Raw genomic sequence first — 576,716 nt, 5'->3', positions numbered from 1 at the left:
GTCCATGATCAATCTTGACCCTAATTGGCTCTATTAGGCTAGATTCACATTGTTGGATTTCAGTAACTCACTTCAACCCATATTGGTGGGCTACATTGCCATTCATTCCTATTGGGATCCCAACACACCAGCATTGCAGTGCACTTCAAGACACTGTAACACACTACAGTGGGTTGTGATGCACTGCATAGCTAACAACTGAGCATGAACCTTGGCGAGATTTGGTACATTAGGCAGTCTTTTCAAATGAATCTGCTGCCTTAACGCAAAGCACGTTAACATGCAAGTGTTAAACACAGAACACAGATGGAATGAGCACTTTAATAAAACACACTTGACATTGATCAGTGAAACAAAACTCCTGCAATAACAAATCTGATAACAACCCTGAGAAAAAAGTATTGCTCGCTTGCTTGACATTAACAAAAAATAACTCTCAAGCTCCCTGCCTCCCAACGGTTTTAGGTCCTGTCTAGTTTTGCTCACCGTAACTTATCTAGGTACTTAATTGGCTGATTTGTGCCATGTATGACTATACTCTAGGAAGTTGGTAGAATATAAGAACAGTGGCTGCATGACACTCTGACGCATTTCACACGGATTAGTGTTTAGTCATAGAGTCTAATTGTCTATGCAGCCTTGATGACAGACTCAGACTCCCATTGATTAGAGAATGCTCTGCCTATCGTTTATAGTCAGGAAGACTTCCAGTAAGATAACAGGATCAGCAAGGCTCAAACAAAGCAAAGCTTTTAAATCTAGGCTTCATGCACACTGGGGCTTTTATAAATGCTTTCTCCTTGCAGGAAAAAAGCAGCTTCAAAAATGTGCCTAAGCCAAATTTTGCAAATGCGTTTAGGTGCGTCAAGAACTTGGGTGTTTTTTTCATTGGCCACAATATTGATTTATCCTGGCCACTAAAATAAAAAAATGCTCAAGCACTAAACACGCATAGCACTTACATGAGTTTAGGCGCATCAGTTGTTTTTTATGATCAAAAGCTCTTTTCCTGAACCTGAGTTTGGTGGGGTTTTTTTTCACTTCTTAACACCTCTGCCTCTAAACTCCTGTAAACACCTATGTGTATATGGACACATAGACTAACATGGAGGGGCCTTTAGGGCCACAGACAAAAAAAAAAGCTCAAATGTCTGTAAAAGCAGCATTTATGGGCCACATTTTTTTAACCTTTTATGCCTAAGGTTGAAATTGTTTTTTTGCGCATCAAATTTATATGTTACCTAGAGCAGTAGGATATAAATAACTCACTTAACACATCACTACGGTTTCAATATTGGAACAAGAGGCATTAATGGGTCAAGAAAATATAGCCTATAGCTAATTACATACTATATAGAAACAAGATTTAACATACATCAGCACCCATTAATGTTAGATTAGTGACATTATTCTGATGTCCTTCACACACACACACACATATATACATATATATATATATATATATATATATATATATATATATATAACATATCTAAAAAAAAAAAGACTAAACTTGACCAATAATCCTAACCCATGCCTGGACTATAATGTTAAAAATTGCTGAAGTCTAACAATGAACTGCGAACCTAAAACAAGCTTCAAAAACAATCCCTTAACCACAATGTGACCAGAGGTCAATGATGCTTGTCATGGTCACTTAACTTGACTAGAACTATGACTATTTTGCCTACCTACATTTTTTTTACGTGGTTTTGACAGACATCATTTATTTGGAACACCGTTTTTATTAAAAAAAAAACCTGTCTGTATTTTTTTTTTTTTAATAAGCTGACAAATGAACAGAAATGTGAAAAATGCTATTTACATTTAATGACTTATAAACTTTTCTATTTTAAAATATGGTGTTTATTTTTACAGAAGCAGAAGCAGTCAGCCGGAGGCAGTTTGTTAAAGTGTCAGTCTCTGTGCAAAGCACAATGACAGTTTAGCCATTTAGTAATGGCTGTTTTGCGAACTAAGCCATTGGGTCATTATGATTGGCTGCCATAGTGATCACATGATCAGAAACAATGAGAATTGGTTCCTGATAGATGTATCCAACAGTGTAGCCAGGGACTGTCTATTAGTTTTTGAAAAGGACGTTGATTACTGTATCCCCACATGGGGCACCATGCTGAGTAAAGTTATTCTTCAAAATATAGGCAGGAAAGGTTTGCCCTAAGACCAAAATTTAATCCTAACCTAAGGCACAACAAAACTCATAATCTTTATTTTGTGAGCATGCACTGCAGTGTCTGTCACCTTTCACGAGTTCTCAGCAAGGCTGATCGAAAAAAAAAAAAAATTAGGCACCTATGTCCTGTGTAAGCCAGAGCAAGATGAGTTGTAGGAACATGAACATGTACTGTAGCCTCTTGGGATGTAGCATGCTGTGATCCTGGTATGATACGCTGTTTCTTCTAGAGGAAATGTGACAGCTGAGGAAAAATAAAGAAAAAAGTGAAAGGGACTGCAAAAGTTTATGGATATATTAAATGTTATTCCTAGAAAAGTATCTACTCATTTTTTTATTGCCTAGTTATGGCTACATTTAGCCTGAGTTCAAAAGCAGGCATTTAAGTGGTGTTCAAATGCAAATGACACAATAGGCAGCTGTTCACATTATCAAAAACATGAAGCGTTAGAGTCGCTTCAAAGTTGAACCCTTATGTCCTGTCAGGAGGCGTGTAAAGCCTTTCAATACCTCCCATTCAAGCAATGCTTTCGCAAGTGCTCTGACAGGCGTTTGCAACGCTGTTGCGGGGCGTTAAAGCGTACTTTCACTTTTTGTTGAGAAAAAAACATTCCCTTCTGGGTGATCTCTGTACATTACAAGGATTTTAACAAACTTTGTTGCAGATTCCTACCTTTTGTTATTCTGAAGAAATCATTGGTTGTTCCTCTGTGCTGAGTGGGTCTAATGGGAGTGGTTTCATAATTATCTATCAGCTGTGGCAGCTGCAGGGCTCTAATGAGGAAAGCTGCTGGGCCTGCATCCCTTTAGACGTATACTAATAGGAACGAGGACCAATGCGCTACCTGAGGGGTTTGATAGAAGCAGGCAAGTAATACTAAAAAATAAAAATAAAAAGCTGCCAGAGTGGAATTAAATATAAATGTAAATCCGTGCTACATCAAACACAATATAAAATAAATAAGTCAAAACAGTGATGCTGTGAATAAATCCAAATGTGCAACAATAGCAACAAATATGCTCAATATCCAAAAAAACGTGAGCCAGTAAAAGTCCCAAATCAATTCATATAATATGCAAATAAATAAAATAAATGTCCAAAATGGCTGTGCTTGTACATAAATCCTGTGTAAGTGAGACACTCTTCAAAAAAATATCAGAATCGATTATTAGTGAAGTGAAGATGCATTAACCAAATATCCAATTTCGGTGCTATATAGTATAGGGATCCCTTGATAAAGTCACGTGCGTAGTGACGCAACGCGTCGGGAGGATCCGGGTGACGTCACTTCCGTGTTCACGGCTGTAACCGGAAGTTCCATGGTATACTGCTCTCAGCGGAGCTTTGCTTGCTATCTATCTTTTAACTGTAAGTGCATCTCTTTTTTTTCCATTAAATCGTTGTTGAAGTACTGCACCATGAGCGTTTTATTTTTTACATCCCCATGAGGCTGGATTGGTGCCTTGAATATATAGTTGCACAGCGGAGGACCCACACTGCATCAGGAGGTTTGCCCATTGCTGACTACAGGGATCCCACTATTTATCCATCTGAGAGGATCGTCTGCTGAGCCTGTTTTGGAGCACAGAGCCTGTATTCTTGATCAAACATATGCACTTTCATTGTGTGTTTGAGGTAAGCGGCCACTACATACTATATAGCACCAAAATTGGACCGATATTTGGTTATTGCATCTTCACTTCACTAATAATCGATTCTGATATTTTTTTTCAGAGAGTGTCTCACGTACACAGGATTTATGTTCTAGCACAGCCATTTTGGATATTTATTTTATTTATTTGCATATTATATGAATTGATTTGGAACTTTTACTGGCTCACGTTTTTTCGGATATTGAGCATATTTGTTGCTATTGTTGCATATTTATTCACAGCATCACTGTTTTGACTTATTTATTTTATATTGTGTTTGATGTAGCACGGATTTACATTTATATTTACTGTATTTTCCGGCGTATAAGACGACTGGGCGTACAAGACGACCCCCCACATTTTCAAGTTAAAACATACGTTTTGGGCTATACTCGCCGTATAAGACTACCCCCCCCCCTTCTGAAGCAAGGCTACACCATTGAAACACATCAGATTTCTCATAGATCTCGAAGGTACCCTAGTACTGTAATACATGTAATCTCTCATAATATCTCCAAAGTACCTCCGAGTATTACCAGTAGATGTAATCTCAAGACGCTGGCTGTGCAGGAATCATGTACCGGTATACCGTATGTACCTACATACAGTATACCGCGCTGAGCCAATCACAGTGAGCGATATATTCTATTATTGAATGCAAAGCCTGCTCGGATTGGCAGAGTCAGAGAGGCGGGCTGATGTTACTCCGCCAATCCGAGCAAGCTTTGCATTCAATAATAGAATACATCACTCTCCCTGATTGGCTCAGCGCGGTACACTGTATGTAGCCGAAGCTACGATAATACGGTATACCGGTACAGGATTCCCACACAGCCAGCGTCTTGAGAGATTACATCTACCGATAATACTTATACTTAGGTTACCTTGGAGATATTATACTCGGCATATAAGACGACCCCCCATTTTTGGGGGATTTATTGGAGGTTCAAAAGTAGTCTTATAGGCCAGAAAATACAGTAATTCCACTCTGAATTAGCGCTGATCTTATTCACCATATACATCCCTTTAGACGTGCTCCTATTGGGAGTATCTCACCAAAAATGACATTTTGGTTGCAGGAATGCCAAAAATCTGACTTGTATCTTAGGCAGACTTCTGGGAAAATTGGTGAGCCAATCACACAAGCAGGAAATGATGTTTCTGGGGTGTGGTCAGTACACATTCTGTGTACAGGACTGCTCCGGGTATCCATATTGCATTGCATTTTCAAAAAAATTACAACAGCTGCAGATTGAAAAGGAACTGTCATTTTAATAAAATTCAGTTACAATAGGATTTCTGTCGCAATTGTATACACTATATCGTTTTTTCTTTAATTGCTGATTTTTTTCCCCATGAAAGTGGAGTTACCTTTTAAAATGTGTTTATTTCTGTTAATGTCACTTTCCATTGTGGAGAAGTTTTAACACGCCTTAACGCTCATCAAACTCTTCAAAACTGTGCATAGGGTGTTTGGAGAACGCTTTTAACTCGTTATTAAATGCTTGTAGAATGCAAGTCTAACGCCCACACTAAAGCTCATTGACATCAGTCTAACACCCATACTAAAACTCTTTAACACGAGTCTAACGCTCATGCTAACGCTATAGGAGCATTTGTTGGGCTTTAGAAATTTAGTCAAGTGTGAACAAGCCCTTACACATAAAGCACCCGGACCTTGGATTGCTTCACTTTGAGTTACATTGATTTTCCTCTTCTCAAAGAGGTGGTTAAGGTATGGGTAGAAAATTAACTTCCCGTGCACTCATACTTATACTTAGGTTAATAATGCCAATTTAAAGCTAAAGTCAGAGGTAATAAAATGTGGTCTAAATACAAGCCCTGCATGTTTATTTTTACTTGAATCTTGGTGTGCTTTGTGTATTTCTTCCAGATCTGTGTAGTATTCCAGTTCGAAACCTTACCTTCGTGCAGGAGCTTCCTGTAATAAAGACCACTCATTGCTGCTCTATCTCCTCATGCAGGGAGACTGGTCTTGTCTCTGCACCTTCCTATTGTTTTCTGCAGGCAGCCTGCAGTGGGTGTGGCCTGATGGCCCCTCCCACAGCTCTGTTCTCTTCTCATGTTCAGTCCAGTGTTCATGTCACTGCTACTTTCGCAAAGTAATATTTGGATTTGAAAATACATTTGGTGTGCACAAAATAGATTTATAACCTTCATGGCTACTGAGAAATATACTAGCATGAACGTTTGCCTGCCAGTTTAGCTTTAAGAGATGGGCTTTATACTGAAAGCGCATTGTGTTTTAACCAGTAAAATGCTTTCAGGACTGCTGGAAATCAAATATTTAATCAGGACTAACGATAAACAGCTTCAATACTACCACCACGACCGACATTACTGGCATTAGAATATACATAGCTTATTGGCAGGTTTCTGAGGCTGGGCTGCTTTGTCTGTCAAAGGCCAATCTTTGTTACTACAAAGTAAGCCATGTCTCTTTCCAAGTGGTGGTAGCAACAGAGCACATGGCCTGTGGATAGGCAAAGCAAAATAAATGTATAATGTGATCCAGTCATGAAAGGAAAAGTTGAAGAAAGTGGAAAGATAGCAATACCAGCAGGGTCATGCGCTATCTTAAGGCAGGCATCATTAAATGATGGACAGTGGTCCAGATTTGGGGACCGAGCCACTGTCGCCCCTCCCTGGTTGTGCCATTTAGGAGCCTTCCTTCCTTGTCATTCTCAAGGCAGTGCAGACAGTGAGAGGCAGGCAATAGCAATGAATGGAGAGCGGGAGGCACAGCCGCACTGGGTGGAGGGCAGGAGCAAGAGCTGCATGAGTTAACTTTCCAGATTAACTAACAGGTGATTGGTTGCTAGGAGACCGGGCGGTCCTAGCAACCAATCACTAGCTTTTTAATATGAAAATTTAACTCTGGTAGCTCCTGCCCTCCATCCAGTGCTACTGTGCCTCCCACTCTCTGCTCTGTGTAGGGGGTGATTTGAAGGGGGAGCAGAGCACATTTTTGTGGTGGGGGGAATGTAAAGGGGAACAGTGCTGTGGGGTGATGTGAAGGGGCAAGTGCTGATGGGGAGGGGAGGAGAGGGGAGATGTGATGTAAAGGGAGGGGCAGTGTTGTGGTGGGGAGGAGATGTAAAGGGGAGCAGTGCTATGGGGGAATGTAAAGGGGGGCAGTGCTCTGGGAGGGGAGATGTGATGTAAAGCAGGGGCAGTGCTGTGGGGGAGTGATGTTAAAGGGGCAGTGCTGCGGTGTGATTTGAAGTGGGGCAAGTGCTGTGCAGGGGGTGTGATGTGAAGCAGGGGATGATGTAAAGTGGGGACAGTACTGTGGGAGAGGGTTGATGTGCAAGCCGGACACTATGACGGGGAAACTGCAGTGGACGACTGTGAAGTGCGGGGGACAGAGAACACTTAAGTAAGAATGGGATTGTGATAAAAGAACGAGGGAGCTGTGATGGGAAGGATTTTAAGAGATCACACAAACATGCGATTCTGATGTCTGCTGGAAGAATATTTTACTGATCAGACCTTCATGAATATTTAATTTAATACCCCTGTCATAAGGTTTTGTATGTTGATGTAAATTATCTGGTTCTGGCAGGCAGCTTTTACACCCCTGAGGATTTCCACAGTTTCCGTAGCTTGTAGTGTAATGTAACGAGTATTGAAATCGAAGTGCCACACCACCGCTAACAGGTCCAGATCCAACTATATCCCATTAAAAGTAAGGGGTACAATCCAAGAAGTAGCCATAGGCCTTTTTAGCAGCTTGCCATAAAAATTTACACTGGAAAAAATACCATTGTAGGTCCTGTACATTTATGGTTTGTTCATATTGTAGTCAGTCAAGCCCTGATGAAGGGGGCACTCCTGGACCCCCAAAATGTGTTGGCTACTTTTTGGATTGTACCCCTGACTGTTAATGGAATAGAGTTGTATCTGGACCACTTAGCTGTGGTGTGGGGCTTCAATTTCAAGTCATGAAAGGAAGACCATGTTCATAAAGGTACAATGCCATTACCCTACTATAAAGGCCATCTTTGTATGTTATGTTATTTAATATTAGATATTGTTACTTACATTATATATGAAGTGGATTAAGTGGACTAAGATGTATCCCTGTTTAGCCTGACCTTGGATACGACATACCTCTTATGAAAGCACACTTGTTTACAGAATTTTCGTAGCTATACAACATTCAATGCAAGCATTTATTGTCTTTTCAGTTGTCTCTGCAATTAGCTTGTCTTGAAGGGACATTAAAAAAACTATCTCAAGAATATGCAAGTGATGAATTATTTAACATGGCAGCAGCACTTATGATGTAACTAACTAGGCAGACTAGATTGTCATTCAAGTTAAAGCAGATGTGAAGCCTAGGGCGACCAAATAAGCAGAGTGTGATGAAGGCACCCAACAATCATGCAAAACAAAATCCTTAGTACCTTTTTTGGATGTAGCTGCAATGAACATGTGACCACGTTCTGTCACTTTACATCTATGCATGGCATGGGTGGGTGGGGAGAAGCTGCAGAGATTTGTTTCTGTGGATGTGATAAACTAGTCCTGGATTGCAATTCTCGGCAGTCCTTGCAACACTTCCCACTGCTGTAGGGGGAGTGAGATAATGGATTACTGCTTCTTGGCCACCTTTGTATGAAGTGAACATTGCCAGTAGTGGATTAAGCCTCTATCTCCCTGCAAAAATGAAAAGCTCATTAAATACTTGTAGGGTCACCAAGCACATTTATAACTATAACCTACCTATTTTTTGGGGGTTGACACTAGAGATCCAGGCCACTGTACGTTAAATACTATTTTGAACCAAACTTGCTTTTAAACATTTCTGGGGGATTTTTCAGTGTTTCCTTTACCTATGGAATATACTGTATATAACTGAACAGCAAGAATATTGTATGAATATGGATTGATACATTTTTAATAACAAAATATGTATAAAAATGATATGCTCTTTATTGTAATTTATTGATAAGGTAAGTTTAATTCCTAAGAAGCCATAAAGATATATTTAAAAGCAAGGGTTGTTCCTTAACTATATATGAGATGTTGGTATACCCCATTGGTGGATAAATTATGAAACAAACAATCTCTTAAAGCATATGAAGGACTGATGATAAATACAATTTTATCATATTTATTCTGTCTGCAGTCTAACTAATCTGTAATCTGCACTGTACAGAATAAAGAACAACATGCCTTAGACCATGAGTGAAGAAAGAGACTGATTACTGGAAGGCCTTGGCAGTATATGATCTGTTTCTCCAACAATTACACATGATCAGTTTCTTACTGAAATCATCATTTATGACTCCAGGCTCCGGAGATATTAAAATAAATAGGTAGCTGTGTTATATAAAAAAGATGCAGATTTCTACATTATATCAGAGCATCTCCCGTCGCTCACGTGACCGCTTGCCTCTCTTTCCTCCCCAGCTGATGTCAGCGGGAGTTCTCGGTCCCTCCCGCTATAGCTGTCAGCTGGGGTGAGGAGATAGCCGAGGAGTCACGAAATCAGCATCTTTTTTTATATAACAGACACAGGGGAACATAATGTTATTTTTCAGAGGGGATTGTACGGTTATACAATAGTGGGTTCACAACCATTTTAAGTAGGTTAATCAGCCTTGGAAACTGTAACAAAATGGGCCTTAAGTATAAAATGGAAGACTCTAATGTAAACAAGGACTGCCTTCTCAGACAAATATATTATAATATAGATGCCAGTTGGTGTTATAAATGGCATCAAAATTTTTTTATTTTTTTTTACGAGAGTGTCAATTAAATTTTTTTCATACAATCTGTACTGAAATTAAAGTGGTTTGTATGTTACATTTATTGGATTGATTCTGGTATCTGAGCAGCAGTGTAAAATAACCTCGTTATCTAGGCTTCATTGTTGCTTCTGCACAGGGGAAGGCGGCTTTATTCTGACACAAAGAAAACCTAATCCAAAGTACTTGAACTCCCAATGAGAGAGTTCTTATCTAACCCTTACATAATTCATACATCATCTTTGCCGAGTCATGTAGCAAAGCCGGACACTTGTTGGGTTAACCAACATCAAGCTTGTCTGTGGTGCTGTTCGCAATTCATTTGCTGTACATTTTTACAGATTATTTTAGATCAATGCCTACATACAGTGCCTTGCGAAAGTATTCGGCCCCCCTTGAACTTTGCAAACTTTTGCCACATTTCAGGCTTCAAACATAAAGATATAAAACTGTAATTTTTTTTGAAGAATCAACAACAAGTGGGACACAATCATGAAGTGGAATGAAATTTATTGGATATTTCAAACTTTGTTAACAAATAAAAAACTAAAAAATTGGGCGTGCAAAATTATTCAGCCCCTTTACTTTCAGTGCAGTAAACTCTCTCCAGAAGTTCAGTGAGGATCTCTGAATGATCCAATGTTGACCTAAATGACTAATGATGATAAATAGAATCCACCGGTGTGTAATCAAGTCTCCGTATAAATGCACCTGCACTGTGATAGTCTCAGAGATCCATTTAAAGTGCAGAGAGCATCATGAAGAAAAAGAAACACACCAGGCAGGTCCGAGATACTGTTGTGGAGAAGTTTAAAGCCGGATTTGGATACAAAAAGATTTCCCAAGCTTTAAACATCCCAAGGAGCACTGTGCAAGCGATGATATTGAAATGGAAGGAGTATCAGACCACTGCAAATCTACGAAGAACTGGCCGTCCCTCTAAACTTTCAGCTCATACAAGGAGAAGACTGATCAGAGATGCAGCCAAGAGACCCATGATCACTCTGGATGACTTGCTGAGATATACAGCTGAGGTGGGAGACTCTGTCCATAGGACAACAATCAGTCGTATACTGCACAAATCTGGCCTTTATGGAAGAGTGGCAAGAAGAAAGCCATTTCTTAAAGATATCCATAAAAAGTGTCATTTGGAAGAAGGTGCTCTGGTCAGATGAAACCAAAATCAAACTTTTTGGCAACAATGCAAAACGTTATGTTTGGCGTAAAAGCAGCTCATCACCCTGAACACACCATCCCCACTGTCAAACATGGTGGTGGCAGCATCATGGTTTGGGCCTGCTTTTCTTCAGCAGGGACAGGGAAGATGGTTAAAATTGATGGGAAGATGGATGGAGCCAAATACAGGACCATTCTGGAAACCTGATGGAGTCTGCAAAAGACTCTGTCCATAGGACAACAATCAGTCGTATACTGCACAAATCTGGCCTTTATGGAAGAGTGGCAAGAAGAAAGCCATTTCTAAAAGATATCCATAAAAAGTGTCATTTGGAAGAAGGTGCTCTGGTCAGATGAAACCAAAATCAAACTTTTTGGCAACAATGCAAAACGTTATGTTTGGCGTAAAAGCAGCTCATCACCCTGAACACACCATCCCCACTGTCAAACATGGTGGTGGCAGCATCATGGTTTGGGCCTGCTTTTCTTCAGCAGGGACAGGGAAGATGGTTAAAATTGATGGGAAGATGGATGGAGCCAAATACAGGACCATTCTGGAAACCTGATGGAGTCTGCAAAAGACCTGAGACTGGGACGGAGATTTGTCTTCCAACAAGACAATGATCCAAAACATAAATCAAAATCTACAATGGAATGGTTCACAAATAAACATATCCAGGTGTTAGAATGGCCAAGTAAAAGTCCAGACCTGAATCCAATCGAGAATCTGTGGAAAGAACTGAAAACTGCTGTTCACAAACGCTCTCCATCCAACCTCACTGAGCTCGAGCTGTTTTGCAAGGAGGAATGGGCAAAAATTTCAGTGCAAAACTGATAGAGACATACTCCAAGCGACTTACAGCTGTAATCGCAGCAAAAGGTGGCGCTACAAAGTATTAACTTAAGGGGGCTGAATAATTTTGCACGCCCAATTTTTCAGTTTTTTATTTGTTAAAAAAGTTTGAAATATCCAATAAATTTCGTTCCACTTCATGATTGTGTCCCACTTGTTGATTCTTCACAAAAAATTACAGTTTTATATCTTTATGTTTGAAGCCTGAAATGTGGCAAAAGGACGCAAAGTTCAAGGGGGACGAATACTTTCGCAAGGCACTATATATACTCAAAACTCAAAAAGTAATTCAAACCTATTTGCCTTAACTGGATGATAGAGGTGTTTATTAGATATTCCAGGTTTGAAAGATGCACCAAATGCCAAAATATATGATGATCTCACATACAAAAAATGTGGTCAGCACATGAATGTGTCTACTGTCACAACTAGTTGACATCAACTTAGTGCTAAGCAGATAATAATCATCTACAGAAGTCCCTTTTGACCAATTTACATTGGCTTAGAGGTTAGGTTGGGTTAGTGCCAGTTAGTATATTGTAATAATTGTACCATATGGGCACTTTGCTTTACAAGGTGGATAGGAAAAAAAATGCTTTTGTGGCACAACCTGAAAAACTTGCCCAGCTAAATTATTTCTGCATTGAGAAATGGGTGAAAATTCCAGAAGTTGCTGACAATAAAGAGGCACTGGCTAGTATATATTTATTTCCCTTTTAGAATAGACTTTCTTTTTCAATAGAAAAATATTTTGTATAGTTTTAGGTCTCAGGGAACCCTTATTAAAATTACTATATCTACAGCTCATGGTACACTAGCTTGATCAGTAAGTTGTAGATATAATATTAAGCAAAAAAAAAAGAATATTCCTTGTGTAGCTAAGTGCTTGAATAAGAATGGAGAGAAACACTGGCTGCAGCTCCTCTCTGTAGCTGTTGCCCTGTGGTGCTGAACTAGTTAACAGTCATATCAGCAAGAGCAGGGAACTGCTGAGCAGGAAGGGTTCAAATACCAGACTGAGTCAGGCAGAACTGCCCTGTGGGAAACTTTTTTTTCTTTTTTTAAAGGTTAACTTTATTGTACACATACAAAGAAGTACAAAACGCACTGTGGGAATTTTAGTACAGAAGTGACAGATTATACTGTAATCAAGAGCCTTTAAACTGGATTTCCCAGAGGGAAATTTCCTATAAGGAGGGCAAAGAGCTGAATTTTCGCAGGCTTTACAGGACACAGCTTCCTCTAGCCATCAAGGAGCCCGGAGAGTTCGTAGTGCTATCCAGTGTGCACCACTACTGCTGCATACTGGTGACCTGAGGGGGATCCAGAGTGCTGAGTCCAGGTGTGCTGACAGCCAGAGTCACCTGGGTGCAGAGCAGAGAGTAAACTAATCGCTATATGTGACTGGATGGTAAGCTGCAATATCGCTGGGACTGGTGAGCTGCTGCTGTGGGGATTTAATATCTGCTGCTAGGGAGACTGAGCCCTTAAGGAACTGACTACACAGTCATCTAGCAGCCTCATGATCACCAATGATACAACTGCGTCCCACCGCTAGCCGGCTGAAGAGTTAGGAATAAAGACTGTCCCTTTGCAGCTTCACAGAGACATTCACCTGTTGCTTATGCTACAAGGTACAGCTCAGGGGACATTGCACCATATCATAGCCATGCTCTTAGAGTGCACTTTAGCTTAGTTCTAATATTCAAATTGTAATTAATGCTTATATGCACTGTTTATTGTTGACTTTGCTGATTCAGCAGTTAAAATGGTTATAAAGGCACAGGGTTTTATTGCATGAAGAAAAAAGCCTTCTGTGTGCAGCAGCCCCCCCCCCCCCCAGCTCCCCCTAATGCTTACCTGAGCCCCCTCTCAATCCAGCAATGTCCACTAGAGCCTTGTCTCTCTGAGGACTCGCACTCCTGATTGGCTTTTGGCATTCTATGCATGAAGGTAAAAAAACTTTCTGTGTCCCCCCCCCAGCCCCCACGAATGCTTATCTGAGCCCCCTCTCGATCCAGAGATGTCCACGAGAGCCTGGTCTCTCCGAGGACTTGCACTCCTGATTGGCTTTTGGCTTACTGGCTCAATCACAGCCAGTGAGCCAATCAGGAGACACAGGGGTCGGGCTGAATCGTGGTTCTGTATGTGTGAATGAACACACAGAGCCTTCGGGAAAGCGCCTGCTTGGATGCCCCAACAGCAAGCTGCTTGCTGTGGGGGCACCTGGCCGGAGGGAGGGGCCCAGTGTGGGACCCAAGAAGAGGAGGATACAGGCTGCTCTGTGCAAAACCATTGCACAGAGCAGGTAAGTATAACATGTTTGATATTTAAAAATAAAACAAAGAAATAAAGAAAAAATAAAAACAAGACTTTATTATTTCTTTAAAGTAGTAGTAAGCTCCATTGGACACTTGTACCTACAGGTAACTTATAATAGAGCTTACCTTTAGGTACAAAGAATATCTCCTAAACATGCACCTTTTAGGAGATATTCAGTGTCTCTGCAGCTGGTGACGTTCTTTCAGAGCTCTGTGCCGCGGCCGAGGCCCACTAACACCTGCGTGAGAGTATTGTCATTGCCACTTGGCTATTTAAGTGGCCAGAGCCGGCGAACCCGGAAAAAAAAAACAGGTGAAGATGGAAGCCCTGTTAGTGGTGACAGTGCACCACTGGAGGGCTCTGATTCAAAGTAGGTCTTTCATAATGTGCTAGTATGCTATGTATACTAGCACATTATGACATGACCTTGTCGAGAATTTTTTTTTTTTTAACAAAGTTTACTACTGCTTTAATCCCAGTCTAGGGTTACGGGACTCTATTCTAAGTTACCTTGGCATAGTGATTATACTGTATAGCAGACTGTGTAAGAACCTACCTACTGGGAGTTAATTTATGCTCAAAAGTTAACCACTGTTTATTCTAATCGGTACCAATACATTTAGTTCATTAACCACTAAACGGTCTTGTGTCTATTTCCTAAGTTAAAAGGTATCTATACTTGTGTCCTTATAAGTGCTTGCAGTAACTTTCATCCAACCAGGTGTATTAGAGGGGCTGGGGCTGTTCTCGGGGTTGAGGCACTGAACAGAGTACCCAAATGACCAAGTGGCTCTGGTTAATGTATCATGTATGTATGTATGTTGTATGTATGTTGATGTATGATACTACCATATTTGACACCCAGGGTGGATTGTTTTAAACCCACTGCTCTATATGTCAATAATATTTTTGTAATAACCATGGAATAAAACAATGAGACAAACAATAATACATTGGTAGAAAGAATGTCCCTTACATTGGGGTTTAGTTGGAAAGAATAGCCCATTACATCCAGGGCAGTGTAAAGAATGTTCTAATACAATGGGGGTCTTTGCGAAGAACTTCCTTTATATTAATGGCCACAATGAGAAAAATTAAATCCTAATGATTAAAAAAACACCATTGATGTCAGTGGTTACTTGCCTGAAGCAAAAGTAGAGGCTCCACTGGTCCAGCACCACTGGCTTGGCCAAGTGATTTTAACTGTGGAACTATGCAGGCACCATTACTTGAAGCGGAACTTTACCCATAACAACTTGATATTCAAAAAAATGTTCTTTAACAAGCAACATGCATTTCACATTAATAATGATGCTACCAAAATTAAGGTGTGCTGTAAATTGCCTCCAGCATTGCTCTGGTTTCTTCTTGCCAGAGGGTGCCATTTTACTGAAGTCCAGAACCCCTGAACATCAGTAAATCATAAGCCAGAACTAAAGCTGTTGATTTAAAGGTTTAAAAAAAAAAACAGATACATTCCTGGAATGCCAGGACTGCTAACTGTCACATTTGCTTGTGTCCTCAAGTGAACTGTCAAACCATCAAATGGCTGGTGTCATATCTGATCACATGTGCAGCACTATGGCAGTTGCAGATCAAACAGAAGCAGTTTCCTTGGCTGTGAAGGATAGGAGGTCTTTAAAGCGGAGTTCCGGCCACAAAATCGACATAGTCGATTTTGGGCCATCCGCTTCCTATTTGTCACCTGAAAAAGAAATGGGAAGTTATGATTTTTTTTTTTTTTAACTTACCTTGTAATTGCAGAAAAAAAATACTCACCTTTCTTCCACTTCCTCCCCTTCGGCAGCCGCGGCCCGCGCCGTCGCTTCCGCTTTGCAATGATTCCTGGGAGCTGAACTTCATCGCTCCCAGGAATCAATGCGCCTGCACCGGCCCCGACGTCAGTTCCGGTTCAGGCGCGTCATACCTTGCTAAACAGCTTCTGGGCATGCCCAGAAGCTGTGCAGGAATGACGCTGCAGCCCCGGAAGTGACGGCGGGGCCGGTGCAGTGCATCGTGGGACCGAAGAGGACAGAAGAGGACGCAGAAGAGGATCGCGCTGGCTTCAAGCTGCCCACACCTGAGATGGCAGCGCTGGAGAAGAAATTTTAAAAGTGAGTATTTCTTCTAAAAGGTAAGTGCGAACCGGGACAGATCAGAGGCTATCCATTGTGGAATGTACTAGCCCTGACTGTCCCGGGGGTATTTTCATTGTTTTTTTTTTTTTGTGGCTGGAACTCCGCTTTAAGGCTGTCAGCAGATCGGCCTCTATAAATTCCCTAGTATCTAAAAACAGAGGGCAAATGAGCATGTGCAGAGCAGGGTGAGACAGTGTATTACTGGATTATAAACAGTATAGGCACTTATTTATAACGTTTTACATAGCAATATCTGAAAAAGGGCCAGCCTGAAGCGATCTGGCAGGACTTCATTTTCTGTCTAAAGTTCCACTTTAAAGTGGTTGTAAACCCCGTACATATACCCAGTGACGTGACTAACCTCTGATAATACACCAGGGAAAAAACAATCCTACATACGTTGTACCATTTTATCTGCGGTCTTCTCTTAATCTGTTCAAAGTCCAGAAGTTATAAAGCTTGTCTGAGCGTTCAGAAAAGTGGGGTTGGAGAGCTCAGTGAGGAGAACTCTGCCAGCTGATTGGAGGTATATCACAAATGTGCCATTACAGAGCAGAGTCCATATCCGGATCAACTCCAAATTTAAGGTGGGGGAGAAAAAGTCCAAAAGTCCCACTTGTGCAGTTCTATAGAAACATTACTTTCTCCTGTGTGCAATTACTTGTTTATGGGCCATTGTATTTTTATTTTATATTAACTATTTTATAGTTCTAATATATGCTTATATGACCATAATGTGATTGCGCTACTGATGTTAGTTTTTCTACTAAGATTAGTTGGTGTTGCAATATTATTTGTTTTACTTTAAGCAGCAGCAATCCGCCTTAAATTGGGAATTCAAGTGTGGCTATTCCAGATAGGTGGTCCGCTTTCTCTTTTGAGCGCAGGGGACCATTACAATTTATTTTTTGTCTGGTATTTTACATCTGATTGGAGGTATACATCCCCCTTCACACAGCACACAGGAAAAGAGCTGAGGCTATTAATCAGCTGGAGCTCCCTCCCCTGTCACCTTTTTATTCTTGGTGTCAGGAAAACTTGTCAGAAGTGACTCAAGCAGATTGAAGAGGAAGAAAGCATCAGATAGAAATGTCATTTAGGGCTCTCAATTGAGACAAGTACACACTATAGAGGGATATTCTTTGTTCATATTTCATATGTGAGGTTTACAACCACAATCAGCTATTGCTCTTTGCTAGAAACTCCTAGCAACCTCTGCAGAAACAGGGATCCACAGAACCCTGGCTGTGAAAGGCTGTTCTACAGCAAAGAAAATGGCATAGAATATTACTAGTTTTTAAAGTGGGCAGGGGAGGCCCTACATTTATATTTCATAAATGTCATCATATCACATTAAAGCTTTGTGACTTAGAATATGGAAGTGCACAATTTTACATAAACTCATCACAAAGAAAGCCCAGGACCCCTTGACAGTCATGTAAAAAAAAAAAAAAAACATTTATTCCAACTGCCTATAGAGGAATGTGAGTCTCTTTAAGTGATGACAGACTGAAGACAGAATTCATTGTATATCTCCTCCCAAAACTTCTTGTTGCTACAGAAACCTTATTTGATTTAAGTTTCTGTAGACCAGCAGGTGTCAGAGAGCTGCTTGAGTCAAGAAGACACAAGTGTTGCAGTAATCACTAAAATGGGAGATCTAGGAAATATGCTGTTACTGTAGTTATTAACATTAACCACTTCAGCTCTGGATGGTTTACCCCCTTACCTGACCAGGCCATTTTTTGCGATTGGCACAGTGTTGCTTTAACTAACAATTGCGCAGTTGGGCAACACTCTACCCAAATAAAATGAATGTCCTTTTTTTTCCCCACAAATAGAGATTTCTTTTAAAGGTATTTGAACACCTCTGCAGTTTTTTTTTGTTTTGTTTTTTGCGCTATAAACAAAGAATGACTGACAATTTTGAAAAAAAAAAAAAACAATATTTTTTACTTTCTGCTCTAAAACATGTGCAATAAAATTGTAAAAAAATCTAATTTCTTCATCAATTTAGGCCAGGATATATTCTGCTACATATTTTTGGTAAAAAAAAAAAAAAACAATAAGCGTATATTGATTGGTTTGGCCAAAAGTTACAGCGTCTACAAACTATGGGATATTTGAATTTATTTATTTTTACTAGCAATGGCAGCCATCAGTGACTAATTGTGGTGGACAAATCAGACACCTAACTGACGCTTTTGACACTTTTTGGGGACCAGTGACATTATTACAGTGATCAGTACTAAAAATATGCACTATCTGTCACGGTACTAATGACACTGCCAGGGAAGGGGTTAACATCAGGGGGTGATCAAACGGTTACATGTGTGCCTAGGTAGTGCATACTAACTGTGGGGGAGGTGCTTTTACTACCAGGATCCATGCCTTCTGTACTCACAGAATGACAATCTGCCTTGTTTACATTGGTACACTGACAGAATGAGAGTCTGTCAGTCGGTGGGTCCTGGCGGACATCGGGTAAATCTGCTATGGGGCGGTCGTAAAGCGGTTAAAGTGGTTCTAAAGCCTTAAGGTTCTATGCATTCTATGCATTAAGGTGATAAACCTTTTGTGCTGCAGCTGCCCTCCAGACCCCCACTTTTCCTTACCTGAGCCCATCCGATCCAGGGATGTGCACACATGCGCAATGTCTCCTGCCCCTGTCACTCTCCTCATTGGACAGATTGATAGAAGCGGGGGTGATTGGCTCCCGCTGCTATCAATCAAATCCAGGGACACGGGAGTGGAAGGTGGGGTTTAGTCCCACTGTCTGTGTCAATAGACACAGCAGAGCACAAGCGGCTTTCCCTGGAGGCACCCGATGAAGAGAAGAGGCCTGGAGTGCCGGCAGAAGAGGATCGGGCTGCTCTGTGCAAAACCAGTACACAGAGCCAGTAAGTATAGGCATATTTGTTACTTTTATAAAATAAAAAAAAAATGAAGCTTTACAATCACTTTAATAGATATTACATATTATTTTTGTGGACATTTGTGATTAAATACAAAGTAACAGTATGGCTAGTTATATAGATAGAATACAAGCATCATTAAATTCACAGTGGCAACCAAAGCATTGAAAAAATGTGTAATGCGTGTATGTACTTTTTACATCATCTCCAAGTAATCTTTAAAACATTTTATTCAACATGACATAGAACAGCTACATATATAATTTGCAAACAAATTACCACCTACACATATCTGCGCACTCACAGTATTACTTAGGGCTGATGCACATTCTGCCTCGCTTTCAGCCATCTTGTCATGACATAGAATTCATTGAGGTAAGAAGATATGTTTTCTGCCTTTGCTACGAGAAAGCTTAAAAAAAAAAAAAAAATACATTTTAATCAATCCGTCACATACAGACAGAATCCACTGATACTCTTGCACAGAGAGAGGTGTCACTTGCAATTGAAATTACGGTTTTGCCTTTAGACAACAATTCAAAATATATTTATTGATTTAAAAGGAGCTTGTGTCACACATGCAGCAGATGGTGTTATGTGCATGCAATGTGAAAAACAGACCTTTTAGGGTCCTCATCATTTGCACAGAAAAATTACCAAAATATCAAACATTTTTTCAAGCATTATATATGCTCCTAGCTTCCTATATGCCTTGCATATTCCAGATCCTCCTGCTGCATTCTCCATGGTATAAATTTAAAAAAAATGCAACCGGTTTACAGTTTCAATAACTTGAGTAACTGTCAGGGTGTTTACTTATCCAGTATCTACCAAAAACTGGAATATCAGATTTGGGTGGACTGAAGAGATTATAGAATTATTTGTCTCCTTGTTAGGATGCTCTTGGCATAAAACTCAACACTAATGTGGATTTAGGATATGGAGACATGATCAGACCCCAGCCGATCATTTTAGTTTTAAGATGCATGATCATATAGTCCAAATGTGCCTGTTCACCGATTCAGCAGGAACGTTTTGGAAGTACTTTAAAATTATTATACTGTATATTGGGGGAAAAGTTAGTGATCAGCAGAAACTAAAAAGGGCATTGGCTTTTTAACCACTTTACTACCAGTCACGTAACCTCTACGTCGGCTGACTTTGAGTGGTTATACCGGGATGATGCCTCTAGCTAGAGGCATCATCCCGGTACCGTTGTTTGAAGCCGACGGTCGGCTTTCCGTCGGTAACGATCGATGCGGCTCGGGAGCCGCTCGATCGTTACCCGGGGGGGCGGGAGGGGACGTCCCCCCCCTCCCGCCGCCTTCCGCGGCTTTGCTCGGGGCTACCGTCCCACCGGGAGCCCCGAGCACCCAGCCGGCACGTCCGCCGGCTGGATGGAGTCCCGATGAATGCCGGAAACGGCATCGATCGGGTCTCCGATGACGTAACCCGGAGGCGGCGTCCATGACGTCACTTCCGGGTTACTGTGCTGCAAAAGGCGGCAGATTTGAAAAACGGCTGTATGCAAAAATGCCGTTTTCGGCGTTTTGCATACAGGGAAGTGTAGTGGAGGGGTCTAGGGTCTTTTAGACCCTCGATCCCTCCATAAAGTGTACCTGTCACGACATATTGCTGTCACCAGGGATGTTTACATTGCTTGTGACAGCAATAAAAGTGATCAGATTTTTTTTTTTTTTTAAAAACCTGTAATAAAGTTTAAAAAAAAAGAAAAAATAAATAGGAAAAAAAAAAAAAAAAAAATTTAGCCGTCCCCGTCACCGTTAGCTCGCGCACAAAAAAAAACGTATACGCAAGTCGAGCCGCAAATGAAATCGCTGTTCAAACCACACATGTGAGGTATCGCCGCGATCGCCAGAGCGTGGGCAATAATTAAAAAAAAAGAGCTACACACTAACTCTAAACTGGTAACCGTTAAATAAATTTAAAGCGTCGCAGATTGAGATCTCTATTGACCGTAGTTTGTCGCCATCCCACGGGGGGGGGCGCAATTTTAAACCGTAACATGTTTGGTATCTATTTACTCGGCGTGACATCATCTTTCACAATATACAAAAAAAATGGGCTAACTTTACTGTTTAGTATTTTTTAAATGCAGTGAAATGTGATTTTTCAAATTTTTTCCAAAAAAATGGCGTTTTAAAGACCGCTGCGCAAATACCGCGTGACAAAAAATTTTGCAATGACCGACATTTTATTCTCCAGAGTCTTTGCTAAAAAAATATATATAATGTTTGGGGGTTCTAAGTAGTTTTCTAGGAAAAAATACTGGTTTTAACTTGTGAACAAAAAGTGTCCGAAATAGGGCTGGGGCTAAAGTGGTTAAACATTCATGTAATGTTTCAATTAGGTACGAAGACAAGAAAGACTAATGATGGGTAACTGGGGGGTAAAAAGAGGTTAAATATGATTTTATTTTGCTGTCAAACTGAACAGCTTTCCAAGTGTAACCTGTGAGGCTCCACTGCTAGTTTGACAGCTGATCCCACTCAGTGTATCAAATGTGCAGAAGTAAGGCCAGCCGGTTGAAAAACAAAGGATTTTCTAATCAATCGTGTCAGAAAAATAATCGAAAAAGAGATGTGCATGAGCACAAGAAAAGAAAATTCCGAGCTATGAAAATTATTTTCTGTATCAACATAAGGTGAAATTAAAGGCTTGGTTGGTCGAATTTCAAAATCAATGGTGGCATCATCGGATCACAAAACGCACAAAATTTCTGATTTTCGAAGGAAATTTTTTTCCGAATTCGACCCATGTATGGCCTGCATAAGTCCTGTCTCTGCTTCAACCCAGTCCTGTGCAAGGATAACACTTGTAAGTAGTATAGATCACAGTACTAACCTCTGTCAATATCTTCACTTACCTTTCTCACCAAAATATAGGCAATAGGCTGATTGAAATCTGTTGGTTTTAGCAAGATAGTGGCTGGCCCAGGTTGGGGGTAAAGAGTTAACTATTGTAAGCACAGTTCCTAGGTTTTTGATCCTAGCCAGCCTACCCATGCTATTAAAAAGGGGAAAGGCTGAAATCCAACAGCCCTTTTCGATTGATTCTGTTCCCGCTCCCGTCTGAAGGTACTAGGACTGCTGCACCCTGTATTCCACTAACTGCACTGGAAGTTTCAGAGACATCCAAGTCATGGAGAATGCCAAGATGGACTATCACCTCAAGTAGGTAGGCCTGGGTAGCCACTCTACAGTAGTTAGCTCAGGGAGAAGGACTTGTTCATACTGAACAGTTATGCTGCAACTTGTTCATAAAGTTACATTAACCATTATGAGCCTGGTTTTAAGTTATTCAAAGAGGTGCATATTGGTTGTGGTTCATCTAAAGAATGAGGGTGTCACGTACCTGACTGTGAGCCCAAGATGATGAGGTTGGCCTCTTGTACAATTCACGTCCAAGCACACCTGGTAGTGGAGACAGGGACCACTAGGGCAGTGAAAGGGTGCAGGTGCCTGGAAGCTGTAGGAGTGAGCAGTAGCTTGGCGACACAGGAGTTTTTCCAGTGGTGGTGTGGAGTCCGGTCACAAGCCTTATTCAGCGGGAGCTAGGCAGACAGGTGCAGAATCAGGATCAGGTTCAAGGTTGGGAACAGGCAGAAGTCGATAACGTGCTAGTGGTGGGGTACCAGATCAGGAATTAGAGCTGTAGTCATAACTCCAAGCTTGTTCAGTAGCATAAGTGAGAAGCACATGTAGCAAGCAGGGGTGATCCAAGAGAGGTGTCAGACGTAGCCAGGCTAGGAACAAGGTAAGCAGACAAGTATTAGAATCATGAACACAGGAAGCGAAGCTGAGGACAATCCAGCACTGAAGTCAGGCAGACTCTCAGTTTAAATAGGCTGCTGGGCACCAGACTCTGTGGATGCGTGTGTTTGCCTACGTGTACGTGCACGTGCGTGCGCATTCTAGTCCTTGCTCATTCTGGAGTTCTATGCTCGTGGCTGTGCACATGCGCATAAGAATGAGCATCTACTGAATGGGAATGGGCATTTGCCGAATGGGCAAGGACCGACGTACTGCGAGTAGGCTCCTCCCCCATAAGCGTTACGTCAGAGACTTCGTCAACGCAGTACGTCGGTCCTTGGAGGCATACAGGAAGCTTTATGACTGTCTGAAGCTGTTAAAGCCAGCACTGCTTAAGTGCACTAAAATGTTAGTGGATTTTTATCTATTGAATGGAATAAAGCATTTTTAAAGCAGAGAGCACTAGATCCCTTCTTCCCTTCTTTTCACATCGAGCTTTTGGCTCACGTGGAGTGTCAGCTGGAGCAGTGGAAGAGGGGAGACCAGGCTGTTATCCATACCCTTATACATCCCAAAGTCTGTATGACTCTTATGAGTCTAATCCTAAAGTGAGCTGCTTATCTTGCACTAGCCACTGGGAGCACTGGAGTGAAGCATGCAGCACATTACACTGTTTTGATCACAGATGAAGATTGATTTCCTTATTTGATTTATTGATCACTTATTGCTTTCCACTATTGGGACTTTATGTACACTGATTTTTCAATATATGGATTTGTATTTGATTTATTTATATAAGCATTGAGTTGCTTTCTGATTTATTTATGTATATAAAAAATTTTTAGGGTCACTTAGCGCAGCAATATTTATTATCGAATGGGAATTAGCTGGCAGAGGGTCTGTAAAACACAAAAGGTGTATGAAGTAACACCACTACAAAGGTTTAACTCGGCAAGACAAGGAAGATGAGTGTAGTTGCAAAGAGTAACTAAGTACAAGTTCAAGACACAAAGAAACCAGTCGTTAAGCCATTACCTGCTTTAGATGATAGGTCCTCCAGTAGCGAGGAGGTCGTTGTTCTGAATCCATCCCTAGCGGTCAGAATCAATAGCAACTGGATCCAAACCTGCATTACAGAGATCTATAGCCTGGTCATGAGATAAGAGAAAGAAGGAGTAAATAAGTGCTTGCATGAGGTCTGCGCTATGTGCACGGTGGGACCCCATTCTGTTACTAGGAGTGAGGTAACAGGTACATTGGACAGGTGGAGTGGAGGCAGGCTCAGTACTCCCTCCTAATGCAACATACATCAGTTACAGCACTTTTCAGAGGAACTTTAAATTTTCACTGCACATAGTGTGAAAGATTATCTCTAAGTCGGGAAATTGCCTTAATGTTAGATTTTTCACATTATCACAGTCTCTGCCTGGTCCTGAGCACTGAAAGGTACTCCTGTAAACAGGGAAAAGTAGGCCCTGCCCAGAAGAGGATCAGCTCCATCTTTGTTTAGTCAGAATCCAAGATGCATATCTATTTACTAAACTAAAATCTTTCCCCGAGATACCTCCTGGGGACTATGCTGTGATGGGAATCACTTTGGTTGGGGGGCCCGTGGAACACAGCTTACCTTAGAGAGGTTGGGAAATCCCTCTCTCAGCCCCTTAGGCACCTGTTATGTTTAAGTCACCCTGTATAAATAGTAAAACAAACAAAGAAAGCTGCGCTTGGATCAATTATGACAGACAGGCATAGCAAGATAAAAATAATACATTTAAATACAAACAGCTGCTGCACATATGTAGGATATAACTTAAACAGAAACAATAAAGGGAGGTGCAGCGCTATAAGCAAAGATGTATCAGTCCTTCTGCAGGGGTCAGCTGATTGGGCAAATGTGTGCCACCACCACCAGAACACCACCAACCACATTGCTTCTTACTATCCGGCTGATAGAAATAGGACATTCATGTATCCCACCATAGGCTCATCCAGATCTCCTTAACCCCAACCGACACTCATAAGGAACGGGTGGTAATTCCAAAGAATCAGGTTCCAAGGGAAGGATACTCCAAGAAGGTCCCAAAAAAGGAAGGAATACTCAGAGTAGTAAGTTTTATAAAGGTAAATTTTATTTACATCTAAAGGTGATAAACTCACATTTTTTGCAGAGCAGCGTCAGCATGTATGTGTAGTCCAGTACTGGGATGTGTGAAGTCATCGCGTCGAGGACGCAGCGGCCATCTTTTCGGTTAGAAACCGAATTACACATACATGCTGATGCTGCTCTGCAAAAAATGTGAGTTTATCAGCTTTAGTAGTAAATAAAATTTGCCTTTTTAAAAACGTACTACTCTATGAGTATTCCTTCCATTCTCGGGGCCTTCTTGGAGTATCCTTCCCTGGGAACCTGAATGTTTGGAATTACCACCCGTTCCTTATGAGTGTAGGTTGGGGTTAAGGAGATCTGGATGAGCCTATGGTGGGATACATGAATGTCCTATTGCTATTAGCCAGACCATAAGAGGCAGTGTGGTTGGTGGTGTTTGGTGGTGGTGGCACACATTTGGCCAATCAGCTGACCCCTGCAGAAGGACTGTTTTTGGGTTGATACATCTTTGCTTATAGCACTGCAACTCCCTTTATTGTTTAAGTCACCCTGTGTCTATTAGGGACACAGGGTGACGGAGAAGCTCAGTCTGGCCTGCTCAAACCAGACTTCCACAGACTGATCGGCTATGAGAGTTCCATGCGCCCGGCCGGGACAAACTTACAAGCTATGTGGAACTTTGTCAAGAAGGCTGCCAGGATTGATTGACTCTTTGGAACTTGCTACCCGACTAACTCAGGCACAGACCGATTGGAGGTCTGGTACCTGGTTAGTCTACATTTGGGGGGGAGATATGTGATGGTACTCACCGTCACTGGGAATAAAAGAGAGGTACTTAATGGACACTGAGAATATGGTTTGGATCACTTCAAATGGGACAGTAATATTTATCAACCATATATCTCAAGAAATATATGAAGACTTTTACCGGCCTGTTTGATTCTGATCATGTTCATTGAAAGCGCTAATCACATTGGCCTTTGTTCCATGTTCTTCAATGTCAGAGATGGACAGTCTGTCACTGGTGGTCTCTTCCTATTGTCTGTGTATTAAAGTGTGATGTGTTTTCTGGTAAGCATGTCTGTCCCATTGTTAATTGTTAATGAACTCACATATTGTTTCTGTCCAGATGGCTAGATAATTAGTTCAAGTTAATTCTATTTCTGTACACAATTTCATCTGCATATGATAATGTAATCAGACATGTGACCTGGTGGGGTAATTTGATTAGGAGGGGGATGTCCTCATGTCTGTATATATTCTGTGTGAGACTGTTCAATACAGGAGAAGGTTCCAGAACTTGCACAAGCTAAGTTGTTGGCTAGCTTTGTATGGGGGCAGCTAGAATATCTGATATCTATGTTCAAGACTGAAGGAAGCCGTATACTGATGGATGCCCACAAACACAGTGTGAGTCGCAGTTCCATTACATATGCTATAGCCTTTATAGTCTATGTTGTGTCTATAAGCAGATCAGCCTCCTGCTAACACTTCTCCCCTTGTTACTTGTTAAATTCTAAGTCCGCAATTAACAACTAGGGTTTTATGATACCCTAGGGTTTCTTGAGCTGGGGCTGATTGCCCTCCACTTTGATGGTGTCTGCATGGATGGTTTTAGGCCTCATTTAGACTTGCAGTTGGAAGAGGGCAGAAAAAATGCATGGTTACGATGTGTTTTTGCTGCCTAACTGCCAATCCCCCCCCATCCCCCCCCCCCCTTAGGCTGCAATAGGAGTAAGGGGGATGTTCACCTCCTGCAGCTACACTGCTTCGTGACCACGGCTACATTGACCTGACAAAACTGGTCATGAACTGGTTATGAGAAGCCATTGCATCGCTTCCTCATTACTCTTTAGTAGCCGCTGAAGCGTGATCCTGACGCGGATTAGGCTTCAGAGGCAAGAGAGATTTAGACCCATGTCTAAATCTTCCCTTCTAGCCATCCCAATCAAATATTTTTTTTTTAGTTGTCTGTTAGGATGGCTTTTAACCATCACTGGAAGGCGGGTGTTGTTCTCACTGGTTTCAGCAAGGGTTCCCCAAGACCTGAAAAATATTTAGAACGTTTCTCTGGAGTAAAAAGGTTAAGAAGGACTGTTCTAAGTGATCTCAACTTGAGGGGAGACTAAGAAAATGCTTCTTCCCTAAGACGTCAGTCTTCCACACTACACCAATCAACCTAAACACAGCCATATGCCTGAAGAGCAATGACTTACCGACATACATATAAAAAAGTCCGATCAGAAAGTGGTTATTCCAGGATCATGGCTGCAGCTGCGCTCAATTAGCAGCTTTGGAGGGCAGGGAAAATATCAAGCGTCTAATAGACCCCTGATGTCTCTTGGAAAAACATTTTTTTTCTTAAAGTGTAAAAATTGACTTAAATAAAACAAATAACTCAAATAAAATAAATACAAACAAATGCAAAGGTGTGCATATGTAAACAATGACCACACAGATCTGAAGCATCGCTATGAACATCGGAGTAAGAACAATAATTCTATGGCCCTAATTCATGATTAACTTTTGACAGGTAACTTGTAAAGGCTTTTAAAGCCTCACTAATGGACAATTTTAGGTACCATAGTTTGTCACTATTTCACAGGCATGCACAATTTTAAATCTTGACATGTTTGGTATCTATTTACTCGACGCAACATAATCTTTTATATTTTACAAAACAATGGGTATTTTATTGTGTTTGTGTGCACTATAATTCAGTGTATTTTTTCCTAAAAATTTGCTTTTGAATAACAGCTGTGCCCAAATATCATATAACATAACAAACTGCAGCAGTCACCTTTTTATTCTACAGGGCCTCTGCTTTCAGAAAATACAGTATATAATGTTTGGGAGTTCAATGTCATTTTCTAGGGAAAAATGTTTATTTTAACATTTATGTTAAACATTTCAAAATTGCCCTGGGGAGCAAGTGGTTAATAATAAAATGTTTTTTTTTATTTTCAATTGTGCTGTTTTTTTGTGGGGTTTTTTTTCTGTTGACTTTTTTTTTTTCACTTTAAACACTATTTCCTAGCAGTTATTAATTTGATATGTATCCTTTTTTTTCAAAAAAAAAAAAAAGAGAAGTTGTTCACAGAGCACATTAAACCGCAGACTGATAAGAACTTTCCAATGACCATTTCCCGACCCTGGATGTAGGCATTTAAATAATATTATTGTATCAAACTTAACTTGATATAAAATGATGTACATCAGGAAAAAACATTCTCCACTTGCATAGCAAGAATTAAATTAAATATTAGCGCTATAATTACCTGAAAGTAATTTACCTGAACTCGGTTTATCTTCATTTCTAATTAACTTTTCCGGGATAAGGGCATCAGCAAACTTTTAAAAACACTAATGGTCTTCAACACAGATAGAAAACATATTCATACTTACTTGGTTTATAAAGGCATGCTATACTGTCTATATATACTATATATATATATATATATATATATATATATATATATATATATATATACACACATATACATATACACATACATGTCAGGGTCCGGACTGGCGGCAGGTGACGGCACTGGAGGTGGATCCTCTGTGTCAGTGAGGGATTGGCGTGGACCGTACCAGGGGACCGGTTCTAAGTTACTACCGGTTTTCACCAGAGCCCGCCGCAAGGCGGGATGGACTTGCTGCGGCGGTAGCAACCAGGTCGTATCCTCCGGTAACGGCTCAACCTCAAAGACAGCTGATTCAGACGCGGTACAGAAGGACAAGGCAAAGGCAAGGTCAGACAGAGCAAAAGGTCAAGGCAGGCGGCAAGGTTCGTAGTCAGGGGCAACAGCAGAAGGTCAGATACACAGGCAGGGAACGATACACCAAAAGCTTTCTCAAGGTACCAAAGGCAACAAGATCCGGCAAGGACAGGAAGGGGAAGTGGGTTTTTATACATTTTGGACTGATTGGACCAGGCACCAATTAGTGGTGCACTGGCCCTTTAAATTTCAATGCAGTGGCGCGCGCGCGCCCTAGGGAGCGGGGCCGCGCGCGCCGGGAGGAAGACATGCCGGGACCCGGCGTGCGCCGGGGGACAGAGCGGAGGGAACCCGGCGGGTGAGTAGCAGAGGATGCGGGGGAGCAGCGCTCACGGTCGGGGACCATGACCGGAGCGCTGCAGCCCGCGGGACGCCTCGAGTGCTTCGGGGAAGCCCCGGGACCCGGAGCACTCGGCGTTACAATACATATACACAAACACACACACACAAGTGTGTAGCGCCCTCTTGTAGTTAGGCTGCCAAATTTAGTCTTTTGCTCTACTGTAGTGAGTGGAGCAGTGATTGCGTCAGTCTATTTAGGGTGTGAGAGTTGAGAGTTTGATAACTCCCATCTGCCTCTGAAAGACCTTTCCACATCATAGAGCAAGATGATTCAAATGATCAGTTGAATATTAATCATGCCCCAGCCAATCCCTGGAAGGAGGCATCCAGAAGATAGCTGGGGAAGTGATAAATATGCAGGTGGCAGGATCAGAGTGTTCTTTTCCCTAAAGGGTATGTTCCAGGCCTCTTGTGGCTGCTGCCCCTGGAGGCAGCTTTACTGAGACAAGAAATGCTGGTCTTACCCTCAGCAGCTGCCTTGGCTGAGGGCCTGGAGAGGAAAAAGAGAGGAAAGAAGAGTAGCATACCCTCAAATGGGACGCTGACTGATGACAATGGAATGGGATTATAGTACAGTCGCATAGATGAAGGGGACATACGGAGTTCTTATCCTAATTGTGCAGAGGGCCAGAGGCTGCCAACAAACACACTTTGCGGAGTGCATGTGCACAGACTCAATGACCATTCTAGGGGGTTGTCTTTTTTAAGGGTTATTGCTGAATAAACTTGTAACTGAGGAGAAGTGTAAGGCATGGGATACTCCGATAAATGCAGGTTTAAAGAAGAGGACTCTAACTTCACTGTCCTGAAAATATAGTGCACCTTGTCCCCCAAGACTGAAAGGGAAAGGCCAGATTAGGGGTAGTTGAGCATTCTATACCCAATAAACCCATAACTCTACATTGGCTCTTATCCTTGTGCAGCAACAATGGTCACCCGGATCAGCAAACAGTCTTTTACTCACAAGGTCAAGGGATAGCTGCACAAACTTAACTGCCAGATGCTTTCTAGTGAGGTGATAGTGGACAGGATCCCTAAAGGAGAAAGTCCCAGGGGTGTTTCTGAAGTTACAGGTAGGACTCCTAAGCTCTGCTACAGCCAGGATCCCAATGAACAGCAAATGAACCAGTGGCACCACTTCCAGAGATGCAGCTTTCCCAGCTGTTAAGTCTCTTAGGCCAGGTATGTAAGCTTGTACCCTAAAAATGCAGGTTAGGCTCCAGTGAGGCTTCTGGGCCTAGCAGCATAACCAGTCTAACAGCAGCTCCACAGGACAAGAGAGCTAGCACAAGGATTTCCCAAATATTTATACTCTTCCTCATCATGCCCCGGTGGCTTGAATCTCCTACTGGGAGGGCTGAAGGAAATATGAAGATTCATAACTCAGCATGACAGGGAAACCTCATACCGTATTTTCCGGCGTATAAGACGACCCCCAACTTTTCCAGTTAAAATATAGAGTTTGGGATATCCTCTTCCAACGCACACCAAATAAAAATTAAAAAAACATCACATTTGATTTCAATATGGTAATCCATGACCCAATAGTTAGAGGATAATATAATGGGTAAGTTTTAACTCAGGAAATAAAATAAAAAATGGCCACTGATCTCAGTGACAGTGTTTTTTAATTTTTGAATGCATGTTTGACATAGACGATACCTTGTCACTTGAATTTTCAGTTTTCATAACCAATTTAGCATCCTGTCTGTAACGCAAAGATATTTTTGCTTTCTGTACACAACCAGCCCTTCCAAGTTTATTTAGTGTGATCCAGCACATAGATGCTATCTATGATTAAAAATACCGTATGCCCGGGGTATGGAAAAAAGAGATAGAGAGAGAGAGCGGCGATGTGACCAGAAAAACATGCCTCTTTCACCTGTCTGGCCTGCCATTGTATCCTATTACCGTACCTTCTTCTCTGCCTCTCAGATCTCGCACATGCGCGCCTGCACCGCTTTACTACAGTCCTCAGGAGCGAGACGCAGAGAAGGAGGTACGGTAATAGGATACAAGGACGGGCCAGACGGGTGAAAGAGGCAAGTTTTTCTTGTCACATCACCGCTCTCTCTCTCTCTTTTTCCATACCCCGGGCATACCATAGACTCAGAGACAGGGAGGGCTGGGCTGGCAGGGAGAGCCAATCCAAGCAGGCATACTGCGGCCATTTTTGAGCCCCCCCACCGCATAGTTCAGTCGGCTCCGAAGTTTCAGCATCTGCCCTATAAGACGAAACCAGGCTTTTGAGAAGATTTTCCTGGGTTAAAAAGTCGTCTTATACGCAGGAAAATACGGTACTATAGCCAGTGATGCTAGTCACACCTACTGGAAACTGTGAGAAGACACAATCCCAATGAGCCAAGTGTACAACTTTACAAACCAAAGCTTGGTTAACTACCACCCAGCCAAAAGTGAAATTTACCTATTTTTTAGCAACCTGAAAAAGAGGGTGTGTAAGAAACCATCCACACAGTGAAAGACTTCCTCGAAAGGGGTGATTTTTTTCTCCCAAGCTTGCCCTATGGTTTGTTTTGCTGCTAGCAGGATATAAATCACTAATTTAAATTGATGTTTAGTAAGTCCCAGAGGTTTAAGATGAAATAAAATATACCAAGGATCTCTAGGGGAGGAGCAATGAAGCAAGAACTGCAAAAGTACCTTGGTCCAAAATCTTGTAAACACAGGAGAGGTCCACCAAATGAGCATATAATCACCCGTGGTCTTGCAGTCATGGAAGCATGTGTCGGAGAGGGAAGGGTGAAGATGTACTAATCGACATGCGACAATGTACCATCTTGCAAAAGTCTTGAATGCCGATTCAGTTATGGCGATGTTAATAGAGCAAGTGGCCATTGTGGATCAGATTTCTATCCAGTCTTCCCTCGTTGCGGTGCCCCAGAATATATATTTTTTTATAATTTCAGCCCAAGGGTATGCAGTGCATCCATTGACAAAGGACCAGCTCTAATGAAGTTTATGAGAATGACACAAGTGGAAGGCTTTAAGGGATTCTAGCCCTGGAGAAACACAGGGTTACCGAGAAAGGTTAAAAGAGGTAAGTGTAGGGAGATAAGCTCACTGAAGTATTTGGTGGTGTCACAGATAGAGTTGCATTGAGGGACTCATTGAAGCAGGTCTGGATTTGGATGGAAGCTAGGGAAGTGCATGAGGAAATATGGGGGTACAACAGAGCTTTGCCAGATCTACTCATAGGGGAATGTTTTGTGAAGCATAGAAAGAGATCAGGGGGGTTATTTGTGCATCTGTGAAGTTCTTAAAATTAGACACTCCAAGCCTGTCTTGCCATTTATACTGTATATGAACATTGTATGTTTGCAAAAATATGTGATCCTTTTAAATTGTAAGCTCTAACGAGCAGGGCCCTCTGATTCCTCCTGTATTGAATTGTATTGTACCTGTTCTGCTCGCCCTATTGTAAAGCGCTGCACAAACTGTTGGCGCTATATAAATCCTGTATAATAGTAATCGTTTGTTAGACCAAATTCATTTGAGAATATCGTTCAGAAAAGATTTCCAGGCATAGAATGGGATTGGTAGAGTGTGAAACAGATAAGGGAGTTTATATTATCTAAATGACTGTCATTTAGATAATAATTTTCCTTATCCAAGATAAGGTGAGGCGGGACCAGGAGGAGATAAGCGATTTAAGTCATTGAAACACTCAAATTTAGATAGCTGCATAAAGGGTATGGTACGTAGAAGTAAAAGGCGCACCAAGGCAATCTAGGTGGGAGGTGGACCAAATGAATTTGTAGTTCTGTCTCAGGAAATTCATGGTCGAGTCTGGAGGAAAGATATTTAGAACTAAAGACTTGTTTTTATTAATAGTAAGGCCTGAGATGTTGGAGTAGTGTTTATGAGTGGAGAATAAAATAGGTAATGTTGTGTGTGGTTGTGTCAATTTTAAGACTAGATCATCAGCAAACAAACTTATTTAACATGATTGGAGGCCCTAGATCAATTCACTGAATATCAGGGTTCAAAGATGCATGCTAAAGGTTCTAGGGCCAATATGAATAGAATGGGGAAAAGCGTAACCTTATTAACAAGGTGACACAACACCAGGTTGCTGACAATCCTCTCCCTACGCTATTTAACGACACCGCCAAATCGGTGGGGTCCTATAAGCGCTCCTTGATGCCTCACCTCCTTAATGCGGGTAAATGCCTTATCCCAATTCATTGGAAATTCTCGATAGATGCTACTGCCAAGGAATGGCTACTGAAAGTGCAAGATAATATGGAGGCATAGGAGTGGAGGCATTTTTGCTCAAACACCCAAAATTCTACAAGTGTTGGGCCTTGTGGATAGATTTTTGTATAAACAACTAATGCTGTAATTGCAGAGATGTGTCTAGTTAGGTTTTGATACTTTAGCACCATATTGAGGCTTGCTGACCAGGAAAAGTCTTGTCTACATTGTGTTTGCACTTTATGTAATTTTATTATTTTTATTATTATTTTCTCTTGGAGATGGATGGTCTGTATTATTACCTCATCTCCGCTCTGTAGCCACTTTCTTGGTGGATTTCTTGCTGTATCTATCCTCTTTTGTTGCTGCTCCCACTTTACCACCCCCCCATCCCCCAAGTTTCCTCTTTTGCACCCTATACATGTGATGTGGGGTTCCCTGCATATGCTTCTGTTATTAGATAGATGGTGTTATCTTTACATCCTATTTTTGGAACCCGGACAATTGCTTTTTACGGTCTGTTTTGAAAGTTTTTTTATGGAGGGGGGGGGGGGGGTCTATGTCTGTATTATTTTCTTATTTCTTGAACATAGTAAATAAAGATTTTTCAAAGAATGGGTAAAGGGGACACTTCTGGCGAGTACCTCTATGGTTTGGAAACGCTTTAGATTGATGTGAGAGGTATTGCACTGTAGCTGAATGTTGATAGATATACAGCCTTCAAGCAGGAGATAAAGTGGGTTTGAAAGCCCCATTTACTTAGAACATAATGCATATACTCCAATGCAAGAGAGTCTTATATATATTACCTTCGTATACCTAACTCATGTAACATGCTAGGAATTTGTGGATGACTTTGTGGGTATTGTCAGATGACTGCCCACCTGGGCGACGATGAAGCCCTGGGCCTTATAGATTAGGGTATATAGAAATATATTGATTCTGTTTGCATTGATTTTAGCTAAAATTTTGGATGCCTACATTGATTTTTTGTTACTTTTAATTCTGGTGGCTGGACTGGAAGCTCAGTGAAGCAGTACTTAAAGAGCCAAGGCCAACAGTATTAAAAGTTGTGAACCGCAAGTGCTAGGGTAAGTGTAACTATGTTGCCTGGAGAAAGGGATCCTGCAACACCTCAAAAACATTGATTTCTTATGCCTTATGTGACACTATCTACATGATAAAAACGTGAAACACATTTATTTGGAGTGCTGCTGGCTTTGCATCTGGCTCTGGCATAGCACCATACTGATTGTGGCCTTTACTATGTGCACTTATCATTACAAGGTCGAGTACTACGAGGAGTGCAGCTTTTTTTTGGACTTCATATACTCATTTACTGTATCTAAAGGAAAGCAGCACTGTCAACCTAAGACATGAATTATATTAGGACAACAAAACACATCCTCCTTTTCATAGGGGGTGTTTCACAGTCCATACAGTTTGCTAGGAACAATGATAATTGAAAACAGTCAGAGAGGGAAAGCAGAGGAAGTCACTAGCTCAGAAGATTTCTACAGGATTAACAGGTATTTTTGTATTTATTAAAAAGATATAATAAAATACTTTAAATGGTATGTTTAAAGACCAAAAGGGAGCAATTAAAGTGGTAGTAACGCAGTTTCTGGTACTTTTACCTGCAGGTAAGCTTTTAATAAAGCTTACCTGTGGGTAAAATGAATATCTTCTAAATGTGCACGGTTTAGGAGATATTCCATGAAGCACCAGATGTCACCGGTACTTGTGCTCTGAAGGAACAGGACACTGTTCCAACATGGTTTGGCCAGTCAGCCAGTCGGAGCCCGCGAACCCAGAAGCAAGACCAGGTGAAGATGGAAGTCAGTGGTGATAGCACATCGCTGGAGGGCTTAGTTATAAGGTTAGTCTTTCATAATGTGCAGGGTGAATTTTTTTTTTTTTTTTTATCGTAACAAACTGTACTACCACTTTAGGATAAATTCACTGTATGTTAGAGTTTACATACATTTGTATTGCTCACCCCCGAAGAAGCTGTTTGGGTCCCCTGACTCAAAAAACAACTACCCTTCCAGCAATCCTACCCACTCGGTTACACCAAGGCTAAAGAAGAAATATTTATTTGTGCAACATGCACAGCAAATCAATAAATTAAATGACAGTAACAGTAAACAAAAACAGATAGCAATCTTATATAACACTATGAATAACTGGAGGACTGGAAGTTTCTGTCCCGAAACCCTAAAACCAGGAATGTCCTAACTAAGGAGGGGTACTGAGAACTAGGGTCCATTAGTCTCTCAAACCCTTCCCACTGGCCAACATGTTGATAATCGTTGGGGCCCCCGAAACTGACATTGGAGCACTCAGCCTTAAGTAAATCCCACAATACCTAAACCTAAGGGCCGAAACTCTGTCCTAAAATAGGTGACTGTCCCTTTGAGCAATGGGCAGGAAGTTGAAGCCAGCAGCCTCTCACCACCAAAAGAACTGGGATTTCACCTCCTCCCACTCTCCATCTGGACCCGGTGATGTCAGCTGTGACTCATGACAGACCTGGAGATGTCAGCAGCAGAGTCTCTCTGTATTTCCAATACCAAGGTGAACTCTTTCAGCAGGCAGCTCTCTAACACAGCAGCCAGGTTTAATGTTTACCTCTCACTGCCCTCCACACAACTGCCTTCTGTCCCAACATTTTCCGTTTCTCTGTTCTGAGTCCTGCTGGGACTTGTAGTTCATGGTTTAAAACAAAACTGTCTTTGGTGACTACATTTCCCATAGTCCCAGGTGGTTTCCAGCAGTCCCTTGTTCTCCCAGGCTGCACAGCAAACTGTTACAGTGTTCTGTGAAACCTAGGGCAGTGTGTGAGCTTTGGCTCACAGTGACTGCAAAACAGCCTTACAAATGTCCTGTGTCTTCCCGATCTCGCTTCTCCACCTCCCCTCACTGGCAGCCAAGGAGAGGGAGAACAGCTGCAGCACTTGCTGTGTGTGACAGGCTGCAGCATGTTTGATACTGTCAGTGACGGTCCGGTGCATGCAGCGGCGGGTAGGTGCTACAAATCGGCACTACATATTTTAACCCTATGCTACCTGAAATCTTGCATTAAACTGTGGATAATTGACTGTGATAGTCCCTAGCACGGTTTGAAAAATTAGCCACATGTTTAGACAGGCACACCGAATTTCCTCAGAATATAAATGTGCCAGCATTTGTGTTATGCGTTCTGATTTAAAATTTAAATCACCAGCACATTATGTCAAAGGTCATACATCAAGAGTCTGGTTTTCTATTTCCCACAAGTTTATTTCAAAGATCATTTTCACAGCGTGTGTACTAAAGCCTTGAGACCCCTGTATATTTTCTGAAGATAAAATTACAAAATACATGAGCAGATGCTCATGGCTTGCTGATGTAAGGTACAAAGAGGCCGCTTACGTTAAGCACTCCTTTTATACCGACTATTTATGTGCACTGCGACACGTGCTAGGTGGAGCCAGCTTGTGGTGCCATCTCAAAAACCACAAATTCCGTTCTCAAGCTTTGTGTCACCATTTGCGGTTTTCTTGAAAGCAGAAGTAGACCTGGCCTGTCAAAGTTTGTGATAAGATTTTGAATTCACCGTTTGTTTGGTAAACTGATAAGTATGCTGTGTGAGCTCAGAAATGTCTAAGCATATAACATTACTGAGGATTAGCTGTAAAGGCTCCTTCAGAGGACCATAGTTCAAGAAAAATTAGAGTCCATGCATAGCCAAAACTTTTTTGTTTAATTTTGGATAGCACAGAAACGGATTAGAACCTCTGTCAAGTTTTTGCTGTTTCCCTCCTAGGTAGCTTTACCCTCTCTTTGTCCTGGTAACAAACCAAGGCAAAAAGAAATGGAAAAATCCAAAATTAAATAGAAGTATCCTGAACAAGGAGTGAACACAAATCATCTAAAAATGAGATCTGTTTTGATGACAAGAGTTTAGAGGAGAATCATCTTCTTTTTGTAGCGATTTTATTTTCCATTTCATTGCATTTCAAGGACAGAAAGTGAATTCAAATTTTCCTAACCCTTTAAGAGTCCTTCCACATGGGTGTTCTGTCTGTTCGTTGACGAATGAAAAATGGACAGCAATGCATTCCATGGGCAAACCAATGTAAACAAATGATCATCTTTTTACATCCACGTCTGCTCAAGTCCTTTTTTTTTAAATGGAACAAGTGTATTTTTTTCTGTTTAAAAGAAGGAAGCTGACATAAAATTGTATGTAAATGGACAAATGGTAAATTTTTGCATTGATTAATAGCTGCTGGTACCTGCTGGTGTCCTAACAGCCAGTGACTCATCCCTGCTGGCGGTAGCAGGTATCAGTCATGGTTGTTAAGGAGCTGGCACCTGGTGGTTTCCTAACAATGAGTCATTCCTGCTGTCAATGGAGGAATCCCCATTGACAGTGGAATGTAAACAAGAGTACTGAAAAAAAAAATATGAGCCCCCCCCATTGCATATCAGGTCCTTAGGTTCTGGTATGGATTTTAGGGGGACCTCGCACCAAAAATAAAATGGCATGGGCTCCCCCAAAAATCAATGCCAGACCCTTACCAGAGCATGCAGGAAAGGAAGGGGAGACGGGCATGCTCCCCCCTCCTGAACCATACCAAGCCACATGCCCTCAACATTGGAGGTTTACCCCTGCAAAGCTCTTTTTCCCCATGTTGATAAGGACAAGCCCCCCCAATTGAATGAGTATGGGATACATAGTACGCCTACTTATTCACCCAAAGAATTAGTAGTGTAAACAAACATACAACACAGTTTATTAGTCCTTTATTAAATAAAAAAAAACGTGCCCCCAAGTAGATCCATCATCAATCACGTCACCTGTATGTAGGTCCACATCAATCACGGTGAACAAAAGGCGCTGACCCGCATAAAAAAAAAAACTGTCGCCTGCTGAACCCAGCGTCGCTTGATAGAGCCGAATGACATTGCCAGTTCTCCCCACCACTAAAGTTTACATTCTACGGTCAGTGGGGAATTCCCCACTGACAGCAGGGATGACTCATTATTGTTAGGAAGCTGGCGGGTGCCGAATCTTTAACAACCAAAGACTAATCCCTGCTGCTGACAGTAGGGATAAACCACTGATTGTTAGGACACTGGCAGGTGCTGGCTCCTAACAATTAATGGAAAAAGGGATGCAAAAACAGACCATTTGCCTGTTTACATCTATTAGGTCTGCTTCTTAACCACTTTACCACCGGAGGATTTTGCTGTCTTCCGTCCAGGCCACTTTTTGCGATTCGGCGCTGTGCGAATTCAACTGACAATTGCGCGGTCGTGCGACGCCGTACTCAAACGAAATTTACGTCCTTTTTTTCCCACAAACAGAGATTTCTTTTGGTGGTATTTGATCACCTGTGCGATTTTTACTTTTTGCGCTATAAACAAAAAAAGAGCGTTTATTTTGAAAAAATAACAATATTTTTAACATTTTTTTATATGAAATTCCCCCCAAAAAAGATGTAAAAACCAATTTTTTAAAAAATTTTTGGCCAATTTGTTTTCTGCTACCTATGTTTGCTAAAAAAATCGCAATAAGCGTATTTTGATTGGTTTGCGCAAAAGTTATTGCGTTTACTAACAAAGGGAAAGATTTCTGTCATTTTTGGTGTTTTTTTTTTTAACGCGTAATGGCGGCGATCTGCGATTTTTTTTGCGGGACTGCGACATTGCGGCGGACAGATCGGACCCTTGACTGACATTTTTGACACTTTTGGGGGTACCAGTGACATTACTGCAGTAATCAGTGCTATATATATGCACTGTTACTGTAAAAATGACACTGGCAGGGAAGGGGTTAATTTTATTGGAGAGGGAGGGGTTAATGTATGCCTGGTGCTTACTGACGTGTAGGGGGGGAGGTGACTGAGTGAGTCATGGACAGATCGGATGTCCAGCTATGCTGAACAGTCCGATCTGTCACTCCCTGTCACTATGGAGATCTGCCCGCTGTGTTTACACACAGCGGGCGGATCTCCAGACTCGATCCCTGACGATCGGGTAAGAGCAGCGGCGATCGCCGCCGCTCCTCCCCTGGCCCGACTCCCGCTGTGAATGAAAACAGCTGGAGCGAGCCTCCGGCGGCGCGCAAGCGCCGCCCAGAAGGGGGAGTGTCTGACGACGTAGTACTACGTCGTCAGACGATAACGAGCCACTTTGCCGCAGTAATATTACTGTGAGCGGTCTTAAAGTGGTTAAACGGACACGGATGTAAATAGATGATCATCCATTTTCATTTTTCATCCATCAATGGATGGATGAAAAGCAGACAGATGGAACGCCCTTGTGAAAGGACTCTAGGCCTACTTTGGCACAGGTGTTTATGGGGATACAGCGGATTCCTGCAGCAAGAAAGCCAGGAAGCCCGCACAAAGCAATGATAGGCTGATAGCTGAGCTGTAGCTGTTTGCATGTATCTGCACATCCTGTGATTTACTGAAGTTAGAGATGGTTGAGCAACCCTGAACCCAGAAAGATTGCATCCAGGGTTGGACATCTGTAACTAACCTCAGGTAACAACTAGATGTGTGGATACATGTGAATAGGCTCCTGGCAGCTTGTGATGGCTTGAGAGCCAAAGCTGTTCCCGAACAATTGTGATCCCAGTTGCCAGAATCTTCTGATTCTTACTGCAGGAATTTGCTGTCTTGCCTTAATCGCAAGTGTGTATGAAGCCTAAAGGACAGGGCCGGATCTAGCCAATCTGTTCTGGGGGTGCAGGAAAAAAAAAATCAGGGGACATAATGTCAACACTGTGTGTGAGTCGCAGTGTAATAAAGAACTCATTATTCCCTGTTCACCTGGTGTGCTTCTGTACCACAAATGATGACCTGGTAGCAATGCCTAAAAGGTAGTGCAGGGGTGGCGCAGGCTTTTATTATATTAGACAAGCCTCACATGTGATAGCATATGCAGAGAGGCAGGTTCTGTTAATGGAGGCATCAGAGGTCTCTTTGACACTTAATGCCTCCTCTGTACCCCCTGGCCCCAACCAGACCGACAGATGTACTCAATTGTTTTTTTTTTCAGCCACATCGGCCAGAATCTGACAGTTCTGAACCCTGTAGTGCTCAGAGCTGACCGCTTCCAATTTCATTGATCGTAGAGGAAAATAAGGAACAGATTTTATTTTTTTCCACAAAAATTTTTTAGAGAAAAAGAATATACAAGAAACAGTATCACATTTTAAACTGCATGGATACTCATAATATACTCATACAGAGGCATATTTTAGAAATATTCTATAGGTCTCCATCAGGACAGGTGTCCTGACCACATGTAGAAGAGTCGATAAGAAGAAAAAAGAAGGGCAATATGTAAGAAAAAGGAGCAATTAACACATATACAGTAAATGTGTAATAGCATCATGTAGAAATACTGTGCTTTTAAAAGAGAGTGCCAAGGGCCTAATGGCATAAATAAAGGGTACACACTATAGGAAAATTGGGTGAACGATTGTCCGATTTTCCTCAATGTTTCACCGTGAATCTGAACAGATGAAGGAAAATTCGTACAAACATTCCCGTACGACAAAGGCTTTTTTTTTTTTTTTGTTGTTCATTTTTTCTGATCATGCGTGGGCTTTCATTTCTCATATGAAATTTGTACGAAAACGGTACGCATTAAACGAAAATCGTTCCTTCTAGTCCCGTACGAGAAAAAACTTTTGGAGCTTGCCCCTTAGGGAATTTTGGTTCAGGTCGGAATTGGCTGTAGAAAGTTGTGTACATACTATATGAAGAATCATACGAAAGTTCCTCGGACTACAATGTTCATCCAAGTTTCTTATAGAGTGTACAAGCCTTAAGAATTAGAGTGCAGTAAAGCGTGGTTGCCCCTGCGAGTGGCTTTTATATTGATGCAATGAGCAGCCCCCAGTAAAGAGCCCTCAAGAGGAGAGAAATGTCTTCCTCAGGCAAAATACTAAGCCTAAAAGTATGGTTAGGAATACAAAGAAAAAAATTAAGAACGGGGGTATAAAAGGGAGGGGGAAGGGGGAGAAAAATATAAAAAGGGGTGGATAAGTGGAAGAAGGAGGGGGAGAGGGAGGGAGGAGACCTTGTTGACTCAAGGAATTAGGGGAAAGAAGGGGAAAGAATAAGTGGGTTATATTGGCGTACCTCTCCGGCAGGAGTCCTGAAACAGATTTTTTTTATGTCTCTATTTTGCTCTCCATCCTGAACGTAGTGATATATGACTCATAGGCTCATGAAGGGCAGAGGTGAGCCCAGAACACATATTGGGGGTGGTAGGAGAATAAGGTGGGGGGGGACCCACAATTTCTGCGCTACGAAAGCGATTGAACAGCTTTACAATCACTTATATGAAAGCCCAAAACTACTCTGTAAAAAGTAAATAAACTCACAGCTGTTACTGTATACTTATGGTGCAATAAGAGGGGTCATTTTATCATCTATGTTGAAATATTGCATTGGTTCATTCATGAAATTATCACCTCAAGCTATCAATGCAATGTCATGCAATATTTAACACTTGTTACTAGTAATAAGCTGAACATACCTGGATTGGATTTGAGGTGGATTTGGGAAACATTACCAACTTTTGGGCATCCGATTCCTATTTAGGTCAATGGGAGCTAAAAGTTCAAAAACACGAATTACCATTTTCTAGGCTAAGAAGCAGAGGATTGTCAAACAAAATGTACTTATTTTTTTTTTAATTACGTTTGGTGGGGAGCAATGATTTTAGTAATGCTTAAAGTGAAGCAATAAAAATGCAAATCTCCAATTATTGTAGAAGAGACACAATGAGTAGGTTTATGTGTTACTAGCATTTTTTTTTTTCTTCATTCCTGCTAGTAACTTTTTTACACTATAAAAGCACTTTAAAATAATACATGTGTAGCGGGGTTAAACATGCCTAAAGACACTGTTTGATATGTGGGAAGGAACTAGGCTCCCTCTAGTGGTGGCTGCATGGAATTTCCCGGGCTGTGACTTCCTTTTCACAAGATGAAGAAACTACATTTCCCAGGCTGCTTTGCAAGATCCAGGAACTAGGCTCCCTCTAGTGGTAGCTGCATGGAATTTCCCGGGCTGTGACTTCCTTTTCACAAGATGAAGAAACTACATCTCCCAGGCTGCTTTGCAAGATCTAGGGTGCACGGCTGCACCGCACGGCACTATGGGGGAGGTTATTTAAAGGAAGAGAGAAGCGCGCGAAGGGGGGGCCTTTCTGCGCTGGACTCTGAGGAACCAGCGAGCGAGAGTGAAGGACTGACACTGGATATTGGGCTAGAGCCTTTTAGCCTGGAGGGACGACGTGGAACCGTCCCATCTCAAGCACGAGGCACATTCCTGGAGGTCATACTGCTGTTTGCCGAGACCGGAAGTCATCCGCCAGAAGGACCCCGCGCGGCTGGCATATAGCCAAAGGACTGAGACCGCAGTGGAAGCGCGCGAAGGAGAAACTTCTGTTGGTGAGAGGGCACATGCCCAATAACTGACTTTATCTGCTGAAGAGACAGTTTTATCTACAGATAGCGGTAGCGCAGCAGGAGGTGATAAAACCCCGGGGTTTATCACCATACTCTCTCAGGAGACTCATAGACAAACAATAAGGTCTGTAAAGGAGTCGCCAGAGGCTTATCTCTCTCGCAGAAGTTATTGCTCAGTTACGCAGACACCCTGCGGTGACAACTAACAGCTCGTTGTTTTTTTCTCTCTTGATCTTTATTCCTAACCTGGATTACAAATGAGCTCTATTCAATAACCTTGCTAGCGAAGATCAACAAGAAAGAAGAGAACTCTGGGGGAGGGACTCAGATAGGCCCACCTACCTGGTACTGTGTCTAGCCTTAATGCAGGAGGAGTGTGGGGGTATTCTTTTACCTTTTTAAAGCTGTTTTAAATAACCTTTTATGGACTTGTATTGTATTGTATTGTATTGTATTGTATCTCCCCTATTCAATTTGATACATAGTAAACTAAGTTTGGTTAATTACAATCTTGTGCGTTGTTCCATTGTGTCACCCAGAAGGACTACTATTCAAGAAGGTAACAAGGTATTGTTGCATAGTGAAGTATTGTATTCCAACCTGTGTATCTATTTGATAGTCCAGTCCTATTCTGGGTCAGTTGTGCCTGAGGAGGGATCGAGCCAATTTGATTGGGTTGTTAGGCAGGGTGTAGACCCAATAATATAATCAGCAGCTCCTGCGGGGGTGGTGCTACACGTGGGGGCTCGTCCGGGATTTCTACAGTCCTGCAATACAACCCTCTCAGCCATAGAATCCCCTCCCACGCAGAAATGGATCCTGTCGCTGCTGCTGAGTGGTGCAAGGAAGAGAATGTCATAGTGGAAAATGGCCTGGTGGTTGAAATCAAGGGAGAAGCCTGGACTGAAGAAAAGCTCCTCCCTGTTTTGAGGGCACTATCCACAGACAGGAAATTCTGGGTGATTGACATGAAAACTGACACCACTGTCCCACACACGTATGCACTGTGTGAGTGGAGGAAGGGGGTCCCTGATTATTTCAACGGAAACAGTGTAAAAACTACTGACCAAACAGAACTTTTCCTGATACATCCAGGAGTTCCTATTGTGGGTCCCTCATCCACCACCCCTGGGGTATCCAGCCAAGAAAAAGGTGTCCAAGAAGGGCATCCTGAGTCATCACCTTTGTCGACTTTTAGCTCAGAACTGTGTGCTGTTCTTGGGGAGATTGTGGCAAAATGTAGTAGGGACTCCTCGAGCTATTTGATGACTGGATATAGGAAGCTCCGGACATTCTCTGGGAAACAGCCTGTGCCTTCAGCAGAAGATGGGTTCGAAGAGTGGTTAGATACCGCCACTCAGGCTTTGGAGGAATGGGAGGTACCAGAACAGCACAAGAAGCAGAGAATCACAGAGAGTTTAAGGGGACCTGCATTAGAGGCTGTACGTAATCTAAAGCTTAGCAAGAAGAACTGCACTGCACAGGATTATTTGGACATTCTGCAAGATGTGTTTGGTCGGACGGAGAACGCGGCTGAACTTCTCTACCAGTTGGACCACTGTTATCAAGAAGAGGGGGAGAAGTTGTCCGAATTCATTAAACGTCTGGATAGGATTATCCACCAGATTCTGTTAAAGAAAGGAATAGACCCCCGGAAAATAGATGAGACTCGTGCACGACAGGTTCTGAAAGGGGCTCAACCTTTAGATCCCATTGCCATACTGTTACGAACTCGTCGAGATGGCGGCATTCTAGAATACCCCGACCTGATTCGAATGGTCAGAGAGGAAGAGGTCATGTTGGACAACAAGAAGAAAAGTCGGCAGTTTGACTCAACTGCCCGGGTTGGAGTGATAAGTGTGGAAGAGGGTGACTCTCAAGTTGAACTCCTAAAGACCCAAGTGTCTCAGTTGATAGAAATGGTGTCCATCCTGACTGGTCAGGTATCCACTCTACCCAAGGGGAGTATATCGGAGAGGCCAGATGAACCTGTTAGTCTCAGCACAGATCCAGAGCCACGGCCTGCAAGATTGTTAACTTGTTTCAACTGCGGGGGAGTTGGGCATGTTAGAAGGGTATGTCCCAGCTCAGGAAAGGTTGCCACGAAAGCTCGCGAGCCAGCGGGAAACTTCAGAGGACACCGGTGAAGGAGTCCACCGGGTGTCTGCCAGTTTTAAGGGACTCCAGGAGTGGTGCAGGATCAGGGAAACCGAGTCAGGGGGTTAGACCCCAATATAACACCCCCAGTTCTAGACTCCGGGTTACTGAGGGAAGGAGAGTCAATGCACACCGGGTTCAGCGGGGGCCCAGATCAAGGAAGAAAAAGGAGAAGAGGGCCAGGGTACAGAGAACTGAATCAGACAACCAGGCTACATCAAGAGAATTCCCAACTAACTTGGTCGGGCCCTCCCCAGTGGTCTCGGTTCAGGTGGAAGGAATTTACACAAGAGCCCTCCTTGACACAGGGGCCCAGGTGACTCTTTTGTATAGAGACTTCTATGATAAATATCTTACCCATCTACCTTTGCAGAAGTTGGAAGATCTGGAGATATGGGGTATTGGGACCCAAAGTTTTCCCTATGACGGGTATCTGCCAATCAAGTTGACCTTTGATCCATCAGTGGCTGGTGAAGCGGAAACCTTCGACACCTTAGCGGTGGTCTGTCCTCGTCCACCAGGGGCCAACAAAAGCTCTCTCATCGTAGGAACAAACACTGACCTGGTAAGGCGCCTTCTGATACAACTGGTCCAGGGACAAGATGCTCAGGCGCCAAGGATCCATCCCATGCTACGGCAGGCCTACCAACGATTAGTGTTGGAGCAAGAGACCCCCGCAGAAGGAGTTGGACGACTCTGGAAGCTGGATAGAGCAGAAAAGGTCTTACAGCCAGGAGAGGTGGCCTGTTTTAAGGCTTCTGTTAAACTCACATGGCAACAGCCGGGTCCCTTCATTATCTTTGAATCAGGTCAAAAGGAGAGACAGAGAGGGATAGAAGTGATCCCTGAGGTGATCCCTTTGAAGGTGTTACAGGAAAACCGTGGAAGGGTTTTAGTGAGTGTCAGAAACACCTCTATTACACCAGTGAAGGTACCGGCCAGAGTGCTCCTGGGCCAAGTCAACCCGGCTACCCCAGTTGCCCCCATTGATTTCAAAGAAAAGGAACAGGGTGAAGCGGTTATAGAGGAGCTTTGCTCTGGAAACGCTGCCCTCCCGCCGGAATGGGTGAAGAGGGCCAAGGCACAACTTGCTCGATGGAGGGAAATATTCTCTAAGGACGAGTTTGACGTGGGATGTGCCAGGAGCGCCACTCATAAGATCCGCCTGAGTGAGGACAAGCCTTTCAGGGAGAGAGTCCGGCGAGTCCCCTTAGGTGACTTAGAAGATCTACGTCAACAGCTGGCAGAGCTCAAAAAGATCGGGATTATCCGAGAATCCAGGAGCCCGTATGCTTCCCCGATAGTGGTAGTCCGGAAGAAAAATGGATCTTTGAGGCTTTGTATCGACTACCGAACGCTGAACAGAAGAACCATCCCAGACCAGTATACCACTCCTCGAATCGAAGATGCCCTACAGAGTCTGTCAGGGGCGAAGTGGTTCAGTGTGATGGACTTAAAGAGTGGGTATTATCAGATCCCCATGCACCCTGAAGATCGGGAGAAAACAGCCTTCATCACCCCTGTGGGGTTCTTTGAGTTCAATCGCATGCCTCAGGGGTTGTCCGGGGCCCCTGCTACCTTCCAAAGGCTGATGGAGAGGACCGTTGGAGATATGAATTTGATAGAGGTACTGGTATACTTGGATGATGTTATCGTGTTTGGCAGAACTTTGGAAGAACATGAGGAGAGGTTGGAAAAGGTCTTGAAGAGGCTACATGAAGAAGGTCTGAAACTTTCTCCTGAGAAGTGCCAATTCTATCAGTCCTCGGTCCATTACCTGGGCCATATCGTGTCTGAAGAAGGGGTGGCCACTGACCCGGACAAGCTGGATGCTGTTGCTTCCTGGCCGAGACCCACAAATGTGACCGAACTCCGGTCATTCTTGGGCTTTTGCTCCTATTACAGGAGGTTTGTGGAGGGGTTCGCCCAGATTGCCCGACCCCTAAATGAGCTCCTGAAGAATGAAGAAGATGATGTCCCTGAGTTGGTAAAGCCGGCGAAGTCCACCATGGGCCCCCGGAAGGCTAAGGAATCCATCCAGGATCAGTGGACCCCGGAATGCGAAGGGGCCCTTGTCCAGCTGAAGGAAACCCTAACCACTGCCCCTGTGTTGGCCTATGCGGACCCCACAAAACCATATGAACTGCATGTTGATGCCAGCCGAGATGGGCTGGGGGGGGTACTTTATCAGGAGCATGAGGGTCATCTGCGACCTGTTGCCTATGTGAGCAGAAGCCTACTGCCTGCTGAAAGGAATTATCCTACTCACAAACTTGAATTCTTGGCCTTGAAGTGGGCAGTGGTTGACAAATTGAAAGACTACCTGTACGGAGCTGAATTCATTGTCAAGACAGATAATAATCCCCTCACCTATCTGTTGACTACGGCCAAGCTGGATGCAACAGGACATCGATGGTTGGCTGCCCTCTCTAGCTTCAATTTTAGCCTGAAGTATCGGCCAGGAATCGGAAATAGGGATGCAGATGCCCTATCCAGAAGGTTGCATGTTCCACAGGAACCTGCGGAAGAATGGACTCATTTGGCTCCAGAAGGGGTGCGTGCCCTATATCAGGGAACTGAATTTCGATCCCGAGGAGGGTCAAGAGCAGAAGAGATTGGGGTTTCGGCTATCGGAGTACCCAAATGCTACTGCCAGGTGACCCAAGTTGAAGGGGAGGGTTTGCCCCGGCTGTCCAAAAGGGACTTGCGGAAGGAGCAGTTGGAAGACCCTTTGGGAAAACTTCTCTTGGAAGCCCTGGAGATCCAGAGCCCTGAGTTGCTTCTAACTGACTCCCCTCAGGGGGCCCGTCTGTTGCATAGAGAGTGGACCCGGTTACAGATCAGAGAAGGAGTGGCCTACCGGAGAGGTCCATCTGAAGATCTGGAGGAGAAGTGGCAACTGTTCTTACCAGCTAAATACAGAGAGGGAGTTCTGGCCGCTCTTCATGATAATCATGGCCATCTGGGGCCCGAAAGAACCTTTCAGCTTGTCAGGGACAGGTTCTACTGGCCTTGTATGAGGGCCGAAGTTGAAGGATACTGTCATTCTTGTGTCCGGTGTATACAGAGGAAGACTCTGCCACGTCAAGCAGCCCCAATGGGCCATCTACAAAGTCAGGGACCCATGGAGCTGGTGTGCATTGATTTCCTTTGCTTAGAGCCTGATCTGAGTGGCCAGGGGAATGTCCTTGTGGTAACAGACCATTTTACCAGATATGCTCAAGCATTCCCAACAAGGGATCAGAAGGCCTCAACGGTAGCCAAAGTTCTTGTAGAGAAGTTCTTTGTACATTATGGGTTACCACAGCGCCTCCATTCTGATCAGGGAAGGGACTTTGAAAGCAGACTGATCAAGAGACTGTTAGATATGTTAGGCATTCAAAAGACTAGAACCACTCCCTACCATCCACAGGGGGATGCCCAGCCTGAACGATTTAACAGGACTCTTTTGGATATGTTGGGGACTTTGAGCTCAGAGAAGAAACAGCATTGGGGCAGGCACGTAGCTGCCATTGTGCATGCCTACAACAGCACTGTCAGTGATGCTACTGGATATTCCCCTTATCGGCTGATGTTTGGAAGGGAGGCTCGGTTGCCAGTGGATTTGGCCTTTGGCATTTCGCCTGATCATACCTCTTCAGCATCGCATAGAGGATATGTGGACCGACTGCGGAAGAGTCTGAAAGCGGCCTATGACAAGGCTCAGGCCACATCTGATCAACGTGGACTGCGGAATAAAAAAAAATTTCGACCTAAAAGTTCGGATCCATGACCTGCAACCAGGGGACAGGGTTTTGTTGAGAAACTTGGGTGTCCCGGGAAAACACAAGTTGGCAGACCGCTGGAAGTCCCAACCTTATGTTATCTGTAAGCAACTGCCAAACCTTCCTGTGTACCAAATTCGGCCTGAGGGAAGTGTGGGTCCATTGAAGGCTTGGCATCGGAACCATTTGCTGCCTCTCTCTGAAGCGGTTCGTATGCCCCCTGTGGAAGACTTGTCAGCGGCCCCTTCGACTTCTCGCCGGTCCAGACCAGTTACCAGATCTCAGACGATGCTCCCAGATGAGGGAGAGGGAAGTTCTCCATCTGAAGATTTGGAAGATGAAGAGGAGGTACCCGACTGGTTGTGGTCATCTCAGTTGCCAGAACCCACACCTGCCTCCCTGTCTTCGTCTGACTTGGCTGATAGAGGAGCCCTTCGGGCAGAAGCCCCTGAATTCATACCCTTTCATATGCTTCCAGAAGAAGCAGCTGAGGATGAAGATCCTGAGGAGGAGGTTGCACCCTTCTCTGAAGAAGAACTGACCTCTCTTGAACCATCAGGTGCCTCTGTGTTGGAACATGAGGAGGGGGACATGGAAGAATCCTCAGAAGTGCCTGATCCTAGTACCTCTGAGAGCATGCCTCCACGGGAACAGAGGGAAAGGAGAGTCATTCACCCACCTAAGAGACTGACCTATGATCAATTGGGTGAATGTTCGGAAGAAGCTGTTTTTATCTCCAAAAGGTCTCCTGACCAGCCTAGCTCCTCCACTGTAGATTTGGTGGGGGACAACCCTAGCTCACCACCAGGCACAACTGTACAAGCCACCCAAGTTTTGGGGGGGTCTGTGAGAGATCATGAGAACAAAGTATTGAAGTAGAAAACGTTTGCATTTAAGTTTGTACATAAGGATATTGGGTTTGGCCATTATAATAAGCACAGTTTTTGATGTTCACAATTTGGTTTATTTTGTGAGTTAATGTTTGTGCACATTTTGTTGCTCTGACCTCACTATATGTTTTTTTCTCTTTCTCACCTTTTGATGTTTTTTTTTCAACACAAACTTTAAGATGTAAGTGTTTAAGAAATTGCAAAGGCATATGTGCTTTTTAAAGGAGCACTATATAAAAGCACTAGAAATCAGCACTATATTAACACTGTAGAAATCACTTATTTGCTTATTAATTGCACTTTATCGTTTTACTGTTGCACTGCTATTAGAATACAAAATTGGATGTATTCAGATTGACTTATTTCAGCAAAATGTTAATGTTTTTGTTGTATAATGCCAACCTATGCACTAGGGTACATACTGTTGACCTCTTTGGGGACCAAAGTTTCTCAAGTGGGGGGAGTGTGTAGCGGGGTTAAACATGCCTAAAGACACTGTTTGATATGTGGGAAGGAACTAGGCTCCCTCTAGTGGTGGCTGCATGGAATTTCCCGGGCTGTGACTTCCTTTTCACAAGATGAAGAAACTACATTTCCCAGGCTGCTTTGCAAGATCCAGGGTGCACGGCTGCACCGCACGGCACTATGGGGGAGGTTATTTAAAGGAAGAGAGAAGCGCGCGAAGGGGGGGCCTTTCTGCGCTGGACTCTGAGGAACCAGCGAGCGAGAGTGAAGGACTGACACTGGATATTGGGCTAGAGCCTTTTAGCCTGGAGGGACGACGTGGAACCGTCCCATCTCAAGCACGAGGCACATTCCTGGAGGTCATACTGCTGTTTGCCGAGACCGGAAGTCATCCGCCAGAAGGACCCCGCGCGGCTGGCATATAGCCAAAGGACTGAGACCGCAGTGGAAGCGCGCGAAGGAGAAACTTCTGTTGGTGAGAGGGCACATGCCCAATAACTGACTTTATCTGCTGAAGAGACAGTTTTATCTACAGATAGCGGTAGCGCAGCAGGAGGTGATAAAACCCCGGGGTTTATCACCATACTCTCTCAGGAGACTCATAGACAAACAATAAGGTCTGTAAAGGAGTCGCCAGAGGCTTATCTCTCTCGCAGAAGTTATTGCTCAGTTACGCAGACACCCTGCGGTGACAACTAACAGCTCGTTGTTTTTTTCTCTCTTGATCTTTATTCCTAACCTGGATTACAAATGAGCTCTATTCAATAACCTTGCTAGCGAAGATCAACAAGAAAGAAGAGAACTCTGGGGGAGGGACTCAGATAGGCCCACCTACCTGGTACTGTGTCTAGCCTTAATGCAGGAGGAGTGTGGGGGTATTCTTTTACCTTTTTAAAGCTGTTTTAAATAACCTTTTATGGACTTGTATTGTATTGTATTGTATTGTATCTCCCCTATTCAATTTGATACATAGTAAACTAAGTTTGGTTAATTACAATCTTGTGCGTTGTTCCATTGTGTCACCCAGAAGGACTACTATTCAAGAAGGTAACAAGGTATTGTTGCATAGTGAAGTATTGTATTCCAACCTGTGTATCTATTTGATAGTCCAGTCCTATTCTGGGTCAGTTGTGCCTGAGGAGGGATCGAGCCAATTTGATTGGGTTGTTAGGCAGGGTGTAGACCCAATAATATAATCAGCAGCTCCTGCGGGGGTGGTGCTACACATGCTTTTTGGTGAATTGGCTCTAAAGGCTTATAAAGAATATTTTATTTTTCTTTGAAAATCACTAATAAAACACCAAAGATTCCAGAGAATCAGTACTAATCACCTGCCCCTAGAGGGATACAAAACCAGCAGCACATACAGTAACCTGCCATAGCAACTAATATTGCCACAACGGTGCCACGAAGGAAAGGAGATCCTAGGCTGCCCCAGTAAGGTAGTCTTTAGAAATGATAGCAAACTAATGGCACTGCCTGCTGCTAATTTTTTAAATATTTTATAGGATTTTCAGTATAAAGCACCAACAATTTGCAAAGCACGTTACAAGCTAAAGGAACACAATACATTTACAATACAATTCAAGAAACAAGGGTTGGAGGGCTCTGCTTGTAAAAGCATGCAATCCGAAGGGAAGTGGAAGCGATACAAAAGAGTAATTGTGTGGGAAATTAGTTGATTGAGAAATTAACACTCAGTTACTAGCTAGAAGTGGGATTGGCTAAAAATTGAAGATATCCATACAGATTGGGGTAGGGAATTCCAGAGGGTGGGAAAGACACCTCTGGGGGTGTCCTGGACATGAGCTTGAGAGGAGGTGATGACTGAGCTAGAGAGTATGAGATCTTAGGTGGAGTGATGTGGACGGTTTTGTTGATTTTTTTAAGGTGTGGTTGGTGATGTAGCCTGGGCAGAGTTGTGGATGGCTTGTAGGTTGTTGATAATATTATTTTTGTTGGAGGATTGAAAGCCACAGGAGGAAATAGCAGAGAGTGGTGGTAGACAGTGAGTGGCTGGTAAGATGGATGAGTCTGGCAGCAGAATTCAGATGAACTGAAGGGTGGATAGCCAGTGTAGAGGAAGACCAATGAGGAGAGAGTTGAGAGAAGAGAGTGACTGAGTAGCTTGGTAATGTCAATGGTTAGGTTGGTGGTGTCATTTTAAAAATGTAACCGAGGTGAAGGTGGCAAGATTTGAACAGTATTTTCAAGTAATACTATATATAGTAGTACCAAAAAGTGTCATTAGCACGCAGCACTATAGGCAATGCTTTACATGGACTGGTGCACTACACCAGTGGTCCTCAACTCCGGTCCTCAGGGCCCACTAACAGGCCAGATTTTAAGTATTACCTTGGGGAGATGCAGACTAGAGTACTGCAATCACTGAGCAGCAAATGATATCACCTGGGATGTATTTCAGTTTTCTTGCAAACCTGGCCTGTTAGTGGGCCCTGTAGGCCAGGGTTGAGGACCACTGCACTACACTAAGTGAAAAACAGAGCACGGGTATACACCAAAAGCCACAGGACCCAGGTATGTTTATTAATGTCTACTCTTTTCTGATTTAGGTGGCATGAGCCTGTACCTGACCCAACGAGGAATTCCAAAAACTCTAAGGGATGAATTTACTAAAACTGGAGTGTGAGAAACCAGTCCACTTCCAGGTTTTAGGCCTCATGTACACTGGATGTTTTGCTAACTCCTATAGATTCCTTTCCTCCTGGCAGCAGATTTTTGGCAGAAAAACAAGTAATGCGTTTAGGTGCATCAAGCTCTTGGGCGTTAATTCATGTAATTTGCCAGAATAATAATTTATTCTGGCCAATGAAAATTAATAAACTCCTGGCGTTAACATGATAGAGGCGTTTAGGCGCATCAAGAGTTTTTTTTGCCTCTGGACGCACTGGCTGTGGGTTTTTCTTTTAGCGTCTAAATGTCCCTGCTTTTAAACCCCTATGTGTGCATGGACACATAGGCTAACATGCTGGGGCATTTAAAGGCAGAAATAAAAAAATGCCAGACACCCCTAACAGTCAGGTTAAAAATGTACAGTGTATATAAGGCCTTATTGTCAAAGCTTAACCACTTAAGAAGGGAAATTTTACCCCCCTTAAATGACAAGCCATTTTTTGCGATACGGCACTGAGTTATTTTAACTGACTATTGCACAGTCATGCGAAGCTGTACCCCAATAAAATTGATGTCCTTTTCCCCCCCACAAATAGATCTTTCTTTTTGAAGTATTTGATCACCTAGGCAGTTTTTATTTTTTGCGCAAAAAAAAAAGACAGACAATTCAGGAAAAAAAATAAAACAATATTTTTTACTTTCTGCTATAAAACATTCCCAACAAAATAAAAAAATAAAATTGTTTTTATCAATTTAGGCCAATATGTATTCTGCTACATATTTTTGGTAAACAAAATCCCAATACGTGTATATTGATTGGTTTGCACAAAAGTTATTGTGTCTACAAACTAGGGGAAAGATTTAGGTCATTTTTATTTATTTATTTTGTTTACTAGTAATGGCAACGATCAGCGGATTTAAGCAGGACTGCAAGATTGCGGCGGACAGATCGGACACCTAACTGACACTTTTGAGGGGACCAGTGACGTTACTACAGTAATCAGTGCTAAAAATATGCACTGTTACTGTACTGACACTGGCAGGGAAGGGGTTAACACAAGGGCCGATCAAAGGGTTAAATGTGTGCCTAGGGGGTGCTTTCTAACTGTGTGTGGGATGGACACAGAGACCTGTGTTCCTAAATAGGAGGAACACCGGATCCCTGTGTTCATCACTGACAGAACAGCTGTCTGCCATGTTTACTTCGGCAGACCACCGTTCGGTCTCCATGGGGAGTGATCGCAGGTGCCCAGAAGACATCGCGTCCACTGGACCCACTGATTGGCTCCCCCAGTGGCCAATCAGGGCATGCGTGTGCCCCCACTAGCTGTCTCACAAAGCGACGTACAAGTACGTAGTTTCGCGGGACAGAGCCGACTTGCTGCAGTAAAACCACTCGTCAAGTGGTTAAAGAATTTGGAAAGGCAGAAGGTTTTTTTATCCTAATGCATTCTATGCATTCAGAAAAAAAGCCTTCTGTGTGCAGCAGTCTCCCCAGCACACCCCAATACTTACCTGAGCCCCATCTCTGTCCAGCGATGTTCACGAGTCCCTCGGCCACCCAGGACTCTCCCACCTGATTGGCTAAGACACAGCAACAGCGTCATTGGCTCCTGTGGCTGTCAACAAAAGTCGGTTAGCTAATCAGGAGGGGGGGGGGGAGTGGGGCCAAACTGCAGCTCCATGTCCCTCGGCTATCTGGGACTCTCCCACCTGATTGGTTGAGACACAGCACCGGCGCTATTGGCTCCCACAGCTTTCAAAGTCAGTTAGCCAATCAGAAGGGGGGCCGAACCGCAGCTCCATGTCTGAATGGACACACGGAGCTGCAGCTCGGCTCAGGAGCCCCCATAGCAAGCTGCTTGTTGTGGGGGAACTCAACAAGAGAGAGAGGCCAGGAGCAGCAAAGATGGGCCCGAAAAGAGGAGGATCCAGGCTGCCCTTTGCAAAACCAACTGCACAGAGGAGGTAAGTATAACATGTTTGTTATTAACCTCCCTGGCGGTATGATTATTTCAAGATTTTAGGTGCTGAAAGCGGTACCATTATTTTGCATGTAATTCTTAAAGTGGAGTTCCACCCTAAATTTATACTTACCTCCATCTTCTCGCTCCGGGTCACCTGAAAAACAAATGGATAATCGCAATTTTTTTTTTTACTTACCTCGTATAGAAGAAAATATACTTACCTTACTTCCTTCTTCCTCCCCTCGGCGGCCACGGCGATTCGTCACTTCCTGGCTTTGCAATGATTTCTGGGAGCTGAACGTCATCGCTCCCAGGAATCAATGCGCCTGCACTGGCCCCGACGTCAGTTCCGGTACAGGCGCGTCATTCCCTTCTAAACAGCTTCTGGGCATGCCCAGAAGCTGTGGAGGGATGACGCGCACGCACCAGAAGTGATGGCGGGGCCGGTGCAGTGCATCGTGGGACCGAAGAAGACGGAAGAGGACACAGAAGAGGATCGCGCTGGCTTCAAGCTGCCCACAACTGAGATGGCAGCGCTGGACAATACTTTTTCAAGGTAAGTATTTCTCCTAAAAGGTAAGTGCAACCCAGGACAGATCAGAGGCTAGCCATTGTGGAATGTACTAGCCCTGACTGTCCCGGGGGTATTTTTATTAAAAAAAGTATTCCCAGGGTAGAACTCCACTTTAAGGACGAGCAGCCCATACCAACTATTTACATATGATTTTTTTTTTACTGTGCATCTCGGGGGCAAACTAAGGTCAATTTATTTTATTTAGTAATGTAATCCAATAGGATTACAATATATCAGTGTGTTTGTGTGTTTTACTTTTTGAATTTGCCGCCGGTTTCACCCCCTGCGACGCGACGCTCGCAGGAGACGGAAGCCGGGGCACACAGCATCAGGCGGAAGATCCGGCCGCCGTACACTGCCGGAATACATAGCGGGATCCTGGGAACAAGGTAAGTAACCTCTTCCAGGATCCAGCGACTTCTCCCTGGCGGTACCCCGAGTGTGGTTCGGGGTTACACTTAATGGCACTGAAATTCCACCCTGAGCCACACTCGGGAATACCGCCAGGGAGGTTAAAAAAAACAAATAGGAGGACTTTGCAATCACTTTAATTGAACAAGCTGAAGTTAGAAGCTGATTGTCTACAATGCACAGCTGCATCAGATTTTGTGTGCTCATGTTTTAGTAGGCCCCCCCCATCCAAATCAGTGCGAGGCCGACTTTGCGGCGCATAAACAGATTTCCAAAAGTAGTTCCTGCACTACTTTTGGCAATTTCAATAGACATCTGTGCATGAACCCGCACAGATATCTTTCCAATTGCCCCCCGAATTTGCAATGAAATGAGGGTTTGAAATCGTGCAAATTCAGCTGAACTTGCACGATTTCGAACCCCCCTCCACTGTGAACGAGGGCTCAATCTCCCCCTAAGTCTGCTCTCCATATGTTCTAAATAAAACAATCATTATAAGATAGTTAACATGCCTGCAATCAACATAACTGGCACAAGAACACGAATTAGGCTGTATAACATGTTTTCCATAGCATGTCAAAGTTATAAAACTGTTTGAGGGTCAGTGATGAAGGGTCAGTGTATATATACTGTACCTTCTGTTTTCCCTCTGTATTTCTGCTAAACCATTGCATTGACTCATACCATTTCCCGGTAAGTGTGGCATAGAAACCTCACAGTTACATCAATCAGAAGAACACAGGATGGAGGAATTACATAACAGATATTTGACAAGGCCAGATTGCATAAATGACCCAAAATTGCAAAGAGTTTTTTTCTAATCTGACAGACAGCATTTTAAGCTGCTTTACAGACGAATTTCATAGTCACATATTTAAAATGATCATTGGTATTGTATTTTACAAGTGTTATATGCATGACCTCTATGCCTTTTAAATAGACAGCAGATTTTTCCATGTGCAGACAAAATGGATCTCAGGTTGCAAAACTGTCTTACAGGAAAAGTGTCTGATTTGCAACCTCTGATATTCTAGCTGCCATTATCCTAGCCCAGGTTAGAAGGTGAAAAGAATCCATGGAGGTAATGAGGTAATTGGGTGTGGTTTCCTAAAACTCAACTCCATGCTGTATTTTTTTTTTTTTTTAAATAAACTGGTCCCCCATTGCAGCCTTTTTCAACCGGGGTGCCTGGAGGTTTCTTCAGGGGTGCCTTGGCAAAATGCCTAAAAATGATCTTAAAATTGCCCAAAAATTGTATACAAGGTGGCGAGTGGGTGAACCCTGCCTTTTAGTTACACAAAGTCACAGGTCTACATTGTGCGCCTTTTGGCTGCCAACCACCTAATGACCAATGACATCATCAGTTGATAGGGAGGATGTCAGTCGCCTGTATATCATCCTTGTTTGACCCTCCCTTACCTCTCTCCATCAGCTTTGGGTCACATTAGGGAGTGATGGAGAAAAACTGAGGAAGAAGAGAAACATTGGAATACTAGTCAGTACCAGTTTGCACCTCTAACGTTGGGTCCACTAAGTGTGTGGAGGTTGCTGCATTATGTAAAAAATTAGAATAGTGTTTATATTTTAGGATGGGGTGCCTCAAGACTGTCCATAATTTTGGAGGGTGCCTCGAGATTGTCCACAATTTTAAAGGGTGCCTTGACTAAAAAAAGTTTGAGAAACACTGCTCCAGTGCTATTAGGGTCCTTTCACACGGCCGCTCCGTGTGTCCGCAAATCATCCAATCCGTTTGCGGATGATTTGCGGACATAATGTAAGTGAATGGCACTGCGGGTGTCAGCGGAATACCATCCGCTGACACCCGATTTTCCTCCTGTCAGTTCTGTTCCGTTTTTACGAATGGAACAGAACCCCATTTTTCCTTCCGTGTAAAAAACGGAAAGGAAGGAAAATCGGATGTCAGTGGTGTCATCCGCTGACATCCGCAGTGCCATATACTTACATTATGTCCGCATATCATCCGCAAACGGATGGGATGATATGCGGGCACACGGAGCGGATGACATTTCTGTCATCCGCTCCGTGGAAAAAAAAAAAGTCCCGCAGCAGACCTTTCACACGGAGCGGCCGTGTGAAAGGAGCCTTAAAGTGGTAGTAAACTCTTACAAGTGGAAATCAACTGACAAGCAGGCTTTTTTTTAACAGAAGAGACCCTAATGATACGCACATGCGTAGCTCAGACCACATTTACGGCTCGCTCTATGTGATATGGTAATGTAATTCCTGTGCGCATGCGCAACGTCACCTGCGGCACGGCCTATCAAGCACCTGAAGATCGGGAACCCCGAAGGAAGACCGGGCAAAAATAGAAGCTGCCGGAGACTAAGGAAAGCCTTGTTAGCGCAGTGCTTGAGGGCTCCACCTGCAGGTAAATCTGTCATAATGTACTACTACGCAGTGCATACTAGTACATTATGACCTAAGCCTGCATGGAGGACCATTAGAAAAAAGGACTTTACTACCACTTTAAAAACAAAAAAAATAAAATATAGCTTTTTTCATTGTAAATCTAATCTTTTAGTTAAAAAAAAAAAAAGGAAGAGAGAAATTGTTGACTAGAACACTGCAGACTGATAACTGCAGAACCGCAGACTGATAAGAACTTTCTAATTCATTTCTCTGACCCTGAATGTAGGCACTAATAATATTGTATCAAACCGAACTTGGTGTAAAATGATATACATTCTCCCCTTGCATTTATTTGAATTAATTGGTCCAGTCAGTAAAATTTTCACATGTACAGTCCACTGTACACACGTAGAGCCTCATGACTTTCCTACATTCCCATTTCATACCCCAAATAATTTAAAGCCCCCCCCATACAGTGACCGCAGAGTGATCCAGTCCTGGCATGGCAGAATTCTCTCACAATATATTCCATAATAGGAGCCTATCAGCATATATCCTATATTGGGGGTCTCTCTCACTCTCAGTCAATATGTCCCATAATAGGGGGGTCTCTGAGTATATCCTTTAGGGTGTCTCTAACAGTATATTCCTCTGCCCCTATTATGGGATATACTGGGAGTGAGAGACCCCCTATTATGGGATATACTGGGAGGGAGAGACCCCTTAATATGGGATATACTGGGACTGAGAGACCCCCCTATTATGGGATATACTGAGAGACCCCCTATTATGGGATATACTGGGAGTGAGAGACCCCTTAATATGGGATATACTGAGACTGAGAGACCCCCTATTATGGGATATACTGAGAGACCCCCTATTATGGGATATACTGGGAGTGAGAGACCCCTTAATATGGGATATACTGGGACTGAGAGACCCCCCTATTTTGGGATATACTGAGAGACCCCCTATTATGGGATATACTGGGAGTGAGAGACTCCTTAATATGGGATATACTGGGACTGAGAGACCCCCTATTATGGGTTATAGTGAGAGATATACTAGCAGATTTAGATACACTAAACAAATTGAAGTCAAGGTCACACTGCAGCAACACAAGCAGTTAAAGCAAACCATTTTTTTTTACTCCCTTTTTGGATAAAGGTTTTACAAGAATAAAAGCTGATCATTGTAAGCACCACTGTCAGTGGAAAATGGTTTGTCCTTACACTCTAAACTGCTACATTTGCAGGAGCACTTGTTCAATTGAAAAACAACAGACTTACTGGACAGATCACCAGGTAAAAAAAAAAAAAAAAAAAAAACAGAAAGAAAGCAAAAAAAAGAAAACTAAAACAGCCATCATATCTAAGATTTGTAAACTGCAATATAATAATTGTTTGCTTTTGGGTTAATACTGCATTAAAGTATAAATAAAAGTGCAATTAAACTTCCATCTAGTGTTTGTACTTATAGGTAAGCCTTTAATAAGGCTTACCTATAGGTAGTGAAAATATCTCCTAAACGTGCACCGTTTAGGAGATGTTTACTGTATATGCAGCCGATGACATCAATGGTGCATGCGCTCTGAAGGAACGGCCACCCGTGCCATTTCTTCAGAGCCCTGTGCTGTGACAGGCGGCTCCCGCGTTTGTGTGGGAGTGACGTGATGTAGCTCTGGACAGTCACACAGCTGGAGTCCGAGGACCTGGAAGGAAGACGGGTGAAGATGGATGCGGCCTCAACAAGGCCTTCGTTTGCAGGTAAGTTTCACATAATGTGCTAGTATGCGATGCATACTAGCACATTATGCCTTTACTTTTGCAAGTCAGAAAAAAAAAAAGCAGCGCTTTATTTCCTCTTACAGGCAAAACATTTTTGAAAAGAGTGGAGGGGATTTGAAGACCTGTCAAATTTTTTTTTTTTTCTGTCTGTGTCTCTATTTTTTCTGTTTGGCCCCTTTCACACGGGCTTTCCAATCAGGTCCTCCTGTCAGTTTTTCAGGCGGACCCGATCGGACGCTCCATTCACCTCTATGGAGAAGCAGATGTCAGTGGTGACATGTCCACTGACACCCGCTGCTATCCAATCTGATTTTGTACGTTAAATCCAGACTGATGGAAACCCTATTTTCCATTCCTCTGGAGCATGGGTGCTCAACCTGTGGCTCTCCAGCTGTTGCGGAACTACAAGTCCCATCATGCCTCTGCTTTTGGAAGTCATGCTTCTACCTGTCAGCCTTGCAATGCCTTATGGGATATGTAGTTCTGCAACAGCTGGAGAGCCACAGGTTGAGCACCCATGCGAGGATCAGATCGGATGAAAACGGACAGGCTGTCCGTTTTCATCCGATCTCCCATAGAGGAGAGCGGTGCTCTGACGGGTCTGTCTCAGCACAGTGAGCAGAGACAGACCTGTCATCCGCCTGCTCAGCGGGGATCAGCGGCTCGATCCCCCGCTGAGCAAAACTGAGTCCGCCAGGCGGCAAGCCCATGTGAAAGGACCCTCTATCATTATCTTCAAAAGTAAAAGTAAAAAAAAATCCCAAAATTCTGGTGACCTGGGGGTCCCCAAGGAATCCACTTAATTACAGGGATTATCTCTCACTTCCTGTTTGGCTATGGGACAGGAAGTGAAGTTATATCCCCCCAATGGGACACAGATGGCAAAAAAAAAAATAAATAAACTGACAGGGTTTCCTAGCCAAAATAAAAAGGAAAAAAAAAAGTTTTGCCTACAGTTCTACTTTAATTACTGGAGGAATTGCTCAGTGGTCTAAACTGCTTTATACATCCATTGCCCAGTTACGCTCTAGCCAAGACAAAATGTATGTTTTGTATCGTGGGTGTCTTTCAAAATGTGACATATTTCCTTGGCAGCTGGAAAAAGGATATAGGCAAAAAACGGCAAAAATATTCTTTATGTCTGGATGAATTTTAATTTTTATGATTGCATTTGACTTTTACATTTTGCCATTCGTAGTAAATATGTTTTTGTTTAGCTGTTTGCATGTTGTCCTTATTAATTGAAACTAAGGTGACCAGCGCTATGGAATATACAGTGAGTGTAGGTACGGTGTAAGCTGCCAACAACCAAACCCAAAAGGGTTAAAGAGTGAAATATGTGCTAGTGGGGTTGTGAACGGCGCTACCGTGTTAAAAATACACTTGGTGAATAAATAACGTAAAAATGTTGAAAGTGCTTGATATTAAATAAATAGATATAATTTATAAAGTGCACATGTGACACATAGTTTTCAGAGACTATTTATAGTGAAGAAACACACATACCCTGTGCCTTTAAAAGGTGCGATAATAAGGTGCATAAGTGCTAGTGCAAAACAAAAGACACAAAACTGAAATAGGGCAGTGGTTTTTTATTTTTCATTAGACATACCATGTGTGATGTGTGTCCAATCTAGAGAACAAATCATAAAGTGGTTGTGCACAATAAAAAAACTCTCAAAAGTTCTGTGCTGCAGTGAGCAGAAATGTGAAAAAATGAAACATTCAGTTGAAAATGATTGTGAACAAAAGGACTTTGGGCTGCAGACACCTGCATGACCGCTAGGTGGCGCACCCTGTATACAACCTGGTGAGGTTTTTCTGCTGGATGGATACCGTGTAGGGGTTATTTCCTCCTCTGGTTTCCTGATGTGCCGCGTGGTGCCTCAAAAAAGAAACACAGAGAAGAGAACCCCCTGGTGCCGTATCTCAAAACAAGGGCAGAAAAAATGTAGTGACTCACGGGGAAGATGCAGGCTGTCCGCGATCAGTGGTGGTGTGTGCCGGGAAGCTTCCGCGTTCCACGGCTCTGGCTCCGAATGCCGGAAATGACGTGTTGACGTCGAAGACTCCGCCCTACCGGTTTCGTCAAATGACGTCTACAAGAGCGGCGTCAACGTACTGACTTCCCGGCCATTAAATAGCGTCCCATCTCCTAGCAACAACAGGGCCTCCCCCGCCGCCATATTGGTGCTGTCAGCTGAAGCCGGACCGAGGCCATCTTGTGCCTCAATGCAATGCCCGCCTCGCTAACCCTAATAGGAGTGTTTAGCTATCTGTTCATCATTTCGGGCTGTCCCCGAAATGATGAACAGATAGCTAAACACTCCTATTAGGGTTAGCGAGGCGGGCATTGCATTGAGGCACAAGATGGCCTCGGTCCGGCTTCAGCTGACAGCACCAATATGGCGGCGGGGGAGGCCCGGTTGTTGCTAGGAGATGGGACGCTATTTAATGGCCGGGAAGTCAGTACGTTGACGCCGCTCCTGTAGACGTCATTTGACGAAACCGGTAGGGCGGAGTCTTCGACGTCAACACGTCATTTCCGGCATTCGGAGCCAGAGCCGTGGAACGCGGAAGCTTCCCGGCACACACCACCACTGATCGCGGACAGCCTGCATCTTCCCCGTGAGTCACTACATTTTTTCTGCCCTTGTTTTGAGATACGGCACCAGGGGGTTCTCTTCTCTGTGTTTCTTTTTTGAGGCACCACGCGGCACATCAGGAAACCAGAGGAGGAAATAACCCCTACACGGTATCCATCCAGCAGAAAAACCTCACCAGGTTGTATACAGGGTGCGACACCTAGCGGTCACGCAGGTGTCTGCAGCCCAAAGTCCTTTTGTTCACAATCATTTTCAACTGAATGTTTCATTTTTTCACATTTCTGCTCACTGCAGCACAGAACTTTTGAGAGTTTTTTTATTGTGCACAACCACTTTATGATTTGTTCTCTAGATTGGACACACATCACACATGGTATGTCTAATGAAAAATAAAAAACCACTGCCCTATTTCAGTTTTGTGTCTTTTGTTTTGCACTAGCACTTATGCACTTTATTATCGCACCTTTTAAAGGCACAGGGTATGTGTGTTTCTTCACTATAAATAGTCTCTGAAAACTATGAGTCACATGTGCACTTTATAAATTATATCTATTTATTTAATATCAAGCACTTTCAACATTTTTACGTTATTTATTCACCAAGTGTATTTTTAACACGGTAGCGCCGTTCACAACCCCACTAGCTCATGTTGTCCTTATTGCTCACTTAAGCTGTAAATGTTTATTCCACAATGTCCCTCTGAGAGGCTGTGACAACACTGCGTAGAGAGTTGGCAAGGTTCCATCCTTTAGGGCCGAGTCCCTAGGCTGGGCTGGAGCAGAGCTCATCATTTCCTTTACATACGTGCAGGAAATGGATGGAAGCTGATACCAAAATGGAGAAAAGCACTGAAATGTGTAGCTAGTTATCTTAATAATACTTTACATTTCTATAATACATGTAAAATAATAGCATGTAATTAAAGCTAAACTCCCGGGAGATGCAAAAACAACAATCATAACAGTAAAGAGTATTTTGCAGTGCCAATCACTGTGACCTTTCAATGATAAAAATCTTTTTTGTATGCATAAAATAAATAATATTAATAAGTGTACACTATTATATGTGAAAACAGGTTTAAAATAAAGTCCCAAACAATACAGTATGTAATATAAAACGCAGAATCTCCAACATCAAAGTTCATTCCAATGAAAAAGGTGATAGCTGAAATAATCTTGTGACATCCACTGCCTTATTCAATAATGAGCAGCGTCTTCTAGTGTATAGTTACAGGGCTGCTGTTAGAAATCATGGAGCCCCGTACAGCCTACCTGGCAGGGCTCCCCCCGCCAATATTACCAAGACAATATCTTCACTAAAAATACACTAAAATCATTATTAGCAGACACAAATATAACAGAGAACCTGTTTGAATCAGCCCTTTTTATTGTTTTTTTTACATTTGTTTTAACCACTTTACCACCGGAGGATTTTGCTGTCTTATGTCCAGGCCACTTTTTGCGATTCGGCACTGTGCGACTTTAACTTACAATTGCGCGGTCATGCGACGCCGTACCCAAACGAAATGTACGTCCTTTTTTACCCACAAACAGAGCTTTCTTTTGGTGGTATTTGATCACCTGTGCGATTTTTACTTTTTGCGCTATAAACAAAAAAAGAGCTACAATTTTGAAAAAAATAACAATATTTTTAACATTTTTTTTATATGAAATTCCCCCCCAAAAAATTTTTGGCCAATTTGTTTTCTGCTACCTATGTTTGGTAAAAAAAAATCACAATAAGCGTATTTTGATTGGTTTGCGCAAAATTTATTGCGTTTACTAATTAAGGGAAAGATTTCTGTCATTTTTGGTGTTTTGTTTTTAACGAGTAATGGCGGCAATCTGCAATTTTTTTTGCGGGACTGCGACATTGCGGCGAACAGATCGGACCCTTGACTGACATTTTTGACACTTTTGGGGGTACCAGTGACATTACTACAGTAATCAGTGCTATACATATGCACTGTTACTGTAAAAATTACACTGACAGGGAAGGGGTTAATTTTATTGGAGAGGGAGGGGTTAATGTATGCCTGGTGCTTACTGACATGTGTGGGGGGAGGTGACTGAGTGACACAAGGACAGATCGCATGTTCAGCTATGCTGAACCCTGCAATCTGTCCCTGCCTGTCACTTAGGAGATCTGCCCGCTCTGTTTACACAAGCGGGCGGATCGCCAAACTCGATTCCCCGATGATCGGGGAAGAGCAGCGTCGATCGCCTCCGCTCCTCCCCTGGCCTGACTCCCGCTGTGACTGAAAACAGCGGGAGCGCCGCCTCCGGCGGCGCGCGAGCGCCGCCTACAAGGGGAGGAGTCCAGTGACGCAGGTCTACGTCACTTGACGGAATCGAGCCACTTTGCCGCAGTACGGTCAACGTGACCGGTCGGCAAGTGGTTAAAAGATATATATTTTTTTTTAAATGTTAAAAATTTTTACAAATATTTTATTTTATATATTTTTTTAAATTATTTATTACAATGTTTAAATTTTTTTTCCAATTTGTTATTTTTTTCACAGGACAGGAAAGCCTGTAGCGCTGCGGGAGGGGGAGGGGGGCACAGTGAAAGGGGTGCAAATGGGGAGGGGGGGGATCAGAAGCAGGCAGAACAGGGAGAGGGAATCGGTGTTGGAGAAGCAATTACAGTAACGATGCACTGTGTCTGTGTCTCTCCCTGCAGCAGCTGAAAGCTGGCAGAAGGTGGAGAATCTGGCTTTCAGCTGCTGCAAGAGCTCCACAGGGCTTCCTTCCGTAATTGCCCCTCTGCCTGACCACACCGATTCCCCGTGCTGTTGGGGCCAGCCTATGTGCCTGGGCCCCCTACAGGAGGACTGGTGCCCCCCCCCCCCTATCAGCAGCCCTGATAGTTATGGTTAGCCACCAAGTGAATTGCACACTTACCAGAAGCCAAAGTTACAGGAATTAGCCACAAAATCAGCCTGATAAACTCAGAATAGTGAACTCCCTTCCTTATACTGTCAGCTCCAGTATCTTACCAGTAGACACATCTCTCCCCAATTCTCCTCTTCACCACTGGTGGCAGTAGAGAGCTAAAAAAAATGAAGCAAATAAGGGGGACCATGGTATAGCATGTTTATTTAAAAACAGTGGATACAATTACATACATGAACATCCGCTATAAAATCTAAAAAAACATGTAAGCAAAGACCTCACATGTAAAGCCGCCACTTGGAAACTGATAAAGTGGCGTGATGTCAACACACAGACTTCACGCTACATGTTTCGTGCAACATCACGCCATTAGGGGCTTACCGTATATACTCGAGTATAAGCTGACCCGAGTAAAAGCTGAGGCCCCTAATTTTACCACAAAAAGGGAAAAATGATTGACTCGAGTATAAGCCTAGGTTGGGAAATGCAGGGCGGCGGGCATGGTACAGGACAATGCAGGGCGGCAGGCATGGTACAGGAGAATGCAGGGCAGCGGGCATTGTACAGGACAATGCAGGGCTGCAGGCATGGTATAGGACAATGCTGTGGGCATGGTACAGGAGACAACGCTGTGGGCATGGTACTGGAGACAACGCTGTGGGCATGGTACAGGAGACAATGCTGTGGGCATGGTACTGGAGACAACGCTGTGGGCATGGTACAGGAGACAACGCTGTGGGCATGGTACAGGAGACAATGCTGTGGGCATGGTACAGGAGACAATGCTGTGGGCATGGTACTGGAGACAATGCTGTGGGCATGGTACTGGAGACAATGCTGTGGGCATGGTACTGGAGACAATGCTGTGGGCATGGTACAGGAGACAATGCTGTGGGCATGGTACAGGAGACAATGCTGTGGGCATGGTACAGGAGACAATGCTGTGGGCATGGTACAAGAGAATGCGGGCTGAGGGCATACTACAGGAGATGCAGTGCTGCGGGCATTGTACAGGTGTACCATGCCTGCAGCACTGCATCCCTTGCAGTATGTCCGCAGCCCCGCATAATGGCAGGCAGTGCAGCTGTGATTCACTTACCTGTTCCAGAAGCGCTTTGATTTTAAAAATGGCGCCGACGCGTCATTGCGCATGCGCCGCCACCGCTCGGGAAAGCTCGTATACGTTCGGCTATTCCCGGGAATAGCCGAACGTGTGCGGCCTGTCCCGAGCGACAGAGGCGCATGCGCGGTGACACGTTGGTGCCGGGCGGCGCCATTTTTAAAATTAAAGAGCTTCCTGCACGTCGGGCCGGCCGGGGACATTTTTTTTTTTGACTCGAGTATAAGTCGAGGGGGACGTTTTCAGGACAAAAAAATGTGCAGAAAATCTCGGCTTATCCTTGAGTATATATGGTACATTTTTCTTTACTTATAAACAGTTAAGTACTTTTTTAAAATAATTTGATGTATTTTAAACACTGGTATAAGTACCTTAAAAACCTCTAAAGTAGCACAAAATTTGTAGACAGAGGGCCAACAGTAGTAGCCAATCACGTTCTGCTGCATGCAAGTTAGCTAGTGGTGAATATACTAACAGAAGGAGAGCACAATATAGAAAAAGAAATGGCCTCGTCAGCTGGCTTTGTTTAGTGGCAGGGGCACAAATTACAAATCTTCAGCAGGAAAAATACTACCCCTATGTAGTGTATTAGGCTTTTTCCCCAGCTTTAGCTAGTAACAAAATAAAAATGATTTTTGATTTACCTGTAAAATTAATTTCTTGGTTTACAGCAAAGGAGACAGGGTCTTTAGTCTTTAAAGCGGAGTTCCAGCCTTTTCTGTGTTTATTAAAAGTCAGCAGCTACAAAAAGTGTAGCTGTTGATTTTTAATGAACACACACTCACCTGTCCTACGGTCCAAAGATGCGGTCGCCTGAAGCCTCGATCCTCTCCCTCTGGTCCCAGCGGCGCCGACATCACTGGTGTGGGCACCTGGCTGTGACAGCTTGCAGGTTCACAGCCGGGTACGCACTGCGCATGCGCGAGTTGCGCTGCGCGTCTTGATTGGACGGAAATCTTCTGGGACCTCTGGCATGTCCCAGAAGATTGCAGGGAGGGAGGGGGAGAGGAGAACTTCCGCTCAGGGCGCCTGTCAAAACTAGGTCCCCTGCTTCCCCCTCCCCCCCCCCAAAAAATGAGGGGGGCTAGAACCACCTAATGTGGAAGTTCCACTTTTGGATGGAACTCTGCTTTAACCATGGGTTATATGCAGCTACCTTCAGATGACTGGGCACTGGACAAATGAAAGCTTCAGGGACTGTATAACCCCTCCCTCTCCCAACTAGTCTTAGTTATGTAGCAATCCATGGCTTTTTTTCAGTTGGAACTTGGTGGAAATCAGTTCCACCACCTCTGGCTCAGGCCCTCTGCTTCCTGCTCACCAATATTACTTGTAAACACAGAGGTCCAGCTTCTACGTTTACAAGTGACAATATGTCTCCCAATGGCTCCCACAGATCTGATCTCCTGAGTGGCTCCCACTGAGTGCATGATGGGGACAATGGAGATGGGTGGAGATGCCGACACCCCCACTGGATGATCTCCCCACAAGTGAGAGAGGCCGTGCTAACTACAGTGTGTGGGGAGGTACTAGAACCGACTGGGTGCTTCAGCTTAATATAGCAACAAAAGTAAGATATGTGAAAGATGGCGAAGCTTTTAGGGAGGTGGGGTGAAAATGAGGTAGTGGAGGGGGGGGGGGGTTGCATGCAGAGGTCATAAACTTATTTGGTTCAGATGGTGTCAAGCGTGTGTGGCGGCAACCAGATGAGGAGTACAAAGACAAGTGTGTCTTGTCTACAGTCAAGCATGGTGGTGGGAGAGTCATGGTCTGGGGCTGCATGAGTGCTGCCGGCACTGGGGAGCTACAGTTCATTGAGGGAACCATGAATGCCAACATGAACTGTGACATACTGAAGCAGAGCATGATCCCCTCTCTTCGGAGACTGGGCCGCAGAGCAGTATTCCAACATGATAATGACCTCAAAAAACACCCCTCCAAGACAACCACTGCCTTGCTAAAGAAGCGGAGGGTAAAGGTGTTTGACTGGCCAAGCAGGTTTCCAGACCTAAACCATATTGAGCATCCATGGGGCATTCTCAAACAGGAGGTGGAAGAGCGCAAGGCCTCTAACATCCACCAGCTCTGTGATGTCGTCATGGAGGAGTGGAAAAGGACTCCAGTGGCAACCTGTGAAGCTCTGGTGAACTCCATGCCCCAGAGGGTTAAGGCAGTGCTGGAAAATAATGGTGGCCACACAAAATATTGATAATTTGGACATTTTAACTTAGGGGTGTACTCACTTTTGTTGCCAGTGGTTTAGACATTAATGGGTGCGTGTTGAGTTATTTTGAAGGGACAGCAAATTTACACAGCTATACAAGCTGTACACTCACTACTTTACATTTTAGCAAAATGTAATTTCTTCAGTGTTGTCACATTAAAAGATATAATAAAATATTTCCAAAATTGTGAGGGGTGTACTCACTTTTGTGAGATACTGTAAGTATTCACAGCCTTTGCTCAATACTTTGTTGAAGCACCTTTGGCACCAATTACAGCCTCAAGTCTTTTTGAGTATGATGCTACAAGCCTGGCACACCGTTTTTTGGGCAATTTCTACCATTCTTCTTTGCAGGACCTCTCAAGCGCCATCAGGTTGGATGAGGAGCATCGGTGCATAACCATTTTCAGATCTCTCCAGAGATGTTCAATTGGGTTCAGGTCTGGGCTCTGGCTGGGCCTCTCAAGGACATTCACAGAGTTGTCCCGTAGCCACTCTTTTGTTATCCTGGCTATGTGCTTAAGGTCGTTGTCCTGTTGGAAGATGGACTTTCACCCCAGTCTGAGGTCCAGAGCTCTCTGGAGCAGGTTTTCATCAAGGAAGTCTCTGTACATTGCTGCATTCATCTTTCCCTCAATCAAGACTAGTCTCCCAGTTCCTGCCGCTGAAAAACATCCCCACACCATGAAGCTGCCATCACCATGCTTCACTGTAGGGATGGTACTGGCCAGGTGAAGGGCGGTGTCTGGTTTCCTCCAGAAATTACATTTGCCATTCAGGCTAAAGAGTCTTTGTTTCATCAGACCAGAGAATTTTGTTCTCATGGTCTAAAGGGCCGTACACACTTGACGAAAATCGGATGAAATATCCTCCGATTTTTCTCTGTCTTCTCAGCGTTCATTACCGTTTTTAGTCGACAGTGCATAAATGTTCACGAAATTTCTCGTCTGATTTTTCTTTTTTTTGGCACATTTGTTCCTAGACTTCCAGGTTGTCAGCAACTTCAGATCATGCACGGTCTTTCGTATCCATTTTTCACGGACGTACTGCATACACATTAAACGAAAATCGGTCGTCTGGGGACGGACGAAAAAAATTTTGGTGTTTGTCCCTCCGTTTTTTTTTCGTCGAAAATGTCGGCATCGGCTGCTGAAAGTTGTGTACACACTAGGCGAAAATCGGACGATTTCACATCGGGTGGAAATTTTCGGCAGGTTTTCTACTAGTGTGTACCCCACTTAAGAGTCCTTCAGGTGCCTTTTGGTAAACTCCAGGCAGGCTGTCATATGCCTTTTACTAAGGAGTGGCTTCCGTCTGCCATTACTAGTAACAAAAAAAAAAAAATGACATAAATCTTTCCCCTAGTTTGTTTAATCAAAAAACACCTATTGTGATTTTTGTTACCAAAAATATGTAGCAGAATACAAATTGACCTTAGAGGATGAAAGATTTTGATTTTTGAATTTTTTTTGAGAATGTTATTTAGCAGAATGTGAAAAATATATATATATTTTTTTTTTTTCAGAATTGTCGTTTTTTTTTTTTGTTTATAGCGCAAAAAATAAAGATCACAGAGGTGATCAAATACAATCAAAAGAAAGCTCCATTTGTGGGGAAAGAAAAAGCATGAATTTTTTTTTCGTACAGTGTTGCACGACTGCGCAATTTTTCATTAAAGTAACACAGTTCCGAATTGCAAAAAATGGCCTGGTCATTAGGGGGAAATCCTTCTGGTCCAGAACTGGTTAAGAATTCTTCTTCATTTCATTAATGATAGAAGCATCCCACTTATTGGGTATGAATGCTCCATAACCAATAAGATCTTCTTCCATAGTGATGTTTATTGGTTATCGTATATGAAATCTGCACTCTGGTCCGTTTAGAGACCGTCCTTAAAATGAGCAGACAAACATCTAGTGTTTGAGCGCAGATGATTTCAGAACAAGATCCTACACGTAGGATTGTCAGATCAGTGCAATCCACATCTTATCCTCAAAGGCTGCATATTTTCTTTAGGCAGCCCTGATGCTCAGATACCGTTATCTTACTGGTGAAGTATGTAAATATAAACAGAGACAGAACAGAGACATGTATACAGGCAATCAGAGTTCAAAGCTCTCTTCTACAACTTGCTGGAGGTTGGTAAAAAGTATGCCATAATCACGTCAGTGAAATGCCATGTGAAAGCTGCACAGAGATTGTTAGATAAAGAGAATATATTCAGGCTAGCTTAGCAACAAATATGTTAAAAATGTCTTCTGTTATTCTATGGGGGGGGGGGGGGGGGGGGTATACTTTCAAGGAGGTATTCTATTTTAAAATTAAAATTGGTCTTATTGTGGCCATTGATGATACATTTCAGAAATGAAATCCGGGGTGCTCCAACAATCCTGGTGAGCCTCTATGAGCAGTTTGCTGGTTGCTTTGGGCAAACTGTCCAAAAAAATATATTTATAGAACACATACAAACAGTAAATTAGAGTGAATAAACCATAAGATCAGTGTTTTATAGAAGACACAATAAGGCCCCAGGCACAATGGGCATTTAGCCCTGGTGAATAAGGCTCCAGCATTTTGGGCACAGGTGCATGAATCAGCCCTGCTGCCGGAGGTATGAAATTCTATAAGGGGCTAACAGCTGCTGTGGGTGGATGATGCACCTGGTAGTACTAAAATTCGGGGCAGTATGCACCCAGTGATGAATACTTGGAAGCAGCACCGGGTGTATAAGCATTATGTGTGAGCAAACCCCCCCCCCCCCAAAGAAAGAAAGAAATTGGGCAATAATCTGTATGATTACCCCCTAGAATAAATCTCCCCCTCCTCCCTGTACAAATCGCACCCTCTTCTGCAATCCCCCTGCCAGTACAAATCTTTGCCCCTTCCATCCTCCAAATCCCCACCAGCACAAATGCCCCCCCCCAAAAGAAAGTCAACCCCCCCCCCCCCCCATCACAAATCCTCCACCCCTCAATTTTCCGCTCTGACTATACATTCTCTTCCCACCACTCCAAATCCCCCTCCTTGAACAAATATCACCCCCACCCACCCCCTCCTAGCACAAACACCCCCCAATCACCCCTACTAGCACAAATCCCCCCCCCCCCCACAAAAAAAACATATCCCCCTAGCACAAATCCCCTCCCTCCTTTACCATATCACCACTTCTAGCACAGCTCCCTCAACCCCTCCACTTCCAGCATAAATCTTCTTCTCCCACCCTCCTCACAATGAAAATCCCCCTGAATCAACACTCCTAGCACACATACCCAAAATTCCCCTGCAGTTTCCCAAATTCTTCCTTCCAGCACAAATCTGCTCCCTCCTCAATCGCCTTGCGGTGCTCCCCCCTCCCCCCCCCCCCAGCTCACATGATATCACAGAGCCCAGGGCAGCCGTCCCTCCTGCCCACCCCTTGTCCCGGCCCTGCTCGGAAAGTAGACGTCTTGCATGCGGGCATTCATTCCTAGGCGTAAACTGCCATAAACATTAGCACTGCTAGGTGCACCATCCAGCCCTGTCCTGCCACAGGAGCTGTCAGCCTATCAGAGTTTGACAGGCTGCCGAAAGCATGGCTGGATGCTGCACCTGTGCCCCCCACCCACACCAAAATACTGGAGCGTCATACGCTGGGACTAAATGCCCAGTGTGCATGGGGCCGAAGATGCAGAATCTTCAAATGTGACACACTCCTGGGAATGTTGGATGCCTGGTTACCAGCCTTTCCCTGTGGTTCCATTCACCGGCACCTACATCACTACAGGACAAAAAAGAGATGTATCCACATGGTGAAGAGAAAAGCACAGGCATCAAATGTGTTTGATATGAGTATTCTGCTGGAGGCTCTATACACAAACAAAGGCCCAAGGAACAAGTTGTGTGAAAGTTGGGTTGGGTTTTTTTCATTCCTGTAGGGCTCATATATGCCAAATGCATTGGGTCTACTCTGGGCTGTCTTTTTTTTTTTCGGAGCAGTGTGGTGCAAGGCAATCCACCGCACTTCACAGCACTGCACCGAGTAGAGATAAATGGAATGTCACTTGTGACATCTCAATAAGGTTCTAAAAAAAAAGAAAAGTAAACAGTATGATGTGCCGGGATTATTACATTAGAACAGTTTCCAGTGCACACCAGGTGACATGTATTTAGCACAGCTGCTGGTGTGAACAAGCCCTTAAAGCGGAAGTACAGCTTAATACCCTAAATTTTCCCCTGCAATCACGAATGTGAGCGGAGTTAAGCCTTATGTGTAAAATTTTAAAAATCCCAATTTTTCTCCCTTTATTGCAGTTTTCAGTGCTGTTACAGGACTTAAATTCCACTTCCTGCTGAGTCCAAGAGCAGCAAGTGGGTGTGGTTACTGAAAGCTAGTGACATCACTTCTAGGGGGGCTCTGTTCCTGTGTAGCCAGTGGGTGTATACAGGATGGGAGGAGCTGATCATTGGTTCCCGCCCAGTGTTCTCTCATCAGTAAGGATGCATTGGACATCCTAATTCATGAGAAAATGAAGAAATAATCCACAGAGGACGGGGGGAGGGGGAGGTGCAGTGCACTTATACAGTATAGCTGTGCTGGGCTTTGAATTAAGACTACCATAGGAGAAGGAAGCTGGACTCAGGGGGACTGTCAGTGAAGCTGGAAGTGGTCGGGGGTCTCAGCTCACAGTCTACAATGATCATATTACAGGCAACCACACTAAGTCTACATTTCCACGAATGCGACTTGTAAATGGCACCCGTTTCCAACTATGCAACTTTGAAAATCAGCGACTTTGAAAAGGTACCTGCACTACTTTGATGCAACTTTTGATGGGACTTTGATCCAGAGAGTGTAAAGTTGGATCAAAGTCGCATCAAAGTTACACTCTAAATTGCAGTAGTGGAAACAGACTAAAACTCAGTTTCCATTAGTGTGACTTGTCATGCAACTTTGGACATGATAAGTCACATTACAAGTCACAGCCCATTGATTTCAATAGCATCCGTTCCCATCTATGCGACTTTAAAAATCAGTGACTTTGAAAAAGGTACCTGCACTACTTTGATGCAACTTTTGATACAACTTTTGATTCAGAGAGTGAAAAGTTGGATCATAGCTGCACTCAAAGTCGCATTCTAGCCTAGTGGCCAACTGGCCATGTTTCCACTAGTGCGACTGTTAAGTTGTGCGATTTAAAGTGCAACTTTAAATGCAGCTTTGATTCAACATTACACTCTGTGGATCAAAGTCGCATGAAAGAAGTGCAGGCAACTTTTCAAAGTCACATAGATGGGAACAGGTGATATTGAAATCAATGGACTGTGACTTGTCATGTGACTTTGTGTGTTCAAAGTCGCATAACAAGTCTCACTAGTGGAAACGGAGCCTAAAACTCATTACTCACGTGTAATGAGCAATTGATGTCAATCTGAATCCTTCTAAACTCAAACATTTTTTTTCTCTCTCTCTCTCTCTTGATTGTCTAGGTTAGATAATACTTTCTAAGCTACCTAAGCAGCTATCCAGAAAATGAATAATTTCAAATATAAAGATATTTAACATACTATTAATAGGAAAAAATTCATTTTTGACTGGAGTTTCTGTAGGGGACTTTGAACCAGACGGCTAGATGGAGTCCCTATGAACACACAGAGACACACAAGGGTAGAGTTAAAGCATGTTCGTTTATTTCAGGAAATGTCCTGAGCATATATACAGTTAGAACAGAAAAATTTATTTTGCAATGAGGGGCTTGGCTTCAGTATGACTCACGATCACATGATACTTTTTGGCATACTACACAAGTTTAAACTGTTCCCATAACATATTTACCTATCAAGATGCTCTTATGTGCAACTTTTTCAATCGGTACGTGTGTACGGGGCTTTAGTCAGTTATCCAAAAGACTAAACACACGTACTGATCGTCGGTCGAATGATCGGCCGTCTTTTGTCCAGGGCTGTCGTGTCTATTGAAAACTGCAAAAGACTGCACACGAATTTTGTCGGTCAACAACAGCCGACTGCAGAAGTGATGTCATGTGATGGTTAACTTTCCTTGTCTTTTCTCTTTTCTGAGCATGCCCAGTCTTGCAAATCTGCTGTCTGTCGGCCGAAATCTGTACTGACTGGCGAACAATCGGCCGTTCTGGTGTTGGCCAACAAAAATTTTAATGCCTGCACGACATATTCTGTTCGGCCGAAAATGCGCTGTCGGCTGTCGGAAGCATCATACTAACAAGCCTACAATCGGCAGATCGGTCGTCGGCTGAATATTTACGGCCGACAATCAGTACGTGTGTACGGGGCTTTAGTCCACACTGTGCTTTCCCAGAAATCTGGGGAGACAGTAGCCAGGACATCTTCTGTATCCTCTTCCGGCTTGTCTCTTACTTTAACCACTTCAGCCCAGGAAGGTTTTACCCCCTTAATGACCAGGCCTTTTTTTGCAATTTGGCACTGCGTGGCTTTAACTGAGAATTGTGAGGTTGTGCGACGCTGTACCCAAATACATTTGATGTCCTTTTTTTCCCAAAAATACAGCTTTCTTTTGGTGGTATTTGATAACAGAAAAAGAGTGACAATTTTGAAAAAAACAAAACAATATTTTTTACTTTCTGATATATAACATTCCCAATAACATTTTTTTTTTTTTAAATCAATTTTTTCATCAGTTTAGGCCAATTTGTATTCTGCTACATATTTTGGTAAACAAAATCCCAAAAAGCTTACATTAATTGGTTTGCGCAAAAGTTATAGCCTTTACAAACTATGGGATAGATTTTTTTACTTTTTATTTTTTTTGTTGTTTTTATTAGTAATGATGGCGATCAGCGATTTTTAGAGGGACTGCGGCGGATAAATCTGACACTAAGTGGCACTTTTTGGGGACCAGTGACACCAATACAGTGATAAGTGCTAAATAATATGCACTGTTACTGTATAAATTACACTGGCAGGGAAGGGGTTAATACTGGGGGTGATCAAGGGGTTGTGAGCCTATATTGTGCGTACTAACTGTGAGGGGGCCTCTGTGACAGACACACAGAGATCGGTGTTTCAGATTAGCTGTGACACACAATCTCATTGTGCCTGTCTGACAGGAGAGCCGCCTTCCTTGTTTACATAGGCAGGCAGCTCTCCTGTCAGTATCTCTGAAGATCGCGGGAGGCCGGCAGCGATCGCGCCTGCTCCTCCCGCGGTCTGGCTCCTGCTGTGTGTAATCACATCGGGAGAGCGGCTGCCGAGGCCGCGTGCACATAATCACGTAGATCTAAGCGATTATGCGCTGCCGGGCCGCCCTGCCGCAGTAAATCTGCGTGGGGTGGTTGGCAAGTGGTTAATTTCAGGGTCTTTATCACCTGTTTCACCCCTCTTTGTTTCTCTCTTTACTCATGTCGCATGGATCCACTGGGGACTCTGTTCAGTCAGGACTGCTGTTCTGGTCACTGCGATCACCGCATGTGGTCCAAAGGGGCATCCAGATCCCTTGACCTTGTTTAGTTGTCTCACAACAACTACTTCTACAGCTGGAAAGGGTGTGTTGGTTTCTGTGAAGGAAGTGGAAAACAGACACAGACACATCATGGTAGATGCCATTCAAGGTCTGAATCAACCTAGTACAATAATGTGCTCTAAATCACCAGGCATGATTACAAGAGGACCCTTTGCCCAAGGTGTTGGAAATGGTTTTCCCAATAAAATTTCAAATGGTGACAATTTAGTTATTTTTGGCAGGTGTTATCCTTATTTCTGCTAATACTGCTGGAATAGTGTCTTCCCAATTTTTTAAAAGTCCCTCCTGTTACAAGGTTATCCTTGATTGTCCTGTTCATTCTTTCCACTATATACCGAAACTCTGAGGATGATATGAAATGTGGAATTTCCACTGAATCTGCAAGAATTTTACAAGTTCCCGGCAGATCTTGGAGACAAATGCTGGCCCATTATCAGCAATCACTAGGGGACATCCCCACCCAGGGATGATTTCCTTAGCCATGACTTTTACCATTCTGAAACAGATTCAAAATAACTGTGATCACATTGTTCATGGATGACCTTGCCAGTTATCACTAATGTTTCATCCCAGTACATTCCTTTTATGAGAATAAGAAAAGGGAGGGGGGCAAGGGAGAGGATCACGGATGCACACTGCTAACATGACACAAGCAAAATGTAGAACTAAAGGTTCCAGCATTCACACAAATACACATTTTAAAATTGTTTATATTTTTTCCCATTTGTACACAACACATACATATCATTTTCTCACTTTCTTTTAACTAATTTCCCTGCTTAAAGAGGAAGTAAACCCTCCTCTGCAAGGTGTACCTATAGGTAAGCCTATGATAAGGCTTACCTATAGGTACTGTAAATATCTCCTAAACATGTATGGTTTAGGAGATATTTACCTTAAATGCAGCCAGTGACATCACTGGTGCATGCGATCTGAGGGAACGGCCGCTGGTGCCGTTCCTTCAGAGCCCCGTGCCGTGACCGTCAGCTCCCACGTGCATGCGCGGGAGTGACATAATCGTGGCTCCAGCCAATCAGATGGCTGGATGTCGCAAACCCAGAAGAAGGGCAACAGAACATGTCACCCATGAGAGAGGTGAGCGGTCGGCACTTTGGGGCTTCGTTTTAAGGTAAGTATTTCATAATGAGCTAGTATGCGATGCATACTAGCTCATTATGGGTTTGTCTTTCAGGTGTTTTTTTTTTTTAAATTCGGAGGTTGACAACCTCTTTAAGTTAGTTTTACCTCCCTAAAACCTGCTTTCCTTCAAACTCTTATGTTCTACTCCATGTATATGACTTATAAACACAGAGGCACTATGTTGAGGAATACCTATGAAAGAATTTTGGTCTCTCCTCTTTGGCAGTGAGTCACTGCCAAACTTTTAGCAGACCAATAATCAAGGCATATATTTGGAGATCTCTGATCCTACTAAGGGGGCAAAGGGAGTTGCAAGGGTGGTAAGGCAAGAAAACAAGGCTATGTAAGGACAGCCTCCTTTGCTGTTTTATCAGCCAAGGCATTGCCTCTGGAGACAAAATCTTTCCCATGTGTATGTGCCCTACAATGAACCACAGCAACCTTTGAAGGCAAGAGAATAGCATCCAGAAGATATTTGACTAGCTCTGAATGAGAGATAGACTTACCATCAGCCGAGACAAATCCCCTCTGCATCCCTATACGGCCAAAATCGCAGTGTACAACATAATGTGCATATTTGGAATCTGTATAAATATGTACTGGCTGTCTTGAATCTGTGTGATGCAATCATGAGGCTCAATAACCTCATCAGCTTCTCCTTTTAAACCCAATAAAGCATTAAGAATAGGGGCAGGTCCTCATGTGGGAGAAGCATACTGAACAGTCAGAGGGGTAGTACACACTCATAACCACTCATTCTCTGAGCTGTCATATGTTGTGTGTTCAGATTTTTTTTTAACAATTGTAAAACTTAATGTGATGTGTGCAAACCAGTTAATGTCCCAAAACAGTTAATAATGTCCCAATGAGAGAACCGTTGACATCTCTACCCCCATTGCGCAGGCTTCCAGAGCCCATAGACATAACAGCATTCCTTATATTAGAACATGAACTACCTTGGAAAAATAGGCAACAGGTCTCAGCTTACCTCCATGCTCCAGCGCAAGGACAGCAGTCATTGTTTTATAGTTGTCCCTTGTGTACAAATGAAAAGGTTTACAACTAACAGGGAGTCCCAGCCCTAGGGCCACCATTGCAGTTTTCAACCTTGTGTAAGCATATATTGTTTCATCATCCCAAGTCACCAGGCCTGGAGCTTCTGTCAAAGTGCTTTGTCTGAGTATATTATCAAAATGGGAACAGTTAGGTATCCATTGGCAGCATGTATTTTTTGTTAGTGAGCGTGCCATTCCCACGACAGTTGTAACCCCTGCTGAGCTTATTTTGCGTTCCCCGGGGGTGAGTGCAAACCCCAAATACTCAACCTGTGGAAAATAGAGCTGGACCCTGGACTGGAAGACTTTGTTACCCTCTTAGACTTAAAGTATCCACCTGACTAGCCTCCAGGGAGGACTGCACAACAGTAAGCCATCGACATTCTGAAGGATGGAATCCTGATCAGCTGTCCAAGACTGCAATGTAGCATGGAGTGCTATGGAGTAGACTACAGGTGAGTCTATATAGCCTCAGGAAAGACGGGCCCAAGTTAGTTGGCGACCGTCAAAACTGAATGCCTAGTGCCTGCTGCTTACTTACTTCTTTATCCTGCATAGGCACGGTCCAGTTCACATTTCAATATTCCCACTGCTGGTGTCGCTCACACCATTTTGTGGGGATAAGCTGGAAATTGTGGTTCACCTATGGTCTGCCGGAGTGCATTGGATTGGATAACTGCATATATATGTAAGAAACTGTAGTAAAATGGGGAATTAACCGCGCTAAAGGAATAAAACAAACAAGCAGCAACTTCAAGTGTGACCACACCCTAAAGAATATATGTAAATCAAGTTGCGCTAATGTGATCTATGGAGGTATAAAGTCCACAAAGTCCCAATATTGATGACGGATGGAACAAATCTTGGGTAAGATCCTGAACCCGACTCCCTTAAGAGTGTACGCTTACCAGATTGAGGTAAGAATGAAGCGGATATGCTTAATCTTGTCACTTTGATAGATGATCCAGGCCCGTGTGAGCAGTGAACTCGGAGGTCATTGGATCATGTAAAAAATACAAACAAACGCAATAGCGTAAAACCCAACAACTAATATAGTATCACCTTGAGTGTGACTTAAAGTGGAGATTGGGAAACGTGTAAAAAGCTGCCACCAAGATAGCAGAGTAAAACAAAAAAATTAAGGGGTAAATACCCCTACCAAAACAGATGCAGGATAAGGTGCAAAAAATAATCCAGTTGGGGTTGCCTCTTACCAGACAAAATTAACTTATAAGCCCAAGTGAAAGATAAAGTGTTGAAGATATGTGTTTGGACCATCACCAGCTAGATCAGCCTCTTACCAAAAACAAGTTAAAGCAAGTGTGTAGAAATCAATCCAAGTGACACAGGATGCAATACCAGATAAGCACCAGTAGGGGTCGCCTCTTACCAGATGTTAAACTCAGTCAAGCTTGTATGGAAATCAATAGTCAGGGTCCAAACATGAATTCTGGGATAAATCCTCGCTTTCAACCATAGATTTGCCCAATCAAAAAAGAAGAAAAGAGGCTCCCATAGCGTAAAACCGTACAATTTATTGATAATAAAAAGGAGTAACACTTACAGTGTAGCACGAAAAGTCAGGCAGAAAATGTGCAGCCGCCGGCCGGACGGCTTCACTCGCCCGCACTCTCTATGTCGCTGTTAGATGACGTCAGTACGCCGTGCCCTGACGACGTTTCCTCACAGATGACGTTTTCATCTGTGACGAAACGTCGTCAGGGCACGGCGTACTGACGTCATCTAACAGCGACATAGAGAGTGCGGGCGAGCGAAGCCGTCCGGCCGGTGGCTGCACATTTTCTGCCTGACTTTTCGTGCTACACTGTAAGTGTTACTCCTTTTTATTATCAATAAATTGTACGGTTTTACGCTATGGGAGCCTCTTTTCTTCTTTTTTGATTGGGCAAATCTATGGTTGAAAGCGAGGATTTATCCCAGAATTCATGTTTGGACCCTGACTATTGATTTCCATACAAGCTTGACTGAGTTTAACATCTGGTAAGAGGCGACCCCTACTGGTGCTTATCTGGTATTGCATCCTGTGTCACTTGGATTGATTTCTACACACTTGCTTTAACTTGTTTTTGGTAAGAGGCTGATCTAGCTGGTGATGGTCCAAATACATATCTTCAACACTTTATCTTTCACTTGGGCTTATAAGTTAATTTTGTCTGGTAAGAGGCAACCCCAACTGGATTATTTTTTGCACCTTATCCTGCATCTGTTTTGGTAGGGGTATTTACCCCTTAATTTTTTTGTTTTACTCTGCTATCTTGGTGGCAGCTTTTTACACGTTTCCCAATCTCCACTTTAAGTCACACTCAAGGTGATACTATATTAGTTGTTGGGTTTTACGCTATTGCGTTTGTTTGTATTTTTTACATGATCCAATGACCTCCGAGTTCACTGCTCACAAGGGCCTGGATCATCTATCAAAGTGACAAGATTAAGCATATCCGCTTCATTCTTACCTCAATCTGGTAAGCGTACACTCTTAAGGGAGTCGGGTTCAGGATCTTACCCAAGATTTGTTCCATCCGTCATCAATATTGGGACTTTGTGGACTTTATACCTCCATAGATCACATTAGCGCAACTTGATTTACATATATGTAAGAAACTACTTATGTCTGTAGAAACAATATAGCCATGTTTATGGTTCCTGATGAAGCAGCTGTTGGTCATTACCAATTAGCAAAACGCAAATGTTTCTGTCTACAGTCTATATATATTACTTGTTTTTCTAATAATCATTGGATGTAAAATGTTTTTAATACTTTTGCATCTCCCATAAAATTATATATTTTTTATCTATTGGTGCTCACATGTTTTTGACAACTCTACACCCTTTATAATCCTAGTGATCTGGGAAACAACATGACTAGGTCCACCTGACCATTGTGATTGTTCCTTGTTCTCCTTTTTGCTCTTGTACAATAATTGGATGTGGGTGTAGAAAGTGGTTTCCAGAACTGATTTATTAATATTTGGTTAATGCCATGAGTAGTTGTATCTCTTCGTCAACCAGGACGGAGAAAAATGCTTTACTTAAATCAATTACTGAAATTCATGTTGAGTCATGGATTATAGAGGTAATCAGTGATGGTACATCAGGTACAATGGGGTCCATAGGGATCACTAGATTATTAACCCCTCCTAGATCCTGTACAAAACGATAAGTGCCATCTGCTTTAGGCACTGGGTTAATAGGAGTGTTGTAGGGTGAGAGGACTCTGATTATTATCCCCGGTTTCAGAAAAGATTGTACCAAAGGTCTGATGCCTTCAATCTTTTCCTGTGACAGTAGACACTGCTTAAGAAACGCTGGTGTTATTCCTTTCTTTAACCTTGCTTTGTAGGGAGTGCAAGAAATTTTCACCAGATCCATTTTGGACTAGGCCCAAACTTCAGGGTTAATCAGAGATTCCTGCAAAAAACAAAGAGGAGATGTAGCAAGTATCCGGTGTGGATGTTAGTGAGATTCCCAGCATACCCATTAGGTCTCTACCCAATAAGTTCACCAGACAGCCAGGAATTAACCTCAAATCTGTGTTTATAGATTTCCTCTCCTGTGTGGGGATGGTGGACATCTAAATGTGTCGTACTATATGTACCTATGGCTTTTGAGTCTGATTCTGCCATTGCAGGTGGTGTCTCACTGGTGCTTGACTTTGCTGAAGTACAGGGGCATACTGAGGCTGATGCTGAGGTACTACCTGCCTTGTCGTTAATTACCCAAAGGAGCATTACCCTGCTGTTGGAGGTGGGCGCAATGATTCTTCCAGTGAATATAATAAGTTAAAACCCGCGCTAATAATAAAAAATTAATTATTAAAATCTGTATTACAACAATTTGTTAAGTGCAGTTGCTGTGCATCTAAGTAAATCTTAGAAAAATAGGTATAATACATTTAAAACAGCGCTAGTATTTCATGTGAAAATTAATAAATAATGATAAGTGCAAAAAATTGTTAAAATGGACAAATATATAATGCAAAAGGTGATAAAACAGTCCTTAAAAGTAATATATCCAATAAAGTGCTCAGGTGCAGAAATGATCATCCAAACGGTGCTCAAGTGTGTAGCCAGACCCTCTAGGTTCCCTACTCACCACAAGAATGAGTCTCAAGCGTTTGTAAGATCCTTTGGGCTTTTGCAATTGAGGCTCTAGTTGGGGATGATCCAAGATCAGGGATGCCTTGTATGGGATCGCTCCAAAGAAGACCTCTGTTAGTCCCAGGATATAAAACAAAAAGGACCGAAATAGTGTGGTATGTTTTGATAATTTATTGGCCCCAAAGCTATAAAAACATACTTGCAAGATAGGAATATAAAAACCGCAGTGAAAAGGAACAGACAATGTTGGTGGACGCCGCTATTGGCGTGCGTTCCACTGACACTCCGGGAAGTGGACCGGATGTGACGATGCGTTCCAGCCGTACCGGAAGTTGCGTCTTGACTGTGTAGGAATTACAACAGTTTGTATATGTGCCTCCCACTTTTTAAGGGACCAAAAGAAATGGGACAGATTAACAATCATAAATCAAATTTTCACTTTTTAATACTTGGTTGCAAATCCTTTGCAGTCAATTACAGCCTGAAGTCTTCAGTTCCTGCTTGTTCTTGGGACATTTTCCCTTCAGTTTTGTCTTCAGCAAGTGAAATGCATGCTCAATCGGATTCAGGTCAGGTGATTGACTTTGCCATTGCATAACATTCCACTTCTTTCCCTTAAAAAACTCTTTGGTTGCTTTCGCAGTATGCTTCGGGTCATTGTCCATCTGCACTGTGAAGCACCGTCCAATGAGTTCTGAAGCATTTGGCTGAATATGAGCAGATAATATTGCCCGAAACACTTCAGAATTCATCCTGCTGCTTTTGTCAGCAGTAACATCATCAATAAATACAAGAGAACCAGTTCCATTGGCAGCCATACATGCCCACGCCATGACACTATCACCACCATGCTTCACTGAAGAGGTGGTATGCTTTGGATCATGAGCAGTTCCTTTCCTTCTCCATACTCTTCTCTTCCCATCACTCTGGTACAAGTTGATCTTGGTCTCATCTGTCCATAGGATGTTGTTCCAGAACGGTGAAGGCTTTTTTAGATGTTGTTTGGCAAACTCTTATCTAGCCTTCCTGTTTTTGAGGCTCACCAATGGTTTACATTTTGTGGTGACCCCTCTGTATTCACTTTGGTGAAGTCTTCTCTTGATTGTTGACTTTGACACACATACACCTACCTTCTGGAGAGTGTTCTTGATCTGGCCAACTGTTGTGAAGGGTGTTTTCTTCACCAGGGAAAGAATTCTTCGGTCACCCATCACAGTTGTTTTCCATGGTCTTCCGGGTGTCTTTTGGTGTTGCTGAGCTCACCGGTGCGTTCTTTCTTTTTAAGGATGTTCCAAACAGTTGATTTGGCCACACCTAATGCTTTTGCTATCTCTCTGATGGGTTTATTTTGTTTTTTCAGCCTAATGATGGCTTGCTTTACTGATAGTGACAGCTCTTTGGATCTCATATTGAGAGTTGACAGCAACAGATTCCAAATGCAAATAGCACACTTGAAATTAACTCTGGACCTTTTATCTGCTCCTTGGAAATGGGATAATGAGGGAATAACACACACCTGGCCATGGAACAGCTGAGTAGCCAATTGTCCCATTACGTTTGGTCCCTTAAAAAGTGGGTGGCACATATACAAACTGTTGTAATTCCTACACCTTTCACCTAATTTGGATGTAAATTCCCTCAAATTAAAGCTGAAAGTCTACAGTTAAAGCACATCTTGTTTGTTTCATTTCAAATCCTTTGTGGCGGTGTATAGAGCCAAAAAGATTAGAATTGTGTCGATGTCCCAATATTTATGGACCTGACTGTATATATTTATTTTTTAACTTATATTTTTTAAATGTGGAACTATTGCATTTAGGACTTTCTATATAGCAATTTATATTTATTTGTTTAAATTATTGTGATTAGTTTTTTATGTGGTTTCACTTTTTAGCAAGCGCTGTGATTACTAATTTCCCTATTGGGTGAATAACAGCTGCTCATTGTTCTTAATATATTGACCAAGCGTGGGTTCTTTGTATTATCATTTAGAGTTTGCCACGATTGCTGCCTGACAAACATGGCAAACTGCACCGCGGTTTAGGCGCTGCCAAAAATGAATGATGTACAAACACGTGTACTAAGTTTTTTCAGCATTGAAGTGCGATTTGTAATGTAGAGATCCTGTCCGTGATCCCAAATCGCTAGATGTGAATGGGCCTTATGGTCACTTGCAACCTGGACGATCAGCTGTGACCAGAACAGTAACCCCTGGATGCAAGTTGTTTTTGTCCAAGGTTTGAGCCCCGAACCGCATGTTATTGCTCAGATGAGCAGTTACTTTCAGGCTCCATTCACACCTGAGCGTATCATTTCCAGGCATTTCTTTGGGCGTTTTTCAGGCGTTTTTTCATGCTTTTTTTTGCAAGTGTTTGGAGGCAGGCATTGACATCTAACGAAAACTCTTGTAATCTGCCAAAAAAGAAGCTCACGTACTCTTTTGAGCTTAAAGCCTCGTACACACGCAACGATTGTTGGCCGACCGATCGGCCATCTTTTGTCCAGTGTTGTTGTGTTGGTTGAAATGTGCTCTAGACTGCACGCGAATTTTCTCGGCCAACAACAACCAACTTCAGAAGTGATGTCATGTGCTGGTTAACTTTCCGTGTGTTTTTTCTTCTCTGAGCATACCCAGTCTTGCTCATCTGATCTTTGTCTGCCGAAATCTGTACTGACTGATGAAAAATCGGCCGTTGTGGTGACGGCCAACAAAAATTTTATAGCATGCACACCAGATTTTGTTCGGCCGAAAAGTCGCAGTCGGTTGTCGGAATCATCATACTAACAAGCTGGAACTTCAGAGATGAGCGTTTTACGAGCTGAAAAACACTCAGGTGTAAACAGGGCCTCAAACATCAGTGGTGCCGGCCAGCAATCCCATTCCAAGAGTTAACATTTTTGTTTTCCCCAGTTCAGCTTTAATTTGATCCCAGATTATCCCAATCCTAGCTCATTACTTCTACAATTATTACAACCACTTGTGCCAAGCCCTCCCTCTTAAGGCCCTGTTCACACCTGAGCGTATTTCAGCTCGTAAAACGCTCATCTCTAAAGTCTCAAAACGCCCAACAAGCAAAATCCCATTTATTTCAATGGCCCCAGTTCACATATGAGCGTTTTGTCTCCAGAAGCAAAACGCCTGAAGCTCAAAAAAGTACATGAGCTTCTTTTTTGGCTGATTACCAACGTTTTTGTTAGATGTCAATGACTCCAAACAGCTGAAAAAAACGCCTGAAAAAAAGTCAGAAAAAACACCTGTAAAAAGCCAGAAAAAAAACGCCTGAAAACTATACGTTCAGGTGTGAATGGAGCCTAAAGCTCTGAGATTAAAGCGGAGTTCCGGCCATGAAAAAATTGTTTCAATAAAAATACCCCCGGGACAGTCAGGGCTAGTACATTCCACAATGGCTAGCCTCTGATCTGTCCCGGTTCGCACTTACCTGCAAGAAGAAATACTCACCTTTAAAATTTCTTCTCCAGCGTTGCCATCTCGGATGTGGGCAGCTGAAGCCAGCGCGATCCTCTTCTGCGTCCTCTTCCGTGTCCTCTTCTCCGAGAATGCGCTGGCACCGGCCCCTCTCGTCACTTCCGGTGCGGCGCCGCATTCCTCCACAGCTTCTGGGCATGCCCAGAAGCTGTTTAGCAGGGAATGCGGCGCCGCACCGGAAGTGACGAGTGGGGCCAGTGCCGGCGCATTGATTCCTGGGAGCGATGACGTTCAGCTCCCTGGAATTATTGCAAACCGGAAGTGACAGCGCGGGCCGCCGAGGGAGGAAGTGGAAGAAAGGTGAGTATATTTTTCTACAATACAAGGTAAGTAAACAACAAAAAAAAAAATCATAACTATCCATTTCCTTTTCAGGTGCCGAAAAGCAAGCGGATGGCCACAAAATCGATTATGTCGATTTTGTGGCCGGAACTCCGCTTTAAGAACTGGGCATCCAAAACATTGAGGCCAAATAAAATTGATGTCCTTTTTTCCCCCCCGACAAATAGAGCTTTCTTTTGGTGGTATTTGATCAACTCTGTATTTTTTATTTTTTTGCAAAAATAGACTGACAATTTCATGCATTTTACTTGAAGTTTTAGCTGCAGTCCCAAAAACTTCTATTAGGTTGCGCATTTTTTAAAATTGCCTTGCCATACCTCCAACCGAATAGAAGTCAATAAAACTGCGGCTAAGACGGCATGTAAAATGCATGAAAACGGCAGTTACAGCCATGCTGGGGCCAAACTACATCAGTGTGAACCCAACCTAAAGTAGAACTAAAAACACATTTTTTTTTTTGGGATAGAATAAAAGCTGGTTCCCACCACAAAAATGCACTCCAGATTTCCGAATGTGTATCTGCATGGGCATTTTTAACAAGTTTTTTCTTCTTTTTTTTCATTGTACTGGGGTCCATTGCTCTTTTGATGAAGATTTAGATCCTTTTTTTTTTCCTTCTTTTATAATTGTACTGGGGTCCAGTGCATTTTTGATGCTTTGTACCACATTCCAGAACAGTTCTGTGCAGGAAAAAGAGAAGCATGTCATACTTTTTTTTCTGGAACTGGAATGCACTACACTGGTGTGAACAATGCCATTGGAACACGCATAACCTACTTTTCATGCATTTTTGATGCAGAAAAAAAAAAAAAGCACTGCACGTGGTGTGAACGTGCACTTAAGGCCCGTACACAAGTACCGATCGTCGGCCGACCGATCGGCCGTCTTTTGTCCCCGGGCTGTCCTGTCCGCTGAAAAGTGCAAAAGACTGCACACGAATTTTGTCCGCCGACTGCATAAGTGATGTCATGTGATGGTTAACTTTCCCTGTGTTTTTTCTTTTCTGAGCATGCCCAGTCTTGCAAATCTGCTGTCTGTCGGCCGAATTCTGTACTGACTGGCGAACAATCGGCCGTTCTGGTGTCGGCATACAAAAACTTTAATGCTTAACGACAGATTCTGTTCGTGATGGGGAAAATCGGCCGAATCTTTTTGGCCGACAATCTGCACGTGTGTACGGGCCTTTAGGGAGGGTTATAACCCCTGTCAGTTTTTTTTTTGCCATCTACGTCCCATAGCCTAAACAGTTAGGCCCCTGTTACACTTGCGGACCGTTCAGATCCGCTTGTCAGTTTTTCAGGCGGATCTGAACGGATGCCCAATGCATCTCTATGGGGCATCGGATGTCAGCGGAGAGACATGTCTGCTGACATCCGATCATGTCTGTCCAATCCAGACGGATGAAAACCCTATTTTCCATCCGTCTGGCGGAGCGGATCGGATGGGATCGCATGAGAACGGACAGGCGGCACATGCGAACTCGAACACGCCCAAGCCCATCTTTAGTCACGTATTCCAGTGACATTATTAGTCCCCTAGCAAAGAAACTACAGTTCTTTCCTTATGGCCAATACACATGATCAGAAAATCGTAAAAATACTGCTTTCTAAGCGATCGTACAATAATCCGATCATGGCAATTCATGCAAAACTATCCGATGGGGATAGCACGAAAATTTTTCTCGTACAATACCAGATTGTACGATTTTTGTTTAAGCTCAGTTCACACCATAGAAATGTAGTCTGGATGTGTTCCAGGTGCTTTTCTGCATGCGTGGCTATACAGTGGTGTAGTGGTTAGAACTTTCGCCTAGCAGCAAAAGGGTCGTTGGTTTGAATCCCAACCACGACTCTACCTGCCTGGAGTTAGCATGTTCTCCCTGTGCCTGCGTGGGTTTTCTCTGGGTACTCAGGTTTCCTCCCACACTGCAAAGACATCCTGGTAGGTTAATTGGATCCTGTCTAAATCAACCCTAGTATGTGTATGTATGTGAGTTAGGGACCTTAGATTGTAAGCTCCTTGAGGGCAGGGACTGATGTGAATGTACAATGTATATGTAAAATGTTGAGTGGCGGTGCTATATAAGTACCTGAAATAAATAATGCGTGTTTTCGATGCATTCCAGTGCATTTTTTCCCTCCTCTTTTTTCTTAACCTTAAATAAAGATGTATGTTCCAGTGCGTTTTTGATTCGTTTTACTGCATTCCAATACAGTCCAGTGCAAAAAAATGTAAAAAAAATGCAGCATGCTCTACTTTTTTTTCTGGAACTAGAATGCACTGAAGCTGACCACACTGAAGTGATTTATGCCATTGAAAACCATAGAACATACTATCGATGCATTTTTGTTGCAGGAAATAAAAACACACTGGACTGCAGTTGGTGTGAACTGGTCATCAATCAGTACAGTTGTCATTCAAAAATACAATACAAATACACTACAACACAAAACAAATACACTACAACACAAAACAAATACACTACAACACAAAACAAATACACTACAACGCATTACACCACTTCTGATTTTTTAGTCTGTCGTACGAGAATTTTCATCACTTTGGTAAACTCTTAGGCCCCTTTCACACTGGCTTTCCGATCAGGTCCGCCTGTCAGTTTTGTCAGGCAGGCCTGATCGGATGCTCCATGCACCCCTATGGAGCAGCGGATGTCAGCGGCGACATGTCCGCTGACACCTGCTGCTATCCGATCTGATCCTGTCTGTGAAATCCAGACGGGTGGAAACCCTATTTTCCATCCGTCTGTAGGATCGGATCGGATGCTCCATGCACCCCTATGGAGCAGCGGATGTCAGCGGCGACATGTCCGCTGACACCTGCTGCTATCCGATCCGATCCTGTCTGTGAAATCCAGATGGATGGAAACCCTATTTTCCATCCGTCTGTAGGATCGGATCGGATGCTCCATGCACTCCTATGGAGCAGCGGATGTCAGCGGTGACATGTCCGCTGACACCTGCTGCTATCCGATCTGATCCTCTCTGTGAAATCCAGATGGGTAGAAACCCTATTTTCCATCCGTCTGTAGGATCGGATCAGATGCTCCATGCACTCCTATGGAGAAGCGGATGTCAGCGGCGACATGTCCGCTGACACCTGCTTCTATCCGATCTGATCCTGTCTGTGAAATCCAGACGGGTGGAAACCCTATTTTCCATCCGTCTGTAGGATCGGATCAAAACGGACAGGCATTCCGTAATCATCCGATCTCCCATAGAGGAGTGCGGGGATTTGACAAGTCCGTCTCTGCAAAGTAGGCGGAGACGAACCTGTCATCTACCTGCTCAGCGGGGATCGGCGGATCGATTCCCACTGAGCAAAAACAGAGTTCGCCGGACGGAAAGCCCGTGTGAAAGGACCCTTCATTTCCGATATGAGATTAGCATTGAAAAAAAAACGGACGATCATTCGTCTGATAATCTTATCGTGTGTACCAGGCATTAGTCTGAGTAGACAAGCAGAAAAAAAGCACATTCTATTCCTCTTGATATGTGAATCATTGATAATATAACTGGATGTACCCATATACAATGTATCTGTAGGGGGTAAATATAACTCAGCATAGCACATGACATCCCCCCACCCAGCCCCGGTATCCATTTGAACTTCCTGTGTGCAGAGAACACACCTTCCCATTCCTGCCCAGGGGGGTTCTCCCTGAACACATGTACCTACCTCTGATGCACACAGAGCTGGAGCATGTCATCATCTTTGTAGAGAGGATGTTGCTGTAGTCAGGAAGCAGCAGACTCAGTTCCTCCTTCTGTGATCAGACAAATCCTGCCTGGGAAGCTGGCCCATTACTTCTGATTGTCAAGATGTCTGCAGGGGAGGACACAAGCAGTGCACACCTGAGTGAGGTGGAGGAGGCAGATGATGTGCTCTCTGAAGGTAACCTACACCTTTCTGTATGTACTAGGGATCTGCAGAGCCATGTGCATGGGGGAGGACAGCATAGTCTGTTATTGCTGTGTATCTACATAACACTGAGATAGGAAGCATGTTATATTAGAACACTGTTTTATATCAGAACACTGTTCCTCATGGTGTACTTAGCTGGTCATGGCTCATAGTCTTTATACTCCATCCTTAAATGCATCTGAATCGTCATGCCTTTTTTTTCATGTACTGCTATTTAAGTCTGTGGGGCTGAGAACACACTATGTCACATTGCTTAGGCGATGCATGATTTTAGGATTCTTCTTATGATGCAACAAATCACACAGGTGCAAACGGGGGGACGAAGATCCCAATATCTAAAGGGCCGGTTCACACTGATGCGACATACACTCCGACTTTGAGAGCACATGTCGCATGACATGTATAAATCAATGATTCCCTATGAGAGCCGCCTTAACTGGTCTGACTTTGGAAAAGGTTCCTGCACTACTTTGACCCACTGAATTACATTGAAGTATCCAAGTCAGATCAGCATCTTCAAGAGGGAGTAAAGTCTGTCTTTCCTTACCTGAAAAGTAAAGGCATAATGTGCTGGTATGCATCGCATACTAGCACATTATGTGACACTTGCCTCCAAACGAAGCCCTCACGTTCCCGCTGGAGGCCGCATCCATCTTCGCCCATCTTCCTTCCGGGTCTGCCGACTCCGGCTGTGCTACTGCCCGGAGCCGCCGGTCATGGCACAGGACTCTGAAAAACCGGCACGGTAGGCGTACCATTAGAGCGCATGCGCTGATATCGGCGCAGTATACAGTAAATATCTCCTAAACCAGGGGTCTTCAAACTATGGCCCTCCAGTTTTTCAGGAACTACAATTCCTATCATGCCTAGTCATGTCTGGGCATGTCAGAGTTTTACAATGCCTCTCGGGATTTGTAGTTTCCGCAACAGCTGGAGGGTCTTAGTTTGAGGATCCCTGTCCTAAATAGTGCAAGTTTAGGAGATATTTACAGTACCTATAGGTACAAACATTACAGGGGGGTTTACAACCTCTTTAACTGATCCGACTTGTGCTCAGAGGGAATGTTAGCACTGCAAAATGTATTAGAGAAAAAAAAAAAAAAAAATCCAAGTTGCACTCCTTTCAAGTCAGATCTTGTCCATCAAAGTCTGACCGATGTTGCAGGGCAAAGTTGGATTGGAAGTCGTGGGACTTTAATGTTGGAGCAGTGTGAACCTGGACTAAAACTTCAATAGAAGGACTTTAAAGCGGTAGTATCCCGCTTTTTGACACTTTGACCTACAGGTAAGCCTATAATAAGGCTTACCTGTAGGTACAAATAATATCTCCTAAACCGGCATGGTTTAGGAGATATTTACAGTGCATGTAGCCGCTCGCGCGAGCGGCGCATGCGCTCTGAAGGTCCGGGGGGGACCTTCAATTAGTTTGCCGGAGTTTGCCGGAAAAATCACTCCCGCGCGCATGCGCGGGAGTGACGTCATCGCGGCTCCGGCCAATCATCGCGCCAGAGCCGTCTCTTCCGGCCAATCAGCGCGCCGGAGCCGCCGAACCCGGAAGAGACGACGAGGGACCATGGCAGCGCCCGCAGCGATGTCCGGGGGTCCGTGTCGGGGCTTCGTTTTAAGGTAAGTTACACATAATGGGCTAGTATGCGATGCATACTAGCTCATTATGCCTTTGTCTTGCAGGTTTTTTTATTTTTTTATTTTTTTTTTAATTGAGTTTACAACCGCTTTAACACTGGACACTTGGATATTCATTATATTAATTGGTGCTCTCTTCTACCTGAGTTGTACAAAGCCCAAAAAAAAGTACATGAGCTTCTTTTATTGTTGGTTCACACCAGGAATCGCACAGGAAGGCGATGTGTGTACCTGTGCGATTCATATGCAGTGCGATTTGCGTCTATTAATTTTGAATGGGCCAAATCGTACAGGACGGCACCAAAAGCCGTGCATGCACTAATTAAAAAAAAAAAGGGATCACATGGTACTGCTGTCGTGCATGGCTACCTTTTATCTTAAACGACTGTGCAGGTAAGGAGCTCTGATGGGCTTGCTGCATGCATGTTCCTGGCTAATGATCAAGAAGGTGTTGCAGCCAGCCTCAGTAAGCCACTTGAACTATATTTAAAGATGGTGCTAAGAATTTAAAAGGCTTCCTTTGCTGAAAATACTTGTTTCCTGGTAGCCTCTGTCAGGAAAATGGCATTTTCAGATAGTCAGCAGTAGAGGCCTTTTAATCTCTGAGCACTTTCTTCAATTATGGGCAAAGGAGGCTTACGTTGCTGATTTTTAAGACTCTGTAGGAAAGGAGTGTGTTTGGGAAGATCTTTCTATAAAAATAACTGGGATGTGGGTGGAAATCATGTACAGAGACTGCGTCAGAAATGAAGTGATGGGGAAAACGAAGCAGGCTTTTTATCTGCATTGGTTTTCATTACATTTTGCATACCACTTCTTTCCATACTACCATCTTATGTAAATGAGATAGAGGAGACAATATAATGCTTCATATAAGGGGAGCACCCCAAGACCCTGGGGTTTAAAGCAGAACTTGCAGTACAATGTCAAGTCCTTATATATCTGTGCCTCCTTTTAAAAATCACCTAAGGGTCCTTTTCACACGGTCCGCCTCCATTGGCAGACTCCGTGCTGCTCAGTGGGGGATCAATCCGCTGTCCCCGCTGAGCAGGCAGGTGACAGCTCCCTCTCCGCTCTGTGTGCGGATAGGGAGGTGTCAGAGCCCTGCTGTCCTCTATGGGGGAATCGGATGAGAGCAGACCGCCTGTCCGCTCTCATCCGATCCCATCGGATCCCCTGGACGGATGGAAAATAGGGTTTCCATCCGTCCGGATTTCACGAACAGGATCGGATGCAGATGGCAGCGGGTGTCATTGGACATGTCTCCCATAGGGATGCTTGGAGGATCCGATCAGATCCGCCTAAAAAACTGACAGACGGATCTGATCGTTCGTGTGAAAGGGGCCTAATACTAGTAATTCCAAAATAGACCTGTGAGGCCTCATGCGCACTGGACGTTGTTAGGCCTCATGCGCACTGGACGTTGTTAGGCCTCATGCGCACTGGACGTTGTTAGGCCTCATGCGCACTGGACGTTGTTAGGCCTCATGCGCACTGGACGTTGTTAGGCCTCATGCGCACTGGACGTTGTTAGGCCTCATGCGCACTGGACGTTGTTAGGCCTCATGCGCACTGGACGTTGTTAGGCCTCATGCGCACTGGACGTTGTTAGGCCTCATGCGCACTGGACGTTGTTAGGCCTCATGCGCACTGGACGTTGTTAGGCCTCATGCGCACTGGACGTTGTTAGGCCTCATGCGCACTGGACGTTGTTAGGCCTCATGCGCACTGGACGTTGTTAGGCCTCATGCGCACTGGACGTTGTTAGGCCTCATGCGCACTGGACGTTGTTAGGGCTCGCGCGCACTGGACGCTTTTTTAGGGCTCGCGCGCACTGGACGTTTTTACAGCTGCTGTTTTTGGCGTCAGATGTTTTTTTTTCTACAGCCAATAAACACCCCAGCATGTTATCCTATGTGTCCATGTACATATAGGCTGTTATCAGCAGTTTTTGGCAGAGGCAGTTTCTGGCTGTAAAAAAAAAACCCCCCCGAAAACTAGTGGGTTTTGAGTGGCGTTTTTCAGCTGTAAAAACACTCTAACGTCAAACGCCAAAAACCACTAACTGGCGTTTTTTTTAAGTTTTTTATTCCATTGCTTTTTTTTTAAGCCTGGGTTCTGTTTTGAGGTGTCGTTCATGGGTTCACACTTGTGCATGCTGAACACCACATGTGATTTTCACCAAAAATGCACTGTATTCCTGTGCACATCACGTGATGTCTGTGCGATGCGATTTGAGCTATATATTTTGTGTAGCACCCTCCTAGGTGCTAGGAAAACACATTTGGTGGCTCTGTTTATCAGGAGAGCCAGATCTGTTAGTTTAGCCTGTCCCATGTTTCCAGGTGTGATTTATTGGGTCTAAGGGAGTCTCCCCACTGTGTCCAATAAGGAAGCTTGTTGGCCAGTGGAGGAAACCTAACCAATAGTGCACCAGGGTTTTTGGCTGTCCCACTGGGTGGACATTACGGCAATGCTTCCTGGGATTGGTTATAAATCTGGAGGGAGCATGTGACAGGGTGTCTTTTGGCGGAAACAAAGTCCCAGGAAGAGGTGGACAGCGGTCACTCCTCCTGCTGATGCGAGGAAGGTGCTTCAGACAGTCGGCCTAGGAACCAGGTGTGGAGCTGGGCTGCAGAGGATTCAGTGTGCTGACCAGTGGAGCTGTTGGGCAGAAGACTTTGGGAAAAACAGTATTGTGAGTACTAAGGGATCTGCTCAAGGGTCTGCCTAGGAAAGTCAGGGGACCAAGGAGCCAGCTCACACAGATTGTTACAGGAAAGGGGGTGCCAAGTAGTTAACCCTGAAGATTAGGGACAAAGTGGGTGCCAGGATGGGCCCTAAAGTTGTTCAGCAGTACAGTTTACCTCAGAGTACAGCTTCCCTCAGGATACAGTTTACCTCAGGAAGCTGTATCGCTTCATTCACAGCCAAGGGCAAAGTGAAGCAGCGGCCTAGCTGTGACTAGCTATATTCAGCATTACTCAGTGTCATACAACGTTACTCAGTGCTATTCAAGTTGTCCCAGCCTATTGTGCATAGTTCTTTAAGTTGGAATATCCCACTCATTCCCTTTTCCTATCCAAGTTCCAAAAAAACTTAAAAACCCAAAGATACTGGACTGCTTCTTGTCTGAGGTAAAACACTTCGAAAAAATGCCAGACTGTTCTGTTTTTGCTAATGGTAACCCAGGGGAACCCACACACAGCAGATCCCATGGGAGTAGTGCTACATTTGTATGGCTCAAATTGCATCCCATTTGCACCAAAATGTTGTAGGACCTTTTTTTTCCCGCCCATGTGATGCGTTTCTGGCAAGCGCACTGCACTTTGCGATCTTTTTCGGGGTATCGTTCATGGAACATGAAGCCCTGTTGACATTGTGACGATTTAGCATGCAATTTGTCATGTCGATTCCCATGTCAAACCAGAGCCTATTGCCGGCAACGGCACCGGTTCACAATGAGGGCGGGTTTGAAATCATTCAGCTGAACACACACGATTTCAAACTTCGGGGGCGTTTTGACAGACAACTGTATGGGTGCATGCACAGATGTCTATTGAAATCACCCTGAAGTCGCCAAAAATAGTGCAGAAACTACTTTTGGGAATCAGTGCGGCGTCCCAAAGTCAGGGTTGCACCAATTATCACAGTGACATTGCCGGCAATAGACTCTGATTTGGCATGCAATTTGATATGTCAAATCTGCCCGATGGGAATGGGAGTTTAATGTTCCATGAATGACACCCAGAAACAGATTGCAAAATGCAGTGAGCTTGACAGAATCGCATTGCATGGGTGTTCACACCCATGTGATGTGGGGGGAAAAAAAGATACACATTTGCACCAAAATGTTGTATGACCATTTTTTTTTTCCCCTGCACCTAAGGCCCCATGCACACGGGGCGTTAGAAAAATGCGTCAAAGCTAGTTCTGACGCCGGAAAAAGCAGCTGTAAAAACGTGCTTTCAGTAGCTTTTTCCATTTGCGTTATTGCACGTTTTGCCACGTCGCTTTTAGCAGCGTTTTTTTTCTGCCTCCATTCAAAATCAATGGTTCCCTTTGTGAGCCTATTGATTTGAATGGAAGTCGCACCGCAAGTCGCATCAGGATGATCCGACTTGCGCTGTGAGAATCCTTGAGGGGGAACTCCACGCCAAAAATGGGAAAAAACAGCATGGGGGTCCCCACAGGTTCCAAACCAGGCCCTTCCGGTCTGGTATGGAATTTGAGGGTAGCCCCACACCGAAAAAACGGCGTGGGGTGCCCCCCAAAATCCATACCAGACCCTTATCCGAGCATGCAGCCCGGCAGGCCAGGAAAAAGGAGGGGACGAGTGAGCGGCCCCACCCCCCCGGACCATACAAGGCCACATGCCCTCAACATGGCGGGGTGTTGGTGCTTTGGGGCAGGGGGAGTTCTGCACCCCCCCACCCCAAAGCACCTTGCCCCCATGTTGATGAGGACAAGGGCCTCATCCCCACAACCCTGGCCGGTGGTTGTGGGGGTCTGCGGGCAGGGGGCTCATCGGAATCTGGAAGCCCCCTTTAACAAGGGGGGCCCCCCAGATCCCTGACCCCCCTCCCTATGTGAATGGGTATGGGGTACATTGTACCCCTACCCATTCACCCCATAAAAGGCAGTGTATGGAAATAACGACAGGAGACGTTTTGGAAAGTTTATTTAAAATCTTCATCCGGTCTTCTCCCTCTCCGCTCTTCTGGTCTTCTCTTCTCCACTCTTCTCCCCTCCGCTCTTCTGCTCTTTTGCTGTCCGCTCTTCTGCTCTTTTGCTGTCCGCTCTTCTGCTCTTTTGCTGTCCGCTCTTCTGCTCTTTTGCTGTCCGCTCTTCTGCTCTTTTGCTGTCCGCTCTTCTGCTCTTTTGCTGTCCGCTCTTCTGCTCTTTTGCTGTCCGCTCTTCTGCTCTTTTGCTGTCTGCTCTTCTTCTGCTCTTTTGCCCTTGTCTCTTCTTCTGCTCTTTTGCCCTTGTCTCTTCTTCCTCCGCTCCTCCTCATACGATGTCTCCGGTGATTATGCCGGTCTCCTGTCTCTGCAGCTTAATATATAGCCATTAGGGCCGTGGCCTCCCGATGACGTCATCGGGAGACCCCCGCCCCCTTATGTCACAGATGACATAGTCCAGTGTGCATGAGGCCTAATGATAGGCACGTTGCGTTAGCAAGTGTTTACTGTGTTGCATAAAGATGCAGTCATGCTGTTTGCATGCAGTTTCCAGCAACGCACTTGTAAAACAATTGTCTTTGCAGTGTCTTTGTATTGAGCAACACATCTGCAGTGAATGAGCAACACATCTGCAGTGAATGAGTTCTTACTCAGTATAGCTCATCCGTGTACAGGATAGTGATGTCCTATTATATTATTAGGCAATAAGGAATTAAGATTTTTTTTTTTCTTTTTGGGTGAAATCCATAGCAAGCTTTTTTTTTTTTTTTTTGGAACATATAATATAGAGCATAGTAATATTTTGTTCTTTATTCACGTTTTGCTGTTTTGGGAGAACTTAGGCTTATTTTACTCATCAGGGTGCGGTTGACAGGAACTTACATTCTCTCTGACCACAGTGGTTTTTCATGTGTCACTCTACACAAGGCGGTCTGATGTCTGTTATGATATCCAGGCAACAAATAAACCATGAATAATTGTGAGGTCTACTTTCTGTTATGGACTATAGAACTCCCCTGCAGGAAACGGAAATGGCCACACCTGTGTGCTGTTTTTGGATATGAATCAAAATTTGTACTGTTATGGTACAGAGCGGCTAGAATAAAGGAATGAACTACGAAGTGATTTGCAAACCGTTTATTAAATGTACCAGTCAGGAGGTATTTTCTTTTTTGTATTCATGAAAACATTGTTGTGCCCAAAAACTGTATTTTTAAGGCCCTCTCACATCTTTGCAAAACACTCCAGTGCTATTCATTCTTACCAGAACTGCTATGTAGAGCATTCCAACGCACATTAACCACTTGAGACCTGGGAGATTTTACCCCCTTCGTGACCAGGCCATTTGTTTTCTATTTAGCAATGCACTAATTTAACCGGTAATCTCAGGATTATGCAACACTGTACCCAAACTAAATTTATAGAATTATTTTCACACTGATAGAGCTTTCTTTTGGTGGTATTGGATCAGCACTTGTGTTTTTTTTTTTTTTTTTTTTGCAATATAACCAAAAAAAGACTGAAGATTTTGAAACAAACCAAAATTTTTTACTTTCTGCTATTAAAACACATCTAATAAAAAAAAAATTGAAAATTTTTACAATTTCTTCATACATTTTGGCCAAAATATATTCTGCTACATGTCTTTGTTTTAAAGAAAAAAAAAATCCCAATTTGTGTATATTGATTGGTTTGCGTGGAAAGTTATAGTGCCTACAAACTATGGTGTATACATACTGGAATTTTTTTTTTTTTTTTTTTTTTATACTACTAATGGCGGTGAGCAGCTAATTATAATGGGACTGCGATAGTCCGGTGGGCAATCTGACACTAACTGATGCTGGAGGGAACTGACTGACTGTCACTGACATCACCAGTAACATTTAAAGTATAACTAAAGGCAAAAACTTTTGTTTAGTTTTGGATAGAGTGGAGACGGGTTAGAACACTTGTACATTTGTATTGCTGTCTCTGTCCCTGTTAGATTCCCCCTCTCTATTTTTCCTGTTTACCGGTATCATTGAAAGTGAAAGTAAAAAAAAAAAAAAAAATTTGGGTTGTCCCCTGAAAAGTAAAGTAATAGAGGGGGAAATCTTCCAAAGAGGACACTAATTCTGGTGACCTGGGGGCCCCGAAGAACTCCCTTAATTTGCAGGGATTTCCTCTCGCTTCCTGTTTGGCTATGGGACAGGAAGTGAAGGGAAATCTCTGCAATGGGATACAGATGATGAAAAAAATCTATAGACCTTAAAAGACTATAACTCTCCCTTGCTCTATTCAAAATGAGAAAAAAAAATGCTTATAGTTCTACTTTAATACAATGATCAGGGATAATACTATACACTGTCACTGTACTAATGACACTGGCTGGGAAAGGGATTAGCATCTAGGGCGATCAAGGGGTTAAATTTGTGTCTAACAATTTGTAATATGTGTAAAGTGTACTGTTTTTACTACTAGATCTCCTGCTTCTCACCCCACCCCCCCCCCCCCCCCCAAACTCCTGTCTTTAAGCGGAGCCTCAGTGCCCTCAGGTACAGTGCCGGGCCATTGTAGGTGGTAAAGACACGATTGTGACAAGAGGAGGCTGTTGTAGGTCAGTCTAGACCTACAAGAATTTAACCCTTGTAGTGGGGTATTTTCTGTTGGGTTTTAACTCTGCACAACTCTTCCCAAAACATTTTTTGGCTGGAGTTAGAAATTAAGCTAAGATACCTAATAATGCATGGTAGGTACCATACGGTGCCAGGTCCTTCCTGTCTTGTCAGAAAACTGCTAACATGCTTTTGGAAGTTCTTTTGTAAATGTCTAGCTTTATTTTAATGATTCTTTTTATTTTTTGCATGTGTTTAGGAGGTCAACAAAGGCAGAATATGTTATTGTTTACTTCGTCGGGCTGCTGTATATCCTTGTGCCAAAGTTTCTTTTTATCTTCTCTTTTGTGGGATTGTGCAGGCAGTTGTTAGTTTCAACACAAGAAAAAATTATTATAAAAGGATTTACGTTTTATTAGGTTACATATAAAAGAGAACAAATCCCCTCCTGATGGGGGTCTTTTCGGTTTAAAAGTAAAAAAAATATGAATTTTCAACACAATATAACAGTATATTGGGGCTTATGTGAGCTCAATCAGAGATTGACAGAGCCCATATAGTCTGCTATATCGCATTCCATATAAAATAACTTAGCCCATAGTGGTAATTCCAGCTAAATTAGCTAATTGTAGGGATCCTTCATTCATACGACACTTTGTTGTGGTGAATGCTACAAATATGCTGGGATTCCAATGCGTTTCAACATTCAAAATTGTCTTCTTCAAGGACCTTTTTACCACTTTGTAAGCATAGATAACCAGCATTACATATTCATCCCTTTTGTATACATTGAAATAAATGCACCTCCTTTCTATGCACTTGCTTCGAATGAGCATAAGGGCATATTAACGACACCCCAACAGTATCAGCACGTACGCCTCCACAGTCACATTGCACACAAGGACCCCTTAGGCATTAAATATCTCCAAATGTTATGCCTCTTATGGAGGATTCTGTACTCCTCCGTAGTGTACTATGTATGATAAAATGCAAATAGTTGTAATGACAACTATATCCGTAGTGTCCCAACCATTCCATAGGTTTCCCTAGTTGTGTGACTCTATATTAATACATACATACTTACAGTTAGAATTTATTAGGAGGATTCCCCCAATGCCAAATGAAGGCCAAGGAGGATGTTTTCTCCTAGGGGAGCAATGGTATTCCCCTGGGATGTATAACACTTCCTCTCCACGCTGATGTGGAGAGAATGTGAGATCCCCGGCGCTCTATAGTGTAGATTGTGCATGCGCCTACCTGTGCTGCCCGATCGTCACTACTCGTCCCCTGGGTCCTCCCTGGGAACCCCAGGCATGCGCGCATCACTGCCTAGTCGTGCATGCGCAGGCCGCAATAGGGGCATACAAGGGACTAGGGATGCACTGATCCGACTTTTTTGGACCCGATACCGATATCTGGCGTTATGAAATCGCCGATACCGAAACCGATCCGGAGCTACACACAAAGCAAGCGGCTGCAGTACAGAGCAAAGCCGCTGCTTCATGTGTATGGCTCCTCCATTCACAGGCAGAGTGCATCTGATATCACTCCGCCTGTGAGCCGGACCTATACAGGAAGTAGCGGCTCCCATCCCATACTACTACTGCACCAAGTAAGGGATGGCTGAGCCGTTGCCAAGCAAAAACCGGATCGTCCAGTGGATCGGTCAATATTACCGATTCCCCCGATCCATCTAAAATGGCCATATCAGTGCCGATATTCGGATCGGTGCATCCCTACAAGGATGCCGCAGGAAGTTTAAGGCTTCCAATCCGATGCCTCATTGAAGTGGAAAGAGGCTGAGCTATACCAGCAAATTTGGAGAGCTCGCCTCTCTGCCTGGGGTTCCCCCCCCCCCAGCCGTCTAGTGCTGGGGCTTTCCTGTGCTGGGTGTGCATAACTGTCAAAGTGGCCATAGGAATCGTCCTGATATCTAGGGGGGCCATTTTACAAATCAAAACATTATTAGTGATTATAATATCCATTTTATATTTTACAACAATTTCCGAAATATAATGTTAATACATGAATATATATTGTTGACATCTCTCAAAAAAGCCTATCTTTGTTCAACTCATACTCTGGAGGAACCCACAGCTGTAGGAGGAATGCAGTGATTACACAGTTGAAGGACAATAGTTACTGCACAAATTCATGACCTCAATGTCACAAGCATTGTTGCTTTTATTGCGTTGTGTATATCCAGCCTTGGGCTTCTTTCACACGGCCGCTCGGTTCTTTATTTCCGCTGCGGCACTTTTTTTTTTTTTCACGGACACGGATGACACTTGTCATCCGCTCCATATGTCCGCATATCATCCCATCCGTTTGCGGATGATATACGGACATAATGTTAGTCTATGGGGATTGCGAATGTCAGCGGATGACACCGCTGACATCCGATTTTGCATCAGTTCCGTTTTTTTTAACGGAGGAAAAATAGGGCTCTGTTCCGTTCCAAAAAACGGCACAGAACTGAAAGGACACAAATCGGATGTCAGCGGATGGTCATCCGCTGACATCCGCAATCCCATTGACAAGCATTATGTCCGTATATCACCCGCAAATGGATATACGGACATACGGAGCATCCGTGTGAAAGAGCCCTTGGTGTAGCTTAGGTTTCATACAGATATACTGTGGGTGCACGGGACTATTGTGAAGGTTGCCTGGAGTTTGGCATTAAAGCCTGGTACACATCACCAGACCGCTCAGATCGCAGGCACTGTACTAACAATCCGATGTTAGTACTGTGATCTCCCCTGCTGAGCTATTGTGTTCCCCCCCTAGAACACTCTGGCCATTGGCTGAGAGCGTTGAATGGGAGACCTTTAACAGAAGCCGGCCTGGCTGCCATACACACAGGCTGAATTTTGGCCTGTGTGTTTGGGCCGTTGGGCCTCTGTGTACTAGGTTTTAGGTAAGAAAACGAAGATGTAATTGGTACCATAAGGCGCCAGGTCTTTCCTTTTTGTGTCAGAAGCTGCTAATGTGTTGCTGGAAATTAAAAAAACCATCATTAAAAAGTTGATATTTGCAATGTGTTTTGTAAGTCAACAAAGGTAGATTATGCAGTTTTGTCAGCACAGTTTTTCCCTAAAACATATAAAAAAAAATGCACTGGTAACGTTATCCATTGAAGCTTTTCTCAAAAAGCCAAAGACCTATATTTACAGAATTGCTTTCTATTACAGGATCATAGTCAGGTGTGCACAGGGCCATGCCGCAAGCGGAGGCGGCCACCTGAGTCCTTCACCCATGGAGGCAGGGTGCGGTCTGCACTAAGGTTGGAGTGTCCATACTGGACATTCCACCCTCATCGCAGCTCAGTAAAGGGAAGTGTGGTAAAAATCACCATAAAAAAAAAAGGCAAAGACCTATATTTACAGAATTGCTTTCTATTACAGGATCATAGTCACGTGTGTACAGGGCCATGCCGCAAGCGGAGGCGGCCACCTGAGTCCTTCACCCATGGAGGCAGTGTGGGGTCTGCACTAAGGTTGGAGTGTCCATACTGGACATTCCACCCTCATCGCAACTCAGTAAAGGGAAGTATGGTAAAAATCACAGGCTCTGCGTTACTGAGCTGACTGCCTGCCCACTGCGCATGTCACACAGACGGGCACAGCACCCAAAATTTTTCAGCTTTGCTGAGCCTGTTAATAGGGCAGGTTCAGCACTATTTTGTTTAGCACTGCTGGCCATTTCACCTGCCTGTGTGGTTGGGCAGAAACTTTCTTTGGTGACACCAACCGGCTCCATGGCACTCCATATGTGGGTACACGTGCCCACTGCCCACATATACACGGCTACTGCCAACTAAGGTGCCATCTTTGCTGTGGAGGGGAAAAAAATTGCTGCCTCAGGCACAGCCCTGGGTGTGCAAGTTGTACAAGAACATGTAGATGTCACACTTCTCGACTTTCTAATACAGGCGTCTGCCTGTCCTTGACCAACTCATACACCAGAGGAACCCACAGCTGAAGAAGGAATGCAATGCATACAGTTAATAGACACTAGTTACTCTGCAAATTCATGGCCTGAATGTCACAAGCATATCTTGCCTGCTTTTATTGGGTTGTGTGCCTTGGTGTAGATTAGGTTTCATACAGATATACTGTGGGTGGCCGAGACCATTATGATGGCTGGCTAAAAATTCAAGAACACGTGTGTTTTCTATAACTTCTTAAACAAATGAGCGCAACTTCGGCCTTGAGTGTAAAGTCAGGAAAAAGGTCGAGCCAAGATTTGAATAAATAGCCATTTGTATTCTGACTAAAACTGAAACGATTTAGAAACGCTTGAGTCCCCCTCTGTTAACCCAGCCATCCGTTCTTTTCAAGCATATTGTACACTTTGTATTAGTCTGCAGCACATGTTGTGTGAACATTGACTTAGTGTACTACTGACTGTTTTCAGGCCTTTCACTTGGTATCATTGGGATGCGGGACAACATCCTCCGATCCGGTGTGAAGGTGGAATTAGGCAGTACTTTTATCACCCAGGCAACGGGAAGTTCAACTTCTGCATTGCATTGATAAATTCCTCAAAAATCCTGAACGAAAAAAATGAAGGGCTTTATCATTTCAAGGCAAAGAATACATGTTTTTAGTATAAAGAGCCTGGTGTTGTGGAGTTGTTTGTCTTTAAATATTTTAAAGCCAGAATGCTTTTCTTAAAATGCTATGTCTCTGAGGGCCGGTTGACACTGGTCCGACTTTGAGAGCACAGGTCGCATGACATGTCAAAATCAATGGTTCCCTATGAGAGCCCTCCTAACCGGTCCGTCTTGTGTCGGTCTGACTTTGAAAAAGGTTCCTGCAATACTTTTGTCTGACTTGGGCATGATTTGGGCCTCTTCCCCCACAACCCTGGCCGGCAGTTGAGGGGGTCTGCAGGCAAAGGGCTTTTTGGAATCTGGTAGCCCCCTTTTAAGAAAGGGGGCCCCTGGATCCCAGCCCCCCCCCATAGTAAATAAGTATGGGGTACATTATATTAAATAGGTGTGGGGACATCGTGATTGATGTTAGAGCTATGACAGGGGACATTCTTCAATTTTATTGAAGGATGACTTGTCAAAAACCGTCTCTTGTTTTTTGTAACCCTACACTGCTTTTTTTTTTTTTTTTTGAATGGATAAGGGTAAAATGTACTCCATACTCATTCACATAGGGGGCCCTTGTTAAAGGGGTATTTTAGATTCCGATAAGCCCCTGCCAGCAGACCCCCCACAATCACTGGCCAGGATTGTGGGGGAAGAGGCCCTTGCACCCACCCTCCCATGTTGAGGGCATGTGGCCTGGTATGGTTCAGGAGGGGCGAGATGCATGCTCAGATAAGGGTCTGATGTGGATTTTGGAGGGGCCCCACGCTATTGTATTTTCTTAATTTGGCATGGGGTTTCATCCATACCAGAAGCAAAGGAATTGTTTTGATTGGTCAAAGAACAAGTCACAATTCTCTCAAAGTCAGACCCTGTTCAATAGTCGCATAGCAAAGTTGGATTGGATGTCCTGCGACTTCCTTGTCTGATCAGTGTGAACATAGCCTTACGCCTCATTTACACTGGAAGCATCAAACCTGCATTTACTATGCATTTAGAGGACATTTCTAAAAGCATAATTCCTCCTGCATTTAGAAAAGCTAAACCTAGGAGAACCAGTATAAATAAGGCCCTATTTTTTTTTTTTTTTTGTTCATTTGTACTTGTAACTTGTAGTACAGAGGCAGGCCTTGGTGTTTTGGGCCCCAAAGACTTTTACTTGGAGCGGCTGAAAATGTATGTAAACACACATCTTGAAGCAGTTTTCAGGTGCTTTCATTAAAGTTTATGGGGTCAAAAATGTTCACTTTCATGTACTTTTTTTTTTTTTTAACTTCAAGCCGAAGGCAACAAAATACTTGGGTGTGAATAGACCCCTTAACACAAATGGGATTCTTCATCTTGAGTGTTGTTGCTCTTCGGGAAACGTTAAGTTGTTAATCGGGGACTAAAACGTTACCACTGACTTCTATATACTTCAGGATTCAGGAAAGTGGACAAAAAAAGTGTACCTGAGGCAATTTCAAAAATAGGCTGCAGGGCACAGATTATTATTGAACATGATTTATACAGTACCAACAGTTTGTGTAGTGATTTACAATGGCCCTGCTCGTGAGAGCTTATCGAATAGATGTGAACAGGCTCTATCTCGGGGGGGGGGGGGGAACTGGCCTCTCTGTTGCCCTGTAAAAAGGCTGCACCACTTCCACCACAGACATGCCTAAAGGCTTCCTGTTGAAAAGGGGTACAAAAGTCCCTGCCGATGTGCGGGATTAGGACAGAGCACAAGCCACCCCACCCCCCCCCCCCCGGCATGGATGGTATACGCCCTGTCTTAGCAGAGGCCGGCTCTGTCCCTGACCAGTTGGGAGTCCAGAGTCAGTACAGCAGGCACTGTCCACTTCGACCAACATGGTAAGCAGAGGGTACTTGGAGTGGAACTTCAGCCTGGGATGGGGGTCAGGAGGAGGCTGGGAAGAGAGAGAGCAGGAGGGGTGCTGAGTCGCTGCTCCAGAGATCTCTGGGTTGTACTTGCCCCCTGGGCCAAAAGTTGCCAGTCAGTCCCTGCTCTATCTATAACATTGCCTTCGATGATGCATGCGTTTTAGCATGTTCCGACGCAAGCATTAACAACCAGCCTAAAGCAGGATGACGGCCGGGTGATGGCTCTCTCATCCTGACTGGACGTCATGACTGCTACGGGACAGTCCGGCAGCACAATCTGTCACAGGCTGGGTCCATCAGACACAGATGATAACTGATCAGTGTACGAGCTCGCTGCTGGTACCATGTGACCGTTGTGACCAGTCACAGCTGGTCATATGACAGTTGTACACAATGGATGGCTTTTACACATTGTGTTGCTAGCTGTGATTGGTCAATTTAATCACATGGTACAGACAGGGCCAAATACAGCCCATCTGTACGATGCAATTTAGCTTTGACCAATCACAGCTAATCACAACAAAACAAACTGAATGAATAAGGGTCCTTTCACTCTGGCTTTCCAATCAGGTCCGCCTGTCAGTTTTTTAGGTGGACCTGGTTGGATGCTCCATGCACCCCTATGGAGCAGCGGATGTCAGCGGTTACACCCGCTGCTATCCGATCCTGTCCGTGAAATACAGACGGAAGGAAATCCTATTTTACATCCGTCTGGAGGATCGGATCAGAGGAAAATGGACAGGCGGTCTGTTTTCCATCCGATCTGCCATAGAGGAGAGCGGGGATCTGACAGGTCTGTCTCTGCAAAGTAAGGAGAGATGTACCCTAGTCATTTGCCTGATCGGCGGATCGATCCCCGCTGAGCAAAACGGAGTCCCCCAGGCGAAAAGCCCATGTGGAAGGACCCAAAGTTTCATTCAGTAAAATGCTTGCTTATAGCATTGTAATTCACTGCTAAAGGCAAACCTAATGTTAAAAATCCTGATCACTTCCCCAGAGAAGTACAATGCTACTATGGTAATATTATATTGCTCTGGTCACCAGTGTGTTAAAAAATTTTTTTTTTTTCAGATCGTACTGTCACCAGTCAGTGTCCCTGATCACTGCCACACCAATTATATGATAATTCTGTACTGCACTGGTGACAGTATGTTAAAAAAAATTTGACAACTTCAAAAAAACTGCTATGCCTCTTACTAAATACCTGGACTGTCTACTTTCCAAAAATGGGTAGTTTGGTGGGTATTTGTACTATCCTGGTATTCTTGGGCCTCAAGAAATGAATGGCAGTCAGTACATCAGGATTGATCAATTTTCAGATATATACCATACTTTGTGGACTCTATAAATTTCCTGCAGACTAAATCTACACTGATTTGGGTTATTTTTATCAAAGAAATGTAGATTACATTTTGGGCTAAATTTATGAAGAACAATTTATATATTTGCAAAATTGCAAAATTGTATAACATAAACAAAGAAAAACTTTCTTTTTTTATTTGGCAAAAAAAAAAAAAAAACAGCTGTGAATAAGAGTCGGTTCACATAGGCGCGACCTGACTTGCCGGGGTGACCTGTGAAGTCACGGTGCGAGCTGTGCACCGCGACCTCGGAGCGGCATGCACGTACTTCATATCATTGAAGTCAATGCAGGTCGCCCCAAAGAAGCTCCGGACCCTTTTTCTAAGTCGGAGCGACTTGTGTCGCTCCTATTAGAACGGGTCCTGTGCTACTCTATGGCAGGCGACTTGTCAGGCGACCAGGTCGCCTGACAAGTCGCCCCAGTGTGAACGTGGTCTTAATACCACCAAAAGAAAGCTTTTTAGTTGTGTGAACAAAATGATAAAAATGTAGTTTGGATACAGTGCTGCACGACCGCGCAATTGTCATTCTAAGTGCGACATCAATGAAAGCTGAAACTTGTCCTGGGCAGAAAGGGGGTAAAAGTGGCCAGTATTGAAGTGGTTAAAACATGTGCGTGATTTGAGCCTTACATTTGAAAGTGGCAGCTCTTACATTGTGGATTATCAGTACAAAAGGCACCAGGACGTTGACGTGATTTATGTATCTGTGCCATTCTTGTAGCAGCTCTGGTCCTCGTCATCGTCCATTGCTCCCTGTACCGCTTACTGAATCAGCCTGGGTCCAGGCTCCGCTACACATACGTGTTAAAAATAGCAATAGTGAATGGGAGTGAGAATAAAATGTGTGCGTCTCCAAATGTAAGCCTCCTTTCACAGTGCATACATATTTCAGTGTGACCTAAATGATGACCTCTGTGACTGATCTCAGCTGCTCGTGTTTGTGTATTTATACATTGAGAGTACAGTTAGCGTCTTCCCGATCGCATGGGGCCATTGAGTGGCGACATTAAATATAAATGGATGTCTGTGCACTTGTTTTTGTAACCTGAGCCGAGTGATGTCATTCTGCACTGTTCCTTGGGATCGGGGGTTAAATTGTCTCTTGAAGATGTCTGCGAGTTACTTGTGGCGATGTTAGAAAATGAGTCTCTTTGTTTGCGACTTAGAGTAACACAAAACTTGATGTGGGCCGCTGCACAAAACCTGATGTGGGCTGCTGCACGCTGCTTCCCTTTGCTTGTTCTGGTTGCTAGGCAGCCGTCTGGAATCTATAGCACTTACAAACTCCAGAGAGAACCCAAGGCATTGAGGATTTGTAAGCATCCCTTCCCACAAAGCACAAGTGTAATTTGACATGCAAATGTATTAAGTACTTAGGCTAACATCACAAGAAGGGGGGAGTCATGTCTTTATAAAACTAGCTCCGTTCGCAGCCTGCCGGGTTGGATTTACCTAAAAATGAGGCCGGGGACCATTGTGCTACATGATGTTTGTACAGAAAATGGCCCACACCAACACCTTTTCCTTGTAATGTGTTGGTTATTTGCATGCCTTTGAAGTTGGTCTTCAGCTATCTATGATATAACTCCAAATTAGTCTCGGCAATTAAAATAGCATTGTTAAAAACCAGGCTTGCGGTAAACCAACCTGTTTTTCACATGGTTACATGCAGTTATAGAAATCAATGAAGTGTTGAATTTAGACACCATGGTAGAGTATTCAGCTTTTTCTATTTTTTATTTTATTTTATTTTTTCTGAACAGTTTATTGGAGAAGACCTCTGAGCAGATTTCCTTACAATGGTTTGGGAGCTGTTCTAGGAGGTGCACCCACAGGCAAGAACCTTGGTGGTGTGCAATCCTTACGTGCCTCTTGTCTTTCTGAAATGCTGTGAATGGCACTGCTAACACAGTAGTGCAGTTTCACATAAAGCTTAGGCAGTGCATATGAATCGAAGACACTAACATTAGAGATATCAGTGAAGGCTGCAGCCTCTAATATGTTTCTGATCACAAACCTCTTGATAGCTTTTGTGCTATGGGACACAGCGGGCACAGTTGGTGCATCGGATAGGCTAGACATGCCCATGTCCCTTCTTGGCACGTCTGTTGTTCCTTCTTTTCTTTTCATTTTGGAGTCGAAGGCTGCAAAGAGGGTGCAGTATTCAATTTTATAGCCCAGTGCAGTTTGAATCACAAGCTATGCCCCTTACCTGGGTAAATCTAGAAACCTCAGATAGTAAAAAAACATTTAAAATGAGATGCTAATTTTTTTTTTTTTTTTTTTAAATACAGCTGGTAGAAATATGGGAATTCTGTCTTTATATCCGCTGCCTGTAAGTCCCTGCATAGCAGGGTTTAGATTGGGACAGGACAGCATTGTAAGCCGGTCAGGCTTTACTACTTTGCACTGCCAGTGTCAGCATCAGTGTATTGCAACCCTCCTGGAAAATTAAGATGCTGACACTTTATTTGTTTTTTTATTTTTCTTAACCCTTACCCTCTGCCTCCATTCTCACCTAGCCCTTCTACAGCAACCACCTTGGAGATCTACGTCAGATTTTAAAATGGGCTTTGGCTTAAAGAAGTTCCAGCCTGTAAAACTGTAGCTGCTGACTTTTTAATATAAGGACACTTACCTTTCCAGGGATCCCTCTATGTTGGCACTCCAAGCCAATCTGTCCATCGGCTCTGGATGCAGGTGCAGACATCTTCACTAAGGGAAACAGGAAGTGAAGCCTTGTGGTTTCACAGCCTGTTTCCTACTGTGCATGCGTGAGTCGGGCTGCGCTTTCTGTATGGTCCCGCTGTCTTTTGGGGCCTGTGTGTCTCCTAGAAGCAGCCTGGGGAGAAGGAGGGGAAATTTTGTAGACCGCCGCACAATGATTGCTGCGATCTTAACCGCAAGTGGGTACCTCCCAAGTTTGGACAGATATTTGTTCCCCCTCCTCCCCGGAAGGTGCCAAATGTGGCAGCGGAAGGGGGAAGGAAACAAACAAGCGGAGCTTCCCCTTTTGGGTAGAGTGCCGGATTACCAACTAGGCAGAATAGGCACTCTCCTATGGGCCCCATGACAACCAATTTAAAATAATATTGATTTGATCCTGAAGGAAAACTGCAATGAATTCTTAAATTTGTTTACAAAAAAAAAAAAAAAAATCAGCTAAAAAACAAACTTTTCATTAAAGACTCTATAGAGAAAATACTGTATTAATGTACCCAATACTAACTTAAAGTACATAAACCATAGACCTCAGGAGCACATTACAGTTTCTATTAAAAGCTGTGCAACCTTCGTATGTGTAATGTACAGTAGCGATGGTCCTCTTCATCTAGCGCCCAACGTGCTTGCCACATAGCTCAATGTTATCCTACTAGAGCGCACACAAGAGAAACCTGCGAGGGGGGGGGGGCCCAAAAGCCTAGGGGTCTCCATAGAGTTTAATCTGGCAATGTTTGGTTTCTATACAGCAATTAATGGCACTTTCCCACTGCAAGTACCGGCTCGGCTCCACTAGGCACTGCTTGGCCCAACTCGGCTCAGTTTGCTTTTCCACTGCGTGGTACGAGTCGGCACATTTCAGCACTGTATAGGCTCTACTCTGCTCGGTTTGCTTTTCCACTGTTGTACTACTTAGTACTTAGTGGGTGGGATTACAACAATTCTTTGACCAATCAGTTGCTAGTAGTGACAAACCATCAATTCTGCATGCAAAGGATTGTGAGATATGGTATCGGTACGGCCTACTTGGAACCCCAACTGAGGTGGTACTGTTTAAGTGAGCCGTACCATGTAGTGGAAAAGCGCCGCTGTACCAAACCGAACCGTTCTAACCCGTACCATGCAGTGGAAAAGCGCCAAACCGATCCGTACCATGCAGTGGAAAAGCGCCTTAAAAGTGGAAGGACCCAACGGTGCATCATCAGGGGCTCACTTCCAGGAAATGGAAGAGAAACTCTGCCCCCAATAAAGTAAAGATGTTGGCATGGGACCTGGCATTCGACAGGTTGCAGCAGGATAACACTGGGTGTAGGAGTATGTTACTTGAGCATAACCCAGGTAAAAAGTAAGAAGGGGTAAAAAGCAGATTTAACTCCGGGGAAGGGGAAGTTCTTTCCTTTACTAGGGAATTGACTCTCTTTCTGGAGTAGTCAAGTTTAAAGGCAGGTACCTTCTAAGTGCTTAAAAAAATCACTTCTGTATAGGAAAAAAAAACCTAAAAACACTGCAAGCTAGCTTAGTGCCGGTCTCCACTAGTGCGACTTGCTGTGCGACTTGACACATGTCAAGTCGCACATCAAGTCAAAAGCCATTGATTTCAATTCGGCCCGTTTCCACTGCCATGACTTCAGTTGCGGCGACTTCAAAAGTAGTTAGTGCACTACTTTTGAGCCGGCTTCAGTGCGACTTCCCTCTATAATGAGGGACAAGTCGCACTGAAAGCCGCAGTTTACTTTCGCTACGAAGTCGCGCTAGAAGTAGCACGACTTCGTAGCCGCGGCAGTGGAAACGTAGCCTTATACTTGTTTTTCTATATCTGCAATTACTGTACTCTTCTGTCCATCATGCATTTGCCATCACTGGAAAATGTTGCAAATCCATGACAGAATCTGGTGGCAGCAAGCCCTCTGAGATCAGTGAACATGGACCAGGCAGTGTTTTAATAACTTCCTTACTAACCAGAATGTACATTTTAGAACTTTTGGTTTCATTGTTCCATGGACATAGCCCTAACTTTGGCTGTATCTTACATCACACTATTGCTGACAAGCCTCTTTATCTTGGTGTAGCTAAGAAAAATTCTTTGTCAGAATGTGCTTGATGAACGAAAGCATTCATTTTCTTTGGAAAATTTTTCTCTAATCAGTTAATTTAACAGATTAACAAAAAATATTGAAAAGATCGCCATTCCTAATATATTCTTTCTAACTCCTGATAGACAGAATCAGACATGCAAAAGATCCCCAGACCATTTCCCATGGCTCTGGACTATGGAGGCTATTCATGAAGCCCCTTTGTAAATTCAGCATTAATTGCCACCCAACTCAATGGTTGTTAAAGCTGGATCAGGTTGCATTATCCTGAATAGACCTTGTTGAATCATTGCAAAATCTCCAAAATACATTTTGTAGCTACTTGCTGATGTCTCATTGTGTAATTCAAGCACGTTTTTCATTCCATACATCGCTTTAGTTCATGTACATCCAAATGAAAAGACTTTAGCTGTTTCTCTAGCAAACCAGTGTTCATATTTGCTACTGTTGTGTATATTAAATTGCTAAAAGTTATTTCCTTAATTGAAATGAAAAAATGATTGGTATGTTTAATGCCATAAGCACCATAGAGCACATTTTCCATAAAACATGTTTAGATATCCCCGATACCAAATTCCTTTCCGCACACGCCCATCAAATGCTATGCGATTACATAGTCTGCATGCCCACGAGAATTTTTGTTTAACAGCTGTTACTGACATCTGATGTTTTAATTGTCATGTTCAGCAATGGATCATTCAAATCAGTTTGCAAGACAACTGCGTTTTGGGATCCTTTCATTTGAAGCTCTGCAGACGTGTAATCCAATGCCGTTAAAAGTTTTGCGCTTGCTGCTCCAATTTGTGCCCTGCAAGAAAATGCCACAGCAGATTGCACTTCAATGGACTGAATAATTTATAGGTAGCACTATCAAAACAATGGCACAGTAGTAGCTTTAATGCCTGTCTAATTATGGAACGAACGAGGGAGCATTATCTGGCAATTTCCACCGAATTAACAAAACAAGATAGCTCAGAGAAAAAAAAAAATCCTGGGCCTCTGTGTAGCAGACATGATCTCAGTATAATTTAATGTGCCCAAAGATCAGGGGTGAGAATGGACAGGATGTTTGTTTAAAACTATTGAGAGCTTTTCATGGATTTAGGGACGCATTAGTGTGTGGAACGCTTGATGCCTTTTGGTGTCCTAATGAAATACGGACAACGTGCAGTAAAATGACACAGTTCCATCCCGCTGAAAAGCCCACCCTTTATCCATTGACAAAGATAGGTTACATTAATCAGCAATGCCATACCATGTTCTATAACTGCAGAAAGATGTAGCATGTTAAAGGAGGAAGTTTATTGACTTGTCCACTACATTAAGGTCTCATTCATACCAGTATACATTGGTAACACTTTTTTACCAATGCTGTATGCGTATATGAGCTGTGGTCTGATCGATTGTGAATGGCGCTCCCAACATGCCGTCCCAATGTACCTGCGTGCAATGCACTACCATGCATGGTGGTGTGCAGTTTGGATTTGAGGCTTGTTGTATTGTCTTAGGCCTATTCAAAGGAATTGGCTGCTTTAAAGTAGTGATCGACCGATATCGTTTTTTTTCACAATATCATTGGATATTGGTATCGACTGATTATCTGCCGATTGTTTTCGGACATTAAAAAAACTTTTTTTTTTTTTATGTCTACAGGTACTGTGGTGGAGGGATCTGGGGTCTAAAAGACCCCAAACCCCTCCTCTGCACTTAAAGCATTCAAAGCGCCATGTTTGGCTGTTTTGAATGCTGTAAGTTTTTGAATTCGGCGCCGCCAGTACCCGGAAGTGATGTCATGACATCCCTTCCGGGTACTCGGCGGCTCCAAATTCAAAGAAATGGAGACTCGGTCAGACGGCGGCGGTGAAGGTAGGATGCCCGGGTCTCCCGGTGGGACAGGAGACCCAGGCGAGCTGCGGAAGGCAACGGGGGGGGGGCGTTCCCCTCCTGCTCCTTGGATTGACAGCCGCCCGTCGGCTATGGACACCGGTACCGGGGTGATGCCTCTAGCTGCAGGCATCACCCCGGTACATGCACTTTCCCAAAATATCGGCAATATCGGTAAATCAAAAGGCCGGTTCCGATATATTGGGCAAAGTGCATATTGCCCCTCGATATATCGGCTTTGCCGATGATCGGTCGATCCCTACTTTAAAGCTAAACTCTGGGGAACTGACAAAAAATACCCTTCCAGTGGGGCTCCCCCTGCACTTTGAGGGTTAAAGGCCTGTTTTTTAGTGTATCAGGAAAAAGGGACTTTTCACTTAATCCCTTCCTCCCACTGGCTCCCTCCTTCCATGGAACCATTCCCCCAAAAGCCTCTTCTCTTCTGTGGCTCTGGCCAGCGGTTGCAGCTGTTAGAACACTGAAGACGTGCCCACAACCTGGAGCATCAGAGTGAAGAGGTGAACTTGGTCCACAGAGGAGACATACTGTAAGTTAAGTAAAACTGCTATTTTCTAGGACCATAGGCATAAACAAGCTTTTACCATTTGCAGTTTGAGTGAAGCCCCACTGCAAGGGTATTTTTGTGAGTTCCCTATGGTTCAGCTTTAGGTTATGCATGTGTGTGTTCAATGCACAGCAACAGTCCTGAGTGGTGTGAATGGGCTTAAAGTAGATACTATAAAATAGGTTTAAATATATGAAATAAGCCAAGGTAATGGAGCAGAAAATCATGCCTATTTAGGCATTGCATTTTACTATATAATCAATTGATAGCGCCAATGACCCTGCAGCCATGTATTTAAGCTGTATCTCTGCACGACTGTTCATGTGAAGTGTTCACGTGAATATGTACTCTTTCTCACGGACATTTAGCTTACCTATGGAGAACAAGAGAGCACATCATCATATCTGCACTAATAGGGTCTATCAATCAAGTCTGAGAAGTTCTAAGGAGGTCCTGGAGCTCCAGTTATGAGTTTCGAGATGAACACATGTCTCAGCATCCGTAAATAGCCAGCTCTGTTCTACAGGTCTAGATGGAATTAGATGAGTAATTATTACTTTTAGTTTCAGTCCTGCTAAATCAATATAAAATGACCTCTGAACCTAACTGCTTTTAGCATAACTTAGATTTTTTTTTTTTTTCAAACATCCTGCTTAACTCATTCTCTCATGAACTCATTCTACTTTATGTGAAGACTGTAGGGACAAATTTATTTACGATAGGGCCTCATAGCAATACGATTAAGTGGGCTCCCTTTCTCTTTACTGTATTCGCCAAATTATAGACCGTCCCTTTTATAGAGGTTCCCAAATTATAGAATTTTTCAACATATTTAAACTTGCTTATTGTCCCTCTGCATCACTATATGTGGTAGCACAGTATGTTATATGGCTTTACTAGTTACATACATTATAAGATTTTCCTCAAACCTCATTGCAAACTATACTGTTTGAAGGAAACTCTTACCAGCATTCTAACTGTTTTCTTTGCACTAAGTGGGAAAGGTCTTCCTGCTATAGTCAAATGATCAATTCCAGTGTTGTTATAAAAGAACAACTTCTGGAAGAAGCCATGAGCCAATCACATGGGCAGGAAATTGCATTTCTTGAGCCAAAAAATGTTCAATGTGTTTACATGATAGTAATTTGTTTATTAATGTGATCATATAGTTCAGGTTGTGTAACATATTTACCACTGTACGTCTTTCACCCTTACCTTGTATTACTGACACTGAGGAGCCAAAGTTGACAGGAGTTTTCCATTAGCTGCCACTTTCCCTCTACACATAAAGGAACATCTGCAGAGAATGACCTCATCATATATAATGGTTTACACTCCTGGTCACATTCATGATTACTCATAATGGCTTATTAGAGGGACGTTATCCTACAATTCAGCCTTAAAGGGCCTTTTAAAAAGTGGGCATTTTAATAAATTTGCTCATGCAGTAGAGATAACCTATATGGAGAAATAGAATAAAACTTCTGCAGTATAATTTATAACTTTAATGCTTCAGTAACCTTACAAAAGAAATAATCAACAGGCATTTTGTCACTTGTCTTCAATGCTGAATGCCAAAACAATGGTGCCTGAATGTCAAATATCTAATTTTTGTTCCGGTGTGGGTATATTTACATTTGTAGTTGTTAATAGCATTAGATTTTCTCTTTCTCCTAAAGCACAGTTCCTCAAAGTGATCAATATTCGCTCCCAAGGATTAATGGGACAAGTCAAGGGGTTGATAAAATTGCTGGGGATCAAAAGGAGGTCAGTAGAAGTCTGGGAGGCAGCAGGCATTTGATAAATGTTGGAAGGATAATTCATCTGTTGAAATCTCAGTAGCGTTGTATGCCAGTCTCTAGTCCTAAAAGTTAGGTGACTAATGGTGAGATAGTGTTACCCAGGATTGTACAGTCAGCTACCAGCAACAGCAGCCATAGGATGCCTCTTGTCAGCTGCGTGTTACTGGCCTTGATTACGAGTATGCTTTCCACTGTTTGTCCCGTGACTGTTTGTTTTTCTCACACACACACACACACACACACAACCCTGTGGAAGGGTTCACTTCCCATGAGTACACCCATCTCAAACTCTGTTGGAAAGCCAGTTAGTACACCCACCGCAAAATCTGTAAGAGAGTTGCTGAGTACAGCTACCTTTAAACTCTGTTGGAAAGCGAACTCGTACACCCACCCCAAATGTGTTGGCGAGCCAGTAAGTGTAGCCATCTCAAACTCTGTTGGTAAATACACCCACCTCAAACTCTAGAGAGCCAGTGAGTACACCAACCTTAAACTCTGTTGGCAGCCCATTGCGTACACCTACCCCAAATCTGTTACAAAGGCAAAAAATGGACCAGAGTATGAGATCCGGTTAAAAGGCTGTATTCCTTTTATTTTATCAAAATATAGCACACTTAAAATTAGGCTGCTCCTAACCAACCTGGACCACTGTGTACTATTCTTAGCACATCATCCGTAAGGGTTGTATATTATAACGGTAGAAAGTCCCAATACGTGCTGATAGACCTGCTCACTGTACCATACAATAGACATTTTCCGAGTGGTGTCCTCCACTGCCATTTTAATCCTCATAGCAGAGCCTCATATCCTCTCCTTTGACACATGGGAAGCTCTTAATTTAGTGGTCAGTAAAGCTCGTTCTTGAACTAAAACAAAGAGAGATGGAGATGTTGCATGTTTCTTAGAAATTGGCTCTTTGAGTCCAATCCTATAGGGCTCTTCTGCATTCTGCCCCTGTGTTTATGTAGGCTCTGCTTGTCGTCAGGCTTGCTGAAAGAAGGAACTGAAATCAGTTAAAACTTGTAGTCAACATAATGCCTGATAAATACAGATCTGTGCCCAGGACACCCTTTCAGACCCATTGAAATTTGGGCCTGGTGAATGGTGGAAATGTATACCACATGTGTAAAGGCTGTTTGAACTTACCCTTAGTATGTCTTGTCATTTTAGTATGTACTGTGGGATACAGTTCATCTGGAAATGTATTCACAGTGCTTCACTTTTTCCACATTTTGTTATGTTATAGCCTTATTCCAAAATGGATTAAATTCATTATTTGCCTCCAAAATTCTACGAACAATACCCCGTAATGACCACCTGAAAGATGTTTGTTTGAAATCTTTAAAAATGTATCAAAAATAAACAATAAAAAAAATCCTCAGTAAGTAAGTGTTTACGCCCTTTGCCATGACACTCAGAATTGAGCTCATGTGCATGCTGTTTCCACTGATCATCCTTGAACTGTTTCTACAACTTGATTGGAGTCCACCTGTGGTAAATTCAGTTGATTGAACAAGATTTGGAAAGGTACACACCTGTCTATATAAGGTCCCACAGTACAGGTGCATGTCAGAGCACAAACCAAGCCACGAAGTCCATGGAATTGTATGTAGACCTCCGAGACAGGATTGTATCGAGGCACAGATCTGGGGAAGGGTACAGAAAAAGTTCTGCAGCATTGAAGGTCCCAATGAGCACAGTGGCCTCCATTGGTCATAAATGGAAGAAGTTTGGAACCACCAGGATTCTTGAGAGGGCCGCCTTACCAAACTGAGCGATTGGGGGAGAAGGGCCATAGTCAGGGAGGTGACGAAGAACCCAGTGGTCACTCTGTCAGAGTTCTAGCGTTTCTCGGTGGAGAGATGAGAACCCTCCAGAAAAACAACCATCTCTGCAGCACTCCGCCAATCAGGCCTGTATGGTAGAGTGGCCAGGCGAAAGCCACTCCTCAGTAAAAGGCACATCTGGTGTTTGCCAAAAGGCACCTGAAGGACCAACAATATTCTCTGGTCTGATGAAACAAAGCTTGAACTCTTTGGCCTGAATGGCAAGCGTCATGTCTGGAGGAAACTAAATACCACTCATCATTTGGCCAATACCATCCCTACGATGAAGCATGGTGGTGGCAGCATCATGCTGTGGGGATGTTTTTCAGCGGTAGGACCTGGGAGACTGGTCAAGATCGAAGGAAAGATGAATGCAGCAATGTACAGACACATCCTTGATAACCTGTTGTAGAGCCTTCTGGACCTCAGACTAGGGCAAAGGTTGGCTTCGGGACAACTGTGTGTGAATGTCCTTCAGTGGCCCAGACTTGAACCCGATTGAACATCTCTGGAGAGATCTAAAAATGGCTGTGCACCAACGCTCCCCATCCAACCTGATGGAGCTTGAAAGGTCCTGCAAAGAAGAATGGGAGAAACTGCCCAAAAATAGGTGTGCCAAGCTTGTAGCATCATACTCAAAAACACTTGCTTCGACCAAAGTTTTGAGCAAAGGCTGTGAAAACTTATGTACATGTGATTTATTTTTTTGGGGGGGGGGGGGGTTGTTAATAACTTTGCAAAGATTTCAGACAAACTTCTTTCATGTTGTCATTGTCAATGACTTACAGGAAGTGAAAGCTGATACAAGCTACAGGAAGTGATGGAATCTGAAAATCTGTTCAAAAATACAAATAAACTGACAAGATTCTAAACATCCAGTAGATGAGGGGTCCCCACGAGATTCTCCCTTGAACTTGACTAGCCTGTCTCTGATTGAAGTGCTCCGTTTGAATGTAAAAAGTGGGGTCTCCGGGAGAAAGCGACCAAAAGAGGGATCCATGAAAATCGTATACTGCCTGGATATCCGCCTGAATGAATACTACTGATGTTTCCATGCACCGTGGCCAGTTACCAGATTAAGCGTTGTAGGCTTTTCCATTATTTGGAGGCCACCTGATTCTGGTAAGTGGCCATACTCCTTCTGTTTAGTGTCGGTGGTTGCATATATTAAGGATTGGGGAAGATCGTCTTTTCTCACGCATGCTGGGATCTGTGGTGCTTCTCTTCACGGAGTTTGTTCGTTTTTAATCACCACAATTTTTTATGGACATTTCACAAATTTTTATACAAGAGTTTTTGCACTTTGACTATGGTTTATTTATTGGTCTTTTATGGACATTTCATGAATTTCTCATATGAACTTTGCACTTTATGATTGTTTTATCAATTCAAATCAGTGCTGCGCTTATTTTATATGTTTATGTATAGTTTTTTTTCTGTTGACCTGTGCTAGCTGCTAGCTATTCTCATTTTTACACTGCCACCATTTTTTTCGAATGCAGGTTTTTTTGTTGTTTGGTTTCATTATGTGGTATTGTTTGTAGAACTTTGAGGAAAATAATTAATTGAATCCATTTTGGAATAAGGCTGTAACACACGTAGCCCTGTGAATACTTTCCGGATGCAGTGTAAGTGGTTCTATAAAATCTCGATGGCGTTGTGGAATAACGAATGATCTTCAATATACTTCTGCATTGGTAACACACCCTGGGACAAGGGATTTCAACAAAACCGTAGCCTTGATTGCTTTATTGAATTATTGTGTATTGGCCTCTTTGATTCAGCTTTATTTGGCTCTAACTAAAAATGAAGAAACAATGGCTTCACCCCAACATCCCATGCATGTTTTGTGTCAACTTGGTAGCACACCGATCATTTTACAAAATTTCGGGAATCAAGGGCAAGCCTCACTGGGTGAAGCATCAATTTAATAATTGACATAGTGACCATAAACAGCTGTAAAGAAGCGGCTCTCGACATCAAAAATAGATGTGCATTTGAAAACGTGACAGGGTAGTACAACTTTAACAGCAAGCAGCTGCATGTAAGTGAGACTCTGAAAGTTCTCTGAGTACAGATGACACCGGATTCAGGCTGAGATCCAGCCCCCCTCTCTTTCCCCCTCCTTTCTCTCTCTCCCTTTCTCTCTGTGAACATAGTAGCTGCTGCTAGCAGTGTGGGTTATACCAGCTAGTGACTGAAGACAAGCTGCTGACTGATCTCTTTTTTTGGCACTGAAGCCTGGGCATGTTGGAAGTATAATCAGATACAATGGCTCCAGACCGGTAGGAATGAAGCTTTGTTGATGAGTGCAAAACTACAGATCCAAACAGTGGTATCAACCCTTTCTCAACACCCTGAAGGTAAGAAGATACCCACTGACTTGTCAAAATGTGTCATTATAGCCAGACACCCCGTACACGGCTTTGGTTACCCTTTGTTTGTAGCGTCATATGTATGTGATGGCTTTGGTCATAGGCAGGGCTTGTGTCCGTGATGCTAAGTGATGCTGATTTCATAAGGGAAGATATGTTGGGTGTGTAGAGGTCAGAAATTGCTGCTGGAAAAGAGGAAACACATGATTTGTTTCACAAGTTGATTTGTGGTACCCTAAAGGAAATAAAAGCATCACCTCCCAATGTTCTCCACCTTCAACACTGACCATTTGATATATATATATATATATATATATATATATATATATATATATATATATATATATATATATATATATATATATATATATATATATATATATATATAATATTTTTTTTTTTTTTTTTTTCTTATGAAGATCATAAATGACCTATGTGCCCTAAGTCCAAATGAGTACTGTGTATATCGAAGAGCTAAGATTGTGGTCTTGGAATTAAGTCTTTATATAAAGGTTTGTTTTTTTTTGGGTGTAATCTTGGTATGGCAAATTGGCAATCAAGATGGCAATCGCCGTTATTTCTTTTCTTCAACTGTCTTTTAATATGTTCATACATGCCTGAAACCTAAAAAGTTTTGCTGCCGTGTTGTATGTTATTGTAAGAGCCATGGATAGCTGGCGCCAAGGATTTCGTGATGTACATTCTTTCATCAGGTCACATATACATTTTTTTTAGTGTGTACATATGCAGGTTTATTCTCTTATACTATTACAATGTCACATTTACAGGCCTGGGAAGTGTTTCTGCAAATAGAGATACACATTTTTAATTCTAGAAGATATCTGAACTGATTTCCATTATATCCATCTGTATAGATGCCGTTGACATGATGACTTAAAGCGAAACCGTATCTGAGCACCACAAACTGAAACCACTTATTAGTCCTTTTTCACACTAGCAGACTTATAGGGTCTGCCAGTCTTCTTCTTTTTTTTTTTTTTTAGGCGGCACCACGAACCAAAAACACTATTAGGCCTCTTTCACACTAGCAGACTGATCGGGTCTGCCTGTCATTTTTTTTTTTTTTTTTTTTTTTTTTTTTAGGCGGACATGATCGGGACCTCCCGTGTCCTCTATAGTGTGGTGGGTGTCAACGAACGTGTGCATTGACACCCACCGACATCTCATCCGATCTGCAAAGAACAGACGAATAGGGATCCATTCCCCATCCATCTGCTGGATCGGATCAGAAGGCAGTCAGCTGTAAACGGATAGGCGGTCCACTTACATCTGACCGCCCATAGAGGAGAGCAGGCTGTGGCTGTGTTTTTCTGCATAAGCGGACCAGCCATCTGCCTGCTCAGCGGGGATCAGTGGACAGTGCTGAGCAGGCGGACTCCAATGGAGCCCGCCCTGTGTGGAAGGGGTCTTAAATTAATTTTTAATATTGAAAGTAAACTCATCCATCTATATCTCATGCTTTATTTTGTTGAGAAATCACTTTAAAAAACACCCCCCCCCCCCCCTGCATTTCTAGCCATGGTCATTTGAGTGAGGGCAGATGGTTCCTCTAGCATTTACTTCCTGGAATCCATCTGCCCTTAGCTTAGGAATGCAGACAGGAGAGTGCTTAGCTGAGAAAACCCCTGCTCCAGATAAAAGCTATAATGTCCATGAAGACTCATGTATGACATTTTGGCCTAGGCCAGAAACAAGGAAGTAACTGAAGAAATGTTAAAAAAATCAAAACCAGTAAATATAATATACTTTCCTAGTTACCAATGCTAGCTGCATAAAAATTAAAAATAGGTAATGTTGATTTGAGAGCGTAAAGTCTCACTTTAGTTTAAAGGCCTAGCTAACTATGCACTCAGGCATCACACCATAATCTATGTATTTCAATTGTCTTGTTTTTTTGTTTTTTTAATCAGTAAATTTTAAAATGTTTATAGCTTAATGGAAACCCTAACTAGGTGACATTTTGTTGGCTAAAGCCCTGGATATTAAAAACAACTGCAATTTTATATAATAAAATGCATGTATTTAATTCTGATATTTACATCTCATTGCTACTGATCTCCTGTAGCTATTTTTCCACATGTATGCGCTCCAGTGATTGGCTTAAAGCGGAGTTCCACTGGCTTTTTTGCTTATTAAAAGTCAGCAGCTACAAAAAGTGTAGCTGCTGACTTTTATTAAAACCCATACTCGCCTGTCCCACGGTCCAGCGATGCGGCCGGGGGAGTTTCGGTTCTCTTAGTCTTCTCTAGTGTGAGCACCCGGCTGTGACAGCTTGCGGCTTCACAGCCGAGTGCGCACAGCGCATGCACGAGTCACGATGCGCGTCCTGAATGGACGGGCAATCTTCTGGGATTTGTGACGTGTCCTGTCCCAGAAGATCGCAGGGATAGAGAGGGAGCGGAGAACTTCCTCCCGAGCTGCCTAGGCGGCCCGAGCGGAAGTGGGAGCGGGTAGCTGTCAAAACTAGGTACCTGCACCCCCACCCCCCCAAAAAAATGACATGCCAAATGTGGCATGTCAGGGGGTAAGGACCGCTTAAAGCGGAAGTTCGACTTTTGAGTGGAACTCCGCTTTAATGAAATTTCTTTGGGGGATTCTGTGTGGGTGACAACAGTTAACCATGTTAACTTGTGATCGGTTATACAAAGGGCCAGAGCAAAGAGCTGAGGATCCAAAAACATTTTGATACTGGCATTTTTTCAGCAACATAAGGTAAATCTGCTATTGTCCAACTCCTTTTCGGGACTTCATTGGTATCCCCCTTTTTATAGGCCTGCAAAATTAAATTAAAATTAATTGATAGAAAATGGTTGTAAAAATATAGTTTGCCACTAAAACTCAAATTTAGTGACACAATTTTATCTTTTTATGACCATATGTGTAGCAATTGCATTTTTTGTTTTGTAATCCTGAAGAATAGGGATACTTTTTAAACCTCTGAAGGCCCTTCAAACCCCCTTTAGGGAAAGGGAGCCTTGACTGCTGGAAGTATGGCATCACTGTGGGTGTGAACCTGAAAGACCTGAGGTGACTGGGTGATGCCTGAACTCTAGGAAAAGGCTACGCTGGGGCAAGTCCAACTGCTCTGAGGAGATTCAGCTGTCACAAGACCACCCCTCCCGCCCATTGTGATGTTTTGTCACAGCTTTATTGCCGGTTTTGACCTTGCCAGCAAGTGATGTTGCTTTATGGGTTATGCTCTAAAGTTAAATTCTGGGGTCAGTCTAATGTCTGTCTGGCACTGAGGGTAAGGACAGGCCTCTTAAACTAGGTGAGTTTATGTTTGATGGGTGCTCACGGTTGAAGTGTGACTGGCATTGTTGTTGTTTGGTAAATTCTGGGGTCAGTCTAATCCCTGTCTGGCACTGATGGTAAGGACAAGCCTCTTAGACCAGGAGTTCCCAAACTGTGGGTCGCGAGCTCAGTTTGAGTGGATCGCGCTGAGCGAACCCGTGAAAACTATAGGAAGTCGGAGCCGCTGCCTTTCCGTAAAAAAAAATGGCTGTGACCAGCCCATGTCTACTGCGCATGCACTGTCACCACCACTCAGGGAAGCCCGTACACCCTCAGGCAGGCGGCGCATGTGCAGTGACACAGAGGCTGGGTGGCGCCATTTTTAATGGAAGGCGCCTCAGGGATGGGTAAGACAGAACCCTCCTGCACCATGCCCACAGCCCTGCATCTCCTGCACCATGCCCGCAGCCCCTGCATCTCCTGCACCATGCCCGCAGCCCCTGCATCTCCTGCACCATGCCCGCAGCCCCTGCATCTCCTGCACCATGCCCGCAGCCCCTGCATCTCCTGCACCATGCCCGCAGCCCCTGCATCTCCTGGACCATGCCCGCAGCCCCTGCATCTCCTGCACCATGCCCGCAGCCCCTGCATTTCCTGCACCATGCCCGCAGCCCCTGCATTTCCTGCACCATGCCCGCAGCCCCTGCATCTCCTGCACCATGCCCGCAGCCCCTGCATCTCCTGCACCATATCTGCAGCCCTTGCATCCCGCGTGGTGCCTGGTGGCCGAAAGAGCGGGTCATAGCACTTCTGTCTGTCAGAATCTACACTCAGTGAGTAACCATTTGTATGCAATGTTTTGCAAATTTTATGCCTTTTTTTTGTGCCATGTGCCAATTCTATGCCCCTAAAGTTTATTGCCATGTTGTGCCATGTTGTGCCAATTTTATGCCCTAACATCCCCCTCCCTTAAAAATATGCATTATTATTATTTGCATTTTATATAGCGCCAACAATTTCTGTAGCGCTCAACAATATTCAATTACAAGCAAGTGGGTCCCGAAAAATAACTGTATCCAGAAGTGGGTCTCTGCCCCAAAAAGTTTGGGAAGCCCTGCCTTAGACTATGTGAGTTTGTTTTATGGGTGCTTACAGTAGAACTGTGACTGGCGTTTGGTACAATTGGAAAGTTGTTATTTTCGCAAAGTTCAATAAAGCTATGGCCTTGCCCTATTTCCAATGAAATCAGCTTCAGTGTCTTTTTCAGGGGAAAGGTATTGGTTTATTTGTTGGTCATAAACGAGGCTATGCTTCTCAGCAGTCACGAAACATGTTGGTTTATAATTTTTAATTATATTAAAAGTTTTGGACTCTCAGCTCATTGGTCTGGCACCACTTTAGGACTTTGTATACGTAGCTTCCAACTTGGGTCCCCCAATGTATAGGAACCATCTTTTTGCATTTAAGGGCAGCCTCAAATGAGTTTTTGCACCCCATATGAATTTGTTTGATCTTCTCTAATTTTGATCTATTGATTAGTCAAATCAAGAGCCTGCCATGATGACAATGTAAGAGGGACAGTGAGAAGACATGGACAGATTGCCACCCTATATCAGGAAAGACTTTCATGGTAGCATTACCAGGATTTTTTTAATTGAAAGCTGCATTAAAAAAATATTGAAAATACATTGTTAAATCCAATATCAGATTACGTTGGTTGAATTTACATAAATAAATATTACTTTTATTGAAGCATGAAACTGCTGCCTGAGAGCAACCAGTGAAATTCCAACTGAAACCAGTTTGAAAATGAAAGGAAACACCTGATTGGTTGAATTGTTTCCTATTTGTCTTATTATACAGGATTTATATAGCACCAACCGTTTGCACAGCGCTTTACAAAATGAAGGCAGACATTACAGTTAAATACAATTTGGTACAAGAGTAATCAGAGGGCCCTGCTCATTAGAGCTTACAATCTAATTATAGGGGGCTAGTCCTGATGCATTGTTTCCTATTTGTCTTATGGGTGCTAGTCCTGTTACATTGTTTCCCATTTGTCTTATGGGGGCTAGTCCTGATATTTTGTTTCCTATTTGTCTTATAGGGGCTAGTCCTGATACATTGTTTCCGATTTGTCTTATAGGGATAGTCCTGATATACCTTGACATTATGAATTTATTATTGAAGACATTAAAAACAAGTCATGTGACAATGGCTAAATCCATGTTTGCCAAATCAATATTTTCCAAAACCTGTGCAAATGGTACAATCAATGCTCTCTAAATACAGGGTATTCAGCAATTTTAATAGCAAAATCTTGCCCAATAGATAATAAAAATCATGTTTTTCATGCCAATTTCCATGCATTCATGATGCTTGAATAGTACTTTAAATTATACGCCTACAGAATTTCTACCATGTAAAGCTTTAGAGCACCTGTAGCCGTCTTTCAGCAGGTGACTCATCTGTAACAAGCTTGAACCGTGGAGGACCGTTTCTTCTGTAAAGTCAAGTTCAATGTAAGTGACCTATATACTTATGAAAAAAAAAAAATGAGAGCACGATTGGTGTAACAAATGTTGCATTTCCTTTCATTTGACACAAAGTACAGTTACTCAGCAGCTGGTCTGATTTCAGTATACTCCATTCAGTGAAAGATGATTTCTGACTGGTTACTATCAACTGTTGCACTTTGTCATTAGCTGTTGACCTTTTTGAATACACTGTAAAACTGCTTTTTGCCAAATTTCCTAGATGTGATTGATAGAAGGCCTCAAATCTTAAAGTTTTATATATTCTAAGAATTGTCAATATACCAATATATTAGGATTTTAATTTGATACCCAATGTGGGAAAGGTAAAAAATCAAGTTTCCTTCAACATTCAGTCAAATGCTGTATTTTGCTGCAACTGCCACTTTTGTATTTAGGGACATATGTCGTATGCACATGTAGGGGTAAACGCCAATGCAAAATGGGTTGGCATGTACACGATACCAATGATACCCGCGACTCCCTGGGTATTGGAATGCACTAGGGCAGTGATGGCGAACGTTGGCACCCCAGATGTTTTGGAACTACATTTCCAATGATGCACATGTGGTCTATCTGAGCATCATGGGAAATGTAGTTCCAAAACATCTGGAGTGCCAAGGTTCGCCATCACTGCCATAGGGGTTTTATGCTTGAGAACTTTTTATTTAAGCTAATTAACATCCAAGTGGTTGAGGCCTGTAAGGATTCCATTGTACAAAGAGGACCAAACGACAGATAAAAATGAACATTTATTTACAAGTTAAAGTGGTTCTAAAGGCAGAAGGTTTTTTATCTTAATGTATTCAATGCATTCAGATAGAAAAACCTTGTGTGTGCAGCCCCCCTAATAACCTGAGCTCCATCTCCATCCAGCGATGTTGCACAAAGAGACTTGGCTGTCCGTGACTCTCCCTCCTGATTGGCTGAGACACCATTGGCTCCCACTGCTGTCAAAGTCAGTGATTCAATGAGGGGAGAGAGGGCGGAGCCGAGCCGCGGCTCCATGTCTGAATGGACACACAGAGCAGCGGCTCGGCTCAGGTGCCCCCATAGCAACCTGCTTACTGCAGGCGCACTCCGCAGGAAGGAGGGGCTAGGAGTGCCGGCGGCAAACCAGAGAAGAGGAGGATCTCTGCTGCTCTGTGCAAAACCACTCGACAGAGCAGGTAAGCAGTGGCGGCCGGTCTATAGGGGGCGCAGGGGCGCCGCCCCCCCAATCTGTGGCCAAAGAAAAAAAAAATTACAATTTTCAGCCCACTAGGGGCGCCAGACCTACTGGTGGCTATGGGTGGGTGGGGTTTTGCACCCCACGTGTGGCAGGCAGAGGTGCCCCGACACTCCCCACTTTAGTGCTGTCCTCGCTGTGATTGGTCCAGACTCCAGCCTGAACCAATCATACAGGAGGACATCCCGGGTGGCGCGACGCGTGGGGGCGGTGCGTGCATCAGTCACTCACCGCCCCCGCGTCACGTCGTCACCTTCCCGCCCGCCGGCACCGTGGGACCAGAGAAGAGGGCCCGCGCGTGATCGAGGAAGAAGACAGAAGAGATCGTCTTGTGTTCTCGACTCGTCTGCGTCTCAGTCAGTACTCGGGCCGACTCCCGTCAGCAGCAGCACGCGGTGACTGCACCAGTGTGTGAGGTAAGTGAAGTCAGTGATACCTCGGGGGGGGGGGGGGCACGCACGCACGCTGGTCTCTGCATTGATGATGGGGGCAGACAAGCTGGTCTCTGCATTGATGATGGGGGCAGACAAGCTGGTCTCTGCATTGATGATGGGGGCAGACAAGCTGGTCTCTGCATTGATGATGGGGGCAGACAAGCTGGTCTCTGCATTGATGATGGGTGCAGACAAGCTGGTCACTGCATTTATGATGGGGGCAGACAAGCTGGTCACTGCATTAATGATGGTGGCAGATAAGCTGGTCTCTGCATTGATGATGGGGGCAGACAAGCCGGTCTCTGCATTGATGATGGGGGCAGACAAGCCGGTCTCTGCATTGATGATGGGGGCAGACAAGCCGGTCTCTGCATTGATGATGGGGGGGCAGACAAGCCGGTCTCTGCATTGATGATGGGGGCAGACAAGCTGGTCTCTGCATTGATGATGGGGCAGACAAGCTGGTCTCTGCATTGATGATGGGGGCAGACAAGCCGTTCTCTGCATTGATGATGGGGGCAGACAAGCCGGTCTCTGCATTGATGATGGGGGCAGACAAGCCGGTCTCTGCATTGATGATGGGGGCAGACAAGCCGGTCACTGCATTGATGGGGGCACGGCAAGCTGGTCACTGCATTGATGGGGGGAATACTTTTTCAAGGCACTGTTCCTTGATTACTAAAGGCCCCTTTAACACTTGTGTGACGTCAAAGTCACGCAATTTTTTACCGCAAATTTTTCTTTTTGAGCCCCCCCAAAAATTTTGAGCACCAGCCGCCACTGCAGGTAAGTATAACATGTTTGATAGTTTTTAACAAAAACTAGACTTTAGTAGCACTTTAATAAAAAGGCTTGATTTATCCTCAATATATTACTTCATTTTATAGACTAACATTTTGGTGGATTGGAGAACTGATCATGTTAATTTAAAGTGGACATCTTGCCTGGGCTGGACAATTGCACAGGCATCCGCCTTTGGTGCTGCATAGGCAATAGTCTTGCTGTATCTCTAAATAACAGCGGAAGAGCCCAGCTCACCGTTTAACTACCTGGTCCTACTCTGTCTACCAGTAGCACTAACTCAGGTGCTTGTGTAAATGAAGCCTGCAAACAGTGGTTGCATGATTCATTTATAAACACATTGTGACCATATTATTTTGATGTATCCTGGTTTTGAAGCTAGAAAGATAGAGCACTGAGTAACCCTACAGGTTGGACTGTAAAGAGGAGGATGTATTCTGTAGTCCAGCACTGTGTAGCCCTGCAGGTTGGACTGAAAAGAGAGGGGTGTGTTCTGTAGTATAGCAGAGGAAATTCCAGGTAGCTCTGAAAACACTGGGATTTCAGTGCGGCAGAATCAGCATTGTCTGCTCATTGGATGAACTTGCTGGATTCAGATGAACTCTCTGGTCTCTTTTGGTATTGTATACTTTTTAAAAAGAAAAAAAGGAGGGTGGGGAATGTGCTTAAATTTCAAAGTACTGAATATTTTTTATTTGTGTGTGTATGGCACACACAGCGCAGCTCACCCCGCTCCCTTCTCAGAGACTGTGATTGACAGCAGCAGGAGCCAATAGCTCCCACTGCTACCTATATGTCCAGTGAGAGGAGAGCTGCTTGGAATGCTGCATTGAGATTGGGCTCAGGTAAGTATTGGCGGGGAGCTGAACACACAAGGTTTTTATTTTTACCTTTTAATGTAGAAACTTCATTAAGGTAAAGAACCTTCTGCCTTTACAACCACTTTAAGGCCCCTTTCACTTGTCCTGCGATTTGGGACTGCAAAGTCGCATTACAAGTCGTACTCTGATTTCCAATGAGTACCGTTCATATCTGTATGACTTCAAGTCGCACTACTTTGGGCCGAGTTTTAATGCGTTTTGAGGTCCATAGAGCTAGGCATTGCTTCAAGTCCAGTCAAAATCATGCGACTTTTAGGGACTGTAAGTCTGAAAGGGGCCTAAAGCTGATCTCTAGGCAGATTTCATTCATGTTTGAAAAATGTAATAAATGCAGAGATTTGTTGGAATAGCCTCTAGGAGATGTTCTCAGTAGCTTAGTGAAATGACTCTCTCTGTCTTAACAACTGAGGTAAGATATCCTGTAAGCCGCCCAGCAAGCATTGTTTTCATTTAGTGGGCTTATTCGTAGATTGCATCTTCAGGCATTGCATTGTTTGTAGGGAGACTTAGGCCAGGCATATACAATAAGATTTGAACTGTTAATTCATGCCATTAATGGGCAGCCTGAGTGATTGATCAACTTGGGTACAACCAGCCTGCCGGACTCTCTTGCGATGGTCGCTAGCAATAATCATTGTCTTCTCTTCTCCCAGCAGGGACAGCTTTCCCCCCCCCAGGGGGAGAAGACAATGGCCCGGCAGAAGGGAATTCCCACATCAATATGGTCTGTGTTGATGGGGGAATTGAGCGAATTTCTTTCCTGCAACCCGTGGTTGCGGGAAATAAATTTGCTCTCTGTGTATGGCTGGTCTTAATGAAATGTGTGAATACTGTAACTTTATCTACCTATTTCATTTGACACATTGCTTTAACTGAAGGTAACCAGGTGTCAGAACACAATATTCAGCAGCAGGAGATTAGTCCATCTTGGGTTCACACTGGTTCGAATTGGATGCGGATTTCCCAGACCCCCTTCTGCGAGCCACTCCGCACCAAACCCAGCCTGAATGGAGGAACCACAGGCTGATAAAAGAAAACCATGCTATGCATGTGCATGTATGGACAGTTTAAGTCATGATCAGCAGTGGGGAAATAAAAGTGTGTTGAGAAATTGAAACTGCATTTTTATATTAGCCAAGGGCAATGAAAGTTGGAACAAAGCCATTTTTAGGCATTTTTATTTGAGTGATTTTGTGTACCTTTTTATGAGCTTTTTAGAATTTGTTTTATCATGCTTCAGGCATTTTATTTTAGTCTGTGGAAAGCACTAGGGAGAGATGACCAGTTCCCCATGTTCAAAAATACGCCTGAAAAAATGCTCAATTTGAGTGTTTTCTAGATGCTCTAATTCAAGTCTGTGGGCCAGAAATGCCCAATTCTGGCTCAAAATTAGCTTGAGGTGGAGTGTCAGGCATCGAGCTACAGGTGCCTGAGAACTTATATGTGAACAGCCACCATAGAAACACACAAGATTTTGGATGTTGAGCATTTTTGGAGCTTTAAGCTGGGAAATGTTAGGTGTGAATGGAGCCACTCAACATAACATTGCGCACAGGTGATCAAAATATTTAGGGTTTCCAGTTTTTGACAATAATATTTGGTTGGAGAAATGAAACCCTAATTAAAATTAGAATATTCGCTTTATCAGTTTTCACTTACAATAGTCAAACTCTAGAATATACCTTGTGGGTTGCAGTTACATTAACCAAAATAACATTAACCAAAATAACGCTCTATTTATGCAGAAAAAAGGACATACATTTTATTTAGGTACAGTGTGGCACAACCGTGCAATTGTCAGTTAAAGTAATGCAGTGCCGTTTTTGCAAAAAAACGGCCTGGTCATGAAGGGGGGGGGGGGCGTTAAATCTTCTGAAGGGCAAGTGGTTAAATACCTTAATCTCTGCTGTCCTTTAATGTAAGGCCCTATTCAGGACCTAGCATGCACACACGTGCGCCATGGCCCCCATTCATTGCCATTGATGGCCTGTACTCTGCTGGATGACGGAGGGTTGTCAGGAGTACAAATCATCCATTGAAATGAATGGGGCTATGGCACATGTGGACATTAGGCAGAGGATCTGGCTGGGATGTTTTGGATGCCATGCAAGTATACACAATATAGATGAAAGGAAGTATTTTACTATGCCGACTACACCCAGTCGGGGGGGGGGGGGGGAGTTATTTGAAGGACAACAATAGTCTATTAAAAAAAAAAAGTAGAGACACTAGTAGAGAGACCTCACAATTTCTTCCAGAGCAGCACCAGACCCTCAAATACTTATCTGCACTGAGCGCCCCATTTCTCATAATTGCCTGTCTGACTGTTATCCCATTACTGTAATAGGGTGCCACCTCAACCAATTGCAATGTTTGGATGATAGGAGCAGGGCTGTAGGGATGAGAAGCAAGAAGCAGGTTGCATTCAGGAATCCACAGCCAGTCTAGTTTTAAAGCCCAGTAAATCCATACAATACAGCATGTAGTGGGACAGATTTATGGTAAGACCCCCCCCCCCCTCCCTCCCCTTGGCTGCTCCAATGTAGCACTGTGACAACATGGAAGCAGTGTTTTAAGAGGCAATCATTTGTGATGATGATGTTCACAGTGATAAATCTGTGGCAGATGTTTGCATAACTGTCACAGCCTGCTGACCAGGATTTCTAAAGCAGGACCAGACACCCGTCCTTTGATAAGATGTAGCCAGATTTGCTCTAGATAAGACACTGATACTGTTAGCAACTTGCTTGATAAATCCCCCTCTTTGAATCCTGAGCAGCTTATCTTTCTCGGGTTGGTAAAGTCTTCAGCGCCGATTGTTGTTCTGCTGCTGACACCCACACTGACCTCTATCCTATCCTAATACACATATTTTTATTTTTTTATATAATGCGTTCTACTTGTGCTGGTCCAATATAAATACTCACTCACCCTTGTAGAGTTGGGTGTCTTGTTGCCAACATCCCAATTATAGCACAGAAGGAAAAAAAAAACCCCTAGGGTTGTGGGACTTTGAGGGCAAGGAGAACACCACAAACACATAAGTAAAAATATTTTAAAGTTTAATAAATCATTTAAAAACATATAACATGTTTGACATACGTTTAAAAACAAGAGACAAAATCATCAACATGGTCTTCAATGGGTGTGATGGAAACAAATGCAACATTTTTCATGTGATAATCTACGATGTCTTTATATACATTTCTGTGTGAAGACCATGTTGATGATTTTGTCTCTTGTTTTTAAACGTATGTCAAACATGTTATACGTTTTTAAATGATTTATTAAACTTTAAATATTTTTACTTGTGTTAGTGGTGTTCTTCTTGCCCTCAAAGTCCCAAAACCCTAGGGGGGGTTTTTTCCTTCTGTACTTGTGCCGGCCCTGACTACAATACATGTACATACTATCAAATCCTTAACGAAATCCAAGATCAACATGGGGCTGCCATCTTCTCCCTCTGAAAATGCTTGTTTCTTGGCAGTCATGTTAACTCGTATCATGTTGATTCATAGTAGGAAGATGTGGGTTAATAAACCCACTAGGGATGCACCGAATATTCGGCGGCCGAACATTATTCGGCCGAAAATAGAGAAAATAGCACTTTCGGTGTTCGGCCGAATAAGTCAAAAGGCCGAATAATTTTGTGCCGAACAATGTCAGCTTCCGCCCGGACCGCTCCCCTTCCTCATTGCGGCTCCCGGCTCCCTTCTCACACGCCGCCGGTGTCCTGTCCGGCCGCGAGTAGGGGGTGTGACGTCACGCGCGCGTCCCGCCCCCTGCTCCTGACTGCGGCTCCTTCACACTAGGTCCAGCGAGCGTGACACTATGTGCATGCCCCGCCCCCCTGTTCGCGGCTTTTGGCTCCGACCTGGCTGCAGTTCAGGTATGTGGAGCTGAGCACATTTGGGGGAGAATACGGTAGCTGCACAAGCATTAGTGTGCAGACTGCCATATGTTGTTGCCACTTGCCATGCTCATTACATTAGAGTGCCCTATAAAGTGCCCCTTAAAAAAAAAAAGAAAAAAAATGTGCTCCCTTGACATAAAATGTGGCCATCATCGTGCCCCTTATTTTATGCTAAGGGACATGCTGATGAGCATATTTTATGTTAAGGGGCACTCTGATGGGCATATTTTATGTTAAGGGGCACGCTAATGGGCATATTTTATGTTAAGAGCAACGCTGATTTAAATGTTTTGTTTTGCCCATCAGAGTGCCCCCTAACATAAAATGTGCCCATCAGCGTGCCCCCTAACATAAAATGTGCCCATCAGCGTGCCCCCTAAAAATTGGCAAAATAAATGGAAAAAATGCGAAACACCGCGTTCGGTATTCGGCCTTCGGCCAAGCATTTCATTATGCTTCGGCCAAGAATTTCATTTCGGTGCATCCCTAAAACCCACAACCGATCCCCCCAGGTGGATGTTTTTAGTGGATTGGATCAGATGTCAGTGGGTGTCTACAGATACATGTCCATTGACACCCGCTGCTCTATAGAGTAGACTGTGTGGTCTGATTGGGTCTGCCTGAAAAACGGACAAGCAGACCCAACCGGTCCACTAACGTGAAAGGGGCCTAATCCAGCGATAAATGGGAAACCGTGGCCACTTACGGAGTTAAAAACATAAATTCAGCGAAGCAGACACCCTAAGCCTAGGTTGACATTGATGTTGTGTCAGTTGAATCCATTTTGCGGTGTGATTGTAAGGAGCAGCTACAGTGCAAGGCGATGTTATTCTAAAGCTCTTCTGCAGATTGTATTAGAGGGATGAAACAAACCATTTAACATTTGCAGGGGTGCTTACAATTATCAGCTTTTCTTCATTTTTGTAAAACCTTTTTCCCAATAGGGGAAAAAAAAAAAACAGTTTGCTGTAACTGCTAATAAAGCGTAAGCTGGAGTTTAGCTTCAGTTTGTTAGTGTATTTAAATCTGCTAGTACATCTAACACTTCCTTCCCCGCAGACGAACAATGCTGCTGTCCAAATGTGCCCCCCCCCCGTGCTCCTTCTTTCAGAGTGGGGGTACTCTAATGTAGGTGATATGCTATTGATAGATCAGCAGATGAAAAAAGCCACCAAAAAAAAAAACCAAATGCAGCCACCATATCTAATGATTGGTAACCTGCAATATATACAAGTTTTAATATTGCTTAAATTATTTGAAAATAATTTAGACCGATGTCTTTAGTTATTACAGATCCTAAAATCCTTTCTAAAATACTAGCGCTTAGGTTAAACTCTATTATTGACGCACTGGTGAACGGAGATCAATTGGCATTGATTCCTGGTAGATCCACTAATATAAATATTCAAAGACTCTTCATTCTTCAATTCCTTTCCGATTCCTAGAGCTGTAGTAACCTTGGACACCCACAAGGCATTGGACTCTACAGAATGGCTGTCTTTTCACATTTTGCTTAAATTTGGATACATTTATTACTTGGGTACAAATTTTATATACACAGCCCTTAGCATGCTGCTGTTCCAGTATCTCTACCTCCTATTCTATCCAGCGGAGAAACTAAAAAATGTTTAACAGGTCATGGATTGTTCTGTTTTAAGGTTATATAAACTAGATCAGTTGATGTATCTCTAGGCGTAATAAAACAACCAATGCTTTACATACTCCCAAAGTGCATTCAGAAGTTATTAGCCGACAGCACTATATTCCCTCCTGACTTTGCAGTGTTATGGCTTCATATGACTTTGATTTCTAGAACACACAGCAAGTTCACATTCTGAGCATTGGACATGCATACATGATGTTGTATCTAGTGCAAGATTTCATTTGGTAATCTTCTAAATTTTACCCCCCGTTCACACCTATGCAGGTGCGATGGAGCGTACGCAGGTTTTGTGCAATTTCACAAATCTCGTTTATGGTAGCACAAAAAACACATAAAAGAGGTGCTTGAGCGTTTTTTAAAAACCGCAGTGCACCACTTTGTGTGGTATTTTGCTATCATGCGCTCTTGTGTGATAACAAGGTGTGTGGTGGTGCCATTAAGAATTAACCGCAAGGGCTGCATGTATTTAAGCATTGCAGGAAGTCACTTTCCTGCCAGGGTGGATAAAAATGGATAATTTGAAAAATAAAGAAAGGGAAAAAAAAATAATTTTTTCTCTATGGCTCATTGACAGACGTAGTCCTCGGTGATTCAGCACCTTCGGGTTATGTCGCCTCCACAGGAGTAGGACTAGACAGGAAATAAAAATGCTCTGGCCACACCCTAGGGGCAGTCCCCGAGGGTATATCCTCTCTCTCTCTGCCACAGCAAATCAGTTTTTTTCTGTCTAGTCAGGAGTAAGGACCTAGATACCTTGCTGGGATCTTCGGTCCTGGCAGGATTTTTTTCTTATAAAAGATTTTTTAGACAGCTTTTTTTCTCCAGTGTTCCTGTGAGATCTTCAAGCAAGAAAGCTGAACTGGGCGACGGGCGGGATGTTGAGATCCAGTGGTCACCCCAGTTCAGCCTACGAGCGCGTGCAGGCCATAGCTCCGCGCTAGGTCGGCCGCGACATAGTCCCACTGGACGGGGACTGACCCTGCGAGTTAAACGTCTCGCTGAAACGCCAAGGACCATGAGTCACGGCGTCCGTATTGGTCGACAGCCCTCCAACTTCGGTGGAGAGGGGTACTGTCAGGAGTTGGCGCCCGCCTGGTTCCGGTACGGTGAGTAGTATGTTCCCCCTTTCCCCCTGACGGGTCTTGTGGTGAACGCGGGCCCCTCTCTGTAATGGTAAGGATGGGTTCCCCTCTATCCTATAACATAGCACAGATCCCCCCTATATTGAGTGTGATTTGTGTGTACAAAAAGCCAGCAGGCTTGGTTTGGGAGCTGACAATCTAATTACAAAGTATGTTTAAATGATTGTAATATGTGGCAGCACTGGAATCTTACTGTGATAATAGAAGTATCCTACCTGAAGCCACAGGACATGTATGCGGCTTGCCAGGTCATTCCTCCAGCTGAACCATGTCTCCCGACGGCTACGCGGTTCCGCCAGGGTTCGGTACCGCCGGTCAAGCTGATCTCCATGAGAGAGAGATTTTGCGATGCCTAGTTACTCTGGTTACTAGGACGCCGCTATGCTGTAAACAGACCGCCGTAGTTCGCACGAGGCTGCCATTTTGGCGTAGCCTCGTGTCTGCAGCATGGGGGCGGCCATGTTTGAGGTGACTCAAACACCTCGTGGAGCTAGGGGAGGCGCCGGAAGGCGTGCAGAGGGGCGGAGCCGCCTCCTTTCTTCCCGGGCAGCCAGCCAAAAGACTTCCTGTTTGTGGAGACAGTGCTGTAACCTGTTGCAGTGAACTCTGAGCATCAAGTGGTTAGCCTGGGGGTCTATCTCTCTCTCTCGCTCGATAGGGATCCCTAGCAGGTAACACTGAGGGGCTTTTGTGGCGCTGGGGGTCTGGAAAAAAAAAAAAAGTTTTTTTATTTAAGTTTGGGACGCGCTAGTTGTGGTGGTTCGGGAAACCTTAAGACTTGAGGTTTCACCGGCAGAGGCAACTGAAACAGAGATTCCCTTTGGTACTAACAAACCCACCAAGATGGTGAAGGTTTTTCCTGTACCCAAGTGTTTTGGTAATAAAATTAAAGAAGAATGGGAGCATTCTAAGCGTACCTTTACTATTTCCAAACGCATTGCTAGACGCTATCCGTTTGAGGAATCCCTCATTAAGAAATGGACGGTACCACCAGTGGTGGACCCACCTATTTCCAGACTGAATAAAGCCACGGTTATTCCAGTAGAGGACACTTCGTCCTTTAAGGATCCGGTGGATCGGAAGGTGGAAGCGGAGTCCCGCACTATTTTTTCCCTGATAGGGTCAGCATTTAGACCAGTAATTGTCATTGGTCTAGTTTCCCAGACACTTACGGAATGGGCGAGATTGGTGCGCCAGGACCTGAAGGGGAAAGATATCCCCCAGGGAACATCTGAATTAATGGAACAAATCATACAAGGACTACAGTTTGTCTGTGATGCAGCCTTGGATGCTACCCCCCTATTGGGGCATGCATCTATGTCAGCAGTAATCCTCAGACGTGTGCTGTGGTTGAAGTGCTGGTCAGCGGACCTAGGTTCCAAAAAGACCTTAACGAATCTCCCCTTTCAGGGGAATCGCTTATTTGGGGCCACCCTAGATGAGATCATTAAGGATGCCACTGGAGGCAAGAGCACTTTCTTGCCACAGGCGGCTAAAGCTAAGGGACCTCGTAACAAGCGAGGACCTTTCTTTACTGCCCATAAAGGGTTCGTACGCCCGGCTGGAACTAGCGGGAAAGGCAAGGCTCCTCCAGGGGGGTTCAAGAAGGGCTGGTCGGACAAACAAAAGACCGACTCAGCCAAACCCGAAGCATACACAGCCTGAAGGTGCGCCCCCACCCGGTTTGAGGGTGGGGGGACGTCTTCACCGGTATTCAGGGCATTGGATCGGGCATCGATCACTGCTACCGGTGCGATTCTTCCCTTCCAACATTTAAGTACTACAGGGAGTGGCAGTTACCGTTCCCTGAACAGATCTTTTCCTTTACCTTTTCCAAAAATTAGTCTCAGTTCCCCACAAGAAACGGATCCGGTTGAACAGACAGGCCAAGAAGCCTCTAGCCAGGTGACTTCGGTCCCGGAAGTTCAACCAGAAGAGATCACCGTTCCTGATAGGAATCGGGTGTCTGATAAATGTCTGGGAACAGAGAATGAGCAGACTGATGGTCGGGGCCAGATAGCTCTAGGGCCGCCTGGTTCAGATCCAGTCAACGCCAGTGGTCCTAGAAATTCTAGGCTGGCCTCGTCTAGCCGGTCTGGCTGACTTGGACAGACTGGTCGCGGACGTTCCTTGGGAACTTCGTCTCAGGGAGTGTCTGCGGTCTCAAGGACCAATCTTCCATCGTGCCTTACAGTCGCTGGTTTTAATGGCCTGGCCATTGAGACCCAGGTACTGAAGGATAGAGGGTTGTCAGCTTCAGTTATTCCTACCCTTATTAAAGCAAGGAAAGCGACTTCCAGCAAGGTCTATTATTGCACATGGAAGACTTATATCGCGTGGTGAGAATCTTTAGGGATTCCTCCACGTACCTATTCGGTGACTCGAATATTGGCCTTTCTGCAAAAAGGGGTTGAGCAGAAACTAGCCTTGAGCACCATCAAGGGTCAAGTTTCAGCATTAGCAATCTTCTTTTAGAAGCCTTTAGCTACTAAGTCCTTGGTGCGGAATTTCATCCAGGGGGTGCGGCACCTGGCTCCACCAGTCCGTGCGCCCTTACCGCCCTGGGATCTTAATTTGGTTTTGTCGGTTCTACAGAAACCTCCCTTTGAAAACATCAGGGAGATTCCCTTGCTTACTTTATCCCAGAAGGTAGCCTTCTTGGTGGCTATCACTTCTGCACGCAGGGTGTCAGAACTGGCTGCATTATCATGCCATTCCCCATACTTAGTGATTCATAGGGATAAGGTAGTACTTCATCCTAAGCCATCCTTTCTTCCAAAGGTGGTTTCAGATTTTCATCTGAATGAAGATATTGTACTACCTTCCTTGTGTCCTCAGCCCAATCATCATCGGGAACATGCGTTGCATTCCTTGGATGTGGTTCGGGCAATCAAGGTATACCTGAAGGCTACGTAATCGTTCCGTAAGACGGATTCACTTTTTGTGATCACGGATGGCCCCAGAAAGGGGTTGCCTGCATCTGCCGTGACTATCGCCAAATGGATTAGACAGACGGTGGTACAGGCTTATTCTATTAAGGGTCGGAGTCCTCCGTTCCCTGTTAGGGCGCACTCCACTCGAGCGCTCAGTACTTCCTGGGCCTTTCGCCATCAGGCGTCAGTGGTCCAGGTATGTAAGGCGGCCACCTGGTCGTCAGTACATACCTTTACAAAATTTTATAAAATTGATGTGATGGCATCGGCGGATGCCTCATTTGGCCGCAAGGTTTTGCAGGCCGCAATTTGAGGAGACCGGAGGTCTACCTCGAGGATTTTTTTCTGTTGAAAGATTTTTGTTGAGTCTCATCATTGAGGATGAGCATTGTAAAACTTCTAGTTGGCATCGGTTGGGCCTTCTAGATTGGATTTAATTTCCATTTCTCCCACCCCTCATTTGTGGTACTGCTTTGGGACGTCCCGAAGGTGCTGAATCACAGAGGACTACGTCTGTCAATGAGCGATAGAGAAAAATTGATTTTTGTAAAATCTTACCGTAAAATCCTTTTCTCTTAGCTCATTGACAGACGTAGTACCCGCCCCTCTGTTTTGGAGTTGGGTTGGGTTAAATTCTCTAAACACTGCTTTGTGACATAACTGATTTGCTGTGGCAGAGAGAGAGAGGATATACCCTCGGGGACTGCCCCTAGGGTGTGGCCAGAGCTTTTTATTTCCTGTCTAGTCCTACTCCTGTGGAGGCGACATAACCCGAAGGTGCTGAATCACCGAGGACTACGTCTGTTAATGAGCTAAGAGAAAAGGATTTTACGGTAAGATTTTACAAAAATCCATTTTTTTTTCATTTTAAATCTTCTTATCAAATGTATTTAAAAAATGCTTTTGGAGTAAAAATCTATCTAAAGATTTGTTTTTCTATTTAAAGCAGTTGTATCCTCCAAAAAAAAAAAACCCCTGCAGGACAAAGGCATAATGAGCTAGTATGCATCGCATACTAGCTCATTATGAAGTACCTTAGAACGAAGCCCCGACACGGTCACCCGGACACCACTGAGGCAGCTGATATCTTCCCTTGGCGTCTCCGGTGCTGTGAGTGGCCGGAGCCGCGATGACGTCACACCCGCACATGCATGCGGGAGTTCACTTTCCGGTAAGGAGCTCTGAAGGTCCGCCGGACCTTTAGGCTCCATGTACACGGGACGTTGTTAAAAGTCCCTTTTGAATGCTGGAATTTTTAGGACGTTTGAAACGTCCGTTCGGTCGCGTTTGTACCCGTGTTTAGCGGGCGTTTAGCGGTGTTTGCGGGCGTTTGCGTTTAGAAGCATTTCTAGAGGTCAAAAAAATTATTCCCCTTTAAAATGGAAAAACGCGAACGCCAAACGCGGGTCATCGCGTTCGGACGCGTTTGTGCGCTTGAAACGCCGGGAAACACACGTTCGAACGCAAATAATTGCTTTCTAAAAACAGTCCCTGAACGCAACTGCCTGCAAATGACTGTAAACGACCTGGTGTACATGGACAGATAAGATAAAATGTAGATGGGTTCAGGGGCTTCTGAAAAAAACGCCCAACTGCTCCTAAACGGCCATTTCCAGCGTCCCGTGTACATGGAGCCTTAGACTTTAGAGCACATGTGCCACCGGTGTCAGCAGCTGCATGCAGAGCGAATATCTCCTAAACCGTGCAGGTTTAGGAGATATTAATTTTTACCTACAGGTAAGCCTTATTATAGGCTTACCTGTAGGTAAAAGTTAAAAAGCAGGGTATACTACCGCTTTAAGATATAAATTAATACTTTATTCAGCATGAAATGGAGCCTGGTTATGTAGCACGAGGCTGTATATTCTGCAATATTTACATTTTTGATAAACTCATTCAGTGAATGCAAGCAGAGATAACATGCACTGCATTGATGCATTCACACAATTTCACACTAACTACCAGTAAGAATGGGTCCTTACATTTAAATGGCACCTGTCATTTCAGATCCATCATGGCAGCCAGCGCCTGTTAGCGGGCATCCACTCACCTACTGCCGCCACGTCCCTCACCTTGTTGCATCACTGCTGCATCACCAGCCATCCCGTTAAAATGAATGGGACTGTATATTTTTACATGGGATTGTACACCCCCATTAACACCCATGATGCCATAAGAACATACCTAAAATATAAAATAAACACGCAACAAGGATTGTGGAAAAGTTTAGGTCGGATGGGATGATATGCAGACATACGAACCAAGTGTCACCCGTGTCCGTAAAAAAAAAAAAGTGCAGGAGCGGATCGCAACACGGTCCGCTCCGTGTGAAAGAGGCCTTAGGCAGGCCATACATTGATCACTTCTTCCTTGGCTGCCAGTGCCGATCAAATGCTGGTTTTCCAGCATACTCGTTCTACAGAAGCCAGTTGCGGGACCGGTTGCTGTCGGACAGACGGCTGTACACACCGGTCGAAATTCGACTGGTTCCTGCCAAACCGACCATTTTATGGCTGTGTGTACCCAGCTTTAGAGTAGTGAAACATTCACTTTTGGCCCTTCTGATTTTTACACTTTTGATATGGAAAAAATGTAACCAGAAATATTCATGTTATTTTATAACAGGGATCCCAAACCCACAGACCGGTACCAGTAGGTGGCCTGGTAATAACCGGCCCTTACAGCAGGAGGTGAGTGGTGACCGCAGTCTGTGACAGTCTTGTCCGGACCGCGGCTGTGCCAATTAGCAGCCTGTGTCCACTCCCGGGTCTGCAGATCTGGACAGTGTATGGAAGTCTTTTCATAGTAATAGTCACCCTTTTGTTAAAGGATACGTTGGGACGCTCCTGACCTCCATCCAGATCTTCAGCTCCTCCCACCCCCTGCCCTACCCTGCTGATAGGATGACATCCCCCAAGATTAAGCAAAAACTGTAGCTGCTGACCTTTTAATAAGCACGCACTCACCTGTCCCACCATCCAGCGCTTCAGACGCCTAAACCCTCCGCTCTCCCCGGCGCCAGCTTTACAAGTGTGGGCACCCGGCTGTGACAGCTTGCAGCTTCACAGCCGTGTGCGCACTGCGCATGCGCAATCTGCGCCTCCTCAAGGGCCAGGCAATCTTCTTAGACCTGTGACGTGCCCTAGAAGATTGCAGGGGAGAGGAGAACTTCTAGACAGCCCAAGTGGAATTTGGAGCGGGTACCTGTCAAAACTAGGTACCCCTCCCCTCCCCCCCCCCCCCCCCAAAAAAAAGACATGCCAAATGTGGCATGTAAGGGGGTAAGGAGTCCTTTAAGTGGAACTTCCACTTTTGGGTGGAAGCCTGCTTTAAATATGAAATAAAAATGTTCAGTGTGTGACATATTGTATATTATATGACAGTTGCGACCCCGCTATAAAACAAATCCTAGAAATGCAGTAATTGAGGAGATTAGAAAAACAGAAAAAGGTTTGTAAAAGGTTTCAATGTTATTGTTGGGAAAATCACATTTCTTTTAAAATTTATTTTTTTGTAAGTGGTTATGCAGTAGCTAAGTAACTGCAAAGGAGGGGCTGCCAGAATTTTGTTCAGAGAGAAGATCTGTCTTCATTGTTTTATTAATTTCCGGTATTCTCTCCTATTTGGGTCCAAGACTACACATATACATGATTGCACCGAATATATCTGGAAATACTATTATTTCTCATAGACCAAGTGAAATTCTCCCAGATTGAATACTGAGCATGAAAGGCATTGAAGGGAAAATACATTCCACTTTAAAAGAATCACTTGATACAGAAAATGAAGAATAGACCGTCAACGATGTAATCAAGAGATGGAAACGCAGACAAATCCCCGTCACCTTGACAACCAGAAAATGTTTGTAGGTAACCAAACTTGGAGAGCCAGTGCCAATGGTAAATATCATAAGCCCTAACCCATGGATGGGCGAACACACGAGACCGTATTGTCCCTGCGTTCTGATTAAAGAATGGGACTTATTCCACCACTTAAAGAGGTTGTAAACTCGTTTTAAAAAAATTTTTTTTTTTTACTACCTGCAAGAGAAAGACATAATGAGCTAGTATGCATCGCATACTAGCTCATTATAAAATACTTAAGGCCCGTACACACGTACCGATCGTCGGCATACAAACGTCGGTGGACGAAGGATCTGCCGATTGTACGCGTGTTAGTATGGTGCCTCCGACAGATGTCTGCGCACAATCCGCGGACAAAAGTCTTTCGTGCAAACATGAAAATATTTGTATGCCGACACCAGAACGGACGATTGTTCGCCTGTCAGTACACAATTCGGCCGACAGACCGCAGATTTGCAAGACTGGGCATGCTCAGAAAATAGAAAACACAGGGAAAGTTAACCATTACATGACATCACTTCTGCAGTCGGCGGACAAAATTCTTGTGCTGTCCTTGTGCTGTCTTTGCACTTTTCAGCAGACACCGACATCCCGGGGAGAAAAGAGGAACATTTGTAAGCCGACCATCGGTACGTGTGTACGGGGCTTTACCTTAGAACGAGCCCCCGCCGTGCCGCTCTCTTACCTGTATGACGGGCGACATGACATGTCGCCCGTCTTCCGGGATCGCGGCATCCGGCCATCTGATTGGCCGGAGCCGCGGTGACGTCACTCCCACGCACGCGCGCGGGAGCCGACGGTCACGGCACGGGGCTCTGAAGGAACGGCACGATCAGCCGTTCCTTCAGAGCGCATGCGCCAGTGACGTCACTGGCTCCATTAAAGGTAAATATCTCCTAAACGGTGCAAGTTTAGGAGATATTTACAGTACCTATAGGTAAGCCTTATCATAGGCTTACCTATAGGTACAACTTCCTGAGGAGGGTTTACTTCCTCTTTAATGTTCTCAGGATGGTGCAGTGGTTCTATTTTTTCATTTATATTCTGAGGGTTGAAAGACCCACAAAAAAAAAAAAAAACTAAAGGATAACTAAACTCCAAAAAAAAAAAAAAAAAATCCAAATTTGGTAAATTTTAGTCCCCATTTGCAAAGGTTATCCAAAAATGAAATACATTGCTGCTTCCAGTGCTTGAATGTGTTGGCTGCTGTATTTTTATTTTTGTTTTGTTTTTCAAGCTAAGAACATTCTCAGCAAGTACAGAACATACCTGTTGATCCTACCAGAAGTGCAGTGTCCTTGCCACTTTCTTTGCACCAAAGAATATTTTCCTTCTAAGTAATCTCCTGTAATCTACAAATTGCCCTGCCCCCCATGTAATGGTGATGAAGAGATACAGACAGTCCATATAATGAGGGCAACCTAGGATGACAACCATGGGCTCCCTCAGTAGATACAGTAGGCGAGTGACATTGGAGGACAGGGAGTGTGTTGTCTGCAGGATTACCAGGCAAACAAAAAGCAGAAGGAGATAGAAAGAAAGAAAACTAAGGCAGCCACCACACGAGTACTATAAAGGTGCAAGATATTACATTTTTGGCTTTGGGTTTAGATGCACTTTAAATTGAAACTGCGCAACATCCTTAGTTCTTGAAAATAAACCATACACATCCACTATTTAAAGCGGAGTTCCACCCTGGATTTGTTTTTTTTTTTTTTAATACCCCCGGGACAGTCAGGGCTAGTGCATTCCACAATGGCTAGCCTCTGATCTGTCCCGGGTTGCACTTACCTGCAAGACGAAATACTTACCTTGCAAACGTCTTGTCCAGCGCTGCCATCTCAGATGTGGGCAGCTTGAAGCCAGCGCGTCCTCTTCGGCGTCTTCTTCCGCCTTCTGTGGTCCCACGATGCTCTGCGCCGGCCCCGACGTCACTTCCGGGTCGCGCGCGTCACCCCTCCACAGCTTCTGGGCATGCCCAGAAGCTGTTTAGAAGGGGATGACGCGCGCGACCCGGAACTGACGTCGGGGCCGGTGCAGGCGCAATGATTCCTGGGAGCTATGACGTCCAGCTCCCAGGAATCATTGCAGAGCCAGGAAGTGACGACGGGCCGCGGCCGAGGAAGAAGGAAGTAAGGTAAGTATATTTTCTTCGCTACGAGGTAAGTAAAAAAAAAAAAAATATGCGATTATCCATTTCTTTTTCAGGTGACCCGGAGCGAGAAGATGGAGGTAAGTATAAAAATAGGGTGGAACTCCACTTTAAAGTCCTAATAAACCAAAAATGTAATTTATTGCAGCTTACCAATCATTAGATGTGGTGGCTGCATTGGTTTTCCTTTTTTTTCCCCATGTTTAGGCTTTTTTCCCTATGTTTTCACTTGGTGATCTGTCTAGAAGCACACCCCCTGTATTAGAGTACCCCCACTCTGGTTGAAGGAGCACAGGGGGCACCTTTTGGACAGCAGCTTTTTCCATCTGGGAGAAGGGGAGTGTTCTAGCAGATTTAAATACACTAACAAATTAAAGCCAAACTCCAAATCACAGATCAGTTACAGCAAACATTTTTTTGTTTCCCTTTTTGGTGTTGCATAAATGAATAAAATCTGATCATTGTAAGCACCCCTAGATAAAATAATTTATACAGCTAAAATCTCAGCACTGAATACTACTTAATGTGTGATTGGGTTTTTATTGAGATTTACTGTTTTGTGTACTATTCTAGCTTTATATTGTGTTGCTTTTAAACAATGCAAATGTTCAGCCACCGTACTGTAGTATGCATGTTGCTTAAAGCAGGCTGTAATGACCTGTGAAATGAATTGTACGCCAATAGCCCATTTGTTTTAGCTTACTACTGTCTACGGCCTTCAAAACTCAACCGCATCTCATGTCACCCCTCAAAATTCTAACCGCAAACCATGAAGGATACTACTACTACTCTTACTACTAAAACTACTACTACTCTTACTATTACTCCTATTACTCTTACTACTCATCTTGAGTGTTTTGCAAGACAAGCAACATTTTTTCTTATTATCAACTTTGACTTGATATACTAGTAGCGTCACATCACAACTAAGTATAAGGCCCCGTTTCCACTAGTGCGACTTGTTGTGCGTCTTGACACATGTCAAGTCGCATAACAAGTCAAAACCTATTCATTTCAATGGCACCCGTTCCCATCTATGGGACTTAAAGTTTCAGCGACTTGAAAAGGTGCCTGCACTACTTTGATGCGACTTTGAGTCAGTGTGTCAAGTCAGATCAAAAAATTGCATCAAAGTCGCACTGCAAAGTTTCCCTGTAAATCACACGACTTTGGCGTCGCACTAGTGGAAACGTAGCCTAAAAGAGAAGAGAGATTCCTCCTAAGTGTAGCAATATGGTTGCATTTAATGAAGGTACAACATTTAGCAACTTACATGGTTGATGATTAAAACAGGCACATCTAAGTATGCAGGCATCTGGGGTAAAGCTGTCCACATAGACCATCTTCTGCACTGCCATCAATGTCATCCCTTCCACACTGCGCTCCACAAGCACTTCAAGCCTTGCTTTTAGATCGCTCTACTGAACGGCAGTCTTCCCGGTCATGATTGCAGACTGACGGCAGTGTTAGCCGGCGGTGTGGAGGATGCTCTATGTGGACAGCTTTACCCTGGATGCCTGTATACTTTAGATATGCCTATTTTATTCATCAACCTTGTGAGTTGCTAAATGTTGAACCTTCATTAAATGTAACCATAGTGCTACACTTGGAGGCGCCTCTCTTCTCTTTTATACTCAGTAGCTCCTGCTGGCTTTTGCTTCTAATCCCCTTGTGGAGGCTGCCATTTGTGGATGGACATTTTATGGTTACACATTGCTCTAATCTTTTTATATGGACTATAAACTGAATGACTTGTGAACAAATGGTTGTGGAACAAGTTTCCATTATTTCTTAAGGGGAAATGCGCTTTGATATACAAGTGCTTTGGACTACAAGCATGTTTACGGAACAAATTCTAGTTGCAATCCAAGGTTTTCCTGTACACTACTTTTTTTACTGGCCTTTGGAATGGTACATTAAACCAAGAGGATGTTTGGACTTCTCCGTAGATGGTCAACCTCAGTAGGAAAGGTCTCTAAATGACCATAATCTATGACAAGCTCAACCCACCTGCACATTACCAACCCCAAACGTTCTGAAGTGGCAAAAGGATCCTATTTAGTTTTAGCTAAGATAGATAAGAGAATGTGAATACTTCAAGAACTGGCAACCTTCTTTTTAACCACTTCCACACTGCTCACTAGAGCTCTACTGCGGCAAAGTGGCTCGATAAGGTCTGGCGACGTAGACCTACGTCGCCAGACGTTCCCCTTTCTCGGCAGCGCGCGTGCGCCGCCGGAGGCTCGCTCCCGCTGTATTCAGTCACAGCGGGAGTTGGGCCAGGGGAGGAGCAGCGGCAATCACCACTGCTCTTCCCCGATCGTCGGAGAATCGAGTGTGGAGATCCGCCCGCTTGTGTAAACAAAGCGGGAGGATCTCCTAAGTGACAGACAGGGACAGATTACAGGATTCAGCATAGCTGAACCTGCGATCTGTCCCTGTGTCACTCAGTCCCCTCCCCCCACACATGTCAATAAGCACCAGGCATACATTAACCCCTCCCTCTCCAATAAAATTAACCCCTTCCCTGCCTGTGTCATTTTTACAGTAACAGTGCATATTTATAGCTCTGATTACTGTAGTAATGTCACTGGTACCCCCAAAAGTGTCAAAAATGTCAGTCAAGGGTCCGATCTGTCCGCCGCAATGTCGCAGTCCCACAAAAAAAATCGCAGATCGCCGCCATTACTCGTTAAAAAAAAAAAAAAAACACCAAAAACGACAGAAAGCTTTCCCTTAGTTAGTCAACGCAATAACTTTTGCGCAAACCAATCAAAATACGCCTTTTGCGATTTTTTTTTTTTTTTTTTTTTTTTTTTTTTTTTTTTTTTTTTTTTTACCAAAAATATGTAGCCGAAAACAAATTGGCCTAAAATGATAAAAAATTGTTTTTCAAAAATGTAGCTCTTTTTTTGTTTATAGCGCAAAAAGTAAAAATCGCACAGGTGATCAAATACCACCAAAAGAAAGCTCTATTTGTGGGGAAAAAAGAACGTAAATTTTGTTTTGGGTACAGCGTTGCATGACCGCGCAATTGTCAGTTAAAGTCACACAGTGCCGAATCGCAAAAAGTGGCCCAGACGTAAGACAGCAAAATCCTCCGGTGGGAAAGTGGTTAAGCTACTAAAGCAGACATTGTGGTTGATTTACAAAAGGAAAATAGGCAGCAATTTGCCTTGCAAAGGAATTTTCACTTGGCTTTGTGAATGAGTTAAAGCTCTTCTGACCTTCATCATCCAGTTTAATTTAATTTTTTATTGTATGTATTTTTTTTTGTATGTGATTGGGTATTTTTTAACAGTGAATTTTCAGTCCTTTCAATAAGCTTCTCTTGCAAAGTGAACTGCCTGCTTGCCTTCAGTAACTCAAAGACCAATAAGTTTAAAGACAAACAATTCTCATTCCTATGGGCTGTCCCTATTTAGCTGAAATGAACTAGTTTGTACAAAAAAAAAACTACATTGTGAAGAGAAGAACAAAAGAGTTGGAACCCCTCTGCACTTCCTGGTCATCTTGGAAGAGCAACATCAGGCTTCCTCCCTCTGTGTTTGTTCCTGGATAGGCTAGATAAGGGGAAAGGAGGCCTGGTGACATTACTTTCCTGAGATATCTGGACACTTTAGATGAGCGTGATCAGGATGTGCTGGCAATTGAATTCTTTAAATTCATCTATACACTGTAAATTTGTTCTTTTTTGTACAGTCTGTTTTGCTTTGGGTATGCGTGGGGCTACTCATGGGACTGTGAACTTGGTTACTTATAGATTTTAGGTCCGATTAAGTACAGCATGGTGTTCAGGGGGGTTTAATAAATATGTAAATAAAGTAGAAAGCCCTTTTAATGGACCATTCATGACGTACTTCCTTCCTGTATGTTTCTTGTTTAGAAAAACACATCTGAACAGCGTTCCTGCCACTTGGAGAAGTGTAGCAGTTTGGATGTTTGTACATTTAAATGCAGTACCAGGCACCCTTCAAGGCCTTCTTTCTCTGCACAAAATTGAATTGTAACATTTGGACCTTTTTTGATCTATTCATTCTAAACGCATACAGTAGCTGTTATTAGACCCCGTGGCAGTTACATGCATTCCATGATGGGAGACTGGCAGTTGGAATGGTACATCATCAAGCTAGGCCATACACAGATAGTTCATCTGATTGGAATCAGCTGCTTTTTGGTTAACAATTTTCTGCCGGGTCCTTGGATATTTTTTTTTTTTTTTAGGATGTCGGATGGGAGGCGGCCAAGAGTGCCACCTCATGAGCGAATTTCAGCCGGGTCCTCCGAAACTGACCGAAATTCGTACAATGTTTGGGCAGCTGAAGACGCAAGGATGTTTGGTCTTCTTAGGAGATGGTCAGCTTCAGGAGGACAGGCCTCTGAATGACCATAATCTGGGGATGCTCTAAAGTGCATGTAAGCCATAAGGGCTCTTTTCCATAAGCTTCTCCCTCAATCCTGCTTTGGATCATTTTTCAGAGGGCATTTCACGGGTAGTTCCTAATTCTCTACTTTCTGCCTGTGCACAAAGAGGGGTTATGGAGATGAAGGGAGATCTGTGTTCGTTGTAATCCATAAGAAATGAAGTAAGCAGAACTGACATGTGCTAAGCTGTCATGTCACAGAAGAGGCTAGGAGCACACTATATTTCTAGCAACATTCATTGTTTAAAGTGATAAAACATGCATGTATTGCAGAGGTTTACACAGGAGCTCCACTACTAGTATTAAAAAAATAAAGTCAGCAGCTAGAGGTTATGCAGGCAACCGACCGCAAGGGGTTGATATCGAGAGCATACTCAGTATTGTTATCCTCCATTCAGGATCCTACTTTACTTAAATGCAGAACCCATTGGACCACTGATATTGGAGATACAGATGGTGATCAATGGGACATGGCCCTAGAGTCTCTTCCAGTTGTGTCAGTATCGGCTTCCCATAAACCTTTCCCAACTATTTATCCTGCTCAGAACTTATCGTACGCCTACTAAACTATTTGATTGGGGCTAGAGGGAGTCTCCCCTATGCCCAAAATGTACAGTATACAGAGGAGACTTTATACATTTGATTTGGCGTTGCCCGAAACGTGCACGATATTGGGCAGCGTTTATGCAGACTATTTCTGATCTAGCCCAAGCACCTATACCTCTCACCCGGCTGGTGTGTCTGTCGGGTATGATCGATGCTGAAATGTATCCAAAAGGGATATATATCATGGTAACCAGATTACTATACCTTGCTAGGAAGTTGATTACCCGATTTTGGTTGGCATCTACTGTGCCTACTAGGGCCCAGTGGGTTTCCTATGTTACCTCAATCCTTAGGGAACAATTGGCCTATCGCCATTGTAATGCGGTCAAAAAATTCAACCTGCTCTGGCAGAACTGGCTATAGATAACCCTAGCCTTGCCCCTCCATAGCTAGTGATAGATAGATTGTTACGAATTTACCCACCAAAAGTCTTAGGCCCCTTTCACACAGGCGGACCGTTCAGATCTGCCTGTCGCTTTTTTTGGCTGATCTGAACGGATGCCCCATGCATCTCTATGGGGCTTCGGATGTCAGCGGAGACATGTCCGTTGACATCCGATCCGTCAAATCTGGATGGATGGAAACCCTATTTTCCATCTGTCCAGCGGATCAAATCGGATGGAATTGGATGAAAACCACGGAGATGTGGCGGGAATAAAAACCAGATATAAATAGTTAGGTAGGGGAAGATAATAGTGTAGTGAAAATTATCCTCTCTATGCCGTGTATAGATATAAATAATTAATAATTATACCAGCCTAACCAAGTTGCATAAACTAAAAATATTCCACATAGAGCGTGGAAAAAAAGAAGGTTAAATGGTAGGGAATAAAAACCAGCACATCTCTTTAGTTAAAGAGGTTGTAAACTCGCAATTGTTTTTTTTTTTTTTTCACCCTGCAAGAGAAAGACATAATGAGCTAGTATGCATCGCATACTAGCTCATTATGCAATACTTACCTTAGAACGAGCCCCTGCCGTGCCGCTCACTCACCTCTATGACGGGCGACATGTCCAGTCGCCCGTCTTCCGGGATCGCGGCATCCGGCCATCTGATTGGCCGGAGCCGCGGTGACGTCACTCCCGCGCGCACGCCGACAGTCACGGCACGGGACTCTGAAGGAACGGCCGCTCGTGCCGTTCCTTCAGAGTAGGTTGCATCACTGGTTGCATGTAAGGTAAATATCTCCTAAACGGTACATGTTTAGGAGATATTTACAGTACCTATAGGTAAGCCTTATCATAGGCTTACCTATAGGTACAAGTTGTAGAGGAGGGTTTACTTCCTCTTTAAAAGCACCTTACAGTAAACACACACAAACTCTGGTTAGGCACACATTTAACCCTTTAATTGCCCTAAATGTTTAAATCCTTGCCAGTCAGTGTCATTAGTGTCATTCGTACAGTGACCGTGCATATTTTTAGCACTGGTTCCCACAAAGTGTCTGTTGATATCAGATTGACCGCCATGCTATCACAGTCTCGCTAGAGGTCTCTGATCGCCGCCATTACTAGTATAAAAATGAATAAATAAAGTATATATACCATAAATTGTAGACGCAATAACGTGTAAACCATTCCATATACACTTTTTGGGATTTTTTGTAGCAGAATGCATATTGGCCTAAATTCATTAGGAAACTAGTTATTTTATGGGATATGTTTTAAAGCAGAAAGTAAAAAATATTGTTTGTTTTTATTTAAAAATGTATGGGTTTTTTTTTTTTTTTTACGTTTAAAGCGCAAAAAATTAATAACAGAGTAGTGATCAAATACCACCAAAAGAAAGCTTGATTTGTGGGAAAAAAACAATCTAAATTTCGTTTATGTACAGCATTGCATGACCGCGCTATTGTCAGTAAAAGTAATGCAGTACCAAAAAGCAAAAAATGGCTAGGTCATGAAAGGGGGGTAAATCTTCCGGATGTCAAGTGGTTTTGGAGCACTTGAAAAAAAAAAGGGTAGTGATCAAATACCTCCAGAAGAAAGCTTTGTTTGTAGGGAAAAAATAATCAAAATTCTGTTTATGTACAGCATTGCATGACTGCGCTATTGTCAGTAAAAGTAACGCAGTGCCAAAAAGCAAAAAATGGCCAGGTCATGAAAGGGGGGTAAATCTTCCGGATGTCAAGTGGTTTTGGAGCACTTTGAAGAGCACCTGTCACTTTATTAGTAGAAGATTTTTTCTATGGATTAGATATTGTATATTTGAACACAAACATTTGCAGCTTTGTTTAGCACCTTAATATTACCTCAACAGAGATTTACTTGGATATAGATATTACATAGTAGTTGAGGTTGAAAAAAGACAATAGTCCATCCAGTTCAACCTGTGTAGGTGTGTGGCTGTAATCGTCTCTCATACCCCTTAATGTTCTGATCCTTGAGATGTACGTCTAAGAGTCTTTTAAAAGTAGCCATACTCCCCGCAGTAATTACCTTTCTCTGTCGCTCATTGACAGACGCAGTCCTCTTTGATTAATATCAGTAGGGTTATACTGCCCCCTACAGGAGTAGGACACTAGGCAGGAAAAACGTTCTGGCCACACCTTAGGGGCAGTCCCAGGGGGTATATCCTCTCACTTCCTGCTACAGGATATCAGACAGACGGTGGTACAGGCTTATTCTATTAAGGGTCGGGTTCCTCCGTTCCCTGTTAAGGCGCACTTCACTCGGGCGCTTAGTGCTTCCTGGGCCTCCCGCCATCAGGCGTCGGTGCTTCAGGTTTGCAAGGCGGCTACCTGGTCGTCGGTTCATACCTTTACAAAGTTTTATAAGGTTGATGTGCTGGCATCGGCGGATGCCTCTTTTGGCCGCAAGGTTCTGCAGGCCGCTGTTTGAGGAGACCGTTGGTCTACCTCGAGGGTTTGTTGGGTTCTTCACTTGGGTCTTATCTTTTTGCTCGATGAGTCCTTGATGCTTCTGGTTGGCTCCGGTTGGGCCTTCTGGATTGGATTTTGATTTCTGTTATCCCATCCCTCATTTGTGGCACTGCTTTGGGACGTCCCTACTGATATTAATCAAAGAGGACTGCGTCTGTCAATGAGCGACAGAGAAAATTGGATTTTTGACTTACCGTAAAATCCTTTTCTCTTAAGCTCATTGACAGACGCAGTACCCGCCCCTCTATTTTGAGTTGGGTTGGGTTGAATTCTCTGACACTGCTTTGTTACATAACTGACATCCTGTAGCAGGAAGTGAGAGGATATACCCCCTGGGACTGCCCCTAAGGTGTGGCCAGAACGTTTTTCCTGCCTAGTGTCCTACTCCTGTAGGGGGCAGTATAACCCTACTGATATTAATCAGAGGACTGCGTCTGTCAATGAGCTTAAGAGAAAAGGATTTTACGGTAAGTCAAAAATCCAATTTTTGTGGAAGAGCATTCCATAATCTTGTAGCCTTAACAGTAAAGAACCCCTTGCGTAGCCTGAGGTTAAAACGCTTCTCCTCTAAAGGCATTCTATGGCCTCGTGTCCTCATGCAATCCTTGTGACTGAATAGCTTTTTTTCTATGCTGAGATCACCATTGAGGTATTTGTAAATTGCTATCATGTCCCCTCTCAGACGTCTCTTCTCCAGGGAGAATAAATCAAGCGCTTGTAAACGCTCTTCATAATTAAGGTCCTCTAATCCCCGAATGAGTTTAGTTGCTCTTGTCTGGACTCTCTCCAGCTCCAACACATCCCTCCTGAGGACAGGCGACCAGAACTAGACAGAATACTCCAGATGTGGTCGGACCAGAGTTTTATAAAGTGGTAGGATTATAGTTTCATATTGGTTTAGCACTTTATTTTCTTTGTATCACATATATTTGCATTTGAAAACCTTTTAGCACTGGAGCACTTTATATATTTGGATATACTGTAGTGGTATATTAGGAATCAATGCACCTAAATATTAGCAGCTTATGAATTTTACATTTCAACCATGAACTACATTATATTTCACTATAAAAATACACGCACTTCAAGTGACTATATTTTTCCCTGTTTATATGAGATACTACCATTCCCATTAACTCAAGCAGTGCCAGACCTATCAATCATTCCCATTTCAATACTTCCCTTCTAGAGAAAGTAATTGGGTAGGCAGCAGCAGTATTTAAATTTCATTTCATTTATACGCTTTGCTCGGGATTGTATTTATTTTCTTAACGTATACATATTTGTAGACAGTTTTAGTAAAAAAGCATTTCTCTATCGCTCATTGACAGACGTAGTCTTCTTAATTCTCAAGAGCTGGGTTATGTTGTCTCCGCAGGAGTAGGACTAGGCAGAAAGACAAAACGTTCTGGCTCCACCCTAGGGGCAGTCCCTGAGGGTATATCCTCCCTCTCTCTGCTACAGGGAATCAGTTTTTTTCTGTCTAGTCAGGAGTAAGGACCTAAGTTCCTTGCTGGGATCTTTTGGTCCTGGCAAGACTTTTTTTCTTTAAGAAAAAGACATTTTTTAGGTAGTTTTCTCCAGTGTTTTTTTCCTGTGAGATCTTCAAGCAAAAATGCCGGACTGGGCAACACTTGTGGTCACCCCAGCCGGCCTACGAGCGCGCGCAGACCATGGCATTGCGCTTGGTCGGCCGCGACATATTCAAGTAAGTATGCGGGGCCGGGCGACGGGCTGGATGTTGAGATCCAGTGGTCACCCCGGTTTCTGCCTACGAGCGCGTGCAGACCAGAGCTCCGCGCTGGGTCGGCCGCGACGGAGTCCCAATGAAGGGACTGACTTTGCGAGTTAAAAGTCTCGCTTGGACGCCAGGTACCAGAGAGTCGAGGCGTCCACAAACCCCCACCCCGGTGGAGAGGGTATTGTGAAGAGAGGGTGCCTGTCGGTTCGGTATGGTGAGTAAACGTTCCCTTTTTTTCCTCGTTATGAGGCAGTATATATTATGGGCCCCTCCATATATGGTCAGTATATATCTGATACTTACAAGTCCCCCTTGTAATACAGCATGTGTTTGTGGGAAGTAGACTTGGTTTAAGAGCTAACACTCTACCCAGCAGACTGTAACATTACAGCAGACATAGGAGGTATAATCCTACCTTATGTGTAGTGTATCTTCTGTAGATCCATATATCGCCTCTTAGCAGAGATGCAGGTGGATGTGCTGGGAAAACGATTTCGGCGGTCCGCCGCCATTTTGCCGTAGACCGAATGCATGTATGTCCTCAGGTCACGCCGGCCGCCATGTTTTTGGAGTCTTATGTCTCTTCTATGGGGGCGGCCATGTTTTGTGAGCCCAGCTACCTCGTGGAGAGCTGGGAACGCCGGAAGGCGTACACAGGGGGTGGAGCCACGCCTTCTACCCGGGAAAAAGCAAACAGCTCCTTCCAGTCTGTAAAGACAGACGCTGACTGCAGCTGGTTGGAAACTTCACTGCATCGGTTGGTGAGCCTTGGGGGTCCCTCTCTCTCTCTCTGTGGGATCGAGAAGCAGGTACTCTGAGGGGCGCTATTGCGCTAGGGGGAGACACATAAAAAAAAAAAAAAAAAGAGGTATTTTTTATTTAAAAAAAAAAAAAAAAAAAGTTTTTTTGTGTTTTCTGGCAAAGGTGTCCTGAATTAACATGGACCCTGCCACTCATGTATCTCCTCCGGATCCCCTCGAGGGGTCTGCGGGATCCTCCAGCACCCCACTGACGATTAAATCATTGTCCGCTATTATGGAAGCTTGTGTCCCGGGTGGAAGTGGCTTGTCAGGGACAGGGCGCAAGTAAGCGACCCCCGCCTAACCCCTTATTATCTGAAACCTCGGATTCAGACTCTGAGCCTATTTCTGCAGTTGCAGGTACTTCATCTGGTATTGGTGTCTCGTGTACTGTCTTTTCAGACAGTGAGGAGGATGTTTCGGCATCAGCCATAGCCAGAGAGGAAGCGTTGGTAAACGCACTCATGGTATCTGTTCAAGAGACCTTAAGATTACAGGGTATTCCATCAGAAATAGCTGAAACTGAGATCCCTTTTGGGTCTAAAAACGCATCTAGTGGCGAAGGTTTTTCCATTGCCCAAATGTTTTGGCAATCCAATCAAAGAAGAATGGAGTCTGCCAAAACGCATTTCTACTATTTCTAAACGCATTAACAGGCGTTATCCGTTTGAGGAAACCCTCATTAAGAAATGGACAGAACCACCTGTGGTGGATTCACCAATTGCTAGATTGAATAAAGCCACGGTTATTCCTTTAGAAGACGCTCCGTCTTTTAAAGATCCAGTGGATCGCAAGATAGAAGCTATGTCTCGCACCATGTTTTCCTTGATTGGATCAGCTTTCAGACCTATAATAGCTATTGGTCTGGTTTCGCAGGCTGTAACTGTATGGACCAAGTGGTTACGCCGGGACTTAGAAGAGGTCCCTCAGGCGGTATCAGATTTGTTGGAACAAATGATACAGGGGTTACAGTTTGTGTGTGATGCGGCGTTAGACGCCACTCCATTATTGGCGCGAGCATCAGTCTCAGCAGTGGTTCTCAGGCGTACACTGTGGCTAAAAGGTTGGTTAGCCGACCAAGGTTCCAAAAAAGCATTGGCTAATATCCCCTTTTTAGGAGAGCGTCTATTTGGAGCCAACTTAGATGAGATCATTAAGGATCTCACGGGTGAAAAGAGCACCTTTTTACCGCAAAATTTTAAAGGTAAAGGAACTCGTCAAAGACGAGGGCCTGCTTTTTCTGCTCACAAGAGGTTTTTTCGTCCCGCGGGTGAAAAAACTAAGTCCTCCAAAGCTCCTGCAGGAGGCGTCAGGGGTCGTTGGTCGGGCAAGCAAAAGCCCGCCCCCTCCAGACCTGAAGATAAACCGTCCAAAGCCTGAAGGTGCGCCCCCACCCATAACTGGGGTGGGGGGACGTCTTCGCCGGGTCCCGGATCCATGGCTTTCCAGAATCCCGGACAAATGGGTCTGCGAAGTCATAAGGTCAGGGTACAAGATCGAGTTTCGATCTCTCCCACCGGCGCGATTCTTCCCTTCCAATATCCGACTATCCTCAGATCGTTTAGAAGATCTGCGGAGAGCAGTCACAGATTTACTACAACAAGGAGTGGTAGTCCACGTTCCTTGGACAAGAACGGTTTCAAGGGTTTTATTCAAACCTATTTACAATACCCAGGAAAGAGGGCAAAGTGCGTCCAATTCTGGACTTAAGGGCACTCAATTCTTTTGTCTTCATAAGAAGATTCAGAATGGAGTCCATTCGCACAGTAGCAGCCTTTCTGCATCCAGGGGATGTCCTAGCGTCCATAGACATCTAGGACGCATATCTTCACATTCCCATTTTCGCAGGACATCAGCGGTTTCTACGTTTTTCCGTAGAAGAGAACCACTATCAGTTTGTGGCGTTACCTTTCGGTCTCGCCACGGCTCAGCGGGTCTTCACGAAGGTGTTGGCCCCAATGTTGGCACTTCTGCGCCAAAGAGGCATATCGATTCTAGGTTACCTAGACGATCTTCTGCTTCATGCAGAGTCTCCTCAGACCTTGCTACAAGACGTAGAAATTACTATGATTTCTTTACAGGAATTCGGGTGGCTGGTGAACCAGCAAAAGTCATTTCTGGTTCCCACCCAGAGGCTCGAATATCTGGGTCTAATTCTAGACACAGTCAGGACAAGAGTTTTTTCTTCCGGTAGGGAAACTCCGAAAGATTCAATCAGCAGTCCACCAACAGCTGGTCTTCCCTTCGGACTTGCATGAGGGGTCTGGGGTTGATGGTGGCTTCCTTCGAAGCAGTCCCATTTGCCCAGTCCCATACCCGAATTCTTCAGCAAGAGATTCCTCTCTGATGGAATCGGAATCCGGAATCCCTGGACAATCAGATCCGATTGAGCAAACAGACCAGAGAGTCTCTGGTCTGGTGGCTTCGGTCTCCGATGCTCAGCCAGGGAAAGTCATTTCTGCCAATATATTGGACGACAGTGACCACGGATGCCAGTCTATCCGGATGGGGAGGAATTCTCGGTCAGTTATCTGTCCAGGGACTTTGGTCCCCGGAAGAATCCAGGTTACCGATAAATGTATTGGAACTGAGAGCGATCAGACTTTGTCTGATTCACTGGACCGAGCAGCTCCAGGGCAGCCCGGTTCAGGATCCAGTCGGACAACGCCACGGCCGTGGCTTATGTCAATCACCAGGGGGGCACCAAGAGTGTCCGAGCGGCCAAAGAAGTGGCTTGCATTCTTCGCTGGGCGGAACGATTTGTTCCAGCAATCTCTGCGGTGTTCATTCCGGGGGTGGAGAATTGGCAGGCAGATTATCTCAGCCGTCAGACCCTGGATCAGGGGGAATGGTCCCTCCATCCAGACGTTTTCCACCAGTTGTGCCTACGATGGGGCACCCCGGATATGGATCTGTTGGCATCTCGATTCAACAGGAAAGTTCAGAGATTCGTGGCTCGCTCCCGCGATCCTCTAGCAGAAACCGCAGACGCACTGATCGCCCCGTGGGGGCAATACCAGCTAATGTATGCCTTCCCTCCTCTTGGGTTACTGCCAAGACTTCTTCGCAGGATAGAGGAGGAAGGAATTCCAGTAATCCTGGCAGCTCCGGATTGGCCTCGTCGTGCTTGTTACGCCGACTTGGTCAGACTGATGGCGGACGTCCCGTGGAGACTTCCTCTCAGGGAGGATCTACTGTCTCAGGGACCGATCTTCCATCCTGCTTTACGATCGCCGGTTTTTAACGGCCTCGTTATTGAGACCCAGGTGCTGAAGGACAAGGGATTGTCAGCTTCAGTTATTCCTACTCTAGTTAAAACAAGGAAAGCGACTTCCAGAAAGATTATCATCGTACATGGAAGTCTTATATTGTGTGATGTGAATCCCTTGGGTTCCATCTACATCTTTATTCGGTAGTCCGAATATTGGCTTTCTGCAACAGGGAGTTGAGCAGAAGCTGGCCTTGAGTGTTATCAAGGGTCTGGTTTCAGCATTTGCTATCTTCTTTCAGAAGCTTTTGTCTACTCATTCCTTGGTGCGGAATTTCATCCAGGGGGTGCGACACCTGGCTCTGCCAGTGCACGCGCCGTTACCATCCTGGGATCTTAATTTGGTGCTGTCGGTTCTTCAGACACCTCCCTTTGAAAATATCAGGGAGATTCCCTTGCTTACTTTATCCCAGAAGGTGGTCTTCTTGGTGGCTATCACTTCTGCACGCAGGGTGTCAGAACTGGCTGCATTATCCTGTTGTTCCCCAGATCTGGTGGTTCATAGGGATAAGGTTGTTCTTCATCCGAATCCATCCTTCCTTCTAAGGTGGTTTCAAAGTTTCATTGATTAAGGACAGTGTATTGTCCTTCCTATGTCCTTAGCCCAATCATCCTCGAGAATTTGCATGGCATTCCTTGGATGTAGTTCGGGCGATCAGGATATACTTGAATACTACGGATTCAATTTGTAAGACGGATTCACTGTTTGTGATCACGGATGGCCCTAAGAAGGGGTTGCCTGTTCTGCTGCGACCATCTTTAGATGGATCAGACAGACGGTGGTATAGGCTTATTTTATCTAAGGGTCGGGATCCCCCGTTCCCTGTTAAGGCGCATTCTACTCGGGCGCTTAGAGTTTCCTGGACCTTCCGCCATCAGGCGTCAGTGGTTCAGGTTTTCAAGGCGACTGTTTAGTAGTCGGTTCATACCTTTACAATATTGTATAAGGTTTATGTGATGGCATCGTCAGATGCCTCTTCTGGCTGCAAGGTTCCTGCAGGCCACTGTTTGAGGAGACTGTTGGTCTACCTCGAGGATTTGTGGGGTAGGTCTCATCTGTTTACTCGATGAGTCCTTTGATACTTCTGGTTGGCTCCGGTTGGGCCTTCTAGATTGGATTTGATTCTGTCAATCCCACCCCTCATTTTGTGGCACTGCTTCTGGATGTCCCAGCTCTTGAGAATCAAGAAGACTACGTCTGTCAATGAGCGATAGAGAAAAATGGATTTTTGTAAGATCTTACCGTAAAATCCTTTTCTCTTAAGCTTATTGACAGACGTAGTACCCGCCCCTCTATCATTGAGTTGGGTTGGGTTAAATTCTCTGTACTGCTTTAAAACAGAACTGATTCCCTGTAGCAGAGAGAGGGAGGATATACCCTCAGGGACTGCCCCTAGGGTGGAGCCAGAACGTTTTGTCTTTCTGCCTAGTCCTACTCCTGCGGAGACAACATAACCCAGCTCTTGAGAATCAAGAAGACTACGTCTGTCAATGAGCTTAAGAGAAAAGGATTTTACGGTAAGATCTTACAAAAATCCATTTATTCAATTTGCTTGCATTATTGTTAAATTGTAATGATTTTGGGATTGAAGGTAGCAGCGCAATCTTTTTGAATTGGTCTTTCATGTCCATTCTAGGAATTTCCAAATAACTCTTAAATTGAAATGTACTGATGTTTTTTATAATATCCTATGTCTCACCCACATCTTCTAAATCCAGTTGCTAAAATGATATTGTGAATTGTAAATATTTCCGTAAAAAAGGCAACATATTCCCTAAATCCTGCTTAGAATGCTTTGATTCAGCAAGATCTGTTTTTGCCTAGTTCCAAAAAAGTTCCTACAGATTGGCTTGGATTACTGTTTCTGCATTGCTGGAGAAAGACGCGAACAAGGGCTGCATTGTACCATTGCTTTCTACAGCATCTGAAACCTTATGACCAGTATCCCAAGTTAGTAAAATGACATTCCAGAGATCTTTAATGTTTTGTAATATTGTTTACGGAGTAAAATGCTGTTTTTGAACAGTGCTTTTTAATCTATCTTGTTCTGAGCTAGAACATAACATAATGCCGTGTTTTTTTTTTTTTTTGTCCTCTTTATATTGCTTTTGTATTTTTGAGGAATCTATTAGTACACCGAGTCTTAGAACATTAGCTTTAAAACGTTTGCCTTAATTATGTTGCAGTAGCTTCAGAATCCCAGTAGGAAATTGTATTATCCATGCTTGCAGTTGGCATCAATTAAGATGCTGGAGTGATACAAAAATAGTGCATGAATAGTCTTGTAATGGTGCAAAATACATGAAAGCTCATTGACAAGCTGTATGTTTTGTTGAACCCTGCTTCTCTTTCTGTATCGAAAAATATAGAGCTTCTACAACTCCATCTTATGTGAGGTGTGTTGTGTGTGCATACAATATTAGCACTGAGTGGCCTTCTTTTACATATTGTATGATGCATATTTTAAATGGTGATAGAAACACATTAGTGTGGTGTTATCTAAAGGCTACACGAGAAGAAGCAAACCATACGGAATTATTTTACTAAAATTAAGCAGTGCAAAATCTGGTCCAGCTCTGCATAGAAACCAATAAGCTTCCAGGTTTTTTTTCTCAAAGCTTAAAGTGGTTGTAAAGGCAGAAGGTTTTTATTTTAATGCATTTTATGGATTAAGATAAAAACCTTCAGTGTGCAGCCGCCCCCCTAAGGCCCTTTTCACAATCGGACTGATCAGGTTTGCCTGTCCATTTTTTCAGGTGGACCCGATCGGGCCATCCGTGGTCCTCCTATGGGAAGGCAGATGTCAGTGGACATGTGTCTGCTGACACCCGCCTGGCATCTGATTCTACAAGATCCTCTGAAAACAGATGTATGGTGTTCACCATTCGTCCAGCGGGTCAGATTGGATGGGATCCAAAGAAAATGGGCAGCTTGTCTTATTTTCATCCAATCTGCCCATAGAGGAGAGCCAGATTCTGACAGGTCTCTGCATAGTGAGCGAAGACTGACCTGTCATCCGCCTGCTCAGCGGGGATCAACAGAGAGATCCACGCAGAGCAAGTGGAGTCTGTCCAAATGGATCCTCCGTGCAAAGGGGGCCTAATACTTGAGCCCTTTTTCAATCCAGTGATGTTGCACGAGAACTTTGGCTGTCCTGGAACCCCCCCCCCCCCCCCCCCCCGAGACACAGCCAGTGGGCACCATTGGATCCAACTGCTGTCAATTAAAATCAGTGAGCCAATGAAGAGCAAGAGAGGGTGGAGCCAAGGCTCTGTGTCTGAATGTACACACACAGCAGTGGCTCAGCTCGAGTGCCCACATAGCAAGCTGCTTGCTGTGGGGGCACTCGGCAGGAGGGGGGCCAGGAGCACCGGCGAGGGACCCCGAGAAGAGAAGGATCTGGGTTTCTCTATGCAAAACCAACTTCACAGAGGAGGTAAGTATAACATGTTTGTTATTTTTAATAAAAAAAAAAAAGACTTTAGTATCACTTTAATTGAACAAGCTGAAGTTAGAAGCTGGTTGGCTACCATGCACTGCTACACCAGACTTTGCACTCTCCAGTTTTAAGCTTCGTTACACATAGGCATTTTTGAGTGATTTTCTGCTCTAGGCCAAGGCTCTAAAAATGCCCAACAAGACAAATTCCATTGATTTCAATGGCCCCTGTTCACATCTGAGCGTTCTATTGCCTTAAGCTAAATGCCTGTCGCTTAAAGTACATGAGCTTCTTTTTTTGGCAGGTTACAGGCATTTTACTGCTTTTTATTGGTCATGTGACAACTCAAAATGCCTGCACAAAAAAGCTGCAAAAGCTCCAAAAAAACACCAGAAAAATGCCTGTAAAATGGCAATGCCTTGATGTGAACAAAGCCTTATTAAATCAACCCATTGTGTTCCTTGAGTCCACTATGTCTGAGGATGAGAGGATGCTTGCACAGAATCACATAAGTATCCTCTGTGAACTAGCTGATGAATCTGGCTGCCACAAATCCTATTGTTTTTCCATTCAGGTAAACTGAATAGAGTTTTTGACTTTACCGTAGCAGCCATGTTTCCTTCACGGTATTAGAAGTTCGCTAATTGATTTTACTTGTACCTGTCGTCGTTCTCTAAGGCCCCGTTCACACTGGGGCGACGCTACTTTGCCGGGCGACCTCAAAGGTCGCGGCGCGCTGCTCGCCCCGCGACCTCGGAGCGGCCGGCACGGACTTCATAACATTGAAGTCTATGCAGGTCGCCCCAAAGAAGCTCCGGACCCTTTTTCTAAGTCGGAGCGACTTGTGTCGCTCCTATTAGAACGGGTCCGCAGCTTCTCTATAGAAGGCGACCTGTCAGGCGACCAGGTTGCCTGACCGGTCGCCCCAGTGTGAACGGGGGCTAAGTGATATCTGCTGGCATGTCTGTTTTAGTTTAGGTATCCATAGACAATGGATATTTTCTTTTTTTTTTTTTCAAATATTTTATTTAGAAAGGCAGAACAGTGGAAAAGTTAACATAGGCATTCATAGTTGAAAAGGTACAACAATCACAAGGTGCAAATACCATCAAGGCAAAGTTCAAATAAGTGCAAAAAATAGAACCATCCCCCGTTCCCAGAAGAAAGCCCTAGGACATCTTCAAGAACATAGCATAATAAGGCACCTGACAATGGATATTTTCATCAGAACTCTCTGCATAAAGCGGTGTTCCAGCCTCCCCCTCCAAAAATTAAGTCAGCAGCTACACATACTGTAGCTGCTGACTTTTAATATTAGGACACTTACCTTTCCTGGAGTCCAGCGATGTCGGCACCGCAGCCGATATTTCCATCGGCTGTCGGGTGCTGCCGCCGCCATTGCTGGTGAGGGAACCCAGCAGTGAAGCCTTATGGCTTCACAAGCGGGTCCCTAATGCGCATGCGCGAAGCAGGCTGCGCATTCGGATTGGTTTGGCGGCGGGGGAACGAGGAGGGGTCCAAACTTCTGAGGGACAGCCCTGCGGCGCCGTCTCCCAGAAGTGGGGAACGGGTACCTGTCAAAAACAGGTAACAGTTCCCCCCCCCCCTAAAAGGTGCCAAATGTGGCATCGGAGGGGGGGGAGAAAGCAAATGAGCCGAAGTTCCACTTTTGGGTGGAACTCCATTTTAAGCAAACCATTGTATAGAAATGTATAGGATAATAGCCAATTGTTACCACGTGAGCAACAGAAATGTGTACTTCTCTCATGGACATACACAAATGTAGGATATGCTGAACTGGCTTGATGGAAGGTCTTTTTCTAATCAGGTCATCATTGATATATGAATATTGTCCATCATGTGGGCTCCACAAGTTGCACCTTTTGATATATAAGGTGCCCACTTTTAATTTGTTTAAAGTTCTTTTAGTGCCAGTTCACATTTGTGCGATCACAGAGATCGCATGTAATTTGGAGCGCACTGCTCCTAAAATTACATGCGATGTCTGTGCGGTGCAAATTCAGCCATACAGTTTGTATGGCTGAATTCGCACCGCAATTGCACTAAACATGCACAGGACCCTTTTTTTTTGGTCCGCAGCAGAATTGGATCGCATGGTGTTGGATGATGGATGTTCATCTGGGACATATTTATTTTATTTTTTTAAATAAAGGACTTCCTAATGAATAAGTAGGGGTACTATGTACCCCTTACTCTTTCACAACTGAGGGGCCCCTTGTTAAAGAGGGCTTTCAAACTTCACACTGGTTGTTAGGAACCTGGCAGGTGCCGGCTCCTTAGCAACTAACACAAATCATGCGTTTTTGGGTGCGTCTCCCTTAAACTCTACAGGGCACAGAATTGTGCTGCAACATACCAAAGCAGCACAGGACCCTCAAAATTTGTACTGTCCTGAGTTGCATTGAGGGGGAATGGGTACCACCAAAAAACATTCGATTTTCCATTGTCTTGTGATTCTGTGCATCTGTAATCACATCTGAATCACGCTAGTGTGAACCAGGTCTTAAGAAGGGAGGGAGAGGGAAGGAGCAGGTGAGTGCCTTGCCATCCTAGGCTACTAGGCTGTGTGTTTCTATGGATGCACACAGGGAGGAAAAAGTCTACTCCATGTATGCAAGGATGGCTCCATAGGACACTCCAAGAGAAAAGAGCCACCCTGAAACAGGATACCTGGGGCAATGGTCATGTCACCAGCTTAAACTGGTACATTGGCAAGGAATAAAAGATGAAGAAGCTGCATTCTCCATAAGTGATTAAGTCAACTGCTGAAAGTGCTTCACAAATTGAGGGTTTAATATCACATTAAGCAAGGTTGCTTTCAGAGAAAAGACCTTGAAGGGTATTCTCCAGTTTCCTTGCTGTGCTGCTTAATTTTCAGTGACTTGCCAGGAGGAAAATGCAAGGCTGGAGGCACACATTAGCGATGCCGTGCAGAGAAGAGCACCTCTTGCTTATGCCCTGTATGGTATTTTACCTTTTACAGGCAACCAGTAAAATCAATTAGTGAACTAATAATGCAATCCAGCAAACACAGCATTCTTTCTAGGATTAGAAATTCTGTTTTAGTTTACCTAAATTTGCCTACAGACGTTAGCGAACATTCACCAAACCTTAGACTTTATGGTTGGCCTTATGCAGGTGTATTCATGACCCTGGTTGATGCTCCTTGGATAAGCCATTTGCGTGGAAAGTTGATCAGCCTCGATTGTTCCCTTGAGACAGGCCAGCTTCAACAGAGCTCTTTACATAGGCAAAAAACAAGCAAGATAGAAAGTTCTTTAGTTAAACAATTATTTGGTGGCTGGGTCCTGCGTGCATGGCCAGCCACCCTCTAATGCTTGTAGGCATCTTGGAACTGGGGCTAGAGAAACTATTTTAATGTATTGCTACTGAGAGGTAATCATTTGTCACAGTTACCTGATATGCGGCATGCTAAAATCGGTATACTGCTGCAAAGATTAGGATCACCTGTGTTGGTATAGCTTTGATCTAAAAGCTATTTAATCCATTTCAGCCAGATTTAAGAGAGCTTATAACATGTTAAGTGGGCAGATGGCTTTGTGAACATTGCATTGTGTATCTTGCTTTTCTGGAGTTAATCCCACCTGTTATTGCATCAAATTGCATCTGCAGCACTTTTGATTGTGACAGCGACTCGAGCACCAAATTCAGATAGTTCTAAAATGTGCCACATTTACATTGTAGCACAATGAGTGCACCAAATTCCAAATTGCCAGCAGTTTATATCTTATTAAAGTGAAGCTAATAAAAGGGGTCTTTTCTTTTAACCACTTAAGCCCCAGAAGATTTTACCCCCTTCCTGACCAGGGCCTATTTTGCGATTCGGCACTGCGTGACTTTAACGGACAATTGCGCGGTCGTGCGACGCTGTACCTAAACGAACGTACTTTGACATCCTTTTTTCCCCACAAACAGAGCTTTCTTTTGGTAGTATTTGATTACCTGTGCAATTTTTTTTTTTTTTTGATCATGCGCTATAAACAAAAAAAGAGCGTAAATTTTGCAAAAATAACAATATTTTTCACATTTTTTTTTATATGAAATTCCCAAAAAAAAAAAAAAAAAGTAAAAATCAAAATTTTTTACATTTTAGGCCAATTTGTTTTATGCTACATATGTTTGGTAAAAAAAATTGCAAAAAGCGTATTTTGATTGGTTTGCGCAAAAGTTATTGCGTTTACTAACTAAGGGAAAGACTTTTGTCTTTTTTTTTTTAACGAGTAATGGCGGCGATCTGCAATTTTTTTTTTTCGGGACTGCGACATTGCGGCGGACAGATCGGACCCTTGACTGACATTTTTGACACTTTTGGGTTGGGGTTACCAGTGACATTACTACAGTTATCAGTGCTATACATATGCACTGTTACTGTAAAAATGACACTGGCAGGGAAGGGGTTAACTTTATTTGAGAGGGAGGGGTTAAGTGTTTCCCTAGGGGCGTGCTTCTAACTGTGATTGGATGTGGCTTGAGGTGTAAGAACAGAGATCAACGGTCCTACATAGCAGAACCGTATGATCTCCATTCTTACACAGGGAAGAATGACAGGTGGCTTTGTTTCCATTAGCCGCCTGCCTTTCTCCTGCTGTAACGGACAATCTCGAGTGCCCGGCAGACATCGGGTCTGCCGGGCACCCGCGCAGGGGGGGTCCGTGAGTGAGCCACCGGCGGCGCTCGCTCCATAGAGCCCCACAGGCTAGCGACGTAGTCCTACGTCACTTTGCCTGTGAGGGGCTGACCGCCGCAGTAAATAGTCGTGCGGCGGTCGGCAAGTGGTTAAAATGTATTTTAATGCATTTTATGCATTAAGATAAGAAGCCTTCTCAGCCCCCTCACCCCCCCCCCAATACTTATCTGAGCCCCCTCTCTATCCAGCGATGTCCACAAGTGCCTCAGCTGTCCGGGACGCTTTCTCCTGATTGGCTGAGACACAGCAGCGGCGCCATTGTCTCCCACTACTGTCAATAAAACTTAGTCAATCAGGAGAGAGAGGGGGTGGGGCTGAATGGCAACTCTGTGTCTGTATGAATACACGGAGCTGCAGCTCGGCTCGAGGGCCCCAAAGCTGGTTGCTGTGGGGGCACTCAACAGGAAGGAGGGGACAGGAGCTCCAGCCAGGGACTCGAAAAAGGAGGATCTGTGCTGCCCTGTGCAAATCTAACCGCACAGAGGAGGTAAGTATTTGAGCCGGTTCACACTGGGGCAACTTAAAGTCTCCCTGACTTTTAAGCCGCCCCATGCAGCACGACTTCATCGCGGCTTGCAAACGACTTCTCTAATAGAAGTCAATTCAAGCCTCTCCGAAGTCGCCCCCAAGTAATGCAGGAACCTTTTTCTAAGTCTGAGTGACTTGAGTCGCTCTGATTAGAAGGGTTCCATTGCACAGAATGGAGCGCAACTTGTCAGGCGAAGTCATGCCAGTGTGAACCGGGTCTTGCATGTTTATTTTAGTAGAAAAAGAAAAACAGACTTTACAATCACTTTAAGACCAACTCTCTTTTGGTTCACACAGAGAGAGAAACTGGAGTAGACCGATTTTGTGAAAGTGTCTCGCATTTGCAGATCATTGCAGCCTATCAGAGCAGCCTTATCAGGTTAAGTTTGTTGTTTTTTCAATATGTCTTTTTTGTTTTAGCAAAAACAGGGATTCAATACCACCAAAAGAAAGCTCAATCTCTGGGTACTGTGACGGTGGCGGGTATCAGACCCCTGGCCTTCTCATTCTCTTCGTGACAAAAGACCAGGCAATCTCACACCCTGCCGTCACTTGCGTAACAATGCCACTCTCAGCTGCACCCGGCACACAGATTGTCCAGCTTGCGGGACCACAATCTAGATGCCAGCAGACTGTCACTGGGCTAATTAAACAATTAACCCTTTCTCTGCCACCACCTCTACGTTATAATGAGCCCAGAGGACGCTCGTAATTTTAGAAATACCAATTATGACTTTAGAATAATCATCTGTAACACACACACACTGTCACAGCAGACAGGAATGTCCGGAGGATTTATCCTAAACAGTAGCGCTCTTCCAAGAGGCAGATTTTTTGGTTAGCTTGCTTTTTAAGAGCTTAATACAAAATGAACACTTTTCAAAATAAGGTTTAATTATAAAGAAGGTTAAAATTGGTGCAAATAAAAATATTTATAGAAAAATGGGTTACAAAGAAATATAGACACAATACAGCAAATTAGAAGAATAGATAAAGAATTAGAAATGAAATACTTGCATTCAAAAGTCCTGGTATTGTCTTAGTTTCAGAAGCTGAACATGTGTGATCGGTCCTTCCTTGAGCGATGTTACGGCTTGATGTTAAAATTGAGAACTGAGAGCTCCATCAGCTCCTGTCTTTTTTTCTCTGACCCGCAGGGGGTGTCACCAGAAGTACTTGACCAATAAACACTGGGGCCATGGGCGGCCCCAGAGGCTCATAAACTGCTAAGGGACCTCCCGGTTAGACAGATTTCTAACAGAAGTCATATCTCAAAATATGTAATGGTTACATTCTTGAAACATATTTTTTTTTTGTCCGGCATTAAATTTATTATCCACAGACACTAAACACGGGTTATCTCAGAATAACCACTGACCCGTAAGGCATCTGATCGCTAGCTTGTCTTCCCTAGGATCAAACGTGATCATGTTTGATCTTAATTCGATCGGTATTTTATGTGGTATTCAAATATATACTTTTTGTCAATGTGTCATGTTTGGGTAAAAATTTCTGAATTTGTGTGTAACTGTGTCCAAATAACAGAGCTCTTGAATACTCTGTTATACGACCCATTAGCCATATGGCTTTGCTCAGATTACAACATAGCTCTGAAAAGGAAGAGACATATCGGCTAGGAGGTCTGTCTGCTGCTTAGATAAGAGTTGTTTTGAAACCTTGCATACTAATGCAAAAGGGACCCAGGGGGTAATTAACACTGCAAAAAGGAGCTGGGGTGAGGGGCTGGTAAAGGAATGACCTTTTTGGTTTTGAAAACTGTCAGCTGAGCTCTGAAACACAAAATGGTTGCTTTCGTATCCCAGCGCAGGATATTCAGTGTGCGATACCATTACAGGTACAGTCTTGACAGCACTGAAATCTGAAAATTGGCCTGGGCAGGAAAGTGGTTAAAGTGCCCAGTATTGAAGTGGTTTATGGCTACCCATGGATAAGACCAGACAGTCTTGGCTGATTGTTTTCAGTTTTAGTAGATGTTGGATTTTGACTACTAATGTCTTTTGCTTGCCTAACTAAGTATGAGTTATGCTTAATCTGAGCGGTCATCTCATGCACGCTTTGGTGACGCAACAGTGCCTGTGTATTTGCCTATCTGTGTAAGAATTAGAGGTCCGATTGCAGCTGAATGTATTGCTATGTTGTGAATAATGGCTTTGCTATTTAGTTCTGTGAATAGTTGATGGGTAAAACCTATGTTTGGTGAAATCCTCAGTATCATTCTCCAAAGTTCAGTTTGATTTCTTTATACGCTAAAAGTTGGCACAACTCCTGCTAACAGCTGACTTCAGAGGAAAGAAAAAAATTGAAAGTGACAACTTCTTGGAACTGGTACAAAGCTGGAAGTGCACATAGTTATTTGCCATCCATTTAATACAACTTAAATGCCAGTCCTCAGTGCCCAGTGAAGCTGGAATTGACTTTGACCGAGCGAGTCAGCACCTAATTACTGCTCTTCCCTTGCTGTCAGTGGGCACCATGCTCACAAGCTGTTTTTCCCATTTTAAAAAAACACAGTCGGAGCCTTCAAGCCAGTGACCTTTCAAAGGCTCCAAAGTAGATTTTATTTCCACAATTCATATTAATGTTGAAAACCAGCCACTCGGTCACGGTCCCTTAAGGCTTTACATGTATTTTAGTTTATTTCTCCAATGTTTTAAGTAGGAATAGGACCTTTTTCTTCTTTTATGAGGGTAGTACTTTCCAGATAAAAGCATTTGTAAAGCACACACAGATATTACTTTTCCACTTTAAAGGGGTGATCTTCTCTAGGCTGGAGAAACAGTTATTTTAATATTTTAATACTACTGTGAGATTATGAGCTTGGTGACCATAATCCTTTTTAGTAGCAACTTGATTCTTTACTCAGCGAATAGGACGACTGCAAACAAATAGCTAAGTGTAACTCCAACTAAAATGTTTGATTTGGGGAAGGGCTAGGACCACTGTCAAATTTGTATTCGTGTTTGACTCTTTATTAGTGTGATTTTCCCCCTCCTTTCTTAAGGCTCCATGCACACTTGTGCAACTTTGTCATGCAACTTTGGACATCAAAGTCATATGACAAGTCGTTCCCACCCTACTTTGGTCTGACTTTAATGCACTCCAAAGTCGGCGCAACTTTGGAGTCATAAAAGTGTGAATGTAGTGTAAAGCTGAAGTAAACCCATCTGTTTAACAGTTTCAAAAACAGTTAAATTTCTTGCACGTGCACATTGGTTGTGCTATCAACCAAACTATCAAACCATCCAATAGCGGGTGTCATTAATGATCACATGTTCAGCACCATGGCAGTTGCAGGTCAAGCAGAGTCTAAGATGGCGGCTTTCCTTGGCTGAAAACAATGGGAAGATTTACTTTCACTTTAGGTAATGATCAAGTAGGATCACTCTCACTATTTAACCACTTAAGCCCCAGGAGATTTTACCCCCTTTCTGACCAGGGGGTATTTTGCGATTCGGTACTGCGTGACTTTAACGGACAATTGCGCGGTCGTGCGACGCTGTACCTAAACAAATTTGACGTCCTTTTTTTCCCACAAATAGAGCTTTCTTTTGGTGGTGTTTGATCACCTGTGCGATTTTTGATCATGCGCTATAATCAAAAAAAGAGTGACAATTTTGCAAAAATAATATTTTTCACATTTTTTTTATATGAAATTCCCCAAAAAAATGTAAAAATCTAATTTTTTTAAAATTTTTGGCCAATTTGTTTTCTGCTACCTATGTTTGGTAAAAACAAAATCACAATAAGCGTATTTTGATTGGTTTGCGCGAAAGTTATTGTGTTTACTAACTAAGGGAAAGATTTTTGTCATTTTTGTTGTTTTTTTTTTTTTTTTTACGAGTAATGGTGGCGATTTGCGTTTTTTTTTTTTTGTTTTTTTTTTTGCGGGACTGCGACATTGCGGCGGACAGATCGGACCCTTGACTGACATTTTTGACACTTTTGGGGGTACCAGTGACATTACTACAGTAATCAGTGCTATACATATGCACTGTTACTGTAAAAATGACACTGGCAGGGAAGGGGTTGACTTTAGAGATGCAGTGACTATGTGTGTCCCTAGGTGCGTGCTTCTTACTGTGCAGGGATGTGGCTGTGTGTGTAAAAGCACAGATCAACGATCCTACATAGCAGGACCGTTAGATCAGTGCTTTTACACAGGGAAGAATGACAGGCGGCTTTGTTTACATTAGCCGCCTGCCTTTCTCCCTTCACAGCGTATGATCACGAGTGACCGGCGGACATCGGGTCCGTGAACGAGCCGAGATGGGAGCGCGCCTCCGGCGGCGCGCGCTCGCCCGCTATTGACTCCCAGGCTAGTGACGTACCGATACGTCACTTTGCCTGGCCTGGGCTGACCGCCGCAGTATATGTACTTGCGGCGGTTGGCAACCGGTTAAGGGCCCATTCACTCTGAATGGCACCTCAACGCACTTGCCCTGCAGCATGCATAATGTGCTGCCAGACGTGATACGTGTACTTTTTTTTGAGTATGTTGGGCAGTCTATTCAAATGAAAGGGCTGCCTTAATGTAATGCGTGTTATCACACAGCATAACATGCTTTAGCACAGCACAACAGTGTAAGCGAGCCCTTAAACCCCAAAAGAGGTTCCAACACCTCCTCACCCTATTTTGTAAAAACTGTTTTATTCTTTGTGTCCAGATTGATCTCTTCTCTCTTTGACCACTGCCCTTAGGACAAAAAGTAAGGCCGGCAATACACAGAGTGAATTTCTTTCCTGCAGCCATGAATTCTAACCATGCATGGCCGGCCTAAGAGACGTTCTTCCCGATGGGAAGACGGATAAGGAAGCCTAGGGCTTGTTGATGTTTGCAATAGCTCTCTTTATAGGGATAATTTTTGTCTATACCCTGGTATGGATGCCTTTGCAGTTTGGAATGGGAGCAGTAAAAGCGTGCTTCAACTGCCCCACTCAACCTCAAGTGTGAACTAGGCCTAACCGAGATTGTTGCTTTTCCCTACTTGACCCAAAACCAAATTCTTTTCTTGAAGATTTTTTGTGAAATCCTTTAGGAGCAAGAGGTGTAACACCTTCCTGACTGCACTATAGCCGAAAGACGGCTACAGCATGGTCGTCCGTTTCTTGGAGGGTGTCCATGAACGTCCTCCAAGAACCCCGCCCCTGTAGATCTTCTGCGGCGCACATCGGGTGAACTTTGTGATCGCTGTGTCCTTCGGACACAACTGATCACAGATCGCAGTAAAGGACAAATCACAGTGGCCCATTACCATGTGATCAGGTGTGTTTAATCACAGCTGATCACATGTAAACAAACTTGCCGGTTATCAGCAGTCCTTTTCTCTTGCACTGTGTCTGTGGGAGGAAAGAGTCAGTAACTTGAAAGCCTGTCAGCACATTGTTTACACTGATAAATCAGGTCACTGATTATCAGTCCAGCCTATCAGTGCCTCCTCCTCAGTGCAGCCTCATTAGTGCTCATTCGTGCAGCCTCATCAGTGCCCATCAGCAAAGAATAACTTATTTGCAAAGTTTTTTATATCAGAACCTAAGAAAACAATTTTTTTTTTTTTTTTAATATTTTTTTTTTCAAATTTTTTTTTTTTTTTTTTTTTTTTCATTTGTTCAGCAAAAAATAAAAAAAACTGGAACTGATTTAATACCACCAAAAAAAAAGTTTCATTTGTGTGAAAAGAAAAAAGATAAAAATGTAATATGGGTACAGTGCTGCATGACTGCGCAATTGTCATTTAAAGTGCGACAGCGGTGAAAGCTGAAAATTGACCTGGGCAGGAAGGGGGTAAGACTGCTCAGTATTGAAGTGATTATTAAACCCTGATCACAATTTGCAAAAAATTTAATTTGTTAATGTCCTAAAACATTTTGTAAATGGTGTAAAGAAAAAGATACTAAACCACAAGGTAACAAAGTAGTGTTTAGGATTATTTTAAATAGCAACATTCTCATCAATGACTGTAATCTGTTCCTTTTGTTTCCTTCATAACATTTATGATTCCGATTATTACATTAATTCCATAGAGAAATTGTGCAATGTTAAAACTTTTGCTAATTACAAATCATTCTTTCTACTGGAAATGGGCATGCTTTTTTTTTTTTTTTTTTTTTTCATGTCAGGCTTTTGATAAAAATTATTTTGCATTATATCAAGTTATGCATGTACCCATTCTTTTTTTCCCACAAAAAACTGAAGAAACTTCTTTCTCTCCTGCAGAAATGTGGACAAATGATTTGTCATTTGGTGAGTTATCCTATACAGTCGTGGTGGCTATAGATCAAAACTTCTACCAGCATGTTTGCATATGTAGTGCCACCAACGTAAGCGTAAATCTCCCCAGCCCGGACATAGATTGAAATAAAATGACAGTTTCCAACCCTTCTGAATTTTACAATTGAATTAAAAATCCAATATTAATCAAAAAGTAGATGTTGCCCTTTAATGTAAGACTATACTGTAAATATTCTTACCTGTAGGTGAATTTGAAATGGGCTGTCAAGTAAATTCTGCCATCAGCTTAAGCTGATGATGTGTTTAGCGCATGCGCAGTGCTCTGCATGCACGGGACACTGAGTGTGCTGTGAATACAGAGAGTACAGTGCCACTATGGTGACTCCTGTCTGGCCGGAGTGCGTGAACCTGGAAGAAAGGCTAGGTGAAGATGGATGCGCCTGAAGCAGTGACAGTACGCCGCTGGAGGGCTCTGGTTGTTAAGGTAAGTCTGTCATGAGGTACTACTATACAGTGCTTATAGCGCATTATGACATTTTTTTTTCCAAGTTTAATACCGCTCTTTATTCATATACAGTTGTGGTGACTATAAACAAACGTTAACAACAAGCCTACATGTGCAGCAAGTACCACTATCCCGAGTCAAAGTTCTGTAAACCCAACATTTCATGTGCCTGCTCTATTTTATTTTATTTGTATGAAAAAGTATCCTGTTCTCTTTATGTTGCTTCCTTTTGAAAAATCCCTGGTGTTCCAGACAGTCCCTTTTTGCTTTCTGACCCCTCTAGGCATAAGAGGACAGTGTGGTCAGTTATCTGGCTGTGCTGGGAACTCGGGCCTGCTCTCCTCCTAATGATCAGACTTGTGCTGACACTTCCAATGTACAGCTAGTCACCTGGAAGACCAGTGTACAGCTGTTTCTCCTCCTCCAACTCTCAGCTCCTTAAGCAGCTGAGAGCAGAGGATATGTGATCACTTAAAAAAAGGCAAAAAATTGTATTTTATAATGCTTTTTATACAAACTATATTGTCAAAAGGTGTATATTATACACCTGCCTTTACACTAGGGATGCCCTGAAATGAAAATTTTGGGCCGAAACCGAAAATGCAGGATGCCCTTGGCCGAAAACCGAAACCGAAAAATGACTTTTTCCCCAAAAAAATTTAAAATGGATAGAACAGGGGCATACACCAAAAACAGGTAGTGGCGTGCACCTGTCGCTGCCACCCTGTCACAGTATATGTACTGTGATGGGTTGGCAAGAGGTTAATTTAATTACCAATGGTATTTGTATTATGAAGCATGAGGGGTTAATGTATTGTCACTGCTGGTCACTCATCTATTAGTGACCGACCAGTGGCAGGTAATTAAGCCCTTTGTGCTGCATTAGTGCAACCAGTGTTAATTAATACTGGTTGCACTAATGCTAGAGCTTCACTTCCTTGTCAGCGGAGATACATGCCTGTCAGGGAAGTGAAGCTCTCACATAGTTACAGCTAATAGCGGCCGCTCCGCCCGCCCGGTGTCAGGTCAGTTCTGTTCTCATTCACACATAGTCATGCTGAGCTGACAGGGATGGATCACATTAGTTCTCTCTATAGCGGCCACTCGCCCCGCCCCCCCCGCCTGGTATGTCCATTCATAATGCACAGATCGTAGTAGGGACGTCATTGAGAGGCGGACGGCCGGCCAGAGGCGGGACTTTTAAAACCTGCCCTGCGCTGCACCCTCCTCCTTCCCCATGGCGGCCATATTTATTTTCGGCAATGTTAACCCATATTCAGCCGATAATTTCGGTGGCCGAAATTTCGGTGCATCCCTACTTTACACGCACATAAACTTTTAGTAGCATCCTAGTCTTAGTCCATAGGGATCAATATTGAGTTGAACCACACTTTGCAACTATAACAGCTTCAACTCTTCTGGGAAGGCTGTCCACAGTGTTTAGGAGTGTGTCTATGGGAATGTTTGACCATTCTTCCAGAAGTGCCTTAGTTAGGTCAGGCACTGATGTTGGACGTGAAGGCCTGACTCACAGTCTCTACTCTAATTCATCCCACAGGTGTTCTATTGGGTTGAGGTCAGGACTTTGCAGGCCACCCAAGTTCCTCCACCCCAAACTCGCTCAGCCTTGTCTTTTATGAACCTTGCTTTGTGCACTGGTGCAAACCATTTGGTGGAGGGGGAATTATGGTGTGGAGTTGTATTTCAGGGGTTGGGCTTGGCCCCTTCGTTCCAGTAAAGGGATCTCTTGTCAACATACCAATACATTTTGGGCATTTTCATGCTCCTATCTTTGTGGGAATAGTTCGGGGATGGCCCCTTTGTGTACCATCATGACTGCGCACCAGTGCACAAAGCAAGGTCTATGAAGACATGGATGAGTGAGTTTGGGGTGTAAGAACTTGACTGGCCTGCACGGTGTCTGGACCTCTACCTGATAGAACACCTTTGGGATGAATTAGAGCGGAGACTGCAGCCAGGATTCCTCTCCGATATCAGTGCCTGACCTTACAAATCCCCTCCTGGAAGAATTATCAAACCTTCCTATAGACACACTCCTAAACCTTGTGGACAGCCTTCCAAGAAAAGTTGAAGCGGTTATAGCTGCAAAGGGTGGGCCAACTCAATATTGAACCGTACGGACTAAGACTGGGATGCCATTAAGGTTCATGTGTGTGTTAAGGCAGTCCCAATACTTTTTGGTAATATAGTGTGTGTGTATATTTATGTGTGTATATGTACTCACTGGCCACTTTATCAGGTACACCTGTTCAATTGCTTGGTACCACAAATTACTAATTCGCCAATTACATGGCAGCAACTCGGTGCATTTAGGCATCTAGATGTGGTAAAGAAGACCTGCTGAAGTTCAAACTGAGCATCAGAATGGGGAAGAAAGGAGATTTAAGTGACTCTGAACATGGCATGGTTGTTGGTGCTGGACGGGCAGGTCTGACGATTTAAAAAAACTGCGGCTCTACTGGGATTTTTACACACAACCTTCTCTAGGGTTTACAGAGAGTGGTCCGAAAAAGAGAAACTATCCAGTGAGTGGCAGTTGTGTGGACTAAAATGCCTTGTTGATGGCGTTACACGTAGGAGAATGGGCAGGCTAGTTTGAGATGATTGAAAGGCAACAGTAGCTCAAATAACAATTTGTTACAAACAAGATATGCAGAATACCATCTTTGAACACAAAACACATCAAACCTTAGAAGTGGCACCCTCAAACCATACAGGGTGCCACTTCTAAGAACAGGAAACTCCGGCTACAGTTCGCACAGGCTCACCAAAATAGGACAATAGAAGTTTGGAAAAATGTTGCCTGGTCTGAGTCTTGATTTCAGCTGTGACATTTAGATGGTAGGGTCAGAATTTGGCGCAAGCAACATGAAAGCATTGATTCATCCTGCCTTGTATCAACGGTTCAGGCTGGTTGTGGGGGATATTTTATTGGCACACTTTGGGCTCCTTAGTGCCAATTGAGCATCATTTAAATGCCACAGGCTTATTTGACTGTTGTTGCTGACCATTTCCATTCCTTTATGACTACAGTGTACCCATCTTCTGATGCCTCCTTCCAGCAGGATAATGCACCATGTCACAAAGCTCAAATCCTCTCACCACTGGTTTCTTGAACATGACAATAAGGTCACTGTACTCCAATGGCCTCCACAGTTACTAGATCTCAATCCAACAGAGCATCTTTGGGATGTGGTAGTGGAGATTTACATCATGGATGTGCAGCCGACAAATCTGCAGCAACCGTGTAATGATATTATGTCAATATGGACCAAAATCTCTGAGGAATGTTTCCAACACCTTGTTGAATCTATGCCACGAAGAATTGGGGCAGTTCTGAAGGCAAAAGGGGGTCCAACCAGGTAGTAGCAAGGTGTATCTAATAAGTGGCCGGTGAGTGTGTGTGTATGTATGTATGTATGTATGTATATGTGTGTGTGTATGTATGTATGTATGTATGTATGTATATGTGTGTGTATGTATGTATGTATAATATATATATATATATATATATATATATATATATATATATATATATATATATATATATATATATATATATATATATATATATATTATAGTTTGTGTGTATATACAGTTTCTCACAAAAGTGAGTACAGCCCTCACCATTTTTGTAAATATTTTATTATACCTTTTCATGTGACAACACAGAAGAAATGACACTTTGCTACAATGTAAAGCAGTGAGTGTACAGCTTGTATAATGGTGTAAATTTGCTGTCCCCTCAATATAACTCAACACACAGCCATTATTGTTTAAACTGCTGGCAACCAAAGTGAGTACACTCCTAAGTGAAAAATGTCCAAATTGAGCCCAAAGTGTCCATATTTTGTGTGGCCACCATTATTTTCAAGCACTGCCTTAATCCTCTTGGTCATGGAGTTCACCAGAGTTTCACGGGTTGCCACTGGAGTCCTCTTCCACTCCATGAGGACATTACAGAGCTGGTGGATGTTGGGAGACCTTGAGTTCCTCCACCTTCTGTTTGAGGATGCCCCACTGATGCTCAATAGGGTTTGGGTCTGAAGACATGCTTAGCCAGTCCATCACCTTTACCCTCAGCTTCCTTAGGGCCCTTTCACACGGGCGTTCCGTATGTCCGCAAATCATCCTATGTTTTTGCTGATGATTTACGGACATAATGTAAGTCTATGGCATTGCGGATGTCAGCGGAATGCCATCCGTTGACATCGGGTTTTCTCCCTTTCAGTTCTGTTCCGTTTTTTGGAACGGAATAGAACCCTATTTTTGTTCTGTTGAAATAACGGAAAGGAAGCAAAATCGGATGTCAGCGGTGTCATCCGCTGACATCCGCAATGCCCAAAGACCTACATTATGTCTGTATATCATCCGCAAATGGATGGAATTATATGCGGACATACGGAGCGGATGACACAAGTGTCATCCGCTCCGTGAAAAAAAAAAAAAAAAAGCACCGGAGCGGATCGCAATGCGGTCCGCTCCGTGTGAAAGAGCCCTTAGCAAGGCAGTGGTTGTCTTAGAATTGTGTTTGGGGTCGTTATGTTGGAATACTGCCCTGCGGCCCAGTCTCTGAAGGGAGGGGGATCATGCTCTGCTTCCGTATGCCACAGTACATGTTGGCAGCTCCCCAGTGCCGGCAGCACTCATGCAGCCCCAGACCATGACACTCCCACCACCGTGCTTGACTGTAGGCAAGACACACTTTTCTTTGTACTCCTCACCTGGTTGCTGCCACACACACTTGACACCATCTGAAACTGTTAGCAGGCTTTCTTATGCATCATCTTTAGAAGAGACTTCCTTCTGGGATGACAGCCATGCAGACCAATATGATTCAGTATGCAGCCTATTGTTTAAACACTGACAGGCTGACCCCCCACCCCTTCAACCTCTGCAGCAATGTTGGCAGAACTTGTACGTCTATTTCCCGTAGACCACCTCCGAATATGATGCTGAGCATGTGCACTCAACTTCTTTGGTCAGCCATGGCGTGGCCTGTTCTGAGTGGCACCGGTCCGGTTAAAACGCTGTATGGTCTGGGCCACCGTGCTGCAGCTCATTTTCAGGGTCTTGGCAATCTTCCTATACCTAGGCCATCTTTATGTAGAGCAACAATTTTTTTTTTTTTTGATCCTCAGAGAGTTCTTTGCCATGAGATGCCATGTTGAACTTCCAGTGACCAGTATGAGAGAGTAAGAGAGCGAGAACACCAAATTTAACACACCTGCTCACCTGAGACCTTGTAACACTAACGAGTCACATGACACCGGGGAGGGAAAATGGCTAATTGGGCACAATTTGGACATTTTCACTTAGGGGTGTACTCACTTTTGTTGCCAGCAGTTTAGACATTAATAGCTGTGTGTTTGAGTTATTTTGAGGGAACAGAAAATTTACACTGTTATACAAGCTGTACACTCACTACTTTACATTGTAATAAAGTGTAATTTCTTCAGTGTTGTCACATAAAAAGATGTAAGAAAATATTTACAAAAATGTGAGGGGTGTACTCAGTTTTGTGAGATACTGTAAGTATGTATGTGTGAATATGTTTGCCTTTCATTTCTATTTTAAACAGAATTGGTTATTTTACAAGGTGAGGCTTTGCATATACTTTAATATTTTTTTTTGTTACCAGAAGATTTTGTTGAAGAATAGACAAAAACATCCAACATGAGTTTTGAATGTAGCCTATTGCATTAGAACAGAATATATATGAGTTTATAGTCGTAAAATCATTATAGGCAGAAATACATGGTAATCCTACACAATTTATCCTGAAACATGAGGGGCAAAATACTGTCCTAAAAGTAGTCATAAGCCCATCAGTGAGCTCCAAATTTAGTATATTTAACTGTTTTTATGACTACTTTTAATCCCTAATATCTTTGTGTATGGAAATCGCTCTTTTGTCCAGAGTGTGTGTTTGTACATCTACATAGTGTACCTAGAGTTAATTGTATGTTATGGCGCAAATGAAAAAGTGGCTTTTCTGTATTGTCTTTAGCATACATTGTGTCTGATTTCCATAGTTTATAATATGACTAGTTACGATCACAGATACAGTATTATTTGTTGATCACGTCTTTGCTGCTGACAAAAAAGCTCATTTTGTCTCTTCTAGCAACCGTAGTCATAGTAACTACAGTTTCTCTGAACACAATAGCAAATGCATTAAATTGCTGCCATTTACTGTAATCATTCCAGATGTCAGGTTGCTTGATTTTACAATGAACATAACTTCCTATTTTGCATTCAACAAGTGGCTAATCCCTATTCTCTTTAGAAATGTTGCCTGTGCGATCCATAGATTTCCAGTGTCATGCTAGTCTTGTGTGCATAAGGATAAATGATCTATCAGTCATAGATTTAATTGCGGTTCTTTTTTTGTATAAAAATAATTGTTTGACACAAGAAAGAGAAGGTCGTTTTTGAAACGGATCCCTCTTTTCACATTCAAATTCAAAATACTTTAATCCCAAAGCCCTGATAATTACGTCCACAAAAATATATTATAAAACACTAATACTAAATACTATATAAAATACTTTTTTAGTCAATTAAAATACAACTAAAACTAAAACAATTCAGATGAATAAAAGAGGACTAAAACGAAAATTGCATTTTAGTCAAAAGACTGATTAAAACCAGATCAAAATTTGACATCAAAATTTACCACTTCAACTCTGTAAGTCCCCCCGCCCCCGCCCCCACCCCTTCCTGACCAAATTATTTTTTGCGATGCGACACTGCATTTCTTTAATGGCGCAGTCGTGCGACACTGTACCCCCATAAAATTGTCCTTTTTTTCCTGCAAATAGAGCTTTCATTGGGGGGGTATTTTATCACCTCTGCATTTAGTTTTTGCGCTATAAGCAAAAAAGGCAGACAATTCTGAAAAAAAAACAAAACATTTTTTACTCTCTGCTTTAAAACCAACATATCAAATAAAAAAATTGAAAAAAAAAATCTAATTTCTTTATCAATTTTGGCCAATATGTATTCTGCTACATATTTTTGGTAAAAAAAATCTCTAAGTATATACTGATTGGTTTGCACAAAAGTTATAGCATCTACAAACTATGGGGTATTTAATATATATATATATATCTTTTTTTTTTTCGTTTTACTGGTAATACTGATGATTAGCGACTTATAGCAGGACTGTGATTTTGCGGTGGACATTAGGACACTGACATTTTTGACACTACTACAGTGATCAGTGCTAAAAATAACTGATGTTGTTAGTACAAGTCCGCTAATGTGAGATGGCAACTTAAGGGTGAAGTGTGACGTGTGCTTCCATTTTTTATTAAAAAGAGAACATTCCTTTTTCTAAGCAGTCCTTTTAGACTTTGTAAATGAAGTTGAGTTTTATCAAAGTATCATTATTACATGCCAGACATGTTGCACAAGTCTGACACACACATGGTCTAACATTCCTGTATAAATTGATTACATGAAGTGTGTAAAGCGAGAGCACTCTTCCTTGTTTGGTTTGTTTTTACTGTCCCCGAAGTCATCAGAGGAAAACATTAAGGAAAACATTACATGAAGGAAAAACTCCTACATGTGAGCTAAGTACAAAGTCGAAATAAGCTACTTTTTAGTTGGTAGATTCCTGGGAGTCAATCAGTATAGAAAATAAAGTGATGATGAAATATGTAGAAATTCGACAAGTATTGACACTAATTTACCAAAGGAGTAGAGCATACTATATATACATAATTACTTTGACGTTAAGCCGTAACCCCGGTATTTTTTTATTTTATACAGTGGGCGATTCGGCGTCCGATAAAAGTGGTCCTGGCGGCAGATTCGCCATGGGATCACTTTTATAAGCAGGGAGAGAGGTGCCCCCCCCCCCCCATTGTTTTCTGGTAATTTCTCCACTTATTGGAGCCGTCGGTAAAGGGGGAAATGATCCGATCCCCTGGAGCGATGGGCAGGAAGTCGAGTGAGGCTAAAATGGCCCCCACTCTACTCTATGCCCTTGGAGGACAGGAGTGATGTCTGACGTCACTTCTGCCTAACGGCCTTAAAGGGCCAATTTTTTTTGGTGGGGGGGGGCGATAAATGTAAAAAAAAATGAAAGGGACAGTGTAAAAACAAAAAGTAAAATGATAAATATTTATATTATAAATATATGAGCGCCGGTTCACATTACCGCGACGCTACTTGCAGGGGCGACCTCCGAGATCGCGGTGCGAGCAGCGCGCCGCGACCTCGGAGCGGCCGCCACGGACTTCATAACATTGAAGTCTATGGCGGTCGCCTCCTGGTCGCCCCAAAGAAGCTCCGGACCCTTTTTCTAGGTCGGAGCGACTTGTGTCGCTCCTATTAGAACGGGTCCGCAGCTTCCCTATGGGAGGTGACCTGCGGCGACCTGTGAGGCGACCAGGTCGCCTCACAGGTCGCCCCAGTGTGAACCGGCACTCAATATAATATATTTATATTATAATATAAATCATAATAAAAAGAAACGTAAAGCGCCTGTCCTAAGTTTGAGCGCAGAAGCGAAAGCATTAAGTCGTGCCAACCTATGTAAACTGTGTTCAAATCACACGTGTGAGGTATAACCGCAATCGTTAGAGCGACTGCAATATTTCTAGCACTAGACCTTCTCTGTAACTCTAAACTGGTAACTTGTAAAAACGTTTAAAGAGTCCCCTAAGGATATTTTTAAGTACTGTAATTTGTTGCCATTCCAGGAGCGTGCGTCATTTTAAAGCATGACATGTTGGGTATCTATTTCTTGGCATAACCTCATCTTTCACAGTATACAAAAAAATTGGGCTAACTTTACTGTTTTTCTTTTTTTTTTTTTTTATTCAAAAAAGTGTATTTTTTTTAAAAAAAATTGCGTTTGTAAGATCGCTGCGCAAATATAATGTGGCATAAAATATTGCATTGATCTCCATTTTGTTCTCCTGGGTCTCTGTTAAATTTGGGGGTTCTAAGTAATTTTCTAGCAAAAAATACTGATTTTAGCTTTTAAACAACAAATGTAAGAAATAGGCCCAATCCTTTAAAGGGTAATACACATTTGTGGAAAATCTGAAAATATGTAAGGTAGTCATTATCGACACATTTTTCTCTTATTGGCCAAATGCTGATAACACCATTTTCGGCCAATATGCTTCCGCCGCCGAAATTCCGGTGCATCTCTAGGTAAATTCTACCCAAACTGTAAATTTTACAGCCTCCTATACATTTTAAAATTTATATTTATAGCTCCCCCAAACCCCCCCCCCCAAACCCACAGAGGGCTGGGCACAGGACTGCATAGTGCACAGAGGGCTGGGCACAGGACTGCATAATATACAGGAGGGTGTTGGGTATAGACTGCAGGGTTCAGAGGTTTGCTATGCAGAGAGGACACTTCTGCCCCCACATCCATAGCTCACCTCTGCACCCTTCTCTTACAGAATATCTCTGCAGCCACCTCTTTCCCCACAACAGCTAAACTCTCCATCTCTCCATACAGCTGCATTAGCTCTGACCCCTGCTCCCCCCACTGCCCTCACCTGTGTACAAACAGACCCCCCCCATCTGCTCACATCCCGGTCTCAGCCCTTCACACAGTCCATTTCTGGCTCTGCCCTTCCTTCACTAAACAGCAGCAGGAGCGGCAGTGAGATCATCCAGCGGGGGGCGTCGGCATCCGAGCCACCAGGCTGTTTCTCAGCCAGCGTGGGATGCCCTGTCTACTTTAATCCAGCCCTGAATCCGTGGACAAAACTTGGGACAGACTTGGTCCGGGGAGAGTGTCCTCATTCTGGGGATGTCTGGTCACCCTTCTGTAAATGCTGAGATTTCACTGGTCAAGCACAGGGCTGTTACAGAATGCAGAAATATAAAATAAAAATGACACTGTGCCCTATAGAGCTACCAACAGTCCTGATTTTATTAAAAAAAAGTCCTTATGTTGGTTAAATTAGAAAAATTCTGAGAACTAATGAAAATGCCATATATAATAAAATAATAGAACCTGAACCATTCTCTGATTATATACATTATATATAGCACCTTCTTTAGTTCACCAATTTAACCAGCATAAGGGCTTGTTTTAGCATATGTAAACGGCGTTCAAACCTCACATGTGAGGTATCGCCAAGAACGTTAGAGTGAGAGCAATTATTCTAGCACTAGACCTTTTGTAATTCTAAACATGTAACCTGTAAAAATTTTAAAGCATCGCCTATGGAGATATTTAAATACTGAAGTTTGGTGCTATTCCACGAGCGTGCGCAATTTTAAAACGTGACACGTTGGGTATCTACTTTGCGTAACATCCTCTTTCACAATATACAAAAAAAATCAAGCAAACTTTGTGTTTTTGTCTTTGACCAATGGTGCTTTTGGTCCAAGGCTCCAAGCTGTGCATTGAGCTCAGTGCCTCTGACAAGAAATCAGAGGCACTGTAAGCTCATCCTCAGTCTGCTGCAAATGGATTCTGACAGGCTGTGCAAGGAGCCCCGTATCTCTGCAACCATAGGTGCCAGGAGCCCCAAATTTTGACCAGTGGTGGGTTAGGACTTTAGGTACCTAATTTTGGGTTTCTGTGACCCCAGGTTGCCAAGCTACGAACCTTGAAGCTCGATCTTCTTTTTTTTTTTTTATAATCATGGCAGCTGAGGCTCTGCCTCCCCTGACTACACGTCCTTGGTGTGTGGGCGGGTCCACTCACCTTGCATGTTGGGAAGTTTTCGCTGCACATGCGCTCACTAATTCCCGGGACCAGGCGGCGACTGCTGTTATGGGAAAGTCTAACATTAAGGCAGTTCTCTGAATTAGAGATGACTTGTGTCACTATGTGCAGTAATACAAATCCAGCATTCCTCTAAAAAGCACCATCCCATGTCACTACACACACTTGCTTGTATGTTGCAATTAGAAGGGGTGCTGCACAGCCAGCGTCCTCTGCACCAGTCCTGCGTACCTCTGTTACCTCACTCCCAGAATTTGGTCCTGCTGTGTTCATTTTGGCATCGAGTTTTGATTTATTTTTAGTCCTTGTCTTTTGACTAAAATGCCATTTTAGTTATAGTCTCATTTTAGTCATCTGCAGTTGTTTTAGGTTTGGTCGTATTTAGTCGACTAAAATCAAATAGGTTTATGGTGGTGGCCTGAGGAGTCCTGCAATGTACACAGTGCTCTGGACAGTGGTATGAGAGGCCTGTAATGCTGCACAGTGCTGGATGGTGGTCTGAGGGATGGATCATAATGCACAGTGCTCTGGATGCCTGTAGTCAGAGAAGACCTGTAATGCACAGTGCTCTGGACGGATGGTGGTCTGAGGGGAGGCCTGTAATTGTAATGTACCCACTCGGTGCTCTCTGCTCTGGATGGGGGTCGTCGGGAGTGGGACTCTGGTCGGGAGGTCTGTAATGCACAGTGCTGCTCTGAACGGTCGTCTGAGGACTTAAAGGCCTGTAATGCTGGCTACACAGTGCTGCTAAGCAAAGCACGCTACGGACTTCAGTTGCTTGCTTGCTGGGAGCGGAAGCAGGCGGAGCTCTGTGCAAACTGGATGTTCACAAGGGTAAATCTCCCTACCTCACATTTTTCGTTTTTAGTTTTCATTCGTTAACAAAAACCAAATTAATTTTCGTCATGGTTTTCGTCAGTGGATGAAAACGTGGTGTACTTTTTAGTTTCGTTTTCGTCACTGTAAAGGCCGCCAACAAATTTTGACAATTTTTTTTTTCTTCTACGACATTAACACTGCATGTGTGCACTTGTTAACTCCTTCTGTTCCGTGCCCTCTGACCAGGTCATGGATCTCCGTAATGCAGGTTTGGTTCCAGTTGCTACTGAAAACTGACCTTTTGGGGAGGGAGCCAGAACTTCAAACCCCCTCTCTACCAGAGGACCTGTCACCTATATACCAAGTCCCAGGTTACACGACTGGTTGCATTGTAGCTTGTTCTAACACTTGGATACCCATAGCAACTGCAATACTTCTCCTGCTTGTCTTGCCGAGTAGACCTTCGTAGTAGCTGAGCATCATACCTCACATGTGCTTTGCTAACCCAAGTTCTTTTGATATGCCAGGAACCATCATGCAACCCTTTAAAATCACCAGACATAGAATAGGTAATGCAACTTTACTGAAACTGTTTCTGGCAAAACAGTTTAACATGAACAATGTCTATATCCTGAAACTTTAGCTATGACTAGTTGGGTGCCCAGACATACTTCCAGAAGGTAGTCCTCCATGTTGATCTCCAGAGCCTCCAACAGACTGAAAGGCGCAGCAGTACCCATCCACAGAAGTCACAGCATGTCTAGCTAGTGCTGGCTGGTCCAAAAAATCCTTGAACCCTACTTTCTCCCAAATTTATACTACCAGTGGTTAGATGGTGTAGTCAAGTGGATTTAAAAAAGCCCTGGAACTTCAGCACACATTACTCTGTCCCTCTAAGCCTGGGCCAGCCAATCACTAAACCAGCACACATGTAGGCAATCTGCCTACTAGTGCATTCCCTAAAACTGCTTCTACTCAAGAGGGATCTGGCTATTTAAAAAAATAAACAGTATTCTCCATTTTCTTGACTATCTAATGCATTAGGCGATCTTTGCTCCTATATGCTTGATTATCAAAGCAGAATAGATCGGCAGTTGGAACTTTCTGATTCTGACTGTGCAGTTGTAATGTGCAGTTGTCATTATTTTTGCTTTGTCCATGCATATCAAATTAAGTGAATTAAGAACATCCACTTTCTGAAGCGATCATAAACCATGTACAGACACTGAAAGTATGCCCCAAGATATATGGTACTTCAGTGCCTGACGGATGTCCGTATTTGGCCAGGATTATTGTCTATCTCCAGCTCCTGATCTTGCTTGGTCTGCATTCCATTCCTTATGATCAGGTTGTTCAGATCCCATTAACACTGAGATGTAGTAAGAGCATTCAAAACTCCTCCTCGGTGACCCCGCTACTTCATACAGTCTACTGACAAGAGTACCTTGCTTTCTAATTAAAGAAAATACAATCCTAGCCTGGCTAAACATTAGTCAGCAATTTGAAACACTTTTGTTGGCAAACACACAGACATTACCTTAATAAATAGTCTGCTAATTCTGATTTTTATTTATTTTTTTCAAACTAAAAATTTGTTAGACACAACTAATTTTTATTGGTTTACCTTGTATCACGACTTTTTAATCTACTTGGCTTTACTGTTTTTAATCTGAATATAAATTGAGTTGGCTCTTGCAGGGTCTGATTAATATGGTGTAGCAGTTGCTGCCATGGAAACATTTTCACTTGGCACACAAAATTTCATACAGGAAAAAAAGCAATCATTAAGACAAACAAGGCTCAAAAAGAACATTTATTATGTGAGAGAAAAGAAACCGTTTTCCTTTTGAGCTCCGGATGGTACAATGACTATATTAATTAACCTTTTCTTCGATGCCTCACTTCATACGCCACTTTTCTCCTCATTTTTGAGCATTCCCTACGCTGATATAGAGACGAATAGGGAGTGCCTATCACTTAGACCCTCAGTGATCGACCACCGGCTCGGCTCCACTCGGCCCTGCTTGGCTCTGTTTGGTTTTACACTGCATGGTACGGTGTTGGAACAGTTTTGGTACGGTTTGCTTTTCCACTAAAGTGGGTGGGATAACGATTCTCTGACCAATCAGTGGCTAGTAGTGACAAACAGTCAAGGCTGCATGCAAAGGATTGTGGGATATGGTACCGGTACGGCCCTCTTGGAACCACAACTGAGGTGGTACGGTTTAAGCGAGCCGTACCGTTCGGTTCCATGTAGTGGAAAAGCGCCGTCGTACCGCACCGAACCGTTCCACCACCGTACCATGCAGTGGAAAAGCGCAAAAGCGAGCTGAACCGTTCAGTTCCATGCAGTGGAAAAGCGCCATAAATTTAAACTAATCTAAGGAGGCTAGACTGGAGATCACCATATAACCATTCGACCTCCGGAAAATTCCCCCCCTTCATGACCAGGCCATTTTTTGCTATACGGCACTTTATTTTTACTGACAATTGTGCGGTCATGCAATGCTGTACATCATTTTTTTCCACACAAATAGAGCTTTCTCTTGGTGGCATTTGATCACCACTGTTTATTGTTTAAAAAAAAAAAAAACTGACCATTTAGAAAAAAAGCAATATTTTTACTTTCTGCTATTAAACATATTCAATAAAATTTGTAAAAAGTTAAATTTCTTCATAAATTTAGGCCAATATGTATCCTGCTTCATATTCTTGGTAAAAAAAAAAATCCAGGATTCCCAGCTGTTTTGCTGGATGCGGGTCTGCCTGGGTTACCGCTAGCAACAACAGCACATTTAAGCATGTTCTCCAAATGTGAGCACTGAGACAAAGAACAGTCCAGTATCTTTGTTTTTTTTGGTTTATTGAGAACTTGGATGGGAGAAAAGATGAGTGGGATGCTCCTCTGGCTCAACTATATACAATGTGTGTTGGACAACTAGAAAAATGCCTGCCGACGCTGACTTGACTCTGGCTGAATGCCGATCAATGCCGGTTGGTGCTGGTTAACGCTGACTTGCTGTATGTTAACCCCGAACTGACTTCTGACTCTCGCTTGTGGCACAAAGTCCTTGTTAAAGCTTTCTTATCACATTCCTTTGTGATAGCTACATGTACATCTGCTGCAACGCTTAACTCTTCAGGGCCCGTACTGGCACCCTCTTTACACACACTTCGCTTCAGGGCTTAGACTCACTCACCCCCTTTCTAAGCTTCCTCCTGGTTAGCTGGCTCCTGGATCCCTCTGACCTTCTGGAGTGGTCCCCTATCCTAAGCAGACCCCTGGGCAGTTTACAGTACTCACAATACTGCTTTCCTTGAAACTTCTGCCCCAGCAGCTCCACTCGATCCTCAGCACTCTGGATCACTCTCACTGCAGCTCAGCTCAACCCTCTGTCCTTCAGGCTGACTGCCAAGGACACCTTCTCTAGCGCTGACAGGAGGAGAGACAGCCGTCACCCTCCTCCTGGGACTCTGCTTCCCGCCAAAGACACCCTGTAATGTGCTCCCCTCAGACTTATACCGCATCCCAGGATGCATTGTGGCAGATTCTGCCCTCTGGGATAGATACAAGCCCTGGTGTGCTATTGGTCAGGTTTCCTCCACTGCCAAATAAGAGCCCTCGTTGGACACAGTGGGGAGACTCCCCAACCTCAACAGGCACACCTGGGAACACATGACAGCCTGGCTAAACAATCAGACCCTCTTGATAAGCAGGCAGGGCCCCCCCTATGGGTTTTCCTAGCAGCTACCTAGGAAGGTGCTACATCAGCGTAAATTGATTGGTTTGCGCAAAGGTTATACCATCTAAAAACTGCAGTATATATACTGCAACTTTTTAATTTATAGATTTTTTTTTTACATTAAAATGTTTCCTCAGGACAAAATAGGGGAAGCAGGAAAAAAAAGGGGGGGGGGGGAGAAGGAAATGAACCAAATTAAGTTCTATTAGGAGGAAGCTGTAAATACATATGAGGAAAAAGGAGACATATAAGCCTGGCTGAGCTCAACCCTAATTATACACTCTGTATGTTGTTTCTATAGATAACTGTAACAGGACCCATTGATCTGACACAAGAATATAAATGTAGAAATCAGCTTTGTTAAACACGACTATTTAGACAATACAAACCTCACTATCTATCTCATAAAAACATAATTGGCCAATTTTTAAAAATACACACAGCCATGGCAGCTGCAGGGAAGTTGTGTATACTGTGGTGGACAATCTGACACATTATGACAACCAGTGACACAAATACAGTGATCAGTGCTAAAAATATACACTGTCACTGTACTAATGACACTGGCTGGGAAGAGGTTGAAAATCTAGGGTGATCAAAGGGTTCATTTTGTGGCTTACCACTGTTTGTGCGTACTGGGTGCTGTTTTCTCTAAGGGATGTTCTGGGTTTTATTCCCTGCTTTGCAGGGAAGAAAAATTCAGCACATCCCCGCTGACAGGACAGAGCTCTGTCTTGTTTACATAGACATAGCTCTGTCCTTTCTTGGTCACAGGCGGTCATTCATTAGCCGGCATCCACTGATCTGCTTGTGCTGTGACTAATCACAGCACTAGCAGCGTGCTCCCCCTACCCGGAAGAGCCAGATCGCGTTCTAGGTACGTGATCCGGCACAGGAGAGCCACTTTGCCACCGTATAATGGCGGAAGTCACTGTATAATGGCAGATGCCATTAACATTAGATGCACATTGTCTAGTGCAGTGTTTCTCAACTCCGGTCCTCAGGGCACACTAACAGGCCAGGTTTTAAGTATTACCTTGGGGAGATGCAGACTGGAATTCTGCAATCACTGAGCAGCAAATCACATCACCTGGGCTGTGATGCATTTCAGTGTTCTTGCAAACCTGGCCTGTTAGCGCCGGTTCACATAGGAGCGACACTACTTTCAGGGGCGACCTCGGAGCGGCCGCCACGGACTTCATAACATTGAAGTCTATGGCGGTCGCCTCCTGGTCGCCCCAAAGAAGCTCCGGACCCTTTTTCTAGGTCCGAGCGACTTGTGTCGCTCCTATTAGAACGGGTCCGCAGCTTTCCTATGGGAGGCGACCTGCGGCGACCTGTGAGGCGACCAGGTCGCCTCACAGGTCGCCCTAGTGTGAACCGGGGCTTAGTGTGCCCTGAGGACCGGAGTTGTGAAACACTTGTCTAGTGCCTGTGTATATGACTTGCTATAGATCACTGGGCTGTTTCTGCAGTAATACAAGTAGCCAATGAACACCTAAGGCAGTCCAGCCTACCATCCAACAAGTTTGGATACTTTCTCTTATGTATTCAATTATGGAACAGTCATACATGGGCATTATGTTAGTCAGAAGTCACAAAATATCCAAGAATTTACTATTATCATTAGAACAAATTTAAATCTGTTCTCCACAGTGCTGTTCCTTTCTTTTTTACGTGTGGCGTGTTTTATGGCTATTCTTAAAATAGGGTTTTTGGTCATCTCTTATCAGGACCTGAAAATAGAATCTTGAGTCCTACATACATACATGTATGATTGATGCTTCTTGATGGATGGTCTTCTAATGTGATTTTAAACATAGGCTTGCTTTAGCAGTAGCAAACAATGAAAATGAGAGTTTCCAGTGAGGCTTGGAAATTCTCTATTCTTAGCAGCAATCATTTTTGATCATTTTCACCCCATAACCCTTAGTTGCTGCATACAAAAAACGTCACGTGGTATAGGGTACCAACTCTGTTGGCTTCAATGTATCCCAATGTCTTGTCAGGGTATTGGAGAGGCTATGGAGCAGAAGATACGTTTCTGCCTTTGTGATGGGAATATCCTATAAGCAATTCTATTTGGGAGGCAATACACACGTTATGACTCAATGCCTGCAATTTCTGGACACTGGAACTTTTATTTCATATGACTCCTACTTCCATTGAATGGTTTAAAAAGACAATATAGCGTCCTACCACCTTTAAATTACCTAAGAGCCTTCTACTTTATTTTGGAGGACTACATGAGTGTCCCTGTTGAGGGACTGGTTTGCTAGGGTGAATGACATCATAAAGACCTAGTGGACATATAGATAAACGGATCTATAAAATGTATGTATAACGTATGGGAAAAAATTTATCTTTTTTTTCACTTCTACAGCTTCCTATTGGGAACTTATTCTATAGACGGTCCGTTACCATAATTGTGACATTCTGGTCATAGGTAGAAAGGTGTACACACTATTTGGCCAATGGTTTTCCTTCTATTTTTTCTTTTTTTTTTTTTTTTTTTTTTTTTTTTTCTTTTTCTTTTTTTTTTTTACAGTTTTTTTTTTTTTGTGCCATTATTGGGCTATATGTGGCACTCCACCTTACCATGATTGCTATATTGGCACTTAGAATCTTAATGTGTGGCAGTCATATTTGTTTGGGGTGCTTTTGATACAGATGGAGACCCTTCTGTTATTGACAGTTAATCAGACAAGTTTTGTACAGTCCAAAAACATATATGATTTGCAGAATGTATCTCCTCTTTCTGGTCAATATATAAAGATTTTATAAAAAAAAAAAAAAGAAATCGCACAACATGTTTTATAGGTACAAGTATTTTATAGTGTGTGTTTTGTAACAAAGAAAGGCTAAGTAATGTCACTCCTACACTTCTGAAGCAGTGTTCTTTTCATAGATGAAAATATTTTCGTCAATCAAATTAACACTATTTTAGTTGACTAAAATATGACTAAAACTAAAACCATTCAGTTGACTAAAATAAGACTGAAACTAAAAGTAAATTTGCAATTTGATGTAAAATTTAACAGCTAAATGTGCATCTAGTGTGTGTTCAAACCTTAATACCATAAATAATAGGTTGTTAGATTTTTTTTTTTTTTTCTCCATGAGTATATAATGAGTTTGGAAATTCTAGAGAAATGCTTAAAGTGCTACTAAACCCAGGAACCTGCATTCACTATCTGGTCTCCCACAGTACACAGAACATGGAAATACAATAGTTTTTGTAATTTTAAACTGCTAAATACCTTTTTTCATCAGCAGTAGTGACTACTAGGAGTGTCTAGGTTAAAGCTTGTAGGAGGAGTTTTAATTCTTCTCTGATTGTCCTGTGGGGCTGCATTACCCCTGACCCTCTGTCTGGACAGTGCTGATTGGCTCTGTGCCACTCACATGCACCCTCCCAAGAAAAAGAAAAAAGCTCTCTAGCAATACACACCAAACTAAGCATGTGCAGAGTGCCCCCCGGGGCTCTGTTCTATCAGGAAATGGATTGCGGACTGGGAAAGAAGGGGAGGATCTGAGAAGACAGGATCAAACAGCCTTTTTACACAGAGGAGTAACCCCTTAGGTTGCACAGTGAGTATAGTAGGCATGCTTTACTGCATATACAGATTTTACTGTTGTGGATTTAGTAACACTTTAAAATAATGCAATACAATTTAACTAAACCCATTCAATTTTAGTAAACTAAAATACAACTAAAACTGAAACAATTCAGATGACTAAAATACGACTAAAACTTAATTTTTCTCAAGAGACTATAACTGAGACCTGGTTCACACTGCTGCGACATGGGATCCAACTTGTTAAACCCCAAGTCGCATGACATGTCAAATACAATGCTTCCCTATAAGATCTGTCTATACTACACAAGTCACTCCGACTTTAGAAAAGGTTCCTGCACTACTTTGGTCTGATTTGGGTGCGATTGCAGCCCTTATACAGGCTCCTAAATGGCATCCAAATCAGAAGGAAGTCGCAGGGCAAAGTTCGATGGCTAATGCCATCACAGCAGTGTGAACCGAGCCTAAAATTAAATTGAAATTTGACGTCAAAATGAACACTGTAGTAAAAGAAATGTAACAAATTATAGGTTTGGCAAGTGGTACCCGTAATCATTTGATTTATGACTAAGGCCTTATGGGGTGAAACACGTCAACTGACCTTATCAGCAGTGCTGTGGTTCCTCAATAAAGATGAAGACTTTTTAAGAGCAACTACCGGTGTGCGGATCAGCTTTCTAAATATGTACTCAGTTATACGGCTGTGGATTGGGCACCCAGGAGTTTGTTTATTGGTGAGCTGTATGGGTAGTAGCACTGCTCCTTCTGTTTGGATTTTGTACTCGTAATCATTCCATTTTCTCCATAGAAATGGAGCTGTTGTTTCAGTGCACAGTAAAATTTGAGAAGTGAGGTGGTAAACCGATTCTGGGGTGTAAACATGAACAGAGATCATTAGCATTCACAAATGTATCTGCGTATGACAAACCTGATCTTCGTAAATGAGAAAGGATTGCTTTAAAAAAGATTGCAGATAGCAAGTGAAGTGGTTATTGGCCAGATGGATTTTGGGTGTTTTTAAAATCCGCTTTGTATTAAATAAAGAATGTGGGTGAAGCCGAGATTGCCCTTGTGAGACTTTCGTTTGTTTCTTATAAATGGGAAATGATCTGATCAAGGAATAAAAAAGAGACGTGAGAATGGTTTGAGAGAGGAGGGTGGGAAGTGAGTTGTATATACAAGAATCCTGCTGATTTCCACAAATAGCACAACATGTTTTACATGCCTGCTCTCCAGCCTGCTGACTTCAAACCTCCTGTTTTATTTTTATTGCCTCTAGAAAAGCTGCTGTGTTTTCCTGCATGATCATCACTATCTTTATGTAACTTTGTCAACTCTTCCTAGAATTCGGTGATTCGTCTAATAATGTTCACTAGCTAGTGCACAAGGTAGACATTAAAGTGAATCTTCACTCTCTCAGTCAACATTTACTATTTTTAATCCTTAGGTCTCATGTACACTACAGCTGCTAAACTTAACCACTTGCTGACTGCCTAACGACGATTTAGGTTGGCGGTCAGCCCCTCACAGGCAAAGCAACTTAGGCGCGCTCCCGTTTGCTCACGGATCCCCCCCCCCCCCCCCGCGTGTGTGCCTGTCATTCTCCCCTGTGTAAGAATCGAGATCACACGGTTCTACTATGTAGGACCGTTGATCTCTGTTGTTACACCAGTAGCCACATCCAATTACAGTAAGAATCACGCCCCTAGGGACACACTTAACCCCTCCCTCTCAAATAAAGTTGACTCCTTCCCTGCCAGTGTCATTTTTTACAGTAACAGTGCATATGTATAGCACTGATTACTGTAGTAATTACTGGTAACCCCAAAAGTGTCAAAAATGTCAGTCAAGGTTCCGATCTGTCTGCCGCAATGTCGCAGTCCCGCAAAAAAAATCGCAGATCGCCACCATTACTCGTTAAAAAAAAAAGACAATCTTTCCCTTAGTTAGTAAACGCAATAACTTTTACGCAAACCAATCAAAATACGCTTTTTTGCGATTTTTTTTTTTTTTTTTTTTTTTTTTTTTTTTTTTTTTTTTTTTTTTTTTCCAAACATAGGTAGCATAAAACAAATTGGCCTAAAATGTTAAATTTGGATTTTTACATTTTTTGGGGGGAATTTTATATAAAAAAAATGTGAAAAATATTATTTTTGCAAAATTGACGCTCTTTTTTTGTTTATAGCGCATGATCAAAAAATCGCACAGGTGATTAAATACCACCAAAAGAAAGCTCTGTTTGTGGGAAAAAAAGGACATCAAATTCGTTTAGGTACAGCGTTGCACGACCGCGCAATTGTCCGTTAAAGTCACGCAGTGCCGAATTGCAAAATAGGCCCTGGTCAGGATGGGGGTAAAATCTTCCGGGGGTTAAGTGGTTAAAGTGTTACTAAACCCACAACAGTAAAATCAGTATGTTTTTGCAGTAAAGCATGCTTGTTATACTCACTGTGGAACCTAAGGGGTTAATCCTCTGTATTGTGTATAAAGGAACCTAAGGGGTTAATTCTCTGCATTATGTATAAAGACTGTTTGATCCTGTCTTCTCTGATCCTCCTCTTCTTTAACTGACTCCAATCCATCTTGTGATAAGACAGAGCATTAGGGGTCAAGCTGCACATGCTTATGCCTGGTACACACGATCAGATAATCGGACGACTTATCCTTCATATTTTGAATTCAACAATGCGTACTAAACGTATGATTATTTTTTTTTCTTCGTATGATTCTGGAAAAGCTTCCGGGTTGCATAACTACGTATCAGATATAGCAAAACAAAAAAATGGCAGCCAGGCTTTTTCCAGGTTATTTTCCTGTTTCTGATCATGCGTGATCTTTGTGTCTATTGATTTTTAGCGAATGCATACTGTACTGATTTAAAGGATTGTCGTTCGCTAGGCTATCATACTACAAAAATGTTTGTGTTTTTTCCTTCGGATTTTTTGTTGAAATGTCGTGATCGGCTGTCGAAAGCTGTGTACCAACGATCAGGTTATTGTGCGATCAATTTGAAAGCATTTTTTTTTTTTCGTACGATTATCTGATCGTGTGCATGAGTCATTAAGTTGGATATACACTATACAACTTTTGATAGGTTTGCATTAGATTTACCTTCAACTATGTAGTGCAAGGGCCTGCCTGATTGCATACAAATTGAAAGTGTTTATGTGTGACCTCATATTATATGGTTTTGGTAAGTCTAAAGGAAAAAATCCACAGAAAATTGTATAGTGTGTATCTAGGTTAAGTCTGGTGTGTATTGCTAGAGAGTTTTTTTTTTTCTTGGGACAGTGCTGCTTGCTGTGGGGGCAGAGGGGTAAGGAGCACCAAAGAGGGACCTGAGAAGAGGAGGGCCGGGGCTGCTCTGTGCAAAACCAACTGCACAGAGCAGTTGAGTAAAACGTGTTGTTTTTTTTTTTTTTTAAACGAGACTTTACAATTACTTTAAAAGTCAGCAGCTTCAGGATATATATTTTTTTTTTTTTTAATACAGGGCAAAAATCCATAATAGCACACATTCCTGAAGGGGCTTGGTCAGTTCATAGTAAGGACATTCCTGCAGTGTTTGGTCATTAAGATGAAAACCATCCCCATCCACATTCTTTTGTAATAGTGAGCCAGGACAAGGAAGATGAAATCTTTCCATCAGATGGGAAATTCCGGTCCTGCTGCTGGAACATAGGACTTTTTCAATGTATGTAGCGTAGGCTACATACGTTGTATAAAGCACACACAGCCACTGCTTTGCTAGTAAAGTAAATAATTTGTTTGGTCTCATTCAACTTTTTAAAGTTTACTGAAACCTGGAGTTCTGCTCCTGCAGTTAGACCGCAGGAGATCAGCAGCAACAAAAATGAAAAGAGCGAAAACAGCAATTTAATTTAGGCTTTGTTCACACTAGTGGGACTCCAAGTGCGACTTTGATGCCACTTTACACTCTCGGGCAATTAAAGTAGTTGTAAACCCTCTCTCGTACCCAGTGAAGTAACTGGCAGCAGATGCTTCATAGAGAGGAAACAAATCCTCTTGCATGTATATGTGCTGTTATTCCCTTTCTACACTCTTTAGAAAGTGCAGAATGTGATAGAAATCTTTCTTCCTTTTCCAGCAGCGGGTGTGGAGTCTGGGTTTACACTGTGTGAGAGCTGATTGGAGGAAAGGCCCCCCCCTCCTCCCCTCCACATAGGAACGAAGGAACATGCTGTATTCTGAATAGACAAGCTCTCTGCGTATCTGCCTCTAAGCTTCCTCCCTTGTGTGTCAGAGAACTTGTCAGAAGTGACCCTACTGATAACAGGAATGGAGCAGCAGAAAGACATGGCATTTAAAGCTTTGGAGAGAGATAAGAAGCACTACAGATATATGTGCTTAGGACAAAATTCATGAATGGGGTTTAAACCACTTTAAGTCACGAAAAAGATGCATCAAAGTAGTGCAGGAACCCTTTCAAAGTCGCCGTGACTTTAGGTTGCATAGATTTGAATGGGTACCATTGAAATCAACGAGCTGCGATTTGTCATGCCATTTTGTGTCCAAAGTGGCATGACAAGTCATGCTAGCGTGAAGGGAGACTACAAGATAAATGGTAATTGTTGATGATAGACAGCGATTTATCTAATTAAACGTCAATTAGGTTTTTGTCTACTTTTAGGCTCCGTTCACATGTGAGCGTATGGACGCCTAGCGTTGCCCGTTGATTTGCAATAGCCCCCCAAACGCCGAGCGATGTTGCCGCGATTTCCGCCTGCCGAATCGCGGCAACATCGCGCAAACAAAATCGCGGGACGCATTACGCTCCAAAGAAGTACAAGAGCTTCTTTGGAGCGTATTGCGTCCCGCGATTTTGTTTGCGCGATGTTGCCGCGATTCGGCAGGCGGAAATCGCGGCAACATCGCTCGGCATTTGGGGGGCTATTGCAAATCAACGGGCAACGCTAGGCGTCCCGCGATTTGCAATAATCTCCGGATCGCAGGCGGAACCGCGGCGGTTCTGCCCGCGATCCAAACGCTGACATGTGAATGCAGCCTTAAGGGACTGCACTACTATTTACTACAATTCATGCTTATTTAGGTCTTCATGCATTGTTGTGTGTTTTGGTACTTTCATTTCATATAATGCCATTAATAAATATCTTTAATGCATATGAAAATGTGGATTTTTAGCTCTCAGCTGTATGATCTATAGAAAAGTTGTACTGCTTGGCAAGGAAGACTGGCATTGAGGAAAACCACAAAACAGGTTATCTCCATCGGACAATTATTCCCCAAGGTAGAAGCCCATCAGTGCCATTTCCAATCTGTGTTGTTCAGGCTTCACTTATCAACTGTGATAACACAAAAAGCATTTCATTGTATTCTCTTTACACAAAGGCCTGCACTAAAACCCCCTTCTGGTTTGTCTTGCAGAGTTATCTTTCAGAAGCCCTGATATCATGTCTGTGGGCTCTCAGACATTTCCTCCAGGAGGACCTAATGGGATTCTCAGAAGTCAGTCATTTGCCGGATTTAGTGGCATCCCAGAAAGAAGATCTCGGTAAGTAATTCTAATGTGCTTGTGCTCCAGGCAGAATATCCACTCTTATAAAGCATGTGGCTTACGTCCTTCTATTTTATCACATAAAAAAAAGATAATCGCACTTTATTATCTAGCAAGGCTATTGAGGAAGGGCAATTGGTGATTTATTTAGCCTCGTATTAGATATTGCTCTGGATTAGCGTTCTATGAAGGTTACCTGCCATACACTGCTTATATTTGTAGTTTGCTAAGATAACAGGTTTATTATCAGGAAGTAGTCCTATTGTGTTGCTTTTTGTTGTTTTAAAGCTGAACTCCACTTAGATAAAAACAACGTAGGCCCTGTTTTTTATTATTATACAGGATTTATATAGTGGCAACAGTTTGCACAGCACTTTACAACATTAGGGCAGACAATGCAGTTACAATGCATTTCAATACAGGAGGAATCGGAGGGCCCTGCTTGTTAGAGTTTACAATCTAGAAAGGAGGGGCAAGTCATACAAAATGTAATATTTTAATAAAAATCATTAAGATAGTTTTCATAGACCTACTATAAGTGCTTGAAATTGTCTTTGTATTGAGCTTCTATAATCCTCTGCAGAGCTGACTGGGAGAGGAATGGTCAGTACTCCACTCTACACCAGTCAGGTCTCTGTTGCGTTGCACAGTGCAAATGATTAGAGTAGAGTACAACTATGACATCTATATGGTGCTGTGCCTTCATTGTCCCTCCACAGACTGAGGCTGTATTTCTTCTCTTAATGTTCTAATCTTAACCTAAAGTGGAAGTAAACCCTCCTATCGTTTTCAGCCAAGGAAGGTACCATCTTGGCCTCTGTTTAATCTTCAAATGCCATGATGCTTCACATGTGATCAGTTATGACACCAGCTATTGGATGGTTTGACAGCTTGGTTGAGAGCACAACTATTGTGACAGTTACATTTCTGGCATGCCGGTGTTCCGTGAAAAAACCATACCCATAAAACTTCCATACCCTCGTCACTTCCGATGCACCTACTTCAGTGAACAGCTGAGGAGCTTACTAGTACGCATGCTCGGAGGGTAGGGGAATGTTCAAGGTAGTGTGTTATAACGTTACACCGCATCAGCTGTTACGGCGGTTACATTAAAACATCTCCGCTGCAAAATGAATCATCTCCGCTCCTACCCCTGTGACTTTCCTGATCTTGGCTACTAAATGTAAAAGCGGATCACGGAGCCGAGATCTCCGTGATTTAGATTTCATACACCCGCCGCCGCTTTTACATTTACTAGCCGAGATCAGGGAAGTGACAGGGTTAGGAGCGGAGAGGACTCATGTTGCAGCCGAGCTGTTTTAATGTAACAGCTGAGGCGGTGTAACATTACAACACACTAACGTGAAAATTCCATACCCTCCGAGCATGCGCACTAGTGAGCTCCTCAGCTGTTACATTCCGTTTCTGACAGGAAGTGACGTGGGTATGGAATTTTCACGAGGTATGGTTTTCTCATGTTACACCGGGAATGTGGATGTATTTTGAAACTGTTAAATCGATGGGTTTACTTCCACTTTAATCTACTTGCACTTATGGCAGGTAAACACAGAGAGTCTTTTTTTTTTTTTTTTTTTTTTTTTTTTTTTTTTGCGAATTCAGCCATACAAACTTTCTGAATACGCATCGCATTTGGACCAAACTCGTGCAGGACTCTTTTTTTTTTTTTTTTTTTTGTCCGCACCAGAATCTGATCACATGGGTGTTCACACCTATGCGATCCGATTCCTGTCCGCATTCACAGTTCACACTGCGATCTGCGAACCGATCTGGGAGTGTCATTAACTTTGTATTGTCGTACTACACGTACCCAAAGTATTTTGATATACATTTTTCAGGGCTTGTGTGCTTCATCTAAAGCTAAATCTGGTTAAATTACTAATGCTTGTTTCTTCTAATGAAAGGCTGTTATAGAAAAAAAAAGTATGGGTTTCAGAAAAAAAATTATACTCGCCTAGATGGATGTAGCATCGATCCAATGCTGCATCTGTCTCCCAACTAGAAGACTGGGCGATCAAAGACCGCTGATCACTTTGTTCTCAGCCTTCAGTGAGCAGAAAGTCAGTGACTAGCTTCCTGCTCTGCCCTTCGAGCACTGGGCTGTGGAGGGGGCAGGAGCTGCTGACATAGGCTCTCAGAGGCTCACTGAGAGGCTGATCCAGTTGTCGATACAGGCATCTGGGTGGATCCCAACTGTAAAGTCAGGAACTTTCCCCAAGCATAGACCCACTGAGTGACGTCAACTGACAGCGGGCTTTAGCCTGCTGTCGACTAAAAACTGGTCAAAGGAATGCAGAACTATGACCTACAGGAAAAGTATAGCCAAAATTTATTTTGGCCATACTTCTCCTTTAAGCTGATTGGCTGTTTTGGTAATATTGGATTCTTTCTTGCTGTTGGTAGGCAACGAGCTATAGAAATTTAGTATCTGTTTTGTCAGAAAAGGAGATGAATTTTAATCTTGTAAGATTTTTAAGCTTTTTTTTTTTTTTTTATAGCTGCAACTCTTTCCTTGGGAACTCTTCAGCCCCCAAAAAACCTCAAGCTAAACAGAAGAAAATGCACAACATGGGCCATAAAAATGGCAGTAATTCTAAAGAGCCACAACCAGAGAGGGTAGAGGAAATCTATGGAGCCTTAAAAAATGGCCTTGAGTAAGTATTGTTACAAGTGAAATATAATACATTTCTGGGTATTAACCCATTATAGACTGGGCATGGAATATAAACAGTAGGTTACATAACTTAGAATTGGAGCAAAGATTCTTAGAATTTATAGAGGATGCGGTTCGAGCCTCCAAACCCCTAACAATGTAGTTTCCAAAAAAGCTGAAAATTATTTAAAATCTACTAATCTGCAGGTGGCAAAGTCTGACCCCCCTGTTCCAGTCCCATCCCACAGCCTGTGCATAGTTTTCAGAAGAATAACTCGCATGACAATAATAAGTGAAGTAAAGGTGAGGAATACTCATCGAGGCTCTAAATTTTGTAAACTTCTAACTTGGGTAGACTGGCTGCACAAAGCCAGATATCTTTATAACTTCTATAATTTTACGAGTATAATTTCTGTCATTCAAACCAAACTTTGATTTTTTTCTTTTAAAGTGGAACAGCTTCCCTTTATAAAGAATGTGTGGTAAAATTATTATTCTGATTATTGGTTTCAAAGATTTTTCGACTTGCTGTAAGCCATCCCATTGTTGACAAAGTACTTGTTGCACTCTCATTTACAGTACACTACCTAATTATCACAAGTGATGTCTGGACTGGTCTCCTGGCCTGTGTATAATCAGGTAGTGAATTACTGTGTAGGGTTTGAATGGTAAAGCAAATTATTTTTTGTATTACTGAGATTAATGGCTATTATATAGCTGCCAATAAAAATGGGTGATGATTTAATTATGGAATAGAATGCTCAGCAGGGGAAGGAAGGCTCTTGTTGCTGTTAATTGCCTCAAAATTGGGATTCCATTATCGGGTCCTAATAAGTTATTTGTTTTGGATTCTTTGCTTTCACCTTTACTCAATCCTATTTGGTGTTTAATTTCTCTTGGTAGTGAGTACCTAGAAGTTCATCAAACTGAATTAGACAAGCTGACTGGCCAGCTCAAAGACATGAAGAGAAATTCAAGGCTGGTAAGTTGCCAAAATCCAAGTACTTCCTGGTTTTATCGGGAGGAGACCTCACAGTGTGGGGATGTTTGAATATCAAACATAATAGGTTTTCCACGTTTCTTGCAATTACAATGCAGAAAACAATTTACTCGTTTTCCAGTTAATACACCTGAAATAAATTCCTTCCACATGCTGGTGTAATTATCTTTAAACTGACCCCCAATTAATTAATTAATCCTCTTCTTTTCTTGTTTGTTCAAAACAGGGAGTCCTGTATGATCTGGACAAGGTAAGCTACTTTAACGTTGAATGATGTTTATTCTGTTAAATGCAATCTGATTCTTGCCATTGACTGAGTTATAGCAGTGGGGGTTGGCTGCACAGGCCAAGAATAAATCAACTACGCAACATAGTTCTATAGTTTGAGCAACCTGGTGTATATGTAACCAGTGCTTTTTTTCTCAGAGCTTAGGCCTTTTGCCTAGAGTGCAATTACAGACACAATGCAGTGTTCAGGAGTGCACCACACACACAATGCAGTGTTCAGGAGTGCACCACACACACAATGCAGTGTTCAGGAGTGCACCACACACACAATGCAGTGTTCAGGAGTGCACCACACACACAATGCAGTGTTCAGGAGTGCACCACACACACAATGCAGTGTTCAGGAGTGCACCACACACACAATGCAGTGTTCAGGAGTGCACCACACACACAATGCAGTGTTCAGGAGTGCACCACACACACAATGCAGTGTTCAGGAGTGCACCACACACACAATGCAGTGTTCAGGAGTGCACCACACACACAATGCAGTGTTCAGGAGCGCACCACACACACAATGCAGTGTTCAGGAGCGCACCACACACACAATGCAGTGTTCAGGAGGGCACCACACACACAATGCAGTGTTCAGGAGCGCACTACACACACAATGTAGTGTTCAGGAGCGCACTACACACACAATGTAGTGTTCAGGAGCGCACTACACACACAATGTAGTGTTCAGGAGCGCACTACACACACAATGCAGTGTTCAGGAGCCCAATACACACACAATGCAGTGTTCAGGAGCGCACTACGCACAGAAAGGAGGGTTCAGGAGTGTATTATGTAGAGAGTGCACTATTCAGGAGTGCATTACTCTTCTCCCAGTGTCCTCATGTGTTTACCTCTGCAAAAAGCACCTCTCATCAGTCGCCTTTTCCTTTTTTTTCCCCACACAGTGCACACTCATTTGCGGCTCTGGCTCTACCCCATTGTCTACCAACAGCAGCAAAATCATACAGCGGGGGGATTGGCAACTGGGTATCAGGCTCAGCATTGGATGCCTACTCCCTGCAGCCCTTCAACACACTGTGCCCCAACAGCTGTCCTTCCCTTGTCCACAACTTAGCTGCAGGGCAGGGTTGTTTCTTTTGGAATGTAATGTACTCCTTTAAGAATCTCTGAATTGAGGAAAGGTATTCTCCTTTCCAAACTCCAAACATACACTCATTTGGAGGGAGGAATTATGCCTCCCTAGCAGACTGACTCATTAATAGAATCGCATTCATGTGAGCCTGTCAGTCATAGGGAGAATTTGTGTTCTTTTTATGTTGACATCATTCTTGGCATCATAGGCGTGCGCACGGGGTGTGCCGGGTGTGCCTGGGCACACCCTAATCACCCTGTGTCTGTTAGTGTAGGGCCAGATCTCCATCTTTGGCACTGAGGGTAGTGAGATACTTGGTGGAGAGGCGGCTGTGCTGTTGGCTCCAGCAGACAGTGAGGCTTGTCAGAGCCGTCAGGTAATGTTACTGCTTGCAGGGGGAAAGACGAGCTGTCAAAACTCAGGGGTGATGTCGGGGGTGGGCGGGACCGAACAGCTATCAAACACCAGCCAATGGGATGGGGTCTGGGCGGCCGCTTCGTTTATGTGGCTCCGCCCCTTTCTTAAGCAGCCCAATCATTGGCTGGTGTTTGACAGCTGCTCATCCCGCCCACCCCCGACATCACCGCTCAGTTTTGACAGCTGGTCTTTCTCCCTGAAAGCAGCTACATACATGAAAGTGTCACACACACAGTGGGGTACCAATGGGGGGGGGGGCAAGCACTGGGGGGTGTCAGCCGGCATGCTCTGAGATCCCGCATCGCAGTGTGAAGGCAGCTGCAGTGGCAGCTCCTTCATTCCGTGCTGCTAGCGGGGGGGGCGGAGCCTCAGCGTGAAGAAGGGGGCGGAGCCTCGGCGGGAAGAAGGGGGCGGAGCTTCAGCGGGAAGAAGGGACGGAGCCTCGGCGGGAAGAAGGTGAGTGCATGCCCATTGCCCAAGTGTGTGTGCTGGATAGGAGGGGGATGGGGAAGCTGCATATAGAGGAATTCATATTTCCCTATTCTTTTCGCAGGCAGACTGAGCGCTTCTTGCAAGTCTCACTGTCTGCTGAATGTGAAACTCCCCCTCTCCCCTGTTAGTGTCCATAAGTGGTGCCCAGTAGTGTCACCTATCAGTGCCCAGTAGTGCCACCTATCAGTGCCCAGTAGTGCCACCTATCAGTGCCCAGTAGTGCCACCTATCAGTGCCCAGTAGTGTCACCTATCAGTGCCCAGTAGTGACACCTATCAGTGCCCACCAGTGTCACCTAATAGTGCCTATCAGTGCCACCTCATCAGTGCCCACCAGTGCCGCCTCAGCCCAGTGCCCAGCAGTGCTGCCTCATCAGTGCCTATCAGTGCCACCTATCAGTGCCCATCAGTGTCACCTAATAGTGCCTATCAGTGCCACCTCATCAGTGCCCACCAGTGCCACCTCATCAGTGCCCATCAGTGTCACCTAATAGTGCCTATCAGTGCCCAGCAGTGCTGCCTCATCAGTGCCACCTATCAGTGCCCACCAGTGCTGCCTCATCAGTGCCCATCAGTGACATCTAACAGTGCCTACCAGTGCTTCCTATCAGTGCCACCAATCAGTGCCCACCAATGCCGCCTATCAGTAGCCATCAGTGATGCCTATTAGTGCCCAGAAGTGCTGCCTATCAGTGCCACCTATCAGTGCTGCCAAATCACTGCCCATCAGTGCAGCCTCATCAGTGCCAGTCAGTGCTGAGAACAAGTGCCTATTAGTGCTGCCTATCAGTCCATTTCAGTAACTCACATGTAATTTCACCTGTAATACACATCAAAAGGAAAATAAGGCATACATCTTTTTCAAAACTTAGCAGGGATGGTGGAACCCCTCTACAGATATTTGCCATACAATTTAACTTAAGTGCAAAAACTTTTTAGTTGGAAGGTTTACACCAGTAGAGCACTTTATAATTTTTATTTTTTAGATTGTTACACTTAATTTTAAATGTTTTAGTTACTATTATAATGTAAATTATTGCACTGGAAGTTAATTTTCCACCCCCCCATGCTAAGTCCATGTCTTTATGGACCTTGATTTGTGCACTGTTGCGCAGTCACGTTGGAACAGGAAGGGGCCATCCCACAAATTTGGGAGCATGAAATTGTCCAAAATGTCTTGGTATGCTGACGCCCTAAGAGTCAAGCCCAACCCCTGAAAAACACCCCACACCATAATCCCCCCTACACCAAATGATTTGGACCAGTGCACAAAGCAAGGACCATAAAGACACGGATGAGCGAGTTTGGGGTGGAGGAACTTGGCTGGCCTGAGTCCTGACCTCAACCCGATAGAAAACCTTTGGGATGAATTAGAGCAAAGACTGCGAGCCAGACCTTCTCGTCCAACATCTGTGCCTGACGTCACTAATTCGCTTCTGGAAAAATGGTCAAACGTTCCCATAAACACACTCCTAAACCTTGTGGACAGCATTCCCAGAAGAATTGATGCTGGCATAATTGCAAAAGGGTGGGTCAACTCAATATTGAACCCTACGGACTAAGACTGGGATGCCATTAAAGTTCATGTGTGTGTAAAGGCAGGTGTCCCAATACTTTTGACAAGTGTGTATGTATATATATATATATATATATATATATATATATATATATATATATATATATATATATATATATAGTGTGTGTGTATGTGTACAAAGTGTATATATATATATATATATATATATATACACGCATGCCTGTTTGAGCTTTGGGGTGCACACCCTAATGCAATAGGCTGCGCACGCCTATGCTTGGCATGAAACTTTGGGGGTTCATCAGTGTGTGTAATAGCAACTCTTCTATAACTGGGTCCTGTCATTATAGAGAGCACTCACATGTTGACCGTTTATTCAAAGTTTTATTGTCTTTTAAAGTATACTTGTCATTAGAGAAATATGTCGGCTTCCATTGCAGGCTTTTAATTGAATGTAAAAAAAGATGGTTTACAATGTCCTTATGAACCCATATGTATGATGTGTCCTTCTAAATGTGTAACAGCTGTGGGAAATATTGTCATAAGGAACAGAATTTGGAAAAAAAAATGTTTACTTGCAACACAGACTTCTTTAAAAATTGTGATGAAACAAATCCTTCCCTTTTCTTTAAAATATAACTTGTGGCTAGGTATGGGGAAATAGTTTCTGTTGCACTACAGCCTTTTATTTGTATCTAACCATGTCATAATTTTGCTTTGAATACAATCTGGTTACGTTTTTTTCATCCCTTAACCACTTCTGAACTGGAAGATTTAACCCCCTTAATGACCAGGCCATTTTTTTGCGATACAGAACTGCGTTATTTTAACTGACAATTGCGCGGTCATGCGACGCTGTACCCAAATAAAATTGATGTCCTTTTTTTTTCATACAAATAGAGCTTTCTTTTGCTGGTATTTGATCACCTCTGCGATTTTTTTTTTTTTTTTTTTTTTTTTTTTTTGTGTGCTATAAACAAAAAATGGCGACAATTCTGGAAAAAAAAAAAAAAAAAAATGTTTTACTTTCTGCTATAAAACATTCCCAATATTTTTTGAGAAAAAAAATCCCAATAAGTGTATATTGATTGGTTTGCGCAAAAGTTATCGCGTCTACAAACTAGGGGGAAAATGTATGTAATTTTTATGTGTTTATTTTTTTTACTAGTAATGACGGTGATCAGCGATTTTTAGCGGGACTGTGACATTGCGGCAGACAGATCAGACACCTAACTGACCAATGACATTGGAGGGACCAATGACATTACTATAGTAATCAGTGCTAAATATATGCACGGTTACTGTACTAATGACACTGGCAGGGAAGAGGTTAACACCAGGGACTATCAAAGGGTTACAAGTGTCCCTAGGGGGTGCTTTCTAACTGTGTGGGGGATGGGCTTGCTGCTTGAACACCGAGACCTGTGTTCCTAAATAGGAGGAACACAGGAGATCCCTGTGTTCATCACTGACAGAACAGCGGTCTGCTGTACATCGCAAGCACCGGACCCGTTGATTGGCTCTCCTGTGGCCAATCAGCGCGTGCCCCCACAAACTGTTCCGCGAAATGAGGTACAGGTACGTAGTTTCATGGGACAGAGCCGACCGGCCCCAGTAAAAGTACAGTGGCTGGTCAGCAAGTGGTCGATATATTGTTTTTATAGGCTTCAATTGGCCCCCCAATGGTAATATCTGCAGTGCATGCATAAATGGTGTCATAATAGTTCAGAAACACTATTACTAAAATTGGAATACATTTTTTGACAGTATTGTATTTGTTTTCTGATATATGTTTAGTGAAATGGTAATTGTGTAGGTGGTAGCTGCATATATCCACTTCAAGCAGACGGTTAGTTTAAAAAAAACATTTTTTTCTTTACAGCTTTAGCTCCATTACCTGTAATTAAATATATCCCATGATGTTCAGGCTGCTGGATTCTTTAGACATTTTCCCTGCAGGGCTACCCTGTCCTCTTCCTGCTGAACTTCTGGGGCTGTGGGGATTAGCCGCTGCAGGTCTCTGGGCTTTGCTCCAGTAAAGAATATTTGACAGGGACGTGTCCCCCCCGTCTGCCCTCTCCTCCATTGAGAAAAGTTCTTTCACTTAATAACATAATCTGTGAATGGGGGAATCTGTGAGTGACCGCTCATAGAATTCTACTTTAGAATGCAGCCTGCCTCTTCACTTGGAAGATCAGTGTATTGCTGTTTCACTGCCTCTGCTGATGCACCCCTTTGCAAACTCCCCCCCCCCCCCCACTCTTTTTAAGCCGAGCTTCACTTGTTCGCACCTTTCCCCCCCCCTCCACTGTCAGAGTTGGTACTTTTTTTAGGGGAAGGGGGAAGCGGTTACCTAGTTTTGACAGGTACCCTCTTCCACTTCTGGGTAAGATCGGCGATCTATGACATTTCTTGCCCCTCCTCCTTTCCCCCGCTGCTTTATGGGATACACGTAGTTCCCAGAAGACGGCGGGACCATTCAGAAAGCGCTGAGCGACTCGCACTTGCGCAGTAGAAAACCGACTGTGAAGCCTGAAGGCTTCACTGCCATTTTCCCTTGCTTATAATGCCAGCGCCTGCATCTGAAGCCGATTGACAAATCAGCTCAGGGTGGTGACATTTCGGCATCCTTGGACAGGTGGGTGTCCTAATAAAAGTCAGCAGCTACAGTATTTTATTTTTTTTCAGATTGGAGCACCTCTTTAAGCCCCTTATGCAGCTGAGAACAGAGGTCATGTGATTTCTTAGAAAAAAGAAAAGGGGGTATTTTTAATTTATTTTAAATTAATGCACAAACGGTTTGCCGTGTATGTAAATTTTAAACTGAATTGGTTGTTTTACAAGGCAAAGGGTGTTTTCTATAGCCTAGGTTCGCTACGGTGTGTGCAAAACGCTGCATGTGATTCTCAGAGGTATCGCACCGCATTCCTGTGCACATCACATGCGATGTCTGTGCGGTGTGATTTAAGACATGAACTTTTACGGTGCAGAACCCTTTTTTTTCCCTGCACCTGAATCGCCATTGCATAGGTGTTCACACACATGCAATGCGATCCTGGCAATCGCACTGCGTTTTGCAGTCTTTTTCAGGGTTTTCGTTAACCGAACATTGACACCCGCAGCAGATCGCAGTGCGATGCAATGGTGGGAAGTGCAGCAAATCGTATGCGTTTCCCACATCGCATCAGTGTGAACCAGGGCTTAGCTAAACTTCAGCTTTAACTTTCCACCTTCACTGTACTGCTCTCTACAGAAGAGTGGCATCCTGCTGCTATTGTAAGATTGGCTATAGACACAAAATTGTCTCTTGGTCTGTTTGACAGTCTCATGTTCATGATTAGTAAACTGATACACCTTACTGACGAATCTCAGGGAAAACAATTCCGCAAGCAGTTTAGAAAACCTTGTCCCATGTCTATTGTTCCCTACAGGAAAGCTGGAAGTATTTGGCTGCACTACCTCCCCCTGGTGTTCTTGTATAAATATGCAACCTGCTGCAACTTGAATGTGCTCTTTTTTACCCAAAGCTGCACAAAAAATCCTCTTGATTGCTAATTTGGGCCTATATTTCCAACTGTCCTCTGACGTCTATAGATATCTAAAATCAATAACCACAAAACCACCTTGCAGTTTACTTATTTACATTATACATGGTAATGAGATCAGAATGGGTTCATTTGGTAGTGACCTGTAGAGAATAGGGGTGCGTAAGCCGCCCCTACCAGGAGGAGACAGTGAATATTGCTAGCAATAATTGCAAGTGAATCCAGCAGGCTTGTTATACCCAAGTTGATCAATCGATCAATTTGGTACATTCAGCCTGCCCACACACGGTTCAAATCTTGGCCAGGTCCTGTTTAACTGGCCAAGATTTGAACCGCCTATGGCTGGCCTTCGAGTCTGAAAAGCAAAGACTGTGCTACTATTGTGGAAGAGACAAAAATTAAAGGTTGGATGGCATGGCTATCAGAAGTAAACATGGATCGGGGTTAAGTTTAACAAATGAAATATTTAAACATAAAAAAAAAGTATACTTGTTCATAAAAATACATCTATCACATAGAAAAAATAAAACTTTACAGGTTTAGCAGTACTTTTGTAGATTTGGACCTTTGGCACAACAATTACCAAAATAACTGACATGGACCATTTTAACAGTGTTAGGACAGATTGTATTTGCTTAGGGAGCTTGATATAAAAATTAAAAATCTGGTCCTTTACTGTATCATCGATTTACAATTGTCTGTATAGTTTATGTATTTGTTTGAGCTCAAAATGTGTGGGGAAATAATGGGAAAAATGCATGTATATGAATTTTCCAGGCAAGTGTGAACTTTATTACAGTGTATAGCCCAGTTGATTTATAAAAACATGTTTGTCTTTCTAGCAAATCAAGACCATTGAGAGGTATATAAGAAGACTGGAATTTCATATCAGCAAGGTATGTGCAAAGTAAAATGCAAGCTCTGCAATGATGTTAGGACACCTAGTTATAATGCACTTGTAATTGTGGTCGTGCCTGCTTCAAATCAGCCATCTACATTGATTTTTAAACTATTGTGGTAGCAACCTCCATGTTTATAGCCTTGCCTCTAGGTTCCCATTACAGCAGTTGCAGAGTGTCTAAATGCAATTGCAGTCCAAATAGCAATGGGATGTGGACTCCTGCATTGCCAAGTACTCCCCTTAATCTAACAGACCTGCCCATATACTCCCCCTCTCTTCTTGTGAAGAGAGTCTGCGTAAGAGGGCTATGACCTTTACTCGTCTATGTTGGCATTCTCAACCAAGCACTGCCCATCCCTGCTGGGATTGACATATCCGAGGCAGTGCTTTTACAATCCATTATGGGAGCTCACTGATGGTGATTAGGATAAAAAAAAAACTTCTACCTTTACAACTCCTTTAAAGCATTCCCTTGATGTGAATTACAATACTGGTATGCTGAATTGATATCTGGTGTGAACTACATGTACTTTTAATGCCTGGTTGTACACAATTGTGACATCTCAATAAACCTTCACCTGATTTAAAAAAAATATATTAAAATTCCGTAGTTTCAGTCATGTAATTGCATGAAAAAATCTGACCCCCCCCCCCCAGCATTATACAAACTCACTCAGGTCAACTGAAGCAATGACATTTGAAGTGCACTAAAGGACAAACCTAAAACTTTAATTTATTGATCGTCTGGACGCCAATATTTCCAGCACACAGGGTTGTGATGAGATAATGAGGCCATCGCATCCGCTTCCAATTCCCCATATCCAAGGCATACCATGGGTGGTGTGACGTAACACTGATGACATCAACGCTTTTCACGAAGGACGTAGCATAGCTTCGTCCGGACCTTCACAATGGCGATTAGTATTTGTTGATGTACCTAAACAGGGGGGAGTTATACTTGAGCTCAAGTCCCCAAGGGGTCTACACACACTGGTTGTTATCTAACATTGGTCTTGTACCAGATTATCAGCTATAGAAGTGATACTTACCCTGTGTGTTGGGACTGGTGGCGTCCAAACAATCAGTAAAAGCAGGTTTTATGCTTGTCTGTCTTTAACACACCTTATAAGTCATGTGCTTTGGTTGACCTGAGTGAGTTGTATAACGTTGGGGGTCAGATTTTTTTTTGTGCAATTACATAATTAAAACCAGGAAATTTTTATATATTTAATAAAGTTTAGGTTTTTGTAGTACCAACTCAACCATGGCGCATTGTCACTTTAGTAACCCCTTTGTCCACCCAGGTGTTCTTTATACCAGGGTTCATATAGTATTGTAGCTGTTTGGTTATAGTGACAACACCTTAATAGGTGAGCAAGGCATGGGATAACACTACCTTTTAATTTATGCAGATGCCCGGTGTTTGTTATTTTTAGTTCTATAGAAAAAGGGTTTTAAGACTTAAAATAAGCTTTAAATTCTTCATGGCATTTGGGAACAGTCAGTATGTTCATCATTGTAAGGCTGAACAGCAAGAGTTGCCACCGAAAATGACTGATAGTGGGATGACCTTCCTATCCTCTATTGCGTTGCTGCACTGCTGGGAAATGCTCTCATGTTCTGTCTGACTGGGCTGATGGATATGATGCACACCTAATTATGTGGATTTATTTATAGAAAACAGAATGACTGGCACCCACCTACATAAAGATTTTTCCTACAAGTGAAAAGCTCAATGCAAGCAAAAGAAAAAGTACTTGTCATCTTTCTATAGGGAGGTTCTACATGACCCAATCATTGTCGATACTGCTTGTGACAATTGCATCACTTGGAAATATTTGCAGTTATGTACTTATACTGAAGGAGATGCCTATAGATAATGATGTAAGATCTCAAAATATTCTACAGGAAAGAAAGCCGAAAGTGATAAGTGAGAAAGATAAGCCAAGTGACGCTGGGCTTTGTACTTTTCAGTCTTGAGACCCATTTATGTACTTTCCATTAAGTGTATGTGTACTTTGATTATTATAGCTTCTTTAAAGACTCAGGGCTGTCTGAATGTTTGCAATTAAAGTAAAGACAATCTAATGCCCCTGAATTTTTCATTTTTCAATTTTAAAAGGCATGGAGTTAGTGTTACTAAACCCAGGAGCCTGCATCCCCTCTATCTGGTCTGCCACAGTACACAGAACTGCAATTATTTTTAGTAAATATAAACTTCTAAATACCATTTCTCATCAGCAGTCAGATCAGTCTTGTGACTGGTATAAGTGCCTGGTTAAAGCTTGTATGAGGAGTTTTCATACTGTAGTGCACTGACTGTCCTGTGAGGATGCAGGACCCCTGAACCTCTATCTGGACTGTGCTGATCATATGCACCCTCCCAAGAAAAAAAAAAAAACTGTCTAGCAATAGACACCAAACTGAGCATGTGCAGCCTGTCCCTTGGCTCTGTATTATCAGGGAATATATTGGGGATAGTGGAAGGAGGCGAGGATAAGAGAAGACAGGATCAAACAGCCTTTTTACACAATGCAGAGGATTAACCCCTTAGGTTGCACAGTGAGTATAGCAAGCATGCATTACTACATATACAGACTGATTTTACTGTTGTGTGTTTAGTAACACTTGAACTACCCCAATAAATTGGAGAACTCTAGTATTGGTAGCTGCAAAGAGAACAGCATAGGGCTTTTTTAGCTTCCACCCTTGGGCAGGCCATACATTTTTCAACTTTCTTTCCTTTAATCATGGCTGGAAGGAATGAAAATTGCTTGTTTGCCCCATTAACACAGTCAGTGTTGATGGGGAAATCCCCCCTGCTGCACTATTGTATTTATACAATGATCACTGCTAGCGGCTATAGACGACGGCAGTTATGGAACAAAAAAAAAAAGCAGCAGGCTGGTTGTAATGAAGTCGGTCAACAGATCAACTTCAGTGAAACCAGCCTGCCCATAGATGGAGTGAAAATTTGTCTGGTTCCTACTGGACCAGCTGAATTTTGATTAGTCTATGGCTGGTGTTCTGCCGAAAACAACTTGCTGAGAACTCCAATAAGGTCACTTCTGGTGAGTGCACATCATGAATAATCTGAGATTTCAACAACTGGGTGTTTTCACAGAACAGGCCGCAGCCTTTACATTCCTGTAATACTGTGTGGACATGGTTAGTCCGCCCGCTAGGAATGAAAAACCGGGCTGCCTCCAAGGCAGCGACAACTAGCGGGCTGACTAACAATGTCCACTCATTATAGCATATACAGGAGTGTAAAGGCTGCCGGTGTTCTGTGGAAACACCAAGTGGTCAAAATCTCAATTGTTCCTGATGTACATTCACTGGAAGTAATGTCGTTGGCATTCTCGCCAAGTTGGAGTTTTTGGCAGAACACTGGCTTTAGTGCTAAAGATAATCATGGCTTCATTCTGCAGGGATAACCTGGCCATCAAGCTTGTATTTTTTACATATGAGAAAATCCACGTTTCATAAATAACAGAATCACTATAGTTCAGAGGATTGGATAGCAAACTTGCATGTAGGAGATCCACAGGAATAGCATGTGTCCTATCCATCAGTATAACAGCCATGTTTGACACACAAAATGAATGCAAGTCGCATACATATACTGTAGTCAAAAGGATGCTGAAAAAAGGGTCACTTGCAATACATACATTACTTGATTGAGAATTAAAACATTTAAAAGATAGTGCATGAAGCAGCCCAATGTATGGAATTGGGAAATGAGTATTTCTTTGTGCGTTTTCTTGATGGCAGCTCTGCAGCCCCTTCTAGAGAAGTTTCTTTGAATAGTGTACATATTTCTATGGAATAGCTGTTTTGTGGCTGGTCATGTTGGTGCATGTTGTGTTTTCAGCTTCTCCTCTTAAATGCCACCTGTTGTCCTGCATCCGGTTATGTGATGCTGAGCACTTCCTGTTTATTGACACCTAATACCGCTTGTTTCAAATATGATTAGCCCAGACGGGTGCTACCATTCCAGGAATTGTTTTTAACATTTGTTACAAATTGCAAAGTCCATGTTGAATATTTTTTACTTTAAAAACTTCATGCTGTAATTTGAAAAAAATAAATAAAAAAATAGATATATTGGCTAGATTTCTTTAGGCACACATACATGCAATGGATGTCTTGTACACATTTATTATACAGCACCAAAGTAATGACTAAACACAAAGGGGGAAATTTACTAAAATCGGAGCAGACAGAATCTGAAGCACTTTTGCATAGTAACCAATCAGCTTCTAGTCTCAACTTAGAGTGACATTAATCAATGTCCTTATTCAAAAAAAACCATATGCATTTACTTAACCATTTAAGGAATGGAAGGTTTTACCCCCTTAATAACCATGCCAATTTTTGTTCAATACGGCACTGCGTTACTTTACCTGACAATTGCACAGTTGTGCGACGCTGTACCCAAATAAAATTTATGTCCTTTTTATCCACACATAGAGATTTCTTTTAGTGGTTATTGATCACTTCTGTGTTTTGTTTTTTTTTTGCGCTATAAACAAAAAAAATTGCGACAATTCTGGGGGGGGGGGGGGGGGACATATTTTCTGCTATAAAACATTCCAAAAAAAAAATAAATTAAAAATCAGATTTTTTTTTCCATAATTTTAGGCCAATATGTATTTTGCTACAAATTTTTGGTAAAAAAAAAAATCCCAATAAGTGTATATTGATTGGTTTGCGCAAAAGTTATCGCATCTACAAACTAGGGGAAAGATTTATGTTATATTTTACTAAAAATGGCGATTAGCGATTTTTAGCGGGACATCGACATTGCGTCGGACAGATCGGACACCTAACTGACACTTTTGGGGGGACCAGTGACATTACTACAGTAATCGGTGCTAAAAATATGCACTGTTGCTATACTGACAGGGAAGGGGTTAACACCAGGGGCGATCAAAGGGCTAAATGTGTGCCTAGGGGATGCTTTCTAACTGTGTGGGGAATTGGCTTGCTGGATGAGCACAGACACCTGTGTTACTAAATAGGAGGAACACAGGATCCCTGTGTTCATCACTGACAGAACAGCGGTCTGCCATTCTGTCTCCAGCGGGCATCACAGCCACTGGACCCGCTGATTGGCTCCCCTCTAGCCAATCAGCGCGTGCTCACACTAACTGCTACACAAAGCAACTTACGTGTACGTTGTTTTGCGTAACAGAGCCGACCTGCCGCAGTATAACTACTGCGGCTGGTCGGCAAGTGGTTTAAAGTGGATCTTCACTGAGCACCACAAGCCAAAAGCACTATTTTATTCATTTTTATTACTCAAAGCAAATTCACATCCATCCTTGTCTCCATGCTTTTTTTTTGTTGAGAAATCATTTTGAAAAACGCCCCCCTAGTATTACTGGCCGTGGCCATCTTGAGTAAGGGCAGATGATTCATGTAGCATTTACTTCCTGGAATCCATCTGCCTTTTAGCTTAAGCATACATGCAGGAGAGTGTGCTCAGCTGAGAAGACCCCTTCACCTCTCCTGAAGACCCCTGGGATGTATGACATCATTTGCCTAGGCAGGAAACCAGAAAGTAACTGGAAGAAATGTAAAAAAAAAAAAAAAAAAGGTTAAAACTAAGTACCGTATTTTCTGGCGTATAAGACAACTGGGCGTATAAGACGACCCCCCAAATTTTCATCTACCGGTAATACTTATACTTAGGTTACCTTGGAGATATTATACTCTTCGTATAAGATGACCCCCCATTTTTGGGGGATTTTTTTGAGGTTCAAAAGTAGTCTTATACGCCAGAAAATACAGTAAATATAAGATACTTTCCTATCTATTTACTAATGCTAGCAGCATCAGGATTAAAAAAAAAAATCAATGTTGATTGCGAGAGTGAAGTTCCACTTTAATGTCCCTGTAATTTATTTTTATGAAATTGTTGTTAACTATGTTTTTCTGCCTCCTTGCAACACCCTCTGAGAGCTCCTGAACCTCTTCTTTTCCTCCCTCACTTCCTTTTGTTTGATATGAGCAGTTCTTGTTCATTGTGGCCATGTGCAATGCCCAAGGTCGGCAACCCGTCAATCGTGGGCAGGTGATGGGTAGATTGCATTTCTGCATTGCCGACCCCGGGCAGGAGGAGCGGGCAAATCAGGTGAGGAGATGCACTATATTACCAAAAGTATTAGAACGCCTGCCTTTAAACGCACATGAACTTTAATGGCATCCTAGTCTTGGCCCATAGGGTTCAATATTGAGTCGGCACACCCTTTTCAGCTATACCAACTTAAACTCTTCTGAGAAGGCTGTCTACAAGGTTTTACCTATGGGAATGTTTGACCATTCTTCCAAAAACCGATTTGTGAGTGCAAGCACTGATGTTGGAAAGAAGACCTGGCTCGCTGTCTCTGCTCTAATTCATCCCAAAGGTGCTCTATCGGGTTGAGGTCAGGACTCTGTGCAGGCCAGTCAAGTTCCTCCACCCCAAACTCGCTCATCCAGAGAGTAATTTGGCATCATTGCCTCTGTCTTATGAGCTCACTCAGGAAGCGGTAATACTGAACCAAGAGGTAGTGGAGTGAACTTGCTGGCTAGCAGGCAGAGGTGTATGTATCACTAAATAGCTGGCCTGTATCTGACAATGTGTTCTTCTGTCATTCAGCTCCTTCAAAGAAAATCCCCCTAAACGTGTAAAGTCAACTAAACGTGTAACACTGATTTGAAGTATGTGCGGCGCTAATAGGTGGTACATTTAGTGCCTAAACAAATAAAAATGTCCAAACTAAGCCACCAAATTGTGATCAACGGTACATAGTAAATGGCTATTAGTAAAAAAAAAAAAAAAAGTCGGATGGGATAGGTGGATCCCTTGATAACCCATTTGAGCACGAAATGCGTCAGTATGGGCCTACGCGCTGACGTCACCACTGCCACGTCCACGTGGTAGAAGCAGTGTTTTTTTTTTCTTTAGGTTTTTAGCCATTTTTAATGCGTATGTACATGTACCTTTCTTCAATAAATACTACACTATATGAGCACTACTTTGGCTCCCTTTGGTGAGCTACTTTACACAGTGTATCTCCCACTGGAAGTAATTGCGGAACCAACACAGCGGATTTCATATTCACCATACCACTTAACAGTAGTACAAGCTTCATCTTCTGGTGAGTGCATAAATTGGTGGAGGAATATCACTGTGGAGAAGCATCTGACAACACTTTGGGTGTATTACCCCCTGTTTTCAATGTTGATACTTGGTTGATGTCTGGTGAGTGTTCGGACACTCCTTACTTACCATTGGAGGAGTTCTTTGGATTTCCTGGATAACCCAGCTGTTATTTGACTGATGATTATTTGTTTATGTTCACCATTTGGACATTTTTTTTACTTAAAGCGATTCACGCTGTACCTTTGATCAAAATTTGGTGGCTCAGTTCCACTGTTTGGACATTTTTATTTGTATAGGCACTCAATGTACCACTTATTAGTGCTGCACATACTTTATTCAATAATGTATTTTGAAGGTTGTTCACCTTTTTTTGTGCCAGCTGCCATACAAAATATTTTATCTAGCGCTCACTTTGTTTTAGATTCTTTTACGTGTAACACAGATTGGGAAGCAAATTTTAGTGAAATATGGTTGTAAAGTGGACCAGTCAACACGTATAGGTTATCAACTTCAGCATGCAGACCTGCAAACCAGCAGAATCAAAAACCAAACGGGAAAACAAAAATGAAATAAGTCTATAACTGGGCTAGAGTCTAAAGCATCCAACTGGCTTACAGAGCTATGCCTTACATAATTTTCAACAACCTGCACATTTAACAAGGTGAAATACATGTTTATGTACTAAAACATGTGTTTATGTATTTTGTTTTCCAAGGTTGACGAGCTATATGAGGCCTACTGCATCCAGAGACGCCTAAGAGAGGGAGCAAGTAAGATGAAGCAGGCATTTGCTGCATCCCCCTCAAGCAGAGCAGCACGAGAGAGCTTAAGTGAAATAAACAAGAGCTATAAAGAGTACACTGAGGTAGGCTGATTTTATGTTATGTGCTGCAATACATCATCGTGAATAAAGCATCATATAGTGCTTCATTCATGTTGATGTGGCGAATGCATAATGACATTGCAGTCAAGGAGTGACTCTCCTGTAGATAGTGACATCTCATGGGTCTAAGCTGAAACTACTTGCAAGCTTACTTACAGAATAAATACAGCTATACCAGTTCATACATGTCTCTTTACAGTTACTCTATATCTCTAATTGATTTATTGTTTTCCTGGCCTTAATAGTAGCTGTTTCACAAAGGCTAGTTTTACATTGGGTTTATGTTGCCCTCTAATTCAATAATGGTGTACAAAGTGTTAAAGGAGTCTTTAACAGTGATATGACAGCTGCCATTGTTGAGCTTCTTCTAAAAATGCTAGTTGCTTGGCTGCGCCTAAAGCCTAGTACACAAGTGCATCAGGCAGTTCAATAGAAACTGGCCAACATTTGACCATGTGTACTGCAGCCTGTTAGACAGAAGCCATCCATTTAGACTTCTGTTGATGAGGCATGACCGAAAAAGGTCTGCCACCCGACTTCTGGTCAGAGCTCTCAGCCAATGAGTGTTCTGGCAGGGTGGTGGGGGGGGGGGGGGGATTAAAAATTGTGAAGATGATGCATAGTGTATTTTCAGAGCAGTAGCAAAATGTATCTAGTACAGTGTCCTTCATAACATAATGGTCTCTTCCATCCTAGCATACTTATTGAATATTTAATGTTTTATAAACCATTTCCAAACTGGATCTGCAGATGTTTAATGAATGCCTAGGTGTGCACCATTCTTGTTCACCCTTAGAAATTAAAAAACAAAATGGGGTGTATCATTTCTATTGATTAGTTTTCAATTATAGGTAGGGAAGAGAAGACAAACCCCAAAAATGAGACCTGTAGGCGTTTACCACTCAGAGTAAATTTTTTAGGGAAATAAGAAACCCAAAACAGCTCAACTAATGGCAATATGAGAATTGTAGATCCTTGATCAAGTGGCAGATCACTAGTAGAGGCAGAGTTCAGCCACAGATCCCATACCTTGTCAAACTTTAGGTTTGAGAGTTAGTATGCTTTGTAAAGGAGGACTGTGGATTTAACCAAGGATTTCCAAAAATGTATAGTAGGGGCCCTGTCTGATTTCCACTTGAGTACGATAACTTTCCTGGCATAAACTAACAGTAGACCCAGGAGAGTACATACAGCCCTGGCAAAAGCCAGGGAATCTTTTAATTCCAATAAGCATACACTAGCTGTCAGGGGAATAGGTATTTTGATCAGTTACTTCTGACCAATAGGTTCTCACTTGTGGACATTCCCGAAAAATATGAATAAAATCGGGTCAAACACACACCTCCAATATCTGATAGCCATCTGGGTAATTTTTTTGCACCCCATTTTGTTTTAATACATTTTTCCTATTATTTTTTTTCTAGAATATGTGCACTGTTGAATCTGAAATGGAAAGCCTTTTGGGAGAATTTTACATCAAAATGAAAGGTAATAAACATTCTGCAGTCAGACAATGACAAAACAAATTAGGTACAGTTGGATCAGCTAATGTACAATTTGGTTGTACAGTGTATTCTCTCCTTTCATTATTTACATTATCCCTATTTATTCCGAATTGTAGTGATTGTGTAGTCTTCCAAAAAAAAAAAAAAAAAAAACTATATTTTTCATCTTAGATTGATTTACCAGATAACTCAAACATGAGTTTAAAAAAAAAAATCGCTTATTTGATATTTGTTTTGCATTTGTTGATATTATGTATCCTTTAAGTATTATAAGCCACTTCTGCCACCTAGTGTTCATGTGTAATAAAAGTAACACTAAACAATATCTTTATTCTCAAAAAATAATCTATACATATCCACTACTTACTGGCCCTGTAATCTATTTTTCAGGAAATAGTTTCTTACCGTGTTTTTCTGACTCCTCCCAATGTCCTCTGTGAGATCCTAAGCCTCTCCTTTTTTCCCCTCACTTCATATGCACTGCTCTATGCACACTACAGATAACTATAGTCTCTAGTCCATTTTGGGATTGAGCAAGAGAGGGTTACTACTTTCTCACTGTGGGACCATTAAGAACTAAAGTAGCCACCCTCTCACAGGGAATAAAATTACAGCTTCAAACAAAGGAATTTGGAAGAGGCTGAGAGCAATAGAAGACACTAGTTTGAGCTTAGAATATATACTTGAATAGATTTTTTTTTTAAACCACAGTTTAGCCCAGGTTCACACTTGTATGGGGCATAGCAGCCCATTAATTTGAATATTTTGCTGTACCTTCAGGAATTGCAAGAAAAAAATCCCGGCCCTTTTTTTTTTTAAAGTGGCCTCCCAGAACCGCATGGTGCTGCGGCATCATACAGTTTCATGTATTCACAATTGCACCACGTTTTGAATGTACTGTAGGAGGCAGGCTACTTGTCTAATAAATAAAACCACACTACTCCTTATTTGGATAAAGCATGGCCGCGGCTTAATTATTGGTTTTAACCAAAATTACAATCAAACCATTTAAACATACTATTAAATACTTTATTCATTCACCTCAAAATACCGAATACTTCAAAAACACGGCCCAGCCACTATGGCTCGAGCCTAACATCTTATACTTTAACCACTTCCTACCCGCCCACCATCAAATGACGGCGGAGTGGTGCATCCATTGTTCTGGGATGCCGTCATATGACGGCGCACCAGAATAGCCTCTCTCGCTTGCCCCCGGTGGCGCGCAGAACGGCGATCGTGGGCACGCGTGTTGCTAGGACACGGCGTGACCCCCGATCTTGGTAAAGAGTCAATGACATGACTCTTTACCAATGTGATCAGCTGTGTCCAATCACAGCCGGGTCACATGTAAATGAGGAAGTGCCATTATTTGGCTCTCCTCGCCTCACACTGTCAGTGTGAGGCGAGGAGAGCCGATCAGCGGCTCCTCCTCATAGGGGAGACAAAGACAGGTAATCGGGGCACTGATCATCAGTGCCCTGATTACAGAAAGTGTAAATAGAGTACCAATTAGTGCCCACCATCAGTGCCAACAATCAGTGCCCATAGTGCTGCCAGTCAGTGCCTGCTCATCTAGGTACTGATGGGCACTGACTGGCAGCACTATGGGCACTGAGGGTGCCGCCCCTCAGTGCTCATCAGTGCCGCCTCTGTGTCCATCAGTGCGGCATATTAGTACCTCCTCATCAGTGCCCCCTCATCAGCGCACATCATAGAAAAATTATTTATTTTCAAAATTTACTCACAGAAAGTAAGAAACTTTTTTTTTTTCTTTTTTTGTAAGAAATAAGAAACCCAGCGGTGATTAAATACCACCAAAAGAAAGCTCTATTTGTGTGAAAAAAATTATAAAAATTTCAAAACTCCCCCCCTTCTTATTATTATTATTATTGAAAAGGTGGGTCCCACCACATAACAAGCCGCGACAAGGGATGGGGGGGCGGAGAGTTGTCCTGGAAAATCCTTCTTCTGACTGACCAAAAATTGAGCCAAGAACCCCTTTTTATAGGTAATCCCAGGCTTGCCAGAATCTTCCAAGGGTCAGGTGACCCAGTAGACTAATCCTGGGTCACCTTTCCCAGACTCTGGAATATTCCTAGTCCACCTGACTCCACTGACCAATCAGAAAACGAGTACCTCATGCACCTTTCAGGGAAACCTAAAACTGCCACCTCCACAATCCCATGAGGAAAAGGGGGGGCCTTGAAACTGACTTTCCCCCCTTTATCCTTACATTCTTATTACTGTGATAATTCACCCAGTATGGAAACTAAATAAATTACCCAGAGAAAATATATTTTTATAGGTATAGAGTGAAGGGTTTCTAGGAAGGTTTACTCTAGTGTACAAGTTATCCGTGGCACACTAGTATGTATCCTTTCTCTTGTAAACTTGCATTTTTGGAATATTAACATGATTCTTTTCATCTACAGGTCTAGCTGGCTTTGCCCGTTTATGTCCAGGAGACCAATATGAGGTAGGAACATGTTTTCACAATGTCTAACACCTTGGTTTGCAAGTAAGGTGGTATACGAGCGTTTTGCAAGATGAGCAACATTTTTAAAAAAAAATTGTAACTTGATATGCGAGCGCTGTCTTGCAAGGCGAGCAGTAGAAGGATTACCATTTTAATGTAAAAAAAAAAAAGTGGAATTACGCTCACAATGTATATCCAACATTAAGGAGTCTGGTGCTCATCCATTTAAAGCTGCTGGTGTATACAGTACTATAATGGCGCTTTTCCACTGCATAGAACCGTACCGGCTCGGCACGCTTTTGTGCTTTTCCACTGCGGTACCGCATGGTATAGGTTCGGAACGGTTCGGTACGGTACGGTATAGGTTTGCTTTTCCACTGCATGGAACCGAACGGGAACGGTACGGTACGGCTCTGAAAAAAACAGTACCTACTCGATTGTGGTTCCAACAGGTACCAAACTGGTACCATATCCCACAATCCTTTGCATGCAGTCACTACTAGCCACTGATTGGTCAGAGAATCACACCCACCCCATTGTTATCCCACCCACTTAACTTTAGTACTACTTTAGTGGAAAAGCAAACCTATACCGTACCGTACCGAACCGTTCCGACACTATACCATGCGGTACCGCAGTGGAAAAGCAAACCGGGCCAAGCAGGGCCGGGTAGAGCCGAGCCGGTACTAGCCGGTACTTGCAGTGGAAAAGTGCCATATGTGATCAGAGGTCCGGGGGCGCTGGTGGCTCCCAGCGCTTCCTGGAGAACTCGGAGACACTCCCACCTGGGTGGGCGAGCGTAACACGAATTTGGAGAATCCGGAAGTGTCAACAGTTCCCGAGGGTTTTCGAGTTCTCCAGGAAGCGCTGGGAGCCACCAGTATACACCAGCAGCTTTACTGTATATACCAGTGGCTTTACATGGATGAGCACAAGACTCCCTAATGCAGGATTTTGTTTTTAACATTTTGAGTGTAATTCCACTTTTTATTTTTACATTAAAACTGTGATCCTACTACTGCTCATATTGCCCCCAGACCTCTGGCCACGTACTGTATACACCATACACTTTATACTGTACTGTATTTTGTATTGCCGTAATCCTTTTTATATGAATAAATGGTTGTGGAACGAATCATCTGAGTTTCCATTATTTCTTATGGGGAAATTCGCTTTGATATACGAGTATGTTTCTGGAACGAATTATGCTCGCAATCCAAGGTATTACTGTATTTGTATTGTTTAAGAGCCACTTACCTTACACAGACTTTCTTAAGCGTTATCCATGTTGGTATGGCTTTAGTTAAAAAAAATACTCTAGTTGTTTTTCCTCTGATCTCCAGTAGAGAGAGACACATGCTTTATAGAGTAATTGTACACAGCAGTCTGAAAATGCTGATAAAAAGACACTGTTCAAATGTATGCTTACTTATCTAAATGTAGTTGTTTGTACTGTTTTAAATTAATATGAAGAAGCATTTGCTCAGAAATTGCAATGAAAGGCTCCATCTTTTGTACAGGTTAAGTTCCATGAAATAGGTGTTGAAAGAGAATCTATTGGGCATTTCAGTAATGTGAGAAACCTGTACTGTATGCCTGTGTAAATAAAATAAATAGTAGTTCTGATGCGATAATGCTGAGCATGCTCTTCCATGGGACAAAGACATGAAATCTCCTCTGCTTTCCTATTATTCCAAAGTGGTTTTTAGCCTGCCACATTTTTTTAAGCTATAGCTTTTTTTTTTTTTTTTTTATGCATTTGTTTCATTCTTTTTCAGATAAGTCTTTCACTCTACATTTTAACAAATTAATTCTAAAAACTCCTCCTGTTGTTTTCAGATATTCATGAGATATGGGCGTCAGAGGTGGAAACTAAAAGGCAAAATTGAGGTTAATGGCAAACAGAGCTGGGACGGAGAGGAAATGTTTTTTCTTCCACTGATTAACAGTTTAATATCAATAAAGGTACCAGTCTGTCAGTGGGTGCACAGTCTTGCAAATTTGTGTGTCTTTAGCAGAACTGTTTTTATAGATGTATTTGTTTCCTTAGGTGACCGAGCTTAAAGGAATAGCCACTCATATCCTGGTGGGAAGTGTTACCTGTGAAACGAAGGATTTATTTGCTGCACGTCCTCAAGCTGTTGCTGTTGACATAAATGACCTTGGCACAATAAAACTTAACCTCGAAGTGACATGGTGGTAAGCAACTCTGACCCAGACACCTGGTTGTCGATTATTCCTAGTTGTCCTTAGTAACCCCAGGTAGAAAACAATTTGCCCATGAGCAAATATATCCATTAGTCTGAAAATGATTAGTAAAGGGCATGGCTTCCTTGACCTCTGTAATGTTGTCATATTCTGCTTTTTTGTTTTTAAGACCAGTGTTCTAATCTTCCCAGCCTGGTGCAACAATTATCAATATATTTGTAGATAGTAAATAAAATTTCACATGTGGGATAAAAATGATGATGCAGAGATGTTCTTTAAACAGAAATGATGATGGGGCTATATACTTAGCTCAGACATGATATATGAATAAAGCACATCCTTTTATACTGTGTACCTGTCTCTATCCAAAGCAATAAGTGTGATTTCTTGTCCATCTGTTATCTGCATGAGTCACTTTTGACAGCTGTTCCAAGAGATAATTGGTGATGGGGGAGAAGATCTCTAGCATGCATCCTGGGATTGACAGCCACAGCTGTGCATGTTCCTCCTGTACTGTGAACAGGGGATGCATCCCTCCAATCAGTGCTCTCCTCACTGAGCTCTGCAGTGTGAAACTTCAGATCCCTACCTCCTGCTTTTCAGAGGTGCTGTATAAAATGTGTGTTTTGGAAGGCGGTAGAGAAGAGAGGGCTGCAGATAAACAGGTACCACTTATGGGAGGATTTGTTTCATCTCTGTGTATCACCTGATTGCTAGTCACTTCATTGGGTATATGAATAGGGTTTTCAACCACTTAAAGGTAGAACTAAAAGCAAAACCTTTTTTTTTAATTTTTTATAGAGGGAGGGTTATACCCCTGTCAGTATTTTTTTGTCATCTGTGTCCCATTGTTAAGATTTCTTAGAGCCAAAACAAGAAGTGAGAGGAAATCCCTCCAAAGTGAGGGAATCCCTGGGTGTCATCAGATGTCCCCATTGGAAGATTTTCCATTAATTACTGTTCTGGTGTCAACCCAAAATTTAGGATTTTCTTTTACTTTCGATAACTGTAAACCAGACAAATGGAAAATTGTAATCTCCCTAAGGGGGGAAAAGACCGCTATAAAAACCTGACAAGAGTTCTAATACCTCTCCACTCTAGTCAAAATAAAAAGTTTTGCCTTTAGTTATACTTTAATATAAAGCTGCAGTGTGGGAATAAAGCATTAGGCCCCTTTCACACAGGCTGACCGTTCAGATCTGCCTGTCTATATTTTTGGCGGATCTGAGTGGTCACCCCATGCATGTCTATGGGGCATCGGATGTCAACGGAGACATGTCCGCTGACATCCGATCCGTCAAATCTGGACGGATGGAAACCCTATTTTCCATCCGTCCAGCGGATGGGATCGGATGAGAATGGACAGACGGTCCGTTTCCATCCGATTCCCCTATAGAGATGCATGGGGACCTGACAGCTTTGTCTCCGCACACAGCACGGAGAACAGCTGTCGTCATCCTGCTCAGCGGGGGATCGGCGGATCGATCCCCCGCTGAGATAAACAGAGTCCGTCTGACAGACAGACTGTGAAAGAGCCCTTAGGCTTAGATGTTTGCTGGAAAGCGTATTCCACTTTGTTACTTTTTCATTATAAATGTCCTGGAAGACTAGAAGCCTACAGTGGGCTTATTTTCAACATATCTACAGGTAAATTGAGCAGTAAGGGGGGGACTTATTATATTTGGCTGCGGGGGCCAACATTAAAGTGAACCTGTTGCTTTGGCACTTAAGGTTGAAAGGTTGAGCAAAAAATCTGCAAATATATTTAAAAATCTACCACAAAAAGTTGCTGAAGAAATTGAGTGTTCATGAGCTGTTACCACGGGTTTAACTAATTTTAAAATAACCTTTCTTCTGAGCTCCTCTATTGAGTAACTGCTTCTGTATTTAGGGTCTTAACCACATTGCAAGACCCCATTTTTTTAATTTGATATCAGTCTTGACACGGTGCTTCAGATTTATCCAGGTGAACATTGGAATTTGATGGTTCCTCTGTGATCATGAGCTTTAAAGGCCCGTAGGCAGTAAAGCAGCCTTACTTTTATATTCTTTGCACCATGCTTTTCGGTTAGGATGAGGTTTCTCTTTGAGGTTAAGTGATTTGTTTTCTCCAACCATAAGGCTGCACACCTCAAAATTTCACCCTTTGTCTCTTTTGTCTATGGGAAATAATTTGGGTAGTTCTAAGAAATATAAGTAACCTGTATGAAATTAGCAGGAAAGAGAGAAATTCGGTTCAGAATTTCAGTGCTCTGAAATGCAAAAGATGTCTCAAAATGTATATGAATAGAGATGATAGGATTTGGCCAAAAAGCCTCCTTAGCCATTGCTTCAAAAGCTACAGAAAATGTTTGATATTGCTAATTGGGAGGTTCTACGAGTTATTAAATACAGGCGTTCATATTGTATTCTATCAGTGAGTTTGATGGGTAATGCTAGTTGAAAAATCTAAGAAAATATGGAAATGTAAAACATTTGAACTCCAGCATAAACCTTTTTTTTTTTTTTTTTTTGCCTTCCAGCCCATTCGATACAGAAGACCTGACACCTTCTACAGGCAATGTAAACAAAGCATCTGCCATCCAGCGGAGAGTCTCCATATACAGCCAAGGCACACCCGAGACCCCTACATTTAAAGATCATTCCTTCTTTGTAAGTTGCTCTATTATCAAAAACTCTATAGAGTTCTTGTTTGTATCTATGAAATTTCAGTTCAGTTTACACCATTAAAACTCAAATCTAAAACTGACCAATGTGTATGGAAAATTTGTTAGAAATCAAATTTTTTTTTTCGAAAATTTTTTCAAACTTTTTGCAAAGAAAGGAGATTGGATGGAAGCCACCTTTCTATAAAATGGCCATCTTTTTTTTTACATTCTCAATTTGATCTTCCAGTAAATGGTTTTAAAGCTGTCCGTTTATTGCCTAGACTTCACAATTGACAAAATTCCAATTGTATGTTGAACTTTATGGTGATAACTTGCTTAGATTCTGGCAAATTTAATATACATGTGCTATTCCCAGTGGATGAAATTAACTGGAAATTGCCACATGTTTAGACATTCTAATGCTGGTCATGTGGTCATTTTCAGGCAATTGATTAGCTTGGTCGTTTGTGTGATTCAGAGTAGATTGAAGGTTTTTCACATTGCCTGAAAACTACCACCTTATATAGCCAATATTTATGTACTGCCCCACTGTAGCAACTACAATGGAATGTTGCCAAAAAGTTGGACTATGTATTGTACTATTTAAAACGGACCTTACAGTAAAATGGATCCAGGCCCTCTCCCCCTGTAAAAATAATTTCATAATAATACTTAAATGTACCGGTAGAGAAGAAGTTATTTTACATTATATACTTCCCCTTACCCCAACTTCTGCCCACAGCACCTAGCCTAAAGAGATGTTCTGCTCTAGCGAGATTCTGTCTAATGCAGAGCAGTCCAAAGCTTACAAAAGGATATGCCTGCAATGGACTTGAGGGTCTTTTTACAAGATCTGGGCTGCTCTGCTTTCCCCGGAAACCTCATGAAAGGATAGTGACGTCATGTCCCTTAATGCAGAAGATGGGGGTGAGGCAAGTATATAATCTAACTTTTTTTTTCTTTACAGTTACATGAGAAGTAAGATGTAGTACAGGGGGCTAAATAAGCAGACCTTATAGTTTACTTTAAGGTCCACTTTAAACATGTTCTATTGTATCTACTGGGCTAACCTCCTCCTTTTCTGTAGTGTTTCTTTTTATGCTAGAGACCAATAAAAAATAGACTCTTCCCCCAAATATAATTTTACTTAAGAATTTAGAAGGCAGGGGAAGATCAAAATGTTCTGCTTCAATTTGCTAGGATCAGTGCAAGACATTGGGCCAAATCATTTTGTTACCTTCTCTTAGAAGTATGGTAAACTGTTAGGACATCATTTTCAGTCTACCACTAACCTTTGGATACTTGGTGGACTTATCCTTTAAAATCATGGAAAAGCTGCACACCGATGAGGTCATCAATGATGTCCCCGATGACCGTAGGGGATTAAGCCCAGTGGGTGAAACATGTCAGAGCAGTGATGCTAGGGACAGGATCAGGTGCTGAAGGTTGTTGGCTGATTAAAAATGTAAACATGAAGACATTATCAGTGTGCTGCCTTTCTTTGGATTATACTGAATCGTGGCGAGGTGAACTATGAAATCATGGTTTAGGAAAATATTTAGGATTTTTGCAATGGATATTTACCATACTTTGTTTTGGAAAAGCTGTTAAAAAAACGTAGTAGTTACATTGTTTGTTTACTAATGTTCCATTTGCTTTCAACCCACTGAAGAAATGGCTGAACCCACCACAAGACAGGCTGCGAGCGTCAATTATGGATGCGCTGCAGGAGACTTTCTTTGACAAGCTCCGACGCAGTCGCTCTTTTAGTGACCTGCCCTCTCTCAGGCTGAGGCCTAGATCAGGCAGAGAGCGCTATGTGAGTTACAATCAGGCAGATCTGTGTGTTCTTCTCTGAGTTTTGGTTGACTATCCATGCATGCATTTCATCCTTTATTCATTTTACTGGTAATGTCATGCTTTATGGATGCTAGGTTTTTTTGTTTTATATCCGTAAAGCCATAAATGTCATCGTTTGTATATCCTTGAGCAGATGTTCCAAATTTATTTAGTTTAGCTTCACTTATCAAAGTTTTTTTTAAATACAAAATTCCCTATAGCAACAAAATAGATTTAAGATTGAAGTGAAGAATAACAGTTGGAGCCTGAACGCATTAATCTGATTGGCTCCTGTAAACCAATGTTATTTTTTGTTTTTCGTGAAGTTATTACAGACAACTGCAATATAAGGCCCATGGCCCAGCAGGACTCTGAATATTTTAGGGTATCAGAGGTAGTGTTTAACACCCAAATAATCTTACTTTGCATATATAGCCTACCTAATTTCTAAATCAAATGTAAGTATGTACATGCTCTTATAGTATACCTTCTATCAAAAAGAATATGGTCGCATTTTTCTTTTTGCCAATGGGTGCATCTAGGCACATGATGCTCAAATTACCCAATTAACCAGGATAAGAATACTTAATTTAAAATATTTGATCAGTTCAATTATATCTGTAAAAGACAGACATGTGGCTAAACTAAAGACTCCTATTTTAATTTAGATTATTTCCAAAATAGCCGGTTTTTCTTTTACTAGCTGGTAATATCATTGTTGATAATGTACGCTGATATTACCAGCTATTAAAGCTCCCAACCTGGAAAAATTTCAACCATTCTAAATGCTTGAGAATTCGAAATTGGGCATTGCTGTGGCACTTTTATTAGATTTTCTACTTTCAGACTCTATCTAGGGCACCCTTTGGGTTCCCTGGATTTTGAAAGCTTGCTAACAAAGTGGCAAGTGGGCTTGACCAATCCAATTTGGCTTCAGTATTATTGAACTTAAATAGCGAAAGATCCATGACCTTATTCTTGCAATTTTTAAAGAATTTTTATTAATATCTGTTTCCTAGCTAGGGAAATTCATCCTTTCCTTTTGTCCTAGGGACCAGTGTCTCCAGAAAAGAAAGTGATAAAAAAATCAAAAATTGTAAAATGTTCCAGAAACAGGAAGTGAGGATAAACCTTACAATGGAAAAAACTTTTTTTCCTGTGACACTGGTCTCTGATGGGAATATTAATTTGATCTCCTCTAAATCTGGATACACACTATTCAACTTTTGTTCGATTTCCTTTAGATTTACCTTTACTATGTAGTGCAGTGGCCTGCCAGATTGCATACAAATTGAAAGTGTTTAAGGTTTGACCTCATATTATATGGTCTTGGTAAATCTAAAGGAAAAAATCTAAAGACAATTGTATAGTGTATGGCCCATTACTTACCTGCTGTGTCTGTGAGACAGAAATCTTTTTAGGTAATAAGAGATAGTTTTAGGTGTTAGTTTAGGTATAAGTGGGTTAATTTTAGATGTTTATTGCAAAGTTTTTTTTAAGCTTAGGTTGGGGGTTAGGTGACAGGTTTTTAGATTGAGATTAACCTGTTCTCAGTCTATGCATATGTATTTACCTTCTAAAAAAGCAGTAAAAGCTGTTATTTAAGCCCTCATTCACCTCTCTAGCTATAGACTGTGGAGGAACTCAAGTTAACAGAGGCTCTGAAATCTTAGTTTTTTCCTATTGCATTCAATTGCACCAGAATCTTAGCAGCCTTCATTTTTCGGGAATGAATTACTTCACAATACATGTAGCTAGAAATGTCTAGGTTAGATTGTTTTAAAGCTCCTTTGTTTAATGTATTATCTGTAGGCAGGGCACAGATGCACTTTAAGCTTAAGGTGAAGTATAGGGCTAACATTGTTTAAATGTTAGAATAATGAAACTTGGGGGTATGCATGCTTGCATTGAAATATACATTTTATTTTTTGTGTCAAATGTTCCATGTTTTATTGCACTGCATTGGGCTGCTTTCACCCTAAAGCACCTACATAACTTAAAGCAAGATAGTTGATGGATCACTGTCCTGTCTCACAATGTTCTGTTTGTCAAAAATTGAATTATTGTTTCAAAAGTTATTTAAATGCTGTCATGTTATTCTTCTCAAGTGTGATTTCTGCTTATTCCAATTTATGACAGTCAGTAACATTGACTGTTTATTTTGTTTCATATCCCATTGTATTCTTTGTTGAGAAATTTACTTTTTCCAGATTTTTTTGATCCACTCTCCTTTTGGCTCAATAGTTAAATATGTATTTAAAATAATTTGATATGAACATATTAAAAAATTATATATATTCTTTATTGAGGTGATGGATAAGTAAATTTTGAGCAATAGAAAACATTTATATTTTATGGTTTGAAGCATTTAATTTCTGGAACTAGTAAAAAATGTGTATACATGAATTTCATAGTAGTTCTGTTGCAAGTTAATTGCATTCTTTTATGAAGAATAATTTCTTCTTTGTAAATTATGGCTGTGGTTATGCAGCAAAAATGATTGAGACCTGATATATTTTAACTGTATGTTCTTTGTTTCCAGTCGAATTTGCAGGATGACGTCTTTGATAGTGGAGTAGAATCTATTGAAAAGAGGGCACTCTCTTTAAGCTTTGATGACTTGCCCAACGGCGATATTACTCCACCTAGATCTACTCCCTCTTCCTCGTTGGGTTACTCCAATCCAGAAATCACAGTAACCCCACCAGAACATAACCTCAGTGAATCATCATCCGAGGCACCTGTGAAGGACAATTTGAGTGCCAGGTCTTCTGCAGACTCAAGTAGTCAATCTCAAGACTCTCAGTCCCATGCAGAGAATGTTACTGAAAGTGAGGAAACCTTAGCAGGAGATAAATTGGACTTTTCTGCTTGCCAAAGCCCTCCTCCCAAAGTAGACAATCGCATATTTATTGATTCAAATGTCTCGGTGTCAATTTTGCAAGATTCTGATGAGTCTTCTGAGCTTAAGCCTGTGGAATTGGACACTTATGAAGGAAATATTACTAAGCAGCTGGTAAAAAGGCTTACATCAACTGAAATACCTGCCATCCCAGAGAGACTCCAGGCTGAATGCTCCACGTGTTGTGAATCTGAAGCCAATAGATCCTTTTTGGATGGAAGTTTGGACGAATCTTTGCAGGGACTGCTCCTGACTCTTGAACCTTGTAAGGACCAGTGTGAGGAGTACCAAGAGCTATACCAGGAAATTACACACCTAGAAGATGTTCTAAAAGTAAGTGAATGCAAAGCATCACTCTGTCTTTAAATTTTCTGTGGGTGTACATTGATATGGAAGAATGACGGTGGATGGTGTGTGAAAGTGTTGCCTGTGCATACGGCAGTTAAGGCAACCAAAGTCGGTTACGTACAAAGCCAAAGTGTTTATAGTATGCTGTGGACATTGTCATTGCTTTTGGCAATTTTTCTCCACCCTCTGCTGGCTTTTGAAAATATAGTATAGTTTTACATGTTAAAGCAAACCTAAAGTCTAAACAGGAACATTGTGCAGTCTAGTAAGTGGCACTGGATCATAGGCAACATGCAACAGATTGAGCCAAAAAAAAAAAGGTTTCATGGTGAAGATAAATATTATACAAATGTTTTCTCTGCACTTTCAGATCACAAGAGATGGAAGTAATTGTCAAGTGGTTTTTACTGTTTAGCATATATTAAGAACAGAAATATCAGATATGAGGGGACTTGACCTTAAAAGGGGGGAAAAGCCTAATTGCATCAACCTTCTAGGATGCATATTGGAAGGCATAGACAACTTGTGATAAGAAGGGCTGGAAAACCAGTTCTTTTTATATTTATCTTCACAGCATAAGAATTTTTTTCTTTTTTAACAGTCTATTGAATTTTGTAGCGATGCTACTCATGTGAAAAATGCTTTGTTTAATTGTTTAGTGTTTGATATGGTTTTAGAGTCTCAAAGTGGCCTGTGTGTAGACAAACAATCCTAGACTATGAAGCTGATGGGATAGCTGAGTTAATATGGCTAAGTACAAGAAGTCATTGTACCAACACCAAAATACAAATATGTTCTTACCACTTTTGCTGTTTTTAATGAAACACATCATTTAGCACAGGGGTCACCAACCCCCGGGCTGCAGACCAGTGCTGGTCAGTGGCCTGATGGGTGCTAGGCCGTGCTGCAGGGGTCGGCGGCCGGCAAAGTGTGCCAGCACAACCTGCACTCTCACCCTCCAGCCACCAGAGGGCGTTGACTCTCCATCTCCCAGTCTCCCGGCACCTCTACTCCTTTCCTCCTCTTTGGTCACGAAGAAGGAGGAAGGGAGCCAGGCCAGGGACAGGATCTCATAGAGCACTGGTGAAGCCCAGGCTGCACATAATCCCCCCCCCTCCCAGGTGACTGGCTGCACTTACACCCCCCCCCCTCCCAGGTGACGGCCTGCACATACTCTCCCCCCTAGGTGACAGGCTGCACATACCCCCCCCCCTCCACCCAAAGATCCATAGAGGGGTTGACTTTCGTGTGTCAATACCCTGGTGCCCTGGAGGGACCTCGGATTAAGCACATTCACTAAATTTTCTTAAAGAAGAGTAGTTATTTTTTATATAATTTGGGGTATTTTATTTGCATTTTCACGGAAATGTGCCTTTTTCTAAATGTTCAAAATTAAATACTTTTTATCCCCTGTCAAATGTCACGAGGCATGATTTTCTTGTCAAAGTGTTATATGTACAACATGGCCTACGCGTTTATTTAATGTGCAAATTTTTGTTTATTTCATCAGGTTGATGTTTTATATGTTTCACTCAAATAAAATTGTTTTAATGCATGTCCCTTTCCTTGTTTCAATCATTTTTACATCTATCTGCATGCCTAATTTACTTTGTTTTATGGGGTTCTTATCTGGTAGCTACATTAACCTACGATTTTATAAAAAATTTACTAACATTCACAACATGTGTTTCTAATGACATTTGTTATTAAAGTACTAAATTGCTAACAAAGCTCCTCTGGATATTAAGGTGAATCTGTGTTTTGCCCATATTAGGCAGAGCAACAAGTTTGGTTAATTGCTGCCATAAGCTGCTGCCTATACTCATCTGCTTTTTAATTCCACACCACTGTGTTCACCTGTGAGAGAGAATTGAAGGAGCATTGCGTAAACTCCAAGTAAATCAGAACTTATAGAAGACGAAGGACTCTAATCCTGCCCCACATGATAACACTTTGTCCAAGCCATTGGCTACTCGGTAACAGTGCTGCATCATGAGCGGAAGGAGCGCGGGTAACCAGCACCGCTGATAGGCGGGGACCACCGGTCCTTCTGTAGGGGGCCCGGGCACATGGGGGGGTGCCTCAACAGCACGGAGAATAATCAGCGCAGTCGGCCAGAGCAGCAATTAAAAAAGGAAGCCCTGTGAGGCTCTCTGCAACAGCTGAAAACCAGTTTCTCCCCCTTCGGCCAACTTTTAGCTGCTGCAGGGAGAGATACAGACACAGGGCATCATTCCTGTAATTGCTTCTCCGACACCGATCCCCCTACCTGTTCTGCCTGCACCTGATTCCACCTGTGTGCTCCCCTTTCACTGTGCCACAGGGCTGCAGCCTTCCCTCTCCTGTAGAAAAATAACAAATTGTAAAAAAAAAAAGAAATAATAATTAAACAATGAATCATTTAAAAAATATGTTGACTAAAATTATAAAAAAAATTTAACATTTTAAAAAACAATTATAATTTTTTTTTTTTTTTATGTAAAAAAAACAATTAAAATGGACTAATTCACACGAGTTCTCTGTTATGTTTGGGTTCGATAATAATGATTTTAGTGTATTTTTAGTTAAAATATTGTATGAATATATTCGGGGGGGAGCCCTGCCAGGTAGGCTGTATGGGGCCCCATGATTTCTAACTGCAGCCCTGCTGGTCACATGTTCACCCCATATCTAGAAGCACTGGTGTACTAGTTTGCTCCAGCTGGCAAATGGAAGATGAGTATAAGCAGCGAAGCAGTGAAAAAAATGTAACCAATTATCAATCCTCTCTAACTGCTCTAAACTAATTAAAGATAGTAGTTGGTTGCTATGGGTTACTGCATGTTTCTGCTTAATTAAGCCTTGTTTTTACTTTTTTTTTTTCTGTTTTATTAGTTGGAACTTTTTACTACCTTTTGCTTAGCTATAACACAGCAGGTGTTTTGCCACTTAAAAGAACTGTTTCATTTACAGAAAATGATCATTAGGCAATAAAAGTGAGATGCTGTACAATAAAGACACTTTACAAAGTGGGGGCTATACTAAAGTGATCAGTGCTGGATTGTAACCCACAGCAACCAATCCAAAATGGGCTTACACTAACACAACTTGCTGAAATTGGTTTTCTGCTCAGTGACTGCAGGTTACTGCATATGATTGCTCTTAGCTGTTGACGAGTTTGTCCAGGATCAGCAAAGGCATCTGCAGTGAACAGCTTCAGATTTGCACCATCCCTTCTGAAACCTTATTACCCTATATCCGTATTCATTTTAGTGGGATTTTTGTTTTTTTTTAAGAAACCAGTAGATAGAATAAGGAGGCTTCCATTCTCTTATGGAAAACGCTAATTGCCTTACGTTCATTCTGATCCTTTAGCTTCAATATTTGAGACAATAGCCAAGAACAATTAAATCAGGAGTTGTGATTTGACTCGGACTGTAATCTGCATGCTTTTTCGGGGTCAGCAACTCAGAATTTACCAAAGCCAATGACAGCTGAGCAACTAGTATATTTAGGCAATGGCACCCCCTATATTTCTATCAATACAGGTTTACTTTAACCTCTTCATGCATTTTTGTCAGAGTACACCACATAGGACACCATGCATTGTGGTGCACTGCATTGCAGCACAGGTGTGCTGTGACGGTGAGTTGGCGTGCCATTTGAAAGGAATGGCAGCACAGTGCGCTAATGCATCTACCATGCATAACTGTGCGTTGTGGTAGTAGCCAAATTCACCACACATTTAACACATTGTGGATGTGAGTGTGCCCTTACCCTCACCTTTTTCTCTGCTGACACCCTTAAAAATAAAGAAGAAAATCTCCCCAGTGCAGACACAGTCAGCAATGAAAACTTGGCAGGGGGTTGATCCCTTCTGTACTATATCCAAAACTAGAAATCATTACGACTTCATGTATTTTATTCATTTTATTTTTTCTTCACTGTCTGGCATCACTCCAAGCCACACAGGCTTTGCTCCAAGAATTACCACTTTGCAGTATGCATGCACACTATTTCCCCACTCGTTCTTTTGAGCAAACAATACTCCTTGTGGCCTCAAGCCTCACTCTCCATATGGCTTTCCCATAAGAATGAATGGCGCCATGTGCAGCATGAAGCCACCATACTTGGGAGAAAGTCCATGGCGATCAGAGTGGGGCCACCCAGTGAAGATCATTAGATCACAACTGAAGTCAAGTAAAAGACAAGGTGGGCAACCCTCGGGGGCTAGGGAAACAATTTGGGTACAGTGGGCCTTAAAAGAAAACGTGGTCCAGACTGTCTGTAGCTTCATACCCGTGGTCTCCAAACTGCAGTCCCCTTCTTGCCTTTATTGGGCCCTTGGTACACTATTTCTCCCACTGGCCTAAGACACTATTCTGCCAACTGACAACAATGGAGCACTATACCTCCCTCTAATACCAATGATATGGAGCACGATTTCTCCCACTGATAACAATGATGGGGCACTATTTGTCCCAATGATACCAGCGATGGGGCATTGTTGCTCCCCCAAATACTAAATGATACCTGGAAAATTTCAACTCTCGCTGGCCACAGTCCACCCCCCCCCCCCCCCCCAATGTCTGAAGGACAATAAACTGGTCCTTTGTTTAGAAAGTTTGAAGAACCCTGCTTCATACGATCAAACCAGATTAAAATGACACTGCCTCTAAATAATATCGTGTTTTAACTTACTAGAATTTCATACAAGTGCTAGTGCCACATTAGCTGTTTCCAATGAGAACCATGGAGAAATGTCCTGGAGTGTTTATACTCGTGGTGTTTCCACACTGGGGTTTGCCTTGTAGGCAAGTAGAGGTCAATCCTGCGTAGGCCCTTGACCAACTAGTGTAGCCTCAGAGGGGTCTATGAGTAGGGTAAAAATGAAGGTAGGGAAAGATGGTATAGACAGAGATTAGGAGAGTGGGAGGTGGGTTGAGTGAGTATGTGGGAGAGGAGTGATCGTGGATGATGGACCCGGTGTTAGTAGAGAAGGGGGGTTTCTGCTTGTCTAAATTTGATCCATCTGCCAGCTAGCTTGGCCTTCGCACTGGAAAATGCATTTTTCATATCTGATGGCGGTGCAAGTGTCATTAGAAATGTTTGGAAACCATTGTGGTTTACAAGATGCAATTTGCCTTCATTAAAGAAATCAACAAAGTGGCAACAAAAATACCTTATAGCAACCAATCACAATTCTGTTTTTCTGAGGTAACACTTGGTGGATACAGATACTTGCTCTTTGGTATGCAAGAAAAGCTGAACATATTGGTAATTTTACCTGGTCTAGTGTTAAAATACAGCCTACCATTTTCTACTTGCGAAGCAATATTTTGCTCTGTAATAGAATTCCCTTTTATATTTTCCTACATAAAGAATTCTCATTCCTAAAGGTTATTTCTTCATTTTTGTCACCCATAGTAAACAATTTAAGTTCACTCAGATAAAGTAAGACCAGTGGAACATACAGTGTTGAAAATAATTATTTGATCCCCTGCAGATTTTGTAAGTTTGCCCAATTACAAAGAAATTAAGGGTCTATCATTTTTATCATTGGTGTGTTTCAAATGATAGAGACAGAATTTCAGCCAAAAATCCAGAAAAACACATAAAACAAATGCTATAAATTAAGTTGCATTTCATTGAGTAAATGTTTTTTTTTTTTTTTTTTGTCCCTACGTATTTGATCCCTAAGCAAAACATGACTTGGCACTTGCTGAAAAACCTTTGTTGGCAAGGAAGAACAATGCTGAGTATGACCCTAAGAACACCATCCCTACGGTCAACCACGTATGTGGAAACATGCTTTGGAGCTTTTTCTCTGCTAAAGGTACAAGACTGACTTTGCCGCATTAAGGGGCCAGTGGATGGGCCATTTATTGTGAAATCCTGAATGAGAACATTCTTCCCTCAGCCAGAACACTGAAGATGGGTCTTGGATGGGTCTTTCAGCATGACCATAGCCTAAAACATTCCACCAAGGCAACAAAGGAGTGGCTGAAGAAGAAGCACATTAAGATCATAGAATTGCCTAGCCAATCTTCAGACCTTAATCCAAAAGAAAATTAAGGGAGGGAGCTGAAACTTCAAGTTGCCAAGCAACAGCCAAGAAACCTTAAGGATTTTGAGAAGGTCTGTAAAAAAAGATGGACCAAAATCCCTCCTATGAGGTGCAAACCTGGTCACCAGCTAAAAGAAACGTCTTGCCTCTGTGCTTGCCAACAAGGGTTTCTCCACCAAGTACTAAGTTATGTTTTGCTTCGGGATCAAATACGTATTTTACTCACTAAACTGCAACTCAATTTATAACCTTTGTATAATTTATTTTTCTGGATTTTTGGTTGATATTCTATCTCTATCATTTAAAATACACCTATGATAAAAAATGATAGACCCTTAATTTCTTTGTAAATGGGCAAACTTACAAAACCTGCAAAGGATCAAATAATAATTTTCCCTACTGTAGATTCTTTTAGGTTGGTATGGGTTACTGCATTTAAAGGGAAATTATAATGATCAATATTTGTCTTTTTTTTTTTTTTTAATTCTTTATTTAGAGAGCCACATTACAGGCTGTACAGATACAGACAGTAAATAAAAAAGGAGTAAAATCTTACATATGGATGCAAAGGATACATAGTGGTTCTGTACAATGTGACAAAAGTTTGTGGAGCCCCACAGAAATGGAGTTTGTGAGAAATGCACACTTAAGCTGATGAATGCAGTGCATTATAGCTGTAGGAAACAAGAGATGAACAGACCGTACTGTAGCGCCATTCTGCTCCCCAAGACTAAAAAGAGAACAGGCCAGGAAGAGGAGAGGGCACTTCCCGTAAAGAATGTGGACAACCATAGCAGTAACTAAAAAGATAGCAGTAAATTGATGGGGTCGAAATAAGCGAAGAGTGAAGTGAGCGTCCTGTTGGTACCTGGACAAAGAGAGGAGAATAAGTTACTAAGAAGATCCCAGTAGAAGCAGGAGGAGAATGAAGGTATGGAGGGAGGAGAAGGTAGGGTCACTGGATATAGCCATTATCAATGCAGCTGTTATGCTCGGGGGTTTGCTATCCATGAGAGAGTGTGAAGTGTTGCCAGGGCCTCCAAGTCGGTCTGAATTTTTCTTCGCTGTTGTGCCAAGTGGCGGTGAAGTCCTCCCATGTTTAGAATGTTGACTATAGACAACCATAGAACTTTTTTACAGGGACAAGTCTGTTTCCATACAATCAGAATACATGCCTTCACTGCATTCATCAGGGGAATAGTTGGAGAAAACCTTGTATTTCATAATGGGCTGCTCCGTTAAATGTAGAAGACATGACACCAGGTTCAGCTTCTTTAAACTAATGTTTTGTACGCCTCTGTAATTTTTATATAAAAAATTCTTCTTTTATAAAAAAAAAAATAACAGATAATAAACGATTTCAAATGGCACTTTGGGTTGGCTACAAGCATTCAAAGTTTGCTTTAAAGCTCGGTTTGTCTACTCCCAGAAAAGTTTCTATCAGAACAGAGATCGTAGTACTGTGTCACCTGTGAAAAGGAGACCATAATCCACCTGCTGGCTAAACAGAAGACTATACTATACTTTTATACTATACTTTTATGCAACACTTACCTAAATCAAAACAAAAAAAGAAACCTAATTTTTTTTTTTTTTTTTTAACCTTGACCATGAAAAAAACAAAAGCACTGCACCTTTAATATTTTATTGCATAAAAAGAAGAATTTTTATTGAATAAGGTGATATTGTAGAAATATCCATGCCACCTCTTCTATGTCTAGATGTTTTAGGTTTAAATTCGCGTTCCTTTTTGTTTTTTCAAGGAAATTGTCAATTCTCACTAGTTTGGACACTTTAACCACAGTTTTTAACAAATCTAAACAATATGCAGCATTTTTCACCTGAACTATTATTTTTTTTTCTTTATGTACAGTGTTTGTAGTTTTTTTACTTTTTTTTTTTTACTGGATTTTGACATGGAAACTTTTCATGTCAAACTTTTATGATGTAAGGGACCGTGTAACTTTTACCAGTGAAACGTTCTGTTCTTGAGAACCTATCTCTTATGTTCCATATTGTAATCAGCAACTGGTTAGGACTCATTTGCACCACACAGCATATAATGCTAAGCACATAACGTGTGTGCATGCTGCAGTGCAATGTGATAATAAATTGCTTTTTCTTTTTTTTTTTTCCTTTTTCAATTGTCATTTTACATGCTACAGCACTTTGCAGTTTGTATTAGTAAATCGGAATGTATTTCCTATTTTATTTCAGCAGGCAGCTGAACTTGCGTCAGCATATTGGGCACATGTTGGGAGATGTTTGCAAGCTCCATTAGGTCAGACAGGACAGAAAGCTGCAGAGAGAAAGAATGATTATAAAGGTCAAGTAAGGAAACATGTCACAGATGGAAGATAAAACACCAAAATAACGAAAGGTTTTTTTTTTGTGGAAAGTGTGTAAACTGGTGTTTTTATTCTGGGCCCCTTATTGAAAATCTTGTCAAAGCACATTGCACTTTAAGCTGCGGAATGCAGAGGCTTTTTCATCTCTGCCCAACTCGATGTTCTGATACTGCTGGATACTTTAAATATGTAATAAATAACATTTGGTCTTTGACTCCAGTCTCTGACCTCCAGGCCAAGCAGGCAGAGCATAGCTAGAACTTCTAATCTGCATCCTTGTTCCATACGTGCCTTAGAAAAATTGAAGCCATTACATCGTCATGCAGCCTCTGAACTAGTATTTAATTAGCAAGGGTGATCGATTATCCTAAATTCTACAAGAGGGAACATATAATACTTTTTCCTTTTCCTTTCCCTTTTGTTTTTTGTTTTGTGCTTTGACCTCCATCTAGAGCAGTGATATTGTCAATGCCTTGGATACATGGCCTCAGCCAAAGGAGCTTGGCAGCCTGAATTTGCAGACAGAGGATATCTCTGCCAAAACAGGATCCTTCCTTTTGGCAGCGGCCCTATGATATCCGTAACTGGCTGCCAAAGAGTTCAGCTTCGTATTTCACTACTAATTGTAATACCGCAAGATAGGGAAAGCTGGTAAATGGCACATTGACTAAAGGTTTGCTTTAATTAACACTGATATATACAGTACCGTGTTAACGTTTTAGGCAGGTGTGAAGATATGCTGTAACATAAGAAGGCTTTCAAAAATACATATTTTATTTGTTTATTTTTTATCAATTTACAAAATGCAAAGTGAGCGAACAGAAGAAAAATCCAACTCACATCAATATTTGGTGTGACTACTACCCTTTGGCTTTAAACCAGCATCAATTCTTACACTTGAACACTTTGTACATTTGCACAAAGTCAGAGATGTTGTAGGATTAGAGTCAGGTGTGTGATTAACCAATTATGCCAAGCAGGTACTAATGATCATCAATTTCATATGTAGGTTGAAACACAGTAATTAACTGAAACAGACACAGCTGTGTAGGAAGCCTAAGACTGGGTGAGGAAAAGCCAAACTCTGCTACTGAGGTGAGGTTGTGGAAAACCATTTCATATCACAGGTTCATACACCATGGCAAGACTGAGCACAGCAACAAGACACAATGTAGTTATACTGCATTAGCAAGGTCTCTCCTAGGCAAAGATTTCACAGCAGAGGTTTCAAGATGTGCTGTTGAAGAGGCTTTGAAGAAGTACAAAGAAACCGGCAATGCTGAGGACCGTAGATGCAGTAGTAACTTAATGGTGCAGATAAAAGGCACATCATGTTTACTTCCCTTCAACATTGCAAGATATCCAGCAGTTCCATCAGCACAGAACTGACGGAAACCAGTGGGAACCAGGTACACCCATCTACTGTCTGGAAAGGTCTGGGCAGAAGTGGTCTTTATGGAAGAATTATGGCCAAAAAGCCATTCCTCTGATGTGGAAACATACACACATGCCATACCACAGGCATGTGCACGTGTGTGTGTGTATATATATATATATATATAATATATATGTGTATGTATATATGTACAAACACACACAGACTACTGTGCACAAAGTTTTATAGGCAGGCGTGAAAAATGCTGTTAAAATGCTTTCAGAAACTGAAGTGTTAATACTTTATATTTATCAATAAACAAAATGGAAAGTAAATGAACAGAAGAGAAAATCAAATCAATATTTGGTGTATCCACCCTTTGCGTTCAAAGCAGCATCAATTCTTCTAGGTACTCTTGCACACAGTTTTTTTGAAGGAACTCAGCAGGTAGATTGTTCCAAACATCTTGGAGAACTAATCACAGATCATCTGCTAATGTAGGCTACCTGCTGTTGACCTGCTGCAGAATCAATTTGGGGCCAATCATATGCCTCCCTGATGGTATGGTGTGATGGATAAGTATTTGTATTTCTCAGCATTGAGGATACCATTGATCCTGACCAAATCTCCAACTCCATTTGCAGAAATGCAGCCCCAACTTCACATGGAACCACCAGCATACTTCACTGTTGACTGCAGACACTCATTATTGTACTGCTTTCCAGACCTTCGGTGAACAACTGCACCCCAGTTCCTATGTTTTTGTGCGTAGTTGAGTCGCTTAGCCTTGTTTCCTGCTCGACGTCCTATGACGGCGGGTCGGGATAATGCAACCACCTTCCCTCTGTCAATTGCCTATAGGGCGGGCGGGAAGTGGTTAAGCAGCACATCTTAAAATCCCAGTCTGCTTTGAAATCTTTGTCTGGGAGAAACCTTGCTGATGCAGTATAACTACATTGAGTCTTGTTGCTGTGCTCGGTCTTGCCACGGTATATAACCTATATCAGGGATATGAAAAACTGTGGCCCTCCAGCTGTTGCCCAACTACGAGTCCCATCATGCCTATGGATGTCTTGCTTGTGGCTTTCAGTCTTGCTGTGCCTTATGGGACTTGTAGTTCTGCAACATCTGGAGGGCCACAGTTTGTATATCCCTGACCTATATCATGAAACTGTCTTCCACAACCTCACCTTAGTAGCAGAGTTTGGTTGTCCCCCACCCAGTTTTAAGCACAACACAGCTGTTTGTTTCATTTATTGACGGTGCTTCAACCTACATATGAAATTGATGATCATTAGCAGCTGCTTAGTATAATTGGTTAACCACTTGCCGACCGCCTCCCGACTATATACGGCGGCGGTCAGCCCCTCCTGGGCAAAGTGAAGTGTATATATGTCACTATCCCGCGAGCCAATAGGGGGCGAGCACGCGCCACCGGAGGCACGCTCCCGCCCCTGCTCGTTCTCGGACACTCCAGCGCGAGTGACCGGCGGCTCGGATGTCCGCCGGTCACTCGCGATCGTCCGATGCAGAGGGAGAAAGGCAGGCGGCTTATGTAAACAAAGCCGCCTGTCATTCTCCCTGGTGTAACTGCAGAGATCATACGATCCTGCTATTTAGGATCGTATGTCTCTGTGGTTACATCAAAAGACACACCCCTTTACAGTAAGAAACACGCCCCTAGGGACACATTTAACCCCTGCCTCTCCAATAAAGTTAACCCCTTCCCTGCCAGTGTCATTTTTACAGTAACAGTGCATATATATAGCACTGATTACTGTAGTAATGTCACTGGTACCCCCAAAAGTGTCAAAAATGTCAGTCAAGGGTCCGATCTGTCCGCCGCAATGTCGCAGTCCCGCAAAAAAAATCGCAGATCGCCGCCATTACTATTTTAAAAAAAAAAACACCAAAACTGACCGAAATCTTTCCCTTAGTAAACGCAATAACTTTTGCGCAAACCAATCAAAATATGCATTCTGCAATTTTTTTTTATCAAACATATGTAGCAGAAAACAAATTGGCCAAAAATGTTAGTTTGATTTTTACATTTTTTTGGGGAATTTCATATAAAAAAATGTGAAAAATATTATTTTTGCAAAATTGTCACTTTTTTTGTTTATAGCGCATGATCAAAAAATCGCACAGGTGATCAAATACCACCAAAAGAAAGCTCTGTTTGTGGGGAAAAAAAGGATGTCAATTTCATTTGGGTACAGTGTCGAACGACCGCGCAATTGCCCATCACGCAGTGCCGAATCGCAAACTAGGCCCTGGTCAGGAAGGGGGTAAAATCTTCTGGGGCTTAAGTGGTTAATCATGCACCTAACTTTAACCCCTGAATGCGTGCAAAGTGTGCAAGTGTAAGAATTGATGCTGGATTGAAGCCAGAGTAGTTACACCACATATTGATTTTAATTAGATTTTTCTTCTGTTTGCTCAGTTTGCATTTTGTAAATTGATAAAAATAGACAGTTAAAAATATTTTTTTTTGACATTTTTCTTACTTTACAGCATTTCTTGACACCTGCCTAAAACCTTTGCACAGTACTATATGTGTGCTATATGTGTGTGTATATAGATATTTATATTTCTCTATCGTTCATTGACAGATGCAGCTCCATATCTTCTTAGACCATTGGGTTATGCTCCTCCCATCAGGAATTGGACACTAGGCGAGAAAAAGCTTTACCACGCCTATGTAGCTGTCCCTGTAGGCATAACCCCACACACTCTGCTACAGCCCTTAGTATGTTTCTGCCTAGTTTAGGAGTAGGGCCTAGTTCCCTGCTGGGACTTCAGTCATAGCAATTTAAAAGAGAAATTTTTGTTATATGTAATTTTTATTTACTACTTTAGAGTTCCTGGAGAAATACAAGCAACAACTGGCTGTGTTTCGGACTGGATAATCTAGATCCTTAAGGTCTCCCAGCCTGGCCAGCGAGCGTGAGCTGGTTATAGTCCAGCATAAGGCCTCACTATGACAGAGCCCCGATGGATGGGGATGAGCCTGCGAGTGGATCGTCTCGCTGGGACGTGAAGACCTAGAATGCCCTGGGTCGCAGCTTACCCCTTGGCTGGCAGCACCCCCACCCCGGGTGGGAGGTGCTCTGTTCGGAGTGGTGCCCACCTGGTACCGTGGTATCGTGAGTAATGCTATCCCCCCAATCCTCTGGCGGTCTCGGGGTGGAAGTGGGCTCCCTCCTGGGAATGGTCTGATCCTCGAGAGATCCCTTGGTTCCCCTGGCCTCTCAGACATACCAGCCCCCCCCCCCCTTCCCACTTATTACCCCCCCTACCCCTAGTAGGATCCTACCTTGGGAGGTGGTAATGTTACTGTTGCTGCGGCATTCCTGAGGGGGGGGGGGGTCTTTTGTTAAGGACCTTCCAATGCCACTTGTCTGGGACCCCCCCCTCAGGGTCCGGGAGACCGCATGGCGCGCCGTGGGGGCCGCCATTTTGCAGGTAGATTTGTGCTCATTTTCCATTGACAATGTATGGGCAGCCATTTTCTGTTAGTTCCCCATAGGAATGCATGGGGTGGCCATTTTCTTGTAGTCCAGATCGTTGGACAGGCAGCAGGCATTGCACATTTGATCTAGCAATGACCATTTTTTTATATTTCTATTTCCTGTGTCAGATCGTTTTTACTTTCTGTTTCACAGAACGTTCGAGCAAGCCTCCTGAGCAGTTGGGTAATGTTTGTGGGGTTCCCTGTAGGTTTTCCTCTGCTATTAGATTGTACTGGATTAGGATTTGAGATACTGCTGGTGCGGCGGTGGTATCGCGATTTTGCGATCTTTTTAAAGTGACACTGCATTATTTTAAATCAATGAAAAATGGAGTCCCAGGACAATGTTTCACCTACAGTGCGGCTGCGGAACCCTCTGGGTCGCAGTCTGTCTGCTTCTACAGGAGTCTTGGAAAGCCTGGTGTCAAAAGTAGATTGTGTTCAAGAGTATTGATAGCTGCAAACGCCCGCTGCCTTCACCTCCATCAGTGGTGTCCTCAGATTCTGAGGCAGATATGGCCGGCATGGACGCTCGCCATCCGAATGGATCGGTGTCCTTGCATTCTGATGGTGAAGAGGACCTGTCGTGCGGGAACGTGCATTGGTGGAAGCACTCAGTTTCTGTGCGAGAAACTTTAAAAATCGTAGATGAATCTACCGCGTCAGGTGCGCAGATGTCTTTTTTGGCTCCTGCAAAGCCCAGAAGTCAGGTGAGGTGTTTCCTTGTCCAGAGCTTTTTGACAATATTGTTAATGAACAATGGCGCAACAAAGCACATGCTAGTGGTGCCCAAGCGCTTTAAACGCCGTTATCCCTTTGCGGAGGCGGTTTCCACTCAATGGGCCGTGCCACCAAAGGTGGATCACCTAGTTTCCAGATTGAATAAGTCTACTGTGGTTCCGGTGGAGGAAACCCCCAGCATTTACAAACCCCGTGGATAGATGGGTGGAGTCTCTGTACCGCCGTCTACACATGTTGGCGGGTTCCATATTAAAACCAATCTTAGTGAACATTCTGGTGTCAGACGGTCACTGAAATGGGTGAAGTTACTTAAGGGGAACTTAGAATCTGAATAGCTCCCCCCCCCCAGCGCTGATTGAACTCCTGGACCAGATGGCTCAGTTCATGTGTGATGCTCGTCTGCATGAAGGGGCGCCCTCACCCGCTTCTGGGGTGGGGGGACGTCTTCGCTTCTTACCGGAATCATGGACTTCCTTGATTCAGGATAGATCTGCTTGCACAAAGGGTGATTGTGCCGGTTCCCTCTCAGGAACGCTTTCAAGGGTTTTATTCAAACCTGTTTACTGTGTCTAGAAAAGAGGGCAAGGTGCGTCCAATCCTGGATCTCAAGGCTCTGAACCGCTTTGTGTGGGTAAAGAAGTTTCAAGTGGAATCCCTCCGCACGGTAATGGCGTTCCAACACCTGGGAGGCTTCTTGGCCTCCATAGATATCAAGGATGCATATCTTCACATCCCCATCTACGCTGGGCATCAGCAGTTTCTTTGCTTTGCAGTGGCAGAGGAGAATTATCAATTTGTGGCATTACCCTTTGTTCTCTCCTCCGCCCCAAGGGTTTTTACCAAGGTAATGGCCCCGGTGTTGGCATTGTTGCGCCAACGGGGGATTGTGGTTGATCACTGTCAGAACCCTGCAAGTGTTCGGGTGGAATATCAATTTCAAGAAATCCGCCCTGATACCTTCATTGAGACTGGATTATCTGGGCCTGACTCTAGATTTCGCTTTGGCGAGGGTCTTTCTTCCCCTGGACAAGCTGAAGAAGTTGCAGGGGGCGATTCGGTTGCTGTTGGCACACAATCTGTCCTCTCTGCGGATTTGCATGTGGGCCTTGGGTCTGATGGTATCAACCTTTTGAAGCGGTTCCATTTGCTCAGTTCCACACGAGACCTTTACAAACGGAGATTCTTGTCAAATGGAACAAGAATCCGAAGTCCTTGGACAATTTGATTCTGTTGAGCCACAACACAAAGTCTGCTCTGTTGTGGTGGCTTCAGTCTCCAGCACTATGCCAGGGCAAGTCTTTCCTGCCATTGTTTTGGACGATGGTGACCACGGACGCCTGCCTGTCGGGCTGGGGCAGGGTGCTGGGAAAGCTCTGTGCCCAGGGAACCTGGACAGTGGAGGAGTCAAAACTACAGATCAATGTTTTGGAGCTCAGAGCAATAAAGCTTTGTCTGAGCCAAAGGAACAACTCGTCTGCGAGATTGTCCGGTTCGGATTCAATCGTACAATGCCAGGGCCGTGGCTTACATCAATCATCAGGGGGGCACCCAGTGTGTCTTGGCGGCCAGGGAGGCGACCGAGATCCTGGTTTGGGTGGAAAAGTTTGTACCAGCCCTCCCGGCTGTACATCCCAGGTGTGGAGAACTGGCAAGTGGATTACCTGAGTTGTCAGGTGTTGGATCAAGGGGAATGGTCCCTATACCCAGAGGTGTTTCATCTCCTGTGTGTCCGGTGGGGGACTCCCGAGGTCGATCTGTTTCTTCTTGTCTCAACAGGAAGGTTCAGAGGTTCATAGCCAAGTCTCGGAATCCTCTGGCCGATGCCACAGACGCATTGGTGGCTCCTTGGGATCGGTATCAGCTGATTTATACCTTCCCTCTGCTGAAACTCCTGCTGCGGCTTCAACACTGTGGATTACATCAATCATCAGGGGGGGCACCAAGAGTGTCTTGGCGGCCAGGGAGGTGGCCGAGATCCTGGTTTGGGCGGAAAATTTTGTTCCAGCCCTCTCTGCTGTACACATCCCAGGTGTGGAGAACTGGCAAGCGGATTACCTGAGTATTCAGGTGTTGGATCAAGAGGAATGGTCCCTACTGCCAGAGGTGTTTCATCTCCTGTGTGTCTGGTGGGGGACTCCTGAGGTCGATCTGTTTGCTTCTCGTCTCAACAGGAAGGTTCAGAGGTTCATAGCTTGGTCTTGGGATCCTCAGGCCGACGCCATTGTTGGCTCCTTGGGGTCGGTATTGGCTGATTTATGCCTTTCCTCCGCTGAAACTCCTGCCGAGGCTTCTACGCAGGACAGAGGTGGAAGGGATTCTAGTCATTCTGGTGGCCCCAGACTAGCTTTGTCGGTCTTGGCACGCAGACCTGGTAAAGTTGGACGCCGATGCTCTTTGAAAACTTTCTCTCCGGGAGAATCTGCTGCCTCAAGGGCCGATCTTCCATCCTGCTTTACAGTCAGTGGTTGTAATGGCATGGCTGTTGAAAGCCAGGTGTTGAGAGATGGAGGTCTTTCTGACTCTGTGATTCCTACTCTATTGGAGGCCAGGAAGTCGACTACCAGGAAGATCTATCATCGTACATGGAAATTATACATTTCATGGTGTGAATCATTGAAGGTGCACTCTTGCTTGTTTTCAGTGGCTAGGGTTTTGGTCTTTTATGCAAAAAGGGGTTGAACAGCGGGTTGGCCTTGGGCACTATCAAGGTTCAAGTGTTGGCTTTGGCTATATATTTCCAACACCCATTAGCTATGCATGCCTTGATTCGCACTTTCATTCTGGGAGTGCGCCATATGGCTCCCCCAAGACGATCCCCGCTACCTCTGTGGGATCTGAATTTGGTATTATTTGTTCTTCAAAAGCCTCCTTTTGAGAAGATTCAGGAGATTTCTCTGCTTTCATTGTCTCAGAAGGTTGCCTTTTTGGTGGTTATCACTTCTGCCTGCAGAGTGTCTGAATTGGCGGCATTGTCCTGCCGCTCACCTTTTTTGGTGGTTCACAAAGATAAGGTGGTACGCTGACCTAACAATTCTTTTCTTCCTAAGCTGGTTTCTGATTTTCATTTGAATGAAGACATTGTGCTGTGTTCACTTTGTCCCAAGCCCAAGCATCCCAAGGAAATTGCCTTGCATTCTTAGGATGTGGCCCTGGGCGATCAGGGTTTACCTGGCGGCCACTGAGTCTTTCTGAAAATCAGATGCTCTTTTTGTCCTTACTGAGGGACCTCATAAAGGATTGGCTGCGTCTGCTTCGACATATCCAGATGGATCAGGCACACGGTTGTTCAGGCTTATTCATTGAAGGGTCAGGCTTCTCCTTTCCCTGTGAAGGTGCATTCTACTAGGGCGCTGAGTGCCTTTTTGGGCTTTTCGCCATCAGGCATCATTGATGCAAGTTTGCAAGGCGGCAACTTGGACGTCTGTGCATACGTTCACAAAATTCTACACAGTAGATGTGTTGGCATCTTCGGATGCCTCTTTTGGGCAGGTTTTGCAGGCTGCTGTTTAAAAGAGAACCTTTTTGTTTGTTCTCTTTGAAGGTGTATGTTTCTCTAGGTGAGCTCCAGTTGTTCCTGGTTGAGCACCATGTTACCTGGTTGGCTAGTTTTAGCCTTTGGGGAATTAAATTCTTCTTTGCATTGTTTTTTCCCACCCCTCATGCATATACTGCTTTGGGACGTCCCAATGGTCTAAGAAGATATGGAGCTGCGTCTGTCAATGAACGATAAAGAAAATTGGATTTTTGTACTTGCCGTATATTCCTTTTCTCTGAAGTTCTTTGACACACGCAGCACCCACCCCTCTACTTTAGAGTGAAATGGGTTTTTTGTCTTCTAAACAATGCTTTCAACGAAACTAAGGGCTGTAGTAGAGTATGTGGGGTTATGCCTACAGGGACAGCCCCAAAGGCGTGGTAAAGCTTTTTCCTGCCTAGTGTCCTATTCCTGATGGGAGGAGCATAACCCAATGGTCTAAGATAATATGGAGCTGTGTCTGTCAATGAACTGAAGAGAAAAGGATTTTACGGTAAGTACAAAAATCTAGTTATTATTTTTTTCTTTACAGCTTTTTTTCACACCTGCCTAAAACTTTTGCACAGGATTATGTGTGTGTGTATATGTAGAAATATATATTTTTTTCCTTTCTTTACAGCATTTCTTCACACCTGCCTAAAACCTTTGCCTTTCGCACAGTAGTGTGTGTGTGTGTGTGTGTGTGTGTGGAACGCTTTTTAGTCAGAGTATAGCATCAATTCAAGTAAACTCCTCAGGCTAGCGATCTGATCAGTTAAGTAGCAGAGGGGGTCATTTCAATTGCTTTGGTTAATGAAATTAACAACAGGTGCACAAGATGGGCAACAATGCGACAACCTCCAAAGCAGGAATGGTTTTACAGGTGGAGGCCACTGACGTTTTTTTTCTGACTGTTTTTCACTAGTTTTGTATATGGCCAGGGTCAGTGTCACTACTGGTAGCATTAGGTGATACCTGCACCCTATAGAGGTTGCACAGGCAGTCCAACTCCTCCAGGGTGGCACATCAATACGTGTCATTGCCAGAAGGTTTGCTGTGTCTCTCATTACAGTGAGAAGAGCATGGAGGAGATTCCAGGAGACAAGCAGTAACTCTAGGAGAGCTAGGCAGAGCTATAGAAGGTCCTCCTCCCAAAACTTGCTCATCCATATCTTTATGGACCTTGCTTTGTGCACTGATGAGCAGTCATGTTGGAACAGGAAAGGAGCCATCCCCAAACTGTTCCCACAAAGTTGGGAGCATGAAATTGTCCAAAATGTCTTAGTATGCTGACAAATTAGGAGTTCCCTTCACTGGAAGTAAGTGGCCAAGCCCAACCCCTGAAAAACAACCCCACACTGAAATCCCCCCCTCCACCAGATTATTTGGACCAGTGCACAAAGCAAGGCCCATAAAGACATGGATGAGCAAGTTTGGGGTGGAGGAACTTGACTGGCCTGCACAGAGTCCTGACCTCAACCCGACAGAACACCTTTGGGATGAATTGGAGTGGAGACTGCGAGACAGGCCTTCTAGTCCAACATCAGTGCCTGACCTCATAAATGCGCTTCTGAAAGCCAAGCCCAACCCCTGAAAAACAACCCCACACTGAAATCCCCCCTGATCTAAACCCTACAGAACACCTTTTGGAACAATTAGAGCAGAAGCTGCCAGCCAGGTCTTCTCGTCTTTACAACTACGCTTCTGGAAGAATGATCAAACATGGCCATAGACACACTCTTAAGCCTTGTGGACAGCCTTCCCAGAAGAGTTGAAGCTGTTATAGCTGCAAAGGATGGGCAAACTCAATATTGAACCCTACGGACTAAGACTGGGATGTCATTAAAGTTCATGTGCGTGTAAAGGCAGGTGTCACAATACTTTTGACAATATAGTGTTGTGTAGATGGATCGATATATCATTATGAGTTATTATGGTTCAGTCATTGTAGAAAGCCAGCTAATATTAGGAGATAGAGTCCTCCCAATTATCAGGTATGTCTTATTGCAATGTGTTCGTCTTTCACATATGTATGTGACCAAATAAGTATGTCTGGTCTTCACTGGTTCTTTCTGCCTTTGCAGTGCAAGTCATCTGTAAACCGAAGCAGGTCTTCCAGTATAAGTCTGACTGTTGAGAGTGCTTTAGAAAGCTTTGATTTCCTGAACACCTCTGACTTTGATGAGGATGATGTTGATGAGGATGGTGGTGGAACGGTTTGTAACGGTGGAGGTGCAGATTCAGTTTTTTCAGAGACTGAGATGGATAAGCAAAGGTATGTATTCCAAAGTTCTTTTCAATGTTTTAAGCAACACCATAAAAACCAAAAAGTGCAGCGCTGAAATCAGTATACAATTATATAGCTGAAAAGCTCATATAAAGAAAACAAAAAAGGAGAGGGGATAATGTCCAAATGAATAGTCCCAATATTAAGTGCAGAGATGTGAATCCACGTGCAAAATAACTTTCTTCCAGTGACACCAGGGAAAAGTGTAGGAAGGGGACACCCTTGTGCTCAGGTATAACAAGCAGCTTACCGAAATTCTGTGGCTGCTCAATTTAATGAGACAGCCTCTCCCAGCTAGTAGTAAACCAGTAGGTCAACCGATATCAAGCTCAGGTGCTTCGAAAGACTCCAAAAGCCGAAAGCCGTTTCCGGTGTGTTGTTAAACCGATCACATTAATATGTGGCACACTTGGAACTTCTCATATACTCCATTGAACGTAAAGCCATATGTAGAAAGAAACAGAGGCCCATAGCGTAATCCCGTAAACCAATAGGTAAATTTATTAAAAAAACTACTTACAATTTAAAAGACAAAAACAGGCATGTAGTATGTGCCGGTCATGGATCTAACCGCGGCGTCCCGCAAGTCTCCAGATCAGCATATGGATAAACAGCCGGCTTCGTTGGGGGGCGTGTGGACGTTTATGTCTGGGATCGCCAACGTTTCGTCATAAGAAAGACTTCTTCTGGGCGTGACCCCAGACGCAACACACACGCCTATGTACCCCCACACCTATGTCACATGACGGTCACCTCTGCCAATGGGTGTTCAATCCCAGGGGGGCGGGAGTAATATGTTAATAACTCGATTCCAATAGGTTAAAAGACCAAAGGAAACCGTCTGGAGATAGGTGGTACAAAACGCTAATAGGAAGTGATGATCCGTCTTCCTTAATGCCCATTCGTTCAAAAGGCAAAAGGGGCAGGGAGACGGTCGTCACGTGATGCACATCACATGATGAACAGGAAGTGATGATCAGTATCCTCCGATGACTCATCGTCATCCGGGCGGAAGTGACACGCTCACGCCCATAGCTGACAGGGTAAGAGGGCGGAGGCGGAGGTGCGGTCGTCACTCCAGACACATCCCTTGTAACAGGAAGTGATGATCCTCACTGTTCAAGAGTGGTGTCAGCAGAGTATGTCAAACCCTTGTAACAGGAAGTGATGATCCTCACTGTTCAAGAATGGTGTCAGCAAAGTATGTCAAACCCTTGAAACAGGAAGTGATGATCCTCACTATTCAAGAGTGGTGTCAGCAGAGTATGTCAAACCCTTGAAACAGGAAGTGATGATCCTCACTATTCAAGAGTGGTGTCAGCAGAGTATGTCAAACCCTTGAAACAGGAAGTGACGATCCTCACTGTTCAAGAATGGTGTCAGCAGAGTGTGTCAAACCCTTGTAACAGGAAGTGATGATCCTCACTGTTCAAGAATGGTGTCAGCAGAGTATGTCAAACCCTTGAAACAGGAAGTGAAGATCCTCACTGTTCAAAAATGGTGTCAGCAGAGTTTGTCAAACAACACCGTCGGTATTCAGGCGCCCCTGTGTACAGAGTGCAACCTCCAACAACATAATATGGTTAAAACCAAAATACATATATACCAAGGTCTATAACGGAATTAAAAATTATTAAGGATGTGGTGGAATGCTAGATAATCGTTGAAACAGGCAAAGGAGTTGATGTCCAATTCCTTCTATGTAATGAAAAATTTCTTTTACATATTTAATAATTGGCCATTGTGATACTTCATTCCATTGATATAAAACGCCATCTAGTGGCCAAATAAATGTGACACCACTGAAAGAGATAAAAATCAAAAAGGATAAAAATTAATTATGTGAAAAAACACTGTTGGTGAAAACAGTGAAAATGGGAGTGGGTTAAAATAAGTGATATTTAATTGAATAATATAAATTAACATGTGAATGAACACATATTATTTTGTGAAATAATTAACCCTTACTTACTCTCCCTATATCCAAAATTTCCATAACATTTTTTTTTTTTTTTTTTTTAGTGAGTGAATAAAAATAGTGATAAATATGTATAAAATGAAAAATATGTGAAAAATGCAAAATATTAATAAATGGAATGTGTATCACACATAGCCTCACAATTTAGAACCAGCCTGTATAAATCAAGATATACATCAACTTATGAGAAAGATTAAAAGGATTAAAAAGGTTGAAATCAGCTATTATTAATAAAACAATTTACATCCCATTCCACATTTAACCCATAGGGAATATAGGATTTTAGGCAATAGATCCAGCGAGTTTCCATCCTGGAAATTTCTCGCCTTACGTTGGATCCTCGCCAGTGAGCTTTAAACCTATCTATCCCTATAAAGAGTGTGTTTTTTGGGTTCTTGTGGTGGCATTGGTCATAGTGTTTGGAGACACTATGACCAGGGAAGCCTTTCCTAATGTTGCCCTAGCTTTTTCACTATTTTTATCACTATTTTTATTCACTCACTAAAAAAAAAAAAAAAAAATGTTATGGAAATTTTGGATATAGGGAGAGTAAGTAAGGGTTAATTATTTCACAAAATAATATGTGTTCATTCACATGTTAATTTATATTATTCAATTAAATATCACTTATTTTAACCCACTTATTTTCACTGTTTTCACCAACAGTGTTTTTTCACATAATTAATTTTTATCCTTTTTGATTTTTATCTCTTTCAGTGGTGTCACATTTATTTGGCCACTAGATGGCGTTTTATATCAATGGAATGAAGTATCACAATGGCCAATTATTAAATATGTAAAAGAAATTTTTCATTACATAGAAGGAATTGGACATCAACTCCTTTGCCTGTTTCAACGATTATCTAGCATTCCACCACATCCTTAATAATTTTTAATTCCGTTATAGACCTTGGTATATATGTATTTTGGTTTTAACCATATTATGTTGTTGGAGGTTGCACTCTGTACACAGGGGCGCCTGAATACCGACGGTGTTGTTTGACAAACTCTGCTGACACCATTTTTGAACAGTGAGGATCTTCACTTCCTGTTTCAAGGGTTTGACATACTCTGCTGACACCATTCTTGAACAGTGAGGATCATCACTTCCTGTTACAAGGGTTTGACACACTCTGCTGACACCATTCTTGAACAGTGAGGATCGTCACTTCCTGTTTCAAGGGTTTGACATACTCTGCTGACACCACTCTTGAATAGTGAGGATCATCACTTCCTGTTTCAAGGGTTTGACATACTCTGCTGACACCACTCTTGAATAGTGAGGATCATCACTTCCTGTTTCAAGGGTTTGACATACTTTGCTGACACCATTCTTGAACAGGGAGGATCATCACTTCCTGTTACAAGGGTTTGACATACTCTGCTGACACCACTCTTGAACAGTGAGGATCATCACTTCCTGTTACAAGGGATGTGTCTGGAGTGACGACCGCACCTCCGCCTCCGCCCTCTTACCCTGTCAGCTATGGGCGTGAGCGTGTCACTTCCGCCCGGATGACGATGAGTCATCGGAGGATACTGATCATCACTTCCTGTTCATCATGTGATGTGCATCACGTGACGACCGTCTCCCTGCCCCTTTTGCCTTTTGAACGAATGGGCATTAAGGAAGACGGATCATCACTTCCTATTAGCGTTTTGTACCACCTATCTCCAGACGGTTTCCTTTGGTCTTTTAACCTATTGGAATCGAGTTATTAACATATTACTCCCGCCCCCCTGGGATTGAACACCCATTGGCAGAGGTGACCGTCATGTGACATAGGTGTGGGGGTACATAGGCGTGTGTGTTGCGTCTGGGGTCACGCCCAGAAGAAGTCTTTCTTATGACGAAACGTTGGCGATCCCAGACATAAACGTCCACACGCCCCCCAACGAAGCCGGCTGTTTATCCATATGCTGATCTGGAGACTTGCGGGACGCCGCGGTTAGATCCATGACCGGCACATACTACATGCCTGTTTTTGTCTTTTAAATTGTAAGTAGTTTTTTTAATAAATTTACCTATTGGTTTACGGGATTACGCTATGGGCCTCTGTTTCTTTCTACATATGGCTTTACGTTCAATGGAGTATATGAGAAGTTCCAAGTGTGCCACATATTAATGTGATCGGTTTAACAACACACCGGAAACGGCTTTCGGCTTTTGGAGTCTTTCGAAGCACCTGAGCTTGATATCGGTTGACCTACTGGTTTACTACTAGCTGGGAGAGGCTGTCTCATTAAATTGAGCAGCCACGGAATTTCGGTAAGCTGCTTGTTATACCTGAGCACAAGGGTGTCCCCTTCCTACACTTTTCCCTGGTGTCACTGGAAGAAAGTTATTTTGCACGTGGATTCACATCTCTGCACTTAATATTGGGACTATTCATTTGGACATTATCCCCTCTCCTTTTTTGTTTTCTTTATATGAGCTTTTCAGCTATATAATTGTATACTGATTTCAGCGCTGCACTTTTTGGTTTTTATTGTATTTTTTGAATCACTGTTAGTTGATTTTGTGCCAGCTGCTCACTATTGTTCTTAATCATTTGGTTTTCTGTCACATCTAGCGCGGAAATTTTTCTTCTATTTAAGCAACACCAAATACTGTTCCGAACAAAATTCTCGATAGATTGAGCTGAATTTCTCAATTCCATACATTTTAATGACCTCTCATACTGCTCCCAATGTTGGGATTGTGAAATGTAGCACCAAAGATGCTGATATTGGCCCATTTATACTTTCTCAGACTGTATGAATGAAAAACTGCACTCTAATTGAACTGTTCTATCAGTGTTTTATCATAGAATAATGGAACATGCTTCCTTGAGCAAAGTCTGGACAAAGCTTTTATTAATGTGTTACATAATCTTTTCTCTGCATTTTACCAATACCATTTTCATGCTTTTTTTTATTTGAAAAAGCTATGAGCAAATGCTGTAGACCAGTGCAGTCCACTAAAAATCATATTTCATTGACTACAATCACCTGAAATCTGACTGGCTGCTTTGAATTTCTATACTTTGCCCATCGTACCTACTTTTCGTCCTGTCTTACAAATTCAGTCACATTAAAACTTTGGATTGAGAATTTGTCCATACAAAAATCACAGGTTACCACTTGGAAGTAGCTATTTGCTTTCTTTTCTGTGCCTCTCACTGTAGGACAAGAAATAAGGTGATTAGTTGTTGCTGTCACATTAAGGCTCCTTTCACACTTGTGCGACTTGGGATCCAACTTGTGAGACCCCAAGTCGCAGGACATGTGAAATTCAATGTATTTCTATAAGAGCTGTTCCTATTAACACTACAGAATTTGCTGCATCTTCAGAAAAGGTTCCTGCACTATTTTGGTCCGACTTTTGATGCGACCTTGGTCCAGAGAATCCAAGTGAAGAAATGTCACCAGCATTCCAAGGATTTCTCAAGAAGGATCCAAAGTTTTATTCTCATGATCACATAGTACACATAAGGCAACGTTTCAAAACCAAGCAGGGCCCCTTCGTCAGGCAAGTGACAAGGAGGGCCCAACGTGGTTCCGAAACGTTACCTTATGTGTACCATGAGAATAAAGCGTTGGATCCTTCTTGAGGAATCTTTGGTGTACTGGTGACATTTCTTCACTTGGATTATCTACGGTTCCCAGCCTGCAGTCACTGCAGCACCCAATATAGCCATTTCCAGGAACATGTGCATGGGGAATTACACATTTGGACTTGGACCAGAGAACGTATAGTCAATAAAAGTCAAAATCCAAAGTTACGCTCCAAAGTTGCGCTGGACATCTAATGTGAAAGGAGCCTTAAAACATGGATACTGTTAACCCGACGGAGGTTCTAAATTTTCCCTTATTTTACTGTATGAAAAGTGTTTGTCGCAGTCTTTGTCCTCAGAGAAGAGATTTCCTGTCACTTTTAGTCCTTATCCTTTCCCCTCACTGCCAAAAAAAAAAGTTTTGCGTGCAGCTGGGCTTTAAATTAGCCTGCTGTGTTGCTTATGTTAGGATTGCATGATAGGTTCACATCTGTGCATTTTTTTTTTTTATACATATCCACAGAAACGCACAAAATACAGTGCATTTTTGGCTTCATTGACTTCAACTGAATTGCATCAAAAATGCATGTACTTGTGTTTTTGTTGCATTTTCATACATGACAACAGACACCTCCTCCTACCAACATTAACCCTTTACAAAAAAAAAAAACGAAATAAAAATGCTTCAAACACTGATGAAAAACGCAAAACGAGCCACAAAAGCACGTGCAAAGATGTGAACCTAGCCGTAGTGGTGATACTTTTGGAAACACTATTGATCACAAAGATTGTAGTTTAAGCCTAGTAAGTCAACCTCCAATACTGTAGTGATATCTCCCTGTCTAATAATTAAAGTATATTTGAACTCTTACTTTAAAACAACCCATTCAGTTTAAACCATTTAAAACAGAAATGCAAGGTAAAGCGTGTGTGAGTATGTATGTATGTATGTATGTATATATATATATATATATATATATATATATATAAATATATTATAAATACTTTTTTTTTTATTCACATCTCTGTGAGCCTTTTGTGATTGGTTAAGCTATCTAGGATCTAGCAAAATATGACGTTCTGGGTGGACTTGACTATAAATGCTCTCAGAGTTAAACTAGAAGTGCACATGAGTGGACACTTTTTATTTCCCTTTATTTTTAGTTTTATTTCAAATAAAATGGTGGCTCTATATCGGCTTTCAGTTTCCTTTTAAGGCTTCCTTCACATATATGTGTATTAGATGCGTTTTGAACCGCATCCGATTCGCATGACATGTGAATCTGGCAGACTTTTCTATGGAGCCAGTTCACATAGCAGTGCAGCAGCAGTGTGAATGCGCTGCAAATTGAAAAAGAGTTCTGTATGCTTTCTGAGCTCTGCGGTGCGGTTCAGATACGATTTCCAGGCTGTTGCCTTCTATGGGAATGCATCTGAGTCTCATATGTTATCAGTTTTGAACACTAATTTGATCTGAAAAAAAAAAACAGCGTGGGGGTCCCCCCCCCCCCCAAATCTATACTAGCCCTTTCCAGTCTGGTATAGATTTTAGTGGAACCCCACTCCAACCTTTAAAAAGAAAAAAATGGCGTGGGCAACCCCCCCAAGTCCAAACCAGACAATTAGATCTGGTATGCATTATAAAGAGAAAACCCTCATGTCAATATTTAAAAAAAAAAATGGGTTGGGTTCCCCCCCAAAATGCATACCAGACCCTTATCAGAGCATGTTTAGGAGGACAAGGGCCTCTTCCCATCAACCCTGGGCAGTGGTTGTGGGGGTCTGCGGGCAGGGGGCTTATCAGAATCTGGAAGCCCCCTTTAACCAGAAGGCCTCCAGATCTCCCCCCCCCCCCCCATGTGAATGAGTATGGGGTACTCCACCAAAATAAAGTGTCAAAAACACAGACCGTTTTTTTTTTTTTTTTTTTTAAATAAAAAACAATGTCCCCCGGTATAGATTCATTGTCAATCGGACCCAAAAATGAAAAAAAAAATCTCCGCCAGTGCCGAAGGCTTCCGCCATTTGCCTGCTCCACCGTGTGGCCGTTCTTAAATAGCTTAAGGGTGGGGGCAACCTGGCAACATCACCTAGTGGCATCGCCCCCTGTGATGTCACTGACCGGTGCATTTTGGTGTGGGGGTTCCCTTCAAAATCCATACCAGACCTAAGGGTCTGGTATAAATTTGGGGCAACCCCACGCCATTCTTTTTTAAATTTGGCATCTGAACCGCACCTGAAATTGCTTCCTAGCTGCCTATGAAATTCGCAGGGAAAACAGAGGGGAAATTCTCATTATATACAAGTGTGAACCTAGCCTAAAACACATTCACAAACAAACTGCTTCCCATCTTGCCAACAGTCAGACATTCAGAAGTTCACAATTTTTTTTTCTTTGGACTACTATATATAGTAGTATTGGTAAAGTACCTTTTAAAGTTTATATATATGATGCTCTCAGAAAAGTCTTGTAAGTTTTAGTCTATACGGTAGTTGGCGGGGATTTCCTACATGTCAGTTCCTTAGCATGTTGTACGGCTACTACATAATGTGTAAGCTTTGGAGGGAAAACACAATGTGTAATTTTCTCACGGCTTCACATTCACATTGCACTATTCAAATATGACTAAAAGCATATATAACTGGTGGTATTTTACTGACCGGTGTTTGCCTGTTGTATATAACTCAACCCCTTAAGTACATAAGAACTCATTACAAGATGGCTATACAAACTAACTGATTTATTGTGTTGGACACACATGCACTATCTGACCCCATGCTGCAAGATATAAAACCGTTCATTTTAATATTGTCTTTTAAAAGATTTCCTCAATATAAATAAAATTCAAAAAATTTCCACGCTAATGTGATGAGTGAAAGAATGATAAATGTCAGCAGCCAACACAAAATCAACCAACAGTGACTCAAATTATTAATAAAACGTAAAAGTGTAGCGCTAGAAGTATTAATAATCACAACAATGATGAATAGTGTCCAAATGAATGAAGAACTAATAATCACAATAATGTGTGTATATAGGGAAAAAAGGAGAAAAAAGTGTCCAAATGAATAAGTCCCAAAGAAAACTGATGTGGAATCAAATCATAAATCCGCATGCACAATATTCCAAGGGGGGATTCTTCCCGTGACACCAAGGTGGAGGAAAGGAACACCTCTGTGATGGGGTATGATAAGCAGCTTACCAGATTTCCATGGCTGCTCAACTTAATGAGTCAGCCTCTCCCAGCTATTAATCAAGACCACTTAAGATCTGATGTTACGTGGATACTTATTCGATTCAAATGGACCACCTCTCAAGATGCGTGAAGGGATCAGTACAGGATAAACACTCCTCAATATTTTTCATTGGTCATAAATTAATATGTAAGGAAAAAGAAAGCGAGGCCCATAGCGTGATCCCGTTTAAAAATTATAATCTTATTTATTAAAAAATAGTACTCACAATGTAGCATGAATAGACAGGCATATCGAATGGTTGTACAAGGGATGAAAGTGCGGCGTCCCGCGGACAGTCCCAGGTAACAAAATAGTAAAGGCCGGCTAAGTTTTGAGGGGCGTGTGGACGTTGCGTCTGGAGTCGCCAACGTTTCGTCTCAATAGACTTCGTCTGGGCGCCCAACGTCCACACGCCCCTCGAAACTTAGCCGGCCTTTACTATTTTGTTACCTGGGACTGTCCGCGGGACGCCGCACTTTCATCCCTTGTACAGCCATTCGATATGCCTGTCTATTCATGCTACATTGTGAGTACTATTTTTTAATAAATAAGATTATAATTTTTAAACGGGATCACGCTATGGGCCTCGCTTTCTTTTTCCTTACATATTCATTTATGACCGATGAAAAATATTGAGGAGTGTTTATCCTGTACTGATCCCTTCACGCATCTTGAGAGGTGGTCCATTTGAATCGAATAAGTATCCACGTAACATCAGATCTTCAGTGGTCTTGATTAATAGCTAGGAGAGGCTGACTCATTAAGTTGAGCAGCCATGGAAATCTGGTAAGCTGCTTATCATACCCCATCACAGAGGTGTTCCTTTCCTCCACATACCCTTGGTGTCACGGGAAGAATCCCCCCTTGGAATATTGTGCATGCGGATTTATGATTTGATTCCACATCAGTTTTCTTTGGGACTTATTCATTTGGACACTTTTTTCTCCTTTTTTCCCTATATACACACATTATTGTGATTATTAGTTCTTCATTCATTTGGACACTATTCATCATTGTTGTGATTATTAATACTTCTAGCGCTACACTTTTACGTTTTATTAAAAGATTTCCTCGCAATTTTAGAAATCAATGCTATAAAAGGGGGAACTTCAGTTTTTTTAAAATATCAATTAATCCATATTATTATTGCTACGCAGACTATTTTGTTATACTTAAATATTATTTACATTTAATAATAAATTATAATTATTCTCTGTATTAATATATAAAAATGCTCAGTTAGAGGAGATAATACCTTTCTGCTTTGTAGTCCTGCTAGTCACTTTTCTTTTTTCCTTTTTTTAATGATTTTATACATAACATTATTTATTGATATGGAGTTGAATAATTGTTCATCATATACATAAGCCATTCACATCAGTTTCTGCCCACCATAGTTGAACAGACACATACTCAGGAGGTGCCTGGGAGGTCAATCAGTCTATCGATTTCTACCTGTTTTTGGGATGTAAAAAAAAAAAAAGTGAACCCAGAAGAAACTCACTAAATCCAAAGGAAGAACATAAAAAAAACTTTAAGGGATAAGTTCACCTTTTTTTTAAAAAAAAAAGTAATAAATGCACATCTTTTTGCAGGTACAAATAATATTTTTTTTACTAGCATAAAAGCATTGCACCCACGATCAATAGATACACACTGACAAAAAAATGAATGAACTACCAGAGTGCTCAAGAGCACCAGGGTAGTTAATTGAAACTACAAGCCGACAGCCGCAAAGGCTGTTGGGACTTGTAGTTTCCCATTCACAGAGGTCTGTGAATGAATGACATGGTTGGGCAGGCGGAGCCCCGCACAGCCGCATTTTTTTTCCAAACAGTGACAGCGGGTGCCCAGAGAAGATGCCTGCCTGCTGTCATAAGGGAGGGACAATGCTGCTAGAACATGTTACATGTTCCACCCTAAATCCGGGTGGAACATGTAACATATTCTAAAATGTAAACTTATCCATTAAGCAGGTTGTGTCCTTTGTGGAAATTGGACCTAGGATTACAGTGCTGCACGACAGCACGTTGGAAAAAAAAAGCCCCTAAATTCTTGGAGATATCTGCAATAAAGGAGACCTCCAGTAAATATGATTGTAAAGAAGGGTGGTAAGTGTAATGTTCTCTGCCCTTTCTGAGATAGGCTCTCAGAAAACTATGCCCAGAGCATAGTAGTTCATTTTGGTCCCAGCTATTTTATGAATGGAATCAATCAATGCAAAAGAAGTCTACGGAGTCGTCATTGCAAGTGGCTAATTCTAGCAGGGATAGGAAGTGTGCTCACAGAACTATACGGCATTGACTTAATGGTACCACTGCATCCCAGGTAAGGTTTTCTGAGAGCCATATCTCAGAAGAAAAGCATGGCAGTAAGTCTAACATTCCAATTACCCACTCTCAATCAACAGTGACTATTTGTAATCCTTATGCTGCTAGCATTAGTAAATAGATAGGACGGTATATTATATTTACCTGTTTTGGAAGTAAAACATTTTATATTTCAAATCCTTTCCTAGAGAGATATCCTTTAATCTGCAACTTCTTCTAAAATCATTAAGCAAGCGAAGATTAATTCTCTACAAACAGCTTCCATACATAGTAAAAACATTTATACTATGATTGTTTTGCACTATAATTGTCACACCGACAGTAATTTGGATCTTTTTGCTTGTATAGTACAATCTATTGAGTGCACAATTACCCTGTTACATATAAATATTTACACTCCTCAATCCATGACAGTATTTGCCATGTAAACTTCACTTACAGATACCTGAGGTTTCCCTCCTCTCTGTTATATTGTTTGCTCCCTAACCCTTGATTTTCTTGTCTGAGCCTTTGATGTAAAACAACTGTGTTCGAGTGCTGATGAAAAAAAGAGAAATATTGGAAAATACTGCAGTTCATTTATACTGCATGTACAGGGAGCCAAAGACATGGTGATCTATGAATGAATGCTAGAACAAGTTTGTTTTCAGCAGCATCGTTTGTCTTTTCATGGTTTTTAATAGAAATATTTTTGTGCTGCTTTTGATTTTCTACAGTCATTAGTGTGCTGGAGTGTCAAGTCATGGCAATGTATTGTCATTATTTTGCATAGGTTGTAATCACTTTGTCTTACAGCTATAGAGCTGAGCATCCAGAAGCCAGAGGGCACCTGAGCGAGGCACTCACTGAGGACACTGGAGTAGGCACCAGCGTTGCAAGCAGTCCCCTGCCCCTTACTACGGGAAATGAAAGCTTGGACATCACGTTGGTCAGGCATCTGCAATACTGCTCTGAGCTCATTAAGGTGAGATGGGAGTCCGATTAAAGTGGTTGTAACCGAACGGCCAGCTTCTGTCGGACCAGCTGCCTCACACACAGACTAAATGTTGGCCGGTTTCTATTGAACTGGCCAAGGCCGCCAATATTCAGCTTGTGTGTACTAGGTATTATATACAGTATACTCAGTGAAGTGACTAGCCTCGGGTGATACACAGATGAAACAAATCCTCCAATATAAGTTGTATCGGTCTTACTACTGTCTACAGTACAGTCGTTGAAAGTGCTCCCCTGTCACCATTTATCTCTGGTTGTCAGGAAAACGTGTCAGAAGTGATACATGCAAAAAGCAAAAGAACAAGGCACCAGACAGAACACCTAGTTCTCTTAATTGCAACAAGAACACACTACAGAGGGATATGCTCTGTTTTTTATGTCTGAGGTTTACAAACACTTTATTAAATAATTTTATGACGGGCTACTTTTTGCCTCTTTTATATTATATGTAGAAACACCTTAAAGGGTAAACTCCCAAAACTGTTACATTTTAATTCTTGGTTTGTATATGTTGGTACAGCACACCACACTCTGGCCTGCATTTCTAAATCTGAGAGAGCTGGAACAAAAAGGACTTATGCCAAAGATTTAAGCCTTTGCTACCTTAACTGTGTTCTAATTCAAGCAGGATAGGTGAGCCACGAACCTGACTTTGATGCTTTTTTTTTAATATAAAGAAACATGAAAAAAGTAAAAATAGTGAGATGTTGCCTGGGCTGACCAACTAAATGCTAGGTTTATTTTCCAGAAAATAAAAGATAAAATATGATTTGCCGTCGCAGCAGTGTGAACTGAGCTTAAGAGTTATGGGTTTCCCCGCATCCAATTTGCATGACAGGAGAGTGTGACCGGCTCTCAATGTAGGTTCACACAGCTCTGGGGCGGCCCGGTCCGCACTTAAAAATGGTCCTCTGCGTCTTTGGCTCCGAATCAGGTGCAAATTTAGGCAAAAATTCGGACCTGGTTCCGCACCTGAGTGGATGTACGGGGCCGCACCAGACCCCCTGCTGTGAGCCGCGGCTGCAGCAAGTGTGAATCCAGCCTAAAGGTTTGACCATGCACTACAGACACAGATTTAGCCATTGTGGTATATAAGCAGTGTTAATTTTTACATCAAAGTTCGATCTAGTTTTAGTCATGGTCTTTGGACTAAAATGCCATTTTAGTTTAATCATCTGTATTGTTTTAGTTATAGCACCCCCCTGTCAACCAGAGAAATCAAACTTGTGTTGGAGGGGCTGTCAGTTAGCACTGCCTGCAGCCACTTCAAGCACTTTTGAAATATATGTAGTGCGACAGTTCATGGTTTATGGTGCAGATGATTGTTGATAAAATTGTCAATGTACAACGTTCAATGAAATATTGGCTCATCCTACTTGGCCCTGGGTTGGGCCATCCAAACTAATAAAACTGTTCATAGTAAGCACCACTAGTAATAAGTGGATTCCCTATGATTGCTTCTTAATCTTAGGAGTGATTAAAGATGCACTCTAGTCATACCTGAAAATAAGACCACCTGCTTTAGATTTTCACCCAGGCATTGTCGCCGTAGACTGTAATTCCTTTTGTTGGCAATCTAGTTATCTATGAACCCCATTTGTTTCTTGTTGGTAATACAGAAAGGGTTTTTCCCAAAGACACAAATGATATGCTCCTTGCTGCATCTCCTGTTCCCCTGTCCTAGATATTCGATCCATGTGGACAGACCCCCCCCCCCCCCCCCCCCCCATTTAGTGAGAGAGTGCACGGGCTTGCACAGAAACTAAGAGCAATTTTACAGTAGGTACGAAACTCAGAAAGTATAGGTGAAACAGATAAAACTTTAGAGTACTGTAAATTAAATCATCGCTAATACAGTGCCTTGCGAAAGTATTCGGCCCCATTGAACTTTGCGACCTTTTGCCACATTTCAGGTTTCAAACATAAAGAAAACTAATTTTTTTGTGAAGAATCAACAACAAGTGGGACACAATCATGAAGTGGAATGAAATTTATTGGATATTTCAAACTTTAACAAATAAAAAACTGAAAAATTGGGCATGCAAAATTATTCAGCCCCTTTACTTTCAGTGCAGCAAACTCTCTCCAGAAGTTCAGTGAGCATCTCTGAATGATCCAATGTTGACCTAAATGACTAATGATGATAAATAGAATCCACCTGTGTGTAATCAAGTCTCTGTATAAATGCACCTGCACTGTGATAGTCTCAGAGGTCCGTTTAAAGTGCAGAGAGCATCATGAAGAACAAGGAACACACCAGGCAGGTCCGAGATACTGTTGTGGAGAAGTTTAAAGCCGGATTTGGAAGCAAAAAGATTTCCCAAGCTTTAAACATCCAAAGGAGCACTGTGCAAGCGATAATATTGAAATGGAAGGAGTATGAGACCACTGCAAATCTACGAAGACCTGGCCGTCCCTCTAAACTTTCAGCTCATACAAGGAGAAGACTGATCAGAGATGCAGCCAAAAGGCCCATGATCACTCTGGATGAACTGCAGAGATCTACAGCTGAGGTGGGAGACTCTGTCCATAGGACAACAATCAGTCGTATACTGCACAAATCTGGCCTTTATGGAAGAGTGGCAAGAAGAAAGCCATTTCTTAAAGATATCCATAAAAAGTGTCGTTTAAAGTTTGCCACAAGCCACCTGGGAGACACACCAAACATCTGGAAGAAGGTGCTCTGGTCAGATGAAACCAAAATCGAACTTTTTGGCAACAATGCAAAACGTTATGTTTGGCGTAAAAGCAACACAGCTCATCACCCTGAACACACCATCCCCACTGTCAAACATGGTGGTGGCAGCATCATGGTTTGGGCCTGCTTTTCTTCAGCAGGGACAGGGAAGATGGTTAAAATTGATGGGAAGGTGGATGGAGCCAAATACAGGACCATTCTGGAAGAAAACCTGATGGAGTCTGCAAAAGACCTGAGACTGGGATGGAGATTTGTCTTCTCCAACAAGACAATTATCCAAAACATAAAGCAAATTCTACAATGGAATGGTTCACAAATAAACATATCCAGGTGTTATAATGGCCAAGTCAAAGTCCAGACCTGAATCCAATCGAGAATCTGTGGAAAGAACTGAAAACTGCTGTTCACAAACGCTCTCCATCCAACCTCACTGAGCTCGAGCTGTTTTGCAAGGAGGAATGGGAAAAAATTTCAGTCTCTCGATGTGCAAAACTGATAGAGACATACCCCAAGCGACTTACAGCTGTAATCGCAGCAAAAGGTGGCGCTACAAAGTATTAACTTAAGGGGGCTGAATAATTTTGCACACCCAATTTTTCAGTTTTTTATTTGTTAAAAAAGTTTGAAATATCTAATAAATTTCGTTCCACTTTCTGATTGTGTCCCACTTGTTGTTGATTCTTCAAAAAAAATTACAGTTTTATATCTTTATGTTTGAAGCCTGAAATGTGGCAAAAGGTTGAAAAGTTCAAGGGGGGCGAATACTTTCGCAATGCACTGTAAATCTGTAACATGACATTTACACGGGGTTCATTGGCCGGTTAGATGCTGCAGAATTAAGGTTACTGACTCCTAGGTTCTGGTTCGCCTGGGCAAACTACTTAAATGCAGGGTCTGCTAAGGCTAAGAAAGGAACAGCCAAGCTAGAAGAGACGAGGGTGGAGTCTAATCCTTTTCAGGTCCCCTTGCAAGTGGCGAGCCACTCCTCTGCCTCCATGATCTCCCTCACCTTCCCAACATAATCTAGCTCGCTCGGAATGTGCAGCTTTTTCCAGTGGACTGGTTTGAGGTGTTTTGCAACATTGAGAAGGTGAGGGAGAGCACTGCGATTATAGTGTGAAATAGGAATGGGGGAGACAGGGAGCAGAAAGTGTTTAGGTGAAGCGGGGAGATCAATACCAAGACCATCTGATATGTGCTTACGAGCCTTAGACCAAAAGGAAGACAGCAGTGGACAATTCCAGAATATATGTAGGAACCTCTGACCACCTCCTCTCCAACACAGGTGAGAGGCTCTCATGGTCTGATTTAAGCATCGTACACACTTGACAGCTATGGCCGGCTTTTTTCGGACCGGCCATACACACAGGACAAATGTCAGCCGGTTTCTATTGAACCGGCTGATACCCCCCTAAATTCCACCCTAGTCTAGGCTTCATCACCGTGTAAAGGGGCTATATTGGAACTTGCTGCAGGCTATTACACAGAACTCATCTTTTGTGACTTGAATATAGCAGCTATGTTTCCTGGAGAGCATTAGGAGCTCATTCATTGATTTCACTTGTTGCCTGGAATGTTAAATACGCACTGCATTTCTACTATACTGATCCAGTTTTTTGTGACTGTGTTTTATTATAGCAAATAATTATATCAAGTCAAGTTCTATTTGTTCTAAGAGACCTGAAAAAGAAATTAGGCAAGCAATGCCAAGTCATCAAGAGACTTTCCGACATCAGCAGAGAGAATATGGGCAACACAAATTCAGTTGTAGAAGGTAAGTTATGGCTGACAGGCCATTGAAGGCCGTGACTGATGGGCACTGAGCAGAGACAATTACTGTTTTCAGTAGCTGCACAGAGCAGACTAGTTTATTGCATGTCTGGAAAGAAGCCCATAAACCGAAAGTGTTATAAACTGAAATGACCTCTGTTCCACACGAAAGCTTGTGAATGTCACTTCTCAGTTTAATGACATTACTAATAATAGTAGTGTAAGGTTATGGCTTCTATTGCAGTGACCTCAGTAATCTTCTAGCAAGCAATGTAATGCTGGTTTAAAAAAGAAAAAAAAAGTGTTACCCACAGCAACTGCTACTAAGGAGTTAACTTGTAAACAACCAACTTAAAAAGAGCTTTTGGTGTAGGAATAGAGACATTAGAAATGATCATTGGGGAGGTATAGGCTTTTTCTTCAATCCACCTTGGGTAGCATTTAAAACATAATTAAATTAGAAATGCATTCCATGTTGGATTAACACTTTTCCTATAAATATACTGTATATAATAGAATTCCATAGACACACATTATAGATTGTCTCTATGGTGGTTTCGGCAGCATAATTTTCTGCTAAATGAAAGTCCACCCACTGTCATCGTTGCTGCTTCTATTACATCAGGTATCTCCAAGTTAAATTAAACTGTGTGACGAATTGAGTTGAATAAATCTTCAAGGTCCTCACAACCCAAAAACAAACATTGTTTTTCTAATCAAGTAATTGTAACATATTGCAGATTGATTGTTGGTCCTTAATTACTCTAGCTGCATATTTTTTCTTTTTAATTTTTTTTACTTATTTTTCATGTAGTGATCATGCCAGTAACGCATTCTGTCCTAGGTTGACAACATTCACATAGATACTCACATAGATATATAGATATACTTACTCTGTATCTTCAGAGATGCAGCATTTTCATCCTAGGACTGGAAGTGTGATTTAACAGACCAGAAAAAAATCCAAACCATTTAAGAACTAGCTTTAAGAAAATTTTCTCTATCATTCATTGACAGACGCAGATCCATATTCTTCTTGACCATTGGGTTATGCTGCTCCTACAGGAGTGGGGCACTAGGCAGGAAAAATCTTTACCATGCCTATGGGGCAGTCCCTGCAGGCATACACCCACTCACTCTGCTATAGGATACAGTTTGTTTCTGCCTAGTTTAGGAGTAGGACTATAAACTTAGTTTTTCCAACGTCCTTTAGCTACGCATGCCTTGATTTGCACTTTTATACAAGGGGTTCGCCATATGGCTTCTCCGAGGCGATCCCCAATACCTCCGTGGGATCTTAACTTGGTACTGTCTGTTCTTCAAAAACCTCCTTTTGAGAACATTAGGGAGATTCCTCTGCTTACACTGTCACAGAAGGTTGCCTTTTTGGTGGCTATTACTTCGGCTTGCAGAGTATCTGAATTGGCGGCGCTATCCTGACGTTCACCTTATCTGGTGGTCCACAGAGATAAAGTGGTACTTTCGACCTAATCAGTCGTTTCTTCCTAAGGTGGTATCTGATTTCTATTTGAATGAAGGCATTGTGCTGCTTTCACTCTCTGTCCGAAGCCCAAGCATCCCAAGGAAATTGCCTTGCATTATTTGGATGTGGTTCGGGCAATTAGGCTTTACCTGGTGGCTACTGAATCTTTCCGGGAAATCAGAACCTCTCTTTGTCCTCACGGAAGGACCTCGAAAGGGATTGGCCGCGACCATATCCACATGGATCAAGCAGACAGGGGTACAGGCTTATTCACTGAAGGGTCAGATTCCACCTTTCCCTGTGAAGGCGCATTCTATCAGGGCACGGATTGTCTCTTGGGCTTTTCACTATCAGGCATCAGTAATGCAAGTTTGCAAGGCGGCAACTTCTGCAACATCTGTGCACACGTTCACAAGTAGAAGTGTTGGCATCTTCGGATGCTTCTTTTGGCCGCAAGGTTTTGCAGGCTGCTGTATAAAAGAGAAAATATTCTCTTTGAGGGTGTATGTTTTTTGTGGGTGAGCTTCAGTTGTTTCTGGTTGCTCACTAGTTGGCTAAGTGTAGCCTTTTTGGGAATTATTTTCTTTTCTGCATGGTTTTGGCACCCCTCATGCAAATACTACTTTGGGAAGTCCCAATGGTCAAGAAGAATATGGAGCTGTGTCTGTCAATAAACGATAGAAAAAAAAAGGATTTTTCCTTTTCTCTGAAGTTCATTGACAGACACAGCACCCGCCCCTCTATTTCTGAGTGGGATGGGGTTTTTCATCTAAACACTGCTTGCAACAAAACTGAATCCTATAGCAGAGTGAGTGGGTGTATGCCTGCAGGGACTGCCCCATAGGCATGGTAAAGATTTTTCCTGCCTAGTGTCCTACTCCTGTAGGGGGCAGCATAACCCAATGGTCAAGAAGAATATGGAGCTGCGTCTGTCAATGAACTTCAGAGAAAAGGATTTTACGGTAAGTCAAAAATCCAGTTTTTTTGACTGGTCGAAGTAAATTCTCAGGTAAGGAAAACATAGATTAATATCTGCAAGGACCTGACACTGACAAGGTGGGTAAATGAACTTGTGGAGCTGGATGGCTTTTTAAAATACGAAGAAAGTCTGTGCATAATGTGTATAGGCTTTCATAGATGGGAAAGTTGTAGAAAACGTACATTTTAATTTGTAGCTGAAATGGAAAATGCAGGTGGTTATATCATATTATTAGATTGTTAGCCTATACACAGGACATCTTTTTATAAAAATTCATAGGGAAAATAATTATAGATAAAGGGGGAATGAGCTTGACACCGCACGCAACTAAACCTGCAGCCAAGTAGAACTATTAACTTACAGTGCATCCGGAAAGTATTCATAGCGCTCCGCTTTTTCCACATTTTGTTATGTTACAGCCTTATTCCAAAATGGATTAAATTCAATATTTTCCTCAAAATTCTACAAACAATACCCCATAACGGCAACATGAAAGAAGTTTGTTTGAAATATTTGCAAATTGTTTTTAAATAGAAAAAAGAGAAAATCACATGTACATAAGTATTCACATCCTTTGCCATGACACTCAAAATTGAGCTCAGGTGCATCCTGTTTCCACTGATCATCCTTGAGATGTTTCTACAACTTGATTGGAGTCCACCTGTGGGAAAGTTAGTTGATTGGACATGATTTGGAAAGGCACACACCTGTCTATAGAAGGTCCCTTAGTTAACCCTGCATGTCAGAGCACAAACCAAGCCATGAAGTCCAAGGAATTGTCTGTAGACCTCTGAGACAGGATTGTGTTGAGGTACAGAACTGGGAAAGGTTTCAAAAAAAATCTGCAGCATTGAAGGTCCCAGTGAGCACAGTGGCCTTCATCATCCATAAATGGAAGAAGCTTGGACTCTTCCTAGAGTGGGCCACCCAGCCAAACTTAGTGATCAGGGGAGAAGGGCCTTCGTCAGAGAGGTGACCAAGAACCCGATAGTCACTCTGACAGAGCTCCAGTGTTTCTCTGTGGAGAAAAGAGGATCTTCCAGAAGAACAACCATCTCTGCAGCCCTCCATCAATCAGTATGGTAGAGTGGCCAGACGGAAGGCACTTTTCTGTAAAAGGCACATCACAGCCTGCCTGGAATTTGCCAAAAGGCACCTGAAGGAAACAAAATTCTTTGGTCCGATGAAAGAAAGAATGAACTCTTTGGCCTGAATGGCATGTGTCATGTCTGGAGGAAACCAGGCACCGCTCAGCACCTGGCCAATACTATGCCTACAGTGAAGCATGGTGGTGACAGCATCATGCTGTGGGGATGTGTTTCAGGAGCAGGAGCTGGGAAACTAGTCAGGATCGAGGGAAAGATGAATGCAGTAATGCACAGAGACATCCTTGATGAAAACCTCCTACAGAGTGGTTTGGACCTCAGACTGGGGCAAAGGTTCATCTTCCAACAGGAAAAGGACCCTAAGCACACAGCCAAGATTGCAAAGGAGTGGTTATGGGACAACTCAATGAATGTCCTTGAGTGGCCCAGACAGAGCCCAGACTTGAACCCGATTGAACATCTCTGGAGAGATCTGAAAATGGCTGCGCACCGACGCTTCCCATCCTAACCAATGTAGCTTGAGAGGTCCTACAAAGAAGAATGAGAGAAACTGCCCAAAAATAAGTGTGCCAAGCTTATAGCATCATACTCAAAAAAAAAAAACTTTGGTGCCAAAGGTGCTTTAACAAAGTATTGAGCAAAGGCTGTAAATACTTATGTACATGTGATTTTTTTTTTTTTAATACGTTTGCAAAGATTTCAAACAAATTTCCTTCACGTTGCCATTATGGGGTATTGTTTGTAGAATTTTGAGGAAAATATTTAATTTAATCCATTTTGGAATAAGGCTGTAGCAAAAATGTGGAAAAACTGAAGCGCTGTGAATAGTTTCCAGATGCACTGTAGTTGTCCATGTCTGGTTTCTAGATACCGTGTACAGTGTACACCATTCTATCTTCACACGCAACATTTTATTTATCCATGTATGTGGTTTTTTTATTCGTTTCGGCTTCTTAAATTTGGAAAGATGAGGTTTTGTTCAAAACTCGCTTTCCAAACTTCACATATGCACAGTTCATTGAAAATCCTTAATCTCTTTTTGTTCTAACTATTTAAAATTAATCTGTCTTTTGTGGTTGCTTGTTTATAAAGGAGAGTGTAATCTTAAAGAAGTCCTAAACCCAAAAGCAAACATTTATTATATTGCAGCTTACCAATTCTTAGATGTGATGGCTGCATTAGTTTGCTCTTTTTTATTTTTTGTCTTTTTTCTATTTTTGATTTGTGATCCAGCCAGTAAGTCTGTTGTTTTTAACAGAAAAGCTCTCTTGCAGTTACAGGAATGAGACAGACCATTTACCACTGACAGGGATTCTTAAAAAGATCAGCTTTTATGTAAAATCTTTATCCCAAAAAAAAAGTTTGCGGTAACTGATTATAACATATTAGCTGGAGTTCAGCTTTATTTTTTTAGTGTATTTAAATCTGATTTTTCTAACACCCCCCAGACTGGGGTTCATTTATCCAGGATGGGGGCACTCTTATACAGGGGATGTGTGTTACTGGCCAGATGACCAAGTTAGAACGGAGGGAAAAAGCCAAAATAAAGAAAACAAATGCAGCCACCACATCTAATGATTGGTAAGCTGCAATATATTCCATTTTTGGTTTGAGGTTTAATAATGCTTTAATGTAAAACAGTAAAGCTCCATTCACACTTGTGGGACTCCAAAGTTGTGCGATTTCCAGTGCTCCTTTGAGTGCTACTTTGATCCAGCTTTACACTGTCTGGACCTAAGTCGCATCAAAGTAGTGCAGGCACCTTTTTTGAAATTGCTGCTACTTTAAATTGCACAGATCCGAATGGGTGCCATTGAAAAGATTGGGCTGCGACTTGTCTTGTCCAAAGTCACATGACAAGTTTCACAAGTGTGAATGGAGCCTAATTATCATCTGACTAGTGTTTACACCTGTTATTCTACTGATCATAACCCAGGGTTGTTTCTAGCAAAGGGCACACACACACACACACACACACACACACACTCCAGTTCACTTATGCTTCCTGCTGATTTCTGCCACGTGGACACTTTTACAAAAAAAAAATATCTGTCTTTAAAAGTAGTGTTGATTAACCTCTCTGGTAGCCTGCATAAGTATAAGTCATCATTCTCTCTCCCCCCCCCCCCCCCCCCCTCAGCTGCTGCAAGCATTTCCCAGTCAAATGCCTGCTCCACCCCTGCATTTCAGATAATGCACCACTCCCCCCAGAAAATTGTTGCAATTACAAATGTTTAGGCATTCTCATGTTGATTTCTTTGTTTGTATTGGTATGACATGAAAAAGCGCAGAAGCAAAAAGCTACATCTGACACATTCCATGCAAAACTCATAAAAATGGACTGCTTTAGGTCATTGTCCTGCTGAAAGACCCATGACCTCTGATGGAGACCCAACTTTCTGACACTGGGCCCTACAGTGCACCCCAGAATTCTTTGGTAGTCTTCAGATTTCAAATGCCATGTACATCCAAGACATGTCAAGACATCCAGTGCCTGAAGCAGGAAAGCAACCCCAAAAATACTGTGATCCTCCACCATGTTTGACTGTAGGGACTGTATTTTTAACCACTTTACCACCGGAGGATTTTGCTGTCTTACGTCCAGGTCACTTTTTGCGATTCGGCGCTGTGCGACTTTAACTGACAATTGCGCGGTCGTGCGACGCCATACCAAAACTAAATTTACGTCCTTTTTTTCCCACAAACAGAGCTTTCTTTTGGTGGTATTTGATCACCAGTGCGCTTTTTACTTTTTGTGCTATAAACAAAAAAAGAGCGTTTATTTTGAAAAAATAACAATATTTTTAACATTTTTTTATATGAAATCACCCCCCCCCCCCCCAAAAATTTAAAAATCAAATTTTTTTAAAATCTTTGGCCAATTTGTTTTCTGCTACCTATGTTTGGTAAAAAAAAATCACGATAAGCGTATTTTGATTGGTTTGCGCAAAAGTTATTGCGTTTACTAACTACGGGAAAGATTTCTGTCATTTTTGGTGTTTTTTTTTTTTTAACGCGTAATGGCGGTGATTTGCGATTTTTTTTTTTGCGGGACTGCGACATTGCGGCGGACAGATCGAACCCTTGACTGACATTTTTGACACTTTTGGGGGTACCAGTGACATTACTGCCGTAATCAGTGCTATACATATGCACTGTTACTGTAAAAATTACACTGGCAGTGAAGGGGTTAATTTTATTGAAGAGGGAGGGGTTAATGTATGCCTGGTGCTTACTGACGTGTGGGGGGGGGGAGGTGACTGAGTGACAGAAGGACAAATCGGATGTTCAGCTATGCTGAACACTCCGATCTGTCAGTCCCTGTCACTTAGGAGATCCGCCCTCTCTGTTTACACAGGCGGGCGGATCTCCTCACTCGATTCCCCCGACGATCGGGGCAGAGCAGCGGCGATCGCCGCCGCTCCTCCCCTGGCCCGACTCCCGCTGTGAATGAAAACAGCGGGAGCGCGCCTCCAGCGGCGCGCGAGCGCCGCCTACAGGGGGAGGAGTCCAGCGACGTAGGTCTACGTCGCTGGACGGGAACGAGCCACTTTGCCGCAGTACGCTCAATGTGAGCGGTCGGCAAGTGGTTAAAGGCCTCATTTCTTTTTCTGAAAACAATAGAATGATGGGCTTTACCAAAAAGCTGTAATTTTGTTTCACAGCACATTCTCCCAAAAGGAGTTTGGCTTCTTCAGGTAGGTTTTGGCAAACTCTTTGATACATTTTTCTCTTTCATCCAAGTCCAGGGAGATTAGCTACAGTGCCATGGGCTGTAAACTTCTTGACAATGTTGCGCACAATGGGCAAAGGAACATTAAAGCGTAGTTCCGGCCTCAAAAAATTTTTTTTCGATAAAAATACCCCGGGACAGTCAGGGCTAGTGCATTTCAGCAATGATAGCCTCTGAACTGTCCCTGGGTTCACGTACCTTTTAGAAGAAATACTTACCTTGAAAATGTCTTGTCCAGCGCTGCCATCTCAGGTGTGGGCAGCTGAAGCCAGAGCGTCCGCTTTCGGTGACGTCGGAGTCCCAGAATGCCTTGCACCGACCCTGCTCGTCACTTCCGGGGCAGGCGCGTCATCCCTGCACAGCTTCTGGGCATGCCCAGAAGCTGTTTAGCAGGGAATGACGTGCCTGCACCGGAAGTGACGAGCAGGGCCGGTGCAGGCGCATTGACTCCTGGGAGCGATGATGTTCAGCTCCCAGGAGTCAATGCAAGCAGGAAGAGACGGCGTGGGCTGCGGCGCAGAGGGAGGAAGTGGAAGGAAGGTAAGTATATTTCCTTCAAAAACAAGGTAAGTAAAGCAAAAAAAAAATTGTGATTATCCAATTCTTTTTCAGGTTACTTAGAGCAAGCGGATGGCAAAATTTAATTTTGAGGCTGGAACTCCACTTTAAGATCTCTGGAGATGGACTTGTAACCGTGACATTGTTGATGCTTTTCCATAATTTTTGATCTCAAATCCTCAGACAATTCTTTGCTGCTCTATTTCCTCACCATGCTCTGCGTGACACATAGAGACACACAACAGAAAGGTTGAGTCAATTTTTCACCCTTTTAACTGGTTGATGGTGTGATTTCTATATTGTCAACACCTGTTAGTTGATACAGGTGAGTTTAATTACAAATGACAGGAGCATCACAAACTTGAAATGCAATTATTTCTTACAGTTTTGAGACGTGCCAAAAATTTTGTCTAGTCCATTTTTGGAGTTTTGCATGGAATGTGTCAGATTTGGCTTTTTGTTTCTACACTTTTTGTGCCATATCAATACAATCAAAAGAAATAAACATGAGAATGCCTAAACATTTGTAATTGCAACAATTTTCTGGGAGAGGTGGTGCATACGCTGACAGAAATGCACGGGTGTGTGAGTAGTTTTGCCCATGACTGTATGTCACTACAAGATGGACAAGATGGTGGAAGGAACCACAACATTCGGGGGTGGGGGGATTAAATTGTTTGCCTATGAAGGGAGCACTAGTCCCACAGAATGAGGATAGTAATCAAAACGTGGTAACCTTTTTAAGAATCATCCTTTTCAAAGAATACATTTAATTAAGGTTTTCAACATTGATACCCAAAAAGTGAACTGGGGCAGGAGGCAGGCTTCATTTTCAAAGATATGTAACAAGACTGTTGTGGTAGGCACATTTCAAAATGCAAAGGGCATAAAAGAGTGAAGTACACAAAGTTGATTGCTTGTACGATACTAAAACAGGCAATATTGTAGTACATAATACCTTTGGGGGGTATAGTGGTTTTCTTTTATAACTAGCAGTTTCTCTACATTTGTTTCTTTGAATACTCAGTAAGATACACAGAAATAGATCATTGTAGGTTTCCTTGATGCATTGGTTTCATTTGCAGTTGTAAGTTGGATGGATGTGTTTGAAGTTGGTGCATAATACCCTGGTATGGCCAGTGTTCCAAGGGTCTCAGCACAGTTGTACACCATTAACTTGGGGTTTCCTAACTCTGTTGTATTTTGTATTCTGACTTACTCCATTAGAGCTGGTACAAATAAAACTTGGTAGGACCATCTTTTATATAGAATCATCTGTTAATGCAGTTTTTCTTTTTTTTCACTCTCTAAGTTATCTCTGGATTTCATGATATGCCATCACTATTATCTTTTTGGATGAACTGCTCTGCACCTACACACATGTATCACACGACTGCTGAGAAAATGATGAAACAACTGCATGAAACATTCAGCCAAACAGTGAATGTAGAGAGCCCAGGACTTGCTGAAAAAGGTACATGCATGGGAACAGCTGGACTGTCTCGATCTTGGAGGTTAGGGTGGTTTGGCAAGCGTTAATAGCTGCCATCACCTCCGGAATACCAGGAGGCACAGAATCGGCTGCTTCCTCATGGTCCGTTTGTGATGCCATGTGGCAGCAGCACGCCAAGAGACACACTGCAGGAGAGACCGAGCTGCTAATAAAAAAAGAAAATGTATTCCTAAGACCACATGGCACATAATCAAACACATGTGGGGGATCCCAGCATTGAATGTGCAAGTTCTGATACAGAGATTTCTTGAATAACATGGGAATGTGCTGAAATAGGACAAAACCCCAGAGGGATGGACAAGTGATCACAAACAGAGGGAAAGTCCTATACCCTTTGTATGGGAGGAGAAAATATAATAAACTTTGTTACCCCTACTTGAGTTTGTATGGAACATATCCCACAGTAGTTATTTACCAGCTCTATTAACCATATGGCTTTGCATATTCATGTCTTTGCTGGAATTGGAACTGCAGGTATATCCTAACACATATTCATTAGTCCATTTTACATTAGGAGACTTCCTGTAACCTGGGACTTGGGGGATAATTATCAGCCAATGTTGACCTGTATAGCAAGTTGGATATTACCTGCTTTGTCTCTAAGGTTCAGTTCACATCTAGGCGTTGTTATTTTCACAGGCATTTTTCTTGCATTTTTTCTGGCGTTTTTGTGCAGGCGTTTTGAGTTGACAAGTGACCAATGAAAAACAGTATAATGCCTGTAATCTGCCAAAAAATAAGCTCATGTACTTTTTTGAGTGATGGGCATTTTGCTTAAGGCAAGAGAAAGCTCAGGTGTGAACAAGGGCCATTAAAATAAATGTGGTTTGTCTTGTTGGGTGTTTTTAGAGCTGAAGCTTAGAGCAGAAAATCACCCAAATACGCCTAGATGTGACCGAAGCCTTATAAAGCTTAATTATTTACAGCATGCATGACATAGGCTGGCCATAGACCGTTCAAATCTTGGCCTGTTCCACAGGACCTCTAGCAATAATGACTGTCTTCTCCCGGCAGGGGCAGCTTCACAATATATTATTTTTATTGTCCTCCCCAAACATTCAATTGCGTAGCTTTTCTGACTTAATAAAAAAGTTATTCTCCCTAAATGTTATAGTCATTCCTACTGCTATATGCCTTCGTATAATCTAATGGCTTGTGATTATGTGTTTACAGATGTAGCCTTGGGGGGGGGGGGGTTATGAACCAAAGATAAAATGTCTTAAAAGCCTGCTTATATGTGAAGGGATAGGTATAAATGGAATAAGCTGTGTGGTTAGAATGTTGATGGATGTACATACCGTATACCGTGAGAACATAGTGAATCACATTTCCCTGACCTATATAGTGTACACCATGGCTCTTTTTTTTTTTTTTTTTTTTTTTTTTAGAAAATTGGTGCTGGAGCGCAACCAGATACCCCCCCCCCCCCCTTCCCTACTGAACATGCAGCAACAGTGGGAGGATCTTAAAGGGGCATTGTTAAATACCAGGAATGCAGAGTTAAGGAGTGGGCTACGTGCAGAGTTAAGGAGTGCACTACATGCAGAATTCAGGAGTGCGCAACTTGCAGAGTTCAGGAGTGCGCAACTTGCAGAGTTCAGGAGTGCGCAACTTGCAGAGTTCAGGAGTGCGCAACTTGCAGAGTTCAGGAGTGCGCAACTTGCAGAGTTCAGGAGTGGGCTACATGCAGAGTGCAGAGTTCAGGAGTGGGCTACATGCAGAGTGCAGAGTTCAGGAGTGGGCTACATGCAGAGTGCAGAGTTCAGGAGTGGGCTACATGCAGAGTGCAGAGTTCAGGAGTGGGCTACATGCAGAGTGCAGAGTTCAGGAGTGGGCTACATGCAGAGTGCAGAGTTCAGGAGTGGGCTACATGCAGAGTGCAGAGTTCAGGAGTGGGCTACATGCAGAGTGCAGAGTTCAGGAGTGGCCTACATGCAGAGTGCAGAGTTCAGGAGTGGCCTACATGCAGAGTGCAGAGTTCAGGAGTGGCCTACATGCAGAGTGCAGAGTTCAGGAGTGTGCTACATGCAGAGTGCAGAGTTCAGGAGTGTGCTACATGCAGAGTGCAGAGTTCAGGAGTGGGCTACATGCAGAGTGCAGAGTATAGGAGTGGGCTACATGCAGAGTTCAGGAGTGGGCTACATGCAGAGTTCAGGAGTGTGCTACATGCAGAGTGCAGAGTTCAGGAGTGTGCTACATGCAGAGTTCAGAAGTGCACTGTGTACAGAGTGCAGAATTCAGGAGTGCACTGCAAAAAAGTGTTGGAGAGCGCTATGTACAGACTGCAGGGTTCAGGAATGTGCTGTGTATAGAATGTAGGGTTCAGGGGTGCATATCTCACTGGCCACATTACAACCAAAAATGACAACCACTTTCCCCCCAAAATCACCCCCCTCTCCAAGTACAGAGCTCTCCTCCCCAAACCAAGCAAAGAGCTCTCCTCCCACTCACAAATTCTCCACCGCCCCCCCCCCCCCCCCTCCTATCTAGAGAGTACCAGAGATAGAAGCTGCTGCAGAAGAGCAGCTACAACTTACAGCAAGATAGTGCCAGCTGGAGGTGAGCGCTTCAGCTGTCATAGGGATGTGACTTCTTTTTCTGCTGTCATAGGGATGTGCAGGGCAGGGAGGGTTATGTGCGGCTGCCAGGAGAGGTGCGCTGTTATGTGTGAACACAGAAGCCTCTGTTCTGCCACATTCTAAATGAAAAAAAGCCCTGGTGTACACTGTTGATATTCAGAATGTGCAAGAAGACAGCATACTGCGTTTAGATATCTGACAGTCATAAAGATTGGTTGGATGTGATTCACAGAACTTTTACTACACATCGAACACAGATGGCATCATAGATTTAACATGTTTGGGTATAAAGATCTACTAAGAAATCACTTCATACCCTTACCTGTTATTGTAACAACTGCATATTTTAGGTTACTCTTGATTTCAGTGGCTAGTACAAAAAGACCTCCAACAGCCCTGATTTATCTGTTTTAGGTATTTTTGTAATGTATATCCGTCCTTTTGGCAAAGTGTATATTTTTTACCATTCACAAACTTTTTCACGTTTCTTTAGTTTTCAGGAAGTTGATTGCTCAAAATCTAGACAAAGCAGAGAACATGTTGCCAGCGAATCTGTCCACAGAAATCATTACGGTTTTCCAGTATTATGATTTCTTCAGCAGCCATAATATTTCTGACCTCAAAAGCTATTTAATTCATCTTACTAAGGAAGGTATGCTCTACACGTTTTATATTTTTGTAATGTCTCTATCAGAGGCGTAACTAGAACCTTCAGGGCCCCAGTGCAAGAAACTATTAGGGGCCCCCTGACTCCCAATGCTCCCCCCCCCCCCCCACAGTGGCAGAATGCCAGGGCCCGATTGCAAGTGACCCTTGTAGTTCTGCCACTGATGTATTTTTTCATTTTGTTTTTTTTTTTTAATTTATTACCATTTTATTTTATTTATTTTTTTACAAATATATTTTTTAATTTTTTATTATAGTTTTTTAGGAGCCGTGTTGGGGGGCTTTCGTAAAATATCAGGGGTGTAAACAGACCTCTGATGTTTCACATTTGAGACATAGAAAGGAGATTGAGTACACAGCCCTCAATCTCCATTTCTGCAGCCTAAGCTGCACAGAATGAATGGACAGGAATAGCTCTGTACAGAGCTTCCTGATCATTCACAAATTGAAGCATAGTAAACACAGTTTGCTATGCTTCAGTTATGACTGAACAGAGTCAGTGATCAGTACCGATCACTGACTATTCATTAAGGCAAGAAAGGTGCCAGTAAATGACACATTTACTGGCCCCTTTCCCACTCTCAAACCTGACAGATCCCCCTCAGCAGCTGGTGGGAGAGGGGAGGGGGGAAGCCGGCATCTGCAGGGGATGAGGGAGCGGATAGTACACAGGAGCTAGGGCCGCAGGAGGTGGATAGGAGGGGTGGCATGTAGAGGAACCACTGCCCTCCATTTTCCTGGAGCCTTTCAGCGGTTGCAGGAGAAACATGAATGGGATCAGTTCCTCTATATGCTGCCCCTCCTATCCAGGTGTATAGGGGCAGTACGGCCCCCTGAAGTTTGGGTCCATGTCCCAATTGTGACCCCCTGTATGTACGCCCCTGGTCTCTGTAGATCATGAATGGTTCGGTTCCAATATATATTGCCTATTTTATTACATACCAGAAGTATTTTACCCTTCTAGACAATATATATTTTCTACTTTTGTAGATGCCTGGATATTTTGTTTAAGAGAATTCACAATTAAAATTTATATCGCTTTATTGCTTGTGACTCCTCCATAAGGCAGCATAGCTGGAATTACTGAAACTGGGAGTTTCACTTTAATTTGCTACTGAATCTGCTGGTGAAATCTGGTATCGCCATGAAAGCATACAAATACCATTGTCCATATATTACCTATTGTATCAGAATGGTCACACCTTTCTCTGCCAAATCTGTAAACAATACTAAGCAAAGAAGGTCTGTGTTGGGGTGGAGAAATCTCAGTGTTGTAAATAAAGGAGTGACAAATGAAAGGGGCATTGAAAATCCCCTTTAAATAGCAGAGTTAATGCTACACATGCCCTGTGTAGTCCTCTTTGGCCATATTTTGATGGAAATTTTCAAACTGCCCATGAGTGCACAGGATTGCTTCAATGTTGTATCAGTCCATCTTGGCATCATACAAAACAACAAATATTTGAAATTAATATATATCAAATAAAAAAAAAAACAACAAATCAAAAAGCAACATAGACTAATTTTGTCTGATTTGACTAGTAATCTGTGTTTCTAAAATTGCAACTTCTGTGACAAATGGTAACTAAATGGGTGATAATTAAAGTGGAACTCAGACAAGTAAGGCCAAAGCTCCTTTGGTTGAACCTCTCCTACGAATCACAGGAATGCAGTTTGTTCTGCACTCCTGTAACCCGTTTTTTAGCCGATAGGGGGCTAAAGTCCGCTATCAGCTGACATCATTCAGCCGATCTAGGCGCTGGATCGATCCTGACTTTACAGTCAGGATCCTTCCAGAAGTTTGGACTGGCAGCTGGCTCAGCCTCTCAATGAGCTGCTAGGAAATTGAGCCAGCCCCTTCCGCCACTTCACAGCCCAGTACTCCAGTGAGCGCTGGAGGGGCAGAGCAGAGAGTCAGTGACTGACCGTCACAGCACTTTACTCAGAGCACAACAGTTCTGTGTAGAGGCAGCGGGAGACAGATGCAGCATCGGATCAATGCATCCACCTAGGTGAGTATGCATGTTTGATTTTTGATTTTTAACCCAAACTTCTCTTTTAACTGTATCTGAGCGCCACAAACTGAAAACACTTTTTGAATCATTTTTAATATTCAAAGCAAGTCACCCATCCATCCATGTCCTCATACTTGTTTTTGTTAATAAATCATTTTGAACCCTCCCCCCCACCATTTCTAACCATGGCCATCTTGAGTAAGGGCAGATGATTCATGTAGCATTTACTTCCTGGAATCCATCTGCCTTTAGCTCATGCATGTGGGCATGAGAGTATGATTAAGTGTGAAAGCCCCTTCTCTAGATGAAAGAAAAAAAAGCCCATGAAGACTTCTGCGGATGTATGACATTTTGGCCTAGGCCAGAAACCAGGAAGCAACTGAAGAAATAAGTAAAAAATTAAAAAAAAGTTTATTACAAGTACATTTAAATATACCTTCCTATCTATTTACTAAAGCTAGCAGCATAAGAATTAAAAATACTTAATGCTGATTGAGAGAGTTTACTTCTGTTTTAATATGTGTATGGAGTACAGCCTGATTCTGCAAAGTATATGCTCTGATATAGAAGAGGTGTGATGATCAGTTGCCAAAATATGGATTTGTTAAATCTTACTGTATATGTGGCTAGATTCCCCATCTATAAAGGGGGGTCTACAATTCGGCCCCATTCACACCTGAGCATTTTGTAGCTCAAACTCCAAAACGCTCAACAGCAAAAAACCCATGGTTTTTAAAAAACCACTTAAGCCCCGAAAGATTTTACCTCCTTCCTGACCAGGGGGTATTTTGCGATTCGGCACTGCGTGACTTTAACGGACAATTGCGCGGACGTGCGACGCTGTATCTAAACTTTTTCTAGATTTTTTCCCACAAACAGAGCTTTCTTTTGGTGGTATTTGATCACCTGTGCGATTTTTTGATCATGCGCTATAAACAAAAAAAGAGCGTAAATTTTGCAAAAATAGCAATATTTTTCACATTTTTTTTTATATGAAATTCCCCCCCCCCCCCCCAAAAAAAATGTAAAAATCAAAATTTTTTAACATTTTCGGCCAATTTGTTTGATGCTACCTATGTTTGGTAAAAAAAATCGCAAAAAGCGTATTTTGATTGGTTTGCGCAAAAGTTATCGCGTTTACTAAGGGAAAGATTTTTGTCATTTTTGTTGTTTTTTTTTTTAACGTAATGGCGGCGATCTGCAATTTTTTTTTGCAGTACTGCGACATTGCGGCGGACAGATCGGACCCTTGACTGACATTTTTGACACTTTTGGGGTTACCAGTGACATTTCTACAGTAATCAGTGCTATACATATGCACTGTTACTGTAAAAATACACTGGCAGTGAAGGGGTTAACTTTTTTTGAGAGGGAGGGGCTATGTGTGTCCCTAGGGGCGTGATTCTAACTGTGATTGGCTGTGGCTTGAGATGTATGAACAGTGATCAACGGTTCTACATAGTAGAACCGTATGATCATCATTCATACACAGGGGAGAATGACAGGCGGCTTGTTTACACTAGCCGCCTGACTTTCTCCCTCTCCCCCAACGATCGCAGAGTGACCGGCGGACCCGATGTCACACGCGCGGGGGGGGTCCGTGACCACGCGGGAGCGCGCCTCCGGCGGCGCGCGCTCGCTCCCTAGACCCTCACAGGCTAGCGACATAGACCTACGTCACTTTGCCTGTGAGGGGCTGACCGCCGACGTAGATAGTCGTGCGGCGGTCGGCAAGTGGTTAATAGTGCCTGAACGTAGTGTCACTTGAAGGATGAAGCTTGAAAGAGTACATGAGATTCTTTTGAGCTACAAGCTTCAAAACAGTTTTGGGCCCAAATAGATTTTAATGGGATTACCTGAAAAAAGACTGGAAAAATGCGTTTGTATGCACACATGCTAAAAGAAAAGCCAGCCAAAGACGCTCAGATCAAGTGTGAATGCAATCTTACATACAACCTAAAATACATTTTTCCAACATAATCAAATCTATTTGATAGGCTATATAGGGACCAAGATATACAAAACAAGGAGTAAAGAACAGAAAATAGTAGTGAGTACCCATTAACAATGAACCAGATTTCTTTCTTCATTGGTAAACTAAACCTGACTGACTGCCGAAGACATCTGTTCCACCTTTGCACCATTTTTGGTTGTAAATCTCAGCCTATGCAATGAAATGGAACTGTTGCACAGGCTAGACTAACATATAGATTGGTAAAAGTATTGGTGAAGTCATTAATGAAAACAAATTACATTTGAGTTACACTGCTGTACAGATTTGTATGTTTCTTTTTCTTTATCCCAGTGTTAGCTCTGCAGATGCTCCAGACGTCAACGGATACAAACGTGCTGGATAAAATGACAGATTTAGATACTTGTAATTTACCTCAGTGCCAGGAATTTCTGACATCCGTTACACAGCTTTCCACTGAGAACGACAAAGATGTCAACCAAGCACTGGCATTACTTTCATCTGCTGCTTCCACACCAGATGAGTTCAGAGAAAATGTGAGTAGTAACGTCTGACAAATGTCAGGGAAGCTGAGGAGAATTAGTTGTTTGTAGTGATTATAATGTTTAAATATAATTGTTCGGAACCATTATTTTATACAATGCTGAAGATCATTATCATTACACAAAGTTTCTAATACAATGTTGAACACAGTTCCAAGATAGGAAAGCCTGCTTTATCCAAACTACACTATATTACCAAAAGTATTGGGACGCCTTCCTTTACATGCACATGAACTTTAATGGCGTCTTGGTCTGTAGGGTTCAATCTTGAGTTGGCCCACCCTTTGCAGCTATAACAGCTTGAACTCCTCTGGGAAGGCTGTCCACAAGGTTTAAGAGTGTGTCTATGGCCATGTTTGATCATTCTTCCAGAAGCGCAGTTGTAAAGACGAGAAGACCTGGCTGGCAGTTTCTGCTCTAATTCACCCCAAAGGTGTTCTATCAGGTTAAGTGCAGGCCAGTCAAGTTCCTCCACCCCAAACTCGCTCATCCCTGTCTTTGTAGACCCTTCTTTGTGCACTGGTCCAAATCATTTTGTGGAGGGGGAGTGATGGTGTGGGGTTGTTTTTCAGGGGTTGGGCTTGGTCCCTTAGTTCCAGTAAAGGGAACTCTTAAGGCATCAACATACCAAGATATTTTGGAAAATTTCATTCTCCCAACTTTGTGGGAACAGTTTGGGAATGGCCCCTTCCTGTTCCAACATAACTGCGCACCAGTGCACAAAGCAAGGTCCATGGAAGAGACATGGAAGAGTGAGTTTGGGGTGGAGGAACTTGACTGGCTTGCACAACCCGGTAGAACATCTTTGAGATGAATTAAAGCACAGGCTGTGAGCCAGGCATTCTAGTCCAACATCAGTGCCTGACCTAACAAATGCGCTTCTGAAAGATAGGTCAAACATTCCCATAGACACACTCCTAAACCTTGCGGACAGCCTTCCCAGATGAGTTGAAGCTGTTATAGCTGCAAACTCAATATTCAACCCTACAGACTAAGACTGGGATCCCATTAAAGTTCATGTGTGTGTAAAGGCAGGTATCCCAATCCTTTTGGTAATATAGTGTATTTATGCATTGAAACTAAACGTGAATTCTACTTCATTCATGTTCTCTAAATCTTGCAAAAGTGCCCAAACTACTGTTTTATAATGTGTGTGTTTGTAGGTAGTGCACAGGCCTGGCGATACTTGTCTCAAACACCAAGCACATTGCATTGTGGGATGGGGAGGGAACATGTATGTTTGTTTTCATACAATTGGAGTGCAGCAGCACACAAACCCGGGCAGGCATGGAAATAGTACTACATGGCACCAAAGGATACCTCATATAAAGCTGCAAGCTTACTTTTATTAAAGGCGTATGATAGGAGCACTTTAATTCAGGGTAACAACCAATTTATTTTCTTACCTGGATAAACCAAGCTGTAAGCATAACTTAGCCAAAATCAAATCTCAAGTGGTCAGATAATATGAGGAAATTGTAAAATTCATTACACCCACACATGTTTTCGGAGTACGCCTCGGCTACAAAAGAATTTTGCCATTCTACGTGGTATAAATGAATGGAAAGAAATTGATCATGCACATCAAGTAGATTATGAGCAATATTTGCACAAGTTTATCTGATCTCCCAAAGGCCACAACTAACAAGAGATTTCTCTGACAACCTTATGTTACCCTCTTTAAAATTAAAATTATCTCAAAACTGATTAGTGTTCTGGACTTTGATACATTTTCTTTGATTTACAACCCATCTTAAATGTTCCAATTTCCTTGATTTTTCCTTTTTGTGTTCTGGACTTTGATACATTTTCTTTGATTTACAACTCGTCTTAAATGTTCCAATTTCCTTGATTTTTCCTTCCCGTCTTAAATGTTCCTTGAATTTCCTTGATTTCTCACCATTATGTGCACTTGGTAGACACCTGTATGACACTATCTACACCCATTTTGTCAGTGCACTGTGTGTGTTGATACTGTCTGTCTGTATGGCCCCTTTCACACGGGCTGATAAGAACCTGATTAGAAACTGATGTAAACTGATCCATTTTTTTTCTTTAAAGAGGTTGTAAACCTTACCCAAAAAAATTAAAAAAAATAAAAACCTGAAAGACAAAGGCATAATGAGCTAGTATGCATCGCATACTAGCTCATAATGAAATTCAAGCCCCCTCGCAGCGCCGCCCACTCACCATTCACATGGCGTCCTTCTATACCCGGTCTTCCTTCTTTCCAGGTTTGCACGCTTCAGCCATCTGATTGGCCGGAGCCGCAATGATGTCACTCCCACGCATGTGCGCTGGAGCCACTGTTAACGGTACAAGGCTCTGAAGGAACTGCAGGGGCGGCCGTTCCTTCAGAGTGCATGCGCCAGTGATGTCACAGTGCATGTTTAAGAGATATTTACATTACCTATAGGTAAGCCTTATTATAGTCTTACCTATAGGTACAAGTTACAGAGGAAGCTTTACTTCCTCTTTAAAAAAAGGTGACTTAACTGATGAAACAAACAGAACGCTCCTGTGAAAGGACTCTTACCATAATTTCTTCCATCTGCTGACATCTGCTTGCCCAAAGAAATACCTTGGTATCTCTTTATATATCCATCAACAAATGGATGAAAAGTAAACAAATGAAACGCCCATGTGAAAGGAGCCTGAATCCCCTTTCACAGGAGCGCCCCTGCTAAGCGAGATCAATAGATACACAGCAGGCGGATGACAGGACTGTGTCCACTTCGCTATGTAGAGCTGACACGGACACAGTCCCGCTCTCCTCTATGGGGCAATCGGATGGAAACAAACCGCCTGTTTGTTTCCATCTGATGCCAATAAATCCACCGGACAGATGGGGGATAAGGCCGCCATCCGTCTGTTTTTGGCGGATCGGATGGCGGCGGGTGTCCGCTCACATCAATCACTCCATAGAGGAGACTGGAGGGTCCGATCAGGTCCGCCTGAAAAACTGACAGGTGGACCTGATCGGACAGCCTGTGTGACAAAGGCCTGAAGCCCCTTTTACATGGGAACCTCCAGGAAGTAGAATCCGCCTGCTCAGTGGGGGATCTTCCCGCTTATCCCCACTGAACAGGCGGATGACAGGTCCTTGTCCATTCCACTATGCAGAGCGGACACGGACACAGTGCCACTCTCCTCTATGGGGCAATTGGATGTAAATGGACCGTCTGTGCATTTCCATCCAATGTCATCCGATCACCCCGGCGGATGGGGAATAGGACCACCATCTGTCTGTTTTTAGCAGATCGGATGGCGGCAGGTGTCAGTGGACATGTGTCTGCTGACATCAGTCACTCCATAGAAGAGACTGGAGGATCCATCCAGGTCCGCCTGAAAAACTGACAGTAGGACCTGATCTGATCGCCTGTGTGAAAGAGGCCATAATAAGTCTGTCTTTCTTAAAAAATGGCTGATGGATTTTCCAGTAACTTAGAGGTCCAGCATTTAATTAATTTGGTTGTGGATTTGCCCTGATGTTTAGGTATATCTTATGTCTGAGAGAGGTAGTCACGATGTAACAAATTCAGATGTAATACATCACATACCCTCATAGATACAGAGCACCATATTTTAGGGATGTCTCAGGCCTCAGCGGTATCCTGCTAATCTTTCTAAGAAATAAGGCATAAGGTAGTAAAGTGAGAGAAAACCATTAGTATAATAGTGAATCTCCAGCATGTGGACATGAGCGGATGCATGGATCTGAATGCAGATACTGTACATTCAGATCCATTGCACCTGCTCCTGCCCGCATGTCAAATTTTGACATGTGACTGTGTCCGTGCAGCTGTTGCATTTGCATTCACTTCTACAGGCCGAATGCAAACAGTTCCGAGGTGGATGCAGACACAGTAAAAAGCATCTCTGAATGGACGATGGGACTCAGCGCCCATCTGAATTAGCCTTAAAAATTGTTTGTCTCAGCCCTGTAACTGCTACTTCTGCTGGGCAGCTTGTTTTAATAAAGGAATTTGAAAAATAATAGACTTACTGGCCAGATAACCAATTCAAAATAAAGGAAAAAAGCCTAAAAAAGGAAAACTAATGAAATCACCATATCTAAGAACTGTTAAACTGCAATATGTTAAGTGTGTGTATTTGGGTTAAAAAACTCTTTATGATATATTCTTGAAGCAAGTTTCATGAAAGTAATGCCAGATTAGCTGTTTTCATATTATCTTACAGATTAACTTTAAAGGATAAGTTCACCTTTGCAAAAAAATAATAAACGCACATTTTTTTGCAGGTAAAAAAATATGCATTTATTATTATTATTATTTTTATTTTTTTTTTGTTAGGAACCTGTAAAGCATTGCATTCATGATCAACAGATTGTGGGTGTAATGCCACAGTCCTGCAGACTGCCTTTGTATCTGTCTGCCGTACCTCCGATACGGCCAGGCAGTTACACAGGAAGCTCAATGAACTACCACATTGCTCAACAGCAAGCCTAGTTTTCCCATTCACAGAACACTATAAATGGATGGAGGCCAGAAGAGCGGAGCTCCACATGCCTGTTTTTTTTTTTCAGGTTGTGAGAAAATCCCCAGCTAGCTGTCAAAACATTGGGGCGGGGGCCTTGCTTATGTAGCATATTATAACCTGAATATGGGTGTAACATGTTACAAAAGGTGAACTTATCCTTTTAAGTATTTCTTCTAAAGATTTTAGATTTCCTGTACAAAAATCACACTTTGGATTGAGAAGGTGGTTGGTAGGGGTAGTAACCTCTTTTATAAATAACCTTTTTTAAATTGGGCATACACCTTACAAATTGGTAATTGGTCTTAACACTGCTGGCTGGAAAAACATGTATACCTATACAATACATATGTCTGGCTTCATTGTTAACAATTGAATCCAAAATAGTCACATCTGGGCCCTCTCATGTATGCATTTTTCCCTTCTTAAAAGAGCGTTATCTACCCAAACCATATCACACCTCTCCCAACTAATGCTTCTTGAAGATTCTATTCCTTTAAAAAGAGAATTACAACTCTCCTACATTCCAAGAAAGAAATATAACAAAAAAAGAAAAAGTATAGAATCTTAACCACTTAAGCCCCGGAAGATTTTACCCCCTTTCCTGACCAGGGCCTATTTTGCGATTCGGCACTGCGTGACTTTAACGGACAATTGCGCGGTCATGCGACGCTGTACCTAAACAAATTTGGCGTCCTTTTTTTCCCCACAAACAGAGCTTTCTTTTGGTGGTATTTGATCACCTGTGCAATTTTTTGATCATGCGCTATAAACAAAACAAAGAGCGTCAATTTTGCAAAAATAACAATATTTTTCACATTTTTTTATATGAAATTCCCCCCAAAAAAATGTAAAAATCTAAATTTTTTAACATTTTCGGTCAATTTGTTTTATGCTACATATGTTTGGTAAAAAAAATTGCAAAAAGCGTATTTTGATTGGTTTGCGCAAAAGTTATCGCGTTTACTAACAAAGGGAAAGATTTTTGTCATTTTTGTTGTTTTTTTTTAACGCGTAATGGCGGCGATCTACGATTTTTTTTGCGGTACTGCGACATTGCGGCGGACAGATCGGATCCTTGACTGATATTTTTGACACTTTTTGGGTTACCAGTGACATTTCTACAGTAATCATTGCTATAAATATGCACTGCTACTGTAAAATTACACTGGCAGTGAAGGGGTTAACTTTTTTTGAGAGGGAGGGGCTATGTGTGTCCCTAGGGGCGTGATTCTAACTGTGATTGGCTGTGGCTTGAGATGTATGAACAGTGATCAACGGTTCTACATAGTAGAACCGTATGATCATCATTCATACACCGGGGAGAATGACAGGCGGCTTGTTTACATTAGCCGCCTGCCTTTCTCCCTCTCTACCGACGATCGTGAGTGACCGGCGGACGATCGGGTCCGCCGGTCACACGCGCGGGGGGTCCGTGACCGCGCGGGAGCGCGCCTCCGGCGGCGTGCGCTCGCTCCTGAGACCCTCACAGACTAGCGACGTAGACCTACGTCGCTCTGCCTGTGAGGGGCTGACTGCCGCAGTAAATATACTGTGAGCAGTCGGCAAGTGGTTAATTTAAATAAATATTTTTCTTTAAAAATAACAAACTTATACTTCCCTGCTTTGTTCAGTGATTTTTCACAGAGCAGCCCCGATCCTCTTCTTCTTAGGTCCCCACTTCTGCGATCCTGGCTCCTCCCTCTGAGTGCCCCCCACATAAAGCGGCTTGCTATGGGGGCATTTGTGCAGGTTGTGCAGGCTCAATCTTGAGCCACGCTGTGTATCTATTGATACACACAAAGCAGCTCAGCCCCGCCCCCTGCTCTCTTTCCACATGCTGTGATTGACAGCAGCAGTAGCCAATGGCTCCCACTGCTGCCTCAATGTCCATTGAGGAGAGAGAGCATAGAGAGCCGCTGCTCTCGGGGCACAGTGCTGGATTGAGATCAGACTCGGGTAAAGTATGAGGGGAGGGGGGGATCGGGGACTGATCACAGAAGGTTTTTTTACCTTCATGCAGTCAATGCATGAAGGTAAAAAACCTTCTGACTTTAGAACCACTTTATAGTTCAAATAGGTTTTATAAATATATCATCAAAAAAGTGTGATTCTTTTTTAAGCAATCAAATATCTAGATGGGTTCCATATCGATTGGCAACACCTGAATCAGGATTAATAGCTAGTCAAAAAATTAGTTTAAGAAAACTCAGTTTTTACCTGATTTTCAACTGTTCCTTTAGACATATATCTAGCTGAATTTTTGCCAGATTCAAAAATGTAACACTTTTTTTTTTTCTTAACACGATACAGAATAGAGAAGACCTTACTTTTTCTGGCAAGTTGGAAAAATATTGACTATTTTTTCTATTTCTTCTTTACTGGTGATTTTTGTACCTAAAAAGTTACAATGTCACCTGTGTGTCCTAATCTATGCATTGTCATGTGACTAGTATTTTTAGGTGCAGTTTCCAGCAGGTGCATTGTCCATAGGGATGAATAGCATAATAAAACCTTAAACACTCTGCTTTTAATGCATGCAGAAATAAAAAACAAAATAAAGTGAGACTTCTAACGACTTGTGTTCCTCTGGTTCCTCCTCCCTTCCTCTTACAGAACTGAAAAAGGGTGTATTGTTCTGTTTCTTACAGTACTTTTGTTTTCCCTGCTGGCCTAGGCCAAATTCACATAGGTCCTTATACTGTCTCCTGGAATTTCCACGTCACACATCCTAAGGCTGCATTTTACTGAGGGCTGATGCGTGCTGGAAGATTCAAAGCTTGTCATGCGTCTATTGAAATCTGCAATCCCTAGCACATGTGCACAGATGCCATGGTCTCTATATGATATCACAAAACTAACATTATCTGTGCACATGCACAGGGATCCCCGATGAGGGTACAGAAATGCTGTTCAGCCAGGTACCAAATACCTGGCAGAGCCCTGCAACAAATTTACACACGCGTTATATTTCTAAAAAGGTCATTGATGCCGTGGTGAAGTTCTGCTTTAAGGTGCATTAAACCACAGCAAATGAAAAGTGCACAGTAAAAACATATGTGCTTTTAAAGCCCGATTTAACTTTCAGTTTAAATCAACTAAATACAAGGTGCATTGAAACAAAAATGTTTTTAAAGCCCTACAGATATTTTTTTCTAGAAGGCAGCCACCGCTTGAGTAGGAAAGTCTGTGCCCTGCAAACAGGCTGAAAAGATGGACTGTGCCTTTAATGTGAAAGCAGTGGTCTCTCTGAAGAAGTACAATATGTCCCTACCTTAGTCAAAGCTTTAGCTCTTGAATCAGCAAAGCACACACTTCTGAAGACCTGAATTCAAAAAAGTGTTGTTGTAGAGATGATCAAAAAGTGTTAACTCTGCCTAAGTAATAACCTAAAAAGTATCTCTTTCTGGAAATCCTCCAGGTGCCTAGGTACCCCTGTGTCTACAGTGTGATAGCTGTATATCTGCAGTGAGAAATCTAAGGCTCTGTTGCCTGTGACTGCTAATCTTGAGTGAGATCTGGTGATGTCACTACTGTGGTGCTTACTGTTCTCCTTGCTGGAGGCTTAGACTTGAAGAAGAAAAGCCCTGCCTTCACTAAGATGGCTGCCTCTCCACAGAGACAAGGCAATGTAAGCCAGTAATGAGGGAAAGGATCAGCTGCAGGGGGCCAATGGATGATACTGGTCACTGGTTCTTTTGTCTTCTGCCTGCCTTTTTTTTTTTTTTTTTTTTTTATGGGCATAGTTTTTACGGTTTGATTACATTATAACTATTTTGAGAAACCCCCCTCTGTAACAGTTGAATAATATAGGTTTACTTGGTTGACTTTATGCACTATTATAAATGCAAACTGACATGTATATAATTTAAGTTTCTTTCCTGTCTGAAAAAATAGTAATGGAATAAAAAAATGATAAAAAATTTGTGACTGAATAGCATAGAGGGGGCCGCTGATAAGGGGGTATCACTAGCCCTCCTGTACCGGGCCCAGATCTGCCAATTCAGCAGATGGGGCCCAGAGGTAGAAGCAGGCAGGGACTCCCAAATTCTGTGCATAAATGTGTTAATCCCCACTGTGCAGCTATTTAAAAAAAAAAAAATTCCCTTGGCCCCCCTGTGTTTAGTGGGTGTTAGTGGGTGAGGGGGACAGAAAGAAGACTATTTAATCACTTCAGGGTTTAGGTGGATAATTCTGCAGCAGTGCTCCTGGTCAGCCCCAGTGTACTGATATTTAAGAGGCTGGGCTTCAATGTGGACAACTACATGGCAAATGAGGTTTAAAGTGATTGTAAAGTCTCATTTTTTTTCCTAACAAACATGGTATACTTACCTCCTCCGTGCAGTGGGGTTTGCACAGTGCAGCCCAGATCCCCCTCCTCTCAGGTTCCTGGCTGAAACTCCTGGCCCCTCCCTCCTGTTGAGTGCACCCACAGCAAGCAGCTTGGTATAGGGGAACCAGAGCCGAGCTGAACTGCAGCTCTGTGTATCCATTCAAACTCAGCTACCATTTGACCCCCCCCCCTCCTGATTGGTTAACTAAGTTTGATTGACAGCAGGCACTCCTGGACATCTCTGGATAGAGAAGAGGCTCAAGTAAGTAATATGGGGACTGAAGGGGGCTACTACACACAAAATACTTTTTATCCTAATGCATAATAAAAAAAAAACTCTGACTTTAAAACCCCTTTAATGTGGAGAAATGTAAGTAATGCACTAGAGGGCTAAAAACATAAATGCAAACTACTCACTTGGGGGAGAACCTCTGGGGAATCAAGGATGGAGAAAGGTCTGAGGGTACTAGTAGAAGACAGACTGAGCAATAGCATGCAATCCTAAGCTGCAGCTACCAAAGCTGGCAGAATATTTGCATGTATAATAAAGGGGATATACTCCAGATATAAAACTATAATCCTGCCACTTTTTAAAACAATGGTTAGGCCACATCTGAAGTATTCCATCCAGTTCTGGTCACCAGTCCTCAGGGTGGATGTGCTGGAGCTGGTCAGAGTCAAAAGAAGGGCAACAAAATGAATAAGGGGATTGGAGGACCTCTATTACGAGGAACAACTAGAAGCATAACATTTATTCTCCCTAGAGAAGAGACGCTTGATAGGGGACATGATAGTGATTTACAATTACCTCAATGGTGATCCCAGCTTAGGAAAAAACAATTTAGGCTCAGGGAGTGTAAGCGGTTTAACCTTAAGGTGCGCAGGGGGTTTTTCACTCTTAGGGCGACAAGGATGTGGAACTCTCTTCCACAAGTGGTGGTGTCGGCGGGGAGTATTGATATTTTTAAACGACTCTTGGATCGTAAACAACACAACTTACAGGGATTTGGGAAATGATTATCGACACTGACACACGTACACCTACACAGGTTGAACAGGATGGACTATAGTCTTTATTCAACCTTACCAACTATGTAATGTAATTGTTTTAGAGCGCTGCTTCATATTAACCTGGCTTTGATTTAATCCCTAAAACCCTGCAACTGCGTTTGTTGTACATAGTTGTGAGGCTTCCCCATTCAGTGTAATGGGTAGCATTTGGGAACTGAATAGAAAAGGGGGATATTTTTATATACTATGCATTACCCACTCCTGACCCCTGAACTATCTACATTACCCCTAAACGATGTACATTACTCACTCCTGACCCCTGCACTCTGTATATTAAACACTTCTGAACCCTGCACTATATACGTATCCCTGACTCCTGCAAACTGTACAGTACATACTCCTGAAACTTCACTGTGTAAGTTGCATATTCCTGACCCCTGCACTCTGTATATTACATATTCTTGACACCTGGATTTTATAAATTATATATATATATATATATATACACCTGGCCTGATACCTACCCTCCCATCGTTAGTGCAGTTTTGCCACATCCACATTCCTCCAAGGTCGTGTATCTGTCATGTGCGCTGTACGGTGCCCCATGGTTTGTTTATTTATTCTTTATTTAAAGGTATGCAGCAAAACATTACAGCATGAAATGGAAAACCATAGTCAACAATATCCGTTAATAGAAATGTATATAGCAAGAACCGAGAATTTATAGATATCAATAATAAATCATATCAATAGTAACAGACAAGTTTCCAGCACAACAATATAAGGTGTCTATAAACATCAAGCCATATCCTCTACAGCAAGTAGTTCCTGCATTGTGATGGAGAACATCTAGAAAAACATAAATGACATGCCATACTGAAACAAAGAGAAAAACGAAAAAAGCACTGACTAGCATGTATGGTACCCTTAGGGAGTGGGGGTCGGAACGTAGGCATAACATGGTGAAGAACCCTATTCCTCTTCCCCATGCCAGCTGTACCTAACTGTCAGAGCATGAAAAATAAATATTTTTTGGTTTATGGAAGGAAAGAATAGACGTCTAGATAAGGGGGGAAAAAAAAGAATGAAAGGAAAAAGAAAGGAGGAAGGATGGGGTGTCTTGGGGGGGGGTTGACAGTTCAAGAACTCAAGTTCCCCCAGGGGAATGAGTCTTCAAGATTAAGTCAAATATTTATCGGAAAAGCGGAACATATCCCAGTGCAGTCAGCGTGTGTTGTGTTCCTCCGTCTTGCCCCTAAGGGCAGATGTCATATATTCCATTCGTTGAATATCTTTCAACTTGGCAAGCCATTGTGGCACAGTAGGTGGGGATTGTTGTTTCCATACGCTGGAGATAAAGGCCCTGGCTACATTCAGAAGGTGTTTCAGCAGGGATTTACGGTATCGCTTGCTGGACATTGGAGCTAAGTTAAAGCGCACTGCTGCCAGATCATCCAAAAGGGAAATATCAGTAATGATGTGAACAATCTGCTGTACCTTGTTGCCAAAAGGGGCACAGCTTTGGACAGTCCTATGATATTTACCAGCAGCTCTGGCATAGGATAACTGCTATGTGTGTTTTACATGTCAGGCTCTGATGAACTACTGTCAACCTGAGGTTGACCTCCTGAGGGCTTCATGCCTAGCTCTCATATGCCTTCAGGTGCATGCTCTTCATGTTGACAGCCTCTTCCAACTAGTCATGCAAAATGTTTATTTTTGCCCCTAGTGCAGTAGGACAGACAGACCGGTTTTCTGTAAAGTTTTCTGTCTTGGCAGAGGTGTGCTCTGCTTATACCACAAACAAACTGCCTCTTGCTGAATCACACTATGACCCTAAGGCAAAGTATACATTCTTCATAACTGCAGGTTTTGTTCCTCTTATTATTCCATAAATATAGTGTCAGTTAGATATTATTTTTTACAGAGTATATAGGATGAGATGTGTCTATATTAAACAACATAGATTTTTTTTAACAGTAACTGAAATCTCCAGTGAAAGCTTTAGGCCCCTTTAACACGAACACCTCCACTTAACGCTTGCTCAGCAGGGGATTGCTCCACTGATCCCCGCTGAGCAGGTGGGTGACAGGTTCATCTCCGCTCACTGTGGAGAGTGGGCACGGACACAGTCCTGCTCTCTTCTATGGGGAAATCGGGGAAAAACAGACCGCCAGTCCGTTTTCCTCCAATCCGCAAGATGGATGGAAAATAGGATCACCATCTGTCTGGGTTTTGCGGGCAGGATCAGATGGGATAGAGGCGGATGTCCGCTGACATCCGCCGCTGAATAGGGGCGAGTGCAAGGTCCGATCATGTCGGCTGAAAAACTGACAGGTGGACCTAATCAGACAGCCCATGTGAAAGGGCCCTTACTTAAAACAGCTTTTTCTTTATTTCCAGTAAAGATATTCCTGAAATGTGCTGCTAATGGGTGTCAGTGGATTTGTACAGTAAATAGACATAATACCAGTGTTTAATACACTACTGAACAATGCATTAGAAGAGTACATAGAACTTATTCGCTTTGATGCCTGTACCCTAACTGCTCGTTTACTCTAGTCCATGGGTGTCCAACCTTTTGGCCTCTGTGGGCCACATTGAGCGTAGAGAAATTTTCTCGGGCCGCATATAAAATATATACTATCATTAAGGCATGTAATAAAATGCCGCCGCGCCCCCGCACTAATTTAACACAACTAGAGGATTATCAAATTAAATGGAATCAGTATACAGAGGTTTACTTCTTCTGGGAGACAATAAAGGAACACTAACCACCATGACCACTTCTGTAATTTGAAGTGGTCATGGTGGTAGGAGTCAGAAACACTGCATATGCTGTAGTGGTAGGGCGGCACATATGGTGTAGTAGTTAGCACTTTCACCTAGCAGCAAGAGGGTCGCTGGCTCGAATCCCAACCACGACACTACCTGCCTGGAGTTTGCATGTTCCCCCTGTGCCAAAGACATGCTGGTAGGTTAATCGGATCCTGTATAAAAAAAAAATTGGCCCTACCATGTATGTATGAATGTGAGTTAGGGACCTTAGATTGTAAGCTCCTTGAGGGCAGGGACTGATGTGAATGTGCAATGTATATGTAAAGCGCTGCGTAAATTGACAGCTCTATATAAGAACCTGAAATAAATAAAATATGCTCGCCTCCCCCCTCAGCCTCTGCCTACCGTTAGTTGGCAGATGCTGTGGCCGTGCCCCCGACCTGACTTCCTTCATCGCTACCAAAAAAAAATTGTCAGGGGGCAGTGGGCCGCATTGCCTGCGGTCCTGGGCCGCATGCCTGCTCTAGTCGGAGGGAGTTGTACACAAGCTGTGGTCATGATGTCGTCATGTTCAGCAAGCAGTACTGCTAATGAATGCAGGCTATTCAAGCGATGGAGCTGCACTGCAGCCACATGTGTAGTGTACATGGTATTAGTGTGGTGGCACAGCATTTACAGGTTAAAGTAGGTTGGGTGAGGGAGGTTGCAGATCTCCTCCTCGCTGCCTCTCCACACCAGATTATTTTCAGAAGGATGGCACCCCAGTAAGGATAAAATGTATCAGCCACACTCCACACTTAGCTGTATTTATTAATTGTCAAAAAAGTGACTGCATGTAACAGTGTCTTCACCTGAAAACCAATCTTCCTTGACACGTTTCACCACTCCTGGCTTACTCACAAGGATAGTACTTCCCCTATATTTATGTGCAAGCCCTGAGTGGAGAAACACATGAAGGAAGGTTGATTTTCAGGTGGAGACACTGTTGTATGGAGTCACTTTGTTAAAAACAAATACAGTAAGGTGCTAACTGTGGAGTGGGGCTGATACAATTCTTCATATCTTTGATGAAGAATGGAGGCGGACTACAGTAGCCAGCACCTGGAATGGCCATGTATAAGAGGAGCAAGTCTTGAGCAGAGCTATGGATTACAGCATGTTCTTCTTTCGCGAGACATCTGGCTGGTCTATCCAGTGACAGCATGTTCTTCTTTAACACCCTAGTATTACAGGAAAAAAACTTGATAAGTTAGAGAAAACCCACAGAAACATAGGGAGAGCATACAACATTAATGCAGGTGGTAACTAAGGTAAGATTAAAACCCAAGCCCAGAGCAATAAAGCAAGGGTACCAATCACAGCTTAGATCGGCAAGAAAATTTAAAGCTGAATTCCAAGAATGATCTATATTGCATATTTACATTGGTCCAGCTTGGCATATCTCCTACCTGGTGGGCCATTGGAGAGGCTGAAAAATGTACAAAATGTGCTATAAATGGCGGCAGTACCAAAGGAGTCATCCCTGTGGTCGTGTGAATAAGGAAATCGCTTGCACAGTAACTAAGTACGATTTGGAAACCTATCACCGTAGCAGCTTTTTTTAGCTTTCCCAGAGGTCCATCAGGTATGAGATATGCATACTTACATTGTCCTAAGCTGGACCAATGTAAGTATGCAAAATGAATAACTTCTGGAGTTCAGCTTTAGGCCCCCTTTAAAAGACAATATTGTTTATTACGTCTTTAGGAGGAACGTTCCATAACAATCTAACGTACAGTGTATTGTGTAAGCTAATAGAAAAAAATAAATGCTTTTTTTAAATAGCTTGGGTCTTAAGCTTGGTATTAAAACTCCATCAGCTGCTTGACTTGCTCCGTTGCTGGCTGCAGTGAACCAGTTTATGATGAATTACAAGTGATAATTACAAACCACTGTATATTTATATTTATTTACAAACTGAGTGACTTCTTTTTAGTTTTTGGTCCAGTATATAGCATTTTGGTTAGTCTTCATACACAAGTACAGATTATTGTACTGTAAAAGTGGAGCCCGTACACACGGGCCGAAATCACGACCAGACTCTGTTGAAAACCAGCAGTCAGTCAGCATATGCGATCAGCACTTGCAGTCAATGGCTGCGAGCGCTGACCGGTGTGTTCTGGTGGGGGGGGGGGGGGATGGTCCCCCTGTTGGAACACAAAATCACAGGGAGGAGATCGCTGTACTAACATCGCATATTTACCCAGGTAGTAGTGAAACATTTTCAAATAACATTTAACAAGAAAGTAAAACAATCAGCACTCTGAAAAAGGTTATGCTGCATCGATCATTCATTTGTAAAGCATTAAATGTGACAATCCCCAAACATTTACAGGTAGTACATTATTTATTAAATACAATCACTAGGAAGATTCACCTGCATTAAATGTTTAGTGAATGCCACATTCTGGGTTTTATAAACATACCCTGTCATGTCACTACTGATATAAAGGTGTGGTCATCCAATCAATCAAATGCAGAATATGGCAGTATGTATAGTAGATGGCCAATAGCTTTTTCTTTATAGAATTTGTTTCCTAAATAAAGTGAATAAAAATAAATTAAAGTGGAATTAAAGGGTCGGCTTTAAAAAAAAAAAAAAAAACGTAAAATAACAAGCATGTCATACTTACCTGCTCTGTGCAGTGGTTTTGCACAGAGCAGCTCCGATCCTCTTCTTCTCTGGTCCCCCCGTCGGTGCTCCTTGGCTCCTCCCCCTTGACCAGTGCCCCAATAGCAAACCACTTGCTATGGGGGCACTGGTGCATGCTCACTCTCGAGTCCTGCTCTATGCGTTCTTAAGACACATAGAGCTTCAGCTCCGTCTGCTCTCTCCTCATTAGCTCACTGGCTGTGATTGAGAGCAGTGGGAGCCAATGGCTCCTGCTGCTGTCTCAGCCAATGAGGGGAAGGGAGTCCTGGGACAGATGAGGCTCTTGTGCACATCACTGGATCGAGAGGGAGCTCAGGTGAGCGAACACCACACAGAAGGTTTTTACCTTCATGCATATAATGCATGAGTGTAAAAAAAAACCTTCAGCCTTTACAACAACTTTAAAAGATGAATATACTATTAATAACATGTATATGTAAATAATACTATTAAATTATTTATAAATCAATAGCATACAACATGCCAATTTACAAGTAATTTATGTGTGTGTTTGTGAACCTTGCTGCACACCCGTGCCTTTTATCATTACATTGTTTGAATGCAGCCGAGTTCATTTTCCCATGTTTTTTGCTTGTGCTCAGGTAATTTGTTTTACTCCAGGCAGTTCCCACATGTACAGTTAAACATAGTTTTGACATAGATACAGAAAAAAGCCTGGTCTACAGGTAATACCGCCACTTCACTCGTGTTCTACAAAAAGGTTGTCTAATGGTCGTGGGAAAGTGAAGGCCTTCTGCTTTTGGCTTGTCTACAGGGCTTGGATATAAATTCCTTACATTATTTGAAATCTTGTAATCTTGACACCTCTTGTAATATCACTTGTTCCATAGAAACTCAACATCATTTTGCAAATAAATCATAAATGAGATGACTTATTAGAATTTTTTAAAATACTGCTAGAAGAACTTCATAGTTATTTGAATTGCTGTTTTATAAATAGTTTTTTAGGCTAGAGGTAGAACAACTGGGGGTGATTTTAAAGCGGAGTTCCACCCTGGTTATACATTTTTTTACAAAAATACCCCCGGGACAGTCAGGGCTAGCACATTCCACAATGGCTAGCCTCTGATCTGTCCCGGGTTGCACTTACCTTTCAGGAGATATACTTACCTTGAAATTGTCTTCTCCAGCGCTGCCATCTCAGGTGTGGGCAGCTTGAAGCCAGCACGATCCTCTTCCGCGTCCTCTTCGGTCCTCTTCCTCCTTCTTCGGTCCCACGATGCACTGCACCGGCCCCGACGTCACTTCCGGGTCGCGCGCGTCATCCCTCCACAGCTTCTGGGCATGCCCAGAAGCTGTTTAGAAGGGGATGACGCGCGCGCCCCGGAACTGACGTCGGGGCCGGTGCAGGCGCAATGATTCCTGGGAGCTATGACGTTCAGCTCCCAGGAATCATTGCAAAAGCCAGGAAGTGACGAATCGCCGTGGCCGCCGAGGGGAGGAAGAAGGAAGTAAGGTGAGTATATTTTCTCTAAAAGGTAAGTGAAAAAAAAAAAAAAAATTGCGATTATCCATTTGTTTTTTAGGTGACCGGGAGCGAGAAGATGGAGGTAAGTATAAATTTCGGGTGGAACTCCGCTTTTAAGGCCTCATGCACACTGGACATTTTTGCAACTGCTCCTAGGGGCGTCTGGCTTTTTTTTCCCTGCCTCTAAACTCCCCTGTATTTTAGGCTATGAGTTCATGCACACAAAGACTTTTAGCAGCGTTTAGTGGCAGGGGCTTTTAGAGGCAGGAAAAAACCCTGACTGCCAGCATGTCCAGGTGCAACAGAGTTTTGGCAAAAAAAAAACTGAACGTGCTTGAGCGTAATTAATGTCAACGGCCAGAATAAATTATTATTCTGGCCAATGAAATTAATGCACACCCAAACTCTTGACACCTGTAAGCACTCCTAAAAGCTTTGGACGCTTTTACAAGCGCCAGGCTTTTTTTTTTTTTTTTTCACAAAACGCTGCTGCCAGTAGGAAAGGTTTCTAGGAAAGTTTGCAAAGCCCCCATACACACGGGTCGAATATCAGGCGATATCGGCTGGTTCAACAGAAACCGGCTGACATTTGGCCTGTGTATAGGGCAGCCTGTCGGACAGAAACCGGCTGAACGTCCAGCTTCTGTCGAAGGGGCACAAACGAAAAAAGATCTACCGATTGGCATCCAATCAGTGCTCTGAGAGCTCTGACTGGTGTGTTCTGGCAGGTGGAGGGGAGGGGGGGACACCTGTCAGAACACAATAGCTTAGCCGGGAGATTGCTGTATTAACATTGGATGGTTAGTACAGTAAGCTCCTCGTTGTTTTTTTTTTTTTTTTCGTTCAGCCCACTGGGCTGAATGGCTAAAAGCCAATAGTGTGTACCTAGCTTTAGAGTTGTACAGTATGATTACTTTGTAATTATTCTGCTGATGGCAGGTAAGCTGCACCAAATGCACCCCCCAACAGACACATGCACCTACATCTTTCTCCATGTACCTGTCTGATGCTTGTATCAACATAGCAAAGAAACTGCACACCTGGAAGCAATCAAGCCATGGGGATACCAACCTGGTCTATGAAGATGGTATCTTTCAATTAGTGGGTGGTACACTGCACATTTTTATTAAAATGGTTACAATAAAAAAAAGCAGTGGATCTGAGCCCTTTGAGCCAGATTGCGGGGGTTTTAACTATCTGCAGGGTGATAATTGTTGCAGACACTTCCAGAAATAGACAAATTTGTTTGTGCCCTTACAGCTCATTGAACCGATGCTTCATTCCTCCTGAAAAGTGATGAAATTAAAAGACATTGTCTTTTGTACCTGTTGTCCTTAGTATGTCAAAGAAAAAAGCAAAGAAAGGGGGAAAAGAAATTACAGTAAAACCTTGGTCTGCAAGTGTTTTACAAGAGAAACAAAATGTTTTTTTTTAATTTTTAACTTGATATACGAGCGATGTCATGCAATACGACTAGCAACTGAGTAGAAGCCTGTGGTCACACCAGGTCTGATTTAAAGCCTGACTTTAACCACTACTTCAGCACTACTTCTGTGAGATTTGTAATGATTTGATATGACTTCAGTGCTACTTCAGTGAGAGGGGCTGTCCATGTCACAGGGAGGAACAGTGATGTTATGAACAAATGTTTAACCTTCCTGGCGGTATGATTCTTTCCGAATTTAGGTGCTGAAAGCGGTACCATTATTTTGCATGTAATTCTTAAGAATAAGCAGCCCAAACCAACTATTTACATATGATTTTTTTTTTTTACTGTGCGTTCTTCTTTATAACATCTCGGGTATGATAAAGTTTGAAACACAAAATCATATATTATATACGTATATATATATATACACATAAAGTACATAAAGTACAGTAAAACTGCAGCAAAGGGCACTGGGGGGCAAACTAATGTGAATTTATTTCATTTTGCAATGTATCAGTGTGTTTGGTGTGTTTTACTTTTGAATTTGCCGCCGGTTCCACCCCCCTGCGAACGTCACGTCGCAGGAGACGGAAGCCGGGGCACACAGAGCATCGGGAGGAAGCTCCGCCGCCGCATATCGCCGGGATACATCGCTGGATCCCGGTGACAAGGTAAGTAACCCCTCTACCAGGATCCAGCGATATTCCTAGCGGTACCCCAAGTGTGGCTCGGGATTACCGCTTTTGGCACTGAAATTTAACCCCGAGCCACACTCGGGAATACCGCTAGGAAGGTTAACTAGCAAAGGGTTAATATTTAACTTCTTTCAAGCTCAAGTAAGAGAGGTGCCTCTAAGTGTAGCAATATGGTTACATTTGATGAAGGTACAACATTTAGCAACTTAGAAGGTTGATTAAAAGAGGCACATCTAAGTAAGCAGGCATCTGGGGTAAAGCTATCCACATAGACCGTCCTCCACACCCCACGGCTATCACCGCCGTCAGTCTTCAGTCATGACCGGGAAGACTACCCTGCAGTAGAGTGATATGAAAGCAGGACTTGGAGTACAGCGTGGAAGGGATAACATCGATGGCGGTGAGGAGGATGGTCTATGTGGACACTTTACCCCGGATGCCTTCATATCAAAGGTAAAGGCTATAAGACCATGTCAAAGGAGCTTGATGTTCTTGTGACTACAGTTATTAGAAAGTTTAGGGTCCATGAGATTGTAGTCAACCTCTCTGGACGTGGTTGCAAGAGGAAAATTGACCCCAGATTGAATAAGAGGATAGTGAAGCTGAAGGTACATTCGATTCTGATTGCACCATCCATTGCTTTGAATATGTACAGAAATCAATAAAATCTCAAGGCTGTTAGGGAAATTCTGCAATGAAACATACTGTCGAGTTGCATAAAACTCTTTCTCAGTCACAAAAAAAGTCTTCTTTTTTCGGGGAAGGGTACCAACAAATTGGTCCACGGCTGTACATGTTCTGTGCATGTTGGAGAAAGTACCTCTGTAATATTAGGCAGTATTTGTGCTTTAAACCAGCAACTCTGGAAGTACACTACACGTCTCCTAACATCAGGAATACACCATTTCTCTTACGTCCTCCGACAGTCGCCGCCTCTTCATATTCGTCACTAATGGGGGTTATTGACCTTTCTCCGTAGGAGTAGCTAGGCAACAGAATATATTAATATCAAAGCTTTTAACATATCACACCCCCAGGGGGTGGTCCCCTCAGTCAATACCTCCCTGCTTCCTGCATACCAACTCAGTTTCATATGCCTAGCTTAGGAGTATGCAGGCTGTTCCTGTGCTGGGGCTCTTAGTCTCAGCTACTTTTCTCTTTTTTATTTTATTTGAAGTTTTTTCTCTTTCTTTTACTTAGCTGTTTATTTTCAGCGTTAGTTAGTTTCTTCTGATGAAGATGATCGTGCGGCGCTGGGTCTCAGTCTGGCCACCCTGGATCCCAGGGCTCAGGGCCAGGGGCTTCCCAGCCTGCCATCGAGCGTTCAGCTTAGGTTTTGCCCTGGCACATTGAACGACCCATCCCTGTTCGCTGCAGGGATGCTATCAGTGAGGTGGCTACCTCACTGGACGCCATTGCGGTTTCGCACCACAACTCCACTGCGTCATGCTTGCGACACTCCCTGTCCTCAGTGCAGCGGTTTGGTCGCTGGTGCAGGCTCCCCACGCCATCCGGACTGGTAAGTGTAACTCTATGTGGGGACCTGTCTATTTGGGTGTCAGTCTGGGACTGTGTGACCCTGCATGTCTGTGTGGCTGCTGTGCTCCCTGTCAGTCCTGTGTGGACTTACTGCCTGTGTGTGGGCTGTGAAGGGGGGGGCTATCCCGCTCTGCTGGGTGTCATAGTGAAGCAGTCAGATTTTAGGCATGCTGTGCGGCGATCGCTGCGGCGATCCGCCATTTTTTTGGGGCAAAAATCATGGTGGCAGGTCCTGTGCGGTACTGCACGGCGTTTTGGCGCCAAACGCCGCCATTTTGAGCGGCGATCGATCAGGCCACGTGTCGGCGCCATGTTCTATTTGCCCTAGGATTTCTCAGTCAGCGGCCATGTTTGTGTAGCCTTGCATAGGCTTCATAGGGGCGGTCAGTCTTGCATCACTTCCTTTTCCTCTGGGACAGCGATCGGTGCAGCAGCCTGTGTGATCTCTCCAGGTTTTATATCTCCTTTTTTCCTGTATTCCTTGCCCAGTTTCTTGTCCCTGTGGGGGTCAGTGTGTTCAGTGGGTGCGGTGGGCAGCGCTCGCCGCAATCTAAAGGGGCAGTACCCTTTATTAATTATTTTGCTGGGGCATGGATTCTCAGGATTGCAAGTTTCCTCCCACCCTGGTGGGGGGCCAAGGGGCTGCTGCTTCCCCCGAGGGGGCTGATCTGGCCACTATTTTGGCTAACTTGGCTGCTCAGGTGCAGATGCTGGTGGCTGATCGATCCACAAAACGGCCCAGGGTGTCTATTTCCTCTGATTCAGAGGGCGATGGGGCTGCAATGGCTGGAGTGCCCTTCTCAGGGTCTCACTCATCCCTAGACCTTGTGGGGTCTGACGGGGAGGCTGAGGTGGAAGGGGTTGATAATTCTCCCCCTGACTCGTCTGAAGAGCTTGCACTCATGGATGAGTTGGTTGCTTCTATCAAGCAAACGCATTTGCAGGATGAACCATGTTCTCATGCTTTGATGTCCTCTTATGGGACGCAGAGGAAACGCAGAACATCGCAGGTTTTTCCTTGCTCTACGGAATTTCAGCGCGCGGTTAATGAGCAATGGCGCAATTTAAAGAAGCCTTTTGCTGTACCGAGTAGGTTCAAACTGCGTTATCCCTTTACACCAGCTACTGATGAGCGTTGGTGTGTGCCGCCTCAGGTGGATCACGTGGTGGCGATTTTGAATAAATCAACAGCGATCCCTGCTGAGGATACCCCGGTGTTCCGGGACCCGACGGACAGGAGATTGGAATCTCTAGCCCGTCATGCCTATACGGTTGCAGGCTCTATGCTGAAGCCTATTTTTGCTTCCATTATGGCGGCCCAGGCTATTGCGGATTGGACGCAGGTGCTCAAGCGCACTCTGGTGGCTGACTCTGCCCCGCCGACAACTTTGGCTATGGTGGATCAGATTCATCAGGGTGTCATGTATTTGTGTGATGCGGACTTGGATTTAGTCCCTTTGGCTGCGCGCCTTTCTAGTGTGGCGGTCTTGAACCGTCGCCCGATATGGCTGTAATGTTGGTCGGTTGACCAATCTTCTCGCAAGACTCTGGCAAATTTGCCCTACGCGGGATCTCGCCTTTTTGGCGAATCTTTGGATACTCTGATAAAGGGTATTTCTGGGGGTAAGAGCACTCTCTTGCCCCAATCTCACAAGAATAAGTTTGTTCGTGGTAAGAAGAATGCTTCGTTTAGGCCCTCTCAGGAGTCCTTTCGTGCCTTTCGGTCGCACTATAAGGGCAAGCCCTTCAAAGGCCAAGGCTCCCAGAAGAAGCCGTGGGCGGGTAAGCAGAAGTCCGGCCAGTCCGGATCCGCTGCCCATAACAATGCGGCCTGAAGGGGCGCCCTCACCCGTTTCTGGGGTGGGGGGACGTTTGCTCGGTTTTCTTCAACCCTGGCTGGACCGCGTTCGGGACAGGTGGGTTCAGGAAATCGTTCGATCTGGATACAAGATCGAGTTTCTCTCTCGGCCGGCGGGCAGATTTTTCCCCTCAAACCTTCAGCTGACTCCGGAGCGCTTGCAGGATCTGCACCTGGCGGTGCGGGACCTGCGGGCCCAGGGAGTGGTGGTTCCGGTGCCTCATCGGGACAGATTTCGGGGGTTCTATTCCAATCTGTTCACTGTGCCCAGAAAGGAGGGCAAGGTACGTCCGATTCTGGACTTGAAAGCTCTGAACCGCTTTGTGCGGGTTCGCAAGTTTCGCATGGAATCCCTGCGCTCGGTGGTGGCTTCCCTGGTTCCGGGGGAATTCATGGCCTCCATCGACTTGAAGGATGCGTACCTTCACATTCCCATTTTCAAGGGTCACCAGAGGTACCTTCGATTTGCCATTGCGGAGGATCATTATCAATTTGTGGCGTTGCCTTTGGTCTCGCCTCGGCTCCGCGGGTTTTCACCAAGGTGCTTGCGCCGGTTCTGGCCTTACTGAGGGCCCAGGGCATTTCTGTCCTGGGGTATCTGGACGATATCCTGATTCGGTCCGCGACCAGTCAGGGCCTGGTGAACGACCTGTCCATCACGATGCGGACTGCAGGAATTCGACTGGACGATAAATTTTCCAAAATCGACGTTGTGTCCGTCGGTTCGTCTTCCCTACCTGGGGATGATTCTGGACTCTGTTCAGGCGAAGGTCTTCCTGCCGGAAGACAAGCTTCGGACACTTCAGTGCGAAGTCAGGTCCCCCAGGGACAATCAGTGCTCGTCCCTCCGGACGTGTATGAGGTGTCTGGGGTTGATGGTTTCGGCCTTCGAGGCGATCCCCTTCGCCCAGTTTCACACACGGGAGCTTCAGGCGGAGGTCCTGGCCAAGTGGGACGGGCGTCCGCAATCTCTGGATCTGCGACTGTCGTTGAGCCATCTCACCCGAAGGGGTCTTTTGTGGTGGCTCCAGTCCCCGGCGGTGTCGGGGGGCAAGTCCTTTGTCGTGGACGGTGATCACCACGGATGCCAGCCTGTCGGGCTGGGGTGGTGTTCTGGGCGTTCTGTCCGCCCAGGGAACTTGGTCGGAGGAGGAATCCTCCCTTCCGATCAACATTCTGGAATTGCAAGCGATAAATCTGTCTTCTGCGTTGGACGGACAGGCTTCAGGGCCATCCAGTTCGGGTGCAGACGGACAATGCCACAGCGGTGGCCTACATCAACCACCAAGGGGGCACCAGGAGTGCCCGGGCGGCTCGGGAAGTAGCCGACATTCTGTCTTGGGCCGAGACGCACGTCCCGGCGATATCGGCAGTTCACATTCCGGGGGTGGAAAACTGGCAGGCGGATTATCTGAGCCGCCAGACCCTGGACCAGGGGGAATGGTCCCTTCGCCCAGATGTCTTCCAGATGTTGTGCGCGAAGTGGGGGTCCCCAGATGTGGACCTGTTCGCGTCTCGTCTAAACAAGGTGGAAAGGTTCGTGGCAAGGACGCGCGATCCTCGGGCAGACGCCTCGGACGCGTTAGTGACGCCCTGGCATCAGTATCGCCTGATGTATGCCTTTCCACCAATTCAGCTGCTGTCCAGGTTCCTTCGCAGGTTGGCCTCGAAACCGAAAACGGTGATTCTGGTGGCACCAGACTGGCCTCGCCGGTCTTGGTACGCAGACCTCGTGAATCTGGCGGTCGACCTTCCGTGGCGTCTACCACTTCGAGAAGATCTCCTGTCTCAAGGACCGATATTCCATCCTGCTTTACAGTCGCTGGCTTTAACGGCCTGGCTGTTGAGAGCCAGGTCCTGAAGGATAGGGGTCTTTCCCCCGAGGTCATTCCCACTTTGATCAAGGCTAGGAAGGCCTCTTCGGGGAAGATTTACTACCGTACTTGGAAGGCTTACTTTGCCTGGTGTGAGTCCAGGGGGTATTCCCCTCGCTCATACTCGGTGTCGAGAGTGTTGGCTTTCCTTCAAACGGGCGTGGACCAGCGTTTGGCATTGGCCACGATTAAGGGTCAGATTTCTGCGCTGGCCGTTCTCTTTCAACGCCCTGTGGCGTCTAACTCTTTGGTTAGCACCTTTGTTCAAGGGGTGCGACATTTGGTCCCTCCTAGGAGGGAGCCTTTGCCTCCATGGGATTTGAACCTTGTTCTGTCCGTGTTGCAACATGCTCCTTTTGAAAATATCAGGGAGATCTCGTTGTCTTTGTTGTCCAAGAAGGTTGCCTTCTTAGTGGCGATCACTTCGGCTCGCAGGGTGTCAGAGCTGGCGGCCTTGTCCTGCAAATCTCCGTATTTGGTGATTCACTTGGATAAGGTGGTCTTGCGACCTAACCCGTCTTTTCTTCCGAAGAGGATCTCGGAATTTCACCTCAATGAGGATATTGTTCTGCCTTTGCTTTGCGCGAAGCCTGAGCATCCGAAGGAGGTGGCTTTGCATTCCTTGGATGTTGTTAGGGCGATAAGGGTTTACCTGTCATCGACAAAATCCTTTCGCAAGTAGGATTCTCTCTTTGTCCTTCCTGAGGGACCTCGGAAGGGCATGGCGGCGTCGGCTGCTACCATCGCCAAATGGATCAGACAGACCATTGTGCAAGCCTATGCTTTGAAGGGGAAGGTTCCTCCTTTTCCTGTGAAGGCGCACTCTACCAGGTCTCTGAGTACGTCTTGGGCCTATCGTCATCAGGCTTCTGTGGCCCAGGTGTGTAAGGCGGCAACTTGGTCGTCCGTTTATACTTTCTCCAAATTTTACAAGGTGGATGTTCAGGCATTGGCAGATGCTTCTTTTGGCCGCAAAGTTCTTAGTGCGGCAGTGCCTTAGGGTCCCTTGTTTGGGTCCTTGGCTGTTGGGGTGTTGTTACCCCTAGGTTACTTGTTTTTTCCTGGGTTGTTGCTCCTGTTGAGCACGTTTTTCCTGTTGCCCAGTTGGTTCTCTTACTTTGGTAAGGTTCCTTTCTCTGATGTGGGTACTGCGTTGCTTTAGGCGCGGCTGCTTTTTTTCCCACCCCTCATGTCTACACTGCTATGGGACGTCCCCATTAGTGACGAATATGAAGAGGCGGCGACTGTCGGAGGACGTAAGAGAAAACGGAATTTTTGTAAAATCTTACCTGTAAAATTCCTTTCTCGGAGTCCTCCGACAGTCACTGCCCCCGCCCCTCTTTTGGGGTTTGTTTATGTACTCTACTGCTATTCTACTGAAACTGAGTTGGTATGCAGGAAGCAGGGTGGTATTGACTGAGGGGACCACCCCCTGGGGGTGGGATATGTTAAAAGCTTTGATATTAATATATTCTGTTGCCTAGCTACTCCTACGGAGCAAAGGTCAATAACCCCCATTAGTGACGAATATGAAGAGGCGGCGACTGTCGGAGGACTCAGAGAAAGGAATTTTACAGGTAAGATTTTACAAAAATTCCGTTTTTTTTTTCTTTTTTTTTTGCATTTGTGATGACGTACAAAAACCTCTGTTTGAAGATGGCTCTACCGCTCTTCAAACAATAACAATTACGTTTACATTTGATAGTAGCAGTATCAGCAGACACTCGTGAGACATTAAGGCTGGGCTCACACTGCAGGATGGAGCAGCTTACAGCAGGGGTCCGGTGCGTCCCTGTTCACCATTTCAGGTTTGATTTCAGTCCGAATTTTCGGCTGAATTCGGACTTGAAATGGATCAGAAGACGCACGGGACTCCCGTGCTATTCGCACCGGAGCCGCTCTGGAGATATGTGAACCAGCTCAACAGAGAGCCGGTCACAATCTCCTGACATGCAAATTGGATGAAGGGAAACCCGCATCCATATGGCAAAAGTGTTAACCCAGCCTTAAATGAAGTTGTGTATTGTACTTTATTGGAGTTGTAAAGGTAGAAGGTTTTTTATTATCTTAATGCATTCTATGCATTAAGATAAAAAGCCTTCTGTGTGAAGCACCCGCCTCAGCACCCCCTAATACTTACCTGAACCCCCTGTCTGTCCAGCGATGTCCACAAGTCCTTAGGCCATCAGAGACTCTCCTAAAGACTCTCCTAAATGGCTGTGGCAAAGCTGTGGCGCCATTGGCTCCGGCGGCTGTCAATCAAAGTCAGTTAACCAATCAGGAGAGGACGTGGGGGGCCGCACCCGCAGTGTGTCTGAATGGACACACGGAGCTGCAGCTCAGCTCTGGTGCCTCCATAGCAAGCTGCTTGCTGTGGGGGCACTCAACAGGAGGGAGGGGCCAGGAGCTCCAGCCTGGGATGCAAGAAGAGGAGGATCTGGGCTACCCTGTGCAAAACCACTGCACAGAGGAGTTAAGTATAACATGTTTGTTTTTTGTTTTTGTTTTTAAACAAGACTTTACAATCACTTTATTTAAGAGCTTGTTTAAAGCCTTGGACACACTAGTGTTTTTTTTAGTTCAACCCAGCGGGGCTGAATGAAAAAAAGAAAACCTGACAGCTCAGGAGGAGTCGCTGTACTAACTACCAGACATTAGTACCGGGATCTCCCCTGCTGTTCTATTGTGTTCTGACAGCGCTCTCAGCTGGCTAAATGCAGTACACACAGGCCGAATGTTGGACGGTTTATGTTGAACTGGCTGATGCCACCTGTCATTTGGCCCGTGTGTACTAGGCTTAACGTGATTGTAAAATCTTGTTTTTATTTGTTCGGTTAAAAAATAACAAACATGTTATACTTACCTGCTCTGTGCTGTTGGTTGGAGTGGCCCGGATCTTCCTCTTCTTGGGTCCATTACCGGCACTCCTGGCCCCTCCCTTATGTTGAATGCCAACGAGCGGAGTCACAGCTCCCTGTGTCCATTCAGACACAGAGCTGCCACCTGGCCCTGCCCCCTTCTCTCCTTATTGGCTCACTGAATTTAATTGACAGCAGCGGGAGCCAACGGCACTGTGCTACCGTCTCAGCCAATGAGGAGGGAGAATCTCAGGCATCCGAGACACTCCTAAAAAAATCGCTGGATAGAGATGGGCTCAAGTAAGTATTGGGGGGCTGAGGGGGGCTGCTGCACACTTGAAGGATTTTTATTGTTTTGCATAGATCGCATTAAGATAAAAAAAATGTCTGACTTTACAACTACTTTAAGTCCTGCTTGCAGTTCTGCTATAGTCTTCTAACACATTTACATAATCTAATTTGATTAATTGCTCATGCAATGTGACATATAAAAATATAACAAACTTTATGAACAAAACAATTGCATTCCTACTTCACTGTTTGCTTATATCAGATAACATAAATCATGACATTTTGCATACAGAGCACCTGTAATTTAGGATTAAGCAGTACATATTATGTTATTTGCAGGTAATGCAAATAGTTTGAAGGTTACTTGTTACAATGTCATATTGCATGGAACATTGTATAATAAATCTCTGTTGTGTCATCTAATATTCTAACATGCTAGAAAATTCCTTGTGTCTAGTGAAGTGCTGTATTCTCAGTGCTAAACAATGCACGAGTAATGGGCCATACACACTATAAGATTTTCTGAAGACTTTTTCCTTCAGATTTACCTTTTCTATGTAGTGCAAGGGCCTGCCAGATTGCATACAAATTGAAAATGTTTAGGTTTGACCTCATATTATATGGTTTTGGTAAGTCTGAAGAGAAAAGTCTTCAGAAAATCTTATAGTGTGTATGGCCCATAAGTAGAGGCACCTCTTGTTGCTATAACCATCTGCCTGTCTATAGGTACCAATAGAAATAAGAGGGTGGTCAGATATGTAAGCACTGTCCAAATACTGTTAGGTCTCATGTACACAGGGCAGTTGAAAACCTTTTCTGAATGCTGGAAACCGACGGTGAGAAACATCAGTTTTACAGCTTTTACATACAGAGTTTATGCGAGTTTAGCAGCAGGTATGAGCATTTGAGGTTAGAAGAGTTTTTAAAGATAACCTCAGGAGACCCTCATAAATGCCCACATTGCATGAAATCCAAGTAAATTATGAACTATTTCAGCCATTCTGTGAGAGAAGACAGAGCAGTGAGCTTGTAGATAGCGGTCCTATTTGTTGCGTTTTCACTATGAATCCCATCATGAGCATGTGTGAGGAAATGCTCCTGATGTTGATGTTGCTGAGGTTCTGAAGACGTAGAAAATTGCAGGAGAGGACCAGAGTTCGTTGCTATTGGACTTATCTATTGATGCAGGCAACAGCATGTGGTGCAATTTGTGTTTATGTTCAAAAATTAACAGAGATGTTTTCCACTTTAAAAACGCTTATAAGTTCTGGAAAATGACTCATGCTCCTACTATTAAAGACTGCATGCGCAGGGTGGAGGAAATTAACAAGATGGAGGATCTCACCCTCACTGCGCAACATAGAAGTGAGCGATATGAGAAGATCCGGGGCTTTTGGAATGTGTTCATCCTCTCTGACAGGGAGAAATCCCTGATGTGTTCCTAGTAGAGACCTATCCTACTAGGCTTTGTGCGACATCCATTTTGTTGCCCTCTCCTATACGCCTTCCTCCCCCCTAACCCCCCTCCCCCTTTTTTTTTTCTTCCTCTCCCTTCCTCCTGTTCTATAATTCCCTATGTTCCTAATAACTTTTAAATTTATGACAGTAACAGTTGGAAATGCCTTGTTGCCTTACTGACATTCCTATGAAAGTTTGTGCCTTGTTATGCTATGTTGATAAGGTCCTAGGGCCTTCTTCTGTTGACCAGAGATGGTACTATGTTTTGCACCTATTTGGACTGTTTTGGTTATGACACTTACCTTGCCGGTGCTTGCACCTTGTAATTCTTGAGTTTTTTACTATGTATGCCTATGTTTACTTTTCCACTGCTCTGCCTTTCTAAATAAAATATTTGAATAAAAAAAGCTTATAAACATGGTTTACGGCGGTTACATGCGTTTACACGCGGGTACAAGCATTTGACGTTTGAAATGCCAGTAAACTAAAGTCCTGAACATGATCTTTCTGCTTTCAAAAAATGCCTGTGACCCCAACTGCCTCTAAACTACTATAAACAACTGAGTGTACATGTACACATAAAATAGCAGAGGAGAGTTCAGGGGCTGCTGAAAAAACTCCCAACTGCTCCTAAGCTTAAGTTTAGCAGCTGTAGAGTACATGAGGCCTTAGGCAAAGGGGTCTTCACACTTCCCAGAACACTCAACAGCGCCCCAGTAGTTTATTGAGAACTACAAACCAACAACTGCAAAGGATGTTGGTATTTGTAGTTTGTAGTTTTTACATTCAAAGAACACTGTCAAGGAATAAAGTGGCTGATCCATCGTCAATCATGACGCCCGCCGCACCGCCGAATGCCAATTCCTAAATAGGTAAGGGGCATGCTGGGTCAGTGACATCACAAGGGGGCTGTGCCTTCGTAGCGGGCGGAGCATTTTTTGTTTGTTTTTTTTAAGATTTGTTTTTCAGGTCCAACGATGCGTCGGGCATCGTCATTGACAATGGATCTACATCAGAGGACATTGTTTTTTTATTTTTGTAATGCTCAAAAACTGCCTTCTGTCTTTATTTACTTTTGACCAGTGGCGGCTGGTGCTCGGTAATTCGGGGGGGGGGGGCGGCAAGCCAATGCGCACCCCCCCCCCCCCCCCCCAGTCTGCCTGCTTACCTCTTCCTCCTGTCCGAGCTGGGGAGTGAGCCGCTGTCCTTCTCCTCTAGTCGTGTCTCTTCGCTTCTGCCTCTTCCTGGCCACTAGCCAGTAAGAGCGCTTCTTCTTTTGGCCAATCAGGAAAGGGGTCTCACAACCCTCTTCCTGATTGGCTGGGAGGAGAGTCAGTGTGACAATAGCGAATATTCATTCTCAATTGTCACACAATAGGTGGGCTCGGGGCGCAGTGCATTCCCAAAAAAAAAAAAATGTGAAAATTTTTGGCCAATTTGTTTTCTGCTACATATTTTTGGTAAGAAAAAATTGCAATAAGCGTATTTTGATTGGTTTGCGCAAAAGTTATCACGTCTACTAACTACAGGAAAGATTTATGTCATTTTTATTGGGTTTTTTTTGCTAGTAATGGCGGCGATCTGCAATTTTTTTGCGGGACTGTGACATTGCGGCGGACAGGTCGGACCCCTAACTGACATTTTTTACACTTTTGGGGGGACCAGTGACATTACCACAGTAATCAGTGCTATAAATATGCACTGTTACTGTAATAATGAAACTGGCAGGAAAGGGGGAATGTTGGGAAAGTTGGATTGAGATGAAGACCCTGAGACAGTGATCTACAGCCTAGCTGAGGTTCAGCTTGATCGCTTGTTTGTTTTATCCGTCTGGTAAGCGTGTTTTGGCACTCTACTTGGTGGTGGATCTGCTTCACTGATTCACTCAGACCTGGTTGTTGAGCACCTTCTTTTCACTGGGATCTCTGGAAATTTAAATGAACTGTATATGGACTTTTTTAACCATTCGTTTTAGCGCTACATATATATATATATATATATATATATATATATATATTTTTACTATTCTCACATATTATCAGTATATGGTCAGTGTAGCTGCTGTTTGTTATATTTTAAGAATTTTAATGATTTTTACTTAGCGCAACTATTTATTTACTATTGTATAGGAAAGGGGTTAATACTGTTGGTGATCAAGGGGTTAAATGTATGCCTCATGCTTATTGACGTGTGTGGGGGGAGGGGGTTCTGTCACACAGACAGAGATCGCAGGTTCAACTATGCTGAATCCTGTGGTCTGTCCCTGCCTGTCACAGAGAAGATCTGCTTGCTTTGTTTACACAAGCGGGCGGATCTTCACACACTTTCCCCGACAATCAGGGAAGAGAGGCCACAATCGCCGCCTCTCCTCCCCTGGCCCGACTCCCGCTGTGTCTAGAAGCACGCACGCCGCCGAGACAGCTAGGAGCTACGTCGCTGGACCCTGGGGAGCTGCTGTGCTGCAGTAGCAGCACAGTGAGCGGTCGGCAAGTCGTTAAAGCCAATAACTTGCATATAAGCCTTCAAAATGGGTACTTTTGATTTTTCAAGTTTGGTCCCATAGACTTTAATAGGGTTTGCAGTTCGGACCTGAACTTGGGTGTTCGGCCCAACTCTAGTCTTCAGTATATATAAATGACCCTATCATTATGTTTCACTGGAACATCTCTTACTGCAAATGTCAGGCATTGCAGACCAATTATTACCACCTAATATATTCTTAAAACTTAAAGTGGAGCTCCAGTCTCCATAATAATTTTTTTTTTTTTTTTAAAAAAGCTCATCCGTGATTGTTATATCTTATATTTTATTATTTGGATACTGTTAGATCTGTCTTCATGCTTGTTACATTTAATCAATAATATTTTACTTGATCTTAGAAGCAGGCAGGGACCATCAGAGATGTAGGCATCTGAAGCCAGCTTGTGTGTATTTCCGGGATTAGGTCACGCTGGGTACCCAGCATGCACCTTCCGATCTCGTGCCTGCGCAGTAATGACACTGCATGGTGCAAGTTTGTTCATTACAGGTTGCCATAGCAATGGCGGCAGAAGTTCCTAGCCCTTTGTTATGGCAACTTGTCAATCAAAGCACAACCTGGAAGACAAGTGCAGTCGGCTTAGGCTTCCCAAAGACTCCTGGAATCGATGATGCCGATATTCCAGGGGTCAGAGGGAATCGCCCAATGGCGTCATCGCCTAGGCGGCTGGGACAGGAAGTGCAGTGAAGAAATATAAAAAAAAGTATTTAGAAACACAAAAAAATATCCATTTAGGACTGTACATGGGGGGGGGGGGGGTTCAGAGTCATTGAGAACATAGGAACTTGCAAAAAAAAGGAGGAACTCTGCTTTAAACTATAGTGAAAGTGTTTTTTGTTTTGTTTTTTAAGTCAGCACCAGGAACAGTTCTTACAGTTGTGTTCAAAATTATTCAACCCCCAATGCTGTAAAGGGTTTTAGGGAATTTAGTGTACATTTGTAATTGTTTTCAGAATGAAATCCTACAAGGACTTCTTAAAGAACCATATGCAACTAAAATGACATCAATTGGTTTTGTAATACAGTAGTAAATGTTTCTTTTGTGAATTCTTCATTGACACAATTATTCAACCCCTTAAAGACTACCACTCTGAAGAACAGAGGTTCATTGAAGTGTTTTCAATCAGGTATTGAAAACACCTGTGGATGTCAGGGAGCAGCAATAAAGCCTAAAAAGCACCAATTAGGCAGCTTTAAAATGACTGTGATACTCAGCTCCTTCTAGACATTTACTTTTGTGGTTACAAACATGGTGAAGTCAAGAGAATGGTCCAGGAAGACAAGAGAAGAGGTGATTACTCTTCACAGGAAGGGCAATGGCTATAAGAAGATTGCAAAGATGTTAAACATACCAAGAGACACCATAGGAAGCATCATTCGCAAATTCAAGGCAAAGGGCACTGTTGAAACGCTACCTGGTCGTGGCAGAAAGAAGATGCTGACTTCGACTGCTGTGCGCTACCTGAAGCGTAGAGTGGAGAAAAGTCCCCGTGTGACTGCTGAGGAACTGAGAAAAGATTTGTCAGATGTGGGTACTGAAGTTTCTGCTCAGACAATACGGCGCACACTGCGTAATGAAGGCCTCCATGCCAGAACTCCCAGGCGCACCCCCTTGCTGTCTCCAAAGAATAAGAAGAGTCGACTGCAGTATGCCAAAAGTCATATGGACAAACCACAGAAGTTTTGGGATAGTGTTCTGTGGACTGATAAAACAAAATTAGAACTGTTTGGGCCCATGGATCAATGCTATGTTTGGAGGAGGAAGAACAAGGCCTATGAAGAAAAGAACACCTTGCCTACTGTGAAGCATGGCGGGGGGTCAATCATGCTTTGGGGCTGTTTTGCTTCTGCAGGTAGAGGGAAGCTTCAGCGTGTGCAAGGTACCATGAATTCTCTTCAGTACCAGGAGATATTGGATGACAATGTGATGCAGTCTGTGGCCATCACAGTCACCAGACTTAAATCCGATTGAGAACCTCTGGTGGGACTTAAAGAAAGCAGTTGCAGTGCACAAGCCTAAGAATGTGACTGAACTGGAGACTTTTGCCCATGACGAATGGGCGAAGATAAACGTAGATCGCAGCAAGACACTTGTGCCAAGCTATGCTTCACGTTTACCAGTGGTGTGATTCAGCCGGTGCGCACCGGTTCCATAGAACCGGTTACTAACATTCTGCGAGTTCGCAGAACCGGCTGAATCCCTCTGCGCGTCCGAGCGCAGTACAATTGAATGTCCCGGGCTCGGACCGCGCAGCCGCAGACGTGGCGGCCAAGGAGCGGAGCAGCGCGCCCCGACCCGCCCATTCTGTGACAATAGCGAATGAGAATTCGCTATTGTCACACGGATCCTCCTCCTGGCCAATCAGGGAGCGGGTCCTCCCGCTTTCTGATTGGCCGAAAGGCAAACACCGTGCCATTGGACGAGGAGGAGGCGCCGCGGGAGGACTGAAGACTCGGAGATGTGGGGAGCCGGGGACTGAAGAGAAGCTGCGAGAGAGGTAAGTGCGGGTGTGGCTGGCACTCTGCAATTGGGGGCAATGTGTGGCTGGCACTCTGCAATCATTGGGGGCAATGTGTGGCTATCACTCTGCAATCATTGGGGGCAATGTGTGGCTGGCACTCTGCAATCATTAGGGGCAATGTGTGGCTGGCCCTGTGCAATCATTGGGGGCAATGTGTGGCTGGCACTCTGCAATTGGGGGCAATGTGTGGCTGGCACTCTGCAATTGGGGGCAATGTGTGGCTGGCACTCTGCAATAATTGGGGGCAATGTGTGGCTGGCACTCTGCAATCATTGGGGGCAATGTGTGGCTGGCACTCTGCAGTCATTGGGGGCAATGTGTGGCTGGCACTCTGCAATCATTGGGGGCAATGTGTGGCTGGCACTCTGCAATCATTGGGGGCAATGTGTGGCTGGCACTCTGCAACATTGGGGGCAATGTGTGGCTGGCACTCTGCAATTGGGGGCAATGTGTGGCTGGCACTCTGCAATCATTGGGGGCAATGTGTGGCTGGTCCTCTGCAATCATTGGGGGCAATGTGTGGCTGGCACTCTGCAGTCATTGGGGGCAATGTGTGGCTGGCACTCTGCAATTGGGGGCAATGTGTGGCTGGCACTCTGCAATCATTGGGGGCAATGTGTGGCTGGCACTCTGCAATCATTAGGGGCAATGTGTGGCTGGCACTCTGCAATCATTGGGGGCAATGTGTGGCTGGCACTCTGCAATCATTGGGGGCAATATGTGGCTGGCACTCTGCAATCATTGGGGGCAATGTGTGGCTGGCACTCTGCAATCATTGGGGGCAATGTGTGGCTGGCACTCTGTAATCATTAGGGGCAATGTGTGGCTGGCACTCTGCAATCATTGGGGGCAATGTGTGGCTGGCACTCTGCAATCATTGGGGGCAATGTGTGGCTGGCACTCTGCAATTGGGGGCAATGTGTGGCTGGCACTCTGCAATCATTGGGGGCAATGTGTGGCTGGCACTCTGCAATCATTAGGGGCAATGTGTGGCTGGCACTCTGCAATCATTGGGGGCAATGTGTGGCTGGCACTCTGCAATTGGGGGCAATGTGTGGCTGCCACTCTGCAATCATTGGGGGCAATGTGTGGCTGCCACTCTGCAATCATTGGGGGCAATGTGTGGCTGCCACTCTGCAATCATTGGGGCAATGTGTGGCTGGCACTCTGCAATCATTGGGGGCAATGTGTGGCTGGCACTCTGCAATCATTAGGGGCAATGTGTGGCTGGCACTCTGCAATCATTGGGGGCAATGTGTGGCTGGCACTCTGCAATTGGGGGCAATGTGTGGCTGGCACTCTGCAATCATTGGGGGCAATGTGTGGCTGCCACTCTGCAATCATTGGGGGCAATGTGTGGCTGCCACTCTGCAATCATTGGGGGCAATGTGTGGCTGGCACTCTGCAATCATTGGGGGCAATGTGTGGCTGGAACTCTGCAATCATTAGGGGCAATGTGTGGCTGGCACTCTGCAATCATTGGGGGCAATGTGTGGCTGGCACTCTGCAATTGGGGGCAATGTGTGGCTGGTACTCTGCAATCATTGGGGGCAATGTGTGGCTGGGACTCTGCAATTGGGGGCAATGTGTGGCTGGCACTCTGCAATCATTGGGGGGCAATGTGTGGCTGGCACTCTGCAATCATTGGGGGCAATGTGTGGCTGGCACTCTGCAATCATTGGGGGCAATGCTGTGGCTGGCACTCTGCAATCATTGGGGGCAATGCTGTGGCTGGCACTCTGCAATTGGGGGCAATGTGTGGCTGGCACTCTGCAATCATTGGGGGCAATGTGTGGCTGGCACTCTGCAATCATTGGGGGCAATGCTGTGGCTGGCACTCTGCAATCATTGGGGGCAATGCTGTGGCTGGCACTCTGCAATCATTGGGGGCAATGCTGTGGCTGGCACTCTGCAATCATTGGGGGCAATGCTGTGGCTGGCACTCTGCAATTGGGGGCAATGTGTGGCTGGCACTCTGCAATCATTGGGGGCAATGTGTGGCTGGCACTCTGCAATCATTGGGGGCAATGTGTGGTTGGCCCTCTGCAATCATTGGGGGCAATGTGCATTGAAAGGGGGCATGCTGGTCTCTCTGCATTGAAAGGGGGAACGCTGGTCACTGTGCATTAAAAGGGGGCACGCTGGTCATTCTGCTGGGAAAGTCGGAACTGGTTACTAATATTTTTGAATCCCACCACTGGTTATAACTGTAAAAGGATGTTGTACTAAGTACTAAGATTGAATGTCACTTGGGGGTTGAATAAAACTGATAATGATGTGAGCACAGAAAAGACATTTGTGGTTATTTCATTATAAATGTTATGTTATATTTTTCTGACCTACACGTGCCTCTTTGATTTAATTGTAAGCAGGATGACTGAATGATCAAAATCAATGTCAAACTGGCCAAAACAATCAATTTCAGTGGGGGTTGAATAATTTTGAACACAACTGTACAATGAATGAAAAGTGTCCTTTGTGCTGGTGGCTGTAATGTTGCTTGAAATCTTCAGTCCTTTGCCCCCTGGATACCCCTACAGCTGTGATCTTCCAATGCTGCAAGGGTTAATATAAGTGGCTGCATGCCTGAAACAAAGAACTGCCCTCCTTAGCCCTTATGAACATTCATACACAAAAATCAGACTATAAATTAACTTTATAGTTATATATAGTTTATTGCTTTATAAATTAACCACTTCAGGTCTGAAAGGTGTACCCCTTGCAATGACCAGGCCATTTTTTGCAATACTGCACTGTTACTTTAACTGACAATTGCGCGGCCGTGCGACGCTGTACTCAAATAAAATTGATGTACTTTTTTTTCCCCCACAAATAGAGCTTTCTTTTGGTAGTATTTGATTACTTTGCATTTTAAACAAAAAAGGACCCACAATAAAAAAAAAAAAAAATCTATTTTTTACTTTCTGCTATAAAACACACCCAATAACAAAATGTAAAAAATCGAATTCATCACTTTAAGCCAATATATATTCTGCTGCATGTTTTTGGTAAATAAGAAGTCCCAATAAGCGTATATTGATTGGTTTGTGCAAAAGTTGTAGTGTCTACAAACTGTGGGATATTTTTATGGAATTTTTATTTATTTATTTTACTAGTAATGGCGGCGATCAGCAATTTATAATGGGACTGCAAGATTGCTGCTGACAAATCGAACACTAAGTGACAATTTTTAGGGACCAGTGACACCAATACATTGATCAGTGTTCTATAAAAAAAAAAAAAAATATGCACTGGATCTTTGTTTCTCTAGTCAAAGAATCTGACCACTGTTCTGCCTCAGTCGGGAGCGATCGGCAGGTCCCAGCGGACACAATGAAGTCCAATTGCAGCGGGATCTGGTCGCCGATGGCGCGCAAACCTGGAGGTGGCGATGAGATGCCTGTACATGATTTTGCCTGTAGGAACCGCCATCCCGCAGTATATATACGTCGGCAAGCGGTTAAGGAAACATTTTTTTGTTTTTGTTTTAGAGTGGAGAGGTATTAGAACACCTGTCGGGTTTTTATTGCTGTCTGTGCCCCCGTTAGGGAGATTCACCCTCTCTATTTGTCCCAATCACCATTATCAGTGAAAGGGAAAGAAAATACCACATTCCAGAACAGGAATAGAGGGGATAGCTTCCATGTTGACGTTAGTTCTGGTGATTACCAGGGATTTCCTCTCACTTCCTGTTGTGGCAATGAGACAGGAAGTTAATTGAAATATCCCTCAATGAGACACAGATTCCAAACAAAACGTGGCAGGTGTTATAATCCTCCCTCACTCTATCCAAAATGAAAAAATGTTATGCCCGTTGTTCTGCTTTAATGCCTATCTCCAGGTGGGCTGTATGTTTTCCAGTATTTACATGCCAGGGCATATATTGTGAAACTTCTTTTCTGCCTCTAATCTCAGAGAGTTTGGTAGTACATTATGTACGTGCTTGGCACAATTCAAATAAGCTTTTTTTTTTTTTTTTTTTTTTTTACTTTTCTTTGTGTAATATGTTTTAGCGCTAGAAATTGAACTTCTAGTTATTGCCAAAGTCTGTTAGGTGTTTATTACCTATACCAATCTATTATTTGTCTGCTGCTCTCCAGGTGGCATGGGCAAGTGTTTACAAGTCTTCACGAAATGTAATTGCCTGACCGTTACCTCATAGTGCTCTGTCTTTGTCCTCTTAAGCCTCATCGTTTACATTCTACATGCTTTACTTGGCAAGGACTTGAGGATGGGAGTGGCACAATTCCCAGCAAAATTTACATTCCAACTCTTTATAAGCATGTACAGTGCAGCAATACAGCGAGTAATATTTACTTTGTATTGCTGCATACCTACTGCTGTCTCACTATAGCTAAAAACTAAACCTCAGTATTTCATGTAAAATAACCTGGAACATTTAAAAAATTCTTCATTATTTTAGCCACTCTTGTGTATTGTTGTTCTGATGAAATCTAGCAGAGGCCAAAAAGCCTGAGCCAGTTTTCAGTTGACATCACTTGCTCTACCTCTTGGGCTGTATAATACCCCAAAGCCCCCAAACTGATTTAATTCCTTGGTTTGAAAGTGTGATGGGAACAAAAGTTGTTTTTATTTAGCATATGAGGATAAAAGGTCAAATGTGCATAAATAATACTGGTGCAAAAATGTAGTCACTATTCACACCTAAGCGATTCTGGTCACGGGCAGAATTGTCGAGATTCTGCCCGTAATTCCAGAATTGCAGCAAAACGCGGAACGCGCTTGCGATGCCATTATTTCTTAATGGCACCCCAAACGCAAGGTGAATTTGCCGTGTGCAAAATCATGCTACAATCATGGCATGAATTGCGACTGCAAGCGCTACTGGCTCTGTGCCAAGATTTGGTACATGAGCTTCTTTTGGAGCATTTTTGTAGCAAAGGGAGGCCCATTCAAATGAATGGTGCAGCTTCAAAAGCTCAATAAAAAACAAAACAAAAAACTAAGCGGCTGCAGCTGTTGCAGTTTGCTCAGCTTTGAATGGAGCCTGTGTGTTACTAAACCCACAACAGTAAAATCTGTCTGTAGATGCAGAATAGCATGCTTGTTATACTCACTGTGTAACTTAAGTGCTTAATCCTCTGCATTGTGTAAAAAAAACTGTGTGATCCTGTATGCACAGATTCTCTCCCTCCAGCACGTTCACTCTGGACAAGTCCAGATAAGAGACAGTGGGTGTAGTACAACTGCACATGCTCTCTATTGCAGGATAGGACACTTCCTGGTTTTAGCTGAGGTATTCAGGTCACATGATATTGACATCACACATGTGGGCCTGTATACAGATCCTAAATGACAGCCCAGTCCCTCCCTTCCTCCTCCTCCATGTCCTGTAACTAAAAAAAGAGCACAGTGGGTGGGATGTCATCACATCTTGCACCTCACTGCCACCTTGCTAACACACTACCCCTGTCATCCTCCTCCTCCTCCCATCTGGCACCCGACTGCCTGCTTGGTAACACACTACCCCTTGTCATTCTCCTCCTCCTCCCACCTAGCACCCCACTGCAACCTTCCTAACCCTGTCATCCTCATCCTCCTCACAACTGGCAACCCACTGCCACCTTGCTAACACCCCGCCCCCTGCTATCCTCATCTTCATCACACCTGGCAACCCACTGATACCTTCCTAACACCCCACCCCCTGCCATCCTCATCTTCATTACATCTGGTACCCCACTGATCCCTTGCTAATCTCCCACCTGGCACCCCACTGCCTCCTTGGTAACACACTACTCCCTGTCATCCTCTCCTCCTCACACCTGGCACCCCACTGACACCTTCCTAACCCTGTCTTCCTCATCCTCCTCACACCTGGCAACCCACTGCCACCTTGCTAACACTCCACCCCCTGTCATCCTCCTCCTCATCTCCATCACACCTGTTACCCCACTGCAACCGTGTTAACACCCCACTTCCTGTCATCCTCATCACACCTGGCTACCCACTGCAACCTTGAAACACCCCCCCCGGCATCCCAATCCTTATCACACCTGGCACCCCACTGCAACCTTGCTAACACCCCACCACCTGTCATCCTCATCTTCATCACTTTTGGTAGCCCACTGCAATCTTGCTAACACCCCACCCCCTGTCATCCTCATCACACCTGTCACCCCACTGCAACCTTGCTAACATCCCACCCCCTGCCATCCTCATCTTCATTAAACCTGGTACCCCACTGATCCCTTGCTAACCTCCCACCTGGCACCTCACTGCCTCCTTGGTAACCCCACTGCAACCTTCCTAACCCTCTCTTCCTCATCCTCCTCACACCTGGCAACCCACTGCCACCTTGCTAACACTCCACCCCCTGTCATCCTCCTCCTCATCTCCACTACACCTGGCACCCCACTGCAACCTTTTTTACACCCCACTTCCTGTCATCCTCATCACACCTGGCTACCCACTGCAACCTTGAAACACCCACCACCCCTAGCATCCCAATCCTCATCACACCTGGCACCCCATTGCAACCTTGCTAACACCTCACCTCCTGTCATCCTCATCTTCATCACTCCTGGTAACCCACTGCAATCTTGCTAACACCCCACCCCTGTCATCCTCATCACAGCTGTCTCCCCACTGCAACCTTGTTAACAACCTTCCCCCTGTCATCCTCATCACACCTGGCACCCCACTGCAATCTCCCTAATATACTACCCCCTGTCACCCTCATCCTCATCACACCTGGCACACCACTGCCAGCTTGCTAACACCCTGCATCCTGTCATCCTCATCACACCTGGACCCCCCACTGCAGCCATGCTATCACCCCATTCCATGTCATCCTCATCTTCATTACACCTGGTACCCCACTGATCCCTTGCTAACACCCCACCTCCTGCCATCCTCATCTTCATCACACCTGGCAACTCACTGATACCTTGCTAACGCTCCACCCCCTGTCATCCTCATCTCCATCACCCCTGGCTTCCCACTGCAACCTTGCTAACACCCCATCCCCTGTCATCCTCATCACACCTGGCACCCCACTGCCACCTTGCTATCACCCCACCCCATTCCATGTCATCCTCATCCCCCAAATAACCCACTGCCAGCTTCCAAACACCTGCATTGAGAAAGCAGTTTATTCCAATGTTGAGAGAACAAGGATCTCTTCCCCGCAAATGTGTGGTGGGCGGTAATGTGGTTTGTGGATGGGGGTATATTGAAATATAGAACTCTATGTTAACAATAAAGATGCCACCTCAGGTGAAAGATTAAGTGCTACTAAACCCACAGCAGTAAAATCAGTCTGTATATGCAGTAAAGCATGCTTGTTATACCCCTTAGTGTGAATCCTAAGGGGTAATCCTCTGCATTTTGTAAAAAGGCTGTTTGATCCTGTCTTCTCTAAAACCTCTCCTTCTTCAACAGACTCCAAAAAATAACCTAATATTTACAGAGTCTATAGAGTCTGACTGCTCAGTTTTGTGTGTATTGCTAGAGAGTTTTTTTTCTTAGAAGGGTACATGTGATCAGCTCAGGCCCAATCAGCACTGTCCAGACATGTTCAGACAAAGGATCAAGGGTCTTGAAGCCTAATAGGACAGTCGTAGGAGAAATGAAAACTCCTCCTACAAGCTATCAGCACACACTGATACAAGTCTCAAGATTGTACAACAGGTGGAAAATAGGATCCCTTTACATTTTTTCTTCTACATTGTTTGCCATCCTGGTTTCTTCAGGACGTACATGTAAGGGACACTACTAAACCTATAGGAAAAAAAGAAAATATGCAGAAACCATATTCAAACATTGTTCTGTACAATTAAAACCCATCAGGTGAGCACAAGTCCCAAGGATTCTTGACCCCCCAAACTGTATGTCAGCAATGCCAATCCTGACATACAATTGGGGGACAAGAATCCTTAGGACCTGTGCTCACCTGGTGGGTTTAATTGTACATAATATTCAATTATGGTTTCTGTATATTTTAATTTCTTTTGAGTTGTTTTGTATTTTTTTTCTTCTCTGTTCAGTAGAATCCCTTACATGTACTTCCTGAAGAAGCCAGGATGGTGAAACATATAGAAGAATAAATGCAATGGGAGCCAGTTTTCATCTGTCATACATTACCGCATTGCTATATTAATGTGCCACTGTTTTTAATTTTGTATTGTAAGTAAAAACTTGTTATTTCTACAGTAGTATGTGTAGTAATAGTTGCACCTACAAAATCCCATCCTTAAATTCTTCCACCAGTACTTTAATCAACAAGGGATGATGGCGCCAGTTAGATGTTTCCCTGTTCCTATCCACAATACTTAATTACAGTACATAAATAACAGTGGCTAGCTGTAGTAATACTAGCTTCATGCTGTATCTAATAGCAGTTCCTTATTTTGTATCAGTATAGCCAACACTGGCTTTGGCCAAGGACAATGGGACCTCCAGAGGCCGCTCTCAGCTACCTTCACATCATGTTGTTTATGAACTTTAACAGTTCACTGTTCTGCCCACCGGGGCCACCTGGCCTCATCTTCCATGGCACTGCCTGTGTAGTTTCTTAGGTGGCATGAATCAGAATATAGCTCCATTAATTTGTTTTTCATGGTCCTTGTGCTGAAGCTGGTCATGGCCAGATAGACATTTTTCTTTCATTCAACTAGATGACTAAATGAAAAAAAACTTACGGGTTCCTCTATCCACACAAAGAAGGTGTATGGAGGAATCCCCTCACCTGGACAGCGGTACCCACCACTTTCATAATACACTGTAATACAAAAAGTGCATATTCAGGAATATGAACTTTGATGGCACAACACAATCTCACAAAGGACTTCAGTTTATTTAAAAATATATAATTTTTTTTTTATTTCAGTACCTTTAAAAACAATTAGATATGAAAAAACAAATAGACTCAAAATATTAGTTCACAAGTGGACCGATGTCCTACATATTGGATACAATTGCCACAGATAATTAATTATAAACCTTAGTCCCTTGGCCGGGGAATTCCTGTATATCAATATTAGTGGGCAACCAATATCATGGCAACAAATCTGATATTGGGGTACAGTCAACCCGACATGTTTTGCGCCCAATCTGCGCTTCTTCAGGAGCTCAGTACCATACACACAATTTCTAAAAACAATGAGGACCAGCGATCGCTTTTTTAGCTGTTAGTAGACTTTTATAGGCGTGTTACAACAATCGTTGAGTCATAGTGATCTATCAGGGATTCCAATAGTATATATATTATAAAGGCCTGGGCCCGCCATTATTTAAACTATGTTACCACAGATAAGTAGTTCCCAGCCGGGCACAGTGCCTGTGTAGATGTAGTAAACTACCCGAATCCGTTCAACCCGACGGGTAGTTCCCTTGTCAGTGTCAATATGGCTGGTGGCGCCACTTTCCTGTCAGTATCAGTTTAGTTGGCTGGAAGCACCAAACCTTGTGCCAATATGGCTGGTGGCGCCGCATTCCTGTCAATATCAGTTTAGTTGGCTGGAAGCACCAAACCTTGTTTGGTGCTTCCAGCCAACTAAACTGATATTGACAGAAACGCAGCGCCATGCGCCATATTGACACTAACAAGGGAACCACCCGTCCGGTGGAACGGATTTGGGTAGTTTACTACATCTACACAGGCATTGTGCCTGGCTGGGAACTAGTTATCTGTGGTAACTTTGTTTAAATAATGGCGAGAAACATGTCGGGCTGACTGTACCCCAATATCAGATTCGTTGCCATGATGTTGGTTGCTCACTAATATTGATATACAGGAATTCCACATCCAAGTGACTAAGGCTTATAATAAATTATCTGGGGCAATTGTATCCAGTATCTAGGACATCGGTCCACTTGTGAACTAATATTTTGAGTGTATTTGTTTTTTTTATATCTGATTGTTTTTAAAGGTACCGAAATAAGAAATGTATATATTTTTAAATAATCTGAAGTCCTTTGTGAGATTGTGTTGTGCCATCAAAGTCCATATTCCTATGCACTTTTTGTATTACTTGATATACAGCTGCAAGAAAAAGTATGTGAACCCTTTGGAATGATATGGATTTCTGCTCAAATTGGTCATAAAATGTGATCTGATCATCATCTAAGTCACAACAATAGACAATCACAGTCTGCTTAAACTAATGACACACAAAGAATGAAATGTTGCCGTGTTTTTATTGAACACACCATGTAAACATTCACAGTGCAGGTGGAAAAAGTATGTGAACCCCTAGACTAATGACATCTCCAAGAGCTAATTGGAGTGAGATGTCAGCCAACTGGAGTCCAATCAATGAGATGAGATTGGAGGTGTTGGTTACAGCTGCCCTGCACACCAGTTCTGGGTTTTCTTTTCACAAGAAGCATTGCCTGGTGTGAATGATGCCTCGCACAAAAGAGCTCTCAGAAGACCTACGATTAAGAATTGTTGACTTGCATAAAGCTGGAAAGGGTTATAAAAGTATCTCCAAAAGCTTTGCTGTTCATCAGTCCCGGTAAGACAAATTGTCTATAAATGGAGAAAGTTCAGCACTGCTGCTACTCTCCTTAGGAGTGGCGGTCCTGTAAAGATGACTGCAAGAGCACAGCGCAGACTGCTCAATGAGGAGAAGAATAATCCTAGAGTGTCAGCTAAAGACTTACAAAAGTCACTGGCAAATGCTAACATCCCTGTTAGCGAATCTACAATACGTAAAACACTAAACAAGGATGGATTTCATGGGAGGATACCACAGAGGAAGCCACTGCTGTCCAAACAAAACATTGCTGCACGTTTACAGTTTGCACAAGAGCATCTGGATGTTCCACAGCAGTACTGGCAAAATATTCTGTGAACAGATGAAACCAAAGTTGAGTTGTTTGGAAGAAACACACAACACTATGTGTAGCGAAAAAGAGGTACAGCACACCAACATCAAAACCTAATCCCAACTGTGAAGTATGGTGGTGGGGGCATCATGGTTTGGGGCTGCTTTGCTGCGTCAGGGCCTGGACGGATTGCTATCATCGAAGGAAAAATGAATTCCTAAGTTTATCAAGACATTTTGCAGGAGAACTTAAGGCCATCTGTCTACCAGCTGAAGCTCAACAGAAGATGGGTGTTGCAACAGGACAACGATCCAAAGCATAGAAGTAAATCAACAACAGAATGGCTTAAACAGAAGAAAATACGCCTTCTGAAGTGGCCCAGTCAGAGTCCTGACCTCAACCTGATTGAGATGCTGTGGCATGACCTCTAGAAAGCGATTCACACCAGACATCCCAAGAATATTGCTGAACTGAAACAGTTCTGTAAAGAGGAATGGTCAAGAATTACTCCTGACCGTTGTGCACGTCTGATCTGCAACTACAGGAAACGTTTGGTTGAAGTTATTGCTGCCAAAGGAGGTTCAACCAGTTATTAAATCCAAGGGTTCACATACTTTTTCCACCTGCACTGTGAATGTTTACATGGTGTGTTCCATAAAAACATGGCAACATTTCATTCTTTGTGTGTTATTAGTTTAAGCAGACTGTGATTGTCTATTGTTGTGACTTAGATGATGATGATCAGATCACATTTTATGACCAGTTTGTGCAGAAATCCATATCATTCCAAAGGGTTCACATACTTTTTCTTGCAGCTGTAGGATGAGGCACAGATCTATCAATTAGTGTCCACAGTGCCACGCTGTGGAGACACTTAATCCAAGACTTCATAATACACTGATCAAAGGCTGCAGCTGCTGAGTGACCAAACATTTTCCAACATGTCAACAGAAGTCGATTAAGCAATTGTTAAGCGGGGGAGCACACAGACTGACCAAAATTACACCGGTCCATGTATGGCTAGCTTTAGGCTAGCTATAGATAGAGATTGTGATTGTAAGACATGCAGAGTGACATTCACATAAACAAACACCATAATATCTGCCAAATGTACAACAAGGCTCAAACCCTTGCAGCTAGCCTCAAAGAGTGGTGGATCAGTCAGCTGGAGAGGCACAAGTGTCCTTGAGTGGCAAAAAGCATAAATCTTGACCTCGCAATTATTATTAGCCTTTGGTTGTAAACTACTGGAGGTAAAGCTCTGAAATGTCAAACAAGGAAAGCAGGCAAAAGCTACAGCATGGGCCATGTCTTCATAAAGCTTGTTGCACTGACCAGTTACATCATATATACTTTACTGGGTATGGAAACATTCTGTAGCTGCAGTGGAAAATGACTATATACCTGTATATAGCTGATGAATATTTTAGGAGGTAGAATTTGCTTCTGCTGATATATTGTGGAGGTTGCTATCATTTTGTTTTTTTATGCATTTTGCAACTAAGGCTGGCCATACATGAGTCGAATTTACAAAGAATTTTCTTTCGAAAATCTTATCTAAGAATTTTAGTTTGAGTTTTGCACCATTAGTGGGCCGCAGCAATAGCCAATTTTCGTGCAGTCATCGAATTTGAGTGATCGTGCATGTTGGAAAGTATTTTGAAAAACGAACGATTGTCTAATCAATGATGGGAGAATCGTGCGAGAAATGGAATTGAAAAAGAAATGCGCATGAGTGCCATAAAAGAAAATTACAGGAAAGAAAAGAAGATTCCCTGGCACTAAAATTCTTTTCTGTAGCAATATGAGGTGAAATTGAAGGCTTGGTTGGTCGAAAAAATATTCTTTCGAAATTCAACCCATGTATGGCCAGCCTTACTCTTGATGTCTTCCTGTTGCACATTGATAAGCTCTTTTAAAAATATAACCAAAGCAAATTATGATAAAAAAAAAAAGTATTCATGTTTTGTTTTTATTTTAGGCTCTGGAGAGTATTACAACATTTGTTACACTCTGTCAATCAGACAATGAAGAGATCAGTAAAAATGGAACAGAAAGCTTGGAATCTTTTGGTAAGTCAGATCCTAAAGATTTCTGGGTATAATCAAAACACAATGGTATTTTATTGCTCATTTGTAACCTTACATGGCTGCATTGGTTGCAGGTAAATAAGGCCATGCATGTAAACTTTAGAACGGTATCCAACCATTGTAGTATGTGACTCTTCTCGGAGTTTGGAAATTAAATACAGTGATGTGAAAAAGTATTTGCCCCTTTCCTCATATTTTTTTTTCTTTGCATATTTGTCACACTTAAATTATTCAGATCATCTGTAATTTTAATATTAAACAAAGATAACCCAAGTATATACAAATTCAGTTTATAAATGAGGATTTCATTTATTAACCACTTCAGCTCTGGAAGGTTTTACCCCCTTGCTGACCAGAGCACTTCTTGCAATTTGGCACTGCGCTGTATTAACTGGCAATTGCGCGGTCATGCAACGCTGTATCCAAATTACATTTGCGTAATGTTTTCCCCACAAATAGAGCTTTCCTTTGGTGGCATTTGATCACCACTGGGATTTTTATTTTTTGCAATATAAATTAAAAAAAAAGACCGAAAACGTTTAAAAAAAAGATATTTTCTACTTTTTGTTATAAAAAAAATCCAAATAAAATCAATTTTCGTCATACATTTAAGTCAAAATGTATTCAGCCACATGTCTCGGTGGTAAAAAAAAATGTAAAAAGTATATGTATATTGGTTTGCGTAAAAGTTATAGCGTCTACAAACTATGGTACGTTTACTTGAATTTACGCAGCTTTTAGTTTGACTGCCGATCTCTATTCTTGAGGTGTTAGAATGTCAGGTCAGTAAACCCCCCCCCCCCCAAATTACCCCTTTTTAGAAAGTAAACACCCTAACAAATTTACTGAGAGGCATGTTAAGCCCATTGAATATTTCATTTTTTTGTGATTGAAAAAAAAAAAAAGAATTTTAGACAAAGTTATCACCGAAATTATATATTTCTCACACATGCCATGGGTATATGTGGAATTACACCCCAAAATACATTCTGCTGATTCTTCTGAGTATGGGAATACCACATGTGTGAGACTTTTTGAAAGCCTAGCCATATAAAGGACCCTGAAAACCAATCACCTCCTTCAGATTTTCAAAGGGCATAAATTGCTAATTTCACTTCCTCACTACCTTTCAAGGTTTCAGAGGCCATGAAATGTCAAGATAGCTTGGGGTGTCTACTTTCCAAAATGGGGTCATTTCGGGGGGGGGGGGGGGGGTTGTGCTATCTTGACATACAGATTAAAATGGTGGGTGTTGCTATTTTTTTTTTTTCACCCAGTATTTGCGCAGCAATTTTACAAACACAATTTTTTGGGGGAAAAAATACTTTTTTGAATTTTAATGCACAAAACACACTGTATTGCCCAAATGTTTAGTAAAATATAAAATATGATCTTATGCCGAGTACATAGTTACCAAACACGACATGCTTTAGCATTGCGCATGCCCGTGCAGTGGCGACAAACTATATACATTTTTAAAAGCCTTTACTGGTTATCACTTTATATTTACAGTGGAGGTCTACTGCTAGAATTACTGCCCTTGATCTGACATTCGCGGTGATACCTCATATGCATGGTGCAACTGCTGTTTACATATGATACGAGAACGATGCTTGAGTTCGCCTTTGCGTGCAAGCACGGGGGGACAGGAGTGCTTTAATTTTTTTTTTTTTTAATCATTTATTTTGCCTTTTTAATTTATTTTTACACTGTCCCTTTCCTTTTTCTTTTCATTGTTATTGTTATCACAGGGAATGTAAACATCCCCTATGATAGCAATAGGTATTGACAGGTACTCTTTTTTGAAAAATTTGGGGTCTATTAGACTCTAGATCTCTCCTCTGCCCTTAAAGCATCTGACCACATCAAGATCGATGTGATTGGATGCTCCAGGGAAACCGAAGTCATGAAATGCTCATAACTTTCAGTTTCTTAGGTCATACATGCACTGTTCTTTTTTTTTCCATTCAGCCCATTTTCAATAAAATATTAACATTAACTCAATAAAACAACTTTTTTTATTGCGATTTGTGCCAAAAAAGAGTAAAAAATATATAGCGAAGCATAGGGGCAATCTGCCCCTATGCTTCAACATATATGCTCTTTTTTTTAACTGTGGTGGTGAAATCACCTCCTGCAGTGCTGGAGTCACTGATTTTACGTATTGTGAGAGCAAACCATGTTGCTGTCAAAATAAGTAAATCAGTGCCGCAGCTGAATGCTGTACCTGCAAAGCAAACAATGGTTAACAATAAAACAGAGTAACAATAAAACATTACAGTATAGTATAAAATACAGTAAAACAGTAGGAACAAAAAACAACTATTTTTGGCTTTTTTATTTTTTGTTTTTTTTATACATGTCTATGTTAGGGTCTCTCACAATGCAAAAGCCATCTTACATCTTTTGATACCCTGTCTGAAGTGTGCCCTAGACTGTGCCGTGCTTTACCCTATACTATTACTTCACTAGTGTGTGGTAGCGATGAAAACAGTCACCGATGCAGAGACCAGGCTTGCCAGGACAGGACACTTGCTACAGACGCGGCATCTTTTTTGGGGTGTTCTTTGAGTAGGGGTACCAGGAAGGACATCCGGAAAACGCCTCTCATGCAGCCGGCTCACTGCATATTGATTGGGAAATTGGGACCACACCTTCTGGATACAGAAGGGCTGTGATGATCCATTCCTGGAATTTTAGGAAGGATCCTTTTCTTCCAGGCGCTTTGTATAGTACATAAGCGCTGAAAAGAGCCAATTGGAATAAGTATACAGACACTTTCTTGTACCAGCGTCTGGCCTTACAGGCAATTAAGTATGATGCCAGCATCTGGTCGTTGAAGTCCACCCCTCCCATTTTATGGTTGTAGTCGTGGTCACAGAGGGGCTTAACAACACCAGTCGCCATTGTAATTTGGACTGCCCGTGTCTGCGTGAATGGAAGACAGAATGAAAAAAACGGTCTGTTTGTCCCTCCACTTCACTGCAAGCAATTTATTGCACCTCAAGCAGGCTCTCTCCCCCTGACTAAGTGGGACATTTACAAGCTGTTGGGGGAAGCCCTGGCAATTAGATTGCACGGTGCCACATGCGCCAATTCCTGATTGAAAGAGGTGTCTAAAAAGTGTCACACTTATATAGAAGTTGTCCACGTATAAGGGGTACCCCTTTCCGAAGTCCCAAACAATCTTGCCGCTGCTCCCTATGTAGTCTGAGCAGTTGGAAGGATCCACATTGCTATATTTTCCCTTGTAAACCATAAAACTACATGTATAGCCTGTTAAAGAGCTTATGCACCTTGACCCTATATCTGGCATGCTTGCTGGGGAAAAACTGTTTGAAATCAAGGCGGCAGGAAAACTTAATCAGGGACTTGTCAACGCATCTTGTTGGGGGATAATCATGGCTGCAAATCTTTGATTGAAATCGTTTACGAGGGGCCGAAGTTTGGACAACCCTGAGGATGACAGTGTTCATTGTCACTGAAGTGCATGAACCGCAATATTTGCTCGTATCGAGCCCTGGCCATAGCCGTAGAAAACACAAGCATATGATGAATTGGGTCAGTGGACCAATATGACTGCAACTCACTCTTTTCGGTAATGCCCATGTTAAAGGAATAGGCCCAGAAAGGTTTTAAATTCCGGAACCGCTATAGGTTTCCACCCAAATTGTCTGGCAAGGGTCAAATTTGGATTTGCGGCGATAAATTGATTAATATACAAATTGCTTTGGTCCACAATAGATCTGTACAGATCTTCCGTGAAAAACAGCTCAAGAAAATCAAGGGGAGTAAAATTGGCTGTTTCCACCTGAAATCCAGGTTGGCCAATGAATGGGGGAAGTACGGGCGCTGCAGAATCTGTGGGCTGCCAATCAGGATTTGCAAGTGCATCAATAAAGGCACTATGGGCTCTATGGGCCTGCATTTGAATTCTTGGTGTCTGCGGGCCACTACTTGTGCTAGTCACCGCACCAGGTTAACTTGAACTGCACTTATGGGACTCGCCACGGCACCAAGTGATACTGCAGTGCTGGTTTGTCTATGACCAGGGTGTACTAGGCCGCTGGTGCTCGCCAGTTCACCAGTAGGTTGAGAAGCACTAGAAAATCATACGAGAATCATGTGGTTGTTGCACCTCAGCAACAAAAGAATGGGTACGACTGACCTTAGCAGGGACCTCTACTTCGTCGTCAGAGCTATCTTTCAGGGAACTGCTGCTCTCTAAAGGTTCATATACTGAGCCTGATTCTGACAGTGAGGACTCCCCATTGCTCTCATCTGTCATGCTCAGTATCCTGTAGGCCTCCTCACTAGTGTACCTTTCGTTTGACATTTTGTCTCAAAGGTAAAAAAGCACCTGGTTGTGTGCCTATGTGTACTGGTGTTAGTGTAGTGCTTGTGTACTCACTGTGATGCTCTCTTCTCTCACGCTGAAACGGAAAAGGGCTCCAGCAGAGAAGATTGCATCATTTCATGTGCCTGTGTTTATATTACACAGGCACAGGACGTTCTGCAATTGGCCAGAACCAATCACTAGGTCCAGGCCATAAATAATTGGCCTGGACCAGATGACTGATCGGTACTGAACCAACTCAGGTCACTGCGGTAACGGCAGGCGTGCGCCCCTGTCCCGCAAGCACACATAACGTAATTATACGTAATTTTGTGCAGCCAGGCCGCCCTGCCTCAGTATATGTGCGGTGGGCGGTCCGGAACTGGTCAAAGTATAAGTTCAGTCAAAACCTTACTAGCGCTAAACCTGCTCTTTGCCACATTCTAAGACTATTCTGTCTAACCCTATAAAGCAAAAATTTCTGTACTTACCTTTTCTACACCCCATCTGGTCCGGTCTCCAGAGACGGAAGCTCTGTGCAGAAGAGGACCGACAACGGCTGTGAAATGAATGGGAAGTGACGTCACCCATAGACTTACTATGGGGCTTCCCTTGTTGAGTGCCTCTCCTGCACCTGCCTCCATGCTGAAGGCGCCGCTGACAGCTCAGTGTGGGACCGGACTGGATCGGGTGCAGAAAAGGTAAGAGAAGTGATTTTTGCTTTATAGGGTTAGATAGAATCGTCTTAGAATGTGGCACAGAGCATGTTTTAACGTTAGTTAGGTTTTGAGTGGACTTATCCTTTAGGGGAAAAAAATTTCCAAACCTGCCTGGCCCTTTGTGAAAAAGTAATTGCCCCCTAAACCTAATAACTGGTTGTGCCACCCTTGGTGGCAACGACTGCAATCAAGCGTTTACAACAACTGGCAATGAGTCTTTCACATCGCTGTGAAGGAATTTTAGCCAACTCTTCTTTGCAGTATTGTTTTAATTCAGCCACATTATATGGTTTTCGAGCATTAATGGTCTGTTTAAGGCCATGCCACAGAATCCCAATCGGATTTAAGTTCGGTATTTGATCCAAAACCTTAATTTAGTTTTTTTTTGAGCCATTCAGAGGTGGACCTGCTGGTGTATTTCAGATCATTGTCCTGCTGCATAACCAATTAGCTTGAGGCCACGAATAGATGGCCGGACATTCTCTTATAGGATTTTCTAGTAGAGCACAGAATTCATTGTTCCATCAGTTATGGCAAGTCATCTAGGTCCTGAAGCTGCAAAGCAGCCCCAGACCATCACACTACCACCACCATGTTTGACTATTGGTATGATGTGCTTTTTTTTTTAAATGCTGTGTTCGTTTTTACGCCAGATGTAATGGGACGTACACCTTCCAAAAAGTTCAACTTTTGACTCATCAGTCCACACAATGTTTACCCGCAAGTCTTGATACACGTTTGATGATATAGGCGTTTGATACAGTTCCCCACAAGCGCTTAATTTATAAAATAAGGTCTGCAGGCATCGACCACAAGGTTTGCTCTTGGATAAAGAGTGGCTAAAAGGGCGTGTCCAAAGGATGGTAATAAATAGCGCACACTCAGACTGGTCTGAGTAGGAAAGTGGGGTCCCCCAAGGCTCAGTCCTGGGACTGACCCTGTTCAATTTATTCATAAACCACATTGAGGACGGGATCAGTAGTTCTATATCAGTTTTTGCAGATGACACAAAATTGGGCAGGGCAGTAACGGCACAACATGAGGCAGATATCCTACAGAATGACCTGAACAAAATATCAGAGTGGGCAACAACATGGCAAATGAGGTTTAATGTGGAGAAGTGTAAGGTTTTGCACTTGGGGACTAAAAACATAAAAGCACAATAAACTTTGGGGGGGGAACCTTTGGGGGAATCAAAAATGGAGAAAGACCTGGTAGCCTTGGTAGAGGATAGACTAAGCAATAGCATGCAATGTCAAGCGGCAGCTGCCGAAGCCGCCAGAATATTAGCATGCATAAAGAAAGGGATGTATTCCTCAGATAAAACTATAATCCTACCACTTTTTAAAACTCTGGTCCGACCGCATCTGGAGTATTCTGTCCAGTTCTGGTCGCCAGTCCTCAGGAGGGATGTGTTGGAGCTGGAGAGAGTCCGGAGAAGGGCAACTAAACTAATTAGGGGATTGGAGGACCTTAACTATGAAGAGCGTTTACTATCGCTTAATTTATTCTCCCTGGAGAAGAGACGCCTTAGAGGAGACATGATAGCAATTCATAAATACCTCAATGGTGATCTCAGCATAGAAAAAAAGCTATTCAGTCGGATTGCATGAGGACTCGAGGACATACAATGTGATTAGAGAAGAAGCATTTTGACCTCAGGCAACGCAGGGGGTTCTTTACTGTTAGGGCTACAAGAGTGTGGAATTCTCTACCACAAGAGGTAGTTTCTGCGGGAAGTATGGTTACTTTCAAAAGACTCTTGGACATACATCTCAAGGATCAGAACATTAAGGGGTATGAGAGATGATTACGGCCACGCGCACTTACACAGGTTGAACTGGATGGACTATTGTCTTTATTCAACCTCAACTACTATGTAACATGTCAATTAATTGTTTCTCATCTGTTCTTGAATTATGTGTTGTTTTTTAGATCTTTTAGCGTGCTTCACTTTGTCAGACAGCTTCTATTGAAGTGATTTCTTGATTCAACGGGTCTGTCAGTAATTAGGCCTCGTTGTGGCAAGCGTAATATTAAAATGTGTTTGATGAGCTGAATCATTTAAGTATGACAAATATGTAAAAAAATGAAAAATCAGGAAGGGGCAAATACTTTTTCACAGTACTGCATGTACAAAGCAGAAGGCTAAATGTCCACAGCAAAGAAGATGATCTGAATAGAAATTATCTTTTCAGTTAGTCTTCTTGGTCAGTTTTACCGTAATGTGAATGACCATAATCTTCCTGAGCTTCCTCTTCTGTTTAAATAAACATATAACATAGCATATAACATGAACAAGTCAAATTACTAACTTTTTTTTCCATCGTGTTAAGGAGAGGAAGGACATTGCGCAAATGACTCGCTAAACAAAGCTGCTACAGTGAACCCAGAAGAAACCCGAGGACCTACTGCTGCTACTGCTTTCTAGGCACTATAAGAAGAAAGCAGAATGTATACAGATATCCCTATGCCTACAGAAGATAATGCTGAATATAAGGAGAAATTCAAGCCTACAAAATCTCCAGCAGTGATTTCCAGTAACAGTATACTTTAGTGTGTATGTGTGGACCAGTAAGAGTTGGAACAAGAAGCCAGCATTGTTTATGGATAGAATAAATATACCAGTCTGCAGTCAAAGATAATGTCTGTCTGGTCTGCCATGAACACCATTACTACAGTAGAAGAACCTATGCCTTTTCTTGGTGGAACTATATTTTTAAAAAGCCATGGCCCATTATTGTCCCACTTTCTGCTGTCTGTACCAGATGTCTTTTTTTTTTTTTTTTTTTACTTTTTACAATATTATCATAGCACACAATTATAGAAAAAGTCCATCCTACATACCGGCATTATGCCAGGTTGCCATGCACTGGCTTAGTACATTATCTGAATGATAAGTTGCCCTAGAAATATTATCTTTGCATTCAGCTCCTCTACAGGTTATGTATAAGGATTTCAGAAACAACAGCTATGTTTAAAGGGAAGCTATTGTTTTTCAGTGTGTACATATTTAAAGGTTTACATGGAGATAATTTTTGTATGTTTTTGCAATTTTAGTGTATGATTCTCTGCATTTTAACGGCTTTATTTTATTTTCACATTTAAAAATTCTTCCTTTACTTGCTGATTATCAACTTTGATGGCGAAGTACTGTAGAAAAAAAAAATCAGTAAGCCACAAGGAAAGTTGGGTGTTTCCATTCGGTCTAAGCAGACTAATAGACTCAACATTTTAGTAGGAATAAAATAGAAACACTACTGGGCACGACTAAGCAGGAAGCACGACCTGCCTATGTGAAGAGGAAATCTAGCTGTTCCTGGGTACACACTATATCCAGAAACATGATTTCTCATGAAGTTCACAAGCATTAACAGGTACAATTATGCATAGTTAACACATTTACAACTTTACCTAAGATTCTTTAAAAAGCAGATTCCAGCCTTAGCAGAATGGATCACTTTAGTACCATTAAAGTAATACTAAAACTTTTTTTTGGCTTAAAATAAAAAAGATGCTATACTTACCCGCTCTGTTGGACAGGGACGGCTCCTTACCACTTCTGCAGTTCCTTGTCGGCATTTCGTGCTCCTTTATGTGGGTGCCCTCTCAGCAAGCCATGTACTATGGGGCAACCATGTGGGCATGCTCCCAAGCCCCAGGATGTGTGCGCCATTAGCTCCCTCCTCACTTACAAGAGCAGCAGCCTATGGCTCCTGCTGCTTTCAGAGTCTCCTGTGAGAGCAGGAAGTGGGAGCAGCGGCGCTGCAGACGAGGACAGCGCTGGATCGTCACAGGATTCAGATAAGTGTATAGGGACAGGGGGGTGGGAAACTGTTTTTTTTTGGAAGGTTTTTAACCTTAATGCAGAGAAGTCATTAGGGTAAAAAACCTTTTGACTTTAGAACCACTTTAATTTCTTATCATCATCAAAAACAGCCTAGAGAGTACGTATGCACACAAATAATGCTGCTCGAACCAGAGTTACAATACTTTACATTCGACTTTCTCTAGGGAACACAACTGTGAATTTAAAATAACACTATCATACAAAACAGAATAGCTCAAGTAAAAGTTCAGCAGCAAAAGTATGATACTGTCAATAAGAACTTTCAGTAGTAAAAGTGTGCATTCCTTCAGATAGAACATGACTTAACGAGAGCCTGGCATGATTTGGAATTTTTGGTGCATGCCTGGACATTTCTCAAGCGTGCTTCTTAAAAGCCCAGGTGGCAGAGTATTGTCAGTGCTAATAAATGACATCCATTAATAAAGCTGTAATAATATATGCTGTATCTGGTGAGTTCTAGGAAAAGGAGCACATGTTTGCAGGTGATAGAATGAAAAAGTAAACGTGACATATTTAGACATCCTTCCATTTTATTAGTGTATTGGCTTCCCTTTAAAGTGATTGTAAAGTCTAATGTTTCTTTTTTTAATACCAAACATGTTATACTGACCTGCTCTGTGCAGTTGGTTTTGCACAGTGCAGTCCGAATCCTCCTCTTTTTGAGTCCCTCTTCTGTGCTCCTGGCCCCTCCCTCCTGTTGAGTGCCCCCACACCAAGCAGCTTGCTATGGTGGCACCCAAGCCGAGTCACAGCATCCTGTGTCCATTCAGACATAGACCTGCGACCCTGCCCCACCCCCTCTTTCTCCTGATTGACTGGCTGACTTTGATTGACAGCAGCGGAAGTCAATCGCGCCACGCTGCTGTCTCAGCCAATAAGGAGGGGAGCCAGCTGAGACACTCCTGCAACATCGCTGGATAGAAATGGGCTCAAGTAAGTATTAGGGGAGCTGAAAGGATTGTAAAGACAGAAGGGTTTTTTTTTAATCTTAATGCATTCTATGCATTAAGATAAAAAAAAAAACTTTTGTATGCAGCAGCCCCCCTAATACTTACCTGAGCCCATTTTTATCCAGCAATGTTGCAGGAGTGTCCCAACTGCCTGGGACTCCCCTCCTCAATGACTAGGCCAGCAGCATGGTGCGATTGGCTCCCACTGTTGTCAAAGTCAGTCAGCCAATCAGGAGAGAGGGGGAGGAGCTGGGTCACAGCTCCATGTCTGATGTGACTCAGCTCGGGTGCCCCCATAGCAAGCTGCTTGCTATGGGGGCACTCAACAGGAGGGAGGGGTTAGGAGCACCGAAGAGGGAACCAAGAAGAGGAGGATCCGGGCCACTCTGTGCAAAACCAACTGCACAGAGCAGGTAAGTATAACATGTTTGTATTTTTTTTTTGTTTTTTTAAACAAGCCTTTACAATCACTTTAAGGCATAGAATGCTTTAAGATTAAAAAAAAACAAAAAAAAAAACCTCCTGCCTTTTCAATCCCTTTAAGTTGTTGCATACTGTGCATCTATATTATTTTATATTTCTGTGCATTTTTACTAAACATATTAAATATAGATAAGCTTCTCCTTTGAAGCAAATACTAAAGCTACAAACTGTGATAGAAAATAGGTCATAGGATATCCAAAAAATAGTTGCAATATTAGCTTCATGTCAGACACCCCTAGCTTATCTTTCTCAGGGAGTTTCATTTTTCCCAATCTGTATATTTGGATCCCTTGAGATAAAAAAGATGCTGGTAATATGCGCTGACTACATGGCCCCATGCAATTTTGTATAGTGTGGGTGTGCATATCTATACCCTTACCTAGAAATGCCGTATCCTGCAGCAAGTCTAACCACTATGTTGTGTCAGTAGCCAACTTTCGTCTTGAAAATATGTTCTTCTGCAGTCATATCATACCACATACAATGCAGTATTAGTTTTTTTTCAGCTAGTTTAGTAAACTCACAGTAGTTATGTTGCTTCACCCATTCCAGTGTAGGTGTAATGATGTATGAGTAATGCTTCTTTAAATGACTACTATATATAAAAGAGCTGGCAAACATTCTTGCTTCCTTAGAAGGTGTCAATATGAAGCTCAGGTTTCTTTGATCAATATTAAGATTTTTTTTTATTAACTGTGTATATTTATTTTTGTAGATTACTTATGACAAAAAATAAATTAAAATGATCCAGCCACCCCTTTCTGCCATGTTGCATTTCAACTGTCATGCCCGAATTGTATATCAATTGTTAATTTCATACACTAGCCTGTATTACCTTTTGCTCAAAGTGTGGATAAAAGCAATTACTTGGCTGAACAAACACACAAGAGTATTATATGTAACCCTTATCAGCAGAAACTGTAGATAAGGCAGGCCATAGACGGGGCAAATTTCTTTCCTGCAACCATGGGTTGCAGGTAAGAAATTTACACAATTCCCCCTTCAACACAGACAGTGCTGATAGGGAAATCCCTCCTGCCAAGACATTATTTTCCCAGCGAGGGAAGCTGTCCCCACCAAAAGAAGACAGTGATTATTGGTAGAGGCTATAGCAGATGCTAGTGATAATTGCAAGTAAAATCCGGAAGGCTGGTTGTAACCAAGTTGATCGATCAATCAATAAACTCGCACTTTACATACAATAGTGGGCAAACTAATTCAGCTGCATATAGGTGCCGTCTTATTTGAAGTGCCCTTGAAGCCCTGAAACCAGTGGCACCCTATTATACAAATCCCAACTAATTTTAGCAAGTTGGGCCTGCATCCCTATTGATTCAGCTTTTTTATAGGTGGTTTAACTTATTAATAAGGTGGCATGAGCAGGAAAACAGGCTCAAGAGCCACCCTTCTAATTCATGTTAGTATTTGAATAAAATTCCAGAAGAGAGGGGAGGCACACGAAGGTGCCCACTATTACATCGAATCGCCAATTTAGTAACTTTAACAGCACTGCATGTTTGCACCAGCAACAATGAACACCCTTAAAGACAAAGCGTAATGCCTCAATGTATCTCTAGGAATGTCTCTATGATGAATGGAGGCCAACATACATATCCAGTAAAAATTAGCCCCTACCAGTTTTAGTCCACCTACAGTATGCACAGTATGTGACTAATTTGTTCACAGTAGAGGAGAATGGAGTCTATATGTCATACATCCACAACCATCGGATTATTAATACTAATGACAGCTGCACACAGGGGGTTTGAAGATGTTTATGAAAAGTTTGGGGGCATATAGATAAAAAGTACTTAAACTACAAACAAATAACATACCAAACAATCATTACAGTGCTAACTCACACAGATATGGCAACATAAAACTGAAAGGGATCCATTTAAATAAATTCAAAAGACATGTAGTGAAATGTCAATGATACTACTATATATAGTATGGGCTGTTTGTTTTCTCTACAATTTTAGTGCAATTACATTTTATATATCGCTTTCATTATGTAAATATATTCACGCGCAACACTTTTTACTGCACTGTGGATGGTATCATGTTTAAAAACTAGGCCCATCCAAAGCTGGAATTTCACTCTTATGTTTATAATGGCGTGTCTCAGCATTCACTGAGTGCCCATAACTATTTAGGTCTCTAGTGGCGGGATCACTGTGCTGCTGTCCAGTGCCAACTCCCAGCTATTTCTCTCTTATTGGGATTTTCTAAAATGTGGGGCACACTGAGAAATACACAGGAAGACCTCTTCTCTTCTCACACTGGGTGCTATAACATTCCAGCATCCATCTGGTAAAAAAAAAATCCAAACAGGTCAACCTGTAAAAGAAGAGAGTGAATACTCACCTTTCTTACTTTCTGTGCTGCCAGAACTTCACTTCATTCGAGATATATTATCTGCTGAAGACTGCTGGAAAGCCAACACTTCCTGGAATATTGGTCTTCTTGGCTCCCTGAAGCACTCACTATTCCCTCCTGGTGACCTTCATGTCACCACTGCATTCTGTAGCTATATTAAGGTCGGTGTGAGGAACTACTGAGCACTGCAGGGGGCAGGACCAAGGAAACTGACACTCTTGGAAGAATCAGTTTCCCAGAGGACTTTTCTAGGTAGGTTTTCACTCAATGGCTCCATGCACACTTGTTTAAAAATCGCTGCTTCTACAGGAGTTTAGTGTTTTACCTGTAGAAGCAGCTTAATGTTATTCAAGTGTCAATGTTATCTAAGCTCAAGTGTCCATGCACATTAGGACGATTACAGGCATATTTTGAGCTCAACATTTGAAGGCAGGAAAAAAAAAACCTTTCTGGTTTGCATTTCTGATTGGAGCTTTCTGGCAGAAAAAAACGCAAAACTCTCCTAAACGCATCTAAATTATGTACAAAAAACGCTCTATATGAAGGTTTTTTTCTACCAAAGGAACTGGCATGGAGCCATAGTGGTGTTCTGGCAGTGCGAACAGCAGGAAAGGTGAGTATTCACTCTCTTCTGTTTTAGGTTGGCTAAAACCAAACAGGTCAACCTGCAAAAGAAGAGAGTGAATACTCACCTTTCCTACTTCCCATGCTAATTGGTGTTCTGGCAGTGGGGACAGCAGGAAAGGTGAGTATTCAGTCTCTTCTGTTTTAGGTTAGCTATCTGGGATTTTATTTTTACTGATGATCTTGCGTTAAAGGGAACTTTTTAGGATAGAAATATGGAATGCTGTCATAGCTGACCTGTTTTTGAAGGTGCATACTTCAGAGCCCTTATCCTTGTTTCACAACTTACTGTGTCACTGACCCAGAACAAGTATGCAGGATCAGCCTAGGGCTACATGGGTGGTTTTTAGTAGGTCAGTCGCATTACTAAAATCTCAGGATTGGGAATTAAAGTGTATCTAAACGCAAGAAAAAATGAATATATTGCAACTGTTGCAGTTCTCAGATGTGGTCAATGCATTCGTTTTCTTATTTTGCCGGACATTTTCCTTTGTTTTTTTAACTTGGTGATTCTGCCAGTAATAAACTTCCTGTCCTAGGGTGACAACAACCACTGCGCTGAGAACAATGTAACTGATAAGAGGTCACCACACGCAGGCAACACAGGATGTAACAAACTGACAAGATTTCTACAGGGCTGAACCAGAGAAATCGAAATATGTATGTCTAGCTATAAGCCGACCATAGATGGTTTGAATCTCGTCCAGTCCCTGATGAACCGGCTGAGATTCAAACCATGTATGGGCAGGCTGATATGTACATAAGGTTGCTCAGCTGGAGGTTGTGGTCTCTATGGACTGGAGAGCAAATACAGGCACAGACCGGGAACCACCACAGGGAGAGCCAGTGGTGTCCGGGGCTCTGACACACACCACTGTAGCAGAGTCTACAAGCAGACAGAACGAAAGAGGGGGATGGGTGCCCCGCATTTCCGAGGCACTGCCTCCTTCGCCAGCCGAGCTCCAGTCCATCGAGATCACAACCTCCAGCTGAGCAACCATACCAACCCTGTATGCAGTTTACAGTTTGTTTACATGTAAGTGATACTTAAAAAATTACACTTTTCATTTTGCTTGTACTGATCTGGCACCCTCTTCTATTTGTTACATGGCTTTGAGGGGGTTTCCAATACCCATCGAGGAGCTGCCAGTGAATGTATGTGTCCTTTCTCCTATCAAGATTACCACCCCCCTGCATTTGTCTCCTATGGACTCATATGACTGTTTGGTCAGTGGAGCACTGACTCACCTGCTATCTATTAGCGTGTGACTTTTGGCTGTTGTATCAACTTGGGTACAACCAGCGTGTTGGATTTTTAATGAGATTATTGCAAGAGGTTATATCCGCTAGCAATAATCACTGTGTGTTCTCCTGGCTGGGATGGCTCCCCATGCCCCTTCTGCCAGGAGAACACAATACCTCAGTTGAAGGGATATTCCCCATCAACACAGTCAACCCGTGGTTGCATAAAAAAGGAAAAAATGCACCTTTTATGGCCGCTTTGGTGTTCCTATTTTACTGACCCTCTTACTATTGATAATGAGAGCCCTGGATCTTACACCTTCAAAAACAACTCAGCAATGGCCACATCCATATTTTTTATCCTAAAAGATCCAGTTGAATAGAATTTCTAAGGAAAATAGAAATTCCTTATTTGATTAAAGTCCCCTCCCAATATATACACACACAGGTCTTTGCATCCTTAAACAGGTCCCACATTTTGAATAAAGTGCACTTGCCAGCCAAAAGTTGAACCAGAGAATGCAAAGGTTCTCAAATTAGGTCATTGTATTGTCATTCCACATAACATGAATTCACCAGTAGGTAGTGCTGCAAGTAAAAACAACTTTATTCAAATATCTAGGATATGTGGGAGGAATGAAAACCACCGTGTTGTCCATTGGAAGATCACAAACACAAAGAACATCCCTTTAGGTTGGAATTCCATGCAAAACTTTTTTTTAAGTAAACTAAAAAAAAGAGTTAGAACCTCTAATATTTTGACTAAGCTGTCTGAGCTACACTGAAGAGACTTCAGTCATTACACTGAAGAGACTCCTTGCTTCTGGTCTCAGTGACACACACCTGATTGGAATTTAGGGAAAACTTGCATAATGGGGACAGAGATAATGATATAAATGTTGTTTTAGCAGAGTGGGCAAGGTTTTCGAACATCTATTAGGCTTTGTTACTGTCTACCCGCTTTGTACTGTGTACCCGCTGGGGAGATTAACACTTATTTTCTGTCCTGGTGCTCATTGGACATAAAGTGAGGGGGAAAAAAACAAAGACAGTAATTAAAGCTTGACAGAGGTTTTAACATGATATATTATCCGAAACCAAGAAAGTTTATGTGGTCCTCTATACCACATATACTGCAGGGGTGAGCAGGGATTAATGTACAGTTAATGTTTATACGATGTATCTAAATACCCTTATCTGCTGTATAGTTTAAATTGTATGATCTAATTTTGGCTTATCGTTTTTGTATTTGTATGAATTTGTATTTATTCAGGGATTTTCATGTGAGATTGAAGTAAAGTATCATTTTAATGTAAATAGATGTTTAACTGCTAAAGATGAAAGCGACAGGGAGTCTGGTACTTCTTATGCTACAACAATGCCCTTGATGTCAGTTTCCTTTCTCATAATTTCAGAGCAAACAAGTGAGAGGTTTCCACGCTCCTTGAACTGGGAACAAAAGCTTTCAGTGCTTTGATATGGCTAGGAGTAATTGATGAGGCATTGTAATGTGTCCTTTGTATACTACCTGTAAGTTTTTGCTGCATAGTACGTACTGTGATGCTATGGAAAGGTTTTCAGAATTAACAATTGCCAATGTACGTGGCATAACCTATTTTATAAAAAAAAAATATATATATATATATATATACAAGATGTGTAATTATTTGATAGAATATAAATATTTAGTTATTATTCTGATTGTACTGTATGGTGATCTCTATCACAACCTGTCCTTGAAGATAAAGTGAAAAGCACTATCTTGCTTATGCAATAAAGCAGTACAACAGCAGATATGATGTGCAAAATGCAGTAAGGCTGGCCATACACAGATTTTTTTTCATTCAGTAAAAAACATCGGACAGATTCCTCTATCCACGCTATATGGCGCAGATGGACAAAACTCCTGCTATTGCAGTCTGACAGCCAGCACCAACAGTTGTCAGAATACCCAAAGAGGGTCTGGAACTGATTGGATGCAACGGCTGTCAGAATACCTGAGCAGTGGCTGGAACTGATTGGTTGCAATGGCTGGAACTGGTTGGATGCAAAGGCTGTCAGGATACCCAAACAGGTTCTGAAACTGATTGGATGCAACGGCTGTCAGAATACCTGAGCAGTGGCTGGAACTGATTGGTTGCAATGGCTGGAACTGGTTGGATGCAAAGGCTGTCAGGATACCCAAACAGGGTCTGAAACTGATTGGATGCAACGGCTGTCAGAATACCTGAGCAGTGGCTGGAACTGATTGGTTGCAATGGCTAGAACTGGTTGGATGCAAAGGCTGTCAGAATACCCAAACAGGTTGTGGAACTGATTGAATGCAACAGCTGTCAGAATACCTGAGCAGTGGCTGGAACTGATTGGTTGCAATGGCTGGTTGCAATGGCTGAAACTGGTTGATGCAAAGGCTGTCAGAATACCCAAACAGGGTCTGGAACTGATTGGATGCAACAGCGGTCAGAATACCCGAGCAGTGGCTGGAACTGATTGGATGCAATGGCTGTCAGAATACCCGAACTGTGGCTGAAACTGATTGGATGCAGTCACTGTATATCTGAAACTTTCCATCCAGCTTTTTTGATTCTTCATTAGAAGAACGTCTGGCAGACGGATCTCAACAGGGTCACACACAATGTGGATTTCGACCAGCTCATTAAAGTCCGGCTGAAATTTGCATAGTGTATGGCTAGCTTTAGTCAATCAGAAATCATCCCTTACCTGATCGTAATATAGTAAACTAATTTTTTTCTCTGGGTCATTGCACCAAGGATGTTGGTAAATCTAACAGATTCCTCCATCTGCACTATACAGCATGGATGGATGAGTCTCTTGCTGTGGCATTTCACTAGCCGGCACCAGTGGCTGTCAATATACCTGAACAGCAGCTGTATCTGATTGGATGCACTGTTCAATTGAAGATTTTCCATCCAGCTTCTTTGATTTTTCAGTCAAACAATATTGGGCAGGAAGATAGCAACAGGGTCACCCACAATGTAGACCATGGGTGTCCAACCTTTTGGCTTCTCTGGGCCACATTGAGTGTAGGGAAATTTTCTCGGGCCGCATATAAAATATATACTATAGTTAAGGTATATAAGTAATAAAATGCCGCCGCACCCTTCCCACGCCGCCGTACCCCCCGCACTAATTTAACACAACTAGAGGATGATTAATTGAAATGGAATCAGTATACAGAGGTTTACTTCTTCTGAGAGATATTAAAGGAACACTCTAACCACCATGACCACTTCAGTGATTTGAAGTGGTCATGGTGGGTAAGAGTCAGAAACACTGCACGTGCTCGCCTCTCCCCCCTCGGAGGCAGCCTCTGCCTACCGTTAGTTGGAAGCCGCTGTGGCCATGCCCCCGACCCGACTTCCTTCCTCCCCAGCAAAAAAAAAATTGTCAGGGGGCAGTGGGCCGCATTACCTGGGGTTCCGGGCCGCATGTGGCCCCCGGGCCACAGGTTGGACATGCCTGATGTAGACTTTGACCAGTTCTTTAGGGCCTGGCCAACATTTGCATAGTGTATGGACAACTTTAGTCATAGGAGCCAATCTGAAATCATACCTTACACCTGATCTTACTATAGTAAATGAATTCAGTGCTGTGGATCACTGCACCAAGGATGCTGTTTTTGCTCTTGTGCTGCCTTATTTGATTAGCCTGTATGAGTGTTATTTTATTTCACAATTTGGAGCCAAGTAAAGGTAAACTTGTCCCACTACTGTAGGAAGTAGTGCTGGGGGAGCATGCTACTATACTGAAGGGTGTTTAGCAAGTGACAAGTTTTAGCTTACCCAGGAAGACTTCTTTAACACAAAGAGGACAAAAACCTACATTAAATAGTTCTTTCTGTGAAGCAGGATCCGTGGGTCTTTGTGGTATTACAAAATGTAATGTTAAAGCTGAACTTTGGGATTAGCAAATATTGTCTAAGTACAAGAGGCTTGTGTATACTTACTTGAATTTTAGTTTTTTGTGTTTTTTTGTGTATTTTTTCCAGATCCATGTAATAATCTAGCTTTGTGCAGGAAATTCCTGTAATAAAGACTGCTCACTGCTGCGTGTGCAGGGTAACTGGTCTTGTATCCACCCCCTTTTTGTGGGTGGGTCTGCTGGGTCTCTGCACAGGCTTTGTAGTAGCCCAGTGGTGATTTCACTGCCACTTTTACAAGGTAATATCTGGTTTGCAAAGGCATTTCTTTATGGCTATTGATTACATTTAAAAGAATGTTTTGGTGCCCAGAGTTCAACTTTAAACTCTTACCAGTGTCTTGTACTACTGCATAAGGTGACTCCTCCTTTGGACTGACCTGTGCTATTGTGCCTTTTTAGATCTGCAGTATTTGTACTAAGCCCATTTTCCATTGTGCATAAGTTACAATAAAGAATATTTTTCAAATACTGTCATGGTGTGTTACAATGTAATTATTGACTGCTAATGGAAACATTGGGTGAAGATATACGATATTATAACATAGTGGAAATGGCAATCCAGAAAGCAGCTTTTGTCACTCGGCTTACTGTAAACTACTAATGATTATTATCGGTAGTATAACTGATAAAAAGTGGGAGGGGGGGGGGATAAGATACATATATATTAAAAAAGAATAGCGCACACATGCAAAAGAAATGACTATCAAATATGGAGACAATCCATAAATAAAAATGGGGATTTAGTCCCACCATATGGCCATATCGTGCTCAAGCCCACCACTGCGTCAAAGTACCCCATTATCAGTGGGTCCTACACTATCCATGAAAAAGGGGTGAATCCAGCCCTTCTAACCCTTGGAGACAACACTCCTTGCTGGGATAGATGTGCTAATGCACTACAAAGGACTCCTATATCTACTTGATGGTGGACTCTGATAGAGTACAGGTGTGTGTGGGGGGTGGGATGCTCAACCTCAGAAGTCTGGTCAGACCGAATACATAATAAACAAGCAAAAAATTGGGGGAGCAAACCCTGAACATGTATATCTAAAGCCGGTGCAGCTATGGACCAAGCAACATGTATATTAAAAAAGAATAGCGCACACATGCAAAAGAAATGACTATCAAATATGGAGACAATCCATAAATAAAAATTGGGATTTAGTCCCACCATATGGCCATATCGTGCTCAAGCCCACCACTGCGTCAAAGTACTCCATTATCAGTGGGTCCTACATCCTACTCATATACACTTCCAATACAGCTTCCCCCATTCCCAACCCAAGAGGAAAAAAAATCTGCTCAAATGTATTGTTTTAGCACAGGGTCATCAAATAAGCTCATTATAGTGACAGCTTATGCAGGCCATACACGAGCTGCAGGAAAGAAACAGACAGTGCTGACAGGGAAACTCTCCCGCAAAGCCATTGTATTCTCCCAGCGGGGGAAGCCATCCCCACCAGAAGAAGACAGTGATTATTGCTAGCAGCTACTTTATACTGTATCAGCTGCTAGCGATAGTCCCATGCAAAATCGGGCAGGTGGGTTGTACCCAAGTAGATCAATCAATTACCTAGGTGCTCAGCCTGCCCATACATGGTTCAAATCTCAGCCAGTTCAACAGGAACCATTGATGGCCGAACCGTCTATGGCCAGCCTTGCTCTTCAGTATTATCTCAGATAGTCTTATCAACCTTCCATTTGTAGACTACAAAACACCTCCCCTCTGTGTTGTGGAGATACAGACAGGGGGAGATATTCTATGAACCTGTCTTAGGGTGACAGCTATAACTCTCTGTACTGTATCTATGGAAAAGCAATGTTGTCACCCTAGGAGAGAAAATGTGTTAGATTGGGATGTCTAAGGCTGGGCGTGTCTGCAGGGACCAGTCGAATTTCCATCAATGTGTAGGACTCCCCCCTGCTAGACAGACATTTATTTTTTTATTTGACTTCTGTTGAGGGAACATGTTAGAAATGTTTCCATTAATCAGTTAAAGCAGTCTTTGATAAGTGTATTCTGACAGTGGTGAGTGCTGCCAGAATACATTGGGGATGATTTACTAAAAGCAAACAGACTGTGCACTTTACAAAGTGCAGTTGCCCTCTGCAAGTGCACTTGCTCCAGAGCTTAGTAAATGAAGTAAAACTTCACTTTGCAAGGAATACCCAATCACGTGCAAGGAAAAAAAAAACAGCATTTTTGCTTGCACATGGTTGGATGATGGAAGTCAGCAGAGCTTCTGCTCATTTACTAACCTCTGGAGCAACTGCTCTTGCAGAGTGCAACTCAACTTTGCAAAGTGCACAGTGTATTTTTCTTTAGTAAATTAACCTCAAAGTCCTGGCAGAGGAGATTCTCTGGTAGTTTAGAGAATCTGGTAGTTTTTTTTTTTTTTCAGCCCCATGAAAAAAAACGAATCGGGTATGCCCAGCTTAAGACTACGTTCACATGTTAGCGTAGCGGACCACGGCAGAATCACCGCGATTCTGGCCGCGATCCAGAAATCATTGCAAATCGCGGGACGCCTGTGCGTTGCCGTTGATTTGCAATGGCACCCCAAACGCTGTGCGATGTTGCCGTGATTTCCGCCTGCTGAATCGCGGTAACATCACGCAAACAAAATCACGGGTCGCATGGCGCCCAAAAAATGTACAAGAGCTTCTTTGGGGTGTCATGCGACCCACGATTTTGTTTGCACGATGTTACTGCGATTCGGCAGGCGGAAATCGCGGCAACATCGCACAGCGTTTGGGGTGCCACTGCAAATCACAAGTGTCCTGCGATTTGCAATGATTTCCGAATTGCGGTGATTCTGCCGCGCTCCGCTACACTAACATGTGAACGTAGCCTTAGACTTCAAAACTCATTGCAACAAAGCATTATCTGAAATGCTTCAAACTGACTAGTCATGTTTGAATTGAAAGAAATCCATATCACAACTATTTTTATGCTGTTTGCATGCAATATAATTTTCCCTTACAATTTTCATTTGCTACAAATCCATGATGAACGTTTTGCATTTTAACACACAAATACTACCTCACTCCATAAAGAGGCTTTGTCACACTTCCTACTAATGTCAATGAAGAGTCCCTGTTCCTTTGCTGCCAATGATAATCATTGTGCCAGAGGGCACAACTGCATTGTCCATTTCTTTTGTGATCAATGGTAATGTCTTATTTCCTTGTGCTTAGGAACTAAAACAAAGGCCTTTATCCAAATGCTTGAGACATTTCCATACCATTACACTTGAATCAATTCCTTTGTTTTAGTAAACAGCTGAAGAAAAACACAATTCATATGCACATTGAACGTTTATGATGCTGCTCTTAGAGAAGTCTGGTATTTTGTTCTGCCAGCACATTAGCCTGTGTCCATGCATAAATAGGCATTTAGAGGCAAAAAAAAACGTTCAGGAGCAGCAGTGTTTTGGCAGAAAAAAAACGCTTGACACATGTATAAACGTGTGTTAACACATCTAAATGCGTGTTTTGCGCTTGAGCATTAATTCATTTTAATGGCCAGAATAGGATATTATTCTAACCATCGCAATTAATTAATGCCCAAACCCATTACAATATTTTTTTTATGCCAAAACACCACTACCAGGAGGAAAGGCATCTAGGAGAGATAGCAAAAACTTCCAATTTGCATGAGGCCCTAATGACTCATCCGATATTACTGTATTAACAATGATCAGCTTGTAACAGTTGCACCACCTTAGGCATAGCACAATGTGAAAATTATACCTAGCAGCCAATCAGTAGATGTAAACACTAACTGAATTATGTTTACTTTGCTCTGTACATTGCATCATATACAACTGCTATTTTTTGGATAAAATCCTTTTTTGAGCTTTTTTCCCGTCCTCTATTTCATCTTAGTGCAGCTGTTCTTTGCAGATAATTCCTGTGTACACTTGTACAAATACGCATCCCAACATTGGTTGCATGAAATTTCTCTGGCCTGCTTTCCTGATGGGGACAACAGTGGATCATGGTTGTGCAACGTGTGGTGAAATGACCACTTATAATCTCCATTGGAAGTGACCTGGGGCACAGCACTGATAATAAGAACAATATCTCTGCAATAAGAGGAGGTCACAGGGCAGGCCCAAATATTGTGGGAAAAAAAAAAAAACATTGGCAGCAGGCCCGGAGAGATGACCTGGTTCATTCTGTGAAGCCTGGCAGGTGTGAAATATGCATGATGCAAAATTTTAAATTGGATAAGTTTGTCTCAGGTAGACACCAGATGTTTCAAAGGCATGTTCCACATTACCAACCAATCCTCTTCATCTAGGTCTATGTCCAGCTGCCATTTATGTCTTATGGTAGACAGCTCGGGGATTAAAGGTACTATAAGATGATGATAGACTACTGAGGTTGGCTTTCGGATATCAGGATCTTGGAGCAATGACTGAGTTAACAAGGGCTACCTGCTGTCTGGGGAAATGGATACTAAAGCCATGTGAAACGTGGAGATATTAAAAATAATAATGAGGAGGTACATTGAACCTGGGATTAGTAATATTGAAACGGAGTAAACAGTAGTCCTTAACTATATGGTCAAGGGTCTTAATTTTATACCTTGTCCAGTCACGAGGACCAGGGAGTGCATAGAAGTGGGGGAGAGATGGATTGATCCATAACAGAGAGAATGGGGAGAAGGAAGTATGGAGACAGAGACTCAAGACGGAGTCCCATTTTTCAAGTCCTCAGTGTAGTATGCATGGACAGGGGAAGTGAGTAAAGGGCATTGCAGTCCTCTATACAGCAAAAATTTAAGCACTTCAAAGGGAACATACTGTAAAATGGTGGCCTCTAACATGGTGGAAATGCTGGAAGTGTCAGGCTGCAACCACCAATATATTGTTTTACTGGCTCTAATTGATGCTGACTGCCAATTTACATTAATTGCTGTGGGATTCTACAGTAGCAGCAGTGATTTAGGCATCTTCTTACATAACAAATTTGGTGTATGGTTAAGAATAACGGAATTTTTGTAAAATCTTACCGTAAAATTCCTTTCTCTGAGTCCTCCGACAGTCGCCGCCCCTTCCCAAGTCTTCACCAATGGGTATTGACCTTTGCTCCGCAGGAGTAGCTAGGCAACAAGAATTGTTAATACAAAAGCTTTTAGCATAGACACATCCCTAGGGGCTGTCCCCTCAGTCAATACCTCCCTGCACCAGCATTCCCAACTCAGTTTGGTAGCATAGCAGTAAGAGTACACAAAAACCCCAAAAGAGGGGCGGGGGGCGGCGACTGTCGGAGGACTCAGAGAAAGGAATTTTACGGTAAGATTTTACAAAAATTCAGTTTTCTCTTACGTCCTCCGACAGTCGCCGCCCCTTCCCAAGTCTTCACCAATGGGACGTCCCAAAGCAGTGTAGACATGAGGGGTGGGAGACGCAACCGTAGAAAAGGCAACGCAGTACCCATATCAGAGAAAGGAACCTTACCACAGTAAGAGAACCAACTGGGCAACAGGAAAACGTGCTCAACAGGAGCAACAACCCAGGAAAACAAGTAACCCAGGGGTAAAACACCCCAATAACCAAGGGCCCTCAAAAAAACAAGGGTCCCTAAGAAACTGCCGCACTGAGAACTTTACGGCCAAAGGAGGCATCGGCCGATGCCTGAACGTCCACCTTATAGAATTTCCGAGAAGGTGTGAACGGACGACCAAGTCGCCGCCTTACACACCTGGGCCACAGAAGCCTGATGACGGTAAGCCCAAGACGTACTCAAAGACCTGGTAGAGTGCGCCTTCACAGGGAAAGGAGGAACCTTCCCCTTCAAGGCATAGGCTTGCTCAATGGTCTGTCTGATCCATTTGGCGATGGTCGCAGCCGACGCGCCATGCCCTTCCGAGGTCCCTCAGGAAGGACAAAGAGGGAATCCGACTTGCGAAAAGATTTAGTGGACGACAGGTAAACCCTGATCGCCCGGACAACATCCAAGGAATGTAAGGGTAGAAGGCTGAGACTAAAGCCCCAGCATAGGAAAGCCTGCTACTCCTAAGCTAGGCAAGATCAAACTGAGTTGGGAATGCTGGTGCAGGGAGGTATTGACTGAGGGGACAGCCCCTAGGGGTGTGTCTATGCTAAAAGCTTTTGTATTAACAATTCTTGTTGCCTAGCTACTCCTGCGGAGCAAAGGTCAATACCCATTGGTGAAGACTTGGGAAGGGGCGGCGACTGTCGGAGGACGTAAGAGAAAAATCTTTGTCTTCCACAATAATCCTTACCTTCCACAAAATAGGCCTTGGCCCAACACAAGTCAGCCTGCTTATCCTTTTGCATTAGTTGGAGATGAGGCATTTGGAATAGGGGAGACTGGCTTCTGACAGACAGCTGTACACACGTCCTGCTCTTCTGCCCCACTCCCCTCTTGTTACCGAGCATGAGGAGTGGGGCAGGAGAGCCGCATGGGAGTGCTGAGCTGCAGGGCTAGGATTTTTACACTTTGTGGAGCTTTCTCTTTTATCCCTGTAATGGCTCCGTGGAGATGATGTTAAGATGACCACTACAGCCTAAACTCCTAAATACAACCTAAATACTCTGGGGAAACCCTGGCCGGGTTGCTTGACCACAGGCTCTACTGACGTCTCTTTAATTAGAGGGTCCTATGAAGTCTGTAAACCTGCACTTTTTTTTTTAAGGTGGTGGTGTCACAGCTTGGAGGCTGCAATGGTGGTGACGGAGGATCACTGTTTTTGAACATTTATGTTCAAAATCAACTTTTCACATTATTTCCTTTGTGTGGCTATCCCCTGAAAAACAGAAATTGCATTGACACCTTTATCAATAATATATATTTTTTTGAGTATCACTGTTTTGTAGCGCAGCTCTTTTTGACTTGATTTCATCTAAACTTGCTCTGTGTTAAAGAGGTTGTTAAGCCACTTTATCTCATCCTGTCTGTTTATTAACCCTGTGTACCTGTGTGTGTGTTTTATAAAAACAGGCCATTCTTTACCAGTTTTCAGAGCACCAATCGCCGCTCACGTGACCCACTGGCTCTCTTCTCTCCACGTCTGACAGCTGCAGCAGGTGGAGCCGAGGATTCTCCGCTGGTATCAGTTGGAAGGGGAGGAGGAGAGAGACGGCGGGTCATGCGAGTGGTGATTGGCGCTCTGAAAACTGGTAAAGAAAGCTTATTTTTATAAAACACAGACACTGGGACACACAGGGTTATTAAACAGACAGGATGGTATAAAACATTAAATTAAACTACGGCAGCAGGAGGGAGGTGGGCGCGCACTGAGACAGAAGCAGACAGACAGGCAGGGAGGGAGGGGGGAAGCTGCAGATGACGGGGGCACGTAAACTGACCACAGTGTCAGGGCTCAGCAGCCATGATATATCGTGGTCAGTTTACAGAGGGGAGGACATAGCCAGGCAGGATCAGCCTGGTTTTTTTTAGGTGGTAGAAGGGCCAAATTATACAGCGCAAGCAATGTGCTATATAACATGCTTTAAAGGAACAGGATCAATACTTTTTTTTTTTAGGTTAAACACTATAGGTAGCTTATACCAAAGTCGCTGCTTATATCACTGATTCGTCGCGGATTCAATTTTCTCTAAGCACAGTTTCAGTTTTTATTTATATTAGCTGTAGACAAGTCTTGAATGTCAGCCAGTTCCTGCTTTACACGCACGTAGTTGTACAGTACACAGGTAGCCTTAACAACGGTTACTACATTCTGAACATCCAAATTAATGCAAAAATTTTGTATTTTCCACTTATTAGTTAGGATGCCGAAAAAGCATTACACCATTCTGCGGGCACGACTCTACAATTGAAAATACACTTTTGTGGGCTCAGGCGCCTTTGAGAATTTGGGAACATTAGATGCTCCCGTTCCAAATACTTAATCTCCAACTAACACAAAAGGATAAGCAGGCTAACTTGTGCTGGGCCACAGCCGATTTTGTATAAGACAAAGTTGATTATTCCTCAACCGTACACCAAATTTGCTGTGTTGAAAGATGGCTGAATCACTGCAGCTACTGTAGGAACCCACATCAATGTATATAAATTGGTAGTCAGCATCAGCTACAGCCAGTACAACAAAAGAAAAATATTGGGGCATAGGACATGGGGGTCTGATTCTGTGTAGCAAGGAGGGGGTGAGTGTGTCCAGGGAGGATGACAGTGAACTGTTGTAGGTTGGGGCAGGACAGGGGTGAGATTTGGTCATAGAAATTGTCAGTAGCAGAGTAGAGTTAAGCTATTTAGCACTGTGCTACTTTAACTGTTAAGTGTGCGGTCATACATCGCTGTACCCAAATTTATATAATTTTTAGCTAACACAAATAGAGCTTTCTTTTGGTGGTATTTGATCACCACAGTGTTTTTTATTTTTTATTATATAAATGAAAAATGATTGAACTTTTTAAAAAAAAAAAAAAAACAATATTTTCACTTTCGGTTGTGAAACATGTCCAATAAAAAAAATCTAATTTCTTAATAACTTTAGGCCAAATTGTATTCTGCTACATGTCTTTGGCAAAAAAAAAAAAAACAGAGTTAGACTTACCGGTAACTCGGTTTCTAGGAGTCGTCCAGGACAGCATAGGAGAGACAGGCTCCACCTCTGGAGACAGGAAACACAAAGCATCAGGTGAATAAAGGGTGGTCACTATCCCACTTCCCCAGTCTTCTTACTTGAGAACTCCCCCAGAAAAGGTTTCTGAAACAAGAAAAAAAACACTCGTCCAAGTATACAACAGCATATAGGGAGGGAAACCCTGCTGTCCTGGACGACTCCTAGAAACCAATTTACCGGTAAGTCTAACACTGGTTTTTCTCTAGTCTTCTGTCCAGGACAGCATAGGAGAGGGTCAACGAGAACTTACCAGATTAGGGGGGGACTACCGCCTGGAGGACCTTTCTCCCAAACGCTTGATCTTGCGCTGAGAGAAGGTCCAGTCTATAATGTTTAATGAAGGTCGAGTAGCTAGACCATGTTGCTGCTCGGCAGATTCTGTTGTCGCCCCAGCTGGCTCTGCCCAAGAAGCAGATAATGCCTGCGTGGAATGAGCTAACAGGGAAAAAGGGCATTCCTTTTTTAGGTTTTTATAGGCCTCTACAATTGCCTGTTCCACCAAGCAATTGTGTTCTTTAAGGCCTGATGCCCCAATTTTTTACCAGAATATATAATAAACAGGGCATTTGATTTTTGAATGCCTTCGGACAATTCTAAATAGCGCAAGACACAAGCCTTCACATCCAGAAGGTGGAATTCTGCTTCTTTAGGATTAGTTGGAGAAGTACAAAAGGAAGGAAAACCAATCTCTTGGGCCTTGTGAAACCTAGAGGCCACTTGATTGCTACTCTCAAAAATTTTGTGGATCGGAATGTGCAAATCAGCTTCCCTCAAATCGAGGGAGGCCATATAGCAATTTGGGGGGAGAACCGCTTTTACCATAAGGATGGTTTCCATCCGAAACCTGTAGGTTACCCATTTGTTTAGAGACTTTAGGTTCAAAATAAGGCAAAATTTGCCCGACGGTTTCTTCACCACGAAAGCGTGCAAATAGTAACCTTGGTTTGTCTCTTGTTGAGGCACCGGAACCAGGACCCGCTGATCCATCAGGTTACCAATTTGAGATAGAAGTGCCGATGCCTTCTGAGGATCTCTGGGAGGTGAGGTTACGAACGTCCTTGTGGGTGGAGTGCCCTTGATCTGGATCTGATAGCCCTCCCTGATTATCCTCAGAATAAACCTATTTGGGGTAATTTTTTCCCACTGTGGGAGGAACTGCCCCAATCTTCCTCCCACTGGGACCCCACTGGCATTTAGGGGGTTTTTTTAGGAGAGGAAAAAAAGGATGCCCCCCTTCTGTTTCCCCTTCCCCACTGTTTCTTAGTGGTTGGTACATTTGAAGTCTGCCTCAGCGGTTTTTAGGGACGAAAAAAAAACTCTTTCCAGGACCTTCTTAGCCTTCACTGGGAAAGCTTTCTTTTTATCCACTGTTCGGTCCAAGACTTTCTCTAAAGGGCCATACACACTATAAGATTTTCTGAAGACTTTTTCCTTCAGATTTACCTTTTCTATGTAGTGCAAGGGCCTGCCAGATTGCATACAAATTGAAAGTGTTTAGGTTTGACCTCATATTATATGGTTTTGGTAAGTCTAAAGGAAAAAGTCTTCAGAAAATCTTATAGTGTGTATGGCCCATAAGTCTGACCCAAACAGAAGATCCCCATCAAAAGGAATACCGTAAAGTCTTATTTTTGAGGCTGATCTCCTGACCAGGACTTCCACCACAGGGCCCGGCAGGAAGAGTTTACCAAGGCTGCAGCTTTTGCTGAGAGCTTAACAGATTCCGCTGAGGCATCTGCCATATACCCTGCTGCCTTATTAAGCATTGGTAGGGAATCCAAGATTTCCTTCCGAGAAGTCCCCCCTTCCAAATGGGCTTGAAGTTGGTCCAACCAGACATCCAAAATACGGGCGACTACTGTTGTAGCCATTGCGGGTTTTAAATTAGCCATGACTACTTCCTATGACCTCATAAATAAAACTTCCATTCTTTTGTCCATGGGTTCTCTAAGGATCCCCATGTCCTCGAAAGCAAGATCCGTAGCTTTGGTGCATCGTGAGAAGGCTGAGTCCAACCTTGGAATTTTATTCCAAATGCAGGAGGGATTTTCGTTAAAACTCCTTTTTAAACTTTTTGGAAAAAATTTTGATTTTTACATTTTTTTTGAGAATTTCATATAAAAAATGTGAAAAATATTATTATTTTTTCAAAATTGTTGCTGCTTTTTTTGTTTGTAGCGCAAAAAATAAAAATTGCACAGGTGATCAAATACCACCAAAAAAAGCTCTGTTTGTGGGGAAAAAAGGACGTCAATTTCTTTTGGGTACAGCGTCGCATGACCGTGCAATTGCAATTGTCCGTTAAAATCACGCAGTGCCAAATCACAAAATAGGGCCTGGTCTTTGAGCAGCCAAATCCTCTGGGGCTTAAGTGGTTAAGGGGGGCTCGAATAAACCGCTTTGTAAATCTTTTATAGACAAGTTGGTTTATAAAGAAGCAACGGGGCTATGTAAGGACTTAATTGTTGGAGTTAAAAATGAAGGCAGTTAAGTTTGTTGTCAAACATTGAGACCCCCAAACAGCCAGTGGAAGTGCCCCTCATTTCAGCCCCAGAGGAGGGTAGGGAAACAGGGGAGGAGGATTCAGATTCACTGGAGATGCTGAGTGAAGCTGCTTCTTCCAGGAATGTCCTTGAGTCTGGGGATAAATCGCTTAGATACAAGCTTTCACTTGAAGAGATGGAGGCCTTGCTAGGAGTAATTTATGAAATTTGGATATCAAAGAGGAACAGGTTTCCTTGTCCATGCATGACCAAATGTACCAAACCCTAAAGAAAGGTCAAACTAGGGTTTTTCTGGTACATAGTGCTTTATCAGACTCCATGAAAAAAGAGTGGTTGGAGCCTGAGAAAAACATTTTTTTTAACATTTAAAGCCCCATACACACGTACCGATTACCGGCCGTAAATATTCGGCTGACGACCGATCGGCCAGAATCTGTCGTGCAGGCATTAAAATTTTTGTTGGCCAACACCAGAACGGCCGATTGTTCGCCAGTCAGTACAGATTTCGGCCGACAGACAGCAGATTAGGCTGGGCATGCTCAAAAAAGAAAAAAGACAAGGAAAGTTAACCATCACATGACATCACTTGTTGTTGGCCGACAAAATTCGTGTGCAGTCTTTTGCAGTTTTCAACAGACACGACAGCCCTGGACAAAAGACGGCCGATCGTTCGGCCGACGATCAGTACGTGTGTACGGGGCTTAAGGCCAATTTGTTTTCTGCTACATATTTTTAGTAAAAAAAATTGCAATAAGCGTATTTTGATTGGTTTGCGCAAAAGTTATTGCGTTTACTAACTAAGGGAAAGATTTATGTCATTTTTATTGTTTTTTTTCTTAACCACTTAAGCCCCGGAAGATTTTACCCCCTTCCTGACCAGGGGGTATTTTGCGATTCAGCACTGTGTGACTTTAATGGACAATTGCGCGGTCGTGCGACGCTGTACCTAAACAAATTTTATGTCCTTTTTTTCCCACAAACAGAGCTTTCTTTTGGTGGTATTTGATCACCTGTGCGATTTTTTGATCAATGCCTATAAACAAAAAAAAAGCGTCAATTTTGCAAAAATAACAATATTTTTCAAATTTTTTTTACATGAAATTCCCCAAAAAAAAATTTAAAAATAAATTTTTTTTAACATTTTCGGCCAATTTGTTTTATGCTACATATGTTTGGTAAAAAAATCGCAAAAAGCGTATTTTGATTGGTTTGCGCAAAAGTTATCGCGTTTACTAACAAAGGGAAAGATTTTTGTCATTTTTGTTGTTTTTATTTTTAACGCGTAATGGCGGCGATCTGTGATTTTTTTTGCGGTACTGCGACATTGCGGCGGACAGATCGGACCCTTGACTGACATTTTTGACACTTTTGGGGTTACCAGTGACATTTCTACAGTAATCAGTGCTATACATATGCACTGCTACTGTAAAATTACACTGGCAGTGAAAGGGTTAACTTTATTTGAGAGGGAGGGGCTGTGTGTGTCCCTAGGGGCATGATTCTAACTGTGATTGGCTGTGGCTTGAGCTGTAGGAACAATGATCAACGGTCCTACATTGTAGAACCGTATGATCATTGTTTCTACACAGGGGATAATGGCAGGCGGCTTGTTTACACTAGCAGCCTGCCTTTTTCCCTCTCCACCGCCGATCGCCGAGTGACCGGCGGACCCGATGTCCGGGCGCGGGGGGGGGTCCGTGACCGCGCGGGAGCGTGCCTCTGGCGGCGCGCGCTCATTCCCCAGAGCCTCACAGGCTAGTGATGTATACAGTGGGTACGGAAAGTATTCAGACCCTCCTTAAATTTTTCACTCTTTGTTATATTGCAGCCATTTGCTAAAATCATTTAGGTTCATTCTTCTTCCTCATGAATGTACACATAGCACCCCATACTGACAGAAAAACACAGAATTGTTGACATTGTTGCAGATTTATTAAAAAAGAAAAACTGAAATATCACATGGTCCTAAGTATTCAGACCCTTTGCTGTGACACTCATATATTTAACTCAGGTGCTTTCCATTTCTTCTGATCATCCTTGAGATGGTTCTACACCTTCATATGAGTCCAGCTGTGTTTGATTATACTGATTGGACTTGATTAGGAAAGTCACACACCTGTCTATATAAGACCTTCCAGATCACAATGCATGTCAGAGCAAATGAGAATCATGAGGTCAAAGGAACTGCCTGAAGAGCTCAGAGACAGAATTGTGGCAAGGCACAGATCTGGCCAAGGTTACAAAAAGATTTCTGCTGCACTTAAGGTTCCTAAGAGCACAGTGGCCTCCATAATCCTCAAATGGAAGACGTTTGGGACGACCAGAACCCTTCCTAGAGCTGGTCGTCCAGCCAAACTGAGCTATCGGGGGAGAAGAGCCTTGGTGAGAGAGGTAAAGAAGAACCCAAAGATCACTGTGGCTGAGCTCCAGAGATGCAGTCAGGAGATGGGAGAAAGTTGTAGAAAGTCAACCATCACTGCAGCCCTCCACCAGTCGGGGCTTTATGGCAGAGTGGCCCGACGGAAGCCTCTCCTCAGTGTAAGACCCATGAAAGCCCGCATGGAGTTTGCTAGAAAACACCTGAAGGACTCCAAGATGGTGAGAAATAAGATTCTCTGGTCTGATGAGACCAAAATAGAACTTTTTGGCCTTAATTCTAAGCGGTATGTGTGGAGAAAACCAGGCACTGCTCATCACCTGTCCAATACAGTCCCAACAGTGAAGCATGGTGGTGGCAGCATCATGCTGTGGGGGTGTTTTTCAGCTGCAGGGACAGGACGACTGGTTGCAATCGAGGGAAAGATGAATGCGGCCAAGTACAGGGATATCCTGGACAAAAACCTTCTCCAGAGTGCTCTGGACCTCAGACTGGGCCAAAGGTTTACCTTCCAACAAGACAATGACCCTAAGCACACAGCTAAAATAACGAAGGAGTGGCTTCACAACAACTCCGTGACTGTTCTTGAATGGCCCAGCCAGAGCCCTGACTTAAACCCAATTGAGCATCTCTGGAGAGACCTAAAAATGGCTGTCCACCAACGTTTACCATCCAACCTGACAGAACTGGAGAGGATCTGCAAGGAGGAATGGCAGAGGATCCCCAAATCCAGGTGTGAAAGACTTGTTGCATCTTTCCCGAAAAGACTCCTGGCTGTATTAGATCAAAAGGGGGCTTCTACTAAATACTGAGCAAAGGGTCTGAATACTTAGGACCATGTGATATTTCAGTTTTTCTTTTTTAATAAATCTGCAACAATGTCAACAATTCTGTGTTTTTCTGTCAGTATGGGGTGCTATGTGTACATTCATGAGGAAGAAGAATGAACCTAAATGATTTTAGCAAATGGCTGCAATATAACAAAGAGTGAAAAATTTAAGGGGGTCTGAATACTATCCGTACCCACTGTATATACGTCACTTTGCCTGTGAGGGGCTGACAGCTGCAGTATATGTACTTGCGGCGGTCGGCAAGTGGTTAACTAGTAATGGCGGCGATCTGCGTTTTTTTTTGCGGGACTGCGACATTGGGGTGGACAGATCGGACCCCTGACTGACATTTTTGGGAGTACCAGTGACATTACTACAGTAATCAGTGCTATAAATATGCACTGTTACTGTAAATATGACAATGGCAGGGAAGGGGTTAACTTTACTGGTGATCAAGGGGTTAAGTATGTCCCTAGGGGTGTGATTCTAACTGGAGGGCGTGGCTTGTGATGTAATCACAGAGACATATGATCCTACATAGCAGGATCGCATAGCCTCTGTGATTACTTTAGTGAGAATGACAGACGGCTGTGTTTACATCTTTCTCCCTCTCCTGCGGGAGATCGCCAGTGGCCGGCGGCCATCGGAGCCGCCGGTCACACGCGCTGGCTCAGCAGGCTCTTGGGCGAGCGACGTAGTACTACGTCGCTTTGCCTGTAAGCGGCTGAGTGCCGCAGTAAATATACAGGAGGCGGTCGGCAAGTGGTTAAATTTAGATGCACAGGCTGGACATCTCTTCCTCCCTCCCAATTTCTCAGTTTCTTTGGGCAAAGCCTGAAACAGAGAGCCTGAAACAGAGAGAGGGAAAGACAGAGAAAAAGGCAAAAAAATGTCAAACACCTTATATAATAAAAAAGGTGCACCGTCACCAACCCCCCACTGCCAGTGAAAGAAGGTTCCGGATTCCCTGGCTCTTTAGCCTGGATCCAGTCTCCCAAGGAAGAGAAAGAAAAAAACACCAACAAATCTGCTGATGGGTTCTTCTCTCTCTCTCTCACCCCTGTGATTCCTACCTGAGCCACTTGGTACTGCTGGCTCCAAGGGTCACTCATCCTCCTGCATCATTGCGCCGTTGCGCTAGTGCAAGAGCAGGACCGTCAGTTACAAGCGGATGGTGTTTCAAATAGACCACCAGGGTTCCGGCATCCTCGCTGCTGCAAAACCCGGAACCTAAAGTGATGAGCCGGAAGCCCCACCTTCCTCCTGTGTTCCAAAGGCCGGAACTCAAGGCCTGCGCGCATGCCCCCGCCTGGCTTTATCAGAAACCATCTGAACCGGCAGAGAGATTGTTCCTCCGCCGGGAGAGCCGGGCAGCAGATGATCAGCCCTCCCTGGAATGCAAGGAGGAAAAGCACCGGTCTCAGCTTCATCAGCCTTGCCGAGGGCCTCTCTGCTGATAAGTTACCAGCCCAAAGCTCCACACCTGCTCCTCCTCCAGCGAAGGAAACACAAAAGACTGAGAAAGTGGGATAGTGACCACCCTTTATTCACCTGATGCTTTGTGTTTCCTGTGTCTGGAGGTGGAGCCTGTCTCTCCTATGCTGTCATGGACAGACGACTGGAGAAAAAAATACCTAATAAGTGTATATTGATTGATGTGTGTGAAAGTTATAGTGTCTACAAGCTATATATTGTTTGTTTGTTTTTTTAATACTAGTAACGGCGTTGTTCAGCATTTTACTAAAAATCTGTTTATTGTGATCGTGGGAATTTCAGAAAAGAGAAAGTAGAGTAGCAATGCAGAGAAGTCATCAAGGAAGGTTGATACCCGTCCAGGAGAAAGGTAGATCGTAGCAATTCTCAAAGAAACTGGAGAAAATAGATGAATACAATGTGCCTCAGATAAGGAGAGGGACAGAGAGGGAGGAGAATGAGGAACCTAAAAAGTGCTTTGTGGGGATAGAAGGATTCCAACTCCTCCTCCCTTCCGTCCACAGGGTCTGGGAGAGTGAGCCCCGTGAAGGCCACCATAAGAAAGGGAACCAGAGTTGGATTCATGAAACCAGGTTTCAGGAACAGCAAGTAGATTAAAGGAGTTAGTGATAAAAAGATCATGGGTAGAGGTGAGTTTGTTACAAACAGAGCGAGTATTCCAAAGGGCACAAGAGGAGAAAAGGCTGGTTTTGGGAAGAAGAGTGATTTCCACGTTGTCCATCAAGGCAGAAGAGGACTACGCTCGCAAGAGGAGGTAATCTAGGTAGCCTAGTACCGCAATCCCCCGCTGACGTAGCAACGCCAGAACCAGGGCCAGCACTTTTGTGAAGACCCAAGGATCAGAGGCGAGATCAAAGAGTAACGCCACAAACTGATAGTGCACCTCTCCCACAGCAAAACAGAGGAAGCGCTGGTGTCTGACACATATTAGAATGTGTAGGTAAACATCCTTGATGTCGATAGAGGCAAGAAAATCCACCTGATGTAGGGATGCCACCACCGTGCGAATAGACTCTATTCTGAATTCTCTACCCGCACAAAGCAGTTCAGGGCCCTGACATCCAGAATCGGCCATACCTTGCCCTCCCTTCTTTGGGACCATGAACAGGTTCAAATCAAAACTTTGAAACCGTTCTGATACTGGGACAAACACACCTGGTTGCACAGAACAGAACTTGAAATCAGTTTAGGGACAGAAGCCTGTTGGAAGGAAAGAACCTTTCCAGAGGGCAAGAAAGAAACTATCTTGTAACCGGACAGTATCACTTCGTGGACCCATTTGTCATTTACCAAGGAGGTCCACGGGCTTGGAAACCAGCTAATACATCTCTCCACCCCAGGCATGGGTGGGGGGCACACCTTCATGCTGAAGGAGCCTTGTCTGCCAGTCTAGAGAATCCCGCTGTGGGCTTGCCAGACCAGGGCTGCATGGAAACTCCCAGGGAGGACTTCTGCTGAAATCGATAGTTTAGAAGTCAGGGGGCAGCATCCGAAGAGGCATCACAGACAAACTGCAGCCCCTGGTCCGCCGACTCAGCAAAAGCAGGGGGAATCTGCTCACCCTCTAGGTCACAGTGCAAATGTTTAGCCCACTCATTGTTTGCAACACTAGGGCATTGGCCAGGGCTGGCCTCAGCACCGACCCAGCAATAGTGAACATCATGCGGGCTAGACTCAGCCGCCTTCTTGGTAACCGGATCTTTAAAAGCCAGAGATTCCTCTACCGGAATCACAGTTGCCTTGTTCAACCTGGAGACGGGGGGTCCACCACTGGTGGCACAGTCCACCTCTTGAGAAGGGACTCTCCAAAGGGGTACCTTACAGCAAAGCATTTAGGAACCACAAAGGGGTGGTCTTGGACGCTCCCAATCTTTATAGACAAACTTGTCAAAATAGGTGGAAGAAGGAAACAACTTTTGCTGTGCGAGATGGCTTATGGGTGCCAAAGGGAACAGGCACCTCTGCCGTATCCTCCATTTTTACAGTCCCCCACAAAGATGTAATCAGTGTGTCAACTGAAGCAAAGAAACAAATCACCGCTCAAAGTGCTGACAGCTGGGCCAGTAGGATTCCCAAGTAAACTGTAGTAGTCCTGCAAGACTCGGTGCTCACCAAGGTCCGCAACCTAAGAAGTCCATATGCATGTAGAAAGAAAGTGGCACTTCCAGTCTCAGGAAAGTCCAACATCGACATATACAAGACAAACAGGATAGCAGCAAACGCGTTTCACACCATGTGCTTATTCATTGCAATGAATAAGCACATGGTGTGAAACGCGTTTGCTGCTATCCTGTTTGTCTTGTATATGTCAATGTTGGACTTTTTGATTTGAAGAAATAAAACTCAAGTTTCTACTTTCCTGGGACTGGAAGTGCCACTTTCTTTCTACATGCATATGATCAGTGTGTCAACTAGCGCCTTCCCGTGCGCAGCTACAAGAGTGGAGGAATCATCCTATCTGATAAATTTGGGTGTGTTGCTACAAACCCCGCAAGGTGGGCCACGTCTGCGGCAGCAGAGTCGGATTCAGAATCTGGGGGAATGCTTTTTGCTAGCCTGCTGCCCAAAGGCCACCTCCACCCAGGGCATCAATGGATGACTGGGACCCAGAAGGGCCTCCAGTGGGGAAACATGCTCCAGAAACTCCATAAAGTAAAAAGGCGGACCCACCACAGAAAAGGGTCTAGCACCGCTATGGGACACCCCCACTGCACCAGTAACACCACTGGGGCACCAGCAATCAGAGCACCCCACAACCTGCAGCAGAGAGAGGGAGGGACCCCAACAGAGTAGCAGCGGTCTGCACCAAAGATAGCTCAGCATCCATATGCAGTGTCCAAGGGAAAAGGAAACCCAGGAATCAACACCAGGGGAAAAGTAAGAGCTCCCACGGCCAAAATCGCCACCCAAAGGCTCCACTGTCATGGCCGTAGCTCCATATTGAGGATAATAGGAGAAACAGAGCCGCTCAGGTGTATCAGTCCGACCTGGTGCTGGTAAGACCCGCCATCCGGATAAAGTACAAAAGCAAAGCGCTCCAGCTTTTCAGCAACCTCTCTGCCCTATCCACCCCTGGCGTCCCCGGGTTGTGAGAAGGGTGGGGAGGGTCAGTGAGTAAGCGGCTGTGTGCGCCGTGAAACGCGTTAACCTGGATTACCTGTTCCCTGCACTGTCTGTCCACATTTGATTTGAAGAATAAAAGTATTCCAATTGTTTTCATCTACCTGAGCGGTTCCACTACTTCTTTTGTACGTAGCTCCATATGCACACTGGACCAACCAAACATGGCCACTGGTCAAGCGAAAAAGCACCACAGCAAAATGGCCACCACACACAGCATCCACAAGACTCCCAAGGACCCAGGAGGGTTCCTCAGAGCCCTAGCAACAGCCACCATGGTAAGGAGGGATCCGAGCATGTGGATGCTGCGTGTGGTGGCCATTTTGCTGTGGTGCTTTTTCGCTTGACCAGTGGCCATGTTTGGTTGGTCCAGTGTGCATATGGAGCTACGTACAAAAGAAGTAGTGGAACCGCTCAGGTAGATGAAAACAATTGGAATACTTTTATTCTTCAAATCAAATGTGGACAGACAGTGCAGGGAACAGGTAATCCAGGTTAACGCGTTTCACGGCGCACACAGCCGCTTACTCACTGACCCTCCCCACCCTTCTCACAACCCGGGGACGCCAGGGGTGGATAGGGCAGAGAGGTTGCTGAAAAGCTGGAGCGCTTTGCATGGTCATCAACTCCGGTACAAATGGAAACAGATGAGAGACTCATGGAGTCTGAGAAGTCTATAGAGCTGGAGACCACAAGACAACAGGTAATATCTGCAAATGACACCCAAATTGTTAGTACTGATGAAGTAATTGGGAGTGATGGTGAATAATCTGCGAAGATATCTGTTGGGGCTGTGGTCGGGTCCAACTCTGGGACTGTTTCGGAAATGAAATCTGTGACCGCAAAGACATTTAAAACAATTCTGACACTTGTGAAAACTCCTGTATCCCATTCCTCTCTGACTACTATGGCCTCTGCTTCGTTACCTATGATTGAAACCACACTTAAAGATGTGTTTATGGCAATTCAGAACTGTAATTATACTTTAGATTCGATTACTATACAATTTAACCATCTTAGGGAAGATTTCTCTGTTGTGCGGCAGGATATGCAGATTTGTGAGCGTACATCAGCTGTGGAGGACAGAATTAGTACTTTGGAAGATGAAATAGGCCCTGCTATGAGAGAAATAAAAAGATTAAGTATGGAGTCTACTCAATATGCGGTACGTATTGACGATTTAGAGAATAGACTCAGAAGAAATAATGTATGGTTACTGGGCCTTCTTGAGCAAATAGAAGGTAAAAACCCTACAGAGTTCATAGAGCAATGGCTAATAAAAACATTTGGGAAGGAAATTTTTACATCTTCCTTTGCGGTTGAAAGAGCGCATAGGATTCCAACTAGAATTCCACCGCCTGGCAGTTTTCCATGTTCACTAATATTAAAGATGCTGAAGATTCTTACATTAGCTCGCAATAAAGACAATCAAAGTTAATGGCTCTAAAATATCCTTTTTCCGGATTATTCTATGGAAGTACAAAGAAGAGAAGAGAGCACAGTTTAAGGATGTCAAGCGACGCTTGCGCCAGCTTCAATTGCAATATGCCTCGATATACCCAGCGAGGCTTAGGGTTGTGGCTGAAAAGAAGTAATGTTTTTTGAGAACCCTAAAGATGCTGTGGTTTGGCTGGATAGGCATGAAGACAACACATTGATGTGTCATCTCAGCTGCCTCTACCTCGCAAGTATAATGTGTTATAAAATCCATGTGAAAAGACTTTTTACGTGAAGTGGTTAGAAATATGCCTGGAAAGGACTCTTGTCGGACGCCACACACACACAGCTAAAGGCGGTTAAATTTTAAGGCTATTAACTTTTATCAAAGAAAAATACGTGTATTAAAACCCACATTAAATAAATAGATAATAAATAGTGCCGCCTGCAGCTGCTGCTCACAAGGTAAAAAGACAAGAAAACGTATAAAATGTATAAAAACAGCGCTACTAGGCATAAAATAATCAAATGAGATAAGTGAAATATAAAGTGCATCAGTGACAACCTCTAAAATCAATCATAAAAAAATAATATACTAAATATAAAATTATTTTACCGAAAATACAATTGCTGTGCTTAAATCATTCAAAGTCCAAATTTAAAAATTGTATTAATTGTGCAAATTATTGTGCAAACAGTGCTAAATAAGGTGCAGTCCAAAGAAAGTTCTTCACTTAAATATTCGTGCTGAAAAAAGTGCTTGTGGAGCTCCACACAAGTCCCAAAGTGCCTCCACACAGAACCCTTTTGGGTATGCACTCACCAAATTTAGGATATAATAGAGCCTTAAATCTGCAGAGGTTACTGCAGGACAACCAGGATGGATGGATGAATAGGTGAAATCTCCAGAGCACCTCCAGCCTCCTCTATAGTATCTCCCAGTTCAGAATGCTCAAAGAAAGGAGGGAAGGAGCCAAATAGTGAAGCCCGTATGATATTTATTGCTTTAAGATATATAAAAACATTTGTAAAGTGTCAGCGTATAATCACATTCAGTAGTCACAGCTCAAACCGTTCCGCTTCCGGGCACGCTGCCGGCGTGCATTCCACGGTGGTTTAGAAAATGACGTTGTGTGAAGATAGCCTGCCAGGAAGTGCGTCAACGCGTTTCGCCCGTCTACAATGGGCGTTTTCATCTTTTATCATCTGGGTTATAGCCTTGACTAGTCCAAGCTTTGAGGACTACTTGTGAATTGGATGTATATCCAGATATCGTTCTGGAGGGGTCCCGATCCCCCCTATGAACTCCTGAAGAAGGATTGTAGACCCAGTTGTGTTGTAGTTTTTTTTTTTTTTTTTTTCCTCCATTCCTTTTTTGGTTTACCAAGACGTATTCTGGATATATGGAGATTATTATACTTGTAAAGAGCATATCGATCTATGTGTGCAATCTAAAACTATTTGATATCGCTCAAACATCGTATAACTTTGTTAAATGTCTTCTAAAATTAATTATCTTGGAATATAAGGGGAATTAAGAATCTGACTAAGAGGCGCGCTATGTTTAAAACCCTATCCCAGTATGATCTGTCGATAATTTGTCTGCAGGAGACACATTTGACTAAGAATACTATATCTCTTTTGAACTCAATATCATTCGGTGTACTCGGCTAATGCCAGGGGTACAAGAATATTGATATCTTCCAAATTACAATTCTCCTGCAGACACATGTCTATAGATCCTCAGGGGAGATATGTGTTGCTGGCGGGAGAGATTTTTTTCCACTTAATGCATTATAGGATTGATATCTATTCCTCCCCCATACAGAGGCAAGGTGTTAAAAATAGTAGGTACCTTAGTGTCAGATAATCCAGAATATCCCCTGCTATTGCTTGGGGACTTTAATAATGTTAGTGACCCTAGTATGGATAGACATCCGGGTAGTACACAAAAGGAAACCTCAATCTTTAGACACTATAGAGAGCTGGGAATGTATATTTGGCACTTACATAACCCGATGGCATATGTATATTCATGTTGTTCCAGCACTTTCCAAACTTTATCCAGGATTGATATGATTCTGGATACAGATATGACGTTACCATGGGTCTCGGAGGTTCAATATTTGATTAGGGGGCCTTCGGATTATTTTCCCATTTTAATTACTCTTGATAAGATTAAACCATATGTTAGGCCTACTTGGCAGGTTCAGTCCTGGTTAAAAGTTATAGCTAAGGAAAATATAATTAACCCATCCTTGACAGATTTCCTTCAGCATAACACTGGGTCTGCTTCCCCACAGATCGTCTGGGATACAATGAACGCTTTTCTTAGAGGTGTGCTACTCAAAACTATTAGTAAATATAAAAAATCTGACCGAGAATGGGAAAATACTCTAACAGCTGAAGTTAAAAAAAAAAAAAAAAGCCCTTTATATTGACAATCCATCCCCTTCTAATAGATCTGCTTGGAGAGATATCCAGCAATTGTATAGGACTCTTCTGGATATAGCTAATCGTTCAGGATTCCTTAGTGGATGTAGGAGCTTGGAGGAAGGTGAGAATACAGGGTGTATGTTGGCAGTGATTGCAAATGCTCAAACCCATTCAAATTTTATTACAGCTATTAAGATAACAGAGGGAACTTGCTCCCATAATCAACAGGATATTATAGAGACCTTCCGGATGTTTTATAGTGATTTATACAGGAGTATGACAGACTATCCCGTAGATAGTCTTGGTAGTTTTTTGGAAACATTAAGGCTTCCTTCTCTTAATGAGGAGGCAAGACCCAAGTTGAATGCCTCCCTGACTCTGGAGGAGTTGCAACGAGCAGTAGCGGACTGACCAGGAGGCAAGACACCTGGTCTGGATGGTTTACCAGTGGAAATATATAATCAGTATGGAGGCCGATTGCTTCTGAAAACTCTGAATCGAGCTCTGGACTCGATGCAACTTCGAGTCAATGAAGGAAGCATGTATAATAGTGAACCCCAAGCCAGGAAAAGATCTACTGTTGCCGGAGTCTTTTTGGCCGATTTCATTATTGAATCCAGACATTAAGATTCTGGCTAAGGTTTTGGCAAACAGACTTAGTAAAGTGATACAAGAACTGATACATCCAGACCAGACTGGTTTCATACCTACGAAATCCACAACAATGAACCTCAGGAGGCTATATTTGAATATGCAGCTACCAGCTGATAATTCGGGTGGGAGAGCTATTTTGCCATTAGACGCTTCAAAAGCTTTTTGACAGCGTTGAGTGGCTTTATGGGAGTGGGAGGTCATGGATCTATTTGGCCAAGGTCAAGATTTTATACGCAGTCAAATTATTATATGCTGCTCCGATAGCATGCGTACAAATTAATGGCACAGTCTAAGTTTTTTCCACTTTTTAGAGGGACCCGCCAGGGTTGTCCCCTATCCCCCGTTATTTTGCACTGGCCATAGATCATTAGCTGAGGCAATCAATCGATATATATGGGTTTCAACGGAGGGACTGTTTTGAAAAAATGTCCCTATACGCTGATAATGAACCCTCTGTGTCACCCAAGAACAGGATGACATCAAGATCCCTCATGAACCTTACAGACTTTTGGCTCTTTTTCAGGAAATGTTATTAATTGGGAGAAGTCAATTCCCTTCCCTTTGGATGTTTATTGCTTAATTATACCAGTAGGGATCCAGCGTATTAGAATTGAACATAGTTTCAAGTATCTTTGAATTTGGATCCATCCTCAGCTAAAAGACTATTTGAAATACAATCTGTCCCCTATTCATCATGCCTTTAGGGCTAAAAGTAAAATACAGTCCAGGTTACCTTTGTCTGGGGTAAGTTGTACCAATTTAATCAAAATGTTTTGGACCCCTCATTTGCTTTATGCATTTCACAATTCTCCTATATGGATCCCCATTTTTTTTTGGTTCAAACAAATAAGAGTCTTTGTTTTGTGGGTTGATTTGGAATGGGGTATATCCAGAATAGGCTTGGCTGTTCTTTATAAAAAAAAAAAAACAATAACAAGGACAGGCAGGATTGGCAGTCCCTCATCCCAAAACGTACTTTATCGCATCCCAATAGCAGAATTTTGCAGGCTGGGGCGTAATAAATCAGAGACCCTATACAAGCTTTATTAATGGCTGGTAATATGCGGTATCATCTCCTGGCACAGTTGGAGGCAGGACTGCTTCCTAATAAGACATTTCCTACTTATGCAAAAGATGGAGGGTAATGAAAGGCTTGATGTCTTATGACAGGGTTTCATTATACACACCTATCTGGGGAAATAAAAAAGCATGCTGAACTTAACAAAATTAAGGGGGCTTTGATAATGGCATACAGCAGGGCTTCAATTACACAGATGGGACTATATAGTCATTTAAAGCTCTGCAGGAGACCTCTTTCCCCGTCAGGATTTCTTTAAATTTTTAGTTACGTCATGCACTCCAAACTCAATTTTAAAAAGATGGACGTGACCCCGAGGCCCATGGTATTGTCACTCCTTGCACAGCCAGATAAGAAAAAGGCCTCATCTCCTTGTATAATAAACTGCAATATAGTATACAAGATGTAAAGATAGGGCAGGGTAAGCATTGATGGCAGGGGGACCTGGGAGACTTGACAAGGAATGGCAAAATATCCTTTGTAAAATATCAACTGTATCTTTAGTGCCAACACAACTTTCACAGATGTTTATAATATACAGAACATACCATACACCTATTAAGCTGTTGCAGTGGGGTGGACGGGAATCTCCAAGGTGTCAACAGACACTGGCTCACCTCCTACACATGTGGAGATGTCCCAAACTATTTAGATAATGGAGAGCATAATGTACTTGATCGCCAGATTACTATGGATACTAAAATTAGTAGTTTTTCAGATGAGGTAATATCACCTATGGTGGATATTCATAGCACTGAAATGGTTAGCCTCTAGTCCACCCTCTTTAGAGGACTGGGGATTTCAAGTAAATTATGCTTTACTGAAAGATTTAAAAAAAAAAAAAAAAAAGAGAAACTTCAACAGTTCAAAATGTGGAAGCCTTGATTCGTATAGCCAGATATACTGCTCACACCTTTACAGGGTCTAATGTGTGAAAGGTATGAATATGGAGCCTTGATTGTAATTGAAGGTTAGGTTGAACTTTTTTTTTATCCCTAAAGAGTTTGGGGTTTTTGTGTGGGTCAAATGTTGTATTTGATATGTTTTTGTAAGGGGGGGGGGATTAAGGATTGCCAAAAGCTCACATTGGTGGGAGACTTAGACAACCATAAAGTTCCAGGACAAAACCCTGGGAGAAAGTTCCCCATTTCCTGCCAGGTTCACTGCCTCAGTTTAGGAGCCCTGCCCACCTAGCACAACAGGCAAAACAAATGAAGTGATCCTATTTGGCTGTAGGAAAGCCTGAGGGCTGTGTGAATCATGCGTTTCCTGTGCTAGGTGGGGAAAAGCCTCTCGCAAGCAATTGGAGAGGACAATTCCCATCAGCCTAGTCATGTCTGTAAATGTCAGTTTTACAATGCCTCATGGGATTGTAACTCAACAGCTGGAGGGCCGTAGTTGAGGATCCCTGCTTTAACCTATAAACACAACTATTTCAGTGGTGCTACAGTAATTGCCAGAGATACAACCTTACCTATCCACGTCAATGAGAATACCCTCCAGAAGGTTCTTTGTTGTCTGGATTCCATAGTGACGGACCTCACCCCTAGATCTGTATAGCACCCTGCAGCTAACTACAGGTGTTGCAAAGCATCTACGCAGGAAAGAGCGTTCAAACCATCATAGGCCATCCCCATGGCATGAAGTTCAGAAATTGGTCAAGGTTACATTGCTTTTGTTGTATTTGAAGCCAGTGGGGCGGGGCGTTAAAATCCCCAGCAACTGTTTCTGGAAATAGAGGATGGCACATGAGAAATGATTGTCTCAGGGCCATGACAGCAAGAGGTACTGCACAATAGTCAAACTCCCATCCTAATATGGTGGACATCCTGAAACATTAAGGCAGCACCCCTCAACCCCATGGAGAAGCTCCTCTGCCCCTACACTTTTAAGGCTAAAGTGTAACAGATAGTTTGACAAATTTACCATAAAAAAAAAAAAAAACAAAAAAAAAAAAAAAAAGGAGCTAGAAGCGAAGGTGCCCTTCCTGGGCTATTTCAAATAAGAAACCTAGACCCGAGGTCCCAGAGCTGAGACACTCAGCATAAACTGCATCCAGACAATGGAATATTTTCTGGTGAACTGGGGCAAGACACAAGGGAAACATCCTAGAAGGCATGGGCCACAACACATTCCCAAGTGAACCTTGAGAATTAAGTGGTGAACAGACCAACCTATCTAGTTGCAGGTTACTACAGCAATGTAAGGTAGCCCTTGCCTTTAACAAAAGCAGGCATTTTGCTACTGTACATCTTTACCACAATAAATAAGAAAAAAAAAAAAGCACCCCAGTTTGCTCCAATTGAAGTTTATTTGGCAAAATATATGTACAATTACCTTTTATCAAGGCCATTGAATAAAAAAAACTATTTACAAGCAAGATAAAAAAATACATAGTATTTGCTTTAACACAAGTGGCCAACTGAATAGCACCTGTTTGGATTTTGAATCTTTTACACTGCATTAAACAAACATTTGAAAGCTTGCAGTAATTTTCCTAGCTACAAGTAGGACAACTAGTGGCAGTTCAAGCTTATAGTGGCAGTTTCAAGTTTGATGGGACAAACAGCCCAGGCAGTGGCCACTTACAAAGTCAAGTAATGTCCTTTTAGGTTTCATTTAAAGGTCATCATCTGATGAACTGTAGTCTTCCGATTCATCTTCACATCTTGCTTCTTCCTCTGCTTCATCTTCATATCTTGCTTCCTCCAGGTCTAGATTTTTTAAATCGTCAAGGCTTTGTGGTGCACTACCTGTAAGTCGCTGCAAAGTGAAAGGGCAGTTAGCTACTCTGTCCACAGATTTACTATTCAGGTTCTTCATTTAGTTAATGCCTTTTCAGTTCAGAACTAAGGTCATCCATTACCATGTGCTGTTTTGATGCTTAACATTGGTATATCACCACAAGTTCATCTGTATAGAGTTAAATTGAATGGAACGTACCAAACTTTGGATGTTTTTATCTTAAAATAGATTTGGTTAAGCTGAAATTAGGTCAAATATTGCAGCTTAATGTATATATAAAAGAAATGTTTAGCCACTTCCCACCAGAAAAACAAACCAAGGACACTAAACTGTTCACCATCAGCATTGAGGAAATCTGTAAAAGTACAATATGCCCATTTTTAAAGCCCACTAGCTGGGCATTACTAGCACTTTTTTGCATGCAAGCTGCTAAATTTGTGAAGTTTAAACTCACCTCAATCAGGTTAGCCATGTGCTGTACATGTCCTGCCAGTTCAAGCAGCTCATCATTTTCTTGTTTTAACCGTGCAATCTCCCCATCTTTAAGTTCAATTTCTTTGTGCAACTGTTAAGAGGAAATTTAGTATTTTAAACACAGCTTTGTATTATCAGTACTAGCACAACATATTACACTGGAGAATAAAAGGCAAACTGCATTGCCAAGGTCTTACATTAGTGCCCTTTTATCAGAAAGGAATTTAGTCTTGTGCAATTACTCATATCCCCATTTCATTTATCAGCTGCTGGTCCGTGCCTATTGGATTAAACCAGCCAAAATCCCTATATTAAAATAAGACCTGTAGCTGAAAGCATTTATGATGGCAGACCTTACAAAACCCATGTTCAACCCAAATAGACCGTTTACCCCAAAACCAGAGCCTCAAAAAAAAAAAAAATGCTGCAAGAGCAGGATTCAATATCACATAAGAAACCATTTTATCTAACTGTATGTAACCCATTACCTTTTCATTTTCTTGCAAGGCTTCATAAAGTGCTTTTCTCCTTTCCTCTGCAAGCTCTTTCCAGTACTGGATGGAGGGGGTTTCTAAACATGCATGAAAAGAAAAAGTTACAACTGTTGTGCTCACCAGTTAACAAGTGAGCCGACAAACATTTACAGCAGTCTACTGCAACAGTTCCATGCAAGGCAGCCAAGACTCACCTTTAACCATGAGCTCATAAGCCTCATTTGAACAGTCTGCATTTTCCCTCTGCTCTGGGTCAACAGCAATTTCCACCTTTGCCTTTTTTAATGTTACTTGGTCATTCCACAGCTTCCTCTTAGTGGAGTTTTTGGCAGGCTAGAAAAGATTGCACCACAATGAATGCCATGTATTCAAACATTTAAAGGTTCTGACGCTCATATTATAGCCTATGAGTGGGAGTTCCCACAGTATTCTGTTCAATCGTTTAAAGCCTTTAATCTGGTGTCCCAGCAAAAAGATATCACATTGCACTGGCTGGATGTAAATTTTTTTACTAGTACACTTGGGTTAGTATAAAATAAGTTTTTTTTTTATTCAATACCAAGCCCTCTCCCAAGAGGAAATCAGGTACTTTCATGCAACCCCTACAACAAGGAAAGTGGAAACTAGCCAGTGAGCAGACTTTAAAGGTGAACTAAACAAATTACAATCCTTATGCTGCAAGCAATGGAGAGCATACATTTACTTGTTTTAAACATTTAATTTGCTTTCAGGTTTTTGGTGCAAGCCAAAATGATTTTGCATATCCCAGGAATCTTCCATAGGGGGTACTCCGCTAAGCACAACCTTATCCCTGCTTGCCTAAGCTAGGGGCAGATGAATTACAGAACATTGTATATGAACATCTGCCTTCTCAAGATAACCATGGCTAGAATGTTATGGGGGTTATTGTCAAAGTGATTTCTCATATGAATGCATTTGTTTTGAATATATAAAAAAAAAAAAAAGTTGTTTGTTGCACTCTGATACAGTCCAGACTTGCTTTAAAAAGAATGGAGCCTGAATTCCTGAAGGCAGGTCAAGAATTATAGCTCCAGGGCCACCCCCCCCCCCCCCCCCCAACCCCTTGACCTAACCCAGGGCTTGACAAGTTTGCTTGAAATTTTAGGAGCCTTTTTTTTCAACACGCATGCTGAATGGCTGGCTTCTATCAAACCAGCTGCCATACACTGGCCCAATGGCAGTCAGTTTTTCATGAACCGGCTGATGTTGCCCGGCATTTGACATGTCCATTTCAAACACTGCACATGCTGTGATATTTACAATTATGTGCTGGGGCTAGTTGCACCCCCTAGCATGTGGTGGGAAATGCTGGCGGGAAGTGTGAGGAGCGGTGCTGGAGGAAGCATGCAGAGCCAATGCTTCCTGTATCTCGCTCACTCCACTCCAGCAGAGCACATTCGATATCACTCCACCTGTGGCATGACGGAGCCGCAACTATACAGGAAGCATCAGCTCCATTTGGTCACAGCTGACAGACACCGTTTTTCACCAGACATCCCAAGTCTCCTGCATGCGGGGGCAGCACTTGCAGGTGTCCGGGACACACAGCCCACATGCGGGAGACTCCTGCACCTTGCAGGAGACTTGGGATGTCTGGCGACAAGACACCTGCAACAGTATCCCAGGCACTAGGATGCCAATTCTAGTCACCAATGCGACCTGGCGCCTGGGGTTTGTCAAGCCCTGACCTAACCTTTTGTGCGCTTTAGGTGCAGAGCTTAAAATCCTGCTGCTTTCTGCATCTTAGATGTACATGCACTATAGAATATTAATGTACCTAAAACCCAGAAAAAAAAAACGCACACACAACCTTACACGCACTGCACAGATATGAACTAGGTGTTGTACTACTCCATATGCTTCAATGTGCCAGACTACTCAAAATTTAGCTCAGTATATTTCTATCAGATGAAGCCACCTACATGTGGTTTGCACCCCATAATGGTCACATACCTCTTTGGCACGACCGACAAGTTGGCCAGTGGCAGAATGCTGAATGACTTTAAGTGTCCTCCTTTGCGTCGCCTCTGTTTTATCTGGAAAGAAGTTCTATTGAAAAAAGGTAAAAACATGGCATTAGACTAGATTGTAATTCCCACAGCATCATAACCCAAAATGTATGCTTTAGCCTAGACAGCTCATTGTGCAACAGCGTTAGTCAACACTTATGGCAAAAGTAAACTACGGGATTACAGTCATTATCTAATTGTATAATGTTATCTACAATACCACCTTGCTATAGCAAACAGAGCCAGATGACCACACAGGTAAGAAATGTGCAGCACTAAAGCACCGTGAGAAAGTTACTGAAACAAACTGTACTGCAAGACACAAGTTCAACTTTCCCACGGTCCGATTTTACTGCAGGTTATTATCAGCCTGTCAATCAACAGGAGTGTTAACTATGGGAACCTGCACTGTTAAACATTTCAACTATTATTTCAAACTCTTTAAAGTTATGGATTATCGCATTCTCAAATTGCAACACTTGACACCACTGGCTCGTATGACAGGTAACTGTACAAGGTTATCTCATGGGAAAATCTTATGAGTTTTAAACTACAGTAAGAATTCAGTCTGACTTCTGACTTTATTTTACTTAACCCATGACAGTTTACAAAGACCTGATAGGCCTTTAGATTACAGTACACCAGAAACTTGTAATATTTATAAACAAGAGACACTTAAACCTATGTACAGTACTTGCCTACTAAATTTGGGTTAAGTCCCAAGTAAAGCATTTGCAACACAACCACATATATTGTGGTTATAGTAATGACAGTATGGGGCAACCACTACAAGTCACTTTCCAACCTACAAAGTGGCATCTCATTTAAACCCTGTAAGCTTCTGCAAATTGACACTTAACAGGCAATATCTTGACAGCTAAACCATTCTAACAATGACCAGATAATACGCATTTCACAGCCACCACAAGAGCAAGGCAATACGCTGCCATTCTGGCCTAAGTAATGAAACTTGTGGTTTACCCAGTTAGGCTGGCCATACAGTATACAATTTTCCCATTTCCTTTAGAATAACCCTCAACTATGTAGTGCAATGGATTGCCCGATGCTTAGGTTACAACTCATGATTTGACAAATCTAAAAAGGAAAAACTGTACAAGATGGTCTGTGTGTGTATGTATGTATGTATGTATGTATGTATGTATGTATGTATGTATGTATGTATGTATGTATGTATGTATGTATGTATGTATGTATGTATGTATGTATGTATGTATGTATGTATGTATGTATGTATGTATGTATGTATGTATGTATGTATGTATATATACACAAAAAAATGACTTAGCCAGCATAAAAAAAAAAAGTTAATTGCATCAGTGACATGAATGGTGGTTCACAAATGGATGCTTACCTTGATTGACATTGCAGGATTCTCTGTGGCAAGTTTCTGTTTCATACCTGGATTCATGTTGACAATGCTACAAACAAAGGTAAAACCGTGTCAGTCTTAGAGATCTAAATTTGTCACAAATAATAATTTTCTGCCTTCCATTGGAGTAGGCAATCTTTTAGAGTACATCTACCACACTTCCTAACAGGTTAACATACAAATGCTGCTATTGTCTACTTAAGGGCTCATGCACAAAGTGGGTAAATAATCAAACTGGTTCTGTCAAAAAAAAAAAAAAAAAAAAAAAAAAGGTCCAGCACGAAAAGCTATGCAATATGTAAAAGGCCTGCATCTAGATGCAAAATGCTTAAGGCCCTGTTCACACCTGAGCGTTTTTCAGCTCATAAAAACGCTCATCTCTAAAGTCTCAAAATGCCCAACAAGCAAAAACCCATTCATTTAAATGGCCAGTTCACATATGAGCGTTTGTCACCTAAAACTCAAAGTACATGAGCTTTTTTGGCAGATTAGAAGAGTTTGTTCGATGTCAATGCCTGCCTCCAAACATCTGCACATAACGGCCAAAAAAACAATACACTCAGTTGTGAACGGAGCCTAAATGCGTTCTAGTAGCTACAATTAATTCTGGCCACTAACACAAGTATATGTACACATGCCATTAAACACCAAACACTCCTGGAACATAGGTTTTTGGAATCTGCTCTAAGAGCCGGTTCACATTAGCGCGACACGACTCACTACTTCGGGGGCGACTTATGCAGTAATGCACCATAACTTCGGAGCGACTTGCAGGGACTTCAAGTAATGGAAGTTATGCAAGTTGCCCCGAAAGTACAGGACCCTTTTTCTAAGTCGGAGCGACTTGTGCCGCTCCTATTAGAACGGGTCCTGTAGCAGTCAATGGACTGCGACTTGTCAGGTTGACAAGTCGCGCTAATGTGAACCGGCTCTAAATGCCCCATTGTGCCAGAACATAAGGCCACGTTTTGAAGGATAAGAGAAGCTGTATGCACCCATGCCCTTAAGACACTGGTTAGTCAACAGATAGTGAAGCTAGGGTCAAACAGGCGACTCAAGTCTTCCATCTTATATAAATGGTCTGCATTTTCTCAGTATGCACTAAACAAAAGTCTGGAGGAAAGCCCTTAGATGCCAAGTCAGCAAAGTCAACGTCAAATTCACTTCAAGCAAACTGATAGATCAGTTAATCCACATAACCATCACAATGATTACCCAGTTGAAACATTTTCCAATTTTGGCACAACTCAGGACAACTGAAAATCAGCACTGCATCAGTATGGATAGCACTGCCACCAGCACCACCAACACAGAGAATGGCCATAGCAAGCTAGATATAAAAACTGATCACCCTAATCAAAAACAAAATCAAGTTTAAAAGTGAAGTGCACATCTAAACCTTACTATAAGCAATGAACCAATACATAATACCCCCCATGTGAAAATTTAGGACACCTCAGGATCCTGGGGCACAGGTCTTTAGACTGACTGAAATTGTATGCACTGAGTGCTGCACACATTGTAAACACAAGTACTTTTACTCTCAGGACCTTGTGCCAGCAAGAATATGAATGAATAAAGCTACACATAACCTGTATGAATGGACCCTAAAGCCTTCCACCTACCAACCCTATGAGCCCCCCAAAAGGCAACCTAACCTAATGTAATGACTGATGTCTATTGAACTTGGGTAACCTATCCTGGTCTAGCCCCTTCTATGAGAGATGAACCCATCACTGGCTGTTCTAAGGCCTATGGTGACAGGAAGCAAAGGTGATCTGCACAGACAGACCCCCCCCCCATATTTACTGTTACAACACAGGGCTATCAATGATCATTTAACCTGGGCCATGAAATGCCTAACGAGACATTAGGATGGGGGGGGGGGGTCGTTAACATGCCAGTCATTACACCAATATAACAATAAAATGTGGAAATAAAGCGCCGTGTTATCAGTAACCTGCCAGCATTGATCAATGGGGACTCCATCCGGGACACCGAACATCCACGTAGCACGAATAAGGAGCTACAATACACAGCCGAGTCCTCCCTGCCACATCGATACGCTCTGCCATCAACACTCCTAGTCTAAAAGCAGACTGGTAGCCCACCCCTCTAGCTGAGGACACAGGCCGCAGCCTGCACTCAGGCGGTCTATCTAGCACCTCGTCAGGTTTTGGCGGTCTCGGCCTTAAAACCATTCCTGGGTCCAACCCTCACATTAATATGGGCCCGTAGCCTCATAACGGCGAGCGTTCCTTCACCCCTCAACTGCATATTTCCCGCTGATTCCCCTAACTTACCTTACCGCAAACTCCACTACGCACACCAACTTCAAGATACGTTTAACACACTGACTCTTCCCGCGCCCCACCTGATTTATACGAAGCGCTCGCTATCATGTGACCCTACGCACCCGCCCCAATAACAGAGCGCCAAGGTGTCACGTGTGCGCTCCTTCCCGCCTGTCCTGGAGAAGACTGCTGCGAGGGGATATACTATACACAGGTGACGTCAGGTGGCGCACAGGGCTGTGTATTACCCGCCCAGCCTCAGCACTTCTCCTGACTAGTAACTATGGGTCACCTTGTACATTGGAGGTTTAGATTCACACTTCAGCCTGGGCGCCTTTATAGGATTTCGGAGCACTTGTTTTATTGTATGTGGTTTAAAGACTTGAGTGTTTTTGGTTTAGGGCTCCTCTGCATATTCTGTAAAGCTGGATACACACTATACAACTTTCATTGTTTGATATCCTTTAGTCCCCGTTCACATTGGGGTGACCTGTGAGGCGACCTGGTCGCCTTCCATAGAGAAGCTGCGGACCCGTTCTAATATGAGCGACACAAGTCGCTCCGACTTAGAAAAAGGGTCCGGAGCTTCTTTGGGGCGACCAGGAGGCGATCGCCATAGACTTTAATGTTATGAAGTCCGTGCCGGCCGCTCCGAGGTCGCGGGGCGAGCAGCGCGCCGCGACCTCTGAGGTCGCCCCGGGAAGTAGCGTCGCTGCTATGTGAACGGGGCCTTAGCCTCTTGCACACTGCAGCTTAAAAATTCTCTTTTTTTTTAGCTAAAATATAGCCCATTCATTCTAATGCGCCTATGGACACAGGCGCGTAAATGAGTGCCGTGTATTCAGGAGGAACAAAATAGAAAAATCTGCATTTTTGGACAGTAATTTACGCCAAATACACGCAATTGCGCACAAATGAACGCACACAAACATACTGTTGATCTGAAAAATGCTAATTTGCGTATTTAAAAAAACGCGTACGTTTGAGTGAAAAAAGATGCAAATGTGAGCAAACGCATTTGCGCAAAAATGCTCGCATTTCAATAAGACAAATTTACGGCTGAAAAAGGAGATGCTCAAAAGGAGTATCGTGTGTAAGAGGCCTTTAGATTTATCTTCAACTATGTAGTGCAGGCATGTCCAACCTGCGGCCCAGAACCGCAGGCAATGCGGCCCACTGCCCCCTGACAATGATTTTTTTTCTGGAGAGGAAGGAAGTCGGGTCGGGGGCACAGCCACAGCAGCTTCCAACTGTAGGCAGAGGCTGCCTCGGGGGGGGCGAGTATGTGCAGTGTTTCTGACTCCTACCACCATGTGAACTTCAAATCACTCAAGTGGTCATGGTGGTTACAGTGCTCCTTTAACCACTTTACCACCGGAGGATTTTGCTGTCTTACGTCCAGGCCACTTTTTGCGATTCGGCGCTGTGCGACTTTAACTGACAATTGCGCGGTCATGCAATGCCGTACCCAAACGATAACAATATTTTTCACATTTTTTTATATGAAATTCCCCCCAAAAAATGTAAAAATCAATTTTAGGCCAATTTGTTTTCTGCTACATATTTTTGGTAAAAAAAATCACAATAAGCGTATTTTGATTGGTTTGCGCAAAAGTTATTGCGTTTACTAACTAAGGGAAAGATTTTTGTCATTTTTGGTGTTTTTTTTAACGAGTAATGGCGGCGATCTTCGATATTTTTTTTTGCGGTACTGCGACATTGCGGTGGACAGATCGGACCCTTGACTGACATTTTTGACACTTTTGGGGTTACTAGTGACATTACTACAGTAATCAGTGCTATACATATGCACTGTTACTATAATAATGACACTAGCAGGGAAGGGGTTAATTTTTATTGGTGATCAAGGGGTTAATGTATGCCTGGTGCTTACTAACGTGTGTGGGGGGAGGTGACTGAGTGACCCTGCAATCTGACCCTGTCTGTCACTTAGGAGATCCGCCCGCTTTGTTTACACAAGCGGGCGGATCTCCGCATTTGATTCCCCAACGATCTGGGAAGAGCGGCGGTGATCACCGCCGCTCCTCCCCTGGCCCAACTCCCGCTGTCACTGAATACAGCGGGAGCAAGCCTGCCCACAAGGGGAGGAGTCCAGCGATGTAGGTCTACGTCGCTGGACGGGAACGAGCCACTTTGCCGCAGTACGCTCAATGTGAGCGGTCGGCAAGTGGTTAATATCTCTCAGAAGAAGTAAACCTCTGTATACTGATTCCATTTAATTTGATCATCCTCTAGCTGTGTTAAATTAGTGCGGGCGGCGCGGGAAGGGCATGGCGGCATTTTATTACTTATATACCTTAACTATAATTTATATTTTATATGCGGCCCTAGAAATTTTCTCTTCACTCATTGTGGCCCAGAGAAGCCAAAAGGTTGGACACCCATGATGTAGTGCAAGGGCCTGCCTGATTGCATACAAATTGAAAGTGTTTAGGTTTGACCTCATGTTATATGGTTTTGGTAAATCTAAAGGAAAAAAATCTATAGAAAATTGTAAAGTGTTTATCCAGCTTAAGGTTCATAGAGGAGGGAGTAAGGCCTAGTGCACACAAGCGGGAAAATAAGCTGCCACAATTTGGTCAGAATGAACACCTCTAATATTACAATATGTATGCTCATATGGCATTTGAGTGTAAACGCATTCTGCTGGCCGGAATCTTCATATTTTTTTGGCCATTGGAATACATTTGTGTCTTTAACCACTTCAACCCTGGAAGGTTTTACCCCCTTAAAATGGTTGCCGCAGTATATGTACAGTGGGCGGTCCTTAAGTGGTTAAAGCAGAGTTCCACCCAAAATAGAACTTCCGCCTTAAGGAATCCTGGCATGTCATTTTTTTTGGGGGGGTGGGTACCCAGTTTTGACAGCCACCTAGGCGGCTCGAGTGGAAGTTCCCCTCTCCCCCTCCCTCCCTGCAATCTTCTGGGACACATCAGAGGTCCCAGAAGCTTGCCCAGCCATTCAGGAAGCGCAGCACGGCTCGTGCAGTGCGCACCCGGCTGTGAAGCTGCAAGCTAATTTAACTGGTAATTGCTTGGTCATGCAATCCTGATAATAATTTTTTTTACACAAAAAGAGCTTTTCGGCTTTTGGTGTATTTGATTACCACTGGGTTTTTGTTTTTATTTTTTTGCACTATAAAGCCCCTTTTACACAGGCGTACCGTTCAGATCCACCTGTCCGTTTTTTTGGCAGATCTGAACGGATGTCCTATGCATCTCTATGGGGCATCGGATGTCAGCGCAGACATGTCCGCTGACATCTGATCTGTCAAATCTGGGCGGATGGAAACCCTATTTTCCATCCGTCCAGCGGATCGGATGAGAACGGACAGACGGTCCATTCCCATCCGATTCCCCCATAGAGAACAGTGGGGACCTGACAGCTCTGTCTCCGCACACAGCGCAGAGACAGAGCTGCCATCCGCCTGTTCAGTGGGGGATCGGCGGATCGATCCCCCGCTGAGAAAAATGGAGTCCACCGACGGACTCCCCTGTGTGAAAGGGGCCTTAAGGAAAAAAGACCATACATTTTGGGGGGAAAAAACAAGATTTTTTGCTTTCTGTTATAAAACATCCATATCGGTCCCATTCCCAATATTGCCTGGGAAGAGATTATCTGGGTTCTCCCTTCTGTGTCTCTTTTACCTTCACACAGGCTAAGCCAGTTTTTTCTACTGCATAGGGTATATAGAAATACGTGTTATTGGCTTAAGAACCGATTCGGCTTGTTTAAATGTGGTATTTCGGGGTCTCTTATACACCTATTATGGCGCTGCCCAAAACTCTATAGGTATTGGGTGGAGGTTGTGGGCACACTCAGTAGGATTTCAGATCTGAACCTTTTAGTGGATCCTCTAACATGTTTACTGGAATATGTTGACTGTTCATTGATTAAGCCACCAAAGTGGATTACTGTCATATGTGCGCTGTTTGTGGCTCAGAGACAAATTGCCCTTAAAGCGGAGCTACACCCAAAAGGGGAAGTTCCGCTTTAAGGCCTTCGCCCAGGCTCCTGTTTGTGAAACTGAGCTTTTGGAGAGGAGGGGGGAGCAGGTACCTGATTTTGACAGGTACCCACTCCCACTTCGTTCCGGTCGGCTTAGGCGATTGGAAGCAGAAGTTCTCTTTCCCAAAATCTTCTGGGACACAACAGGTACCAGAAGACTTCAGGACAAGTCATAGAGCGCAGCACCCCTCTCCCATGCGCAGTGGGCACCTGGCTGTGAAATCACAAGTCCCAGCCGGGTGCCCATAGTGAAGATGCCGGCGCCGCCAAGGGAGGACATAGAGAGAAAGGGACTGGGGTGAGTGCACCATTGGATTGTGGGACAGGTGAGTGGCTGTTTATTAAAAGTCAGCAGCTACATTTTTTGTAACTGCTGACTTTTAAAAAAACACAAAAATGACCGAAACTCCGCTTTAAGTGTATCTCCCTGCATCCCCCAACCATATCTGATTGGATATAAGTGCATTCCCTATGAGAGACACCTTTTCTTTTCTTAGAAACTCATCTAAGAGTTTCAATCTAGTCACCATGGCTAGCCCACATGAGTTTGGGTTTAAGCTAGGGTAAAGGATAATTCAGACACGGGTGAGCTGTTAAAATGGACCCCATTCGCAATGTTCGATGTTTGTTGATTGCTTTGTTCACTGGCATAGACAGGAAGAGCTGTCCACTCCACTATCCAAAAGGAAGCAGAGAGCAAGAAGGGCGATTTCCCCCCCCCCCCCCATTCAAGGGACTGTCCTATGACACATTAGATGAAAAGGAAGCTGTCTTTACCACCCAAAGGGCTAACAGAATGCTAGCCTTCCCCACTTCAGTGTCTGTGGAGGGCAACTCTGGCTCACTCCCTGACACACTTCGGTGGGTCATACCAATGTCAGTGGCCTCTGGTTTTTGCAATCCCCCTTCCTTCACCAAAGGGTGGGAGGTCCCTCTACCAAACTCTGATTCATAGGTTGACTGTGGAGTTATTATGCGTACTAACCTATCTTTGCCTCCTCCTGTATATTCAGAGTTATGTACCAGGTCATGGATGTTTATGTGGTATTAGACTCAGTCCCTCCTTTTGGAGGACCAAAGGTTCTTTGATGGGGAAAATGTGTAGCCACCTGCCGGATTCCTATATGTCCTCTCAGCCTGCTCATCCTCTCCCCCTCCCCGCACTATGTTGCAGCTGGGAGGAGAGCCAGGCTGTGTGGTTCCCAGTCGATCTCTCTCTCTTCACCCCTGTGTTGTCTGAACTGTAATGAAGGACTGCTACTACGGGTTTCTCTTCTCCTCCCCACCGCTGCTCAGAGAACAGAGTAGATTTTGTTTTGCAGGTCCTATCCCGTGTTCCCATCACTAGGATATGTGTAGAGCAGCTCTGGTAATTTTCCGCTCACTTCTCTACTAATGGGAGCATCAGAGAGGACTCACTGTGCAGGTGCTATGGACTATGGGATTTGTAGTTCTTAAAGGGGCACTGCACCATAATTGTTAATGGAGGCTAACAGACTGTGGATTCCCACAAATCTTTGCACCTAGAGGTGGGGAGGCTTTACTGATCTTGATTGCAACAGTCCTGAGAGGAGAGCGATGGGGACAGACCTTCAGTCAGGGTCTGTGCCTCACAGCCGAGGGACTAGAGCCAATATAGAGGACCTTAGTGGACCTGTTGTTGTGCCTGTACACCATGGGTGTCTAACCTTTTGGCTTCTCTGGGCCACATTTAGTGTAGAGAAATTTTCTCGGGGCGCATATAAAATATATACTATAGTTAAGGTATATAATTAATAAAATGCCGCCGCGCCCTTCCCACGCAGCCGCACCCCCCGTACTGATTTAACACAACTAGAGGATGATGAAATGAAATGGAATCAGAATACGGAGGTTTACTTCTTCTGAGAGGTATTAAAGGAACACTCTAACCACCATGACCACTTCAGTGATTTGAAGTGGTCATGGTGGTAGGAGTCAGAAACACTGCACATGCTCACATCCCCCCTCCCCTCCCCTCCAAGGCAGCCTCTGCCTACCGTTAGTTGGAAGCCGCTGTGGCCATGCCCCCGACCCAACTTCCTTTTTCCCCAGCAAAAAAAAAAATTGTCGGGCCGCATTGCCTGGGGTTCCGGGCCGCATGTGGCCCCCAGGCCGCAGGTTGGACATGCCTGCTGTAAACCGACATTAGGGAGAGGGGACAGACCTGCACCTGAGCCTGCTAGAGCTGCATTCAGAGACTGAGGGGGAGAGGCAGGACTGATCTTGATGGCAGCAGTCCTGAGAGGAGAGCGACTGGGACAGACCTGCAGTCAGAGTCTGTACCTCACAGCCAAGAAACTGGAGCAAACAGAGAGGAACTTAACGGACCTGTTTCTGTGCTTGTATCCCCACATTAGGAAGATGGGACAGACCTGCACCTGAGCCTGCTGGAGCTGTCTTCAGAGACTGAGTTGCGAGAGAGAGTTGCTGCCACATTCAGGGGTACCGCTTTCACTAAAGACGCAAACACCCAAACACCATAGGGGCTGCAGGCAGAGCGTGTGCACAAGGATCTGTTTACCTTTTGTTAGTTAGTTGATGCCACTGCAGAGACTCTAGTTGCATCTTTTGTAGCTAAACGTAATGTTGCTATAGGCTTTGAGTGCCAGTTAGTGGGTCACTGACCGTAGTGCCTTTATATCTTTATAGTTGTCTGTTTACTGATTTTTACTGTGTTGCTTTGAGTTGCCATAATACAGTACTGTATATTCAATTGATTTACTGCTAAGCTTTTTGTGTAATTATTCCTATGCAACCTTTAAAGAGTGGTAGACTGCTAGTCCCTAAGTCCACAGGTGTAGACAGCTTTAGTATATGACCAAGTGTGTCAGTGGGGACCGGGCAGTTAAGAGTAATGGGAGAGCAGAGAACCAATCATCATAACCCATTACAGGGATAGCGCTACAGAAAGCAATGGGAGGCTGCCGGTTCCTTCAGCTAATTGTGTCCACTTGCATAGGATAGTTCATGCAGCTATCACATGCCAGTGATCGGCCCTGGGTGCAGGCAGTCTGTGTCCAGGGCTGATAGCTCACGTGTTCGCTGCTGGAGTGATTACATCTATGTGGGCGCAATTAGCTGTAGGAGCCGGCAGCCTTCCATTGCTTTCAATGGGGCTGCCTCTTGCAGCTAATCAAAGAGCTAATCGCTGGTTGTAATCTCTGTGTGGGTGAATTCGCAAGTGTGAATGCACCCTTAACCACTTAAGCCCCGGAAGATTTTACCCCCTTCCTGACCAGGGTTTTTTTTGCGATTTTTTTACTGCGTGACTTTAATGGACAATTGCGCGGTCGTGCAACGCTGTACCTAAACGAATTTGACGTCCTTTTTTTCCCCACAAACAGAGCTTTCTTTTGGTGGTATTTGATCACCTGTGCGATTTTTTGATCATGCGCTATAAACAAAAAAAGAGCGTCAATTTTTCAAAAATAACAATATTTTCACATTTTTTTATATGAAATTCCCCAAAAAAAATGTAAAAATCAAAATTTTTTAACATTTTCGGCCAATTTGTTTTATGCTACCTTTGTTTGGTAAAAAAAATCGCAAAAAGCGTATTTTGATTGGTTTGCGCAAAAGTTATCGCGTTTACTAACAAAGGGAAAGATTTTTGTCATTTTTGGTGTTTTTTTTTTTAACGCGTAATGGAGGCGATCTGCGATTTTTTTTTCGGTACTGCGACATTGTGGCGGACAGATACCCTTGACTGACATTTTTGACACTTTTGGGGGTACCAGTGACATTACTGCAGTAATCAGTGCTATACATATGCACTGTTACTGCAAAAATTACACTGGCAGGGAAGGGGTTAACTTTATTGGACAGGGAGGGGTTAAGTGTGTCCTAGGGGCGTGATTCTAACTGTGCAGGGACATTGCTATTGGTGTAAAAACAAAGATCAATGGTTCTACATAGTAGAACCGTCTGATCTTCATTTTTACACAGGGAGAACTGACAGGCGGCTTGTTTACATAAGCCGCTCTGTCTTTCTCCCTTCACAGGAGCGATCGTAGTGTGACTGGCGGACATCGAGTCCGCCGGTCACACGCACTGACTTGTCTGTGAACGAGCCGCGGCGGGCGCGCGCCCGCCCGCAATCGGCTCGCAAGTCAGTGACAGGCGAGTGACGTACCGCAGTATATAGTCGTACGGCGGTCGGCAACCGGTTAAACTAAAAAGAAAAGTTTACAATCTGAAATAAAGTTTCTCTTTGTTCTTTCATTTAGAGACGAAAATCCAATTACATGTAAATAATTTACAAGTTACGATAACTATGGACTGATTAGTACACACACACTCATCACATTTTTTTTAACCCAAACAAAATTAGCATGGTCTACTGAACAGCACAAAGTCTAAAAATGCTTCAGGGCGCTTTCATAGTGAGATGTTTTACTAATCTTTAAACTCTTGATGCACCCATAGACCTGCAGCCTATTACTGAAATATCTCAAGTACTATAATTGTTCTGAGTTAATGCAGTCTGTCTATACTTTGACATTTCTTTTTCCTTAAGGCAAAAGCTGGCAGATAGATGGACACTGAACACCATTCTCTATGGTTTAGAGCTAAGTGCCGGTTCACACTATTGCGATGTCAGACATCGCATGTGATTCGCACAGTACTGCTATGCAAACCACATGCGATGTCTGTACGATGCATCTTCAGCCATACAGATTGAAGGGCTGAATTTGCATCGCATTCAGACCAAAGTCATGCAGGACCCTTTTTTTGGTCCACACCAGAATCAGTTTGCATGGGTGTTCACACCTATGCGATCCGATTCCTGACCGAAATGACAGTTCGCACTGCTATATGCGAACTGATCTGGGGGTGTCATTAGCTTTGTATTGACACTCCCTGCAGTTTGAATATGGCAGTGTAAACTGCTTGCACCTCGGGTGCCATATGGCAACCCGCAGTGGATTCGCAGGGTTCCTGCATCGCACCAGTGTGAACTGGCACTAAAGGTTAACCGCACTCAAATATGTCATCCTATTTGTGCACATTAAAGTATTAGGCATTTTTAAAGAAAGTTAAAGGGTCAGCCCCCTTCCCCTTAAATTAATATTTCAGGTTTTGATGGATGTTGGGCAGTTACACCGCCTAATGTTTTCTTTTATGTTTTGGGAACCATGACACTAAGATTTCTGCAATTGAGTTATTAGGTCTGTGCATGTTTTCAGCCATACAGGGGATATCTACTCTGCTGGTTTTTAATTTATTTTATCTTGTGGAAGAAAAGGGCAGAGCGGAGAGGGAGCTGTCACCTGCCTGCTCGGCGGAGATCGGCAGGTCGATCCCCGCTGAGCTGCACGGAGTCCCCCGAAGGAGGCGGACCATGTGAAAGGAGCCTTAACGTGTGTACTAGGCATAAGGCTATTTTGTTTTAGATTAAAGAAATTGTATTGTGAGGCAAATGGATTTTCTTGGTATCGATACAGATATTACAATATATTAAAAGTTAAAAAACTGTTTTCTTTATTACAAAGTATATCTTTAAAAATTTCCAAAACATTGATACAGAGTATTTTAAAAACTACATTATGGCTGGACTATTGATTCTTTTTTTTTTTCTATTTTCTTTTAGGAATGAATGGTAGACAATGTTTTTATAAAAAGACCCCGAAGTTTCTGTGTATAAACGGCGCCAAAAAAAAAGACCTGTTTGTCTTGCAATCAATCTTTTCCTGACAGACTCCATGGCAGCATACGTTCGGGTAGCCCCACCGCCTCTCCTACCCTATAGGACCCCACTGCCATAAATCTTTTCTCCTTTTCATCATCCATGTTCCTTTTTTGTCCTTCTCTGGAAGCACATGGAGATGCGTTCCTACCTTCTGGATGTCAGTATCGGGTTTGGCTTGGAGCGGCCGCAGAACGTGGTTCACTGTTTCTCTGCTAAGCCCTTGCTCCTAGTGAAGGGGGCAATTGAAGAAACCTTTTGCTGGAGCATTTGGTGCTGGCCAAAAAAGCCCAGCTGCTGCAGATGGCCTTGTGTTGCCCAAAAGTCCGGTGTTGCGTGTCCAGTGTGCTTGTGTGGATGTTGTGCGGGCCCTCTTTTTTCGGTACTGTGGCTCCTCTCCCCCCCTCCCCCCTTCTCATCATATTAGGCTGGTCTGGCTTGGCAGCTGCCCCGCTGTCTGATCGTGGGCAGTCTCCTTTACTCGTGAGGTGCCTGCATTCCAGGGTGGCCTCTGCCGTGGCTGCTGCTTCCGGGTTCGTCTCGCCCAATCTGCGCATGCGTGGTCGGGTTCAAAAACAGACTTGGTTGCGCATGCACAGTCCGGGCGGCGTGACGTCACTCACGCATGCGCAGTTCACCGTGGCTGGCGAAGGCGGTGATTTTTAAAAGTGAGAAGTGCCTGGTAGCTGGTAGGAATGCCTGTGGTTACACAGCAGCTTCCCCAGGCTCCAGGACTACTGCCCTAGGTCTGTACATCTTTTGGGGTGTCCCCCCCCCCCCGTTCCTAGGCTAATATTAAACTCTCTTTATTTTTTTTATCAAATATTCTGTGCTTACACACCAGCCCTAGGATGGAGTAGTCTCTGCCCCTCTGTGGCCAGCCCTCTCATGGCAGGTACCTTTGGGGTGGGCTATAGGGGAGGTGAGACATTGAGCTCTTAGCCTTCCTTCTATTTCTCTCTCTCTTTTTGTCTTTTAGCTCTTCCAGGTTCGATCCGCAGCGTAATACACGCAAAGAAGATAGGCATTCAAAATCGCAGCACTGGCATTCCTCTCCCAAGTCCAGATCCCCTTCCAGGTCCCGCGGCCGCTCGGACCATCCTCGCGAGAGCTGTCCTTGCTCCGGAAGGTGGAGCCAATTATGGGTGGGCACAGAAGAACCCGTCCAATCTATCGGCAGCTTATGTTCCGGGAGTACAGAAAGTGGAGGCAGACTTTCTCTCTCGAGTCAGGCTCGACAACAACGAGTGGTCTCTCCACTGAGACGCCTTTGAGGTGGATTCCCTCCCTGGGGTTCTTCCCTGAAGTCAACCTCTTTTTGGCAATGTTCCGAGATCCACAGGCCTTCAGAGTGGATGCTCTCATGGACCGCTGGAAGTTTCGCAGAGCCAATGTCTTTCCACCGGTCCCAACTATTCTTCAGTTTCTCCGGAGGCTGAGGATGGAAGCAGTGGAGGGCCTAGCGATAATTCCATACTGGCCCAGCAGGCCCTGGTTTTCTTTACTGAGGCTTCTCAGTTACCGGGATCCTGTTGTCTCAGGGCGCTACTCTACACCCGTACCCGGCATGTCTGTATCTCAAGGTTTGATTCTTGAGGGGGAGGTTGGAGGCCTTAGGATGTCCAGAGGAAGTTATCCCTACACTTCTGAATGCTCGGAGAAGGGCCTACGAGAGAATATGGTCCAAGTTCTCTAGCTATCTGTCTCCTAGGACCAGCCCAGGGGAGGCACCTATGGTCCAGGACATACTGGGCATTCTTCAGGTGGGTCTGGATCTGTCCCTGTCTGTTAGCTCACTCCAAGTTCAGGTGTCAGCCATCTCAGCCCTTACGGGAGTGTCTTGGGCTGGTTCATCAGTTTTTCAATAGTGCAATAAGACTTAGGCCTCAAAGGAAGCCAAGATTTCCCAAATGGGACCTTCTCTTGGTCCTGGATTTCTTCTCTTCACTCAGTTCTGTCTCTACCAGGCCTCTGTCGATCAAAGAACTCACTCTCAAAACAGTGTTTCTGGTGGCTATTACCTCTGCAAAGAGGGTCTCCGAGATTCAGAGCCTGTATCCAAGGGAGCCTTTCCTAACCTCCTTCCTGGATAAAGTGGTCTTAACCCTCCTCTTATGTTAGCTTTCTGTTACTATCCATGATGTTAACGGGTCGGTTTTGACCCGTGTCTTAAATCAGCCATAAAATACCATCTGAACATTTATTTATCATCCAATTTGTTTCTTACCTCTTGGTTACCTTGTTAGGCTTCTTTATCCTTGAAAAGATTGGTTTTAATATTTTTGGTGTGACCCCTTAGACCTTTCTTTTGATAGCATACCTCTCATTTTTAAATTTAAAAAATGGTAAAATAAAGTCAGCAACTCTGAAATGTATTGGTCCTATGTTTCTTCACTTTATTTAGAGAAGCAGACAAGCGGGCAAAGAGATAGGCCCCTCCCTAACTACAGCTCACAGGGTTGAGAGGTGATTGGCTGTCAGTGTTACTAAGCAGAGAGAGTGTTTATGATTTCAGTTTTGGCACTTATTAGTGTCCTAAAATCCTATATTATAACTGGGTCAGAATTGACCCTAACACCATGAACGTCTTAATTTTCACCACAGTATTTTATAATTTAGTGAAAAGGATTATTTTTCTATTACATTGTTTAAATAGAGGTTCCTGACAAAGTAAAAAAATCTTGATGCAATAAACAAATTTATGCGATACTTATAGACATTCAAAACCTGAAAACGGGTCGGTTCTGACCCTAACATAAGAGGAGGGTTAATCGCTATGCTGGGGTCAAAACCCAAGGTTTTTCATGAAAACCAAGACATTATTCTTCCCACCTTCAGGACAGGTGAAAATTCTTTGGTCCATCCTCGCGATGTGGGTGATACCCTGAAGCAGTATGTGGCAGCCATGGCTTCCTTTCGGCAGTCGGAATTTAATTTAGTTCTTCTTCGTGGGAAAAAAAAAGGAATGCGTGCTTCGTCCAGAGCGGTTGCTGCGTGGATCATTCAGGCCATTCAGTGGGCGTACAGAGCAAAGGGCTTGGCTCCTCCGGAGATGGTGACGGCACATTCAACCTGGAGCGTCTCTATGACATGGGCAGTTTTTTGACATGTCACACCTAAAGTAATTTGCAGGGCGGCTTCCTTGTCGTCTATCAACCCCTTCCTGTCTCATTTTTGTGTTGAACCAGCTGCCTTATCCTCTGTTAACTTTGGTGTTCAAGTACTGTTGGTTGATGGTACCAATTAAATGTTTTGTTCAGCATCTGCCCACCTGGGTGTGTATGGTGAGTTATTTCCCCAATGCTGCCATGGAGTCTGTCAGGAAAACGGAAAATTGTCTATCAAATACTTACCGTAATTTTCTTTTCCTGATGGACGCCATGGAAGCAGGAGTCCCCTCCCAGTTCCTGAGTAGGCTAGTAACAGAACATGGATGCTGAAAAGGAGCAAAGATTTATGGGAGTGGGGTCCTATAGTATAGGAGAGGGGGCGGGGCTACCTGAACATATGCTGCCATGGAGTCCATCAGGAAAGGAAAATTATGGTAAGTATTTGAAAATTTTCTGTTATCTGAGATTCTCAGATTTGGATCACAAAAACTTTGCTTTTGATTTAATTTTTTAATAGGATTTATTTCAATAAAATTGGTAAAATGAAAATCTAATCTGAGGGCTAGTTTACGCTAGCACTGCTTTCTGAGGAGCAATCTGTAGTCAGATCACTCTTCAGAGAGCATTTGACAGGTGGTAAGAAAGCATTTATCGCCTCCTCACCGTCTGCTTTAACCCCTCGAATCCCACGCTAGCATGCCACAACTGTGTGCAATGCATGCAGTTGTGGGGTGCCTCCATTCATTTAAATGGGGTACATTTAGGGGATGGCACTGTCTGCTGAATGTGACAGCAGGGATCATTTTTGCTGCTCCACCATGCAAAGCTGGGCAGATGCGGTAAATCTGTATACGTGATCCTGTGTCAGTGAGCAGAGGCTGCAGAGGAGAAGAGGGAATGCCGAGAACAGCTAGGACATAGGAGCCTATGAGTGTCACTGCTCACGGAATTCTATTTGTTGTATATTCATTGCTCCCTCCATACAGCCACTGCTCACTGACACAGGGGATCGCATAATGCAGTGTTTTTCAACCTTTTTTCAGTCAAGGCACCCTTTAGAATTGTGCATAATCCCAGGGCACACCAGCCTGAGGGCTCATTCACACCAAGAGCAAGCACGCGCTTTTTTTGTGTGTTTGCGTACGTCACATTTTTTAATGGGCGTGAACATACACACATTTTTGTGCGGTACAGGAAAACATGCAATTTCGCGCTTTACCTCACTGCACTTGAGGTAAGCAAGCCCTAAAAATGTAGTCTGTGAGGCAGAGTTCAGCGATCTTAGGTTGTTACTCTTCTCCCTCTATATTCCTCCTTCTAGCACAAATCCCCCCCCCCCCCCCCCCAGCAGCCCCAATTCCTCCTTCTAGCACAAATACCCCCTTCTAGCACAACCCTACCCCCCCCCCATCACTCCTCCTAGCACAACTCCCCCATCCCCCTTCCTAGCACAAACCTCCCTTTTCCCAAATCCCCAGCACAAACTATATAATATACTCTTGTGCAGGTTTAAATCTGAAAAACTGGAAAAAGAAGACTATACCACACACAGGGATTATGTTCCTTTCAGCCGAAAAAACCTTAGCTCACAGGGGAACAGATGTGTCTCAATTATGGTCTTTTCTTTCCTTTCAAAATGTTTGATGCCATGAATGAACTTTCCAGGTGAGATGGAGTGCCCCTCCTACAATTTAACTGTAGAACATTTGTGCGTTGGCTCTTGTTTCTTCTCCTGCTGGGATGTGTTTTGTTATGCTTTGCATAATCTGCCTTCTACTTATTTTAACACTCAATCCAGGGTGACTTTGAGTTTTCAGGACATTGTAGTTGGACAGGAACTGTAAAAGAAGCTTTCATAAAAAAAAAAAAAAAAAAAAAAAAAGTTTTGCTAGTTAAAATACACGTAAACCTCAAAAAAAAAATTCAACATAAGATAGAGCGTGGAAGTGTTGAAACTAAAGCCCCGTACACACGTAGCGATCGTCGGCCGAACGATCGGCCGTCTTTTGTCCAGGGCTGTCCTGTCCGCAGAAAAGTGCAAAAGACTGCACACGAATTTTGTCTGCCAACAACAGCCGACTGCAGAAGTGATGTCATGTGATGGTTAACTTTCCGTGTCTTTTTTCTTCTCTGAGCATGCCCAGTCTTGCAAATCTGCTGATTGTCGGCCGAAATCTGTACTGACTGACGCACAATCGGCTGTTCTGTTGTCGGCCTACAAAGATTTGAATGCCTGCACGACAGATTCGGTTCGGCCGAAAATGCGCTGTCGGAAGAATCACACTAACAAGCCTACAATCGGCTGATCGGTCGGCGGCCGAATATTTGCGGCCGACAATCGGTACGTGTGTACGGGGATTAAGTTGTCACCATAACACAAATAAGGAAGAAATCTTCCATAGAATGCAGAAGGGTTAAATGCAATGTCCACCTTTTCCAAAAATAATAATAATATATGCACATATAAATGCAGCAAAAAATGTGCATTTGTTTATTTATTTTACAAACCAGCCAGCAAAGCTTTGCAACTGCAATCAATGGGTGCAATACCAGGCTCCTCTAGACTCTTCCTTCCTCCATCTCAATTTTGTACCGAGGTACAGACTTTTAGTTAGAGAGCCAGATGAAGTGTCAATGGAGAACAAATCTGCAGTGGAAGACAGGACTTGTAGTGTATTCATTCATAAGTCACAGCCACATAAATTTCAAAAGTGACAGCTACTGTGGGAGAGAAGCTCTTTAGGTGTTGGGGAGGAGGTCCCATTTGCATTGTGTTACATACAGTGCTTTGCGAAAATATTCGGCCCCCTTGAACTTTTCGACCTTTTGCCACATTTCAGGCTTTAAACATAAAGATATAAAACTGTAATTTTTCTGAGAAGAATCAAAAAGTGGGACACCATCATGAAGTGGAATGAAATTTATTAGATATTTCAAACTTTTTTAACAAATACAAAACTGAAAAAAATGGATTTTTGTAAGATCTTACCGTAAAATCCTTTTCTCTTAAGCTCATTGACAGACGTAGTCTTCTTGATTCTCAAGAGCTGGGTTATGTTGTCTCCGCAGGAGTAGGACTAGGCAGAAAGACAAAACGTTCTGGCTCCACCCTAGGGGCAGTCCCTGAGGGTATATCCTCCCTCTCTCTGCTACAGGGAATCAGTTCTGTTTTAAAGCAGTACAGAGAATTTAACCCAACCCAACTCAATGATAGAGGGGCGGGTACTACGTCTGTCAATGAGCTTAAGAGAAAAGGATTTTACGGTAAGATCTTACAAAAATCCATTTTTCTCTATCGCTCATTGACAGACGTAGTCTTCTTGATTCTCAAGAGCTGGGACATCCAGAAGCAGTGCCACAAATGAGGGGTGGGATTGACAAAATCAAATCCAATCTAGAAGGCCCAACCGGTGCCAAACTAGAAGTTTTAAAGGCTCATTATAAACAAAGAATGAGACTAAAAGAAAAATTTTCCAACGGAAAAAAACCCTCGAGGTAGACCACTGGTCTCCTCAAATTGCGGCCTGCAAAACCTTGCGGCCAAACGAGGCATCAGACGATGCCATTACATCAACTTTATAATGTTTAGTAAAGGTATGCACCGACGACCAGGTAGCCGCCTTGTACACCTGGACCACTGACGCCTGATGGCGAAAGGCCCATGACGCACTAAGTGCCCGAGTGGAGTGCGCCTTAACAGGGAATGGGGGCTCCCGACCCTTAATAGAATAAGCCTGTACTACCGTCTGTCTGATCCATCTGGAAATGGTCGCGGCAGATGCAGGCAACCCCTTTTTGGGTCCATCTGGGATCACAAAAAGTGAATCCGTCTTGCGAAACGAGTCTGTCGTTTTCAAGTATACCCTGATCGCCCGGACCACATCCAAGGAGTGTAAAGCAAACTCTCGCGGATGACTGGGCTTAGGACACAGGGAAGGTAACACAATTTCTTCATTCAGATGAAATTCTGAAACCACTTTTGGTAGGAAGGATGGATTCGGACGAAGAACCACCTTATCTCTATGAACCACCAGATATGGGGAACGACAAGATAATGCGGCCAGTTCTGACACCCTGCGTGCAGAAGTAATAGCCACCAAGAAGGCCACCTTCTGGGACAACGTAGGTAGAGGAATCTCCCTAATATCTTCAAAGGGAGGTTTCTGAAGAACCGACAACACTAAATTAAGATCCCAGGGGGGTAACGGCGCGTGCACTGGCGGAGCCAGATGTCGCATCCCCTGGATGAAATTCCGCACCAAGGAATGAGTAGCCAAAGGCTTCTGAAAGAAGATGGCTAATGCTGAGACCTGACCCTTGATAGTACTCAAGGCCAGTTTCTGCTCAACCCCTTGTTGCAGAAAAGCCAATATTCGACTAATCGAATAAGACCGAGGACGGAACCCCAAAGGTTCACACCATGCAATGTAGGACTTCCATGTGCGATGATAAATCTTTCTGGAAGTCGCTTTCCTTGCTTCAACTAGAGTAGGAATAACTGAAGCTGACAAACCTTTGTCCTTCAGCACCTGGGTCTCAATAGCCAGGCCGTTAAAGCCAGCGATCGTAAAGCAGGATGGAAGATCGGTCCCTGAGACAGTAGATCCTCCCTGAGAGGAAGTCTCCACGGGACGTCCGCCACCAGTCTGACCATGTCGGCGTACCAAGCTCGACGAGGCCAGTCCGGAGCTACCAGGATTACTGGAATTCCTTCCTCTTCTATCCTGCGAAGAAGTCTTGGCAGTAACGCGAGAGGAGGGAAGGCATATATTAGCTGGTATTGCCCCCACGGGGCGATCAGTGCGTCTGCGGTTTCTGCTAGAGGATCGCGGGAGCGAGCCACGAATCTCTGAACTTTCCTGTTGAATCGTGATGCCAACAGATCCACATCCGGGGTGCCCCACCGTAGGCACAACTGGTGGAAAACGTCTGGATGGAGGGACCATTCCCCCTGATCCAGGGTCTGACGGCTGAGATAATCTGCCTGCCAATTCTCCACCCCCGAAATGAACACCGCAGAGATTGCTGGAACAAATCGTTCCGCCCAGCGAAGAATGCAAGCCACTTCTTTGGCCGCTCGGACACTCTTGGTGCCCCCCTGGTGATTGACATAAGCCACGGCCGTGGCATTGTCCGACTGGATCCGAACCGGGCTGCCCTGGAGCTGCTCGGTCCAGTGAATCAGACAAAGTCTGATCGCTCTCAGTTCCAATACATTTATCGGTAACCTGGATTCTTCCGGGGACCAAAGTCCCTGGACAGATAACTGACCGAGAATTCCTCCCCATCCGGATAGACTGGCATCCGTGGTCACTATCGTCCAATATATTGGCAGAAATGACTTTCCCTGGCTGAGCATCGGAGACCGAAGCCACCAGACCAGAGACTCTCTGGTCTGTTTGCTCAATCGGATCAGGGATTCCGGATTCCGATTCCATCTGAGAAGAATCTCTTGCTGAAGAATTCGGGTATGGGACTGGGCAAATGGGACTGCTTCGAACGAAGCCACCATCAACCCCAGAACCCTCATGCAAGTCCGAAGGGAAGACCAGCTGTTGGACAGTAACAACTGGACTGCTGATTGAATCTTTCGGAGTTTCCCTACCGGAAGAAAAACTCTTGTCCTGACTGTGTCTAGAATTAGACCCAGATATTCGAGCCTCTGGGTGGGAACCAGAAATGACTTTTGCTGGTTCACCAGCCACCCGAATTCCTGTAAAGAAATCATAGTAATTTCTATGTTTTGTAGCAAGGTCTGAGGAGACTCTGCATGAAGCAGAAGATCGTCTAGGTAACCAAGGATCGATATGCCTCTTTGGCGCAGAAGTGCCAACATTGGGGCCAACACCTTTGTGAAGACCCGCGGAGCCGTGGCGAGACCGAAAGGTAACGCCACAAACTGATAGTGGTTCTCTTCTACGGAAAAGCGTAGAAACCGCTGATGTCCTGCGAAAATGGGAATGTGAAGATAGGCGTCCTTGATGTCTATGGACGCTAGGACATCCCCTGGATGCAGGAAGGCTGCTACTGTGCGAATGGACTCCATTCTGAATCTTCTTATGTTGACAAAAGAATTGAGTGCCCTTAAGTCCAGAATTGGACGCACTTTGCCCTCTTTCCTGGGTATTGTAAATAGGTTTGAATAAAACCCTTGAAACCGTTCTGTCCAAGGAACGTGGACTACCACTCCTTGTTGTAGTAAATCTGTGACTGCTCTCCGCAGATCTTCTAAACGATCTGAGGATAGTCGGATATTGGAAGGGAAGAATCGCGCCGGTGGGAGAGATCGAAACTCGATCTTGTACCCTGACCTTATGACTTCGCAAACCCATTTGTCCGGGATTCTGGAAAGCCATGGATCCGGGAACCGGCGAAGACGTCCCCCCACCCCAGTTATAGGTGGGGGCGCACCTTCAGGCTTTGGATGGTTTATCTTCAGGTCTGGAGGGGGCGGGCTTTTGCTTGCCCGACCAACGACCCCTGACGCCTCCTGCAGGAGCTTTGGAGGACTTAGTTTTTTCACCCGCGGGACGAAAAAACCTCTTGTGAGCAGAAAAAGAAGGCCCTCGTCTTTGACGAGTTCCTCTACCTTTAAAATTTTGCGGTAAAAAGGTGCTCTTTCCACCCGTGAGATCTTTAATGATCTCATCTAAGTTGGCTCCAAATAGACGCTCTCCTGAAAAGGGGATATTAGCCAATGCTTTTTTGGAACCTTGGTCGGCTAACCAACCTTTTAGCCACAGTGTACACCTGAGAACCACTGCTGAGACTGATGCTCGCGCCAATAATGGAGTGGCGTCTAACGCCGCATCACACACAAACTGTAACCCCTGTATCATTTGTTCCAACAAATCTGATACTGCCTGAGGGACCTCTTCTAAGTCCCGGCGTAACCACTTGGTCCATTCAGTTACAGCCTGCGAAACCAGACCAATAGCTATTATAGGTCTGAAAGCTGATCCAATCAAGGAAAACATGGTGCGAGACATAGCTTCTATCTTGCGATCCACTGGATCTTTAAAAGACGGAGCGTCTTCTAAAGGAATAACCGTGGCTTTATTCAATCTAGCAATTGGTGAATCCACCACAGGTGGTTCTGTCCATTTCTTAATAAGGGTTTCCTCAAACGGATAACGCCTGTCAATGCGTTTAGAAATAGTAAAAGTGCGTTTTGGCAGACGCCATTCTTCTTCGATTGGATTGCCAAAACATTTGGGCAATGTAAAAATCTTCGCCACTTTGATGCGTTTTTTAGTCCCAAAAGGGATTTCAGTTTCAGCTATTTCCGATGGAATACCCTGTAACCTTAAGGTCTCTTGAACAGATACAATGAGTGCGTTTACCAACGCTTCCTCTCGGGCTATGGCGGATGCCGAAACATCCTCCTCACTGTCTGAAGAGACAGGACCCGAGACACCAATCCCAGATGAAGTACCTGCAACTGCAGAAATGGGCTCAGAGTCTGAATCCGAGGTTTCAGATAATATAGGGTTAGGCGGGGGTCGCTTTCTTGCGCCCTGTCCCTGACAAGCCACTTCCACCCGGGACACAAAAGTTTCCATAATAGCTGACAATGATTCAATTGTCAATGGGGTGCTGGAGGATCCCGCAGACCCCTCGAGGGGATCCGGAGGAGATACATGAGTGGCAGGGTCCATGTTAATTCAGGACACCTTTGCCAGCAAAACAAAAAAACTTTTTTTTTTTTTTGTGTGTCTCCCCCTAGCGCAATAGCGCCCCTCAGAGTACCTGCTTCTCGATCCCACAGAGAGAGAGAGGGACCCCCAAGGCTCACCAACCGATGCAGTGCAGTTTCCAACCAACTGCAGTCAGCGTCTGTCTTACACAGACTGGAAGGAGCTGTTTGCTTTTTCCCGGGTAGAAGGACGTGGCTCCGCCCCCTGTGTACGCCTTCCGGCGTTCCCAGCTCTCCGTGAGGTAGCTGGGCTCACAAAACATGGCCGCCCCCATAGAAGAGACATAAGACTCCAAAAACATGGCGGCCGACGTGACCTGAGGACATACATGCATTAAGGTCTACGGCAAAATGGCGGCGGACCGCCGAAATCGTTTTCCCAGCACATCCATCTGCATCTCTGCTAAGAGGCGATATATGGATCTACAGGAGATACACTACACATAAGGTAGGATTATACCTCCTATGTCTGCTGTAATGTTACAGTCTGCTGGGTAGAGTGTTAGCTCTTAAACCAAGTCCACTTCCCACAAACACATGCTGTATTACAAGGGGGACTTGTAAGTATCAGATATATACTGACCATATATGGAGGGGCCCATAATACATACTGCCTCATAACGAGGAAAAAAGGGAACGTTTACTCACCATACCGAACCGACAGGCACCCTCTCTTCACAATACCCTCTCCACCGGGGTGGGGGTTTGTGGACCACTCCGGACGCCTCGACTCTCTGGTTCCTGGCGTCCAAGCGAGACTTTTAACTCGCAAGGTCAGTCCCTCCACTGGGACTCCGTCGCGGCCGACCCAGCGCGGAGCTCTGGTCTGCACGCGCTCGTAGGCAGAAACCGGGGTGACCACTGGATCTCAACATCCAGCCCGTCGCCCGGCCCCGCATACTTACTTGAATGTGTCGCGGCCGACCAAGCGCAATGCCATGGTCTGCGCGCGCTCGTAGGCCGGCTGGGGTGACCACAAGTGTCGCCCAGTCCGGCATTTTTGCTTGAAGATCTCACAGGAAAAAACACTGGAGAAAACTACCTAAAAAATGTCTTTTTCTTAAAGAAAAAAGTCTTGCCAGGACCAAAAGATCCCAGCTTAGGGACTTAGGTCCTTACTCCTGACTAGACAGAAAAAAACTGATTCCCTGTAGCAGAGAGAGGGAGGATATACCCTCAGGGACTGCCCCTAGGGTGGAGCCAGAACGTTTTGTCTTTCTGCCTAGTCCTACTCCTGCGGAGACAACATAACCCAGCTCTTGAGAATCAAGAAGACTACGTCTGTCAATGAGCGATAGAGAAATTGAGCGTGCAAAATTATTCAGCCCCCTTAAGTTAATACTTTGTAGCGCCACCTTTTGCTGCGATTACAGCTGTAAGTCGCTTGGGGTATGTCTCTATCAGTTTTGCACATCGAGAGACTGACATTTTTGCCCATTCCTCCTTGCAAAACAGCTCGAGCTCACTGAGGTTGGATGGAGAGCATTTGTGAACAGCAGTTTTCAGTTCTTTCCACAGATTCTCGATTGGATTCAGGTCTGGACTTTGACTTGGCCATTCTAACACCTGGATATGTTTATTTGTGAACCATTCCATTGTAGATTTTGCTTTATGTTTTGGATCATTGTCTTGTTGGAAGACAAATCTCCATCCCGGTCTCAGGTCTTTTACAGACTCCATCAGGTTTTCTTCCAGAATGGTCCTGTATTTGGCTCCATCCATCTTCCAATCAATTTTAACCATTTTCCCTGTCCCTGCTGAAGAAAAGCAGGCCCAAACCATGATGCTGCCACCACCATGTTTGACAGTGGGGATGGTGTGTTCAGGGTGATGAGCTGTGTTGCCTTTACACCAAACATAACGTTTTGCATTGTTGCCAAAAAGTTTGATTTTGGTTTCATCTGACCAGAGCACCTTCTTCCACATGTTTGGTGTGTCTCCCAGGTGGCTTGTGGCAAACTTTAAACGACACTTTTTATGGATATCTTTAAGAAATGGTTTTCTTCTTGCCACTCTTCCATAATGGCCAGATTTGTGCAGTACACGACTGATTGTTGTCCTATGGACAGTCTCCCACCTCAGCTGTAGATCTCTGCAGTTCATCCAGAGTGATCATGGGCCTCTTGGCTGCATCTCTGATCAGTCTTCTCCTTGTATGAGCTATAAGTTTAGAGGGACGGCCAGGTCTTTGTAGATTTGCAGTGGTCTGATATTCTTTCCATTTCAATATTATCGCTTGCACAGTGCTCCTTGGGATGTTTAAAGCTTGGGAAATCTTTTTGTATCCAAATCCGGCCTTAAACTTCTCCACAAAAGTATCTCGGACCTGCCTGGTGTGTTCCTTGTTCTTCATGATGCTCTCTGCGCTTTAAACAGACCTCTGAGACTATCACAGTGCAGGTGCATTTATACGGAGACTTGATTACACACAGGTGGATTCTATTTATCATCATTAGTCATTTAGGTCAACATTGGATCATTCAGAGATCCTCACTGAACTTCTGGAGGGAGTTTGCCTTTGACAACGCCTTAGCAAGACGAAACGCGTCAGACACGCCAGCCCCCATGCAGACACGCCTAACAGCCGCGGCCATCATCTTTACTTCATACATGCCTGTATCAAGCAGTTATCATGTGAGTGCTTTTACCATTTTTTATCAATAAAACCTGTACATACTTCACTATGTGCGCCCCCATTTGTATTCTTGGAGGAACACCAATGTCTTACACCTTGGGTATATGAGGTTGACCGAGTCCATGGTCCTGTCTGGATATCCTGTGGAGGATTGGAGGAAGATTTGGTGCGTTTTGTTCCTGGTGACCATTCACATCGCGTGCCTGGTGGACCTTCCTTAACGGGGTCTAAGTTTCTGGTAAGGAGACAACCATTTATTGCTTTACACGTGGTGACCGTCAGGAGCTTTTCTTGCACGATTGGTGTTGGAATATATGAATATACCTTTCTACACCTGAATTAATTTTCCTATATGGACTTTATGGACTCTGGTTTATTTTCTATACATTTAGAATTTTGAATTTAGTGGCGCTGTACCTTAACAACATTGCTTTATGGTCTGATATACTACTGTACCGGCAGCCTTCCTATTAGTTTATGTTTTGAGCGCAGCTTTCTCCCTCTGGTTTTGTGTACTGAAAGTAAAAGGGCTGAATAATTTTGCACGCCCAATTTTTCAGTTTTTTTTATTTGTTAACAAAGTTTGAAATATCCAATAAATTTCGTTCTACTTCATGATTGTGTCCCACTTGTTGATTCTTCACAAAAACTTACAGTTTTATATCTTTATGTTTGAAGCCTGAAATGTGGCAAAAGGTCGCAAAGTTCAAGGGGGCCGAATACTTTCGCAAGGCACTGTATTACACCATAAATACAGGTGTTCCATGGTCCAAAATATTATTTTACTGCCGTATATGGCACAATTTGGAAAATTGTTTCCTACTTCCTGTAAGGAGACCTGAAATATTCCAATTCTTCCCCAAAATTCCTTTATTATGTGACACTGATGTCTTTTGCTTGTTAGTGAGAAATACAATATATGTTACCATATAATCATCCATTGACAGTAAACATCATCACCAGACTTATCTATGTTTCATAGTAAAGAAGCACAGGACAAAATTGTTCAAGAAACCAGACAAACTGATCTATGCTGACTAGCAATTGGACATCATCTTTTGCAGTTGTTTCCAGCCCGTACCATCAACTACTGCTGAATAAAATGCTCAATTGTTATCATACAACCTTTGGGATCAAATTCTGAACAATAGTATACATAGGGAAAATCTTTAGTGTGATGTTATTCCGGTTAAGCCGGCAATACGTTGATCAAAATTCGGTCAGTTCAGCAGGGACTGGCTGAATTTCGATTTCGATATATGTATGGGCAGGAAGGTTGTACACAAGTCAATCAATAGATTGTATACAACGACTTGTGTACAACCACCCTGTTGGGTTTTTCTTAAACAATGAGTGATGCTTAAAGGTGCACCAAAATTTAGGCAGCCAAAACATACCAGCCGAAAATGGTATTATTGGCATTTTGGCAAAAAGAGAAAAGAGTTCCGATAATGGCAGCAAAACCACACCCAATTTTGCAGCAATTTTATGGCAATTTTAATGTGTTTATGGTTTATTTTTCATAGGTCATGTGACTCAAAAACCACATCAAAAACTTAACACGGGTGCGTTATTGCTGCGTTTTCAATGCATTTCAACTGGGAGGTGCGTTTTTGGTGCATTTTTTTTAAGTATTATTATAGGCAAAACTTTTTTTTTCATTTTGGATAGAGCAAGGGAGGGTTATAACACCTGTCAGATTTTTTTTTCGCCATCTGTGTTCCATTACGTAGATTTCCATCCCTTTCTGTCCCATAGCCAAACGGGAAATCCCTGTAAATCAAAGAAATTCCTTGGGGACTCACAGCTCTGAGTGTCCCCATTGGAAGATTTCCCCTCTATTATTTTTCAGGGGACAACCCAAAATTTTGTTTTTTTTTTTAACTTTCACTTTCAATGAACATGGTAAACAGGACAAATAGAGAGGGTGAATCTCTCTTATGGGGCACAGAGAGAAATAAAAACTGACAGGTGTTCTAATCCATTACCACTCTATCCAAAAAAAAAGTTTTGCCTTTAGGCCTCTTTCACACAGGGCGGACCGTATTGCAATCCGCTCCGGCACTTTTTCTTTTTTTACGGACACGGATGACACTTGTGTCATTCGGTCCGTATGTCCGCATATCATCCCATCCATTTGCGGATGATATACGGACATAATGTATGTCTATGGGATTGCGGATGTCAGCGGATGACACCACTGACATCCGATTTTGCATCCTTTCCGTTTTTTAAACGGAAGAAAAATAGGGTTCTGTTCCGTTCCAAAAAACGGAACAGAACTGAAAGGGCGCAAATTGGATGTCAGCGGATGGTCATCCGCTGACATCCGCAATCCCATTGACATGCATTATGTCCATATATCACCCGCAAACGGATGGGGTGATATACGGACATGTGGAACGCCCGTGTGAAAGAGGCCTTAGTTGTACCTTACCTGACCAAAAATGCAGCAAGCAGGATTTTTAACACCACAACGGAAGCGCAACGGACCAGTGTGAAGACATACATAGAATTTAAAAAAATACATTTTTCTTGAGCTTTTCTTGCGCTAAAGGGGCCAAATATGGCCAACAATACATTCATATTCATTTAAATTAATGATATTAATTAAAAAGTCAAATACAATTACATATAATATATATAGTGACGCCAGCTATAGCCAGCAATGCTAATCATTTTATTTTGACGGTGTGAAAGTCTCCCCACTGTCAGAATACAATACCACAATGGGAGGGATTTCCACAGCCACAGAATATGTGGATGGGGGAATCAAGGCAGTTTCTTTCATTCTTATGGGCAGTAATTGAGCTCCAGGGCTGAGGAAAAGGAATATCAGACACATTTCCTTGTGTTTCTGATATGGTAATTGCACAAACTATGCAAATAGTACTGGTCCTTGGCACTGACCTCTATAGATTGGATAATTGGCAGGGAAAGGACTTTTATTTATTTCCTAACTCTTTCCAGCAGTACTATTGTGACTGTACAGTCCATGTGTGATGTATTGCCTTAAGGTGTTTACATACAGAAAACAATCCCAATTAAAAGCTTTGTATTGTGCATTGTAACAACTCCGTATTAGCTCTGCCCTATACTGTGTGTGTTTTTTTAGTTTTGCTAATGTCTGGTTTTCCTTCACAATGATAGGTAAATGTTTTTCCACAAAGCAAAAGTGTATGCGTTTTGTATTTTATTTCCCTGTCCCTGTTGCAGACTTCTCCTTCCTGTCTGATGAAGCCTGTGGGGTTGATTTACTAAAACTGGAGCGTGCAAAATCTGGTTCAGTGCTACATAGAAACCCATCAGCTTCCAGGTTTTTTCTCAAAGCTTAATTGAACAAGCTGAACTTAGAAGCTGATTGATTACAATGCACAGCTGCACCAGACTTTCCTGGTGCATCATGGCACTGGGTTGTGGCTCCGCCTCCATAACCTGATAGGACTGGGTAACTATAAGTTTTCACCTAGGCCCCAGCTCAGCATTCTCCTTTTTGTTCTCACCTGATTGGGACTGGATGGATGGCGTACAACCCCTACCGCATTCGCCCCAGCCAGGTTCAGCCTGTCCTGTACAACCTCAAAACAAGCTCTATGGAGGGAACCCAAGTCTGGTGGTCTCTGGGGTGTGCTCGCCAGCATTGCAAAACACTTTAAACAAGCCTGGTTATTTGCAGTGGTTCTCCTTTACTTACTTTATTTTTTACACTTCTGCTGTTGTTCTCCTGAGCCCTGTAGTCCTCCTGTGTTCCTCTGCCCTTTTCCAAGATGACGTCCGTGCTTTGGGGCTTCTGAGCATGCCAGCAGGAAGTGATAACACTAGGGACCTTCTTTTTAGTTTACAAGATGGCACCAGAGTCTGCAGGTCACACTGAGTATGCTCGGCAATTACATCACTTCCTCCCTGTCGGCTCCACTTTAAAAAATAATTCTTGTTTTTATGACCTTGCTGCACTGGTGGTTTTGCTTCACAGAGGCTGGGACCCTGCTTCTCTTCTGATATGTACCTTTGTATCATTATTACTGGCACATTGCATGTAAGTGTTTGGGGCTATGGTAGCTTGTCACTTTGCTGGGTTTTGCTTGTATTGTCTGTCTATTCATGGACTATATCCTTTTAAGTGTTTCTGTCCTTCTGTCTGTGGAGACAGGTGGGTAAGTAGTGAAGATGGATCAAAAGAGAGCCACATGACTGACGGAGAGAACGGAGAGAACCCTCTATGCATGCCTCCCTCTTGAAGAGCAGATGGTCCAGGGGAGGTCACTCCAGGTCTTCCTCCCATCATTATCGCTTCTGGCAATCAAGGTCCCCATCTCCGCACTACCATCCTGCCTCTCAGGGTCATCACTCCGGCCCAGGGGATAACGCATGCTGGGTTTGCGGGGCTCCTGCTCTACCAGATAAGCTAACTTCCCGCTCCTGCATGGTCAGCCAAGGAAGCCATCGGCCGGCAGGAGGTGGAGGAAGCACCACACAAAGTCAGAAGATATTTTCCCAACCTCAGAATGGGAAACAGAGACCTTTCAAATTATCGATAAACTCAATGAACTTATCCAGGACAAATGGCAAAAACCTGACATAAAGACAGGTACCAGTGGGAGGCTCACAAGATTCTACTCATTGAAATAATCCAGGGTAAACCCTTTGATCACAGCTCCAATAGTTGATGCATCTTTGATGCGCTTAGTCAGGTACATCACCCTTCCCATGGAAGACGCAGCACCATTCTGGAATGTGTTAGACTGCAAAAAGTATTCCGAAATGAAGTGAGCATATACATCAGCAGGAGGCGCCTACAGACTGGCCATTGCGTTGGCGGCAGTTGGGAAGGCTGTGTCTGGTTAGACATCCAAAATTGAGACACTTCTAGTAGAAGGAACAGACCAGGAGAGGATAATATCAGCCTTGCAAGTACTTACTCAAGCTGGCAGGAGACATTGTTGTAGAAGCATCCGTAGACATAATTATCTTGTCTGCAAAAGCAATGCTGTCTTCTGTCATAGCCAGAAGAGCTCAATGGCTAAAACCGTGTGAAGTAGATGCCATATCAAAGTCTAATTGGTGTAAAATCTCCTATGATGGCACCGGCCCTAAGCTGGACTCATTCATTTCCAAAGTAACTGGCGTAAGTCAGGTCTAATTTTGGCAGACAGGAAATCCAAACCCCAGAGGGGTCCCTCCTACAGACGCCATCTTTCAGATAAGTACAGTCTAGAAATCCAAGTCTTTTTCAGGGGCTGACCAGCTAAAGTCTTTTTTGAGGGCATGCCCACCTAGCCTGTGGTGGTAGGGGCCAGGCTCAGACACTACACACAGGTGTGGGCAAAACATGCGTCAGATCCTTAGGGGTTTCCCTTTGAACCATTACCGATGACCTAATGAAATAGTGGACACCACCCAAGCGATCATTTCCAATCAACCAGGCTTCCCTCAGACCAGAGGAGAAGAAGGTTAATGGTCAAATACATCATGGACCTTCCTCAGAAAAGGGCTTTTTTGGAAGTGCAAATATCTCAGCAGGGCAAAGGATTCTACACCCCTTTGTTCCCAGTAAGGAAAAAAACAGGGGATCTTCGCCCGGTACTAGACCTAAAAGACCTCAACAGGAGCATTTGTCTCAACTCCCTCAAGATGGAAGCCAATTCATCCCGCTTTCAGAGGTACTTGTTCTTCACCATCAATCCCCGGAAATTTCAGTTTCGAAGTCTACCTTTCGGGATTTCTACGGCCCCCAGGAACTTTCCGAAGGTTCTGCTTCCAGTTATCTTGCTCATGAGGAAGAGGGGCTGAGGGCTCACCATTATTTGTACTATAGATATTCTGGTGACACATCAGAGACTCCTAATCTACACCCTTCAGATCTTTGTGAGGATAATAAACAGGAAGAGCAACTTAGGCTCTACACAAAGGATGGTCTTTCTGGGTGCATTACAGGACATGCAAGCTAACATGGTCCAAGTTCCAAGGGGGAACATAGACCCTTTAATCCAGGGGTGGGGAACCTGCGGCCCGTACGATCGTGACGTCCGGCCCGCACGATCGTGACGTCCGCCCTCCCCTCCCCGTGCCGCTGTGTCAGAAGGAGCCGATGGCTCCGTCCTGACACTGAGTCTCCGAAAAGGGTGGACCCGAGGCGCAGAGCAGTGCGCCTCGAGCCCGCCCATTTGTGTGACAATAGCGAATGAAAATTCTCTATTGTCTCACAGGTCCTCCTTGGCCAATTCCATTGGCCGAGGAGGAGGCGGGATGCAGGAGGACACGAAGAGACGTGGGGACTGAAGAGAGGAAACCGCCGCTACAACAGGTAAGTCAAGTGCACTGGTCTGGGGGGCTTGGCACGCTGTTCACTGTGCATTGTAAGGGGGCACGCTGTTCACTGTGCATTGTAAGGGGGCACGCTGTTCACTGTGCATTGTAAGGGGGCACGCTGTTCACTGTGCATTGTAAGGGGGCACGCTGTTCACTGTGCATTGTAAGGGGGCACGCTGTTCACTGTGCATTGTAAGGGGGCACGCTGTTCACTGTGCATTGTAAGGGGGCACGCTGTTCACTCTTATTGTAAGGGGGCACGCTGTTCACTCTGCATTGTAAGGGGGCACGCTGTTCACTCTGCATTGTAAGGGGGCACGCTGTTCACTGTGCATTGTGGTCAGTCTGCATTGAAGGGGGCATGCTTTGGTCAGTCTGCGTTGTAAGGAGGCACGCTGTGGTCAGTCTGCGTTGTAAGGGGGCACGCTGTGGTCAGTCTGCGCTGTAAGGGGGCACGCTGTGGTCAGTCTGCGTTGTAAGGGGGCACGCTGTGGTCAGTCTGCGTTGTAAGGGGGCACGCTGTGGTCAGTCTGCTTTGAAAGGGGGCACGCTGTGGTCAGTCTGCATTGAAAGGGGGCACGCTGTGGTCAATCTGCATTGAAAGGGGGCACGCTGTGGTCAGTCTGCATTGAAAGGGGGCACGCTGTGGTCAGTCTGCGTTTTTAAGGGGGCACGCTGTGGTCAGTCTGCGTTTTTAAGGGGGCACGCTGTGGTCAGTCTGCGTTGTAAGGGGGCACGATGTGGTCAGTCTGCGTTGTAAGGGGGCACGCTGTGGTCAGTCTGCGTTGTAAGGGGGCACGCTGTGGTCAGTCTGCGTTGTAAGGGGGCACGCTGTGGTCAGTCTGCGTTGTAAGGGGGCACGCTGTGGTCAGTCTGCGTTGTAAGGGGGCACGCTGTGGTCAGTCTGCGTTGTAAGCGGGCACGCTGTGGTCAGTCTGCGTTGTAAGGGGGCACGCTGTGGTCAGTCTGCGTTGTAAGGGGGCCCGCTGTGGTCAGTCTGCGTTGTAAGGGGGCACGCTGTGGTCAGTCTGCGTTGTAAGGGGGCACGCTGTGGTCAGTCTGCATTGTAAGGGGGCACGCTGTGGTCAGTCTGAATTGAAAGGGAGCACGCTGTGGTCAGTCTGCATTGAAAGGGAGCACGCTGTGGTCAGTCTGCATTGAAAGGGGGCACGCTGTGGTCAGTCTGCATTGAAAGGGGGCACGCTGTGGTCAGTCTGCATTAAAAGGGGGCACGCTGTGGTCAGTCTGCATTAAAAGGGGGCACGCTGTGGTCAGTCTGCATTGAAAGGGGGCACGCTGTGGTCAGTCTGCATTGAAAGGGGGCACGCTGTGGGGGCACGCTGTGGTCAGTCTGCATTGAAAGGGGGCACGATGTGGTGTCTCTGCATTGAAAGGGGGCACGCTGTGGTTTCTCTGCATTGAAAGGGGGCACGCTGTGGTCTCTCTGCATTGAAAGGGGGCACGCTGTGGTCTCTCTGCATTGAAAGGGGGCACGCTGTGGTCTCTCTGCATTGAAAGGGGGCACGCTGTGGTCTCTCTGCATTGAAAGGGGCACGCTGTGGTCACTCTGCATTGAAAGGGGGCACGCTGTGGTCAAATATAACAAGCTAACTTTTAAGTTGATTATTTTGTATGGCCCTCGAATGATGTTACAAAAATCCAAATGGCCCTTGGCAGAAAAAAGGTTCCCCACCCCTGCTTTAATCCATAGAGTAAAAACAGCATTGTTGGCAGTAACTCTGCCAGTCACATCCTCTCAACATCCTAGGATCATTGACTTCCATGTTCCCTATAATGCAATGGGCCCAATGGCACACAAGAACCTTTCCGGAGTTCCTTTCTCGCGCAATGGGATGGAATATTATTGCACCAATCAATCATCATCCTTTACAGAGTAAAATTATCTCTTTGGTAGTGGTCTCCGCAACCTTCTGAAACATCACCCAATTGTTCCCACACACCCAGAGGTAGTGACTTGGGATGCCAGTCTGAAAGAATGGGGTGCACATTACCAACAGGTAGCCCAGGGACACTGGGCGTTAAACCGCCAGGGGATTGTTTTGAATACCCTGGAACTCAGGGCAGCTATGCCAGCCCTGCTAAATTTTGGTCCTGCGTTGGAGTGCAAGAGGGTACTCCTACGTCTGGACAACAAGGTCACAGCCCCTCAGAGGGCATTGACTGCCTTCACCACCCTTGGAGATTCAGCCTGGGTTACATATTCCCTCAGTTCCTCTAAATGTGAGGTTTTCGGGGAGGCTCAGGAGGTCCTTGAACACAGTCATGGCAGTAATTCCATTTTGACCGCAGAGGCCATGGTTCACGATGCTGTTGAACCATTCAGTAAAGTGGATAACCTTCAAGCAATCCCCCATGGAGCCAGAAGGGGGCAAGTGGCATCCTCACGTGCCATATCTTCTTGGTTGAACAAGATCATAAAGAAGGTCTACTCACTCCTACAGCGTCCAACTCCGGAAGGCTTGAGTGCACATTCCACGAGGGCAGTAGCAACCTCCTGGGCAGCGCATTGCAGATTCTCTCCATAAATGATCTGTAAGGCAGCAACATGGTCATCTAGGAATATGTTAATTTCACACTACTGTGTGGATCCGACGCAGCTTAAGACTATAGCGTTTGGCAGATCCGTTATCCAAGCGGGCCAGGCTGGTCCTGGTTAATAAATTTGAGTTTTTCTTTTTCGTTCATTAAGGGACACAGCTCCTGATATTCTTAACCATTGGATTATACTGCCCCCTACAGGAGTAGGACACTAGGCAGAAAATAAATCTGGCTACACCCATGGGCAGTCCCAGAGGGTATACTCCCTCTCTCTACTATAGGCACTAAGTTTAGTTACAAACAGTGCCTCTCTACCTTTCTTCAGGGTGTCAGACATTTGGTTCCCACAATGCGGGCTCCATTGCCACCTTCGGACCTCAATTTGGTGCTTTCAGTTCTCCAGAAGCCTCCTTTGAGAATCTTCAGGAGATTCCCCTGCTTACACTGTCCCAGAGGGTGGCCTTTTTGGTGGCTATCACCTCTGCATGCAGGGTGTCCGAACTGGCGGCGTTATCCTGTCGTTCACCTTACCTGGTGGTTCTTCGACCCTGCCCGTCGTTCCTTCCAAAAGTTGTCTCTGATTTTTATTTGAATGAAGACATTGTGTGGACTTCCCTGTACCCCAGGCCTAAACATCTGAAGGAAATTGCCTTGCATGCCTTGGATGTGGTCAGGGCAATTAGGGTGTACCTGGCAGCTATGGAGTCTTTCAGGAAGTCAGACTTTCTATTTGTGCTCACGGATGGACCTCGTAAAGGGTTGTCTGCTTCCTCTGCGACCATTTCCAGATGGATCAGACAGACGGTGATTCAGGCCCTATTCCATCAGGGGTCAGGTTCCTTCTTTCTCTGTCAAGGCGCACTTTACTAGGGCGCTTAGTGCCTCCTGGGATTTCCATCATCAGGCGTCAGTGACGCAGGTTTGCAATGCGGCCACCTGGTCATCGGTGCACACTTTCACAAAATTCTTTAAAGTGGATGTGTTGGCATCTGAGGATGCTTCTTTTGGCTGCAAGGTTTTGCAGGCTGCTGTTTAAGAGGACCTGATCCTCTTTGAGGGTGTATAATTTTTTTCAGGTGGGCTCCAGTTGTTTTGGTTGAGCTCCTGTTGCCTGGTTGGCTACTGTTTAACCTTGGGAATTTTTTTTCTGTTCCCATCCCTCATGTTTGATACTGCTTTGGGATGTCCCAATGGTTATGAATATCAGGAGCTGTGTCCGTCAATGAACGAAATAGAAAATGGGATTTTTGACTTACCGTAAAATCCATTTCTCTGTTGTTCATTGATGGACACAGCACCTACCCCTCTCTGGAGTTATTCTCCAGACACTGCTTGTAACAAAACCGAGTGCCTATAGCAGAGAGAGGGAGTATACCCTCTAAGATGCCCATGGGCGTAGCCAGATTTATTTTCTGCCTAGTGTCCTACTCCTGTAGGGGGCAGTATAGCGCAATGGTTAAGAATATCAGGAGTTGTATCCGTCAATGAACGTCAGAGAAATGGATTTTACGGTAAGTCAAAAATCCCATTTTTTTTTCTTGCACCCACTCAACTGGTGAGTTATTTCCCAGTGTATGCTGCCATGATGCACCAGGAAAACAGAAAATTGTATACTCACCTTGCTGTCATTTTCCTCTCCTGGTGCATCTTCATGGCAGCATACAGATTCCCACCCTTGAGGTGTTATTTATAGAGAATGCTGGCCTGGGGCCTAGCTGAAAACTAACCAGTCCCATCAGGTTGTGGGGGCAGAGCCACAACCCATTGTATGCTGCCATGATGATGTCACGGGAAAGGAAAATTTTGCAAAGGTGAGTATACAGTTTTCCGTTTTGCAGTCTCCAGATTTAGTAAATCAGCACTATTGTCACAATGACAGTGGGTGAAGCAGAATCTTTCTAATGTAGGCACAGATAAAAGAAAAAAAATTCAATGGAGGTTCTAATCCATCCCCACACTAACCAAAAAAAATACATGTTGCATAGGAAAGAAAAATGTTTTGCAAGAAAATATATATATATAAAAGAGAAAAAAAAGAAAAACAAACGAATTTGTCTCTGCAAGAAAGTGGGGCCTCCTTGCACTGCAAAGGTTAAAGCGTGGGGCTCGAGTCCTGCAGGAACGCATGGGAATGGCGTTTCTGTACGTTTTCCACAGCAGGAATGCTGTTCCCATTAGCAGCCGCGTCCTGCAGGACTGACTGTCACTGGCCTTTGTATGCGAGCTGTCTGTGGCATCTGTGTGTGTGAAGAACAGAGCCGCTCAGCAGGCACTAGAGGAAGACGAGCCAATGCTTCCTGTCACAGGCAGAGTGATACCAAATGTACTCCGCCTGAGGCGGAATCACCGGCTCTGCTTTCTACTGCAGCTGCATGCTTCTTCCAGTGCCGTTCCTGTTACAGATTTAAACTGATGCTTGGGAATGGAAGGTGGGTCTGGAACCATCCAGCAGTACCCACCAGCAGTACTAGCCTGAATGTGACATAGTGATGTAAGCACCCCCTTACATCAGAGTCCGCACAGAGCTCCCCCTTACATTTGAGTCCGCACAGAGCCCCCCTTACATTAGTTTTTTTTTTTTTTTTTTTTTTTACAAACAAGGTTGCTCTTTATTACATACAGTATACAAGTGTGTAGCCATTGGCCACCATGAGAAGCAGTCGGGGGGAACACACATAAGAAAAATGCAGTAGAAATTAACAATGCATCGGTAAGCACGGTGGGAACACAGTACAGGAATACTATGACAGCTATAAAAAAACAAAAAAACCAGGATAGAGTCAACAGACCTTTAAGCAAAAGCATAACCAGAGTATGAGAAGCTAAGGCACATCATCCACCCAGGGCTGCCAATTTTTTTCGTATTTGTGGGGACAATTTCTATTAATGTAGGTGAGTTTATACATGGGGAGAGCCCCATTCACCAGGGCCACCCACGCCGTCAGCATGGGGGGGGGGGAGGGGGAACCCCAACGCAGTATAATCTCCTTTCTAGCATAATATAGTAACAAAGAAATCAGCAGTCTCGAGTATTTAGAACGTCTAACCTGATCCGGGATACCCAGGAGTGCCAGCTCTGGGTACACGTGACAGAGAGGTTGAGACGAGTGTTTAGTAGGTCAAACACCGCGCCCCAAAACTCCGCCACCCGTGGGCAAGTCCAGAACATATGTAGGTAGGATCCCTCAGCCACCAGACATTTAGGACAGTCAGCCGAACGCGCAGGGTACATTCTGTGCAGTCTCACTGGAGTGAAATAGACTCTATGCAGAAATTTAGTATAAATAAGTTTGTCCCTGGAAGCAATAACCGAACTCGACCCCTGACCCAGACAGTCGTCCCAGTCCTCTCTATCCAGATTGGGTATATCCGAAGACCATCGCTGCCACAATCGCTCCAGGGCAGGAGAGACCGCAACAAGCAGGGTGGCATACAGGGCAGACAGCGGCTTGGGGAGCTCGGCCTGCGCGAGGACATTCTCCAGGCGGTCCGTCTGAAGGACTGGAGTGGTCGGAAACTGGGCACGAATCGCATGGCGCAGTTGGAGGTAGCGAAAACCTATCCAGCGGGGAAGGTCAAAGGAGCCACGTAGGTCCTGGAGCGTGCGCAGCGTGCCAACTGCCATTATGTCCCGTAGTCTGAGGATGCCGCAATCGGCCCACACCTGCGGGTCAGGAAGCATCCGCAAGTGAGGGAGAGATGGGTTGCCCCACAAAGGCTGATAGGGGGACCAAGTATTAGGTTGTGTAAACCGTACTCTAGCCACCTTCCAAACCCGGAGGGTAGTCCTGGTAGGGAGAGGAAGAGACGGATAGGCACTCGCGCCCCGGTAGGGCAGGTTGCCAAGACCCGCTAGGGAGCCCAGACAAGCAGCCTCAAGGCACGTCGCCGCATTCAACCGGGAACCCGCAAACCACCAATGGACGGTGACCAGGACAGCCGCCCAAAAGTAAAATAGACCCCGCCAACCTGGGGTGCGAGCCGGCCCACAAAAAAGAGCCAATAAATGCGTCCAGGTCACGAAAAAAACTGGCCGGGATCCACACCGGGGATTGGCGGAAAACATATAGGAATTTAGGCAAGAAAATCATTTTGATAATGTTGATACGGCCCAGCAGGTTCAAAGGCAAGGACCCCCAGCCCGCGCAGCGCTCTCGAAGACGGTCCAGGATAGGGGTAACATTGCGGGAGAGGTAATCTCCGTCGTTTTTGGTAATCTGGATCCCCAGATATTTAAATTTGTCCATCCACAACAAGGGAGAAGGGGTCGCCAGAGCCCGTGCATTCGAATCGAGGGGAAACAACACTGACTTGGACCAATTAATACGGATCCCCGAAAACCCACCAAAGGATTCGAAAATGGCCGGGGCAGCCTGTAGGGATGAGGACGCATCTGCTAGATAAAGCAGGGTGTCATCGGCGTACAGGGACACCTTCTCCTCAAGGGAGCCCACCCGCCAACCACGGACGGCCTCTGAGGAACGAAGCAGGGTCGCCAGGGGCTCCAACGCCAGGGCAAACAGACCCGGGGAGAGTGGGCACCCCTGCCTCGTCCCTCTACCCAGAGGAAAGGCAGCAGAAGCGACACCATTAGTGCGGACCCGAGCCGATGGACGATGATAGAGCAGGCGCAACCAACCCAGAAACCGAGGACCAAACCCGAAGCGGCGGAGCACAGACCAGAGATACGGCCACTCGACCGAGTCGAAAGCCTTCTCTGCGTCGAGGGAGGCCACCACCCGCTGACCCGGGTTGAGATGTGAGGCAGAAAGGTTTAGATGCAGTCGGCGGAGATTAATATCCGTCCCCTTCCCTGGCATAAAACCAGTCTGATCCACATGCACCAGATCCTCAATGACCGAAGTCAAACGGATGGCCAGGACCTTGGCCAAGAGCTTGGCATTGGCGTTCAACAGGGATATAGGGCGATACGAAGAACAGTCCTCCGGGTCTTTACCAGGCTTGAGGATGAGCACTATGAGGGCCTCAGAGAAGGAATCCGGCAAGGCGTCTAGGTCTGTGAATTTACCCAAAAAGCTCCACCAGGCGAGGAGCCAGGGGTTCTTGAAACGTGGAATAAAATTCCACAGGGATTCCATCTGGGACCGGGGCCTTGCCAGGCTGCATCCTCGACAGGGCCGTCTGGACCTCCTCCAAAGTGATGGGGCCATCCAAGCGGTCCCTAGTCCCCTCATCCAGTTCCGGGAGGGAAACTCCAGCTAAATATCTCTCTAGGTCATCCGCACCATAATCCACCCTGGAGGTGTAGAGGGCATGATAAAAATCACGGAAGCAATCATTGATGGCAGCTACTTCAGACACCATGCCACCAGAGGGCGACCGGATCCAATCTGTGACGGCGGTCTGTTCCCTCGACAGCCAGGCCAATAGACGGCCATTCTTGTCCCCATGCTCAAAAATGCGTTGAGCCGTTGAGAGAAGGGACTTCTCCGTGGCAGCAGCCCTGCACATCGAGAGTTCCCGCAACGCACGCTGGAAGGATGCATAATGGGCCGTATCAGGGGATGCCACATAAGACTCCTCCGCCAGGCGGAGTGACGCTTCCAACTGCTCCAGAGACTGCACAGAATTTCTGCGGGCCGCCGCGATACGCGTAATATACACACCTCGCAGCCAGGCCTTAAAGGCATCCCACAAGACTAAAGGGTCAGGGTGCTCAGCATTGCGCGACCAGAAAATGGACAACTCAGTCGGCATGGCCTCAAGAATAGAGGGCTCCATAATCCAGTATCTAGACAGCCACCACCCAACCTCCCATCAGACAACCGGAGAGAGAGCAGTAGGGGAGCATGGTCAGATATGCCCCGGGGCAAAATAGAGGCAGAGGTAACCATTTTAACTACCTCCATAGAGGCCAATGCTAAATCTATACGAGAAAAAGTCAGATGAGAGGCCGAGTGACATGTAAACGCTCTGTCCGACGGGTGTAAGCACCGCCAGATCTCCACCAAGGAAAAGGACATCCAGCGGGCCAAGGCGTCAGACCAGACCGAGGGGGGGTGGAGGCGATCCAGATCCGGAGTGGGAGACATATTAAAATCACCCAACAGTAACACATTAGTAACATCAAAAGAGACAATCAATTGCATAAGAGTGTAGAGATAAGCAGGGTCAACCGGAGGAGGCAAGTAAAGACCCACCAATAGGAAGGGCACGGAGTGTATGGTAGCATGTAACAGCACATACCTCCCGGCCGGGTCAGTCCGAACCTCCAGCAGCTGAAAAGGCAGTGAGCGATGCACAAGGACACTAACCCCTCTGGCGTAGCTTGAATACGTGGCGTGGTAGTGAGAGCCTACCCAGGCCCGCTTAAGGCCCTGGGTACGAGAACCCAGCAGGTGAGTTTCCTGTAAAACACAAATGTGCGGGGCATATCTGCGCAGGAAGGTGAAAACCAGGGAGCGTTTGACTGCAGAATTCATACCCCGCACATTCCAGGAAAGTACGTCAACCTTCGCCATAAATAGCTGGGAGTTCCATCAATACAGGATAGGCATACCACACCACACCACGCCACCGACAACAGGGGGGCCAGGCCACCCGTCCACCGTCCAGGCTACATCAAGGGCCGGGCACGGGGCCTCAGCCACACCAGGCAAATTATAAAGAGCAACCATGTGAACAAAACAGTTAACAAATAAACCCCTGATCTCATAAAAAAACCCAGAAAGAGCAGTAGAAATCACAGCATAAGATTCAGAGTACAACAACCCTCGGTTCCCCCCTCCCCCCACCCCAAAACAGAGGTAGGCATGGATCCCCAAACCCCACAACAGTCAAGTCAGTAAGGTGACGTGTAACCAAGGGCCAACGGGCACCTGGTCAGGGCAACAGATTCAGGCACAACCGGTACCAGTTCAGTGCAGCTGCATGGTGCAGCCGAGAGCGAAAGATAACGGATCCAAACACTCGAACAAGGAAAGCCCAAGTCAGCCAGCCAGCCAACAAAGAGAACAGAACAGCCATCCGAAGATGTCCAGGCGCAGGGCTGTTTCACAACATGGGCAATGTAGGCTACCACCGGGACACGGCAACAGGGACATGAAAGAGTCAGGAAGGAAAGGAACACAGTAGCCAGCGGTAGCCTAGAAGGGGGGTGTCAAAGTTACAGGGCAGAAACAACATGGAGAATACCCACTCAGCCACGGGGGGGGGGGACCGCTCCAGCCAGTCCGAGGCATCCCTAGGATCTGTAAAGAAGCGAGTAGATTCCCCGTCAATCACCCGGAGTTTAGCCGGGAAAAGCATATTGTATTTGATGCCCCGGGATCGGAGCGCAGCCTTGACCGCATCAAAAGAGCGACTTTGTTTCTGGGTCTCCACGGCGTAGTCTGGAAAGATCACCAGCTTAGCATTGAGGTAGGACAGCGACCCCGCCGCTCGCGCCGCCTGCAGGGTCTCATCCCAATCCCTGAAGTTGAGGAGGCGCAGGATCATAGTGCGGGGAGGGGAGCCCTCCGGGCCCGGCCGAGGGGGGACCCGATGAGCCCGCTCCACGGTATAGTGCTGGGAGAAGCGGGCCGCAGGCAGCACCGAACGAAGGAGTTCCTCCACGAACAGCGTTGGGTCCCTACCTTCCTCTCCCTCCGGGAGACCCACTATCCGAAGGTTGTTGCGCCGGTTACGATTCTCTGCATCCTCGGCGCGGAATTCCAACGCTCTCACCTTGGAGTGCAAGACCCGCAGGGAGGCTGTGTGCTCAGTCAGAGTGTCCTCCACAGGGCCCACGCGCTGCTCCACCTCCGTGAGACGGAACCGGATTTTGTCAAAGTCCTGCCGCATGAGACAGACGTCCATCTGCACCGCCTCGATCTTCGTGGTGAGTGCAGTCTGGCAGGCCACTATGGCCGCCATGACCTCTGGGATGCCAGGCAGCGGGACGTCGGCAGCAGGCTGCTGCTCCGTCTGGGAGGCCATGTTGTTGGAGAGTCGAGGCGGTTGCGGCCTAGGCTGCGCGGGAACGGATGCCCCAGGGGAGGGCGCCATCTGCGGAAAGCGGAGCTTCTTCGCCCGCTGTGGTCGGGCTGAAGACCGGCTGGGCATACAGAGGACCGAATCCGGCAACGGTGAGTAAAAAAGCAAGTCACGGATGGCAATCAGGATAATTCGCTCTCGGAGCTCTCAGCAGGCACGTCTGTTCAGGTCGCCATCTTGGACACGCCCCCCCTTACATTAGTTTTATATACTGAGAGGGTGAGCTTACTCACCCCAGGATGGAGGCTCTGGCAGAGGCTGTCTGAAGCTTTTCTCCTCTGGGTTTAAACTTCCCGCCCACACATCCCTGGAGAGTGTGGGCAGAGCAGACCCAGGAGGAGAAGGGGCAGGAGGAGGAGAAGCAGATGATCTCTCTCTCTCTCCCCTCTCGCGTCCCTGCAAGGAGGAGGAGGGGAACTGTCAGTGGCAGCTCTGAGGCTGAGCTGTGTGAAAGAGATACACAACTCAGCCCTGCAGCTGGAGGAGTCACAGGCATGGCTGCACAGCGGTAGGTAAGAGGTGGCCGCAGCCTGTGCTGACCCTGTCCAGGCCGTGGTCGCCGCTTACCTCCGGCTGTGCGGCCTGATCAACCAGCCACGGAGCGGGTGGCCCCGGCCAACCTGGCAAATGCCGGTCTACCAGATGGCCAGACCGGGCCTGCTTCTGGGTATTTTTTTTTTTTTTTAAATAAGATATATATTACTTTTCACTGTTTCACAGTATAAATGATCCCCTTCCCTTATAGTAGCAATTATCTGCTCTTTACAGTACAAAAAGGGCTCATTTTTGTTTTTTTAACCCCATTATGACAGATGATGCAAAAAAGAAAAAAAAGCATGCTTCTGCTATTAAATGTCTTAGGCCTTGTTCACACCTATGCGTTTTTTTGCAGAAACGCACTAAAGTTAATTTAACACGGTTTCCTATGGGACACGTTCACATATATGCTTTTTTCAGCGGCTGCGTATTTGGAAAGGGTCACGGACTTTTTTCAGCGCAAAACCGTGCTTTTTTTTTTGTTTTTTTGGTTCAATAGACTTCAATGAAGAAGCTGCAGAAAAGCATGGAGTGCGTTTTTGCAACGATTTGTGTTTTTTAATCTGCCCAATAACAAATTGGCCCAAAAAAAAAGCATGAAAAGTGCAAAACGCAAATCACAGCAAAATCACGTGTGCAAAAACATAAAACAAAAAGCACTGCAGAAACAGATCAAAAGCAAACTGCAAAGATGTGAACCGAGCCTTATGCTGGCCATACACATCGATTTTCGGACAAGAATATTAATACGAAAAATCTTTGTACATTTGATGAATGAAAGAATGTTGTTTGAAAATTTCACCAGCTTTTAACATTGTTTTAAAATTAATGTAATTTGTGAACGAAAACCACATACACTGAAAATTCCTTTGACCAAGAAGTTTTCTATTCTGCTCCTTCAAATCTTTCTGTCACTGTGGTCGAAAAGGAATGCCGATTTGACTCCATTAATGATTAGAAAATCTAATAAATGTTCTTAAATTGCAAATTTTTTGAAGGAAGACATTGTTTTTGTATGGCCAGCATATGCGACAGCAGGCGCAGGTAGTTTTTATCAGGCCTCCTGCCTATGACAAGGGAGTCTGTCATACATAATTATATTACAGTTCTGTCTGAAAACTGGCAAAACAGTCTTAAATTTTTTTTTTCTTTAAATAAAAAATTTGATCTCTGATTCTGATGATAATTACCGGATTCAACCTTTAACAGTATATCTCTTTTGTCTGTTATTTTCAGTGTGGATTGAAGATTTTGCTTCCTAACCATATAGTTGGTTATTTATATTTACCACTTATATATATTTAAGAATAAATTGCCTTTTTTTAACTTTACATTTTAACTAAATTATACACTGCACTTTTAAGGTTATTATCTGATTAATCGAAAAAATAATCGGCCAACTAATCGATTATGAAGATAATCGTTAAGTCCAGCCCAAGTCTGAAGCCCTTCAAAGAGATGACATCACACTTCCATGAGCCTACCAGGTGATAAATCGGTCAGTTCGTGCAATTGAAAAAATGAAAGACATATCGGGCAAACATCTGAAAGAAGTCATAAAAACTCTGGATAAAGGGAATTTTAAAGGTGTGACCATCAATCCAGAGAATAAAGAGAATAAAAAGCCAAGTGAGGATAACTCTCCCTCAATTTTATCAATGTTTGGTGGATAATTTATGCTCCAGGCTTTATGCTTTAACTGTGAGCAACAGACCTGCAGCTTCATCACACTCAGGTGAATTTGAAATACTTGTCTCTGAAATTGTCATCCTGAATTCCCCACGCTGTCCAATAGATGTGTACAGTCCTTGGTTTGAAGGTGAGATGAAGCTGGAGCAACTGTGCAAGAGATTCTGTCTCAACAATGCATCCATGATCTGTGAAGGTTTCAGAGATTTTATTGATAATGGTGGTGCAGAGGTTCCTGAAAATCTGAAACCAGTTGTGAAAGCAATTAACAGTCTTCCAATGACATCTGGTGATTGTGAGAGTGGCTTCAGTACAATGAATTGGGTGATATCACCGATTAGGAGTGGGCTTGGCATTGAACGCTGTCTTCTCTTTTGTTTGTCAGTTTCATTGGCCCTCCTGTGCATTTATGGGATCCTTTACCGTATGTCTCAAAATGGCTGACCACACATCGGAGTGCAGATGATACTAAATCTTGAAAAGTTGATCGTCTTGAACAGCAAGGGAAACGTTATTCCTGTTTGTGGGATTTTTAATAATGAACGTTTGTAAGATGGATGTTTTATACACTGTTTTAGAAATTCCCTGCGAAGGAACCATTATCACACATTGTGGTGTTTTTTTTGTTAGTACAGCATACAGGTTGAATTATTTTTTTGTTACATCTGTTCTATATTTATTTGTTTAATGCATGTGAATTTTGGAGGTGTCCTTGTAAACTGGGACTTTATAATAAATGTTGCACTTTATTTGTTAAAAAAAAGAAGTACCTATTATATATAGGGATGTGCTTTGAGTTTGAGTCGAATGTAAGTTTTACTCAAACATCGCTCGTTCAACGAATGACGAACAAATGTGCTTCTTCGCGGGAAATTTGTGTTTCCCATTATGCACTGCACGCGCGCCGCAGCGCATTATGTGATTGGCCAAAGCATGCACCCTGACCTCATGCTTTGGCCAATCAAATGATCTCTGCCACGATTGGATTAAAGGACATTGGAAAAAAACAAGCGCTCTGAGGAGTAGGCTTACAGGGGTGGGATCAATGCTGGTAAAGGTAAAAAGCTTAGGGCTCTATATTAGTTAATGTAGAAGGAGACTTACATAGCCACGAATGGGTAAAAGATATATTCAAGTCCAAAATGCAATTAAAATAAAAATAAAAACAATGTCCCAAAATAAGAGTCAATGTGTAAGGAGAGTGAGGAGTTCAATACTGCTGCAAGGGCTGGCTCCAAAACACAGAGAAGTCAATGCTGTGGGTAGAAATAATAGAAGACAAAAACAGAGCGCCTCTAAGTGCAGTATTTGATTGATGAATGTGAACACAAAAGTGTAAAAACTCACATGGTAATAGACATAGGTAGGCTTATAACAACTCCGGCGGTACATCAGGTGGAAGATGTTGATCCAAAGGTCCCGGAGAGATGAAATTCTGTAGCCGGTACGGTGTTCTCCGTCGACGGGAAGAAGCTGGCTGAAGGATCTTCCGTCTTCCGATTTCGGCTAGTGTCCAGGGACCAGGCTGGAATGCAGCGTAACGGAGCTGGTGGTGACACGACGCCTTTCAGAGCTCGCGCAAGGCTCACAGTGCGCGTGTGCGCTCTTTTTTCAAGTGTAAGATAAAATGTCAATCCAAGACAAAGCCTTTATATATGGAATGGAAACAAACAAGGGGGAGGTGACTGTATTACTGGCTAAATGCAAACAGGAGCGGCAAGGGAGATAGTAAATTATACTACTCAGTACTGGATACATATGAGAAACTCTTAAAAAATATGTGAATATATAAAATAATACATATGTGGATATGTAAAACCAAGGATACACCATTAAAATAAAAACAAATATTATCTGGGAATGGGATGGGCTGGAAACTTGCACCCACAATAGGGTGCGTATAATTTAGTGTGTAGATGTGTAAATAAGCTGTGACTGCATAATTAGAACAATAAATTGTGTAAAACCCAAATGAGTAATGAAATGATGAATAAAAATAAGGATAAGGAAAAAGAATGGGAAATAATATGAAATAGAAAAATACATATATATATATATATATATATATATATATATATATATATATATATATATATATATATATATATAATATGAAAAAAAAAATGAATGTTGAATGAATATATGAAATGAAGAATACTAAGATAAAGAGAAAATATATTTTTATCAATAGACTCTAATAGGTAGTAAAAGGATGGGCCACATCTAAAGAATGGTACTGATCACCAACTCCTCGTTTAAGCCAAAAGGCTTGAGGGTATCGAGGGTATAGATCCAAAAGGTCTCTCGTTGGCATAATCTGGAAAAACGCTGAGCTTCAGAAAGATGCGGAGGTATAGACTCTATTACCCAAACGCGTAGGCCTTCAGTGGACTTATGATGGGCCTCCAAAAAATGGAACACTATGTAGGTCCGTGCCTTCTTCTATAAAGCGGCGATGTTTGCCAAATCTTTGTCTGAGGGGGCAGATGGTGCGGCCTACATATAGTAGCTTACAAAGGCAAGTGAGGCAGTAGACTACATAATCGGTGGAACAATTGTAAAAGCTGTCCAATGTGTAGGTTTTGCCATTATGCGAAAAAGACTTTTGACCATAGTTGATGAAGTCACAAGTCTTACAGAGTTTTTTCCAGCATAGATACATTCCCTTGAGTGGGATAAGATTGAGAGGGTGAGTGTTTTTTTGTTCAGGTAATTTATTGGGAGCAATTTTGTTTTTTAATGTAGGAGCTCTCCAGTAAGTGACTGTTGGTTTGGGGGCCAAAATTGGTTGAAGATGGGGATCCTGCAGAAGGATGCTCCAATGTTTATATAAGATTCCTTCCATATTCTTATATTTATTGTGAAAACGAGTAATAAACCTGGCTGGAGGGTTATCGTTGGGTTTAGGAGATTTTTTAGGTTTATCAGTGAGATACATTTCATGGGCCTGATCAATTAAGGTGGAGGGATATCCTTTGTCTAAAAACTTTTGTTTGAGGTGTATACTTTGTGCAACATAATCCTTTTCTCGTACAATTTTGTCTCAAGCGACAATATTGTCCTTTGGGGATGTTATTTACCCAGGCCGGGTGATGGCAGCTCTTATAGTGGAGATGAGAGTTGCCTGCCGTGGGTTTTGTATAGTTGCGGGCAAAGATGCGTTTATTGTCATGGCCTAATTCTAGGTCCAGGAATGGGAGGGTATCAGAATTGAATTCAAAAGTAAAAGAGAGGCCTAATGTATTGTTGTTGCAGTGGGTGACAAAGGCTTCTATACTGGTGACTGGACCATCCCAGATAATCAAAATATCATCTATATATCTCCCGAAAAAGACCAAATGTTTGGCATAGGGGGTTGTGATTCCAAATGAATTGATCCTCCCAATACCCCATGGTTATATTTGCGTAGGAAGGTGTGAAATTAGCGCCCATCGCTGTCCCATTTTTTGGAGATAAAATTCTCCATCAAACAAAAAATAGTTATGGGTAAGGCAAAAATTGGTGGGGTCCAAGATGAAAGAAGCGTGCAATGGATGGAGGAGAGGATCTTGTGACAGGAAGTGCTGAATGGCAACCATACCTACATTATGGGGAATAGATGTATATAATGAATTTACATCAAGCGATAGCCAACAATACCCTTCCTCCCATGAATATGGTTCTAGGGTCTCAAGAAGGTGTGTGGCATCTCTGATGTATGAGTGAAGAGCTTGGGCTAGTGGTTGTAGTAACTAATCAATATATAGAGAGAAACCACTAGTAATACTGTCCATAGATGCGAAAATGGGGCGACATGGGGGGGGGGGGTTTGTGAATTTTTGTGGATTTTTGGTAAGTGATAAAAATAAGGGGTATTGAAGTATTTTTTGAACAAAAAAGATGCTTCCTTTTTATTAACGATGTTAGTAGTGGCTGTATGAATGAGACCTTCGGCTTCTAATTTGAAGGTAGGAAGAGGATCTTTGGCCAATTTTATATAGGTGTTAGTGTCCGATAAAAGTCTATGAGCTTCAAGGAGGTAGTCACTTTGATCCTGAATGACTATACCCCCTCCTTTATCGGCTGGCTTTATGACCAAAGATAGGTTATCGGTAAGAGGATCTTTCACCTGTGCTAAGATTGCGCTGTATATATTGTTGGGTAGGGGCAGAGGGTAAACACAATTTTTTAAAATCCGAAAAACTACTAGATAAAATGCTTCCAAATATGGCCCTTTAGAGTGAGAAGGGTAGAAAACTGATGGGGGCTGTAAGGAAGTATGTTGTACAGATGGGGACGTGGGTAGATGTTGGGTTAATAGCAATAAATCTATATCACCATCCAGGTCTGACGTGGAGAGGGTGTCTTCATATGCCTGGTCCCTGGACATTAGTCGAACCTGGAAGACGAAAGATCCTTCCCGTCGATGGAGAACACCGTACCGGCTACAGAATTTCATTTCTCCGGGACCTTTGGATCAACATCTTCCACCTGATGTACCGCCGGAGTTATAAGCCTACCTACAGTGCCTTGCGAAAGTATTCGGCCCCCTTGAACTTTTCGACCTTTTGCCACATTTCAGGCTTCAAACAAAGATATAAAACTGTAATTTTTTGGGAAGAATCAACAAGTTGGACACAATCATGAAGTGGAATGAAATTTATTGGATGTTTCAAACTTTGTGTTAACAAATAAAAAATTGGGCGTGCAAAATTATTCAGCCCCTTTACTTTCAGTGCAGCAAACTCTCTCCAGAAGATCAGTGAGGATCTCTGAATGATCCAATGTTGACCTAAATGACTAATGATGATAAATAGAATCCACCTGTGTGTAATCAAGTCTCCGTATAAATGCATATGCACTGTGATAGTCTCGGAGGTCCGTTTAAAGCGCAGAGAGCATCCTGAAGAACAAGGAACACACTAGGCAGGTCCGAGATACTGTTGTGGAGAAGTTTAAAGCCAGATTTGGATACAAAAAGATTTCCCAAGCTTTAAACATCCCAAGGAGCACTGTGTAAGCGATAATATTGAAATGGAAGGAGTATCAGACCACTGCAAATCTACGAAGACCTGGCCGTCCCTCTAAACTTTCAGCTCATACAAGGAGAAGACTGATCAGAGATGCAGCCAAGAGGCCCATGATCACTCTGGATGAAGTGCAGAGATTTACAGCTGAGGTGGGAGACTCTGTCCATAGGACAACAATCAGTCGTATACTGCACAAATCTGGCCTTTATGGAAGAGTGGCAAGAAGAAAGCCATTTCTTAAAGATATCCATAAAAACTGAATTTTTGTAAAATCTTACCTGTAAAATTCCTTTCTCCGAGTCCTCCGACAGTCGCCGCCTCCTCTAAGTCATCACTATTGGGTATTGACTTCCGCTCTGCAGGAGTAGCTAGGCATAAGACTTATGCCCCATACACACGTGCAGATTATCTGCAGACTTTTGTCTGCAGACTTACCTTTTCTATGTAGTGCAAGGGCCTGCCGGATTGCATACAAATTGAAAGTGTTTAGGTTTGACCTCATATTATATGGTTTTGGTAAGTCTGCAGACAAAAGTCTGCAGATAATCTGCACGTGTGTATGGGGCATTAGTCAAAAGAACAAAGGCATTTGCATATACACACCCATGGGGGCTGTCCCACTGGTCAATACCCCCCTGCAGTGACCACTCCCAACTCAGTTTGGTAGCATAGCAGTAGGTAATAAGAAAACAACCCCAAAAGAGGGGCGGGGGCGGCGACTGTCGGAGGACTCAGAGAAAGGAATTTAAATGGTAAGATTTTACAAAAATTCAGTTTTCTATTACGTCCTCCGACAGTCGCCGCCTCCTTTAAGTCATCACTATTGGGATGTCCCAAAGCAGTGTAGACATGAGGGGTGGGAGACGCAAACGTAGAAAAGGCAACGCAGTACCCACATCAGAGAAAGGAACCTTACACGCACAGTAAGAGAACCTTCTGGGCAACAGAAAACAAGGCTCAACAGGAGCAACAGCCCAGGAAAGCAAATAACCTAGGGGATAACACCCCAACAGTGATACCCACAAAAAAACACAAGGGTCCTTCATGGCACTGCCGCACTGAGAACTTTGCGGCCAAAGGAGGCATCAGCTGATGCCAAAACATCTACCTTGTAGAATTTGGAAAAGGTGTGCACCGACGACCAAGTCGCAGCCTTGCACACCTGGGCCACCGAGGCACGATGCCAATAGGCCCAGGACGCACTCAAAGATCTGGTAGAGTGCGCCTTAACAGGGAAGGGTGGAACCCGTTCCTTCAAAGCATAAGCCTGTTCAATGGTCTGTCTGATCCATTTGGCAATAGTCGCTGCAGACGCAGCCATGCCCTTCCGAGGTCCCTCAGGAAGGACAAAGAGGGAATCCGTCCTCCGAAAGGACTCCGTAGACGACAGGTAAACCCTGATCGCCCTGACAACATCCAAGGAATGCAAAGCAACCTCCTTAGGATGCTTAGGCTTCGTACAAAGCGAAGGCAGGACAATGTCATCATTAAGGTGGAACTCAGAGACCACCTTAGGAAGAAAAGAGGAATGTGGACGCAAGACCACCTTATCCTTGTGAATTACCAAGTAAGGAGAGCGGCAAGACAACGCCGCCAGTTCTGATACTCTGCGAGCCGAAGTGATCGCCACTAAAAAGGCAACCTTCTTAGACAGCAGAGGCAACAATATCTCCCGGATGTTTTCAAAGGGAGCACGCTGTAACGGACAGAACCAAGTTCAAGTCCCATGGAGGTAAAGGCTCCTTCCTGGGAGGAGCCAAATGTCGCACATCTTGAATGAAGGTGCGAATTAAGGAATGAGACGCCACAGGGAGTTGGAAAAGAACAGCCAGTGCAGACACCTGGCCCTTTATTGTGGCCAGCGCCAGGCGCTGGTCCACTCCAGACTGGAGGAAAGCCAACACTCTCGACACCGAGTAAGAGCGAGGGGAGAACCCCCTGGACTCACACCAGGTGAAATAAGCTTTCCAGGTACGGTAATAGATTTTACCATATGAGGTTTTCCTAGCCTTGATCAGAGTAGGGATGACCTCAGGGGAGAGACCCCTCTGTCTCTCAGGACCTGGGTCTCAACAGGCAGGCCGTTAAAGCCAGCGACTGTAAAGCAGGATGGAAGATCTGTCCCTGAGACAGCAGATCTTCCCGCATTGGCAGGCGCCACTGCCAGGTGAACAACGTCGGCGTACCAGGACCGGCGTGGCCAGTCCGGCGCCACCAGAATCACCAGGTGCAGTTCCGAGGCTAACCTGCGGAGGAACCTGAATAACAACTGAATCGGAGGAAAGGCATACATCAGACGATACTGATGCCAAGGGGCCACCAACGCATCCGAGGCGTCTGCCAGAGGATCACACGTTCTTGCCACGAACCTTTCCACCTTTTGGTTTAGACGAGACACGAACAGATCCATGTCCGGGGATCCCCACTTCGCACACAGCATTCGAAAGACCTTCGGGTGTAGGGACCATTCCCCCTGGTCCAGGGTCTGGCGGCTCAGATAGTCGGCCTGCCAATTCTCCACACCCGGAATGTGAACTGTTAAAATCGCGGGGACATGAGTCTCGGCCCAAGACAGAATGTCGGTCACCTCCCGGGCCATCCGGGCACTCCTGGTGCCCCCTTGGTGGTTGATGTAAGCCACCACGGTAGCATTGTCCGTCTGTACCCGAACAGGACGGTCCCGAAGTCGTTCCGACCACTGGAAGAGACAGAGTTTGATCGCTCTCAATTCCAGCACATTGATCGGAAGGGAGGATTCCTCCTCCGACCAAGTGCCCTGGGCTGGCATCCGTGGTAATCACTGTCCACAATAACGGACGGAAGGACTTGCCTTTCGACACCGCCGGGGACTGGAGCCACCACAGAAGATCCATTCTGGTCTGGCGACTCAATGAGACACTCAGATCCAGGGACTGAGGTAGTCTGTCCCACCTGGCCAGGATCTCCGCTTGAAGAGACCGCGTGTGAAACTGAGCAAAGGGTATCGCCTCAAAGGCCGAAACCATCAACCCCAGGCCCCGCATACAGGTCCTGAGTGACGAGGACGGATTGTCCCTGAGGGACCTGATCTTGTCCTGCAAGGTCCGGAGCTTGTCCTCCGGCAAGAACACCTTTGCCTGAGCAGAATCCAGGATCATTCCCAGATAGGGAAGACGAACCGATGGAGAAAATGTCAACTTCTGTACGTTGATGGTCCATCCGAACTCCTGGAGCGTCTGTACCGTGGTGGACAGATCACGCAGTAGGTCCTGGCTGACACTCGATCTTAGTAGGAGATCATCCAGATACCCCAAGGCCACAATGCCCCGTGCCCTTAGCAGGCCCAGAACAGGCGCCAGCACTTCTGTAAAGACCCTTGGAGCCGAAGCGAGACCGAAAGGTAACGCCACAAACTGATAGTGGTCCTCTGCGATAGCGAACCGAAGGTACCTCTGGTGACCCTCGAAAATGGGGATGTGCAGATACGCATCCTTCAGGTCTATAGAGGCCAGGAATTCCCCTGGACTCAGGGAGGCCACCACCGAACGGAGAGATTCCATACGGAACTTCCGAACGAGCACGAAGCGGTTCAGCGCTTTCAGGTCCAGAATAGACGTACCTTGCCCTCCTTTCTGGGCACAGTGAACAGATTTGAATAAAATCCCCGAAACCTGTCCCGATGAGGCACCAGGACAATTACCCCCTGAGCAAGAAGGTCCTGCATCGCTTGATGCAAGTCCTGCAGACCCCCTGGAGGGAAATGAAGATTTGAGGGAAAAAATCTGTCCGCCTGCCAGGAAAGGAATTCGATCTTGTACCCCGATCAAATTATTTCCTGAACCCACCTGTCCGAAATTCGGAGCAGCCAAGGTTGGAGGAAACCGTGCAAACTTCCCCCCACCCCTGAAACGGGTGAGGGCGCCCCTTCAGGCAGAGGCGGATTGACGCGCCGAGCCGGCATTGCCGGACTTCTGCTTGCCCACCCAGGGCTTCTTCTGGCTACCTTGGCCCTTGAAGGGCTTGCCCTTGGTTTGGTTCCGAAAGGCACGAAAGGACCCCTGATTGGGTCGAGAGGTGGAACCCCGCTTGCCGCGAAAGGACTTGTTCTTCGGGTTCTGGGGCAGCATGGTGCTCTTGCCCCCCGTGATGCCTTTTACCAAGGTATCCAACGCCTCGCCAAAAAGGCGAGAACCTGCATAGGGAAAATCAGCAACTGTTTTCAGCGATGTCTGGTCAGCCGACCAGCTCTTCAGCCAGATCAGTCGACGGTTAAGCACGGCAACACTAGATAGGCGTGCTACCAAAGGGGCCTCATTTAAGGCCGCATCGCACAAATACATGACTCCTTGGTGAATTTGATCCACCATATCCAGCCTGGCAGGTGGGACAGAATCAGACACGAGGTTGCGCCGAAGCACCTTAGTCCAATCAGCCACCGCCTGAGCCACCAGAACGAACGCGAAAACAGGTTTGAGCAAGGAACCCACCACCGTGTAGAAATTGGCGGGCCAGAGACTCCAACCTCCTGTCCGTGGGATCCCGAAAAACCGGTGTCTCCTCAGTAGGAATCAAGGTAGCCTTGTTCAATCGCGATTCCGTAGCCGGTGCAAAGGGGTAAAGTAACTTAAACCAACTAGGTACCATGAACGGACGTTTTAAAGTGCGCCACAGTTCATTAACAGTGTAATGAAACTCAGCGGGGCAGGGAAAAACCTGCGCCGACTTGCGGGTCCTGTGAGTCCCAAATGAGGACACAATGCCCGGAGGACTGGGCTCATCCTCCAAATGTAGTGTTTCCTTTACAGAGGAAATCAACTCATCCATAGTTGCGCGTTCTGCAGGCGTCCCCGGGGGAGAATCATCAACCCACTCTGCCTCCCCCTCAGACCCCAGTGAGTCTAAGGATGAGCGAGAGCCTGAAAAAGGCACGCCCGCCGCAGCAGCCATATCACCATCTGAATCAGAGGAGAGAGATAATCTGGGCCTCTTCCTAGCAGCACGTTTCAGCCATCAGCACCTCCATTTTGGACACTAAAGACGCCACTACAGCGGCCAAATCAGGCATAACAGGGGCCACAGCAGGACTGGGGTCCCCCACCAGATCTGTAGGGAATTTGCTGTCCTGAGATTCCATTGCTCAAGGTAAAAAAATAACAGTGCAAGAAAAGGGACAGTCCCTTTAAAACCGCTGCGGAGTGCGCAGCCCACAGCTATATGTACAGTGACTAAAGACCCCCAAAAGGAGAAGAAAACTGAGCAAGAAATGACAAAAAAGAAGGTTATGGAAGAGACAGTCTGCAGAGCCCCACAGAGTGTTACCACATAGATCGCTGCTTCAGAGGAAAAGGAAGTGAGGTCATGAGAGGCTGAACTATAAGCTGCAAATGACCCAGGGAAAATGGCTGCCCATAGAACTGAATGGGAGACTTCGGGAAAATAGCCGCCGACATGTGCATGGAACGATCGTTCTGCCACACGCAAGATGGCGCCAAAACAGCATGTAAATCAGCCCACAGTGAAGCCAACATGCTTGCCCAAAGTAAAGATGGCGGACCGCGTGGTTTTTCCCCGTTGCGGCCGCCACACACACAACGCTTGCACCCCCAAACACACACCAAAGTGACACAGGGGAAGGGGCCCCCAAATATATATACCGCAGCGCATGTATAAAGAAGACCCCCACAGGGATCGCAACAGGGAGCCCCACACCGGCACAGACATAGGGGACACACACAACACAGGACTGCCACCCCAGACAGAGGTCCCACACAGAAGTACTTACCTGTACCAGATGGCGTGGGGAGCCTCTCAGAATGGAAAGCCGCTGTCCTCATCTGACAGGGAATGCCGTTAGCCAAGGACATTACACTGCAGTACCGCAGATGTGTCCAGTGAGGTAGCCACCTCACGGCTGCATCCCTGCTGCGAGCAGGGATGGGTCGTTCATAATGCCAGGACGAACCACGGCTGAACACTCGATGGCGGGCTGGGGGTCCCTCTGACCCTCTGCCCTGGAGAACCAGGGCGGTCAGTCCGATTCCCAGCTCCGCATGAATCCATCTTCATCTGAAGAACCGACTAAAACTAAAGCTGACAAAATAAACAGCTAGTAAAGTAAAGAAAAAAACTGACATTTTCAAAGAAAATCAAACAAAAAAGATTACAAAGGATGAGACTGTAGCCCCAGCACAGGGAAGCCTAACTACTCCTGACGCTAGGCAGAAAGAAACTGAGTTGGGAGTGGTCACTGCAGGGAGGTATTGACCAGTGGGACAGCCCCCATGGGTGTGTATATGCAAATGCCTTTGTTCTTTTGACTAAGTCTTATGCCTAGCTACTCCTGCGGAGCGGAAGTCAATACCCAATAGTGATGACTATGAAGAGGCGGCGACTGTCGGAGGACGTAAGAGAAAAGTGTTGTTTAAAGTTTGCCACAAGCCACCTGGGAGACACCTCAAGCATGTGGAAGAAGGTGCTCTGGTCAGATGAAACCAAAATCAAACTTTTTGGCAACAATGCAAAACGTTATGTTTGGCGTAAAAGCAACACCGCTCATCACCCTGAACACACCATCCCCAATGTCAAACATGGTGGTGGCAGCATCATGGTTTGGGCCTGCTTTTCTTTAGCAGGGACAGGGAAGATGGTTAAAATTGATGGGAAGATGGATGGAGCCAAATACAGGACCATTCTGGAAGAAAACCTGATGGAGTCTGCAAAAGACCTGAGGACGGAGATTTGTCTTCCAACAAGACAATGATCCAAAACATAAAGCAAAATCTACAATGGAATGGTTCACAAATAAACATATCCAGGTGTTAGAATGGCCAAGTCAAAGTCCAGACCTGAATCCAATCGAGACTCTGTGGAAAGAACTGAAAACTGCTGTTAACAAACGCTCTCCATCCAACCTCACTGAGCTCGAGCTGTTTTGCAAGGAGGAATGGGCAAAAATTTCAGTCTCTCGATGTGCAAAACTGATAGAGACATACCCCAAGCGACTTACAGCTGTAATCGCAGCAAAAGGTGACGCTACAAAGTATTAACTTAAGGGGGCTGAATAATTTTGCACGCCCAATTTTTCAGTTTTTCATTTGTTAAAAAAGTTTGAAATATCCAATAAATTTAGTTCCACTTCATGATTGTGTCCCACTTGTTGTTGATTCTTCACAAAAAATTACAGTTTTATATCTTTATGTTTGAAGCCTGAAATATGGCAAAAGGTCGAAAAGTTCAAGGGGGCCGAATGCTTTCGCAAAGCACTGTATGTCTATTACTAGGGATGCACCGAAAATTTCAGCCACCAAAATTTTCGGCCGAAAATGGGCCTTTCCCATTTCGGCCGAAAATGGGTTAAAAATGCCGAAATTAATGGCCGCCGAGGAAGGAGGAGGGCGCAGGGCAGGTTTTAACCACTTAAGCCCCGGAGGATTTGGCTGCTAAAAGACCAGGGTTTTTTTTTGCGATTTTTTACTGCGTGACTTTAACGGACAATTGCGCAGTCGTGTGATGCTGTACCTAAACAAATTTGACGTCCTTTTTTTCTCACAAACAGAGCTTTCTTTTGGTGGTATTTGATCACCTGTGAGATTTTTTGATCATGCGCTATAAACAAAAAAAGAGCGTCAATTTTGCAAAAATAACAATATTTTTCACATTTTTTTATATGAAATTCCCCCAAAAAAATGTAAAAATCAAAATGTTTTAATATTTTTGGCCAATTTGTTTTATGCTACATATGTTTGGTAAAAAAAAAAAAAAAAAAAAAAAAAAAAAATCGCAAAAAGCGTATTTTGATTGGTTTGCGCAAAAGTTATCGCGTTTACTAACAAAGGGAAAGATTTTTGTCATTTTTGGTGTTTTTTTTTTTAACGCGTAATGGCGGCGATCTGCGATTTTTTTTCGGTACTGCGACATTGCGGCGGACAGATCGGACCCTTGACTGACATTTTTGACACTTTTGGGGTTACCAGTGACATTACTGCAGTAATCAGTGCTATACATATGCACTGTTACTGCAAAAATGACACTGGCAGGGAAGGGGTTAATTGTAGGAGGGGTTAAGTGTGTCCTAGGGGCGTGATTCTAACTGTATAGGGACATGGCTATTGGTGTAAAAACAAAGATCAACGGTCCTACATAGTAGAACCATCTGATCTTCATTTTTACACCAGGGAGAATGACGGGCGGCTTGTTTACATAAGCCGCTCCGCCTTTCTCCCTTCACCGGAGCGATCGTAGTGTGACCGGCGGACATCGGGTCAGTGAACGAGCCGCGCGCCTGCCCGCAATTGGCTCTCAAGTCAGTGACAGGCGAGTGACGTACCCATACGTCACTCTGCCTGGCCGGGGCTGACCGCCGCAGTATATAGTCGTGCGGCGGTCGGCAACCGGTTAAAAGACGCGCCTCTGACCGGCCGCCTGCCTTTCAATGATGTCCCTACTACTGCGATCTGCATGAATGAACTGACACTCCGGGCGGGAGGGTGGGGGGAGCGGCCGCTAATAACTGTAACTATGTGAGCCTTCACTTCCCTGTCAGTGGACAATCTGCATGAATGAACTGAAGTGACACACTGGGCGGGAGGGCGGGGGGGAGCGGCCGCTAATAACTATAACTATGTGAGAGCTTCACTTCCCTGTCATGCGGGTATCTCCTCTGACAGGGAAGTGAAGGCTCATATAGTTATTAGCGGCCGCTCCCCCCGCCCGGAGTGTCAGTTCATTCATGAACATCGTCCGCTGACAGGGAAGAGAAGTGAAGGCTCGCATAGTTACAGTTATTAGCGGCCGCTCGCCCGCCCGGTGTGTCACTTCATTCATGCACAATTGCACAGATCGTAGTAGTAGTGACATCACCGGGAGGCGGGCCGCCGGCCAGAGGCGCGTCTTTTGAGTGAAGGAGTCAGGACACCAGAGGAGCTGAGTGAGTAGGAGAGGGACGCTGAGGCGGCGGGGGGGGGGGGAGCTCAGGCGAGCTTACCATTGGTATTAGTAATATGCAGCATGATGGGGTTAATGTATTGTCACTGCTGGTCACTGATGCATTAGTGACCAACCAGTGACAGTTAATTAACCCCTTTGTGCTGCATTAGTGCAACCAGTATCAGTGCAACCAGTGTTAATTAACACTGATACTGGTTGCACTAATGCAGCACAAAGGGGTTAATTAACTGCCACTGGTTGGTCACTAATGCATCAGTGACCAGCAGTGACAATACATTAACCCCCTCATGCTGCATAATACAAATACCATTGGTAATTAAATTAACCACTTGCCAACCCGTCACAGTACATATACTGTGACAGGGTGGCAGCGACAGGTGTACGTCGCTGCCTGTTTTTGGTGTATGCCCCTCTTCTATCTAATTTAAAATTATTTGGGGGAAAAAGTCATTTTCGGTTTTCGGCCAAGGGCATCCTGCATTTTCGGTTTCGGCCCGAAATTTTCATTTTGGTGCATCCCTATCTACAGTATTACCATGTGAGTTTTTACACTATTGTGTTCACATCCATCAATTAAATACTGCACTTAGAGGCGCTGTTTTTGTCTACGATTGGATTAAAGGCAGGCTTGCCTTTAGCCAATCATGGCTCAGGGGCCAAGTACACGCCCCACACTACATAAAGGCTGCTCGTGCACCTGCAGCGTGTAGTGTCAGTGTGCGGCGATCAGATAGTGACAGGCACGCGATTCAGGCAGGGAGAGAGTCGTTTTTTTAGAGTTAGACAGTGCAGAGAGACATTTCTAGCAGTGTAGGGAGGGCAAGGTTCCTGTGTGAGGTAGGGATAGATTGATTTCTTTACATCAGATACCAGTACCAGTATTGTTCATCGGTCAGTTTCAGCAACATTCTGAAACCTTTATATAACTGTAGGACTAGAGATCACTACAGATATCAGCCACAGTAACCTTTCCTCAGTTGTGTATTCTACTATAGGGGTCACATACCTGTAGGAATAGAGATCACTACAGATATCAGCCACAGTAATCTTTGCTCAGTTGTGTTTTTTTTCTATAGGGGGTCACATACCTGTGGGAATAGAGATCACTACAGATATCAGCCACAGTAACCTTTGCTCAGTTGTGTATTTTTCTATAGGGGTCACATACCTGTGGGAATAGAGATCACTACAAATATCAGCCACAGTAACCTTTGCTCAGTTGTGTATTTTTCTATAGGGGTCACATACCCCTGGGAATAGAGATCACTACAGATATCAGCCACAGTAACCTTTGCTCAGTTGTGTATTCTACTATAGGGGTCACATACCTGTAGGATTAGAGATCACTACAGATAGCCACAGTAACCTTTGCTCAGTTGTGTATTTTTTTCTATAGGGGGGTCACATACCTGTGGGAATAGAGATCACTACAGATATCAGCCACAGTAACCTTTGCTCAGTTGTGTTTTTTTCTATAGGGGTCACATACTTGTTGGAATAGAGATCACTACAGATATCAGCCACAGTAACCTTTGCTCAGTTGTGTATCTTTCTATAGGAGTCACATACCTGTGGGAATAGGGATCACTACAGATATCAGCCACAGTAACATTTGCTTAGTTGTGTATTTTACTATAGGGGTCACATACCTGTGGGAATAGAGATCACTACAGATATCAGCCACATTAACCTTTGCTCAGTTGTGGTTTTTTCTATAGGGGTCACATACCTGTGGGAATAGAGATCACTACAGATATCAGCCACAGTAACCCTTGCTCAGTTGTGTATTTTACTAAAGGGGCTGTGACAAGACCAATCTCGCCACTGGGCATTGGAGAAGCCTGGTTGCTCGCCTCCTGCAAGGTGACTATGGACCCTCTCTCATCAGCCCATGCTAAACGTAAACCCCATGGCAATTTGACTGTGCTTGTGGCATCTGAGCGCTGTTTGGATATGTTGAGCGCTCCGATCCAGGCTATCTGGGGATGGGTTGAATGTGGGGGTTCTGTTCAGTAGACTGGGAGTTATGCATTTTTGTGTCTTTTTGTGTTTCTTTAACCAATGTGGCTAATGGAGTCTTGCCTCTATCCTGGAAGCTAAAACTTATTCCTGTAAACTGTAAGGAACAGGAAGTCAACTCCTAATATGGTCATTCCAGGAAGTTCTGAGGAGACGGACTGTCTAAGGTGGCTCCCCATTCACCTTTTGTCAGGTGTGCTAATGACCTCACCTGTTGCCTGCTAAGGGAGGTATTGACACTCAGAGTAATGTGTATTGAGGGCTCGTTAGGGAACCATTGTTCTGTGTCTGACTATAGTTTACATTGATTGCCCCCTGGGGCTTCTGTCTCCTTGCATTGGTCAAAGCTATCTGACCAATCCCTGTTGACTCATTTTCAAGTCCTCATTTGCATAGCAGCCCTCCTGGTCAAGCTATCTGACCAATCACTACTGACTCATTTTCGAGCCCTCATTTGCATGTCTGAAGAGGACCTTATGTGGGACTGCAGGTACTGTGAAATTGACCAATGGGAAAGCGGTTGTTGAGGGAAGGATGTTCCAAATTCTGTATAAAAGTGTGCTGTGTTCTTCCAATAAATGTTGTTCCTGTTTTACCCTCAACTCGGAGCTCTGTCTCGTTCTTGGGGGGATTCACTGTATGCTGTTGGAGACTGATTGCTAGGAGTGCAAGCTGATGTATGCTTTTCCTGTTCGTCTGCTAGCAGCTATTCGTGAGGTTCCAGGTTGGAGTGCTATTTTGTATCCAGTTCGGGAGTTTGATGTTCTGCAGTAGCTGTGCCTGTCTCTCAGAAAGGGGCATATCGCCTAAACGGATTTTAACCCCTTGTCTGCTGAAACGGTCCGTTACAATTGGTGGCAAGCGGCAGGATCGTTCCTACAGCCAGAAGGACCGCTACAGGAGACACCATTGCTCTGGATTTTACAATTGAGGGCAACGCATGTCCCAGTACAGTGACCCTGACAGCACCAGCATGGAACCAGCAGTGGAGTTCGATGAGGGTGCCATGGATGACCGAGATGCAGTCCGTAAAGGCATCTGGTACCAGGCACTGGGCATTGTGGAGTACCATCAGGGTGAGAGACTCCCCAAGGAAGACCAGCGGTTGCCCTTCCTGGGGGAGCACCCCCGGGAGGAATGGGTAAAAGAATTGGAGCTCCGGGTATGGCAGGAGATGTGGCTGGAGGATGCCTACCAGGCGCTGTGGTGGTGTGTTGCACAGTACCTGCCCTGGACAGCCGAGCATGACAAGCCAGAGGGAGAGGAGTTTGATGGTCCTGGCTTGTTATGGGAGTCTTTTTCAGAGCTGGAATTTGGGAGCCCTACAAAAGCCCGGTTCAGTGATCTCTTGGAGTGGAGGGAGAGCAGGTATGACTGGGACGACGCTCACAAAATTGAGCAAGACCTGGTCCACCTGGTGACCCGGGAGATGGAGCTAGAACAGGGCTACCAGCAGCTGTTCCAATACAGTGAGAAGGCTCAGCAGGACAGACCCAGAGCCAGACCCATTCAGAGGGGACGAGATGGTACAGTTTTACTGGAAAGAACCCCAGGTGGCCAGTGGAGATGGGACCAAGGTCTCTCCACCGGTCCTGCAGGGAATTGGGAGCCCAGTCTCCATTCCCCAGCGGCAGTGTAAAGTGCAGGGAGAGGAGAGCAGTGTCCTCCCACCCCAGCGGCAGGCTGAGTTACAGGGGGCAGAGGTAGTTGTTCCTGCCCCCCAGCAGCAGAGTTATATGCCGGGAAGGCAGTGTGAAGTACAGGGAGAGGAGAGCAGTGTCCTCCCTCCCCAGCGGCAGCGTGATTTTTTGGGAATTGGGAGCCCAGTCTCCATTCCCCAGCGGCAGTGTGATGTGCCGGGAATTGGGAGCCCAGTCTCCATTCCCCAGCGGGAGATGCAGCAGGGAATTGGGAGTCCAGTCTCCATCCCACAGCGGCAGAGTATCCTACAGGGAATAGAGAGCCCAGTCTTCTTTCCCCAGCAGCAGGACTCTGTGTTGGGAGGAGAGACAGTCGGTCTCCCTCCGCAAATGCTGCAAGTATATTTGGGAGAGGAGCTTGTTACCCCCTCTCCCCATTGGCAGAGTGATATCCAGGGAATTGGGAGCGCAGTCTCCATCCCTCAGCGGCAGATTGAGTTACAGGGGGCAGACACAGTTGGTCCTGTCCCCCAGCGGCAGATTGCGCTATTGGGAATTGGGAGCCCAGTCTCCATCCCACAGCAGCAGCTTAACGTACCAGGGGGAGACAGTAAGCCCCCCAACAGTGCAGATGGGACCGTGGTCTCTGCACTCACAGCACAGGGGGTAGGGACAGTCGGTCCTGACCCCCAGCAACAGGGCTGTTTAGCCAAAGGGAAGACAGTCGGTCTTCCCCCACAGCAGCATGGTGGTGTATCTAAAGGGGAGACAGGCGGTCTCCCCCTCCAACAACCCCTCTCCAACCAGGCTACTTCTGTGGTAGCGCTGGCACCAGGGCAGAGTACCGCTGGTCTCTGCCCACTCAGCAACCCACCAAGGCAGTCTGCCAGTCACCCACACAGCCAAGGTGAGGCACCTGGACATGGACAAATTTCTCTTCTACCCAGGTGTAGTAACCAGTTCTTTTGGGTGGGCTGTACTGCTGTTTCTGTTTTGTGGGTGGGCTGCTGGACTAACAAGGGCACTGACCGGCAGAAGGTCAGATACCCTGTTAGTCTGTTTGGAAAAGGGGAGAAATGTGACAAGACCAATCTCGCCACTGGGCATTGGAGAAGCCTGGTTGCTCGCCTCCTGCAAGGTGACTATGGACCCTCTCTCATCAGCCCATGCTAAACGTAAACCCCATGGCAATTTGACTGTGTTTGTGGCATCTGAGCGCTGTTTGGATATGTTGAGCGCTCCGATCCAGGCTATCTGGGGATGGGTTGAATGTGGGGGTTCTGTTCAGTAGACTGGGAGTTATGCATTTTTGTGTCTTTTTGTGTTTCTTTAACCAATGTGGCTAATGGAGTCTTGCCTCTATCCTGGAAGCTAAAACTTATTCCTATAAACTGTAAGGAACAGGAAGTCAACTCCTAATATGGTCATTCCAGGAAGTTCTGAGGAGACGGACTGTCTAAGGTGGCTCCCCATTCACCTTTTGTCAGGTGTGCTAATGACCTCACCTGTTGTCTGCTAAGGGAGGTATTGACACTCAGAGTAATGTGTATTGAGGGCTCATTAGGGAACCATTGTTCTGTGTCTGACTATAGTTTACATTGATTGCCCCCTGGGACTTCTGTCTCCTTGCATTGGTCAAAGCTATCTGACCAATCCCTGTTGACTCATTTTCAAGTCCTCATTTGCATAGCAGCCCTCCTGGTCAAGCTATCTGACCAATCACTACTGACTCATTTTCGAGCCCTCATTTGCATGTCTGGAGAGGACCTTATGGGGGACTGCAGGTACTGTGAAATTGACCAATGGGAAAGCGGTTGTTGGGGGAAGGATGTTCCAAATTCTGTATAAAAGTGTGCTGTGTTCTTCCAATAAATGTTCCTGTTTTAGCCTCAACTCGGAGCTCTGTCTCGTTCTTGGGGGGATTCACTGTATGCTGTTGGAGACTTATTGCTAGGAGTGTAAGCTGATGTATGCTTTTCCTGTTCGTCTGCTAGCAGCTATTCGTGAGGTTCCAGGTTGGAGTGCTATTTTGTATCCAGTTCGGGAGTTTGATGTTCTGCAGTAGCTGTGCCTGTCTCTCAGAAAGGGGCATATCGCCTAAACGAATTTTAACCCCTTGTCTGCTGAAACGGTCCGTTACAGGGGCCACATACCTGTGGGAATAGAGATCACTACAGATATCATCCACAGTAACCTTTGCGCAGTTGTGTATTTTACTATAGGGGTCAAATACCTGTGGGAATAGAGATCACTACAGATATCATCCACAGTAACCTTTGCTCAGTTGTGTATTTTTCTATAGGGGTCACATACCTGTGGGAATAGTACCTGTGTGAGTATGGCGCAAGGACAGGGTCAGGGGAGCTTAACTTTTTTTTTTTGCCACACCAGTGGCTTTCGATTAAGGATGCATGCATCGTCCTGTCACCATTTGAGGAGGCCACTCGGATGGTGAGCCGGGATGATGCATGCATCAGTGACACTATGCCGCTAGTCTACCTGATGGAGCACACACTGCGTAGAATCATGGACAGGGCACTTGAGGCAGAACAGCGGCAGGAAGAGGAGGACTTCCTTTCCTCACAAGGCCCTCTTTATGCAGATATTCCTGCAGGGCCACAAAACACACAGGAGGAAGAGGAGGATGAGGATTTCGGCAGCATGGATGTAGAGGAAGAGGATAGGATACAGTAGCCTTCAAGGGATGGTTTTGATTCTTCAGAAACCCCAGGAGTTGTACGTGGTTGGGGAGAGGTTGCTCCTGCTGACAATGTCATCCTTAGTGACCCAGAGGACTCAGAAGCTCATGCCTCCTCCAACTTACGTTGCATGGGCTCCCCGATTCTGCAAAGCCTGCGAAAAGACCCGAGGATTTGTGCTATCAAGGAGGGATAATTACTGGTTGGCAACCCTTCTTGATCCACGTTACAAGGGTAAAGTTGGAGAGCTCATCCTGCCTTCGCAGATAGAGCAGAGGATGAAACATCTTGAGGAGTCCTTGAAAAAAAAATTGTGTACCGCCTTTCCAGACACTGGGAGGTCAACATTCACCGGACATGTTCCTGAGGCCAAAAGGAGGAGCGGTGGAGAAGGAGGCCAGCTGACCAGTGCCTTTAAACAGTTCTTTTGTCCTCAGCAGCACCCAGGGCTGTTAGGTTTAAGCAACCATCGCCAGCGTCTCCATAATATGGTGCATGATTATTTAGGCGCAAGAGCAGATTTGGAAACCTTTCCAGCTGCGCATCCACTGGCTTACTGGGTCTTGAGGATGGACCACTGGCCAGAACTTGCTCAATATGCAATGGAGCTACTGGCCTGTCCTGCTTCCAGCGTGCTTTCCAAACGGACGCTCAGTGCTGCTGGAGGTTTTGTGACGGACAAAAGAGTGCGTCTGTCCACAGACTTTGTTGATCAGGTGACTTTCATCAAAATTAACCAGTCCTGGATAAACAAGAGCTATCAGGCCCCTGATGATGATTTAACAGATGAATTTGCTAGGGGTCTGCCATCCCCTGAAGACTGCATATGCTGCCTATCCTATTCCTCTACCTTGATTCTGCTAGCTTCCAACAATGTTTTTGGTTTAGGTCACTACCAACCCCCAAGGCCTAATTTTTCTGCACTTGTATGACAGGTGCATACAATTTAAATGTATGTCACTTTTAACAGCAGGCCCTGTCCCTGTGCCCTGCTCTGAGTGGTTACGGTGTTCAGGCACCACCTTCTACAAAGGCCAAATTTTTGGCATTTGTGTAGCACATGCGATTTCAAATTTGCATGGCATTCTTACCAGCAGGTCCCATTCCTGCACCAAGCAAGAGTACCTACGAGACCTTGGTTACAGTGTTCAGGCACCACCTTCCACAAAGGCCCAATTTTTGGCACTTGTATAGCACATGCGATTTCAAATTTGCATGGCATTCTTACCAGCAGGTCCCATTCCTGCACCAAGCAAGAGTACCTACGAGACCTTGGTTACAGTGTTCAGGCACCACCTTCCACAAAGGCCCGATTTTTGGCACTTTTATAGCACATGCGATTTCAAATTTGCATGGCATTCTTACCAGCAGGTCCCATTCCTGCACCAAGCAAGAGTAACTGCGAGGCCTTGGTTACAAGGTTCAGGCACCACCTTTCACAAAGGCCCATTTTTTGGCACTTGTATAGCACATGCGATTTCAAATTTGCATGGCATTCTTACCAGCAGGTCCCATTCCTGCACCAAGCAAGAGTAACTGCGAGACCTTGGTTACGGGGTTCAGGCACCACCTTCCACAAAGGCCCAATTTTTGGCACTTGAGTGCATCCAAAGCTCTTTTTGTACTTCCAGGTATAAGCAATTGCATTTTAATATAAATCATGATTAAATATTTCAAACTAAGTGAGAGTCTCTTAGTGAATGTAATCAATCACAATCTTATATCCTGCCCCCAGTGTTTAGGAATAGGAGGAAATGGAGGAGAGTGTCGTTTACCACTGTGTATACACCCCCATGTGTGACTATATTCATGTGTTCAGATAAAGTTTTTTGGTGTACTACTGGATGCAGCATTTTCGTTTGTAGACTCAACTGTGTGTGTGTGGCCCCATTGATTTTTATAGTGCTGCATTTTGATGTGTACAAAACTATATGCTATACGCATTTAAACACAGCATTTTAGACACCCATGTGAACGAGCCCTTAGCATGAAACATGGGAACATAATAGACTGCAGCATCATTTCAGAATATTATACTTACTGTAAAAAGCAGCCTTTGAAAGTGCCTGGCTTTGGCCAGTGTTCAGGTCTAAATCTAGGAAACAGTCCCATTCAGAAAGCAGCGTATCTGGCTGTGACAGACCCAATGGAGATAGACATCAGCATCTGCAAGATCGTACATAGTGTCCATAGACCATAAGGCCAGCCATAGACCGTTCAAATCTCAGCTGGTTCAGCAGGAACCGCCCAAGATTCAAACCCTGTATAGGCTAAATGTACCCAAAGTTCATTGATTAATCAACTTGGGAACAACCAGTCTGCCTGGTTTTACATGCGATTATTGCTAGAGGCTAGTGGGCTTCCCCTATCAACACTGTCTGTTGATGGGGCATTGGACAAAATTCTGTAAGAAATTCGCTCTATGACAGGCCTAAGCAACGTTTCAGGATCAACCCTTTGTCAAGTGATGATCTACTGCTACTGTACTTTAACCACTTAAGCCCCGGAAGATTTTACCCCCTTCCTGACCAGGGGGTATTTTGCGATTCGGCACTGCGTAAATTTAACGGACAATTGCGCGGTCGTGCGACGCTGTACCCAAATGAAATTGACGTCCTTTTTTTCCCCACAAACAGAGCTTTTTTTTGGTAGTATTTGATCACCTGTGCGATTTTTTGATCATGCGCTATAAACAAAAAAAGAGCGACAATTTTGCAAAAATAAATATTTTTCACAATTTTTTATATGAAATTCCCCCCCAAAAAATGTAAAAATCTAAATTTAACATTTTAGGCCAATTTGTTTTCTGCTACATATGTTTGGTAAAAAAAAAAAAATAAATCGCAATAAGCATATTTTGATTGGTTTGCGCAAAACTGAATGTTTGTAAAATCTTACTGTAAAATTCCTTTGAGTCCTCCGACAGTCACCGCCCACTCATACAGTCTTCACCAATGGGGTATTGACTTCCTCTCCACAGGAGTAGCTAGGCATAAGACTTGTTAAAAAACAAAGCATTTACATAGACACACCCATGGGGGCTGTCCCACTGGTCCAATACCCCCCTGCAATTAGCCATCCCAATTCAGTTTGGTAGCAAGCAGTAAGCAATAAGAACCCCAAAAGAGGGGCGGGGGCGGCGACTGTGGGAGGACTCAGAGAAAGGAATTTTACGGTAAGATTTTACAAAAATTCAGTTTTCTCTTCCGTCCTCTGACAGTCGCCGCCCACTCATAGTGTCTTCACCAATGGGGATGTCCCAAAGCAGTGTAGACATGAGGGGTGGGAAACGCAACCGTCAGAAAGGCAACGCAGTACCCACATCAGAGAAAGGAACCTTACATGAACAGCAAGGCAACCTGCTGGGTAACAAAAAAGCTCAACAGGAGCAACAACCCAGGAAAGCAAATAACCAAGGGGATAAACAAACCCCAACAGCCAGGGACCTGCAACAAAACCAGGGTCCCCTACAGTACTGCCGCACAGAGAACTTTGCGGCCAAAGGAGGCATCAGCTGATGCCAGAACATCAATTTTGTAGAACTTGGAAAAGGTGTGCACTGACGACCAAGTCGCAGCCTTGCACACCTGGGCCACCGAGGCCTGATGCCGGAAGGCCCAGGACGCACTCACCGATCTGGTAGAGTGCGCCTTGACAGGGAAGGGCAGAACCCATTCCTTCAACGAATAGGCCTGTACAATTGTCCGTCTGATCCATTTTGAAATGGTCACCGCAGACGCAGCCATACCTTTCCGAGGTCCCTCAGGAAGGACAAAGAGAATCCGATTTCCGAAAGGATTCGGTCGACGACAGGTAAACCCTTAGGATGCTTAGGATTCGCACAGAGCGAAGGTAAAACAATGTCCTCATTAAGGTGAAAATCCGAAACCACCTTTGGAAGAAAGGACGGGTTAGGTCGCAAGACCACCTTATTCCTATGAAACACCAGGTAGGGGGAGCGGCAAGACAAAGCCGCCAACTCCGACACTCTGCGAGCAGAAGTGATCGCCACCAGAAAGGCAACCTTTTTCGACACCAGAGGCAACGAGATTTCCCTTAGGTTTTCAAACGGGGAATGTTGTAACACGGACAGAACCAAGTTCAAGTCCCATGGAGGTAAGGGCTCCCTTCTAGGAGGGGCCAAGTGAAGCACACCTTGAATGAAGGTGCGAATCAAAGAGTTAGACGCCACAGGGCGCTGAAAAAGAACAGCCAGTGCAGATACCTGGCCCTTAATCGTGGCCAACGCAAGGCGCTGGTCCACACCAGACTGAAGAAAAGCCAACACTCTCGCTACCGAGTATGAACGAGGACAGAAGCCCCTGGACTCACACCAGGCAAAATAAGCTTTCCATGTACGGTAATATATCTTACCAGACAAGGCTTTTCTAGCCTTGATTAAAGTAGGAATGACCTCTGAGGAGAGACCCCTGTCTCTCAGGACCTGGCTTTCAACAGCCATGCCGTTAAAGCCAGCGACTATAAAGCAGGATGGAAGATTGGTCCCTGAGACAGTAGATCTTCCCGCATTGGCAGCCGCCATGGAGGCTCGACAGCCAGGTGAACGATGTCCGCGTACCAGAACCGGCGCAGCTAGTCCGGCGCCACCAGAATCACCAAAGTTGGTTCCGAGACCAACCTGCGAAGGAACCTGGACAACAACTGAATCGGAGAAAAGGCATACATCAGATGATACTGATGCCAAGGCACCACCAGCGCATCCGAGGCGTCTGCCAGAGGATCACGCGTTCTTGCCACGAACCTTTCCACCTTGTGGTTTAGCCGAGATGCAAACAGATCCACATCCGGGGATCCCCATTTCACACACAGCATTTGAAACACCTCCGGGTGTAGGGACCGTTCCCCCTGGTCCAGGGTCTGGCGGCTCAGATAATCGGCCTGCCAATTCTCTACACCCAGAATGTGAACTGCCGAAACATGAGTCTCAGCCCAAGATAGAATTCCAGTCACTTCCTGGGCCGCCCGGGCACTCCTGGTGCCCCCCTAGTGGTTGATGTAAGCCACCGCAGTGGCATTGTCCGTCTGCACCTGTACAGGATGGCCCTGAAGACGATCCGACCAATGGAGCAGGCACAGCCTGATCGCTCTCAATTCCAATATGTTTATTGGAAGGGAGGATTCCTCCACCGACCAAGTGCCCTGGGTAGACAGGTTGCCCAGGACGCCACCCCAGCCCGACAGGCTGGCATCCGTGGTAATCACCGTCCACAGTAATGGCCGGAAGGATTTTCCTTCCGACACAGCCGGGGACTGAAGCCACAAGAGATCCATTCTGGTTTGGCAACTCAGACACTCTCAAGTCCAAGGACTGAGGTAGTCTGTCCCACCTGGCCAGGATCTCCATTAGGAGAGACCGCGTGTGAAACTGTGCAAATGGTATCGCCTCGAAGGCCGACACCATCAACCGCAGGGACCGCATACAGGTCCTGAGTGACGAGGATTCGTTGTCCCTGAGGGACCTGACCTCGGACTGCAGGGTCCGGAGCTTGTCCTCCGGCAAGAAAGCCTTTGCTTGAGCAGAGTCCAGAACCATTCCCAAATATGGGAGACGAACCGAAGGAGACAAGGTCGACTTCTGAACGTTGATGGTCCATCCGAACTCCTGGAGCGTCTGGACCGTAGTGGACAGATCGCGCAGCAGGCTCTGACTGGCACTCGATCTTAACAGGAGATCACCAGATATCCCAAGACCGCAATGCCCTGTGCCGGCAACAGGCCCAGAACAGGCGCCAACACTTTGGTAAAGACCCTTGGAGCCGCAGCGAGACCGAAAGGCAACGCCACAAACTGATAATGTTCCTCTGCGATAGCGAATCGGAGGTACCTCTGATTTCCCTCGAAAATGGGGATGTGTAGATACGCATCCTTCAGATCGATAGAGGCCAGGAATTCTCATGGACTCAGGGAGGCCACCACCGAGCAGAGCGATTCCATGCGGAACTTCCGAACGCGCACAAAGCGGTTCAGAGCTTTTAAATCCAGAATCGGACGCACCTTGTCCTCCTTTCTGGGCACAGTGAACAGATTCGAGTAGAACCCCCGAAATCTGTCCCGATGAGGCACCGGGACGATCACCCCCTGGGCGAGAAGATCCTGCACCGCTTGATGCAAGTCCTGTAACCGCCCTGGGGTCAAATGAAGATTTGAGGGAAAGAATCTGTCCGCCGGTCGTGAAAGGAATTCGATTTTGTACCCTGATCGAATGATTTCCTGAACCCACCTGTCCGGAATTCGGAGCAGCCAAGGTTGGAGGAAACCGCGCAAACGTCCCCCCACCCCTGAAATGGGTGAAGGGCGCCCCTTCAGGCAGAGGCGGCCGGATTTTGGTTTGCCTGCCCAGGGCTTTTTCTGGCCACTTTGGCCCTTGAAAGGGTTCCCCTTGTTCTGTGTCTTGAAGGCACGAAAGGACCCCCGATTTGGTTTAAAGAAAGGGCCCCGCTTACCGCAGAGAAATTTTCCCTTAGGGTTCTGGGGCAACAGAGTGCTCTTGCCCCCAGTGACCCCTTTCACCAATTCATCCAGGGATTCCCCGCATAGGGAATGTCAGCCACCGTTTTCCTTGAAGTCTGGTCAGCCGACCAGCTTTTCAACCATATCAGGCGACGGTTTTGTTACTAGACAGGAGCGCAGCTAATGGGGCCTCATTCAAGGCCGCATCGCACAAATACATGACCCCCTGACGAATCTGGTCCACCATCGCCAAGGTAGCAGGGGGAGCAGAATCCGCCACGAGAGTGCGTCTAAGCATCTTCGTCCAATCCGCCACAGCCTGAGCTGCCATGACAGAGGTAAAGATAGGTTTCAGCATGGAAACCGGCCACCATGTAAGCATGGCGGGCAAGGGATTCCATCCTCCTATCCGTAGGATCCCTAAATACTGGGTGATCTTCGGTGGGAACCAGAGTAGCCTTGTTCAATCTGGCCACAGTGTGATCCACTTGAGGAGCCACACCAGCGCGAAGTTGAAACCTCTGACACCACAAAAGTGCGTTTTAAACTGCGCCATTGCTCATTCACTGTAGCATGGAACTCAGCGGGGCAGGGGAAGACCTGCACCACCTTGCGGGTCCTGTGTGTACCAAAAGAGGACACAATGCCCGGAGGATTGGGTTCATCCTCTAAATGGAGTGTTTCTTTAACCACTTAAGCCCCGGAGGATTTTCCTGCTAAAAGACCAGGGGGTATTTTGCGATTCGGCACTGCATGACTTTAACGGACAATTGCGCGGTCATGCGACGCTGTACCTAAACGAATTTGACGTCCTTTTTTTCCCACAAACAGAGCTTTCTTTTGGTGGTATTTGATCACCTGTGCGATTTTTTGATCACGCGCTATAAACAAAAAAAGAGCGACAATTTTGCAAAAATAGCAATATTTTTCACATTTTTTTATATGAAATCCCCCCAAAAAAAAATGTAAAAATCAAAATTTTTTAACATTTTTGGCCAATTTGTTTTATGCTACCTATGTTTGGTAAAAAAAAAATCGCAAAAAGCGTATTTTGATTGGTTTGCGCAAAAGTTATCGCGTTTACTAACAAAGGGAAAGATTTTTGTCATTTTTGTTGTTTTTTTTTTTAACGCGTAATGGCGGCGATCTGCGATTTTTTTTGCGGTACTGCGACATTGCGGCGGACAGATCGGACCCTTGACTGACATTTTTGACACTTTTGGGGTTACCAGTGACATTTCTACAGTAATCAGTGCTATACATATGCACTGTTACTGTAAAAATACACTGGCAGTGAAGGGGTTAACTTTATTTGGGAGGGAGGGGCTGTGTGTGTCCCTAGGGGCGTGATTCTTACTGTGATTGGCTGTGGCTCTAGCTGTAAGGACACTGATCAACGGATCTACATACTAGATCCGAGTAATCAGTGTCTTTACAGCGATGAGAATGACAGGCAGCTTGTTTACACAAGCTGCCTGACATTCTCCCTCTTCCCCCGACGATCGCCGAGTGGCCGGCGGACATCGGGTCCGCTGGTCACACGCACGGGGGGGGGTGCGTGACCGCGCGGGAGCGCGCCTCCGCGGGCGCGCGCTCGCTCCCCAGACCCTCCCAGGCTAGTGACGTTAATTAACGTCACTCTGCCTGGCAGGGGCTGACCGCCGCAGTAAATCTACTTGCGGCGGTCGGCAAGCAGTTAATGGCAGAAATCAGCGCATCCATAGCTGCGTGTTCCTCGGGCATCCCAGGGGGGGAATCACCCACCCCTGCAACCTCCGCCTCCCCCTCAGACTGAGAAGAGTGAGACCCTGAAAAGGGCATGCCACCCACAGCAACCAAGTCAGATTCAGAATCAGAAAAAGGCCTAGGATTTCCTTTTCTTCTATCAGCTCATTCTGTCATCAGAATATCCACCTTTGACACCAAAGTCGCCACTGCAGCAGACAAAGTCAGGGTAGAAGATTCAGAGGAACCTGAATCACCCACCAAGGCTGGAGGAAATTTGCTGTCCTGAGATTCCATGTTAAAAGAAAAAGTTTTTTTTTTTTTTTTTTAAAGGTATTGGCCCTTTAAGCGCGCAGCGGACCCCCACATCGCACCGCTACACTAACTGTGAACACAGACCCCTAAGCAGGATAAACTGAAAGCCAGAAGGATTGCACAAGGAAAAAAAGGACAGCAGACAGACCCCACAGGAGTGTTACCACCGCAGCCGAGTTCTTCTGAGAGAAAGGAGGAAGTGATGTCACCGCAATAGACTGAACTGAGGCTTTAGGCTAAAGAAAAATGGTTGCCAATAGAAAATAATGGGAGGCTTCGGTAAAATGGCTGCCGACATGTGCTCGAAACGATTGTTTTGCCACACACAAGATGGTGCCGCAAGGCGCCAAAATCACACCAAAGACATGCTGTATAAGCGCCCATAGTGAAGCCAGACATGCTGCCCACACCTAAAGTGGCGGACCAGCGGTGTTTAACCCCGCAGCGGTCGCCACACGAGTCTGTACCTCCAAAGCACCCAAAAGTGACACAGGAGAGGGCCCCAGAAACTCACACAGCGCACTGACTGACAGAAAACCCCCCGCAGGGATCGGGATCAGGGAGCCCAACAACGCACAGACATGAGGGGATAACACAGACACACAGGACTGCCAGCCCCAGACAGAGGCCCCACACAGAATGTACTTACCTGTACCCGATGGCATGGGGTGCCTCTCGACGGGAAACCGCCCACCCTCAGATGGCAGGGGTGCCGTCAGCCAAAAACGCAGGACGCCAAATAGTGCACGGATAACCGTGGAGGAGGCGTCCGGGTGAGGTAGCCACCTCACAGGCTGTATCCCTGAGGACAGGGATGGGTCGTTTGCGAGGCCAGGGCGAACACATAGCCTGCTAAACGCTCAATGGTGGGCTGGGATTCCATCTGACCCTCTGTCCTGGAGAACCAGGATGACCAGTCTGACTCCCAGCTCCGCAAAACGCCGTCTTCATCCGAAGATCCGACTAACGCTGACAAAATAAACAGCTAGTAATGCAAAGAAAAAATGACATTTGCAGAAAACAAAAATCATAAAATAGAAGAAGGCTGAGACTGTAGCCCCAGCACAGGGAAGCCCATCTACTCCTTAACTAGGCAGAAGACAAACTGAGTTGGGATGGCTAATTGCAGGGGGGTATTGGACCAGTGGGACAGCCCCCATGGGTGTGTCTATGTAAATGCTTTGTTAACAAGTCTTATGCCTAGCTACTCCTGTGGAGAGGAAGTCAATACCCCATTGGTGAAGACTGTATGAGTGGGCGGCGACTGTCGGAGGACATAAGAGAAAAGTTATTGCATTTACTAAGGGAAAGATTTTCGTAATTTAGATTTTTTTTTTTAACGAGTAATGGCGGCGATCTGCGATTTTTTTTGCGGGACTGACATTGCGGCGGACAGATCGGACCCTTGACTGACATTTTTGACACTTTTGGGGGTACCAGTGACATTTCTACAGTAATCAGTGCTATACATATGCTATGTTACTGTAAAAATTACACTGGCAGGGAACTTTATTGGAGAAGGAGGGGTTAAGTGTGTCCCTAGGGTCATGATTCTTAAGGCCCGTACACACGTAGCGATTGTCGGCCGTAAATATTCGGCCACCGACCGATCGGCCGATTGTTGGCTTGTTAGTATGATGCTTCCGACAACAGACAGCGAATTTTCAGCCGAACAGAATCTGGCGTGCAGACTTTAAAATTTTTGTTGGCCGTCACCAGAACGGCCGATTGTTCGCCAGTCAGTACAGAATTCGGCCGACAAACAGCAGATTAGCAAGACTGGGCATGCTCAGAAAAGAAAAAACACACGGAAAGTTAACCATCACATGACATCACTTCTGCAGTCGGCTGTTGTTGGCCGACAAAATTCGTGTGCAGTCTTTAGCACTTTTCAGCCGACAGGACAGCACCGGACAAAAGACGGCCGATCGTTCGGCCGACAATAGCTACGTGTGTACGGGGCTTTACTGTGCAGGGATGTGGCTTTTCATTTAACAGCAGAGATCTACGATCCTACATAGCAGGACCGTATATAATAAAAAAAAAAAAAAAAAAAAAAAAAAAAAAAAAAATCGCAATAAGCGTATTTTGATTGGTTTGCACAAAAGTTTTTGCGTTTACTAACTACAGGAAAGATTGTCATTTTTATTTATTTATTTTTACTAGTAATGGCGGCGATCTGCGATTTTTTGCGGGACTGTGACATTGCGGCGGACAGATCGGACCCCTAACTGACATTTGACACTTTTGGGGGATACCAGTGACATTACTACAGTAACTAGTGCTAAAAATATGCACAGTTACTTTAATAATGACACTGGCAGGGAAGGGGCTAACCCTATGGGTGATCAATGGGTTAAATGTGAGCCTAGGGGAGTGATTCAAACTGGGGGGGGGCGTGGCTTGTGAAATGACCATAGAGACGTGATCCTATTTAGAAGGATTACATGAGCTCTGATCATTTCAGGGAGAATGGTCGGCTGTGTTTACAACAGCTGACGGTCCTCTCTCAGCAGGGAGTGCTCGCGGGTGTCAGGCGACAATCTGAGCCACCTGACCCATGCATCCGCTTCCCCGCTGCCGAGTGGGGGTGGCACTCACTCGCCCCCTAGCTTCCCCCGTGCAACCGACGTAGGTCTACGTCAGTTTGGGCAGGGGAGCCACCATGCTGCAGTAAAAAGGTGGTCGGGAAGTGGTTAAGAAACAAGTCAGATTTCTGGCATCCCCTGCAACAAAAATGTCATTTTTGGTGAGATATGCCCAACAGGAGCACGTCTAAAGGGTTTCAGGCCCAGTAGATTTCCTCAGAGCACTGCAGCTGCCACAGCTGATAGATAATTATGAAGCCACTCCAATTAGACTAAGCACAGAGGAACAAAATGATTTCTTTAGAACAGTAGGATTTATATTTTTATGAAGCAGGAATCTGCAACAAAGTTGGTTAAAATCATTCTAATGTACATCACCCAGAGAAGAATGTTTTTTTTTTCTCAACAAAAGTGGAGTTACACTTTAAGGCTCCATTCACACCTGAGCGTAGCGATTTACTTGAGTTTTTCAGAAGCGTATTGCAAGCATTTTACAGCTTCAGGCATTTTTTGTTTAGCCAATAGAAAGTACCAGAGGGAGAGGAAAACTATGGGTGGAGAGCCGCTGTTCGAGCAGAAAACTAGCAACAAAACACTCGTAAAACGCTCAGTCAGGCATTTCTATTGAAGTCTATGGGGCCAAAAAGACTCATGTACTTTTTTGGAAAGGGATTTTTATTTTTTTATTTTTTTTCTTTATGGTAAAAACAAATCCATATAAAAAAGACACTGGTAACAGTTTGTAAAAATTTATATATATATATATATATATATATATATATATATATATATATATATATATATATATATATATATATATATATACATACACACACACACACACACACACACACACATATACATACACATATACACACACACATACACACCCACTATTTGTATGAACACATCTAAATAAAACCCAACCGTGCATATGAGCATTTTAACTGTTGAAACTTATTTACTAACTGCACTCACCTGTGCTTATACTGTTGTGATACCTTACTTGGATCTGTGTTCCTGGCTACCACACTCCTTGAAGACTGTGATAAAGACTTTACCATCTGGAATCCTTTGTGTATCCAAGTATTGCTGGTAATACCTGAAGCATAGCCAAGATGTCAATGGCCTTGGTACCCACAATAAACCTGATTATTAGGAAGTCTTGCAAACGAAAGAAATTTTATTGCACTAGCGCACATGGTTTTGGCTTGGTCTTTCCCTTTTATTAGAACATTGGCTCTGCTACAGTAGTGCTCAGAGGTATACTGCACTATCCATAAGAAGGTGCTCATGTGACCATCTTGTGTTGATTGACAACTTGAGACCAGTGAATTTGTAGTTTAAACTTTTCTTCCTTCATTTCCACACTCAAGTTTACGCCCGTCCAGCTTTTTGTAGCAATTTGTTCCTTGGCAGTTTTCTGTTGACTACTACAAACTTCTGGGAAAACCCAATTGGCTGTGTTAACATTTCACATCTTTGTACTTACTAATGAATAATCAGAAATAGGTGCTTTGGAAATGCTAACTTAGCACTTAAGGCCCAATTCACACGAGTGGTCCGATCAGTTCCGCCTTTCAGACAGACTCAATTCTCCTCTATGGAGAAGCAGGTGTAAAACAGACGGAAATTTGCCCCCCCTTTGAATTTGCCCCCCCTTGGGGCCTTAGAATTCAAAAAACTTTACTTTGTTGCAACCAAAAGTATGTAAAAGCATTGGCAGGTTTTGTTTACGAGATCGCTAATTTTTCCCCTGCCCTCCACTTCAACTGATCCAAGCACAGGACTGTTTAATTAGCAGTTTACACAGATCTTCAGCCTGAGGTTAAACAGATTTGAACCCAAAAATGCTTAGAGCTGAGTAGCTACCAAAACATTTTATTGCAGAGCTTATCGGGAATTGATGTTTCCCAGTTTGCTTCCGCTCTCCATCCCGACGCTATTTACTGTGGTTCAAGGCTGAGGAGGAGGACAGCACCTGATGTACCATAAGAGTCATAAGACTACTCTAAAGCCACTTGGTTTCCTTTTATTTATTATTCAAGAGCCGGATGAAGAAACTATACCAACCTAATGCTTGCTGCTGCAGCTTGTTTTAACTACTTTAAGGCCCCTTTCACACGAGCCATCAGATCAGCCTGTCAGTTTTTTTTTTTAGGCGGATCTGATCGGATCCTCCATGCATTCCTATGGGGCAGTGGATGTGAGCCGAGACATGTCCGCTGACAACCGCTGCTATCCGCATCCGATCCTGTCCGTGAAATCCGCATGGATGGAAACCCTATTTTTCCATCCTTCCAGGGGATCGGATGAGAGCGGACAGGCGGTCCACTCTCATCCGATTACCCCATAGAGATGTATGGGGCTCCAACATCCCCCCTCTCCATACACGGAGCGGAGAGGGATAGGTCACCTTCCTGCTCAGTAGCACGGATCTGCCTACGGAGGCAGATTGTGTAAAAGAGCCCTAAGGGGTGGATTTACTAAAACTGAAAAGCGCAAAATCTGGTGCAGCTCTGCATTAAAAAAAAAAAAAAAAAAAAATCAAACTTGCAGGTTTTTTTTTTTTTAACCACTTTTACTGCGGCAGTCCGCCGCTCCTGGGCAAAGCGGCGTAGTACTACGTTGCTCGCCCAGGAGCCCGTAGGGGGCGCGCCCCCGCTCGTTCACAGGCATCCCCGCGCGTATGACCGGCGGCTCCGATGTCCGCCGGCCACACGCGATCTCCCGCAGGAGTGTGAGAAAGGCAGACAGCTGATGTAAACAAAGCCGTCTGTCATTCTCCCTGAAGTACAGAGGCTATGCGATACTGCTATGTAGGATTGTATTAAACAAGCAAAAAGTTAGGGGGGAACCCTGAACATGTATTTCTAAAGCTGGTGCAGCTATGAACCAAGCGACATGCATATTAAAAAAGAATAGCGCACACATGCGAAAGAAATGACTATCAAATATGGAGACAATCCATAAATAAAAAATGGGGATTTGGTCCCACCATATGGCCATATCGTGCTCAAGTCCACCACTACGTCAAAGTACCCCATTATCAGTGGGTCCTACACTATCCTTAAAAAAGGATGAATCCAGCCTCTCTAACCCTTGGAGACAACGCTCCTTGCTGGGAGAGATGTGCTAATGCACTACAAGGGACTCCTCCTATATCTACTTGATAGTGGACACTGATAGAGTTCAGTGGTGGGCTTGAGCACGATATGGCCATATGGTGGAACCAAATCCCGATTTTTATTTATGGATCGTCTTCATATTTGATAGTCATTTCTTTTGCATGTGTGCGCTATTCTTTTTTAATATGTAGGATCGTATGTCTGGTTACATCACAAGCCACGCCCCCCCAGTTAGAATCACGCCCTTAGGGATACATTTAACCCACTGATCACCAGTAAAGTTAACCCCTTCCCGTGTCATTTTTACAGTAACAGTGCATATGTATAGCACTGATTACTGTAGTAATGTCACAGGTACTCCCAAAAGTGTCAAAAACGTCAGTCAGGGGTCCGATCTGTCTGCCGCAATGTCGCAGTCCCCGAAAAATTAAAATTGCACATCGCCGCCATTACTAGTTAAAAAAAAAAAATTATATTATATTATATTATATATATATATATATATATATAAAACAAATCTTTCCCATAGTTCGTAAACGCAATAACTTTTGCGCAAACATATCAAAATACGCTTATTGCAATTTTATTTACCAAAAATATGTAGCAGAAAACAATTGGCCTAAAAAAAAAAAAAAATTTATATTTGAGAATTTCATAAAAAAAAAAAAAAGTGAAAAAACAGTCACTTTGTTTATAGCGCAAAAAATAATCCCACAGGCGATCAAATACCACCAAAAGAAAGCTCTGTTTGTGGGGGGGGGGGGAAAGGATTTCAATTTAATTTGGGTATAGCCTCGCACAACCGCATAATTGTCCGTTAAAGTCACGCAGTGCCGAATCGCAAAATAGGGCCTGGTCTTTGAGCAGCCAAATCCTCTGTGGCTTACGTGGTTAAAGCTTTATTACACAAGCTGAAGTTTTGAAGCCAATTGGCTCCTATGCACAGCTGCACCAGACTGGGCACTCTTTTTAGTTTTCGTAAATCAACCCCTGTATGCATACGGTCTGTGAATAGCAAGTGATTAAATGTGTAATGGGTTTTGCACATATTTTCTTTATTATGGTTAGGCCTAAATAATATATAGTATTCCTACTCAGCAGGTAGAAAATAAAGGCTTACACTATCTCCTTTGCCCCTAGTTTAAAAAGCCTGTTAAAGCACACTAAACATTAAACACACAAAACTGAATGGCTCATCCCTAATGAAACTCAGTTTGGCAGGCAGCTGTGGAATTAGATAACCTATAGTGTTCTGGAAAGAGAAAATATTAAGCCCAAATCATTATAGTTTCCCACTTTGTGCCATCACATTAATTAGACAACAGCCACAGAGATAGAATTACCTCATTTTATTTTAAATTTTCAATGTAATCCAATTTCAAACAAAAGCTAGATACAAATTTAAACCAGGTAAGCACTAGTATTAGGCAAAGGGAGCAGGCCTATACAAGTTTAATCAAAAAGGTACTGAAACCTTTTAGCAGAGCCTTCTCTCTAAACCATACAGTAGTCAACCTTATTTTCATTGCACAAAATATAATTATCCTCTGATCCAACTTAGCACACTTCAGCTTTCCTTTTACACAGTTTGCAACTGCTTTAGAAAACTATGTTTTCAGTACCCACCATAGGTTTCCTGTTATAAAAGTATTACTTTATTTTAGAAAAGTAATAAAAACGCACAAATTACCAGCAGACTCATGTCTCAATTCCTCTACAGAAACATATGGTTTCCACAGTGCTCAAGTACTCCTATGTAATATAGCTACTGCAAACTGCTAGGCTATATTATTTTAAATGCACCCACAGTGGGAAATGCTAAGAGGTATGCAGCAACTGCAAGAAGAGATCAGATTTTAAGTGCCTGTACACTCTGTCTCATCCCTGTAAAAGGAACTAGGATATGAAAGCAAATGCTGAATAATCAGGATTTCTGTACATATATCTATCTTTCTCAGAACATGCCTTCATTTAACTGCATCAGATCCTTGCTTCACTGAAGCGATTCAGACAGTGCTTTCATAGCAAGTAAAGCAGTGTAACTTCTATGCCTGTTACATTCATGTTTCACCCTCAATACTGTAGTCTAACTCTCTAAACTTTTTTTTAGGGGATATGACCAGTGCAAATGGGAAGACCACCAAAACAAATAATACCTTGTGCTTTCTGATACATTTGATTCAGTGTGCCAGAGTCCCATCAATTCACATTTTGAGGCTAAAGCAAAGATGTTTCAGAACATCCTCTTTTTCACAAGGTCCATGCACAATAAATCAAAAATGAAAATTAAAAATGAAAATTAAATAAAAAAAAAAAAAAAAAGTCCAGATACAAAAATGATGAAGAAAGAAATATCCAGCATGAAGGTTCACAACATACACGTTTTCTGAGCGCGAGTCCATATTCTTCTGGAATCTGGAGAAGAAAAATAAAAATTGCCGCTAAGATCTGATCTTCCCAGTTTGACTGGTCACACCCTTACTCGGGCATGTAAGGGCGGAGGTGATCCTCAACAGTGCCAACCGCCCAATGGGTGAGCTGTTCCTGTGGCAGGTAGAGGCAGATGCTGCATAACTTGAAGATCGTGGCTTTGCTTTTAGGAGTCTGCAATACAGAAAGGCAAGACATTAATCATGAGGCTTAAAAAGAACTGGTAGTAGTACACATGAGTCACTGAATCTATACAGAGGGGCTAGATCAACTTATTATTCCAACCCAACACCACCACACAGTGCAGGAATACACAGGACAGAGAATATGACATAGGAAGCTGTGGCACCAAATTAAGATGTAGTATGGGAAAAAGAAAAATGGAAACTGAGGAAAAAGGGGGCCCTTTCCCAATGATGCTTTTTTGCAACATATTTACCTAGCTAAAAACACAATAATATATCTTCCTTTAAATCCTATGGGACTCTTCAAACAGGTTTCAGAGCATTTTGAAAAGTCATTTAGGTCTTTGGTGTGCTTTTCAAAAAAGCATTAAAAACCCACCACAAAAAGGCACCAAGGTGGGATTTTTTGAGTCGCTTGGCCATGTTTTACAGGTGCATGCCAACCAGTGACGGTTCAATAACATTTTAAATGCATTTTTTTCAATGAAGCAAAGCGAAAGTCTCTGTAAATGGACAATTTAAAATCAGGACACACTGATTAAAATATCAGAAAGGAATGCATAACCCACACAGAGAAACATTATACCCAAGAAGAATAATATAAGTGAATATATAATCTAACAATCAAATATACCCAAGCTTGAGGACAGTTTGCTTAATGAGGAAGATGTGTGTGTTACCCGCTTCTATACTTTATATATAGTTACCAAACAGAAAGACAAGGCCATTTTTTTTTTGCACAAGAGCATTGTTCTTTCAAAACAATGAAGCATGTGTTTGCAAACAGCGGGTAAAAGTATTGAACATGTCACCATTTTTCTGGGTAAATATATTTCTAAAGGTGGTGACAATGGGAGTATGAATACTCACGTGATCGCGCCAAGATATTTATAAATTGAATAATTCATAAAATATTGTGTATTATGTCGTGATTAGAAATTAAGAGATTTTTAAACAAAAAGTTTGAGCTGCTAGTCAAAACAGTGGGTTGTGATAAATGTAATACAAACGAACAGCGCTCAAAATAAATGCTAAGTGATAATTATTCATTATGAACATCTTATCTGAACATTCAGTATTATAAATCAAAAAGTGCTAAAAATCTATAAAGTGACTGTGCCTTCAATAACGGATGGGATACATGAATAGCGGTTATCCCTTTGAGTGCCAAGTGCAAAAATAATAATAATATTAACAACACAGTCCTTGGTGATGGGATATATTAAAGTGCTGGTGCTCAGTGAGATCCAATTCTACATGCAACAAAGGAGGGGAATCCGTCACCAGGTGTTCAGCCCACTTACCAGACGACCCCTTGGGGTCTAGCGTAGGTAAATGGTCCCTTTGTATTGGTCACTAATCCTCTGTAGACTTGTATCTTATGGGTGTAAATCCAGGGATCCGACCCATGCTACACCCTACGTCACTTCCGCCCTTTGGAACGCAGCCAGGACGCAAACCAGCTCTAACGCTGTTTCTATGTATCGGCTGGAAATACCGTTCTAAACCTGTAAGTGACTACTTTATTTTGATTAAAAAAGGTCTGTGCGTTCTCAACTTGACACCCATGTCAAGCAAGCGGTGCCGCAAATCACTACTGAAACACTTGCTGAATGCGGCTAGGGCGTGTATACCTGGCATTTGGAAACAACAAACGCCACCCCCCATTTCTCATTGGTTTACCAGAGTGAATGATATACGGCACATGGAACAGCTTACAGCAACTCTAAAGGCCTGTACACACACGCAGATCGTCGTCATACAAACGTCGGCGGACGAAAGATCTGCCGATTGTACGCGTGTTAGTATGGTGCCTCCGACAGCTGTCTGCACACAATCTGCGGACAAGAGTCTTTCTTGCAAACATGAAAATTTTTGTCTGCAGACACCAGAACGGACGATTGTTCGCCTGTCAGTACAGAAATCAGCCGACAGACCGCAGATTTGCAAGACTGGGCATGCTCAGAAAATAAAACACAGGGAAAGTTAACCATTACATGACATCACTTCTGCAGTCAGCTGAAGTCTGCGGACAAAATTCTTGTGCTGTCCTTGTGATGTCTTTGCACTTTTCAACAGACACCGACATCCCGGGGAGAAAAGACGAACATTTGTATGACGACGATCTGCGTGTGTGTACGGGGCTTAAGGGACAAGGTGGAGGAACACAAGACATGTTGGATTCACTGGGACCTTTTTCACTTGTCCGACGATTACTTATCCTACTCTTAACCGGCTTGCCGTGCCTGCGGGTGGGATGGAGCGGACCCCCACTTTTTGTTTTTTCACTTTTCTGTCTACCTTTCCTTCCCTCCTCCCTCTCTTTTTCCTTCCTTCCTCTCTTTTCTACCTCTTCTCCTTCCTCCCTGCCTTAGGGCATTGTGTTTGCCCTTTCCATTCTAGTAAATTATAAAATGTCATAAGGTGTGCTCCAGACAAAAGGTGGGGGGGTTGGTCCCGGGGTCCTCCCCGCTTCGGGGTGGAGTTTTGGTGGGCCCCCTTGCTGGCCATGTGGTAGATGCCGGCGGGGATTTCTGTCCCCCTCCACTCGGGTGGGTGGCGCTGGACCACCCTCCACACGAAATATTGTTTACGTCAATACTGCATATGAATGCATAAAAATGGTCGAAAAGACAACATACGAACCCAGGTTACCTTATTTGTTGATCCGTGATAGTTGTTTTACACGAGGTTGTTCCCTGTACTACGTAGACTGCATTTCTTTTACTATCATGCGCTTGTTTGCAGTGTTCTTAATTTTTCATGGCTTACCTCTAAATAAAGAATTAAAAAAAAAAAAAAAAAAGTCTGCATACTACACTATGAGCTTCCCTATTGTGTTTCATGCGGCTTATTGAGACCACCACAGCACCAACGGACAATAGAGGATATCCATACAGCCCTTTCCAAAACAGTGGGTCAGATCCCTGGATTCACACCCCTAAGATACAAGTCTACAGAGGATTAGTGACCAATACAAAGTAACCATTTACCTACGCTAGACCCCAAGGGGTCGTCTGGTAAGTGGGCTGAACACCTGGTGACGGATTCCCCTCCTTTGTTGCATGTGGAATTGGATCTCACTGAGCACCAGCACTTAAATATAACCCATCACCAAGGACTGTGTTATTGTTTTTGCACTTGGCATTCAAAGGGATAACCACTATTCATGTATCCCATCCGTTATTGAAGGCACAGTCACTTTATATATTTTTTGCACTTTGATTTATAATACTGAATGTTCAGATAAGTGATAATTATTAATTATGAACTTCTTATCTATTTTGAGCGCTGTTCCTTTGTATTACATATTTCTAAAGGTGGTATTGACATAAAATCCTGCAAGGAGCACCTGGTCGTGGCCGGTTTATGGTGAAATTATGTTCTTACCACTTCCGGATTATGGCCCCAACAGTGCTCATTGGAACATTCAGACATTTAAAAATCCTTCTGTAACCAATGCCTTTAGTAGGTGTTGCAACAATAAGGTTGTGAAGGTCGAGAGAGCCCTTTACCCATCATGAGATGTTTCTCGTGAGAAACCTTTTTACAGGCCGTCAGTAGAGACTGAACCAGTTGGTATTAATTTGTACTGACAAGGGGCAGGATTGCTTTCTATTTACTCAGATTTCAGCTGGTGTCTTGGCTTTCCGTGCCTTTTTGCACCTCCCTTTCTTCATGCGTTTAATACTTTTTCCCTGTGTCATTCCATTACACAACTTAATAACTGAATTTATTTTATATAGTTTCCTTGCATGTATGGGATTGCATGGGTTGTTACAAGGTCATGCCAATAGCACCTTTAGAAACATATTTACCTAGAAAAATGGTGATGTGTTCAATATTTTACCCGGTGTGTGTGTGTGTGTGTACAGATGACTACACACGTGTGTAACTGACTGGTTTTTCGGATAGGACTTCCTATTCCAAGCCAACAAACATGAATGGGGTTTCCTTAGAGCTGCAATTACCTGCAAGTGCTGTCTGTCGATGAAGAGGAACACTGACTGGCTAGGATTGTTCAGAACAATTCCAGTCTTGTCCTTCCGGCTCAGTACGTGCAGAAGATGTTTTTCATAATCGCCATGATGAAATTCAAACTTGGCCTTAAAAGGGAAGGGGGAGAAAACAAAAAAATAGGATCACATATTCCAAAAAAAAAAAAAAAAAAAAAACTGTCTAGACGTTTTATGGATTTTGTAAGCATATAGTTTAATAGAGTATATATTGGATTTAATAAACAATCTGTAAAGCTGCTGAACTGGTTCCATAACTATATCCCTCTGTACAGCATCTTCAGCAGTTTGGGAGGCCTGAATCTCAGTGCATTGATAGGATCTCAACTTTGAGTCAAGGCTCGGCCTATTCTCCATAACTGAACATCTAAGACATCCTTTCACATGAAGGGCCACAAGGACATTTCAGAATGCAGACAACCATGCCTTGATTTTCCTGGAAATTGTTTATTTGCAAAACCTAGGCCACACAACATTTAAGGCTCATTACATAAGCAGAAAAAACACCACATTTAGATGCACATCTAAACATAGCACTATAGTAATAATTACACTGAGCCCATACACACAGGGCCGCAGAGACCTGCAGATTTTACAAATGAATGTGCCTAAACACCTAAGCGTCGTTTTTGCACGATTATTTTTTTTTAGATGCTTCTGCGAGAAAAAAAAAAAAAAAAAAAAAAAAAAAAAGCTAGTCGTGCTCTTTCCAGGTATTTCCATTGAAGTGTATGGAGATAAAAACACTCAATTCAGCCGGAAAAGTAGCTTGTGTACTTTTTGTACACAACAGGCCTTTCGCTACAAGCAACAGGAAGCTCAGATGTTAACAAGGGATATTGAAAACAAATTTTTGCTTGTTCAGCTACAAGCTTCAAAGCGCTCATGCCAATGGGGCCTAAATGTGTAGTCATTTGAAATAATTGTACACATTTAAACACTGTACGTGTCTAAACCCAAGTCATTTCGTGTCTAAACCCAAATATTTTCTGCAGGATTTCTGCCAGCTCTGCCTGAAAGAACATGCGTTAATGCAGCAAATATGCATATGCCCATGTAAATGGACCCTTAAATAGAAATTTCTGAATGAGGCCAGTTTAGCCACTTCAAAACAATTGGCTGCATTTTAGAGTGGTTCTAGAGTCAGAAGCTTTATCAATGCATGAAGATAAAAAAAAACCTGTGTGCAGCAGCCCCCCTCTAATACTTACCCGAGCCCATCTAATTCAGCGATTTTGCACGAAAGTCTCGGCTGCCAAGGACTCTCCCTCATCGGCTTTTACAGCAGCGGGCACCATTGGCTCCAGCTACTGTCAAAGTCAGTGGGCCAACAAGGGGGGTGGGACTGAGCCGCAGCTCCATGTCTGAATGGACTCAGGTGTCCCTATAGCAAGCTGCTTGCTGTAGGGGCACTCTGCAGGAGAGAGGGGCCAGGAGAGCTAGCAGTGGACCCAATAAGGTCAGGGCTGTTCAGTGCAAACCATTACACAGTGCAGGCAAGTAGAACATTTTTGTTATATTGTATATATACCCCCCCCCCCCCCCATTTAAAAATGAGACTTAAATATCACTTTAAAGTAAAAGCTTTTACTGTAATAAAAAGGTCATATGAGCCCATCTGATGCCTTCAAACATACGTTAGCTTTTTATATTTACACAGAACAGTAAAGCATGTATTTCTATAAGTTTTAGTACTGCTTTTGCATATTATCAGACAGTTGAACCTACCAGAACAGGCCTAAAGGGCTCATCAGATCCTTTCCATCTTGAAAAAAGAAGACAAACAATCTTCTCTATATCATTCCGAGGCCAAAGAATAAAGTCCATCTCTTGAGTACACCCAATTACATCCTATAATACAATATAGATATTATGCAAATTACCAGAGTGATAACATGTATAAAACGTTCTCCTACAGTCTGTTAACTGTACAACTCACATTATGCTTGAACACTTTCATTTGACATCTCTAAAATAATCATTACCATTTATCCCAATGAAGCTGCATTTGGTGAAAACTGTACAAAAATAGTGCAAGCAGGACTCTTCTATACTGCTCCAAGCTGCAATGGAGGGAAATAGTCCTAACAGGGCTATTTCATATAACGTCGCCCGCAGCACTTTACGTTACAAAACGTATTATCAGTTGCTCTGTGGGAAATCTATACTGAGATGGAACAGGAATAATTGGATTTGTCTTACCGTAAAATCCTTTTCTCCGATGTTCATTGACGGACACAGCTCCAGAATCTTGACCATTGGGTTATGCTGCCCCCTACAGGAGTAGGACACTAGGCAGGAAAAAGCTTTACCCCACCCTATGGGGCAGTCCCAGGGGGTATTTTCTCCTCTTCCTGCTATAGGCATTCAGTTTTGTTGCAAGCAGTGTCAGAAGAAAAATAACCCAACTCAATGGAGGGGGGGTGCTTTGTCCCTCAATGAACATCAGAGAAAAAGGATTTTACAGTAAGACAAAAATCCAATTTTCTTTTTTGTACATTGACGGACAGCTCCAGAATCTTCACCATTGGGACATCCCAAAGCAGTGCCATACATGAGGGGCAGGAAAAAAACAAAAAAAATCCCAAAGGCTAAACCCCCTAGCCAACCAGGAAACAGAGCTCACCTGAAAACAAAAACAAACATACACCTTCAGAGGACTAGGCCTCTCAAACAACAGTCTGCAAAACCTTGTGGCCAAAAACAGCATCAGTAGATGCCAACACATCAATGTTGTAAAATTTTGTGAATGTGTGCACAGACGAACAAGTGGCCACCTTGCAAAACTGCATTACTTACGCCTGATGGCGGAAGGCCCCGGAGGCACTAAGCTCCCGCGTAGAATGCGCCTTAACAGGGAAAGGAGAACCCCCGACCCTTGATTGAATAGGCCTGCACTACCTCTGATCCAGAGAATGCAAGGCAATCTCCTAACGATGCCTAGGCTTAGGACACAGGGAAGGAAACATAAGGTCTTCATTCAGATGGAAACCAGAGACAACCTTAGGAAGGAACGACTGAAAGGCGAAGCACTACTTCATCTCCAAATAAGGTGAACGACAAGACTACAGCAGCCAGCTCGACACTCTTCATGCAGAAGTAAATCGGCACCAAGAAGGCTACCTTCTGGGACAATGTAAGCAGAGGAATCTCAAGAATAATTTTCGAAAGGCAGATTCTGAAGAGCCGACAGTACCAAATTGAGATCCCACGGAGGCAACGGAGACCACACAGGTGGAGCCAAGTAAACAGGAAGGAACAGGGAAAAAACCCTAGAGACTCACACCATGCAATGTACGACTTCCAGAAGCGATGGTAAATTTTCTTAGGAGGTAGATTTTCTAGCTTATAACAGCATGGGAATCACTGAGACAGACAACCCTCTATCCTTCAGCACCTGGCTTTCAACAGCCAAGCGGTTTAAAGCAAGATAGAAGATCAGCCTTCTGAGAGGGAGTCGCCAAGAGACATCGGCAACCAGCCAAACTAGATCTGTGTAACAAAACCAGCAAGGCCAGTCCGGGGCCACAAGAATGAACGGAATTCCTTCTGCCTCGATCCTGCGCAGAAGTCTCGGCAGAAGTTTCAGAGGGGGAAAAACGCATATCAGACGGCACTGACCCCAAGTAGCCACCAGTGCATTTGTGGCATCGGCTAGAGGATCCTGAAACCTTGCCATGAAGCTCTGCACCTTGCTGTTGAGGCGAGAGGCCAACAGGTCCACCTCTGGAGTACCCCGCCAGAGACACAGTTGATGAAATACCTCTGGATGAAGTAACCATTCTCCCTGGTCCAAGGCCTGTCAACTGAGGTAATCTACCGCCAATTTTACACATCTGGACTATGCACAGCAGAGAGCTGGAACGAAACATTCCACCCACCTTAGAATGCTGGCTACTTCCCAAGCTGCTAGAACACTTTGTGCCCCCTTGGTGATTGAATCTGTACCGGACACCCCTGAAGCTGAACCGTCCAGTGGGCCAGACAGTACAGGGGGAAGGAAGGATTTTCCCTGACGAAGAGCAAAGCTACCAAAGCAGGGGGGGGGGGGACCCCCCTCGTACTCCAGCTCAGCAGAATCAGATTGTCTACAGACTGCGGATTCTTGTCCCACTTGGCAAGAATCTCTGCAGGGGTCTCGTGTGGAACTGTGCAAATCGAAACTGTGTCTAATGGGCCATACACACTAAGATTTTCTGAAGGCTTTTTCCTTTAGACTTACCAAAACCATATAATAAGGTCAAACCTAAACACTTTCAATTTGTATGCAATCTGGCAGGCCCTTGCACTACATAGAAAAGGTAAATCTGAAGAAAATCTTACCACAAAAGTTGGATAGTGTGTATCCAGCTTAAAGGCAGACACCATCAGGCCCAGCACCCTCATGCAAGTCCTGAGAAATGACCGACTGTTGGACAACAGAAATCGAATGGCGTTCTGCAGCTTGTCCAGCTGAAGAAACACCCTGGCTGCAGAGTCCAGAGTCAGACCCAGATAGCCCAACTTGGTGGACGGAACCAGAGCAGACTTCTGGAAATTCAATGTCCAACCGAACTCCTGGCGAGTCCACACAGTGATGTCCAGGTTGTCCTTTACAACAGTTGGAGACTGCTCGCAGAAGATGATCATCCAAGTACCCCAGTACCGCTTTTGCAACAATGCAAACACCGGGACCAACACTTTCATGAATACCGAGGAGCTAAGGCGAGACCATAAGGGTAACGCCACAAATTGATAATGTTCCTTGCCCACGGCAAAGCGGATGAAGGGATGCCACTACTGTACGAATGGACTCCATCTGGAACTTCTGTACCCGCACAAAGCAGTTCAAGGCCTTGAGGGTTCAGGGCTTTCAGGACCAGGATTGAACAAACTTTGCCTTCCTTCCTGGGAACTGTTAACCGGTTTAAATAAAAACCCTGAAAACGTTCCGAGTTTGGAACCGGTACAATCACACTTTGTAGTAGCAATTCTTGTACCGCCCCAAAGAGAGCACGCAGACTCTGGGAAAAAAACCTCTCTAGAGGATAAGATCAAAAACCGATCTTGTAGCCGGATCGAATCAGCTCGTGGACCCACCCGTCTTGAATCAGAGGTCCACAGGTCTGAAAAAAGCGAAGACACCCCCCCCCCCCACCCCAGATACAGGTGAGAGTGCCCCTTCAGGTAGAAGAGGGCTCATCTGCAGGTTTGGAAGGACATGCTTTCGGCTTACCAGGCCAGGGCTTGGGACCTCCAGTAGAGGCCCAGGAGGGCGGTGTGGAGATCCCAAGAGATGACAAACTGACGTCTTAAGAGCCGAGAAGAATGGGCCACGTCTGCGACGGGCTCCTTGCCTTCAGAAGGAAAGTATTTTACCCCCGAGAAATCCTTAATGATGTCATTCAGGGCCGCTCCAAAACAGGTGATCCCCAAAAAGGGATCTCAGATAAGGCCTTCTAAGTCTGGTCAGCAGACAGTCAAAAACACGCCAAATGACCGCTGCGGATTCATACAGCCGAAGACTAAGGGAGCCACAGCAAAAAAGGGGGATCACAGGAGGGTAAAAAAAAAAAAAAAAAAAAACACCACACGAAGCCCCTGGACCAACCGGTCCACCAGCTCCGCAAGGGCAAGGAAAATTACCCCTCCAGGGCCCGGTGTAAACGTTTAGCCCACTCGTTAAGAGTTTGACACCAGGTCAACAGTAAATACCAGCCTAAGTGCCCAACCAGTCACAATTAACATATGGCGGGCCAGAGCCTTCGCCATCCCATCAGCCAGAGCTGTAAAAGGTGAGGGCTTAACAACCGTGCATAAGGTAAATTCAGGCAATCTGGAAACCGGTGAGTTCATTAGAGATGGGACCACCCACTTGCAAGCGGGGAATCCTCAGGACTCCCCGCGCCCTCAGAGCCCCTGCATTAAAAAAAAAAAATAAAAAAAATGGCCTCCTTAAAGGGGGTCGCCCACCGTGACGTGTATGCGCAGGCAAGGTACCCAGATGGTTGGAGGCCTACTCAATGAGGGCATGCTGTCAAAAAAGGCGACCACCCCCACAGCCCCCCTTCCGGCCATCTGGGTACCAATTCCAGGGGAGGCGCCAAGCTAGCTGCATGGCCTAGCAGGCTGCAGCCTAAATTTTTGTGCAAGGCCCAGCCGCACAGATCCCTTCCAAGGGAAGGCTGGTGGCTAGAGGACACTCTCAGGGGGCCGGGCCGCACCCCCACCTTCACGGAGGCACCCACTCGGTTCCAGTAGGCCGCGATTTCTGTGGGCTCCCCGCAGCCGGGGCACAAAGCCTGCCAGAGCTCACCACCCAGGGACAATGAGGAGAGTGAATGCCCAAATAGGGGATGGTGGCTTTAGCCACCCTCACTGGAGCCTCCCAAACAGCATCTAGCCAGTAGGCCGCAGCCTAAATTTTTGGCCGCGTCTGGTCGCATGCGGCGTAGACATGAACATGAACCCATCCACTCTTCCAGTCCACCACAAAAGCCGGGAGCCCTTAGGACCCCCCTGCCCAGGTCACTAACGCCCAGGGTGGCGAAGGACCCTGTTGTAACCCCTGGTGTGCGCCTGGAGAAACACAGCCAGCAGCAGCCCCAAAGGAAGCCCCCTTTCAGAGCACATGGCAAAAGCCAGCTCACAACCTCCAGGGGAAGGGGGTGGGAGGGGTACGAAAGACCCACGGGAACCCGAGAGTCCCACCATCCCAGGAAGGGGCCCACATCCACCCCAAAACCCTCAAGGGGGGGGAAACAGACTTACCATACCATGGAACCGGGAGAGAACCACTCAGGACAGATCACCTCTCCACCGGAATAGGGGTGCTGTCGGCCAGGAGGAACGCTGCAACTCAGGCCAAAACCAGGTCGTATGCCTCCTCGCGAGATGTTTAACTCGCAGGCCAGCCCCCGTCCAGTGGGGCTATGACGTGGCCGGCATAGCGCGGAGCTGAGGCCTGTGCGTGCTCGCTGGCCGGACTAGGGAGATCTTAAGGATCTAGAATATCCAGTCCGTCGCCCAGTCCAGCAGTAATTGTAGTTCTCACAGGAACAGAAAATAATAAAAAGGAAAAAATGCTAGGATCAGAGATCCCAGCAAGGAACTAGGTAGGCAAAAAAAAAAAAAAAAAACTGAATGCCTATAGCAGGAAGTGGGAGTATACCCCTGCCCCGTTGGTGTGGTAAAGCTTTTTCCTGCCTAGTGTCCTACTCCTGTAGGGGGCAGCATAACCCAATGGTCAAGAAGATTTTGGGAGCTGTGTCCGTCAATGAACGAAAGAGAAATCAGTTTTATGCTTACTTGTTACTAGTTTAGTCATGCCGTGATTCACAGTAGCTGAAATGCTAAAAGTACATAAAGGGAAGTTTGCAGAAAGTGGGGCTGGGTTTTGTGTTGCCAATTCTTGCCAAATGTATGTAAGAAGAGACATTCAGCTGTCTTAGTACAGGATAGAGCAGCAAGTATATAGTATTCTACAATATTTGAGGGCTAAATACAGTCAAATTTCATGTTGTAAAACCAGACATACACTGGCTGTACTGCTGTGAAATCCAAAGCAAATTGTGCAAATCACACTTCCAATGAAAATAAAGGAAACACTTTACCCTCCGCATGGACTGATAGCGAGGTGCATGAAGCTGTACAACATCCTTCTGCAGAAGCTCAAGGGAGCTTTCCAAGGAATAGCTGGAATCCCGCACACCTTTCAGTATATTTTCTTCATAATTGTTAGTCATAACCGGTATAACATCAGCAACTTCAAACAGAGCCGACTTCTTTTTCTGTAGAAAGAGGAACAAAGTAAAAAGTCAAACACCACTGAGCAAGCTCAACAGGTTCCAAAACTGCACATTTCAATACCAACACAAAAATCAAACCCAGGTTTTTTTATTTTTTTTTTTAGAGAATTTATGGCTTACAATTCTACTCCTACTATGCATGTTTAGCAGTTTGCGGTAATGAAAAAGGATTCTGAACTCTTGCACCCACATAAATACAAAAAAACGTATGCAAACTACAACTCAGAAAAGGCCCTGAGATCCATGAGTCCTTAGTGAACCTATACTCTTCCATGTAACATTTTAAAGGTTCTATTTAAAGAAAAATTCAGATTCAGTTCACACTATTAACCACATGTGAATCGCACAAGAACTCCACTGCATTCCAGTATAATTCATATGTGAGTCAATGTGCTGCAAATTGAGCACATTCATTTTGAATGGGGCTCAAATTGCACCTCATCGTACCGAAGTCGTTTATGCAGCAATTTAGGAACCACACTGCAACTGGCAATCTTGTGAGCTGGAGCAGACAAAACTCACTGTTTGCAACCTGCATTTGGGGTATCCTTAAGATTGCACTGACACCCACTGCAGATTCTAATGGCAGTGCAATTTGCATGTGGTGCAGGAAATGCATACGGCTTGCAGGGTTTCCTGTACCACATTAGTGTGAAGCTAGGCCAAGTCAAAGAGAAAGCATATTGGCTAATAAAGTAGGCGTCTTGGTGTGACTGTTCTCAGGCAGCACTTTTAAACACTAAAACTTCACACCATGGCATTCCAGATTGCAGGCAGAATTGCTGCGATTCTACCCGCTATCCCGAATCGGCACAAAACGCAGTAATGACATTGGCTGAGAAGAGGTTAAAAATGTGCCCAATTGGTGTGAATTTGTGGAAAGTGCGATGCTTTTTAGGAAAGATCTGTTACTTAAAGAGGAGTCCTGCCCCCCTCACCAAAAAAATTAAAGTCAGCAACTACAAATATATTAAAAACCAGCAGCTACAATAAGGCAGTAACCACCTTAGTCGATTTTCCAGTCGGCTATTGGGTGCTTCTGCCGCCATTCATTGAGAGAAACTTTGTGCTTTGTGAATGGCCTGGAGGCTGGGGGAAGGCCACAGTGAGGTTCTCCTGGAAGTTGGGATGGGTACCTGTCAAAAGTTACCCGCTCACCCTGAAAAGTGCCAGATGTGGCAAGCAGGGGTAGGGGGGGGGGGGGGAGCAAACAAGCAGAGCTCCCCCTTTTGGTACTGTGTTGATTGTCAGGTCCCGGACGTGAATCATTGCCTGGGACCTGTTGACAAACTCCCACTTTGTACAATCACAGTGGGTGTCAGCAGTGAGGGGGGGGCGCCCTAAAACCAAAACAGGCAGTGACATACCAGTTTACAACGCCAGTAAAAGCAGAATTTGAGCTCAAGTGTACATAAGGCCTTTCACTAAAATGCATAACCAGGAAGTATAGAGTCTCTTTACACTTCTGTGAACACATGAAAAACTAGACCAGCAGGATTTCCAGCCAAGCTCATAACATTGGCAGCTACAGTATGTGCACATTAGGTTGCCATTCTTTTTGCCTTCCTTTTTGAGGCCTAAATCCGTATAGCTTTCTTTGAGCTTTAGGCCCCTTTCACATAGGCGTTTTTTTTTTGGCAGATCTGAACGGATGCCCCATGCATCTCTATGGGGCATCGGATGTCAGCGAAAACATGTCCGCTGACATCCGATCTGTCAAATCTGGACGGATGGAATCCCTATTTTCCATCCGTCCAGCAGATCAGATGAGAATGGACAGATGGTCCGTTCTCATCCGATTCCCCCATAGAGAACAGCAGGGACCTGATGGCTGTCTCCGCACACAGCGCAGAGACAGAGCTGCCATCCGCCTGCTCAGCGGGGTATCGGCGGATCGATAAACCGCTGAGAGAAACTGAGTTCACCAACAGACCGTCAGGTGTGAAAGGGGCCTTAATGGACACACACTTCAATTGTGGATAGCAGAATGTATTGGCAAGTTGTAGTCGATCATAAAACATAGCAATGAAAACCTAACTAAACTCACAGTTCCTTGCAGTGATTTTAAATTCTAACATATACTGCAACCCCAATGATGTAAACCAGGGGTAATGAATTAAAATTCAAGGAGGTCCGGTCGCTAAAATTTTCATTGGGCCGAGGTCCGAATCTCAAGTCTGTGCTGACTCAGCAAGATTGTAGTCACCATATTTCTTATCAAAAAATGAGACATGTACAAGTTCCATAGCATTTCAACAATATTTATTGTCAAGTTTCAGTTACAACATTAAACATGTGGACAGTTGGAACTAGGATAGCTTTACATTTGCTCTAGTCTTTGTATGGAATACAAGCAACTAACTTAACAAAAACAACATGGAAACAAATCAATAACTCTTTTCTAAAACCCATCCATTTTTCAAGTAAAATCAAATTGCACCTTCTAACTTAAACAAGGTGTCAATTTGAAAAAGTGCACAAATTATCCTCAGTTTTGTTTTTAATTTTGTTACCACCCAAAAAACCTTCCCTGTCTAGTGAGAAAAATGGGCTTTTGATTGCCCTGCCAGTAGTTTGAATCTTGGCTTAAATTGAGTTACTGCCATTCTCATGCACATGTGTAGGTGCTCATTGGTGAGCCTGGAACGATACTTGGTCTTAATAATGTTCATAGTGGAGAAAGCTGACTCACAGCTGTACGTTGATCCAAACATGGTCAAGGTGTGTAGAGCTACCTTGATTAGAGAAGAGAAATCAGTCTCCGGGACAGTCTGTAGCCAGAAGTTAGTCGGATCAGTTCCTCCAAAGTGCTCTCTTAGTGCAACATTTGTTTGCAGATCAATAAGTTCTGTCTGTAGAGATCCCTCATGTGCCCACTTGAAGGTCTGCATCACCTCCTTTGAAAACACTCTGGGATCTTTAATGAGGAAGGGATTGTGGATGAGCAGGAGGATCTGCTGTCCAAGACTGAAGCTATCAAACCTTTTACTGAAGTTTCCAATCAGTTTATCAATGAAATCAACAAAAGGAGATACATCTCTCTTTCCTTGAATCTGTTCTTTCACCTTTGTGAAATGCAAGCACTCTCCTTGAAGATCTTCCCTAAACAAATCCAGTTTTCTCTGGAAGGAGCGGACAGCGGTCATCAAATCACAGATGGAATTGTTCTTGCCCTGCAGCTTTAAATTGAGTTCATTAAGGTGTGATGTTATGTCCACTAGGAAAGCAATATTATCCATTGTGCTCTCATCTTGTAAAAACAGTGAAAACTGTTTTGCTTTCTGGCTTTTTAGTTGTATTAAGAAAGCTGTTACTTCAGTGCGAATGGACCAAAAGCGTTCCAATACACTGCCTTTACTCAACCACCTAACATTGTTGTGAAGTAAAAGGTCATTTGCATTTGCCTCAACTTCTTTAAGAAACTCTCTTAGTAAACGATGTTGATGGGATGAGGATACCCTGAGGAAGTTGATGAGTTTCATCATTGTGTCCATGATTTCTGCAAACTTTTCTGATAGAATGGCACACAGGACAGTCTGGTGGATGATACAGTGGTAAGCAATAAGGTCAGGGTTGTCCTTTTTCAGTCGCGCCACAGCTCCTTTCTCCTTTCCTACCATGGCGGGGGCACCATCTGTGGTGACTGAGACCACTTTTTTCAGGTCTATCTTCCTCTTTTTTAGAATCTCCCTAATGGCCTCATATATGTCTTCTCCTCTTGTATGTGTCTCAAGTGGTGTTACACCTAACAGGTCCTCACAGAGTTCTTTGCTTTCTTTGTGAAAAAATCTTACATACACCAAAAGCTGGGCATTATCCGTTATATCTGTTGATTCATCAATGGCTAAAGAAATGCATACTGCACTCTGAATAGCTGCATCAAGTTGTGCCAATACATCCTCTGTTAATATTTCAGTCTTTTTTGTTGCCGTTGACGCTGATAGTGGGATTTGATTGATTTTTTCACACAGCTCTTTTTGTTTACCCTCAAGTAAAGTTTCAGCAACAGCATTCAAGCACTCCTTAACAAATGTACCGTCGGTAAATGGTCTTTTGTGTTGCCCCAAAATCCATGCTACTTTAAGTGAACATTCATTTGCACGCTGCTGGGCTGTAAATGAATGTGAGAGGACTTTGGTGGATCTGTCATACTGGGCTCTTAGTTCAGTTATTTTACGTGCCCTCACCTCGGAATGCTGTGGATATGTTTGCTCAAACGAACCGTGTTTTGTTTCGTAGTGGCGCTTCACATTGCTGCTTTTTATTATCGCCACCGTTTCGCAACAAATGAGACAAACTGGTTTTAAACTTCCCATAGGAAGAATGAACATGTATTGGTCTGTCCATTCATCTTTGAAGGCTCGGTTTTCAGCATCTACCTTCCTTTTCTTGGAACAAGCCATGTTCTCTGGCGCTTTTGCTACTATTTCCTCCACACAATCTGGTAATACTCTGTAAATGTAAATGTCCCCATTAGTGTTCCCCCTTACATCAGTTGCCCCTATCAGAGTAATTCATTACATTGGGTTCTCCCATCGGAATACCCCCAAAAATCAGTTGCCACCATCAGAGTACTCCCTCAGGTATTCTCATCAGAGTGCCCACTTACATCAGGTTTCTGCAATGGAAAGCCCTCTTACATCTGGTGTCTCCCATTAGTGTTCCCCCTTACATCTTTTGTTCCCATCAGAGTACCCCATTATATAAGGTTCCCCCATCACAGTGCCCCCTTACATAGGGTGTCCTCTTTAGAGTGCCCCCTTACATTAGGTGTCACCATAGGGGGGCCTCCTTACATCAGGTATCCCCACCACATCAGGTGTGCCCATGAGAGTGCCCCTTTACATCAGGTGTCCCCATCACAGTGCTCCCTTACATCAGGCATTCTCGTCAGCGTACCACTTTACATCAGATATCCCCTAATCAGCGTGACCCTTAACATAAAATGTGCCCATCAGCGTGACCCTTAACATAAAATGTGCCCATCAGCGTGCCCCTTAACATAAAAAATGCCCATCAGTGTGTACCACAGCAAAAAATATGCACATCAGCATGCCCCTTAACATAAAATATGCCCATCAGCATGACCCTTAACATAAAATAAGGGGCAAGCTGATGGGCACATTTTATGTTAGGGGCACTCTGATGGGCAGAACAAAATGTGCACACCAGCGTGACCCTTAACATAAAATATGCCCATCAGTGTGCCCCTTAGCATAACATTTGCCCATCAGCGTGACCCTTAACACAAAATAAAGGGCACGCTGATGGGCATATTTTAGGTTAAGGGTCACGCTGATGGGCACATTTTATGTTAGGGGGCACCCTGATGGGCACATTTTATGATGGTGGGATCACTGATGGGCAAAACAAAACGTGTAAATCAGCGTTGCTCTTAACATAAAATATGCCCATCAGAGTGCCCCTTAACATAAAATATGCCCATCAGTGTGTGCCACAGAATAAATATGCACATCAGCATGCCCCTTAACATAAAATATGCCCATCAGCATGACCCTTAACATAAAATAAGGGGCAAGCTGATGGGCACATTTTATGTTAGGGTGCACGCTGATGTGCACATTTTATGATGGTGGGATCGCTGATGGGCAAAACAAAACGTGTAAATCAGCGTTGCTCTTAACATAAAATATGCCCATCAGAGTGCCCCTTAACATAAAATATGCCCATCAGTGTGTACCACAGCATAAATATGCCCATCAGCATGACCCTTAGCATAAAATAAGGGGCAAGCTGATGGGCACATTTTATGTTAGGGGCACTCTGATGGGCAGAACAAAATGTGCACACCAGCGTGACCCTTAACATAAAATATGCCCATCAGTGTGCCCCTTAGCATAACATTTGCCCATCAGCGTGACCCTTAACACAAAATAAGGGGCACGCTGATGGGCATATTTTAGGTTAAGGGTGACGCTGATGGGCACATTTTATGTTAGGGGGCACCCTGATGGGCACATTTTATGATGGTGGGATCACTGATGGGCAAAACAAAACGTGTAAATCAGCGTTGCTCTTAACATAAAATATGTCCATCAGAGTGCCCCTTAACATAAAATATGCCCATCAGTGTGTGCCACAGAATAAATATGCACATCAGCATGCCCCTTAACATAAAATATGCCCATCAGCATGACCCTTAACATAAAATAAGGGGCAAGCTGATGGGCACATTTTATGTTAGGGTGCACGCTGATGGGCACATTTTATGTTAAGGGACACGCTGATGGGCACATTTTATGTTAGGGGGCACTCAGATGGACACATTTTATGTTAGCGGGCACGCTGATGGGCAAAACAAAACGTGTAAATCAGCGTTGCGCTCAACATAAAATGTGCCCATCAGCGTGTCCCTTAACATAAAATGTGCCCATCAGCGTGTCCCTTAACATAAAATATGCCCATCAGCGTGTCCATCAACATAAAATATGCCCATCAGAGTGCCCCTTAACATAAAATATGCCCATCAGCGTGTCCCTTAGCATAAAATAAGGGGCACGCTGATGGGCACATTTTATGTCAAGGGGGCAATCTGATGGGCATATTTTGTTTCTTTTATGGGGCACTCTAATGAGCAACAACACATGCCAGTCTGCACACTTGAGGGTTTTTTTTTAAATTGCAGTATTCTCCTCTAAAAATGTGCTCCACATACCTGGAGCCAGCTGAGTCAAAAGCCGCGAACAGGGGGGCGGGGCGTGCACCTAGTGTCCGCTGTGAGGGAGCCGCAGTCAGGAGAAGAGGGCGGGGCGCGCGAGTGACGTCACGCCCCTACTCGCGGCTCGACAGGACACCGCGATGTCCACTAGTCAGTTGCAGGAGGCGGGGCGCGCGCGGACGTCACTCCCCTACTCGCGGCCGACAGGACACCGCAATGTCCACTAGGCAGTTGCAGGGGGCGGGGCGCGCTCGGGACGTCACCCCCCTACTCGCGGCTCGACTGCTAGTGAGCCGGGAGCCACAAGCGGTCCGGGCAGAAGCATCGCGCGGGCCGCTAATGGACCGCGGGCCGCCATTTAGTGACCGCTGATGTAAACTAACTGTCCTCATAAGATGACCTGCCACAAGTGACAGTAGCAATCCTGAGTATGGGCTAAGTCACTTAGGAGCTCTCACAATGAGAGACTAAAGGCCATACACAAGATCAGAAAATCGTACGGAATACACAGCTTTCGAAGTGATCGTACGATAATCTGATCGTTAGTACACAGCATTCAAGAGCCGATCATGACACTTTATCTGATATTATTTGATGGGACAAACATGAAAATTGCACGATACCAGATCGTTCCACTTGTTTAATCAGTAAAGTTCTCATTTAAAATATACAATACAAATACAATGCATTGCATCACATCTGAATTTTTATTCTGTCATAAGAATTTGTCACTTTAGTAAACTCTTCATTTTAGATATGAGACTAAGAAAAAAAAATAAAAAAAATAAAGGTAATGATCATTCGTCCAATATTCTCCTCATTATGTGTACCAGGCATATTAAGCATAGGCTTAATTGAGTCAATATTAAAACCAAATCTGCCCTCAGGATAAAGTTCTTAGAGTTAATGCCGGCTATGTTAGGGCCCTTGAAGCAGGTGACAGGATACCAAAAGAAAAAAAAAAAAAAAGGGGGGAATGATCATTCGCCCAATATTCTCAATATGTGTACCAGGCATAATAAAGAATAGGCTCAATTGAGGCAATATTAAAACCAAATCTGGCCTCAGGATAAAGTTCTTAGAGTTAATATTCTGCCGGCAATGTTGGGGCCCTTGAAGCAGTTGACAGGATGCCATTCTAAATGAACAGTACATAATAGTGCACACTGACAAATTACTGCAGCTGACAAGTCAAAACTGTCCTTTCCAGAATCTAATATTATAAAACGATAAAAAGAAGAATCACAGCTCCCATCCCTCACCTTGTCTTTGAACACAAAGGCTACGTACATCTTGAAGTCAAACTGGTCAGCCAGAGACTCTTTCTTCTTCCTTAGCTGGGAGCGTAGCCTGTTCAGAGCCTGCTTCTTGCGAGAGTTGGGGTCCCCCATGGTCGATTTTATTTATTTTTTTATAGCTGGTGCTAAATGCCTAAAGACACTTGTCAGCGATTGCGGGTGGGTTGGACACCAGTTCAACAGAAACAAGCCATGTTACCCTTATTTTTATTTTGCTTTCAATGACTTCTAACAGGTCAGTGCAACCCAAATCTCTAGTTAGGCAACGTGTGACAGGCCTGTCCTACTACCGGGGTGGAGGAACAGAAAGGCTGGACAACTAGGACACAAAGTGCTGTTTTCTGATGAAACTAAAATAGGCATCATATACACAGAAAACGTGAACCAAAAACACATCTGGTTTAAAAAAAAAAAAAAAAAAAAAACAAATGCTAGGGGTGTGATGACGGTGAAGAAATGAAGATGTTCCTGCTATCAGCCTGTACCATAAAATCAAAGGCCATCCTGCCTAGGCATGTTATTGAAGCCTCCTGGCTCACCAGTGAAGGGGGTGTAAGGGACAGATAGGCCAGCTGAAAGGCTGCATTCTCTACACTGATGACAGATCTGGACTTCAAGAGACCCCCCCTCTTTTATCTTCCTATTACCTCTACAGTGCAAAAATAGATTATATATCGGTGTAACAAGTGCGGGTGGGGTGTTCACAGCACAGGTCGAGAGGCCCCACAATCCTGGGCATCATCATGATTAGGGCACAGAGGGAGCCCATGTGTGTGACCAGCTGACACCCCCTGGTGAGGGACACCATGATGACTCGGGCAGAGACAATAATTCTGGGGGGGGATGGGGGAACCTATCTACTCTGCTACAATGTGCGATCAGAGGATCAGCGATAGGGGGTGGAGGAGATCATCGCACAGAGAGATATTATGTTCAGGGAGGGGGGGATAGGGAAGGGTGTCCTAGCCTGTCATGTCTAACAACAAGGTGTCCGCAGGAGGCTGAGTGCAGATGTCAGGACGCCGGATCAGCTGTTTGTGCAGGGGAAGGCTGGTAAGGGCGACAATTCCGGGAGGATCCATGTCAAGAAAACACCAGGGACCCCAACGGACCCCTCTGGACGTGAGCTGCACCGCTCATCGGGCTGCGCACCCTACTGCACCCCGACCCACCCATAGTCCGGAGCGGGGGTCGCGCTGTGACAGGGGAAGGAGGCGGCGGCGGCGGGGAGGAGGAGGAAGGGAGGAGCAGGCGAGGGCCTCGGTTCCACGCACTTCTCAAGAAACACCGAACGCAGCCGCGACACAGCTAGAGGGAACCCCCAGCCCGTCTCCGCGCTGCTTCACGGGGTAGGCACCCAGCCAGACTAACCACCTCACCAGCCCCTGCCTGTCTGTCTGTCAGCATAAAAAACAGCCAGCGCACACAGAAGGAGAAAATGGCCGCCGCTGCGTCACCTCCTGCCTTCTCCCGCCAGGGGCCCTCCGGAATACACCATTCAACGCCGGGGGGGGCAAAAGTTTAAATTCGACTCTTCTTCTTTTCCCGCATGGTCAATTCATCATACTTTTACATCCGCTAATATAACCGCTGATAGAGAGCTGGAGCTGTAATACCACACCACTTTCAGCAGGTTCACAGGAAAAAAAAACAGCAGTGGCCTCAGTCAACGCACCCCTGTATGAATGGATGTGCCCATAGGGGAGACTTCGCCTACAGGCAGGGGGCGGGCACTTTTCTCACATGATGTCTAGCAGGTTTTTTTTATTTTTTTTCACTGAACTTTATTAGGGCGACAAACAGGTTGACATACACTCTCATAATGGAATGACTTCCTGGAACAATAGAAAGTACTGTACCAACAACTATGTAATGTAACATAAGAGCCAGGCACTGTGACGCGAAAAGACAAAATGTAAGTGCCACTCAGGTAGAGAGGTAAAGTAAAACTAGACGCTGTGAGTGCAGGTAGGGACAGGGAGCTGTCCTATCTCCAAGCTGCAGTATTGTCAAAGGAAAAGGTAGCCAAAGAGAGATAAAGTCCAGCTAGTCCACTGTAAGTGCAGGGGGCTCATCCCAGCACCAAGCTACAGCATTGTAAAAACAAAAAAAAAAAGGATTTTTGACTTACCGTAAAATCTATTTCTCTTATGTTCATTGACAGACACAGCTACTGTCATTATTAACCACTTCACCACTGGAGGATTTTGCTGTCTTACGTCTGGGCCACTTTTTGCGATTCGGCACTGTGCGACTTTAACTGACAATTGCGCGGTCATGCAACGCCGTACCCAAACTAAATTTATGTCCTTTTTTTCCCACAAACAGAGCTTTCTTTTGGTGGTATTTGATCACCTGTGCGATTTTTACTTTTTGCGCTATAAACAAAAAAAGAGCGTAAATTTTGAAAAAATAACAATATTTTTCACATTTTTTTATATGAAATTCCCCCAATTTTTGACTAATTTGTTTTCTGCTACCTATGTTTGGTAAAAAAAAATCACAATAAGCGTATTTTGATTGGTTTGCGCAAAAGTTATTGCGTTTACTAACTAAGGGAAAGATTTCTGTCATTTTTGGTGTTTTTTTTTTTAATGAGTAATGGCGGCGATCTGCAATTTTTTTTTGCGGGACTGCGACATTGCGGCGGACAGATCGAACCCTTGACTGACACTTTTGGGGGTACCAGTGACGTTACTACAGTAATCAGTGCTATACATATGCACTGTTACTGTAAAAATGACACTGGCAGGGAAGGGGTTAATTTTATTGGAGAGGGAGGGGTTAATGTATGCCTGGTGCTTCCTGACATGTGTGGGGGGAGGTGACTGAGTGACACAAGGACAGATCGCAGGTTCAGCTATGCTCAGCTGTGCTGAACCCTGCAATCTGACCCTGCCTGTCACTTAGGAGATCCGCCCGCTCTGTTTACACAAGCGGGCGGATCTCCAGACTCGATTCCCCAACGATCGGGGAAGATCGCCGCTGCTCCTACCCTGGCCCGACTCCCGCTGTGACTGAATACAGCGGGAGCGAGCCTTTGGCGGCGCGCGCGCGCCGCCAAGCAAGGGGAGTGTCTGCGTCGCCAGACGATAACAAACCACTTTGCCGCAGTAGAGCTCTAGTGAGCAGATGGCAAGTGGTTAACCATTGGGTTATACTGCCCCCTACAGGAGTAGGACACTAGGCAGAAAATAATTCTGGCTACGCCCATGCACAGTCCTAGGGGGTATACTCCCTCTCTCTGCTATAGTCACTCAATTTTGGTACAAGCAGTATCAGGAGAATTATAACTCCACAGAGGGGTGAGTGCTGTGTCCATCGATAAACATCAGAAAAATGGATTTTATGGTAAGTCAAAAATCCCATTTTCTCTTTCGTTCATTGACAGACACATTTCCTGTCATTCTTGACCATTGTGACATCCCAAAGCAGTGTCAAACATGAGGGGTGGGAAAAACAGCAAAAAATTCCCAAGGCTAAACAGTAGCCAACCAGGCGACAGGGGCTCAACCAAAAACAACTGGAGCCCACCTGAAAAAAAACAATACACCCTCAAAGAGGATCAGGTCCTCTTAAACAGCAGCCTGCAAAACCTTGCGGCCAAAGAAAGCATCCACAGATCCCAACACATCTACTTTATAAAACTTTGTAAAAGCAGGCACCGACAACCAGTTGCCTGCCTTGTAAACCTGCGTCATGGACGCTTGATTAAGGAAGGCCCAGGAAGCACTAAGCGCCCTATTAGAGTGTGCCTTGACAGGGAAAGAAGGAACCTGACCTCTGATGGAATAGGCCTGAACCACCTGGGAATGGTCGCAGATGAAGTGGACAGTCGCAGAGGAAGTGGACAACCCTTTGCGAGGTCCACCCGTGAGCAAAAATAGAGAGTCCTGAAAGACCTAATTGCCCGGACAACATGCAAGGCATACAAGGCAATTTCCTTTGGATGTTTAGTCCTGGGACACAGAGAAGGCGACACAATGTCTTCATTTAAATGAAAGTCAGAGACCACCTTAGGAAGGAATGACAGACAGGGCAAAGCACCACTTTATTCTTGTGAATTACCAATAAGGTGAACGACAGGACAACGCCACCAGTTCCGACACCCTGCACGCAGAAGTGTCAGCCATCAAAAAAGGCCACCTTCTTGGACAGCGTAATATTTTCAAAGGGAGGCTCCTGTAGAGCTGAAAGCACCAATTTAAGATCCCAAGGCGGCAACGGAGCCCACACTGGAGGAACCAAATATCGGACACCATGAAGAAAAGTATGCACCAGGAAGTGTGTGGCCAAAAGTTTGTTGGAAAAAGACCACCAAGGCCAAAACCTGGCCCTTGATGGAACTCAAGGCCAAATTCTGTTCAACCCTCCCGTTGAAGGAAGGCTAAGATCTGAGCCACTGAAAAGGAGCAAGGATTAACCCTAAGAGACTCACACCACACAATGTACGTCTTCCATGTACGATGGTAGATCTTCCTAAAAATAGATTTCCTAGCTTTTAACAATGTAGGAATTACTGACTCAGACAAACCTCTATCCTTTAGCACCTGACATTTAACAGCCAAGCCGTCAAAGCTAGCAACTGTAAAGCAGGATGGAAGATCGGTCCTTGGGACAGCAGATCATCCCTGAGAGGGAGCTTCCAAGGAACATCGACGACCAGCCGCACTAGATCGGCGTACCAGGCCCGGCGCACCCAGTCCAGGGCCACTAATATGGCCGGAATCCCTTATCGATCCTGCGTAGCAATCTGGGCAGAAGCTTGAGAGGAGGGAAGGCATAGATGAGACATAAACTGACCCCACGGGACCACCAGCGCATCCGTGGCATCTGCCAGGGGATGACCGAGCCACAAACCTCTGCACCTTTCTTTTGAGCCGAGACGCCAACAGATCCACCTCGGGGGTGCACCACCAGAGACACAGCTGATGAAACACATCCGTATGAAGAGACCACTCCCTTTAGTCCAACGTCTGCCAATTGAGGTAATCCGCCTGACAATTTTCCACCCCAGGAATGTACACGGCGGAGAGGGCGGGAATGAACCATTCGACCCACCTTAGAATGCCGGCTACCTCCAGAGCCGCCAGGGCACTTCTTGTGTCCCCTTGGTGATTGACATAAGCCACGGCTGTGGCATTATCCAATTAAATGCGCACTGGGCATCCCTGAAGTCCCCACAGTCTAATCGCTCAGAGTTCGAGGACATTGATCGGTAGTCTGGACTCTTCCAGCCTCCAGATCCCCTGGGGAGAATGCTTGCGGAGGACGCCTCACGAGGAAAGGCTGGCATCCATGGTGACCACTGTCCAATACAAGGGGAGGAAGGATTTTCTCAGCCGAATCACCGGAGAGTGAAACCACCATGTCAGGGACTTCTTTGTTCCCCGACTCCGGAGGGATGATCATTTGTTGGACAGCAGGAGGCAAATTGCAGCCTGCAATTTCAGGAGTTTGTCCAATGGAAAGAGCACTCTGGCTATGGCCGAGTCCAAGGTCAGGCCCAAATAGTCCAGCTTCGTGGATGGAACCAGGGCAGGCTTCTGAAAATTTAGAATCCAGCCGTACTCCCTCAGAGTTCGTACTGTGATCTACAGGTTCTCTACCAGAGCAGAGCGAGAGACTCCGCTCACAGAAGATCGTCCAAGTAGCCCAGTATCGCAATTCCCCCCATTGACGTAGCAAGGCTAGCGCTGGAGCCAACACTTTTGTGAAGTCCCGAGGATGAGAGGCAAAACCAAATGGTAACGCCACAAACTGATAATGCTCCTTTCCCACATTAAAGCGGAGAAAACGTTGGTGACTGGCACATATTGGAATGTGAAGGTAGGCATCCTTGATATCGATAGAGGCGAGGAAATCCCCCTGATGCAGGGATGCCCCCCACGGTTCGAATGGACTCCATTCTGAACTTCTGTACCTGCACAAAGCAGTTTAGCGCCTTGAGGTCCAGGATTGGATGCACTTTGCCTTCCTTCATGGGGACTGTGAACAGGTTTGAGTAAAAACCCTGAAAACGTTCTGAAGTCAGAACAGGAACAATCACCCCTTGAAGGTAGAGGTCTTGTTGTACAGCCGCAAACAGACCCTGTAACCGGACAGGACAGGCGCAGGTTGCAAGGAAAAAACCTTGCCGGGGGACAAGAGCGAAACTCGATCTTGTAGCCGGACCGAATAACTTTGTGGACCAACTTGCCTTGCACCAGGAGAGTCCACGGGTCAGGAAGCCAGCAAAGACTTCCCCCACCTCGGATACAGGTGAGGGGACACCTTCATGTTGAAGGGGCCTTGTCTGCGCGTCTAGAAAAGCCTGCTTTTGGTTTGCCAGACCAGGTTCGTTTGGATCCGCCAGAGGAGGCCCTGAAAGGCTTCAAGCTCTTGTCAGTCGACCCTGAGAGACGAAAAAACTCCTTATGAGCCAAGTTGTAAGGTCCACGCCTATGACGAGGTTCCTTGCCCTTAGTAGCCTGTGGAAGAAAGGTACCCTGTGGGACCTTTAATGATGTCATTCAGGGTAGCTCCAAACAGCCGATCTCCTTGAAAGGGAAGATCAGTCAAGGCCTTTTTAGAAGTCTGGTCCGCAGACCAGCATTTGAGCCAAAAAACATGCCGAATGACCACCGCCAAAACAGAAAGGCCAACCATCAGAGGAGGCGCATCCAAGGAGGCATCACAGATAAACTGCAACCCCCTTGACCAGCTGGTCTGCCAGCTTAGCAAAGGCAGGAGGGCGTTCTCCCTCCAGGTCACGGCGTAGGAGCTTAGCCCACTCGGTCAGAGTTTGCAACCCTAGAGCAATGGTAAATTTTGGGCTCATTGCAAACAAGCTAAGTTGTACATAATCCAGGCCATAGCCTCTGCCTTCTGGTCAGCCGGATCCTTAAAGGCCGGGTACTCTTCCACCGGAATCATGGTTGCCTTGTTTATCCTGAAAACCGGAGGGTCCACCACCGTTGGCACAGTCCACTTCTTAAGCAGCGACTCCTCATAGTGGTAGAACCTAGTAAAGCGATTAGTAACCCCATGGGGACGCTTTGGTCGCCCCCACTCTCTAGCGACAATTCTGTCAAAATAGGCGGGGAAAGGAAACACCTTGCCACTCTGGATGGCTTGTGAGGACCAAAGCTTCAGCTACGTCCTCCATCTTCAGGGTCTCACGTACAGATACAATCAGTGCATCTACCAGCGCCTTTTTGTGCACGGTCGCAGATGTGGAAGAATCATCCTCACAATCAGAATATTCCAGGCAAGTGGTCGCAGATCCTGCAGGGTATCCCACGTCCACGGCGGCCGAATCAGATTCAGGATTTGATGAGAGGCGGGGTGGGGGGGGGGGCACTTTTTGCTAGCCCATCGCCCGCAAGCCGCCTCCACCAGGGACACAAGGGATTCCAGGACCGTCGTCAGTGCATGGATGGATGGTTGGGACCCGAAGGGCCCCGCAGCCTCAGAGAGGGGATCAGGTGGGGAAACATGCTCCAAAGACTCCATGAGTTACCAAGGGAATCCCACAAAAAGGTGTAACACACTGCTAAGGGATAACCCCCACTGTGTTGGCAGCACAAACCGGTCGCCAAGCACAAGGCACAGAGTGATCCTCAGCAGAGAGGGAGAGGACCCCACCAGACTCACCACCTACCGACACAGGCACCTGCAAGCACCAGGAAAAACTGCACTACACGTGTGGCTATCAGGAAGCTAAATGATCCAGGAGTCAGCACCAGGGAAAAAGGAGGGGCTTCCACCATAGAAATCTCCACCCACAGGGCTTCACTGTCATGGCCGCCGCTGTTTGCAATGGCAAACTTCAAGAGAATGGTCGCCAGACTACACAAACATGGCCACCGTGTATAGAAACACACAGGCTACAACAAAATGGCGGCACCACGAGGCATACAGGGACCCAGAAAAATAGGCAGAGCACCCAAAAAAAATATACATCCCCAGCGTACATGGGGGAGGGGGGCAGAATGAGGGACTTGACAAGGGGGGGGGTGACTGCGGGCAGTTGGTGAACTTGGGTCCGACTGTCCCAAGCAGGGGCCCATGACCACCCCAAAACCCTCCAGGAGTAGAGGCGGGACAGCTACTCACCATACCAGGAACCAGGTAGGCACCGCTCCTGACAGATCCTCCTCTCCATCGAAATGGGGGGGGGGGGCTGTTAGCCAGGAGCAATGCTGCGACTTAGGCCGGGGCCAGGTTGTATGCGACCTCGCGAGACGTTTACCTCACTGGCCAGACTGGGGTGACCACTGGATCTAGATCAGTGTTTCTCAACTTCGGTCCTCAGGGCACACTAACAGGCCAGGTTTGCAAGAAAACTGAAATATATTACAGGTGATATAATTTGCTGCTCAGTGATTGCAGTATTCTAGTCTGCATCTCCCCAAGATAACACTTAAAATCTGGCCTCTTAGAAGGCCCGTACACACGTAGCGATTGTCGGCCGTAAATATTCAGCCACCGTCCGATCGGCCGATTGTCGGCTTGTTAGTATGATGCTTCCGACAGCCGACAGCGAATTTTCGGCCGAACAGAATCTGGCGTGCAGACTTTAAAATTTTTGTTGGCCGTCACCAGAACGGCCGATTGTTCGCCAGTCAGTACAGAATTCGGCCGACAAACAGCAGATTAGCAAGACTGGGCATGCTCAGAAAAGAAAAAATACACGGAAAGTTAACCATCACATGACATCACTTCTGCAGTCAGCTGTCGTTGGCCGACAAAATTCGTGTGCAGTCTTTTGCACTTTTCAGCCGACAGGACAGCACCGGACAAAAGACGGCCGATCGCTCGGCCGACAATCAGTACGTGTGTACGGGGCTTTAGTGTGCCCTGAGAACCTGTGTTGAGAAACACTGATCTAGATTATCCAGCCCGTCTCCCAGTTTAGCAGTTGATAGTAGATCTCACAGGAAAAGTCGAGGAGGAAAAAATCTTTTAACTAAAAAATTTTGCCAGGACCAAAGATCCCAACAAGGAACTAGGTCCTTACTCCAGACTAGGCATAAAATGTGACTATAGCAGATAGAGGGAGTATACCCCCTGGGACTGCAAAAAAAAATCTAAATTAGTGTATATTGTTTGTCTGACAGTTATTGATAGTGTCCAGGAAGGACACTCTGCCGCTGTACTAGTACGTTAAGCGGTCGGCAAGCAGTTACAGTGACGGTGTTGCTTTACAAAAGATTTTTGAAAAAAGCATCACCAGGGAAAGTAAACCAAAGCCTTTTTTTTGGTTTTAATTTTGGAAGCGAAGGGTTAAAATCATTGTCAGTTTTTTTTGCCATGTGTGTCTTATTGGGAAGATTTCCCCCTAATTTCTGTTTTATAGACTCTACAGGAAGTGATTTGACATCTTTCCAATGTGATGGATTTTCCCTCTTAGCTGTCAAGGTAACAAGTGTCCCCACTGGAAGATTTTCCCTCTAGTCCTGTTCTGATTCTGAAGTCAAAATGTTGGCTTTACCCTCCCTTTCATTCCTGTTAATATTGGGGATCAAGAGAATTAGAGGAAGCAAATCTTTCTAATGGTGACACAGGCAGCAAAAAAAAAAACCTCATAGGGGCTCCCAATCCTCACCACTCTCTCAAAATATAAAAAAATAAATTTTTCCTTTAGATATGTGTAGGCAGGTGCAGTCTATTTTCTCCACTGCAGCAGCATTGCAATTGGAGGGGAAGTCAAGAGGAACGTGGTTCCTCTATGGTTTCCTGGATTACTGGGGAAGCTATCCAATTGGATGCTGCCACCCATGTGACTGGCAGCCATCTTGGATCAGGTAGAGCCTATTTAAACACATTCTGTGTGTGGATAGTGTAGGGACAGGTCACCTATCTGGCAGGGACAGCAATAGCCATAGAAGTCCCTGATGAGTTAGGAAAGAGCAGGCAGGGACTCGCTATCCTTACTGGAGCCTCTTCATATGGGCACAGAGTGGCCAGCCCGCATTCTATCCCTCAAGATCAATGCTGCCAGAGCATTCTAGATCTAATGCTACTCTGTTCTCTGCAACACCTTGTGAAAGCAGCTGGTCGGGTTGTCTCCCCGCCAGGTAGTTATGTTGTTTGGAATTTAACTACAATACAGTTCTATAAGCCCCCGTTCACACTAAGGCGACCTGTGATGCGACCTGGTTGCCTCACAGGTCGCCTCCCATAGGGAAGCTGCGGACCCGTTCTAATAGGAGCGACACAAGTCTCTCCGACTTAGAAAAAGGGTCCGGAGCTTCTTTGGGGCGACCAGGAGGCGACCGCCATAGACTTCAATGTTATGAAGTCTGTGGCGGCCGCTCCGAGGTCGCAGCGCGCTGCATGCACCGCGACCTCGGAGGTCGCGGTGCGAAGTAGCGTCGCCCCTATGTGAACGGGGGCTTATTGCATCTGGTCTCCAAGTGTTTACTGTCGCCGCACCTCCCCACACTTGCCGGCAGATGGCAGGATATATCCCTTCTTGCAGCGGGTGCGGATAGTTGAGCAGGCACCATCATGGCTCTGTTGGGATCGGCCCTGGCCCTGGCGCCTAAGTTTATTGGCTTCAATATTCCTCTGGCGGAGTGGGAGGAGAGACTAGAAAGTGCTGTGCACCTGTACCAGTTTTCTGCCCTGCTGATCTCTGATTTCCTTAGAGGATGACGCCCGGAAATCGGTGATGGCAACAGCCCACCCTGGAACAAATTGTGACACACCTAGAAGGCCGGTTTGGAGAGAATGTGATGGTCCCAGAGCTGAGGCGCAGATTCTTTGTTCGGTGGCAGCAGGAGGATGAGAGCGTCACTCACTTCAGTATAGCACTCCAGAATCTCTTGAAACAGCTTGAGAAGAGGGATGCACGCAGTTGTGTCAATATCAACAACTTGGATCACCTGCTAAGAGACCAGTTGTGATAAGATTGAAGGCTGGCCTGGTTAGGAGCGAATCAGAGCACAACCTGCCATCTGTTTTCATGATATTGTGGTGAACATGGTCGCGTGGGAACAGGAAAATGTAGAAGCAACTGTGGCAGTGACAAAGAGGTATGATCTGTTACAAATGGAAGAGAAAGCCTTGGCCCCTCCACCTGTCAGCTATATATATGGCATTAAGGGAACTCGCCTTGTACGTGGCCTCCCTGAAACAGGAAATGTTCTCACTCAAACGGTATTTGGGCCCATCCTCTCTAAGGGTGAGGATTCATTACAGAGGGACTCAGAGGAGGACCAGAAGCTGTGGCGGTGTGGCTTCTTTGGACATGTTATTCCGTTTCCTTTAGATTTACCTTTAAAGAGGTTGTAAACCCCAAAAAAAATTTTTTTTTTCTTTTTGCAACCTGCAAGAGAAACACATAATGAGCTAGTATGCATCGCATACTAGCTCATTATGAAATACTTACTTTAGAACGAGCCCCCGCCGTGCCGTCCGCTTACCTGTATGACGGGCGACATGTCCAGTCGCCCGTCTTCCGGGATCGCGGCATCCGGCCATCTGATTGGCCGGAGCCGCGGTGACGTCACTCCCGCGCACGCGCGCGGCAGCCGACGGTCACGGCACGGAGCTCTGAAGGAACGGCACGAGCGGCCGTTCCTTCAGAGCGCATGCGCCAGTGACGTCACTGGCTGCATGTAAGGTAAATATCTCCTAAACGGTACATGTTTAGGAGATATTTACACTACCTATAGGTAAGCCTTATCATAGGCTTACCTATAGGTACAACTTGCAGAGGAGGGTTTACTTCCTCTTTAACTATGTAGTGTAAGGGCCTTCCTGATTGCATACAATTTGAAAGTGTTTACAGTAGGTTTGACCCCATATTTCAGCTGTGGCCAAAAGTTTTTAGAATGACACAAATAATAAGATTTTTGCACGATCTTACCATAAAATCTTTTTCTCTGATGTCCATCGACAGACACAGCCTCATCTTCATGAGCTGAGTGGGTTATGCTGCCACCTGCAGGAGTAGTCTAGGCAGTACGTTAGTACAAAGCTTTTAACATATCCACGCCCACGGGGCTGTCCCTCCAGGCATAACCCCAGACTGCCACAGCCCAGCACATCAGTTTAGTTGCAAGCAGTGAAGACAAAAGAACCATCCCCAATCAGAGGGGCGGGTGTTGCGTCTGTCGATGGACATCAGAAAAAAAGATTTTAGGGGAAGATCTTGCAAAAATCGCATTTTCTCTATCGTCCATCGACAGGTTCAGCCTTTATCTTCAGGAGCTGAGTGGGACGTCCCAAAGCAGTATAGGCATGAGGGGGTGGGGAAAAATGCAACCAAACAGTAACGTCAACTAAAAAAGGCTAAACCTAGCCAACCAGGCAATATGGAGCACAACCAAACAACAGGAGCTCACCCAGACAAAAAAACCCCTAAGAGAATAATAAAAAAAAACATTCTCTTATGAAACAGCAGCCTGCAAAACCTTGCGGTCAAAAGAGGCATCCGAAGAAGCCAACAAATCCACCTTGTGAAATTTCGTAAAGGTGTGCACAGACGACCAAGTCGCTGCCTTACAAACTTGTATAACAGAGGGCTGGTGGCGAAAAGCCCAAGAGGCACTCAGCGCTCTAGTAGAATGCGCCTTCACAGGGAAAGGAGGAACCTGACCCTTGATTGAATAAGCCTGAACAACCGTCTGCCTGATCCATCTTGAAATGGTCACAGCGAAGGCAGCCAAACCTTTACGAGGACTGTCCGGAAGGACAAAGAGACAGTCTGACTTCCTGAATAACTCAGTAACCATCAGATAAACCCTTATTGCCCGAACCACATCCAGAGAGTGCAAGGCAACTTCCTTGGGATGTTTAGGCTTAGGACAAAAGGAAGGCAACACAATGTCTTCATTTAGGTGAAAATCCAACACCACCTTAGGAAGAAAAGACGGATTAGGTCAGAGGACCACTGTATCCCAGAGGACCACCAAATAAGATGAACGACAGGACAGCGCCACCAACTCAGAAACTGAGAGCAGAAGTGATAGCCACTAGGAAGGCAAACTTCTGTGACAAAGAAAGCAGAGAAATCTACCTAATATTCTCAAAAGGAGGCTTTTGAAGAACAGATAAAACCAGAATCCAACGAAGGTAACAGGGATCCCCTCGGAAGAGCCAGATGACGCACCCCCTGAATGAAAGTGCGAATCAGACTGAGTAGCCAACGTTGGAAGTAAATTGCCAAGGCCGACACCTGGCTCTTGATAGTGGCCAACGCCAAGCGCTGCTCAACCCCTTTTTGTAAAAAGGCCAAAACCCTAGCTATAGAAAACAAGCGAGGGTGCAGCTGCAGCGATTCACACCATTAAATGTACGATTTCCATGTACAATGATAGCTCTTCCTAGATCTCGACTTCCTGGCCTTCAAAAGGGTAGGAATCACCGAATCAGAGAGACCTCTATCCCTCAAAACCTTGCTTTCAACAGCCAAGCCGTTAAAGCCAGCGCATGTAAAGCAGGATGGAAGATCAGTCTTTGAGACAGTTGATCTTCCCGCAGAGGAAGACGCCATGGAGGATCCACGACTATTTGTACCAGCTCTGTGTACCAGGACAGCTGAGGCTAGTCTGGTGGCACCAGAACGACCGGAATGCCTTCCATCGCCACCCGGAAAAGAAACCTCGGCAGAAGAACGAGCGGAGGGAAGGCTTATATCAGGCAATACTGACTCCAAGGAGCCACCAGAGGGTCTGTGGTGTTGGCCAGAGGATCCCGAGACCTGGCCACAAACCTCTGAACTTTCCTGTTGAGTTGAGACGCAAACAAATCCACCGCCGGATTCCCCCACAGGGCACACAGGAGATGAAACACCTCTGGATAAAGGGACCATTGCCCTTGATCCAACACCTGAGGACTCAGGTAATCCGCCTGCTAATTCTCCACACCCAGGATGTGGACTGCGGAGAGAGCCGGAACATTGTTTTCCGCCAACACTAGAATCTCGGCCACCTCCTTGGCCGCCAGGACACTCCTAGTACCCCTTGATGATTGATATAAGCCACAGCCGTGGCATTGTCCGACTGGACCTGAAGTGGGGAGCCGTGTAGCCGACCCATCCAGTGAAGCAGACAGAGCTTGATCGCTCTCAGCTCCAGAATATTAATCAGCTAGGAAGACTCTTCCATCGTCCAAGTCCCCTGGGCACAGAGTTTTCCCAGCACTCCACCCCAGCCTGAGAGACTGGCATCTGTGGTGACTTGCCCTGGCACAGCACAGGTGCTTGGAGCCACCAAGAGAGAGCCAGAGATGGTCTTTACATGGAAATGTGACAAAATCCAATACGCATTGCATTGAGTGTTATAGCTTATCCCTGTGTTGTTGCAGGTTTTGGTGCGTTGATGTGAGTCAACATTCTTCAAAACACATGTATTTTGATGAACTTCTATTTATTTCAATAAAAAGTGCATCAGGCGAAAACGCGAAGGTGTGAATCCAGGGTTAGGCTGGATTCACACTCTTGTACTGCGTTACTGCAACATTTGAATACTTGCGTTTTGTATGTTGGTACCTTAGAGTGCTATTCATTTTTAATGGCACCCCAACACACCTTGCCAATTCACCTGTTTTTAGCGTGGTGCAATGCAAGGTAACATACTACTGTGTCTTGTTGGTGTGCTGCGTTAAAAAAAAACCTTAGTTACTTACCGGTGACGGTATTTCTAAGAGCCTTTCAGGACAGCACCTGGAGAGAGCGCAGCTCCACCCAATCCACAGGAAACACTGCCAAATAAAAACTCCTCCTCTTCCACCATGCCTCAGTCATAGAGTAGCCTCCGACATGCTGGAAAACAGAACATAAACAACTACCACAGGTTAAACATTTACAAATTATATTATAAACAAAACCAAGGGGGGTAGCTGCTGCTGTCCTGAAAGGCTCTTAGAAATACGGTCACCTGTAAGTAACTAAGGTTTTCTCAGGTCGCCTTTCAGGACAGCACCTGGAGAGGATAAGCGAGTAACTTACACTTAGGGTGGGACCACTGCCTGCAGAACTTTTCTGCCGAAGGCTTGATCCTGAGCTGACAACAAGTCCAACCTGTAGTGTCTAATAAAGGTTGAAAAGCTGGACCAGGTAGCTGCCTTGCAGATCTGTTCAGGCGAAGCACCGGCCCTTTCAGCCCATGAGGTTGCCACAGACCTTGTAGAATGCGCAAAAATGCCTTCTGGAGGTTCTTCTCCTTGAGCTACATAAGCCTGTTCAATTGCCCATCTGAGCCATTTGCCTAAAGTGCTCTTTGATGCTTTTTCTCCTATACGGGACCCTGATAAGATGACAAATAATGCATTTGTCTTTCTGAATTCTTTAGTTACCAGGAGGAACTGAAGTAAGCATCTCCTCACGTCCAAGGTATGAAAGGATTCTTCCCGAGTATTACTAGGAGTTGAGGAGAAGGTTGGTAAGACAATTTCTTGTGATCTATGAAAAGATGAAGCAATCTTTGGAAGAAAGGCTGGGTCCGTTCTCAGGACTACTCGATCTGAAAAAATTGTCAAAAAAGGGTCTGAAACTGAGAGGGCCTTGATCTCACTGATCCTTCTGGCCGAGGTTATTGCTATCAAAAAGATAGTCTTCAAAACCAAAAATTCTTCAGAGAAGCCTCTTTTAATGGTTCAAAAGGAAACTTAGTCAAACCTTGTAACACAATGGTCAGATCCCATTCGGGAAATACTTTAAGGGCTATTGGCCTATTGCGGGCTAATGCCTTAAAAATCTAATGATTAGAGTCTCTTGGGACAAAGTCTTTTAGAAAAAAACTGAAAGTGCCGCTACTTGCGTCTTTAGAGTGCTCGCTGCTAGTCCCTTTTCCATTCCTTCATGGAGGAACTCTAGCACTGAAACTAAATTCTTTAATTCCAAAATTCTTGCTGGAACACCAGAAGTTATATTTTCTCCAGACTTTCATGTAAATATCCCTGGTCACCTTCTTCCTACTGGAGAGAAGGGTAGAGATAACTTTTTCCGACAGGCCTCTGGCTCTTAAGAGGTCTTCCTCAGTAACCACGCTGTCAGTTGTAAGCGGTCCAGTTCCAGATAAACCAGGTTCCCTTGTGTCAAAAGATCTCTCCTGGACGGGTGTCTCCAGGGAGGTTCTGAGGCAAGATTCAGCAGGAGGGCGAACCAAGGTCTCTTTGGCCAAAAAGGTGTAATCAGAATTAAGTTGGTCTTTTCTTCCCTGAATTTTTGAGAACCAACGGAATCAGTTGGAATGGAGGGAACGCATAAGACAAAGGGAAGTCCCATGGATGAGCTAGAACATCCAAGCCCCAGTCCTGATCCTCCCTGTGTAGGGAAAAGAATCTTTGGACTTTGGTGTTCTGTTGACAAGCGAACAGATCTATTAGGGGAAGACCCCAAGCTTCCACAATCTGCCTAAATACCTCTTGGTTCAGACTCCATTCTGATTCCAACACCTTTCTCCTGCTCAGTAAATCTGCTAGAAGCTTTTGTGATCCTTTTAGATGTACCGCTGTCAGAGAGGCTAGATTTTTCTCCGCCCAGGAGAGTAGCTGGATTGCCAGGTCTGATAGCTGCCTGCTTCTTGTGCCTCCTTGCTTTGACACATAGGCCACCACTGTCATGTTGTCCGACAGAACTTGCACATGATGGCCCTTGACTGTCTGTTGAAAGGACCAAAGACCCAGAAGGATGGCTTTCAACTCCCGCCAGTTGGATGATTTCCTGGACTCTGCTTTGGACCATGTTCCTTGCATTGTCCAACCTTCCAAGTGGGCTCCCCAGCCCCACACACTGGCATCCGTGGTCAGACGTTTGTTCGTCTGGAAAGTCCATTGCAGACCTTCTTCCAGATATCTGGAATTTCTCCACCACCACAGAGATCTTTTTGCTTTTGTGGTGATTCTGATGGATTTCTCCAGATATTCCGGATATGACCAACTCTGCAGGATGTCTCTCTGGAGAAGACGGGAATGCAGCCTTGCCCACTGTACTGCAGGGATAGCGGCTGTGAGCAAGCCCAGAGCTGCCATGGCCGACCTGACAGTAACTTGATGATTGGTTTGCAACCGGGCAACTGCGTTCTGAGTTTTCACGATCTTCTCTTGAGGTAGAAATACCTTCTGGAGGACCGAATCTATTCTGTATCCCAGGAATTTTATCTGCTGAGATGGAATCAAACTGGACTTCTCCAAATTCATGAGCCACCCCAGACTCTCTAGGTGGTCCTGAGTCTCCTGTAGGTGTACCAACGCCTGACTCTTGGATTCTGCAAAAATTAGCAGATCGTCCAGATAAGGGACAATGGAAATACCCCTCAGCCTTAACGGCTCTAGAGCATCCGCCATCACCTTGGTAAACACCCTTGGAGAAGATGAGAGGCCAAAGGGGAGGGCCCTGAACTGCAGATGCCAGACCGATTCCCCTAGATTGACCGCCAGCCTTAGGAATTTCTGGCACTCCTGATTTATTGGGATGTGCAGGTAAGCGTCCCTCAGATCCAAGGATGCCATGAAACAGTTTGGGGACAACAGTTTGGTCACTGAATAGATGGTGTCCATCCTGAAGTGTTTGTACCGAATTGATCTGTTCAGGATCTTTAGATTTAGGATCATCCGGTACTTGCCTGAGGGCTTCTTTACTAGAAAAATCTGAGAATAAAACCCACGGCCTTGTTGCCCCTTGGGGACTTGGATAATAACTTCCTGCTGGATCAGCTCTTGTAAAAGAGACATCATTGAGGAAGCCTCTTCCGGATCCCTTGGAAGGGGAGTAACAGAGAATCTGCTTGGAGGTGTCTCCGAAAATTCCAGATTGTATCCTTGAGCCACTATATTCCTTACAAAGGGGCTTGCGGATACCTCTTCCCATCGTGGGAGGAACCATAACAGTCTTCTTCCCACTGGAAGACTGCTGTCACTTGCTTTTATTCGCCTGGTCAGGTGGTCTGAAGAGGACTCCACCTTTCCCTTTGCCTTTTTGGGAGGCTCATCTTGATCTCTGATCTTGTTCACGACCTCTGTTGGTTTGTTGAACAGAATGAAATCTCTTTTTAGGAGGCGATTTCTTTTTTGACGGAAAGGCCTTCTTTTTATCCGCCGTTCTGTCAAGAATTGCTTCCAATTCTGGCCGGAAAAGCAAGTCACCGGCAAAAGGTAAACCACAGAGTTTCACCTTAGAAGCTGAATCACCCGACCAAGTTTTCAACCAGACTGCCCTCCTTGCAGAGTTGACAAGGGCTGCTGACCTGGCGGACCTTTTAATAGATTCAGCAGAAGCATCGGCCATATATTTTACTGCCTTTAGGAGCAGTGGAAAAGACTCCAGGAGATCTTTCCTTGCTGTTCCAGCCTCCACATGCCCTTTGAGTTGTTCGAGCCAGCATTCAAGGTTTCTGGCTACCACAGTGGAGGCCATGGCCAGCTTAAGGCTGGACGTAGAGGGATCCCAAGCCTTTTTAAGGAGAGAATCTGCCCTTTTATCCATGGCGTCTTTCAGAACACCCATGTCTTCGAACGCCAAATCTGTGCGGCGAGACACCCGAGAAAAAGCCGCATCCACTCTGGGCTTTTTGTTCCACAGATGTGCCGTATCCTCTTCAAACGGAAATCTCCTTTTTAGGGATTTAGAGAAAAAAGGGGCCCTCTCTGGGTCCTTCCACTCTTTCTCAATAGATTCCGTAAGAACTTTATGAACAGGAAAAACCCTGCGTTTTGTCTGTTCAAGGCCCTGGTACATCTTGTCATGTACTGAAACTTGCACTTCTACAATTTCTAACATGGTGTAAATCGCCCCCAGCAAATCATCAACTTCTTCTAAGGATAATTTGTATCTGGAAGATCTAGCCACCTCTTCCTTTTCTTCCTCCTCTGAATCCCTGAGGGAACAGAGAGCACTTTCCCCTTCATCTTCTGAGTCACTAGACACTGCAGATTTAGAAGTAAATGGCTGGGAAGATGTTCTACCCGTTTGTTGGGAATCTGATAGAACTGGTGGCGTCCTGGATAACAGGGAACGAACTGAGGATAGGGTGTCTGTGAGTTCCTTGAATGAAGATATGAAGTCACTATTCTGCTGACTAGACTCTTCTTTCACTAGATCAGCAATACAGGATTTACAAAGTGGCTTCACCCAGGAATCTCTGAGTGGATTTTTGCATGAAGGGCATTTCCTTGATGCTGGGGCTCTTGTCTTCACTGTGGCTTTAACCTAGTAAAGAAAAAGCCACTATGAATCCCCAATAACCACTATTAAAAACCACCACCTAGTGATTTTTTGCAAGGGAGAAAACAGTGACCCACACCAAAAAGGATCAGAAGAAAGACTCCCAGATGCATACATATCCTGTCAGACTGGGAACAGTTACTCAGTCTACAGGGCAGGCTCCAAAGGAGGGGAAGAAGAAACTCCAAATAAAAGCTCACATGGTAAAGAAAAAGAGGCACCACTGCACCTCTCCTACCTGAGCTTGGCCGGCGCTGGCGGTGCCTGCTTCCACCGTTGCTGCAGTCCTTTCTTCCATGTTTGTTTGAAAGCGCAGCTTGCTGGCAGATCTCTCCGATTTAAATACCGCTTCCCGCGTCCTCCTCTGTGGACCGGAAGCGGAAGCGCCGGCCTTGCGACCTGCCTCTGACCCCTGCGTGCAGTGCGGCCAGAGCTATCGCCGCCACACCCCCACCGGAAGTCCCGTCCACCGGAAGTGACGCCGCACGTCCCCGGGATCAGAGTCCGAAAGTGCGGGAGATTTGAAAGTCTAAAGCGACTCCCCGCCTGCCGACCGGCCGAAGCGCGGACCTCTGACGCCCGGACCGGATCCTCCGATTGGTTTCAGCTCCCCTGAGCTAACGAGGTGAGAGGCTCCGGAGCATACCCCCTTTGACACTCCAGGGAGGGGAGCTGGGATGGTCTCCATCTGAAACAGCAAACAATGGGCAACAAATCCTTCTCTCCCCCTGGAGAGAGTGCAGCCCTTCCACCTAGCTCCTGCAATGCTTCCACCATGGCGGAGGAAACACAAATGACTGAGGCATGGTGGAAGAGGAGGAGTTTTTATTTGGCAGTGTTTCCTGTGAATTGGGTGGAGCTGCGCTCTCTCCAGGTGCTGTCCTGAAAGGCGACCTGAGAAAAATATATACCATTTAATGCATTGATTACCCACCCTGCAATGAATGTCCATTGTGCTGTCAAAAAATAATATCAACCATTCTTTGACAGGGCAACAGGGCAACACATGCATGCACTGCAACGCAAACTGTCGTAAGGTGTGATTACATCCCACAAACCCAGGTAATTTGTGTTGCAGAAATATGTTTAACAGGTCCTAAACGTCAGTGTGGACATCTGCTTGAATGACAGGAGGTGACCCCAGTACATGTTATGCTGACATCAGCCAATTAGGGTGGACAGACAATTAGAGAGATGACATTGATGATCGCCAAATATGAGGGATGATTTTACTTTTCCATATATATAACATTGGCGCATGTAGTGGGGAGGCCAGGAGGTGACCCCACTACATACCCAAAGCTGTATGGCTGTACCCCCCCAAGCTCCGTGTACATGCTGCTCTTATACAAGCTGAAGCCTGTGTGAATGAAGCATAAACCCATTTAAGCTTCTACAGTATCTCACAAAAGTGAGTACACCCCTCACATTTTTGTAAATATTTTATTATATCTTTTCATGTGTTTACACTGAAGAAATTACACTTTGCTACAATTTAAAGTAGTGAGTGTACAGCTTGTATAACAGTGTAAATGTGCTGTCCCCTCAAAATAACTCAACACACAGCCATTAATTTCTAAACGGCTGGCAACAAAAGGGAATAAACACCTAAGTGAAAATGTCCAAATTGGGCCCAAAGTGTCAATTTTTTGTGTGGCCACCATTATTTTCCCGCACTCCTTTAACCTTCTTGGGCATGGAGTTCACCAGAGCTTCACAGGTTGCAACTGGAGTCCTCTTCCACTCCTCCATGATGACATCACGGAGCTGGAGGATGTTGGAGACCTTGTGCTCCACCTTCCATTTGAGGATGCCCCACTGATGCTCAATTAGGGTTTAGGTCTGGAGACATGCTTGGCCAGTCCATCACCTTTACCCTCAGCTTCTTTAGCAAAGCAGTGGTAGTCTTGGAGGTGTGTTTTGGCGTCGTCATGTTGGAATACTGTCCTGTGGCCCAGTCTCCGAAGGGAGGGGATCATACTCTGCTTCAGTATGTCACAGTCCATGTTGGCATTCATGGTTCCCTCAATGAACTGACGCTCCCCAGTGTTGGCAGCACTCATGCAGTCCCAGACTATGACACTCCCATCACCATGCTTGACTGTAAGCAAGACACACTTGTCTTGGTACTCCTCACCTGGTTGCTGCCACACCCGCTTGACACCATCTGAACCAAATAAGTTTTATCTTGGTCTCATCAGACCACAGGACATGGTTCCAGTAATCCATATCCTTAGTCTGCTTGTCTTCAGCAAACTGTTTGTGGGCTTTCTTGTGCATCATCTTTAGAAGAGCCTTTCTTCTGGGGCGACAGCCATGCAGACCGGTTTGATGCAGTGTTGGGCGTATGGTCTGAGCACTGATAGGCTGACTCCACACTCCTTCCACCTCTGCAGCAATGCTGGCAGCACTCATACGTCTATTTCCCAAAGACAACCTCTGGATATGACGCTGAGCACATGCACTCAAATTCTTTAGTCGACCTGAGTGGAACCTGTCCTGTTAAACCACTGTGTGGTCTTGACCAACGTGCTGCAGCTCAGTTTCAGGGTCTTGGCAATCTTCTTATAGCCTAGGCCATCTTTATGTAGAGCAACAATTCTTTTTTCAGATCCTCAGAGAGTTCTTTGCCATAAGGTGCCATGTTGAATTTCCAGTGACCAGTATGAGAGAGTGAGCGCAATAAAACCAAATTTAACACACCTGCTCGCCATTCACACCTGAGACCTTGTAACACTAATGAGTCACATGACACCGGGGAGGAAAAATGGCTAATTGGGCCCAATTTAGACATTTTGACTTAAGGGTGTACTCACTTTTGTTGCCAGTGTTTTTTAGACATTAAAGGCTGTGTATTGAGTTATTTTGAGGGGACAGCAAATTTACACTGTTATACAAGCTGTACACTCACTACATCACATTGTAGCAAAGTGTCATTTCTTCAGTGTTGTCACATGAAAAGATATAATAAAATATTTACAAAAATGTGAGCCAGGTTGAAAACTAAAAACAGTCATTTAGGTCATAGCAAGTTTCTAGGTTGTACTTTATTTTAAATCTACATTAATAATATGCAACTAAAATTGCTATATATTGTACTGTACTGCTTGGGTTTTTTGACGCTACATTTTATAATTTAGTATTCACATTCTAAAGCCCCATACACACACGTCGAAAATTGGCAGGGAATTTTTGTCCAACGTCTGATCTGCCGATTTTCGGCAAGTAAGTATAAAGCTTCCGACAACCAACTCCCACTTTTCGGCCGAAAAAAATCTGGTGTGCAGACTATAAAATTTTTGTTGGCCATCAACATAATGGCCGATTTTCGTGCAGTCAGTACAGATTTCGACAGGGAAAAATCTGATGAGTAAGTCTGGACATGCTCAGTGAAGAAAGAACACAAAGAAAGCAAACCAACACATGACATCACTTCTGAAGTAGAATTTTGTTGGCCTAGAAAATTCGTGTGCAGTCTAGGCACATTCCAACCAACAAAACACAACTCTGGACAAAAGACGGACGATCGGTCGGCCGATAATCGTTGCGTGTGTACGGGGCTTTATTTTATTCTACAACTTTTTCAGACATGGTAGCCGAGTCAGTAAAACTAGAAAAAAAACTGAGAACAGAAGTGAAGTAATAGCAAAAAGCAACCATTAGAACATATACTTTTGTAGTGAACAATACAACCATGCATCAAATTATGTAAAGTGCAATCAATATAAAATGCAATAAAAAAGTTAACAGATCATGTTACCAAGCTGTGATAACACTCCCCAATTTGTGTTCCACCACCTGAATGCACACCTTACCGGATTCAAATGGCCTCCCCAACATGAAAACGACTTCAACTGGGATCCAGCCTGAACTCCAATAATACTGTACATAAACAATCCAAGGCACATAGGAGGAAATAAACAAACTGGATAGTGTGATACCATTAGAATTGCCAGTTTATACTCCCCTAAGGACATCCTGTATGATGAACATTGAGACAAGGCTTGGTTGTAGCGTCATGTGTTAGCTATATGTTTGGGATTACCCTTTTTTTGCTTTTAATAAACTGGTAATTATATACAACTCATACAAAAGTAAGCAAAAAACAGCCAGTTACATCCAGCAAAATTACTAATGGCAGATTAGCTAACTGAATAAATGCAAAGAAGCAACCATGTTTTGAGCAAAGGCTCTTTATTCAGACCACAAACTTGCATGTTACTCAACAAAAACATATTTGAATTTAACAGTTCAATCGTTTAAAGTATTTGTGAACTCACTGCAATAAAAGGCCATCCTAATTCAGCAATCAGGAATACATGACTCAAAACACTTTTTTTTCCCTTCAAGAGTAATGTTTTATAACCTTTTTTAATTTTTTTATTTGGCTGTCACTCAGCCACACAGCTTCATAAGTCCTTTTTAAACACAGCAAGGGGCAGGCTTAATTACTCCCACACAGTGGGGAAGGCAGGTCATAGATGATGTAATTTTTTGATTCCCCCATCAACACTGCTGTGGTATTCTGCCAGCGGGTGCATGTGTGTGTGTATGGAGGGGCAGCACGTGGGGGGCTGTCCCTGCCAGGAGAACACAGGGATTATATCTAGTGGCTGTAGCCCTTGGCAATAATTACATGCTAGAAACTGGACATGCTGGTTGACTTGGGTGGATCAACTTGGGTACAATTAGTCTGCCCATACTTGGATTGAATCTCAGCCAGTCCAAGCTGAACAAGCCAAGATTTGAAACCATCTATGGCCAGATGAAGTTCCCAGTTTGTGGCTTACATCATAGACAGCAGCAGGGTGGTGGGTGGAATCATGTCACACAGTAGGCTGGCGAATGGGCGGGATTACTGTTACAACAGGCAAGTGACCTAACATCACACACACAGCGGCAGCCTCACTGTCAAAACTGAAGCTGGTTCTAAAACACAGCACACACAGATAGGGAAATGACTGCCCAACTGTGTGTGATGTATTATCACCCACCTGCTGTGCAAGGTAAGACAACTACCTGCCTATCTCAGTAGAAGTCCGCTTGGAGGAAACGCGTCAGAGAGGCGGCGCCACCGCGCTGTCACTTACAACATCCGCGGTCCGCGCTGCAGGCGGCCACGGATATCTGAGGCTATCTGGCTAAATCTCAGTGGCAATATGTTAGTGCATACTGTTTTGTTCTTAATAAAGTGTTATTGAGGTAATGCACTATTGGCCGCATTTTTCACCATATGTATGGGGAGAGTCTGTGGATGAAATCACGGGAGAAGTGTAGGAGCCATAGAAGAGCTGTGCTGAGATACCCAGAGTTCATCTGCTATTGCCGGTGGAAGAAAGATCCTTTAAGGGGATGGATCCATGCATTATTTAATATTCATCTGGTAAGAGGCTTGGCATATCTGTCTCTCTCACAGGGTGAATAAGAGCACAGGATCACTTCCACACCACAGGAGTTCTCTCTTAAGGGAGTCTATTGCACCTTATCCGTCTACTAAGGAGATAGCCCTAGAGGTGGTGGGATTCACTTGCACGTTATTCTCATTGTTGTTGGACATTCACTGTTTTGTTTGGATCCACAGTTCTTCATTTTCCACTAGAGGATTCGTGGTTTATATACTATGGACATTTGTGGACTTTATGTTTGGACACTAGTCACTATTTAGTTTTACTTTGTTTGAGACACATTTGGATCACATTATTTGATTAGATACACAGATTTTATTTGTGGTTCTCTTTTACAAGGAAGATAATTAGTTGTATATTATTTTTCATTCAGCATAGCGCACCAGACCACTATTTTTTCAACTACCTGCCAGCCTTCTGTGACATAATTCCATATACCTCCTGCACACTTTTTACCCACTGTGTGATGTGGGCCACAGATGAGGAAACATCTCTACCATGTGCATGCACCCTTACTACACCAAGGAGGGCTGGGAGCGGGCGAGGTTACACAACTGACCACAGGAGATACAGGCACTCCAGGAGTTCGCACGGCAACCCATAACTCCTAGCAGAGATCACAGTGACGAAAAATGACCACAAAAGCACAGATTTGCCTCTCGTGTTTGTTGTGGTCAGTTTGAAACAGGGACCAGGAGACCAAGAGGACAGGATCACCAGGTTTTTAATAAAGCAATAGGATAAATAAAAAAAAAACAACTAAATGTATAGACAAACACATTTAATTTTATTTTGTGGGGTAACATACACATTATAGAAAAGTTACACAATCTTCCATCATAACACCAACATATTAAACATACACATATTACAAAAATTCTAATTCCCTAGATGCTTTGTGTGTCTTCCTTGTGCAATTATTTTCCCAGTATCCTTATTCACTAAATCCACAGTTGCAAAGGCCAAGGTTTTTCCTTGCTTCAAAACATTTGCAGTGATGAGTATTGATTCCCCAATTTTAGCAGCATTCATATACCTTAAACAAAAATATAACATACTCATTAGCTGTAGGTAGGATATCAACACAGTACCTAAATGTAGCATGATCATTAGAAGTAATTAAAGTATGGAATTGTTGTTCTGAATAATACAGCATCAGCTAATTTAGACATTTGACTTCCAGGCTTATCTATTAAAAACAACTCTAGATACAGCCAAAAAAGGCTGTCTATATCTATATATATATATATATATATATATATATATATATATATATATATATATATATATAAACATGCTGGAAATATGTAAAAATAGATCCTGGTAAAAATGTTCTGTAATTAATGACCCTTACCTCTTAACTGGACAACTAAAAGAATAGTTTCCTAATAGGTGATGAAAGAGGTTATTTAAATTTCAGCACAAAAACAGGAAAATCTTGTGAGCAACTATGGAAAGTGTCCCAAGATCAACAAAAAATTAACAGAACTATGGCTCGGTTCACACATATGTGATGCGGGAACCCTGCGAACCCACTGCGGGTTCCTGCATTTCATTCAAATCACAGGCAGTTCACACTGACAGATATTTATATGTGCATCTACTCCTGGGGATGTGAACAGGGATTAATGAAACATGTCTAGCTTTAGGATATATTTTTCTTTTGAATTATGTATTGGTACTTGGAATATTTTATCACGTATGAAATGTATTGTTCTGGAACCACTACAAATCAGATATTCAATATTTTATCTGTGTACAATGTAATGGAATGAGAATTGTATCCATTTATCAAATAAATTGGCAATGATGTCTACTATGTATTTAGTGGCTGTGTATGTTTGTAGCTCATAAAAAGTCCCAGGGCAAACCAATTGTATAGATATGTATATGTGGGAATGGAGGTGCACCACTAGGGGCATCAGACCACATATTTTTTTTATATTTAGCGCTGTGCATGAGAGCAACATTTCTGCTCTCTTTCCTCACTGGTTCAGAGGCAGCAGCTTGAACCACTGGCTTCTCCCCAGTGAGAAGGGAGCAGGGGTGGGGCCAAGCAGTACTGTGTGTTAAAGCACACAACTGCCCCCATTGCAATAGGGTCATTATGGGGGCACTCAGCAAAGGGGAGGAGCCAGGAGCACCAGCAGGATACAAGAGAAGTGGAGGATTGGGGCTCCTTTAGGGATGTCAGAATCATGAACTCTTGCTGCGCAGGTCTTAAGCTCCGTACACACGCGTCGATAATTGGCCGTGAATTTTCGGCCAACATCCGATCGGTTGATTTTCGGCTTGTTAGTATGATGCTTCCGACAACCGACTCCGACTTTTCGGCCGAAAAAAATCTGGTGTGCAGGCTATAAAATTTTTGTTGGCCGTCAACACATTGGCCGATTTTCCCTCAGTCAGTACAGATTTCGGCAGACAAAAATCTGATGAGCAAGACTGGGTATGCTCAGAGAAGAAAAAACACACGGAAAGTAAACCAGCACATGACATCACTTCTGAAGTAGATTTTTGTTGGCCGAGAAAATTCGTGTGCAGTCTAGGCACATTCCAACCAACAAAACACCACTCTGGACAAAAGTCAGACGATCGGTCGGCCGATAAACGTTGTGTGTGTACGAGGCATTAGATTCTCTGTGATAATATCCACAGTGGAAAAGTTATAATTCCCCACTGCAAAATGATTCTTAACTCTTTGCTACTGACTAAACCTAAATTCCAGATAAATTTAATGCAGGAACAGTTTCCGCCCTGGTAATATACTCCTACAAATTAGCACATTTTAAAAATATAGAATAAAAAAACCTAAAAGTATTAAAAAATACAAAAACGCATACATACGTAATATTCATGTCCACACTAACACCTGGGGCTCCTCGTTCTGTGTTTACCAGGGCCACTGTGGAAACCATATCCACCAAGGTAGCAGTCAGGCCTCCGTGTAATGTCCCACCACGGTTTGTGTGCTCCTCGTCAACTTTCATTTCACAAACTAGCTTTCCGGGACTTGCAGATACAAGTTGTAGCTGGAAAATGTAAAACAAGTACAAAACAATTGTGCATTTGCTAGTTTAAAAGAAACACTTGTTTTATTACCAACAGCTTCTGAAAATACAAATTGCTTGGATGCCATGCTGACATTCTAACTTTCCTATTTAATGAGTTAAAGCGGAGTTCCACCCTAGTTATACATTTTTTTATAAAAATACCCCCGGGACAGTCAGGGCTAGCACATTCCACAATGGCTAGCCTCTGATCTGTCCCGGGTTGCACTTACCTTTCAGGAGAAATACTTACCTTGAAATTGTCTTCTCCAGCGCTGCCATCTCAGGTGTGGGCAGCTTGAAGCCAGCGCGATCCTCTTCCGCGTCCTCTTCGGTCCTCTTCCTTCTTCTTCGGTCCTACGATGCACTGCACCGGCCTCGACGTCACTTCCCGGGTCGCGCGCGTCATCCCTCCACAGCTTCTGGGCATGCCCAGAAGCTGTTTAGAAGGGAATGACGCGCGCGCCCCGGAACTGACGTCGGGGCCGGGGCAGGCGCAATGATTCCTGGGAGCGATGACGTTCAGCTCCCAGGAATCATTGCAAAAGCCAGGAAGTGACGAATCGCCGTGGCCGCCGAGGGGAGGAAGAAGGAAGTAAGGTGAGTATATTTTCTCTAAAAGGTAAGTGAAAAAAAAAAAAAATTGCGATTATCTATTTGTTTTTCAGGTGACCGGGAGCGAGAAGATGGAGGTAAATATAAATTTCGGGTGGAACTCCGCTTTAAAGATCTGGAACAAGTACTGGACAGAAGTATTGGACAGATTCTCCAGCAAGTGAAAGAATTACTTTTCTAAGGTGGACCTTGGGACTTGGATCCTTGAAAGGGATTTTTATTTTCTCTAACATCCTCTCAATCTTTCTATTTTGTCATTGCTCTTTCAGCTAACAGGTAACCAAGAAAGCCACTCAAAAAAGGTATGGAAAAATAGCAGTATGATCAAAGCACCATAGAAACCATTGTCACAGATCAGCTTATTAAACTATGTAAATTAGTAGCTAAAAGAACAAGTTAGCTTAAAGGATAAGTTCACCTTTTGTAATATGTTACATGTTACACCCATATTCAGGGTGTAACATGTAACATATGCGCCAGCCCCCGGTCTCCCCCAATCTGACATTTTCCCCCAGCTAGCTGTGACGATCTAAAAAAGACGTGGCGGTGCGGGGCTCGCCTGGCTGTATCATCCATTCAGTGTTCTTTGAATAGAAAACTACAAGGTCTGACAGCTTTTGTGGCTGTCGGCTTGTGGTTCTGAATTAACTACCATGGTGCTTTCGAGCGCTGTGGTAGTTCATTGTGCTTCCTGTCTCAAGTGTAACTTTCTGGTATCCGAGGTATGGGCAAACAGATACACAGACAGTCTGCAGGACTTTGGAATTACAATGCTTTACAGGTCCCTAACAAAAAAAAAATAATCAATGCATATTTTTTTTTCCTGCAAAAAAAAAAAAAAGGGATTTTTGACTTACCGTAAAATCCATTTCTCTGATGTTCATTGACGGACACAGCTCCTGAATCTTCTTAAGCATTGGGTTATACTGTCCCCTACAGGAGTAGGACACTAGGCAGGAAAAAGCTTGACTACGCCTATGGGTAAGGCTACTGCCGAAACACACGTTAGCATTTTACCATGTTGTACAGTAGGTGTCCTTGAGAAAATCTCGCAGATGTAGGGACGCCACTACTATACGAATGGACTCCATTCGGAACTTCTGTATCCACACAAAGTAGTTTAGCGCTTTGAGATCCAGAATTGGACGTACCTTGCCTTCCTTCCAGGGAACTGTAAACAGGTTTGAGTAAAATCCCTGAAAACATTCCGAAGCCAGAACCGGGACAATCACCCCATGAAGAAACAAGTCCTCCCCATGAAGAAACGAGTCTTGCACTGCCCCAAAGTGACCCCGTAAGCGATCTCCACAATAAGGGCGGCATGGTTGTCATCAAAAATTAAACCGCCCCACAGCGCCTCCCCTTCCAAGGGAATTGCCAAGCTGGCCATATGCCCTAGTAGGCTGCAAGCCGCGGTCTTAATTTGTGTGGAGGCTCAGCCACAAGTGCACTCATCCCAGCCAGGCTCCATGGGGCCGCCCCCCCAAACGGAGACTTTTTGTGGATGCCCAGCCGCCTGGGCGTGAGCCGCAGAGGAGCCGACCACCCAGGGGCAGTGGAGGGGAGGACGGATGCCCAAACGGATGGTAGTGGCCTCCCCCCCCCCCCTCTGGGGCTGCCCCACATAGCTCCCGACCAGTAGGCCGCAAAGCCGCAGCCTAAATTTGGGGCCAGATCCGGCTGCGTGAGGCGCAGACCCACAGATGCCAAACCATCCGCTCCCCCAGCCCAACAACTGCAGCAGGGAGCCCAGAAGACATCCTTGCCCTAGTCACCAACCCCCAGGGTAGCAAGGGAACCCTGCTCAACCCCCCCCCCCCTCCCTCGTTGTGCACCTGGAAAAACCCAGTCAGCAGCAACTCCAACAAGCCCCCCTTATGAGCATGTGGCAAAATCCAGCTCATAACCTCACCCAGTACCTGGGGGGAGGTGGGGGACACGGGGGTCCGCCGTCCCAGGGAGGGGCCCACGTCCACACCAAAAGCCCTCCAGGGGTAGAGGGGGGATAGCTACTTACCATACCAGGATCAGGATGGGCACGGTTCCTGACAGACCACTGCTCCATGGGAATGTGGGCGGCTGCCGGCCAGGAGTAATGCTGTAACCCAGGCTGAGGCCAGGTTGTATACACCCTCGTGAGACGTTTAACTCGTAGGCCAGCCCCCATCCAGTGGTGCTATGTTGCGGCCGACCTAAGGCAGAGCTGAGGCTTGCGCGCGTTTGCTGGCTAGACTGGGAGGACCTTCTGGATCTAGATGACATTTCATTTTATTCGTCATCTTTTAGGCACTTCTGAGTTTTATTGGGTACTTGTCTAACCCTTTTTCTTTCACCATTCCCTTTCCCTCTTTATACACTTGGCACTTTCCTTCTTCATCATCTCTCACTTTCTCACTAGCATATTTGGGTACCTTGGGTGGCACATTTGTATACTATGTATCCTCTTTTTTCACCATTTATATGTCACATTCTCGGCACATTACCATATACATTTCATATATATATATATATATATACAATATTACTTTGTTCTCTTTACCCTCAGAACCCTTATTGCCATGTCAATCTTACTATTCTACTTATCCTTATGTAGATCCTTATTACTTTGTGGTTCCTGCATATGGCTGTGCCCTGGGTTTCACTCCCTGGAGAGGGGGCCATACGCTGGAGTCAGTGTGCGGCTGTGAGACACAAAGCATCTACACAAGTGGATAACATGATACAGTTGGAGACTCTCGCTTGCACACCGGGGCTTACTACTGCAGTACCTGTACCAGTGTGGTGAGCTCTAAGAACCAAACAAATGTAAGTGCGATATACTTAATTTTATTAAAGCAGTTTTTACCATACAATATTGGCACTATGGTAGTTCTCTTTCCCTATGTGTGAACCCCCCCTGAGTTATCCTGAGGGACACGATCTTAGCGGCACCAGTGAAGGAGAAGCAGCCCAGCCATCACCGCATTGTGGATAGCATAAGGCTCCCATTGACCGAGCTTAAGTGCAAGGTCACACGCAGTGAGGTGAGGCACCCACCCGAGGGGGAAATTGCACCGCAATTGTTTTTTACCAGGATAATCCCAAACACTGGTGATTGGGACCCCTCCCCCCACCACATAGGAGCACTTCATATGGACAATTTTGAATTTATATTGTTTATATTTTTCACATAGTAGCATATCCAGCACGTTTATATTTCACATGGTTTTTGATTATTATTATGTGTACACATTGTGACTAATATTGGAGTTATTGCATTCACACTGTGTCATTTTCATGCAAATTTGTAAACTACACACATCTGGCCACTCATTAGAGCCAATTTCTGTCTCTCAAGTATAGCACTGTTCTATTTAGGATTTATCTCTCTATTGGGAGGCTATTGATTCAGCAAGTATTCAAGCACACCAGGCACAGATTTACTGCAACACACAATATATTTTCACTTATATGTTTCTTTATTCACTCATTTTAAATTAATCTACAGGTGATAGTATTTATAGCAACACATAGTGACATATAGGTTTGCGCAGCACATAAACACAATCCATTCATCTTTATCACTTAGGGAAGTGAACCGTGCTAGCAGCATTACCACCATAGATTGTTTGCAGTCTCATTTAGTTTTACTGGTTCACTCCCTCAGTTCTCATCATGGACGTTTTGGATGTTTGATGGCCCTTGGCTTTTAGTATATACACACCCTTGTATGTTGGTCTTGAGGTAAATTATTGAAGGAGACTATATGTATCTTAGGTGGGGGTTGTTTGTGTATATATATATATATATATATATATATATATATACATACACACACACACACATACATACATACACATTATAAAATTACACTCACAACAGTACAATTTGTACACTTCAAATAAAGTTTTTTTTTTTTTTTTAAAACAGAGTGTGATGCAATAAAATGCACATCGCACTGGCCCCCTACCGCACGGCTCCCAGCCTCAGTTTGGGCTGTGGATAAGTGTGAACAGGCCCAGACTGGCTTCCACCTAAATGTGGAATAGAGTAAGCTATTCAGGTGTACTGAAGTGCATTTGGGGGAATTAGGGCTCTTTCACACGGGCGCTCCGTATGTCCGCAAATCATCCTATTTTTTTGCGGATGATTTGCGGACATAATGTAAGTCTATGGCATTGCGGATGTCAGCGGAATACCATCCGCTGACATCCGATTTTCTTCCTTTCAGTTCTGTTCCGTTTTTTGGAACGGATCTGTTCGGCGTGAAACCTGGGAAAAAGCCGCATCCAACTTAGGTTTTTTATTCCAGGGATGTGCTACATCATCCTCAAAAGGAAATCTTCTCTTTAGAGATTTGGAGAAAAAGGGGGCCCTCTCAGGGTCCTTCCATTCACTTTTAATTGCATCCGTAAGAACCTTGTGGACCGGAAACACCCTATGTTTGGTTTGATCTAAACCCTGGTACATTTTGTCGTGTACTGACATCTGTACTTTTTCATCCGGAATTTCCAAGGTAGTATATACCGCTTTAAGGAGTTCATCCACTTCTTCTAGAGCCAATTTATATCTGGACGATCTAGACATTTCCTCTTCTTCCACTTCTTCCTAAGAATCTCTGAGGGAAATTAAAGTACTAGCCCTTTCTTCCTCTGTGTCATACGCTTCAGCTGACTTAGAGGTGGATGCTTGAGAAATTGCCCATACATTTTGTTCTGTCTGGGAATCTGTCTGGGAGGCTGATCCCCTAGCTATTAGGGAATTTAACGTATCTTTAAGCTCTTGTACAGATGAAAATAGATCACTATTCTGTTGGGCTGTTTCCTCCTTTAATAGATCCGCTATACATGATCTGCAGAGTGGCTTAGGCCAGGTATCCTTAAGAGGATTCTTGCAAGAGGGGCACTTCCTTGAAGATGCTGAAGCCCTGGCTTTAACTGTGGCTTTAACCTAAGGCAAAACACACCAGAAACCACCTATCAGATAACTAACTTAGCACTGATTAAAAAACAAACAGCCCCCCAGACAATACATACAATCCTGCAAGCCTTAAGGACATACACCTCCGACTGCAGGGCAGGCTCCCAAGGAGGAACAACCAAACAACCTATAAGCCCAATAGTAAAGAGAAGAGGCACCCCTGTACCTCTCTTACCTGGGCTGGGCCGGTGCTGACGGCGCCTGCTTCCACCGACGCTGCGGTTCTGTCCTCCATCGCAGAGCCTGCAGCAAGCTGGGCAGATCCTCCCCGCATGTAATTGAATTTAAATGTCCGCTTCCCGCGTCCCCCTGTGGAGACCGGAAGCGGAAGCACCGACCCTTGACCTGCTGCCGCCTTTTGCGCTGCTAGTGGCTGGAACCAAAGCCACCACGCCCCCACCGGAAGTCCCGCCTACCGTACTGCCGTCCCCCGACAGCGGGACCAGGGACCGATATGCGGAAGGGAAAACATCCGCCCGAGCTGCCTACCAGCCCCACCAGCGGACCCCCGGCGCACAGGCGAGACCCTCCGACGAAGCTCTGCTCCCCTGAGCTCGAAAAGGCGGCCGCTCCGGAACAACCCCTTTGTCCTCAGGGAGGGGTGCTGGGATGGTCTCCGCAAAACATGCCAAAAAACGGGGTAAGTCCACCCTACTCCACCTGGAGAGAGCGCAGCCCCACACACTGGTTCCATGCAGTGTCTCCTCATGGAGGAGGAAACACAAAAACTGAGGCATGGTGGAAGAGGCGGAGCTTTTAATCTTGCAGTGTTTCCTGTTGAAGTGGGTGGAGCTGCGCTCTCTCAATGTGCTGTCCTGAAAGGCGACTGGAGAAAAAAAGTCCCGCAGCGGAGTGGCCGTGTGAAAGAGCCCTTACTGTGTTTATGCATTGATAAAATAGTTATGTTGTATTATTTGAACACCCGACTGATGGAACAAAAAAAAAAAACAAAAAAAAAAAAAAAAACCAGAAGTTTCTCTTGTAATAAATGAACTGCCAGCTGTCCATCTTCTGGAAGGGCAGCCCTCTTTCCACCACAGTCATAGCTCATTTAGGTCTGATGTACTGTATAGATCTGAATCAATAAATGTACCAGGTAAAATATAAAAGTATGTAAACCAATGTCCAAAAGGACTATAAGCTCTTAGCTGCAAAACCTCAGCACTTCCAGGGTCCAGGCTGTAAAAGCTCAAGCACTATTTAAAACACATATGAACCATATTCCCTTCACCGATTTCTGTTAGAGCTCATTTACATCTGCCTGGTGCACGTGTGTTGAGTTAAAAGATAAAAGTTCAGCTGTAAAATAAATAAATAAATGCACAATTTTTGTAGGTTAAAAAAAAACATGCATTTATTTATTTTTTTTGGGAGCCTGTAAAGCATTGCAAAACCGTGATCAGCAATGTCAGGCTCCTGCAGACTGTCAGTGTAGCTGTCTGTTTGTACCTCTGATACAGGCAAGCAATTACTGAATGACAGGAGATCAATGAACTACCAGATCGCTCATCAGCACCCTGGTCGTTCATTGAGAACTACAAGCCATCAGCTGCAATGGATGACAGTACTTGTAGTCCATTTATTTACAGAACTCTGTGAATTAATGACGAGGCTGTGTATGCAGAGCCCCGCATGGCCGCGCACTTTTTGAATTGTGACAGCGGATGCGGTAAGAAGATCCCAGGCCTACTGTCACAGGGGTGGGGGAGAGGAGGCAGATGCTTTACTTGTTACACCCTAAAATGGATGTAACATGTTCACAAAGGTGAACTTATTCTTTAAGGTAGCCCATTCCTTTGAATAGGCTTCCAAATGAGGGAGTAGTGCTGTGTAATTACAAACAGTGGATAGTGACTGCAATCGCAAAATCATCCTTTAGTGAAGAAACTAAAGCCTCGTACACATGCAACGATTGTTGGCCGTGAATTTTCGGCCAGCGTCCGATCGGCCGATTGTCAGCTTGTTAGTATGATGCTTCCGACAACCGACTGCGACTTTTCGGCCGAACAAAATCTGGTGTGCATGCTATAAAATTTTTGTTGGCCGTCACCAGAACGGCCGATTGTTCTTCAGTCAGTACAGATTTCAGCAGACAAAAATGTGATGAGCAAGACTGGGCATGCTCAGAGAAGAAAAAACACACGAAAAGTAAACCAGAACAGGACATCACTTCTGAAGTTGGTTGTTGTTGGCCGACAAAATTTGTGTGCAGTCTAGAGCACATTTCAACCAACACAACACTGGACAAAAGACGGCCGATCGGTCGGTCAACAATCGGTGCGTGTGTACGAGGCTTAAGATTCAAGTGGTTATAAACCCTTCCATATACCCAATGAAGAGACTAACCTCAGGTGATACACAGAGATCAAACAAATCCTCCTACATAAGTTGTACCTGTTTATCTGCTGTATTCTCTTCTCTACATCCATTCAAATTGCTGAATTTATAAACTTGTCTAAGCGGTCAGGAAAAAAAGGGGGCAGGGAGCCGAAGTTACTCTGCAGAGCTCAGTGAGGAGAGCTCTGAGATCTGATTGGAGGGGAGGGTCCCCCGCCCCCCCCCCCCCCCACACACACAGTAACAGAGGGGAGGCTGTCAATCAGCTTGAGGTCCCTCCTCGTCACCATTTTTCTCTTGGTACCAGGGAAACTTGTCAAAAGTGACTCATGCTGATAGCGGAGGAATGAAGAAATAACACTAAGTGCTCTGGATTGACACAAGAACACACCATAGAGGGATATGCTTTGTTCATATTTCATCTCTGAGGTTTATGGCCACTTTAAACTCAGATGGCTGAATTCCATCAGCCAGGGGTGGATACTGGTATAAATCAGTAGATTCTTGTTGGCGGTTAAAAAAACGTTGCTTTAACATGCTGTCAACAAAGCACCAACAGCTGTCAGATTTGTGCTCTGTATGGCAGGTACTGCTGCTGCTATGTAACCGCTCATCTGAACAATTACATGCAGACAGAGCTTCCAAATGTTGAGGTTTCTGAGTGTTGGCTTCCAGTAATTAGCCAGTTTGTAGGCAACAACAGTACAGAATGTTGCTGCATCCAGAGGCAACTTTAGTACCTGGAGACTGAAGTGGAGGAGAGAAGGAAAGATTTTATGTTTATATACCTGCCTTAGCTACAATTAAGAGCCATACATCACTACTTAGAAGCCCTAAAGGAGCAAAGGAGTGGAGGAAGGAGTATATACTACACTGCTCAAAAAAAATAAAAGGAACACTTTTTAGTCAGAGTATAGAATCAAGTCAATTAAACTTCTGGGATATTGATCTGGTCAGTTAAGTAGCAGAGGGGGTTGTTATTCAGTTCCAGCTGCTTTGATGTTAATGCAATTAACAGGGGCACTAGATGGGCAACAATGAAACAGAATGGTTTTACAGGTGGAGGCCACTGAAATGTTTTCCCTACTCATCTTTTCTGTTATTTTATTAGTTTTGCATTTGGCTAGGGTCAGTGTCACAACTGGTAGCATGAGGTGATACCTGGATCCTATAGAGGTTGCACAGGCAGTCCAAATCCTCCAGGGTGGCACATGAATACGTGCCATTGCCAAAAGCAGGGTTCATACACATTTTCACCAATAAAATTCCATGACTTTTCCATGACTTCTCGTAAATATTTATGACCTAATGTTTCATGAAAGGTCTATGTATACATGTTAACTAACGCACGCATGCTCTGAAACCGGTTACCACCCCATCTCTTTAATCCAGGACACATTATAATTACACAGGTTCTGAGGCTAATGCACCTAAGGTACCAAGTGAGTTTAATTACCATCTTAATCAGCCACAGAACCTGTGTAATTAATATGTGTCCTGGTTTAAAGGGATGAGGTGGTAATCCTACATGCAGTCCTTTTCCCTTTGTTTCTGGACCTGAATGAATGAAAAGGGGGTAGGTGTAAACAGACACAAGTCTATTTACATCAGCCTGCCCATAGACCTGCATGGACCTCATGATCAGGCCTGCCTGAAAAAGAGACAAGACGACCCTGGTTGGAAAGGTTGTGTGAAAGGGCCCTAGGGGAGAGTTGTTGGGGGTGGTAAAAAAAAAAAAAAAGCAGCTCAGCTGCACATTTTTACTGCCCTCCAAATACAAGTGTAAACAAGGCCTAAGCAGAAGCATCTCACTATGTTTACAGTATGATCATTATGATGATCATAGTACAGTAGGTGCTATATGGCTGTACTTTATATGCCGATTCTGTGGCTATACTGTATACACTGATTCCGTGTCTGTAGTGTATATGCCGATACTGTGGCTGTACTGTATACACTGATTTTGTGTCTGTGTGTTATATTCCGATACTGTGTCTGTGTGTTATATTTCGATACTGTGTCTGTAGTGTATATACCGATACTGTGTCTGTAGTGTATATACCGATACTGTGTCTGTAGTGTATATGCCGATACTGTGGCTGTACTGTATACACTGATTTTGTGTCTGTGTGTTATATTTCGATACTGTGTCTGTAGTGTATATACCGATACTGTGTCTGTAGTGTATATACCGATACTGTGTCTGTAGTGTATATACCGATACTGTGTCTGTAGTGTATATGCTGATACTGTAGCTGTACTGTATATGCTGATAAGTATCAGCATATGCAGCCATATACAGTAAAGCCACAGAATCAGTGTATACAGTACAGCTATTGAATCCGTATATACACTACTGCCACGGTATCAGATTATAAAGTACAGCCACAGAATCAGCATATACAGTGCAGCCATAGTATCAGAATACACAGCCATATAATCAGTATATACAGTACAGCCATAGTGTGAGAATATAACACATAGACACAGTATTAGTATATAAAGTACAGCCACAGAATCAATATATACAGCCATATAGAGTAGGAACACTGTGGCCTAATATGTTGGTACTGAGGCTGTAATGTGTAATCACTGTACCTTCCATGTCCTGCTGCCTGACTATGCATGCACGTGCACCCGCCGCTGGAATCCCCCACCTGCTCCTGCAGCCACCTCTTACTCCTGCACAGACTCTTCAGAGTATCACTCTGCAAGGGAAAGGATGGTGGCTGCCGTGGCCGGCCAGATCATAACTTCAGGATCAGGACATGCGGCGCCCGCTTTATCCACCTGCACGCTGAAATTAAAGAAAAAAATGCCCTCACGGCTCTCACCTCCTGGGCCTCTCAAACCTAGTAGTAGTGGTGGTTCTGCGCTGCTCCTCCACAAGTCAATGTAAAGCTGCCCGCCTCCCCGCTGGGCGGATAGGGACCGAGCACAGCACTGAAGGGGCGGTTCAGCAGCCCTGGCACTGCCCCTGACTGCTATACGCCTACCTATAGGTAGCACCGACCCTGCTCCTATGCAGATAGACGCTTACACAATGTAAAATGTCATGTCACTGTAGAGCTGCACGATTCTGGATGAAATGAGAATCACAATTTTTTTTGCTTGGAATTAAGATCACGATTCTCTGTGTAACATCATCTTTTACATTATAAAAAAAAAAAAAAAATTGGGATAACTTTACTGTTTCATTTTTTTTTTTTTATTCATTAAAGTGTATTAATTGCGTTTGAAAGACTGCTGCGCAAATACAGTGTGACATAAAATATTACAACAATCACCATTTTATTCTGCAGGGTCTCTGCTAAAAAAAAAATATATAAATGTTTGGGGGTTCCAAGTACTTTTCTAGCAAAAATACTTATTTTAACTTGCAAGCAACAAGTGTCAAAAAAGGTTTAGTCTTTAAGAGGTTAAATTTCCTTCCTTCGGGCAGACAGAAGGAAAAGATACATTGTATTTCATTGTGATTATAGTACTGAACTGGGAGATTGATGTCAATAGACAGGAGGCTCTTTTTTTTTTATCTTTGAGTGCCGGTTCACACTTGTGCGAGTGCCGGGTTCGCATGTAATATCGGAGCGCACTGCTCCGACATTACATGCGATCGGCTATGCGGTGCGAGTTTAGCCATACAGTTTGTATGGCTAAATTCGCATCGCACCCGCAGCAAACACGCACAGGAGGCATTTTTGCAGCCGCATCAGGATCGGATCGCACAGCGGTTCACACTTGTGCGATCCCATCCTGTGCGAACTGCACGATCGCACTGCGATATGCGATCAAACTGGGGGTGTCGTTAAGATTACATTGACACCCCCAGCGTATCACATATGGCAGTGTGAACTGCCGGGGGTGCGTGTGCGATGCGGGAACAGGCTGCGAATTCGCAGCCTTCCTGCATCGCATAAGTGTGAACCGGCACTGAAAGCAGATCTCTGCTATCTCACAGCTATGTAAACAATGCAGCAAAGGTCATGTTAAGATTGTCGGGAGGAGAATGGAGATCGCGATTTTTTTACTTTTAGTGCCGGTTCACACTTATGCGATGCGGGAAGGCTGCAAATTCGCAGCCTGTTCCCGCATCGCACACCCACCGCCGGCAGTTCACACTGCCATATGCGATACGCTGGGGGTGTCAATGTAATCTTAACGACACCCCCAGTTTGATCGCATATCGCAGTGCGATCGTGCAGCTCGCACAGGATCGGATCGCACAAGTGTGAACCGCTGTGCGATCCGATCCTGATGCGGCTAGAAAAAAGGGTCCTGTGCGTGTTTGGTGCGGCTGCGGTGCGAATTTAGCCATACAAACTGTATGGCTAAACTCGCACCGCACAGCCGATCGCATGTAATGTTGGAGCAGTGCGCTCCGATATTACATGCGAACCCCGCACACGCACAAGTGTGAACCAGGGCTCACACTGCCATATGCGATACGCTGGGGGTGTCAATGTAATCTTAACGACACCCCCAGTTTGATCGCATATCGCAGTGCGATCGTGCAGTTCGCACAGGATCGGATCGCACAAGTGTGAACCGCTGTGCGATCCGATCCTGATGTGGCTGCAAAAATGCCTCCTGTGCGTGTTTGCTGCGGGTGCGATGCGAATTTAGCCATACAAACTGTATGGCTAAACTCGCACCGCACAGCCGATCGCATGTAATGTCGGAGCAGTGCGCTCCGACATTACATGCGAACCCCGCACACGCAGAAGTGTGAACCGGGGCTTAATCGTGCAGCTCTATGCCACTGTCAATAAAATAATTAAGCATCTGCTCCACAGCAGTGGTGCCTTTCCCAATTCCATGACTTCTCCAAAACCTTGTGGGATTCAGTCATTTTCCAATACTTTCCCAGGCCTGGAAAGTGTCATGTCAAAATCCCATGACTTTTCCAGGAATTTCATGACCGTACGAACCCTGCAAAAGGTTTGCTGTGTCTCCCACAACAGTCTCAAGAGCATGGAGGAGATTCTAGGAGACAGGCAGTTACTCTAGGAGAGCTGGACAGGGCCAAAGAAGGTCCTTAACCCATCAGCAGGACCGGTATTTGCTCCTTTGTGCAAGGAGGAACAGGATGAGCCCTACAAAAATGACCTCCAGCAGGCCACTGGTGTGAATGTCTCTGACCAAACAATCAGAAACAAACTTCATGAGGGTGGCCTGAGGGCCCAATGTCCTCTAGTGGGCCCGGTGCTCACTGCCCAGCACCGTGGAGCGACTGACATTTGACATTGAACACCAGAATTGGCGGGTCTGCCACTGGCGCCCTGTGCTTTCACAGATGAGAGCAGCTTCACCCTGAGCACATGTGATAGATGTGAGAGGGTCTGGAGAAGCTGTGGAGAATGTTATGCTGCCTGCAACATTGTTCAGCATGACTAGGTTGGTGGTGGGTCAGTGATGGTCTGGGGTGGAATATCAATGGAGGGGTGCACAGACCTCTACAGGCTAGACCATGGATTCCCAAACTATGGCCCTGCAGCTGTTGCAGAACTACACATCCCATGAGGCATTGCAAAACTCTGACATTCACATACATGACTAGGCATGATTGGAATTGTAGTTCCTGAACAACTGGAGGGCCATAGTTTGGGAATCCCGGGGCTAGACGATGGCACCCTGACTGCCATTAGGTATTGGTATGAAATCTTTGGACCAATTGTCAGACCCTACACTGGTGAAGTGGGTCCTGGGTTCCTCCTAATGCACGACAATGCCTGGCCTCATGTGTTGAGAGTATGCAGCCACTTCCTGGAGGATGAAGGAATTGATACCACTGAATGGCCCCCACGCTCATCTGACCTGAATCCAATAGAACACCTCTGGGACATTATGTTTCGGCCCATCTGACGCCACCAGGTTGCACCTCAGTCTCTTCAGGAGCTCAGTGATGCCTGGTCCAGATCTGGGAGGATATACCCCAGAACCCCATCCATCGTCTTAAAAGGAGTATGCCCCGACGTTGTCAGGCATGCATACAAGCACATGGGGACCATACAAAATACTGAATACCATTTTGAGTCACTGTGAAATTTCAGCAAAATGGACTAGCCTGCTGCATCATTTTTTTATATTGATTTTCGGGGTGTCTTTGAATTCAGCCCTCTAAGTTGATCATTTTCATTTCCGATAAACAATTTTGCATCCTTTTGTTCCTAACACATTACCCTGTCCATATCAGTATAGATATCCAGCATGATATTTTTCCCCATTGAGAACTGATGTGTTTTCAAAGTGTTCCTTTAATTTTTCTGAGCAGTGTATTTGAGCCTGTCTTGTAAACAGCTGGTGAGTGGGGGAACATAGGAGGGAAGTACTCCACTGTGGACCCACACTGCAGCAAGACTCACCAAAGTCTATCGATTTGCATATGCCTATGGACATTATTATATCATTTAAATGGTACTATACTGAATGTATGTTTTTTGATGATTGTGTCCCATAGGAAACCATGTTGAATGGACTATAGTGTGTTTTCTGCAGAAAGCAATAAAAAATGCATAAGTGTGAACCGAGCCTAAGGGAGGGTTATACTCCTATCAGATTTTTTTTTTGCCATCTGTATCCCATTGCAGACATTTCCTTTCACCTCTGTCCCATAGCCAAACAGGAAGTGAGAGGAAATCCCTGCAAATTAGGGGAATTCCTTAGGGACCCCCAGGTTACCAGAACTACAGTAGTGTCCCCATTGGAAGATTTCCCCTCTATTGCAATGCATCCGGAAAGTATTCACAGTGCTATACTTTGTCCACATTTTATGTTACAGCCTTATTCCAAAATGGATTAAATTCAATATTTTCCTCAAAATTCTACAAACAATACCCCATAATGACAACATGAAGTGCCCATTCACACTACCACGACTTGTCAGGCGACTGGTCAGCCTGACAAGTCGCGGTCCATGCAGTGCTACGGGAACCGTTCTAACAGGAGCGACTCAAGTCGCTCCGACATAGAAAGTAGTTCCTGTACTACTTCGGGGTGACATCGGAGCGACTTGCATTGACATTCATTTTATGAAGTCCGTGCAAGTCGCGCCGAAGTCGCGGTGCACGCAACTTCACAGGTCGCCCCCGAAGTCGTGCCGCGCTAGTGTGAACCGGCACAAAAGAAGTTGGTTTGAAATCTTTGCAAATTTATTAAAAACACAAAAAAATCCCATGTACTGTATATAAGTATTCACAGCCTTTGCTCAATACTTTGTTGAAGCACCTTTGGCACCAAATTTTGAGTATGATGCTACAAGTTTGGCACACCTATTTTTGGGCAGTTTCTCCCATTCTTCTTTGCAGGACCTTTCAAGCTCCATCAGGTTTGATAGGGAGCGTCCTGCACAACCATTTTCAGATCTCTCCAGAGATGTTCAATTGGGTACAAGTCTGGGATCTGGCTGGGCCACTCAAAGACATTCACAGAGTTGTCCCCTAGCCATTTCTTTGTTATCTTGGCTGTGTGCTTGGGGTCCTTGTCCTGTTGGAAGATGAACCTTTGCCCCAGTCTGAAGTCCAGAGAGAGCTCTGGCGTAGGTTTTTATCAAGGATGTCTCTGTACATTGCTGCATACATCTTTTCCTCCATTCTGACTAGCCTCCCAGTTCCTGCCGCTGAAAAACATCCCCATAGCATGATGCTGCCATCACCACCATGCTTCACTGTAGGGATGGTATTGGCCAAGTGATGAGCGGTGCTTGGTTTCCTTCAGACACAACGCTTGGCTTTCAGGCCAAACAGTTCCATCTTTGTTTCATCAGACCAGAAAACTTTGTTTTGGTCTGAGAGTCCTTCAGGTGCCTTTTGGCAAACTCCAGGTGGGCTGTCATGTGCCTTTTACTGAGGAAAGGCTTCCGTCTGGCCACTCCACTATACAGGCCTGATTAGTGGAGTGCTGCAGAGATGGTTGTTCTTCTGGCAGGTTCTCTCTCCACAGAGAAATGCTGAAGTCTGTGAGAGTGACCACCAGGTTCTTGGACACCTCCCTGACTAAGGCCCTTTTCCCCCCGATCGCTCAGTTTGGCCGGGCAGCCTGCTCTAGGAAGAGCCTTGGTGGCTCCAAACTTCTTCCATTTACAAATGATGGAGGCCACTGTGCTCATTGGGACCTTCAATGCTGCAGACATTTTTCTGTACCCTTCCCCAGATTTGTACCTCAATTCAATCCTGTCTCGGAGGTCTACAGACAATTCCTTGGACTTCATGGCTTGTGCTCTGACATGCACTGTTAACGGTGGTACCTTATTTAGACAGGTGTGTGCCTTTCCAAATCATGTCCAATAAACTGAATTTACCACAGGTGGACTCCAATCAAGTTGTAGAAACATCTCAAGGATGATCAGAGAAAACAGGACGCATCTAAGCTCAATTTCAAGTGTCATGGCAAAGGCTGTGAATACTTATGCATTTTTTCATTGTTTATTTTAAATAAATTTGCAAAGACTTCAAACAAACTTCTTTCATGTTGTCATATGGGTTACTGTTTGTAGAATTTTGAGGAAAATAATTATTTAATCCATTTTGTGATAAGGCTTTAACATAAACTGTGGAAAAAGTGAAGCTCTGTAAAAACTTTCCGGATGCACTGTATATTTCTGAGTACAACCCAAAATTTGTGATTTTCTGTTACTTTCGATGATAAACAGGACAAATATAAGGCCTCTTGCACATGATATTCCAGTTTGAGCATCTACTTTTTCAGATTTTTTTTTATGCATCTGCACGTATTTATGTGCAAATTCACGTGCACGCGTTTACACGCAAATGTGCGAAAATGTAGTCTCACGTTCTGGTTCTGCACAATATGTAAATGGCCTTTGCGCACATTTGTGCGCATGAGGTGTAAGTTACTGGCCAAAAAATAGTTATTTTTGCAAAATTGTCGCTCTTTTTTTGTTTATAGCGCATGATCAAAAAAATCGCACAGGTGATCGAATACCACCAAAAGAAAGCTGTTTGTGGGGAAAAAAGGACGTCAAATTTGTTTATGTACAGCGTCGCACGACCGCGCAATTGTCCGTTAAAGTCACGCAGTGCCGAATCGCAAAATAGGCCCTGGTCAGGAAGGGGGTAAAATCTTCCGGGGCTTAAGTGGTTAATGCATAGAATGCATTAAGATAAAAAACCTTCCTGACTTTACAACTCCTTTTAAATGTGTTGTGTCTTTGCACTCAGGCGTGTAAACAAGCAGCGTGCATTTCTTAGTAAAAAAATAGAAAAATCAGCCTTTTCACATTTTTTTATATGAAATTCCCCCCCAAAAAAATGTAAAAATCAAAATTTTCTAACATTTTAGGCCAATTTGTTTTATGCTACATATGTTTGGTAAAAAAAAAAAAAGCAAAAAGCGTATTTTGATTGGTTTGCGCAAAAGTTATTGCGTTTACTAACAAAGGGAAAGATTTTTGTCATTTTTGTTGGTTTTTTTAACGAGTAATGGCGGCGATCTGCGATTTTTTTTGCGGGACTGCGACATTGTGGCGGACAGATCGGACCCTTGACTGACATTTTTGACACTTTTGGGGTTACCAGTGACATTACTACAGTAATCAGTGCTATACATATGCACTGTTACTGTAAAAATGACACTGGCAGTGAAGGAGTTAACTTTATTGGAGAGGGAGGGGTTAAGTGTGTCCCTAGGGGCGTGTTTCTAACTGTGTTTGGCTGTGGCTACTAGTGTAAGAACAGAGATCAATGGTCCTACATAGTAGAACCATGTGATCTCCATTCTTACACAGGGAAGAATGACAGGCGGCTTTGTTTACATTAGCCGCCTGCCTTTCTTCTGGTGTAACCAACGATCATGAGTGCTGGTCAGAATGGGGGGGGGGGGGGGTAAAACCTTCCAGGGCTGAAGTGGTTAAAGAAAAGATGAAGAGCAGCAATAAGAACTGTACAGAGCCATGAAGATGTGCAAAGTGCAGAGACTCATAGCAACCAGAAAGCACACGTCATCTGACAATCAGAAACTGAAATCTGGTTGCTAAGGGTTACTGCCCACTACACACTGGTTACCATTTGCGCTGTTTACAGAATAAAGCCATGTGCTTTGATCTCTGAAGAGTGATCTACCTTCAGGTCACTCTCCAAAGAGAGCATCGGTCACCTCCTTACGGCCTGCTTTAACCCCTTGAATTCCACACTGCAACTGCGTGCATTGCACGCAAAGAAAGCTGATCACTTCCTATTGGCATTAGCCCTACGTGTGTCCAAAGCTGACCATAGATCATACAATCTGACTGTACAATTCCCTTTATGCTCCATTCAGAGCCCATTCACACTAGCACGACTTGTGAGGCGACTTGTGTAGCCCCAGGTTGCTTAAAATAACAAAAGCAATGTTAATCAATCAGTGCCGTCTTAATTGGCACTACTGAAGTTGCTCCGACTTCAGAAAAGGGTCCTGTACTACTTTGAAGCGACCTGTGATCCGACTGTCCCATATACTTCAATGGGAGTCGCCTCCTTATCTTAATTGACACGACTTGTTATCAGACTTTCCAGGAAGAAGAAAGAGATTAGCCAGGCATTCCCCACAGACAAAGTCGCCTGTCTCTTGAGCCCCCGTTCACATAGGGGCGACGCTACTTCGCACCGCGACCTCCGAGGTCGCGGTGCGAGCAGCGCGCCGCTACCTCGGAGCGGCCGCCACGGACTTCATAACATTGAAGTCTATGGCGGTCGCCTCCGGGTCGCCCCAAAGAAGCTCCGGACCCTTTTTCTAGGTCGGAGCGACTTGTGTCGCTCCTATTAGAACGGGTCCGCAGCTTCCCTATGGGAGGCGACCTGTGAGGCGACCAGGTCGCCTCACCGGTCGCCCTAATGTGAACCGGCACTCAAAGTAGCGCACAAGTCTCTTCCAAGTCTCTAAACAAGTCTCTAAACAAGTCTCTTCAAGTCACGGGGCGACTTTGTGGTCGTGGTAGTGTGAACCGGCTCTCACACCTGAGCGTATCATTTTCATGCATTTGTTTGGCTTTCTTTTCAGGCATTTTTTTGCAGGTGTTTGTAGGCAGGAATTGTCATCTAACAAAAACGCTTGTAATCTGCCAAAAAAAGAAGCTCATGTACTTTTCTGAGCTTCAGGCTGCATTCACGTGTCAGTGTATTGATCGTGGGCAGAATCGCAGCGATTCTGCCCGCGATCTGGAAATCATTGCAAATCGTGGGACGCCTGTGCGTTGCCCGTGATTTGCAATGGCACCCCAAACACTGTGCGTTGTTGTCGCGATTTCCGCCTGCCGAATCGCTGCAACATCGCGCAAAAAAAATCGCGGGACGCATTACGCTCCAAAGAAGCTCTTGTACTTTTTTGGGCATAATGCGTCCTGCGATTTATTTTTGCGCAATGTTACCGCGATTCGGCAGGCGGAAATCGCGGCAACATCGCACAGCGTTTGGGGTGCTGTTGCAAATCACGGGCAACGCACAGGCGTCCCGCGATTTGCAATGATTTCCGGATCGCGGGCGGAATCGCGGCGATTCTGCCAGCGATCAATACGCTGACATGTGAATGCAGCCTCAGGTATTTTGCTTCTGGTGACAAAACGTTCATATCTGAATAGGAGCCATTGAAATGAATGGAATTTTGCTTGTTAGGTGTTTTGAGACTTCAGACATGAGCGTTTTTTACGAACAGACAAACGTTCAGGCGTGAACAGGGCCTTTGACCACACACAACTAAGCAGTGCGAAGTCCTCTGCAAATGGATCCAATATGAATGGATGGGTCAGATTTGTCCTCATATGACAGAGTTTGCTAATGTAAACAAGAGATCGTACAATCAGATCGCAGCGTATATGACAACCCCAGAATCAGACTGTCATACCTTATTCAGTACTCGGTCAAATCCGGGCCCTTCACCCAACCCTCTCATCATCGTCCTCAATGCGTTCAAACCCACAGAGCCCATGATGACCGATCTACAGTGATTGCAGGTCACCTCTACAAAGTGAAGGAATGAGCACCCAGACTCCGCCCTAGCTCCGCCTCCAAACGGAAATAGTTATAAATAAGCGTTGCAGACTCTCGCAGCAGAAATAGAGAATAGTAGTGCTGAGGTAAGGCAAGCTGTCGCTAACGGGGGGGGCCGCTATTCTGATAGAACACCGGTGAAGCGCTCAGTAAGCAACTTTGTGTATAATGCTTTACACTTCCGGATTACTTGAATCACGTGCCTTAGCTCTGGACGTGCCCACCTCGCTGCTGTTGGTCAGGGGGACGTAACTTCCTTTTGTGCTCCGCTAATCAGCATGCTGATCCGTGGAGGGGGACGTGGGATTGGATGGCGTGGTATTCGCGGGTAAAGTAAGCCCAGAGAGAAGTGGGCGTAGCTTTACCGCCCGGGGAGGGCGTGGCTTGAGCCTGTCAGCCAGGGTTTGGAGCAGTATGGAAGAGGAGCAGAATATAGAGATTCTGCAAGGAGAAAATGGAGATGTGATCGGTGACCGGGAACAGAAGTGTACAGCTTTTGCCAGCATTGCAGGCTGCGACCAGGGGGTGGCTCAGTGCTATCTGGCAGAGAATGACTGGGAACTGGAAGTATGGCTGTGTTTGTACTCTATGGTTGGGTTAATGGGAATTGCACTTTAAAGCTGAACTCTGGGGAAATGCAAAAAGCTCCCTTGTAGTGGGATGGCCCCTGCAATGCAAGGGTTAAATGCTGGCATAGGTCTAGTGCAGTGTTTCTCAACTCCTGTCCCCAGGGCCTACTAACAGGCCAGGTTTGCAAGATGACTGAAATACATCCCAGGTGATATAATTTGCTGCTTAGTGATTGCACTATTCTAGTCTGCATCTTCCCAAGGTAATACTTAAAATCTGGCCTGTTAGTGGATCCTGAGGACCGGAGTCCTGGAGAAGTAGATTCACTTAGCTGATCATCTTCTCCTGGCTCTCTATGCTGCTAGCTTGATCCCTGCAGTCTCTTCTCCCCTGTGCCCTCAGCATCCTCTTTATCAAGACGGAGGTAGAAATCAAGATCGGATGCTGAGCAGTCTAATGCCAGTAGGTAAGGGACAAGAGAAAGCGGGCAATCGGGAGCTGAGGATGAGGTACAAAACTGCTTTTCCTAGTCAGATGAGCATTTAACCCCTACAATGCAAGAAAGCAATTTTAACTTTCCCCCGGAGTTAAAGTGGCTGTAAACCTCAGACCTGAGATTTGAAAAAAGCATATCCTATAGTGTGTACTTATCTCAATCCAGAACACTATGTGTCATTTCTTTCTGCTGCTTTGTTCCTCTGCCATCAGCACGAGTCACTTCTGACAAGTTTTTGTAACACAAAGCGAAAAATGGTGACGGGGGAGGGACCTCCAGCTGATAGCCTCAGCTCTGTCCATTTCCTCCAATCAGCTCTGCTCTGCAGAGTGTGACTTTGGCTCTACATCTCCTTTTTTTCTGAATTCTCAGGCAAGCTTATAAATTCTGGACTTTGAAAGGATAAATAGATGGCTGGAGATAAACAGGTACAACTTATGTAGGCGGATTTATTTTATCCGTGTGTCACCTGAGGCTATTCTCTTCACTGGGTATATGTAAGGGTTTACAGCCAATGTTTTTGAAAAATGGTGCCAATGGTGTTCTAATAACTGCTTGAGACCAGGCTCAGAACTTTAGCATCATCAGATTAAAGGTAGTCCTGTGGAAAAAAATAGTTTAAATGTGCATTTCTTTTCATTGTAGAGAGCTATTAATGCATACTTTGAACCTGGAGTGGAGAGTGTCTCACAGGTGGGGAATACAAATCAAGAGACGCAGGAGGAAAATAGAAGTGAACAAACTATCTCTGAATTACAACAAATGCCTGTAACAGCTCCAGATTGCTGGTAAGATTAAAGGCCAACCCCAGGATAAAACTACCCCCTCCCCAACACTATTTAACATTTTTTTTTTTTTTTTTTTTTAAATGAAAGGACTAAGCTACGGTTACTTTAAGCCCCTGTTCGCATGGGGTGATTCGCTGTGTGCCCTGTGCACAGCTATATTACTGGCATGGGAATGGACATGTGTTGTGTGCATCTGGTGCCAGCAGTCCCATAGATATTTATTGGGACACACAGCTGCATTGAAACAGCCAATATGAAATTGGTGCAGGTGTGTGTGGCCTAAAACGCACCCAGGGTGAATTCTCATACAGGTGTCACATTGGGATACAGTGGCTGTGTCCCAATAGATAGCTATGGGACTGCTGGCATGGGATGCACACAACACATGTCCATCCCCATCCCAGGAACACATGGCACTGCACAATAAAAAAGGCTTGATTTAAATCATAATTTCTCTTGCGTCCTCTGACAGTCGCAGCCCTTCTTCACTATTGGGTAATGGCGCCCTCTGCAGGAGCAGGCTAGGTAGTGAAAACTGGATAAAAAAAGCTTAAACAAGATACACCTTTTAGGGGCTGTCCCTCTCGACATTACCCTCAGACACACAGTGCTGCTAATCAGTTTCTTGCTGCCTAGCTTAGGAGTAGGACTAGGATACCCTGCTGGGACTCCTGTCTCAGTTTTTTATTTTTCTTTGAAAAATGTTTTTATTTTATTTCTCTCATTATCGCTAGCTAGTATCAGGGGATCCTCCTGGGTAACTACAAGTGACAGCCAGGCTGGGCCTCGCACTGGATAATCTAGATCCTTATGGTGTCCCAGCCTGGCCAGCGAGCGTACGCAGGTTGTGGTCCACCCAGGCCTCGCCAGGACGGTGCCCTGATGGATGGGGACGAGCCTGCGGAGAAGTTTTCTTCGCCGGGACACCTCAACTCTGGAATGCCCTGTGTTGCAGCGTCCCCTCTTAGCTGATGACACCCCCAATTAGGGTGGGAGGTGACCCGTATCGGAGCGGAGCCCGCGGTCCATGGTATGGTGAGTGATGCTACCCCCCCCCCCCCCCCCCCCCGTGTCCCTGGGACCCTGACTTGCACCTTTATTTATGGGGTGCATCCTCTGACTCCCCCGCGGAGGGCTCCTTTGCCTCTGTGGGACCTAAATTTGGTTTTGTCCGTTTTGCAACGGCCTCCCTTTGAGAACATCAGAGAAATAGCTCTGCCTGTGTTGTCCCAGAAAGTGGCCTTTCTGGTGGCCAGTGTTGGTCATCTTACTTTAAAAAAGTAATTGGTTACAGTTACAAATTACTTCTCCCAAAAAGTAATTGAGTTATTGTTACCACTTTGAAAAAGTAATTAGTTACTCAGCAAAGTAATTGCGACTTTTTTTTACTATTCTATAATGCAATTACGTTCTATATGATCTTTAATAGTGGTGGCGGTGTGGCACACTGTGGGGGTCTGAGTCCTGACTGTGAGTAACTGTATTTTGTTTTGTTGTTTGGTACCTGCTGCCTGGAGTGGCACACTGGTGGTGGCGGTGGTGTGGCACACTGGTGGTGTGGTGGCTGGTGGGGGTCTGAGTCCTGACTGTGAGGTTTTTTTTTTTTTTGGTACCTGCTGTGCTGGGCTTGGTGGTGTGGCCTGGCAGGCACTGGCTGGCACACTGTTGTCCAGGTCCCTCTGGCTCCGTCCTCCTGCAGGCCTCAGGCCTGCCTGTCTGTGCCTCTCTCCTCTTCTGGGCTGGCTGTGTGCGATGGTGGACTGGTGGTGGTGGACTTCCTGCTGCCCTGTGGTGGTGGTGGAGTCCTGGACTATATCTTTTTGGAAGGTTGTTTTATATATATTTTGCCAGTCTGGCAAAAGTCACAAGTGAAGTGGCAATGGCTGGGTCGGGTCGCCGCCTGCCGGACTCTATGCCCTCCTCCTGGCGCGCTGTGCTGCTGCTGTCCGACTCGTGACTCACTCGACTGAGTCTTCTCCTCTTCTCTCTCCAGTTACAGTACCGCGGACAGCGGTCATAGAGGAGAGGGGGAATACAATTGCATCTACTGCCATCTAGTGGCGGTAGATGTAATTGCGGGAACGCAGCCGAAAGTAGTGGCAACGGCGTTACAGGGAAAGGACGGGTAATCAGATTACTTGTTACCCTGAAAAGTAACTGCGATAAGTAACGCCGTTTACTTAAACTCAGTTACTACCAACACTGCTGGTGGCTATCACCTCTGCTCGCAGAGTGTCTGAATTGGCGGCTCTGTCTTGCCGTTCGCCTTATCTAGTTGTTCATAGGGATAAAGTGGTCCTGCGACCCAATCCGTCCTTTCTCCCTAAGGTGGTGTCTGCTTTCCACCTCAATGAAGATATTATTTTGCCTTTGCTTTGTGCGAAGCCTAGGCATCCCAAGGAATTTGCTGTGCATTCGTTGGATGTGTTCCGGCGGTCAGGGTTTACCTGTCTGCCATAGTCTTTTAGAAGTCTGATTCCCTATTTGTCCTTCCTGAGGGTCCTCGGAAGGTTTTGGCTACGTCTGCTGCTACAATTTCCAAATGGATCAGACAGACTATTGTTCAGGCCTATTCACTAAAGGGTCAGGTGCATCCTTTCCCTGCCAGGGCATATTCTACTAGAGCCGCGAGTGCCTCTTGGGCTTTTCGCCATCGGGCTTCTGTGGCTCAAGTGTGCAAAGCGGCGACCTGGTCGTCTGTGTACACTTTCACAAAATTCTACAAGATTGACGTGCTGGCATCCTCAGATGCTTCCTTTGGCAGCAGAGTTTTGAGTGCTGCGGTTTGTTGAAGAGTCAGGTTTTTCTCTTCTTGGGGTGAATTTGTTGTTCTGGGGTTAGCTCCGGTTGGTTGAGCTTTTGTTGCCCTGTTGACCATGTTTGTTTTCTGGCCTTGTTGGCACGTTACCGTCTTCTGTTGGTTGAGTCTTTTCCCACCCCTCACACCTGCACTGCTTTGGGATGTCCCAATAGTGAATAAGATATGGAAGGGCTGCGACTGTCAGAGGACGCAAGAGAAAATAGAATTTTTGTAAGAACTTACCGTAAAAATATTTTCTGAGTCCTCTGACAGTTGCAGCCCCTGCCCCTCTATTTTGGGGATTGGTTGTCTTCCTGTACTGCTTGCTACAAAACTGATCAGCAGCACTGTGTGTCTGAGGGTAATGTCGAGAGGGACAGCCCCTAAAAGATGTGTCTTGTTTAAGCTTTTTTTTATCAAGTTTTCACTACCTAGCCTGCTCCTGCAGAGGATGCCATTACCCAATAGTGAAGAACATATGGAAGGGCTGCGACTGTCAGAGGACTCAGAGAAAATAATTTTATGGTAAGTTCTTGCACAAATTCTATTTTTTAAAGAGCATCTGTCCCGCAGCGGCTCCTTTGACTGGCTGTTGACTCACCGACAGTCCCATTGACTTTAATAGGACGGCTGGTGATGTGGCAGCGACACACCAAGGTGAGGGACATGGCGGCAACAGGTGAGTGAATGCCTGCTAACAGACGCTGCCATGATGGATCTGATGGAAATGGAAATTACCGGTGCTCTTTAAATGTAAGGACATATTCTTGCTGGTAGTTAAAATCTTTAATATTTGCAAACAAAATGAAGGTTTCCTATTTAGAATAATAAGCTGGCAGATTAGTAAAATAGTGATATCAGAACTGATTCAATCATACAGTTTGTAGTGTACATAGAATTGGAAAACCATGGGATAAAGGAATATTCCTGAACTTTGTTTTAGCTCATGGTTACTTTGAAATTGTGCAGTGCATGTTATCTCGGCTTGCAGAGCTTGGATTCATTGAATTTACCCAATTAATTTACTTGATTTTGAGTTTATCAAAAATGTAAATATTGCAGAATATACAGACTCAAGCTACATAAACGAAGGTATTGTATCCTAAATAGAAAACAAATGCATTGTATCCTAAATAGAAAACGATCTTTAGATATTTTTTACTCCAAAAGCATTTTATTAAAATCTGATTTAAATGACAAAATCCTTTTTTTTTTTTTTTTTTTTATTTTATTCACCCTGCCCTGTGTGAATGGGGTCTTATTCAGCACAAGACACCTTCCGTTTATTTCCTGGATGAGTCCTTCATCCAGGTGTCCACATCATTGCCTGCATGATGTGGACTAGTCCCATTGGCTGACCCAGAAGGCTAAGGATACTGACATCAGATTGAAGAAAGAGGACAGCACAAAGAGTGTCAGTGTTTGCACAGCAGGCAGAAACCTAATCAGTGAGGCACATGGGTGGGGGTAGTATAACTGGCTCCACCAGGCAGGGAAAACTTTGGCTGGATGGGTTAGAGCAGGGGTGGAAAGAAACGGTGAAAGAAAATGGACTTTGCTTGGATTGGGCTTTAGTTTCTGTCACCTTTTTTAAAATACTGTTTTTTTTTTTGTTTTGTTTTGTTTTGTTTTTTTCTGAAAACAGCCCTGCAGAAGGACTTTTAGCCCCCGTTCACACTGGGGCGACCTGTGAGGCGACCTGGTCGCCTCACAGGTCGCCGCAGGTCGCCTCCCATAGGGAAGCTGCGGACGCGTTCTGATAGGAGCGACACAAGTCGCTCCGACTCAGAAAAAGGGTCCGGAGCTTCTTTGGGGCGACCAGGAGGCGACCGCCATAGACTTCAATGTTACGAAGTCCGTGGCGGCCGCTCCGGAAGTAGCGTCGCCCCAGTGTGAATGGGGGGCTTAGGCCTCATGCACACAGGGCGTCAGAAAAAACGAGCTGCAGAGCTACTTCTAACGCCGGTGGTTGTGGAGGTCTGCGGGCAGGGGCTCATCGGAATCTGGAAGCCCCCTTTAACAAGGGGGCCCCCCAGATCTCGGACCCCCTCCCTATGTGACCGGGTATGGGGTACATTGTACCCCTACCCATTCACCCCATAAAAGGCAGTGTATGTAAATAATGACAGGAGACGTTTTGAAAAGTTTATTAAAAATCTTCATCCGACCCTCTCTGCTCTTCTGGTCTTCTCCTCTCTGCTCTTCTGGTCTTCTCCTCTCTGCTCTTCTGGTCTTCTCCTCTCTGCTCTTCTGGTCTTCTCCTCTCTGCTCTTCTGGTCTTCTGCCTCCTCCGACGCTGTCCCCGGTGATTATGCCGGTCTCCGGTCTCTGCAGCTTATTATATAGCCATAAGGGGGCATGGCCTCCCGATGTCACCAGAGGCCCCGCCCCCTTATGTGAAAGATGCCGTCTGGCATAAGGGGGTGGGGCCTACCCGGGACGTCATCGGGAGGACACGCCCCTAATGGCTATATAATAAGCTGCAGAGCCCGGAGACCGGCATAATCACCGGGGACAGCGTTGGAGGAGGACCAGAGGAAGAAGACTAGAGGAGGCAAAAGACCAGAAGAGCGGAGAGGACCGGCTGAAGATTTTTAATAAACTTTTCAAAACGTCTCCTGTCATTATTTACTTACACTGCCTTTTATGGGGTGAATGGGTAGGGCTACAATGTACCCCATACCCGTTCACATAGGGGGTCTGGGATCTGGCGGGCCCCCTTGTTAAAGGGGGCTTCCTAGATTCCGATGAGCCCCCTGCCCGCAGACCCCCACAACCACTGGCCAGGGTTGTCGGGGAAGAGGCCCTTGTCCTCATCAACATGGGGGCAAGGTGCTTTGGGGTGGGGGGGGTGCAGAGCCCCCCCTGCCCCAAAGCACCCACACCCCCCCCCATGTTGAGGGCGTGTGGCCTGGTATGGTCCAGGGGGGTTGGGGCTGCTCGCTCGCCCCCTCCCCTTTCCTGGCCTGCAGAGCTGCATGCTCGGATAAGGGTTTGGTATGGATTTTGGGGGGGGACCCCATGCCGTTTTTTCTGCGTGGGGCTACTCTCAAATTCCATACAAGACCTGAAGGGCCTGGTTTGAAACCTGGGGGGGGGGACCCCCCTTTTTTTTTTTTTTTTCCCCATTTCGGCGTGGAGTTCCCCATCAAGATTCTCACAGCGCAAGTCGGATCATCCTGATTCGACTTGCCGTGCGCCTTCCATTCAAATCAATAGGCTCCCATAGGGAACCATTGATTTTGAATGGAAGAAAAAAAACGTATAACGTGGCTTAACGCACGTTAAGCAACATTATAGCAACGTTATTCAGCCTTTAGCAGCGTCAGATGTTTTTACAGCTGTAACGCTGGTCCTCAGAACGCGCAGGCCGTGGGTTCTTCTTGCAGCTTAAAAACGCCTATGCCACTTACAGCTCAAAAACGTCTGTGTGTGCATGAGGCCATAGAATAACATGGAGGGGCATTTTTAAGCTGCAAAAAAAAAAAACGCCTGACGCTCCTAACAGCAGCTGTAAAAACGCCCTGTGTGCATGAGGCCTTAATGCTGCACTGATGAGCAATGCGTCCTGACTTTGCTCTTACAGAGCTATGGCCTCTGGCAGAACCTTCAACATCCTATACTTCTAGGTTTGTCAGATGCCTGTGTGGTTCATGGTAATTGCCTTTATCTCTTGACTACAGTGCTTTGTTAAAGCGGTGTGAATTTTTTTTTTTTTTTTCTTTTTTCCAGGTCAGTTACCTTATTTTAGAGGATAATAAGGACTACTTACTCCAACATTTTGGAGTAAAAATCTTTCTAAAGATAGTTTTCTGTTTAGGATACAATGCGTTTGTCTGTATCTCTCGACTACAATGCTTTGTTAAAGCGGTGTTCCGACCGAAAATACTTTTTTAAAATAAAAATACCCCTTTAATACAAATATATCGCCATGTACATTAAAGCGGAATTCCACCCAAAAGTGGAACTTCCGCTTTAGATATTCTAACCCCCTGACATGCCACTTTTGGCATGTCATTTTTTTTTGGGGGGGAGCGGGTACCTAGTTTTGACAGGTACCCGCTCCCACTTCCGCTCGGAGCGCCACGGCGCCCTGAGCGGAAGTTCTCCTCTCCCCCTCCCTCCCTGCAATCTTCTGGGACATGTCAGAGGTCCCAGAAGATTGCCGGCCAATCAAGACGCACAGCGCAACTCGCGCATGCGCAGTGGGTACCCGGCTGTGAAGCCGTAAACTGTCACAGCCGGGTGCCCACAGCAGTGATGCCGAGGGAGAGGATCGAGGCTTCGGGCGGCCGCATCGCTGGACCGTTGGACAGGTGAGTGAAATGGCTGGAACTCCGCTTTAACACTATTCTCCGATTTAGAACTAGTACAGTATTTGATTGTAGATAATTTCTTAATTTTAAAAATGATTGGAGAGCGTGGCCATCTCCAGTGTGGGCATCTGAAGCCGCTTTGTCCTTCCTTCTGATTTCCGTGCAAGCTGGCTACCCAGAATGCACCTGGCAATATCGCGCATGCGGCAATGTCGGGTTTCCATAGCGACGCTTTGGAAATCACGCGATGATAGCATGAGAGGAGCAGCCGGCCATGCCCATTGCCTCCTGGGATTGATGACACACACCTCCCAGGACGCAAGGCGAAAACGGAAGTGACGTCCGGGGCCGCGGCCACAGAAGGAGGAAGTAGTCCGTATTATCCTCTAAAATAAGGGAACGGACCCGAAGGAAAAAAAAAAAAAAAATTATAGCCCAATTCGTTTTTAAAAAAACTATCACTGCTGAAATAAGTTCAAAATTTAGGTGGAACTGCGCTTTAATGAACAAGCATGCAGCCAGTGACTCAGAATGTCTAATTCAGCATTCAGATTTTGAATTGGTCTTTTTTTTTTTTTTTTTTTTTTTTTTTTGCATACGACGTAAGTAGATCAACCCTCACTTTGCAAAACCCATTTAGTTCAATATAGAAATTCAAAACATGTGTGTTTTTTAAATATATTGCATGATCTGTTCTTGGCTGCAAAGGGGACTTAGACAGGTGGGGGTGGAGACTGGGGTGAGGGGGCATGGGGTGTCAGCAGGAGGCAGAGAAACAGCAGGACACTGATCTTCCCAGTGAAGGGTTGTGCAGGGGAGACGTATTGGCACAAGTCTGACCAGGTAGGCTGTGCTCCCAAGTAAAATGCAAAAAGGAAACTGACTATTCTTGACTGGATGTGCTTTCATTACCCTTGCATGGTCAGTTTGAAAAAGAAAAGCAGAGGGACTAGCAGAATCGCCAGATATTTCACACAAGGAATGCAAAGAGCAGGGTATTAAGTACATGGTAAGACACCTAGAAATGTTGTGGTAGCATACATTTTACAGCATTGATGGCATTGGCTAACATAGTAGCCAGGCAACTAGCATTTTAGAAATGGGAAAGTTGGCAGTGGCATCCTAAACATTTGCTTAGCTCCATTTTCTTTGAGATGGCCTATAGTGGTGTAATAAAAAGCTAATAATGATATGTTTCCTATTCCAGCATAGACCTGACCAGTGATGAGCCAGTTGTTATAGCGCGAACCTCTGATACAGCAAAGTGCACCACAGTGAGCCAGAAAGATGAAAGCCATTTTATCTTTGTCACTTGGAATATTGATGGGCTTGACTTATCCAATCTTCCAGAAAGAGCTCGGGCTGTTTGTTCATATTTAGCTTTGTAAGTACTTTTGTTAATAAACTTGGTGCATTTACCTTTTTCCATCTGCAATCTGTAGATGGCATTCCCCTGTAGCATGCCTTGTGCTAGGAGTACAGTAATCTACACTTTCCACTGTGTGACTGCTAGCTTTGAGACTGCGATGACCTACAGAGGAGACAAGGGAGCCACATGATTCCTGAAGAGGAAAAAAACACGTCCTGCATTGACATACAGGGCAGGGGAAGCTACAAACTCCCTGCAGTGATATACAGATGAGGGAGTCACACATGTCATGTAGTAACGTGGAGGAGCAGCCACACAAATCCTGCAGTGACATAGAGGATGATGGGAAAGCCACACAAGTCATGGAGTACCATGTGAAGGAGAAGAGGAGCTAAATAAAGCACTACACTATTTGAGATACTGGGGACTTGTTGGATATGTTATGGAGCTGCCCCAAACTGTCCAGATACTGGCAAGATGTTGTGGATTTTAATTCAGTGTTTGATACCCACATCTCTCTAAATCCCATAACATGTGTCTTGAGCTGGCTGGAGGGCCCAGAGGAGAATCACTTACTGACCGTAGTGATTGGTCGCCTATTTTAGGCCAAGAAGCCAGTGGCCGTTAAATTGCTCTCGTCTTAAAACCTAGCAAAATGGGTATGCCCAAACAAATTTGAAAAAATATGGGGAGCCTGATTAGAAAATCCTAGCAAGGCACCAGTGGCGAGAAAATGAAATAGGCTGCTATCTTCATTTCAGTATTTGTCTCTTTGCTCTGTTCTGCTATGAGGTTTTTCAATGGTTTCTTGAAGTCTTTTAGCTACTATGGCTATGTAATCTGCGATACCAACTAGTGGTTGTTTGACTAATTACTTTTCTTCTTGCCCATTATGCTTTCTTTTCACACTTCACTTTCCTTTCTTTTTGTGCTATATTGAGCCAATTAGTACTATCTTATAAGTGAAATAATTAATATTCTTTTAAGCCCGTAGTTGAATATTTGCAAAACCACATTCAACTTTGTACCTCCCTTATCTTATTCTTGTGTAACTCTTTTGTACTGTAAAATAAGTTTTTCTTTAACAAACCTTATCTGATTAACCTCTTTACCCCAGATGACTTTCCAGGATATCACCTGATTTGAGTGGCTATGCCAGGATGATGTCTGCAGCTCTAGTCATCATTCTGGTATCCTTTTATTCAGCCAGCAGTCAGCTTTCTTGTAAAAACAATCCTATCAGCTAATTACTTGCTGGATTACTTTTATAAGTGTCAGGAGGGGACGTACCACCACCCTGTTAGTCTAATGGACCCCAGGTCTCAGTAAAGAGTACTGCCTATTGTTATAAGGGATGTTTATATCCCTTGTGATAACAATAAGTGATAAAAAACATTTAGAAGAACAGTGTAAAAAAAAAAAGTAAAGCACCGTGATCCCGTGCAAAGGTGAACCCACTCGTCGGTACGTAAACATTGATCACACCACACATGTAAGGTATCACCTCAAACGTTAGAGCAACATTTTGAGCACCATACCTCCTGTGTAAATCTAAAGTGGTGACCTGTAAAGACTTTTAAAGTGTCACCTATAGATAATGTGCATAGTATTTTTCTGTTGCAAGGGCGTGCAAAGTTTTAAATTGTGACATGTTTGGTATCATTTTACTCGTTGTAACATCTTTGGGTATTGCATTATGTTTTGTGCATTATGTTTTTTGCATTAATATTACATTTTTTCCCCCAAAAAAAGGCATTTGAAAAACCGCTGTGCAAATACTGTGACCTAAAAAAAAGATGAAAAATCCACCATTTTATTCTCTAGGGCCTCTGCTTTAAAAATGATTTAATGTTTGGAGGTTTTAAGTTCTGGAGGTTCTAGCAAAAAATATTTTTTTTTTTTTTTACATGTAAACAAAGGTCAAAAAATAAACCTGGTCTTGAAGTGGTTAAAAAAAGTGCTATAACATGCCATGGATGAACACAAGTCCTGAAATGACAATCGGAAGAAAGGGGGCATACCCTGTGCAGTGCTGCATGTTTGAGTTCCTCTACATCGTATTTACTATCAAGAGCCATGTAGATCTCCAAATAAGTGTTTTTACACACTTTTTTTTTTTTTTTCCCTCTAAATTTGCAGTGGGATTTTAAGAGGACGATGTAGATTTGTGTTTTTTTTTTTTTTTTTTTAATCAGACTGTATTTGAGGCTGCCACTGATGCACTAAAGTGCTCAGCAAGGACAGTGCTATACGTCATAACTGCTAGGAAGGCTCTATTGCTGAAGAATCCCTGGGCAGCCAACCCCTCCTCAAAATAGACGTGGTGTCACATATTGCTCAACCACCAGAGTGACCGGTGGCAAGAGTGGGCTTCAAGTAGTAGAAATGGCTAGCAGGGAGTTGGGAGATATGCACACTGCACGTGGGTTTAATGCAAAAATTATAGCTTTTTGGAAAATCTAGTAATGCAGCTTTTTAAGTGATTTTAGGTAGAGAATTTACCTATATTATGTCCTATAACAGGTACAGTCCAGATGTTGTGTTTTTACAAGAGGTTATACCTCAATATTATGACTATCTAAAGAAGAGAGCGGTTAGCTACACTATCATTACAGGTATGTATTTTCACCATTCTGTAGGGTTTTCATTTGGAGTCATTGTGGAATTCAGTCTTGTGTAAAACACCTCAAATAACCTATATTGATTTTCTGCTAGGAGAGAACTTGCATGACATGGTTCTACAAGTCTTAATCACTTTACGACCGCCCGCTGCAGTTTTACTGCGGCAGGCAGCCGCTCCTGCGCAAACTGACGTAGGTATAAGTCGGTCGCACTCAGGAAGCTAGGGGGTGAGCACGCGCTGCCGCCGGTGCGCTCCTGCCCCCACTCGTCAGCAGGGAAACCGATGCATGGGCAGGTGGCTCCGATTGCCGCCTGACACCCGCGATCGTTCCCCGCTGAGGGAAAACGGTCAGCTGTTGTAAACACAGCTGACCGTTCTTCTCCCTGGAATGATTAGCGCCCCTGTGATCCTCTAGGATCACAGGTCTCTATGATTTCACAAGCCACGCCCCCCCACAGTTAGAAACACCCACACTGTTAACCCCTTCCCTGCCAGTGTCATTATTACAGTAACAGTACATATTTTTTGCACTGATTACTATAGTAATGTCATTGTTCCCCCCCCCTAAAAGTGTCACAATTGTCAGTCAGATCTGTCCGCCGCAATGTCTCAGTCCCGCACAAAAATGCAGATTGCCGCCATTACTAGTAAAAAATAAAAATTACAAATCTTTCCTGTAGTTAGTAGACGCGATACCTTTTTCTTTTAGCGCAAACCAATCACAATATGCTTATTGCGATTTTTTTTTTTTTTTTTTTTTTTTTTTACCAAAAATATGTAGCAGAAAACAAATTGGCCTAAAGTGTTAAATTTAGATTTTTTTTTACTTTTTGGGAATATTATATAGCAGAATGTGAAAAATTTGCCGTTTATTTTATTTAGGGACAGCGTCGCACAACCACGCAATTGTCCGTTAAATGGAACGCAGTGCCGAATCGCAAAATATGGCCCGGTCCAGAAGTGGAAGGACAAGTTCACTTTCTGTATGTTGCATCCATATTTGGGGTGTACAAATTCAGCATCTGACCCCTCCCCACTTGTGACATCGATCTGGGGTCTTCTGCCCGCACTCGCTGTCACAATTTACAGAGTGCAGCTGTGCGGGGCTCTGCCCACAGGACTGTGTCATTGATTCGCACGTCCTGTGCATCAATGAACTACAAGTTCTGACAGCCTTTGCAGCTGTTGGCTTGTAGTTGAGCGCTCCAGGTAGTTCAGTTTGCTTCCTGTCCTTGTGTAAATGCCTGCCCATATCAGAGGTACAGGCAGACTAGCTACATGGACAGTCTGCGGGAGTGTGAAATGACACCCACAATCTGCTGATCTTGGGTTCAATGCTTTATAGCAGGGGTCTTCAAACTATGGCCCTCCAGCTGTTCAGGAACTACAATTCCCATCATGCCTAGTCATGTCTGTGAATGTCAGTCTTACAATGCCTCATGGTATGTGTAGTTCCGCAACAGCTGGAGGGCCGTAGTTTGAGGATCCCTGCTTTATAGGCTCATAACAAAATGTATGCTTTTTTTTTTTTTTTTTGTAAAAGTGACCTTATTTCCTCCTTTCATCCTTCCAGGACAGCCTACATATGAGAGATTGTGGCTCCGCCTCACAGGAAACACAACTAATTTGCAGCTGTTAAAAGGGTCCCACCCATCCTTGAGCTTCAGTTCAGCTGTTTCCAACCTCACATCGCAACGTTTGTTTTTTTACTGACCTGAAGGCAAAGGACTGTCTGAGAGGTACCCCTGGAAGGCAGCTTCGGTCAGCCTAATGGCAGGTTTCTCCATAGCTGCATCCTGGAAACAGGAGCTTTCAGGTCGCCAACATGCCAGGTAGTGCGGTTTACCTTACAGTGAAGGTCCCTCTATAGCTGAAGTCCTGTTGTCTCTGCAGGAAGTCTCCTCCATTACCTCTGTTGGGCGGTAAGGATTTTGAATTTCCCGCCAGTGAGCGCGCCTCAAGCCTCGCTATGGAGACCGGAAGTTCCGGCGGAAAAAGGCGGAGCGGGTGATACCCGGAAGAGGCACAGCGTGGAGGAGACGCCGGGTCCATGTGAGCTCAGCGCAAGTGGCATGGCTGATTCTCCGGCTACGAGAGGGCTGAAATTGCCCCAAAAAGACACGGATGTCCGCACTCCCTACAGAGGAAAAAGCGGCAGCGCAGGTGGCGACAGGAAAGGGTAAGTGACTACACCGGTGGCGGGCCGACTGCTGTCTATTGCAAAGACAGGCATGCCTTGCCATTTTCCTGACCTAATGTTAGCCGCAGTGGTAGACAAGAGATGCTATTGTGTCACATTATTGTGTCTCTTTTTCTTGTCTTGTGTTTTACACAGGTCTGCCACCGGCACAGGAAGCCCCTGCCAGACCCCCTTCCACAGTCAGCACTAGCATGTCTAGAAAATGTGGGAACTGTGGGGTCAGATTGTCTAAGTCTTACTTAAAGCCCTTATGCCATACTTGTATTAATAAGTTAGCAGGGCAGGAAGCATCAATCCTAATGAAAGATTTTCTTAAATCCATGCAAGAGGAAATGTTAGCTACTATTCAGTCATTCAGGACTACAGCAGCTATCCCTCAAACCCCAGCAGAGGAAGTATCCAAGGATAGCTTATCCTCCCAGGACAGTGGGTGGTCAAAAGGACCCTCATCTCTCTGGTCAGAGTCTCAAACCATTCCCTCAACACAAGTTAGGGAACAGGAGGATCCAGGGGAAGGCACTAGTTACATGGGAGGTCCTTCCAGTTCGGATAAGGACTCAGAAAGTAACAGTGAGGAGGAAAAAGAGAAGTTTAAAAATAACAAAAATCTTTTTTCGCTGGAATATATGGAGGGTCTCCTTAAAGTGGTACATGACACTGAAGGAATCCCTACCCCAGTAAAAGAGTCTTCCAGTAAAGACAAAGTGTACAAAGGCTTGGAAAGAGCCCAGTACAGAACCATTCCCATTCACCAGTCATTAAAAGACATAATACACCAAGAATGGAAATGCCCTACACATGCCTTATCCAGGCCAAATAGCTGGAAAAGAAGGTATTCCTTTGAGCCACAGGAAATGGAGGTTTTTACAAAAAATCCAAAACTGGACGCTCCTCTGGCACAGCTATCAAAAGGAACAGATTTATCCTTTGAAAATGCCGGTCATATTACAGATCCTATGGATCGCAGGATTGAATCCTTATTAAAAAAGGCTTGGGATTCTAATGCGTATAATATGACTACAGCCTTAGCTGATACCTGTATGGCCAGGAATGCAGACTTTTGGCTCAAGGAACTGTCAAAACATGTCCACTATGGCGGGGTCACAAGACCTGATAGATTCCCTAGCTATGATTGGAAAAGCAGTATCCTACTTAGCAGACTCGGCTGTGGAGTCAATAGTAGCATCTGCAAAAACAGCAGCATTAGTAAATTCTGCTAGAAGGGCGCTTTGGGTCAAAGCATGGGAAGGTGATATAGCCTCCAAAGTAAGACTCTGCGCATTACCCTTTGAAGGTTCATTACTGTTCGGTTCAGGACTGGATGATACCTTGTCCAGATCTGCAGAGAAGGGGAAGAAATTTCCCAGTAAAGGACAAAACAGGAAGATATTCCTTTCGGAACTTCCAGGACAAAAACCAAAGAAGGCCTTTCAAGGGACAGGCCAGGAAAGGTGGTCCTGAAAAGGGAAAACAAGGACCCAACTTATTGTTCCTTAAACCTGGACCTAAGTCTTCAGGGTAGGGGGCAGACTGACCCATTTTTTCTCCCAATGGGAAAACCTCTCTGCCAGCCCCTACATTCTCCAGATAATTCGGGAAGGGTACCGACTGGAGTTTGCCTCACAGCCGGTGCCAGAAATAAAAGTGACCTATCCCTCAAAAATAGAACAAAAGAGGAAGGCACTGTTAGACGGTATTCAGGAACTAGCGGAGCAGAGGGTGATTTAACCTGTACCAAAGGGTCAGGCATTCCAAGGCTTTTACTCCCACATATTTTTGGTGCCAAAGCCCTCAGGAAAATTCCGACCTAGTCATAAACCTCAAGAAACTAAACAAATTTCTGATATACAAGAAGTTCTCCATGGAGAACATTTATGCGGTCAGAAAAAATCTGTATCAGAATGTCTTTATGACAACATTGGATTTAAGAGATGCTTGCCTACATGTTCCAATTTATCCGGAACATCAAGCATTTCTCAGATTCGCCATTGTGACGGAAGAAAGCACTGCACATTGGCAGTTCAGAGCTCTTCCTTTTGGCTTGGCAACAAGTCCAAGGATCTTTACAAAAATCTTGGCCGAGGTAGTAGGCCATCTTCACCTACAAGGCCTAAGTTTGATCCCGTATCTGGACAATATGTTGATCTTTGCAAGATCAGAAGAACAGGCTATGGCAGACACCCAAAAGGTGATGTCAGTTCTTCAAGCAGTAGGATGGCTATTAAATTTGGAGAAATCCTCAATACAGCCAGCACAGGTCCAAGTGTATCTAGGATGCAAAATAGATACCAGACTCAAAAAACTTTTCCTCCCAAGGGAAACGGTGGAAAAAGTGGTCTCAGCGGTAAGAGGCATCTGTTCTCATCCTTGGTGTTCCAGGAGACAGATCATGCAAGTCCTAGGGCTAATGACAGCGTGTATTCCAGCTGTAGAGTGGGCCCAACTACATTCAAGAGACCTCCAATTTTTTCACCTGGCCTCTTGGAACAGGAGACAAGACTCCATAGACGAAAAAATTACATTGTCCCCACAAGTAATTTTGTCACTGAAATGGTGGACAGTCCCCCAAAACCTAGAGAAGGGGCGACTGTGGGGTCAAGAGCTGCCCGTAAAGATTACCATGGACGCAAGTTCCGAGGGGTGGGGAGCTCACCTAAAAGAAGCCCGGACCCAGGGTACCTGGGATTCGAAGCTGAGTCAAGCCTCCTCCAATTACAGGGAACTGAAGGTTGTGGAAAAGGCCTTAAAAGCCTTCGAGAAGGACATTCTAGGGAAAGAAGTCCAGGTCCATTCAGACAATGCTACAGCAGTAGCTTACCTGAATCATCAAGGGGGGACCAGATCAAGCTCTCTGCTAAAATTAGCTCAGGAGACATTGAGCTGGGCAGAAAAGAGTAATTTCCCTATCAGCCATGTACATAAAAGGGAAGGACAACTGGAAAGCGGACTTCCTCAGTCGTCATCCCATCAAACAGGCAGAATGGGAACTGAACCCTATAATTTTTCAACGCCTAGTCCAAAAATTTGGTCAGCCAGAAGTGGACATGTTTGCCACTCGGCAGAACCGAAAACAGTTCTTTTCTCTGACAAAACAGAGGGGTATGCTGGGCTTGGATGCTCTAGCACAACCTTGGCCCTTCAGGCTAGCCTATGCCTTTCCCCCACAGAATCTAATTGCGAGAGTTCTGCAGAAACTCAGCGGATGGCCGCAACTACGCCTCATCCTAGTCACACCTGGGTGGCCAAAGAGAACGTGGTTTGCAACCCTGGTATCCCTATCAGTGACAGCATCATGGAAACTGCCAGAAGTCCCAGACCTGTTACTACAAGGACCTCTGATTCACCCCAGACTGCAGTTTTTTCAGTTAACAGCCTGGGTAGTGAACGCCAAATATTAAAAGAAAAAGGATGCTCAGACAAAGTCATTGAGATCCTCCTTTCAAGTAGAAAGCCAGTAACTAGGAAAATTTATTCCAAAATCTGGAAAACATTCTGTACTTGGCAGACTCAGAAGAAGGATTCCTCTGCCTCAATCCCAAGGATCCTGGATTTTTTACAGGATGGGGTAGATAAGGGGGTGGCAGTGAACACATTTAAAGTACAGGTAGCGGCACTTTCTGTTTTTTTAGACAAAAGTCGGGCCAAAGAACCTTTAATTAAGAGGTTTCTGTTAGCCCGGAGCAGAGTATCTCCAATTAACAGAACTAATGTTCCAGTTTGGAACCTAACGCTAGTACTAGAGACATTATCTAGTGAAGCATTTGAACCTTTGAACAAAATTAGTTTAAACATTTTGTCAATCAAGTTAACTTTTCTGTTGGCAATCACCACAGCCAGGAGTGGGAGATTTACAAAGCTTATCCATAAAGGAACCTTTTATGCGAATTCTCCAAGACAGGGTGATTCTTAAACCAGACCCACTGTACCTACCCAAGGTAGTGTCGTCTTTTCATAGGAATCAAGAGATGGTTCTCCCATCTTTCTGTGAAAAACCTAAATGTGCAAAAGAACAAATTCCATTGCTTAGATGTAAGAAGGTGTCTTCTAGCATATTTAGAAAGTACCAAGGGCTTTAGAAGATCTAGCCACCTAATTGGTTCTACATTCTGGACCAAGGAGGGGATTACAAGCATCAAAACCCTCAATCTCTAGGTGGATTAAACAAGCCATTAGTATGTCATATAAGGTGTCAGGTACCCCCACACCAAAAAATCTAAAGGCACATTCCACAAGGGGCATGGCAACTTCCTGGGCCGAAAAAGCCGGAGCATCCTGGGAGCAGATCCGCCATGCAACCACCTGGTCCAGCCAAGATACCTTCCTAAAGCACTATCGTGTGGAAGTACTGTCACAACAAGACCTTGCCTTTGGCAGAAAGGTTTTACAGGCAGTGGTCCCACCCTAAGGTAGGCCAGTATGGATTCCTTTATTCTTTCATATGTAGGCCGTCCTGGAAGGATGAAAGTAGAAAACTTACCGTTGGTGTACTGGTAACGGCCTTTCTCTTAATCCTTCCAGGACGGCCAGGCCTACTTCCCGTCCAAGATGGTGGTGAGTTAAAAAATGTATATATATGTGTAGCTGTATGTTATTGAATAACTGTATCGCTTGAAAGTTCGGTTGGAAAGGTACTTTTCTATCACTGAAGCTCAAGGATGGGTGGGACCCTTTTAACAGCTGCAAATTAGTTGTGTTTCCTGTGAGGCGGAGCCACAATCTCTCATATGTAGGCCGTCCTGGAAGGATTAAGAGAGAGGCCGTTACCAGTACACTAACGGTAAGTTTTTAAAATGGCATTAAATCCAAAAACAAAAGTGTAATCTATTGCTACTGCTACAAGCAGGAGTGGTGGGTGTATTGGCTTTTTTTAGGTGTTTTCCCCTGTTTTTACCTGGTGATCTGGTTAGAAACACACCTTTTCACAAGAAGGGTCCAAACAGGTTTGCCTGTCTCTCGATCCACTTGCGTACAACCAGCCTGTTGGGGGGGGGGTTCTCAGCTGTCAAAATACAATAGCTCTTCGTGAGGGATTCCACCTCAAGTGTGTGGATAGGGGAATTTATTTTCTTTCCTTCAATCCACTGCCTGAGAAAAAACATGCTCTACTCTTTTACTAAATCAAAACCACCATGTCAGACTTTGAGATTAAATATAAGAATTCTGAAATATGTAAAATTCCAATTAGTAGCTGAGTGTTTAAGCCTATTGACAAAAAAAAAAAAAATCAGTATTTCTCTCCCTCTCCCTCTATCTCATAGGGCTCTGATGTGACTTTTTGGTTTAATTGAGATTATGCATTTTTAGGAAATGATGATGAATACTTCACTGCCATAATGCTGAAAAAATCCAGAGCGACACTAGTAAGCAAAGAAATTATTCCTTTTCCAACAACTTCCATGATGAGGAATTTACTGGTGGCGAATGTAAGTTGGCATAATAGCGATGACCCAATAAGGTAGAATTGGAACTTTTAGATTACACATTTCATATATGCAGCTTGTATACGGAGTGACCATACATGTACCCATGTGGCTCATATTGTCCAAGGCCTGAAGGTTTACCTGATTTGAATATTCAGGACAGCATATGACAATCTCATTCCAACTGTTGTCTTTACTGATAACCTGTCACAATCTAGTGCAACATTCTGATCATGCGATTGTTGCGGAGCTGGCCTGGTTGACAGCGCAAATATGCAAAAAGAGAGGGTGCGGCACTTCCAAATGCAGGAAAATTGTGGAGTTTATTGCACATAAAATTATCCGACATAGACCATAGGACAACACACCATTCAGCAAACGCGTTTCACACGATAGTGCTTAATCATTGCTGGTTACCATAGGGTGTGTGGGTTCCAGACATGGGAGTAAGTCACACATGTGCAAGTCTCAATTCTTAACCTTCAAGTCTCAAGCAAGTCCCAAGTTACTGTGGCAAAAAGCAAGTCAAGTAGAGTCCCTGCTAGAAGTCGAGAAAGTCAAGTCATTTATTTTGGTTAAGTCACAAATCAAGTAAAAATACTGATCTACCCCAATTTTCACCTTTTAAATCAGTTAACAGTCAGTGGTCAGGAAAGGTTTTGTTTTATTTTAAACATTAACAAAACTGCTTAGAGCTTTTTTCTTGGCATATTAAAGAAACACTTTGAATGCCCAAACAGCTCAAAATCCTTCTGCGTCCGGTCATGTTTAACACCAGTCACTAAAAAATGTTAAGTATTTCCACTGTTAACCAGTGTCCTAAAAATCAGAACACACTGAGGTGTTTTAAGTGACTGTGGTGTCAGAAACATAACGGGCACATTAATTTTGCTTTAACACATCTTGAGAAAATGCAAATATTTAATAACTTAAAAGTAAAGTCCTTTCAAGTCATATGTCTCAAGTCAAAGTCAAGTCTCAAGTCATGAATACCAAGTCAAAGTCAAGTCGAGTCTTTTTTATTAATTTTAGTCAAACAAGTCTCAAGTCCTCAAACTGGTAACTTAAGTCTGACTCAAGTCAAGTCAGTGACTTGAGTTCCCCACCTCTGGTGGGTTCTCTTAAGCCCCGTACACACGTACCGATTGTCGGCCGTAAATATTCGGCCGACGACCGATCGGCCGATTGTAGGCTTGTTAGTATGATGCTTCCGACAGCCGACAGCGCATTTTCGGCCGAACAGAATCTTGTCGTGCAGGCATTAATTTTTGTTGGCCAACTCCAGAACGGCCGATTGTTCGACAGTCAGTACAGATTTCAGCCGACAGACAGCAGATTTGCAAGACTGGGCATGCTCAGAAAAGAAAAAAGACAAGGAAAGTTAACCATCACATGACATCACTTCTGCAGTCGGCTGTTGTTGGCCGACAAAATTCGTGTGCAGTCTTTTGCAGTTTTCAACAGACACGACAGCCCTGGACAAAAGACGGCCGATCGTTTAGCCGACGATCAGTACGTGCTTAATGGCTAAAAATATGCAAATTATCTCAATCAAAGACAATTGGCATTTGTCCAGGTTTTTTCAAAAATCCATCAGAGAAAGCACACACACCTGTACAATTAACTTGACAAAGATGTAGTGGAGAATAAAATGGTGTTCAATGTGAATAGACATTAAGAAAACAGACTTATACCACATTACATATAGTGAAAAAAACTGCATATATATCAGAAAGGCATTTATAGTGGCAGTAAAATTTAATAAGGAAAAATGTAGATGCATGCCACCAAACACCATAAAACCATCTTTTTTTGTATAAAAACAAATGCAAAGAAAAACCATATTCCTTGCGTGCACAAATGCATACACCCAACAATAAAGCAAAAAGCAACAAGTATAATACGAGAGATACAGTGGGTACGGAAAGTATTCAGACCCCCTTAAATTTTTCACTCTTTGTTATATTGCAGCCATTTGCTAAAATCATTTAGGTTCATTCTTCCTCATGAATGTACACATAGCACCCCATACTGACAGAAAAACACAGAATTGTTGACATTGTTGCAGATTTATTAAAAAAGAAAAACTGAAATATCACATGGTCCTAAGTATTCAGACCCTTTGCTCAGTATTTAGTAGCCCCCTTTTGATCTAATACAGCCAGGAGTCTTTTTGGGAAAGATGCAACAAGTCTTTCACACCTGGATTTGGGGATCCTCTGCCATTCCTCCTTGCAGATCCTCTCCAATTCTGTCAGGTTGGATGGTAAACGTTGGTGGACAGCCATTTTTAGGTCTCTCCAGAGATGCTCAATTGGGTTTAAGTCAGGGCTCTGGCTGGGCCATTCAAGAACAGTCACGGAGTTGTTGTGAAGCCACTCCTTCGTTATTTTAGCTGTGTGCTTAGGGTCATTGTCTTGTTGGAAGGTAAACCTTCGGCCCAGTCTGAGGTCCAGAGCACTCTGGAGAAGGTTTTTGTCCAGGATATCCCTGTACTTGGCCGCATTCATCTTTCCCTCGATTGCAACCAGTCGTCCTGTCCCTGCAGCTGAAAAACACCCCCACAGCATGATGCTGCCACCACCATGCTTCACTGTTGGGACTGTATTGGACAGGTGATGAGCAGTGCCTGGTTTTCTCCACACATACCGCTTAGAATTAAGGCCAAAAAGTTCTATTTTGGTCTCATCAGACCAGAGAATCTTATTTCTCACGATCTTGGAGTCCTTCAGGTGTTTTTTAGCAAACTCCATGCGGGCTTTCATGTGTCTTACACTGAGGAGAGGCTTCCGTCGGGCCACTTTGCCATAAAGCCCCGACTGGTGGAGGGCTGCAGTGATGGTTGACTTTCTACAACTTTCTCCCATCTCCTGACTGCATCTCTGGAGCTCAGCCACAGTAATCTTTGGGTTCTTCTTTACCTCTCTCACCATACTCTTCTCCCCCGATAGCTCAGTTTGGCTGGATGGCCAGCTCTAGGAAGGTTTCTGGTCGTCCCAAACGTCTTCCATTTGAGGATTATGGAGGCCACTGTGCTCTTAGGAACTTTAAGTGCAGCAGAAATCTTTTTGTAACCTTGGCCAGATCTGTGCCTTGCCACAATTCTGTCTCTGAGCTCTTCAGGCAGTTCCTTTTGACCTCATGATTCTCATTTGCTCTGACATGCATTGTGATCTGGAAGGTCTTATATAGACAGGTGTGTGGCTTTCCTAATCAAGTCCAATCAGTATAATCAAACACAGCTGGACTCAAATGAAGGTGTAGAACCATCTCAAGGATGATCAGAAGAAATGGAAAGCACCTGAGTTAAATATGAGTGTCACAGCAAAGGGTCTGAATACTTAGGACCATGTGATATTTCAGTTTTTCTTTTTTAATCTGCAACAATGTCAACAATTCTGTGTTTTTCTGTCAGTATGGGGTGCTATGTGTACATTCATGAGGAAGAAGAATGAACTTAAATGATTTTAGCAAATGGCTGCAATATAACAAAAAATTAAAAATTTAAGGGGGTCTGAATACTTTCCGTACCCACTGTAACAGCCAGTGATGGCTGAATATGTATATAAATTGTTTCACAAATCTCCCTAAAAACACTAGTTGCCAAGAGGAGGGGGATAATAGTTTCTTATATCGATCAAAAAGTATGAATAAACTATATGCATGATATGATATAATAAATCCCTCTACTTCCTCTTATTACCTGTCTTTCCTTGTTTTTTGTTATTATCCCCACAGAGCAAATGTAGAGTGGTGTAAATAGAAAAATATATATGGGAGCCACCTCTAAATAAAGAAATCTCTAAATAAAAAAGCGCAATGGATGCTAATCAAAATAGTGGGATATATCCCACTCATAATTCATACCTTTGGGGATACGGGTATCTAAATGAAAAATCCAATAGACTTCGCGTCTACATAGAAGTTTAAACATGTTAAAACCCCCCCCCCCCCCCATCCCCGGCTGCAAGACGTATTTTTTCCACGATTTGGGCTTGTAACAGATTAATATCCCCAGGATTTTGAGTATTAAAATGTCTAGCAACATTTGTGGATTTTTTAATCCTAATGTCGCTTAAATGTTCACGGATGCGTTCCCTCAATTTGCGGGTAGTACGTCCCACATACTGTATATTGCAGTCTTTACATGTAATGACATACAACATAACTGGTATTACAATTGAAAAACTGATATGAAATATTTTACCAGTAATGGAAGAGATCACAGTTTGACCTCCAAGTATATGTGAGCAACAAGAACTGGCTGTTATCTCTCGTCTTTATACTTGTTGCTTTTTGCTTTATTGTTGGGTGTATGTATTTGTGCACGCAAGGAATATGTTTTTTCTTTGCATTTGTTTTTATGGTGTTTTGTCGCATGCATATACATTTTTCCTTATTCATGTTACTGCCACTATAAATGCCTTTTTGAGATATATATGCAGTTTTCACTATATATTTATTGTGGTATAAGTCTTTTTTTTTTTTTTCTATTCACATTGAACACAATTGTATTCTCCACTACATATTTGTCAAGTTAATTGTACAGGTGTGTGTGCTTTCTCTGATGGATCTTTTTGAAAAAACCTGGACAAATGCTAATTGTCTTTGTTTGAGATCATTTGCATATTTTGATCCATAAGAGAACCCACACACCCTATGGTAACCAGCAATGATTAAGCACTATCGTGTGAAATGCGTTTTCTGAATGTTGTGTTGTCCTATGGTCTGTCGGATGATTTTATGTGCAATAAACTCCACGATTTTCCTGCATTTGGAAGTTCCGCATCCTCTTTTTGCATATTTGTACTCTCCGGGCCACGGACCTCAGCGAGCACCCTGCATGGGTTTTCTCCAGCCTCTCTGGGATCACAGCTCTGCGGACTGTTTTGGAGCAGTGGGTTCATCCCTTTTCCCTTCCTGCTTTAATCTACTGGTTGACAGCGCCCCTCAGTGGTGTTCAATCATGCTGCTTGGAAGGAAACCGTTTCCTGGTGCCTCCATGGCAGCATACTTGTGATGGAGCCCTGCCTCTACTCCGCCTTCAGGACTAGTGATTAGCATAAAAGAAAGACAACCCCTACTCCCAGCATTCTCCTTTTTTTCCTCAGACCTCTGGACTGGTGAAGAGTAGCAGTATGTCCCTACCTGCTGACCATCTGGCAGCTTCCGCTGGGTGAAGCCTCTCCCAAGTGCAGTCCCTGTACTCGGGCGGCTCTTAGCGCTAAAAAGTCTAGGAAACCCTTCTGCGGATCTTTTGGGGTATGCAGAGTTTCCTAATGAGGAACGCAATCTGCCAAAACTCTTTTGCATAAAGAGCTTTTTTGTGATTGCCATTGATGGCGGCAGCAGCAGGATCAGCATTTTTTGACTACCCCCCCCCCCCCCCCACGCTATCTTTCTTCAGGTATCTACATTTATTTTCCCTCCTCTCCAGGTGAGCTTGTTCCATTTTATTTTATTTATACTGTTCAAATCTTGGCCGGTTCCTGCTGAACTGGCTGAGAATATGAACAGTCTATGGCTGGCCTAAATGGCAGCACACAGAGGAGGAGGAGGAGGCTATTATCTGCGGCTTTACCATCTTCCAGCCCTGGGCATCTTGTACATCAGAAGTCAGACAACTGAGACCAAACCCACCCACCTTTTCTAAGGAGAGACCAGAGTCCTAGATGGCAACTTTGGGACAGTTCTTCTCTTCCAAACGGCGCATGCTGGAAATGGAGTACCCTCATTCACAACACAAAGCACCAGCTGCCCTGGCCAGCACAGAGTGTAAAGTTTGCCCATAGATGCGGCCGCTGTCAGCACTGAGCCCTATAGAGCTCTACAGTGGGTATAGAAAAGAATCCCCCCCCTTCCCCTTTAAAATCACATTTTGTTGCTTTGCAGCCTAAAATTTTGTGTGGGTTTTTTTTTTTTTTTAATATCCACGTGTTTTACTAGTGCAATTTCTAACATCCAAGTGATATAACACCAACCTGTAAGAAAAAATCTAAACACTGAACAAAAACAGAATTGTCGAGTTGGTAAAATGATCACCCCCCCTATGTCAGTATTTTTTGTTAAACCACCTTTTGCTTTAATTACAGCCATTAGTCTGTTGGGATATGTTGCTAATAACTTTGCATATCTAGACGTTTCAATATTTGACCACTTTTCTTTGCAGAACTGCTAAAGTTCATATTGATGGTGACCGTTTGTGGACTGCAGCCTTCAAGTCATGCCACAGATTTTCAATGGGGTTTAAGTCTGGGCTCTTACTAAGCCCATGCAAGAACATTCACCTTTTTTCCCTTTCAACAACTGTAATTTTTGATGTGTGCTTTTGATCATTGTCATGTTAGAAGGTAAACCTTCTACCCATAGACCACTTTCTGGCAGAGGGCAGCAGATTTTCCACAATAATTTGATAGTATTTTGGCCTATCCAGTTTTCCTTCTATCCTGACAAGTGCTCCAGTCCCTGCTGCAGAGAAACACCCCTATAACAGGATATTGCCAAATCCATGCTTTACTGTAGGAATGGTGGTGTTTGGATGGTGAGCTGTATTGGATTTCCACTAGACCTGTCCTTTGGTGTTGAGGCCAATTTCAGTCTCAACAGACCACCTTAAAGATTCTGAGGCCACATGGAAAAAGGTGTTTTCCAACTGGGTGGAGGCAGTGATTATTGCTAGCGGCTATAGTAGCTGCTGGCGATAATCGCAAGAGAATCTGGCAGGCTTGTTGTACCAAGTTGCTCAGTCAACTTGGTACAATTGGCCTGCTCATTAACAATTTGAACAGTGTATGGTCGGACAAAATCTCTGACTGGCTAGTATTTCGAACACCAATCTACCCCCTATACATCTCATGTACTACATAACTGATACTATGCTCTTTGTTCAAACTTTTTCCCACTACTCCTCCTGTATGTACACTGAAGATGCTTACTGCTCCCTTCTAGGTGAAGCTCTGTGGCAGTGACATCTGCTTAATGACTTCCCACTTAGAGAGCACCAAAGATCATGCAAATGAACGGATGAAGCAGCTGGGCATTGTACTTCAGAAGATGTTGGAGGTTCCTCCATCAACCACTGTGATATTTGGTGGCGATACGAACTTAAGAGACCAAGAGGTCTGTATAATACAGAAGTTTGTTGCCTATTTATTGCATTGACTTATTGATTGGGTCAGCTTGTAGATTACAAGATGTAATGTACTGTGCTCTCATGACTTTACACTGCCTATGGAACAGAGCATATCTCACATTTCACTATGGAACCGTTGATTAACTTTGTCGTTAAGATAACAAAGACTTTGTTTTGTCAAAAAAAAAAATATTTCTTTTGGGGATATTTGTCTTGCAAAATGGGTCTGTTTTTGCAATCCATAGACAAAATAATTTAAAAAGCTTTTCTCTATCGCTCATTGACAGACGTAGTCCTCGGTGATACAGCACCTTCAGGTTATGTTGCCTCCACAGGAGCAGGACTAGACAGGAAATAAAAATGCTCTGGCCACACCCCAGGGGCAGTCCCCGAGGGTATAACCTCTCTCTCTCCGCCACAGCAAATCAGTTTTTTTCTGTCTAGTCAGGAGTAAGGACCTAGATACCTTGCTGGGATCTTCGGTCCTGGCAAGATTTTTTTCTTAAAAAGATTTTTTAGACAGCTTTTTTTTTCTCCAGTGTTCCTGTGAGATCTTCAAGCAAGAAAGCTGAACTGGGCGACGGGCTGGATGTTGAGATCCGGTGGTCACCCCAGTTCAGCCTACGAGCGCGTGCAGGCCATAGCTCCGCGCTGGGTCGGCCGCGACATAGTCCCACTGGGGGACTGACCCCGCGAGTTAAACGTCTCGCTGAAACGCCAAGGACCATGAGTCACGGCGTCTGTATTGGTCGACAGCCCTCCCGCCCCGGTGGAGAGGGGTACTGTCAGGAGTTGGTGCCCGCCTGGTTCCGGTATGGTGAGTAGTATGTTCCCCCTTTTCCCCTGACGGGTCTTGTGGTGGACGCGGGCCCCTCTCTGTATGGTAAGATAGAGTCCCCCTCTATCCTATAACATGGCACAGATCCCCCTACTTTGAGTGTGATTTTATGTGTACAAAAAGCCAGGAGGCTTGGTTTGGGAGCTAACAATCTAATTATATACATGTTAAAAAGATTGTAATCAGTGGCAGTCTGGGAATCTTACTGTGATAATAATAAAGTACCTACCAGTCAGAAGCCACGGACATGTAGACTGCCTTCCTAGTCAAATCTCCAGCCTGCAAGGGGATAGCAGAGAGGAACAGCCTGAGGAGAGGAGAGGAGGGCTGCCTGCCAGTGTGGAGCAGCATTGGGCTAGTGGGCGGGGCTTGTGTGTGATCCCAGAGCAGTGCTGCAGCGGGCCGTGTACAGGGCAGCACCTGAGGACAGCTGCATGACTATAGCAAAGTCCGGAGTCTCGGAGTCATCTGTTTACTTCTGGCTTATCACACACTGGATGTGAAGACTGTAATAGGAGATTTTGGAGCTCTTGTGGAGATACATTGCGATCATGACCCCCTATAATTAAGGGGTCAACTTCTTTTGGTAAGAAGTATTTTATCCGAGCACTGGGTGTATGGTGATTGGTGAAGGCATTTCACATCAAGTCCAATTGTATTTGCTGCTGGAACTTAAAGTTTGCACCGAGCACGTTTCAAGGACTATGTTTATTATTTTTATTATTGCTATATTCATTGGAATATTCACCTTTAAATAATTGGTTCATATGTTTATGTTATTTATGCATTAGCACTTTATTGTGAGTATACTGCTGAGCGCAATAACCCACATTCACTATCAAATCTCCAGCTATAGCAGGCCTTCCGAACGGCCATGCGGTCCGCCAGGGCCGGTACCGCCAACCACGCCAAATCCCCATGCAGAGAAGGTGTTGTGTGCTCTGCAGCACACCGCTATTCGGTACAGGCCGCCGCCATTTTTTTTGCTGGATCGCACGAGCCGCCATTTTGGCGTAGCCTCGTGTCTCCAGCATGGGGGCGGCCATGTTTGAGGTGATCCAAACACCTCGTGGAGCTAGGGGAGGCGCCGGAAGGCATGCAGAGGGGCGGAGCCGCCTCCTTTCTTCCTGGGCAGCCAGCCAAAAGACTTCCTGTTTGTGAAGACAGCGCTGTAACCTGTTGCAGTTAAACTCTGAGCATCAAGTGGTGAGCCTGGGGGTCTATCTCTCTCTCTCTCTCTCTCTCTCGATCGATAGGGATCCCTAGCAGGTAACACTAAGGGGCTTTTGTGGCGCTGGGGGTCTGAAAAAAAAAAAATTTTTTATTTAATTGAATTGTATTATCCGGGAAGTTACTGGAATAATCATGGACCCTGCCACACAAATTCCCCCACCTGTTTCCCTCGAGGGGGCCACGGGACCCGCCGGTGCACAGAGTATGGATGCATTTACAGCAGTTTTGGAGTCTTTGGTGGCTCGGGTGGAGGCAGCCTGTCAGGGACGGGAGTCAAGGAAGCGACCCCCACCTACCCCTATATTATCTGACACCTCTGACTCAGATTCAGAGATGGTCACTGCAGCTGCAGGTCCCTCTGCAAGGGCTGTTACCTCAGGTAAAGCTCCCTCAGACAGTGAGGAGGACGTTCCTTCTCCTGCTATAATTCAGGAAGAAGCATTGGTGGACGCACTAGTTGTGGCAGTGCGGGAAACCTTAAGATTTGAGGTTTTACCGGCAGAGGCAACTGAAACAGTACCCTTTGGTACTAACAAGCCCATCAAAACGGTGAAGGTTTTGCCTGTACCCAAGTGTTTTGGTAATAAAATTAAAGGAGAATGGGAGCATTCTAAGCGTACCTTTACGATTTCCAAGCGTATTGCTAGACGCTATCCATTTGAGGAATCCTTCATTAAGAAATGGACGGTACCACCAGTGGTGGATCCACCTATTTCCAGGCTGAATAAGGCCACGGTTATCCCAGTGGAGGACACTTCGTCCTTTAAGGATCCGGTGGATCGGAAGATGGAAGCAGAGTCCCGCACGCACTATCTTCTCTCTGATAGGGTCAGCATTTAGACCAGTAATTGTTATTGGTCTAGTTTCCCAGACACTTACGGAATGGGCAAGATTGGTACGCCAAGACCTTAGGGGAAAAGATATTCCCCAGGAAACATCTGATTTGATGGAACAGATTATACAAGGGCTACAGTTTATCTGTGACGCAGCCTTGGACACTACTCCCCTATTAGGGCATGCATCTATGTCAGCGGTAATCCTCAGACGTGTGCTGTGGTTAAAATGCTGGTCAGCTGACCTAGGTTCCAAAAAGACCTTGACGAATCTCCCCTTTCAGGGGAATCGTCTATTTGGGGCCACCCTAGATGAAATTATTAAGGATGCCACTGGGGGCAAGAGCACTTTTTTTTTGCCACAGGCTGCTAAAGCTAAGGGACCTCGCAACAAGCGAGGACCTTTCTTTACCGCCCATAAAGGGTTCGTACGCCCGGCTGGAACAAGCGGGAAAGGCAAGACTCCTCCAGGAGGGTTCAAGAAAAGCTGGTCGAACAAACAGAGGACCGACTCAGCCAAACCCGAAGCAAAGGATTACACAGCTTGAAGGTGCGCCCCCACCCGGGTGGAGGGTGGGGGGACGTTTTCACGGGTATTCAGGACATTAGATCGAGCATCGACTACTACTACCGGTGCGATTCTTCCCTTCCAACATTTAAGTACTACAGAGAGCGGTAGTCACCGTTCCCTGAATAGATCTTTTCCTTTACCTTTTCCTAAGATTAGTCTCTATTCCCCACAGGAATCGGATCTGGTTGACCAGACAGACCAAGAAGCCTCTAGCCGGGTGACTTCGGTCCCTGAGGTAAACCAGAAAAGATCACCCTTCCTGATAGGAATCAGGTATCTGATAAATGTGTGGGAACAGAAAACGACCAGACTTTCTCGGATGGTCGGGGCCAGATAGCGCTAGGAATGCCTGGTTCAGATCCAGTCAGCGCCAGTGGTCCTAGAAATTCTAGGCTGGCCTCGTCAAGCCGGCCTGGCCGACTTGGACATGCTAGTCGCAGACGTTCCGTGGGAACTTCGTCTCAGGGAATGTCTGTGGTCTCAAGGACCAATTTACCATCGTGCTTTACAGTCGCTGGTTTTAATGGCCTGGCCATCGAGACCCAAGTACTGAAGGACAGAGGGTTGTCAGCTTCAGTCATTCCTACCCTTTTATTAAAGCAAGGAAAGCGACTTCCAGCAAGGTCTATTATCACACATGGAAGACTTATATTGCGTGGTGCGAATCTTTAGGATTTCCTCCACGTACCTATTCGGTGACTCGAATATTGGCTTTTTTGCAAAAAGGGGTTGAGCAGAAACTAGCCTTGAGCACCATCAAGGGTCAAGTTTCAGCATTAGCAATCTTCTTTCAGAAACCTTTAGCTACCAAGTCCTTGGTGCGGAATTTCATCCAGGGGGTGCGGCACCTGGCTCCACCAGTCCGCGCGCCCTTACCGCCCTGGGATCTTAATTTGGTTTTGTCGCTTCTACAGAAACCTCCCTTTGAAAACATCAGGGAGATTCCCTTGCTTACTTTATCCCAGAAGGTGGCCTTCTTGGTGGCTATCACTTCTGCTCGCAGGGTGTCAGAACTGGCTGCATTATCATGCCAGTCCCCATACCTAGTGATTCATAGGGATAAGGTAGTACATCATCCTAAGCCATCCTTTTCTTCCTAAGGTGGTTTCAGATTTTCATCTGAATGAAGATATTGTACTACCTTCCTTGTGTCCTCAGCCCAATCATCATCGGGAACATGCGTTGCATTCCTTGGATGTGGTTCGGGCAATCAGGGTATACCTGAAAGCTACGGAATCATTCCGTAAGACTGATTCACTTTTTGTGATCACGGATGGCCCCAGAAAGGGGTTGCCTGCATCTGCCGCGACCATTGCCAAATGGATTAGACAGACGGTGGTACAGGCTTATTCTATTAAGGGTCAGAGTCCTCCGTTCCCTGTTAGGGCGCACTCCACTCGAGTGCTCAGTACTTCCTGGGCCTTTCGCCATCAGGCGTCAGTGGTCCAGGTATGCAAGGCGGCCACCTGGTCGTCGGTACATACCTTTACAAAATTCTATAAAATTGATGTGATGGCATCGGCGGATGCCTCATTTGGCCGCAAGGTTTTGCAGGCCGCAATTTGAGGAGACCGGTGGTCTACCTCGAGGGTTTTTTTCTGTTTGAAAAATTTCTTTTTGTTGAGTCTCATCATTAAGGATGAGCATTGTAAACTTCTAGTTGGCACCGGTTGGGCCTTCTAGATTGGGATTTGATTTCCATTTTCCCACCCCTCATTTGTGATACTGCTCTGGGACTTCCCGAAGGTGCTGTATCACCGAGGACTACGTCTGTCAATGAGCGATAGAGAAAAATGGATTTTTGTAAAATCTTACCGTAAAATCCTTTTCTCTTAGCTCATTGACAGACGTAGTCCCCGCCCCTCTGTTTTTGAGTTGGGTTGGGTTAAATTCTCTAAGCACTGCTTTTGTGACATAACTGATTTGCTGTGGCGGAGAGAGAGGATATACCCTCGGGGACTGCCCCTGGGGTGTGGCCAGAGCATTTTTATTTCCTGTCTAGTCCTGCTCCTGTGGAGGCAACATAACCCGAAGGTGCTGTATCACCGAGGACTACGTCTGTCAATGAGCTAAGAGAAAAGGATTTTACGGTAAGATTTTACAAAAATCCATTTTTTTTATATTTTAAAACTGTTTGCTTAACTTGTTGAGCACACTGAGCAAGTGCACAGGATGTGGGAGGTATGTCCAGTCTTCTGCCTTTGATCTGCAAATGCTGTCGGTTAAGTAACCTTAGTAAAGATAAAATATTCAAACTTTGATTTGCAAAAAAACTTTAAAATACTTTGTACAAATCCCCTTCATTAGCCCTTTTGTGAACACTGGTAAGAGGAAAATGGTGGCGCTTTTTTCTTTTTTTTTTTTTTTTTTTTTTACTTGATTTTTTTTGTCTAAGGATTGCATTACAAAAATTAGCAAAACGGTATCCCAAAAGCCTTGCTTGCTCTAAAAAAAGAGGGCACTGACGATACAAACACCTTTTCTTAGAAAGTAAAATAAAAAAAAATAGTCCGTGCTTTAGAGCAGTGTTTCTCAACTCTGGTTTTCAGGGCACACTAACAGGCCAGATTTGAAGTATTACCTTGGGAAGATGCAGGCTAGAGTACTGCAAATCATATCACCTGTGATGCATTTCAGTTTTCTTGCAAACCTGGCCTGTTAAGCCCCATACACGCGTACCGATCGTCGGCCGAACGATCGGCCGTCTTTTGTCCGAGGGCTGTCTTGTCTGTTGAAAACTGCAAAAGACTACACATGAATTTTGTCGGCCAACAGCTGACTGCAGAAGTGATGTCATGTGATGGTTAACTTTCCATGTGTTTTTCTTTTCTGAGCATGCCCAGTCTTGCAAATCTGTTGTATGTCGGCCGAATTCTGTACTGGCTGGCGAACAATCGGCCGTTCTGGTGTTGGCCAACAAAAATTTTAATGCTTGCACGACAGATTCTTTTCGGCCGAAAGTGCGCTGTCGGAAGCATCATACTAACAAGCCGAAAACCGGCCGATTGTTCGGCGGCCGAACATTTTCGGCCGACAATCGGTACGGGTGTACGGGCCTTTAGTGTGCCCTGAGGACCGAAGTTGAGAAACACTGTTTTAGAGTATATCTAGAGGCAAAACCTTTTTCGTTTTTGTATAGTTGTAGTATGCAGTTTCTCTATCCACACACCCCCTACCCAGAGAAGTTGTAATGTTGTACATAAGCCAAAGGATGGTAATATAGAAGGCATTTAGGGCAGGGGACGGAGTCAGTAGGGCAGTGGATGGTGTCAGTAGTTTTTTATTCTGTTACAATGTTAGGTTTATTACTTTTTACATTCTAAACCGTTTACTATGCTTCAGTTATGAATGAACACTGTGAGCGATCGGTACCGATCACTCACTGTGTTTACTCAGAAAAGGAAAGGGCCAGTAAATTACAGGTTTACCAGACCCTTCCCCCCCCCCCCCCCCCTGCTCTCCATCCTGACACATCCCCTGCAGCAGTTGGCAAGAGGAGAGGAAGGAAGCCGGCAGTACGATGGGGGGGCGCAGGCAGCAGAAATGCATAGAACCTGGACAGGATGGGTGGCGGGGGTGCAATTTTTACTAGAAACTATCAGTGTTTGTTCCTCCTGCAGCCGCTGCTTCCCGGCGAGAGAGGAGAGAAGCTGGCTTTCAGCAGCTGCAGGAGGAAAATACAGCTGATCGGTTCTAGTAAATGCTGCCCTCCTGTGACAGGGAGGTCACACAGGCCCCCTGGAACATGGAGAGTCGCAGTCCAGTCTGCATAATCCAAGGCTCGGCAGTTCCTAAATGTTTTGCAGGATAATTTCATGGGTCAGATGGTAAACGTACCGACAATGTGGTACTAGACCTACTTATTACCAACAATACAGACCTGATCACAGATATAGAAATACGGGGCAACATGGGAAACAGTGACCATAGGTCAATTCGTTTCAGTATTATTCAAAGTAATGGGAAACACAAGGGTAATAAAAGGACACTGAATTTCAAAAGAGCCAATTTCCCAAAACTGCACTCTTGGCTAGAAAATATCAAATGGGATAGAACCCTGGGAACAAAGAACACTGAGGAAAAATGGGAGTGCTTCAAGAGCATACTAAACAAAGGGATTGGCCAGTGCATTCCAAAGGAAAATAAATTTTAATGAGCAAAACTAAACCCTGGGTGGCTAAACTCCAACATAAAAATGCATAAATGCCTTAAAGAAAAGGCCTTCAAAAAATACAAGGCTGAGGGGTCATTGGCAGCATTCCAACATTACAAAGAGTTCAATAAGAAATGTAAAGGCTAAATCAAGGCGGCTAAAATAGAACACGAGAGACGTATAACCGAAGAGAGTAAGAGAAACCCCAAGAAATACTTTAAGTATATAAATAGTAAGAAGGCGAGGCCAGAACACATTGGCCCCATTAAAAGATGAAGGGAAGCTGTCCAGAGGACAGAGAGAAGGCAAAAGTATTAAAAAATTTCTTCTCTTCAGTCTTCACAAAAGAATCGGGGGGGACTACACTAACCCCTTTTGTAAGGCCAAACTAAATACACCTCAGAAAGTACCGCCAGTGCTGCTGTACCAAGGATTACAAAAAGGCTAAAATAAACTCAACTTAAGGTGTTTATACTAGTTGCATGTAAGACATTTTTCATATCTGGCATTCAGCTTCAAGGCTAACTGAAAAGAATATCTGTAATCCTAATAAATTGGTTCCAGATGATATGTGACATATAATTGCCATCATCCCATATATCGAAGTAAAGTATAACACAAAATGTGTTGTTCTCCTCTTGGGGAGGGATTTTAGAGGCAATAGAAAAAACAGCTACATAACAATACATAAAAATTATGATGAAAATTTATTAAATACACTTCTGATAAAAAATGACATAAAAGTCAAAAGGGAAACAATTTCATACATCCTATTTTGATCCCATGGCCAAAAAAGGAAAAGACCAAAGTCGGTCATGGGTAAACGAGACCTGAAAATACCATACAATGAAGCATTAAAAAGAAACGTGAGGAATGGGGGATACACCACTCCCGCCCTGGGGAAGCACCCCTAGGGAAGGGAGATTGTTGAATCCAACGCGGTTCAAAAGAGTGAATGAACTTTTAGGTTCCAATCTTCATCAGGGATAAAGGCAGACTAGTGATCCCTTATTCCTGAAAAAACATAACAAACACAACAAAAAAAATAGAAAATATCAGTGTGTTGCATCACCTGCCTCATAAGCAACAGCCAAGAACATAAGCACTTCAATCACTGACACGTGAGCCAATACCCACCAAGTCCTTCTGTTCTAAAGCATGTTATACAAGTCTTCAAAGGTTCAAAAAATCCTAAAAAATGGCTGGTGGTGAGACAAGGAGAAGGGGAGAAGCCAAAAGGCTAGTCCCACTCCCCAACATGGTAGAGATGTCTGCCCGTCCAGTAGGGTCAAGGGGTGGAGATCTATAGGGACCCCCTAAGATGTGGTGCCTTAAAAAAAAAAAAGAAATAACATACGTGTATAATGATGGTAAAAAAAAAAAAATATATATATATATATATATATATATATATATATATATATATATATATAGCCACAAATCTTACATAAATGAAGCGGGAAAGAAGAATATAATAGAAAAAAGTGTAGCGCAGTCCATGTAGATAAATTCAGTTGGTAATAAATATATTAAAACCAAACAATCAATAAATACGCATTATGATGAGAGTTCATATTGGTGATAAAATTAGATAAGATGATAAAAAACAGTCCACTGGTGATCCGGTGAAAAAATAGCAGCAAGTGTGACTTCAGTGCTCATACAATTCCCATCACCTGGCACTAAAGAAGAAAACAAATAAATATTTGCCCAAGCTTCCAGCCATAGTGCCTGTAAAGCAGTTGGAACCCCACATCAAAACCGGAATAGTATTTTCAAGAAGATGTAGATTTACTTACAAGAGAAAGAAACCCCTTTTTTACGATGGTGCATTGAGTCCAAGATGAAAGCAGGCTGCTTGTAAATCACAATACTAAGAGTGTTGCCAACCAAAAGAAAATGCAGACTAATAAGCTATAGTCTGCATACACAGATTCCCCGTACCACCTCCTACTGCAAAGGAGAGCGGGGGGTAATGGCGCCGGTGATGACCCTTGGCGTCCTCTGTATATACCCATGCGCGGCAGGAAGCCGCGTCATGGGTACCTCCCACTAGTCAGTGCGACGCTTCGACCCGGAAGTCGTCGTCTCATAGCTACCAGGACGGAAGCGTCAAGTACGGCGCTCCGGAAATGACGCCAGCTATCAGCCATCTCCGTCCTGGTTGGGAGGAAAAACACAAAAAGGACTAAAAGCCACCGACACAGGAATGCAAGTGCAAAGCAAAAAAAAGACTGTAATTAACAACCAGATCCCAATGTAGAAAATACTCATTAGGATTTTTTATAACCAAAAGGGTGAATAGATATGGCTATATAATTGATCAATAAAGAAGGGGGGTGGTGGGGCATGGCCAATGCCAACAGTGTCAGTAATTGCAAAAAAAGCCTTCTTAGCTGAAGCTAGTCGGCAGGATACCGCAGCACATGTAAAGCAAATTAATAAACCAATACCATACTATACAAAGTAATAGAAACACGTATACATTTCTGTGCTGAGAAATCGGCACAGAAAAATTAGATGCAAAAAAATATCTGTAATCCTAGCAACAATGTTCAGCCAGTAAGTGCTGTGAAATTCACTCCTAGGAGTTATGGTGGTATGCCAGTAAAAAGTCGGGTTTATTTCACTATTTAGCATAATTATGTGCAAAAATCTTGACCTATATATGCTCCTTAAAGCTTTACCTAAACAAGCTTACAATTGAGGCCTAACTTAAAGGAATCTGTCAGGATAGAAATATGGGAGTTGCTTTTGAAGGTGCAAAACTCTGGGCGTTCTCACAGTTGATACACACCTCCTTTTTCTAGTGTGGTGTTAGGTGGGTGAATCTGTGCTTATGGACAGATTATTGTGCGTTTTTAGCTGTTGCCTCCACTATGACTGCTGCCAAAGTAGGGTCAGAAACAGGTATATTTTAAAGTGGATATGGTGCCATAGCCTATGGATAGAAGTCCTGGAAATTGCACCATCAAAAAAGCCATAGTGGCTCCTATATTTGGATTGAGAGCATCCCTTCAGATGGCTTCCTACTCTGTAGTAAGGGAACATCTCTCAGTGGCAACATTTGGTATTGCAGATAACATGTTCACACATATTGGCACTTTGCCATTTCCCTTCTATTTCAGTTTATGGTCTGGACCACCATATCTGCATAAGGCCCCTTTCACACAGGCTTTCCGATCAGGTCCGCCTGTCAGTTTTTTCAGGCGGACCTGATTGGATGCTCCATGCACCTCTATGGAACAGCGGATGACAGCGGTGAAATGTCTGACACCCACTTATATCTGATCCATGAAACCCAGACGGATGGAAGCCCTATCTTCCATCCGTCTGGAGGATCTGTTCAGATGAAAACAGACCGCCTGTCCATTTTCATCCGATCTCCCATAGAGGAGAGCAGGGCTCTGAGAGCTTAGTCTCTGCAAAGTAAGCAAAGACGGACCTGTCTGCCTGCTCAGCAGGGATCGGTGGATCAATCCCCGCTGAGCAAAACCGAGTCCCCTGGGCAGAAAGCCCGTGTGAAAGGACCCTTACAGTGGATTCCACTGTTTACATATGGGAAGGGAAATTCTGTGTGGGAGTCGGTTTCTGTTTATAGGGGAAAACCCCTTTAAATTCATATACACATATGTATATAGCATAGCAGTAGGAGTCTTGTACTTTTGTTAGCCATCATTTATTGTAAAATACAGTATTTGTAGATATTGCTTAAATTCCAAATTTTCCAATTTCTATAACCATTTTGTATTTTTGATCATTGACAGGTTCAAAAGATAGGTGGCCTGCCCAGTCCCATCTTGGACATCTGGGAATTTCTGGGGAAGCCTGAAAATTGCCGTTATACGTGGGACACAAAAATGAACAACAACTTGAAAGCTCCATACACCTGTAGGCTGCGCTTTGATCGAATACTGTACCGTTGTGCTCTAGATGGCGTCCAAGTAATTCCTCACTCTTTGGAATTGATTGGCACTGAAAAACTGGATTGTGGTAGATTTCCTAGTGACCACTGGGGTATATTGTGTGATTTTGATGTGATTTTATGAGCTGAAATCTTCTAATTTTGCAAATATTAAACTTTTTTTAAAACATGAAAGCATTTGAAAATTTTTATTTTTCAAGTAACGGCCAGAAAAGCAGGTTCATGAATATAAGCTACCAACACCACTCAGTTTCTACAACATATAGGTGACCAGATGTATCATGAAGAATACAAAGCTTTATGTAGCAAGGAGCATTATCTAGTAGGCAGACAAGTGTTCATACAAGTCATACTCTAATCCAGGGGTCTCCAAACTTTTTAACAAAGGGCCAGTTTCTGTCCTTCAGGCTTTAAGGGGCCGAACTGAGATGCATGGAAGTAGAAAGCATCTTTTATTTTAGGGCAGCAAATCTATGAATTCATGATACTATCAATGAAATGCAGCTCCCTGATACCAGCAACACTCATGCAGCCTCACAGAAGGACCCTGCCACCACCATGTTTCACTGTAGGCACATGCATTTTTTTTTTTTTTTTTTTTTTTTTTTGTACCTTTGCGACACACCATACCGTTTTGAAGCCATCAGCTCCAATAAATGTTTATCTTGGACTCTATACTCTGTAGTGATGAGACCCAGTAGTCTTCTTTTTCAGCATGGGCCCTTGCAAATTCTAGATGGGCTTTTTTGTGCATGGGCTTTAGGAGAGGCTTCCTTCATGGATGACACCCATGCATGACGTTCCTCTGGAGTCTACACCTTATTGTCATAGGAAACAATCACCACAGTTAGGCTTTTTACTTTAGCTACTGCAGTGGACTTGCATGGCCATTTTTCTTCAACCCTTCTCATCAGAAGCTGATGATCATCTCCAGTCGAGGTGTTAACTTCCGTGGACGGCCTGGATATCTCTGAGATGGTTGCAATTCCATCTTTGTTATATTTTTGTATCACTTTTGCTCTAGTATTCTGACTGATAAGTAAAGCTTTGCTCATCTTGTAGCCTTCACCTTTCATGTGTAAAATGATTTTCTTCCTCAGGCCTTGTGACACTTCTCTTTCATGTGGTGCCATTGCTTACAGCATGAAATGGGGAAGGGCTTTTTTTTTGTAATGCCCTTTTATAATCCATTGTCTGCTGGACACCTGTTTAATGAATAAGCAGACTCCCCTGTAGTTGAATTGTTAGGATTTTGTCTAAAATTTTACTTTGCTCCTAAGACTTTCATTGGGGTGTATTCATTTTTGCAACATGGTCTTAAATGAATTTGTTAGGAAAAATAATTCTTTGTGTGCAAATTAACAAATCCTGGTTGCAATTGATGGCCCACATTTGTGGGAGTATTTTGTAGTAGTGTCCCATAGAAAATGTTAATTCTGGAAAAAAGTCAAGTTTTCTGACAAATCTGTTGGGGTGTACTCATTTATGCTGAGCACTGTATGTAGTACGGCGGGCTACTACAGTAGTTTTCCAACATCCCTCTGAATCTAAGCTAAGCTGGACCAATGTAAGTTGGAAATAAAGATAATGTTCGGTTTTAAGACCTTTTGTACAGAGTCTTATGTAGCTCCCCGTGTTCCCCTGTGCCTGTGGGACCTGTGTCTGGTTATTTCTATGCTTTTGCACTCATTAGACATTCCTCTCTAATCTCACCCACAAGGTGGCATTCCTTGCAGCTATTACCTTTTGGAAGGTGAGTGTCTGAAATGTTTGGCCTTATTCTGCAAGGGACATGGTGGGGTTGAGGCCCAGGACTAGTTTCTGCCTTTTGACATTAACCAAAACAAAATCGGGTGAACCCCCCCCCCGAAAAATCATGTCTTGTACCTACTTGTTACCATACATCCTCACATGTAAATGCTCAGATATATTTTGATATACCCTGGTAGCATCACCCACGTATTGCCATACATCGCCTCGGCTTTTCCTGTCACACTCGTAACCCCATTGCTAGGGTATGCACTGTCCCAGGTGCACCTTGGCACATTACCCTTAAGTTCAAGTGTTTTTTCTTTTTTTCCTCTCTTGTAATATGATATTCTGTGTTTCCCCACCGTTGTATTCATGTATATGCTTTTTTTATGGACTTATCATGGCTCCTGTCATGCCTCCAGGGACTTTCCCTGTTAAACTCAATGCAAAGTTTGTTTGAAGCCACACTAGCACCTCGGCCTGCCTCTTTTGGGCCCCACCCCCTCTGGACTTAAGCTCCAATAAGCTACTTGTCAACAGGTTATATATTCCCTGTCGCTGGTATGCCACCCCCACTGCCTAATGAAGGATCACAGATATATTAAAAAAGAATAGCGCAACCATGCAAAAGAAATGACTATCAAATATGGAGACAATCCATAAATAAAAATGGGGATTTAGTTCCACCATATGGCCATATCGTGCTCAAGCCCACCACTGCGTCAAAGTACCCCATTATCGGTGGGTCCTACACTATCCATAAAAAAGGGGTGCTTGTTTAAGGATCACAGATGCTCCGAAAGCTAGCAACACCCATCTTTTCCTCCGCCTCACCGGAAGTGATGTCGGGCTGAACCGGAAGTAGGAAGTGGAGCCCCACAGAGTCCTCCACCACCACAGCACCATCAGGCTGGCTGACAACAGCCGGCACCCCTCTTTTCCACAACGGTATCCAAGAGAAGAAGATGGATGATCCCATTCACCTACCATACCGGCCTTTTACTTACCTAAGAGTAAGCCACTACTTGTTTTTTGTATTAAACCTTATGCTTCACTAAGCTGGTGCTGCTTTCTTTCTGTTTATTAACCAAAACATCCCTCTTCTATTGCCCCTATCTTCCACCACAAGGAAATTTCCTCAAATGTCTGGAGGTGGTTCAAGCTGTAAGTCATCCAGGATAGTCCCCTGTAAAGGGTGCAACCAGCTTCTTGTTTAACCATTTCAAAGTGGCTTATGCATTTCATCATTTCGGCAATGGTCCGAAGGATCAGGTTCCATCATTTGCTGTCAAAGTGCATACTACTAGAACTGAGGGCTTTCTGCCATCAAGCAATGGTTTGCCAGTTTTATAATGCTGTCACCTTGTTCTCTGTGCCACACATTTTCTAGGTTCTACCAGATGGGTGATGAGGCCTCATCTAATGCCAATTAGGTAGTAAGGTCCTTCAAGTGCTTTGAGCTGCAGGAAGTTCCCAGTTTTTTATTTTTCTTCTTGGGCCTGTTATTGATATGTTGCCCACTGCTTAGTTCAACTGCTGTTGGATGTCCCTAAAGGAAATAACTTCCCATTTCCCTAAATGGATAACAAAGAAATTTGATTGTTTGTACTCACCGTAAAATCAATTTTGTGAAGCCCATTGAGGGGCACAGGTGCCACCCCTCTGCTCTGCCAGAGAGCATAATTATAAACACAATGTTTTGTGAAGACCCAGGAAGGAAGGCTGATTTCCTCAAGGGTCATGGGACCAATATTTTAATTTTTTTATTTTTTATTTCAGGTACATATAGCGCTGTCAATTTACGCAGCGCTTTACATCTACATTGCACATTCACATCAGTCCCTGCCCTCAAGGAGCTTACAATCTAAGTTCCCTAACTCACATTCATACATACATACATAGGCCAATTTTTTTTTTTATACAGAATCCAATTAACCTACCAGCATGTCTTTGGAGTGTCAATATAGAATGAGAGAGAGCTCTGCTTTTGATTGCATCTTTCCACACCCATAGTAGAGGAGGAGTACTAATGGTGGTCAGGCTGGGTTTGCACCCAAGGCAGGGAAGTAAAAATTGGGAAAAGGGCACCTGCAATGACAACCCATAGTTTGGCCTTGGTGTGAAAAATCCTATGTAGAATATGCATCAGGATTGCAAATTTTATAATGGTGAGCAAGGTGTGGGAGACCTACACTACCTGATTGTTTCCACTTGATCAAGACCTGCGAGCATACAAATGCTGGGGTATTGGTCCAAACTGTGGCACATGAATCTGTGAAGTTTGGAAAACCGTGGCGGGAGATAAAACTGATGTACACAGAATGTGGTGCAACTGGGCATGGTAGCCAATCAGCTTCTAACTTCAGCTTGTTCAATTCAGCTTAGGCAATAAAACCTGAAAGTAGATTGGTTTCTGTGCAGAGTTGCACCAGATTTTGCGCTCTCCAATATATATTATGTCCATTGTAAAAAGTGCCATATGGCTGAACCAAGAGTTTCTTAGTAGACTATTCTTTCAGCCCAATAAGTATTGACTGGGGAAGGGATGGGTAATTGAGACCATATAGGCAAAAAAGATTGTCTGGGATCTGTACCCCTAAATACAGAAATCCTATTTTTGGAGTCACACAATTTTAGTTTCTACTAAGAGATAAACCCACTTGCTGACAGTCACCTGAATAGCCTGAGTTGGGGCTAATTCACACAAATGTAACTTTTTTAAAAAGTTTATTAAAACGTCAGGCAGTTCAATAAGTTCAATTGCTGGCAGCATGGTGTGAGGCAGTGGATTGCCCTGTACTATGCTGTACAGGAGGAAACACACTTTTTTGCCTTTCATGTCCTGGGACTTCCCTGAAATAGTGACACAGTGCAGTCCCACCACATCTGTTGTGACTATACCCTTACACGGGAGATTTTTAGTAGCTCAATCCTGCTACTAAAATGGTTATGGAATAATCGCAAAACAAATGGAACAAACTGCTTCGTTGGTATCAAATAACATGCTAACATTTTATTTTCCTGATATGTGCTTGCTGTACCATGTACTTGTATGAAAGTGTCCTGATTTTTTTTTTTTTTGCTTCCTTTGTACAAGAACAGCCTGATCAGTTTTCTAGCTGTGCTGGGAACTCAGCCCGCTCTCATCCAATGAATAGAGTTGTGCTGACATGCACATCCATTCACTGGGAGGATCAGTAGCTGCTGTTTCTCCTCCCCCAGCTTTTGGCGTGCCTTATGCAGCTGAGAACAGAGGGTATGTGATCAGCTAAATGTGTTTTTTTATTTATATAAAGAATCTATCTATCTATACACAAATGTATAGCCATTTGTTTTATTTTTACGGCTGCAGCGCGGACTCAAATTTTTGAGAGGCCGTTTTTAAACGGCCTCCAGTGACGCGCCCCCCGCGCGCTCCCGCGAGCGCGCAGCGGGAAGAATCTGTGTCGGCTGTGTCCCTTGGACACAGCCGATCACAGATCGTGGTGAATGGCCAATCACAGCGGCCATTCACCACGTGATCGGGCCGTCCAATGAGCGATGATCTCATATGTAAACATATGAGATCATCTCTCATCGCCGGCGCTTCTTCCTCACACGGAGCCTGCAGTGTGAGGAAGGAGGGGGAGCCTCACAGCGCCGGGGACACAGAGACATGTAATCAGGGCACTGATCACCAGTGCCCTGATTACTAAAAGGTAAAAAAACATACACAGTGGGGGGGGCATCAGTGACCACAGTGCCCGCCATCAGTGTCCCCCATCAA

General features: G+C 44.1%; 5 protein-coding genes, 1 long non-coding RNA gene and 1 pseudogene across 9 annotated transcripts; 2 read left to right on the top strand and 5 right to left on the bottom strand.

Moving 5' to 3' along the window:
- The first annotated feature begins 89,954 nt into the window (after window positions 1-89,954).
- Window positions 89,955-340,962, top strand: RIPOR2 (RHO family interacting cell polarization regulator 2). 3 transcript variants are annotated; one of them, XM_082258658.1, is made up of 22 exons: window positions 89,955-90,143; window positions 198,464-198,590; window positions 201,110-201,265; window positions 202,168-202,246; window positions 202,491-202,514; window positions 210,472-210,525; window positions 218,399-218,548; window positions 219,991-220,054; window positions 222,507-222,550; window positions 224,390-224,515; window positions 224,601-224,749; window positions 227,281-227,410; window positions 229,079-229,225; window positions 231,788-232,480; window positions 252,115-252,305; window positions 264,194-264,362; window positions 268,728-268,863; window positions 278,031-278,192; window positions 281,304-281,462; window positions 285,797-285,999; window positions 332,641-332,731; window positions 340,141-340,962. In XM_082258658.1, the coding sequence occupies exons 1-22, from the start codon at window positions 90,071-90,073 to the stop codon at window positions 340,233-340,235; spliced, it is 3,222 nt and encodes a 1,073-aa protein (XP_082114784.1). In that variant the 5' UTR covers window positions 89,955-90,070; the 3' UTR covers window positions 340,236-340,962. The 3 variants fall into 3 exon arrangements, with proteins under 3 accessions (XP_082114784.1, XP_082114786.1, XP_082114785.1); XM_082258659.1 differs by lacking the exon at window positions 89,955-90,143 and adding an exon at window positions 119,968-120,198; XM_082258660.1 differs by lacking the exon at window positions 229,079-229,225 and having other exon boundaries at window positions 89,958-90,143.
- On the bottom strand, window positions 108,739-109,629 carry LOC309555609 (small ribosomal subunit protein eS26-like; annotated as a pseudogene). Its single transcript has 2 exons — window positions 109,583-109,629; window positions 108,739-109,088 (listed from the first exon to the last, which is right to left on the bottom strand). The product of its transcript is annotated as a small ribosomal subunit protein eS26-like (transcript).
- Window positions 340,963-378,346: 37,384 nt separating the features above from the next.
- GMNN (geminin DNA replication inhibitor) lies at window positions 378,347-382,996 on the bottom strand (the record flags this gene model as incomplete). The annotated part of the gene is made up of 6 exons (XM_082258973.1): window positions 378,347-378,587; window positions 379,024-379,134; window positions 379,532-379,614; window positions 379,732-379,870; window positions 381,512-381,607; window positions 382,940-382,996. 6 exons carry the CDS (start codon window positions 382,994-382,996, stop codon window positions 378,444-378,446), a joined length of 630 nt encoding a protein of 209 aa, XP_082115099.1. The 3' UTR covers window positions 378,347-378,443.
- An 80,373-nt stretch (window positions 382,997-463,369) lies between these two features.
- On the bottom strand, window positions 463,370-485,393 carry LOC309556724 (uncharacterized protein C6orf62 homolog). Its single transcript, XM_082259207.1, has 5 exons — window positions 484,396-485,393; window positions 476,260-476,436; window positions 470,396-470,518; window positions 468,623-468,757; window positions 463,370-464,640 (listed from the first exon to the last, which is right to left on the bottom strand). Exons 1-5 carry the CDS (start codon window positions 484,522-484,524, stop codon window positions 464,515-464,517), a joined length of 690 nt encoding a protein of 229 aa, XP_082115333.1. The 5' UTR covers window positions 484,525-485,393; the 3' UTR covers window positions 463,370-464,514.
- A 24,384-nt stretch (window positions 485,394-509,777) lies between these two features.
- Window positions 509,778-532,017, bottom strand: ACOT13 (acyl-CoA thioesterase 13). The gene is made up of 3 exons (XM_082259801.1): window positions 531,786-532,017; window positions 511,840-512,024; window positions 509,778-510,028 (listed from the first exon to the last, which is right to left on the bottom strand). Exons 1-3 carry the CDS (start codon window positions 531,867-531,869, stop codon window positions 509,872-509,874), a joined length of 426 nt encoding a protein of 141 aa, XP_082115927.1. The 5' UTR covers window positions 531,870-532,017; the 3' UTR covers window positions 509,778-509,871.
- Window positions 511,106-511,788, bottom strand: LOC309557148. The gene is made up of 2 exons (XR_014225366.1): window positions 511,618-511,788; window positions 511,106-511,201 (listed from the first exon to the last, which is right to left on the bottom strand). It is a non-coding gene; the product is annotated as an uncharacterized lncRNA (long non-coding RNA).
- Window positions 532,018-532,309: 292 nt separating the features above from the next.
- Window positions 532,310-571,361, top strand: TDP2 (tyrosyl-DNA phosphodiesterase 2). Its single transcript, XM_082259319.1, has 7 exons — window positions 532,310-532,498; window positions 533,643-533,785; window positions 542,109-542,285; window positions 544,794-544,885; window positions 552,398-552,516; window positions 559,462-559,632; window positions 571,041-571,361. The coding sequence occupies exons 1-7, from the start codon at window positions 532,346-532,348 to the stop codon at window positions 571,320-571,322; spliced, it is 1,137 nt and encodes a 378-aa protein (XP_082115445.1). The 5' UTR covers window positions 532,310-532,345; the 3' UTR covers window positions 571,323-571,361.
- Window positions 571,362-576,716: the final 5,355 nt, after the last annotated feature.

Source organism: Pelophylax lessonae (genome assembly GCF_965119305.1).
Source record: "Pelophylax lessonae genome assembly, chromosome: 5".
Taxonomy (NCBI): Eukaryota; Metazoa; Chordata; class Amphibia; order Anura; family Ranidae; genus Pelophylax; species Pelophylax lessonae.
The sequence above is the reverse complement of the archived record's forward strand: the minus strand, read 5'-3'. Positions and strand labels throughout refer to the sequence as shown.

Bases quoted from the DNA above. Each gene is read 5' to 3' on its own strand.
- RIPOR2 (XM_082258658.1), top strand. From the start codon at position 90,071: ATGTCTGCAGGGGAGGACACAAGCAGTGCACACCTGAGTGAGGTGGAG. The intron at 90,144-198,463 runs GTAACCTACACC...TTTGTCTTGCAG, and splicing joins AGATGATGTGCTCTCTGAAG to AGTTATCTTTCAGAAGCCCT. The intron at 218,549-219,990 runs GTAGGCTGATTT...TTTTTTTTCTAG, and splicing joins GCTATAAAGAGTACACTGAG to AATATGTGCACTGTTGAATC.
- LOC309556724 (XM_082259207.1), bottom strand. From the start codon at position 484,524: ATGGGGGACCCCAACTCTCGCAAGAAGCAGGCTCTGAACAGGCTACGC. The intron at 470,519-476,259 runs GTAAAGTGTTTC...ATTGTATTATAG, and splicing joins GCTATCAGTCCATGCGGAGG to GATGTAATTGGGTGTACTCA. The intron at 464,641-468,622 runs GTAATTGCAGCT...TCTGTATTGCAG, and splicing joins TCGACAGACAGCACTTGCAG to ACTCCTAAAAGCAAAGCCAC.
- ACOT13 (XM_082259801.1), bottom strand. From the start codon at position 531,869: ATGGGCTCTGTGGGTTTGAACGCATTGAGGACGATGATGAGAGGGTTG. The intron at 512,025-531,785 runs GTATGACAGTCT...TACATTTTCCAG, and splicing joins TTGACCGAGTACTGAATAAG to CTACAACTTGTATCTGCAAG. The intron at 510,029-511,839 runs GTATGTATGCGT...TTTTTGTTTAAG, and splicing joins AGTGTGGACATGAATATTAC to GTATATGAATGCTGCTAAAA.
- TDP2 (XM_082259319.1), top strand. From the start codon at position 532,346: ATGGAAGAGGAGCAGAATATAGAGATTCTGCAAGGAGAAAATGGAGAT. The intron at 552,517-559,461 runs GTAAGTTGGCAT...GCTCCCTTCTAG, and splicing joins GGAATTTACTGGTGGCGAAT to GTGAAGCTCTGTGGCAGTGA. The intron at 559,633-571,040 runs GTCTGTATAATA...GATCATTGACAG, and splicing joins CGAACTTAAGAGACCAAGAG to GTTCAAAAGATAGGTGGCCT.